Source organism: Podarcis muralis, chromosome 6 (genome assembly GCF_964188315.1).
Source record: "Podarcis muralis chromosome 6, rPodMur119.hap1.1, whole genome shotgun sequence".
Lineage (NCBI taxonomy): Eukaryota > Metazoa > Chordata > Lepidosauria > Squamata > Lacertidae > Podarcis > Podarcis muralis.
Window position 1 is genome coordinate 29874758 of NC_135660.1, and position 551631 is coordinate 30426388.

Here is a 551631-nt window from a genome sequence, read left to right on the forward strand (position 1 = left end):
TACATGGCGATCTTCTAGGAGTTGCAATTCCTGCATTGCTGAGGAAAATATAACAAGAAAATGCCTCTGTATGTTGTTAAAAGTGCTTCTTTCTGAAGGTTGATAACAGTGATCAGGAAGAGCCGGTAGTGTTTTTCCATTCTCTGGATAGAGGCAAGGGGGACCTAATTGGAACAATTTATTGGCCCTATATTCTGTTACCTGAGCACATCACTTTTCCTGCTATCATCAGGACCCTTGAGCCCAATGTTACTAGTTACGTTTTCAATTGAGGGTTGGCACTGGCTCTAGCACTGCTGCATCCCTCCTGGTCCCAGATATGGTACAGCCATTTAGAATTCCACTTGTGACTTAAGCACAATGTAGATATCCTCTGGGAGACTTTTCAGCTCATTTGAATCAAAAACACCAGCACAGCCGTGACAAAGTTTCCAAGCAACAGCAGGACTGCTAGAACAGGACACCGCATCTTAGACTAACATAACGGTTCTGTAAGATCTGAATGTACAATGTATAAGCACTGGTCTTTCAGAATATAACCAGCGGTTATATGCTTAATTTTGCCAATGGTTTTAGTCTTCCTGCAGTGATCTTGGTTGCTTGTGTGCCTCAGATGCTGAAGTGAGATAGCCTGGTCACTCTGGTCTGAATATTTCATAGAATCATAGGCTCATAGAATTGAAGAGTTGGAAGGGAACCTGAGGCTCATCTATTCCAACCCCCTGCAATGCTGGAATCTCAACATTAAGCATATCCTGCGCTGTGGTGCAAAGCTCCCTCCGGTGCTACCGCCCCCCCCCCCCCCCCGTTTCCCAGAGTTTTTAGGGAGGACAGCGCTGCCGGTGGGGCTGGAGGAGGCGGGCAGCAGCTAGAGGGCAGCTGCTCCAACGGGAAAGAGGCGGAGGAGGCTGGACACAGCGCCTCCCGGCTCAGCTGGCCGCTTCGTGCCATGGTGGCCATGGCAGATGGAGGCTCCAGGCGCACCGCTGCTTTGGCGTGGCATGGCGGAGGCAGGTGAGGGCGGCGAGCTGATGCCCGGAGGTGCCACATCCAGCCTCCGCCTCTTCCCTGGCACTCTCCAGAACTTGGCGCCCTGGTGCCCCTCGCCACTAGCCTCTATGGGTAAGACGGCCCTGCTCAACGTGCACACCCCCATCCAATTTGATACCATACAAATGTGCTAGTTTTATTGCTGCATCATTGTATATTTATTGTCCAATATAACTGCAGAGTGTGCAGTTGTAAATAAGACACACAATGCTGCAATCATAGACACACTTGCTTGGGACTAACACTTACTGAACTCAGTTGGGCTTATTTCTAAGGAGGAGTATATAGGATTGCACTGCGAAGTTGCAATCACATGCAGACTTACTTGGTTGTAAACTCTACTAAACTCAGAAGGACTTGCTTCTGAATAAACATGCAATTTAGATGCATATTTTTCAATAAGGATGCCTGGCTAATGGAAATCAATTTTAAAATGATTGCTGTGCAAACACTTAAAGTCACCAGCTGTGGCCCAGAAAAAATATAACTTCATGTACTGTATTGAATTTCCCTACCTCTGCCAGATAAGCAGACAGTCACACCTTCAGACGATAATGTGCAGCTCATATGTTTTAAGGTATATTTGTAGTTCAAGCTGGCAATTCCTGGAGAAGTGCCTATTTGACACTTTGAGGCTGCCCTTACCATCCTAGAAATATGAGAGATGGTTTCAGTTCTAAAACCGCATTTAGAAAATAGACACCTCTTCCAATTTGCTGTGCTGCTTTTCATCATTATCAGGAAGAAGATACAAATGTAATTACAGTTGTGGTCAAGCCACAAGCTACTCTATCCATAAAAGCAATTACCCTTGAAATTTCTTTCATTATGTTCAGTTTTTATGCCTGGCGGTATGTGTTAGTAACTGCAATATTCTTAAACTGTTGAGATGTTCTGTCACTCTGAGCCTTGATTAATGCTACTGTACAGCCCCCTGAAATCTGAATTAAGATGTCATTGCATCCAAGCGCATTTCTGTTTATAAAGGTAGATTCTGGTATCACCAGCGCTTTTTTTCTTTAAAAAAAATGTTTAGGGGTACTCTCATTTTCCTACTCATATTGAAATACTGCCCCTCACTGAGACCAAACTTGGATTCACAAAATGTTCAGGGATATGCGTACCTGCAGAAAAAAATGCACTGGGTACCACAGAGTATTTCTCTTTTCTGCAGCCGTGCTGAATACACTCCCCAGCATTAATATACACACACCGGTAGAATTAAATAGAAGGCCTCTGAAAGGTCTAAAATTTACTGGTTGACTTGGGGCAATCTCTTGTGTGCTTAATTCCTCTCCTAAAGAGGAATGATAATGGTTTATTGTATTTATTATCTCCAAAGAACTCAAGGCAGCACACATCCTTCTTCCTGGATCCAAGTATGCAGCTGACCCAAGGACACCTAGTAAGCTTTGTTGATTATTTACACCTAGGTCTCCTTAGATGCAAAGCCTAATGTTCTAGCACAGGGTTTTGGAGCTGATGGGAGTTGAAGTCTGACAACATCTGGAAGGCCACAGGGTCCCAACACCTGCCATAGTGCATTGACACACAGCTGTGACCTTCTTGCCCCTCGGCAACAGTTGCCTTAGATGCCTAATGATTGGGTGGGCTGTGGAAAAAAATGGGTGCCAATCTTGGAGGCCACCACTCTACTTGGATGGACCTAGTCCTGCACTCAGGCTGCAATCCTATGCACACGTACCCATTGTACTCAAATTGCTTGCTTTGAAGTAGAGGAGCATCAAATTCCACTGTAGATGGAAAGGTAACTAATCTTCACCTTAGCCTGATGGATTGCTCCCTTTGTCCCAGTTGCTTAAGCCTGGGCTATACCTCCATCCATCAACATATCAACCTGTAGACTCTGTGGTGTAGTGGCCAATTACTGAGCTATGAATCAGGGGCTTATCATTTTTAACCTCACCCCCTACTATTAAAAAAACCTCTCTAAGAGATTTCAGACAAACCACTCTCTCTAATCATCAGAGAGATGGATGATGCTGTTGGCCCACCTTCAGGCACGGGGGCCAAAGGCAGCCCTCCAGTCCTCTCTCTGTCTGGCCCTCGAGACTTTTCCTAGAACACACACACCCTCTCCAACCCTGCTTTGCACCTTTTGAGTATTTTCACCTTGCCAGAATGCATCTTTGAACTCTGATAACGCTTCTTGCTCACCCAAGATGGAGGCTTGATAGGGAGAGGGACATTGGCATTTGTTGCTCCACCCACCTTTGCTACTGGCTCCACCCACCACTGGCATGTGGCCCCAGAAGCTAGCGGAGAAGATAACATGGCCCTCGGTTGATAACGTTTCCTCACCCCTGCCTTTCAGGCTGAGGGCCACATTTCCTTCTGGACAAATTACCAGAGGCCACATGCCAGTGGTGGGCAGGGCCAGAGCCCAGGGTGGGTGGAGCAGCAAAAGTACAATACAGTAGGCTAGTTTCTACACACACACACACACACACACACACACACACACACAAACACACCTCCCTCTTGTGCTCCATCAAGGAGCTTAAATTCCATCCAGGAGAAACATTCTAGACAGGCAAAATTACTCAAGAATGACATGAGGTAGGGTTGGTGAAACATGGACCTGAGGAGAGTCCTGAGGACCAGACAGATGGTTTTGGAGGGCCACACTTCCCCCTGGTTCTGAGGTTCTCCACCTCATATTAGGGCTAGTTTCTACATTGCTTTTCTCACCAGGCAATTAATCTCTGTGTCAGGGGGGTGGGACGGAATGTGTGAGGAACTTAAAATAGAGATCCCCTCCAAATTCCTCACCAGGTTTCAAATAATTGGATAGTTTCAACCATCGCAGCAAGGCATTAATTACTGCAAGATATTAATGAGCTGCCTCTGACCTTCCATCATCTCTAAAATATGACAAAATTAACATTTAGACAAGGTTTTCACTTTGGGATTGTTTTGAAATACTTTCCCACTTCCCTCACTTGGGCTGCCTGCCTAATAGGTTGCCATTACTTGTGAAATGGAAACAGGGGCAGAAAACTGGCTGAATTTCTCAGTTCCTTCTTCAGATCTGTGACATGAGAACAGCAGAGCATAAAATAGATACTCTCGAGAGTTCTTGGTCATGGAGCGAAAAAGAACAACTAAGAACAAAGTGACGTTTAGCTTTTTGGCCCTCCTTTCGCAGTTTCCCAACACGCCACTCAGAAATGTGAGTCAGTTTTCTTTGATCCCTGTCTAGCAGGACCATTAGAGACACTAAGCACGTGTCAAGGTTTCGTGCTTAGAATCCCAGACTAGAGAGTTTTCAGATTTCCTGTCACGTATCACAAAGCTGAGCAGTGCCCAGGAATTTAGGGAGGTTATTTTTCCTCTGGCCATCTAGTCTGGTATGGTCTTTTCAGCCCTGCTGCATCTCTCCACATTCCCAGCAGGGGACTATTTGCACCCCCTGCACTCTGATCCTTTCAACAGGAGCTGCCAGGGTTGTAACCTGGGGCCTTCTGCATTCCAAGCATATACCCTGCCACTGAACTGTGGAGTGCTTTGTGTCTTTCTAATCTAATCTAAGACCTAGAGTGGACCTTGGACGTTATAACCAAGGTGGGCGGGAGAGGGGAAGCATCACAAAGTACTGATGATAACTTTTTATCAGGACTTGCAACCCTCCAGTCCTACCGTTGGGCAAACTGGACAGGATTCAGACTTGGAGGAACAGCCGGAAACACGTCTTCCAATCAAGAATCTTTCATTTTCCAGAAGTTGTAGTGCAGACCTTGACTGCAGATGCTAAGCTATTGATCACTGGTGATTATAGGTAGGTATTAGTTGGCCTTACAGGCTTATCTAACAAAATGGAGATGGAGGGGGGAATGATTAGCAGTTGGAGGCAGTTGGAGGATGGATGGCTGCTAACAGATTGAGGTTGAATCCTAACAAGTCAGAAGTACTGTTTTGGGGGGCCAGGGGTCAGGCAGGGGGGGGGGGACTCCTGAATGGGGTAACTGTGCCCCAGAAGGATCAGGTGCGCAGCCAGGGAGTCATTTTGGGCTCACAGCTGCCCATGGAGGCGCAGGTCAATTCTGTGTCCAGGGCAGCTGTCTACCAGCTCCATCTGCTATGCCGGCGGAGACCCTACCTGCCCGCAGACTGTCTCACCAGAGTGGTGCATGCTTTAGTTATCTCCCGCTTGGACTTCTGCAATGTGCTCTATGTGGGGCTACCTTTGAAGGTGACCCGGAAACTACAACTAATCCATAATGCAGCAGCTAGATTGGTGACTGGGAGTGGCCGACGAGACCATATAACACCGGTTCTGAAAGACCTACATTGGCTCCCAGTACGTTTCTGAGCACAATTCAAAGTGTTGGTGCTGATCTTTAAAGCCCTAAATGTCCTCGGCCCAGTATACCTTAAGGAACATCTCCACCCCCATCGTTCAGCCTAGACACTGAGGTCCAGTGCCAAGGGCCTTTTGGCGGTTCCCTCACTACAAGGTGAGGTTACAGGGAACCAGGCAGAGGGCCTTCTCGGTGGTGGTGCCTGCCCTGTGGAACACCCTCCCATCAGCTGTCAAGGAAATAAACAACTATTTGACTTTTAGAAGACATCTGAAGGCAGCCCTGTTTAGGGAAGTTTTTAATATTTGATGTTTTATTCTGTTTTTAATCTGTTGGGAGCTGCCCAGAGTGGCTGGGGAAACCCAACCGGATGGGTGGGGTAGTAATCATAACAACAACAACAACAACAACAACAACAACAACAACAACAACAACAACAACAACTTTCATCATCAACTAAGGGGAATAGCCCTAGTTTGGGGGTAGCACATCTGCTTTGCACAAAGAAGGTTCCGGGTTCAATCCCTGGTGTCTGCAGGAAAGGCTGGGGTTGCTGCCAGTCAGTGTCAACACTAGATAAACCAATGTTCTGACTTAGCATAAGGCAAATTCCTTGTGTTGCCACCTGGTCACAGCCTGGTACCACTAGCATTCAAAACTTTTGTGAACTCTAATAGCACACGCTTTTCACAAATGAAGGTTTTCTGCCGTTGGGTAAAATTGGACGAATCTATTGAGGGATTATTTATGCATTAGTTGGTGTCATCCCAACACCCCTAAAGGAGTTAAGAGTTATGCATATTTTATGTTTAATCACATCTTCAGCGACACCAAACCACAGGCAAAGGTTTCCATTTCAAATTGAAGACTCATTTAATGCTTAATAGGAATCATTCCTTGCAGAGTAATTATGTCTCGATATTCACAGGGGAAGTTTTATTAGATGACCCTTGGTTGATTGCAACAGGCATATTTGGTTAATATTGAGAAGGAAGGGAGAGCATTAAATCACCCTCGCATTGAATATGACATACTTTTCCCATACCCAGTTATGTGAAACTCCACATAAAGGACACATGAGCAATAAAAAGGAGCCCTTTGTTGCATTAATAGGAAAAGCAAAACAAGGACTGGATCAGACAGCATCTCTTTTGTGCTCTTAGCAAAACCTCCCACTACCCACCCAGTGGTGGTGCAGATATTCTTGCCAGGGGTGTACAGGTGAATGCTTGGACTGTTTAGAATGTCCATCTTCAAATTTGTGCCCAAAGGCAAGTGCCCAGTCACATGAGAAATAAACAGCTGTAGCTGTATAGTATAAGTAATAACATTCTTTGTCATAACACTCATTATAAGAGGAGTCATCAACCTTTTTGGCTGAATTTCCAAACTGGATAAACTGTTGTGGGCACCACAATCACACACACCACAACTCTCGGCCAGAACTGAATGCTTCTTTTAAATCTAATTTCAGGTGCGGGGTTCAAATTTCTGCAGGTTCCAGGGATGCGGGTGGCACCATGGTCTAAACCACTGAGCCTCTTGGGGTTGCTGATCAGAAGGTCAGCAGTTCAAATCCATGTGATGGGGTGAGCTCCCGTTGCTCTGTCCCAGCTCCTGCCAACCTAGCAGTTTGAAAGCACGCCAGTGCAAGTAGATAAATAGGTACCGCTCCGGCAGGAAGGTAAACGGCATTTCCGTGCGCTCTGGTTTCCGTCACAGTGTTCCATTGCTTCAGAAGCATTTTAGTCATGCTGGCCACATGACCCAGAAGCTGTCTGTCGACAAATGCTGACTCCCTCAGCCTGAAAGCGAGATGAGCGCGGCAACCCCACAGTTGCCTTTGACTGGACCTTTACCTTTACTTTTTTACAACATTGGCAATCCCTGTAACAATTACTTTCATCGCATGCACCTTACAGCTGTTTGTATGCATGCTGGAGAAAAAAAGCAAAGCATAAAAGCGTAAACACAGCAGAATAGGTTCTATTTCTCAACCTTTTCCTTTTGAATTGGAGTTGTAAAATGCCACACTAATACTTACAGGATTTTGTGGATTAATGGATATGAAGATTGTCTTATCAGTTCTACCATTCCCTGAATACAGGGTGGTAACATGTCCTATTTTAAGATGACATTCCTCAGTGGGAAAGGTTGCCCAATCTAATAGGGCTATGCACCAGATTTGGCCAATGACTGAGTCAAATCAGGCAGGTTTGGAGGACCTCAGATGAGTCAGGTATGTGCAGCCACAGATTGTTGCAAGTTAGGTTGGACTGGCCCTGGTAATCCTGTGTGTGTGCCCAACAGGATAGTACAGAGGCTCAGAAAACACCTTTCTCAGAACACTTTTCAAACTTGATACTGACACCTTATTGTCCTAGCCATAGCATCAAATCCCATCACATCTTGCAGCAGCAACCTTGCATGATATGGGCTGGGACCAGCCTGGGGTGGGGAACACATAAGTAAGCTGGGCAGGTGTACAAGTAGAAGTATTAATCAGTTAATTGGTATGATCCTCCTGTCTTTCACCAGAAGGGGAAAGATCTTGCATAGTGGCCAAATCATACATGCCACGTTCCTACGGCTTTCTTGATGCAGAGAAGACACCCTTCACATGGTGCTGGGTGTACATGTCGTAAACCGAAGCAACATCCCTTATGTAAGAGACATTAATGTTGGTCCAAGTGGGTTAATGTGTCAAAATCAAGCAACTGATCTACCTGAGCCATGTTTTCATACCCAAGCTCCACTGTGGCATGACTTGGATGCATAATCCTTTGATCGCAATGGTGGTTTCTTCTGCATTGCCTTTTCCATCCTTGACTAACAGCAGCCAGATAAAATGTCTTGCGCAGGAAGCCATAAAGGCTCTGGCTTTGGTGAGTCTCTAGGGGAAGAGACTTACAAATCCAGTAGCAGCCACCCAGAACGAGGATGTCTCCCTATGCTTAGAGTACTGTGGGACTCACACAGTGCACACAGCAATATTCAGGCAGTACATGCATATATCTGGTGTTTATTAATAACAGGCAATTAGTCCTCAGCCCAGCCCAATCCTGGAAACCTTATTCACCACTCTACCTGGGAAGTTCTTTGCTGAATTTCTGGCAACACCACCTATTGGATTGGAGGTGTAACTGCATATGCAGCACCTGTTCAGTCAAATGGCTCCTCATCCATCTAGAACATGAATAATAGAATCATAGAGTTGGAAGGGACCCCCGAGGGCATGGATGCAGCCAGGATTTTTGTTGGAGGGGGAAACTGATGTGATTGGTCAACTAGTTAAGTATTTCTATTGTTTTACTTGATCTAGGGGAAACAGTTGCCCCCTGTCTCTCCTTGGCTATGTCTATGCTTGAGGGTGATCAAGTTCAAGCAGGGAGTTAACATTTCAGTGACTAAATCATTAGTTTATTAGATAAATTTGCATTCTTCCTAAAATCTTCTCGGTTGAATTTATCCCAGGCAAATGACTTTGGTGTCTGCATATGTACATCCATCATTTATGGGGGGGGGGGGGGGAATCTTTGCATATCTGTAAGCCCATTCCAGGCTCACAGTGATTATTTGCAAAACCATTTGGCTTTTGTTAAAACAACAAAGAATTGACCTGTCTAAATTTTGGAACAGCAGAAGCAGCTCAGCATAACAAATGGCTGTAAACAGCTGCTTAGCAATTCCAGTAGCAGAGTAGCTGTCACCGTCTACTGAAAGCAAGCTTTTATGAGGAACACTCTAAATTCCTGAGGCATCCTCCTTCACTTATGGATCATAATGTTTGCCAAATAGAGTGGGACACATGCCGCGTTTGGGCATGTTTTCTCCATCTGCCTTGTTTCTGAAAGGTCCCATTAGGATGTCCTGGGAGCTGGACCAGGCTTCCTCTGAAGAGTTGCAGCTATTATGCTATAGCCCCCCTAGGGAGGTTCAGTGGTCCATCTCACTGCTTAGTTTTAGGGCAACTGTGTGTTGTTGTTTTTCAGTTGGGCCAGAAATGTAATTAGGTGCTTTCTGGTTTATATTATTGTGTGTTAACCTTGTCACGATTCAGACCTTTTGCATGGAAAGACAGAGAGCAGAGACAGGGAGCTGGAACGAGCCAATGGGTAGGATTCTGATCTCCTCCTCTCTTCTCACCCTGCAGGCCTTGTTTGACCACTGTGTCTCACCTAACATCGCAATGACCACCTGTCACCTTCCATCACCTGTCATCACAGCCACATCTTTACCTGCTCCATACCTGACATCATATATGAGATTAGGTCAGTGTTTCCCAACCACTGTTCCGCGGCACACTAGTGTGCCGCGAGATGTTGCCTGGTGTGCCGTGGGGAAAATTCGAAAGATTATTTTTTTTTTGTAAAAGTCAAATTAGGTCCTAATCTATCCCTCGAGCGCCTCTTGTCCGTTATTGTGACGCATGAAGCGTGTTCCCGCCCACTCCCCGCCCTCCCTTGCTTCTCTCTCTCTCTCTCTGTGGCGTTCTCCGCCGCTTCCTGCTGGGCATGCGCAGCTCACCTCGCGCTTCCATTCCGGCCCCTCCTTCCCCCAACTACCCCGCCACTCCGTTCCTTTCTCTTTCTCGCGTGTCAGAGAGCGGCGGCGCGAGCGCGGCGGTTCCCTCAGGGCTGACGGAGGGCTCGAGGAGGAGGAGGCAGGACGTGGAGGCGGAGAAAGCGGCGGCGGCCACCCCCCACCTCCGGCTCGAGGCCCGCGTAGAAAGCTGAGGGGGAGAGATAGATAGAGGTGGGCGGCGGCGGCGGCGACGACCACGACCAACCGCCACAGTAGTTGTAGCGGTGGCGACGGCGAGCAGGGACTCCCGCTCTCTCTCCGTCGTGTCTCTCTCTCTCTCTCTCTCTCCCGGGCCCGTCCGTTGAGTCTCCCGCGCGCCTTGGCTACAAGATGAGCATCGAGATCCCGCCGGGTCTGACTGAGCTGCTGCAGGGCTACACGGTGGAGGTGCTGCGGCACCGGCCGCCGGACCTGCTGGCCTTCGCCGCCGAGTACTTCGCCAAGCCGCGCTCTCCTTCCTGCCTCGCTTTGCTGCCTCCTCCCCCCCACCCCCAAAGCTTGGAGGTTCCTCGGCGCCGACCCGCAGGTTTGACCCCCTTCTCACACCTGTTCGCGCTCCTTGCACGGAATGGGGCGGATGGGGAGGAACGGGGCTCGCCGCTGCCTCCGCTCGCCCTCCCCCCCTCCGCCGGCGGTCCTGCGATTCTTGGCTTTTTGGCGGTTGGCACAGAAGGAAGGCAAGGGGGAGGGGAAAAAATTGAATCTTACACTTTCGTGCGTCCCTCCCGGCGTGACGCTGCGCGCTGACGTCACGGGGCTGTAATGGTGGTGTGCCTCGAGATTTTTTTTCATGAAACAAGTGTGCCTTTGCCCAAAAAAGGTTGGGAAACACTGGATTAGGTGCAGGGCAGGTAGGTGTGGCTGTAGCCAAACAGTTTCAAGGGCCATATGGGGAGCTCTGGAGAGCAAGGGATCAGAAGTTCTCCACCACTGATATATTGGAGGGAGCATGGCCATGTGCACTAACTGGACCATCCCCATCTCCACGGGCTGCAGCTTCACACCTTCGTGCATTGGGTGGGAGGGCCAAAGGAGGATTCCTTGTGAGTTCAGGTGAACATGTGAATAATCCTCTCTAGAAAAGAGAGCTCCAATCATGCAAAGTTCCTGATTGTGTAGATGAGTCTACCAACATTCAGCCAAACTGCCCTTCTGGCATGACCCAATGGATGAGGATTCTGGGATTCTGGGGACAGAGCCAACCTTCCCCTTTCATGTATTCTTTGAAGGCACAAGGGAAATAGCAGGTTTAAAGGGTTCCTTCATTTTGCTGGTATCTATCTGGTTTGGTTGTTTTCTATTTTTTTTTATTTATTAAACAATTATAGCCTTGAATGTTCCATATTTTCTTGCCTTGGGTATCTTTGGAAAAAGATGCACGAAATTACTTCCAGAAACAAATGACTACAGCAGATATTGCCTATACAAGATCAAAAGGTCACACGCATTCGGACTCCTCTAGTGGAAGCTGATTGTTGACAGAGTGAACCAAGAGGTCAGAAATGATACTATAATTGGGTGCTTTTGGTATCACTTAGCCTACACATGATCCCTTGCTGGGGAATATAGGAATAAGAAACTTGAAGACAGAATTCTGTTTGAATCTCTCACATGCCATTGCTTTTCACTCTGCAAACTTTGATACCAATGAGATGATTGACCAAAGCCTCTTAGTAAAATTGCAAGCACCACTGGGTCAAAAATGGGCCTTGTACAAGTTCGTGCAAAGGGAGGGTAATAACAAATTGCTTGTGGCCTCTGATTCTATTTTTTAAAATTTCCCTTTGGGGCAAATTAAGTTTCTTTACCTCAGAGGTGCGGGAAAGATATTGCAGATGTGGTTTATTGGGCAACCACATTTGCAACATGTCTGCAGAGAGGGAAATTCTCCCTTTGGAAGAAGCGGCTTCAATCCAGAGGGAAACTGTTAGAACATGACCAAGCGAATTTACTTTTTTCTCTCTTTCCAAAATAAGATGCAGCCTAAAAAATGGTTGGTCATCTTTCAAAATTTGCGCTTCTCCAAATTTCGCAGTGCAGTTCTCCAGCCAAGCAATGTGTACAGAAATGCAGGTGCTAGGGTAAGGAACATGCATAAAAACATATTTAGTGAAAATAAGTATTAAAATGCATCCTATTTGGGGAAATTGGTTTGCAAAAAAAAATGTGTATTTTATGCAAAATGGCATATTGTAGAAAGATTATGTTGAATTTTCATAGGGACTTTTTTCAAAATGCAAACTTGTGCAGAAATTTGGAGAATTGAACTTATTACTGAAAAAATGAGAAACTGGGAGAAACTGAAACTGAAATATCTGCCCATCCCTAGTTGTCACACAGGGCAGAGACAACAGGCTTCACCCCAGTCTTTACATCTGAAGAAAGTCTATGCATGTATATGTTAAAATGTGTACCTGACTACATACAGATGTTTCATTGTCTGAACCTATATGCTCCCTTCTTGCCACATGTTCACTCATTTGATGTTGTTTTATTTTATACAACACACACACAGAGAGAGAGAGAGAGAGAGAGAGAGAGAGAGAGAGAGAGAGAGAGAGAGACTCTGCCAGCTGACATTAGCAACTAAAAATATCCCATCAATTCTGATGGATTAATATAGGCCAGGGATAGCCAGCCTGGTGCTCTCCAGATGTTATTAGACTACAACTCCCATCATCCCTCACCATTGGCCATGCTTGCTGTGGCTGATGGGAGTCCAACATCATTTGGAGAGCATCACATTGACTGCCCCTGATATGGGCAGTGCACATCGACTGCAAAGTGAGTCTCATTGTATTTACCGAACATCTGTAAAGGACTGAGCCAATCATGGCACATGTGCATGGCACATGCACCCAGTTTTTACTATGATTAGCCACTTTGCATAATGAATTGAAATCGCTCTCTTCCGAGGTGATAAAGTGGGGTGGAGGGAGTTCAGTTCAAAGCATACAGGTTTTAAATAATTTCTGTGCTGATCAGAAAATACGCTGAGTTTTAATATTAATGCCAAATCACAGAAGGAAAATTCTCAGTGCTACGGGAGGGCATTTTGCTGCGCAGAAATACTCGCAGGGCGTAGGTAACAGGAGCAGCCCACGATATTGCCTTTCGTTTCTAATGCAACATTCATGCTTGATGTGTCTCTCCTTACCGTCCCAGAATATTGCTGTGCACACTTTGTTCAAGCAAGTGCCACAAACAAAGCTGAGCTGTAGCCGGGTGGAAATATATTCTTAGTTGGCCGCCAGAAATGCATTTTTGTTCAATGGGAACCGCGGGGAACTGTGGAAAGGCGTTATTCCCCCCCCCCCCCTCAAAGTCATTTCTGAAAATGGAACTTCTCAAGAAGCTGAGAAGGGAAGGGAACTATGCATGTTGGCGGAGGTGAGAGAGGTGCATGCTGGGTGAACTTGGCTTCAGCTCAGAATAATTCTGAGTCTGGTGCATTCAGCAGCCCTGGACAGGATAGGATTGCTGAAGGCAGAATGCAGCCTTCCAGCATGAGATGCCTGAACTTGACAGGTGGGACAAATGCAGAAGGACACACACACACACACACACACACACACACACACACACGACAAATGCTGTGTTTGAATTATCGTGCCTACACCCCCACACATTGCCACTTTCACAGGGCCAATGTCTTTGCGCTGAAATAGCTGCCACCAAAGGAAAACTCAGTTTGGAAAAATGAAACCCGGAATGAATAAATCATGGAGGGGCTCTTCAAGCCTTGACAGTTTATCCAAGGCTCTTTGGGTGGTGAAAGACAGCACAATGCTGAGCCCGGAGGAGGGAGTGCCATTGTTCGGGTGTGTTTATGTGCCACATGAGCCCCTCACCTTGGATTCATGGTTTCTTTTTAAAGCAAGCGGCGCCCAGGTTGGCCGTCTGGCAAGGAGGTGGGAAATGGACGGGAACAAGCAGCTTATGAAGGTCATCCACGAAATGCGCTCGGAAATCATCAAGCTAGAGAGAGAGAACAGAGCCCTCCGGGGGCAGCTGACATGCAGCAGGCAGAAGGCAGCAAAGCGAGAGGATGGAGAAGGGGCCGAAGACAAAAAGGACAAGGGCTGGAGCCTCGCAGACTCAGTCGAAGAGGCCGCTGCCTCCCCAGTGACTCTGCGCAGGAACGTCTCGGCAGGCTCTGCTCTGACACTACAGGAGCAAAAAGGTACCCATGATTCCTGATGGGGCAAGTTAAGACTAAACCTTTTGTTTAGTGACCCTTCCTGGACCAGAGGAAGAGGAAGGGTAGCCAACATGGAGCCCTCCAAATGTCATTGGATTCAGTTCCCATCAGCCCCAGCTGGCATGGGTCAGGGATGAGGGGAGTTGTAGTCTGAAGGGCACCGTGTTGGCTAACCCTGAGATGAGCTAAAGTATTCCACTGATAGTCACAAGCTGCTCTTGGTAGGCCTCAGGAACTCATCCTGTTACACTAGGAAATTAGGACAGCAGTAATTATTATTACTTTTGTTGTTTTTATTTTTATTTATTGAATTTATATACCGCCCTGTACCCAGGGGTCTCAGGGCGGTTCACAGAATGAAATCAAGCACAAAATACCTAATAAAAATAAAAACAACATCCCAATAGCACCCCCCCCCCCCGAAAAAAAACCACATTTCAAAAGCAGCTGTTGTAACGAGGCATGAACTAAAGGTTGGATACAGAGTTCTGATATTCCAGTCCCCCAAATCGAGGCAGTCTAATTGACATACAAATGGTTTGCTAATTATGTAAATCAAGTTGTGAGTTTGAAAATGGCTAAGCACCACCATCACTGCTTTTTGTTTACCTCATGCAGCCTCTTACCTTAACAGCAGGGAAGTGGAGTGTTGTTGTTGTTGTTGTTGTTGTTGTTTTTCAAAATAATAATAATAATTTATTCAATTTATATACTGCTCTTTATCCAAAGATCCCAGGGCGGTGTATGACATTAAGAACATAATTTACATAGCATAATTATAAAAGACAATAAAAAACAATCACAGAAAAATATCATAATAGCAGTCCCCCCACATTTAAAAGGCCATAGATTGTTTAAAGTGTTGGGCTTTCCTTTCATGTTACATGGAGAAGGCTTGCATTCGACCTTGCAAAGCCTAAATGAAAACTAAGATGTCTAAAGATGGAATTTGGCCATACTTTCCTGAAAGTAAGCCTCAGGCTGGATGTTTTGCCACTTGAGGTTAAAAAAAATGAACCTACCACTGCCTCCAACAGCCATGGGTGCACCATGCTACAGGTCACCACCATGACAGTGATGCAGGTGTACCATTTAACCGTCCTGTTGCTCCACAGATGACTCTGTGGAGGAGAAGGCAGGGGCACAGCCATGTAGGAGGGGGGGGGGCAAGCAGCAGGCTCCTTGGGCCCAGACCTTCCACCTGAGGCGACCGCCTCACCTCAAGGGCAAGCCTCATTAAAAACACAGAGAGATCTCACTTCTGAGTAAATTCTCATAGGAATGCTAAGAACAGTGCAAGGGGGGGATCAGGCTCATTTCCCACAAAACTACTGGGGAGAATGGCGCCAGCACATTTTGCTTTCTGTCACAGGACAGAGGGCAAGAGACTTCCTTTTAAAAAAGGAGAGAGAACTAGAAATCCAGTCCAGCTAATGGTGTAAATGGGCATTGGGTGGCATGCCTAACATCTGGCCAGCTGGATAACATGGCACCCCTAGTTAAGTAGCATTTTGCAGCATATCAAAAAGGTCTTTGGGAATGGCCAAGAGCTCAGCACAAGTTGCACATAGTAATAATACAGTGGGGGGGGGGTTGTTTGTTTGTTACTATGGTATGTATTTTTGTGTTTTTATATTATTCACCGCCCTGTGATCCTCAGATGAAGGGCGGTATAGAAATTTAATAAATAATGATAAAAAATATCTCAAGGAAGTCTCCAGTTTGCAGTTTAATTGGTCTTTTGCATTTGCAATCAATTTGGCTCCAGTACTGGCTGCTCTGAGGGACGCGGGTGGCGCTATGGGTAAAACCTCAGCGCCTAGGACTTGCCGATCGTCAGGTCGGCGGTTCGAATCCCCGTGGCGGGGTGCGCTCCCGTTGCTCGGTCCCAGCGCCTGCCAACCTAGCAGTTCGAAAGCACCCCCGGGTGCAAGTAGATAAATAGGGACCGCTTACTAGCAGGAAGGTAAACGGCGTTTCCGTGTGCTGCGCTGGCTCGCCAGATGCAGCTTGTCATGCTGGCCACGTGACCTGGAAGTGTCTGCGGACAGCGCTGGCTCCCGGCCTGTAGAGTGAGATGAGCGCACAACCCTAGAGTCTGTCAGGACTGGCCCATACAGGCAGGGGTACCTTTACCTTTACCTTTTTTACTGGCTGCTCTCACATATAAGGATCTCCCCTTGTTCCCTTGGTTCCAGTACAATTCAGGTCTCTCTCTTTTTTGGAGATTCTGTACGACAGGAAGTGAGGGGGCCTGTGTCTCACAGGCTAGGTCTGACCCACTGGTGAATTTTGTCAAGCCTGCGATCCAGTCTTTCAAAGGTCTCCAGCAAGTTAATCTGCACTTTTCAAGGGTGGCACTTCTCGGGTTGGAAGTTATCAGCCAACCTGTGCTTTCAGAGGAATACCTTCTTGGGTGAGAAGCTGGTCAGTGCTATCTAGCAGTGGAGGTTGCTCCATTAGGATGCATGGGCAATTGTCCCACCACCTCAGTCAGATTCCAGCTAATCTGTTAGGTTAAGATTGTCACTCCAGGCTCTTAATGAGAAAGGTTTTTTATTTTTTTTTTATTTTTTTAAAAAGACCAAACTGCATGGATTACAATCTTTGCACAGGTAGCATTATGACGGTGAGGCGCTATTCCATCTCCTCATCTGTGCCTTCGCTCCCTGGCAACAAACACCATAAATCTGACAAGAGGAATCCATTCAAGGGAGCCCTAGATGTGAAGGAGATAATCAAGCAGCCGGCCTTTCCCACAGATACGCAACTAACCAACAAAGAAGAAAAAGGAGTTGCAAAAATTCCATCCGATTGCCTCTCCAGCAGTACATCCAACAAAAGGAGATCTTTCCAAGACCATGTTTACAAATGCAGGTAAGCACGAATGAAATGATGGTTGAAGCTTCAAGAAATCCCTTGTCAGGTTATTGAAGAATGCAAAAGTCTGGTTTACCTGATGGCTCCAATCATTTTATAATGTCAGAAGTTGGCAATTTCATATCATTGGTATTGCTTCCTACAGCTATGGGACTGGACTTGAGCATATTTAATTGAAGAATGAGCTTGATAAATCTCATGACCATATCCATCCATTAGACATCTATTTACAAATTAGTTATTTTATTAAGAGATTTATATTCTGCTGTTCACCCAAAATTGGTTACAGAGGCTTACAAAAAAAAAAGTCAAAGCATACCTGGTGCAATATTGCAAGCTGTAAACAGGGATGGAGAACCTGTGGCCTTCCTGATGTTGCTGGACTACAACTTCTATCAGCTCCAGTCATCAGGGATGATGAATGTTGTGTTCCAACAGTATCTAGAGGGCTACAGAGTCCATATCCCTTGTGCAAAGTATGTCAACTTTGCAATGCCAAGTTTCACTATCATGGCAATCAAGAGGAAGCTCACGTGAAGTGCTCTGTGTGACTCAGGCTGCAGTCCTAAACACAATACCTACAACGTTACCTCATTGGCTGTAGTAGGACTTGCTTCTGACTTAACATACATCAGATTACAATCTCACTTGTAGAATCACAGTCCCCTGTGAGCAGCATTCCAGTTATCCCACTGTTGTCTTTGGGGCGTGCACATCTATTTAGAAGAGTTTTGGATGTCTTGACTATAATTAGCTTCCATATGAGGAACAGGAACATCAAGAAACATTTTTGCCCTATTCATCAGTCGACAGCTTCACCAGGACCCTGAAGCTGCACATGAATTGTTAACTGCCAAGCAATGCCCAGTATTTGCTTCAGAAACATTTGCTAACAATGCTGAGCCATATTTGCAGATGTAAACCCTTTGCAAGCGTATACAAGTGCATGGTGCCCTCCAGATATTGTAGCCAAACTCCCACCACCCAATCATCCCATCCATTCTTAGGGATGATGGAAGTTGTAGTCCAGCAACATCTGCAATGCTCTACATGGCTAGTCTTGTTACAGTGCACTGTGGCTTTGAAGTGGTTATTCCGTGAGTCTTCCACGTTGAGTAGTTATTATAAAAAGAATGCTGGAGGATTCATCTAGATGAGTAGGAAGTGCAGTCTGCACCATGGGGGAATAGAAAGGAATTCAAATACATTTTTTTTTACATTATAGTCTGGAATGGATTAGCATGCTTTAAAAAAAAATCCCCAAAAGGTAGACAACATGGGTCTGCAATCTTAGGGTCGTGGGCTGGATCAGGCCCAATTGCCTTCTAGATCTGGCCCACAGACAGTCCAGGAATCGCTGCGTGGATCACCAGCATGTGTTTATTTCCCTCTCCCTCACTAACACAGCAGTGGTGGCGGTGGTGCCTCCTCCCTCCCTCCTCCTGGCTTCTCCCTGCCCTGCTTAGAGGAGGAAGGGGGCTGGGGTTGTTGGTGCAAAGCAGCAGCGCTTGAGCGGCCGCCATTTTAAGCAGCCCCTCTCCGAAGCCCTTTCGCACACCGCTCATCATCCCTCCGCCGCTGCTGCCGCCGCCGTGCTGCTCACAAGACACAGGTAAGCAGCCACCGGGGCTCATGGTCTCTTGCATCATTATTTTTTTTCTTCCAAAATATAGTCCAGCCCCCCACCCTGGTATACAATCTAGGACAAAGTTGGCAACCTGTGGCCCATAGATATTATTGACTAGGGCTACCATCAATCCTGACCATTGGCCATGCTGGCTTGGGCGGATGGAAGTCAGGGTCCAACATCTGGAGAGCTAATGGTTCATCAGCCAAGATCTAATTCAAGATACATTTGCAATGACGAATTATGTCGTATTGATACATTTGTGATCCAGAAGGTAAAACATAGCGCATAACATTTTGTTCCAAATATCTTGCACATGTTTCTTTTTTCCCTAGGGGTAAAGTAAAGGCTGTCAGTTTCCTGTTACCCATGGACATGTCACGTTATTCAGAAAATCAAGGCTCTTTCACATGCTCGCAAAATCAGAACACAAAACAGTTAAGCACCATTATTGAAAAGGACATGTGAGCCGGTGAATATTTAAAGGGCCACCGTTGACTTCAGAGATAAACTCGCCTGAAGCGAGAGCCCTGCATCAGATTACATTTCTGCAAAGCTGTTTGGCAGAATGCCCTCAGAGAATCACCCGGGCCAGCACTGCAGGTCATTGGCAGATTGTTTTGCAAAGGGGGGGGGGGACCTGTGACAGAGACTGTCAAAAGCCTGTGCGAGGAGGGCTGAAAGAAACCCAGTGATAACAAATGCCTCTCTGCTGTATTTTATTTTATTTTTTACTTCATGGTTTATTTCCGGAACCCCATTAAACAGCATTTTATATAACAGTGTTCACTGTGGTCTTTTTAAGAGCGTGTACTATAACCTCCCTTTACTGCTCAAGCTGCCAGAAATATAGAAACTTGTAAAGAAAGGAGATAGTGTCTATTTTATAAAGCTTTAAAAAGTATGTGAAAGAAATATGGGAGCGTATCTGTCTTTCAAATAATAAAAGTTTGGTTTGTGTCCATTTGCATTTAGCCCCTGAAACATTCTGACAAATTACTAAAAACATACATATTAAAACATGGTGGATTTTAAGTATTCAATTTTTGCTATGCTTGCTCACACAGTACGTGACTTTACTGATATATGCATTTAATTGCTCTTGTAATTAAACTGTTACTAGCAGGAGATATTAAACCAGCTTCCATGAGTAGGCATTTTCATAGTGCAATATTTGATGGCTAGTTTCCTTTAGCTAAATATTTCTGAAGAAGGAAGACCATAAGAGCATTGCTGGATCAGACCTAGGGTCCAGACTATGTTATGCTTAAAGTAGATCCGATGAAATAATTGGGACTTAAGTTAGCCGTAACTAACTTGATTGATTTCAGTGAGTCTACATGGAGCAAGATAGGAGTCTGGATACAACCCAGGCAAGAGTGAGGGCAATGACAATGAGAGTAGAAGAGGCAAAAGGTCCTCAAAGATGCTTGGCAAGCTGAATACTGACACTCAAGAGTACTGAAGGAGTTTGTGGGTGCAATCTCAGAGCCCCTGTCCATAATCCTTGAGAATACTTGGAAAATACAGGTGAGGTCCTTGCAGACTGGAGGTGGGCAAATGTTATCCTCATCTTCAAAAAGGGTGGAGACCCATGTGACTGCTGACCAGTCACCTTAACGTCAATACCAGGAGAGGTCCTAGAACAGATGATTCAACAGTTGGTCTGTGAGCACTTAGAGGGAGATGCTGTGATTGCTAGGACCCAGCATGGCCTTCTCAAAAGCAAGTCATGCCAGATGACTCACATTTCTTTTTTTTTTTTCATGGAATCACAGGCTTGGTGGATCAGGGGAATGCTGTGGACATAGTGTATCTGGATTTCAGTAAGGCCCCCGTGATAGTCTTGCAGAGAGGCTGGCGGGGCGTGGGTTGGATGCAGTAACTGTTAGGTGGATTTGTATCTGGTTGGCTGACTGAGTCCAAAGAGTACTCACTCATCATTCTGGAAGAAAGTGACAAGTGGGGTGCTACAGGGTCCTGGGCCCATTGTTGTTCAGCACCTTTATAAACCAGTTGGTTGAAGGAATTGAGGGGATGCTCATTACGTTTGCAGATGACACTAAGCTGGGAGAGTGGCTGATGCTGTGGAGGACAGAACTGGGATTCAGGATGACCTTGAAAGATTGGAGAGCTGGGCCAGAACAGCCAAAATGAATTTCAGTGGGGACATATGTAAGGTTCTGCACTTGGGCAGGAGTGACCAGCTACACAGGTATGAGATGGGCAACATCTGGCTTGCTGGGGATGCATGTGGAGAGGATCTGGGGGTCATAGTGAACCACAGGCTTAACATGAGTCAACAGTGTGATGCAGCAGCAAAAAAGGCTGGTGGTGTTCTGGGCTGCATCAACAGAGGTGTGGTGTCCAGATCCAGAGAGGTGATGGTGCTTATGAGGAATTGTTGAGGGAGTTGAGTTTTCCCTACTTGAAACATTTCACAAAAAAATGAGGCCTTTGGCAAAGAATGACATTCCTGCTAAAAGATCACTTTGCAAATGATAGACGCTTCCATTCATGCCACAAAAGCAAGTGCTAATTTGATGTCTCATATAAAACATTTATTGTCCAAGTAGAAACTATACCAAACACCAGGAAGGTGCCTTCACAGTGACACTCATACAGATCTGCATATATGGAATTTGCTTGGAAACCAGCCATCGATTCCCAGTGAACTATGGATGGCAACCATGGCTGCTAACCTTTTCTGATTTTTACTAACATGGGTGAAACTAAGATATAAAACAGTTGTGGGTGAAATCAAAATACACTCTGTTCTCTTTTTTCCCCATGTAATGCTAGTGAAGGTGTTTCAGGGCCTAGTACAGGACTGAGGGGACGCGGGTGGCACTGGGGGTTAAACCACAGAGCCTAGGACTTGCTGATCAGAAGGTCGGAGGTTCGAATCCCCGTGTCGGGGTGAGCTCCCGTTGTTCAGTCCCTGCTCCTGCCAACCTAGCAGTTCGAAAGCACGTCAAAGTGCAAGTAGATAAATAGGTACTGCTCCGGCAGGAGGGTAAATGGCTTTTCCGTGCACTGCTCTGGTTCGCCAGAAGCGGCTTAGTCATGCTGGCTGCATGACCCGGAAGCTGTACGCCGGCTCCCTTGGCCAATAAAGCGAGATGAGCGGCCACGATTGGACCTAATGGTCAGGGGTCCCTTTACCTTTACCTTTTACAGGACTGAGGGGAGGGGAAAGGAGCTATGTAACTCTTTCCTTCCAGCTGCAAATCCTTCTCTGGGCTGCTTTCATCCTTAAAAGGAAAACACACAGATCCCTATATCATACTGTTTGTGTATGTGGGTGTAGAGAGCAAGAGAGGCAGGGGATATTGGGCAATTTAAATTCTAAGGGCAACAGCTTCCACTGACCATTGTCTTAGGGGTCATCCACACTCACCTTTTGCCCCATGCTTTCCCAGGCACAGGACCATTCCTGGTCCATGTCTGAGCACTTTGTTTTCCTCCACCACTTTCCCCATGAAGACTTTAGCGCTGAATTTGCCACTTGTTCTGATTCAGTAGTAAAGAGTGAGTTTTTGTGGGGAAAGTGCTGGGGGGGGGGGAATGCTCAAGCACAGAGCTTTAAAGCGCAGAGCTGTGCCTAGAAACACAGCACAAAAGCAAAGTCTGGATGAGCCCTTAGTAGAGCTTAAATGCACTGCCATACCGATTACATCCTCCTATGTTACTACTTTCTTTTTCTTTTTTTGGAAGTCAAACACAGTTTGGGGATAAGGTGACAAAGACTTTTAAATACGCGGACAACTGGAGCACAACTCCCTTCAATCTCACACAACAAGATGTGTCATGTTCACACACGGAAAACAAGTCAAGACTGCAAACAGGGAAATACCCAGAGTTTGCTTCATTATTGCTACCAGTGATTTCAAAATATGTCAATATCAGTGCACTTGATGTACTACTACTGTATGTGAAGTCAGGACTCCAGGAGAGCAACAGCAAAACATTACATTACAGAACACACTTGTACTCTTCGACTTTAAAACTCAGGAGCTTCTTAAAGCAAATTGCAGAAATTGGATCGGACGTTCCTGATCCGCGGCGCTGCTGCTGCTGGCTTGCTTCTGCCTTGTGTAAGATGATAAGGATCTTTGCTTGACTGCTGGTCACCATGGAGACTTACATTGGTCTCTGAATCATGAGGTTTGCCTGTAAAGACATGTTCCTTCCATGAGAGCTCTTAAAGATGGCGGGCCCTGTCTTAATAACAGCATCAAGCCTGAGTCTAATATTATCTTGAAAATCTGGGGTAATTTTAAAGCCTGAGAATGGAGAGAACTGCGATGAGAAGCTCTGCTTCCAGTGCCAAGTGCTATGTGCTACATCAGGGATACCCAATGCAGTGCCCTCCAGATGTTATTGGACTCCAACTCCCATCACCCCCAGCCAGCATGATGGGAGTTGTAGTGCGACAACACCTAGAGGGCGCCGTGTTGGCTATCTCTGTGTTATGTTGAAGGAATCCTCTCCCAACCCCCCTCTACACTCCACTCTGTGAAGAATAAACCCATTTTAGGTGTCTTCTTGCCTCATCAATATATATTTGAATACTATAGGACAAAGATTTTGCTTAGAACACATTGAGAGGTTTTCTTTAAAAGCTGAAGCAGCCTCCCATTTCACAGGGGCCACAAGATCTGCTGGATAGAAATACTGATATAAAGTTTGAATGAGCATTTTTTTCGTCCAATAAAATGCTATGGTTTTCCAGACCATGTATTCTTGACAAAAAAAAAGAAAAGACATTTGCACCATACTTCAATCATTTTATACTGCATGCATTTTCTAACACAGAGCTTCATCTCTCTAGTAACATGAGAATGTACATAAAACCCAAAGCTAAAACAATCAAAAGCCAGGCTGCTTTCCTTGAAATATCTCCAGAAGCTATAGGTTAGTTTGTGGGTTGGACTGTTTTCCTTCTTCCCAAATGAATACCTACCCTTGCTATGCCTCTACTCAGCCACTAACTTGAATGTGTCGTGATTTGAGAGCCAGTAGCGTGAATGCAAACTGATGGTAGTATCATACAATCATAGAGTTTTCTATCAACATCAAGTTATTTCTTAGTGCAGGGCAACAAGGCAAACATGACTGCTGTATCTCCCATCCAAGGTTCAAGTTATTGGAATCCTGGCAGGACTGTCCCTGGGAGGGTGGAGGCAAGGCAAATCATCACACTGTGCCCCCCTCGTTGCTGCCATCTTCCCTCTGCCACTCCGCCTACTCTTGATGGTGAAGGTGGTGGCAGGGTGCCCCTCCATGCCCCAGATTACGTTCTTTCTGTTGTCATTGCTCTGTCTCCACCTCTTCCCTCCCTGCCTTCCTGTGAGGAGACCCATTGGGTGGGTGGGAGGCAACTGGGCTGGGCAGGCAGCTTGCCTGCTGGCCTTGGTCACTGCTACCGAGGATAGAGCCCCTCAGGACCATTGCCCCACCCCAGAGGTGGGGTGTATCATAGCCCCATTCCCACAAACCCTAACTTCTTCCTGACTTCTTAATACAGTGGTACCTCGGGTTAAGAACTTAATTTGTTCCGCAGGTCCGTTCTTAACCTAAAACTGTTCTTAACCTGAAGCACCACTTTAGGTAATGGGGCCTCCCGCTGCTGCTGTGCCGCCAGAGCACAATTTCTGTTCTCATCCTGAAGCAAAGTTCTTAACCTGAGGTACTATTTCTGGCTTAGCAGAGTCTGTAACCTGAAGCGTCTGTAACCTGAAGCGTATGTAACCCGAGGTACTACTGTACCTGCTAAGTCCTTTGCTCTTGATTCATTTCTTCCTTTGACGCTGGTGTGTGCTTCTATGGGGCTATCTGCATATTTCATTGCTATGATAGGAAGCGATGTCTCATCTGAATCTGAAAAGGAATAGAAATAGGTACGTGTCATTTATTTTTTACAGCTGGGTCCTGCAGCAAATATTGTAGTATGGCTTCTCCTGTTAACTTTTCCAGTAAGTCAACCGTGTCCTCCAACACAATACTCTATGTTGTTTTGCCTTCCACCTGGTTTTCTGTTCCTCACCCCTCAACATTCAGTCAGCTTTCCATGGCTACTTAGCTTGCTCACTTCCCATCAGGATGTTTTTGGAGTCCCTTGTTTCCCAATATCCAAAAAATTATTTTATGCTTCTGTTAACTTTGGAGTTCCCTCAAGCCTGCCGATCTCTCTCTCTCTCTCTCTCTCTCTCTCTCTCTTAAATATATTTTTATTAAGATTTCTTAGTTTACAAAAACACCCGCAATGTCTCTTTTTTCAAGCTGCGTTTTCTACAGATCAGTTTCATTTGTTACATTAGGAAGAAAAGGGGGAAAGAGGTGGAGGGGGGAATGGTGAGTGGGGTGGGGTCAGGTAGCCATGCTTCTATTTTTCTACTTAGCATATTTGTGGGGTTTTGTGTCAGCATCACATGTGGGTTCTCTTACTATTTGCTTGTTGTATTTCCTTGGTGGTGAGAGATGTTGGGGTGGCCTAGGGTGTGTGTGCTGGTCCCGGGGGAAAGGTTACTGTTACCGTAGTCAAAGTTCAGTCCTGAGTCACTAGCCTGGAAATAGTCCACAAAGTGCGAGGCGAGGTCCGAAACAGGGAGCCGGGCGGGGACAGGACACTCGAAGATCAGAAGCAGGAAGCCGGGCAGGGAACAGGAAGACTGGAGGAACAGGACTGGATGCTGGCCGAAACAGCTCTTCAATGACGACGTTGCTCCCGCAACCTGGGATCGGGCTGACTGGCCTTTATCTTCTCTAAGGCCAGGGGCGGTCCCGGCCCCCAGGAGCCCCGCCTCTCCTGGCCTTAAGGCGAGCACTCCTCCTGGGAGAAACCAGTTCCCTTCGCCTCTCTGCCCTAAGCCTCTGCAGTTCAGGAGAGGCTGAAGGGTTACTGGGCCCCGGGGAAGGCTCACCTGTAGACACTGAGTCCTCAAGCACCTCTGGGGCCAGAATGGTTTCACCTGGTGCCTGCTCCTGAGGATCTGGCACAGGTGCAGGCTCCTCAGAATCTAGGCCTTGCCCCAGTTCAGCCGGCCCTGGAGGCGGGGACTCCTGTGCCGGCTGGGATTCCTCCGGTTCATTCTCAGAATCGGAATCCCAGGCCATCACAGTGTGATTAGTTGTCTTTGGCTGGCTGTAGTGAGACTTGTTTTTGTGTTTGAGTGGTGTGTGTTTGTGTGTGTGTTTGGATCAGGTTAGTCAGAATGATTCTTAAGCTGTCAGCAGATTCTTGTTGTTATCTTGTTGGGCTGTGTATGTGATAAAGTGCATGATGGGTGATGCCCTGTTGACAACATAAGCCATGGCACTCATGGCCTGAGCATCAGAAACAGCGAAATGATGAAATAAAAAGGAGTCCATTTGCTCTCCTTCCTCTACCTTGTGGATATGCGCTTTGGAATGCTTCAGCGCTGCACTCGAGAGACAGTGGAGCGGATTCATGGCTGGGAACAGGATCCCTCGGTGGTCTTCCCATGACCTCATCCTCAGTTGCCATTGTATTCCGGACCAGGAAGTAAGTGTGCATTTTCCCTTTGCCCTTTACATCAATTTCTCCCCTATCCATCATTTCAAAATTCTTGTCCTTTAGGCACCTGAAACATAAATAAAGCAGCACATCTAAGCAGTGGGTTATGAAAATGGCACAATGACAATAATTATATCAGCCTCTATTGTGGAAAATTCAACACGGCTTAGGTTCTGTTGAAAGACCTGGAATGGTGACACAATGGTAATTTAACTAGCAGAAGCCTATAAAAGGACATGCATTGAAATGCTTGCCTTCCAGAATGACTCATGGCTATAGAATGGCTATAGAATGATGGCTCTGAACTCACAGCCCAACACCTTCAAGCACAGGCTCTGCACCTGCCTGAAATATTAGTGGTGTTATGACAGTGTCCTGAATGGCATGAACAGTGCCTGCCCTTTTGTCACCACTTAGCAATATCACTGTTCTTATACAATGATGCTTATGTCCCAGTGTTCAGTGCAAATTGGTGGGGCCCATTCAGGTAGGGTGCTATAAATAAATACTAGAATCTAAAAAAACCCACTCATTCAGAATTTATTAAAGTCAATGGCTATTTTCTTTAAAATGCAGAAAACGCAGGTGGAAACTTGCATTTTATTACAGTAATTCATCCCTTCACAGAAGCAAGGATTCTTATAAGGCTTCTTGTATACATTAATGCCTTTCTCCACATTGTTCTCTTGTAACATGCATTTAAAGTACATCTCAGCCAGGGCAGACAAACAAGACATTCCATGTCACCACCCAAATTACTGCACTAAAAATGATCCCACTGCTAGGTCACCATCATCTGTGAACAAACCATTTTAGGAACTTCTGTGCTCTAAATCGTGCCATCATCTATCTTGTATTTTCAAAACCACAACCACAAAAATCACCATTCCCCAGTAAAGTAGAGCTCAACAGCCAAAATGTAAATGGCATGTATTTTTGTAGGAAGGGAACATTTGGTAATTAACTCCACTAATTTGGGAACAAATCTAAATACTTTTAAAGTAGCTCCAATAAGAAAGCAGACACTATCCTATCACAAGGGGGGGGGTGCTCCCCAGCAGCTGATATTCAGAGACATATTGTCTTTGATACAGGAGGCAATCTATTCCTTATGAATAGTAGCCATTAACAGCCCTATGCCAAGTCAAGAGTTCAGTGCAAAGCACTATTAATGGATTGTCTCGGAGCTTACTCACTGATGAACGCTGGCACTCAGGTGAATTTTGCTTGGTACCCCATGGCTCTCCATCCGGGATGCTATATTCACTGTGTCTCCAAACAAGCAATAACGTGGCATTTTTTCTCCAACAACTCCAGCAAGGACAGGCCCTGTGTGGATCCCAACTCTGATCTGAGCAAGAGTTTTTTGGGGAAAAGATCACTTCCACAACAGGTTTTGTTTCAAGCACAATCTATCCAGAAGTTCTAAAACACAAACTAAACAGTCACAAGCCATAATCCACAGTTCCCTATGATGAACTCTGAATAATAATAATAATAATAATAATAATAATAATAATAATAATAATAATAAATTTATATACTGCTTACATGCCAAAATGGCTTCTAAGCACTGTTGAACCCAGGCCATTGTAATTCTTCATAAAAATTGATACTATTCATCAGCATTGTGGGGCAGGGTGGGAAGCAAATCTATCAGGCTGTTCTTTCTGAGAGACAGAAACTGAAACTCTAGCCCTGAATTCAGAGGTCTGAAAATAAGTGCAACTCTCTCGATCACACTTGCAAGGACATTACTACAGCTGACACAGGAGGACACAATCTACCAGGAAGGTCTTGCTCACCATCCCCAACCCTTTGAAAGAAAATGGAGTTATCGAGTACATAAAATGGGAATTTCTATAACAGGAATGGGGGAATCGCAGGCCTGGGGGCTGAATGGGGTCCTCCAGGCCTCAGGACCAATCCTGCAGAGACATTTGTGTGTGCTCAAGGTCCCCTGTCCTTCTAGCCCTTGTATCTCACATATGAAAACAGAACCTTTAGCCATATATCCCCCAGTCCAAATCTCTCTGTGCAGAGACTTGCCCTCCTGCATGATCAGGGATTCCTGTTGTGTTAATGCACAAGCCAGCTCCACACACTCATCCCTTTGCATGCACAAAGCTTCCTGTTCCCTTGAACTGAATTATGGTACCCTTGCTGGGTTCAGAGCTCTGTGTGCACATTAAATACCTTGCAATTGAAAAGAACTGATGGCCTTTGGGACGTTGGTCTTTAGTCATCCCAGTGAACTTGTCAAGTCAACCAACGGGATCTTTTACATACTGGCTTTTTATTATGACAGCCTAGAAGCCTACAATTTACTGCACATGACGCACAAATCAAGTCTGAGATTGCTGATCATTATGGTCCTACATTGCGTCATCTCCATTTGCAAATAGTAAGCAGATGATGTGCATGTGTCTATTGGCTACTCACTTGAATAGGATTCCCAGACACTGGATTCTTTATGTCTTTTGCAGCTATGATCATTCCCAGCGCAAAGTTGGCAACCCGTTCAGCATGTGTGGATACAGGCACAGGAACACCCCCTACTACCATGTAGGCATCTCCTATGGTTTCCACCTTTAAAAAAAGAAGCAGACAAACCCTGCCATGCCAATAATCTCTGTCTGAGCTCATTATTATTCCAGGGTAAGTGCCTGGAACCCCTGGAACATCGCACCGCTCAGAGATTGGGGTGGCGTGTTAACACTATAAATACTTTTATAAATCAATGAATGAATTATGATATTAGTTAGGACTTGCCTAATTATTTTAAGATCTGGTTTCGGGGAGAGAGGGTTAGTGTGAAATATCGTAAGCACAGAATTCTCACATTTCTGATATTCAAATTATTTTAACACATAACATTGCTGTTTTGAACAATAATGTAAACCCTTTTTTCGTTCTTCAAGAAACTAAAGCATTACAATGCATTCTGTTTGTGATTTTGTGCAGCGTGTTTTTTTTAAAATCACGGCCACAGATGCCATGGAATGGACCAGGGCCTCAGAGGAAAACCATCAGGATTCTTGCTCTCTATAACAACACACAGGGTGGCCTCAGAGTCCAAGAATGGTTCCTTACTCCAGGTTTTCCCTAGTAGCTTCTCAGCACAGGATCCTGTTTGTTATATGCAGTCCTCATAAATTCTCTCTGGCATCACAGGCTTGCCACAGAGTCTGTAACCTCAGATTTACTGCCCCCCCCCAGCTATCCCTTTCTTTCACTCATGTTTCTCTCACAGCTGTCTCACCCTGACCTTCTGCTTTATCTCTACCACTCCTCCCCACACCCCATTCTCCTATTCTCCCACTCTCAATTCATATTCCTTCTAAACAACTTCATGGGGCCAGAGGTCACCTTTGCTTTTTATCTCTCCCTTGCTGCTGTGTGCTAGTCAGCATACTTCCGCCTCAACTTCCTTTGTGCATTTTGCTGCTGCTACTTGCATCCCACCTGATGTCTTTCAACAGGCTGCAGTAGGCATGTAGAATCATAGAATCATAGAGTTGGAAGAGACCACAAGGGCCATCGAGTCCAACCCCCTGCCAAGCAGGAAACACCATCAGAGCACTCCTGACATATGGTTGTCAAGCCTCTGCTTAAAGACCTCCAAAGAAGGAGACTCCACCACACTCCTTAGCAGCAAATTCCACTGTCGAACAGCTCTTACTGTCAGGAAGTTCTTCCTAATGTTTAGGTGGAATCTTCTTTCTTGTAGTTTGGATCCATTGCTCCGTGTCCGCTTCTCTGGAGCAGCAGAAAACAACCTTTCTCCCTCCTCTATGTGACATCCTTTTATATATTTGAACATGCCTATCATATCACCCCTTAACCTCCTCTTCTCCAGGCTAAACATGCCCAGCTCCCTTAGTCGTTCCTCATAAGGCATCGTTTCCAGGCCTTTGACCATTTTGGTTGCCCTCCTCTGGACACGTTCCAGTTTGTCAGTGTCCTTCTTGAACTGTGGTGCCCAGAACTGGACACAGTACTCCAGGTGAGGTCTGACCAGAGCAGAATACAGTGGCACTATTACTTCCCTTGATCTAGATGCCAGAATTGCATTGGCTTTTTTAGCTGCCGCGTCACACTGTTGACTCATGTCAAGTTTGTGGTCAACCAAGACTCCTAGATCCTTTTCACATATACTGCTCTCAAGCCAGGTGTCCCCCATCTTGTATTTGTGCCTCTCATTTTTTTTGCCCAAGTGCAATACTTTACATTTCTCCCTGTTAAAGTTCATCTTGTTTGTTTTGGCCCAGTTCTCTAATCTGTCAAGGTCGTTTTGAAGTGTGATCCTGTCCTCTGGGGTGTTAGCCACCCCTCCCAGTTTGGTGTCATCTGCAAATTTGATCAGGATGCCCTTGAGTCCATCATCCAAGTCGTTGATAAAGATGTTGAATAAGACCGGGCCCAAGACAGAACCCTGTGGCACCCCACTAGTCACTCTTCTCCAGGATGAAGAGGAACCATTGATGAGCACCCTTTGGGTTCGGTCAGTCAGCCAGTTACATTTGACAGCCTTGCCCACATTGTCATCACAAAGACATTTCCACCCCCACCCCCACATTAAGGGTAAGCAGTCGGAGAAGATGCACACACTTTAGACAGGATTCAGGCAGAGCAAAGCAAAAGGAATGGGGGCATCAGAGCCCATGTATCGGGAATAAGACAGGAGAATTTTACCCATCTCTCTTCTCCTTTCTTTTATAGGGGCTGCTGAGAAGGTGGAGCCAAAGAGAGCAGGGAATTACAAGGTACCAAGTTGGGGGGGGGGAGGAAGAGGAGGAGAGAGAAATGGTCCTTGGCATCTTTCCCCCTAACATCACTTTCATGAAATTGTGGCTGAACATTTGTCACTGACCTTGTAGACATCATGCACTGTGGTCAGCCTGTCAAATCGCAGATACATCACATTTAGCAGGAGGACAATCTGAATAGGTTCGCACTGGGCACAAATGTTGGTGAAAGTTACAACATCGCTGAATAATATGGTGCACTCTTTAAACTCTCCTGCAAGCCCAAAAGGACAAAGGTTAGGAGTGAGGATAGTTTTGTGAATAAATGTGGTCAAGACTTGTACCTATATTCATGTTATTCATTCATTCCTAGATATCTAGATCTTGTAATTAAAAAAAATGTAATAATAATAATATTATAATAATTTATTATTTATACCCTGCCCATCTGGCTGGGCTTCCCCAGCCACTCTGGGCGGCTTCCAACAAAATATTAAAATACAGTAATGCACCAAACATTAAAAGCTTCCCTAAACAGGGCTGCCTTCTTCTAAAAGTCTGGTAGTTGTTGTTCTCTTTGACATCTGGTGGGAGGGTGTTCCACAGGGCAGGTGCCACTACCGAGAAGGCCCTCTACCTGGTTCCCTGTAACTTGGCTTTTCGCAGTGAGGGAACCGCCAGAAGGCCCTTGGCGGTTACATAGCTAAAATTCATGCAACTGCACAGCAAAAGATCCTAACAGCCAACTATAAAATCATATATGCATACATATATACATGCATGATATAGCCTGAGGATGGGGAACCTCTGGCCCTCCAAAAGTTGTTGAACTCCATCTCTCACATTAGCCCCAGCCAGCATGGCCAATGGTTTGGGATGTTGAGAGTTGTAGTCCAACAGAACTTGGAGAGTCACGGATTCTCCACCCTGATCTAAGCCAAGAGTGATTCAGTCCCTTTTGTTATAAGAGTTAAGCACATGCTTAACTCTCCATCCATATAAAAACAAGAAGAGCATTGCTAGATCATATCAAAAGTTCATCTAGTCCAGCATTTAGTTTCACAATGGAGAACCAGATGCTTCTACAAGCTTCCAAAGCAAGACCTGGTGAGAACAGCCCTCCCTTGTTCTTTCTCCCCAGCATCTGATATTTAGAAGTATGTGCCCTCTAAACAATGGAGGTGCTCTGGGGAACACCAATGAACTACCTTCTTCCCTGACTATTAGCCATACTGGCTGGGTGGGAGATTGGAGCTGAAGTTCAACAAATTTGTGAAGGACCAGAAGTTTCTAATCCTTGGCATTAAAATGAATGGCTAATGGCAACAGTAGATTAAGGGGGAAAGGGAGCCTGGACCATTTTTTCTCTGAAGTTCCTCGTTTTGGTCTTCCTTACAAGTTAAGCACCTGCACATTGGCCCCAAATGTTTTATCTGCCTCGCGCTCATTCACCTGCCTCGACTCGTTTCCCTTCTTTGAGCTGGTTGGCCACATGCCTTGGGAGCATGGCGTAGAGAAGGGCTTCCGTCTTTTTCTTCTCCTCCTCAAGGTGCTTTGACAGAATCCGCAGCTCCTCTTTCTTCCTCTCGAGCTGATTGGACAGCTCCATCTCAGCCAGCCGCTGCTGGTTCAGAAGGATCAAATCCCTGGTGACATCGTGGGGGGCAATGTCGGCGATGTGCATGTGCCTCTCTTCCAGCTCATGCAGCGTGCGCAGGAGAGGGGAGCAAAGGTACAGCATGCACTGGACAGGCTCCATCCAAATCATCTGACCTGATTAAAAAAAAATACAGAATCACAGGTACTATTCCTTCATGCCATTCATTCTAGTTATTTAAGTTTTTGGTTGCTGTTCTTTCCCTCTAGATTATATCTGCATTGTTAAACTTCCAACCCTTCACTAGACTTCTACTCCACCCAGTGTCAGGAGGTCCTACACATGAGTAGGAATCTAGCAGAGACACATGCCCGACTGGCATGTTATCTCCCCCCTGGTCTGTCAGGAGATTCAAAATCCTTCTCCAGTTCAAACATCACATTCAATACCTCAGAGGCATCAGCACACTTCAGAATCAGCAAAGTATAGGCAGTCAGCGTTCAGACTCAGTAGCGCAGCTTTTTGGCTAAACTATGTTTATTAACATATATATACTTGTATATATTGTAACTCAGCTCCTTCCTCTTCAGCATCATACAGCAAAGAGAGAACAAAGGACAAAAGTCCTACATCATGGAAACACAGTAATAAAAACATCCTGTCTCCGTCACTTCCCACAATGTGGAATGAAAACATACAGCATCATGTGATAAAACCAATCCCATGACTGCAACACAGGAAAAGAATCCTAACACCCAGAACTTATAAAAAATTGTCTCAATTATTACAATGAAGACACAATTTCAGAATTCAAGGAGGGAGGAGAGGGTTAGGGAATAGATTTGGGGGGAGGGTGCTCCCATATTTGCTACTGTCCAGGCGACAGGCAGTGGGGAGTAACAGTGGGTGGGGAGTGGGTGTCCCATCCCTCAGAACCTGGCCTGAAGCAAGTGCCTTAACACCCTTCAAGGGTTGGCCAGCCCTGCAGCCAGCTCTTCATCCAGTCACCTTAATCATGCCTGACCCCGATATTTATGGAGACAATGAGTTACCTCTCAGTTCTAACATAGGACGCTGCTTCCAAGATTCTGGCATCATCTCCCTCTTGGTCCGGAAAACAAATTGGCTGTTGATAAATTTCTGGACACTGGAGATGGTGAATTTCACTTCAGGACGTACGATACTGAAGTATTGGTTGAGGCGGATGCCCAGTGTCTGAAGGCCTGGCACGATCTTTTGAATGCTGACTCCGGCTTGCTTCACTCTAAGCTTAAAAGATAGAATCACAACTCTTTAGCGTCAACCCCCCTCAAAATTGTCTTGCAATCCTACCTCTGGAGTAAGTACGGGAGCAACCAGCATGGAATGGTAGCGCCACAGAGCCAACCACCTAGTAGCATTATCACTAGGTTGATAGGGCAGTGGCAAGGTTGGGGATGCAACTCCCATCGTCTGTGATCATTGGCCAGGCTTGCTGGAGCTGGTAGGAATTGGAGTCCAACAACATCCAGAGGGCCAAAGGTCCCCCATCCCAAAGGTAAGGAAACATGAGACGGAAGTCCACTATTTCCAACCCCTTGCTGCTGCTCCAACCATCCTCCATGAGTTGGAGAGTTATCTTCTGAAGTGAGGGGGCCTCTTGTACACATGAAAGCTTTGCTGTACATTTTAGAACCCTGAATGCATGCAGGGAAGGCACAGAAGGCTTCCTGTTTTAGAAGATTGGCCTACCATTGATGGAACACCATCAGAAGAGTGACAGGGGGCAGAGGCAGCACACTCACCCTCACAGCCCCCATCCCATGCCTCTCTACTTAAAGGCTGGAGTGGATTTTGCATTGTCTCACATAACAGTGTTACTGGGACCATGCTGGAATAATGGTGAAAAGTAGGCTATAAGGCGATGCTCGATTGCCGTCTGGGCAATTTTCAGCAGCTAACTACTGGAAGGGTAGTTATTAATCCCGGTATTAATATATTATGAAACAGAATGTCTCAGGTTAACTTATCATGCGAACAAGCTTCTAGGTCAACAGTAGGCAGTAGCAGTAAACAATTTATTACATTAGGTGATTGAATCTGTAATCCTATGCCTACTTGTTTTGGAACGAGTCCTGCTGAACTCGCTGTGATTTTATTCTAAGTTGCTATGCAGAAGATTGTGTTGTAAAATGACTATGTTTGGTTCACATATGTAGGGAAACAAGTTATCATTAGTTTGACTCACCTCTTCATCAAATACAATGTGGAAAGGAAGCCCATTACAAAATGTCTTCGGATCTATGCAGAGGGTCTTAGGATAGACAGGATCAAATCCTTTCAGAAGTCGTCCTGCAATATGGGGGGTGGGGGTGGGGGGGTAATTTCAATCCTATCATAATTCACTGATAGAATCAGTACCATTATTCAGATAGCATGATTCTGCAAGATAATTTAATTCTCATTCATAAATAAATAAATAAATATTCATTCATTTCCCTCCGTCTTCCTCCAAGAACTCCAGAATAATATACAGTACATGGGGACTTTCCATGTATATGAATATGATGCGATTGGAAGAATAGGCTGAACAGGTTTCCACTATAAATTAGAACCTGGAAAGGGTTTTCAAAAATAAAAATTTATGACATGTAAACATAACCATTATCTTGTGTTTTTCTTTAATACAACGTGGTTGTTTTTACTAGGATGCCACCATGGTGTAGTGATTAGAGTGTTGGGCTAGGACCTTGGAGAACAGAGTTCAAATTCCAACACAGACATGAAGCTCATTGGGGGATGGTGAGCTATTCATCATCTCTCAGCCTAACCCACCGCACAAGATTGCTGTCAGGGTAAAATGAAGAAGGTCCACCACCTTGACCTCCTTGGAGGTAAGATGGGATAGAAATTAATCATATTTAATGAAAAAGCCTGGGTTTTAAATGCCATACTGAAAGTATTAATGAATGATGCCAAATGCTTTTTGAAAGTTACACTATTTACCTTTTCCTATTGTCACAATTCCTTTAATTGTTTCCCAGTGACTTTTCTTGAGAGGGCATGTCGAAGGCGGGCTGGCTTTATCCCTGTTCTTGTTCGTGGCTCTTTCAGTATCCTGTGGAATGAACCCAAAACAATTGCCAAACTGTTAAAATTTTAAAAGTGAGAAGTGTACCAAGGTCTTTGCATCAGCGAAATAATTAATGTAATAATGGAAGGCACAAGCAACTTAAATTTCTTCCTACTCTTGAATTGGAATGCACTTGGGATATCTTCAAGTATCCTTCACTGTTTCAAACTCTTTGGAGGCAAATATCCAGAGTTTTGAGCATATGCCTGGATTCTGAACATGGTGTCTAATATTGACACCTGTTTTCTTTTTTCAACAATAATAATAGTAGCAATACTAATAGTAATAGTAATTTCAATGATGATGATGATGTAGAAGACAACCTATTACTTTAAAACTGCTTCGACGCTATATATTTTATATATAGGTCTTCCTGTCAATACATACATAACTCCATACAAAAATGAATATCACAGTACCTCTTTATTCAGCTGTTTTTCCACTAGTGTTCTGGAACTTGAATGAAACGGCGAACAGGAAGAGAACTTATTTCGCCTTCTGTATGAAAATACAGGTTTTTGTGTCACAAGAAATACAATGTGTTCCTTTTTCCCTGTTCTTTCTTCTTCTTCTGACTGATTGACTATTTCCATGGAAATTTCAGTGTTGAAAAAATCCAAAGCTGCTGCACCAATGATTCCTGAAGCAAAAAAAATATATCTAGATGTTATTGGGGATATGCAGTGATTTGTTCTAGACGCCAGTTTGATGCTTGGGGGTTTGAGTCTGATTCATTTTCTTGCCTCCATTCACAAACCGGGAATTTGTTGAATGGCTATAACTTTCCCCCTCTGTTAACAGAAGTGCATGAAATTTGCAGGTATTGTAGCCCATAAAGATTGGATAAAATCTGCTAAATTACAAGTAAATGGGTCCAGGGGCTCAGGTGCTACATACTTTTAAAGTGTTTCTGGAGTAGGAAGGGGGGGAAGGGGTTTACTTTCGAGATAAATTTAAAAAAATCCCTCTGATTGCAAACTAGATTTGTCAGTGAGAGCAAAAATCTTCCTCTGCACCTACTCCCTACTCTGCCTTTTCCTTTCCTTTCCTCCATCACCCCACCCTAAACTAATACTAAGCTTAGAGACATTGCTTTTGCTTTTAGCAGACACTTGTTTGCAGCATTCCCCCCCCCCCCCATGTCTGGATCATCCATGTGCCATGAAACACGACACGGGTTCCTCCTTCAACACATGCCATCTTGTAGTGATCCTGCATCACTTCAGACAAGCCCAAAATGCCTCCGACACACCTTGCTTCATTTCAGGATTATGCCAGAACTGATGCTGCACAAACTCTGATAGCACAATCCATACCAACCAGCCTAGCTGCTGTATTGTGGACAAATTATAGTATCTAAAAAGTCTTCGATGGCAGCCCAATAGACGATACAACAATGTAAGTTTATTGTTCTAGCCAAAGGCCATGAAAACCCACAGCAACAGTACCAATAAAAAAATACAGATCATACATCCATTATACCAGCCAACAGCCATGATGTAAAAGAAAGGTTACCAGAGACACCAAGAAACTCAAATCCAGATTGATTTCAAATTAAACATCTGAATCACCATAGCAATTTATTAGGGTTGTCATATGTCAGGAATTTCCGAGATATGTCTGGGATTCAAACAGTGATAGTAGCATCCAGGTGGAATTTTGAAAAATTGACAGAATGTCCAGGTTTTTGCCAGCAGAACCAGAAAGTGTGTATTTGAGTATCACTCTTTTACATCTTGAAATGTGGCAACCATAAATTTATGACATTTTAACTAAGTCCTTTTTCCTGTTAGCTTGTTTTTCAGTCAGTGCATAGAGGGCCAGTCTTTGTTACAAAGCTATTATTCTCTAAATAAATATATAATAAGAATGATGGCAGGAATCAGCACGACATCACACCACTGGGACAATTGCTAGTTTATAGCGAATGGAGGTTTTGGAAGAGGTCTGTAAAGAGAAAAACACAGTGTGCAGGACATTCAGAAGACATTAATCCAATAGCTGACTATCCCACCTTTCAAAATCCATTCCAGAGGAAACTACATACCTGGAACAATATGGCACAAGCCTCGCCTGTCTGAGTAATAATGCAAATGCATCGACCCATCTTCATTCTTTTCCACCCTAAATGAAGGAGCGTTCATTTCCTGAAAAACACCCAGAGTTCTTTATAATCACGCATCTCATATTTCAGCTCATTTTTCAAGATTGCCCTGAAGCAGAATGGGCAACCTTCCTGGGCACCAAATTAAGCACGTGATCTGGGCTGTGGTGGTGGTTCTACCAAATTACAATTACAATTAAGCTCACTATTTAACAAATATAGAAAAACAAGTTGTATTCCAAAGTTCTAAGAGGTAGGGGGCATTCCATGAGTTAATGTTACATCTCTCTGGATTCTTCCCCACCCCACCCCCCCAAAAAAAACAACAACACACAAACCCTGACTGGACTCAAGCACCTCTGCTCCATATGCAATGGAGAAAGGCAATCAAACAGCAGCTAAATATTTCCAGCCCAAGGTCAATACACCAAACTAATCAGTGAGAGTATGTATAATAATAGACATATCTCATATTATGCTGCTGTGAACATGTGCTGTGTATGTAGAACCACAAATGTTATTTCCACTTACCTGGTAAGACAGACTTAGGTAGCTGTGCAATGCATCCAGATTCTCTATAAATTCATAGAGGTTCCCTCCCAGAGTCCGCAGCATATGGTCATAACCTGACCGCTTGCAGAATTCAAAGAAATATTCTCCAAACTGCTTCAGGACCATATCGGGGGGAACATCTGGGAAAATAATTGTCTATTAATTAATGTTTTAGGATCAAGAACCCAGTTTAACTAGGGCTGTGTATGCAGCACACATTTAAAGCACATGACTTTCCCAAAAGAACCCAGAGAACTGTAGTTTATCCCTCACAGAGCTACAATTCCCAGCACCCTTAACCAACTACAGTTCCCAGGATTCCTTGGGGAAAGCCTTGTGCTTTATAAGTGCTTTACATGCAGTGGTGGCTGATGCAGACCCTCCAATATTTCTTTAATGAAAATAGGGACATTCCATTCCATAATGATATTATATATACCCCACACATCTTACTGGGTTGCCCCAGCCACTCTGGGCAGCTTCCAACATATATAAAAGCATAAGAAAACATTAAACACTTTTTTAAAAAATTCCTTATACAGGATTGCCTCTTTCAGACAGCTCGGGAGTCAGATAAGTCCAACATTTCTGCAATGAAAATAGGGACATCCTAAGGAAAAGTGGGATCAAATCAGAAACCAGGATGCCTTCTCTAAATCAGGGACATCCCTGGGAAATAGGAACACGTGGAGGGTCTGCTGGTGGAGTGGTGCAGGCAGCACTGCATTACTTTCCAAGCCTTACGTACCTAGCATTTTGCATGCCTTATCAATCAGCTGCATTGTGATTTCATCTCTGTAAACTTCGAAAGTCAAAAAGGTATCCTGTACTCCAGTTTGGACTCTGTAATAGAAATAAATATTGGCTGGCATTTTAATAACATTTTTAGGGTTCAGTCTCTCATTCAGTCAGCTGGCCTGCCACTACTGACCCTTCTTAGGATCAAGCCATGTGATGAAATTTTGGGCAGTATTCTGGCATATAGTCCTAGAGCTGGCCCAATCATTAGAGAGGCTGAGGCCCCTGCTTCAGGGGGCCGAAGCCCCCCGCAGCACACTCATGGGTGTCCCACCACCTCTACCATCGACAGAGAAGCGCCACCACCACCAATGCCAATTTTGGGCACAATTGCATCCATTTGGTTGAGATCTCACCCAAAATTGGCCCTGATAGCTGTGCAGCTTCTCTGCCCACAGCAGATGCGAAAAGGTGCATGGTGTCAGCAGAGCAGTTGGTAGCATCAGTAGAAGGCATGTGGCAGCAACAGCAGGATAACAGCAGCACTTACTGTTTTGCTTCAAGCAGTGAAATGAGACATTCTGCCCTGGTATAGCTCTTTCCCGCCATTTTCATGAGGTAATCATAGGGGAACAGAAGCACACATGCACATAAAGGGTAGTGACATGTCCTATGACATCTGCTGTTGTGTCGTGCCATGGTCCCTGGTACAAATGCAATTTACTGTGGGATGGCTGTACAATAATAATAACAATAATTTTATTATCTATACATCGCCCATCTGGCTGGGTTTCCCCAGAATATTAAAAACACAATAAAACATCAAACATCAAAAACTTCCCTAAACAGGACTGCCTTCAGATGTCTTCTAAAAATCAGATAGTTGCTTATTTCCTTGACATCTGATGAGAAGATGCTTCACAGGGCATGTGCCACTACAGAGAAGGCCCTCTGCCTGGTTCCCTGTAATCTCACTTCTTGCAGTGAGGGAACAGCCAGAAGGCCCTCGGAGCTGGACCTCAGTATATCTAACAGAAAGCCACAGTTCCATACCACAACAGGTAATGCAATGTAAAAAGAATGTTAGAAACCAGGGAACCAGGAGAGATGTACTAGCATTATAACCAAGGAAACTAATGTAATAATCCCCAGGTCTCAGCACACCCATAGATAATGCTGAACTTGATGGGCTGGCGGAGTGGCTCAGTATAAGGCAGATTCCTATGCTCCTAAAATGTGGGCCTTGAATAAGCCCATAGCAGTCAAGAGAATATGTCCAGAGGGAGGGAGGGAGAGTATAATGCTTTCAGTTAGTTAATAACACTTCCTAAGGATGCCTGCTATAATACTTTCAAAATTTGATGTGGCTTCATTCCAGTATGATGAGTTTTCAGCTGCTGCTCTGTCACAAAAATGTTCACCCAACCACATGCCATTCTGTATCATTTTGCATAACAAATAAAGCAATTAGAGGAGAGTAGCATTATGTGATGAGGCAATCTCTTGCCTTTGTTTCAGTAATTGTTTCGGGTTATCCTCAGAGCAGGGAAATCATTCTCCTGCAATATGGCGTTCCTTCTGCTTTCACTTAAATATTCTTTGGCTAAAGGCATTTTCTTCAGGGGCGAGGACAAATGCTGAGTCATTATAAGAGTCTTGTGCTTCCAGATGTTAGGCATGTATGTGCTTTTACTTTCTGTTGGGGGGGTGCTACAATTCTATAGATTTAATCTAATGGGTAGTCCCTGCATTCAGTCTCTCTGCTCTGAAGGCCGTACATAGTGCTATGAGTTGTGAGGGTTAGGTTGCCTTGGTCCTCTTCTAATTCCTGGAATAGCCAGGCTAGCTTCTTGGTGAGGTGATGAGCTATCAAGGGAACAAAGGAAGTGGCTTGGTGCCAGGGAACAAATAGGTGGGCCCTCTCCCTCAACTGACTGATAATTAGAAAGACAAAGGCAAGAGCTGAGAAATTGAAGCAGGTGAAAGCCTGAGAGAGAGAAAGAGGCGCTTGATTTCTGCTTGAATCCAAGGCTGTGGCTTTTGGGGAAAGCAAAAGCCTCTTGGGGCTGTTAATTGCTGTGAATCTCTCCATTGTGGGCTCAGGTTGTATATATGTGTAAATAAACCATATATCACGAAAACACCACAGTGTCTGCTGTCCCTCATTCCGAAGAAAACACGAACCCTCAGTAAACACCTGGGACCCTTAGAATCTCACACTGCTCAGAGATTGGGGTGGAATGCAACAATATTCCTTTCCTGACTAAGTAATGTTGTGTCTTTGCAAAATGCTGCCACGGTATCAATTCCCTCCACCCACCCCAATCCCAGGGCTCTGAATTCTGGTAGCAGAGTGTACTAGCCTTTGCAAACATGGTGCCGTCTCTAGATGATTAGATCTACAACTCCCATCAGCATGGCCACACTGGCTGAGACTGATGAGAGGTGTAGCCCAAAACATCTGGCATGCAGTAGGGTTGGCAAAGGTTGGGGCTGACAATACTGGGATCGACAGACAGACCAAATGATGACCTCAGTAGGACAAACTCCATGTGCTCCTGTTATTCACTGGCCTGATGTCTAAGACTATGGTGTGTTGTTGTGCATACAGAGAAGCACTTGTCAACTTGTACCTTGCAGGACACTTCCTAAGATTTCAAAAGGTGTTTCTGAATTATTATTATTATTATTATTAGAAATTACAGAGGGAACAAAACAGAAAGTCTATGAATATTTCCTCCAGGTATAAATTACCTTAATTTCTCCCATACTTCTTCACCATATTTTTCAACCACCAATGACTTCAGGCATGTATTGATGAAGCCATACTGCAAAAGCAAATGCATGAAAATGGGAAAATAGAATGTTCTCTTTTAAAAAGCCACATTTGCATCACACTGGATGATATTTGCATTTATATTTATTACATGAAACTTTGGCTAGCTTTTGCAAAACGAATACGCAACGAATACAGAATCGGCCAGATAAGGAAGTTTACTATTAGTGTCTTCAGGCTTATTATGCTGTAATTCAGAATTTTTAAAATGTACCATAATAGTCTACATAACAGACTTGGATAGATCAGTTGGTAGAGCATGAGACTCTTAATCTCAGAGTTGTGAGTTCAAGTCACACAAGGGGCAAAAGATTCCTGAATTTCAGGGGGTTGGACTAGATGAACCTGATGGTCCTTTCCAACTCCACCATTCTATGATCCTATGACTGTAGCTGATGAGTCCAACAACATATTGAGGCGACCATGTCAGCTAGATGGACCAGTTTCCTATGTTCTTGCTATTCAACATCCTTACTGGGCAGAAGCACAGAACCAGGAGCAAAGGAAACCAACACACCGTTCCCTTAAAAGTCAGGGAGGAATTTGCCATTTTCCTGATTCAGGAGCACGCACTCTCTGCATAGCTTTCTCTGCATGTCTGTGTGCCTCTTTGGTACTATTACAAAGCACATGAGAAAAAACTCTGCTTTAGATGTCCAGTAATAGTCGTGCAGATTAGTAATTCAGATGATGCGCAACCCCAGAAGAAGTGCCTGATCAAAATGACCTACTTGGGTCAGTACAATTACGGTGAGCTCTTGCCCACCCACTCCTCTTAGTTTCCTATTCCCCCAGTTCATCAATAAGCACTTTTCTTCTGGACGCCCTCTGAGCTCCTTAAAAAACGAATGTCCTACACAATCCCCACCCTTTACAAGTCTGCTGCACAGGGAGCCTTTCTCTCTTGCCTTCTTCTGCGTGCCTCCCGGATCCATAAATAGGAGAAGGCATCAAACGCTCTGAGGTGTGAAGCAGAATTGAATCAGCCCCGAATCCCACTGTGTTCAACGGAGCATAGAGATAAGCGCGTCTTGAAAGGGTGGCGGCCTTAGTAACCACAGCGCCTCTCTGCCCAGCGGCGCTGATGCGTCTCCAAGCCGCTAACTAGATTGCCAAAACCAAGCACTGTCCTAGCGCACCACAACAAACCCTCTCTCCGTATTTCTAAGCCACTCCAGCTTTGGCAGAAGCGGGGACCAAAAGGGGCAACTGGGCTTGTCAGTTTTTTTATTTAAAAAAATGAGAATGTGCTTAATACTCTTTTCTTGACTTTTACTGGGCGCGAGCAGACGCTTGTGCGCTTTGGGATACGGTATTTTATTTACTAGCTCCTGAATCCAGACCGACGTGCGGCCAGACGCCCCCTATTGACATCAGCCACAGTTCCTCGGACTTCATTGGAGGTTATGTCGGCCACTGACGCGAAGAGGGAGGGGACAGCTACAGGTTGCCATCTCCAGAATCTATTGATGCTGGTCCTCCAGCCACTTGACTGACGGGCGTCGAGTGGACGTGGTCGCCTCTGCTCGTGGCGCTGGCTTCTACCAAGACCTTAGCATGGTCCTCAGCTCCCTTGCTCCAAAGTTACTAGGGCGGCTCCGGAGCAAAGTAGTTGAGGATCCCTTGCTTTTCTTTCTCTCCGGGAAAAGCAAAACAGAGCTAAACTGGCAACAACGCCCCCCCCCCAACTTCCCTCCCCGCCGCCCACTGCTCAGAGGCTTTTTCTAAAATCGATTTGACACAAAGTCATCGGCATCTCCTCCGGATCCCGGATCCCTCTGTTAACTTTCAAAACAAAAGCCACCCGTGGAAGCTCGTTGGGGGTCGGTGGAGGAGACAAACAGTCGCTACTCACCATTCTGGCGCACGACTCAAGCGATAGAACCGTGCAACATTGCTTTATTCCCGTCGCTCAGGGTGATCCTTCTGGCTCTCTGCTCCTTCCCCGGAGACGCCACGTTAGTTCGGGGACCCTGGCCAGCTCCTTTCCGCGGGCGGAGAGCTAGGATGTCGTGACACCGTGGAAGAAACCAGCCTCTCCTCGAGGGCTCGGAAATCTGAGCGGCGAGCCTGCAGCCCCCATGCTCACTCCCCACCCACCCCCTTCTCCGGAGCCTCACAACGGGCTTGTGGCTCTGTCCTTTCTTCCGCTGCAAGGTTACGATCGGCCTGCCACGAAGTCACCTTTGACTGCCTAGGATCTGAGCAGCCCCGTCACGAAAACAGCGCCTCTTTCTGCGCGCTGCATGACTGCAGCGCCTCCATCTCTAAGTGCCGGAGCGCAGCCTTGCCTTGCCTGAGTCGTTGCTTCTGCCCGGAACTGGAGGCGCTGTCCAGGGGTCTCTGGTCCTGAAATGGCGAGCCACAAGAGCCGCGAAGAGGCTGATTGGCGCCTTCAAGCCTGCGGGCTGTTTTAGATTACATTTCACGCATTGATGGAACCGGCTGTGGTCTAGGGAAGATACGCCACAATGACTTCGTTAGTCTTTAAGGTGCCAGAAACTGAAGACGGGCCATAGGTCTGGAACAGAGCACATGTTTAGCATGCAAAAAGGTCTCAGGTTCAATCCCTTGTGTCTCCATGTGGGGCTGGGTCAGTGTGGGCTAGATTGTTTACTTATTAAATCGATATGCAGCCCTTCCTCCCAAAGCAGTTCAGGGCACAGAACACACAAAGGATAAGACATTTCCAGTGCAGATGCAGACCGAGAAAGATCTATACTGTACTTTGAAAGGCTTGTTTGAAGATGAAAGTCTTCAGTTGTTGTTGTTTAGTTGTGTCCGACTCTTTGTGACCCCATGGACCAGAGCACGCCAGGCACTCCTGTCTTCCACTGCCTCCTGCAGTTTGGTCAGACTCATGTTTGTAGCTTCGAGGACACTTCAGTAGTAACCAAAAAGTCTTCAGTAGTAACCAAAAAGACAACAGAAATGGCACCTGTGGTCTGGCTTGGTATAAGGCAGCTTCCTATGTTCCCAAGACACTTTCTGGTTATTGCCGCGACAGAATTCATGCTGAAGGGTGGCTCTGCCATGTTGGAGAAATAGTAGCACATTTTCCCACAGGGGCTGAGTCCCCCATGAACCTCAGAAACGCTCTTCAGTGGTCATCTTGGAGTGCTTTCAATAAGCTGGGAAAATGGGAGGGCTGCTTATCCTCCTCCCTAACCTAGATGCATTTGCAAAGAGACTTCACCATGAAAATGTGCAAAACCTCTGCACGTTTTGTTTTTGTCATGAGGTTTCAGTGGTCTCAAAGGAACGTATGCATGTGGAACTAGAATGTCTCAACCGCAGAAAGTAAACAACAACAACAAAAGCCAAACCTGCTGAGTTATTTGTTGTACTTTTCTGCTGTGATAATAGGACCCAAGTCTTCTCAGATCCAGACACAAAGCAGATCTGTATCTGCTTAGCTTCAGGCAAGGTTGCATCATAGTCCTTCAGACTTTGCCAACAAACCCCAGGAAAAAATAATTCACAGATAAACATCAATGGCTCCTGTTCTACCTCCACTGTCAGAGTTAGGGTGCCTCTGCATCCCAGTTGCTGGGAATTGCAGATGGACAGAGTGCTATTTGGCTCCAGCTAACATGCTTCACCCAGGCATCTGACTGGCCAGTGTGACTGGCCCAGATGGGACATTGGTCTGATCCAGCACCCTTGCCTTATGTTCTTAGGTAAGAATCACAATGATTCTCATGGTTCAAAATTGCTGTAAAGAAGAAGAAGAAGAGTTTGGATTTGATATCCCGCCTTTCACTCCCTTTAAGGAGTCTCAAAGTGGCTAACATTATTCTTCTTTCCCTTCCTCCCCCACAACAAACACTCTGTGAGGTGAGTGGGGCTGAGAGACTTCAAAGAAGTGTGACTGGCCCAAGGTCACCCAGCAGCTGCATGTGGAGGAGCGGGGAAGCGAACCCGGTTCCCCAGATTATGAGATTACCGCTCTTAACCACTACACCACACTGGCTCTCTAAAATGGCTCTCTAAAATGAATGCTAGCTAACCTTGACCATGAACAGATATGACTAGGTCCTTCTTAATCCATATTTTGCCAAGCGGCTTATGTTTCTTCCTCACACTCCTTGTCTTTTGTAGATAATATGAAAATGCATCATCCTAAATGAGCAGATCAATCAGCTGCGAAACTAATACTGAACTTGAAAGATGTTTTCTCTTTAAACCCTTAATGAAAAATCTAGTAGAGGAAATTCAATTGCTACTTTGGAAAATGCACATAATTATTATTCAGATTCTACAAGTCTTACAGTGCAAGCCCTGCCATGTCCAACTCAGAAGTAAGTCCTACTTAATTCAATGGGGCTTACTTCCAGGCAAGTGGGGCTAGTATTGTAGCCTTGAGTCCATTGAACTCAGTGGGATTTACTTCAAAGTAAGCATGGTATTACACTACACATTTTTTTAAAAGATACTAATGATAATTTGTCCCTAGACACTCTCTTTAGATCCAAAATATGTAATTGCACTACAACTCACCATTTTCAGCCACAGTTAACAATGAAGACAGGGATCTTTCACATTCCATTTATTCCTATATTCATATTCTGAAGAATTTATTAGACATCAGTGTGTTTTTGATTTGTTTTTTTAAAGTGCTGTTTGCTTTCTGTTGCAGGTACTCCTCATTATTTCAGTAACAAAATACGTAACTGTTTCTTTTTAAAAGAGAGAATATCCAGCTTTGAGCATGAGCAGCATTTGCAGAAGGGACATTGGCATATCCAAGTAGCGCTGAATTTTGGAGTAATTTCATGCCTGGCATCTGAGGATTTTATTTTTGGAAAAGGCTGCTGTGTTCCCTGAACTGAAGATGGACTGTGTAATTTGTAAGCGTCTGGGCTATGATAAAGTGCAGCTCCACATGCTTTCCCATTATGGTTTGAAGCATAGAAAATAGAGTGATTCATTTGGCTGTTTAAGAAAAAAGATTCTTAGTTCATCAGCAAGGCAGCAATAGATCTGGCAATGGTGTGGACATGATCCAGCAATGAAACCTGCATGCCAAGCAAAGCATTTTCCCTGTGGGCAATGTGAATATGCACACAAAACCTCTGCATGTGAGATCTGGAGGTAAGCCAACCCATGCAGTCCATAGTCTGCTCTCAAAACATCCATTCATTGGATAAGTGTTTCATTCTCGTTATATCACACAATCCCCACCCCACCCCCCAATATTTTTCATGGTTTCAGTTATTCATCTCAGGCTATGTTGATGTTAGTACACTGTACAGTTATGGGTACATGTAGCAGTGCCAACTAACGCACACAATATGTGTTGAAGACAGATGCAGTTGTGGCCATGGTGGCAGCATGGGAGTCTGCAATGCTGGATCTTCCCCACATTTTCCAGATTTCCCCGGACCTTACCGGGATTTCAAAGGCAGAATTGACATCTAGGTGAAATATCTGGAAGGTGGTGCTTTTTCCTGGAGCTTAGGCAAGTCAATCGAAAAACTGACTTTGGGGTTTGTCAGCAACTTTCCAAAAAAGAAAAAATAAGCTTTCAGGGTGCCCTTGTTTTTATTTTTTGAAATATAGCAACCCTAGTTAAGGCCTCTTGAATCCCAGGCTGGCAAGGACACTAAAGAGGCAACTGCAAAATGAGGCCCTTTGTGTTCATTTGTTTTTTATCCAGGTGACCTGCATATCTTTCTGAGACGTTGAAGATAATTGGTAAGAGACAAAACATTTCCAAATGGATGGATACACTGTGTGGTTACTTCCTCCATGAAATCCTTCTGGAAATGTTTTGATTCCTGGTTGAATAGCTCTACTTCAAGAAGGCAAAACCTGCATGAACTGAAGCTAAAATTAAACACTTAGAACAATCATTTTAGCCTATCCGTGTGTGTGTGTGTGTGTGTGTGTGTGTGTGTGTGTTTCTGATACAGCAGGACCATATTGATAGTGTAATATCTTCAGTTTTACCACTAGAGGGCATTCCTTCCAAGTGCACATTTAGATGTGTAGCCTGAGTAGAAAATAGAATGCCTATTTCTAAATATTTAGGTTCCAAATACAGTGGTACCTCGGTTTACAAACTGAATCCGTTCCGGAAGTCCATTCTTAAACCAAAACTGTTCTTAAATTGAGGCGTGCTTTCTCTAATGAGGCCTCCCCCTGCCAGTGCCCTTCCACCCTTCGGTTTCCGTTCTTAGACCGAGGTAAAATTCTAAAACCAAGACACTATTTCCAGTTTTGCAGAGTTTGTAAACCGAATCATTCTTAAACCGGACTGTTCTTAAACCAAGGTACCACTGTACCAAGAACCAAAGCAAGAAGCAGGGAGAGATACAGTTTTAAATGCAATAATCTAAACTGATTATAGAATCATAAGATGCTTTTGCATATACATGCAAACATACACACACATTAGTTAAGACAGTGAAAGTTTCAGCTCTAAAACCAAGGCGAGAGTGCCAACTTCTTTAACTGCCTGCCTATTTTATTTTTTATATCCAGATTAGGTTTGGATCCTTAATTTTGACTCTCAACACAAAGTCCTCTGATGAGTGCAAGTCTCTCATTCCATTCATAGAGTGAAAACATAGGATCCTGGCCAGAATATACCCCATGTCCATTAAATAAATGCCAGCCCTTCCACTAGCCCACTTGAACCGTAAGAGCGCACAGAAAGAGTGGTCAAATAATAATAATAATAATAATAATAATAATAATAATAATAATAATAAATTTATTTATACCCCGCCCTCCCCGGCCAAGACTAGGCTCAGGGCGGCTAACACCAAATATATAATACCTTAAAAACACAAAATCAAACGATTGATTAAAATACAGTTCAAAATCACATTTAAAATCAAAATAAAATTAGGTGGGAACCCACGAATCACAACCGCAGGGGTAAGGAATATTAAATGTTCACCAGGCCCGGCCACCCATGCTGGTCCCATGTGGGTCGACAGAAGGAGCCAAGACGTCACTTACATACAGGGTCCCATAGAAAGAGGGAAGAAGGAAGAAGGGAGGGGATCAGACTGGGCCCGGACCAAAGGCCTGGCGGAACAGCTCCATCTTGCAGGCCCTGCGGAAAGATGTCAGATCCCGCAGGACCCTGGTCTCTTGCAACAAAGCATTCTACCAAGCTGGGGCCAGGGCTGAGAAGGCTCTGGCCCTGGTCGAGGCCAGTCTAACCTCCTTGAGGCCCGGGACTTCCAAAGTATTATTGTTTCTGGACCATAAGGTCCTCCGCGAGGCGTACCAGGAGACGCCTTTCCCCCCATGAATTTGATCACCTTTCAAACCACCAAAGCTGGGGGCCATCACTGCCTCCTGCACATCTTACAAAACACAAGACGAACCGTGCATGTTTGCCTAACAGAATTCAATGAAGCAGCAGGGCACAACAGGAGAAGGCTATTCAGGTCTGTCTCCGAATAAGGCAGTTCCTGTGTTCTTATATCCCTCATTTGAATGCAGGCTTTATCTTTCTCTCTCACCCAACACACCCACCACCCACTCACCCCTTGCATTTATGTTGCAGGGATAGAAAAATTTCTGCTAGACAGAGTCATCTGTAAAGGCATAATAGTTACTCCCGATAGTCCAACTATCTCAGCAGTTCATCTTCTAAACATTTCAGTCTGTAGGTCTGAAGACCAGAGCTGTAAGGGAATATTTTCTCCGAACCATTTCTAGCAAAGCACCTCAATTGGAATTCTGACAGCTACTCTCCCTTTATTTGACACGTTTCACTTCCAGGACAATTCAAAGCAATTCTGTGACAAAACTTATACTCACCTTGGCATCAAACTGCTATTCACTGCTGACACATAGAGAGAGAAAGTATTCATCTCACTATAGTTTAATCATATAGCAGGTGCTGGTGGTGGTTGTTGTTGTTTTTTAAAACGTGCTTCATATGGAGGAATCTTCCTGGTTGGCCATGCTACTCAACTATACATATAAAGTACATCTCAATATGAGAAAATAAGTTCTGAAGGTGTACTGCTCTGCACAGACTGTACAGTGGTATGTAATTTAAAGCAGTATGTAATTTTTAAAAGATTAATATTGGCACACTATTCTAAAGATAATAGGGAAAATTGACAGGGGCTCCATATCAGATTTCTGTAGCAGATCTGGAGACAGAAGAAAATTCTTAACAGATTCTAAAGGTTGTCTTTTGGATACATGAAATTGCTAAAAATGGTGCATGTTAAGAGGCCTTGTATTTAATGTTTTATACCTCATAACTACAGGAATATTATAAAACACACATCAAATGGGTATCTTTTTTTAAAGCAAAGGATTCTGTGCAAATCTAGTACATAGACCCATTTTATTATTTTATATAACCACACAGGTGGCCAACCAGAATTCTGAGGGCTATAAATCCTTGGACTAATTTCATGCAGGTGGCAAGGAGGGGGGTGGAAATACAGTGGATGCTTGGGTTGCGGATGTGATCCAAGCAGGAGGCACGTTTGCAACCCGCAGCATTCGCAACCCGCAGCGCCGCATCTGCGCACCGAAAATGCGCAACCTGAAGAGTCTCTAACCCGAGGTATGACTCTATGGGGTACCAAAAACAAAGGGAGGTGAGAAGAAAGGGATAAAGGCATTGGAAAGAGAAAAGTAAAACAATGAGATGGCTTCACCTACCTTTAGCTCTGGTCCCACCTCTCGTCCCGGAGCACCCCAGACAGCGTATCTGCTTCTTCAGTGGGAGTGCAACCCCTTCCAGGGCTGGCAATTGACCAATTTCTCAAACCCAGGACCCACCCTCCCACAGTGCCTCCATTTTGTCGGGATTCAAGCTCAGCTTATTTTCCCTCATCCAGCCCACCACAGCATCCAGGGCCCACACAGCCTCTCCTGATTCAGATGTTATCAAGAAACAGAGCTGAGTGTCACCAGCGTGCAGATGCCACCTTGCCCCCAAACTCCTAATGACCTAATGTTACCACTGAATAGGGCCAAGAAAGGTGAACCTGAAACAGTTCATTGGCATGATTAAATCGTCTGACATGTTTTGAGTACCTACGTTGGGCAAGCAATGGCAAGTTCTTCTATATAAAAAAGAAAGGTGCTTCCAAAACATTGACACAGCATGCACTCCTTTGTCTCAGTTTCCTGGCTTAAAAAGAAATGGAATCATCATTATTCCCTCTAGTAACTCCCCACTCTCTAGACCCCCCACTCCCACTCGGTTCTTGAGGCTTGGTTCTCTGGCATTGTCTGGCACGAGGAGGGGAAAGATCCTTTATCCTTTTCCACCTTCTGAAACCTTCCATGCAAACCCTCAACAGCATTCCAAAGCTACTGTTCCAGCCCAGCTGGAGTCCTGCACAAGACTATTCCTGTTTGGGGCTGGGGCTATTTGTCTTGCTGGTTTCCTCTTGTATATTCATGTTCTTAAAAGGTTTGTGAACAGTATAGGAGGAAAGCTGTGTCCTCCTTGCTCATCTTCTACAGAAATAACTAATGGGTGTCTGCACGCATTAATGTGAACACAGCTATAAAAGCAATCAACAGCTGGAGTTGGTTTGGCGAGTTTGTATTCCACCCCCCACCCCATGTTAGAAAGATTCATGTGTTAGATTCCTTCAGTACTCCCTGGGGTTCCTTCTCTGCTCTGGGTTAAAGACTACAGAGGAATCACTCTCAGTTAAAGCTGACTCAGCAGCCCTCTGATCATTCCTTGGGCAAGACTCCACAAACATAACTCAGAATCATTTCCTTCAGGGTTTCTTTTAGTGTTACTTCCCTTAAAGGTTGCCCCGCAACAGCTGTTCAGCTTCCCCACAATTCTTTCCGCTAGAATCTTACTCAATGTTGCTCAGGTTTAAGTTTTGCAATAATATTACCTGTGACAACCAGTCATTGGTCAGGCTGGGGCTACTATCCCTAAACCTCTTAACCGTGGCGTTGTTAAGTAAATTGGATTACTCCAGAGACAGAATGACTGAGGACTATGAAATGCAGGCACTATAGCATATCTGTATGTGGTCTTGAAACATCTTGCAGAGAAGGGTGGAATTAAAAAGAAGACTACGGTCACCACTTAAAAGAGAGGTGATTAGGATGCTGTGTTAAGGGATTTGCCTGAAATTGTGTGATCAAGCTGAAGGTCTGAAGAGGGCTTTTAAGTGTGTTCTATTAGGCACACTTAGAAACCCCCCCGCCAGCAGGAATCCTGGCTTATTGGGATTTCCCATTTGGGGGAGAGTTTCTAAGTGTTTTCAGTAGAAAATGGAACACACGTTTTCCTTGAAGAAAAAGTGGGATATAAATGTAACAGACAAGCAAACAAATGAAGAGCAAATACAAGGGTGAGGGGGGGGGGTATGGAGATCAGTACAGTGGTACCTCAGGTTAAGTACTTAATTCGTTCCGGAGGTCTGACTTAACCTGAAACTGTTCTTAACCTGAAGCACCACTTTAGCTAATGGGGTCTCCTGCTGCCACCGCGCCGCCGGAGCACGATTTTTGTTCTCATCCTGAAGCAAAGTTTTTAACCTGAAGCACTATTTCTGGGTTAGCAGAGTCTGTAACCTGAAGCGTATGTAACCTGAGGTACCACTGTAGTTTAAATGATAACACTGATAAAAATGTCAACATAGTAAAAAAAAAGGGGGGGGGGAATTACTATAGGTTCCAGATGAGCCTCTTTAATGACAGCATTCTCCCACTGGGAGACCACTATTGAAAAAAGCCTCATAGACTCTCTCTGTTATGTCAAGAGTGAAGGAACACTCATAGAATGGCCTATGTTGATGATCTTAAGGCCTGAGTAGATACATATGGGAAAAGGTGATCCTTCAGATCCAGGAGATCTGAAGCTGTGTAAAGATTTATAGATCAAAACCAGCACTTTAAATAGGCTCTCCCTGAGAAGGTCAGAAAAGGCTAAACTACAAACCCCTAACAAGGCACTCTAACCTGATGCACTGAGGAACAGCTTGAGTTTACACTACATATAGATAAAACAGAGCCTTAGCTTGTTACATCTAATGGATACCAACACAGAGCTTAGAGGAGCTTAAAGAGGAACGAGTGTAAAAATATTTTAAATGGAACATAAATTGAGCCACAACTTCCTTTCTGTTTCAGCGTTAGTTCCTGGGAATTCTTAAAGGGGTTGGCAAGCACCTTGATTCCACTGCATTATGGGAAATATTAAGTCCTTAAAGTAGGCTAGCAATTCAAAGAGGGAAATGAAAGGACTGGCAGGAGGTGTATAATATTCCTAATTAACATGGAGGGCTAAATTAAATGACATTTGCGAGTGAGAGATTATTTATGAATAGGGAAGGCACCCGTTCATCCAGTTTCAGCATTTAATGGTAAAGAGATCACGTCACCTGACTGGTTTTAACCAGGCTAACCAAACTTTATATACTCAGGTATATTGAGATGTCCAATCTCAATGTTATATACTGGACATTTTTTTCCATTTGTTTATAGGTTTTTATTGAATTTTTAATAGAAACAAGGAACACCATCAAACAAGACATAACAAACCATAATAAAACAAAACAATACTTACTTTATAGGAATATGGGGAGTGGAAGCAGCAGTGGAATGTGTGGCTGGCAGTGCAGACCAACCCAGTGTGTTCATTCATTTATGCAAACAGATCTGTACATGGAGTCCCCATGTCTGAAAGTTTTCCATCTTGCTTGTACTTTTGCTTCTCACAGTCATGTTTGTAATTAATTGTCATGCCTTCTGTCCATTGTACAATCAAACTTAAATATGCATACCTTAATTCAGGTCAAGGTGTGCATGTACAAAAATAATTGTACAATGCACAGAAGACGTAACAATTAATTTTAAACATGTATGCCTTGACCTGAATTACTACATACGAGAGAGTAAATTTTAGGTGGGAGCTGTTAACTTGTACTTCAAGCAACAGTTTCCTCTGTCGTATATTACCGGTAAGTTGCTTTCAATTAATGGTTTCAATAGTGGTTTCCTATGCTACGTGATAAAGGTAAAGGTAAAGGTACCCCTGCCCGTACGGGCCAGTCTTGCCAGACTCTAGGGTTGTGCGCTCATCTCACTCTATAGGCCGGGAGCCAGTGCTGTCCGCAGACACTTCCGGGTCACGTGGCCAGCGTGACAAGCTGCATCTGGCGAGCCAGCGCAGCACACGGAACACCGTTTACCTTCCCGCTAGTAAGCGGTCCCTATTTATCTACTTGCACCCGGGGGTGCTTTCGAACTGCTAGGTTGGCAGGCGCTGGGACCGAGCAATGGGAGCGCACCCCGCCGCAGGGATTCGAACCGCCGACCTTTCGATCGGCAAGCCCTAGGTGCTGAGGCTTTAACCCACAGCGCCACCTGCGTCCCTTAGCATTCTAATCATATGCTTAGGACTAGTTATACCTCAAGAAGCAGCCATGGGGGCTCCCAATCTGGGAGCTCCTTGGAGGAAAAAGGTGGGATATAAATGCAAAAAATAAAATAAAATAAAGTTGAAGAAGTAGACTTCTCTGTAGGAAAACTGAAACTATGTACAGTGGTACCTCGGGTTAAGAAGTTAATTTGTTCCGGAGGTCCGTTCTTAACCTGAAACTGTTCTTAACCTGAAGCACCACTTTAGCTAATGGGGCCTCCAGCTGCCGCCACACCGCCAGAGCACAATTTCTGTTCTCATCCTGAAGCAAAGTTCTTAACCCGAGGTAATATTTCTGGGTTAGCAGAGTCTGTAACCTGAAGCGTATGTAACCTGAAGCGTATGTAACCCAAGGTACCACTGTATTAGATTTCCTCCTTTGTTCCGCCTATGTAATTGTAAATAAACACAACCAGGTAAGTGCTCATAGGTTTGTAGCTTTAGTTATCAGCCAAGCAATCAATGGATTCATAAATCTTTCTATGGCACATTGCCCTCACAGTTGTACTGCATGATAGGTCATGCCTTTGCAAATAGCCTTCCAGTTCATCCAGGTTTCTAATTAACCATGTGCATTGGATCTTTAGAATATATAAACGATGCAGCATTAACTTCATGTAGACTCTAGCAGTGATGTGTTTTCATGTGTAGGTGTGTCATTAAAAGGCTTCCTTGAAGGACAACTTTGTGATGTAAACATAAGATGGGCGAGTCCTTAAATGAGCAGTGGCACCAATGCATTATGATAAGCTAGTTGTTTGTTTACAGTTCTCTGTCCTGGCAAACTGATGTCTTCAACTGCACTAGATAGAAGCTTGAAATAATTCTGCTGAACAGGCAGAAGCAACACTCGGAAGTTGACCACAGGCCAGCAAACGCCACAATAAATCCAGCAACAAAAAGTGGTCCTGGAGACAGCCCCAAGTGGTGTCAAAAATTCCCTCTTGTACCCCAATATTCCTACACTATTTGGGGAGCGAAATCCTGGGTTGGGCCACCCTGCTGAAGTCAAGAAGTATATTTTCTTCCTTCTCTGTGGTTGGGAGATGTTCTTCAACCCTATCCGCTGCTGACAGCTTAGCCACCTGTCCAGCAGAAATATCTGCTGCTTGGCTTTTGCTGCATTATTTGGCATGGGCATAGTAAACCATGTCTAAACGGCTGCTGAGGCTAAGCTAGGAAGTAGGAAGGGAATAGAAACACCTGTGTGAGGAAGTCGTAGAACATGGCATGCGGACACCAAGAGGCAAACTCCACCCATCTGTTTCAGTGCTACAGATTTTCTCCAGCTAGACTTGTTTTAAAAGTGTGTCATGGTGTAATTATAACATCCTTGTGATCTTAAGCCTTTCCTTTCAAGGTATACGAAATGGCAGCGAGCCACCAGGGATTATTTAGGATATGGTAGACACCTAGGAGAACAAGATCTGGTAGAACAAGGAGGATGCTGTTTTTCTTCAGCTTGGCTTGTTGAATTAAGTCAATAAAACCAGGACATGAGGTACCAATAAAGATGATATATACCATCTAGCACAGATTTGTGTATACATATACATCTCCAACTGGATCTATCAGAGTTGGAGCATCAGCCTATACATGCTTTCGTGGATGTAAGTCCCACTGTGTTTGATGCAACATTTTCATTTGCCCAGGGGACTGAAACTTGAAGTGAATTGCACATTTACAGCTGTTTTGTGATTTGACATATATGATGCTGAAAATTAGGTAAAGGGATTTTTATAGTGTCTCTTTTCAAAGTGACATTTGTGCACAAAAATATCTACAATCTGTAAAGGGGGGAGATCATAGCTACTGTCAAAGTGTCCCAAAGTGTACATGCATAATGGTAACAACATTTCTTGAGAAACTAACAGCACAATTCTATGCATTTTTGAGAACAATAACTTTTATTACATGGTCACAGAACTGATGAAAACAAATTGAAACTCAAAAGTCATAAAACTCCAACAGTTATACAGAAACAAACTAATATACAATTAACCTAAGAAAATCCCTTGCAGCAGAAAAGAGGAATCTAGCAACTGTTACTGTTATTATTTTATTTGTGTCAGCCAATACGTAGGCCAATTTATAATTCACAAGTCCTTCCTGGATATTTTAGTAGAATGGGAGTGAAAAATTTGTTTCACCCATCTCTGGAAAAGTACCATTTGAAAACAACATGTCTTAATGTTTCTATTGCTCTATTCCAGGCATAGGCAAACTCAGCCCTCCAGATGTTTTGGAACTAAACTCCCATCATCCCTAGCTAACAGGACCAGTGGTCAGGAATGATGGGAGTTGTAGACCCAAAACATCTGGAGGGCTGAGTTTGCCTATGCCTGCATAGGGTCAGAGCCATTCAATATATGGGGTACCCAAAAAAATTGCCACACAGTACAGCAGAAGGAGGACAATTAAATCATATACATGTTTACTCAAAAGTAAGCTCCACAATGCTCAAGGGATCCTGCTTCCAGGTACGTATGTACAGGACTGCAATCTAAATGCATTTGTTAAACAATATATTCTTATATATCATTTTCTAAGAACAATTGCAAGACAGCACAAAATGGAGAAAATGAAAATAATTAATGTGATAGGGAAGAACTGCTTAGCATATTACAGGTATCACCAATGCAGCATTCACAGGCACCATTACCCCCTATGGTACCTATGAAAGATCTTAGTAAATATCCACTCAAAAATATTTTGCTCTTCCTGCTCAGTTCCTGTTTGCACTGAGTCAGTTTCTTCTCCATTGAACATGTCCCTTAAACATGTACACACTTTACTGGTGGCCAGAATTGGACACCTGCCCTCCCATCTCTTCTGAACTGAGGAGACGTACAAAAAGCTTCTCTTTCTGATTGTGTGTGGTGGCGGCTGCCTTTTCCCTCATTGTTGGGGTTGATGGGGGGGCATGTCCACACAATTCTGTAGTCCTGTCTTTTTGTTTGATTTAGTCATATGCCACTTTTCCACAATGAGCTGTGTCCTACTGCAAACGTTCAAAGCATCAACATACAGAGCACTCAGAAACATGCAAAATACAGAAGATGATGGTTAAATTAAAAGATGACAAAAATCAACCATGCGGCAAAAACAGTATAAATTCCATATTACATAAAAATCCCTTAACAATCTATTCTTGAGTACATAAATACAAAGCAAAACAAGTCAACTGACAATTAGGTTTCTGGTACTAGTCTTGCTGTACTCCAAGCAGCCTGGCTTAAATACGGTTCAGAGGGTAGATGGCATCCACTTGTTAAGATAGGGCAGGTATTATGCCATAACCCCATGACCCCAGCCTGGTGCCCACAGCACATTATCAAAATTCCAGTGTGGAGGCAAGCTGTCTAGCAGCTTGTTATGTTGATGCCTTTTTTGGTGGCACTAATAAGAGCATGATATGCAATCTCTGCAAAATAATACTTATAGTTCTATTGCATGGCATACAGAGCAGTTTCAGTTGAGGTGTGCCAGCTTGGTGTGACCTGTTGGTTGCAATATACTGTTTGTTTACTTTCTGCAACTGTGATTTTCTATTTGTGTGTATTTAGGCTATGAGATTTGGATCATTGTTCTTCCACTGGTGGGTCAGGAGTTTGAAACAGATCATGTAGGATATCCTGGCAATTGGGGGGTTGTGCATCCACAGCTGCCCAATGATGTTGTGGGTGGGTGTATACCAAGATCACCATCACTACTTCATTCTTGATTCACCTGGGGCATGTGTAGGGAGGAAGAGGCATGGGTAACCTAATCAAGGGAGGCTTTTAAAATGTGTACCAAGTAACCAAACCTTCATGGACCACAGAATCTAGAATTTATCTAGGTTGAAAGCAGCATGCTGAGGACAAGCATGAGCAATTCTGGAATGAAAATAAAATAGATTGTTGCGCTACAAACGGGTCAGTATGTACACAGCCGAAAAGAATGTACAAGGTCACAAAAACTGTAGAGTCATGCTCCCTTAACATAGTTTTGCTAGACCTTTGCATCCATAACCCATCAACCAGAGTAATTGAAGGGTGGGAAAGGGCTGGAATTCCTCCTGCTCTTCCAATGTATGCTTATAAGTTATGAGGAGATTCTGATTCACATTTGTGATAACAAACAGGAAACCAGGCAGAGGTAGTTAGTTATTATGAGTTATTTAAAGCAGACATCGGAGGTGTGATCTTGAATATGCACCCTCAGATTCAAATAACAGGAAGCCAGACTTTGTATATGTGTAATGAACAATGCTGAGTTACAAACACTCAAATATACATTTCACTTCAGGCAAAATAATGTTTTCACTGCAGTCAATGCTGCACATGTGAATAATATGATGCATACCTATCCATCTTCACAAGCCTGAAGGCTGCTTATTTACAAAGTTCTTATTGTCTAAAATAATTGGTACTGGAGCTCAAATCTGCTGGATGTCACTCTCTCTGCCTTGTACAAAAAGCTGGCCCTATCATCTCACTCTAGTTTAGCCTTCCACAACATGGTACCCTCCAGATATTTTGAACTACAGGAAAACAAAGTTGATCACTGGTGTATTCTTGACAGCCTACTGACTGTCACAGAAGTGACTTTCAACATAATAGGATATATGGCTACAGTGCATTGTATCCAATGTTACTCCTACTCTGAGTAGACACATTGAAAATAATGGATATGACTCACTTAGTTGGGTACAACTGGTATAAACATGTGACTTCAGAGGTTATATCCAGTAGTGGACTTTGGGCTCTGAAATTTCAGTAGCAATGCTAAAATTTGGTGCTCCCCCCCCCCACCTCTCAGGCTCCATTCTACAGCATTGTTGTGGTGCCCCCTGCAGCCCAACACCCAGTGCTGCTGCACTGATTGAACTAAAACAGCCTCTGTTGTATCAGTTGCAAAAACCCTCTTGAAACCTATTTGCTATAATCATGACAAACTGTAATTTTTGGAAAAGGGCCTTCATAATTCAATTCCATCATTTCAAATTTCATACCATCTCCAAAGTGTCTTAGCACTGATATATATCTGAAACAGGCCTACAATCCTTTCTTATCATTTCACTTCATTTCACAAATTATCCAACTCCAAACTGACAAAAATATGGATTTGCTGTTGTTCTTAGCGACACCATTCAAAACATTTATGAGAGCCTTCTTTCAATACTGCAAAGTATCAATGTGCATATGGAATAATACTGTTGACTTCCAACAATTTTCACATTCTGAATTTCATTTTTTCCCCCAAAATGAATTTTTATTGGTTTATCATTATATATACATATAAACAAATACAAAATATAATACATAAATTACATGTGTCATATCCAGTCCATGAATCATACATATATTATATTCTGAATTTCAATGCAAATTTCAGCCCTCTTAAGTTCCCAGTCACTGGGAGAAAAAAACATATGCAGCCATGTTGGTCTATTAGGGGAAAAAGTCCAAAATAGTACAGCAGTACTATTTCCTGACATTTTGTTTTAATAAATGTATTACCATATTATGGATTTCATTTTGCACCTGGCACTCAGTAAACACCTCATTTATCTTTAGACCTAAACCTTTTAGCTCTACACTAGCATGTTGAAATGAATAACAACCTGTTTTTCAGTCTCAGTATAAAGCCTATTGCAAGCATGACAAATGAAGGCAAGCTGACCTGTATATATGCTATATGTGGTTTCTACTTACACTGGATGAAATTTTGGTACTTTATGATCTTGACATCTGTGAAAGACTAATGTTCTATGGGTGCGATCATTTAAATTTTGTGCAAAAACAGGAGAAGTTTGAAAAATTATTTGGGGAATGTGCATGAACAAACAGCAGTAGGCAGAAGGCTCAAGCAGACATGATGAGAGTGAAGACAAAGTCCTGTTGCATCCATGGAAGCTGCCAATCAGAGTTTACAATTAAGATTTATACCCCTCCCTTCAAGCACGCTATCTGGATGGCTTATCATAAAATATTAAAAACACTGTAGGATAACTCATAAATAGAAATAAGCTAAAACTGGAAAATTGGTAAAAGTAGCATTAAAAATACTATCAAAACAATCAGAATAAAACAAAGCAAGTTCACTTGAAGCTGGAAAAATCAGAATGGGCACCAGGTGAGCTTCTAAAATTAGGGTGCCACAGCTGACAAAGTCCCTCTCCCTGGTGGGCTCCCACAACATCTTTAGATGGTGGAAAAACCTGGAGAAAGGCTTTTGATGATGATCTCAAACTATGGAGAAGTGCATTTGAAGCAGATGAGGTGCTCCTCATTGTCCCTGTGCAGGATGAAGTACATGGTGTGGGGCCACATGGGTCTTTTCAGTGGTAGCCCCCTGCACGTGAAAGTTCCCCTCTACGGAGAACCCCTTCTACAGTGGTACCTCGCAAGACGAATGCCTCGCAAGACAAAAAACTCGCAAGACGAAAGGGTTTTTTGTTTTTTGAGCTGCTTCGCAAGACGATTTTTCCTATAGGCTTGCTTCGCAAGACGGAAACGTCTTGCAAGTTTGTTTCCTTTTTCTTAACACTGTCAGGGACGCGGACTTATAAAAAATATTGGGGGGGGGGCCGGGAAAGCTCATGAATAATAAATAAGCTCATGAATATGCAAATAAAGTGGCGCCGCCTCCTCGTGAGTGAATAGGGGAGAGCGTGCTGCGCCTATTAATCAGCTCCAAAGGAAATTGGGTGGAGCTTTTGCTCGGGAGGGAGGGCAGGAGGCATGCAGCCCGCCCCTCCCTGTGCATTTTGGGCTGGGAGAGGGGCGGCGATGGCGCTCTGCTGGAGGGGCGCCGGAGATTATTGGGGGGGCGGAGCCCCCCCAAACGAATTTTTGAGGGGGCTCGGGCCCCCTCAAGCCCCATGGAGTCGGCGCCTATGAACACTGTTAATACAGTTGCGACTTGACTTCGAGGAGCAACTCATAGAACGCGTTGTGGTAGCCTTTTTTGAGGTTTTTAAAGACTTTGGTGATTTTTGAAGCTTTTCCAAAACTTTCCCGACACCGTGCTTCGCAAGACGAAAAAAATCGCAAGACGACAAAACTCGCGGAACGAATTAATTTCGTCTTGCGAGGCACCACTGTATTAGTTTCCGGCAGCTAGTTAAGGTACACCTTTTTAGGTGGGCATTTAGAGACCTGATCGGATAAATCGATTAGTTGCTGCTGCTTTTGGTAGATTGTTATTTAGTAAATTGTTATGCAGCTGTTGTTTATTTTAAAGGTTGTGTTAGTTTATTGACTTTATGTATTTGTGTGTGTGTGTGTACACACACTGCCCAATGAAACATCTTGCCTTTCCTTTTCTTGGGATTAATTCACCCAGTCACCTGCATGGGCTTTTTCTGCAGCTCCTTCATCTGGTTTGTATTATTCTGTTTTCTGTAATTACCTTATGGTAGAAAAGCTAGTGTATTGTCAAGTATTGTCAACAGCTAAAATAAAATATCGTTTCCGAAGTATGCCTGGTTGGGGAAAGTTTTGTTTTCTATTTGCTTATGCAACACAGCTGTATCATAACTAATAAAAGTAGTGATGCCTTGTGGGAGACATGGGGTAGGCGGGCAACCTATGACCCTCCAAGTGTTGAGCCATCCCTCAGCATCCCTGACTACCATCGATGCTGACGGGGGCTCCTGAGAATAAGGAGTCTGAGGTAACCCAAGAGCCAAAAGCACCCGTCCCTGGTTCTACGGGAGAAATAGCAGCAGCAGCAGCAGCCACGAATGTGTGTGTGTTTTACATGAGGGCCCAGCAGAAGATGCGCCATTTGGTCCACCGCCAGCCAAACGCCCTTGGCCAGGTACTCAGGGCGAATTGGGGCGGGTGGGGCGCTCCAAACCTCCCGAGTGATTTCCTAAGAGAGGCCTCCAGGCAAGCAACGGGTTAAAAGCGGGTTTAACCGAAACAAACGACCAACCGCACTACGTGCAAACCCGAATCGCCGCCTCCTGCCGCCTGCGTAGCACGTGACAGCTAAATCCACCCACTCGCCGCCTCCTCCGCGCCACCACCCGCCAATCACCAGCACCGCTCGCTCGCCCGCCCGCCTCCTCCAGCTTCCCTAGGGTCAGTGGGAAGAAAGACAACACTCCTTACCTCTCCACCCCCCCCCGCCCCGCGCGCCTCCTATTATCGCGGGAGCCGTTTGGAGCTCTCGCGAGACTTGGCGGCCCCACTCTGCTCCCCCTTCCTCCCTCCTCCCCGCCGACTGCGCTCCTCCCCTTTCCTCCTCCCTCCCCTCCTCTCTCTCTTGCGCCGCCGCCGCCCCCGCCGGATCTGTCTGTGTCTCTGCGTGAGGGGAGGGGGGGCCTGTTCGGCCCTGCGCACTGAGCGATGTTTGGCCGCCATCGCGGCGGAGAAGGAGGAGGAGGCGCAGGAGGCTGAGGGAGCCGCCGCCACCGCCGCCGCCGCGTACAGACGGCCACTTGGGCCTGCCTCGCCTCAACCTCGCCTCTCCGCCCGCCCTCGGAGTGAAGGTCGCCGCCGCCTGAGGGGGGCTTCTCCCCGGCCCCGTTTCCCTCTCCCCGCCCCTCAGGAAAGGGGGGCTCCGCTCCCGCCGGGCCCGAAGATGTCGAACCTGAGCAAGGGGACCGGCAGCCGGAAGGACACCAAGATGCGGATCCGAGCCTTCCCGGTGAGTGAGGGAGCGAGAGGGACGTCGCGGCGCCGGGCCGGGACCGGGGCCTGGCGGCGAGACGAGCCGCCGGCCGCGGCCTTGCGTGCAAGGGAGCCCCCTCTCTTCGTCGCCCGACCTGGCTTGTCACAGGGGCGTCTGTGGGGCGGCGGAGGGAGCGGGCCGCGGGCACTGAGGGGAGGCCCTCCGGGGAGACCCTCAGGAGAGGCTGTCAGCGGGCGGGGAGCCCAAGTTCCCGTCCCAGGAAAGGGAGAGGCAGGTTAGAGGGCCCGGCGGCCCCCCCGCCGCCGCCCCAGGAAAAGGGCTCTGGGGAGATCGCGGCTTTCCCCTCGGGCCCTTGACAATGGCCTGCCTAGTACAGCGCCTGTTATTAAATAATAATAATAATAATGACAATAAATTGCGTGAAGGTCTTAAGAACACACATATACACACACACTCGCCCGAAGAGTCCAACGTCATACTAGTTCTGTATCAACTTCAAACTTGTTGTGTTGTGTTTTTTTTGTCTCGCCAGTATCAATAAAAGAAGCTGAATATTGTAAGGATTTTGACAACGGACAGTTTTTATGACATTTCCCCCGCTCTGTGGGGTTGTCATACGGGGAGGGAGCATTTTCGAGGTGATTTGTAGCATAAATTACCTCATATCTTTCCTGACCGATAGTTGTTTCAGCTGAAGATTGAAAGCCAATGGACACCCAAGATGAAGGCCTGGGTTTGTTTGTTTTTTGTAACGTGTAAAGTTTTTGTTTTTGTTTTAAGGACTTGCTGATTGCCAAAGTACTGGAGTGTTTATACACATACATATATGCTTAAAAGGAGATGTTTGGTTGTACGTTTTTTAGGCTTGAGCAAAAGTTTTTGTTGCGTTTGAGTCAGGAAACTAGTGGCAAATAATTGTTGCCTTCACAAAGAAACTGGCTCTACCTGTTTATGTGAATGAACTAACAACTGTCACCGTCAGCATTTGATCAACCTGCAGTTCCATTCTCAAAATTAAACTTGTATTTATATATTTTAAGTTATTACTGCCCAATCCTATTTACTCAGAAGCCCAATTGAAACCATTAGTGTTTTCTTCCAAGTCAGCATAGTTAGATTAGGAAAATTAACTCTGCAAAAGAGCAACAAAACTTGCTTATTATATATTTACCCTGTTTTTCAGCTAAGATTGACTCCCTGAATGACAATGTAATAGATTCTGAAGATAAAGAGATCTGTGTTTTTAAATAAAGTGCTGTGTTCTTAGGAGCTGTTGAAAGTACAACATGTTAGTCAAGTCAATTTTGAAATGTCTTAAAGTTGGTTTTGGCTGCCTGAATAGCAGTGGGAGATGCTATCATGATAATCAACAATGACAGTTGCTTACAGTGTTTTACAATTATTCTCTAAGTAAAACATATATTACAAGTGTTTCTTGAAGCCTTTTAAATTTGGATGATGAGATTTATGCATCAAACACTTGGTTGTATATGGGAGTTGAACAGATTGAGAGAAACAAAGTTTGCAGTCAGGGTAAACATTTTTCATTTTCCTTTCTTGCAGATGAGCCTATAAAATGTTAGTGGGTGAAGAATGTTCACACAGCCTTCTCACACAAAGTAGAACATTGTTTTCCCTGTAAAAGTGTTTTTTGTTAGCAGTTGTCATAATTGTGGCTCATTCTAGAAAAATATTTTAAAATAGCTATATTTAATGCCTACTTAGTGGGGAGGGTACATAGACATCATGAGCTGAAGATAATTAAAATAACCATTGTTAAAGCAAACTAACAGTAGTCTTCAACATTTTTGGACCTTTAACTCAAAGATGTATTTGGGGACCCAGTTTCTTTGTATTTTTCCCCTTACTACATATGTGCGTTTGTGCATGTTTTTATATGTACCGTATTTTTCGCTCTATAAGACGCACCAGACCACAAGACGCACCTAGTTTTTGGAGGAGGAAAACAAGAAAAAAAATATTCTGAATCTCAGAAGCCAGAACAGCAAGAGGGATCGCTGCGCAGTGAAAACAGCAATCCCTCTTGCTGTTCTGGCTTCTGGGATAGCTGCGCAGCCTGCATTCGCTCCATAAGACACACACATTTCCCCTTACTTTTTAGGAGGGAAAAAGTGAGTATGTATTGTGGTAGTACTGCATTTGTACCCTACCTTGGATCAGACTTATCTGGAACTGAGTCCAACCCACCAGTTGGAGCTAATTTCTAGACAGGTTTATATACAGTGGTACCTTGGTTTAAGAACAGCTTAGTTTATGAACAACTTGAATTAAGAATGCTGCAAACCTGGAAGTAGCCGAACATGTTCCGCTTCCTGTGTAGTGTGTTCCATTTGTAAATTGAGTGCCCCACTGCTATGGGAAAGCACGCCTTGGTTTAAGAACGCTTTGGTTTAAGAACAGACTTCCGGAACGGATTAAGTTCGTAAACCGAGGTACCACTGTATATATAAACTGCCATTCTTTACCATCCAACTTCCAGCAGCAGCAAAACAAAGCAAAAACAACAAAACCTTACGTTTTTACCTTGAGGCATACCTTTTCATGTTTTGGCCTGGAATGGGGAGGGGGAAGCATATTTTTAACTCAGCTCTTTAGAATATCGTGGGGAAGGGTTGCATCTAAATAATTTGACTGAAGGCTGTCAGTAGGCAAGAAGTTGTCACTGAGCTACTGATAGAAGCAAAGATCTTCAGTACATGGGTACCAAGCATGGTGCAACTTATTCAGCAAAAAAGCAGCATTAGAAAATCAAGAGGAATGACAAAAAGATAGATGCCCACAATTCATAGTTGAATTATGGGGATAATTAACCACGATCTACACTAGTTTATACATAAAGTATGTACAATGTAGTATTGATCACATGCTGAGACAGCCTTACTTAGTCCATATATTGACTTTGGATTGGGTTGGTGAAAGTTTTGAATTTGTGCTAGTGGGTTGTAAAATTTTGTGGACAGAATTAATTGTTGCATAAGTAGACTTGCATTTGTGCCTTAACCTTCCTTTCCCTTAAATAACACCCCCAACCTGTTCCCAAAATCCACTCCAGAAGGCCTTCTAGCCTTCTGTTCTACTTGTGCACAAACAGCATACAACCCTGTGAAAGAGCCCCTAATAAAATCTGATGGGTTACACTTAATGACCTATAAAGTGCTTTCTATTTGACTTTATCATTCATAGGGGAACACACTGAAAGAAAGCATATTTTTCTTTGGGAGTTAAGGGATCAACTGACCTAAGTTCAATATAGTAATTGAACAGGTCATTATATTCATCACAATATCTGCTTTTTAATTCAGTGCCTGTTATGTGATCTTAATGTCTGTTAAATGTCAAATGAAGTAAAGTAGGATATAGATGTAATAAATAAAACTTCTGTTGCTCCAACAGAAATTTGGACAGATTCTGAAAACCTCTCCCCTATAGCAAAGCAATGCAGTCTCAGAAAGTTTAGGAAATGGTTGGGGCAAGATGCAACTGTCCTTCTACCAAGAGTGATCATGGTGTCCTAGCTCAGTTTCCCAACCTTTTCCTGACCATGGCCCTCTTCTGACCTTGTTTCCCTCCCATGGGTGTAGCCGGGGGGTCGGGGGCAGTTGCCCCCTCCAATAAGTAAAAATCAATATAAATATGATGTTCTGCCCCGCCGAACAAAAGCCTGCCCCCCTAATAAAATCCTGACTATGCCCATGCCCCCCTCATCCTACTGGTAGAAAGGTAGCTTTTTAAATGTTTTGTTTGTAAATAGAACCTGTTTTATTTATAATTTTTATTATTTATGCAAAATACAATTACATAACATGATAGGAACATAATAAAATATTGTTGAAGCAGAAAAACATAGAATCATGGAGCTGGAATGGGCCCCAAGGGTCATCTTTCTAGTATAACACCACGCAGTGTAAGGAAACTCAGCTAAAGCATCCATTACAGATGGCCATCCAATCTCTGCTTAGAAACCTCCAAGGAAGGAGAGTGCAGAACCTCCTGAGGAAGATCCATCTTCCCTGTAGTATAAAAAGTAAACAACACTTATTTGATCTCAATTATTTGACACAGAGGAGAAAACTTACAGATAAAAGTCCAAAAGGCGTGCAGGGAGTTCTGTATATAGGAGAATTTTAAAAAGCAAGTTCTCCTCGCTGACCTGGTGCAAAAAGATCTTGTCATCTGGAGGAGCACTGGCTGCCTAGATAAAACACTATCCCCTCCACACCTTTACCTGGGTATAAGGCCCACTGAATTCAGTGCAACTTTCTTCTGAGTAGACACTAGTTATTTACTGGTCAGCAGCACCAGATGACTCCACTCGGCTAGGCGCTGGGGTGGATTGCACCCTGCATCTTGCAGAGTCAGGCCCAGCACTGGCAGCAGCAACATGCAGCTCCGGCTCACCAATTGCCACGCCACCACCGCACTCACCTGACCTGGGGATTTTGGATTGCGGGCTCTACTGGTCAAAATTGGAGCCTCAGTGATCGCCCCCTCTCGCCGGAAGCAATCCAGGACTTATCCAAGAAAACACACATGGCAAAAAGGAGCTCTAGGCCCTGGTGAGCCGACCCCTTACCCGCTTGTGATTGGCCAGGCTGATAGCCAGCCGATCAGAACTTTTTTCTTTCTTTTTTTAAAAAGGTTCCCCCCCTTCACTTCTCAGATTCCTCTGTGGCCTCCTAGCCTCGTGCTGTCCCCCCCCCCCCCTTTACACAATTTTCACCTGTGGCCCCCTTGGATTATCCTGGCCCCTGGTTGGGAAACACTGCTCTAGGTGATGGTTAAACCTAGCCATACTTGTTTGTTTCCCTCTTGCCTGCCTCTGCATAGGCTCCTTATGTGGTGCTTTTCTACAAGATTTCCTTCTGCACCCACCTCAGGCAGTGACTTTAGTGACAGTGGTAACTTTTCCCTGTAGGGCAGGGATTGTTAACCTGGTGCCTGCTGCCAACAAATGCGTTTACCAGTGCCCTAGGGCAGAGGCCTCAGAAATGGGAGTCAGTGTGAGGTGGCCACCTTGTATTTTTCCCCTGGTGCTGAGGATTGCTTCCTGTTGCTATTGGACAGAGACAGTATCAGTGTGTTTGTAAAAAAATAATATTGTGTGATCTCCACAGTAAGGACTAGCAGGACATAGATGGCTTCCCATATTAAACATAAGGATGTCATGGGTGGTGATCTCCTATTGTGTGTTATGCCATGCTCCCCATGGCAGCCATTTTGTGTTATACCACAACCTCACCCCAGCAGTTCATTTGTTATGGGAACCCTCATCACTCTTTCAAAATTCAAAAGTTGTCCTCTGGTCCAAAAAAGTTGGTGATTCCTGTTATAGGGAGTGGCCAAGTCAGACAGCAATAGATATAGGTATATTGTTTAAGTTGAAGACTTTGTGTCTTAGTTAAATATTTTGTAAACAAGGACACTGCAAAATATTGCAGATTGGTGTAAACATATTTTATGCAGCAGTCCTACTAGAAGGTGACAATTCTGTTTTTGAGCCCATTGTTCACTGCCTAATCCCTTTCAGCCTCTTTCTTTGTGAGTTACCCAATAGCCTACTTCAGGAGATATATTTGTAGTTTGCTTCACATTTTCAGTTTGAATAATGATGCATTCTCTGTTTGATAGAGGTGGTGGCCAATTCATCTAAATGAAATTTCAGCAAGTGTTTGTTGAGTTTCCCAGTTGGTAAGTGATGCAGCCTTGCAATTCTGAACCCCACATCTGGCTGGAGGGAGTTAGAAAGAAATAACAATGGCTCTTCAGTAGGGAAGAGCTTCGCCAGCAGAGACACATAATCTGCCATTGAGGGACCCTGCTATGCCTTCATATACTTAGATCTACCACTGGCGGTCTTTCTACCAGTGGTCCCAAAATGGGAGTTTCTGGGACAGGACATAGGCAGCCTTGGATTCAAGGTTCTTTCATTCACTCGAGAGGCCCTAAATTGGATCCTGTATGTCTGGTATTGGTGTAACTATTTCACACACACTAACAGATCAAAAGAGAGGTAAGTCCACCACCACCCCTTCTGTTCTGGCTGGTGTGTTTGTTGGCAGGATTTTAGAAGTGCTGATAGATTCTGGAACTTTGCACACATCCCCATCACATTTAAGGTTGAACTCCTAGTCACAAACTAACCACAGGCCTAGTCTTTTACTTGCTTGTTATGGTGGTGGGGGCAAGACTTCAGTGTGCAGTAGGAGGGTATGCAGTAGGAGGGTATTTTTGTTGCAATTATTATTGTGCTGTCTCGGGGTGGGTTACAACAATTTAAAAATACAAGATTAAAATATGTTAAAGCAAATTGCTGTTGATAGAATAGGTGGGTCTTAAAAATAGAGTTCTGTTTGAAGCATGTTGTCATTATAACACTCAAACCTGTGCTCAGTCTGGCATTTTGTCCAATTAGATAATGCATCTGTAATAAGGGTTGACAAAAGGTGCTTTCAACTGCTTTCAAAAATCTCCATACTAAAAAAATCACTTATTTTATTTCAGAGTTCTCTGTTTTTCAAGAACTTTCCCCATTTGTTATAATTGAGACTATAAAATTGTGCTAACCTATATGTGGTGAGGCAGCCAAGTATGTTTGTTTGCATACTTGCCCCATTCACAGGAAGCAAGAAGGTCTACTTTTTACCCCCGCAAAATGTAGATGCCAGGAATCGAACTTCCTACACACTGCTGTTTGGAGAACTTTTGTCACGGCCCTGGCTCACATTGGAGCCAAGCTTGGCGAAAAGAGCCTGAAGGGATGCAGGGTTCAGGATGTAAGGTATGGGAGGAGGTAGAGTTCAGCTGCTTTCAGCTATAAACTTTTTGCTGGAAAATGTAGATTCTTATCACCATACATTAAGGCAATGGATGTAAAGAAATTTTTTTGTTCCTGTCATGTCTTGTGTGGCCCTTAACAGGAGCCCACAAATCCTAGTTTACCTTAGTAGGTCACATGCGTGGAGGTGTAATCCTTGACATTGCACTGTACCCTGAGGACCAGGAAAATTATCTGCTGCCCTTTCCAGCTTCAAACTTGCCACAGTGGAGGAAAGAGTTGTTCCCACGTCAGGCCCCTTGGAAGCACAATCTAACAAGCACAAGTTCTAGCCCTCCTCTTGGGCTTGGAGTTGGAGCTGAATAGGGGATTGTCTTTGCAATTGCATTGTTTTTTGGAGGGCCTCTGGTATAGCACAAATGTGGAGATAACTTCTCCCCTCCCCACATCCCCAGCTTTAAACTCAAGAGAGTTTAAACTCAAGGGGTTTGTGTATGTTGCATTGTGCTTACAAGAACTCATCATGGTAATTGGAATTGTGGACACTTGGCAAGCCTCAAATGTAAATATATAAAATTCATTTTCATTACCATTATTTCTCAGTTATCAAGAAACCTAAAACATTGATAATGAAATTATGGCTTTGGGGTTGAAGAAGTCTTAAAAAGTGTAACTGATCATCTGCATGTCCAGAGATCTATACCCAAACACGCTCTTCCTGATTCCTGTTATGGAAGTACATGTACTTTATTTGTATCTTAGTGTTTGGTTTATATCCATTTCTGTGGTAGGAAGCAAGAAAATACTTCACATGTATTACTTTTATTTAGAAAAGCCAATAGCAGTCTCTGTGCAAAGCCAAAAGGCAAACTTTGCTTCCTTGAAATATTTCTTCTTGCTATGGGTTTTTGATAAGTTAGGGGGCTATATTTGGAAATATAAAGCTAGTGTAAGTGCTGAAGTTATCAAAGTCTTCCTAAACTTATTTTAAGGATTATAGAGAAGTCCTGAATCCTAAGTTTAATGAAGAGTAACGGAACAATGAAGAAGACAAAAATTAGAATGACACCTCATAATTTGGGATTCTAATAGTAAAGACAAACATAAGTGTGATGGAACTCGTTGAAATGCATATTTACTGCCATGAAGAGAAATGTGTTTTTACAGCAGTAAATGTTTGTTCAAACAATTTGCAGCAAAATTAAAATATTACATCTGTTTTTATTGTAAGAACAGGGTGAACAGTAAATACAATGTTACAGTTTAGGATCATATTTTTGACAAATTCAGAGTTTAATAACCAGTTGGAAAGCAAAGAGAAATTTTAAAATGGAGTTTAGTTTTGAAAAGGCATAAATATATTTATTTAATATGAGCATATTAACACAGGAGAGAAACAGATGCACAACTTCTGGCTTATGTGTTACCTTTATCACACTTGACAGTTTCTCCATGCTCCATGACAACATGTAGCAGTGGCTATCATATGATTTTTTCACATTTAAAAAAGAGTTTCTACGTGAGCTCCACCTGTTCCTAATAATAGCAGGTGTTGGCAGTGGCATGGAAAGACTTCATACCAGAAAACCATATGATTAGTCATACTGCATGTTACAGCATCAACATGCAAAAGCTGATAATTGGTGATAATTTACAACTTTCCTCTTCATGAAAAATGTAATGTCTGGACTGGCTCCAGAATGTAACTAATAACTAATGAAAAACCACAGTAAGGTTTTATATCTGAAGAAACTCAAAGAAATTGAATTGACAGTTACCCTCAACAGGAAAAATGACAGAATTTATGGAGACTGGGGTACTTCATATTTACAGAGAATGGAGCCTTGCTTAGATATAGAACACCAATGAAGGCAAGGCAAAAATCCTTGTCAGGATAACAGGAAAGTGTGTTTAATAATTCTTGGATAATCTACAGTCATTCAAATGATGACAATCTGATTACATTAGTTAATCAGTATTGGACTCCAGAATTCATGAGACAGTCGTACAGTCATAGGAGACTAAAGAGCAAATGGCACTAATGTCTTAAAAACAAGAACAAAAAAACTTGGTTTAGTGTCTGTGCTTGAAAAGTGATGAAACAAATAAACTTGTAAGTTCTCATGAGAATATGGAATATTACTTGTCAGCATGGTATTATTGTTTAAGAAATTTGCATACCAACCTAAGATGTACTACCCTAGTTTCCTTCTTGAGCAACCAACTGGTTTAATAGACTAGAACAGGATTTTCCACGCTTGTGTTTCCAGCTGTTTTTGGACTACAACTACAACAACTGAGCTAGTGAGATTAGTGGTCAGGGATGATGGAAACAGTAGTCCAAAAATAGCTGGAGACCCAAGTTTGGGAAACCCTGGACTAGAGGAAAACAGCAAAGTTTCAGATGTGGTCTCATGTGATACTTTGATTCAGGAGCAGTTGTTGAACAAGGTGCCTCTAAAGAGCTTGTCTCCAGAGCCAGTCTGGCACTTTTGATTCAGTGGAGAGAGTAGGTGATATTTTTTCCTGATTTCTGTCTGCAGCCACCTGAATCAGCTTTAGAGAGCAGCATGTAAGGGGTGAGGGGTGGGAACTGGTGAAAATAATCTCCCCCTCTTCTTCTGTTAGTGGATGTATCTGCGTGTTCAAAACTCCATCTCACTCAGTATGCTAGCAGCTCTTTGGGATATCAGGTAGAGGACTTGTTAGCCTGCTATATGATCCCTTTTAACTGAAAACATCAGGGATTGAATCTGGATCCTTTTGCATGCAAAGCATGTCCTACATTGCTAAGGACATTGGTTCCTCTTCAACGTGCTGAATCTGCTCTCTTGGAGTTTTGATTTTTTAATTTCCTTACAATGCCATATAAAGTTTTCACATACACTATGAGCTAAAACATTTGAGTGATGGTGACACTTTGATCTTTATAATAGTAGTGTGTCTTCACTTCAAAATTTCTTAGAGATTTCCGCTAATACAAGCACTGAAATGCTCAGACATTTAAGAAAGTTGCCGATATATTCTAAGTTTTGGCTGGAAGCTTGTGTGCTCCCTCCTTCTTTCTTATTTGCCAAGTGTTGAAGTCTCTTATTTATAGACTCCTTTTTAAAGTGTCAGAAATGTCTGGGGTTCTGAGCTTCTTTGAATACATTAAGATTAAATATTGCTTTTAAAATGGTAAAATGATTAGTTTGACTGTAGGCCTATACTCACCTGGGACTAAGCACCACTGAACTTACCGGTACTTACTTCTGAGAGGTATGTGTAAAATTGCAGTGTTAAAGCAACATCTAAAATATTGATAAGGATAACATTAGTTAGATGCCAGGATACATAATTCTCATTGAAATAAACATATAGGGTTGTTTCCAACACTGCTGTTCCACTAGTGCAGCAGATTTATATTTCCACAATGGAACTTAGTTGTTCTTTTCCCTTGAGTGCCCCATGCACCCTCAAAATTTGATCTAGAGGGCTGAAGAAGCCTCCAGAGCTGATTTTTTGGTGTACAGGAAGAGGGTGTGCACAGTCCTGGATACAAGCTTATGTATATGTTCTTTCATTTTACAGTGAGGAAATTTTGAAAAAAAGACAATATAAATGGTAGACACTTGCATTTCTAAGCAGTTACACCATTTGCAGTGTTTTGTGGCTCACTCGGTGTACCTGAATCTTCCATGTAAAGGTAAAGGTAAAGGTACCCCTGCCCGTACGGGCCAGTCTTGACAGACTCTGGGGTTGTGCGCCCATCTCACTCAAGAGGCCGGGGGCCAGCGCTGTCCGGAGACACTTCCGGGTCACGTGGCCAGCGTGACATCGCTGCTCTGGCGAGCCAGAGCCACACACAGAAACGCCGTTTACCTTCCCGCTAGAAAGCGGTCCCTATTTATCTACTTGCACCCGGGAGTGCTTTCGAACTGCTAGGTTGGCAGGCGCTGGGACCGAACAACGGGAGCGCACCCCGCTGCGGGGATTCGAACCGCCGACCTTTCGATCGGCAAGCCCTATGCGCTGAGGCTTTTACCCACAGCGCCACCCGTGTCCCTTCATCTTCCATGTACATCACCAAAAATAATATTGTCTGCACTGAACTTGGGGTGGGGGGGTAGATGAAGAAACCTTGTGGTGGAATCTGGTTGCAAGAAATCTTTGAATTTCTTTAAGAGATAGCTCAACATTCTAATGACATCACAGACTACTCTTGTGCCCCTTGGTAACCACATTAGAACATTGAGTTTGTGTGTGTGTGGTGAATAAATGAAGGCAGTTTTTGTAAAACTATTTAAAATACTTGAAAATAATCCTTTCAAAGGATTCTTAGAAAAGTGTTATAAAGAAAACACTTCAGAGGTAACAGTGTATTAGAAATCCTTCACTTGAGAAAGAAACCTGTAGTCAATGTGAGGTATTGCATATTGCCTACAAAGCAAAACAGAATTTTGCAGAAGTGTTCCATGACCTGTTCACTGGTGTGATGTGGATGTGTTGCCAATTGATTCAGAGGCCTCTGAACTTCATTTTTGTGTAGTACAGTTTCTCCAAGTTACTTGCATGTATTTCGGCAGTGGTGGTGGTAGGATGTCCTGTACGTAGCTGCTGGGCTTCTGAAGGTAATGCATGGCTATGGGAAAAATTAAACTTAAAATCCATCTTTTCCAGGGTTTGATACCCCTATTATGTTCGAATCCCCGCGGCGGGGTGCGCTCCCGCTGCTCGGTCCCAGCGCCTGCCAACCTAGCAGTTCGAAAGCACCCCCGGGTGCAAGTAGATAAATAGGGACCGCTTACCAGCGGGAAGGTAAACGGCGTTCCGTGTGCTGCGCTGGCTTGCCAGATGCAGCTTGTCACGCTGGCCACGTGACCCGGACGTGTCTCCGGACAGCGCTGGCCCCCGGCCTCTTAAGTGAGATGGGCGCACAATCCCAGAGTCTGTCAAGACTGGCCCGTACGGGCAGGGGTACCTTTACCTTTATACTGGCTTTCTATAGTGATGTTGATGAGGCTTAGGCTAAGTGAATGACCATACCTTATAGTGCTTTTGAAAGTGTTGGTTAGTAGACAACCAGGGTGCATATTTCCCAACTCATTGAGAGAAAGTGGAATACTTTCAGTTATAGTTTTAACTAAGCACCAGGCTCGTTTTATTCAGAAATGAGATGCTTTAATGAAGCAGATGATAAAATCAATGTTGAGTACTGATAAAAGGAGAAACTTCAGACTGATTGCCTGTAATGTTCCCATGTCTGTTTACATCGATCAGTGCTAGTGAATTTAGAAGAGGTGAGAATGGTGAAATGTGAACTGACTCCTCATGTAGCAGGCGGTATGTGCTACAACAGTAAAAGTTTAGGAAAAGGAAATTTTCAGAATCTTTTTTAAAAATGCAATTCTCTCTCTCTTAAATCATTCTTCACATTTTGGAAGTTGCTTGTTATTTTAGCAACGTAAACTGTTATGTGTAACTTAATATGCCCTAGAGTTAACAGTTTTTGTATACTGAAAGTTCAGTTTATGGGACAATAGTTACAAATTATATTTGTTTTTAAAAGTATTTGATACAAATGGAGCTACAAGCTGTTGAACTCTTAAGAAACCAAGCATCTCTTTGGTTTTTCTGCTTTATGAGAATTAGGTGAAAAAACAATAAAAACAAACTAAATTATTATTTATTTGGAAAATTATTATGACTCCCATTATTAAGCAGCCATAAGGCATTAATTTTTATAAAAAGGAATGAGAAAAAGAGGAGAAATGGAACAAAACTCAGGAAATACTTTGAAATTTAGTTAGTCTCAAGTTTTTGCTATCACTTTCTGTTCTTCATAGTTGTCTTCCTATTTATCATGGACTTCTAAAGACTGAAGGTTATCCCAGATTGAAACAAGCTTTTATCCTTTCACATTTCAGTTTATTTCTTGTTTTAATGTATATCCAAACATAGACCATTTTCTTCAACATGCTGCGGAAGATGGTGGAATCTGAAGTAGGTGAGAAGCAAGAGAAGTCAGAGGCTGTGTTGTGCAAAAGGCCTTGCCACCATGTTACATGAGGGATATGCTTGGCAGAATCCCAGAGTGCATTCCTTGGCCAAATACTTGAAGATGTTCTGTGCTTTGCAACATTTGAAAGTACCTTTCCCTAAATCTGCAGCCTGTTTTGTAAGCCAGTCAAATGCAGAAGCAGTGCTATCATCATTTACATTTCTACCTTTGAATCTTGGATCTGACAGTTTTGCAACAACATGAACTTGATGGCAACAAAATTATGTTGCTCTGTACTTTCTCCCACTCCTTTGAGACATAGTAAAGAGAACAGAAACAGATCCACCAGCTATGCCAACAAGAGGAAAGCACAATCAAATAATGCATTGCCTCCTTTCTTTCCTTGTGACAATGGCATTGCCCTTCCAGTATTGGAATGCACCTTGCTCTTGCATTTGAAAATTATACTCTCAGTATACTGCACAGGACTTGCTTGTCCTCTAATGTACAGGAATTGTGACGATCTAATTCTGTACATAAAACTCTTTTTGTTACACAGTTTTAGAAATAATTTTGGGTTAGTGAAGTATGAATGCCTCGTCTAAAACATTTTGTTCATTATTCTAAAGCAAAAAAATTTACAAGCCAAAAGAAATTAATTCTTTTGGGAACCTACCCCCAAAGGTTTCAGAGGTTCAGGCTTTCCTCTTTAATTTTTCTGTTTTTTCTTGGGCTTTCACATATGTCGCATGTGCTCATATACATAGCAGAAAATAATGTCTGTTCAACATTTGTTTTATTTATACTCTGTATCGGAAAATGTGCATGTGCACAGCCTGATTCATGCCCATGTCCGGTTAAACAGCCTATTTTCTTAGTCTGTGTGGTAACGTCAATTTTTTGCCATAATACAGCTTTCTAGGGTTAACACTTGACTTCACCCCCGGAGGCACACTGCTGTCTCTCAAGACAGATGGATGCCAACAACAACTAAAGAGGATCTGATCACTTAAATATATGGTAGCTCAACTCGTTGATTTATAATAAAATAATAATTTTGTGTTATATCCATGTGTCTGCTACCCCTCATCTCTCTTCCTCTGGCGTGGTCATGCAGAGGTTATAAGAAGCATTTGTTTCTGCTTCAACTAACCATGGTTTGTTATGTCTGAATAGGGAGCTACAATGCAAGCCAGGATTGTAATCCATGATTTTAAGTCTTTCTGCTCAGATTTAACTATGATTTAAATTAGCCACAGTTCATCCCAGTACTGACCTAGACAAACTGTGGTTGGTTAGGTGAAAACAGAAGCAGTTGCTTCCAGTCTCCTTTTAGTTGCTCCAGGTGAGTTAAGGGGAGAATAATTCATGCACTCATGGCTCACCCAAGCACATGGACTTCTGTTTCAGTGTATTTGAAGAAGTATGCATGCACACGAAAGCTCATACCAATAACGTTGGTCTCTAAGGTGCTACTGGAAGGATTTTTTTTTATTTTGTTTCGACTATGGCAGACCAACACAGCTACCTACCTGTAACCAAGCTCATTATTGTAGTATGAAACTTAGCATTGTGTCAGAACCCAAGCTATTGTGTGCAGGGTTTTGATTTTTACAACAAACAGTACAACTTGTTTAGCACATTAAGATTAAAAGTACAGTGGAACCTCGGGTTGTGAACGTGATCCGTGCGGGAAGCACATTCGCAACGTTCGCAACCCGCAGCGCCATGTCTGCGCACGCTTGGGTCGCAACTTGGCACTTCTGCGCATGCGTGAAGCACCGAAACCCAGAAGTAACCCGTTCCGGTACCTCCGGGTTCAGCGCGGTGCAGAACCCAAAATCGCGTAACCTGAAGCGTCTATAACCCGAGGTACCAATCTATTTACTTTCTTCGCTTAGGTCAGATATCGATCTGTCCTATCTATCTGTCTGTCTGTCTGTCTATCTGTAGCATAGTGTTTGTACCTTGCTTGAGCTAGAAGTGGTATTTTCTTTTTTACATATAAGCAGAAATAATAAAATAATATAATAAAGATACAGAAAGTGTAGACTTAGTTATGATATACAAGTGTTGATGTCAAATTGATCACTAGCTCCACTTGTAAGTGGAATAAGCCTCTGCATCTTTTTTTCATCCTTCCCAATTCATCCAGCACAGCATTAGTAGCCAGGAAATTTGTAACTGGAAGTCATTTCATACCTGCTGAAATAGTACTTCAGGGCAGTCTTGCTACTTTCTTTGGACTTTAAAACATTTGTTTTGTAAAAGGAATGGTGTTTCCTGGAAAAACAATGTCATGAAAGCTTTTCCTATCTGCATGTTTTAACAGTGAGCAGCTTATTGCTATGCAGTTTTGGTCCCACTTAATACAAGCACCCGTCCTCCCTTTCTGCTATATCATATTGTCTGATTCAAAACAGCTGTATACAAATGGGAATTGGTAAGTTAAACATTTGACCGGTCAAAACGGTCTTTGAGTTGACTAGTTAAATATTGACCCAAGCCATTTCCTTGGCATATATTTTCGGATAGACATGTTTGCTGCTGCTGAATTCTGAAGTAGTTTCTGTTTGGCTCTGATACAAAACTAGAATGGAAACGGGTTCAAATTAATTGGTGGAAATGCAACAGGTAATGTGTCCAATATGAGATAGAGCAGGCAATCTTTTGCCAGATGGAATTTCCTTCAAATTGGGGTTGCATCATTCTGCTCTAAAATGCTTTTAAGAGGATGGGGGGAAAGTGTAGTATAGAGTTTCTCCCAAATTTTAAAGTTCAAATTCAGTGTACTGTAGGGAATGCTTTTTGATTATAACTTTCCTGTCTGTTAAGGTCAGGCAGTAAGATTCTGTTGGGCCTCATATCCTCCAGAAGTTGAACTGTGGATGGATAGGATAGGGCCTCTTTTGTAGTGGTATTGCAATTCTGGAGCCAATTCCCTACAGAGACCAGCTTCGATCCTTCATTGTGTACTTTTAGCCAATCAGTGAAAACAGTTTTATTCTGACACATTTGGAAGCTAGCATGATGTGCTTCTTTGGCTATTCATAGAATCCTATAACTGTAGAGTTGGAAGAGACTCTGTGGGTCATCTAGTTGAACCCCCTGCTATGCAGAAATCTCAGCTAAAGCATCAATAGCAGATGGCCATCCAACCTCTGCTTAAACACCTCCAATGAAAGAGGGTCCACCACGTCAATTCCACTGTCAAACTGCTCTTATCATGAGAAAGTTCTTATTGTTGTTTAGTCAGAATCTCATTTCTTGTAACTGGAGCCATTGGTTCACATCCTACCCTCCAGAGCAGGAGAAAACAAGCTTGCTCCATCTTCCATGTGATAGCCCTTTAGAAATTTGATGGCTATTATATCTCTGCTGTTTTGTCAAGATACATTGGTTGTATAAAAGTTTTATTCATTTCACTGTACAGCTTTGATTTTGTTAGCTTTTATCTTGACTTCCTTGAATTGGAGATTCTGAACTAATAATTTAAAAAGTGAAGGGACTCAATCTGTTCAGAAGTGATGCAGTGGCCCAGTTCAGATGATGGTCTTACTGCTTTATAAGGTGAGATACAAACAAGCCTCTTGCAGGTTCAAACAGTCCATTTGCTCCTCCCTTTTCAGCACACCTGAATGCAGTGCAGAAGTTTCTATAGTTTTCTGTTTTGCATAAACTGAGCACCATGGTTATCAGTTTTAGGACAAGCCAGAATCCTAAAACATGATCAAATCCTATCTTAATGCATTGCCTTTTGATTTTTGGCTTTTTGGGAAGCTCAGTTTGCACATAACTGCTCCATTCTTTCACCGGTTTTGCACATGGAAGAGCAGCAAGGATATGAGTATGTGTATGAATATCTTACATGTTATGGCTTATTAAAGCCAGGGTTTGATTGTGTGTACTGGGTTCATTGGGTCAAGTTAGACTTTTGGCTTCTTCTGAAACTGAAAACCATAGCTTCCTACTTGTATGAAATTGCAATTTGTGATTAACTAGGGACTTCTTGGTTCAGTTGCTGCTTGGACAGAAAGCTTGATTATATATTGGCTTAGTAAGATGAGAGATGGTTCTCCAAGATATCTAGCTAGACTTTAAAAGTTTTTTTATTATAACCTTCATTGTGCATGTTTTAAAAAATCTTCCAACTTTGCAGTTGGAACATAATTGAGGACAGCATTAGTATTGCGAAATGATCAGTGATTTAGAATCATATTGGAGATTGAACTAGTAGGCTACTTGATAGTATAGTGATGAGACAGCCATTTCAATATGGTTTTGAAGAGTAATGCTATTAGTATCATTTAAATTAATTGGAAATATGCCTAAAACAGCAGTGAGGGATTTCTTTAAAGCATCAGGCTATATCTGAAAGTCATTGTAGGTGGTTATGCTTATTATTAACATATTTATGTATTACTGGAGTATGAATGATGACTATTAACTGAGGTGGCTGAAGATTTTTGCCTTAATCTATGGTTTATCATTAAACAATTGGGTTTCATACATAAATAAAAAGCCCTCCTGTTAATTTCACTTACTAAAGCATTTGTAAAGCATTACATTAATGATTTGTCCAGGGTTATACCTTTATTTGCAAGGTATAACAAGATTTACTACTAATCTCGTATGTGTAAATTATCTAATATGTCTTGCTTTTCTTACTTTGTTACCCTACGTTTCAGCCAAGGTTGTTTCCCAGATAAATAGAGTAGTTGATAATGTGAAAGTATAAAAACATTTAGCTTCTCTTTAAGTGTATTTGAGACATTTATATTGCCATAGGCATATTTCAGTAAGCAAAAAACAAATGATTCAGCAGTGACTCAGATCAGTAGCTTTTGTTACACATTGGACTAGTAATGCACTAACAGTAAGCTGAACACCTGATCGCACCAGCAGTGCAAGGCTCACTGGTAATATGCATGATAGTGTGGGGGAGGGGAATTTGCAGTGATACTTAAATATATTTCCTGCGAGATCCTATTGTCTAGTCTAGTGAAACTGAGATGGTTACTTTTGCATCATAATTACTCAGTGATTGATAGTTTGTAGCTGAATGTGTGAACTGATTCCTCTGGAAAAGGTTGTATTTGAAGTAAGATAAAAGTTCTGTGTCTGTGATAGCTTACTTATGTTTGCAAGACAACATCAGTCATCAAGTGATAATAAAACACATGTGAATCAGTGGTGTGTGTTGCAAAGAAGAATGTCTGATATCTTACAGAGTTTTGTGCAGTGTGAAGATCTGTTAATACAAACTGCTGGAAAATTAGTCATGTATCTGGTATCGGGCTTGACTCACCTGTCAGCTTGGAACAGAGCTTCTGATAATCACATATATTTGGTGTTATGAATGTGCAACAGTTTTGAAAGGGAAATAATTTTGAAACTTCCTAATCAGAGTAGTTTCTGAATTAGTATTTTTCTTTGCCTTTGCAGATGACTATGGATGAAAAATATGTGAACAGCATTTGGGATCTTCTGAAAAACGCAATTCAAGAGATTCAGCGTAAGAACAACAGTGGTCTCAGCTTTGAGGAACTCTATAGGAATGCTTATACTATGGTATTACATAAACATGGCGAGAAACTATACACTGGACTACGAGAAGTGGTTACTGAGCATCTCATAAACAAGGTATCTACGTGCAATCAACACCATATGCAAATTGGAAGCAAATGGCTAAGGTTCTAGAAGAAACTCATTTCTACTTAAGGCATATGGCTGTCCTTAGAGAATCATACACAATGTTCTGCTTACATTATGATTGTTTTCCGCATGTTAGCAAATGCTAGACAAAAATTATAAAATTTAGCTTCTTGCACTGGGACGTTCTCTTCAGACACAGTGAAACTGTTACTAGTAAAAACTATTTATAAATCACTTTTAATATGTAGAAAGTTTTTACAGTCTTTCTTGTGTTTACATTCACAGCTATGTTATTCTTAAAGTAAGCCATATTAATTTTACAGGTGAGACTGAGACTAAAAATTATTATTTGCCAGAAAACAGAAACTTCTAATTTCTTTTCTTGCGCATGTAGGAAGAAGCATGGGAATCAGAACAGAGGCCACTTGTGTTTATAATGTCAAATCAGTTTGGTGTTTCATCTGAATGAAATCACGTTTCATTCAAACCCCCAAAAATGTAGTTTTCCCACAAACCAGGATCCCAAGTCGGGATTTGATCCTGGTTTGTGGGCAAACTATGGTTTGCCAAATTTGTATAAAATGATGAATGATTGTTTACTGCAAACCAGAAATGAAAGCTTCTAATTTTGTTCCTCACATGGAACAAGGGAGGATGAAATGCTTGAGCCCAAGACTTGCAACACCAAACCTGATTTGGCATATTGTTTGAATGGAACTATTGCCGTGGCTTGTTGTCATGAAGGTGAGCAGTGTGAGCCGGCGGCTAGGCACTCCCCTTTCACTTCTCATGCATATGCAAATAGTGTAAAGGTTGCCACAACTTTCAACACATTTTTTTTTTTTTTGTAATGTCTGAATACAAGAAACAGTGATTCATTCAAAACGCAATTAGTGCAACAGCTCAGGCTCTGAAACCTTGTTTAGAGTTTACATTTGAACTGGATGATTGACTTGCTCAAGACCACATACTTCATCATTCCTGGCTAGCAGGACCAGTGGTCAGAGATGATTGGAGTTGTAGTCCAACAAACAGCTGGGGACCCAAGTTTGAGAAACCCTAATTTAGTGAAACCTTTCATCTTTCACAGATGTTGGTTCACACTTTATGGTTGGTGATGGAATAAAGCATAGAACTCTTACCCTTGGGGACCCGGGGCACATTTGGAATAAAAAAATGACTTCTACTTCTAAAAGAGCAAAATAGAGACAGAACCACAAAATGCTGTAGGCACACTCACCCCCCTCCACCACAAAAACAATCTGTGAGGTTCAAGGCACCTACCACAGCAACTGCCATGCTTGTTCACAGATAGAAAACTTTTTACACTGTTCTGAACAGGTGGCAAAGTCGGTGTCTAATTGTGGCATGTAATTAAATGTGAACATGTTAAAGGGGACATGTTGAATGTTGGAGGGGCCGAGCCAGTGCAACCTGTTTCATGCATTATGGATTTTTTAGGGGATATTTATGAGACCTACTATGGGCGCCATGTGAGGTACCGGCTGTCATACTAGTGTCCATGTTGGTGCCCCTGACATAAAGACTGTGTCACAGAAGTAGCTGTGGTGAAAAAAAAGTGGTTGTCTCCTATTGGGTCTGGAAAGTGTCATCTACTAAAGTTGATTTTGGTGGTCAATAGCCTAGTGAATTAGAGCTGTCTTTGCCTGTGGTGGTGACTGTGCCACCTATTGATATTGACCTAGCTTTGGGACTGCTGCAACTAGTGTGAATGTATCATTTTGGGTAATGGGAGTTTCAAGGCCTATTGCTGCAGAGGTATGGTTGGCTCAGCTCCATGTCTGGATCGCATTCTACTGTGACAGTAGCGATAGGAAGCAATCACAAGGAATGGATTGCTGACACAGCTACTTCCTATGTTATCATTGCAGCCATTTGGAAGTGACAGGCACACTTGTGATAGTCTTTTGTCATCAGTCTCGTCTTGTTTGAATCTGATTCATTTAGTTCAGGGGTCAGCAAACTTTTTCAGCAGGGGGCCGTTCCACTGTCCCTCAGACCTTATGCGAGGCCGGACTATATTTTGGAAAAAATAATGAATGAATTCCTGTGCCCCAGAGATGCATTTTAAATAAAAGCACACATTCTACTCATGTAAAAACACACTGATTCCTGGATGATCCACGGGGCGTATTTAGAAGGCGATTGGGCTGGATCCAGCCCCCGGGCCTTAGTTTGCCTACCCATGATTTAGTCTTTCCCGAAAATGACAAAATATATTTGATAATACAAGGACAGATTTTGCACCTGTATATAAAATGCACTCAACCTCAGATATGAATGTTTTATATGTGTTTAGGTTGCTGCCATTGTCAGAAAAAAAGATAGAAGCAGGAACACCAGACAATTCAGAAGCACACTTGGCCATCTTTTAGAAGCATTTCAAAACCTTTATTGTTTAGGCCTAGTTTCAGAGATCAGGGCTAAACTGACAGAGGATTGAAGAGGTTTTTTTTAAATATAGTGTTTTCTAGTTCTTATTTTTTGTATTTCATTAATTTAGGAGGGGGAAGGTTGTTGGAAAAAAATAAACTTCAGGGTCCTCTATTAGAAAAAAACACTGCTGCAGCTTTGGGATTTGGGGAGGCCTTGTGTGTTTTCGTAATGCTGTCTTGGGCACTACAACACAAACCACCTTGATGAAGCCTTATGCATTTAATATTTGCTGCTTATAGTGGGACAGGTGTGCTGAGCACAGCATATCCCTTTAGCTCCACTCATGTATACTTGTAAGTAATTGATATACACATCACCCATGGAAAATCATAACTACATTGGTATAAAACCTTTAGGAACAATACTTTTAAAATGTTCCAAATGTGCTAACAATATCCCGTAAAGCAAGAGTTCAGTTAAGGGTCAGTTCAGGATAATAGTCTGGGAAGATTAGTAAACTGCTACTTGCTAATCACTATATACAATTTTAAATGCATGCATTCATTTTGGAATACAAAGTTGTTACTGTTTGGAGTGGGATTTCTTTTTATTTTTTACTGTGGCGCATATAGGAAGTATTCCTTTCAATTTGTTCTAATTTGTTTGCTGAATCTTCACTCAGACACTGGTACTTTAAACAAAAATTATATAACCTAGTAAGACAGTGAGCAATTATTGTTAAAAATCTATTCATGATTGTACTTGTTGGTTGTCATTATCTGCAAGCAGTGAACGTAAAACTTAAATGAGCAAATGAAAGCATGCAATTTTTGCATGAAGTATGAAATACTAAAACACATATTGTGATTCTTCAGCAGCCCAATTATATGTAGATAGAAGATCTTCTAACATGACTAGCAACTAGTATATGCTAAAACACATATTGTGATTCTTCAGCAGCCCAATTATATGTAGATAGAAGATCTTCTAACATGACTAGCAACTAGTATATGCTAAAAATAGGAGTCATTTTTCTATTTTGTATAATTTGCTGTATAATCTATAGTAGTCTTAAGCACTTGACTTTCATGAAGCTTCTTTGCCTTGGAAAGAGGAGTTGCACAGGTGATAAATGTGAAGTAACTTTAGTGAGCAGATAACCACTACATACTCCATACCTATTCTTCCTCAAAGAAACAGGTTGCAATCAGTGCTAGAAACTCAGCTATATAAGCTAGAGGCCAAAGGTTACAGTTGGCAAAACAAAATGTTGAGTTGCCATTTTTGGGCAAGACAGCTCTAAAGTCTTTTTTTCCAAATGATTTACTGACTGTGATTGATTATCAGTTAAACATCTGGGTAGTTCAGATGATAATCTTGAGCTAGGTTAAAAACTTTGAGAATTTAAGGAAGAAAAGCCACTTTATCCAGGGATCATCCACATATATATTGGCCTATTCCTACTGCTTTATCTTAATGGTGACACAGACCATGCATAATATAAAAATATTCTTCACAACTGTGAGCAGGGCAGTAGGGTGGGGTAAGTGAAGACAAGCTACAACAGCTAGCTATAACATTGCTCACTGCTCCTGCTTAGGCTTCACAGAAAAAGCATTTTGGTTCCTGAAATCCATTGTGATTGTGCAGATAAAATATAACTGATAGAATACTACAGGATGTGGTATTAGTGTGTGAAAACAATCAAGATCCAATGATCCCCAGACATGCACCTCAAGATAGTGATGTCAGGTGCCATCCTGGCACCCAGGGATCTTCACTTGGTTGCCGACAAGTGGCCGACAATCAGGTGCAAAATGTGCCAGGTAACAGGTTAATTTCAAACACTGGTTGAAATAGATGTACAGGGAGTGATACAGATCAAATGCACTGTCAGTAACAGCTACATCAAATCTCTATGTGCTATGCAGGAGAACCTAGACTTTACAGATGAAAAGCGAATGAAACATAAGGCATCTTCCCTATGACTGGCTGACAGACTTCCTCTTCTTTCTCCCAAAGAGTGCTTTTGTGACTTGGGAGCAGAAAGACCTCTTAGCTGGTCCTTCTGAGTAGTACTACAAGATATCCAGAACTGTTTGTTCAAGTGAATGTTACAAGAAAAACTTTAACACCTCCTTCTCAAGGACCCGGTGTTCATCACAGAGACTATGGCTGTTTGTATAGCAGGAAACAGAGCCAAGACTTCCTCTGGGATATTGCTATGTGACTTCACTAAATAATAAACCTTTTTATGGAAAAGCAATGTCAAATGCTGCTATTCTTAAAACACATGTAAATAGTCCTGAAATCTAGATGTTTATTTTGGTGTGCCTGCTACCACCTGAGAATTTTGAAGTTAAAAGGCTACAGGAGCCAATTTTATCCCCCATTCCCAATATGCCTCTATATTGTATAAACATTGAACTCAACAGCTGGTTGAAATGTAGAGACTAAGAATTTTAGTTGTGAACTAGCAAATTCTACTTTTTTAAGGATAAGAATATACAGCCTCTGACTGTTACTTGCAGCTGCTGCTAAATGACAGTCTCCTTCCCAAATTTATCCTTGAAACTGCAGGACTTTCCATGGACTACTGTAGGAATCAAAACAGTTACATGCTTGTATCACAAAAAGTAAGCTGCAAAGGGGATTTAAAGAACAGCAAACAACTTTCAAATATTTTGAGATGAATACCTGTTAGCCTCAGATGGGATCTTTCTATCCAAAAAGGACCATTCTTTAACCTTGTAAATCAAGGCACAAAAGTTACTAGCCTGCAAAGTGTTTTTGCTAGTGTGTTGGTGGCTGGCTGAGGAGGGATAGAGAGCTTGGTCCCACCTCCAGCAGCCTACTACATTTCTATCATTGTTATCATTTTATTTGTAAGGCTTCCATACTTGTCTTTCATTTCTGGGACATTGTGCAACATTAAGATGAATGAAAGTGTCTTTAATAGTATATTGCTTTGCTGTCTCTCCTTCACCCCTAGCTATAATGCTTTTATAAGGACACCTCATCCTCTTACTCATTCAAAGAAATCCCCCCTCCAATAAAACCCCCAAACATTTTAATTGGTTCACGGAAAGTGTTTAATTTGAGTTAGGGCTCAGTGAATGCTTAGTCATAGAAATATGGCCCAAAAACAACAACTGTATTTTAGTGATTAGGAAAAAGAGTGGTAGTGGTAGATCAGAGCCATCAGAAATTGTGAGGCATTACAGAGGAAGACACTACATTATTTCCTCCCATTACAGTTTTATGGTAAAATTAAGAGTTATATTTTAAACAACATTGAATACTTACAATTCCAGACAGAGGTTGGGTGCCAGTATGTGGGAATGTAGGAAGCTGCCTCATACCTTCTCAGACCATCTAGCTCAGTATTGTTTACTGTGACTGGCCATAGTTCTCTAGTATTCCAGACCTGCATCTTTCCCAGCCCTACCTGGAAATGGCAGTGATTGAACCTGGGATCCTTTGCATGCAAAGCATTTGCTCTACTACTCACCTGCTGAGTTAAAAATGAACAGAGGCAGGCTTCGTCAAATGCATCCAGAACTCAATGTCAGCAATTGCCACAGAAAGAGGAGGGAGAAATCCAGAAGAGGCAGACATCAAAAAATAAACAAGCAGGCTCCAAGAACCAACCAAGAAGGTTGCTACTCAAATCCATTTTCCATATGCCATTGTAGCAAAGAGCCGATGGCATGGTCAGTCAGCTCTTGATAAGTAAGCATGATTACTCTTCCTTTTGCATTTTGCACACATTACAAGATAAGTCCCAGTAGCACAGCAATGCACATGACTGACTAGAGCTGTTTCCTGTCCTTCCAGTAAGAAAGAAGTGTAAATGTTTGTGAGTAATATGACTTGCTGTGAGGATCACAAAATTAATTTGGTTATGCTTCTAGGAGCTTCAGGGCTAAATGTATCATTTATCCTATATGGTAAAGCTGTCTACACTGCTAACAAAACATGATAAATTAAAAAGTTTCATCTATATATTTCATTTATATACTCATGAGTCATACTATCTGCAGACAATACTTGCCTGTTTTTTAAATGCAAAGAGCTTCCTAATAGTGGTGCGATTTGAACTGGTAGTGTGGTTATTTGGCACGTCTTTTTGCTCTTTCTTGTGACAGTAGCATAGCATAGTAGCTTTCAATAACTTGTATTAAATAAGTTGCCTTGGTTATTTTGAAACATTCTGTTTGGTTGCAGGTGCGAGAAGATGTGCTAAATTCATTAAATAACAACTTCCTCCAAACATTAAACCAAGCATGGAATGATCATCAAACAGCAATGGTGATGATTAGAGACATTCTAATGTATATGGTAGGTAATGTCTTATTTTACTCTCTCTCTGGAGCTAGAAGTATTTAGTCGTAAGAACAAACTTGTAGATCTTCATACTCATGGAAGAACTAGACATGATAAGTTGAAATATTTAACTGATATGAATGTGGAGCATACACACACTGGAGTCCACTTTTCCTCCTCAGTAGTTTCATTGTGAAAGGTTCTTTTGGGAAGCTGAGATTGGAATAGAGGTTAACAAGATGTGCTTACATAATGAAAGAGAAAGGCTCATATATCGGCCTCCATGTGGGGCACCCGCATAATGCATTGTTCTAGATATGCGGTGGAGTAGCTACACCCATGCCTCCATGTGAAATCTGTTGCTATCATCTCTCCTGAACTAGGCTAAAGACTGCTAATGAAATGTCAAAAGATCAGGATCGATTTTTGTTGTTGTTGTTGTTGTCATTTATCTAGTGCGCTCTTTCAGATTTCCACTTTATTCAAATACTGTTTTGAACTGAACACAGTTTTAGATGTTTTACCCTTTACATATCATGTCTTACTCTGTATGTGGACCATATTGTCACTGGAAATTTTAATTTTTAAATGGAAAGAGCAGCTACTCTTTACCTTTACAAGGAATCTTGCAAAGCACAATTTAGGATTGGGTTCTTAGATCTGATATTTCCAGTGCCATATGAAAACACTCTTCTACTGAGAGTGTTTGTATTACATTGTATTACATTTTTATGTCTGCTTTCATCTGAAGAGCTCTGAGGGTTCCCAAATAGTCTCTCTTCCAAGTTTTGACTAGGACCATTCCTGTTTAGGATTAGGTACCCTAAGACCATTTTATGATGCTCTCCTCTTCCTTGCAGTCAGTGTTCTCTATTATGCATGTGTACATCTTTCATAACTCACGGGATAGATTTCTTTTTTCTTTGTATGTAGTCTGAGCTCTACTGTATTGGTCAGCTTTATCATCTTTCAAATGGCAAAGTTTTGATTGCATCAATTAAGGGTATGTGTGTGTTACATGGTGATAAACACACACATGATTTGAGAGAACTTAAATGATAGTGTGTTCCAATTTATATATTTTGCCCTGATAATTGTAAGACAGTTGTTTTCTGCAATATAAACAATAACCATTTATAGTTAGTTTGGTATCAGTTTTCAAGACAAAGTGCATTGGAGGTTGTTTTGGGGAGGGGTGACTGAGGTATGCTCATGTAGCTGTAAGCAGTCTCTGGATAAACTGCATAAGAGTGGTATTGTATACAAGCCTTATTATTTATATTTCAATTTTAGGACCGTGTATATGTACAACAAAATAATGTGGAAAATGTCTACAACTTGGGATTAATTATCTTTCGAGATCAAGTTGTACGTTACGGGTGTATTAGGGATCATCTACGACAGACATTGTTGGACATGATTGCAAGGGAACGGAAAGGAGAAGTTGTGGACAGGTACAACTGCAAAAAAATAGCTTTGTTATCATTCTTGCAAGATCTTTGTTTTGTGTGCATGAGTTAATCTTGCTGCTATTGCACTTTTCTTTGCATTTTTTAATTTCATTTTTAATTATTAATAGTGGGATATATTTTACGAGGCCATCAATAAAAATTCCCTGGGTGGCTAATACTGCAGTACACTATATTATCAGAATCAAGATGATAACTGAAACATTTTTTAAAAAAATACATGCCATCAATATATTCAGTATCCATTTCTTACCTTCTCTGCCACTGCAGTAGCTATTTGCCTCCCCCATCCCCCAAATTCCTTACCATTTTAAAAACAATTTGAAACTTGATTCTATTTTGGCTGCAGGTTGCTCATTGGCATTTTATGAATATATGGCTGTATATACCAGTTGTGCAACATTCTCCTCCTTTGGAGTGTTTAGGGAGCTTCATTCTCAACACATCTTCGCTTGTAAACAAATTGTTCTTCTGACACAGTTACAGAGTGTTACAATGTTGGAGCTCTAGTAGCTATTAACACTTCGTTAGTAATTTAAAATGTGTACACAGTACAGTGGTGCCCCGCAAGACGAATGCCTCGCAAGACGAAAAACTCGCTAGACAAAAGGTTTTTCCGTTTTTTGAGTCGTTCCGCAAGACGAATTTCCCTATGGGCTTGCTTCGCAAGACGAAACGTCTTGCGAGTTCTTGCGAGTTTGTTTCCTTTTTCTTAAAGCCGCTAAGCCGTTAATAGCTGTGCTTCGCAAGACGAAAAAACCGCAAGACGAAGAGACTCGTGGAACGGATTAATTTCGTCTTGCGAGGCACCACTGTATTTCAACTTGGCCAACTCCACATTACTACACAACCCTAAAGGCTGTATTCAAAGTAGTGCTGTGTGACCCATTATGTTGGCACAAGGATATCTGCTTGCACAGTGGAACTTCCCTTCTGTGTACTCCCAAATCTATTCCAGGGGTTCCTTCAACACTCTGGAGTAGATATGGGATTGGCATATACTGGAGATGGGGGAAGAGTTTTGTTGTGCAGGCATAAATCCTTGTGCCTAGTGGAATGAGTTCATTGGATATTGCCCTTAATGCTTATCAAGATACTGATATCTACAAATTTACACAAGCTAGTGTGAAGTTCCTATGAAATTCCGATTTCATAATTTAGCTATTTTCCTGTACAAAATTGCATATGGACTGGTTGCTGTGACTATTAAATTATTATTATTTTCAGCTGAGGAGTTTCTAGAGATGGAGAAAGTTGTGAAATTAGGGGATTGGTGTATGTGTTTTTGTGCACTTGAGAACACTGAATAAGATCAGTGACTTAAAGATGAAGTACCTAAAAATTTTCAGAAGAGCCAGTAAAGGAACTTTTATAATCTTGTCTAAAATAATTGGTTCTAAACAATCTCCTTACTCAGAATAATACATAACATTTGCATACACTCTCAGTGATCCTCTTAAAGTCTGTAAAACAGGCCATTGCCTGCATATTGCAGATGGCGGTGAGGATAAGGGAAGGTATCTAATGCCACCTAGTAAATTCATGGCAGCTGGAATGATAGAATTTATGACTTCATGGTTCACGGTTCAGTCTCTTCAATAACTAATTATACCAGATCTAAATGGAGACAACCAGAAATCATTATAGCTAGGAAATCAAGTTCAGCAGCCTATCAGTTCTGAGTAAACCCAGTGTCACTATAGTCTCCAAAGAGCCCACCAAAGGAGGGATTCCTTAAACTGCCTCTTGAAGTTCAGCAGCAATACACATTTTTGTTATCTCTGCATGGGGTTAACTACTATAATCTCAGGGGTAAGAGTGGAGAAGTCTCTTCTTTGTTCTCTTCTAATTCTTACATCCTTGATGAGAGGGACTTGCATTGATCGCTGAGGGTGGAAATTATATGAGGATGTTTTGTTGAATGACTTTGAAAATGCTACTTCTGCTAAAATATATCTAATCTCTACATCTGATTTAATATTTTGACAGAGGAGCAATCAGAAATGCTTGTCAGATGTTAATGATTCTAGGCCTTGAAGGAAGATCTGTCTATGAAGAAGATTTTGAAGCCCCATTTTTAGAGATGTCAGCAGAATTCTTTCAGGTACAAAATATGTTTCAAGTGTATGTGATGTTAACTGTTTATTGGTGTTAATCCGTTTAATGAATTTGTTTGGAATTATTTGCAACTAATCTTTCTAATCACCCCCCCCACACACACACATATAAGGTCTTTAATTGTAGATATTGACTGCTATGCTGCTTAAAGATTCACTGTCCCAAACATCCAGCAAAAATAAAATGTTATTTGGAAACTAGGAAAACTCTTGGTTGTATGCAATGCTGGTTATGCATAAGCAGAATGGACTTCCACTTAGGCAGTGCAACTTTGTCTTCCTCTCCTCCTCCCTGAAACGCTTTTTGTGCCCTCAAAATCTGCTCTGGCAGGTAGGGTGGTGGCCCTCCAGAGCATAATTTGGGCTGCAGTGGGAAAGAAGAAGGCGATGTCTCACACTCTCTATATATCATACGGATGGTATTCTTCTCGCGCATGGCATCTTTTCATCTCTGCTGCTTTTCAGTGGGAGCCCCCTTCCATGCATGCACTCAGATTCAAGGGGGGGGGAGTCCTTTGGAGTGGAATCCCATAAAGTGCAGGATGCTCCAATTCCAAAGAAAGATAAATATTGCTTCATCCACAGTCCACATAGAGACTGGTGCACAGATGGTGGTGGGAGTGAATCCCAACCCATATCCACAAGGCTGTATTACTGGCTTCTAAATTAGCAAGTATCACTAATTAGGGGGCATGTTCAGAGCTGATGTAGCATAGCAGAGTTATAAATTGGGAAATTATTACTTCAAATCCTGCCTGTGTCGTGGACATGAGGCCAAGCCCCATCCTTTAATCCTCATTGCATACTGTAATATATGAATAATAATACAGGGCTGATGTATGGATTACATCAAAGTAATAGGTATGAAGTCTTATTTCAATTAAAAATGTTTATGGTGGGGGAGTGCATCTGTAGCAATGGCGTGCCTCTGCTTTGTTCCAATACAGATGGAGAGCCAGAAGTTTTTAGCAGAAAATAGTGCTTCAGTTTATATCAAGAAAGTAGAAGCTAGAATTAATGAAGAAATAGAACGTGTGATGCACTGCCTTGATAAATCAACTGAAGAGCCAATTGTAAAAGTTGTTGAGAGAGAGCTTATTTCCAAGCATATGAAGACTATAGTGGAAATGGAGAATTCTGGTCTAGTTCACATGCTAAAAAATGGAAAAACAGAAGGTAAATCCAGATTATGTTGCTTACAGGCACTGAAGTAGTTTATAAGCATGAAGTGTACTAAATATTTCTTAATATTTATTCCTTTTTGTTAGAATATCTATATTCCTTAGAGATTTCTGTTGAAATATGAAGTGATATATATACTGAAAAAACAACTGTGTTTTCCATTCCCTCGGTAGCGTTATTCTATCTAAAGCTGCCTAAAGAATAATTATTGTGACTAAGCTATACATACTTCCTACATGTCCAAAGATTTTGTAAGAAATGCCATTTTATTTTAGAAAACTATAATGCCTGCCCCTCATCAATGTTTACTAATGTAAACTTTTTGCTTTGCATAGTTCCATTAGCAGATTTGTATTAGTGTGTGCTGGGTATGCTTGTGATTGTAACTAATGAGTGAGATGGTAGCTCACCTGAAATGAGTTTCAGCTCAGTTCATTCCTTGCAACAGCAATAAAATGTTATGTACCTCCAAGAAACTTTTTAATAGTTTATGTGGTATTCATGCTTGCTTATTGTGATCAACCAAATTCTAGTTAAATATAATTATATTTACCAATTCTAGTTTAAAAGCCAATGGTCACTTAGCATAACATAGCATTAGGATTCATTAGGGTTTTTAATTTGTAATCTGGCATTAGTTTTATTATATTTTGTTGTTGAATTGGACACTGTGTGCTGATAATTTTTTAAAATTTAAATTTTAAACATTTATAGCTCTTATATTCAAAGACACTCAATGTGCCATACTGCTGCAGCAAATCACCATGATTTTATTATTTAAAATAATATAGCATCCAAAAGGTGAAGAACAAAAATTAATGTAACATTTAGGACAGGTCTGTTGTGTCTGCTATTCCAGGACAGAAGGAAGAGCCTCACAATGAGACTTAATGTTAAAATATGAGTTGACAAAAATTTGAGAACACTTATTCTGTTCATCTGCTGTCTTGTGATAGAAATACCATGTTGGTGGTAGTTAATATACTTTCCCCCCATTGCAGATCTTGCTTGTATGTACAAGCTGTTCAGCCGTGTGCCGAATGGTCTTAAGACAATGTGTGAGTGTATGAGCTCCTACCTCCGAGAGCAAGGTAAAGCTCTTGTATCTGAAGAAGGAGAAGGAAAGAACCCAGTTGACTATATTCAGGTAGTTAAACCTTACATTTCTCATTTGCCCATCTTAACTGAACTTCAGATCTGGCTGCTCTTCTGCCACTGGTGGACTTGCCACAAGAAAGGGCAAACTTTGCTTGACTCCTTTCTCATCCCTGTAGAACTGACAAGACTCAAACCTTCAACATTTCTCAGGACAGACCAAAAAAAATCACCTGCAGCAGCTAAAGCAGCTAGAATAGAAGCAAAGGAAACCCCACACAGGAGAGTCCCTTTGTAAAGATCACACCTCTTAGCAGACAGGTGGACATCATCCTTCTAAAGCAAGTGGGGCAAGTCCCAAGAGATCACTTGTTGACAAATGGCTACACCAGCCCACTAAAACGCCACCTCGGCAATTTCAGCACTGATCTTCTTTAAGCCATCTGAAGCACCTTGGAATCCTGGGGCCCTGCCTACACACTCCTAGACAGCATCCTCACCCAAGTCACCTTGGTCTAAGGGAAGATATTTAGGATTTCATTGAAATCGCCCAGTGGTCATTGAAATGGACTGCACTCCCAGAACCTTCCCCAAATCATGCTTCCCCAAGTGTAGAACCAAAATACAGAGCAGTGAAGAGCACTTTGCTATACGCTAGAAACCATGGCACCAAGACCCAAACTGTTGAATGTTTGAATTCTAGGAAGAGCCAGAACATGCAGCTGTCATTCACTTCACAGTCCAGTATGTGAGGCTGTTGCCTGTGACTTGGACCTCCAGGAGCAAATACAACCAGAATGAAAAAGAGTTGGTGGTGGTAGTTGCAAGATGGTGCTTGAGGTTATACAGGATGCATGTGAACCCTGGTAACATCCTCTTGCTAGCTGTCCTCTGCACTTGAGAAAGAAATCTATACTTAACAATGGATTTTCTTTCCCATTTAAAATACCAGGTTTTTCTAAGCTTAACCTAATGTCAAGTAAAGTGTTCTAGACACTTTGAAGCAATGAGCAAATAGTTTTCAGTCAAATAACCTCACAATGGATGTGATTTCCATACAACATATAGTAGAAATCTGTAACATATTTGAACATTATTTGAAATAAATTAAAAAATTGTCCAGTAGCACCATAGAGACCAACTAAGTTTGTTCCGGGTATAAGCTTTCATGTGCATGCACACTTCTTCAGAAATCTGAAAGCTTATACCTAGAACAAACTTAGTTGGTCTCTAAGGTACAACTGGACAATTTTTTAATTCATTTTGACTGTGTCACACCAACACAGCTACCTACTGAAAATAAAAATATTCTTTATTTTTCTAAGGGTTTACTGGATTTGAAGAGTAGGTTTGATCGCTTCCTTCAAGAATCTTTCAATAACGACAGGCTCTTCAAACAAACCATTGCGGGTGACTTTGAGTATTTCCTCAACCTTAACTCTAGGTCTCCAGAGTACCTCTCATTATTTATTGATGACAAGTTAAAAAAAGGAGTCAAGGGAGTAAGTATATTTTCAGTTACAACTATCCAAATTTGTGACAAAACAACAACATATATTTATGCAAACTTCTGTTCTGTTACGTTCCTGAAAGTATACTGTTTTAACTTTCAAAATGCAATAAGCAGTGCAGTTGAGTGAACAAATTATATGTGCTTGTCACAATCTTTTGCAACTGCATGAACTATATATGTGTGTAAATAGAGATCTGAATAATTCTTGATTGACTTAACCATTGTTAGTTGTAGTTGTTTTTAGAATGATAATGCTGATAATTAGTGACATTTAAAAATGACCTATGTTAAAGGAAAGTGTTACTGGTGGCAGTGTCAGAAGTACTAACGTATGTGTTCTGGTGAGTCTTGCACAGCAATACATCTTCAGCTTACAGTATGATGCCTTCAAGTTCCTTGTAGTTTAGCATGCTGACCATGTAATCAGATTGCTGCTCCCCCACCCCAGCAAAATATGTTCCCATTTAGTACTTGAACTTTTGTCCCCTAACAAGTTACTGTTGCACCAAAAACTTGAAGTCCATGCCTTCGTACATTTGAAGATATGTCTCCCATTCCCACTTAGTGTTTTATCACAGTGAATCACAGACAGTGTTATTTCGTGAAGTGTGAAGCTGCCCTGAGAAGGCTGTGGCTGCCATGCTACACGCTACCTGAGCAGAGCAGGATTTATTTCTCAGTAAAAATGCATTGATTGTGCTATCAGTGTTTCTTAATCATAGGATTTTGTGGGCACAATCTCTAGCAATGGAGATTGGTAGCATTTGGTTGAAAAATAATGTTTTTGTCTTTACAGCTAACTGAGCAAGAAGTAGAGACTATATTGGACAAGGCAATGGTTTTGTTTAGGTTTATGCAAGAGAAGGATGTTTTTGAACGATACTATAAACAGCACTTGGCAAGGAGGCTTCTAACAAACAAAAGTGTTTCAGATGACTCTGAGAAAAACATGATATCTAAGCTAAAGGTAAAGTTAGTCCCTGCAATCTTTTACTTAATGACTGTTTCCCTTTTGTTTCTGGTTTCAGTCCAACATTCAGTTGTCATAATTTTAGCTAATGTGGGATCATTGCAGTATGCTATATTTCTAAATACTAAAGGTACGGCAATAAAAAAATTTCATTGCCAGCAAAAGTTTATTCATACTGTTTTTAAAACTTAAAACTGCAGTATTTGGAACTGCAGTCGATTTCCTGCCAGAAAGCTTGAAAAGCAGGGTGGAGTTGAAGAGGATAGAATAAAGCAGGTAATGTCAATTTTCCCTGTTCACAGATTTTCTGGAACCCCTGGTGCATGGCAAAAGGTTCCTTCTCATTCTCCATCTAAGCTATAGTCCTCTTCCTTATTTTCACAACAAAGTGAATACTTACCTGCTAGTCCTTCTTGGAGAAGGATTGAAAAACACCCCACCCTAACCTTCCAATCCATCTTTTCCTCTTCCTTACCCTGCTAAAAAAAGCACTTCATATAAAGTGCTTCTTTGGATAGTACAGCTGGAACTAAACTGGGATTTTAAGAATGCACCTGGGAAGGAATTTCTAATTTTTAAATTTGAAATCATTTACATCCTGCTTTTCCTCTTAAGACATACACAAATAGAAAAAACAGGGGTTCAAGCCAGGATACAAAGACATGTGACTTTGTATGCTGACCTGAACCCCTGTTTTTTCTATTTGTGTATGTTTGTTTATATTTGTGGGTTCTTTATTTTTGTGCTTCCTCTTAAGACAGAGTGGTATTTAATAAAAACATAAACCCAACAATATAAAACAATAGGAGATAGCACGTCATTCAGAATACCTTGGAAGGCTTTAAAGCCTGATTCAAAAGTTGTAACTTTCCTCCTAAACATAAAGAATAAGGAAGACATATTTTGTTATATTTTTAAAAAGATTGGGACAGCAGGTTCTTCTGTTCATTTACAGAACAACTTTTGTCCCCCCCCCCCCAAACCTGGTGTTGTAGTAGTAGTAGTAGTAGTAGTAGTAATATATTTATACCCTGCCCATCAACCATTAAAATCATGGCATACTTTTGCATTAATAGCTCAACATTTTGTGGTAAACATTTTGGGATGTTTTGTACTGTTGAAACTGATGTTTGGAATCAAGCAGAATGTGTTTCGCTTTTTCATATCTTTAACAAGTTCAAACATTCTCTATATTTTGTAATGTTCTGGTTCCAAGTATGTGGCATATATATATATATATATATATATATATATATATATATATATATATATATATAATGTTTGCTTTCGTAGATATAATGGCATATATAATTTTAAAAGAATTGTTCTCTTCTTTTTTATAGACTGAATGTGGATGTCAATTCACATCAAAACTGGAAGGAATGTTCAGGGATATGAGCATCTCAAACACAACAATGGATGAATTTAGGCAACATCTACAGGCAACAGGGGTAAGAAGCTAACTGCTGGCTTGATCTGAACACTAATTTCAGTTATTCTAACAAAGTTTTTGAGTGAAACGCCCTTCTGAATAAAATACTGCTTTTTATTTAATTATTTTTAAATTATTTTAGAATAATGGGTTATCTTTTTGCAAGCTAGCAGCCAAAGCAGTTTAACAATTAAAGAAAACCAGTAAAGTATTCAGCACTGTAAAATACAAAGCAGCAGCAAGATAAAACAGCAACATGTGAACTCAAATAAAGAGAGCAGCCAGTAAATAAATTAGTATTTTTTCCACCAGAAAACTAACTCTGCTACCCAAAAAGCCGCTGAATCTTAAATAGGTCAACTACTGAAAGCCCAGAAAAATAGTACAGTCTTTGTTGGATTCCTGAAATATGCAATAAAGGTTGCAGGTGGGTCTTCTTGGGAAATGTGTTCCAAAATTGGAGTACAACCAGACTCCAACCAGACTCCAACCATCATCTTCCTGGGATCACCTTGTGCAGGCAGAGGTGCCAAGAGAATGGCTTCCAGTTAAGGTTATAGTTTTTGGCTATATTCAGAGGGCAGCAAGCAGTCTTTCTGATAACCAGAGTATTAGGACAGGAGGGGGGAACTATTTTTCTATTAAGGGCTGTTGACCTACAGAAAAAAGTCTTTAGTGGAGCACATACCAGAGTGAATTATTGTATTGTTAAGTGGGTTGTTTTACAGGTTCTTAATTATATTCTAAAAGATAGATAGATAGATAGATAGATAGATAGATAGATAGATAGAAAGAACTGCCTAGGAAGATGGTTCTGGGATATTACCCTCTTATGCTCTGGCTACTCAGGTTGGGATCCATTGCTTAACAGGAGCAATATAACCATCCCTGCAGAGAGAAGCAGATAAAAGCTGTTTGACACTGGAACAAACTTCCTCGGGAGGTTGTGGACTCTCCTTCCTTGGAGGTTTTTCAGCAGAAGTAACTCCTCCCAAATATTGCTAGCTGGTGGGAGTGTCTTACCTTTTATGCTATTCTCAGCACAGAGCAGCTGTGCTACCCATTACTTCGGTGGTAAAGAGTCCTTAGAAAAGTTGGGAGGCTGATGAAATTAAATAGGGGGCTGTAGGTTCCCTGCTTTTAGTTTGGGGCTTTGAAGGTTAAAACCAACACATTGAGCTGCATCTAGAAACAAACTAGGAATCACTGGAGTTAAGAAGCAGTGCAATATTCTCACAGTGCCAAGCTCCTGTCAGCAGCGTTACTGCTGTCTTCCAAACCAGCTGAAGTTTCTAATCACTTTTCAAAGGCAACCCCAAATATAACACAGTATTTGATTCAAAAGTCACACACTTCTGTAGGAAAAAATATGTCCAAACTTCCAGTCAGGACTCCACTACCACTTCCTGAGGCAAGGGATTAATCCTTGGTGTCTTTGCACCTTGCTCTGCCTGCAATAAAGTCTCCTTGGGAAATGGGTACATTCTGTAAATAAATCCTTACTCTGTCTAAATCCTCTTTATTCCAATTACAGGCACTTAGAAGAATAATATATTCATCATTAATTCCCCAGTTTAGGAGTGAGTCATTTTGTGTCCCTGCTGTTTTTCTTGGATGTAGTAGCCATTTCTCAGGTTTCCTCTGGGGAATTGTAGATCTCTTTGGGCTCTTTCAACAAGCACAGAAAGTACCATCAAAAATTGGATGCCCATTTAAATAATTTCATCATTCTTTTGCGGGCCTGCAATTGGAACACAATTTAAATTCTTTAACAAATCAGATAGAACAACAATTCAATAAATTTTATATTGTTCCTGGGTAATTACCCAGCATTTGTTAAAATCATTGAATACTTTTGTATTTATAAACTGACATTGATTCAGATTTCAGTGTAGACAGAGTTATGAAAGTATATGAACTGACTTTACCTTGATTTTTCATTTTATCAGCATTTAATTTTGTATTCAGTTTACTGACTTTAAATACATATGTGAATGGAATTGAACTGATTTTGTGTTGGTTCTTTGCTTTGTGTATGCAATTTCAGCTATTCCTCTTCCGCCCTGCTCTGTTTATAGTTTTGGATCATTGTTTTTTCTTTCCCATTTGTTCTCTAGTAATTAGACACGACTGATTTCCCTCCTGCCACTTGCTCCCCAAGGGAAGCAGCAGCAGAGAGAGAGCTGTGCTGGGCATTATTACGACAAGCTGCATATATAACTCTTTCGTTCTCTTTTATATTAAGGACAGAGACCTGTACTCGGGTCTAAAAAGTTATTTGTCCATTTGCTATAAATTCAGCAGCTTTGTATGTATTGTGCATATTGAGGAGGAAAATTTGAATTTTCCTTTATGTAATTTATTTTACAATTTTACCATTGTACATTGGTAAAGGGGTGTGTGAGGGCTCTGTGCAGGAAGGCAACAGAGGAGAGGAAGCTGGTGGTGAGAATTGACAGAAGAGGAATATGAGTTAAGTTCAGTTACAGGGGCTTAGGCTGGGATTCAGTAAGGGATGAAGTATTGGAAAAGGGAAAGACCAACATCACTACTGCAGCTTGCAAAGCAAAGTGTGGCAGAAGGTGAGAGCTGCAAAACTGGCAATGCCAGCCCTAGGAAGCAAGATTTATGTGGTGGTGAGTAGGTGAAGGGTTTGAAGGAGGAAAAGATTGTTGAGGGTGATTGCTTTTTGAGTGCTGGAGCAAGAAAAGGGGAGAGAACAAATCAGGATCAGATGAGAGAGGATAGTGCGTGGGATAATCCTAGGAGTGACCACCAAAAAACTGAGGATTGTATACAAATGGATAAACTGGATGTGAGACTCTTTGGAGGATGAATTATGAGGCCAGTACTTTATTCTGGTTCCCACAGAATCATGAGGTTTCCTTGCTTTTTAAGGACAAAGGAAAACAGAGACACACAGTACACAGGGATTTCCTTCATCACCCATCCCCACCAGCACCTGCTAGCTTTGGGATCTTGTAGCTCTAACACTAAAAGGGAGATGGTGTGATCCCAACAAGAGAAGCCACCTTCAGGACAGCCATGTTTTCATTGCATAGTACTAATGGCAATTCTGCCTTCTGAGTTCCACAAGAGATCAATATTTGTAGCATTGCACTGTAGAAATTGTAACATTTGTGAGGCAGTAAATTGATGGCCAGTTAGAGCCCTTTCTAGAATATGTTCTACTTTTTGATTGAAGAAACATTTTGAATCTTAAAAACAAAATCTGTTAACTGAACTGCTTCACCAGCAGGTGGCACACACCTGCTTTTTGTTATTAAAATAATGAAATATGATTAAACTTCTGGCAGTATTTTTGTGAGCGCTGTGACCTTTTGTAGTTCATGCATTAAAAAAAATAAAAGCATCTGTGTCATCAGAGTTTTAATTTTCAGAACCCCTCTGTAACAGCTTAGCTCATTGGATCAAACTGACTTTTGTTACCTGATATTAGGACCTATTGATAACATCATTTTAAAGACCAAAATAAATGACCTGTAAAATCGGGCTAATAGCTGAGAGGGCATATTTAAATTGGGGAAACGGTGCAAGGAAAGGGTTGAACCTCCCCCTTCCTCCAACCTCAGGATCATATTGCAGTTGTCCCCCCACCTCCACCCCCATATCATTTCTAAATAAATTAGAGATTGCTTACATCTCCCATCTTTCAATGTCTCATCTACATAGGCTCTCAAATTATAATTTTGTAGCATGTCAAAACAAATAGTGTACTGGAATTATAATTAGATCAGAATATTAACTGTAAAACCTAAGCTTGTTTATATTTTAAAAAGTATTAAGAATATAAAGAGCCCTGCTGGATCAAACCAAGGATGCAACTGCTTCCAATAGTGCCCTCCCCTCCCCCCCCCCTCGATGCTCCCAAAGGGGCCCTCAAGCATGAAGGTATTAGGCTTCCTCTATTCTTAGTCCTTAGCTTCTTGAACTCAAAGCTATGCTGCCTCAAAATCGATGCCTCTGAATATGTTTAACTACCCTGGCATATGAAACAATTAACAATTAATTTCTATAACTATTTAAAGAATATTTAATTTCAGTAACATGCCAAATATTAAGCAATTGTCAGAAGATCAAAGCACCTGCAGAATGAGTGTACTGATAGATGTAAACAGTAAATAAAAGACTTAGCAGTCTTCAAAAGTGGCAGCAGTAATATGAAACAGAGAAAGTGCTGATATGCATAAATGTAGTTCTGTTAACCTCAGCCAACATGGGGACAGCGTAAGTGATCCTCAGATCATTTCCCCCTCCATCCCCCAAATAATCCATGCCAAGGGTTTTCATATGCTTTTCCATATGCGCGCACTCTCTCTCTCTGTGCACTATACACACACAACACACGTGTGTGTGTGTGTGTGTGTGTGTGTGTGTGTGTGTGTGTTGAACTGATGGGAATTGTGGTTCAGAGGGCAAAGGGTTCCTCACATTAGTTCTATGATTTCCTCAGTTAGCCTTTGCAGCAGTTCAGAATAGCAACTTTTTATGATTGGATAAGCACTTTCTCTCTGTTTTGGCCTTGGGTAAATCCTTCAGTTCATGCCTGTCTTGGCCTCCATCTGGTTAAGTACCTATAGAATGTACACTACATCCTTCTACTACTACTTTCATACTACTTTCACTACATCCTTCACTGACACTCTCCTCCCACCACAAAACCTCTCGATTATCTCCATGTGTCTGGGTTGCCCTCCTAGACCCTTCTGCATTTCATAGAAAGTGTAAAGTCTCCTGCTTCCACCTAAGGCTCACTTTGCACATACAAGTTTTTCTGCTGTACCCTACACCCTTGAATACCAGCTTCTAATTAGTTTGTTTAATGAAATTAAGGCAGCCACTTCTGTCTTGAATAGCAAGCTATGTTATTTCCTGCCATGTGGAAGACAAAACAACAACAACAAATGTTTGCCTTTGTATTCATGCAGGTCTCATTAGGTGGTGTTGATCTGACAGTGCGGGTTCTCACAACAGGCTACTGGCCTACTCAGTCGGCCACACCAAAGTGCAACATTCCCCCAGCCCCCAGACATGCTTTTGAAATATTTAGGAGGTAAGGAATGGTTAAGATTATTTGTGTGAATGGTTAGTGGAATGATGTGTTTTTTAAAAAAGAAAGAAGATACAGCAAATGGCCAGATAATCTGCATGCATTAAATGCTTCTTTATATGCATGCAGTTGAAGCTTGCTTGCCATGTTATCAGTCACAAAGTAGTAATCTTCTATACAGTGGTGCCCCGCAAGACGGAAAACCGCTAGACGAAAGGGTTTTCCGTTTTGGAGGCGCTTCGCAAAACGAATTTCCCTATGGGGTTGCTTCGCAAGACGAAAAAATCTTGCGCACCCCCGCGGTTTTTTCCCGCTTTCCCCCCCCTTTCCTAAGCCGCCTATCAGCTGTTCCGCTGATAACCCACTTAACAGCTGATCGCGAAAAGCTGCTAGACCGCTGTAGCGCTAATCCGCTAAGCTGTCAATGGGCTTGCTTCGCAAGACGAAAAAACCGCTAGACGAAGAGAATCGCGGAAGGGATTCTTTTCGTCTTGCGAGGCACCACTGTATTGATATAGAAGAAGCTCTTGCTTCCATAGTTAAAAGTATAGATGATCAAATGGCCATTCAACTTCTTGAATTTTGTAGATTTTATTTAGCCAAACATAGTGGAAGGCAGCTGACACTCCAGCATCATATGGGCTCTGCAGATCTCAATGCCACCTTCTATGGTCCTGTTAAAAAGGTAAGAGCTGTGTCTGTAAACATATTATTGCTTTGAATTGTGCCTTCAGCTATTGTGAACTTGGAAATAAAATTCAGTTCCACATACATTTCAGTATTTCATATATAAACTCATGTTAACAATACTTACTACTTTTAATATATATAGTCAGGTGTGTGTGTGTGTAAAATATCTACACACACACACACCATCTAGCACTGCAAATTTCCCAGAATAGCACACTCTGAAAATATATATATTTTCATCTTTTCATCTTTCTGGCAGGCTTCCTTTTCTTCTGGCTCTCAGTGGAATTATAGTTCACTTTGAGAAGCTGTGGGGTATCAGAAGCTGTGGTTATATAAACTGGGATAAAACGGAATGAGTATCTCAAAACGAAAATCTTTGTTTTGTATTTACAAGCAGATGAGTCAGATCATGACTTATACCTTATAGTAAGTACATAGAAAGCTGAAAGAAGGAGCATAACATAATGTTCCGAGAATGATTTTTGACTTTTTTGAAAATTAAAACAGGAAGATGGCTCAGAGGTTGGTGTAGGAGGCGCCCAAGTAACTGGCTCTAACACACGGAAGCACATATTGCAAGTCTCCACTTTCCAGATGACGATACTAATGCTCTTTAACAACAGAGAAAAATACACTTTTGAGGTATGAGCTTTGACTTTCTCTGCTAGCTGTAAAAATTTTATCTCCCAAATATGCATTCATCTTCCTCTACCGTATGGAGAAGAGGGATTATTCATCCCTTTGAGCCATTTGTACAGGAAGTTCTTGAACTATTGATATATGAGGCTGCTAACACTTTCAGAGTATTTTGGAATCTTATTGGTCCTCATCCAGGAATACCCTCACTTGTTAGTGAAAGTCTGAGATTGTATCATTCATTATATACTTAAATACTTCTTGGGTTCAGCTCTAAAAATAATTTATATGTTTCAAAGCCCTGTGATTCAAGGAAGATTTTAAAATTCCTTTGAATTGTGTTGGGTGAAATTCAAGTGTTGGAAGCCCAAATATATTTATTTACAGTATTTACTGATAGTAATCACATCTTTTTCATGGTGTGTATTTTTCCTAATGGAAACTCATTTTTTACTTGCCATGTAATGATGTGGAAAACAAATCCTTATTTACCATCTTGCCACCATGTGTGTGTGACAGTAGTACTTTGAAAGTACTCTTTAAGTGTCACCACACAAGGTGAATTGATACATTGTGAAATTAAACAAAATCAAGCAGCCTGAATGTTAACAGTTTGTAGACAGGAAGTCTAGTTGCTACTTCCCCTTAAAACTATATTTAAATCAAAGGAAATGCAATCCTGTAATCAAGCAATTACCATTCTTTTCTAGTTTGATGTTTTAATATATTTTGTAAAAAATCTTGTTCTTATATAGACACTAATTGCTGAGCACCATGTTCAAGTGACAAGAGTATTTCCTGGACGGGAACGCTTAAGTCTGCAGGTGCAGGAATTGCATTTTTGAATGCTCCCCCCACATTTAAAAAGAAAACTCCTTACATGTAGAAAATGAGGGAATCTGGGAAGGGTTTCTAGCAGCCTTCTTTCAGTGCTTCTTTATAGTAAGGAAGACTTTTACAAGGAACTCTCACTACTTCCTACCTCCTACCTGGAGTCTGAAGTGGTATAGTTCAGAGGGACTCTTCAGCACACCTGTGCCAAGAGGGAAGGGCCATGGCTCAGTGGTAGAACACATTCCTTTAATGCAAAAGGTCCCAGGTTCAATCCCCAGTATCTCCAGGTAGGGCTGGGAGTGACCTTTGTCCGGAACCATAGAGAGCCACTGTCAGTTAGAATAGACAGTACTAAGCTAAATGGACCACTAGTTTCACTTGGTATATGTAAAGCTTCCTATATGCTGAACATATAGATCATCCTACTCCTCTACAGATTTGTGAACAAGGTGTCCTGTGCTACAGTAACTTGCACAGTTGAAGTTTATATAGATTACTGTATTAAGTGATAAAATTAAGTGCTAAAACACAATGCTGTCAACTTTTACAGTCTAGAGTAACTTTCACTTTTTCTTTAAATAGCCTTTTCAGCTATGAATTATATATAGATTTACTGCCAGATGTTTTCTGAATTTGTCAAAATAACCATTGATAGTCTTGAACTAGTTTGATTAGAGGGGGAAGACATCTCCAAAACTGTTCAGAATTTTGTTTTCTTCATAACTACCTTTTGCCATCATAATAACAATAATAACTTTATTATTTATACCCCACCCATCTGGCTGTTAAATTTAATGTAGGAAATACAACAAGAGACTGATATCCCTGAAAGAGAGCTTGTACGAGCGCTACAGTCCCTTGCGTGTGGAAAGCCAACACAACGGGTTCTCACAAAAGAGCCGAAATCAAAAGAAATAGAAAATGGACACATATTTACAGTGAATGACCAGTTCACATCCAAACTGCACAGAGTCAAGATTCAAACAGGTATGCTCACTTTCATTTTCAGCTACCACGTCTAGAATCTGTCCAACTCCTGAATTTACAATATTGGAATCATACATTCTAGTATGGAAACTAAACTGGTCACCCATTCTTAGGGGTGCCTTCAAGGAACTAATATATTCTTGAACCAATGCTTGCCTCAGTGCAAGCTGGATGGGATTCTGTTATGTATCTTCTGTTTGTGATCCTTTCCATGTCATGTACTGTGGATAATATAAATATTCATAAAGCCATGGCCTTATAATTCCAGGTGGGTGTTTAACTTAATAAACCGGGCATATATTTTGTGAGCTTTATGCTTGCACATCCTTAAAGCCTTCATTTACTTCAGACATGAGAGCCCTGCTGTATCAGGCAAAAGACCCATCTGGTCCAGCATCCTGTTTTTACAATAGCCAACCAGATGCCTATAGGAAGGCCGCAAGCAGGACCTGAATGCAACAGCACTCTCTCCGCTTGTAATTCCCAGCAACTGGTATTCCAAGGCATACTGCCTCTGACAGTGGAGGGAGAACATAAACCATCATAGCTAATAAACCCCGGTAGCCTTATCCCTTCTTCTTGACGAGTATATAGTTAAACTGATTACCAGTGATACACAGGATACTCATACAAAATGGAGATGGAGATGGATCCAAATTGTAAGGGAAATGGAAGCCTAAAATGAAGAAGTAGGCTAAAGATCCACTGACAGCAGCTACAGATGTAGGGCTATGCAGATAGAAAAAGCATGTTATGACAGACAATGCTGAACTACTTATGCTAGGAAAGCTTCATGATTATAGCAGATGCAAAGACCCAGTTCTCTTACTATCTCAGTAGAAACTGGCACTTCAACAAAGCAAGCTAAACTAGCTCCAAAGGTTGTATTATATAACTTATTTCCATGTGTGGACTGAATATATGAAACCCAGTGTTATCCAGAATTGCAATTTAACAAATGTGAAGGAACCTTTTAAATGCATTCAGTTGTGGTCTAAAAATATCAAATCCCTCAAGAAGCATTTGACCTGTTTTAAAACTTGTTGCTGTAACGGATAATCATTTATTAATCTTAAATATGTTCCAATTTTGCACTTCGGCTGGTTGTCCTTTTGCATCATATTCTGTTTCAAGTATTTATTGACACTGCTAAAGAAAAATATTTTGGCTTCAGTATCTTTAGAATTAAATAGCTGCAGTGTTTCTAAATTGAGATATTGCTTCTGTTCTTTCAGTTGCTGCCAAACAAGGAGAATCGGACCCAGAAAGAAAAGAAACAAGACAGAAAGTAGATGATGACAGAAAACATGAGATAGAGGCTGCTATAGTCCGGATAATGAAATCTAGGAAGAAGATGCAGCATAATGTTCTAGTAGCAGAGGTAATCTCACTCACTGAATGGGGTTAGTCAAGGGTGGATGTGGCCCGCAGACCAAAAGGGTTAGCCACCTCTGCTTTAGAGCAGTGTCAACTGTGTAATAAAAATAAATTGCTGCTGAACTCTTGAGGCTACTAACTATATCTTTTGATACAGATGATTGGTTGCTTTATAGAATGTTGATTAATATGCAGTGGCCTTTTGTGAAAGACAGCTAACTGAGGTGGCACAAGTTCCCTCTTGTTTTAAAGTCAGTGTTAAGTCTAGTGTGTGCATTCTTGCTGTGCCAGTATAATTAACAATAATAAAATAATTTTTATTATATTCCAGGTAACCCAACAACTGAAGGCACGATTCCTACCAAGTCCAGTTGTTATTAAAAAGCGTATTGAAGGACTTATTGAGCGTGAATATTTGGCACGAACACCTGAGGACCGCAAAGTATACACTTACGTAGCATAAAATGTGTTCCGCAAATATGATTTATTCTTGGACTATACTCTTCGCATGAACTGGGAAGTTCTTTTAAATCATTAAATATTAAGACGACCATCTCTTCTATTAAATTACAATACATGTTCTAGATCATTCAGATCAAGCCTTTTCTCCTTCGGAGAGTTTTTCAACATCAAAATGATTGAGCTTCAAGCTTCTCAGCGTTTATCCCAGTAGAAATCATCCTTACAGTTCCTCGGGAAAATGTGAATGTGCCGCGTTTTGTTTTCAATACTGTATGAAAACAGGAAAAAATAAAATAAAAACAAATTTAGAAAATACAGCTCATTAAAAAATAAAATTGTTGGAATTTCATTTCCCCGGATCTTCAGTGTTGATGTAAATGTGTTTTCTGTAGTGTTGCTTAGCACTTTGCGCATTGTATACGTTGGGTTACAAGAAAAACACAGCTGGTAAGACTGAATTTCCAAAAATACTGCTCTGCTTTGGACATTTCTTTAAAGAGCCATGTTTAATTTAAATATTTGGTGAATTTATAAAGACCTGAGAACACAGTTTTGGCATGCTTTACTTCTCCACCTGCATTCATTCATGTTCCAACTAATATGATCAGGAACCTTTTTTCTGGGCACAGTTATGGGCTGTAATATTTGGCCTTCCCTTTTGTAATTTGAGTTCTTCCAAATTAAGTTACATACTGATTAGGTTTGATCTGGTTCCTTTATAGGAGAAATGGGAAGAAATTTAGTGTGTATAAACTGTATGATACTTTTTGCTGTTGTACTCACTGCTCATAGTGGATTGTACAGAGCGATGTTTTTATTTCACTCAATGTAGACAAAACAAATTTAAAATAAATGGATTTAGTGTACAAGGAGCACTAATTCAAGTGTATTTAGAGCACAGGGATGGCAATTTATTAAACTAAATATTGCCCCTTGGAGAAGCACATTAGCCTGCACTCTATTCACGAAGTAGAGAGGGGGTTATGGCTTTTGATTTCCCACTTTTCAGAAGGTTCAAGTGAAGCCATTGTGCACTATTAATTTACTGTTTTAAAATGCAATCTAAAAATGCAATAAATATTGTTACTTTGATCTTAATGAAATCTCCAGTTCTTACAGCAAGTATTTTCTCCCTCTCCTCAGGGTGGTTCAGCATAACATTTGCTCCAGTGCTTTCAAAACCAGGGTATTTCTTAGAGGATGTTCGTAAATGTTAACACTATGTAGTCCCTGTACCATATAACATACATGCTTTTGCATCAAATAACTATCTTCTTTAGAGATCACCCTCAAGTTGCCACTGGTGAATTAAATCTAGCTTTATTTCATGCATAGTAATAGAGAACCTCTCAGATGTTACAGCTCTGATTGCTTTCTCTGTAACATTGTGAACTTAAAAAACAAAACCGGTGCAGCATGAAAAAAGTTGAAGTTTTCTTGGGGGGGGGGGAGGTGGGGAGATGCAAATTCCCTGCCTGTTATGTGTTGGCCCCTTGTAAATGGGTCTGTATTTGAGCAATATTCACCTAGCAGTCCATGTTGGTCTCTGTCAGGATGAACTGTGCAGCAAGTGCGAGTGAGAAGGGAAAACTTCCAAGAACTCAGCTGAGCATTTTGCTGCAGTATATTTGTATGCTTACTTGAATATATAACAAATACCTTTTTTGTAGAATAGCTGCTACTTAGCAGGTGTACTTAGCACATCTGCAATGTTTCTCATATATTGTCAGTTATCCTTATGATGATGTAGTAAAGTAAGTCAAAAGAATGATGGGAAAGAGAAATTGAAAAGGGGGGGAATTGTAGGGGGGGAATCTGAAAGACAAAGGTAAAGGGTAAAGGGACCCCTGACCATTAGCTGATAAATAAACGTGGTTCTGTGACACAAGCTGTTTGAAGCAAACACAGATAAAATGCATAGGCTTCAGCAGCAACGAACTGAATATATTTATACCTTCCCAAGATTTCCCATCCATTTTTTTAAAAGTACCGGTAACTTAAGATTGCAACCTATACTTACTTGAACATGAAGATGATTGCTCTTAATATTTCTCAATGTTTCTTATTGAGGCTATTACTGTTTGCTGATTATGTTCACTACAAAAATTAGGCAAGTTTGCTCTAACATTCCTTTTTTGTAGTATTGTTAGCATGCCATATCCTTGCATTCAATTCTTTCCATAAGCTTGAAGGGTGTGGATTTGCTAGGGAATTTATAACAAAGTCGGCAACAAGCATGCTAATTTAATTAACTGTAAATTTAAGAACTATATCTGGCAGACTTCTGTGGTTGAAGTTTAGCTGCTGCAAGATAAACTTTACTTTGCTCTATAAAGCCACATCCTGTCTGCCCTATCTTTCAGTAGCCATTTGCTGATAGGAAGGAAGCAGTGTTCTCTTATTGCACTGTTTCAGGCTCTAGGGCTGATAAACAGCCAGTAAGATGCCCCTTAAGGGACTGTTGTGTCCTATTGAATAAGGTATTCACAAGATACATCTGCTCTGCAGGTGAGGAATGCTGGCCTGCAGGACTGGGATAAGGCTGCCTGCTGGTGCAAGCTGATAGGTTTTCCCCATGCAAATATATAATGGGGACCTATAGACTTGATCCTGTGATCTAGTGTCTGAATGCAAATAGGGCCAGAAGCTTATACATTTGAAAAAAATTAACTTTTTATTTTAAGTAGCAACAACTCTGGAAACAAAATTTGTTTTTGCTAAGGGAGGAGGGTTGCTTAGCCCTTTCTGCCGTTTCTCTCACTAAAATTCCACCCACCCCACAAGCTATTTGCTGAGGAAAATGTATTGAGTTCAACCTCCCACCCTAGTATGCTGTTTAAAAAGGTATATGTGGAATGGGGATCTGCTTCTAGATTTCCTGCACACCATCTAGTTTAACCTTTAGATTGTTGGCAATTTATATTAAAGCTGAATAGTACTCTATGATGAACAATGTTTCTAGAGGTTTTGGGAGGTGGGTGAAGGAGTTTAAGTTTTCCTTCCTCAACCCGTTTGCTTTGACTCCTGTTTACAGCCTTGGCAGCATTTGCAAATCCTACTATTTCTTGACTCCATTTCCCCATTATTCTGTGTCAGTTAGGGCAGAAAGCATTGTGTCCACTTCATGATGATGCCACATGGAATCATTGTAGAGTTGGAAGGGATCTTGCGGGTCATCTAGCCTAACCCCCTGCTGTGCAGGGATCTCAACTAAAGCATGATAGATGGCCATCCAACCTCTGCTTAAAAACCTCCAAGAAAGGAAAATCCACCTGAGGGATCCACTGTCAAACAGCTTTTACTGACAAAAAGTTCTTCCTGGTGTTTAGTCGGAATCTCCCTTCTTGTAACTTGAAGCCGTTGGTTCAGGTTCTACCCTCCAAAGCAGGAGAATACAAGCTTGCTCCATCCTCCATGTGACAGCCCTTTAGATATTTGAAGATGCCTATCAAATATCTACCATTTCAGATTTTACCACTGTGTAGCAGAAGTGAGCATTGTTACACCATCATTGCTGCTAACATGAATAAGCAGTTCCAATTATATGGGTGTGGGGAACATTTGGTCCTCCAGATATTGCTGAACTATGGCTCCCATCAACCCCAGCAAGCTTTACCAATAAATACGGCCAATGGGAGCTGTAGTTCAGCCAAAGTTTTCCCACACCTGCTATTACAGGTGTTAGCAAAGAATTGCCAAAACGTTGGGGAGGGGGTCCTTCTTGCATCAAGCAGACAAGTTGGGACATGTTTTGACTCAGCCTCTGTGACCATGTTTATTTTCTATCATTAGACCAGTGTTTCCCAACCTTGTGCCTCCAGCTGTTTTTGGACTACAATTCCCATCATCCCTTGCCACTGGTCTTGCTAGTCAGGGATGATGGGAGTTGTAGTTCAAAAACAGCTGGAGGCACAAGGTTGGGAAACACTGCATTAGACAATGCCATAGTGCTGTTTGCTGGCACAGAGCCAGCAAAGGGTATCCACTATCTCTCAGGAGGCATAGACAGCCATTCTGGATAGAACTACAGAATAGAACAGACCCTCAAATCTATAATGTGTTGAGACAAAGTTTTTCAGTCCTGTTAAGATCAAATTACACTTCCTAAGCACAAACCCTTAACCATATGAAAGAACCTTCCTTGAAAAAGGATCCCTCTTCAGCATGGGAGGAAAATCGTTAAAATCACATTTGTTTGAATCCAGCACAGTAAATATGAAAACTGCAAATACTGTAAAGATGCCTACATAAAGTTCTGATTGTGTTAATGTGCAACTTTAGAGTAAATTAATGCAGCTCCTGTTTTCTGTACTTGGTATTTTTGTCATGCTTACTGTAAACCTTATTCTGCTTTGTTTCTGAGCTCCATACAGCTTTTCCCTTAAAATGGTTGCTGCACTTTTATATTACTAAAGCAGTGATTGACATGTTCTGCTTAAAAGCGGGATGTTTTAGAAGGCAATGATACCATAACTTTCCACAGAATTCCAATTTCTATGAAGCTACTTGACAATAACATTTGAAGCCTCTAAATGACAGAACAGCCCTCTCCCATCATAGTATTGTGACAAGAACCCACTATCATTTGGTGATGGAGGCTGGTTTATTGGAGAAGTAATCTACTGAGACACCTAAAATTATACTGTAGAGCAATCTGCCAAGGCAGCTTTGCAATTATGTCACAAAACCTTTTGTAGAGCATTACGGGAGGAAATGCAGGGTTACCTTCAATGCATATTACCCTTTTTCGTGGAGCTGATACGCAGAGCTACATAGAATATTAACATGCATTAGATGAAAGTTACAGATGAGATGGAAGTTAACATGATCCCGAAGACTTTGTTTGAAACTAGGGTTGAGTGAAATTTAGTTGATTATTTGCTTTAGTGGGTTAGCCAGTTTATTGGTTAAATCTGCAAACATTTGCATAATATAGTTCTGAAGGGGGAAAGGTTTACTTTGAGCCAGAATCAATGAAGCAGGTGTGCTAGCGGGAGCCAGAGCAACAGAACTTATCCCACCCACAATCCACCCCCATGCTGCCAAAGTTAGCATTTGTAGAATTTCTACACATTTTTTCAGGTGGAGCACATTGTATTCTTTGAAATGTGCACATCTTCATTTTAATTATTGCCATGTCTACAGATGGAATGTAGACATGCATAATGCTGAAGAATTCTGCACCTGATGACAGGCCCGCATATCTTTGACCATATCTCAAAGATGATAGCTTCCATCATTTAAACGGATCAATAGATCATTCACAATACTTGCAACTTGAGCTATATCCAATCAATAACAAGCAGCCAGACAAAAATTGCACAACTTGTCCTGCATTTTGCAGATTTATTTACAGCCTGCACTTAGTGCTGTCCTGTAAATGCTTTCTTAACTGCTGTTGGAAGATATTTTACTGTCCCTCAGCCCAGTTTTACTACTTAATGTAAACTAAAACAATTTTATCCAGTGGAGGCTATGTTAGGTCATATTATGAAACTTTTGCTTCTAACAGCATCAACGTGTTTGAGAATGACAGAATCTAGTGAATGCATTGTCTGAGCAAGTTTGTACATGCGTGGGCATCATGAAGTAATTATGGTATCAAGTGAGGGCTGGCCTATTTGGAAAAACCAGCACAGGGTGGATAGGACACTTTTGTAATAACAGCTTTGGTGGAGACAATTCACCTATTGGGCTACAAGTAATTAATTGTCAAGAGCTTGGGTGGCACCTTGTTGGATGATACATAAACAGATGAATAAGTAAGGCATTGGTGAACAATTTGATGTGGGAATGAAAAGCATGAATTCTGCATATAGTCTGAGAAACTTTGGGGCCAGACTAACCTACAATATGGAGTGGGGAACCTCAGGCCCCACAACCAAATACAGCCTCCCAGGCTTCTTTCTCTGGTTCTTAGGGTGCTCCCAAGAATATACCTCCTCCTCAGATCAAAAATCTCAAAAAAGCTATGTCCTACACCTTTCTTGAGTGATTTTGACCAGCCAAGATGTGACAATGTCCCTTTCTTTCTTAGATGTATAACGGTGGAGCGGCAGGGAGCAGGTGATTCTTGTGTTGCTGGAACAGATCCTTCTCTATAAGTCATCCACTTTTTTTTTTGCCTTTGGCCCCCGCCACTACTGACATGTGTAGGGGTGCAGGTGGCGCTATGGTCTAAATCACTGAGCCTCTTGCGCTTGCAAATTGGAACGAGGTGAGCTCCCATTGCTCTGTCCCAGCTTCTGCCAACCTAACAGTTCAAAAGCATCCCAGTGCAAGTAGATAAATAAGTACCACTGCGGTGGGAAGGTAAATGGCGTTTCCATGCACTCCGGCATTCGTCACAGTGTCCCATTGCGCCAGAAGCAGTTTAGTCATGCTGGCCACATGACTCAGAAAGCTGTCAGCAGACAAACGCCGGCTCCTTCAGCCTGAAGTAAGATGAACACCGCACCCCATAGTCACCTTTGACTGGACTTAACCATCCTGGGGTCCTTTGCCTTTACCTTTAACTGGCATGTGACCCTTGGGAGGCCCTTTGGCTGTAAATGCTTACTTGCTCCTGCTATGATATGTGTGCCACTGTATCCGTGTCTGGGTATCCTTGCAGAATAGCAGTGCCTGCAGAACAGGGGAGTTGCAGGGTTAGAGAGGAGGGGGTCAACATTGCCCTCAGGAGCTTTGGCCCAAAAGGACCTGACTCAAGTTCCCCACCCTGTGGCAAGGATTCGGCCTAGCCTAGCGCCGCCTGGTGCGCCACGCAGGTGCCCCACAACCCCCATACTCCCTGTTTTAGTATAAGGGTGTATTTGGGACTGGCTGGGGGTACAACTTCGCTCCCGAGGCGGCCGCGTCCCCCCCCCCCCTGCGAGCAGCTGCTAAAACCCGGCGCGGGCGCGCGCGGGGAGCGCGGCGGTCCCGCCTCTGAGTGGCGCGCGGAGAGGGCGGGCCGTGGCTTGGGCAGAGGCGAAGCCGGCGTCCCGGCTCACTTGTTGCAGGATGGGCTGCAGGCGCGCTGGGCTGAGGAGGCGCAGGAGGCTCCGGGGCGCCTTCCCGGCGCAGGCACCATGGAGCCGGGCGCTGGCTCTGTCAGGTAGGCGCGGGGCTGCCGGGGGAAGCGCTGGAGCCGCTGGCCCGAGCGTTTGTTGTTTGGTATCCAGGCTGCGGCGCGTCTCTTCGGACTCCGCCGTTGCTCCTTCCTGTATCTCGAGTCCCTTTTCTCCAGCGAGGATGGGGGGTGGGTGCTTTTCCCAAGGAAACGGGAACGATAGGCGTCGGTTGGGGGGGGGGACTACTCCTTTAACCCCCCCACCCCAAAGGTCACGTTGCCAACTTTGTTGCCCAGGCTTGCCAAAAACTTAAAATACAGGCTCCTCCAGCCCTTCCTAGTCTCTCAGGGAACTGAAGAGCGCTATGGTGGTTGTTTATCCACCGGATGGAAGTTGGGAGCAGGAGAGAAATGCAGCTTTAAATATTTTACCTTGCAAAAGTGGCGTGAGTGTTTTTTAAAGTTTTTTTTCAGGGTCGTTTTTCATGGGATTCCTTGTTTAATTGGTGTGTCCCCCCCCCTAATATTTTTATTTATTGTGTATTTTTTAGTCAGTCGTGTTTAAATTCAGGCTGCCTTGGGTCCTGCACTGCGAAAAGGTCGGCTGGGCTAAGCGAGATATAAAATCAGTCAATTAATCAATCCATTAATAAAATCCAGCTTTTTCAGACCCAGAACCCACCTTTAACCCATTGGCAGTGCTGCTGCTGTTGTGATCCACCTTGGATCAGGCTGTGTGACCTGGCAGTGGGTTGCTTCCCACCAGCCAAAGACAGCTGGTGTAAGTAATCTCATGGGGCTGAGAAACGGGTAGGGTGCAAGAAGCTGCCTCAAACCAAAGGTCTTATTTAGTCTGGCATCCTTTCCGCCCTCAAAGCAGCCACCTAGATGCCTTTGGGGAGCCCGAAAACAAGAGCATGAGGTCTGTAGTCTTCTCCCTCTGCTGTTTTCCTCCAACGACTGTTATTCAGAGGCAGGCTGCCTGGGCTCTTAACATATATTATTCAGATTGAAAATGGTTTTAACTAATTCTAATGGTTACTCTTCATGTATTTATAGAAGTATTTCTGTGCTTTCATATCATAAAATAGGGTGGTGAGTACAGAACACCATTAAAAGCAATACAGAGAATAATTAAAGTGACCGCAGATGTTTAATTAGACAAAAGCTTGCCTGCATAGAAAGGTCTTCAAGAGACTCCTGAAACTTTGCTGGACTAACACAGTGTGGGACCAACCATCAACTTCTAGTTGAGGCCAGTAAGGTGTCTTTGACACAGGGATGATACTGTATTTTTACATTGTTGTGACCCACTCAGAGTCCTTATGGTGAAGAGTGGGCAAGTAATAATAATAATAATAATGCTGTTACGACTAGTATCTACAGATAGCCTTATTCCCATAGCGTTTGTCTGTAAGAGTCCTTTGCTGATCAAGTTTTAACTGCAAATAACAACTTCCACTTTTCCTTTCACCTCTTTAAGGAGCAGCGCAGTGCAATCCTCTGTATGTTTGTTCCGTACGAGTTCAGGGAGACTTGCTTCCACAAGAGTGTGTAGGATTGTAGCATTAGGCTTACTTTGGAATAGAAGCCTCTGAGTAAGTTCCATTGGGTTAGTTCATTGGGGCTAGTTTAAGTAGACGTGTAGGATTGTGTTGTTAAGCTTGCAACACAATGCACCAGGCATTATTGGTACTGTCCCCAAAAAGGTTTTTCAAATGACTGCTAGATATGCAGTTTATTCTCTCTTCCCATCACACACACACACACATACACCAAAAACCTGTTTGTCTTCCACTTATGTACACATCCTTCACTCTCCCAAAATCTGGATGTGTACTTAGTACAAAGAAACCACTAGTCCAGGGGTAGGCAACCGGCCCAGGGGCCGGATGCGGCCCAATCACCTTCTCAATCCGGCCCGTGGATGGTCCAGGAATCCGCATGTTTTTACATGCATAGAACGTGTGCTTTTATTTAAAATGCATCTCTGGGTTATTTGCAGGGCATAGGAATTCATTCATATTTTTTTTCAAAATATAGTCCGGCCCACCACATGGTCTGAGGGATGGCAGACCAACCCACGGCTGAAAATGGTTGCTGACCCCCTGCAATAGTCCTTCACTGCTTACACTTACTGTTTGGTGCAAAGTGGGTTTGCCATGCTGTTCTGTTGTTGAATGAGGAGCAGATAAAGGGCCATATGATGAAACCTTTGCAGTATCAGTTTTTATACACACATACATTTGTATTTGGCTAAATCTGTTGTGTGTTTTTTAAACAGAATCTTCACAAAATGATGTACATAAAAGCAAAAGTAAAAATGTAAGAACGAAAGCCCATTTTGCAAAGAAGTAATATATCAAGAGGTTACCAGGGTAGCTTGTCCTTATTCATCCTCTTGGCTAGGTTATTTGAGAAATGTGACCTTTTGACTTGTGCTTAACTTTGGTCTCTGGCTTCCCTGCCTGCAGCTCCCTAAGAACTGCTATGGGAACAGTTCTGCAGCCTCCAAGAAAATGAGGTGATGAAGGGCAAGGAGGATGGAAAGAGAAGGGAGATTATATGGCTATTAATCAATTGTTTTGGCATTGTGATGGTAAAAAGTGCCCTATCTGTGGGAACAAATAAAATCATTATTAACGTAGCACAACCTGGGTGTGTGGCACTTTAAAAAGCAACATAAGCAAAATATAAGTACCTCCTGCCAAGCCTCTTATAATCTCTTAATTTAGATCAAGAAGTTGGAGAGAGGCAAGAAAATTTTGTTACTCATGTAAAGCAGAATCTTATACACACTTAACCTTGAAGTGATTATTAATGGCATTTCTGAGTAGAGGTGTTTAGGATTGCTCCATTACTCTTCATCCCCGATGGGGGGGGGGACTAATGGTACAATCACTTATCCCATTTACTTGGGAGTAAGCCCCAGTGAATTCCATTAAATGGACTTCTGAGTAGACATGGGTAGGGTTGCACAGTAAGGGGTTACACGAGCGGCCTCAAAGAAGTGCGTTTTGAGTTGGGATCTGGAGGACGAGAGTAAGGTAGCAACATTGCTGTGATCTTTAGAAGCTGAGTCACAAATCAGAAGTCCTCGGTTTTCTGTGCAAACTATTATCAACATTGAATTTGCTTCTGTTTTTAAGCAAAGGCAAATCTGCCTTTAAGGCTTCTTATTTTGGATATTTGAACGGTTGAGACGCAACTGATCTAACTAAATTGGAGTACCTACTCTTGCTTAATAACATAACTACCATGCTAACTTGTACCATGTTTAACAAAGACCATCATTCTTTACAAGAACCCCACAGGCATTTGGTGTTTGCTGTGGGCTGCCATCTCCCTTGTGTCCATCCCTGATACAAAGAACCAGCTTCTGCTCAGGAATATGAAAAGCGTGAACCCCTCTACCGTAACAGCACAAAACTGGGGTACTACCCAAAGCTCTCACAGCTTTGTGTTGTTGTTTTGTTGTTGTTCACAGAGATTTTGAAGCATAGAATTTTGGCAGGTGGCAAGAGTCAGGGAAGACATTCATCTTTATGAGATAACTACTGACTCTCTTGCACATTCTTCTGTGCGCAAGAAAGTATGTTAAGAGGGTACAGGCCAGGGGGTGTTGCATAGATGGGGCAGGCTACACAGTGACAGTAGGCTCTTGGCATATTGGCTTTGTCTGTTTGGCAGTGGATAAAGTTTCAAGTGTTAGAATCATAGAAGTTTTGGAAGGGACTTTGAAATTTGAAGTAAATTTAATCTGTTTTAGTATGTTAACTTTTGTATGTTTCAAAGTACTTTGCAATTTTTTCTTGATTTCGCTGTTTCATCTTTTGGTAAACTGGGGTTTTTGTTGTTGTTTTACACAATCAAGTGGTGTATAAATTTTATAAAATAAGTAATTTAGTCATTGATACAGATCAATACGCATAGTAGTCCTGGGCTGAGCTTCACCTAAAGCAGTCTCCCAAACTTGGGTCTCCAGCTGTTTTTTGGACTACAACTCCCATCATCCCTAGCTAGCAGGACCGGTGGTAAAGGATGATAGGAATTGTAGTCCACAAACAGCTGTTTGGGAAACTCTGATCTAGAGTAGCTCAAGGCACCTCCAACAGCTAGGCTAACTCTTCCCTCCCCAGCAGCACTCCGCAGGAAGATTTCCCCACCTCCCTGGGAACAGTGACTGAAGTATGCTCCCCGCCCGGCCTAACTTTAATGTGTACCTGGCCCATATGACTTGCTTAAAGCAGTCCTAGCATCAGTTGGGAATCTCACCATAAAGGAACAGTGCCATTTGAAATCACCCGTGTTAAGTAAAATCAATATGTTATGGCTGGACTAGATTATCCAATGTACCCCATATGTACCAATAACTTCTGTTTTTTCAGGTTCCAATGCAGTGGATTGACAGCATTTGCCACAAGTAAGTAATCCTTTCCTTGCAGTATATATGCTTTGATTAAGGAAGGGATGCTAGAGATTAGATGCCGAAGTCCTGAAAACTAGTCCAGAAACTTTAGTTGGTTGGGTTCTTTCCATTCTCCTTGCAGTCTGCAAAGTATAAAAGTCTTATATTGGTCCAAATGTAATTCTAGCAACTGTCTGAATACCGATAAGGTTTTCTGCTTTATGGGATCTGGTACCACACATCATCCCCAAGTGCAATTCTTATTGAAAATGCTAAGAACTCCAAATGACTCAGACTGGTGTGAATTAGCATTGCTTCCTTCTCGATGGACATACGCATCAGCAAATCAACCTGGTGCCAAGAGGAGAGATGCCTCCACTCATTCCAAGCTCCCCACAACCCAATGTAAGGCAGTTTGGAGTGCTCTGCCCATTTCAAATATACTTTTTATTATATCCATACAATAGGAATATATTTTTCTATTGACCTTAGGGAGATACCCCAGGAATTCCAAATGGCCTTGGCTTGAGATAGCATTGGGCTTGGAATTGTGCACATAGGCAGGCACAGTCAAGCTTCATACTTTGAGAAGTTTCATCCTTTGGGAACGCTACTCCAAGCTATTGTGTTTACCATCCCAGTGAAATTTACTTGGTTCTCTCTCTTTCATTCTTATTTTCTTTCTTTTTTGCCGGGGTTAGAATTTGAAAAGGGACCAGCTTTTTGAGGCTCCATGAACAGCTCAAACAGCCGCCGAGAGAGGCGGAAGGAACAATGTCATGCCAGCTGCAGTATAAATTACCAATTAGAAAAGCTGTCATGGGTGTGTTTCATGTGAGGACAAAGCATGAGCTGTTTACGACCAGAAGGCCAGAGGGATGTGCGTATGCACGCCTGCTGCTCCCATAAAGATAGCCTTTATCTTTCTACTCTAAAGTGGAGAAAGCCACAAACTTTTATTAAGAGTTTAAACTTTTTATTTTCGAATAGAAAGGATGAAACTATTAACACAAGCCAAATAGTGTTAGCTCAAAGGGGCTTTGTAAAAATTAAAAGGATATCAGTTTATAGTTATTTGGGGTCTGTTGAATTGCACCTCCTAAAAAGTATTGCATTACCTGTTTGGTGTGCTCAATATTGTAATCCATCTTAATTGTACAAGGGAGCGATCCTGGCTCCCGTCCAGGAGAGGTGACGCCACAGCTGCATTCAAGGCCCTGCTGTGAAAGCCAGTCAGGCTGCAAGGTAGGGGTGGGTGATTTCTTCCCCATTTTGCAGAAAGAGCCATTTCAAGCCCATCACTGGTAGATGAATTTGCTGAACTTGGGTCACAGTGGGTCTTCAGTCAGCTCAGCTCCGTCCCTCCCTGCCACAGAAATATCCCTATTCTTTTGCCAGTGGGAATCTCATTGATGGCAGTTTCCACCCATCTTCAATTACGGTAGGTGTAGTTAGAATACATATTGGTGGATCCCAGAAAATGGACACAATTGCTGCTTCCTAACCCGTTCCAAGGTGGTGGATTGAGCTTTAGGATTGCTCTGTGAGGCTGCAGTCATGTGCATACTCATCTGGGAGTAAGCCCTGTTGAATATGGTAGGAATTACATCTGAGTAAAATATGCATAGTGTCACGTTGTAAAGCAAGCGGGGATGAATGGATCAGTTTATTTCTGGTGCATATCAATTTTGTGTGCTAATTCATAAGTCAATTCTGTCCCATTTTTGCATTCTGCAGCTTTTTGCCATCTGCAAATTTCATATTTAAATATGCGTTTTATATTGGTTATCCTAAAGTGTTTATTTGTCCAAGTGTTTATATACGGCTCTCTTGCAGAACATCAGGGCAGCATATAGCAATACAAAGACCTTTAAAAGCAACACAGAACAATCATTAAAATTTGCCTAGGTCGCTAGTAATTTTAAACCACTGCATAGGACTATTAGCAACCCCCTGCCCCCTCCCCTGCACAGAGAACATTGGACTGTATGGAACTTAATTATTCTAACAGTAGACCTATTGAGATTGATAGACCCAAGTTAGTCATGTCAATTATTTTGAATGGGTGTCCTCTGAGTAGGGCTAACATTAGATGAAATGACATTTGAAGAAATACGAAATCTAAATGAAAACTTCATTCCAGTCACACAGTATTCTGGAAGGTGAGGGTCAGGTATGTTCACATTCCTTAAAGCAACTAACTGGGAAATTAGATGAGCAAAGCAAACGTAGGGATATGGAATTGGTGAAAGTTATAATAGGTACTGCTTCTTCTCTCCAGCTCCTCTCCTCTCCTCTCAATGGAAGTAGTCAGTGATTGGGATATTGATCATGCGGGCTTTGTCCAGAAAAATTACTTTGGATTCGCAGATACTTTTAAGCTTAAAGAGCAATATGGTAATTTTTTAAAAAATGCATCAAGATAGAGAATAGTGAGCTATGTCGTGACTCAAGCTCATTAGCCTTACATTTCTTATCCTGACAGGCACAGGTACTTCCCAGTCCCAATGCTGCCACCTTTTTAACAGGAGATGCCTGGACTTGAATCTCTTGTGTGCAAAACCATGCGATTTAAACCTTGGGCTATGGCCCTTCTTACCTCAAAAACAGCTTTTAAAATATGCACTCCCCCTTTTTCCCCAACTCAGTGTGGGTGTCACAAAATCTTCACACAAAGAAGAAAGCAAAACAAAAAAAAGGAGGGCGAGGGGGTTTCGGTGGAGAGAGAAGACTACAGCTGCGTATGCCAGAGGATGGGGTATTGTTGGTGAAACCCATCTGAGTAATAGCTAGGGAAACAGGGCAAGTTGCTTTCCTGCATTCACATTTAGGAAAATTAGGGTTTTCAGTAAGATAGAATATTAGCATATTCCCCCACAGGAAGGTTGTACAGGAAAACAGGAAGCAGGTGGTAATTACTGATAATGGGATAATTGTTGTATTGTGTGATCTCTACCCCTCTCCTGCCATTTTGCTTTAGGAGCTCCCCAGAAAGATAGTTTTAAGCATGTTGTATCTAAGCAACACTGCAAGCGGGGCCATCTTTTGTTTGCCTTTTGCAACGACTTGGGAATGGGATTTGCTAGCATTGCACGTTTGCTTTACGTCCAGAACGGGAAACAATGATTCTATCACTTTTATTCTTGCCTTCTTTAAACAAAACATAGTTTACAATATAGCTGTTCTAGTTTGCACGTGACACTTCTAATTTGCATAGAATTTGCATGACACTACTGTACCTATTTTACAGATGGGGACCAGAATCATTTCAGAAAGCAGCCACAGATTTCCAGTGGGGACATCACATGAATCTTTCCCCTGGGATTGGAGCTCATTCTGTGGTTCGACGTCACTCAACTGGCCCTGACCGTCCCACTGAATCATTTAAATGTTAACATAGCCACAAGGAAGCTACTGCTGCATGGCTAGGGCTGTAGCTGGCAGAAATCGAAAGTTAAGACTGGGGAGAGCTTGGTTCAAATCTCCGCTCAGCTATGAAGCTCGCTGGGTGACCTTGAGCCAGTTACATTCCTTCTCTCCCTACCTCACAGGGTAGTTGCAAAAATAGTGTGTGTGTGTGTGTGTGTGTGTGTGTGTGTGTGTAAGAATTTGTAAGACACCCTGGGGTCCTTGGAGGAGAGGTGGGATAAAACAATAAAACTTGCTTAAATGCTTTAAAGCAGCCCCGACCAACCTGGTGCCTTCCAGATATTTTGGACTACAACTCCTACCCAGCTGAGGCTGATGGGAGTTGTAGTCCAAAACTGTTGGAAGGCACCAGGTTTTTTTGGGGGGGGGGGAGGCTGCTCTAAAGGATTGAACCAAAGGTGTTTTACACTTTCAGGATTGATCTCAAATCCATGACATCGGTAGCTAGGCAACAAACAAACAGCTTACATTTCTAGGAAACTCCCTCTGACACACGCATATACGCTCACACTTTGCTTTGAGATTGCTGTGAGGAAATGAGGCCTCTGGAATAATTGGTGCAGAGCCAGATGGCAGCATGTGCAATAGCCGTGCATAAAGGCAGCATTTAGAAACAGTTTCCCTGAAGTCTTGTCTCTTGAAATTGCTTCTTGGGAGATAGACATCTGTTATCTGCAGCATCCACATTGGATTCTCTTCAGTTGTCCTATGTCTTTTTTGCCGTTGTTTTTTTTTTTTTAAGGTTTATCAGCACAGGACAGAAGGGTGTTGTCTCAGGAAGAGTGCTAGCTTTGTATATAAAAAAAACACACACAGCATAGAGATTTGAAGAAGAAAACAGCACTGAGCCTTTGAAAACATTAGCATCACCTTGCATTTGCACAGAGATGGTGGCTTACACGGGTTGTGTAATATCTTGCCATGACAGAAAATCTGGTCTGGATTTGCAAACATGAGATAGTCGTCCTAAGTACAGAGCTCTGGCTTGGGAGCTAGGAGATGCGAGATTTCCCCCACCCTTGTCTTATCATCACATTTCTAACATCCAATGTGCAGGTAATAGAAAGAAGATTAATCTCTTGTGTTAGTGCCATTCTGAGGTTTGCAGAGCATATAGAGGAGCATAAGTGGGAATTGGTTGGGAAGCGCAGAGTTTAATTGTTGTTCTTTTGTGTTTGCTGCTGTGTGTGATATCACTTAATACGTAGGCACTGAGGCAGCACTTGTGTTATTCCTTGTATTTTCAAGGTCGCTATACAATGGATGGAAGGACAGACTCATTGGTGATGACTGTGCACTTGCTTGCCAAATGTGGACACGCGTTGCCCTTGCAGCAAGCCCTCAATCAGCTTCAAGAATGGATCTGCCTGGACGTGCGCCTCTTCCTTGTCTCGGAACGCACTTCTCCCATTAAGTATTATGAGACGTACCGCCAGAGGAGCTCCAGGTTCCCTGGGACATCTGTCCTACTTTTCCTGCATGAGGAGTTGGGGGAAGAGCGGATTTTCCAAGTCCACGACTTTTTCCAGCGGCCGCCGTGGCAGAGAGTCCACCTGGAGATTGCCAGCAGGAAGCTGTCCTCCCACGCCCTTGACGACCAGGACTTCTACGGGCTGGACGAGCACATGCCCGTGTGGGGACTGAGGCAGGTTCATTACGGCACGGAAATCCTGCGCGTCACGCTCTACTGTAGCTTTGATAACTACGCCGATGCAGTGAGGCTCTACGAGACGATCCTGCAGAAGGAAGCCACCGTGCAGAAAAGCAGCTTCTGTGCCTTCGTACTGTACGTGACGGAGAGCATTGCGGTCCAGCTCTGCTTGAAGCAGCTGCCTCTGGGAATATGCGTTGACTCGAAGGAGTCTTCAGTGTTGCAGTTCAAGGTGCATGAAATCGGACAGCTGGTGCCGCTTCTGCCTAATCCCTGCATTCCTATTAGCAGCACTAGGTGGCAAACCGAAGACTACGAAGGGAACAAGATCCTGTTTCAGGTATTGCTTGGTTTATAAATGGTGGGCGCAGTCTGCAAGGGGGAATGGCCGTAGCTCAGGGGGCAGAGCATTCGCTTTGCATGCAGAAGGTCCCCGGTTCAATTCCCAGCATCTCCACGTAGGGCTGAGAAATAATTCTGTCTGAAACCCTAGAGACCCACTGCCAGTTGATATAGACCATACTGAGCTAAATGGACCAGAGGTCTTGACTCAGAATAAGGCAGATCCCTATGTACCGCCGATGAACCTCTCTTTACTGCATTGGATATTGCATTAACACAGCAGCAGACACTGTTAGACTGCTTGTTGTTGAGGGTTTCTTGAATTATGATCGTAATGCTGTCTGAATTTATTCATAACCCTTTTTCCCCTTTTGCGTTTATTTCTTTTAAAAACGGGGATGCCCATGTTCCTGTACCCCAGTTAAAGCTGAATATTTATGTTGGGATTTCTCTCCTGCCTTCATCCTGAGTCACAACGTTAAAACGATGGTTTTTACTCCAACGAAACTGGGAAGCGTATCGCGGAAGTCCAATAGGAATTAAAATTCCTCATACTTGCTTTGTCCTTAGCCATTAAAAGAGAAATAACATGGTAAAATTCTTCTGAGAAGTGTCTGGACTTCAGCATGCTTGTCGGCAAGTCAGTTACTATTTTGAAAAAATAAGTCTCCCAGGGAGGGGGTGTACAGTGGTACCTCGGGTTAAGTACTTAATTTGTTCCGGAGGTCCGTTCTTAACCTGAAACTGTTCTTAACCTGAAGCACCACTTTAGCTAATGGGGCCTCCTGCTGCCGCCGCACCACCAGAGCATTATTTCTGTTCTCATCCTGAAGCAAAGTTCTTAACCTGAAGCACTATTTCTGGGTTAGCAGAGTCTGCAACCTGAAGCGTATGTAAACTGAAGCTTATGTAACCTGAGGTACCACTGTATTACAAAACACACTTTAAGAAAATGCCACAAATCACTGTTATAGCTATATGTGAAAAATGTTTGTGAACTTAACTGCATGGACCAACTCCAATGCATTAGGGAGTTTTGTAGTTTGGGGGCAGTAACAGGAACACACACACTCTCTTTTCTTGTTTTTCTTGGTCTTTGTACATGGTTGGTATATCTTACTGGTGCCGTGTGTTTCATCTCTTACCAATCTATATTCATAAAAAGACTTTTAAAGTCAGGTGCAGGGAGCCTGTGGCTGTCTGTATGGTAGACTACAACTCCCATAATCCCTGATCATTGGCCATACTTGATAGGGGGGGACTGATGGAAGTTGGGAGTCCAACATCATCTGGAGGACCACCCTGTTCCAACTGCTTTCATAACACAAAACGCTTTGGTTTACATCTACATCCAGTGTTAAGGTAATGCATCAGAGCCATAAGTATCACTCATGGGCTGCTACCTCGTGGCTATGGTTTGTTGTGTTCTGTAGCTCAACAAAAGCATCTCACTGCGAGTGGGGCATATCTGGCAAATGCTGCTTCCATGAAATGCCTCAACCAGTCTAATATGACAAGGAGACATCTCAACTGGAAGTGAAGGTGCATGAAGGCAGCACTCTTAGGGCGCCACAACCTCTGGACAACTGCTGGGTACAATGCTGCATCTGGGGACTTTAGAGGCAGGTCCCAATGGGGAGGATACTCAGGAGTGGGAAAGCAGACACCGGTGCAAAGGAAAGACTTTACTAAGGAGGAGGAAAGAGTTATAGACTGCAGAAGAAGGAAATAAAGGAAAGAGGTTGTCTTCAACCTCAACAAGGGCTGAGGAACCAGAGGAAGGAAGAGGGAAGAGTCTGGGGCTGTTCATTATATTGGTGAGCCAAGAGAAGACAAAGGAAGGAAGAGAGAACATAGAGAAATTGTATATTCACATAGAAAGCAATCTGATGATGAAATGGGGGTAAGCATATTCTGAGCAAGGGCCTCAGCACAAAGTCTAAGGATCTTTGGGACCCGTTAGGCAGGTCAACCTTGAGAATCAGATTCTGAAGTATGAAATACTTCAGCTTTACAAAAATAGCTGCCATTTGAAATCCAGAGATGACCAAGTTGGTGAATCAACTAGGTGAGAGGCTCAAGAGAATTTTTTGTGATTCTAGTTAAGGTGCTGAGTTTATCGAGCATGAATCTGCCATGTAGGTATGCCAATAATAACACTGAATATGAACCTGGATCCATCACTCAGCTCTGGCGTGGAATTGTTCAAATCTGTGTGTTGCCTTCCATTTTCTCCTCTGTCCATTCAGAGAATAATATTGTTGGGGGGGGGGGGAGTTAAGTCAAAATATATTCCTGATTAATAAAGATTGCCATAAGGGCAAGAAATGCTTTCACCAAAAGGATTTAAAGCATTAGAAAGCATGGCCCTCACTGAATACTGTTTTCAAGTGGTGTCCTAATGATAGTTCGTGTTTGTACGTTCTCACAGGTATATGTTTGGATTAATAGACCTTAAAGTTCATTGCAAAAACCAATTATAATGCTGTTTCATAACATCACATTTTGTAACAGCAGCACTGTATTGAATCTAAAAACTATGCCAGTTTCATAAGAAAAATACAAACATACATAATACATCACTTTATGCCATCTTCTTCCATGAGTTTTTGTCCTTCATGAATTGGATACGATTTTAAAGTTCTTGGTAGAAGCCTCTTTAACTATTGATTTGTGGATGATGGTTCTGTTAGGATATTTCCGTTCCACCTTAAAAGGGAGCAGGCTGTGAGTCACAGAGTCTGCGTATTTCCTGTTGCACAGGATGTTTCTGTTGTGTCTTTGCTTTCGTTTCTCTCTTCGTGCCTGAACGCTGAAGCAGGCGGTCATGTTTTTCTTTGTTCTGATCAACGCTGAATAAACTTGTAAATATGCTCTCCTGCTGTGCATCTTTCGCTGTGTGAATACTGCGGATAGAGTGTGCAGAAGCCTAAGAATGTGGCAATCTATTTCTGAGGCTTCGTGTCGCTAATTGCTGATACTGCGTGTCTACGGGAGGTCGATGAATCGTCCGGCAGCCGGCTTGGGGGCTACGATGGACTTTGCCTCCCTGGCAGTATCCCAACAGGTTCCACAGGGGCAGGTGGAGACTTGATCACCTGACGGATGATGCTTAACCTCATTTTTTTGTTTTATAGGTTCAAGGCAACTCAAAGCACACTGGGAATCAAGACTCCTCTTCCAGCTGGCACAGCCATGAACACGAGGAAGGGCCCCTTCACTACCCCTCCAGTCCATCTCCACTGGCCATAAGAAAAATTGCAGTACAGCCCAAAAACCGGACAGTTCGAGCTATGAAGAATAAAAGCAAATCCTCACGAGAAGTTGCATATGCTCCGGGAAGTGTTTGCAGTCACTCGCCAAGCAACTTTTGCTCTTCATCCCAGTCATATAGACCAGCAGGTTCTTCTCCACAGGGCTTAGGCCCTTCTCAAACAAACTTGGCCACTAAATTGAGGCATTCCAGTCATGAACTCTGGCCTCGTCAAAGGGAGGAGGAGACTAATGTTGACACAGGCAACAAAGTGATCCTTTCCGAATGCAGTGATTCGCCACTAAATAGATTTTCACAAGACATACAGAAAGCGCTTCTTCAGTCTCAGGCATCCTGCTGTTTGTTAACAGGATCAGGCTCCACAATCAGCTTGCACTCTGAGAGCAGAAACAATCTGTTGTCTTCACATATTGCCAAGAGGAATAAAGGATCAGGACAGGTACCATCAAGTTTTCCCTTGGGAGCATCCAAAACAAGCCGTGGAAATGGAAAGGATGAGGAAGAAGAATTCTTTATATGACTTTTTAAGTATAAATCTTGTTCTAGATTTTATTTTAAGTGCCTTATTTCTGAAATAACACTAAAGAACTATCTGTATGCTGCACAACGACTCTGTCCTTGTGTAGATACCCCAGCTGCCTATACTACCTTTTATGTTAGTGTTAAAAAAGAAAGGCTAAATGTAGTTTGCAAGAGAGCAAATAAGGCTATGGACTAGTGACTAATGCTAGGAGTTTAAAAAGAAGAAGAGGACTGTTAGAAGTTTCACACACTGGAGGAATACTGTGCAATAGATTGAAACAAGCCATTCATTTCAGTGCTCCACAAGCTCGCTAGAATTCATTAGCAACCTGGGAGAGATGAACCTGTTCTGCTTCTATGAGCTTTCAGCATCCCTGTGCTGCCACCAGTTGGTGGCACAATATTTCCACATTCTAGAGAGATGCACTTAGCTATGCAGAAGAACTTCGCACTCATGTGACCAGAGATCTGAATTCATACAACAGCATCTCATTTAAGAGTCTCTGGGGAGCTGAATGGCTCTGTTCCCATAGTTTGCATTTGGCTCCTCTTTGTGAGGGAGCAGCACACTTTGTGATTATGACTTTGCGCTAGGAGCCTTCCAGTCATCATGATGCTGCAGTTTGCTAACGTATGAATTTTACATGTTTGGTAGGTTGCGAAGTATATAAACTTCATGTCACACAATGTGAACTGAACGCTTTGGCTTTAGAGCTAGGATTGCTAGGTAACAGATTTAAGTGGCCTAGCTTGTGAAATCCCCTTTCCCTTGTGTGTGCTTAGTCCCTGTTAAAATCTGAATGTATGGGGCTTCTTTCTAGGAGATCTCTTTGTTTTTATTATACTTGGTAGTGTCCTATAGCTGATTCTTGCATTGCATGGTGACTAGAGATAGAATAACTCACTGGTCTGAGTTTGGGCTGTTCCTCTTGATGGGGCTGCCCCTGTTTCCTCTCTCCCCTCCCCATTGCTCTGTACTTACACAAGCTGTTCAAAACTGCTCTGCTGCTTATCTCTTGGAGTATATATCCCGTGTCATCTTTTTGGTTCCCCCGTGAACGCTAGGAAGCACAATGTCACACTATGATATTACTCCGGCTACTGAATGAATCCTGGCTGAGCCAAAGGTTTGCTTCTACTTTTTCTGGCTTCACTAATTATACTTTATAGCCAGATCTGGAGCGCAGGGAAACAGATACCAGTCTCCTTGAATGTGCTTTGACCCTATCACATTTCCAGCATGTGTGTCGGAGGAGGAGTTGAATGATATATGCTCTGTGGAAGTTAAGCCTTGCCTCAGGAACATTAAGATATGCCAGTATATGAGTGTGTAGAAAATCGTGACATGTATGGGTAGGCTATGTTGGATCTGCCTGGCTGGGGTAGGGATTTGCACACCCAACCCTTTGGGTAGGTACCAGCGTTGGCTGTTTATAAACAGCTGGTGGCTTTGGAGACCTCGACAGCATGACTGGGGAAGGAGGTCTGTCCGAAATGTTAACAAGCTGCTGCCAGCTGGGTAGGTGATACTGAGCCTGGACTGAGCCACAATTCGGCCTTAGTGCCAGGCAGCTTGCTTACAGCAGCGACCTGAGCAAATGTGTTTTTCTCTGTCTAATTATGCAATAATTCTTGGCATTGTTTTCATAGCGTTCCCCAGCTGTGCCACATTAAAGAATAATAATGCATTGTTGTCATGTATTGCTGTCTCCTCCTATGAAATGTACGGTTCAGCCTGCAGCATTCTTATGGGTGAGGAAAGGGCCTATTCCAGAAATAAAAGCATCATTTATACTTACAAAATAGGACCTATATTTTCAAACATGTCATCTTCTGCTCTTTTCACTTCTATGCTCTTCCCCACAACCTCCAATTAGAACATTGTTCAAACCAGAGTCTCTTAACAAGATGTAAGTTAAACCAACGAGTGCCCCCACTTGGAAATCTTCAAGGCCTTACTCTGTATGCCTGAGGGAAACTGCAGAGTTCTGAGGTGAAAGTTACCTTAGGAAGGGGGAGAGCTGAAGAGATTATGAAGGCAGTGACGAGAGTTTTAAATGTGAGAAGGGTCGTTTGTTTTACTTGTGAAGGTGCCCATGGAATCTGTCAACCCAAGGGTTGCAAGTTTCAAGGAAGCTTGCAGACAGTCAAATACGTGTATGAAGTGGCCCTGAAGGCCACACTCCTTCCCAGCTATTCCCGAGTTTGTCCACACTTCAGCAAAGGGGAAATCTGCAAAGTAGCTTCAGGTGCAGTACTAGAGGAGAAACAGAGAGAATGATCCATGCATGCAGGCTCATCCCTGGATACTGGCAATGTAATGGTAACACCAAGTAATGCCCTGGATATATGAAAGATGCAATATAGATCATGCACCATCAACACAGATTTCATATCACCTCTCATGAATTGAGCCCATAATTTTTTTTTAATTGAGGCCATTCCGCTCAATTCAGCTCAGAGTCACCAGGTGATGGGATATCGGATGTGCTCAGTTCAATTCTCTCTTCCTTTATAAGGTAGTGTAGGACATTAAGCAATAATGCACTCCCATTTCTCAGTGTGTGCTCTGTGAACAATGCACTTGTGATTTCCTGCTTCAATTCACATTTGGTCATAAGGTCCCCATTTGGACATAAGGTCCCCAAATAGCAGGCAGGAACACCTGTTGCATTCCAAGTCAGGCCACTGGTCCATATAGCTCAGTGTTAGTCACACTATGTGCAAATAACCCATGGACCTCCATGTGTTGCCAGATTACCACTCCCATCACCTCTGGCCAGTGGCTCTGCTGCCTGAGGTTGGTATCCAACAACATCTGGAAAACCACAAATTTCCTATCCTTTGGACCAGCAGTAGCTCTCCAGGGTTTGAGACAGGATTCTTTACCAGCCCTACCTGGAGATGTCAGGTTGAACTAAGGGCCTTTTGCAAAACTGAGCAATGCCCCTTCCCTGAGAGAAGGGTAGTTGATAGGCATGGGATTTCTTAAAACCTTGAACTAAGAAGATGCCTGCTAGATCAGCCAAAGGTCCATCTAGTCCAGTATCCTGTTCTCACAAGGGCTGATGAGAAGCCTACACATTGACCAGCAGTCTTCCTACTTGTGCTCCCAGCAAGACTCTGCAAATTGGCATTAAATGTTGTTCGCAGAATTCTGACATCCAGCTAAATAGTTATGTTAGTAATTAAAGTGTATGTTGCAAAGACCTCTTTGAGTACTCCATTAATGCATGTACTTTTCCATGTAGGGTTTGTCATTTACAGATTCATTACCTCCAGGGGGGAAAGCACAATATGAGTGTTTAAGATAATGTCAGAAATGAGTTGATGCAGTCTGCTTTGCTTTCCGCTGCAGCCAATTAGTATGCAGAACATCATTCTCCTCTGCCTATTAAGAAAACAATTCAGCAAACATCTTCATTTGCTATTGTGATTTTCAACATGAAGGTGTTTTTGTTGCGCGCACACACCCTCCCAGCCAAAGAGCACTGCAAAGAATGAATCATGGCAATTGTCAGCCATCGGGCATGCCCAAGTGCTGCAGTGATTTAAATGATCAGGTGCCTTACATTGCAGATCGGCAACATGGATGCTATTGGATTGGGTCAGGAGGATCAGGGAGGCAGAAGTGACGTTTGGGGGGGGGGGTGCAAGGAAGTGCCAAAGTTTGCAGGCACTGCTGGATGCAACGTTAGGCCTCAGGCTACAATAGCATCTTTTGTCTAGCCTGAAAATAGCAGCAGAGTACTTTTTGCTTTGCTTTTCTGAGCTTCAGCTAACTAGTTACCAAGGAGCTGGAACAGCATTCTGTGGCATCTTGAAGACAAAACAGGAAAAGCTTTAGGATTTCTGCCCAGTGTGCCCTGACCAAAGGCCTGAGAATATGACTATGGACAAACTGAATCTCTGCAGCAACACTCTCTCTCTCTCTCTCTCTCTCTCTCTCTCTCTCTCTCTCTCTCACACACACACACACACACAGAGAGAGAGAGAGAGAGAGAGAGAGAGAGAGAGAGAGAGAGAGGTGGGATAGATTTGATTCTTTGAGCAAAAGAATGCTTTTCTAACCTATGAGATGCTCTGTGCCCAGGGAGATATATATTATGAAAGGTTATATGTAACTGTCCTGAATGTTGTTGTTGTTTAGTCATTGAGTCGTGTCTGACTCTTCGTGACCCCATGGACCAAAGCACGCCAGGCACTTCTGTCTTCCACTGTCTCCCGCAGTTTGGTCAGACTGTCCTGAATGAATAAATGAAATAATTGCATAGGACAGCTTTCACCAACCTGATGCCCTTCAGAAGTTTTGGGCTACAACTTCTATCAGTCCCAAGCAGTACGTTGGCAGATGGTGGCATAGACCCTTGCAAAAAAAAATCGAAGCTATACCACAGGTGTGGCTAGCCCCAGGCCTGGCAGTCTTGAGCTGGTTTTCAAGACAATTCTTTTCTGTTCTCCCATGACCCCAGCAATTTTGGCAGTGGTGGCAAAAGGGGGGGGGGAATAATAAGGTAATAAAATAAGAGAGGTTTAAACCCACCAGCCAGATGGGATGCAGATTGACACCCTTCCCAGTAATAAGACTGATCTATTGATGAGCATTGAGAGGGAAATAACCTGCACATAACAACTGAAGAGCTGTGTCTTGGGCATATGTACGTACCATGCTGGGGGCTCCAGGGACAAATAAATCCAAGCATTAAGACTGTGTAAATGTTCATAAAATGCCATGGTGAAAACACTGCATTAGAATAAGTTGTGCAGAACAGGAGAAGGTGTCGGCTGTTGCTGTTGCAATGCTTGCTTCGACTCAGCTGTGTGTGGTATGATCCCCACGCAGCATCGCCACCTTACGGTCAGAAGCGGCAACTTTTCCTAAAGGCTTTTTTCCCGTTTACTTCTTGCAGGATCTTTTGTTTAGCTCTTAACGCTATTTTGTCCGGTTCAGCTGCTTGCTGCCACTGCCCAGCATTCATGTAGCAGCACCAGCTGTTTACATGATGGATGCTGGAGCCCTCTGCATGCATGGAACCTGCCTGTGAGGCTGCATGTCATGGCGCCTCCTCCCAGGGCTGGCCCAAGACATTTTGGCACCGCTCTTGAAGCAGACGCCAAAATGGCGTCTCCCTTCCTGTCTGGAAAGAAGGGGCGAGGGAAGATGTACATCAGGATCATGGGTCAAAGAAAAGTTGACATTGGGATCTGCTGCCCTAGTGAATCCTGCCACCCGAGGCAGTCGCCTCACCTTGCCTCATGGGTGGGCCACCCCTGCCTTCCATGTTTCCACATGCTGGGTCTCCCAGAACCAGTGCTGAGGATTCCCTTGAAAGGGATCTGTCTGGTGTGTGACCTGCTAAAGAACTCTTGGAGTTGTCATAGGAGGAGGTGGGACCTTTCCTCAGTCGTCGAAAATACCAGCACCAAGAGGACCCAAGAGCAACAACAACTATAGGACCAGAGTCATTGCACGGCTTTGGAGGATGGGCTCTACTTGTGAGTAAGCAATCCCTGAGGCGCCTTTTCTGCCAGCAGCTGTGATTAGGGTGTGGTCTGGGAGGCCAGATGTCTCCCTCTTGAAACTTGCCATTGATCTTCACCTTCGTGTTTCCTATGCTCCCATTAAAGGTAAAGGGACCCTTGACCATTAGGTCCAGTCGTGACCGACTCTGGGGTTGCGGCGCTCATCTCGCTTTATTGACCAAGGGAGCTGGTGTACAGCTTCCGGGTCATGTGGCCAGTATGACTAAGCCACTTCTGGTGAACCAGAGCAGCGCACGGAAATGCCGTTTACCTTCCCGCCGGAGCGGTACCTATTTATCTACTTGCACTTTGTGCTTTCGAACTGCTAGGTTGGCAGGAGCAGGGACCGAACTACAGGAGCTCACCCTGTCACGGAGATTCAAACCACCAACCTTCTGATTGGCAAGTCCTAGGCTCTGTGGTTTAACCCACAGCGCCACCCGCGTCCCTCATGCTCACATTAGGTGTTAGCAATATGGATGACCCTGTAAGACTTATAAGCAGGGGTTGCTGAACGTTATTTGCAAATGTAAGGGATTCCAGAATTTAGACACTATGTGAGGCAGCTTCTTAAAATATTTCAGTACAGCTGGTGTACTAAATATAAGAGGTGTACTGCCTCTTATATCAGATGTGAATAGGACAATTTGGGAGTGAAGCACACCCTGGCATCAGTATAGATTCAGCATAGAGAGGTTTCTGCATGAATGGAGAACACTCCTCAAACATTATAAACTGTCTGTTCAGATATCAGTATAAAAGCAGCTTGTCAGCTTTTTATTAGAAGGGAATATGTATATTGAGAGGAGGGAGGGGACATCCGCCTCCAAGGTCTCCGAGTAAAATCAAAAGAATTTCTCCTGCCATCCAATTTAACCTGCTGCTATGAGGGTATGGTTCTGACCAGCAGAGGGTGGTGTGCCCTTAACTTGCACCTCCCAGTGGACAAAACCATTCGAGACACCAGTTGTATAACAAATCAGCACTCCTGATATTCCATTAAAATGTGTATGTTCCTAGTGTAGAGTCCTGACAACTCTGTCCTCTGATGCCTTTTCTGTGAGCGCTGTTGGCAGGCTGTCACATCAGTTTGCATCACACACACACACACACACACACACACACACAAAATGCAGTAGGCCCCAAGTCATTTTTTGGTTGAGTTCAGGACAGACTCGTGACACCAGCCCTCATCCCATTCCAGAGAGGCACACACTTAACAGAATAAAAATTGACATTATATTTCTGAGAAATAATCCAGAATACTAATTTTTAAAAATCATACTGTGGGACAAAGTATTCAGAAATGCTGAGAGAATGAATGTTTTCACTGAGAAGTTGTTTGGTGTGGATGTATCTCTGGAGCAAGGACAGCCTTAGGAATCCTGTCTAGCTCTTTAATAACTTGATCTCAGGCACTGTAGCTCTTTAATAACTTGATCTCAGGCACTGTCGAGATATAACCGCAACTAGTGAATCTCAGCCCAGTCACTGAGATAATCTGACAAGTTCCTTCTACATCCTTCCCAAAAGAACTGACGGGAAGAAAAAAGGAGAGCTTTGGTGAAGCTATTCCTTGGTTGGCAGCTAGACCTGTCAGTCACAGAACTAAGCCCTGCTTCCCCTCATTTCCTTTCTATGGAGAGCTTGGGGTAAAAAGTATTTGTTTTTACATACTCCCTGTCTAAGTGCCTTTGTCCATCTATATTCGTACCAAATCTCCATGAAACAGGCCAGTTTGGCTTAGGTTGATTCAGAAGGTACCTGCTTCAGTTGAGATTTGTCCAAAATCCTTCTGAAATGTGACACTTTGGCTCTGGATTTGGGATTTGTCTGAAGTCAATGCACATCTCTAATGCCTTGCACCTGAGCAAAATAAAACAACAAGCTCTCCCTTCTGTAAATCTCCTGGAGTGTGGCTGCTCATCTCCAGTCAGAATTACAAACTGCCTCCCTTTCCACTGTTTCGGGGTCTTGTTTCTTCAGCCATCTGCATCTTCCCTTTACTCCTCTGCCTTGTGAAGCCAATCCAGGCAGGAAAGGGCAAAGTTTGCTGGCTGCGCTTACACGCAGCTCTGAATCAGAGTCTTGCATCACGCAGTTTCACAATCTGAAGCTGTGCAGAGACTGTCTTGCCTGAGCTACGGGCCAATCCTGTGCCCAGGCAGCTGACACCATTGTCTACTTGAACTTCATCACAAAGAAGGAGTAGGCAGGGTGGCTTACAGCCCAGTAGGAGCGCTGAGAACATTTTATCATCTTTACAACATGTCACAGAAATGGAAACAACTTGTTTCCTGTTCCAGCCTTCATTCCCTCTCCTCCCACCTCTCATCCCTTTGGCACTCTCACCCTTTTCTCCATTTCCAAGAACTCTGCTCTTTTGGGGGCGGGATTTTTGTTTTGCATCCTCTGCTGTACGTGGAAGAAAGCAGCTTCGGGCTTTCTTCGGATGTTTGGGATCTCCTCCTCAGAGGGTGGGAGAGATCTGTCCCCAGGGGCCATTCAATTCATTGACTGGATTTGGACTGGACAAATCTCTGCGGCCTTTGCCTTACTGTTATGTACTGAGTTGAATAGGATCCAAAATGCAGCAGTCTGATTGGCCCTAGAACAATGGGATTCAGAATGCAGCAGTCTGATTGGCCCTAGAACAATGGGATTCAGAATGCAGCAGTCTGATTGGTCCACAGGGGCCACCTGGTCCACCTCCAGGTAGAGGTGAATCTGCAACCTGATTGGCCCACTGGAGAATCCCGGAATTAGCCGATCACGTGGGGCCCATTGTGTAATAATGTATATGGGGCAGATATTCTGGGGGAACTTCCGTTCCTCCTCACCACTATGAGCTGAATAAAGAGCATGAAATCCACTCTTGACTCCAAGTATATTTCACTTACCAATGTTGGAGCTTCAACATTGGCGAAATGAGGGATGCTGGGACATCAGGTAAAGGCTATGGGTCTGTGGTAGGGCAAAAGGCAAGGAGACCAACAGTAGGTGAAGCCAGAGCCAAAAACAGGCAGAGCAGACCCATTCTAGTTTTGCCCTTGCCGAGTTCTACAAAGGCGGCACTGAGAATATGTTTATGTTAGCGACTTAAAATACATTGACGTCACAAACACACTGTCATGGACTGGCTGAATGCAGAGGAGTGTTGGGAGGCACCAGCTGGGGAACCCCCAAGGGAAGGCGGTTCAGAGCCAGGGGACGGGTGGTGGGACAATGATGATGAGAGGTCAGAGGGGGGAGAGGGAGCAGACAGAGAGGAGGATGTGTCAGAAGCTGAAGAGGTCACAGGATTTAGTGAGCGAGAAGAAGCTGGGGCAGAGAGCAGTCCAGAAGTGGAGGCTGGAGAGGACGGGGGAGGGGGGGCTCAAGAGGCTGAAATGAGGCAGGCTGCTGAAGAAGCCTGGGGGTCTCCCCCTCCTGCTGCAACTAGCTCCCCCCCCCCGGGTCTCCCAGAATCCAAAGAGGCAGAGCAAAGTCAGGCAAGACAATGGAACCTCAGATTGCTTGGGAAGGAACCAGGGCAGGAGACTTAGGGAGCTGTGGGAAGGTTTTACTAGGAAGGGCTGCTGTGCTCACTAGGCCTGGCCTCCTGGGCTGTCTTGTTTCTTTGAATAAAGAGTTAACTTCACTGAAGTTGTGTGAGTTATTGCTGGCCTGCTCCTGGCACCCGCTCCCTCACACATGCCAGCTGTATTTCAAGCCACATTTGCACACAGTTTGCACCAGAGAGAGGCTGGAGGTGTCTTCACCCCAATGCACATGGCCATTTTGGTTCCCCTGCCCCTGCGGCACACACACAGAACTCTTGCTCACGAACCTGTTACCTGCGCATGTGTGCTCATTTGCGCATGTGCAATGACAGTCTCAAAAGTTCACACCATTCTGAAGTATAGAGTGAATGCAGCTGAAGTTTTCTAATTGGATTGAAGCTGGTTTTGGGGGGAAATATGTATCAATTATTATTAAGGATTAATTGGGAGGAAAACTGTGTGGTAGTCTGCCACAGTGAATTAACTATGTGTGCTTGCCCTTGTAGTGCAGAGCTTCATTTTTGTGATCAGTTTGGGAGGGATCCTGATTTTTGGGGTCACACATTAATGAAGCTGTAGTGCAGACCAGATGAAACTTTGCTGCAAAGCTGTGTTGGGAGCCTTGCCCAAGGAGCTTGTAAATTGCCTACAATTAAAGTGCAACACCAAAGCCTCATATCAACGCAAACCAGATCTGGGGCTAGTTTGCTCCTGGCATCTGCGGTGGTGCCAGTAACAGCTCTCTCTTTTTCACTTTTCCTGTCAGTGAACCTGGTGAGCACAGCCTGTCTGAAGAGACTCCAGACATAGGGCTAAATGGTAAACCAAGTTAGTCAAAGTCAACTTTTGCACCACAAAGCAACATATGGTAGCTGTGAACAATTAACAGCTCAATGAGATCATATTTCAGGGTGGGAACAGCTTAGCTCACTGCCAGGATCTCTCTCTGAGTCAGATAAGGAGTGAGAAAATTCCAGTGAAAAAACCCACAACTTTGGTTGTCTAGATGAGACTAATGCTGGGATATTTCTCTTTCCCCTGCCCTCTTTTGGGTCAACTAGGCTCTCTCTTACACATTATTTGAAGATGAGTAGGATGCTGAATACTTCTGATGTAACTTTGGTCATGTAAACACCCAAGCATATTGTTATTATAAAAGCATGACAAACCAGGAAGGCTTTTTGCTGCTATAGTAACCATTTCCCCCCTGTGTATCCCTGTTCCAGAATGTATTCTTTTCCAGCCGGCAAATGCACCAGCCACTTTTAGCTCTAAACATTGTCCGTGTATCTTAAGCAAAGTCATTTTGTAGGTCTCCTGCTATCAAGTGATCCTTCTAAATAATTTCGCTGCAGCAAGAAGAATAAATAAGGAAGAACATAAGAAGAAGAGCCTTGTTGGATCCGACCAAACACTCAGATCATGGACTTCTGCTTCCCAGAAGGTAGAAGTTCATTCTCATGGCAAATGAGAAGCAACTCCTATATCCCTGAGGGAGCAGTATCTGCCAGCTACACGAAAAGCAGCACCTCAAAAAAGCAGCACTTGTCTGTGGGACAGTCATCTTGTTCCCTCAACATTGTGGCCAAGACAGGTTGCTACTGTTGGTCCACATGGCAGACAGCTGCCCAAACTGGAAGTAGAAGATCATACCAAAGGACTTTGCAATGACATCTCTGGGGCAATTCCTCTGTCCTCCCCAGCTAATTTGATCACTGCCCATGCAAGCTGCTTGAGAGGTGGAGAAGGTGCCATTATTTGGTGTGTGGGGCTCCTCTGAGCAGCTCTGGATCTGAAGGTCTCAGAAGTGAATCATTGTTGGCTCACTTAGAGTCATCCGTGCGAATGATACTTCAGAAAAACATTGATTTCAACAGAGCCTTCCTCATCACAGGAAGCCCTTCTTTAGGTGTTTACACAGTTTCACTTGCTATTCCCATTTGTCACCAGCGGCTGCTGGTCAGGAATAAGTCATATTCACACCGATTTGGCAGTGGGAGTTTTAAACAACTCAGTATATGCCAAGTGGCACGTAAGGGCCAAACTCCACATTACTACAAAGCATGTTATTTAAAGTGTACTTAGAGCCACTCTCTTTTCTTAGCAACAAAAAGGAAGGAAGGGAGGGAGGGAGGGAGGGAGGGAGGGAGAGAGAGAGAGAGAGAGAAAGAAAGAGAGAAAGAGAGAAAGAGAGAAAGAGAGAAAGAGAGAAAGAGAGAGAAAGAAAGAAAGAAAGAAAGAAAGAAAGAAAGAAAGAAAGAAAGAAAGAAAGAAAGAAAGAAAGAAAGAAAGAAAGAAAGAAAAACAGCCATGCAGGGAAGGGTATGCAAATACATTTTAACTATAAGGGGTGGGAAGGAGAGAGTTAGCCCTTTCTTCCCACAACATTTTCATACCAAAAATCCCCACCTAACCCCACAGAAATGGGGACAATTTGCAGCAAATTTGGAGAGAGGTTTTTTGTTTGTTTGTTTTTTTGGTGAAGAAAGGCACAGAGGGGGGAAAAGTTAACTCCCAGTGCACCCCAGCTATGTATTCACTATAATTTTAAAGTACATTTAAAATGCATTTCCCCCAAAGAGTCCTGGGAACTGTAGTTTGTTAAAGGCATTAGGAAATGTAGCTCTGAACTACAGTCCCCAGGATTCTTTCAGACCCAGCACCTCAGCTCTGCTGTCCTCTTGTACTTTGCATGCTGATTGCAGCATCTGGGCTTGATGAGCCATGTGACCCTCACCTGCTCCAAGCCTACTCCAGTTGAACTTCTACCAGAGCTAGCGAGTCCCACCTGGCCAGCTAGGGAGCTGGGCTGTGGGCCCTTGCTGTCTCAGGCTCCTGAAGCACCCCTCCCACTGCCATGTCCATGGAGACAGGGGCCCCTCTGGCTCTGGTGATGGGTCCTGCTGCTCTGGTTTCGGGACGTTGACCGCCATCCCCTTGCCATTCTCTGCAACCCGGTGAGTACTTCCTTCCTCACCCCCTGTTTGCCCTTGTGTGTCCCAGTCCCTTGCTGGGATCCTCTTCCTCCTCCCCATCATCCTGCCAGTTCATGACATCAAGATGTTGTTTCAACACTTGACATATTCCCTTTGCCCTGCTTTTGGAGAGTAGGGTGGGTGCAGTCATTTGTGGCTTTCAGGTCCCATGAGGCAGGGCTGGGCAAGCAAGTCTTGTGACTAGGCTGGATCTATTCACACTGGCACATCTGATGGCACATCCTTGGAGATGGGGATGAGGCACCTTGGTTGCTGGGGAGACCATGTTAGTAGGAAGGTAGGGCAGGGGCTGGTTCAGGAGGCTCTCCTTCCTCTTCTGAAACATCTGGCACCAGTGGGGTGGATTTGTCTGTTGGTGGACTTCTCACCAACCAGAGAGCCAGTGTGGTGTAGTGGTTAAGAGCGATAGACTCGTAATCTGGGGAACCGGGTTCGCGTCTCCGCTCCTCCACATGCAGCTGCTGGGTGACCTTGGGCCAGTCACACTTCTCTGAAGTCTCTCAGCCCCACTCACCTCACAGAGTGTTTGTTGTGGGGGAGGAAGGGAAAGGAGATTGTTAGCCGCTTTGAGACTCCTGAAGGGGAGTGAAAGGCGGGATATCAAATCCAAACTCTTCTTCTTCAGCACCTCCCCAACATTGAGCTCAGCACTCTCCTCCCATTCCTCCTCCTCCTCCTCTGATCAGTCCTGCCAAGAGGACTCCCTGGGAGTCATGGCACTGGGGTCTGCTTTCGTTATGGAAAGAGTGACCAGTCATAAGGACATTTTTTTAAGCATATGCTTTACATAACATATAGTTTGACTCTTAGTGTTCATGTGTATCCACTTATAAGAATGTTCATTAAGCTCAAGATACAGCTTTTTAACACACATCTCCTTCCACTCAGAGATCTAGATAGGCTTGAGGAAGGGCTGAAAGCTCAAGGGAAGCCATTGTCATGCCTGTGTCTCACAAAACATGAAAAGAAATATTCGCAAAGTGTTATGTACTGAGTTGAATAGGATCCAAACTGCAGCAGTCTGATTGGTCCTAGTGTACGCAAAGAATTTTGGGGCAGGCCCAGCATGGGTACCCACCACAGTCACCAGGGTCACTGGCCCCGTGTCGTATGAGGTGCTAACGGATGGGGGGCAATGCTGGCGCCGCCACTGCAACCAGATACGGCGACGATTCCCGGGAGTAAACCAGGAGGAGGAAAGGGCAGAGGAGTCCCAAGGGAACAGAGGGGCAGTGAGGCCCATAGAGCACGAGGGGCCAGCAGGAGAGGCAGAATCAGTAAATACAGAGAGGGCCTGCGAGGCCGAAAGGACACTGGAACCAGAACCACGACTGAGCGAGCCAGTTGCGCCAGACCAAACAGCCCCATCACAGCCAGCATCCTTGGAACACGAGCCAGAACCTGAACCCCGGACCAGGGAACACCCCAGGCCGCAACGCACACGTAGGCCGCCGGCATACCTCAAGGACTATGAATGCGACCTCCCGGGCAGGACTGGAACTTAGAGGGGAGGGGTGTTATGTACTGAGTTGAATAGGATCCAAACTGCAGCAGTCTGATTGGTCCTAGAACAATGCAGCAGTATGATTGGTTGGCAGGAACTACCCAATCATGCTCCAGATAGAAGTGAATCCACAACCTGATTGGCTTACAGTAGAATTCCGGAATTAGCCAATCATGTGCAGCCCATTGTGTAAATAATGTATATAAAGCAGATACTTTGAGGGGACAGTCATTCATTCCTCCTCACCACTATGAGCTGAATAAAGAGCATGAAATCACTTTGCGACTCTGAGTATATTTCACAAAGTCTCCCCGGAAGGCAAACAGTGGTGGCAGAGAGTGGGGAGGTTTACTAGCAGCAACCCCTGGAAAATGGGAATAGTTGGTGCATATGAATAAAAGTCTCATAACAAGTTCTGAGAGAAGAAAAGTGCATAGCAATTAAAATGAGAAATGGCTTAAGCTAGGAGCAAGATATGCATATTTGCAATGTGTATAGGAGGGGGGGAAACACAAGACTTGGCAACTAAGCTGAATTTCAGAGACGGAGAAGGAAGAATTCATAGATAAAATGAAGGGTTTTTGGATGAATGGCAATGTGTGTGATAATGATATCTGAAAAGATGGAGAGTGAACACGTACGGAGAGGCGGCTAGCATGAGAATATCATGTTGAACGTGAGACAGATATCAGTGTTCTGTCCATGAAAAAATGTATGAAAAGCATATTGCCTCTTCCTTTCTTTTTAATTAGTGAGGCGGCTCCACATTCTAAATCTGTACATATTGCACAACTGATTCATGCACTTAGCATCTTGCGGTTGGGCAATCTTTGTACCACATTCTTAATAATCATTAAAGCAAGGAAATTCTTTGAATTGAGGTTGGAAATCTATCCTTCGCCCACTCTGTTACGACTTGGCAAGTGAGACTCCCAACCAAGAATTCGACTTGGCCCACAGATCAAGGTTTTCCAGCACAGATTTCTCACATAGGCTCCATTTCTGCCACAGTTGCTGTGGCCTGCAGGTCTGCAGCATCCGAAAGGTAGAGCACAAAGCCCTCGTTTAAATCTTTGTTCATTCAGTATCATTATGGATACTCTCTCCATTGTAAGCATCGTTCTACAGCAGGAGTTGGGAACTCATCAGCCCCAGCCATCATGGCCACTGGTCAGCCTAGTTGTGGGCTGCATTGACACAACAGTTCACCCCATTTCCCCGACATTTCCTAGCTGTCAATCTCCATATTATATTTGAATTTTCACACAGCATAAAAGCCACTCCTGAAAATCTAGTGGAATATAGCACTCATTTCTATATTAATTGATTCCCTGTTATTTCTCCCCCCAAAAAATGTGGAAGTGATGAAATTTAGGGTGGTATATTGGCAAATGGGGAAGAAATGGAGGCAGTGAGAGATTTTACTTTCTTGGGCTCCATGATCACTGCAGATGGTGACAGCAGCCACAAAGTTAAAAGACGCCTGCTTCTTGGGAGAAAAGCAATGACAAACCTAGACAGCATCTTAAAAAGTAGAGACATCACCTTGCCAACAAAGGTCCGTATAGTTAAAGCTATGGTTTTCCCAGTAGTGATGTATGGAAGTGAGAGCTAGACCATAAAGAAGGCTGATTGCCAAAGAACTGATGCTTCTGAATTAAGGTGCTGGAGGAGACTCTTGAGAGTCCCATGGACTGCAAGAAGATCAAACCTATCCATTATTAAGGAAACCTGAGTGAAGGCTCCAATACTTTGGCTGAGGCTCCAATACTTTGGCCACCTCATGAGAAAAGAAGACTCCCTGGAAAAGACCCTGATGTTGGGAAAGATGGAGGGCACAAGGAGAAGGGGACGACAGAGGACGAGATGGTTGGACAGTGTTCTCGAAGCCACCAGCATGAGTTTGCCCAAACTGCGGGAGGCAGAGGAAGACAGAAGTGCCTGGCGTGCTCTGGTCCATGGGGTCACGAAGAGTCGGACATGACTAAATGACTAAACAACAACAGCAACATATTGGCACACAGTACTTTTCTTCTGTTTTCATGGGGGAACAGAAGCACACATGGGTGGAAAGCTTGGGGGAGTAGCAACATTGTCCAATGGTGTTGGTTGTTGTGTCACACGATGCCCACTGGTGTGAATACCAGTTTATTGGTCGAAAAGCTACAGTTCTGTAACACAACAGGTTCTGCAATGTGAAAGGCCCATTAGAAAAATGGGGCAGAAACACTAGCATTATATTCAGGAAAACTAGCTCAATATTTCTCACACCTGAATGCACTTGTAATCTAACAGAATGAAGATGTAAAAAGGTAAAGGTACCCCTGCCCGTACGGGCCAGTCTTGACAGACTCTAGGGTTGTGCGCCCATCTCAAGAGGCCGGGGGCCAGCGCTGTCCGGAGACACTTCTGGGTCACGTGGCCAGCGTGACATCGCTGCTCTGGCGAGCTAGAGCCGCACACGGAAATGCCGTTTACCTTCCCGCTAGTAAGCGGTCCCTATTTATCTACTTGCACCCGGGAGTGCTTTCGAACTGCTAGGTTGGCAGGCGCTGGGACCGAACAACGGGAGCGCACCCCGCCGTGGGAATTCGAACCGCCGACCTTTCAATTGGCAAGCCCTAGGCGCTGAAGCTTTTACCCACAGCGCCACCCGCCACCTGCGTCCTGCATCTTCATACAATGAAGATGTATCCTGCATTGTTTTAGCCTTCTCCACCAACTTCTGTGCATTGATTACAAAAGAGGAGAGCAAAATTCGGGGGGGGGGGGGAGACTCATGGATGGGATTGTAGGGCATTTGTTGTGCTTATTTTACTTTCAAGGTGGGCAAGGGGTGTTTGTGGGGGTTCTTTCACTAAAGTCTGTGAATCATCTCTCTAGTGGCCTGGCCTTTCAATCGAAAGGAAAAACCAGTGACTGTAACAACTTCAGGTGCTCAGTAGCCCATCTCCCTGGCTTCCCTGCTTCAAATAAAGCTCAGGGGGGAGATGAAATGTGGTAACATTTCCCATGGGGCTTTTTCAGAGCAGAAAGTGCAGGTGACCGGGAAGGTGGCAGAGAAATGTGTACTGGAAACAAAAAAAATACACACAACCACCCACAGCCAGCTGCCTCACAACAATAAAATAAGCTCAGTCCTGCACACACACACATCCCAAATTCTAAAGGGATTCTCAGTGGCCCTGAGAAAGGGGCTGGAGAATGAAAAGTCTCTTTTGCAGGAGAAGAAAACTTTCAAGAAACTGACGAAGAGGTTTTAGCACAGCACCAACAACACTGGGAGCTGCCACAGGTTCCCCATCCCTGTCCTAGAGTCAGAGCTACCCAAGAAAGCAGTTGACAAAAGTCTGATTCACGTTTTACTTGGGGGGTATAAAAATGTCTAAGCTTAAAGGACAAAAAGACAAAAACAGCACTGTCACTTGAAAATGGATTACGTGTGCTTAAAAGACCATGTGTCATCTAGATCAATGCATTTTAGCATTGATTGGTTTGTTATCATTCCGTATCTCCTAGAAGCTCAAGATGACATTCATGAATCCCTCTTCCTCATGTTTATCCTCACAACAACCCTGTGTGAGGGAGTGTAAGAGAGACACTGATCCAAAGCCATCCAATAAATGTTAGGGTTGAGTAGGGATCTGAAGTGAAGCCTGAACCTAAACTCAAGCATTTTGTCTAACACAGGCTTCCTCAACCTCGGCCCTCCAGATGTTTTTGGCCTACAACTCCCATGATCCTTAGCTAACAGGACCAGTGGTCAGGGATGATGGGAGTTGTAGTCTCAAAACATCTGGAGGGCCGAGGTTGAGGAAGCCTGCTCTAACACATTTCAAACGCAAAGGTGATCTGGCTCTGAGATAAGTTGGGTGTTCATAATACATTAAGCATACCTCAGAGTAGTGACAAAATTGCTCTTAAGAAAATGTTTGGTTTTTTAAAAGTCTCTTATAAGCATTGCAATTAAAATACAGTGGTACCTCGGGTTAAGAACTTAATTCATTCCAGAGGTCTGTTCTTAACCTGAAACTGTTCTTAACCTGAGACACCACTTTAGCTAATGGGGCCTCCTGCTGCCGCCGCGCCGCCACTGCATGATTTCTGTTCTCATCCTGAAGCAAAGTTCTTAACCCGAGGTACTATTTCTGGGTTAGCAGAGTGTGTAACCTGAAGCATCTGTAACCCAAGGTACCACTGTATTCCCAGTCTAATCAGCAGCTTCTGTATGCCTGTGAAATGACACACATGTTGCCTCTGTGAGCCTTGCGATGGGGCTCCTGTTTTCTTAAAAGGTTGGCTTCAGCACCCAATTTCAAAGGTGCCACGGAAAGAGAGAGGTGCAATATCTCTCAGGGGCCTCCTTTCAGAACGAAAATAGGCGTTTATTTTCAGAACAACATAGGGCATGTCAAGTACGAAGCAAAACTCTGCTCCCGCACCCGCTATCAATGAACCATGAGGAATCTTAAACGCTGCGCTTTCCTGCTATTATTGAGAGACTGCTTCAGAAACCAGCAAAGCACTTTACGCAAAATAGGAATAATCAAAGGCTTTGCCTGAAGGCTCATAACTTTATTTATTCTTCTTCTGGAGTCTATGTATTTCTGACATAAAAAAACAACAACCATGAAAGCAACAAATGCTGTTAAAGTACACCAGGTTTTTTGGTTTGCAGTTGGATCTGAATACATCCAACAGCAGCCAAGTGAACATTGCTGTGACTCTTCCTGCTGCCGTTGTCCACTTGCTGAATTCCTCATTACCTGGGCATAGGGAACCTAAGGCCCAAGGGCTGGATGTGGGCCTCCAAGCATCTCTTTCTGCCCTATAGACACTGTGGTCCCAATGCAGCTCAGCATGGCCAGCCCCATAGTTGCTTTAAATGGGATCATGCAGGTAGCATGACCAATAGATTGGCCCTCGCAATGGACAAATATGCCCATTTCCTTTTCTCTTGGTTTCTCATTTATCAAATCTTCACATTTCCACATCAGTTTGTGATTATTATTTTTAAAGTGCCCATGAAAACTTGTAAGCTGTTTGGGGTGAATATTTTTTGTACACTATTTTCACGAATATATTCATTTTTATGGATGCTTTATTCCGCCATATGCATTTTTATTTACAATACCTGGCTGGAGAGCTACATTGCAAAATTCAGCTAAGTTGCAGATTTTGAAGGAGGACAGCTGTGTTTTGCTCTGCACTTTGGTTTCAGAAAGTGCAATGGCCTAAGTTCCCCTTTAAATGAAAAATGAATCAAATTTCTCCCACATCCCTACCTGGCCCTTCCTAGAGGAGGAGACCCGACTTCTGCATCCACCTTACGTCTCAGAAGCAGAGCAGACTCTGGTGCACAGGTGCCCTGTGGCCCCATTCTGCATTTTGCAGTGGCAGCGGATTTCTAATGTGAGACCATGATTCCAAGAGAAATCACCTCCTGGCAGGGACTGGCACCTTCCTCACCCTTAGAGCAGACAGCTGTGCTAAGTGCCGTGGGGACTGCTCTTGAAAAATCTTTGGCGGCAGCTGGTAGCACAGAGAAGAGCACATGTCAAGCCATCCGAGAGTGTCAGACTTTTATAGCAGCCACCTGTGCCTCTCTATAGGCAACATGATTTCTTGTGGCCTCAGACTGACAACTGGCTAATGAAACAACTAGTCTTGTTGTTTGATATCAGCTCTCTCTTCCCCCCACGACCTTCAAATGCTTGCCTCTCCAACAGACTCCTTCTCTTGGATTCACAGAGGTATGCTTTCACAATAGGGTGTCTCTAGAGGGCAACCTGCCTGTCTAATTTTCCCCTGGTCCTAGGAAAAGAACCATTGATGGATCTCTATCCTAGTGTATATAATACTGTATACACTCCCTCCAAACATGTGATGGCTTTATACAGTGGTACCTCGGGTTACAGACGCGTCAGGTTACAGACTCCGCTAACCCAGAAATAGCACCTTGGGTTAAGAACTTTGCTTCAGGATGAGAACAGAAATCGTGTGATGGTGGCATGGCGGCAGCAGGAGGCCCCATTAGCTAAAGTGGTACCTCAGGTTAAGAACAGTGTCAGGTTAAGAACGGACCTCCAGAATGAATTAAGTTCTTAACCTGAGGTACAGTGGAACCTCAGTTGTCGAACATCTCCATTGATGCATGTTTCAGCTTTTGAATGCCAGAATCCCAGAAGTATCTGTTTTGGTTTTTAATGATTTTCCGAAGCCAAACATGCCTCGTGGCTTCCATTTTGAGTTTCCCTATTGTACTGAGGCTTCCGCTTTCAGTTTTCGGTTTTTGAATGTTTCGGAAGTCGAACGGTCTTCCAGAACGGATTACGTTCGAAAACCAAGGTTCCGCTGTACCTTTAAATGTCAGAGGTCTGTGAGAATGTCAAATAGAAATGGGGGCTGCATTCAACTATCTTTTAATCGGAGCAGACGCATTGAAATTAACATCTGTGACTAACTTTGGTCCGTCAGTTTCGACAGTACTGCTCTGAGTAACAGTTAGTTGAATGCAACACTAGGTTAGCAGCAGGTCAGTTGGAATTACCGGGATATGCAACAAAATATGGTTGCATAGAGTCCTGGTGCTCAGGATGCCTGCCAGCCAGCCATGTATCCAGGATACACTATTCCAGCCCCCACCGCTGAGCTTGGGAGAAAAGTATCTAAAATGACAGAACATGACAAAGGAAGGCAAAGAAAAGGGGTGGGTTTGAGTCTCCCATAAACCGTGTGCACCTTTTGTTGTGAAAATTATCTCTCGCTTTCTATGTGAGCAGAGCAGACACATGTTTAAAAGCAGGGTGGTTATTCTGTTCCCTTAAGCATGGCTCTCCTTCTTCAGCGCACCAAAAATTTAAAACATGTGTATGGCATGTATAAAGGGATGTCCGCATATGGACTTTTCACTGCATGCCAATTTGACTTTGCGGCTACAATCTGAGCCTCGCCTGCAAAACAAGCCAACTCATTCTTTCTCCTGTTGTTGAATTCAAAACTCTTCTCATCTTGCTTTTCAGAGAAACAACACACCCTCTTAACCCAAAGCAACAGTACAGGTTCAGCCTTGATTACCTATGTGGGAAAATTTTGGTTGTGTTAGAGAAATGCAATCCCATACAACCCAGAGCATGCACGGCTTGGGAGTTCAAAGACAGAACATCTGATCTTGCAATATGCAGGGGCTACAGGAGATTTTGGCAGGTCATGTAAGCGATACAAACTTGACTATGGCACCAAAGTAGCAATTGCTGCAGTGTTATGGTTGAGGAAACACTTTCATCCTTGGCCCTCATCCTCGGAGGCTTCCAGCCTCTTGAGAAAACTTCCCAGTGGGCTGAAATTTCTCATGCTCTCTCAGCCAGTTGATGGGAGGCTTCCTCCCCCCGCAGTTGGTTTTCCTGCTCGTGATTTAATTGAAAGCTTCTGTCAGTGCTTAATTGTTGAGATACTTCCTACACAAATGTGTAGTTTGCAGATCTGTTGATGGTTCACATCGGCAGCATGTGAAAGACATTAATTCAAGTGGAAATGTAGTCCAATTTCTTGAAATTCAGTCAGAGCGTGACGTTCTTCCCAAAAGCTGAATAGCCAAATACTCTTAAATCTCCGGTGCCTATGAAAGCTGTATATTTTCCAGGGAGAGAAACAACTTGCCATGAGTCCTGAGACAGCTTCTTGGAAGGGCTGATCTGATCAGGGCAAAAGGGGGCGAGGAGTTTGAGGAGGTGCCCTAGGATGACCCTGGGCAAGGATCCAGTGGGTTGAGGTGGACCACATCAGGACACCAGGACTTGTCCAAGCTGTAAAGGGCTGAGTTGGCAGGTGAGGAATCTGATCCCAAGGAGGGAACCAGTGGGTTGTTGCCAGTCTAGTCCACCATCTTGTTTTCATTAGTGGTCCACTAGACGCTTCTGGGAAGCCCATAAGCAGTAACTCTTTAAAGATGTCAATGGGAGAGTCTTTTAACTGGAGGCATATATGGGAGTTTCTGCACTCAATGCATGTGCTCTGCCACTGAATTATGGCCTCAAAAAAGACTGTGAATTGACAACGGCTGCTTTTCACTTAGATAAATGGCAACCACACCTCAGGTAGTTGCCCAAAATGCGACCGAAACTTGCTCTGGATTCTTATCTTTTGTTGCTTTTTGAAATCCAGCAAGAGTATGGATATGTTCCCAAATATATTTCAAAACTTTTCATTAAAAGCAGCACCATCCTTTCCTTCACTTGAGAGAAAACCACACTATCTCAAGTGACCTGCCCCACAAGGCTTGTTCACAGCTAGTGTAGCTGGGAAAAGACCATTCATCAAATTTTTAATTAAAAACACATGCTGACAATGTTAAATGACACAGGCATCTGTGTGAGGCCTTTAAGGAAGCTGAAATGTTCGTGCAAAGGAAATAAGACTCAGGTTTGCTCAGTATTCAACCATTGTTCAATAACTATTGCTCTCAATGAAACATGAAGATACCGCAGCATATTCTAGGGTCAATCCCAGGCATTCTTAGTAGGGCTGGGGATGTCTGAAACTCTAAGAGAGTGACTGTTAGGCAGTGCAGACAATATGGAATTAGATGGGCCCAATGGTCCAACTTGGTATGAAGAACCTTATGACCCTTTGTTTATGCTTATGACCCTGTCATAAGGCTGGGAAGTTTTCATCAGACAACAGCAGCCACTGATGCACAATGTAGGTACAGGTGTTTGTAGGGAGAAATGCATAACCTCAAGACATTGCAACACAGGGTAAGTGGGTGAACTTGGCACAGGATGCCATTATTGACAGTAGCTCTATGCCTTCAGTGAAACATGGTTTTATGTTTGTTTATTACTAAGGGCTGATACCCCTGCTTGCTTTGCTCACCAAACCACCACCCCTCTGCCAAACGCTCTCTTTCCTTACCTCTTGCTAAAGCACCCAGCCCTCCTCTCCTGTGCTTCCCCCTTATTTCTTAGCAAACCTTTGCTGCTCAACCAGGCCCCCTCACTCAAACCAGCCTGAGATCAGCTCACTTGCCTGCTTCATCCACACCAGTGCGCAGCTATTCTTGCTCCACTTGCCCTGCTCACTTGTCAACACCTCGGACGTCACTCAAACCACCCAGTACCGCAAGCCCAGATCACTTGCCTGCCACCCCTCTTGGTTACCCTGCTGTTGCAAATCTGGTTTTCTTGCTCACGGCCCACCTGCTCACACTGCCCTTGAGCAATGGCAGTGGCAGCACGACAATCGGCAGCATAACAATGGACTAGTACAAATGTAATACACAGAGAAATTTTTATCCCACCTTTTCTCGAAGCAGCTCATGGCAGGATTGGTTCTCTCCCTACCCCCCATTTAGTGACTTGCTCATTGCCACTCAAGGCTCAGGAGGAATTTGAACCAGACAACACTGTAAAACAACTACATCACACTTAATTCCCCCTGTCCTAAGGCTGGGCATCTTTTTCATACTTCACCTGATTTGTAGTCAGCAAGAACCACTAGTGGACATTGGAAGCTGACTTAAACTGAGTCAGGCCATAGGTTCATGTAGCTTTAGAACCATAGGTGCCAACTCAATGGGGCTGAGGACAGCTCAGCCCCCAAAGTATGTGCGGATGGGATTGAGCCCCCCAGTCTTGAGGAGCTAGTGTCCCCCCCCCCATGATGGCAGAGGGCCTTGCCATGCCTACTCATGGTGGCAGCAGGCCTCTCCAGGCCTTGTGGCCTTCTCTCAATGCACGTAACATCACATGTGTGTGATGTTGTGCGCTTACGATGAGCCCCTCAGTGTTACGTGGAACTCAGTGCCTCTGCTTAGAACTGACTAGCTGTGGTTCTTCAGACTTGAGACTTGCTGAGTCCAACTTTGAGGGGCCAGGAATTTAAAAATGGGGCCTTCTGCTTCCAAAGCAGCTGCTCTGCTGCCAGAAGTTTTATTTCAAAATGTTGACTGGGCACATTTCAACAAGAGTGCCCACATCTTTGTCCAACACAAGGATGGAGAACCTGAGACCCTCTTGATGCAGCTGGACTCCAACTCCCATCAGCCCCATCCAGCATGGTGAAAGGTCACGGCTGATGGGATTTGTAGTTCAACAGCTCTTATTTATCTGCATGATAAATAACGTCAGGATAATTTGCCAATCTAAAAACATTAAAGCTGTGAAGACTGTAAAGCACAGTAACACATTAAAACCAGTACTAAAATTCTAAGTTAACAACAGAAATGGGTGACATTGATAACTGTCCCCAAATGACTTGCTGAAGAGAAATATCAGCAATATAGACACTAGCAGTATTTCTGATGGAAGATCCATATATTGGATACTGCCAGAGAAAAGTCCCTGTTTCAAATCATTGCATGTTGTACCACAGTTCCTGGTGATGAGATCTCCAGAAAGGCCTCTTTGCACATCTCAGGGCTGATATAGAGAGAAGACTGTGACAATCCAAACACTTGCCATTACTCTACAGCTGCAGTTCAGTACTGCAGAGAGAGAGGTGGTGGAGGAAATCTTAAAATTGGGCTACCAACTGGATAAGTATTATTGCTTCCATGGGAAGCTGCTGAAAAGATCCGTTGCATGTTAGTTTCAGGGCTATCTAGAGACAGATGGAAGTAATAAATAAGATCTGTAAAGAGATTTGAATGAAATGAGCAGCAAGTCACCCTGTGTTGCATAAGAAACAGCAGTTGCTCTAGATCGCTATCGTAAAAGCTCATCAGAGCAGACTGCTCTTGACATTGACAATGACCAGATGCTTAGCTTAAAAAACATCTAGTTTCCCTTCCAAATTAACTTTTGCTCTGCAACTCAGCTGCTTCCTGTTTCAAATCTGCTTCCAAAGTGCTCTCTATTCTTTTGGCAACATAATTATTAGATCCTCAAGCACAATCGAAAGCCCTGATAGTGGATGAAAAGAGATGCTTGTCAAATCGATTTCTCCACGTTGCGATGACTGTACCTGTGAGGGCTTTTGCTTCATTCACTGACATGCCTAACTGCATGCTTCAAATCCTACACAGGTGTGGCCAGACTTTGAGAGGCAGGAGATAGGGCAGTGAGTACAAGAGTGGACTCCACTCTCCCATCTTGATTAGCCTCAACTTCTTGAGCGAGGTTTTAATAAGCCAAGGGGCAGACAAGTTAATGGAGACCATTCCAGATTATTTTTCACTCAGCTGAACCTTCCTTAGTAATGCACAGCCCTAGGATGTAATGATGCCCTTTTGACACTGTTCAGTTTAGTGATCAAATTTTCTGAAAATCTTGAAGCTGCACGTATTTTCCCACTGCACGTATTTTCCCACTAATTTGCATCTTGTTCCTTGATCTAGTCAAGAAGTGGGTTATATATTTTTTCAGTCCAGGTAGAAATATGAACAATTAGTACTTATTACACACACTGAGAGAGGTATTCAACTAAATAGTTACGTTAGCAGAATAATTAGTGCTAGGGCAATGGGATTTCCCCTCTGAGCAACCCTGGGACGATGGCAATGGGAAGGGGAAGTCTGATTCTATCTCCCTGTGCCACACAAATGCCCCCCAAAAATGCCTTTTGGAAACTGCTATTTGCATTTGACAGGAATCCTCCCTTGACTTCAATTGCATTTGCTTAGATTTAGTTTGGCCCTGAGGCTTTTGTGGTGGCAACAGCAAGGATCAGGCCAGTTTCTCTGCTTGGAAAATAGGTGATTGTAGGGTGGCAGAGAGTGGAGCTGAGGAAGGGGTGGATCCTTCTCCTTCTGCCCATCAAAACTGATGGGATTTGAGCTAGTCATGCATCATCATTAGACAGGTTGAAGTATTCTGTCATTACTGAGTGATTTGCCTTCAAAACCATTTATCTCCATCTCCAGCTTGCTTAAAAGTATGTTGGAACAGTTCACACTGAGGGTTTCTTATGTGCCAAGAGTTTTTAGCAGTGAATCCTTCATAATATAGCTGTGTCAACTATGATGCTTTGGGTTTGATCGAATGGGAATGTTGGCATGTTATATTTCACGATGACTGATGACATTTTGGTAGGATACAGATGGTACTGCTATGAGCTCTAGATCATTTGCATTCTACATCTCTTGGAGTGGCTGGCTGGGTTTTTGTTTTGGACAGTATGAAGGAACTGGTAGAAACTGGTAGATCAGGAGGAGGCACCTGTATATCTCTGGAACATTGCTATAGATTATTTTGTAAGCAGAAGCAAGGCAGATGATTCGAGAAAGGAGTCGAAGAATATTGTGGATCATTCTCCATCATCCCAAATATTAGAGTGCTGACTCCAGTCCAGATGGGCCAAGCCAGGAAATTGAGAATATAGGAACTAGAAGCTGCCTTACTCTGACTGTTTGGAAAACCTGGTTCAATATTGTCTGCAATGGCTGACAGTCTTGCATGCCTGGTGCTACTAAGGATTGAACCTGGCATTTTCCCCATGCAATATATGTGCTCTACTACTGAGTGTGACGTTAACATATGAGAGAGTGCTGGAGGTGAAATAGTTAAACAGGTTGCCCAGTCAGGACCCAGGGAGGGGTGGAGTCAGTGGGACTATAAAACCAGCTCTGGGAGGGGCAAAGGGGAGAGTTCGTTGAGGAGTTCGTTGGGAGTTGGGTGGTTGGTTGGAGTGGGAGTGAATTGGGCTAGAGTTGTGGGTAGGTTGAGTTAGTGTAATGAAATAGGCTGAGTCAGGAACAGTTAGGGGCTAGGAAGACAAGTAACTATCTGAGAGGTGGTTTAGTGAGTGAGATCAGGTAGCGGAAGTTATAGGTCTGGATAGGCACCCCATGAATGTAATTGACCGTTCCGTTTATGAAACCATATGCTTGTTAAACTGCAATAAATAAACTGAAGTTTATGTTTCAATTTGACCCTGACTGGACTCAGTATTGTACCAGGTAGGGCCTGGGTGTTGGCAGCGAGAAATAAAGTGGTGGCACAGGGATCAATAGACGGTGAAACGTCCGAGGACGCTGTGTGATTGCCACACTCAGCTACAGCCCTTTCTGCCAGTTAGGTAGCTTAGTCCTATCTCCTTAGAGATAACCCTTATTTGACTTTCAGCACACATTAGAATCATTGAGTAACCCTGGCTATTATGGGCAGAGGTTTAAAGTCATTCTATATCATGGCCATCAACTCCCTTTCCCCTGGATTTGTTTAAAGGTGTGTATATTTTTAAGAAGATCTCATATTTCTTTGGTTTTTGAATTTATCCTAGAGAACTGCAAGCTGCAATTATTTTCTGCATCATGAAATATTTATGGTCAGCTAATTAACTGGCTAAGTTTTATAGTCATTTTGGAAATGTTTACACACACACACACGCACAAAGTTCAGTGTGAAATTCACACAGTAAAAGTGTCAGAATTAACATATGCTGTTTTCCAAACATAAAAATTAGATTTCCCTTCCCCCTTTGGACATTAAAATGATTTGGGGGAAGTTAGGTTTCCTTTACCCCCACTTCCAAATTTCATCCAAGTAAAATATTAATTTTATACCATTTTTCATGATGGTGCTGCTCCACAACCTACTCCAAACTAAATACCAGAAATGTGTCTTTTCAGTCTTCATAAGTGAGTCATGGAATACGGTGGATTTTTTTTTATATTTTTTTTTTTGGAAATACGTGTTTTCCCTTTCACAGGGCTGATGGCCATGCATGCAAAATTTTGTGTATGACTCAGCCCTTGGTTTCTGCTTATATATGCATCTAAAAAGCTAGCTCTTGACAATCCATCCCACTCTTACAATATACTGTCAATCAAGTGTGTGACCAAGAAACAGAACCCAGGTTGGTACAAAAAACATGGGAGCAGGTTAATGACACCCAGGGATGAGGAGCAAGTTTATCACAGACCCAGAGTTCATCCTTTCACTTTCTTGCATAGCAATGAATGGCTGCCATTTATTTCTGTAGGGAAAAGCAAGGGAAAGGCTCTTGTTTAGTGAAGAACATCTGTTTTACATGCAGAAGATTCCAGGTTCAATCCCTGGCATCTCCAGGTAGAAGTGGGAAGGGCAATGCTCCTATCTTCCTAAGGACACTGATGTGTTGTGGATGAAGCCTACCTTCTACCCTGTAGTCTAGATAGCATGTCCTTTCTTATGGGGATCCCGCAGGAGTTTACAATCTGCCTGTGTGCACTGAGCTTACATATATACTTTAGTTGAGATGCTTGTTTTGCAGGGGGTTGGACTAGATGACCCACGAAGCAGTGGCGTATCATAGCTTGCCAGTATCCAGGGCCACACAGAGAAGTGGGAGGGAGGGAAACAAATGGAGTATGCCTGCACATTCAACTGCCTAGTGGTGTCTATGTCACCCAGTAGATGGCAGCCACAGAGATAAGAAAAGAAGAGTCGTTCTGTTGTCTGGAGAGATCTTTTCCTGGTTTGCATGGAGAAAGCGTTTTTAAAGGAACCCAGTGACAGAAGCGCACAGCTGAATTGAAGCAGCACCAGTTGCGCCCCCTAACAGTTATTGCAACTAGGACAACTGCCCCTGTGGCCTCCCTCCCCCCCCCCATGCTCTGCCACTGCCTCAAGGTCCCTTTCAACTCTACAATTCTATGATATGCATTGCACCCCCATAAGCCTTAGGGCCTAAGGACTACAGCAGTACTACAAGCCTTCTCTCTATGGGCACCCACCCATCACAATGACTAGCATTTTTCAGAGCATTTTAATAAATCACAGCTTTACGAAATGTGGGAGAATGAGAAAGCTCTCCCAATGGAAGTGTTGCTTTTAGAATATTGTGCACGCAGCGTGGGCGTTTGCTTGCTTTTCCGACGCAGTTTTTGTGCTTTTTGGAATTGATGTAAGGCTTTAGTTCATGCCAGTTGGCATAGTTGTCTCTTTTCCAAAGTCCGTGCTGTGTCACTATTTCACAAAATACAGTCCCAATCTGTCAAAATATCATCTTCACTCTTCTCTGGAACTGACTCCCTGACTCCTGCAATTACTTTAAAGCAGGAGCGGGTTGAAATTGTTGCCTGTTATGACAGCATCCAAAATCCCCAGAGGCAAGGATTCCTATTTATTCTTACAGCCTCATCTAACTGCAACACACACACACACACACACACACACACACACACACACACGTCCCTGCAGTGATCAGAATTTTAAGAGTGCAGAAGGATGTTTGTCACCTGTTCGAAAGTCTTTAAGCGTGGCTGAAAATGCTCTGCTAGTTGCCGTTTCCCCAGAAATGTTCAGTTTTAGAATGATTGTTATTCCAAGCACTTTGGCCTAAATTGTGGTAATTTGCTCAGTTGATTGCCTCACTTAGACCAGCGTTTGCCCGCCTGGCACCTCGACGGTTCCATCAGGCCCTAATGTGCTGGCGGGAGTAGCAGTCCACAATATCTAGAGGGCACCAGGTTGGGGAAGGCTGTCTTAGACTATTTCAAAATAAATATAAAAAGGTAGAGGAGGGGGGATAACTGTGGACAAGTACGGTAATTTATCTCAGTTTCTCTTCTGAACATTGGTTTGGTTCCAGGATAATATGGATCATTTATACAGGAAATGAAGTAAAGAATAGTATATACATGAGTTTGTGGGTGCCAGACACCACTAAATTCCTGGGTCTGCTAGGTGGTAGAATTTAATCAAGGCTTGGGGAGTTGAATCGGATGCCACACACCTAATCTCTGGACCCAGCTTCCCGTGTTCCAATCACCTGGGTGATGGCCCATTAAGAGAAGAAAGGAAAGGTAACGAGCCATTAAGAAAGCCAAAGAGAGGGGGCTCTGTGCTAAACAGCAAATGTGTGGGGCCCCTCCTCCAGCCCTAAGATAGTTAGAAGAACAAAATCTAGAGTTTATAGCAGAGAGCTGGCTGTGATGTGATCTAGAGCAAGCTGAAAAGTGAAAGAAGCAGAGCAGGATGTTTGATGTCTGTTTGAATCCAAGGCTGCAGGTATGGCAGATACAAGCCCCTTTTAGGGTGCTGATGCTGTGACACCCCCACCTATCACAAGCCCAGGTTGTATATATGTGTAAATAAATACATCATAAAGACACACAGTCTCGGCTATCCCTGAGTCCCATAAGGAAACACGGATCATAGGTAAGCACCTGGAACCCCTGGAATCTCACACCGCTTAGAGATTGGGGTGGCATGCAATAATATATAATATATCATAGATCATATATTTTGAATTGTCGTCTCTCTCCCTCCCCACCACAGATCTTCCCATAGACCCAGGCCTACCTTCTGCCCATACTTAGTCGGCAATATACCATACAGAAATGAGCTCCCCTTTAGAGGAGTATGGCCTAAGGGACAGAGAATTGCCCTCAATTTCATAAGAGAATCCCATTATGAATTTAGAAAGGCACTCCTGACCTTTTTGCTTTCCGGTCCTTTAGCCATAAAGCTGTGTGTCAGTTTGGCTAGAGTTGCACAATCACTTTTCTCATGTATTTTCTCTCACCCCTGCCCCTGTTTGTTTATCTTCTTTTTTCTTTCCTGTGATTATACCATGAGCCACCCGCCACCCACAATGAGCTACTGTGCAATAGTTCTCAGCGAGATCTCCAAGTTAAGCCTAAAGGTTTTCTTGGCTAGACACCGAGCAAAAGGCAAGCGTTGTGTCACAGTCAGTTTTTAAGTTTTGTCTTGTTTGTAAAATGTAAACCAGGTTAGCCAATGCTAATCCTCTAGTCTTAACGACTGTGCTTGTAATTCTATGATCAGAACCCCTTCCGTTTAAGAGAAGGCTCTTAGAAATCTACTCATGCTTCAGAAAGCATGGAAACTGTTTACTAAACTGTTAACTGAGTTGTTAATTTAACTTACACACCATGTAAGCAGAAAAGGACATACTATAGCAGGGGTCAAGAACTGGATATGGCCTGAGGGACACGTTTCCACATTCCTCACCTCCTTGGCCACCAGGTGGGTGGAACTGCCCACCTGTCAGTCACCTGATGTCATAATGGTATCAAGCGAAGCCTTTTCCTTTTGCACAGCAAAATACAGGAATGAAAGCAATTCTGGGTAACCAGATACAGTGGTACCTCGGGTTAAGTACTTAATTCATTCCGGAGGTCAGTACTTAACCTGAAACTGTTCTTAACCTGAAGCACCACTTTAACTAATGAGGCCTCCTGCTGCCGCCGCGCTGCCAGAACACAATTTCTGTTCTTATCCTGAAGCACTATTTCTGGGTTAGCGGAGTGTGTAACCTGAAGCGTATGTAACCCGAGATACCACTGTAATAAAAAACTGCTTTACAGTGGTACCTTGGGTTAAGAACTTAATTTGTTCTAGAGGTCCATTCTTAACCTGAAACTGTTCTTAACCTGAGGTACCACTTTAGCTAATGGGGCCTTCCGCTGCTGCCACACGATTTCTGTTCTCATCCTGAACAAAGTTCTTAACCCGAGGTACTATTTCTGGGTTAGCGGAGTCTGTAACCTGACGCATCTGTAACCCGAGGTACCACTGTATAAAGCCATCACATGTTTGGAGGGAGTTATTTCTGGGTTAGCGGAGTCTGTAACCTGAAGCATCTGTAACCTGAAGCGTCTGTAACCCAAGGTACCACTGTATTCTGAATCAGGCAGCTAATGAACCATTTACCTTAGTATTAGCTACACTGACATTCAGCTGCATTTCAGACAAGAGGTCTTCTCTGAAGATGCCAGGAACTAAACCTGGGACCTTTGCCATGTAACACATGTCTTCTTCTACTGAGCATCCCTGTGATCCTAAATATACTTATTTAAAAGTCAGTTCTATGGAAATCAATAGGACTTAGTACTCAAGTGAATATGTTCTGCATTCAAGAGGATGTGTGCTCAGAATCATCTCATCCTTATTAAGAGAGAGGCAAAGTTTTTCACTGACTTTTAACCACAGCAAAATCAATTCAGCCAATAATGAGAACAATGTCTTGCACTAGAGAGAATTAATGAACTATGCACCTGAAATCCCACTGACAAGATAACAATAGCCATTAGGGCCCTGAAAACCCACTGTAAGCTCCCAGGGTGGGTTATCTTCAAATATTTGCAGGAACCATTCGGACACTGGCAGATTTCCCCTCCCCACTTCCAACTGGCAGATCTCCCCTTCCCAGAACTCCCTAGTTCCATGCCGCCCAGCTGTGTGTGTCTATGCACTTCAAGTCTTCCAATTTTCCTGGGACTTCCCCAGAATTACAGAAGCTGTTTGGGCTTCTGATTTGATTCCAGAATGCCCCCTTTTTTGCCCTCTAGCACTGCCACTGAGCCACCGCTTGCAGTGCTGCCACCAAAAGGAATGTTGGCGGGTATGTCCCCTCTCTCTCTCTCTCTCTCTCTCTCTCTCTCTCTCTCTCTCACACACACACACAGAGAGAGAGAGAGAGAGAGAGAGAGAGAGAGAGAGAGAGAGAGAGAGAGTCATGTAGCTCTTACATCCCTGCCCACTTACGCAAACTCTTTCCTATCAGCCACAAACCAAGGCTTACTTGACTGCACTCCGACAGCTTCAGCTTATTTATTTATTACATTTATATCCCCGCTTCTGATACAAGAAGCTTAAGGTGCCATATATTTGTGTCCTCCTCCCCCAAAAAACCCCCAATTCATTCCCACAACCCTGTGAAGTTGGTTAGGCTAAGAGGCAGTGAGTGGCTCAAAGTCACCCAGCATGGTTTGTGTCCAACTGGATGCAAAATGCTCTCTCTCCCCATAGGCAATAAAGTTCCTTGACCTGACACAGCGATGGGGGAACCATTGTCAGACTCAGGACTGTATTTCTTTCTTGGCAACCTTCTGAAGTCCATGTTCCTGTGGTGGGCGGGGGCAAAGGCAAAAATGGGAGGAGTAACTGAGGCACCTCTGTACAGTAAGCTAGTTTCTACACACATTCATGCAAGATGAGCAAGAGGCCTTATCAGGGAGGCAGAGAAGATCCTGTGTATCAAATCTCATATTGCTCGGACAAATTTGCCCAATTTTATAAGGGATGGAGATTCGTGGGTGTTAATAGAGAAAGCCTCGTGGTTTCACTATAGAACTGCTACCCAGGCTCTATAATGAGGGACTTTCTGAGTGTTCTGAAAGGGTCACTGTGAGCCGCTGTGAACTGAAAGACAAGGAATTCCTTCATGCTACGCTGAATGCTTTCACTATTCTCAAATCTAGTTGTTGGGCCTTTTTTTCAGGGAATGCCAAGGCTAACTGCAGACTTGATATATTTTTAAAAAACAGCACGTGTTGCTCTCTTTTTGCTGGAGCTGGAGGTTAGGAAGAGGAGGGCGGGGAATGTATGGAGAGCTGAACAGAATCCGGTTAACTGGACGGCTTGGGGTTGTCTCTGCAGAACATTAAGGATCACTGTCGGCTCAAACTCTAGCCAAGGCTGTCGGATGTGCTGATTTACTACTTTGTTCCAACAGGGATAGCTTATTGCCTGTAATTAGAACCTCATGGCTACTTCTGTGACAATAAAATAGCAAAGCGGTAACAGATAAATGAAGCCTGGAGCAGGAAAAGATAGAGATTGGACACGTTGCAATTGACTTCTTCCCATTGTTCCCAGCAAACATGCACTTCTGTAGCCAGCAGAACTTGGAGGAGGAAACAAAGATGATTAATTAGAATGATTTTCCCTAGCCAGGGTAAATCCAAAGTAAATTGGGAGGGGGCTACAGGCTGGCTTTTTGATAGCAACAATGCTGTGTGCATGATGCAAAAACAAAACATGCATATATGAGGAGCACCAATCCCACAATATAAACACCTGCCTGAAGCACCCAGAGTCACAGGATGTGATCATAACAGGAATAACACTGGAGGAATAACACATATTCCCATCAATTTGGTATATGATTCTATTCACCTCCCTTCTGTGTGTGATGAGAACTCCCAGGGCTGCAATGCTCACCCAGGTTTGGTTCCCTTTGTAAGGTGGGTACTGAAGCCATTTTGCAATATCTGAGTTCATTCATGAATACACAGGTTGAACACAGATGGAGGTAGAGCTTAACTCTCCAATAGACATCCAAATCCAGTGCCCCCCATCAACCTTTAACTCCCCAAAGGCATTTCCAGATCTTGCTCTCTCCCTTCCTCTCCCCAAAACAAAAACAACTGCAGTCTGTTTCTCAAACTGCTCCTGTTGTTTTTTCCATCCACACCTAGCTAACCCAAACCTTCTGACTAGAGGGAGAGGTGAGTCATCTTCTCCAACCATCTCCTAGCCTTCTCAGGCCATTTAGCTGTAATTTCCTTCCAAGATGCACCTACCAACTTTGCCACTGACCACAAAGGCCAGTGCTAGCTCCATTAAATCTCACCTGTCCAAACTCCCAATCTTCACTACAGTCAGGGATACAAACACTTTCGCAACACCAAAGTTTTGCACCCACTGGTAATTGGGTGGAATGTTTCTGTTAGGAAACAACCAAGCAGTGGCAGGTGTGGGGCAGCAGAGTGGAAGACAGACCTGGAAGTTCTCCTGCAAAAGTTCTATTGCAAAATTAACAGGAGCATAACAGGAGTTCAACTGCATGGGGCCTTCTTGATGGATTGTGCGCCATGTTGATTAGTGTGGGTGGAAGTGTCATTTGGAAAGGAATTCACTTCTGTAATGGCATATCACCTGCCCATTTCTAGTGGTAAAGAAATGTATACAAGGCCTCAGCTTTTCAGATGGGACACCTGTGCTCTTCTTAACACAGAACATAGGAATCTGCTTACGCTTAGCCAGACCAGTGGTCCTTCTAGCTAAGCATAGTCTACTGACTAGCAGTGGCTCTCCTGGATTTCAGAGGTCTTTCTTATCCCTACCTGGAGATGTCGGGGATGGAACATGGGACTTTCAATACGTAAGGCAAGTGCTCTATCGCTGAGCTATGGTTCTTCCACAAATCTTTCTAGAAACGCGAATGATTTGCCTATTTTCTTCCCTGTAACAAAATGCCTCCTCCCTTTATAAAATAGCAGGGGATATTATGTAACTTGAAAAGAGTTCTTAAAATTCATGGAGTGAATTTTCTCTCTCATTAAGCCTGCTCTAGTCAGAAATCTTACACTGCTTACAACCATTCTATAAAACGCCATAAGACTCTTCCTCATAGTTTTTTGTTGCAATAACATAATGACTACCTTTCTGGAAGTAGTTTTCTTCTTGATCATCTCAGCTTTAACTTGTTTTCAGCTCCTGAAAATGTTGGGTTATCCCCAAACAGCGAGCTATGATCAAACAGTTAGTGGTGTCAATAAAATGATTGAGCACCAATCATTTGGGAGAGGTTCTTGTATTACCAAGTTTCTTGGTTGATCGAGTGATTCTGTAAACTATTTCCTGAGCAACATAGTCTTTTTAGGCCAGTGGGACTGCTTTGTGGTACTGAAGTGTTTTGTCTTCTGGCTGTTATATATCATTTTTCTATTTTGTAGGGGCCCCCATCTATGTTTTGTGCTTTTAGGTGCGCAGGCATCTTGCGTTGGGAACATTTAGTCCTTTTAAAGAAAAATTCTGTAATGTCAAGGCTGCTAGAAAATAGGTCAGCCAGAAAATTAGTACGTTACACTTGTATAAATGTGCTAATACCGGGAGGCATGTCCAAATATCACCCTTGAGTGCAAGGTCACCTCCCAACCTCTCTCCTTAGAAATTCAAAGTCACGTTTGTGAAGATGAAATATGTCCACCTCATTTTCTGCACTGAACTGTCTGGTGATTCAAAGGGACCAGTGTCTGCTTTGTGTGTCCTGCACGAGGCCTGCATGATACAGATCTATTTCCGAGATCCTCAAATGCATCTAATGTCCAACACCCAGGCTGAGCCAAAGATGGCACATCGTGTTCTTTTGAAAATATTAGATTGCTCCAAATGAACTCACTTGCACCAACATTTCTCAGAGCAACCTTTTAAGATGAGGATTTTGACAAATTGCTTTTCAAAGGCATAAAGCACAGAGCACCCTAAGAAAACCACCCCAGAATCTTCAGCTTATGTTAATACGGCATTTTGAAAAAGGCATCACCATGGTTTCAATGTGTAAAGCTTTGAAATCCCTGACACTTTGGCCATTAAAAAGTCATATGTATAACATTCGTCTCCTCTGTGTTCTCTCCTGTCACCCTTTCCCCCCTCAGCTTCCTTAAACAGCTAGAATAAAAGAGTGGTCAAGAAATACAAATTCGGCCATCGTGTAGCAGTTGAAAAAACTATTAATAGTGGCAATTAAAATAAATTCACACAGTACCTTTCAGGTGTCCAAGGCTCCAATTTTATACATAACATAAAAGCTAAAGGTAAAGGTACCCCTGCCCGTACGGGCCAGTCTTGACAGACTCTAGGGTTGTGCGCTCATCTCACTCTATAGGCTGGGAGCCAGCGCTGTCCGCAGACACTTCCGGGTCACGTGGCCAGTGTGACATCGCTGCTCAGGCGAGCCTGCACCAGCGCAGCACACGGAACTCCGTTTACCTTCCCGCTATAAAGCGGTACCTATTTATCTACTTGCACCTGAGGGTGCTTTCGAACTGCTAGGTTGGCAGGCGCTGGGACCGAGCGACGGGAGCGCACCCCGCCGCGGGGATTCGAACTGCCGACCTTTCGATTGGCAAGTCCTAGGCGCTGAGGCTTTAACCCGCAGTGCCACCCGCGTCCCCTATACATAACATAGCTGGGTGTAAATGCCACAAAACACAGTCTGACCTGCTTCTGAGAAAACAAAACCCTTAGGATCTTTTATAGGAGAGTCCTTTTCAATGCATCTCATAAGCTTACCTATTAAAAGCTACAGAAGGTGCAAGAATCATGGGGCAGAAACCACACATTAATATATCAACAAATAAAGTGTTATGGCTGTGCATGAGCCCCTGATTCAATTCAGGGCCCAATCAAACTGGGATTGGGGGATTGGGGGCTGGCCCAACCTGGATCCAGACCCCAATTGGTTGGGACGGGGAGAGAGAGAGGAAGAGGCATGCCTCTTTTTCTCTCCCTGCTCCTGGCTTTTAAATCCTAAATAAAGAAGAGGTGGTGGTGGAGAGATGCGAACAGGCTGTGCATCTCCTTCACCCACCCACCCACCCACCTGCCACTGCTAGGCCACCTGCCTTCTGACAACCCCAGATCACTCCAGGTGGACACCATCTGACCTGGGGCAAGCCATAGCTGCTGCAACCCAATCCAACTGAATCCCTGGTTATAATAATAATAATAATAATAATAATACAATAATAATTTATTATTTATACCCCGCCCATCTGGCTGAGCTTCCCCAGCCACTCTGGGCGGCTTTCAACAAAATATTAAAATACAGTAATAAATCAGCTCAATTTGTTGTGTGATCTGGAATTTGGCCATATCTGGTACACAGCCCTATAAAAAACATGTGATGAATCAAGTTATCGCCCATGCAAATGGATGCCACGTGCTAGTCTTTAAGGTGCCACATTGCTGCAACAGACTGACGTGGTTAATCTTTGAGTGCAGTGGGCCTGCATCTTGATAATCTACTTACGTGATCATAACCTTAGCCACATGGCCAATGAATGAATGAAGAACAGTGAAAATCCACCACGGAAAGAGCTTCTTAAGCCCTCCGTCTTGCTTACCAGGCTCTGGGAAGGAGGTGCAAGGGCTTTGGGAATGCTCCAGGGCTCTCAAGCAACCATCCCAGAGACTGGTAAGTGACGTAGAGGGCAAGGTCTGCCGTTGGACAGATGGGGGTGGCCATGTGGTGGAACCGGTTCCAGGATTTCGTAGCCTTATGCAATTTTATGTTTGTGTGTGGACCCCCAGAACTGAGCCCTCACATAAGTGGTGGGCCCACATATTTTTAAATGGCTGGCACGTGGTGCCTTGAAAAGGAAAAGAAGGGCAAAATACGCAGGTCTCTGTCTCGAGGTGCTTACAGATTTCTGCATCTAAGTTTCCATCGTGAGAGAGATGACAAATGGGAGGCAAGGGAAAGTTGGAACATGGGTGACATGGGATGAAGTGGGCAAATGTATCTACAACCTGAATGCCAGCTGCAGGGGGCTGGTTTGGATGACCCTTGGGTCCCTTCCAGCTCTACAGTTCTATGATTCTACTTTCTGGATCATGATTATTAGCAGTGATTTTAGGTGAGCTAGAGGGGGGAAACCACTGTGCTGTACTTTCAGATACCACAATGAACCCCCCCCCCCTAAACGGAGCCTATACAAATCTCCTTCCTGCCACTTCAAATGTGTTTAGAAAATAAAGACTTTCAGGAGTTTGGGAGATTATTTTTTAAAATCTGTCTGATTAGATTTCATCCTCTCCTGCTGCTGCTTCTCCTGCCACTGCTCCCCCCCCCTCCATTTTTGCTTCATTGCTCCTCACAGCTGGACCTTGGTGACTGTCTCCTTTCTGTAACTGCATAAACCCTTCATCACGAACTGTCTGAATGTTTCGATGACTAAATCCTCCTCTTCCTAAAAGGTCAGCCAGCTATGTGTTGGGGAAAATGTGTTTGGTTCAAGAGAAGGAAAATACAGAGTAGCATCCAAAAGCAACTATCTAGGGTGGCAAGCACAAAATTACTTCCTTTGCAATTGAAGGAGTGTGAATTACATGCCTGAGACCTTAACATCTTCTTGAAACCGCAAGCATGTTTTAATTTTGATGGTTAAAAATAAGTCTGAGAACAACTGTCTGAGGTCACTCGTCATGTTGCAGATTTATAAAATCCCATAAATGCATAGATTGGGAAGGAATCTCGAAGGCACTCCAGTCCAATGCCCAGAAGGCACGTTTCTTTGTAACCTTAACACTGACCCAGCAATCGGGACCAAAAAAATAATGTATTTTGCACAGTGCTCTTGGCTTTTAAATTTTTTGTTTCCCTTCCCTTGTTGTCCAGACTTCATGGTTGTCATTAGACTTCTGTTTTATTTAGAAATAAATAGCTAAATAAAACAGCTTGCCTGCAAAACTGGGTTCTATATATAAAAGAAGTACTTGCCCGCAGGCTTACAATCTAAACCTGGCAATCAGGTGATTGATGAATGCACAAAGAGGGAAGTGAGGCAGAATGCTAAATACATGCAGAAATAGAAGGGAGAAATAGGAGGAAGAACTTTTAATGGGTGGCTGCTTAAAAGTAAGAAGGGAGGGTATAATTGCCATTTGCAAAACACGCACCCATTACTTTTGGGTTTGAATCTTGGCCAAGGAGATCAGGACCCTGGGTAGCTCCCTGTAGGTCCTGTTGGTTGAAGTGTGGAAGATAACATCACAGCAAAGGACTGGAGTCATCTGCAAGCTTCAGAAGGTTGGCAAGCTTATTCCTTCCAGTGACTCCACTCACCTGGAAGAGCTGCTTGTAATCCTTAAAAGTTCCACAGGGCTTCCTCCCCCCCCCATCCAAAGTGGGTGATCTCTAAATTGTCTATAGTTTAACCTTCATCCGGGCAACTCTGGGCCCATGGCTATGACACATTGAGGCTGTGATCTGGTAGTTGAGATATTTCTAATATAGTGAATAGCACAGAAATTAAATAAGCAATCAATTAACCTTGCTTGAGTGTGCATCCTGCCTACAGTTAAGAAGCAGGCAAAAGAAATGGAAACCAGACAAACTGCATTTAATGATGGCCAATGCATCAGTGTAAAGATGCATGATAAATCTACCTGCCCTGGGAAGTCAGTATGCAATAAATGTCTTTTTTAAACTCCTGAAATCTTCTGAGGTTCCCCCCACCTGCCCCTAGTTCTACTGAAATTTGAGCCTTGTGACCTGGCAACACTGAGTGGGCTTAAATGAGACAAGGCAAACCCAAGGGAAGGCGAGTGAAAGGAAGAGGTAGATGTGTGAGAGCAGTTCAAAGAAGGAAGATTTTTTTTAAAAAAAATGAAATCAGGTATTTAAATAAATCAAAGGGAGAAGCCAGAAAGACTTAAGAGGGAATTATGGAGGGCAAAGAGTCCAGAGGAGCAAAGAGACTACAATAAGCCATAGGGAGAGAGAAGAACAGAGAAGTGTTAGGAAGACAATAGCATTATTGCTTCCTGTGTGCAAAGTCTTGACTGCTATGCATTGACATGCAACTGGAATTCCTGCAGTTCCATATTAGAGAGAAGAAGGTGGGGGAGGAAATGTCCTATTTAAAAGAACTACAGCCAAAGGGGGGGGGGAGGGAATCTATAAAAGTAATGCCTGTGCCGAGGTGAAAAATGGAGATCTGCCTGTGTTAATTCTAAGATACGCTCTGAGCATCGTCATAGACTTCCCATCAAAAGTGACCTTTTAATTTTGGTGTGTTCTCCCGCAGAAGTCATCCTTTTCAGAATAAACATGGTGATGTAATCTCCTAAACAAAACCCGGCAAAGGAAAGTGTTCTCACTGCGGTCAAAATGTTTTGTTAACTAGGAGTGCTGCAGACGAAGAAGAAGAAAAAGGATCTCACAGAAATGTTGAAATGGTGGGACTGGAAAGTCTCTCCCACCATCACCACCCCTAGAATTGCTCCACATGTTTCTCAAAAATGCTCTTTTCAGCTTACAGTCACTCCCTTCATAAATTTTCTGCCCGCTGGCTCACTTGGAAGTGAAGTCACTGATCCAAGGTGCTACATCAGTTGACCACACCCGTTATGTTATTAAGCAGAAGTAGGTTCTGGGAAGTGAGCTGTTTTCCATAGACATCTCTGACAGCAGTTGGGGACAGGAGACACTTTCTGTGTATTCCACATTAATGACCAAGCCCCCAAAACCCCAGAAGAGGAGGGTATCTTCAACTCATAAGGAGAGGCTGCTGGATCAAGACAGTGGTCCATCTAGTCCAGGGATAGGCAACCTAAGGCCCGGGGGCCGGATGCGGCCCAATCGCCTTCTCAATCCGGCCCGCAGACGGTCCAGGAATCTGTTCAGTTTCTGTTAATTGATTCTCGTGGGAAACTTGCAGATTCTAGCTTCGCACAATTAACTCAAGGCAGTGTCAATTTACTCTTGGCAGAAAGCCCAGGTCTGCTTGACCTAGAAACTACTTACTCTGATTGGTTAACGACCAGCACTCAACTCTGTTATCTAGGATTGCTAGCACAGTTTGGTGTGAGGTGTTGTTAGGAGTAGAAGTGCTGTGTATGGTTTTGAGAGAGAGAAAGAGAGGATTTATTTTGCTTTGATTCGTATGCAGAAACTCTGCTGGTTTTATTTTCCTTTTAAATAAATCCTGTAAATAGTTATTCTGAGTCTAGCTGACTTGTCATTACTGCCGCAACTAGCTTCTTCGCTGTGCAGGAAAACTCTGCTACGTTTGGGCTAAAGCCAGTAGGGCTATGCCTGACACTCCAAAGTTCCATGAGGTTATGGGCATTGTGCTGCCAGCCTGAGTTGCGGTGGTGTCAGCATCAACGGCGTTGGTTCCAGTAGTTCCAGAAGTTGTTGTTCTTTGGCTGGTTCCTGACCGTGGTGAGCTGGTGACGCAGCGGACACAAGGACAACAGCTGCAGCGTGTGAGTGCTGGGTGCTGTGGTTCCTGTTTTCTCTCTCGGTGGTCGTGAGTAGCTGGTTCCGGGTTCCAGGGACATCACTCTCAAGATGGCCTCACAACCAGTTCAGATGGCTTTTGAGCGTCTGAATGACTCCAATTACTTGCTGTGGTCGGAACGCATGCAGGCAGTGCTGCAGAGGGATCGTCTCTGGCAAGTGGTGAGTAAGTTTCCTGCGAAGCCTGATGATGAAGACCTCGATAAAGACCAAAGAGCAAGGGCCACAATTGTCTTGGGGCTGGAAGATTCCCAGTTGCCGTATGTGAGGGGAATCAAGACAGCTAGAGGTGTGTGGCAAGCACTTAAAGAACTCCATGTGCGTGAGACAGCGGTTTCCAAGCTGTTCATTCGCAAGGCATTGTACAAGGCAATGTTACAGCCTGGGGTTACAATGCAGGAACACCTACACAGTTTACAGTTAAAGTTTGCTGCGCTACAGGAAAGAGACTGTGCGTTAGACCAGCAGGAGAAGGTGGCTATTATTTTGAGTTCTCTCCCGGAAAGCTGGGATAATTTAGTTTTGTCTCTAGAAGGCATGCAGGAGCATGATTTATCAGTCAGTTACGTTACTGGGCGTTTGATTGAAGAATGGCAGAAGAGGCAAGAAAGGTCGTTGGCTGCAGAGGCTTCTACAGACGGGCGGTTTGGAAGGAGTTCTCATGCCGTGCCAGAGGTGAAGCAAAAGCAGCGTACCGGTGAGGAGTCAGCGTTTGCTGTTAGACGTTGTTTCCGATGTGGGTCTTCAGCGCATCTAAAACGACAATGTCCGGAGTTGGTCAAGTCTCAGTTGCCGGTGCAGGAGCAGAGACGAGATCAGCAGCAGCAGCAGCGTAAAAAGAAATTCTTCAAACGAAAACAGTCGGCTCAGCTGGTGACCGGCGAGGTCAAGATTGCTGATGAGAAACAAGCGGTCTGGGTGGTCGATTCGGGAGCATCTCGCCACATCGTGAATTCAGATGAATTGTTTGTTTCCAAGAACTCAGCACAGCGCAGCCAGGTGGCTCTAGCAGACGGAAGTACTTCCGAAGTGATTTCGGGGGGTGCAGTTTTTGTTCCTTGTCTTCGTGAATGCCTGCAAAATGTACTTTGTGTGCCGTCATTAAGGAGCAATCTGATGTCTGTAGATTGTTTGCTAAAAGCTGGGTTTAAAGTGTATTTTGAAGGAGACAGTTGCATTATTAAGAAGGCTGGTGAGATTTTAGGCACTGCTAAGTCAGAGGGAGGCTTGTTTTGGCTTAAAGCAGGATCTCAAGTTGCAGCAGTAGTCAGTAAATCTCAGCCTGCAGTGAATAACAAAGCTATACATGACAACTGTGTGCACTTATTGCATAGGAAAATGGGGCATGCTTGCTGGAAAAGTGTACTAAAAATGTCTGAATTGGCTGATGGGGGTAATTTAAAGAGTTGTAACAAGTACCTTGATTGTAATGTTTGTAAAAAGGTTAAAACCCACAGAGTCTCTTACCCCAGAAGTGACAGAGTTAGTGAGTCACCGCTACAGCTGGTTCACATGGACGTAATTGGTCCATTTGCTGTAAGCAGGGGTGGATCGCGCTTTTCACTAACAATTGTGGATGACGCCACGCGTTACTCCTGGGTTTTCCCCATGAAGAATAAGGGTGACATGTTCACTAAGTTTAAAGGCTGGGTGGCATCTGTGGAAAGATTTCTGTCCATTAAACTCAAAAGGATTCAGACGGACAGAGGTGGCGAATTTATGTCAAATGCCTTTAAAGATTGGTTACAAAAGCGTGGCATTGGGCATAGAAAAACGAACGTTTTTTCCCCAGAGGAGAATGGCGTTGCAGAGCGAAAAAACAGATCTTTACAAGATATGATGTTTGCCATGCTTGAAGATGCTGATTTGCCCATGTCTTATTGGGGGGAGAGCATGCTCACCGCGTGTTATCTCCAAAACAGGCTCTTTCATCAAACTATAGGTACAACCCCGTACTTTAAATTGTTTCAGAAAAAACCCAAAATTGACCATTTGCATGTGTTTGGATCAAAAGCCTGGGTATTAATTCCGAAACAAATGAGGAAGAAGGGAGATCCTAAGACCAAACAGTTAGTGTTTGTGGGTTACCAGGAGCTGGGAAAAGGTTTCCGCTTTGCTGAAGGGACAAATGGCATTGTGATCTCCAAGAATGCCAGTTTTTGTGAACATAGTGGCTGGGAGAGACTACATGCCAATACTGAGGTTTGGTTTGAACCTTCCCAGGAGCTTCATGACTCTGAAGGTAAACACAGGGAGTCAGAGTCTGAGGGGGAGGAAAGTTCAGATAAGAGCTCTCAGGAAAGTGAAGTTAGCCAGAGACCAGTGGCTAAGCAACAAAAGAGAGGTCGCAGTTCTGAAGAGGAAAGTGGGTCAGAAGAAAAATTTTCTCCCAGAAGATCTAAAAGACAAAACAAAGGAGTGCCTCCAGTGCGTTTTTCTCCTGATACTGCAAATGTGTTTAGTGTGATTGCAGAACCCAAGAGTTTTCAGGAGGTGTTAAAGTTACCAAAAGAGGAGGCAGAGCGCTGGAAACAGGCAATGGAGGAAGAGATGTCCTCTCTAAATGAGCACAAGGTTTTTACACCAGTAGCAGCGCCTGAGGGGGCAAAGATTGTAGGCTGCAGGTGGGTGTACAAACTTAAACCTCTGGTGACAGGAGAGTACAAATACAAAGCTCGTCTAGTGGCTCAAGGATACTCTCAGAGGCCTGGAAAAGATTATGACGAGACTTTTTCCCCTACTGCTAAGGGGGACAGTGTAAGGCTGATTTTAACGCTTGGAGCAAAGAGAAAACTCCTGTTAAACCATTTTGACATTCAGACTGCATATTTACATGCATCAATATCAGAAGACCTGTATCTAGCCGAACCGCCTGGTTATGAGACAGGTTCCAATAGAGTGTTAAAATTAAACAAAGCTCTATATGGTCTCAAACAGGCTGCAAGATCTTGGAACAAATGTTTCCATGAGGCCTTAGTGTCATTTGGTTTCAAGCAGAGTACAGCTGACAATTGTGTTTATGTACGTGGTACAGGCAGTGATCAAGAGTTTTGTCTGATTTATGTAGATGATGTTTTGTATGCCTGCAAAACAGATAAACAAACTAAAAGGTTTGCCAAGCAATTGTCCAGTAAGTTCAAAGTGAAAGACTTAGGCCCGGTTAGGACATATCTAGGGTTGGAAGTGTGCTGGGCCCAAGATGGCAGCTGCCTAATTAGTCAGCAGAACAAAGTTAAACAACTACTGACTACATACAGGATGCAGGATTGCAAAGGGGCAGTGGTGCCTATGGATCCAGGTTTCATAAAAACACTTCATATAGATGAGAGTCCTGAATTTGAACATCCTGATGTATATCACTCTGTAATTGGAAGTTTATTGTATCTAGCACAGTGGTCCAGACCTGATATTAGCTACGCAGTAGGCATATTAAGTAGATTGGTCTCAAAACCCACACTAAATGCCTGGAAAGGGGTAAAACAAGTTCTGAGGTATCTCAAACAGACAATTGGCTATATGTTACAATTAAATTCTTCAGAGGATGAAATGTTGAGTTGCTACTGTGATAGTGATTGGGGAAATTTGCCGGATAGAAAATCTGTCACAGGACTAGTCATAATGGTCGGTGGAGCTTTAATCAGCTGGCGGTCACGCAAGCAAGATGTTGTAAGTGTGTCATCAACGGAATCAGAGTACGCCGCATTGAGTGAATTGTGCAACGAGGTGATTTATTTCAAGCATTTGTTAGCAGATTTAAATGTAAATTGTGGAGAACCAGTACAAGTTTACATTGATAATCAAGCTTGTATAACATTAAGTAAAACAGAGGGTTTCAAATCGCGTTCCAAACATATCTCTGTAAAATACCAAAATGTACGTTGCTGTGTACAAGACAATATAATCACCTGTACTTATGTATCAAGTGAAGAAAATGTAGCAGATGTATTAACTAAACCACTGGCAAAGATAAAGAACAAGCGAATGTGCAAGGGTTTAGGTTTGCTGGAAAATAATCTCCTACATAGGTGTATTTGATGTTAATTGTCCAGCAGAATCTGTGAGGGGGTGTTCAGTTTCTGTTAATTGATTCTCGTGGGAAACTTGCAGATTCTAGCTTCGCACAATTAACTCAAGGCAGTGTCAATTTACTCTTGGCAGAAAGCCCAGGTCTGCTTGACCTAGAAACTACTTACTCTGATTGGTTAACGACCAGCACTCAACTCTGTTATCTAGGATTGCTAGCACAGTTTGGTGTGAGGTGTTGTTAGGAGTAGAAGTGCTGTGTATGGTTTTGAGAGAGAGAAAGAGAGGATTTATTTTGCTTTGATTCGTATGCAGAAACTCTGCTGGTTTTATTTTCCTTTTAAATAAATCCTGTAAATAGTTATTCTGAGTCTAGCTGACTTGTCATTACTGCCGCAACTAGCTTCTTCGCTGTGCAGGAAAACTCTGCTACGTTTGGGCTAAAGCCAGTAGGGCTATGCCTGACACTCCAAAGTTCCATGAGAATCAGCATGTTTTTACATGAGTAGAATGTGTCCTTTTATTTAAAATGCTCCTCTGGGTTATTTGTGGGGCCTGCCTGGTGTTTTTACATGAGTAGAATGTGTGCTTTTATTTAAAATGCATCTCTGGGTTATTTGTGGTGCATAGGAATTCGTTCATACTTTTTTTCAAAATATAGTCCGGCCCACCACATGGTCTGAGGGACGGTGGAGCAGCCCACAGCTGAAAAAGGCTGCTGACCTCTGAACTAGTCCAGCATCCTTTTCTCACAGTGGCCAACCAGCTCCCTCTGGGAAGACCACAAGCAAAGCACTCTCCCCGCCTGCTATTTCCAGAAATGGCTATACAGAAGCATACTGTCTCTGAGGTAGAACATAGCCATCACAGCTAGCAGCAGTTAATAGTCTTATCCTCCATTTTGTCTAATCCTCCCATCCTTCCTTTCTTGAATTGTGTGACAGAATCAACCACGTGTGGATTTTGTAGCTCCATTGGAAGCTGTTGGCTGCAAGTTTGAGAAGATGAGATATTACAGTCACTCATCATGGGCAGCTGTTGGTTCCTTTCAGTTTACTCAGATATACTGCTGCATGAACACCATTATTTGTCAAACAATTACTGTTTGCCATAAACTTAATGGATAGGAAATAATCTGTCAGTGATTAAAGGACTAAGGATCTGTGCATATATGCAAAATCATCTGCCCATAGTAAATGTGACTGCTTGTAAAACAAGCCTTTATATTCCCATAAACAAAGATTTATGCCTACAGGTCCTGCTCTACTGATTTCCCATTCTGAATGGCTTGCATCTCATTTAGAGGAACATAAAAGATTCACTACTAGCTGTAGAGCAATTTAAAGGTTTGCTGTGGCGATGGTCATAATCTTTTCCCCACAGTTTTCATCAACCAGCATTCAGGATACACAGATGATGATGGGAGAAAGGTGAGGGCATGTTCCTTAGCAGGATGCTTTCTAGTTCAGGCGATTCATGACATTTTTTGAGTTAAGTCACTGACCGTGATGGAGGCATCCTGACCACACTTTGTCCTCTCCTCCTGCTCCATCTTCCTAGATGCTGACTGTTGCTGTGACAGATACATCACATGATGCAATACACATCATCAGTGCTTCACTCCAGAGGGTACTCAAGGGTACATGGTACTGGCAGCTCTTTTTGTTGTTGTTAAAAAGTGTGGCACTTAATGTAACAACTTCATGGTGAGTGCTGGCACCTCTTTTTCTCTCATATATATATATATAAATTTTTATTAAGTTTTCTGTTTTACAATTTAAAATACTCATTTTACATCCTTAAGATATCAATGACTTCCCTTCTTCTCTTTCCATGGTTCATTTTACATTTCATAAATGCCTGCATATTTTACAAAAACTATACCATTCATTATTCCATTATTGCATCCATCAAAATTTGTTTACACTGTTGAATTTATCTTAAGGCTGCCAGCTTTTTCAGCTGTACACAATTATTTCCCATATATTCAGTAAACATTTTCCAGTCTTCTTTAAACGTATGTTCTTCTTGTTCTCTTATTCTTATATGCTAAGTCTGCAAGTTGTGCATATTCTGTCAACTTCAGTTGCCATTATTCTTTTGTTGGGACCTCGCTCGTTTTCCATTTCGGGGCTAACAAAACACGGGCCGCAGTAGTAGCATACATAAATAACCTTTATTTGACACCTGGGAATTTCAGTCTGAATTATTTTCTAGAAAAAGGAAAAAGAAAAAAACCCTGCACACCATGCATGCATGATGGTTGTATATAATCTCCACTATTAGGGAAGAATGGTATGAAGAATGATATGGAATTCCTGCTTGTGGGGTTCCCAGCATCTTCGTGACTACTGTGGGAAACAGGATGCAGGACTCGATGGACCTTTGATCTGATCCAGCAGGGTTCTTCTTATGTTCCGAAGCTTGAAAGGCTGTCTCTGATACATTATGGTTGCAGTACTACAAGGGAGCAAGACCCCACGGAACTCTGTAAGCATGCTTTGGCTTGTTCAGACTGTGTTATATTGGCATTTTTAAAAAAAGTAGGATATTTTCAGAGATGTGCTATTCTCTCACATTAAAAATGTATCTCAAACTCTTTATAGCAGGTGTAATCAACACCAACAAGCAGATTTTTTTACCACTGGAAAGTTTGTAACAGTCGCTCTGAGAATACAACTAGAAATATATGTAATGCTAAGGAATACTTGCACATATACTAAGGAATACTTGCACATATACTGAAAAACATATGGTATATGTGTGCGTGGAATAGTGGAATAGCCTTCCCTAAGTTGTAGTCCTGCGCTAAAATCTTAGAAGCAACTAGATCAGGGCTGAGAAGCAACTAGATCAGGGCTGAGGAAGTAGATCTGGCAACCAGGCCAAATCCTTATCCCATCTCCAAAGGACCAATTTTAACATGGTACTGTCTAGCTAATCAATCACCTTATACAGTGGTATCTCGGGTTACAGACGCTTCAGGTTACAGACCCAGAAATAGTAACCCAGAAATAGTACCTCGTGTTAAGAACTTTGCTTCAGGATGAGAACAGAAATCGTGTGGCATCAGCACAGCAGCAGCAGGAGGCCCCATTAGCTAAAGTGGTGCTTCAGGTGAAGAACAGTTTCAGGTTAAGAACGGACCTCCAGAATGAATTAAGTTCTTAACCCGAGGTACTACTGTATAACAATGACATCGGGTAACACATTTTTCTTTGTTCACATGGATTAAAATTCACCTTTGGCTAATTAAGCAACATATGGCCTTTTAAACTTTGTGGCTGGGTGGGAGCTGTTGTTTGTTACTATGGTATGTATTTTTGTGTTTTAAAAACAGCAGCAGCAGCAGCAGCAGCAACAACAACAACAACAACAACAACAACAACAACAACAACAACAACAACAACAACAGCAGCAGCAGCAGCAGCAACAACAACAACAACAACAACAACAACAACAACAACAACAACAACAACAACTTTTATTTATATCCCGCCCTCCCTGGCCAAAGTCAGGCTCAGGGCGGCTAACATCAGATATATAACATTAGTACAAAATCAAACAATAATTAAATTACCTCCTAAAAACAAACCTCCCTGTGATCCTTGGATGAAGGGTTCTATATAAAATTTGTTGTTGTTGTTGCAGGCCCTGCATAGCACTTTGCAAGCACCAGTGATCAGCTGATTGTCTGTGCTTGCAAAGCCTGGTATCCTTGCAATTACTACCATGATTGTTGGTGTTTGTGAAGGCCAGCATTGTGCAAGCAGTGACAATCAGCTGATTGGTGGTGCTTACAAATTGCAGGAATTTGCAGGCACTGACGATCAGCTGCTTGTTGCTAACTGCAAAGCCCTGTGCCTCTTCAGTGGCGCTAGGGAGATCCTGGAGAAGGACACTCGAATGCACCTGATCCCAGTGGGGTTTGCTTTCAGCATCAATCAGCTGATCAGCCATGGCAGTGAGGCCCACTTGCAAAGGAACAGTCAGGAGCTCACTTGAATGCTGTATGAGCTTCACCATGTGAACAAGGAGAGCGTGTTGATCCTTGCACATCTGAGGAGAAACACCTAGAACAGCCTACCCCAGCCTGGCGACCTCCTGTTTTGGATTACAACTCCCATCAGACCCAGCCAACATGGTTTGAAAAAGGCTGGTCCCAGTTTAGCATGTGAAATGGTCATGGAGCATGAACTAAAAGCCCAAATTAGATGCAACCTTAAGAGTGGGAGAACTCTATGGCCACTCCACTTTCCATTACACTCGTAGATGTTGTAATGTTTATTTTTTAGCAAATAAAGTATTACAACTGTCATTGTTTTCCATTAACTGTAGGATAATTGTAGTTAGATCCAGCTGTCTGAAACATTCACACCCAACCTGGATGGAAATGGTTGTAAGATTATAAAGCAGAGCATTTGCAGCCCTGGATTTATATCTTTTCTTTAAAATAGAGATGGAGAGTTATGCAGATTTGTGCTCTCTTCGTGTCATCAGAGGTGTCAGCAACTTGCACCCACCTCTGTTTGAACCGTGATTGAATATTTTTCTGCTACATCTACATTTCACTACATTTAGAAAAGACAACTTCGCAGAATTGATCAGGTGTCACAGTTGTTATGCTTTCTCTTAATTCTGTGTATATGTTGCTGTTGCATTAGCTATTTTTGTGAACTACAGCAACATTGTTAGCCAGAAAGGCTGAGAGAGAAAGAAAATGTACGATAAGAAAAGTTAGGAAATTTGTTTATGTCCAGAATATTGTTATATAAAATAATGATATTGGAAACGGCTACATTTAATTACAAGGAAATTCAGATGGAAGAGATTAGAGGAAGTCAAGTAATATGTTTATGAAGATGGATTTTAATTACCTGATTAAGTTTTAGTGTATGTGGTGGTATATGGGATGTTGGAAGTATTTTATGTTTTTTTCTTTTTCTTTTTTTTGTTATTGTTTATTCTCTTTTTTGTTATGTTTTTCTATGAAAATTAATAAACATTATTGTGGGGGGGGGGAGAAATGCTGAGAGAGAGAGAGTGACGGTAAGACTGCAAGCCCCATTAAACAACTTGGTGTGTGCCAAGCTTGTGTCTGTAAATAAAACTTACTCCATTTATTTATTTATGCTCTTACATTTATATCCCACCTGCCAATCCCATGACTGCAATCATGGAACAGGAATTCTGACATGTGGAACCCAAGATGGCATATGCGGTTCCCAGGACATCAGGACTATCTGTACCATAAGGCAGAGAGGGGCAACCACCTCTGACAGCCAATGCTGGAAGCAGGGACGGACCTTGATGCCCTCCTGCAACCCCTTGCAGTGCCAGCTTAAGATGGGTTTTGGGAAGGAGGTGTGATGCTTTGGTCAGAGTAGGTACCCTCCTAAGCTGTGCCCCTGGTGTGACCACCCTGTTTGCACTGCCCTAAATCCAGTTCTGTCAGAAGCACAGCAGAAGCCCCCCCCCCAGCTGTTTGCCCTAATCCCCTTAGCTATTCTTCTGTTGCAACACAACCTGTCCTAATCCCCCTAGTATGACCCGCTGCCTCAGATGCAGGGAAGGACACTGTCCCACAGCAGTGCCCTTATACCCAGTATATACCCAGAACAAACTTAGTTGGTCTCTAAGGTGCTACTGGACAATACCGCATTTTTCGCTCCATAAGACACACTTTTTCCCTCTTAAAAACTAAGGGTGTCTTATGGAGCGAATGTGTGGTCCCTGGGGCTGGGGGGGGGGGGGAGGAGCCGGGCTTTCCCCACCACCAACCCCACAAGCCCTGGGGAGGCTTTGCGCGGCTATCCCTGGCTTTTGCGGGAGGTGGGGGAAGGGACAGAGCACGGCTCTCTCCCTTCCCCCACCTCCCGCAAAAGCCCCCAAGAGCCGCGCTCCCTTTAAAGAGCTGCGCGGAGTGTGTGTGGCTCTTGGGGGCTTTTCCCCGAGGAGGGAGAAGGGCAGCCCGTCAGTGAGCCTGTCAGCCCTCCTCATGGAAAAGCCTGCAAACACGCTCCTCGTGGCTCATGAAAGGGAGCGCTGAGCAGAGCCTGGGATGCATACAGGCTCTGCTCAGCGCTCCCTTTAAATAATATTTTTTTTCTTGAATCTTCCCCCCCCCCCCCCAAAGTAGGTGTGCCTTATGGTCAGGTGCGCCTTATGGAGCGAAAAATATGGTATTTTTTATTATTTACAGTGGTACCTCTGGCTGTGAATGGGATCCATTCCGGAGGCCCCTTCGCAACATGAAAAGCCCACAATCTGAAGCGCCATATCTGCGCAGGTGCGCGGCGCAATTTGGCACTTGTGCGCATGCGCGAACGACGAAACCCAGAAGTAACCCTTTCCAGTACTTCCGGGTCACCGCGGGAGCAACCTGAAAAAAACCTAACATGAAGCAAACGTAACTTGAGGTATGACTGTATTTATTTTGTCCCACAACAGTGGCACATGTAGTGATGGGGAACTGTGAATTCACCTTTGCAACACCAGTGTTACTTACCTGGGATGGACTGGGGCAAGATGGCATCAGGTTTGGGGTGATACAGATTTACCAGTGGGGCCACTTTGGTGCTCCCGTCACATGGTCCAAACAACACTACTGCCTCCACCCAGAGGCGTGGGGCTAACCGCTCGCGGGGGCGGGGGGCAGCGAGCATCCCAGGGGGTAGGGGGCGATGTCACCCCCCCAGGGATGACACCCAGGGCAGACCACACCCACAGCCCCCCTTCCTCTGCCAGTGCCCCCACCCCCTCCAAGGAAACAATGGCACAAATGTCAAGAGTGCTATCTTGGCAGCAGTGTTCCGTCTAATCTGGTTTCTGTACATTAAATGGGGAGGGGCCATCATTTTGTCTTTTGTCTCAGGCAGCATCCATACCCAGTTCTGCTTAGCTTCAGCTAGGCTGTTGTCTCTCCTGCCTTTAGATTTCTCCTTGTTTCCTTATATAGCAAGGTCATTCTGCCCCGGCACCTTAAATTGTGCTACCAACATCAGTGCTGTAAAGTCTTTGCAGTGGCACATGTGCACAACTCACAATGGGTTTACATAACCCACAAGCATGCTAGTATGAACACAGCTGGAGTACCATTACAAAAGGTAAGAGTTAATGCAACTCCTCATCTCTCCTTACAGATTTTTAGCTCCTGCCCCCAAAATAACTTATGGCTAAGCAAGCTAAGAGATGCGGGTGGCGCTGTGGGTTAAACCACAGAGCCTAGGACTTGCCAATCAGAAGGTTGGCGGTTCGAATCTCTGCGACAGGGTGAGCTCCCATTCCTCGGTCCCTGCTCCTGCCAACCTAGAAGTTCGAAAGCACGTCAAAGTGCAAGTAGATAAATAGGTACTACTCTGGCGGGAAGGTAAACAGCATTTCCGTGTGCTGCTCTGGTTCACCAGAAGCAGCTTAGTCATGCTGGCCACATGACCCGGAAGCTGTGCGCTGGCTCCCTTGCCCAATAAAGCAAGATGAGTGCCACAACCCCAGAGTCGGCCATGACTGGACCTAATGGTCAGGGGCCCCTTTACCTTAAGCAAGCTAAGCAATAGAGCAAAGCAGAGTTTGGTCTCTTTAAATCTGAAAGGACTCTGTCCTGAACTATTCGAGATTAGCACCATTTAGAGAGCGGGGGGGGGGGGAGGCCATTTTGAGGGTGAATAAAAGCCGATTAGAAGACAGTTGGAATCTGGGCCAGACTTTTGCATCTCTCAGGGGATCTCATTATGTAAATTATGGATAATAAGTGTTCATCAGTAACTAAAACTAGATACAATTATTTCAGGCTACATCCCCGCCTACGACAAATCATCTGAATTGCTGCACTAGCGGGACAAGTATTTACAAAATATAAGAACCCCAAACGGCATGTGTGAAGCCTCGTTTATCACAGAAATGCACATGAAAAGATGCACAGGACTGTGGCCAAATGGCAAACTCTCCTCCTCGCCTGCAGCGTGTGGTAAAACCCTGCATCCTCCTGTTGCCATCACACTGTATTTTCTCTGTTGCAGCCGTCAATACAGGGGCACGAAAAGCTGCCTTGTGCCAAGCCGGACTATTTGCCCATCTAGCTCCGTAAGGTCTACTCAGACTGGCAGGAGTTCAGACTGGTGCTGCTCCTTGCACTTCCCCGCCTCATTGGTGGGCCAGTTCTGTCCTGAGTTAAAGGAGCTTTGTAAATTGCAAACTTCCAGTGTAGGGGTAGGAGTTTGAACCAGCAGATTGGTTTGTAGGAGAGTAATGAGTGGATAGCTGCAACTTTACAGAATTTTGCAGACAGATAGAGCCTTCCAATACATGCACGCTCTCTCTGCCGGTTTATATTGCAGTGGAGAGTAGAAATAAAAAGCTTGCTAAGACTGCTGGTTGAAAGAAAAGGAAAACCTGAAGTTTATTAGTACGTACAGGGAAACAAAGCTATTCTTCAGTATGTACAAGTTTACGTGTGGCTAACACAGGCAACATATTGCAAGCACTGTTGCTTTAGTCAACTGAACTAGCTGTGTCCTCTTAAACCTCCTCCTGAACCTGGTTGTGCTTTAGATTGGCACCCTTGGATTCTCACAAGAACCAGGAATGTGTCTTTCCCAGGGCCAAACAAGAGAGAGAGAGAGAGATCATGTGAGAGGTCAAGGCAGAGAATCTGCTGTGCATGCCAAAGGGCTCTCTTTCAATCCCTGCAGTTAGGCTGGGAATTGGCCCTCTCTGAAATCCCGAAGTGCCACTGCCAGCCAGTGTAGGCAACATTGAGTTGGATGGGCCAATGGACTGACTCAGCATCTGACAGCTTTCTATGATCCTCAGTATAGGACATGAATGGAAAACCTGGAACCCACTAGTTGTGACTGGAGTTGTGACTCCAGCTACCATCAGCCCTCACTAGCATGGACATAGTCAATGGTCAGGGATGATAGGAGTTGGAATTCAACAGGGCACAGTTCCGTCACCCCTTCTGTAAGGTCTAGCTTTCCAATCCAATCCCCAGCATGCAGAAGGTATCCATTTGGTCAACGAAGCAGGGTTCCCACCCCCCCCCCTCACTTCAGGGTTGATAGCTCTGCATTCTTACTGGATCTTTCAGTCTCTAGCAACTGCAGGATGGTACTGCTCCAAGAGCCTTGATGAATACTACCCCCCCCCCCCGCAAAAAAACAAAGCCATCTGAAATTGTAAAGTTTGGAATACCCATTTTAATATCTGAACAACTATCATTCTTGGCAGCTGCATTGCATGGGGGGAGCAGTCTAAAACTATGATAAATCAAATGCTGGAATTTCTCCAGACACAAATGTGTTTGAGAGAGGAAAACAAGTAGAGTGAGTAGCTTTCAAAAATCATCACTCCACTTTCACAAACACATTTATCTTTTTCCTCCCTGAAAGACTTTGCTTTGTATTCTGATGGGAGACTCCTACTCCAGATGTTTTATTCAAACGTTCATTATCTGTCCCTCACTCCTTTATTTCTCCACGCAGCCTTCCTTCCTTCCTTCCTTCCTTCCTTCCTTCCTTCCTTCCTTCCTTCCTTCCTTCCTTCCTTCCTTCCTTCCCCCTTTCCCTTACTAATTGCTACTATGGATCATGTTGGTTCTAGAAGAGCCAGGCAGTCTTTGGAATGCTTTCCCCTTGGCGGTGTGCTTGGAGCCAACACTTTTCGAAGGACATTGTGCATGCAAAGCCTTAACTGGCCGCCCAAGCATTTACAGTGTTTTAGGCTGCAAGCCAAACCCTCCATCCACTGTGCTAAGTGTGAGTGGGGATTTGAACCTGGGTCTCCCAGGTCCTAGCCAGACACTCTAGCCATGACAGCACACTGGCTCTGGATTGGAGGAAACACTGTGGCCCACCTGCATGGAAGCTTGTGAACCACAGATGGTCTATGGACCCCTTTTGGGGAGCCCTGTTTTAGCTCAAGAAGCACACTAGTCACTCTTTTTCATACTTAAGTGTGAAAGTTAATAGGGTTTGTTTCTGTGAGTGGTTTCCCTATTCTTAGGGATGGGCAGGCGGCTTCTACAAAAATGGCTTAGTGTATTTACAAACCACATTCTGATTTACATATATAAATGAGAATTCAGCATGTGGAATGAAGATAACATGACTCCAATGGAAAATAAGCCTTTGCAGATATGCTTGTGACTGCTGTGGTTCAGACGGATGCCTTCCTTTGAATTACTAATGGTTTTGATGTGCTCCCAAACCATTTAAAATCAAATACTTGATATAGCAAATGTTGTTGAAAGTTGGTTGGAAAACTATTAGCACTGATTTTTTAAAAATAAATAAAAATGGGAAAAGTCAAGTTTCTTCCTCCTGTGCTTTTGATAGCCTGAACAAGAAAAGAGAAAAATAAACCCAGCAGATCAGCGATGGCAAGGCTGCATTACAGAATATTTGCTAGAACCGGGAATGGGAATTCAGCTTTATTTCTGACCAACAATATTAACTATTTTGGACTATATTGCAGCACAAGAAGCTACTCTCTTGGCACAGCCGTTCAACCTGCAACACAGCGTATTACTCTCTCAGCTCAACTTATGATGTTGGGGGGGGGGATGGATAACATTGCAGTGGGGTTGTGCTCTCTCAGCTAAAGCCCAATGTGCAATGGGGTCTAGTGTGTTGGATAATAATAATAATAATAATAATAATAATAATTTATTATTTATACCCCACCCATCTGGCTGGGCTTCCCCAGCCACTCTGGGCGGCTTCTCAAAAATATTAAAATACTGTAATACATCAAACATTAAAAATTTCCCTAAACAGGGCTGCCTTCAGATGTCTTCTAAAAGTCTGGTAGTTGTTGTTCTCTTTGACATCTGGTGGGAGGGCGTTCCACAGGGAGGGCGCCACTCGAGAAGGCCCTCTGCCTGGTTCCCTGTAACTTGGCTTCTCGCAGTGAGGGAACCGCCAGAAGGCCCTCGGTGCTGGACCTCAGTGACCGGGTAGAATGATGGGGGTGGAGACGCTCCTTCAGATATACTGGGCCGAGGCCGTTTAGGGCTTTAAAGGTCAGCACCAACACTTTGAATTGTGCTTGGAAATGTACTGGGAGCCAATGTAGGTCTTTCAAGACTGGTGTTATATGGTCTCAGCGGCCGCTCCCAGTCACCAGTCTAGCAGCCGTGTTCTGGATTAGTTGTAGTTTCCAGGTCACCTTCAAAGGTAGCCCCAGGTAGAGCGCATTGCAGTAGTCCAAGCAGGAGATAACCAGAGCATGCACCATTCTGGTGAGGCAGTCCGCAGGCAGATAGGGTCTCAGCCTACGTACCAGATGGAGCTGGTAAACAGCTGCCCTGGACACAGATTTGACCTGTGCCTCCATGGACAGCTGTGAGTCCAAAATGACTCCCAGGCTGCGCACCTGGTCCTTCAGGGGCACGGTTACTCCATTCAGGACCAGGGAATCCTCCATACCTGCCCGCCTCCTGTCCCTGCAAGGTTATTGTATACCATTTGGAGCCCGGTCTGTGTTTGGTCTGAACTATACAGAAGAGCTGTCGTAAGCTGCCAACTCATAGCCACAGCCTTTTCCAAGCAGCAATACAGACAATCAACTTGGAAGCTGAAACAGCAAGATTAGGAGATCGGTGGGTGGAAGACCTCTTAGATCTTGCAACTCAGGAACAAAGAGTTAGTACAGAAAGAGGAAGGGAAGATAAATTTCAAAATATATGACTGAATTCCTTGGAATCCTACATAAACTGAGCAGAAGATGAGCAAAGCCAGTTCAGATGGAGCACAAGGATTTGACAGTTTGCTTGTTTGCTCCCTCTGTACTCAGGAGATATACCCAGGTTTTTGTTTCCATGGAATGAAAGTCAGTGGAGACCGTGGGGCCTTTCAGATATATGGTTTTACTTACAAATACAGACAACTTGTGCATAGGATGGAAGGGCTTACAGCATTGCCACTCCAAGAGATCTTGTCTCCCCACTAGGTTCGTAGCATCAACCCCAAAGCCTTAGCTTTGGAATTCCATGCAGCCAAGAGTCCAACTTCTCTCTCCAGCTTCCAGTCCAAACCATCTCACACAGCCACCACCACAACCAGGGCCGGATTTAGGTTTGACGAGGCCCTAAGCTACTGAAGGTAATGGGGCCCTTTATATGTCCAGCTGTCCTTTGTCAACAACAAATTGTCACTGTTTTTTGTGTTGAATATATGCTATATGGTAATTTATGGACCTAATGGGTATCTAAAGCCATTTGCTCATAACAAAATATGTATTTTATCAAAGTAATTGTTGAACTGAAATACAATTAAGAAGAAGCATATTAATAGTGAAGTTTTTGGGGGGGGGGCGGCAAGAGAGTGAGGCCCTAAGCTATAGCTTGTTTAGCTTATACATAAATCTGGCACTTACCACAACACACACACACACACACACACACACACACACACACACACACACACACACACGACCTTGGCCCATTCTTCTCCTTCCTAGGATGATGTGGCATCTAGCCAGGTGAAGTGGGAAAAGGCCCATCCATTTGTCGCTATGGCAACAGGGCTCACTCTTTAAGATGCTGATGTGGTCAGCTAAGGGCAGTAAACAAAGAGAGAAAAAGAAAAGAAAAGCTGGTTCGACTGGTTCAGCAGGATCCCTCTTATAGATTCCAATCTCACAGATATGGAATCACAAGCCTGGAAGGAACCCACAGGTATCATCTGGACCAGCCCCTCAATCCTATGACAATATATACCTTCTCAGTTAGATGAGAATGCGAAAAGAATGAGAAAAGTTATGTAGGAGAGAATTCCCAAATAGTACAAGAACCACAGACAAACTGTGCCACTTTCTAAATTTTGGAACTGATTTCAGTGTTGAAGCTTTTGGGGTAACACTGTGGTCTAAACTACTAAACCTCTTGGGCTTGCCGATCAGAAGGTCAGTGGTTCGAATCCCCGTGACAGGGTGAGCTCCCGTTGCTCTCTCCCAGCTCCTGCCAACCTAGCAGTTCAAAAGCATGACAGTCCAAGTAGATAAATAGGTACCGCTCTGGCGGGAAGGTAGACCGCATTTCCGTACGCTGCTCTGGTTTCCAGAAGCGGCTTAGTCATGCTGGCCACATGACCTGGAAAAACTGTCTTCGGACAAACACCGGCTCCCTCGGCCTGTAAAGCGAGATGTGCGCCACAACCCCAGAGTCGTCTGCGACTGGACTTAACTGTGAGGGGTCCTTTACCTTTACCTTTTAAGCCCCGTTTAGGGACTTCCAGCCAATTATGTTACTTTGGATGACTCTCTTCAGATAACACCTTTTCTGGAAGAGACACATAAGTGGCTGGAGGGTTATTTTCATCTGCCAGCCATGAGAAATTTCTTATTTCTAAATTAGTTTACATGAAGCAATGAAACAATACATAATCTGGAGGTCTTATCAACACCTCTACATTCTTCTTAGGTTCACCTTCACAAGGACATTTATATTCTTGCTCTTTTTAGTGGGTTTCTGTGTGTGACTACGACGTGAGTCTCTTTTGCATGTGCTACAATATGAGTCCATTTCATGTATGTTCTAATGTTCTAATGCTGTAATATATTGCATTGTTATACCCATTAATCCCTTATACTAATTATAAATGCTACTGACTTTCCTTGTGGTTTTGCATAAAAATGTGTGATATACAATTAATATGCTAGCCTTGAATGTGCCACGTTTTTTTTAAAAAAATGTTGCTGCTCCAACAAATTCTCCAGAAATTGTGCTGTGTAAAGAAGTCCAGCAGATGCTACTGGACCTGTCAAATGAGGCCCAATTCATATAGCCCATAAAACCGGCCATTTATGTGAACATGAAAGAGGAAGGAATTCAGACAATACTTAACTTGGGCATGAGAAGTGATGCAGTTAAAATTTTAGATGCTGGATGTAATGGCCTTACAGGGGGGCCACGTTGCAGATATAGGGTCTCTCGCTTCAAGAAGCGGTAAGCGACTCCTGAGTTTAGGGACGAGTAGGTCGAGTTGTCAAGCAATGCAAGCAGGGACAGCAGCCCTTAGTATTACTAAATATTGGGGGGGGGGGATTATGTTCATGCCAGATCCAGGAAAGTTATTCACTGTTATGTTCATGATGTACAAAACACACTGAACTAATTACCACAGGAGCAGATGGATACTTGTTTGCTATGTGGGTGATTATGTTCTCGCAAAGTTCAGTTAATTTGAAGTCAAAAACAGCTTCAGCTGTGTCTCCCCAGAAAATGCTTCGTTGAGAATCAATATTGATAATATTGCTGAACTGTAGGAGAAAAACAAATGTGCCTCGAGAATGTCTCACACAGAAATATTAATTGCAGGGGAAATGCTTTATAATGTCAGTGATAGCAGGAAAGACAAAACAAAGCTATGCGGGGGGGGGGGGGGGGATAAGAAATTGAATGTGCAAGTCCTGTTTATGTTGACTCAAAATTAAGTCTCATTGTATTCCGTGGTGCTCACTTCCCTGTAAGTTGGATAGCCAAAATCAAGGCAGGTACCCTTGGAACTCCAAATGTTGTTGGACTCTATCAGACCCAGCCAGCATACATGGGGGGAGGTGGGGATAACAAGTTAGCCACCCTTGGTTTAATTGTTTAAATTTAATTTTGTCACCATGGTAGGTTCAGTTTTGTAATTGGATGCTAATATGTTCATTAGCTTACTGCAAAATAGCTGTCATCAGCTTAAACATGCTGACTGTTTCTAGATGATAAAAATGGAATGCTATTCTGAGGGCCTGCTCTATATAATGTGTGGCGCTGTGGTCTAAACTACTGAGCCTAGGGCTTGCCAATCAGAAGGTTTGTGGTTCAAATCCACACAACGGGGTGAGCTCCTGTTGCTCTGTCCCAGCTCCTGCCAACGTAGCAGTTTGAAAGCATGCCAGTGTAATAGATAAATAGGTACCGCTGTGACAGGAAGGTAAATGGTTTTCTGTGTGCTCTGGCTTCCGTCACGGTGTCCCGTTGCGCCAGAAGTGGTTTAGTCATGCTGGCCATATGACCCAGACCCAGATCTTGACATCAAAGTGATTGTCAACCACTTGTTAAAACTAGTAGGAGAGGATGCCTAAACCTGTGTCTCACCCGCAATAGAGGGCATGTGAGACATAGGGAAAGAAAGAGAAAGAAAGGCTGTTGTTATTTCTGGGTACGATTCAATCACATACCAGCAAATTCAGGTTGGGCAATTAAAGTTGGTTTGAAGGGCTTGGGCAGTGAACCTGCTCCCTCCCCCAAAACTGGACTTTTTGCAGTAAAGAAAGGGAGGAGGAAATACACTGGAAAGTATAACAGGGGTCAGCAAACTTTTTCAGCAGGGGGCCAGCCCATTGTCCCTCAGACCTTGGGGGGGGGGGAGTATTTTTTTTGGGGGGGGGGGAATGAACGAATTCCTATGCCCCACAAATAACCCAGAGATGCATTTTAAATAAAAGCACACATTCTACTCATGTTAAAAACACGCTGATTCCTGGACCATCCGTGGGCCAGATTTAGAAGGCGATTGAGCCGGATCCGGCCCCCGGGCCTTAGTTTGCCTACCCATGGTATAGAGGATCATATGCTTGATGCCATGCTATGCTCAGAATGAATGTGCAGGAAACAAGTGGCCTAGAAGTAACCTAATAGAGAGGCAAGGGAGGCAAATTCCCCTGAGTTACAATCCTATACTCCTCTGAGACAGGACTATCAATCTATCTATCTATCTCGCAGCCAATCTTTTGCTTCCTAGGCAAAGCCAAACTCATTCCCACTGTTGGCCATCCTAAATGCTGCAAGACCTGCTCCCTTCATTGCTGGGTAATATCCACCTGGCCTGGACTGACTGACTTACTCCAGCTGCTGCTGCTACAGGGACCAGAGTCCATCACACCACACATGAAGGACCAGCTACCATTTGTTTCCTCTTCTCTCATCTGTTCCTATTCAACCTGCTGGTTATACGAACCATGTAGTTTTAAACTGGTGCCTGTTTGCTTATTTTCCTCTTTGTTCCCCACCCCTTTCCCTCTTGTGTTGCATCTTTTAAAGTGTGAAGGGACATACAAGGACAGGGTTATTTTTAATCTGTGCAGAGTGCTTAGTAAAGTTGAAGGTGCCTAAAAATAATAAACAAATCGCAGGACCTACACTACATGGCATCAGCAAAAGATATCAGAATATACTAATCTACAGATCATGGAATCATAGAATTGTAAAGCTGGAAGGGTCCATGAGGGTCTAGTCCACCCCCCACCCCGCAATGCAGGAATCTTTTGTTCAATGTGGGGCTTGAACCCCCAACTCTGAGATTAAGAGTCTCATGCTCTGCTGACTGACAGCTATCTGAGCAGAAACGTTTTCAGCTTGAGCAGCATGTTACTTTCGGGACTACGTTCTGAGGACCACATGCCAGTGGCGAATAGTGCCAGAGGCTGAAATGGGTGGAATGATAAACCATGAATTCAAACTTTGTACGATAAGCTAGTTTCCATCTATGCTCTTCTCTATCCTCCATCCGGGCAAGAAGGAGGCATTATCAGAGCAGGGATGCATTCCAGCCAGGCAAAACACTGGGGCTTGAGGTAGAAAACTAGGCCTCCTGTGAGGGGGGTGGCCTGTGGCTGAGGGACGGTTCTCAGAGAGGGCTGGAGGGCTGCATTCAGTTCTCAGGCAAGCAGTTCCTGTTCTAATATTTTATCCAAAAGCTTTCTTTGGTTAACCCTTATGCACAGTGAACTAGGCAGCCAAACAGCAAGCAAATGTTGTAATCTGGAGTTTCATGGGCTTTTCAGGACAAGAAAATGGTTTGGCAAGGAAGAAAAGGGACAGTGCTTCTCTTTCACCCTGGAACTTGCTGACAAGCATCTGCACGCCTGGAGCAATTTCAGTTTTGTTTCACAGCATCTCACCTTCATGCTGTTCACTCGAGTGAATAATGTTGGCACCTGTCAACTTGTCCTTTCACGGCTAACAAGGCAACTGCAAGGGCAGCAAAACTCATGAACTGCCCAGAAATCAGGCTATAGTTGCAATGGCACTGACCAGATATGTATGCATGTATGAATGTATGTATGTATCTAGCTGACTTAGTTAACATTTATCTCACCGACTTTTCTGGTGCAGCTAACTTTAGGACTGAACTGCAGGTTTTGCTACTCTTCTCCCTGAAATCTCTCATGAGTTTGTAGGTGCCAGACACCTATAATCCTAGCAAAGTGTTAAAAGCAAAATAAGACAGGTTAGCTTCCTGTGTGGAGGAAATCGCCTGGGTGATGGGCAATTAAGAGAGCAAAGGAGAGGGGGCTCCGTGCCAGATGGCAAATGGGTGAGGCCCTTTCTCCAGCTCTTAGTTAAAAGGACAAAGACTGAATTGCGGGGCATGTGGGTGTATACACCATGCGGATGTATTAAGTTGCCTACAGGGATCAAATTGCAGTATTGGGTTATTCAGGGAAGTTGTTAAAAGTGCTCTGACTCATATTGGGGTGGCAGAAGGAAGGAAGGAAGTGCAAAGGTTATAGCAATAAGATGATGCAGCCTACTTTGGCATAATAACTATCTTGTTTTGCAAATTGCAAACATGTTAGTTTTTTTCTTTTAATGACTTTTGCCTTAAGGATGGGATTAAGGCTTTAGACATTCTCTTGGAAGAGGCTATGTTTTGCATACTGCAAGCCAAGAGAACCACAGAGATGTAAACAAACCAAGGATCATGTAAAAATAACAATAGGGCTGCCATATGTACCGGGATTTATTGACGTCTGGGCTCAATGTCCTTGATCTTAGGCAAGTCAATTGAAAAAATCACTTGGGGGGCGGTCCTGGTTTTTTACTTTTTGAAATATGGCAACCCTAGGAAGAAGAAGAAGAGGAGGAGGAGGTGGTGGAGGAGGATGCTTTCACTTTTAAATCCCCAAACCAAAAAATACAGTTTGCGAGTTTTGTATATGAGCAAAAGTGATTTCTTCTTTGCCTTATTTAAAAAAAAAAAAAAAATTGCCAGAGGTTTTATTTCTTTCCCTTTACCAATAGTTGGTCAGCATGCTCAGTCCTCCATGGGAAGGTTTTGCAGTTTCTCCCACCCTTTGGGTTGGAACAAGTGGAACCTCAAACAAAAGTTCATAGCACCAAGTGCTACTGCTCAGGATCCCGGCCAGCCAGTCATGTCCTTACCAGGATACTCTCTTCCATCCCACCCACCCTGCTTTAACAGAACTCAGCAGACTGTGACCATTAAGAATGCTCATTCATCTTCATTGGGCTGTTTTTGCACTACCAACCCTTAGGTAGTGGTTTCTTTCTAAAAATCACTTCTGCAAACCTTGAGGTTCCCACAAGCCATCTGTTTTGGCTCTTGTAGTCACATAAGGTCTCACACTCCCAAGTTCAGAGGTATCGTATATTTTCAGTTGTTGTAGGGTAGGAGCATACTGTGCTGCCTTCACATCTTGCTTGGGGGCTTCCTGGGGCAGTCTGGCTGGCCCCTATGGGAAATGGAAGGTGGGACTAGAGGTGACATCTTGGTCTGACCCACCAGAGCTCCTCTTATGGGGCTGCATTCTGGGCATGCTTCCTCAGAAGCAAGTCCCACCAATCTCTTAAATGTATCTCTGAGTAAATATGTGCAGGATCAGGCTCCAATAAGTGTTTTTCATACAAGGTGTTTGAAACAAGGACTGATAGATCTAATTAAGAAGTCCTTCGCGGGAGCATATCACAACAGTTTAACAAACAGCAGTTAACATTTACATACCGAACCTCACTTAGAAAGTCAACACTCTGCATAAACCACTTATTTGGCTTTCCCTCAGGGTTGCCATGGAAACCACTGGATTCCTATTCCAAGTCTGTATTCAATAAGCTAAAAGCAACAGTCTTTTACCCCACAAAGGTGGTCTTCTTCTTCTTTGGCGATCACTCGTAGCCGAGTAAGATTGTCTTCCATAAACACGGTTTTAGCAATGAGTCCGTAAGTGACTGTGAAGGCCAATTCTGGATCCACACATCCTTCCACAGTGGGGACATTGGTTTCCGGGTGGGAGTTGATCATGGTGTGGATTTGCCAAGTGTGCCTTCCTCTTAGCACGTTTCTCCCTTGCGTCCTGAGTTTGAGTGTCTTCAAAGCCCATGACACCCAAGCCTGTTCTCCAGCTTGAGCACTCGCAGGCCAGTGTTTCCCAGTTGTCAGTGTTTGTACTACATTGTTTTAATTTGCCTTGAGACCATCTTTAAACCTCTTTTGTTGACCACCAGCATTACACTTTCCATTTTTAAGTTCGGAATAGAATAGTTGCTTTGGAAGACGATCATCAGGCATCCGCACAACATGACCACAAAGGTAAGCAGGATTTGTATCAGCGAAACAAAGGTTGCAGACAAGTACTTACTCTGTCACCAATGCTTTAAAATGTGTATAAAATAAGGCTATAAGTCTTGGATCTGAAAGCAGGTCTTCTTCACTCAAGGCTTCATTCATTATACAAGGAGTAGGGAACCTGTGGCACTCCAGGTGTTGTTAGACTCCAACTCCTATCAGCCCTAGCCAGCCAAACATCTGAAGGGCCACAGTTTCCATGTATAGTTCAGCTGGTTGAGGATGAGACTCTTAATTTCAGGGTCATGGGTTCAGGCAAAAGATTCATGCATTGCAGGGGTTGGACTAGATGGCCATTGTGGCCTCTTCCAGCTTTCTGATTCTCTGACTCCCCATCCCTGTGCTACACAATACTGGCCTGGCCCTGGGTCTGGAAGCACTCCTTGACAGAATGCTGCTCCTGAACTCTTGGGTCCTTCTGCACCAATGCAAAGTTCACTCTTTCCTGGTTCCCATAATTCAAACCTTACGTAACTAGAACCATCGCTTACTGCAACGCAGCTTATGTGCGGCTGCCTTGATGGAAAGCTACAGCCGACAAGGGATGCTCTGTTGAGCTTCCATAAGGATGTGAGGAGGTATAAATGCACAGTCTCAGGGTGGGATTCAACATTGAGCCAAGGTTTCTGCTTGCTGGATGGAACAATCTCTCCTCTCCTTCCCTGTGTGCTGCTCTGGGGGTTCTCCTGACCTCGCCCCAACCACCTGAGCTGATTTGAGGAGTGCAGGGGATACATAGGAGGAGAAAGCCCCATTGAGCTAGCAGAACTCACTGCATTGGTTCCTGTTAGAGCATAGCTATTTAGTTGAATCCAGCCCTGTTTGGGCCAACTTTGCTAGCTTCCTGTTGGGCTTCAAGCATTATTTAAGATATTTAAGTTGGTGGGGGGGTCACTTCAGCAAACACCTGCTCCAAAGCTCATGAAGGCTGTTAGGCAAAGCCTTGTTTTATATTCTGTCCTTGAGAGATGCGGCTTATCAGAGCTGGCCTTGTGCTCTGAAATAGGCTCTTTTTCCATATTCATCAACCCTGCAGGCACCTGAGGCTTGCAAATGCTTCCTGTTCCAGCACACTCTTCCTGAATGTGCCTTCATGTTATGCATTTGGCCCAAAAAAATTATCCTGAAAGGCTCTGTGTGAAGATCTCACCACCACTTCATGTGCCTCTTTCTCCTCCTCCTTCAGCTGCTGTTCACAGTCTTCCTTATTCCTTCTCTTTCTTGTGCTGACCTCGTTTTTTCCTTTCTTTTTATAGTTCTATTTCTAGTGTAGTTAATTTTTCTTTTTTTAAGCACAGCCCGGTTTTCTTAATTCAAAAGGCACTTTAAAGCTTTGCGGTACATGTGTATGTGGAAGACCCCAAGGCAGATCAGAATCTTGGAGAGGTCAGCTACAAGTACTTCAGCACTGCTGTCTCCAGAAGAATTGAAGCTAATGATCTTTACACGAGCGATAATGGCGTATCATGCGCCAGCAGATGAACATGGAAACGAAGGGCGCATAACAACTTTGTTCCCAATCTTGTCATCAAAGAACACTGCGAGAGGAGGTAATTTCAAAGTCTCTCTCCCCACCACCATCCCAGAATAATTAGGTCTCTTGTATATTCATTTTGCTGCTTAGATTTACCGTTGCTGCTCAAAGTGAGCTGGAAGCAAGCCACAGCCTTGACTGAACCTGGATTTCCTTAGAGGCTAACATCTTAACTGCCATGACGAAGTGCAAAACCAAGGCACGGAGGGCTGGAAGACTTTTAATAGAGCAGGAAGCTAAACCTAAGAAACTAATTCCTGACCTCAGCGAGGCAGATGGAAAAATGCAAATATGCAAACTTGGGGGAAGGGGAAAGGTCATTGGTAGAGTGCATGTTTCATGGGCAAGAGGTCTAATCCTTGGCATCAAGGCCCCCCCCAACGAAGACCTCAACCCTTCCACTGCTCCCCCCCCCCATTGTTGGACTCCAGTAATTAACATACAGTGGTAGCTCAGGTTACGAACAGCCTTGTTAACAAACTTTTTGGATTACGAACACTTCGAACCCGGAAATAAGTGTTCCGGGTTGCGTATTCTTTTGCTATACGAATGTATTCCATTCGTGGGTGCACTTCCGTTTGGTCGGCATGGCCTTCTGTTACTCAGCTCCGGCCATGGCAGCGTCACCCAGAAGCAGAGAAGGGGGGTGTTGATGCTGCAGCGATGGCAGCGGCAGAGGAACTGCCACCGCCTTGACCTTGACCTCAACCGCCATGTTTCCCCGTCCTGGGAATCCATAGCAGCCAACTCCTAGGAGCCAAGGTGGCTTTGCTCACCCAGCAAAATATTTGAGGGGACCAGCCCATCCCCCCACCCCAATTAATGGGCATTGCCATTCAAATGGTGTGTGTGCTTCATGTGATTGATTATGTGGTGCAGGGCTTATCTGCTGCCCCCACCATATTTTATTCAAGTTGGCACCCTTGTGGGAATGCCCTGCAGATGACTGCAGTGCCTGGAGACAGACAGGTTATGCATCCACAGCAGTGACCAGAGGAGAAATGATCGCTAGCAGGAGTGCGGAGAGAAGAAACACCATTGTGCACCTGTAGCAGCACAACCAGACACCTTCATGTGCCCCAGCTGCAATGAAGCATTTCTGTCCTGTATCGGTCTCTACAGCCGCAGCAGGCACCACAACTCTCCAGAGGTTTTATTTCACCCCCAAAGATGCACTCCTTCATTGTCTTCCAAGACAGATGGATGCCAACATTTAACAAGAACAACATTTAAGCTAACTGTAGAGCCTATCAAAGAAATGTTTTGAGACTCTCCTTGGTGTGTTTGAGTGCCTGAGGAGAAATTGGATGAAAAATACAATTGTTACAGTAGTTTTTAAAGGATAGGTAGAAGAGTTATTTTCCTGCTGGATGCTTTCAACAAGTTATTTCACTTTTATCTTTTATTGACAGAATAAATAGATTTAAGTCATCTGTAGTTATTTTGGAAAATATCCAAAGTGGAACACCCAAGTGTGCTTTCATTTGCTTTTTGAAAATCCATTGTTACCTATAATGTTTTTCAGTTCCTGTGCTTCTCAGCCCTGACTGAGAATGGAGAAATTATTCCTGTTTAATGATGAGTAGGGAGGAAGGAAATTTTCATTTGGTATGCATTTTTATGTGAAATGAGCCAGTTCACACCCCCTGGACTAATACACAAATTGGATCATATCTGTCATTATAAATTTTGCACTTCCCTGAATTTTGCAATACATTTTTTAGCTCATTAAAAGTCCAAAATGAATATTTTTAGGATAAAACATGTTTAGAAATGTGTATATTGGGATGTAATGCCTATTTTCTCTGGACTCTGGATTAATGCAAAATTGGAGTAGAATGGATTTACGAATGCAAGATTTAAATTTCTAACTCTAGTGATGGACACCCTGATTTGGGCATTGGCAACAAAGATTACAAATCCAGCATTATAAACTCCGACAAAATGCCTCTTTTGTGATCATTTGAAACATCACTGGATTTTTAAAAAATGCATACACGTCATTGAAATGCATCCTGGGAACTTGGTATGAGTAGTATGACATTCCTTGCCCCATCACGTTTTGCAATGTCATGAGTCACGTTTTCATTTGAGTGCCAGGAAAAGACAAAGTTGCTTGCTCAGGCATTTGCAGAATAGTAGCATTTTTATGTGGAAGTAAGCTGCCCATTCTGCGGTTTTTACGGTTGTAATTTATACTGTATTTTAAAAATATTTTGGGCTTGATCTAGTGTCCTGCATGTTTTGGGAATTGTAATTTATATTGCACCCTGTGCTGAGATCTTATGGTGAGGTGCAGCTTAGAAATGCATGAAATGAATACAGTGGTACCTCGGGTTAAGAACTTAATTCATTCTGGAGGTCCGTTCTTAACCTGAAACTGTTCTTCACCTGAAGCACCACTTTAGCTAATGGGGCCTCCTGCTGCTGCTGCACTGCCGGAGCACGACTTCTGTTCTCATCCTGAAGCAAAGTTCTTAACCTGAGGTACTATTTCTGGGTTAGCGGAGTCTGTAACCTGAAGCATCTGTAACCTGAAGCGTATGTAACCCGAGGTACCACTGTACAGTGGTACCTTGCGTTAAGAACTTAGTTCGTTCTGGAGATCCGTTCTTAACCTGAAACTGTTCTTTACCTGAGGTACCACATTAGCTAATGGGGCCTCCCGCTGCTGCCACCGCACGATTTCTGTTCTCATCCTGAAGCAAAGTTCTTAACCCGAGGTACCATTTCTGGGTTAGCAGAATCTGTAACCTGAAGCATCTGTAACCTGAAGCATCTGTAACCCGAGGTACCACTGTACATATATACATACCATTGTAGTCCCTTGCAACGTAGCCTTCAGGCACATTTCCCCTTGGTTTTCTTCCTTTGCAGACTGGAAGCAGCACTGAAAAAACTCCACGGCTGTTGTTACCTCCCATAAACCCAGAGGCATTTCCATCAGTTTGTTCCTTCAAAATGGCTCTGACATTGCAGGCGATTGTTGTGCACCTCAACCACTAACTGCTATTGCAGGGAGATCATTGGCCATTATGGAACATTAGCCAGTATTTCTTCCTCAAAACAGAATTGCTTCCAACTTATTACAAACCCACAATAATAATAGGGTGTTGCTAGGCACCCCAATGCTCAAGCTGTGCATAGAGATTTGGCTTCACACCAGAAGGGAGATTTTACCTGTTGGCAATTGTCTGACACATCCTTCCCCAACATGGTTGCTTCCAGCTGTTTTGGATGGCAACTGCCAACAGTGCTAGCCACGCCAGGTTGGGGGAAGACTGGGTGAACTTCCTCTCCACTGTTTCCTCTAATTTCAGCTATATTTACCAACATTGTTGTTCTGATATCCAGAATCTTTCTCACCTACAAAGTTAAACAAGCACCACTTTGTTCATGTGCAACAGAAGAACATAAATGGACTACATGGTGCATTTACCACAAAATGGTATCAATTGTCTTTGATCAAGATGGCCTTTTAGGGAAATTTTGAAATCACAAAGGTTGTATCAAAGGCAAGGCAAGGAGGCAGTTTGGGGAACTGAATGGGGATCAGGAAGAAACAAACAAATGCCTGATTCATTGGTTATCCAGTTGAATGCTGGCAGCTGACAAGGAATTATTCAGATTGAAACAATGCAAAATAAATAAGTCATTGAACGCTAAGGTGTTTTTAAATGAAGGTCTGTAGCTCAGGAGCAGAACAGCTGCATTGTATGCAAAAGGTTCCTGGTTTAATCCCCAGCATCTCCAGGTAGAATTAGGAAACATTTCCTTTCTGAAGCCTTGGGGAGCCACTGCCAGTCAGATATTACTGAGCTAGATGGGAATGGGGAGGGGCTGTTAAATGTTGTCCCACTGCCTTCTCGCACGTTAACTATTAGTAAAATCCCCAAATGGGGCTGCAGTGGCTGTTCTTTCAAAAGTCTTGAGAATGCTAGTACAGTGGTACCTCGGTTTACGTACGCTTCAGGTTACAGACTCCGCTAACCCAGAAATAGTACCTCAGGTTAAGAACTTTGCTTCAGGATGAGAACAGAAATCGTGCTCTGGCGGCGCAGCAGCAGGAGGAGGCCCCATTAGCTAAAGTGGTGCTTCAGGTTAAGAACAGTTTCAGGTTAAGAACGGACCTCCGGAACGAATTAAGTACTTAACCCGAGGTACCACTGTATATAGGAAGATGATCAAACTTAGACAGGGACTATGGGCTACTAAAACCTTTTCAATGTACCGTAATCAGAGAAAAATCACAGGTAGATGGCAGGAAGTGGGGCTAGTATTATTTTTATTAATATTATTAATATTATTACAGGCGACTTTCAATTTACCCAAGGTTTACGTTCCAGGGATAGTGCATTAAGCCAAAATGGCGCATTGTCTCAACACACTAGGTGCAATAGTGGGTGAGATTGTCAAAGTTCTCCTCCCCCATATGCCCACCAGTGTGGTGTAGTGGTTAAGAGCGGTAGTCTCGTAATCTGGGGAACCGGGTTCGCGTCTCCGCTCCTCCACATGCAGCTGCTGGGTGACTTTGGGCCAGTCACACTTCTTTGAAGTCTCTCAGCCCCACTCACCTCACAGAGTGTTTGTTGTGGGGGAGGAAGGGAAAGGAGATTGTTAGCCGCTTTGAGACTCCTGAAGGGGAGTGAAAGGCGGGATATCAAATCCAAACTCTTCTTCTTCCTCTTAATGTATATATATTTAATGGCCAAGTGCGTAAAGCTGAATGTGCACAAGTTAAATGTGTGTAAGTTGTGAGTATTATGTATTATGCCAGAGTCACTTGTTACAGAGAGATCTCCAAGCAATGTACAACATATTTAAAAATGGAAACATAAGTGCATTATTATATCAACACATTCATACAAAACACATGGAATTCATAAAAAGATACAACACACACACACACCCCAGCTGCAGGAAGTTTTGTCAGCACACTAACAGCAAAAACATCTAGTCCATCAAATGCCTGGGGTGAAAGGTAAGTGTTTACCTGGCCCCAAGAAGATCTCAGTGAAGGCGCCAGGTGGACCTCACTGGGGAGGAGTGTTCTAGGCCACAGCTATCTTTGAGACATTTTAAGTGAAAGAAGCATTATGCAATATAAACTGGACACGTAACTCTGTTCATTAGCTGTGTATTTTGAACAAAAGCTGACCCTTGGGTCATGTAAAATTCAGCAAGTTCATGCAAGTCATTTTTTCTTCCCCAAATGAGAACAGACCTTATAGGAGGAAAATGGAAGCCTGCTGCGTCTATGCTGGATAATTGTGATAAGTTTCAGAAAATATCGTAGTTTCCACAGAGTTTAAAATATATCTTTGGTTTGCTGGAAGCAAAGAAAAAAAACGATTTCCTGTTCTCTGAGACTGTAATAAGGAGAAAGATATTAAGCCCTATTCTTGAAATGTTTCCTTTCAGAACATTTCACTGTAATATAATAAGGTCCAAGATAGAGGAACAATGTTTCTCTCTCTATACTATATGTCTACTGCATGCTGTGTTTTTAATTTGAAAGAGACTGATTCTTTTTAAGGGAATTATTCATAAAAGAATGCAGAAAAATATATTATACAGACACATTTTGACAACCGCAGTGAAATTACAGCAAATCTTATTTTACTAGAACATTGTTTCCAATAAAAATCTCTCAAGTTTTAAGAACAGTGTGTTCATATATACATAAAAATGTAAGGCTGTCTTCATGCAGCTCCGATTGGAGGATTTGTAGTGTCATGCTATTATTATTATTATTATTATTATTAATTTCTATACTGCTTTATATTTTAAAGGAAAAAAATCTCAAAGCGGTTACAGCAAACATTAAAACACCAAATGAAACCATCCAAAATAAAACAATACAGAAAAAAATCAAATAAGTATACATTCAAGCGTAATTAACTGGAAACAAAAATATTATCTTAAAAAGTTTTCAAAATAAGACATTTCATGGGAGGGCAACTACAAAATACACATTTAATGAGCAAAGTTAACAAAAAAAATCAGCTTAAGGATTTCAGAAGAAAACATTGCTAAAGGAAGTCAAACATAAAATGCACATTTAAAACAGCACAAGGAGCAAGAGAATGAAATATTATATTCAGCACAGAACGTATCTGCTGATGTTGTTGCAGCCAATTCTGCCAATGGTGGTTCATGGCAGGAGATAGCTGTGGAAGCTCAGGCTCAGTGACCTGAATCTGCATTAAGAGATTGCCAAGATGGTCTCTGGCCTCTTCAACAGCCTCAGCTTCTGTAGCTGGAGTCAGTCAGGGCCCCGTCCTCCCAGGCAAGGTGGAAAAAAGGCCTGCATGGCAGGGAACAGGCCATGAAGTCAGGGTGGGGAAGCAAACGAGAAGGCAGGTTGCACAACACCAGCGGTCATTGTTATGTACTGAAGTTCTCACCCAGGGCCAGCAAGGGGATACTGTAGATAGTTTTCACTCAGGTCCACATATGCAAATAAGGAATTGAAAGTGGCTCCATTGATTGGATAGTTACAGAAAGTTGTTACTGTTGCTTTGTAGTTGAGCTTTATATAAGCAGGTTGGCCGAACCCTTCAGCCCAGTTCTGTTCTGGATCTATGAATAAACAAGAGCTGTTTGAAGAATAGCTGAGTTGTCTGATATGTTCACCCACAACTTAACAGTCATGACATGGGAGTGAGGAAGGAGGTACACTGACAGACAAAAAAAGCAGAGACATCACCTTGCCTACAAAGGTCCGTATAGTTAAAGCTATGGTTTTCTCAGTAGTGATGTATGGAAGTGAGAGCTGGACCGTAAAGAAGGCTGATCGATGAAGAATTGATGCTTTTGAATTAAGGTGCTGGAGGAGACTCTTGAGAGTCCCATGGACTGCAAGAAGATCAAACCTATCCATTCTTAAGGAAATCAGCCCTGAGTGCTCCCTGGAAGGACAGATCCTGAAGCTGAGACTCCAATACTTTGGCCACCTCATGAGAAGAGTATACTCCCTGGAAAAGACCCTGATGTTGGGAAAGATGGAGGGCACAAGGAGAAGGGGACAGAGGACGAGATGGTTGGATATTGTTCTCGAAGGTACCAGCATGAGTTTGACCAAACTGCGGGAGGCAGTGGAAGACAGAAGTGCCTGGCGTGCTCTGGTCCATGGGGTCACGAAGAGTCGGACACGACTAAATGACTAAACAACAGCAACAAAGCTTTAATGAGAATTTACCAGCTACTTGTCAGAGAGGATGTAAGGGATGGGGGTGAAATTACAATACATGGTGGCAATGCCCAGTTGTACAAGCAAGCTTGTTTTCTCCTGCTCTGGAGGGTCAGACTTGAACCAATGGCTTCAAGTTACAAGAAAGGAGATTCCGACTAAAGATCAGGAATAACTTTCTAACAGTAAGAGCTGTTTGACGGTGGAAATGGAATCTCTCAAGCGGTTGTGGGCTTTCCTTCATTTGAGGTTTTTAAGCAGAGGCTGGATGGCCATTTGTCATGAATGCTTTAGTTGAGATTCCTACATTGCAAGGGGCTGGACTAGTTGAACCTTGGGATTCCTTCCAACTCCACAATTCTATGATTGTGTGATTCTATGATTTTTTGAGGAAGGGCTTTTTCAAACTATGTCTTCCAATAGTGCAAGAAATTATTCTTCCAGACCCAGGTCTGACATTGCTATCACTCTTTCCAGAATCCATGCACGGTGTGTTATATAAGGATCTAATCATCCACCTAGTAACAGCAGCTAGGCTACAAATGGCCCAGCAATGGAGATATCATTCCCATTGTGCTCTAAAGGGAATAAGTTATGGCAGTTACCGATTGCAGAAGGAGTTACAGAGTGTAACTGACAACTTAGAGGGGGTTTAATCTAAAATACCATTCTCGGTTATATAGTTTTCATTTGTCGAATATGTTTTCCAGTAACAGGGAGCAGTTCTTTCTCCAGATCTCCATCATCCATTACAGACTGGTATCATACCAAAACATTTTTGGCCTTCAGCTTAAAATCTATACATTAACTTTGTTGGCATTCCATATCACTATTTCTACACCTTCTCAATGATTGTTTTGGTTTTGCCTTCGTTCTGTGCATTTACAAGCAGCGCCAGAACTAAGCTTACAGACAAGTTTTGTTATGTGTGCCTTGTTTGTTATGATGCATGTTTTGGTTATCTGAAGAAAATCAGTAATTAAAAAGAAAAAGACGGCAGGACTGAGATTTGGAGATATGCTTCAAGGTCCAGACCATGGGAAGCCCCAAAATATTAATAATTATATTTATTTATTTATTTTATTTTATTATTTTTATTGGATTATGATTTGATATGTTAATTGGGTGTTTTTTATTGGAAAATTAATAAAAACTATTTAACAAGAAAGAAAAAAAGAAAGAAAGAAAGAAAGAAAGAAAGAAAGAAAGAAAGAAAGAAAGAAAGAAAGAAAGAAAAAGACAAGCAGGAGAGGGCTGTTGTGCTCATATCCTGCTTCAGGGCTTACCTTGGGCAGCTGAACAGCCACTGTAGGATCAGATGCTGCAGTAGAATACATATTTGGTATGATCCAGCACAGCTCCTTTGATGTCATTAAAGGCATCAAATGCTTGCTGGCAGATGAACACTGGGATGTCAGCAAAATTTTAACGTAGACTGAGTGCTGTCTTCATCGCCCTGCTCTAGCTCTCTGCCACTTGCTGTTTGACGGCCTTTGCATGTATGCAGCAGTTCTTGAAAAGCACACAGGGATGCTTTTGAGGGACAAAATGAAGAAAGGCAATAAGGATAGCTGACCTAAGTCTATCCACATTCATGGTGATGTTGATGTGAGGAGAGAGGGTGGACCTTCTGGCCATCAGTGCCGCAGTTAGAAAGCTGTTCCCTGCAGAAGACACCACCCTGAAGAAGCTTCCTTCTGCTCATTGTGAGATTCAGAGGCACCAGCTTCTCTGGACAATTGAGGGGGCCCAACGTGATGTTGCACAACATCCTGACATTGCACGCCAATGCCCTTGATGAGATTGGATCTACTATCTAAGAATGGGGGCTTTGAGAAGAAGCTGTAGGTATCGCAAGGAGCCCTGCAATGAATTCAGAGTGAGGAAAACATATGCTGTGCCTCTTCACATGGCTCCTTCACCTTCTCTTATACTCCCAGCTTTTGATCCTCTGACACCTATTGTTCCATGTTGTGTACTGAGTTGAATAGGATTCAGAATGCAGCAGTCTGATTGGTCCTAGAACAATAGGATTCAGAATGCAGCAGTCTGATTGGTTCACAGGAGCCACCCAATCCAGCTCCAGGTGGAAGTGAATCCACAACCTGATTGGCCTACAGGAGAATCCCGGAATTAGCCAATCAAGTGGGGCCCATTGTGTAAATAATGTATATAAAGCAGACATTCTGGGGGAACTTCCATTCCTCCTCACCACTATGAGCTGAATAAAGAGCAAGAAATTCCACTCTTGACTTCCAGTTACCCTTTCCTGTTTCAGTCTCAACCACCCGGCTTATCTTCCCTTCTATACTCCAAATAATTAAAATCCTACCATTTATTAATTTATAGGGTTTAAGGCCCGCCTTCCCGTAAAACTGTAACTTTTTTGTTAAAAAAATGCAGGGTTGGTTTATACATTATCTTGGGGCACAGACACTCCCATACTGCTTGAAGGTGGTTCCTTCGCATGCACTCATTTGTCGTCATTTCTCTGCAGAAGTTATTAAAACACATTGAGGCAAGAGCCAGATTGGAATGGGCCTTAAAACTATTTCCAACCTGCCATTCCACACCTGAGAAATCGTGTGTCTATGGAACAACTGGGAGCTTACGTGCTGCGGAGAATATGAAAGCCTTGTCTTCAGAACAGATTAAATAAAGGTGACTGAGGAATCGGTTGCCCAAAAGAGACATCACAAAACTGTTTAGATTCCTGTTGTTTCTGGGTAATGTGGTTGCTCTGCTGACATATGAATGACAAATGCTGAAAATCTATGGGTTTTCTGCTTAAAACTGTTACAGACCAATCCCCAGTTTGCCTTCTGCATGCCTTGCAGAATGATGCTTGACCTCGAAATATTGGAATTTCTAGTAACATGGGCTGAATTCACTTTTAACGTGATAATCGTATCCTGTGGACATATATTGACTTTGAGAAATGCTAAGAGCTCGCGTTTTGCTGCTGGCTGGTGGAGCGCTTCACGAAAAGGAGAGTGATGCTCCATGTGACTTAATTGCCATTCAGGATGCATTTCTGCAGCTGCTCAAATAACAGGCAGATAGCCAACGACAGCATCCTCTTGATGCTCCAGGACAGTGTTCCTTGTGTAAGAATAAAAATATAATGACTCTAATGTGTCGTTTGGGTTGCTTCACACATCACCTGCAGATTGCCATTTGGAATGTATAATTAGAGCAATGCTCAGAGAGGGGGACAGGAAGTGGGGGCTTAATTGCAATCACTTGGAGGCTGGCCAAACATTTGGAGCACCCTTCTGTGATGTTTGAACTGTGTTGCCTACAGAATGAATAATATACCTGGCTTCTTCCAGATGCTGCACTTCGGGATGTCATTTATATGCCTTGCATGCTCCTCTAGGGAAAAAAATATATCCCTGTAGTTTACTTTGGGGAAAATCTATCTATCTATCTATTCATCAACCATCTATCTATCATCGCAACAGACTGGAACTTTGTCATAATTGTCAAGCTGCCTCAAATTACACAAAAACTCAGCAAGGTAAACTACTATTAGTTATTCTTTCTTTCTTTCTCTCTCTTTCAATGTTTATAAACTACACTTTCATAAAAGATATAAGGTGGTGTACAATATTGGGGGGGGGGGAACCCAACTAATAATAATAATAGTAATAGTAATTTATTATTTATTTTTATATATATATATATATATATATATATAAATATAAAGCCACTCTGGGCGGCTTCCAACAAAACACTAAAATACAATAACCTATTAAACATTAAAAGCTTCCCTAAACAGGGCTGCCTTCAGATGTCTTCTAAAAGTTTGGTAGTTATTTTTCTCTTTGACATCTGGTGGGAGGGCGTTCCACAGGGCGGGTGTCACTACCGAGAAGGCCCTCTGCCTGGTTCCCTGTAACTTGGCTTCTTGCAGCGAGGGAACCGCCAAAAGGCCCTTGGCGCTGGACCTCAGTGTATGGGCAGAACGATGGAGGTGGAGACGCTCCTTCAGGTATACTGGACCGAGGCTGTCAATAATTTTAATTGACTTAAAAAGGTAAAGGTACCCCTGCCCATATGGGCCAGTCTTGATAGACTCTAGGGTTGTGCGCCCAACTCACTCAAGAGGCCGGGGGCCAGCGCTGTCCGGAGACACTTCCAGGTCACATGGCCAGCGTGACATCGCTGCTCTGGCGAGCCAGAGCTGCACATGGCAATGCCGTTTACCTTCCCGCTAGTAAGCGGTCCCTATTTATCTACTTGCACCCGGGAGTGCTTTCGAACTGCTAGGTTGGCAGGCGCTGGGACCGAACAACGGGAGCGCACCCCGCCGCGGGGATTCGAACCGCCGACCTTTCGATCGGCAAGCCCTAGGCGCTGAGGCTTTTATCCACAGCGCCACCCGCGTCCCATTTTAATTGACTTACATGTCAGTAAAAATGGTTGATAAAAAATCCCAAGTGTCATACGTAGAAACATAGAATTGCAGAGTTGGGTGGGTCATCTAGTTCAACCCCTTGCAATGCAGGAATCTCAGTAAAGCATCCATGACAGATGGCCACCCAACCTCTGCTTAAAAACCTCCAGTGAAGGAGAGTCCACAACCTCCTGAAGGAGTCCGTTCCACTGTCAAACAGCTCTTACTGTTATAAAGTTATTTCTGATGATTAGTCAGAATCTCCTTTCTTGTAACTTGTATCAGGTCCCAGATAACCTAGAAAAGCTCTGCTGGATGATCACTTGAGAATGTAATAGAAGCAGTAAGGTAGGATTCCTTTGCTGCCTTTATTGTCACATGGTAGGTACAGTTGTGCTCTCTAAACAGTGCTCAGCTGGCCACGGAGTGAGTTCTTATAAAATAAGTTTAGAAATATGATAAATGATGTAATAAAATAGTATTCTGATATATTTTTGTAGTACAGATTAATGCAGAAATGAATTGGGACTTATGATCACATGCAAAATCGACATGAACCAGAAACAGACTGATCTGTTCATCCCTAACTATGGGAAATTATTATTATGTCTTTCATACCATTTGGGGGGGGGGACCTTCTTTGGCCTTGATTTTATATAGAAGAGAGCAAGAAAATTTGGGAAAGAAATAAAAACCACCCACTGTCCACAAAAGTTTTCTGCAGAGTTTTTATGGTTTCTTGAGGAGACTCTTGAGAGTCCCATGGACTGCAAGAAGATCAAACCTATCCATTCTTAAGGAAATCAGCCCTGAGTGTTCCCTGGAAGGACAGATCCTGAAGCTGAGGCTCCAATACTTTGGCCACCTCATGAGAAGAGAAGACGCCCTGGAAAAGACCCTGGTGTTGGGAAAGATGGAGGGCACAAGGAGAAGGGGATGACAGAGGACGAGATGGTTGGACAGTGTTCTTGGAGCTATGAACATGAGTTTGACCAAACTGCAGGAGGCAGTGAAAGACAGGAGTGCCTGGCGTGCTCTGGTCCATGGGGTCATGAAGAGTCGGACATGACTAAATGACTAAACAACAACAAATTCCACTTATTCAGTCTGCAGTGATGGTCCTCTACAACCTTCACCAGCACCACATCCTTCCTCCTCTGCTTGGTCAGTCTGCCCTTTTCTCCTAGCTTTGCGTATCATCATAGCTCCCAGGAGATACAAGGCCAGAGTATTGTTGATGTCATCCACATAAAAAACCAGCACTGAATTTTAACAGACCCATTAAGAAAAAAAAGAGGTTAGACAAGGCACTTAATGGTGTGGTGTTCTGAGTTAATGGAGAAAGTTAAATGCAGCTTTAAGGATAAATGGGCACTATCTTTTACCATGGGACTATATTTCCTTAGACCTAGTTGAAACAGTTCTCCCTCTGTGCTTCAGTTGTCAGAGCCTCATCTGCATGAACAGGGTATACCAAATCCATTCTGGACAGTAGATGAGGTTGGTGTTTGGGCAACAGAGGCTATATATTCTGCTTCATTGCCTCATTAATACCCCCTTTGACAATTATTTATTTTGTTAGTTATTGCATTCTGAGGGTTGAATCCAGTGCAGCAGTAATAATAATAATAATAATAATAATAATAATAATAATAATAATAATAATAATTTATTTATACCCCGCACATCTGGCTGGGCTTTCACAGCCACTCTGGGCGGCTTCCAACAAAATATTAAAATACCGTAATCCATCAAACATTAAAAGCTTCCCTAAGCAGGGCTGCCTTCAGATGTCTGGTAGTGAATTAAGTAAGTGAATTAGTTAATGAAGGGATTTATACGTGTGCAATGGAACTTCTCCCTTCTCCTCCCTATAACCCGTGGACCCACTAAATCTGTTCTGAGGTTTTTCCCAGCCCTCCATAGCAGATTTGGGGAAAGGTGAGAATTTCCATTGCACAAGCATAAATCTAATACAAGTGCATTGGATGCTGCCCTGAATTTCCAAATCATAACTCTTTTCTTTTTCCTTTTCAAGCTCAGAAACATTCATCATTTGTGGGGAAGTCAGATATAGCTGAGGTTCATCATCACTTAATTTTTATATTCTTAATCCAATGCCTAATTTTTTTGATGTTGATTACGTTCTTATTTCTGCTTGCTTAAGCTAAATGATTGTCACCATCACAGTTCTTTAAAGGCCTTGCTTTTCTCCAAAACTATTAATATTCCAATGCAACTCAGATAAAAAATCTCATTGCTTTTTGCTCAGCATGTGCCATAACTCCTGAGTTTCTGTACATCATTGTAAAAAGATCAGGGATTCCATCATTTCCCAGGATAGTATTGTTTCTCTTTGTGCACCTAAGCTTCCAACATTTAGTAACATTGATCCTTTATCTTGTTTTTCCTCAGTGCAGTGAATCATTCTAATGCTGGCTCAATATTTAAGAAAATATTTTTGAAGAAAAGAAAAAAGGGAAAGCAAGAAAAAGATGTTACACATTTGCAGTTCTTGCTGGAAAGAATAAAAACACAGTTGTTTTCTTGATGGCTCCTGTTTTCCAAGGCTGCTGTTAATTTTAACGCATGTACTTCCAAACCCTTGTTTTCTTTTCTTTTGATTCCTTTTTTGTCTTTTCCTTTTGTTACTTTTGTATTCCTGTTTTGAGAAGAATGGTTCATTGTTCCAGTCTCTGCAGTGGAAATTGTGAGATTTGGAATAGCGGTGTTCTAATTTTCTTTGAGCAAGGTATCTTATTTGTTTGTGGTACCAGGGCTGTTCCCAAGATCAACTGATGCAGGTTAAATGGAGAGCCAAATGGGATGTGTGTTTATGTGTGTGAGATTTTAATTGAGAAACTAGTGCTGGGGAAAGGCTTAAATACCCCATATCCGCAGCATAATATACCAATATACCTGGTTGGAATCAGGGAGCCCTTGTGGCTTCTAGTTACACTTTAAAAGCAACAACATGGGATAATCTATTAAGGGATGTTCCATATTGGAAGGTTGGCGGTTCAAATCCACATGACGGGGTGAGCTTCCACTGCTCTGTCCCAGCTTCTGCCAACCTAGCATTCGAAAGCATACCAGTGCAAGTAGATAAATAGGTACCACTGTGGCAGGAAGGTAAACAGTGTTTCCGTGTGCTCTGGCACTCGTCACAGTCCTCCGTGTGCCAGTAGCAGTTTAGTCATGCTGGCCACATGACTCAGAAAGCTGTCTGTGAACAAATGCCAGCTCCCTCGGCAAGTTCGAGCACCGCACCCCATAGTCACCTTTGACTGGACTTAACCGTCCAGGAGTCCTTCTACCTTAATTTGGTTCTCACCATTCCTACCTTTAACTAGTTTTGATCATGCTATCAGCATACAGAATGGTTCAGTACAGATATATCTAAAAAATGGAGTGGTTATTATAATACAATTAAGTATGTTATCATAGGGACGCGGGTGGCGCTGTGGGTTAAACCACAGAGCCTAGGGCTTGCCGATCAGAAGGTCGGCAGTTCAAATCCCTGCGACGGGGTGAGCTCCCGTTGCTGGGTCCCAGCTCCTGACAACTTAGTGGTTCGAAAGCACAAAAGTGCAAGTAGATAAATAGGTACTGCTCTGGCGGAAAGGTAAACAGTGTTTCCATGTGCTGCTCTTGTTCGCCAGAAGCGGCTTAGTCATGCTGGCCACATGACCCGGAAGCTGTACGCCAGCTCCCTCGGCCAATAAAGTGAGATGAGCGCCGCAACCCCAGAGTCATCCGTGACTGGACCTAATGGTCAGGGGTCCCTTTACCTTTATGTTATCAATAGTTCATGGTCAGATGGTGTGATAGGTAAGAATACTCACCTGAACTACCAACAGCTTAGTCTCTGCTACAGTACTTCCCGGGAAAGAAAGGGGGAGGGCGAACCAGTGGAAAGGTTGGCATAGTGCAAATGTACCATTAAAGACAATTTGGTGCTCCTGCAGTAGAGCCTCTGGCAGGACATGAGCATTGGTGGTTGGCTATCCATGCCAACTCCTGACTCCTTGATAGTTAAGTGGTATGCTGTGCATGCAAAGGTGTCAGGCTCAACTATCTTCCTAACCCTTATAGGTGAACACACAATTAAGAACATACAACCAATTTGCTGGCTTAAATGTTGCAATATTGCTTCACTCAAAGTAAGCTGATAAATAATAATGTCATCTCAAAAGAATCAGCAGAGTTTCACACTGCCAATTAGTCATTGTCTAACAGCAGGTAACTAAACATTCTGAAACAATTCTTTCAACATGTTCCCAACTCCCACATCAGGACAAATCTCCCTGTGGTTTTTCGTTTTTCAGTTGTTCCTGTACAATTGGGTTTGATTGACTCTACTTCCAGTACAAAAGAATCAGCTCTACATTTCTCTGGTACGTCACAGTAAATTACTATCCAATCCATATTTATACTCAATAAAATGCAATTTCATGCAGGAAGTTATTTACAACTTGCTGGGTATTAAATTATCTCTTGAAAATGTCTACTAAAATTCTGTCGGTGACTGGAAATGCAGGCCTTGAAAGCTTATATGCTCTTTGACCAATTTTTTTTTTTTTTGTCCAGTACAAAATTCTCCATCTCGTTCTTGGGGATTCTGCACCGAACTGGTAAGCTGAACTCATGAATCTAGCTTTTACTCAGAGAAGACCCGCTGAAATTATTTTTTGTAAATAACTATGTTTCAGTTTTTTAATCACATTTGTTAGCATATTACTATATGTAAACAAGGCCCATTACTTTCAGTACAATATGAAGAAAATAAATCCTAAATAAAGTGAACAGAATTAAATTGAGTACAATCTTGTGACAGATGGGGAACTCTACACAAGTGAACTTAACTGTGCTGGCCTTTGCATTTATAATCCCAGCCTATAAGATATCACCTTTACACAGGCAAAACTCTCCTGAAATCATTTTACTCAGCACAATGAACAAAAGCAGTGATCCAATGTATTTTCCTTTAATTTGTAATCATTAACTTATAATGGATACACACGCAATCCTGTTCAAATGCTCATTCACCTGGGAAACTGTGATTGCTTAACAGGGCTATAGATGGCTGCCTCTTGCTAAGTGAAATTGAACTCATAAGACTACATGGCAACAGGCAATCTGATCCTCCTAGGCTCTACCTGTTGTATTCCATTATTTTTAAGTCTGTGTTTTAAGAAGTGTGCCCCAGTAGTTAATATGAAAGGAGTTAGAGCAGGAGCTGCCAACCTGGCACTTGTTTGTGCCATGGTACGCATGAAAGCTGCTATTGGTGCATCTGGCTAGGTGCCCCAGAGTCTGAACTTTCGCTTCTTTTTAAAGCAAGTCTCTGGCCCTCCTAGAATGTAAATTATGGGGCAACATGTACAGGCACCTTCTATGAGATTTCTGTGGAATGAGTGTGGTGTGGCCACTTCACACATTTTATTTGGTACTTAGGAATGGTGCACCTTGTTGCCATTAGAAAGCAACAGCGAGTGTGAGTGTGAGTGTGTGTGTGTGTGTGTGTGATCAGTAAGGTGTGATTTCCCCAAGCAGGACCAGCAGGACATAACTGACTTCCTATGCTAACTATAAAGTTGTCAGGGGCAGCACTCTCTCTTATTTTGTGTTACCGCATGCTTCCCATGGCAGCCATTTTTTGTGTTAAGCCCCACCCTGCCCCATAGCAGCTATTTTGTGCCTCCAGTATACTCTTTCAAAACCTGAAATGTGCCCACTGGTCTAAAAAGGTAGAGAGCCCTTTAGTTAGAGAAAAGTGGCAGGTGGGGAAAATGCTGAGAATGTGGCTGGAGGTCATGAATAAAGATCTACATTGAAGCGGGTTGGACTACTTCTACAATGGGATCCTCAATTAGATTTTAACCCTTGCTGGATCCAGGAATGAGAAAGGTCCACAGACTAACCCCTCTCCAAAGTCACACTATATAAATTACTTCAGCAACAGGTTACGGGTCCAGCAGGGGGAGAAATATGTGAGAAATTGCCTTGTGCTGACAAATGAGTGGGGTACCTATACACACTTCTGGTGGACATGCCCAAAGGTGGCAAATTTTGGGAAACTAGTGTTTAATGAGATAAATAAATTACTCATCATCATATCATGAAGTCTCTAGAGCTTGCTTTACTGAATCTGTATTTGAAGAAGAATCAGGACTTGGTGAATAAGCCACTAATTAGATTTCTCTTTATAGGTAGGTAGCCGTGTTGGTCTGCCGTAGTCGAAACAACAACAAAAAATTCCTTCCAGTAGCACCTTAGAAACGAACTTAGTTTGTTATTGGTATGAGCTTTCGTGTGCATGCACACTTCTTCAGATTTCTCTTATGGCAGTACCCATGGTTATAGCCACATTCTAGAAAGACTGAAAAGGTGTGAACTTGAATGCTTGGTACAAGAGAGTAGGCATATGAGTATCTTAAGTGTGATTTGGGGGGGGGGAGTAAAAGCAAAAACACTCCTCTTGATTGTTTCCTACAGAAAGCCTAGCACTATAGTAAGAAAAGGAAAGAGCATATATTTCTGCAAAATCCCATTTGTCACTTTAAGATCATTCAAACTGTAAAATGTTGCTTTCCATCAAGTGTGAAAGGTGTTCATTTGTTTGTGTTGCCAAGGATACATGTGGTAATAACAGGAAAAATATTTCTGGCACGCAACGCACAAAGCTGACAAAAATAAGCCAGTGTTAAACCCCATATCAGCTCTACAGCTTAATCCAAACTTTGGCTATCTGATTATACTTTACTGACTAGCTGGCATCAGCCCCTAGGGAGCTTGAGGAAATCCCACTGCTTACTTTGTTCCACTTTGAAATAATGACTTTTAACTACTCACTGACCAAACTTGTCTACTTATCCCATGATCTGGGTTCAAATATTGCTGTTATGATGCTTGTTGAATTACTTCACACCAGTCACTGTCTTTCAGTATAACGTATCTCACATAATTTTGCATCCTGAGAAGAAAGCAAGAGAGGAGCCTAAGCTCATCATATTGGCTCCTGAAGAGGCCACAACTGACTGAATTCTGCTGTTTTATGTTTTATGCTTGTTTTACATTTTGGATTATAAATCATGGGGAATTGGCAGAAAGGAGTGCATAAAAGTACAGTGCATAGATAAATATGCAGTTTGCTTGTTTTGGTGGAACTCAGATAGACAAAATCATCTGCCACCTCAAGCATGGGGTCACCAAAGGTGATGCGTGGACGGCTGGCGACATCCTGATCCAGGATGTTGGTTTTTGTCAGGCTGATGTGGGCCAAATTCCCTGCATGCTTGGGCAAAATGGTTGATGAGTCTTGGTAGGGCTTCCTCGGAGTGCACTGTCTAGATGGAGGATAGAGGGGTTTGTGAACATGGGAGTAGCCAGGATTTATGTTTGGGGGCAGGCTTCATGTTAGGGAGGGCAGAACCTCAGTTAGTAAAGTATTTTTTATTGATTTACTTGATTTGGGGGAGGCAGCTGCCCCCCTGGCCCCACTTGGCTAAGCCCATGTTTGTGAGTGTGTAGTAATTAGCATGGGGACGCGGGTGGCGCTGTGGGTTAAAGCCTCAGCGCCTAGGACTTGCCGATCGAAAGGTCGGCGGTTCGAATCCCCGCGGCGGGGTGCGCTCCCGTCGTTCGGTCCCAGCGCCTGCCAACCTAGCAGTTCGAAAGCACCTTCGGGTGCAAGTAGATAAATAGGGACCGCTTACCAGCGGGAAGGTAAACGGCGTTCCGTGGCCACGTGACCCGGAAGTGTCTGCGGACAGCGCTGGCTCCCGGCCTATAGAGTGAGATGAGCGCACAACCCTAGAGTCTGGCAAGACTGGCCCGTATGGGCAGGGGTACTTTTTTAGTAATTAGCATGCCATGCAAAGGCAAACGTTACACATGTGTTGCTTTTGCTTCTGCGACACCCCCCCAACCCACCCCCCAGCATGTGGCCCTTAAAAAGCTGTTCAGAAAGGAATGCAGCTGTCTTGCTGACAGATATTCCTCACCCCTGCCCTCCACAGTGGTACCTCTGGTTGCGAACCGGATCCGTTCCGTTGTCCCATTCACAATGTAAAAAGCCCGCAACCTGAAGCACCGTATCTGCACAGGTGCGTGGCGCAATTTGGTGCTTGTGCGCATGCGCAAAGTGCGATTTAGCACTACTGCGCATGCGCGAGCGGCAAAACCTGGAAGTAACCCTTTCCGGTACTTCTGGGTCGCTGCGGGACGCAACCTGAAAAAACGTAACATGAAGCAAACGTAACATGAGGTCTGACTGTATACTAATAGTGAACATATTTGGCCAGTGGGAATTCCTATTTAACCAAAATGGCACCATCTACGCTTCAAAAAGGAAGGATCCAACTTAGGCAAAAATAAGGCTCAAAGGTTCTCCAAAGTTCGATAGATCTTTAGGAAGGATTCCCCCTCAGCACCAATTGGACACAGAGTGTTGTCTGAGCTGCTGGAAAGCAGAAAACTGGGGAAGGGACAATGGCATATCCCAGAATTTGGCAGCTTGGCTTCCTCAGCAAGCACTCCATGCTGCAACATTTTCTTGCAGGCGCCACTTGAGAGACAGGCGGGCTAGAAAACTTAAACTTGTGATGAAATTCCATTGTAATAATAGAAATGAGTTGCTTTGTTGATTTTGCCCCCTCGCTTTTATCCGCTTTACTAATGAGCGACTGTGAAAGGAACTCAAGTTTCTAAAACAAACCTAGTTATAAAACTCTAATGATGAGGCTGGTGATGCAAAAAACAACAAAACGCTATAATAAACAAACAACACTTCTAAGCGGGTTCTGGCGGGACCCAGGTTCTGCTTGACTCGCTCCAAACCCGTGTTTACACATCGAGTCACATCGTTGTTCTCCTCAGTGCTCCCTTTTTTTTTCTTCTTTCGAGCGCCTTGGACGCTCTTGGCGAGGGCGGAGAGGCGCTTCTGGACTTGAGGGAGGGAGGTGGCGCCTCAGGCCGGGAGGCGAGGCCTCCTGGCGGCGTGGTCTTTCGAGGAAGGGCGGGAGCTGGGCGAGGCGGAGGAGGAGGTGGCCGCTGCTGAGGAGACAAGCGGCGGCGGCGGCGGCGGCGGCCCCAGTGGGAGGGGAAAAGCCGAGTGGGCGCCGCCCGGCCGCTTCTGCGCTCTCTCGCCGGCGGGCGGGATAAATGCGGGATTCGGGGCGGCCGCTCGGCTTAGTCGCTGAGCTGAGCGGGAGGAGCAGCAGAGAGGAAGCTCAGCCGCCGCCGCCGCCGCCGCCGCCGCTCTTATTCCCCCGGAGAGGCGCTTCTCCAGCGAGGGCGAGAGAGGTGAGAGCTCCTGGGGGGTGACTTCGCCCTGGGGGTCGCGCTTTCCTCCCTGAGGTCTCCGCCTGGCCCGCCCTTTCCCTTCCCTTTCAATGGGATTTCTTTGCCCCCCTCCCCAGCCCCAGCTTCCAAAAAGGAGGGTTTATTTTGGCGACCCCTCTCATCCTGCTTCCCCGGCCTGTGTACTTTCCTTTTCTTTCTCGGCTGCTTATCAACTTCATGACTAACTCTTCATTACCCTACGGCAGTTCAGGGAGACATACATATATATGAACATTTCCATTAAGGTTGTTCTTTCCTCTTTTTCGGGTTGAGTTTGTGGGACGGGGGGCGGCGACTGGGCAGCCAGAAATAAATAACTGCTGGGTTTGCAAAAGCCCCCCCTGTGCGGTTTATTGAGATGAATTCACAAGGGCTCTTTTTGCCCCTCTCCTTCCTCCAAATCTGTCATGTGCGTAGTAAATGAATACTTGTAAATTCCCAAAGCCCACAACTATGCGGTATATCGGGAGTGTGTGTGTGGTTTTTTTTTGGGGGGGGGGGGGTTGGGGAGAAGAGCTTCCCAATTTAGTTCTCCGATTTCCATCTCCAGAAGAAGGAATGAGTGTATCTGAGATTCCCCCTTCGGTGCTTTTCTGCTTCCCCTTTACCCCGCATTTTGTGCGGTCAGGGCACCCTTGGAAACATGTCCGGTCAAGTTACTAGCCCCTACGAAAACTTCATTAGCTCACATTCCCGCCAATACTTGTAGCAGGAGCTTCTTCTTTCCCCCCTAGGCTATTCGAAAGAGCCCATTCTTATCCTGGGGCGGGATGAGATTTTTACATGCTATGGTTGAATGGTAATTTACAAATGTGGCATAGGGCATCAAAGGAGTGCCATAAAGAGAACAGGTGACTATAATAAAAAGTGGGCGTCTCAGTCCTTACATCTTATGTTGCTCATAGGGTAGAAACGATCTGCAACACAGACAGATGTCCTTGTCTGCCTCTGTAAGGTAATGGTCACCACAGGGAGGCTTTTGAAGGATCTCTAGCTTTTCTTCTCTTGCTGGTGGGTGTAAAAGTGGTAACAGCACAACTGAATTTAATGAAGTTACGCTGCTATAGGGAATATCTAAGAAATATTTAGTGTAGAGCATATCCCTGAATTGAAAGGGAAAATGAGAACATTAAAGAGATGTTCAGACCGGAGTTGATAATTTTCTTATCTTTTGTTTTCTCCCCCTCTCTCTGTGTGTCTGGGTTTGAAAGAGAGACTTTTTCTTGAACTATGGGGACACTTGTGAAATAACTGTGAAACTTAATTTGCTTAAAATTAGACAAGAATTTGTTTAAAAATAGACAGTACAGTGCATCTCATGGCCTCAGTTGGTAAGAGCCCAATTCAAAATATATTCTGTGAAATACTGGTCCGTGTGTGTGTGTGGATTCTGCCTAAATCTCTGTAGTGTCCTTTTGTACGAAAGCAAATTATAAATGGCTTACAAGCTATTCACATAGCAGACAGACAGCTTTTGATGCTCTTGCATACTTTATTTTTGGAAGTGGAATCTTGAGCTTGAAGCCAAAGAATATTTATTTGTATAAGAATTTCCATTTGGTGTTGAATGTCGCCACAGAATCAAAAGGGCAATTTTGCCTCATTTCTAGCCCTCCTATGTGCGAAGATGCCCAGTAATAACTTGTGTGGACACTTTAAAAAAAAAGAAGATGGGAGGAACACATTATTTGTTAGAAAGATATGTTTTTTTTTAAATTGGCAGTTTCTATCCAAGACCTATCTGTTCCGGACTTGCTTTCCCCCCAAATAGATTTATAATAGGACAGAGGACATGGCTGCTGTACTGGTATCTGAAGTCTAAAGTACAGTGTAGTCCGCTTGACTGTATTGGTTTTTAAAGAGCTTGCTGGAAGATATTAGTCAAGCAGTAGATTATGAGAGTAGGGTATAGTATCAGAATAGTTAACTGCACTGCAATTAAGAACTGTAGGTCATCTAGCATGTAATGCTCTAAAACTACATTTTGAGGGCACAGCAGCATTACACATGCCCTAAGAACATCATAACCATCTAGTCCAGCGTCCTGTTCTCACAGTGGTCAGCCAAATGCTTCTGGGAAACTCGCACGCAGGATCTGAGCCCAAAAGCACTCTCCCCTCCTATGGTTTCCAACAAGTGATATGCAGAATCATTACTAACCTCCAGCCATGGAGGCAGAGTGTAACTAACATGTCATTGTTGGTTGGGTGTAACATTCTTGAATAAAGACTGGAACTGTGTTTTTGTCATCATCTTCTTGAGCCATCCTACCTGAATTGAAAGGAAGGGCTTTTCTGGTGGTGGGAACCTAAACAGTTAGTTGGAAATGGGATGAACCTTTTGTCCACTCATTCATGGAAGTGGAATGTCTTTTCTAGTTAAAGCTTGGCAAGGCGTTTGGCTCTCTAACGAGCAATTGCCGACAACATCCTTTGAGTAACTGCTTGAAGTGAAGAATTAGGTCAGCCACAAAGTACATGCTCTAGAAAGGCAACATTTCTTTCTCCAAAACAGTTTTAGAGTCCACCTGAACAATTAAGAGCGCATCCAAGACTTGCAATGGAATAAATAATAGGCACAAAATAAACAGTAGTATTGGTTTATAGATAGTTTTCTGGGGGTGTGCATATTTTGGCCCTGAAAGAGGTTTGAGCTTCCTTATTCACTGAATTTCAGTAGAAGCTATTTTAACACAGTTCTTGCATTTTGTTCCAAGTATAACTATAGCTGACAATTTGTCTTGCATTCACTTGCTAACCTCACAGGTCTGAACATTTTGGAAACTGAAATAATTTGAGATGGGACCTGTGCAAATTGGAACGGTGGTGTACTTTAAGGATTAAAAATGTATCCTACTTAAAATTTTAATAATAACTTTACTGGATCTTCTCTTGAAGATATGGGCTGGATTAGCTCTTTATTTAGAAGAGTCACAAAGAGTCGGACACGACTAAACGACTAAACAACAACAACAAGCTCTTTATTTACATGACAATTTATTGTTGTAAGCAGTTATGTTCTGATTCTTAAGTTTTGGCATGCTTTTAATAGCTTGCTGCTTTTTTCTGAACAGGGATGTTTATGTTCGTTGCATCTTTGACAACATTCAATGCCTTTTCACAGGTAGTGAGCAGATAAACAATATGGCACCACATAAATTAATATGGGTGTTTTAGGAACAGTTAATTCTGCATCATCAATCCTTTTAGTGTATTGTTGCCTTGTAAAACACTGTATTTCACAAGATAAGGGACAATAAAAGAAAACATCATGCTGAAGGAACACATTTGAAGAAATTAAAGGTTGTTTTCGACCTAGTAGCAGTTAGTAACCAACACATATTTCGCAATGCATCAAAATATTGTCATCACTGCATGTTTCTCAAGAACACAACTGTAAGGCTTTAGTTCTCTTTACATAACATTTGATAGGATCATCAGTATGTCAAATGAGTGTGCTGAAGGAAACATTCTAGATTGGTGTTTCAAATAATTTTCTTATTACCAGTGGAATTTTGGTTTTTCTATTGGGAGCCAACATTTTGGACATGGACAAGGGTGGTCTCCCACCTCATACATCAGTCTTCCTCAGCCAATGGTTGTAGTGGCTGGACTAGATGGGAGTTGACTCCAAAACATCTGGAGGGTACCGTATTGGCTACCTCTGATTAAAACATCTGGAGGGGCACCAGGTTGAAGAAGGGTGTCATAACACCATTTGGCCTATCTAGAGAGATACTTAAACAAGCTTTCACATGTGTTCTAGACATCCTGACTGCGTCCTTCAATGATGAGTAATTATTGAGCATTTTATGGATCATAGCTATATTTTTTAATATATAAATTAGTAGGTAAGACTCCCACTAATGGCAGCAGCATTAATGCAGATTTTTATATTTCCAAATGGTGGAATAATGGAATGTGCAACTTCAAAGGAGAAGTGTTTCTTCAAAGCTTATTTTTCTATAGTAGTAGTAGACATGGTGATGACTGGTGCTAAATCACAAGCCTCTTCAATACAGATTCCTTAGCTTTCTTCTGATGACTGCTAATGTACTTTACTGAGTAATTACACCTTCCTACTGTCAAGGTTTGCATACACTGGCGGAAGAGATAAAAAAAAATTGTTTTGTTTTCACATAGCCTTCCCAACCTTGTATCTTTAAGTTGACAGTAGAACTGTCGGTTTTGACAGCTTAGTTATACATAATAAACGAGGGCTCCAAACATATTTTGAATAAACTCACTTTAGTTGGAGACAAATATTACTTATTTCGTGTCCTCCATCAAGGAGGAAAAATACATTTATGTATTTAGAAAGGTTCATGCTCTGAATGGTTAGTGAATTCATCTGCATGTAAGAGTGCCCTCTGCTGTCTAAGCTAGCTAAAGGAGTGCATCTACTTTGTTCTCTGTTTTGAGTATCTATTGTTGTTTAGATAAAATAACAATACTGTATCCTGATGTATAATTTGTCAATACATGTGGAGCAAAGGCAGAAATCTATGTTAATGTCTTAAATGTCAAAATGTCACTTACTCTCTTATTGCAAATAGAATAAGAATAATCTCAATAGAATGAAAGCTCTTGAAATAGTTATTTGCATGCAAAATATATTTTGTTTAGAATTTGAATGGTTTTGCATCCATACTACTACTACTCCCAGAAAGTTAAGGGTAAATGGTATGAGTCTCATTCTGCCCCGAGGCTAAAATTTTTTGGTCTGAAGTAGCATCAAATATAAACAATATTGTGAAGGGCAACTTTAAGACAAAAACATCTAGATGCTTTGCATTCAACAAGGGGAAAACAAAATAAATATATTTGAGCAAGAATGTTTAAAGAACTTTGGGATAGCAAACAATAGGGGCATAGGATTAGTTAAAATCCTTTTGCAATTTTGTGAGAATATGTGAATATGATTCTCTTTTATGAAGGACCATGCGGGGTTTGACATCTTTCTGTAGGGTCTGCAAGACAGAGCTGTTCTGCCTGGTCTTCGTCTTAGACTCACTCTGACCCCTTATATGGGATTTGGTATATAAATTTTCCCTTGGCTTTTTTGCTGGCCCATGTAGGGCCAGCATGGATAGCTGGCTCGGGTGAATACCCGATGTTTCCTCTCTTTATGGTCTTGATTTATGGGCTACTACTAAAATGAGGCTTCATTTTAAGCTGTATTTTAAGTCATATTTTAATTAACTGTTTTTCCCCCCATTACATTTTATTGTAATTTATATTTGGTGTTAGCCGCTCTGAGCCTGGCCCTGTCTGGGGTATTAATAATAATAATAATAATAATAGATATATAAATAAAGTGGGTTCTTTAATAGCTCCCTTCTTTCAATTATATGATATTCACTAATTTATATTGGCTCATTTTCTTCTTTTTCTCTTTATTTTTTATTTGCTGATGTATTATTATGGATTATCATAGTAATTATTGCTATTTAAAATTAATTTATAATTTCATGTATTTTTGTAAATTGTGCAGTTATTGCTTGGATTTATGTTTCAGTTAAAATAAAATATCAATAATAAAATTTTCCTTCTAACTTTTTGCAGGCTTGAGGTTTTTCACCTTTTTCTAAAATAATCCTGAATTTCACCTATCCAGTAACTTAAATACAGTGTGTGTGTGCGGGGTGGGTGGGGGGAAGAGGATAGGAATCTGAAAACTTGACTACCAAGTAGCTGCATTTAATTTATATTCCTAGTCAGATTTTCTGAGCAAAACCCTCAAAGTTTAAAACATTTTTTAAAAAAAGAACCTTAAAAACAATATATGATACATGAATAATTAGAACAACAATAAAGAAACATTTTGTCTAATGGATTTCTGGGAAAAATAATGTGTCATGAATAAGTTTTGTGGTGCAAAACAGGCATATAAAACTAAAAGGCTCTAGTAAAAAAGATGTTTTGGGGAAGTAGTAATGAAAGGGACAGTTCAGAAACCACAGGAAGAGCTATGTATATTTTTAGTATAACTTTTTTTCAGTTACAATAATGAGAGAGTACTAAAAATGTGGTGTGCATTGTGTCTCTACTTTGTTGTGAATTTTTCAGTAACCACTCATCTAGCTGAAGCTTTAGATTTGCATTTCTAGTCAAGCAAAGTCTATATATCTGAAATTAAATCCACTATAATAATGTTTATTGAACAGAGTTGCAGAGCAGTTTTCACCACTAGTGCTTGATCTCGTAGCGACAATGGCTCCTGCCACTGTGTAGCTGCTGTGACCACTTTTCCATTTTGTTCTTGAGCTATTTTGGCATAGGCTCTTATTAGTTATCAGTTCATCTTCCTCACTTCTCAATGTGTCTCAGAGTAGATTCTCCTGAGCCCAAATAACTTTCTGAGTCAAGGAGCCGCAGGGCAGCTTGTACAAAAATTATGGTGCGTTGCAGGTTAACGGATGCAGCAGGAGGACAAATGGTCAGATGAAGACTTTCTATGATGCTTGTAATAACCTGATGGGTTAGCCAGTACGGAGCCCTCCCCTCATCCCTGATCCCTGGGCATTCTGGCTGGAGCTGATGGAGTCCACAACATCTAGAGGGCAACATGTCTGCTACCCCTCAACTGGGCATTATACAAGAATTGCAATATTCTATAAGTAGACTATTGGAAGTTTTGATCTGACACTGAGGAGGAGGATGAATCTAGCATGTGTGTGATATTGCTGAATTGGAGAGACTTTGGAGGAACAGAAGGAGTGAAAAAAATGAGGTGTTTTTGCATTTGGTTTAACTGTTGACCAGTTCAGCATTCTGTATGCGACTAAATTAATCATTGTAGGTAAGGAAGTGATGGTTCTGGGAATACGGTGCAAGCCTGAGCATTATAACACAGGGAAGGGTTATATATCCCCTCCTCACCTATATTGCCAGCTCCAACCATAAATCATGTAGCACTATAGAGGCAGAGAAGCTATATGTGCAGCTCCAACCTGTGGAGTAAAGTGTTCTTCTCTGTTTTCTCTTGTTACTGGTTAGGGGAATTCTGTGTGTGTGTTCATTCTCCTTGTTGAAAGGGGTGAGGGTGCAATTGGCCTTTCTGGGATTAGCTCTTCCTCTGTTTTTATGAAAGGTGTTTGGACTGGCCTTCAAAAACTTCCCTTCTTCCTTAATTTATAGCTGATGGAACCTTTACATTTGCCATCAAGCATGACCTTGACTCCCTCTTATGGAAAGCTGCTTAATGTGAGATTTCCAAATGCTTCCTAGCATTCTCACTGAAATTCTTTCCTGGGTTCTTGGTCTACAGTTTAACTACGCCTCGTGGCAGGATTGTGCCCCACAGATGATGCCACAAATTATGTTTATGAAGCCTAGTGCTTAAGTCTGAAACTTTTATCTTTCAAGAGAAGATTGTATTTCTGCTTTTTTAATTTTCTGTAGGCAGTGAGAGCAGACTGACTTTTTTTCTTGCTGCAAAATTGTCTTAGCAGCACTGACATAGTCATGTGACACTTGTATTCATGCTTAATTCTCAGGGGTAAAGTCTGAAATCTTTGTGGCGTGCATTATTTTTTAGCCCCAACAAAGCTCTAAAATGGATATTATCACTATCATTTTTTAGTCTTGCAATTATTTATTATGGGAATGGTTGGCCACCCGCGGTTTTTCCTTTCCGTTTCTCAGGCATATTGCTTCAATTACACAGACACTATCTCTCCTGTCTGGGATTATTCTGGTGTTATATCTTCCAGTGTTGGTAGGAGAGAGAGAGAGAGAGAGCGCAAACATGGTGCTAACCCTGTTTCATGGGGTTAGAGGAAAGGCCACATTTCCTCTTTTCAGTTTGTAACTATTTTGAGGAAACTTGAGGGTAAACAGGTAGCTTTAACTCAGGCATCCCCAAACTTGGCCCTCCAGATGTTTTGGGACTACAATTCCCATCATCCCTGACCACGGGTCCTGTTAGCTAGGGATGATGGGAGTTGTAGTTCCAAAACATCTAGAGGGCCGAGTTTGGGGATGCCTGCTTTAACTCTTTAATAAAAAAAGAGAGGAAGGTTATCATGGGCATTCCCTAAATGGTCTGTATTGGGAATGTTGCAATTTAATTTGTTTGCCATCTTGACTGTGGATCAGTGAAGTACTCAGGCTTTTAGATCAGTGTTTCCCAACCTTTTTTGGGCAAAGGCACACTTGTTTCATGAAAAAAATCTCGAGGCACACCACCATTACAGCCCCGTGACGTCAGCGCGCAGCGTCACGCCGGGAGGGACGCACGAAAGTGTAAGTTTCAATTTTTTCCCCTCCCCCTTGCCTTCCTTCTGTGCCAACCGCCAAAAAGCCAAGAAAAAAGCCAAGACTTTAGGGCAGCAGGTCGACATGGAAGAAGCTCCTACCTAAGGACAGGTGCGACGGCCGTGTCCTCTTCTGCCACACTTGGCAGCCCTGCCTCACGGTCGTGACTCCCACCCTGATTTCTCCCCGCAGGTCGAGCGGCACAGGCAGCCCAATGTGTCCAGCCCAGACACAAGCCCCGCTTCCCCACTCTAGATCCTGAATGCGACCAAGTGCTCTGGACTCCCGAGCAGGGTGGGAAAGAGGACTCGCATCTGGTAGCCTCCGGGCTCCTTGCCTGCTCGAGGGATGGCATTGCAGGCAAGCTGCCGGCCATCGCCATCGCCGCCCCCTCATGCGAGTGGACCTGCCCGGAGTGGTGGGCCGGGGGAGGCTCGCTCTCTGTGGGGATGTGGCCCGCACGCGCGGCCCCGCTTCCTCCTGCCCAGGGCTGAGCTCCTTACCCGCGATCTCGGTCCCGCGCACGCGGATCCCACTTATTCTGAAGCTCGCACCACTAGCCAGGGCTCTCACACCGTGCCAGGGCGAGGCGGCGCGGCCCACTGACGTCATCGCGGCTCGCCGCCGCCCTCGACTTCCCTGTTCCCTCCCCTCCCTCGGGTCGCCGTGGTTACCGAGGACTGCAAGCTGCTCGGGCGAGCGTGGGGCATTAAGTGGGAGAAGGAAAATTAAAATTAAAACTCGCCTGAAGGCCGCCTCTCCGGATATCTTTCGAATTTTTTAATTTTTCCCGCGGCACACCAGGCAACGTCTCGCGGCACACTAGTGTGCCGCGGAACACCGGTTGGGAAACACTGTTTTAGATGACACCAGATTATTTCAATAGGCGAGCTGTTGTTTGGTGATAAAGCATATGGTAGTGCATGTGGAATGTGCTGTAGGTAATATGCAATTCCATTTAAAAGTACCTCTGGTAGCAGGGCTGTGAAATACTTTGGAATGACAGCAGCTCTTTAGAGTAGGGATAGCCTGTTTTTTTATTTTTTATTACAACTTCCATCAGCTTCAGCTAGCATGGCCAATTTTCAGGTTGTAGTCCACAACATTTAGAGCAGGTGTGTGGAATAGTTGGCTCTCCAGATGTTGCTAAACTCCAGCCTCCATGGACAATGGCCAAACCTGATCCTGGGGCTTGGGGGACCTTTAGAAACAGTATGGGATATAGATAGCTGAAGAGGGAAGAGAAATTGGAAGAAATCACCCCTCTCCAAGAATGGAGGAGCAACATGGGATCCACGCCAATGTAGTGGCCTCTTACTTAAGCCCTCTGCTGAAAGCTTATGAATGGTTCATTTCTCTTTATTTCTGGAAATATGTGCCCTCGATAATTTCACATGAATCTAATCTAGCCAATAAAGTCTGTTCCAGGAAGGCTAATATAAGACTAGCTTTCTTTATAATGGGCACACTACAGTCATATTGAATGTGTTTGGTACTCCTTTCATGATAAGATAAATGTTGCCTTTTTTGCTCTTTGTTCTGCTTCTAGTGACCAGATGTGTAGGTGAATATTTTCATTGATTGCTACAATTTATTTGGCTCTTGAGAAGAGAACACTACCCCACCTTTCCCAATGGCTTTTCCATCTGGATGGCAGTTTCAAATCTCATCTTAATAGAACATTTAAAAAGTGAGAAGGGTACTTGTAAAACTTTCCTAAGCTATAATTAGGAAGCTGAAGGTTTTCTCTGTGCAGTAAACAGTAGTTTAGCAGTAAATTGAGGCATTATTCAAACAGAACAGAGTACAGTTGACAGCTATGTCTGCATGTCAGCCCACTTCACAGTTACTTGCTTAACTCACATCTCATAAAGTGGAATAAATGTTTATTTGCTAGTTATAAGTAAAACTGTCTCTCACCCACCCAACCCTAATCTTTCTACAAAGTACTGCTGGTGGTCAGCAAAAGAGATTTAAAGACTGTCTTAAGGCAAAATTTAAAAATGTAGTATAAACACCAACAATTGGGAAACACTTGCCTGTGAGTGCTTCAATTGGAGAACAGCCTTTACCAAAGGTGTAATGGGCTTTGAAGACACTCGAACTCAGGACGCAAGGGAGAAACGTTCTAAGAGGAAGGCACGCTTGGCAAATCCACACCGTGATCAACTCCTGCCCGGAAACCAATGTCCCCACTGCGGAAGTACGTGTGGATCCAGAATTGGCCTCCACAGTCACTTACGGACTCATTGTTAAAACTGTGTTTATGGAAGACAGTCTTACTCGGCTACAAGTGATCGCCAAAGAAGAAGACATTTATAGTATAACAAGTTACATATTCTAGAGGCAAACTTGTACGCCTGATTTTGGAGGGTGGAAATCCTTTTGGCTCTGTACCATTCCTTTAACCCATATCATATGAATAGAGTTGGGACGCGGGTGGCGCTGTGGGTAAAAGCCTCAGCGCCTAGGGCTTGCCGACCAAAAGGTTGGCGGTTCGAATCCCCGCGGCGGGGTGCGCTCCCGTTGCTCGGTCCCAGTGCCTGCCAACCTAGCAGTTCGAAAGCACCCCCGGGTGCAAGTAGATAAATAGGGACCGCTTACTGGCGGGAAGGTAAACGGTGTTTCTGTGTGCTGTGCTGGCTCGCCAGATGCAGCTTTGTCACACTGGCCACGTGACCCAGAAATGTCTCCGGACAGCGCTGGCCCTCGGGCTCTTGAGTGAGATGGGCGCACAACCCTAGAGTCTGTCAAGATTGGCCCGTACGGGCAGGGGTACCTTTACCTTTTTACCTTTATATGAATAGAGAACAAGCTGAAACTCATGATTTTGGGGGTGGGGACAGGGGGATAGGCACGTGAATGAACAATGTTAAAGTGTCCTGAAGTAGATGGAAGCTGTGCAGTTTTAAGTGTTCAGTGAAAGGTTGCAAAAATTGACTCCAGTAAAAACAAAAAACACCAAAATTTGAAATATTAAAGTTGTAGTTCACCAGAGATCTCCCTATGGCCTTCCAGATGCTGTTTGACTCAAACTCCCATCAGGTCATGCTAGCAGGGACTGGTGGTACCTAAGAGACAAACAGCATCTCGAGAGCCACAGGTTCCCCACTCCTGCTGCAGAAGAATGCAGTGTGCCTAAAATTAAAATAGGAAAGAAGAATCTGGTCCCAGGCATGATTTCTTGCATTTTGTGGCAGCAGCAACTTCAGAGGCGTAGAAGCATTTTCAGATGGTTCAGAGAGAGAATTCTTACTTGAATTTTGAGGTTCTCTTACAACACACACACACACACACATGCATACACTCATTTGTTTTTCTGTGATGTAATCTCACATAGCGGAATGTTTTGTGTGAATGACGCAACCATGTGGTAGGGACAGATTGCGTGGTATTTTCCCATGTAGTCAGCATGATATTGCAATACAGAAAAGCAGCTCCCACGCAACTGAAGGGCACCTGGGACTTGCTAGCTTGTCAGCAAATAGTCTGTTTTGATGATACTGTGCCAGTTAAGCCACAAGTTCAGCCACTACTTTCGGAAAATCTGAGCAGTGTTAAACCTGTTACCAATAATTGGGGTTTGTTTTGGGTTTTCCATTCATTCATTCTTACTCACTCCCAGTTCTTTCTTCTTCTGTTGCTGCATATTATCCTAGAAGAGCCCCTCAACTTCATGTCTAGGATATTCTGGCATATTCAACGAAGAAGGCAGCTTTTTATAGTTTACAGAGTAGGGATGGAAGGTTATATCACTTCTGGTTCTCTCAGTGTCTAGTTTTCCAATCTTTAGTCCACTTCTCTACAATGTGCAACAATTTGCTTTTTTACATATAAAAAAACATCATGGAAATTATTTATCAGTTTTGTGCAAATTTCTCCGAATAAACACATTTTGAAATGCAGGCTTGATTGGTATACATATTTTTGCAAGCAGTTTTCCTTAGTACAATTGATTTTTCTATGTTTTTTCATTAATATTTTCTTTTTGATGCACACTTTGCCATAGATTATGCATTTTTGTAAACGCTGGTTGGGGAATTGCATTGCAAAATTTGGATGAGTGCAAATTTTGAAGGCTATCTGTGCTTCATTTCATATATGGAGAGGTAGGAGTCTGGATGCGTAGACTGCACTGATCATGGGGTCATTTTCTCTTGCATCCAAGGCAGTTAACTCATTGGAACTCACATTTTTTTCAAGCATTTCAAGATGGAAGGGGGTGGGATTAGGGAGATTTTAAGAAGAGAACAGAAACCTTCTCTATGCTCAAGTAGTAGCAAGAAGAAAACATTGAGTGGAAGATAATGGACTTTTATAGCTGATCAGGGCACATCTCTATCGCTTGCTTATAGGACATAGAACCAATTCCTAAGAAAAGCTTAGGAGAGGAGCATAGTGGATTCAAGAATACAATCATGTCTGCCACGAGCCCAGAACATAGAAGGAATATTTTTTAATTTTTGGTAATGGTAATACTTAAGTTTCTAATGCAATCAAATCAGCAGGGTATAAAGCCCAGTAGCTTACCAACTCTTTATAGAGCCAAATAAGTAAGATTCTGGTATTTGGGCCACTGAGCCTAGGACTTGCTGATCAGAAGGTCGGGGGTTCGAATCCCCAAGATGGGTTGAGCTCCTGTTGCTCAGTCCCAGCTCCTGCCAACCTAACAGTTCGAAAGCATGTCAAAGTGCAAGTAGATAAATAGGTACCGCTCCGGCGGGAAGGTAAATGGCGTTTCTGTGCACTGCTCCGGTTTCACCAGAAGCGGCTTAGTCATGCTGGCCACATGACCCAGAAAAACTGTCTGCGGACAAACGTTGGGCCTCGGCCAGTATAGCGAGATGAGTGCCACAACCCCAGAGTCGTCTGCAACTGGACTTAACTGCCAGGGGTCCTTTACCTTTACAACAAGTTTGTAAACCATAGTTAGGATTTGATTTAATATACATGTCTAGGTTAGCAGTCTGAGCATGATTTTCAATCTCTATAGAGTGACTGGAGTATTTCCTGTACATAGTGCAAAATCACACATATAACCAATAAGACAGTTGTAGCCAGCGTGGGTAGTCTCAGTCAGCATGACCAATGATCAGGGCCACTGGGAGTTGAAGTCTAACATTGGAAGGCACTGTAGTGGTTACTCCTGATATAAAAACACTTCATGTGCTTTAAAATGCAACCCTATATAGCTTTTCTGACTTCAGATCCTGAACTGATGACTTAAGCTTGTCATCAATCCTGTTTTTTATTCCTTCTAGACTCTTTATCATATAACGGTAGTCAAGGTTTTTTTTTCTTGTGAAAGGCTAGCTCTAAGAGTGCTGGATTTAAGGTCTGAATTTGTGGAGATACATAAAGGCATATGACTTTCAACCAATGGGGACAGTACCTGCAAATAAGTGCTATAGAGAACGGACATGCTTCTTCTTCTTAATTTTGTCTGCTTCCCCCTCTCCTTTTAGATTGTTTTGGGTTAGGAATCATGAACGGGCGTCTTCCTCTCCTCTTTGCTGCCTTGATTTCTGCGTGCCTTTGCTTCCCACCAAGTCCTCTGTCTCTTGAGGAACTGGGCTCAGACATTGGGATCCAAGTTTTCAATCAGCTGGTCAAAAGCAGGCCGAAGGAGAATGTTGTGGTTTCCCCGCATGGAATTGCATCCGTACTTGGAATGCTTCAACTTGGAGCCGATGGCAAGACAAAGAAACAGCTAACAACCGTGATGAGATACAGCGTAAATGGTCAGTTGTTTTGATCTGTTGTTGTGGGCTTTGGGGGTCTTTGTGTTCTTATGGGAAATTCCGGTATAGGTGAGAATTATTTTAGTCACTGATACAAAGTGGGTTTGATAGCAAAAACAGTAGATACTGTGTTTGAGAACACTAGCCAGTTATCTTGGTCTAGTGTGTATTAAATAAGTGACAGTGAAGCAGTATCTCTAATACCCGAAGGCATCTTTGGGCACAGTGTGAAGCATTGATGCTAAACACAGTAAGTTCAACAAGGACTGTCCTCATGGTTCCAAAGAAAACAGAGTTGAGTATCATTGACAGGCTTGTAGGGGAAGAATAAAATGCCCCTTTATGTGGGACTGACAGCTTTTCATGCCTGCCTCCAGATGTTGACTAAAATATCCCTGTATTTAGTGATAAATTAAATCCACAGTACTATTGTGGTATCAAACTGTACAGCCTTTCCAAAGTTCTGCTTTTCTGCTCAGGATCTTGCTTTTGTCAGGCTGCATTCCTGACACTGGCAGGCATCAGGGTTGCATTCCTAGCCAGTAACCCTCCCTTGACAGGAGCTCACTAGACCTTGTTACCTCCCTGCGTGTTTTGCAAGTGCCAGTATGATTTACAAGCACATTTCAGAATGGTAGTACCATCGTAAACATAACTCACTCTATCAATACCTTCCTCCCCAAAAATACTAATTATAATGGAACATTTCCCTATGCCTACTGAAACAAGAATGCTATAATGTACTAGCAAGTACACTATTGCACCATGACTTATTTTTTCTTTCGGGAAATGGAAATCACATATTGCTGAGTCCTTTTCCAAACCCTGGAGATAAGAACTCTTTTGTGGAGTAATCTTGAATACCAAGAATTTTATACCTAATAGATCTATTTAAATAATCTGCAAGCATCTTGGTCCGCTGATATTTTTTTCCTGATTATATTCAGACCATTCTGGTCACAGAACTCCCTACACAAAAGTTTAAGTACTTTTCCCCAGCCACTTTGCATTGGAACACCAAACAGCATGACACCTTCATGGTAGGCAAAGCAATTCCTTTCATGGAACTATAGGCCCTAGAGTCTGTCTTTAGTAAACATGGTTTAGCAAACAGGAGAGCTAGCAGCAAGCCACAGCCTACTTCTATCATTTGCCCACAGTGAACGGCTTAAATAAATTGGTAGCAGTGCCCAGAATTTGTTCTGAGGGTGCACAATGGGTAAAACGGCAATATTGCAACCCAAGTGTAGCACTGTGATTATATTCATGCCCACAAACAGTGGGTACCTTTCTCAAGGCTGCTTTATCTCTCTTGCAGTTCATCTGTTAAGTGCATTTGATCGATCTGTTGTCTTGGTACATTGCTTGAATTTCGAAAATGGGGCTGTGTGTTGGGCATGTTCCATAATGCCTAAGATTTGCTTGGCTCTGGAATCCAAACACATTTGGAAGTAGATTCCACTGGAATAATTGGAACTTGCCTCTGAGTGAACATGCCCCTGATCACAGGTTTTGGTGGCTTCTAAACATCTGTTTGTGTGCTTACCACTGCTTATTTTGAAGAGGGTATTTTAAGCATTTATTATTTTTTTACTAAAGATTCTTGCTTGTTTTTCAATCAGGAGTTGGCAAAGTACTGAAGAAGATAAACAAAGCCATAGTCTCAAAGAAGAATAAAGATCTTGTCTCAATTGCAAATGCTGTCTTTGCAAAAAGTGGCTTGAAACTGGAAGTGCCTTTTGTTTCAAGAAACAATGAAGTCTTTCAGTGCAATGTTAAGAGTGTGAACTTTGAGGACCAGAACACTGCATCTGATACTATCAACCAGTGGGTCAGAAATGAGACCAAGGGTATGTGATACCAAACAGCTAACTTGTCTCCCCCCCCCCCCCACCCCACCTTGTTATCCCATCTGTCTTGTTTCTGCTCTGGTTATTAGATTTATCTCTCTTCCCACTCTTATTCACTACTACTAACATGTAGACCATAAGCTACTTGGAGAAGGAACTGCTCTGTTTTGATTTGGTTATAATGTAAAGCACATTGATGGAGTAGAATAGTAATAAAAAGTGTCTTAGATAGGGCAATATACCTTTGCGTCCCTGGTCCCCAGCAGCCCTGACTTAGAGAACAAAGCAGCTAGAACACAGTGTTTGGGGTCAAATAAGGCCACAACTTTCTTGATTACACATGTTAAGAGGTTTGGCATAGACACTGGGTGTAACCATAGAATATCCATCCTGCCAGCTGGAAGTATTATGGTCGGGGTCTATCCAGAGGCAGGGAGGACCTATAACTTAAATCAAATAGGTTTGCCCCAGTAGGGTTGCCACCTTGAGGAGTGCTGTGGCCCTAGATCCCACTTGGTGCTTGGAAAAAGCATTTCCGGTTCCTGTATTCTTTTAATGGGATGCCCCTTTCCCTAGGAGAGGCAGGCAGAGCCATACAACCTCCCCGCCAACAAGCCAACCCAATGCCAAAACCATCACCTGTGTCTTGGATTTGGCAGTATCCCTTTCTGGAGCCTCTAGTCCCTGCTGCAACTGGTCTCTTCCTCTTCAGCTTAACATTTCTTTCCAAATTCTTTGAAAAACTGAGCTTTAAACATCTGAAGCATTTGGATTGATTTTGTACACCCTGCCTGCGAGTACAGGCTGTTCTTTTAAACATATAAAGTGTAAATCAAACTACAAAATGGCGATTAATATCAAATCTTTTTCACTAAACTTGTAACATCCTCTTGACTACATTATCTTCTGTAGTGGCGATTTCCTTGATACTCGGTTATCTCACTGTTTTGCCAAGAACACAATCTCTGAATTGATGGAAAGTTCCTTTCCTTCCTTGTGCTTTTCTTTGTATCCACTCCTTTGATTGTTCTTTGTTCTTTTTACGATGAGATCTCAAAGAAAAAGCATCAATGGCAAATAAAGTGGGTAATATTTGGGCCAGGGAGAAAGCTGAACGTTATTGAAGCCCATTGATTTCTTGTTTGTAAACTCATAGTGTTTAGTAAATTGCTTACTGATTTATATTGCTTTTTTTAAAAACCCAAAACACTAATAAAAAAGCCCATGGACTGATTTCTGCATAAATGCCAGAAATCTTGAATTTTGGGGGGTTTGGAGCCTGGGAGCTTCAAGATGCCTCAAGATGCATGCTGATCATGAGACTGGCACACATGTGTACAGAAGGACAGCAAGGTCTTTGAAACACCCTTTAGAACACCCTTCCCCAACTTGGTGCCCTCCAGATGTTTTGGATCGTAACTCCCACCAGCCACATGAGAGGGCACCAGGTTAGGGAAGGCTACATTAGTACAAGATGGATTTCAATGGGTTTGATCCAGGCAAACCTCCAAGTGTATTGAGAAGATTTGAAGAAAGTCTGGCAGCAACCCAGGGCTAGTTCCAGGGGTTGGGAGCTCTAGACCCTCTATCAATCTTTCTTGTGCTTTACTAAATCACAGCTGAACTCCAGCATGGGTCTTCTGTGCATTCTCTTGGTCTGAATCTTCTTGTAGCTTTTATTTAATGTAACTTGGTATTGAATTGGTCCCCCCCCTTCTCCCTTTCAGCTTTTATGATTAATAAGCTTCTTTTTCTGCTCGTAAAGTATAGGGTTTTCTTTTGTGCTTTCCAGGTATGATAGACGGCATCGTATCTCCGGATTCTCTTGATAGTGAGCTGACCAGATTGGTGCTGGTAAATGCAGTGTACTTTAAGGGACTATGGAAATCACGTTTCCAGCCAGAAAACACAAAAAAGCGAACATTTAACGGAGCTGATGGAAAGACTTACCAAGTGCCTATGCTGGCTCAGTTGTCAGTGTTCCGATGTGGTATGTTCAATATTTTCTTTTTTTTTGCTAGACTGTTCCCCCCCCCCCCCATCCTTAAATCAGCAGGTGCTCATCTTGCCTGCTTTCCCCCAGTTTCTGAGGAAGGCAAGGTAAACTCAACATGTATAAAACCATCCCCAGAGTACATGCTAAATTTTGTGGTGATGTTGTTTCTGGAAGGCACCAAGCATGAGAACAGCAATGCTTTTGCTGGTATGGCTCTGCACGACAGATAGGGAACCTGTGGCCCTCCAGATGTTGTAGAACTACAAGTTCCATCATCCCTGGCTTTGGGCTGTTCTTCCTGGGGTTGATGGGAACTGGAGTGTGTGGAAATGTCATTGTTTCTTTGGTGTGTGCACCCACTAGTATTGATGCTATCTACGGCCCCCTTTTTATCCTAAGCTTGGCTATGTAGTTGCCATTTCTTGGCCGGTAACACTTTGATTAGCTCACATTCTCTCTGATTCCTTTGAAAAATACTTCATGATGATTTCAGTTGCCTTGGGGGAGGCAGCTAATGTAAGTCTCTGCCTGCTGAGAAAGAAGTGATTCAGCACGAGCACTTTAAATCTTGTAACATTTCTAAACTCAGTTCCAATGTAACATAGGGAGTGTTTGAACAAAAGGAAGTGTTTTTGAAGAATGCGGAACCAGTGGCCTTGCAGATGATGGTGGATTCCCGCTCCCGTTAGCCCCAACTAGCATGGTCAATAGTCTGGGAAGATGGGAGTTGTAAGTCAACAACAACTGGGAGGCCACAGAGTTCCCAATCCTGTGCTACTTTATCCCTTTCAGAATTCCCTCTTCCAATGAGATGTGGTCAGGTGTCCTTTCATTCTTGGCAGCAATCCAGCACCAACAGCTCCGATCTTCTGTTGAAACATTTTGTGTTGATAGATAGCATATGGTCTTCCTAATAAGCATTAGTACTCTCATCCCCTTAAAGAAACCCAAGCTGGATTAACAGGTTTTAGCTTCATAATTCATAATTAAACATTCATACCTCAACACATGCATCAAATTGAGACTCTGAATAAAAATGGAGAGTGGGAAGTGAGAACAGCTTTTAAAAATTGCACCAGTTAATTGGGGGCCAAGCACTTATAGTGCAATATTGTGCATGTTTGCTTGGAAGAAACTCCTACTGGGTTCAATGGGCTGACTCCCTAGTAAGTGAATTAGGATTCCAGCCCACTTTGGAAAGTCTTCATTAGCTTGTTCATTTGATTAATTAAACTTGGCAACTCTAATACAAATGCTAGCTTACAAAAATTCTGTATTTCACAACAGACTATTGCTATTTGCAATGCTGCAAATCTATAATGGGATGTTTGATATTTCAAGATTTCTGAAAGAGGCACCTTATTGCTAATAAAACTATTATTGTAATCTTTTGAAGTTGCCAGTTGAACCTTACTTTATTACTAGCAGGATGCTTATTTAAATGTTGAATGTAAAGAACAATGAGAGTAACTTAAAAAGGGATAACAGGAGTCCTTAAACATTAAAAAGCTTTTCATATTTTTGTTGAAGATACCCCATTCTCCTTATAGCATATGCAGCATTTGAGAATAGAAGCTTTTTACTGAAACTCTGTAATACCAACTGGAAAACATTGTGCACGCAATAATAACTTGCTGTAGTTTTTCCAACATTGTATTTTTGTTGTTTAGCTAAGCCACCTGATTTCTCATATGGATGTCCTGCAAGAGAGTCAAGAGTAGATATTCTGTTTGAATCCTAATAATATGTAAGTATTAAGTTTTAAAGACTTGATACTTACATATTATTGTTTGACCAGTTGCAACCGTCTTACAGTATTAACATTAATTCTTATCCAAAGAGAGTAGTTCTATTTTTAGGCCTGTTTTCTTGCCCAGTGTAATTTTTTGGGGTGCGAGGTGGCAAAAGGAAGGCCATCTGTTCTGTGGTTGGTCTGCCCTAGCCTCACTTGGCAGGGAAATTCAGCTTGTATATAAAGAATCTGCTGAAGACACTGCTAGATTTTGGTACCTTTAGGTAGCAAATTTCCTTCTTCCAAAGAATGCCATGTTCATTATTGTTATGCTGTCACTGAGATAGCTCGTGTCATATATACTAATAGTGAATTCAGGTGCTGTTACTTTTATTAAGTAGAAATGATAACAACATTTATAGATCACTTGATGGTTGTAAAACCTCTAAGCTGCTCGCAGCAATATTAAAATTATCAATAAAACAGATCACAGTATTTAAAGATAATTAAAATTAACTGTAAAATGGTTAAAACACACCCATATCTGTGGGTCTGGGCGGGCTTGCCTAAACAAAAATGCTTTAAGTTGTTGTGGCAGCTTTACAGTGAAAACAGGGCTGCTGAAACAGAACCTATCAGCATCTTCAGGAAGTTCCAAGGTTTGCAGAAGTACAAAGCAAACAAAAAGGGGGAACACTCTCCTCTCAAAAAGGCTCAAAGACAGACATACTTAGAGCTGCAAAATGCTTGAGTAGTTGGGGCAAGCAATGCGTTTGCTGTATTTCCTGACTGTTTTCTTGATGTCCTCATAATACCAGATTCATGGCTCATGTTTAGAAGTTTTGTAGAGACAGTTGGTATGATACTTAGCCGGTTTGGGGATGTCTTTCCCCCAGTTTCGAACATGGCATGAGAAGATAGGGAAAGCCCCTTTTTTGGTTTCTGTGTGTCTATTTCCTTTCAGCTTTAATCTATTGCAGAAGCATTGAGGAGCAATTCATATGCAGCAATTCATTGAGTAGCGTGACTTCATATGCAATGATATTCAGATACACCACCCTGGGATATGCAGTAGTGAAAAGGGTGGGTTATGCATTTTAAAAAGTTTAGTTGTGACGCCACGACTTCTGTAACGTTCTTTAAAGGAGGCTTCACCAACCCGAGGAAGGAGGTGGGATTAGGGCAATGCTGGTGGAGCCGGGAAAGAGAAATACAGTGGTACCTCGGGTTAAGAACTTAATTTGTTCTGGAGGTCTGTTCTTAACCTGAAACTGTTCTTAACCTGAGGTACCACTTTAGCTAATGGGGCCTCCCGCTGCTGCTGCTGCGCCGCCGGAGCACGAATTCTGTTCTCATCCTGAAGCAAATTTCTTAACCCGAGGTACTATTTCTGGGTTAGCAGAGTCTGTAAACGGAAGCATCTGTAACCTGAAGCGTCTGTAACCCGAGGTACCACTGTAGTGATTCTGCATTTCATTGGCCTTTTACTGTGTGTGAGGGTGTTTATATAAACATTAAGATATAAACATTACGGAGCATAATAATAGAATAATAATAAAATTATCATAAGAACAGCCCCCTCCCCACACACATTTAACAGGTCATAGATTATTTAATGGCTGAAGGCCTGAGTAAAGAGGAATATTTTCATCCAGTGCCTAAAGACATGTGCCAGGCGAGCCTCTCTGGGGAGAGCATTCCACAAATGGGGAGCCACCACAGAAATGGCCTGTTCTTGTGTTGTCACCCTCCAAACCTCTCCGGCAGGGGAGACATAGGGAAGGGCCTCAGAAGACAAGTGGAGGGGCTGGGTCAGTTCATATGGGGAGAGGCGATCCTTCAGGTACTGAGGTACCAAGCCACGTAAGGCTTTATAGGTCAACACCAGCACTTTGAATTAGAACCAGAAACTAATTGGCAGCCGGTGCAGTCAGGCCAGGATTGGAATTATATGCCTTGTCTAGACATGGAATAGTTGGTATTCACCAGTGTGCATTAGAATCAAACTTAATCATAAGTTTTGTTTATTCAGGCCTGTATCAGGATCATATGCTGAAAACATTGGGGGATGTCATAATGACTCCCTGTCACCCCACAGAACCCCTGAAATTTCCATGAACCAGCCTGTGCAGGTGTGCTGTCTGAAAATCTGTAGCAGCAGAAAACATTGCACAGGCAGAGTCTGGAAGTCTGGGCAGCTGCCTATTGCTACTTGCTTTCCTTTAGCCTAGCCTGAAAGGTATGGACAAACTCCTTGGCATCAGGATGAAAATAATAATAATAATAATAATAATAATAATAATAATAATAATAATAATAATAATATAATATTATATCCCACCGTCCCCAGCCAAAGCTGGGCTCAGAGCGGCTAACAACAGTAAAAATAGCACAGTTTACATAAAATCACAGTCAGTTGATTGAAATACATTCTAAAATCAGTTCAGAATCAAATTAATGGCAACCATTGGGCTAGAGTTCTGTGAGGATTACAGAAGGAGAGAGGGGGTCAAACTGTGCCTTGGCCAAAGGCCTGGTGGAACAGCTCTGTCTTGCAGGCCCTGCGGAAAGATGTCAAGTCCTGCAGAGCCATAGTCTCTTGGGACAGAGCGTTCCACCAGTTTGGGGCCACGGCTGAAAAAGCCCTGGCTCTGGTTGAGGCCAGCCTAACCTCACTGTGGCCCGGGATCTCCAAGATGTTTTTACTTGAAGACCGTAAGGTCCTCTGTGGGACATACAAGGAGATGGCTTTTGTGTTTCTCCCATGAGCATGGGAAGAGATGTTCTGATGGCCAATGGGGCCAAAAGGGAGAAGGAACAAGTGACGCTCCCCCTCTGGCCTGAAATGTTTGTGGGTGTGCTGGCTTCATCACCTGCAGGGTGATTTGGAAGGGGAAGAAGTGACCTGCAGGGCAGGGCAGCAGCAGCAGGTGAAATGAAAGGGGCAAGTTGGGATATTCACAAGGAAGTTCTGGGGCAAAAAAAAAAGTCATTTTTTCTGCCTTTCTTTCTCTGCCAGCAACTTCCTTGTAGATCCCTAACTCTCCTGCTTCAGGGAACAGGCTGAGGACAAGCTGATCCAATTTGTTTCAACAGCTACTTATTCCTGAGACAGTGTTGCAATACAGACTGAAGGTTTTCTTGTCTTGGATTCCCCCCCCCCCAATCCCATTTCTTTTACTTGCTCTGTTTCTTTCAGGCACAACAAGTACTCCTAATGACTTGTGGTACAATATCATTGAATTGCCATACCATGGTGAAAGTATCAGTATGCTGATTGCTCTGCCCACGGAAAGCACAACTCCTTTGTCTGCTATTATTCCTCACATTAGCACGAAAACGATACAGAGCTGGATGACGACTATGGTGCAGAAGAGAGTGCAGGTTATTTTACCCAAGTAGGTTCTGTTCCCCCCCACTTTATCTCACACATATTTATGTCACCCCTATTGAAAAATCTTTTCGCAATTGGACTTAATTTCAGTCTCAGGCTGATGCTTTTCTGTTGCTCCCACCAGGTTTACTGCAGAGGCAGAAACAGACTTAAAGGAACCTTTACAGGAGCTTGGCATTCGAGATATGTTTGATCAGTCAAAGGCAAATTTTGCAAAAATAACAAGTGAGTTACCCTCTCATTCTTTTGTCCATGAGTTTTAGGACTAGGGATTTGTGGAAATAATTTGGTTGGCTTGAATTTTATCTCACTTCTCACTGAAATTAAATTATCAAAACACTGCATTGTGATCTGTCAGTGTCATTTTTTTCATGCCAAGTGATTACCTGGTACAATTTTTTAGCAGGTGGGGGGGGGGAATGGCATATCTTAATAACAGCATACGGAAGCAGATTGACTTCTCCTTCTGTTTATGTATAATGAAAAGGGTTGGCTGCTCCCTGGAATGTAGCATGAGGATGTGTATACATAATATTTACGGCACATATGTTCTGTGTTTGACCCTTAACAGGAACAGGAAACATTCATGTATCTCAGATCTTGCAAAAAGCAAAGATTGAAGTGAGTGAAGATGGAACCAAAGCATCTGCAGCAACAAGTAAGCATTTCACTGGTTCTCCCTAATCATCATTAATGCATATAGAGATTTTAGGTTTTTTAAAAATAGAAAAAATCATAATTTCATTAAAGTATAGCTGAAATGGCATTGCCAAGCCAGAATAATCATTTAACAGACTTCCAGAAAGCACTTGTGCATTCCCTAATAGGAACTTAGGAAGGCAGACCAATGGTCCATCTAGGTCAGTTTTGTCTACACTGACTGGCAGCTGCTCTCCAGGGTTCAGAATGCCTTTCCCAGCCCTGGAGAAGTGGGAGATTGAACCTGAGACCTTCTGCATGCAGAGCAGATGCTCTGCCCCTGAGCGAACCGCTTCCCCAGTTATGTCACTCTGCAAGGCAAAATTCTTCACTTGGAGATTTTTCTTTTCTTTTTTCCAGAAAGTAGTGTAGAATTTTTCTAAATAAATATAGCTTAAAGCAGGGGCGTTCATACACTCACCAGAGCGATGTGACTCTCAGTAGCTACTGGACTTCAGCATTTCCAAATTATAGAGTAATTTGCCCAAATCTAATTATAGTTTAGGAATATGGCATTTTAAGTCTCAGACTGATGTCTTTCTGTTGCCCCCACCCTGGACTGCTTAAAAGGTAAATAGATTAAATTCTTCAATTTAGGAAGTACTGGTATATTGCTATCTATTTAGAAAAATGTTCACTGGTTCCTACAAAAAGGTCTAAAGGTGATGCAAAAATGAAAAATACAAAGTGGCTTACAAAAGTATTCAAAATACAATAATACTAGGCAGGAACTTTTCAGAACTTGTTTTTAAACCTTGCTTCTGTTTAGGCACAGCTGCCCAGATACGTAATTTTAAAATGTTATTTGATTGGGTAGGTTGTTTTGCAGTTGCTGTTTTTATTTATATATTTTTTGGAGGGGATGATGTTAACTTGCTTTTAGTGTTTACTTTAATGGATATTATTTATATAAGCCACTTAGAGGGTTTTTTTGTTTGTTGATTAAACAGTTTATAAATCTTGCTAAATAAAATGTAAAAATAAGTTTAGAACTATCGAGTGACTATTTTCCCCCTGTTTCTGTTTGTCCAAGCTGCAATTTTAATAGCCAGGTCATCCCCACCTTGGTTTGTGGTAGACAGGCCATTTGTATTCTTCATACGACACAATCCTACAGGTAAGTAATATTGACTTTCACTGAATTAAATGCAAACAGCCTTCCTCAGGAGACAGAAGCCCGCAGCTAAAAACAGACACCTCTTACATGCTTTCTTGCCTTACAAAATTTGGTCCTCAACCTCCTCCCTCCTTATACTGTGCATAAGAGATTTCTTCTCTTGGAGGCAATGCAGCAGCCTGCAGCTGCGCAGGATTTCAACACTCGAGGGGTTGTTGCCAGGGACTAACAGGCCCCTCTGTTCCACTGGCATATTTATTAGCTCATCTCCATAAATGGTGCATGCTGGAGGTAAAAAGTGCCAACGCTGTGGAGGAAGAGGACTTCTGGCATGAGTTCCCAGACACAGGCAGCTCAGGACATCAAAGGCACATTATGCGATTCCGAAGAGGAGCACTGGCCGGTTGTCAAAACACACATCTCCTCTCTTTGCTCCACTTCGAAACCCTGTTTTTCTTCTAATTGATATTCTAGGCTCAGTATGAGCTAGCTGCTTAGGAAAAACACCTTCTCACCTCCTTCACCCCCATCTCCGCGCAAAAATGACTCACAAGGGGACTTGAGGGACCAGGGCATCTTAACACACACACACACACACACTCTCTCTCTCTATATATGCAACATTTCAGTCATCTCATTGTCTCCTCCACAATCACCCAGCATCAAAGCAGGCTAAGAACAAAATCTGCTGGCATGCACTGAATATTTTAAAGATGCCATACAGAAGCGGCAGGCTGATATCAGTGGAATCTTCTAGGAAGTGTTGCTCCTGGTAGCAGACATCAGATGCATAAGTGATTTATATTTTTTTTTACTAAAGCTGTACCTGGTGGGTTAGATCTTTTGAATAACGGATCAGAACTGAAAGCCAGCACACTTCGTACATCCACCTTCGTACATCCAGGGCTTGTCCTGAATTACCGTATTTTTTGCTCTATAAGACTCACTTTTTCCCTCCTAAAAAGTAAGGGAAAATGTGTGTGCGTCTTATGGAGCGAATGCAGACTGCGCAGCTATCCCAGAAGCCAGAACAGCAAGAGGGATCGTTGCTTTCTCTGCGCAGCGATCCCTCTTGTTCTGGCTTCTGAGATTCAGAATATTTTTTTTCTTGTTTTCCTCCTCCAAAAACTAGATGCGTCTTATGGTCTGGTGCGTCTTATAGAGCGAAAAATACAGTAATAACTGAATGTTTGCTAGGTATTGCTAAGTGTAGCTGCTTCCAGAGAATACAAAGGGCCTGCAATACACCTCCCTGCGTGAGAGGTGTATTGCAGGCCCTTTGTATTCTCTGGAAGCAGCTACGCTTAGCAATAGCTAGCGAACATTCACTTATTAATTCAGGACAAGCCCTCTGTATATAACTTCATAAGAAGGGGCTTTTTAAAGCAGGGAGTTAGGAATGAAATACTCTGGGATTGAGGTTCGGAATATTTGTTTGTTTCCCTTGTTAAAATTCAGTGGCCCTATTCAGGCAATAAGAGACCTCAGGGAATACTGTCCTGCTTCTGATTTTTGTAGGTTGCTCTGGAAGTCTTGATGGTGCTTTAAATAAATGAAATCTTGCATTTTCCAGCACTAGCCTTGGGGGCAGGGGAGTACCACACAAGTGGGTGTAGGGATAAGCCCGGTCCCTGTCACCCTCTATGGGTTCGAGGGCAGCTGTTTAAAGCAGGGAGCCTGTTTCATCTTCTGGAAGCTCCCCTCGTGATGCAAAACCCCAGTTTCCCACAAGCAGAGAAGTCTTCCTGCTGCAGACACTACATTTCAAAAAGTCAGATTTATTTGTTTTAAGTACTTTTTTATCCTACTCTTTAGCCGAAAAGAGTCCCAGGGCATCTTAACAAAAATCAGCCACAATTCAGTCTCTGCACTGCAGATAAACATGACACACAAGGAAAAAGGAATTACAAGGAAGAAAGAGAAAAGCAATCTCAGAGACCAGGTCTTAAAAGTTATAGTTCTTATAAGAAGCAGCTAGGGTATAAATAATTTAGGTAGCCTGTTGTAATGGCTGCCACTAGGTGATAGTTGAAGGAAGGGCCAAATGCAGCTGTTATTAAGTAGGCCTGCTTGCCTTAGTTTGTTTTATTTTTTTACATTTATATGCCATGAGAATCTTACCTTGGTGGTGTGTATAATAAACTGAGTTAAAACAATAAAAAGACAGATAAAGAAACTGACATGCTTTATCACATATGTATCAGCAGAATTGTATAAAGTCACCTATTAACAAGCATCTTACAATATGCATTTAAATTAATTCAATAATTTTTTGTTAGTTCTCAATATGAAAATATTAAGTTTGGTGGCCGAAGTTTGGAAAACAAATAGTACACATACTAATTGACTGACTGACTGACTGACTGACTGATTGATTGATTGATTGATTGATTTGTGTAGCGCCCTTCATCTGAAGATCACAGGGCAGTTCACAACATAAAACTACAAAATGAGAACACAAAATACATAATAAAGCAAACAAACCAATAACCTCCCTCCCACATTTAAAAGGCCATAGAATTTTTAGAGAATTGTTTTCCCCTGTGGCCTAAAGATATGTAATGAAGGCACCAGGCAAATCTCCCTGGGTAGAGCATTCCACAAGCAGGGAGCCACTGCAGAAAAAGCCTGTTCTAATGTTGCCAACCCTCTGAACCTCTTTGTAGAGGAGGCACATGAAGAAGGGCCTAATCCCCAGTCTGTCCCGACAGTGGCAGACCTCAGGCTCTCAAATTTCAGCGGTGCCCTGTGCATTGCTAAAATTCAGTGGGTCCCCTGGTCCCTAGCACTTTGTTCTACAGCAGTGTTGAAAGGTGCCCCCTGCAGCATGGTGGTCAGTGCCTTTGCAAAACCACCTCTTGCCCAAGGCCAAAAACACACCCACTCCACCCACCCAGGTCTCTGTGATACAGACCAGATCGGCCTCCTTGTCCAAATCATGGGTTTGGGAGGTCTTACTCAGTGCCAACCTGGCATTGAGCAACACCAGCCGCAGACCCCAGGGCTGCACACATTCACACTAGAAGGATCTTTATGTGCATTTGAGCTTTTCTCGCTGTCCCCCCCCCCACCCGGGCAGCAGATGCAAACTGATGAACAGAGCCACTCTCTGATAACCCACATACACAAGTATATAAAGTGGCTTTTGTGAACTGGCTAGCTGGGAGCTCAAGTCCAGAGTGCATGCCTTGCTTTCTTCCTCTCTGTTCTTGGGAATCATTGACAGTGTCTGCTGAAGTAAAATTGCACTGTACTCCAAAATGTTGAACATTTTTTTAACTCCCATTGATTTTCTGGTACTTGAGTGAAATTAGGGGATTTAAAGTTCTTCAGTTTTACCAGATCCTGTTCCTTAGTGTAAATTACTAAATTGAAAGGGAGTCCTTGTCAGGTTTTAGAAACAGGCAGCAAAGTATCTTTACACAATAAAAGCAGAATAGTGGTTTCTACTAGGATAACCTGGCTCTTTAAAACACAAGTTTTATCTTTTTCGAAACTCTGTATCACAGGTATGAATGTCTACTGATTTTTAAAGAATTCTTACATATTGTCTGGCGTTTAACGGTACCAATTAATTAAAGTATTAAATTTACATTTTCATATACCAACTCTCGCCTCTGAGAAGTTGAATTCATGGACTTGTGAGAATCACCATTTAAAAGCAGAAGTACTGTTTCCTTTTAGAAGGAAGTTCAATATTTGATGATATTCCCTATTAAAACTATGCATCAGAATCAAAATGACCTTAAAACTGAGCCTTTATCTTTTAGAATCACAGACTAAAATTGGGTTCCCCCTAATAGTCATTAATACATTCAAGCTTGCTGCTTAATTGAAAGCATTCTTGCCTAGATTGTATTGAATGCTGAACCATCTGGAGGATTTTGTTTTGTTACAAAACAGGTGAATTGTGAATCAATCCAATATCTGCAATAACCTTTTCTTGTTCCACAGGTGCAGTTTTGTTCATGGGACAAGTCAACAAACCTTGAATGTGGGAGATTTTCCTTCTGAAGCAAATTTTAAAATGAATGCCCTTCTTCCGTTGAATATTTTTGTACATTATTATTTGGCTATGAACTAGCATTTAAGTGTGGTTGGTCCAGCTAGGTTTTGAAAAGGAGTTTTAAGTAGCTGGGGAGTGTTGTGGAAAAACAGAATGCCTTTTCAAAACAAGATTCTTAAAACTACTGATTAGTTCCCTGTGCTAATAACTTTTGAAATTTGGGGTGGGGGTGGGGTATTGAGTATTTTGTATTGTGATTTTAAGTCTTAACCAGAGTTGGAACTAAAGAAGCAACTTTGATTTCTGTTTGGTTTGTACATAAATGCCCTCCTGCTACTATTGCCATCCACTGAGTGGTTTGATGAGGCATTGCCGTAAGAATTTCAAAGCTTTAGCCATTTTTATTTTATATTGTGCATGCACTGCTGAGACTTAAAACAACTAATGTCCCAGTTAACGCCTTTGCATTGGTGTAATGTTAAACTTGTCATTGCTAGTATACACTTTCTATGGATTTAAATTTTATATTTTTTTGTACAAAGGGAAAAAAAATAAAGTCATTATGAACAGATGAAAGCAGTGTAGTATCAAAGTGATGTTGGCAGAGATGATTCGTGAGTTGGATGTAAAAGGTCGGCTGCCAAGTGGAAGGAAACGCAAGCTTGAATTCTCTGGACTGATGGGATTTTGCTGTGCTCTGGTATGCGGTAAACAGCTCCAGCAAAGACTGACCTCCGTTTACTCAATATTCTGAAATGTTCCAGACTGTACTATGTATGCAGGTATCCTAAAATATCATTCCTGCAGGTAATGCAGGGACAAGATAATTGTACGTTAAGAGAAATTCATTAAAAAGTGTCTACGACTGGTGTAGCACCATAATTAAATACAGAAGAAATTGTTAACTGGACACAGCCACCTCCTTTGGGTAAACCTTTTTCCATGTGTGTTTTGGTTGTGTGTACAAATAAGAACGAGATGAGCTATGCCATCCCTTGAGTCTGTTGGGTTTTGAATACTCTGCAGAGAAGTCCGCATATTTTCCCACCAGCTTGATGAATTTTAGCTGCCCCAACTGAGACCAGGCATTTTCTCTTTACCTCTCAGTGATGTTTATTCTCATGAAGGTTAATCTCTGTTCAGTTAAATGGAAGTTGTTTCTGATATCAGTTACTGTGGCGAGAATGTATCTGAGAAGGCCAGTGGTTTTTATCTTGTATGTAAAGGAGAAAGAGAAATTACATACATTCTCCATACGATCAGCAATAAATGTTCCTTCTTGTTTTGGAAAACCTGTGCTATATTTGACGCATGTTGACTTTCAACACAGGTTGAAAACTTGCTACTACATGTATCTTCGTGCTTGTTTTGGAATTAGCCCAGTTACCACTTTTGCTCTTATTATTCATTTATACTTCTTAGGACTGCTTCCCACTTTCACCAAAACATTGGGCCAGTAGGTATACAGCTTTAATTAGCAAATTTGCCTTGTGGTAAAGAGAACTTGTAAGTTATACTCCTCTCTCAGCTGCACATTTGGGATATTAACCTAGTGGTGGATGGTTGCGGAAGGACCCCGAGTGAGAAGCAGGGAAGGGAAGACCTCCCGGGGTGAGAGACCAGGAAAAGAAAAAGCTCTCAAAAGAGAGCTTGGGAGGGTTCAACAGTTTAAGGATTAAGAGCTACCTTTGAGAGAGGACTCTGCATTTTCTGTTTTCTTTCTCTCGTGTTTTTATTTTTATTTCGTTTATTTTATCTTACTGCGTTATGAAAAAGCTTTAATAAAAATTCTTATTTCTTAAAAAAGGAATATTAACCTGGGAAACTGAAGAATAGATTATCCATTCCAGTGGAGGGGGGGGGCAATAAAGTACCGTATTTTTCGCTCTATAAGACGCACCAGACCACAAGATGCACCTAGTTTTTGGAGGAGGAAAACAAGAGGGGGAAAAAAATCTGAATCTCAGAAGCCAGAACAGCAAGAGGGATCGCTGCGCAGTGAAAGCAGCAATCCCTCTTGCTGTTCTGGCTTCTGGGATAGCTGCGCAACCTGCATTCACTCCATAAGACGCACACACATTTCCCCTTACTTTTTAGGAAGGAAAAAGTGAGTCTTATAGAGCAAAAAATACGGTACTTGCAGAACAGAATCGTGTAATTTTACAAAAGATACCACTTGATTACTATAGTTTGCTATACTATATAGGACTTTTTTCCTCCAATCCAGAAAAGGTAGGGATAAACTGGATTGTGTTTTAACATGTTCTAATGTGCCTAAAAAGCTGGTGTTGGATTTACCACTGTCCCATTTGTGTTAGATAGGAGCCATCCCAGATTATTCTGCCTGCCAGAGGAGAAATGACAAGCAGATGGTTAAAGAAACAGTCCCTGTGGCTAGCAAGAACAAGCCAGAAACTGAAACCGCGGTTTAATCCTGGCTTGTTCTTACTAACCATACTTTTAAACAAGGCACAGTTCCCAGAGGTCAGACACCACGGAGCTATGATTTTTATCTAAAATAAAATAAAAACAAAAGTTTCCAATCTCATTGGGGGCTAAAGAGGAGGAAGGCAGGAGTACAGAAGTCTGATGCTCATTCACGTAGCAAGAAACCATTATTTCAGCTGAACTAGGCCTGTATGTAAACTCCTGTTTTATACTAAGCCTTAGCTAAAGTTTTTTTTAACATACAACCCCACCCTGAGGAGAAGGTCATAAAATAGCACCTGCTTTAAGCCTCTGCTCCCAAATACTAACCAAAATGGAAGAGCCTTTGAGAAAAGGTTGTTTCCTGGAGGACCACAGATGGAAACTCTAGCAGTTGAAGTGAAGAGATGTCTCCACACAGCCAACATGTGCTTGGTTACTCTAAGAGCAAATACATTGTTCCCCTGCTTTTTTTTTCAGAAGGAATTGCAGAGGGGAACATAAATATGCCATCTAAATTTTCAAGAATTGCTTAACAATCTTCAGTTTGAACCTCCGTGACACCATAGGAGGCGAAGGTTCCACTTTGTAGATATGAAACTGAGACTGAAAATGACTCGTCAAAAATCATCTGATGCGTTCAGACAATATTTGCATGGCCTATAGTCAAGTGAATATTAGAACCCATATTTCTCAGCTGAACGCTGGTGTTTTAATCACATCATTTTGTAATGTCTGGTTTTGCTTAAGACATTCATGCCTTTGTCTCTGAAACTACTAGGCCATGCGTGTTTGAGAGCTTGTTCAGCTTTTGGACAACTAAGTGGTCTAGTTTTAAAAATAAAAATGTTCTAGCTTTGGTCAGGAAGATTAATATAGCTGCTCCTTATTCCTATAAACTCAATTATTAAGCATTCCGCTCAAGTAAGAAATGTGCAAGTGGGAAACCAATTAGTGCAAGGGGTTTTGTACACCGGTCACCCCAAATGAGGCACCTGCCTGATCCTGCTATTCCCCACCTTAGTATTTGGTTCAGCAAGAGTCTGCATGAGGGGTAATGTAGTTTATGAGCATCAGGACCCATTCAATTGCAGTCTCGTTTGGTGTATGTATTGTTAGTATGCAAGCTTATCTCTACTACGTAATATTTAAACCTACAAAATTGTGCTCTATTTTGATAGTGTGTTGTTTTTTTTAGCAAGGCACAGTCTGTTGTCAGAATATTTTGAATAACTTGTTTTTGGAGATTGAATTGCAGAGGTTTGGGGGTTTTTTATTAAAAAGGTTATAGCACCATCTTGTGGTCAGATCACTGATATAACATTGAATAAAACCTTCTATCTATTTATATTAGTGTGTCTTGTTTATCTAGTTACATTACAGTGCTTCACTACAAGTAATTCTAAGAAAATCCAGAGTCTGGCAGGACCTTTTTTTGGGCCAACTAAAATGTCACAGGTGTAGTAGCATTTTTTAAAAATAACAATAAGAGTAGGAGGCGCAGATGATCAGTGTTACTTTTTAAAAGCTGAGTTTGCTATCTAGAATTGGAAATCAAAAGTGCCAGGCCAAGAAGAAAATTATAAAAAGAGGCAAAAGCTACAGTTTATTTCGAACCAAAACTCAAAATGCTACAATGATCCGCAAATGGAACAATGCATGCTACAAAACTCATGAAAATGCTATTTAGTGGTACAGAACAACAACATCTAACTCCACACTGCAACCTATTGTTATATATGCCTCATGGGTTCAGGACTTAACTTGATCTCCTTTGGAACCCAATAGGCTTACTGACATTTGTAGTATTTCTTTATAAACGTACAGCTTGAGAAGAGGTGGAGGTACAGCTTTAAACATTCCTAGGAGGGTTGTACGTGCACCTCAAGATGGCTCCAGAACCAATTTGACTCTCCGACACTCCTCAGTCTGGCTTTCTGAAACCAGCATTTCTTCACTCATAAGCTTGACGACATCACCCCCAGTCAAAGGAAAGGTGAAGGGGGCAGGGGAGAAAATAAAGACATGCCCCATTTTATGAAATAGGCATTCTTTTCCCAGAGCAGTCTGGCCATTTCCTTGTTATTCGGGAGAAAATTGTCCCTAACGGTCCCTATAATAACCTATCACCTTAGTTTTTCTAATAATAGAATGAGCATGGGTAGGTCTCCTTGACTGGTTTGCAGTGGCAGTTCTCTTACCATGAGTACTGGCAGAGGCCCATCCCAAACCCATAACACTATTTGGCAGGATGGGGAGCTGTGTTGTGTTGGTGCTTGAAAAGTTTATTTCTCATTTTCAGAGTCATCAGGTATTGTCCTCACCTCCACAATCATGAGGGAGAGGGACATGTTCATTTTTTATTATTTTTTTTAAATTGAAAAAGAGGGACATCTGGTAATGTAATACATGCCCCAAGTTCAAGGCTGTGGACACATCAGCAGTTTAAAACACAACCAGGTGGTTTCCATCTGTGGCACATGATGTACACACCAGAGAGGGGAGGAATGCATTTGCCGGAAGCGCATTACCTGATCTGCTTCCCTGCGCTTTCAGCCCCCTGACCTCCAATGAACTGTCATCTGTGCGTGTCCAATGGCTGTCTGAACTCTACTAACCGCAGCTTGTGTTTTCAAATGGTGTGGCGGAAAATGCATCAGACAAGAGTGTTTCCCATGAAACTACTGGATACCTATGGATTGTGGTTAATGTCCTGTGTACTCTGCTTCAATCAGCAGCGGTGGAAGTGCACTGGGGTCAGAGTAAAGGGAAATGAGTACACCGCCCTCCTACCAGGACAGCTCACTTTTTAGTGGTTTGCAATCGCCGGCAGCCAGTAACACGTTCCTGCTAAAGTTGGTGCTGACCAGCCAAGAACATTGGGGCGACTGCTCTGAAGCAGCTTGAGTCTGTTGTGGCAAGCACCCTCTTTTTAAAAACATGCAAGCTAACATGAGCATGTTGAACCCACATTGTCTTGCTAGAGTGGTGCATGCTCTAGTTATCTCCTGCTTGGACTACTGCAATGCGCTCTACGTGGGGCTACCTTTGAAGATGACCCGGAAACTACAACTAATCCAGAATGCGGCCAGCTAGACTGGTGACTGGGAGTGGTCACCAAGACCATATAAAACTGGTCCTGAAAGACCTACATTGGCTCCCAGTACGTTTCCAAGCAAAATTCAAAGTGTTGGTGCTGACCTTTAAAGCCCTAAACGGCCTCTGCCCAATACACCCGAAGGAACGTCTCCACCCCCATCGTTCAGCCCAGACACTGAGGCCCAGCTCCGAGGGCCTTCTGGCGGTTCCCTCACTGCTAGATTACAGGGAACCAGGCAGAGGGCCTTCTCAGTAGTGGCACCTGCCCTGTGGAACACCTTCCCATCAGATGTCAAGGAAATAAACAACTACCCAACTTTTAGGAGATATCAGAAGGCAGCCCTGTTTAGGGAAGTTTTTAATGTTTGAAGTTTTTTCATGTTTTTAATATTCTGTTGGGAGAAACAGAATATTCTGCTGGGGAAACCCAACCAGATGGGCAGAGTATAATTATTATTATTATTATTATTGAGCTTAAGGGTGTGTAGTGTCTTGACAACTTTTCACCAAGGTAATAGCTCTCACCTGAAGAAAGCATCTCCACCCCTCTGTGGGGTCCCTGAGTTCAGAGGCAGTTGGGGAACAATGTTGGGGGTTAATTATTGCTTGTAGGTTTCACTGAGGTTTCTGGTTGCTTATGGCTGAAAGCAGGACTTGAGGAACCTTCAGTTTGTCCCAGCAAAGCTCTTCCTAGTGCTCAATTGCATGATGGAGTTTGCATAGTAACAATGTGTACTTGAAAGTATGCCCTATAGAATTCAATGGGGGTTAGGTAAAGGTAAAGGGACCCCTGACAGTTAAGTCCAGTCGTGAACGACTCTGGGATTGTGGTGCTCATCTCGCTTTACAGGCCGAGGGAGCTGGGCGTTTGTCCGCTCCGCAGACAGTTCTTCCGGGTCATGTGACCAGCATGACTATGCCACTTCTGGCGCAATGGAACTCCGACATCAGAGCAGCACATGGAAACACCGTTTACCTTCCCACCACAGTGGTACCTATTTATCTACTTGCACTTTGATGTGCTTTCGAACTGCTAGGTTGGCAGGAGCTGGGACCGAAAGACGGGAGCTCACCCCATCGCGGGGATTCAAACCTCCCACCTTTTGATTGGCAAGCCCTAGGCTCTGTGGTTTAGACCACAGTGCCACCCGCGTTACTCCCAGGTAAATGAGTTTAGGATTGCAGTCTTAGGTGATACCCTTACGGGAGACACTTTAGTCTGCAATATGCACATCTAAAAGGCAGCCTTGGTGGTGGTAATGGGGTGAGGGAATGCTTTATCCTGGTGGGAGACCAACACGAATGCTCTACACTTTCTGATTCCTTGTGGGACAGAGAGGTGAGTGGCACTTTCTCAAGTGGATAGGGATGCATCCTTTTCCTTACCCCACCCCTTTAAGTTGGAAAAACAACAACAGCTAAGTGCCAAACCACTGTCACATGCTTTGCATGAAAAAAGGTCCCTATCAGCTACGGTTAAATAACTGCACTGGCAAGCTGCTGCAGTCCTATACAGTGGTACCTCGGGTTACATACGCTTTAGGTTACAGACTCCGCTAACCCAGAAATATTACCTCGGGTTAAGTTGTTTCAGGATAAGAACAGAAATCGTGCGGCAGCAGTGGGAGGCCCCATTAGCTAAAGTGGTGCTTCAGGTTAAGAACAGACCTCCAGAACGAATTAAGTTCTTAACCCGAGGTACCACTGTACATACCATGACTAAGCCCCATTGAATTCAATGGGATTTATCTCTGAGCAGATACTGCACAGCTAGTGATTTTCAGTTCTGCCTGTGAATGGCAGGGTTTTCTGTCCTTTACCAGCTACAGGCTTCCAGAAATCTTAACATTTGCCAGCAAATGTCAGCAGTGGCAGAATTTCAAACACTGCTTTGATCCAGAAAGCGAGTCATACCATATACCATACCATAGAGTTATGCTCTCAGGCTAAAACCCATCGATCTTGGGAGGTCGTGCTGTGAGCTTTGGCTAACTAACTTCTAATATCAGCCGCTGATCATCTACATCTTCATCCGCAGAGGGGGTTGGACTAGATGACCCTCAGGGTCCCTTTCCAACTCTACAATTCTATGAGTCTTATGTATGCTTATTATATACCAGCTGTGGCTGCTTCTGGGCCTGCGAAGTTGCGAGATGGTATCTGCATCACACAGGGGGAATATACGCCCGCCTGGGACAACAAGCCCTTTCGGCGGTGCCTCTACTCTACGTTTTATGGCAGTCTCACGATGCGAGGTTGGGCGCGGCTGCTGCTGCCATTACGGCACCACCCTCTCCCGCGGCTTGGGGAGGAGTGACGTCGTCGTCCGTCGAGCGCGCCTACTCCAGACATTACGGAAGATGTCTGCGCGCTGAAAAGCCTTTTTCCCGGAGTCGCCGCTACACCCGCCACTACGGGCCGCGCTCCCCTGGCCGGTCCGGGCTTTGCGAGATGGCGGCCGAGATCCACTCGCGGCCTCAGAGCAGCCGGCCCGCTCTGCTGAGCAAGATCGAGGGGCACCAGGACGCCGTCAGCGCCGCGCTCATCATCCCCAAGGAGGACGGCATCATCACCGCCAGCGAGGACAGGTGAGAGGGGGACGCCCCGGAGACCCCTTCCCCGCAGCGGGCGGCTGGCAGGCGCTTCTCCCGGGCGAGGGTCGCCCGAGCCCCGGGCGCGGGAGGAAGGGTCCCTCCGCCGCCTCTCTCCCCCGCATCCACCCCCGGGCTCCGCAGCCTATTTCTTCCATTGCAGAGACCCGCCTCTTTCCTCCCCCTTTATAAGGGCGAAGCGCAGCTCCTGAGCATGATTTTTTCTTTTTCTTTTGAGGGGCAGCAAGAATTGGGAGTGGATGGCTCTTATTTTGTCGCCCCCCCTTTTTTGCTCTGAAATCTCGGGGTACAGAATTGTTATTGTGGGGCGGAGAGGAAAGGAGGAGGGACACGCCCCCTGCCCTCTTGCTTGGCTTTTTTTTGGGGGGGGGGGGCTGGTCTGCCTCTGGTGGTGGTGTTCACACGCATCCACTCACCCACCCCAAACTGGAATAAGATCTGCAACAAAATGTAAGAGCATTTCTTTAAAGAAGGAAGAAAAAGTTTTGTACATTGTAGGATCCTATGCAAACGCCTACGCGAAGGAGGGTGGTGCCTTTTTCCTTTTAAAAGGGATACAGACACAAATATAAATATATATCTCAACACTCATATCCACATGCAGGGCCCTGGATGACAACGCTACTCCACTCCCTTCTTCCTCCCCAGACACAGCCAAAAATCCCCAGGGGGTGGTAGCCATGTTAGCCTGCCACAGCAAACATGTGAGTTTGTGGTGGGATGGGAAGCCTTGTGAGACTTAACAGATTTGTTTCCTTGGTGGACTAGACCAGAGCTTGCTTTGTCGGATGCAGGGAGAGCTGCATTCTTGGGCAGCGGCTGCACAGGTGGGTTTGCAAGTGGGCACCTGAGATGGCTAAACAACGGACACCCCCCCCCCCGACTGTGAAATGCAAGGGCAAGTGTTGGGGGGTCGTTTTATATCTTGCTGCGCTGCAGAAAGCCCCTAGGACGCATGCAAACTTGCAGGAAACCTCTCTCTCTCTGTCCTCCCTCTTCCTAAGATTGCCAAGACTGGGGAGTGGTTTTGGCGCTACTTACCCAGTTTAGATTTCTGGTGTAGAGAGTTTGAGACATCAGAATGTAAGAGGAGCCTGCTGGATCAGGTGATCTAGTCCAGCATCCTGTTCTCACAGTGGCCAGCCAGATCCCTCTAGGAAGCTTGCAGGACACCCACACAATAACACTCACCCGTGGGGGAAAGGGAATCAAATAGGGTGATCAGGTATTAACGTTGCTTGTCAGGTATTAATAACCCAAAGCTGTCTCCGGTCCTACATCTGTTCAGCCAGAAAAATCTTCCTTTTTTGTTGCACAGAAGCCACAGCCGAACTGGATAAAAGGAGTAGTGTCAGGCTTTGAAGCTGCCTTGGGTTGTGGCAGGCTTTCATCACACATACATGCACCCCAACTTCTCTGTTTAAGTGAGGGGTGACCTCAGCAGTGACTCTGTACAGTGGGGATAGAAAGAGGCCTGCATACGCATGAAGGCACATTTTTGTTGTTGGCTACATTACACATTTCATGGGTGAGTTCTGATGTTTTCATAGAATCATAGAACTGGATGGGACCCTGAGGATCATCTAGTCCAACCTCCTGCAATGCAGGAATATGCAGCTGTCACTTATGGGCATCAAACCTGCAACCTTGGCGTTGTCAGCACCATTCTCTAACCAACTGAGCTGCCCACGACTCCCATCTTCAAATGTAGGTTGGTTGATTCCTGGTGAATCCAGTCTCTAATGATACCCAAGGAGAGCCCTTAACCAGTCACCCCAGGATTGTTTGGAGAGAAGCAAGTGAGAATTGGGGGGGGGGGGGATGCGCACCAGTTCGGATAGACTGGTGACCTTCCCCCAATGCAGATAGAGAGAGAAACAGACAGGCCAATTTGCTCATTCTATTTGTAGAACTGCCAGAAAACCTTCAGCTTCGGGTAGGAAGGGCAACTTTGAGCTCCCCTGAGACAAAGCTGAGTTCTGTGCAACTTTAATGCTTGCATAACCTTATCTGATGATGGATTATATTTCTGAGTTATTCAGAGAACAAAATATAAAGGCTTTTCTGTCCACCCTCCCCATATTTCACATTATCCCTACATCAAAACACCCCCTGCCCTGTGTGTGCATGCACATGTGTTGGGTGTGTGTGTGTGTGTGTGGAGAGAGAAATGGTTGAATACTGGCACACTGCCTTGAAGCAGAAATAGCCCATCCCATTTACTCAGTCTGGGGAAGCGTCTGACTGTACAGAAATACTTTCTTCCTTCTGCTCTCCCCTCACAAAGACAAAGAGTGCTCATATTCCAGCACAAATACTTTTTCACATTGGTTTGGTTGCTTTAAAAAAACCCATTTTTGTGTCTCCTTAGCCCCTTCACTCCTTCTTTGCCCTACTCTGGCCTGTGAATTTGTTCCTTGAAAGCTTCTCTGACCGCTCTTTATATTGCACCTTTGATTTGCATGGCTGAGTTACAGAGTCAAGTCCTTGATAGCCAAAGTTTAGATTATCTGCTTTGATTTTGCATGCTGCTTTGCACTAACAACATAATTTGCACACGTTCTTCAAGTTGTGTATTGCCAGCTGCCAACCAGCAGGTAACATCGATGTTCAAATTGCCTTTGTCTTCATCATGATGGAGCAGAATTTATAGGGGAATATACATGTTAGTCTTTTAAGCAGATGGCGCACAAGAGAGTGCGTAGAGAAAACTGCCCCACAAAGCTGTGCTTAAGCAATCAAGATAATAATCGGTTTCATCAGACCAAAGGGTTAATTGGTGCTAGTTCCGAAAGCCCTTGGGGATTACAGCATCTGTTGCACAGGATTACATTTAAGCTAAGAGAAGAATGCATGTTTCCTCAAAGTGGATGAACAATGTGGCTCGGCAATACCAGACGAAGCATTTTGATTCTTGGCTTGTTATTCCAAGCAGTGCTTGAAGTGTGCAGAGGGGAAGTTGCTCTTGTTGTTACTCACATGGGTGGAAATTCATCAGCAGACTTCCTAGCACCCAGTAGTGCCATGCACCTTGGGGCCTTGGCCACGCATGCCATCTCATGTCATCCGAGAACTGGGATGGGGGTAGTGGCCAGGTGTGAGCGGTCAGCTGGCAAATCCACCATTCCAGTTGCACCTCAGCCACAAACCTGTTCACTCTCTATTCTCTGATTGTGTATATTCGTTGCCATTTTTGTTGTCAAATGCTCAGACTCTTTTTTATGCTGTTTTGATGCATTGTGTTATTGTGCTCATTCAACAACAATACCTATACACTGCAATGCATTAAAAAATATCACGATTAGGATTTCTCAAAAAATGTTGCCATGGATGAAGCTGGGGTGGAGGGTAGAAGTCTGTTACCTTCACTGTTATCACCGGAATTGTTAAAACATAGTGTGTATTCACAAAGCACCCAAAGGACTGTTCAATTCCACTTCCTTCAATTATTTCATCCTGAAATCAGTCTCTCCATATTTCATCCATCTTCTCTCAATGTACTTCTCACTACACACCTTTTCTCTTGAGCTTTTATTTATTTTGCAGCATTCCCCCCTGCCAGTTATGAGAATGGCAAGTTTAGGGCTTTCTAACTTAACAATCATTCTTCCGAGTCAAGTACAAAAGCTTGGTGAGCTTTGTAGCCAAGTCAGGATTTGAACACGTTCCCCATATCCATTCCCTACTCTGAAGGTCAGGGATGGGGAACTTCAGGCCTGGGGTGGATGGGGCCCTGAATGTGGCTCTCCAGTCCTCTAGTGGTTAAGAGCGGTAGTCTCGTAATCAGGGGAACCGGGTTCGCGTCTCCGCTCCTCCACATGCAGCTGCTGGGTGACCTTGGGCCAGTCACACTTCTGTGAAGTCTCTCAGCCCCACTCACCTCTCAGAGTGTTTGTTGTGGGGGAGGAAGGGAAAGGAGAATGTTAGCCGCTTTGAGACTCCTTAGGGTAGTGATAAAGCGGGATATCAAATCCAAACTCTTCTTCTCTTCTTCTTCTTCTATCTGGCCCGTGGGACTTCTCCCAGTCGTGCCCCCTCCTAAGCCACACTCTTCACCAGCACTGCTTTGCTACCACCTTTGAATGTTCTTGTCTGGCTAGAACGTGCCCTTAAATTCTGATGATGCCTTTTGCTTGCCTGGGTGGAAAATGGAGAGGAATGTGTGAGTGTGATGAAGCTAGTCCACTGTACAAAGGTACAATTCACACTTCATTGCTTTGACCACTTTGTCTCTGGCCTGCCCACCACTGGCATGTGATACCCTCTTCCAGTTGCCCAAGTGGGAATATGAAAAATGTCCCGCACGCCTCCCCCAAGTGCTGGACCATGTTAGTTTTCTGCTATATGATACACTTCAAAAGTAACAGGGTTACGATGGAGGTAACATCCCTGTTTCTGGTCTTCCCTCTAATCTGAGCCTAGGGATACATTTGAGACCACAAGTAGGCCACAATAAAAGGACTGCATGTATTTTTGTGGCCCTAATTCTTTGTACCACTTATACTGTGTATCTTAGAACCAGCATGAAAATGAGCAAGTCATACTGAAAAGCCAAAGATTATATAAGTATTATATAGCTGTGGTGTTATGGCTCATAAAAAGTCAGCTGATAGGCCACTGATATAGTACGGCAGAGGAAGCACAAGGAAATAGCCAGGATTAAAATAAATGACTCCTTTTAATACTGGTGTGTCTGGTAGACATAAATTAAGATACATACTTGCCTGAAAGCACTTGAAATATTACTTTCCACGTTTCACTGCAAAATGATTCTTTTTTCTTTCCCTAAATTCACAGGACAATTAGAGTATGGCTGAAGAGGGACAGTGGTCAGTACTGGCCCAGCATTTACCACACAATGTCATGTAAGTAAGTACAGACACTGCTTTGTTGATACCATTGGCTGAGTGTGTCTCTTGTGCAAATCTAGGAAGAGATCTAGGAAGTTGATGTATGTTATGTCCTGCTGTTTTGGGTACTACTGTTAATGTTTTGTACAGTGGAACCTTGTGTTACGGACGGGATCCGTTCCGGAGACCCGTCCGGTAACATGGAACTGACACAAGCTGAAGCGCCACATCTGTGCACACGCGCAGCGCGATTTGGCGCTTCTGCGCAAGCGGTGAAACCCAGAAGTAACCCGTTCTGGTACTTCCAGGTTGCTGCGGGACGCAGCACGAAAACACGTACCCTGAAGCGGACGCAGCATGAGGTATGACTGTACAGTGGTTTCAGTGTGTGATGTTAAATCTTTTTCTTTCTAATTATTACTGCTACATTGCATTTTGTCATGTTGCAGACCGCTCTGTGAGAAAAAGGGTAGAACAATAATAGTATTTATCACTATAGTAGTAGCATGAAAGTAGCAGTAGATGGCTGTTATTGTCAATCAGGATGAAGGCATTTGTTTTAATTCCTTGATCCTTTTGTGGCTCCTGTCTGTGCTCTTTCTGACTCCTTTAAAGGCTGTTGCTGGTTCTTCCTCAGTAGGCTTGTTTTAGCAGCCTGCCTGTTGATCCACGAGATCGTCTTGTGACCCATGTGGGAACTTTACAGCTGGAGGAAACTGACAAATGCAAGAACATCATTCATGCTCTGTGAAGTTGCATGAGATTAAGTTTTCTGCTTCTGGGAAGTTCAGTTACTTCTCTAGCTCTACCTATCTGGTATATTTTGCAAATCGGTTTTAACTTTGCTAATAGAATGACTTGCTTTGTTTAACCATTCTTGTTGTTGCTTAAATAAGTTTCTACTCAACCCAAAAGAGAAGAGAGGGAAAGAGAAGAATGCTGCTGTTGTTTTCCCCCACCAAGCTGATAATTGAAACCAGAGCCTCATTTTAGCTGGGTCATCTTAACATTAAGTCAAACCTAACAAAGGCTTTTGCTTTTAAATATGATTGCCAACTGTAGAGGAAAAACAGCTTGGCTTTCTCTTTTGTCTCTAACAGCAGTTTCATCCATTAAAAAAATCAGCAGATACTTTTCATAATATGCAGAAAAGCACAATCACTAATGTTTTCAGATTAGACTGCTGTTTAAGCTTAAGAGCATCAAGGCAGTGCTCTCTAAGAATCCTGATGGCGAGATACTAAGGCTGCAATCTTATATACTCTTTCTTTCTGAGTAGACATGCCTAGGGCTGTGCTTTTGAAACAGAGGGTGTTCTGTGGAAATTCTTCTGGTTTTCCTTGGAAGAAACATGGATGAATAAGAATTTCACTGCAAAACAATGCCTAATGTTGATAATGCTTCGACTGGCAAAAGTATTTGATTTAGATTAATTCCTATGTAAAAATTATTTTGTAAATATGTATTTCTTTGGGCAGCTCCCTGTTCCACCATGGCTTATCATCATGACAGCAGGCGGATATTTGTGGGTCAAGATAACGGAGCCATTATGGTCAGTATCTCATTTGTATTCAATACGCTTTTTAAGTATTGAGTGCTAGAGTCCTGTCTAGTCATGTTGCGGGATCAATTCTAATCTGTTACGTCCGAGGATGACCTGGATCATCGTACAGCCCGGACACTGAGGTTCAGCGCTGAGGGCCCCCTGGCGGTTCCCTCACTGTGAGAAGCGAAGTTACAGGGAACTAGGCAGAGGGCCTTCTCGGTAGTGGCACCCGTCCTGTGGAAAATCCTCGCATCAGATATCAAGGAAATAAACAAATATATGACTTTTAGAATACATCTGAAGGCAACCCTGTATCGGGAAATTTTTTGTGCCTAATGTTTTACAATTTTTTACGTATTTTTACGTATTGTAAGCTTCCCAGAGTGGCTGGATATTATTTATAAGCAGTGGGATATAAGTAATAAAGTTGTTGTGGTTGTTAGTTGTTGTTATATTATTATTATTATTATTAATAATAATAATAAATTAAACCCATGCTAAAAATGAGCCTTGCAGTCTTGAATGCATGCAGCAGAATACTGTTCCTGCTGAGCTCTCTCCCCCCCAAATGTATTAAATATATACCGTATTTTTTGCTCTATGACTCACTTTTTCCCTCCTAAAAAGTGAGGGGAAATGTGTGTGCTTCTTATGGAGCGAATGCAGGCTGCGCAGCTATCACAGAAGCCAGAACAGCAAGAGGGATTGCTGCTTTCACTGTGCAGTGATCCCTCTTGCTGTTCTGGCTTCTGAGATTCAGAATATTTTTTTTCTTGTTTTCCTCCTCCAAAAACTAGGTGCGTCTTGTGGTCTGGTGCGTCTTATAGAGCGAAAAATGCGGTATATACTGGGAACAGTTGCTCATGGGCTTTCCTTTCCCAAGACTCCTAAAGGAGCAGATTATGGAGCTCCCAATTGTACGGATAGAAATTCATAGGTTTCAGGCTGATTTTCATGGCCTCCAGTTGTGCTTGTTTTCAGTCCACCTAAAGCTGTGAGGGGAAGCGGTAGTGTTAAGCCATCAGGACCAAACAGTGACTGATTTAGGTGGTGCAGAGGCTGGTTCAATTGGTACAGCTGCCAGACTGCTGTGAACACAGGGGTCTCTGTGTTTCCCTAAGATCCTTCCTGGTCTCCCAGGTAGAGCTGACCTACATCTTTAGAAAAGCACCTGGAAGGCCCAGGACTTGAGATAACCAGGCTAGAGGTGAGAGAATTGTATTCTCAATTGTATTCTCTCAGAAACACCCTTCTAGGGAACACACTGAGCAGGAGAAAAGTTTCCAGCTTGCTGTTCCTAAGGGGTAGGTATCTTCTATATAGATTCTTTTTAAAATATATGCAGTGGAGCCTTCCAATGAGCACTTCCCTCGCTTACATTCTGAAATTGTACAGGCCCAGAAGATTGTACCACACATGTAATTTGTAGATTGGCATTTTGCTGTGTTCCATTCACTTGGGTATAGATGCATGTCCTCTTGGATGTTTTCTGCATTTGTTGGCTATTTGAGTTATTAATATTCTGTTGGGAGCCGCCCAGAGTGGCTGGGGAAACCCAGTCAGATGGGCAGGGTGTGTGTGTGTGTGTGTGTGTGTGTGTGTGTGTGTGTATTATTATTATTATTATTATTATTATTATTATTATTATTACTACTACTACTATTATTAACTCTTATTTAAAATAGGGATAATGTAGCAGTTTGTATAGGACCATATCCCTTATTATTATTTACTGTTTTCTTAGTGCTGTACAGCACTTCTTATGTTATCCCTGAGATCATTCTTCAAAATCCTAATGAAGCTGAATGGATGGCAGTTGAAGACCACCTAAACATTCCTCCATATGAAAGCACAGCTTAAATAGATGGAAATCCCTTGCAGCTTTTCTTATTGTGTCACCTGAGCCTGCCTGATCTTGAGAGAAGATTGTGCCTCTTTCTCTTAATAACAGCTTGGTTGCTTGGTTTCAGGAGTTTCATATCTCGGAAGACTTCAATAAGATGAACTTTGTCAAGACTTACCCAGGTAACGAAACAGCAAAGTGTGCATTATCTTTTCCCCCAGAGGTGGGAAATTTTAGATCAATAGCTTGTAATGTATGACCTGTCTTAACTTGCATCAGATTATTATTGTCCCTGTTTTGAGACACAACTGATTATCTACCTATGTGAGCCGAAATCATACATTCCGTAACTTAAGTATCGAAACAAAATAGAAAATAGTAAAATATATTTTAATGATGGGTATCCATTAGGTTTCAGAAAGGTTGGATCCAGACTATGCAATAATCAGGGCAGGTTAGTTGTGACTAATTTCAGGCCCTTTGATTTTCAGTGGAACAGAAAATCATGAAAGCACGATTAACTTGGTGTGGGGCTAAGTAGTGGTAATTACCAATTTAACTTCTGTCCATCGCTGTCTTTTCCTTCCATTTTATGGGTTCTGAGGCCACTTGTGGGATGGGCTTGACCTAACATTCTTTAAGCAACCTACCATTCTTTAAGCAACTGTTCTCTGCTGCTCTGTGGATGATTCTGAGCTCAGACACCTAATCACAGAACATTTACATGGTGGGGCCATACAGTTTGGTTACAAACAGTGACCAGGCTTCTGACTTCATCTGATCTTCCAGCTCCTCTCTTCAGTTCCAGCTAAATCAGTTGCAGCTTTGCCAGGGGTCATGGGGGATGAACGGATCAGGAAGAAAGTCTGCATGGAACAGTGTAGGGAGGACATCTGGGTGCACATTATGCCCCATTCTGGGGAGCATGTGCACAGGGAAGGGATGGGGGAACATTTGACGGCTCCATTTGAAAGCAGCCTTTTTTGATTGCAAGGCCATCCCCATTGAAACAGACCTATCTTATGATGTGTCACTCTTTCTACAAATGCGAATGTTGGCTTTGAGAGAGACCTTGTGTTAAAATGACAACAAAAGAGTCTTTATGTCACGGCAGATGACGCTTGTCTATTCCAATATAATGCTTTTCTCTATTCCAACTAATTTCACAGTGGTTCTCCCCCAATGCTCTCTCCTTCGATCACCTGATCTGATTCACTGTTTAATCTCATTTGCAATCACATATGTGCTTCACCTAAGCTGTTGTTTTGCCATAATGGAGACTGACCTTCATATATCCATGTGAAGGATGTGACTCACCGCAAGAAGCCTTTAAATAAATGAACTCCTGGCAAATGGGGGGGGGGGCAGAAAATGCACACTGTTGTTCAAACAATCATAGCAAAGTCAATGCCTTCCCAAGATACTTACATTTGTTTTCTAGGAAGGCCATCCATCTTTGGAGTCTTCCATGTGTACTTCAGAACAAAGTTTGCATTCAACAGTTTTGTGCCTTGACTTTTGCTCCTCTCTCCTTCCACCATAAATGCCTCAGGAGGCCCACAAATTAAATGGGAGCCTGGCTGCAAGTTATTTTCCTCCCTATCTTTTGTTGATAATACTGGCTGCATTGCTGTGGGTGCAGTCACTGGTATTATGTCTGTCAGCATTTTTTTTTCTCTCCTGAAAAAGCATGGGGTGCCACAGTAGGTTCTGGGACTGCAGACAAACCTTACGTTCCTCTCGCCCCCTTTCCCTGACAGCCATTGTATAAGATGGAAACAAGGCTTAAATGTATGGATTGAACGAGTCACCTGTAGAGCAACGCATCCTGCCAATTGCTGCCTGCAAAAATATTCTCTTCTTTTGTGTCTCTGCAGCTCATCAGAACAGAGTATCTGCGGTCATCTTCTGCTTGGAAGCCGAGTGGGTTATCAGCACCGGCCACGATAAATGTGTCAGCTGGATGTGTACCAGAAGTGGAAACATGCTGGGACGACATTATTTCACCTCCTGGGCTTCTTGCCTACAGTATCTTTCAAAGTAGCAGTATCATAGCAGATGTGGGAGTTTCTGAAGGTTTATTTAAAGTGTGCTCAAAGCTCAGTCGCTCTAGTGCACAATTTTATATTCATTTTGAATAGCCTCTGCCAAAAGAGTGTTTTAAGTGACTCTTTCTGCTGTTAGATTTCATTAGTGTAAGAGCTTTTAAAGAGTCTACTGTAGCTAACAGGTTTAGGAAGTACTAGCCAGTGTTGCTGTGTGTAATATTTGTTTGGCAATTCAGCAGTCTCAGGCTAGGCACCACATGTGCTTCAGAAATCCTCTTCAAGTATTCTGCAAGTTAAATAAACTCATGATGGTTGGGGGTGCTTGAGGACCAGCATTCAGTAATAATAATAATAATAATAATAATAATAATAATAATAATAATAATAATAATAATAATAATAATATATTTATACCCCGCCCATCTGGCTGGGCTTCCCCAGCCACTCTGGGTGACTCCCAACAAAATGTTAAAAATACAATATGCTACCCCTGCTCTAATTGTCGTCTGTTAGTTGAAAGGCAAATGCATTCCTGAGTTCATGGAGGCTCACCATGCATTTTAGAACCCTGGTTTTCTAGGATTCTAAAAATGTGCAGGAAGCCTCCATGAGTACAGGATTGCAGAACCACTTTGCTTTCATATGTAGTGCCTGAAGGAGGCTACTAGCTGCTGGCAGTGCTAGGTGCTGTCTTCATTCAGTGTTAGGAGTGACAATCTGTGATCCGTAAAGTGTTCTCTTTATATCCAAAGGGTCACTTTGGTGTTGACGCTCACAGACCATAGAATGAAAAAGCAGGGTGTGCACACTTAGGCATTGGCTGGGAGGTTTAAAAAATTATTTCACACCAGTTTATTGTATTAGGTGGGTGGACAAGTAGGGAATATCTGTCAATCATTCTGCCCAGTCACCTTTCTCACCCCTCCAGCCTATTGCTGAAGACACAACCCTTTCTGGTGGAACAGAGTGTTATAGCACACAGTTCTGCTATTTAGTATATTTTAGAACTATGTATTCATCTAGGCATAGCATGTTGGGAAGGACATCAAAGACGTGCCGCGATCATTGCTAATCCAAAATCGGCAGCCCTCTCTTGTGGCACTTTAAAGACTACATTTTAAAAATAATGATTGGATTTTATAAGTTTTTAGTGGCATAAGCTTTCCTGGGCTGCATTCTTCCCCAGGCTGCATCTGTATCACAATTGTTTTAAATATGTTTTTTTATTGTTTTATCGCTTGTTGTTTGCCGCCCTGGGCTCTTTTGGGAAGAAGGATGGGATATAAGTTTAATAATAATACAGTTCACTTCATTGAATGTCAGCTGTCTACTCCACGAAAACTGGATGACATGATATGTTAGCCTTCAAGGTGCTACAAGACTCTTAGTTCTGTTTACTGTGGGAGACTAAGACAGCTACTCCCCTGGGAGTTTCCTTTAGGTGTTGAGTTAGTCTATGAGAGAGCTGTGATTTTAACCCAGGTCATATAGGTTCACTCTGTCCAGTAAATCATTCTGACTCTGAACTTTACTGAGAATCTAGCATGGTTTCCCCAGAAAGCATCATCTTTATCTTTTGGGGGAGAGAGAAAGTAAAGACTTCCTTTTCCTCAGCAGGGTTTTTCTTCTCCTTATTGTCACACACTGTTTGCTGGAGTCATTAATAGCAGGACAGATTATTATTTCACTACCCTTGTCAAGAGCTTCTGAAATATAGCAGCTAATGAGCCAGTTAGAGACAGTTAAGCAAACATGAAACGTCGCAGCATGGGCAGTCAAGAGTATTGTCTACTCCATAAAAGCAAACACTGACAATATTACACAAGTAATGGAATAATGCTGGTAATGAGGCTGGCCAACAGGCTGACTCAGTGCATACACTGCCAGTCTTCATTTGTGGCAACTGCTCCCCCTCACCCAACTACCCCCTTTTCGATATGTGGTTTGCGAGCCAAGTCTTCAAAGTGTGAAGTAGCACACAGTGCAGCGTGCTGGCCTTGGTTTTCTTTCAGATCTGCCCAATTCAGAAGGAGGCAGCAGTCAAGCACAGCTCTTCTGTTCCTGCTCAGGACTGACCCCCGTGCCACAGCTTGGATTTCCGTGCTTGTAGACCTTGCAGTAATTTTATACGTACAGTGGTACCTCGGGTTACATACGCTTCAGGTTACATACTCCACTAAGCCAGAAATAGTGCTTCAGGTTAAGAACTTTGCTTCAGGATAAGAACAGAAATCGTGCTCTGGCGGCGCAGCGGCAGCAGGAGGCCCCATTAGCTAAAGTGGTGCTTCAGGTTAAGAACAGTTTCAGGTTAAGAATGGACCTCCAGAACGAATTAAGTACTTAACCCGAGGTACCACTGTAGAAAGATAAACGGGAACCAGAGGGAAGAGGAGAAATGTCTCCACTCCCATTAAATTTGGACCAGGCACAGCCAGTGCTGTTTTTCTAGGGGGGCGGGTAGTGCCAGAGTTCACTTTGAACTTCTCCCTTGTTCTCTTAGAATGGCAGTGGTGCCTACCTGAGAGGTGCCAGAGCTGAGCTCCAGCTGGCAGGAAAAAAGGCCCGGGCACGACTGTTTTGGAATCGGACTTGCTTTAAGATTGCGATAAAGCTCTTAAGTCCGGGAGGAGGGACCTGAGATTCCTGCATTGCAGGAAGTTGCTTTAGCCTGCTGCATAAAGGTCTAATTGTTTGTCTGCTTGCTTTTCCCTCTGGCCTTGCCTGCCACGGGCAGGTGGCCCCCAGAAGGAATTGTGACCCTACAGGTGACAAGTTTACCCACTCCTGCTCTAAGCAGTCCAGCACATCCTTGCTTGTATCTTGGAATAAACATGATGGGTTCAGGCACCGCTCAGAGCCCCCCAGGTGGCAAGGTCTCCCTTCTCCCTTTCCACAGGAGAGAACTGTAAGTGATTCCTCCTCAGCCTCGTGCTGGTTAGACTCTTATTATGCCTGTTGTGGTCACACCTGCTCTCTCCTCCTCCACCAACTTGCTCGCATCATGAAGTCCCTTAAGTCTTTTTACTGACACCGTCCTGCTGTTCTGTCACCTGGGAGACGGATCTAGCACTCCTCACACCTTCATGGTGTCATGCTTGTTTTTCTTACCCAGCTAGTCCAGCTGCCGATCGCATGGTCGGTGGTTCGAATCCCCGCGGCGGGGTGCGCTCCCGCTGCTCGGTCCCAGCGCCTGCCAACCTAGCAGTTCGAAAGCACCCCCAGGTGCAAGTAGATCAATAGGGACCGCTTACTAGCGGGAAGGTAAACGGCGTTTCCGTGTGCTGCACTGGCTTGCCAGAGCAGCTTTGTCACGTTGGCCACGTGTCTGCGGACAGCGCTGGCTCCCGGCCTCTAGAGTGAGATGAGCGCACAACCCTAGAGTCTGTCAAGACTGGCCCGTACGGGCAGGGGTACCTTTACCTTTTAGTCCAGCTGCATCTTGGCAGTAGAGCGTTTCCCGTGTTTAACTCATACCCCAGAATGAGTTAAGTTTTAGAACCTTGGGTGACAGCGACATGGCTTTTAAAATGGTTGCGGAGGTCAAGAGCCTCGTTTGCTTGAACTAAAAGCAGCATCTAGTAAGATCTCTTCTACTTTAGTGAGAGCCAGTGTGGTGTAGTGGTTAAGAGCGGTAGACTCGTAATCTGGTGAACCGGGTTCGATTCCCCGCACCTCCACATGCAGCTGCTGGGTCACCTTGGGCTAGTCACACTTCTTTGAAGTCTCTCAGCTGCACTCACCTCACAGAGTGTTTGTTATGAGGGAGGAAGGGAGAGGAGATTGTTAGCTGCTTTGAGACTTCTTAGGGCAGTGATAAAGCGGGATATCAGATCCAAACTCCTCTTCTTCTAGTTTAGGCACACCTTCAACTTTGGTTTTTATAGCACTTTGGGACAAATTAGACTCCTTTTTACAACCGTCATTTTACGCTCTGCCTCTGTGCTGCTTGAGCAGTTGACGCATGAAAGCTACTCCTTGACTCGGCTGCGCTAAGATACGACTTTGAAACCCAGCATGCCTTTGTCGGAGACTATTCTGGGCAGATCACGCTCCTGAAACTTGAACAGAGCACGTGCTCGGTTATCACAACTCTCAAGGGTCATGAAGGTAAATATGTATGTATGTATGTATGTATGTATGTATGTATGTATGTATGTATATCTTTTCCTGATTGTTTTTCCTCCTGAAATGAAATTAATTATAAATATATGTAACTAGACCTTCCCTGAATTCTTAGGGTGAGTGGCACTAAGTGCCCTCCCTGCTAACCTATGAAGTGTTCTGAACAGGAATGTGGTTGCCAGCAATTGTGCTGCTTTCTCAAATGACTGGGCATTAGGCGGTATTGAGTCTATGGCCAAGAGGGGTGTTGGAGAGGATGACCTGTCACATTTGTAAGCAGACTCAAACCAACTTCTCTTTACCTTCAAAACTTTCTTCCTAATGACTCAACAAATGAAACTGATTTGTAACAATGTTACATGGGGAGGGGGGAATGAGAGAGAGACATTGCACACACTTTTGTAAATCAAGAAAATATATAATAATAATAATAATAATAATAATAATAATAATAATAATAATAATAATAATAATAAAAACTTAGGGTGTAGTAAAGAGTTTTAGGCACCAGATGGCAGGCTTTCAAGGGTTGACCCTCTGGCAGCTCATAGAAAGCAATAGATATAATGTACTGTCCCTGCTGTGTGACCGACACACATTTGCATTAAGTGAGAATGGGAACTGGGGATTATTGCTTCTTTTGTTAGTTTTCCTGCCTTCTTCTGTTTCGGAATCCACGGTGGTGCACACATGGTTCTCAGGTGGCCTCCCATCCATGCTCTCACCGGACTCAGTCCTGCTCAGCTTCAGCAACCTTGTATGCCTTCAGATCTGACTGACACATGAGGACTCATTGAGGACTTGAACTGTCTATCATAGAGACCATCAAGAACATTGTTTCCCCCACCCAGCCTAGTCCCTCTCATTAACCCCCCCCCCCTCCGGCCAGTCTTGTCATGGCCATGTGCAGTGACACATGGCTCGCTGTGACAAGTATCTCCCCCCACCCTGGTAAGCTGCTATCCATCTCCTCAGCCTGTTGCTGCGGGTGAAGGTAGTGGGTGGGAACCGACAGGTTGGAATGCAAATTCGGACTTTGGTTCCTAGTTTCAAAAGTTGAGACAACCCTCCCCAAAGGTCTATTCCTGCACCCTGCTTTGGCACTACAGGGTTCAGAGTGGCTTCTTTATAGTTCACATCTACATCCAGACACTGCCAAACATCTTAGTGTCAACCCTAAGCCACCACATGTGCCTTCAGACCATTATCTGAAGCAGAGGTCTGTGTGTGTGGTTGGTTATCTCTTATTGTGTGCTAACAGTGATGTATGGCCCTGCCAGAGCAGATAATTAGTTGCACAGCTACACACACTGAGAAAAATGAGGACCAACACTGATTAACTTATTCAGCTGTGCTCCAGTGAAAATTGCCCGTTTCTATGTACCTTTATAGTAGACTGTGAATGCCAAACAATAAGAATTATGTGGAAATGGTCAATACTGGGGCTCTGCTGTACAAACAAGGACAGTGGGGCAAACTCTAATCACAGCTGGCTCAGATAAACAGGCCTGATAAAGATGCTGACCACTGAGAGTCAATTTCAGAGGTTATTTGTATGAATCAAGCTTGAAAAATACTACTTTGTTTGAAGGCATAATTTGGTAACCCAAGCGTGGACTTGCAGAGGACGTGATTTCTGGAAAACATTTTGGGCTCCCGTGAAATATTTCTATAGTCTCTCATCGTCTTCATTGCTTGTCATGAAGACTTTCTCACGTGGCTGGCTTATGCTGAACTTTTAAACCTGAGTTTAGGTGTGCTTGTCTGCTGTGCTGTTCAAGTCTGCTGCTTTGTGATTTATTACATGGTTTATGAAGCCAGGAATGATTGTCTGAACTAGGCAAATGTATCCCTTTGTAAAAGGGAAGATTTATACCTACCCTTTGGAAGTGCAGTATTATATTCCAAGCCTGCCACTCCCATTTACCTGAAGTCTGAAGGATCTGCAAGCTAATGCACTTATTCCTTCTCCCTAACCTAGGAAGCATTGCCTCCCTGTGGTGGGATCCGATTCAGCGGCTACTCTTCTCTGGAGCATCTGATAACAGCATAATCATGTGGGATATTGGAGGAAGGAGAGGTCGGACGCTTCTGCTTCAAGGCCATCAGTATGCTAACATTTTATTTTCCCAGCTCTTCCTGCTGCTGGTTCAGTCCTTGGTTGTGTTAACATAGGGATGAGGAATACTGCATTGTACTTTCTTTGAGCACCATCTGTGCTATGCATTTAAAGCAGCATGAGACCACTTTAAATAATCCTGGCTTTCCCCCAAAGAATCCTGGGAGCCGTAGTTTGTTAAGCATGCTAAGCACTGTTAGCAGACCCCCTACTCCCCTCACAGAGCTATAGTTCCCAGAGTGGTTTAACCAATCAGTCCTCCTTCCCAGGGAACTCTGGGAATTGTAGTTCTGTGACTACATACAAAACTGTTGAAAAGCACTATATACCAAAATTTTGCAGGGTTGGGGGACAGTATCTGGTATTTGAAATTAATAGATGAAATTAACAAAAAATTTACTTCTCTGGTCAAATCAGCTGTCCCTTTGTTTACAAATGAAGCAGTAATATAACCAGGAAGGAGAGCATGAGAACGTCTGTGGTGATAATGGGGGTTTCACTGTAACTTCCATTAGTAGCATTGTGCACACCCCTTCTTCCAAAAACAACAAAACTTAAGGCCATGTGACTCGTGTGGCATCAAGGAAAGCTTCCTGTCAGCATGAATCTTTAAGAAGCCTAAGATGGAAACAAAATTTCAAGAGACGGAAATCGTTTCAACTGCAGCCCGCAGAAACATGGCTAAGGTTCTGTATCAGTTTTAAATACTGAAATGGAGAATGCTTTTTGTTTATTCATTGTACAGTGACAAAGTTCAGGCCCTTTGCTACCTCCAGCTCACACGACAACTGGTTTCTTGTTCAGCTGATGGAGGGATCACAGTCTGGAATATGGATATTAGCCGAGAAGAGGTAGGAATTGTCACCAGGCCCAAAGGCTTTATCTCATTTCCCTTGAGCGCAGATAAGAAGCTAAGGTCCCATAGCCATGATGCTCTAGTTCTGCTCAGATTTCTGCGTTCTCTTCACAGGCCTCCCGCTTATAGGCAGTTAGCTAGGGAAAAGTATTTATTTATTTATTTATTTATACATACATACATACATACATACATATATACATACCCCGCCCATCTGGCTGGGTTTCCCCTGCCACTCTGGGCGGTTCCAGACAGAATATTAAAAACATGATAAAACATCAAATATTAAAAACTTCCCTCAACAGGGCTGCCTTCAGATGTCTTCTAAAAGTCAGATAGTTGCTTATTTCCTTGATATCTGATGGGAGGGTGTTCCACAGGGCGGGCGCCACTACCGAGAAGGCCCTCTGCCAGGTTCCCTGTAACCTCCCTTCTCACAGTGAGGGAACTGCCAGAAGGCCCTCAGAGCTGGACCTCAGTGTCCGGGCTGAACAATGGGGGTGGAGACGCTCCATCAGGTATACTGGGCAGAGGCCGTTTAGGGCTTTAATGGTCAGCACCAACACTTTGAATTGTGCTCGGAAACGTACTGGGAGCCAATGTAGGTCTTTCGGGATTGGTGTTATATGGTCTCAGCTGCCACTCCCAGTCACCAGTCTAGCTGCTGCGTTCAACATCACAGTAATATGATCGTTCAGTAGGTGCAAGCATTTCTGCCTGCCAGATGGAACCAATCTCCCCTCTTCTTCTGCACCCCGGTATGGGGGTTTCCCAACTCTGGAGCAGATTAGGGGGAGGAGAAACCCCATTGCTCTAGCAGGAGTTTGTGCTGGCATCCACTATGACACTGCATTAGTTGAATCCAGCCATAAGCAGATTCTACTTGTGGGCATGTTGCATTTTATTTATAGTCATTCTTGCCGGCCTCAGTCACCTACTGAGGAATCTTGGTTAACGGGATGTTGATACTTAAGGAATGGCCAGACTTGGCTTGTTTTCAGATAGTTCTTCAAAAAAGCAAATAAATAGGGGAAGGGGGGGAGCTTTGTTGTTGTCACATTTTCAAGGTTTTTTCAGCAGCTACAAAGGCTAAAACCTTCTTAAACTCGAGGTCAGGTAGTGACAAGCCCACAGGGTGTGCCAAGGTAGCTTTCAGGCAATAAGTGCAACTTGAATTGCTCAGTGTATGGAAGACTCGCATTTAGCTGGACCTCCGTTTTCTGCCTATAGGGAAGCAGGTGGGGGAAAATCTGGTCCTTCCATGGGTTTCTGAGCCGCCCCAATATGGAGTGAGGACAGGAATAGAAGCTGATTCATATACAGAAGAGAGGTCCAGGCAACAGCTCAGTTAATTGCTTTAAGTGGCATCTATAGTGCTCAGAAATGAGGACAGGACATGTTTAACGTCAGGTTATGAGTGAAAAACGGAAGGCATGATTATTTGACTGTGGAATGCTTCAGTTTTTCCAATTATGCGGTATCTCCTCTTAATCATCCAGACACTGAAAACTGGGGAGCTTCGAAGCCTGCAGCAGGCTAATAATTCAGATGTGGCAAAGGGAGGCTTCCTCATTAGCGTGGTGGAAACGGAAAATGCCACAGCTAAGGGCAAAGTGGGGGAGGCACACAAAGATCTGGGAGACAAGGCCCCATTTCATTAATTCCTCATGGACACAGCTTGACACTAAATTGGACTAATTACATCTGGAGGGTGGTGGTTTTTACGAGGCAGGCTTGCGTTTTGGGGACTTTTCACAGCTTCTCTCAGTTGAAGACCTTAATCACATTTCTAGCTTTGTTGCTAGTGCAAAGCAATAAATAAACACAGGTTAATAAATAAACATCCTTAATTCCAGCGACATTTACGGGATTTGGGGGAAGCGGGTTTCTCCCCTTTTGCAACAACATGTTTAAACGTTTTCCGTTGCCTCTTCTGCTCCCAGGCCCCTCAGTGGTTGGAAAGCGATTCCTGTCAGAAATGCGAGCAGCCTTTCTTCTGGAACATAAAGCAGATGTGGGACACAAAGACTCTGGGGCTGAGGCAGGTGAGTCTGTCCTCCCGCCTGCAAAGTATTTTGGTGCTGGCCTTGTATGGCACTGGCAGGAAGGATTAATGTTTAGTGCCGTACTTGGATCAGGCCTAATTTAAGCACTAGGAGTGCCCCATCTCCCTTCGATCTAATTGAAACGAGAACGGATGCAGTGTTTGACTTACAAAGTCCTAAATAGTCTGGACCAGTGTTTTAAGGACCATTTTCTTCCATATCAACTTGCCTGTCTATCAAGCTCTTAATCTGAGGGTTTTTTTCTTGAGTTGCTTACTGTTTGGAGGCTAGAGAAGGTAGAACTAGAGAGGGAGTCTGTGTTGAATCTCCCCTCCCCAAAACCACAGTTGGCTGCAGCTAATAATTGGAAGCGCTGTGGTAATTTGGCTTTTTTTTTTTTTTTTACTTGGTTTGATAATTTTCCATCTTTCTTGTTCCTCCATTTCAATTCTCTCACCCAGCATCACTGTCGGAAATGTGGCAAGGCCGTATGTGGGAAATGCAGCACAAAACGCTCCAGCTATCCAGTGATGGGCTTTGAATTCCAGGTTCGGGTCTGTGACGCCTGTTTTGATTCAATCAAAGACGAAGAGTGAGTATGCTTGGAAAAGACTCCTTTGTTTTCAGTGATTTTTTTTTTTTAATTAACCGAAGGACATTGTATACAACACAAACCAAACCAAAGAAAATCCCAAAAGGGAAAGGGGGGAAAAAGTATACACTAATTATGAGCCAGATTATGTAAAGCTCTACTCAAATATTCATTGCTTTGCTTTCCTAGCTGTCAGCTGAGGCTTAAAAAAATAGAGAGCGAGAGCTTCAATATAGCGGGTGGCGCTGTGGTCTAAACCACTGAGCCTCTTGGGCTTGCCGATCAGAAGGTTGGCAGTTTGAATTCCCACAACAGGGTGAGCTCCTGTTGCTCTCTTCCAGCTCCTTCCAACCTAGCAGTCTGAAAGCACGCCAGTGAAAGTAGATACGTAAATAGGTACCACTGCGACTGGAAGGTAAATGGCATTTCCATGCGCTCTGGTTTCTGTCATGGTGTTCCGTTGTGCCAGAACCAGTTAGTCATGCTGGCCACATGACCTGGAAAGCTGTCTGTGGACAAACACTGGCTCCCTCAGCCTGAAAGCGTGATGAGTGCTGCAACCCCATAGTTGCCTTTGACTGGACTTCACTGTCCAGGGGTCCTTTACCTTTTTAAGCTATATTCCATAATTTATTCATTATCAAACCTATGTTAGATATTTTAAATGTAGATATGACTTCTAACGGGATGCGGGTGGCGCTGTGGGTAAAAGCCTCAGCGCCTAGGGCTTGCCGATCGAAAGGTCGGCGGTTTGAATCCCCGCGGCGGGGTGCGCTCCCGTTGCTCGGTCCCAGCGCCTGCCAACCTAGCAGTTCGAAAGCACCCCCGGGTGCAAGTAGATAAATAGGGACCGCTTTCTAGCGGGAAGGTAAATGGCGTTTCCGTGTGCGGCTCTGGCTCGCCAGAGCAGCGATGTCACACTGGCCACGTGACCCGGAAGTGTCTTCGGACAGCGCTGGCCCCCGGCCTCTTGAGTGAGATGGGCGCACAACCTCAGAGTCTGGCAAGACTGGCCCGTACGGGCAGGGGTACCTTTACCTTTACCTTATGACTTCTAACACCAGTGATCTTTCATTGTAGTAGTTGTAGTTTGCTTCCAAATATTCCACAAACGTTGCAGGTTAGCAAACATGTCCTCTATGGCTAGCTAAAGTGCAGCTTTCAGCTTTTAATTAGAAATTCAGTGAACCTTACAAGGCTGTTTTATCCTTTATCCTGAAGTAGGAACCTCACCAAATAAAGAGCAGGAGAGTCTAGCACCTACCTGATTTTTCCTCCCCGCTTTCCTTTTTTCTGCATTTAGTTCTTTCCAGCTTCGGCTAGCAGTTTCAAATGCTGGAACTGAAGACACTTTCCTCCCCAACCTCCACCATCCCAACCTTGTTTTGTAAACAGAAATCCCTACTTGCTCCTGTTTGTTAGCATTGGCAAGATGGTCATCTTCCTGTCTCCCCACCCCTCTTGAATAGGAGCTGTTAATCATAGTAAAACTTAAAAACATCCCTGAGTGAGTCATTTATCTTATTATCACCTGCGTCACTTGCTAGAGCAGGAAAGGCCTGTTGCTATAATTATCCTGCTGTGTGGATTTATTGAAGTCTAGTTATACATTGGAACTCATTCCCCCACCCCAAAGGTTCACAAAGCAAATCGGAGCTGATACCCCATCAGTTCATGCGAATTCCTATCGACCACCACTTACTGATGTTCTGGAAGTATCCTTTGTAAGATATCAGGCCAACCAAATAACCTTTTTTGACCTCACTGAGCTCATGGCACCACAGTTGCCCTCCCCAACCTGTTGAGTTGTCCAAAATATTTGGAGGGCTACAGGTTGAGGACTGATGTGCTACAGCATTTGCACCAGTCCATGCCAAACAGCAAAGAGACTTAAACCAGTCGTTTAAAAAAAAAAGAAAAGGAAGAAGCATGTGGGTTACAATTACTGATCTTCTCATTGTACAGAGGCTTTCACAGATCAGCAGTGGAGTCAAAGGTCTGTAGATTTCATTCTTGAATATTTCGAGCTTAATGAACTGGCCAGTTCTCCAAATGTCATTCAGATGCTGAGGCTGATCCAGAACTTGACACATTAACTTTTCAGAAATCTCATTTCCCTGAAGTGTCTTTCTGTCTTGAAGCAATTTCCTGTGCCTGGTTTGAGAGACGTTTAGCAAGTGGCCCTTATTTAAACTCATTTTTCTCCCCTCTTCAAGCCGCACTTCTCTGGCAACTTTTCATGAAGGAAAACATAACATTTCCCATATGTCCATGGACATCTCAAGGGGACTAATGGTGACATGTGGAAGCGATCGTGTAGTGAAGGTATGATTCTCTTTCCCCCTTCCCCATCTGTCTTGGCCAAGACCTGCAAGTAGCTTACACAGTTTCCAAAAGGTAGTAGATATGAAAATATTCAAAGGGAAAACCCCAAATAAACAGCCGAACCTCAAGGTCAACCAAATGTTTTGGATAGACTTAATAGTGTTGTTCTGCAGAGATACAGGAAGCAGGGTGTTTTGGTCTACTAAAACTGTTGAGCCATTCTGCCTTTGATGGGTAGCACAAAGTTATCTAGTTGCTTTTCAGGAAATACAGTTGTATCTTGGATCTCAAACGCCTTGGCTCCTGAACAAATTGGTTCCTGAATGATCGAAACCTGGAAGTGACTGTTCCAGTTTTCAAACTGTTCCAGTTTTCAAAAGTCCGACGGGGCTTCCGATGCTTCCGATTGGCTGTAGGAGCTTCCTGCAGCCAATCAGAAGCTGTGCTTTGGTTTCTGAATGTTTTGGAAGTCGAACGGACTTCTGGAACAGATTCCGTTTGACTTCCAAGGTACAACTGTACCTCCTTTAGCTCCACACCTTTGATCTGAGGTTGTTATTGCCCTGGCTGCCTTTGAACCATTTTTGTAGGCTTCAGGAGTGTCCCACAGCCAATCGGAAGCCGCTTTGGATGTTCAGCTTCCAAAAAATGTTTGCAAATGGGAACAGTCACTTCCAGGTTTGTGACGTTCGGGAGCCGATTTGTTCGACAACTAAGGTGTTTGACTACCAAAGTACGACTGTAGAGTTAAATAACCAACTAGCTTATGCAAAATAGAAGTCTCATTGTTCTTACATTCTATTCATGTGTTGCCTGCCAAATCCCCCCCCCCCCATTTTGGTCACCTTTATCTGACAGAAAGGTGGGATAAATCATTGGTCTGAAACTGCTAGGTCGCCACCTGTCTTAAGAAGGGTCTCAACAGCAGCCCTGCCACCAGTCATGTTGTTGGCATTCATCTGTCTCAGGAGACAATGGAGGAGCCAGCTTTCGGGGGTGAAGTCAAACCATTGGAGAGACTGAAACTACTGAACTGCTTGGGTTTGCCGATCAGAAGGTCAGCGGTTCGAATCCCTGTCATGGGGTGACCTCCCGTTGCTCGGTCCCAGCTCCTGCCAACCTAGCAGTTTGAAAGCACGCCAAAAAAAGTGCAAATAGATAAATAGGTACCACTCCGGCGGGAAGGTAAACATAGCTGTCAACTTTTCCCTTTTCTTGCGAGGAATTCTATTCGGAATAAGGGAATTTCCCTTTTAAAAAGGGAAACTTGACAGCTATGAAGGTAAATGGTGTTTCTGTGCGCTGCTCTGGTTTCGGTGCTCTGTTGCGCCAGAAGCGGCTTAGTCATGCTGGCCACATGACCCCTAAAAACTGTCAATACGTGTTTGAACTGCAGGCGGCTCTTGAGTTTGAACATCTTGGGTCTGCTGCCATATGTCACACAGAGTCTTACTTTGCTTCTGCATCTCCTCCTTCAGATATGGGACATGACACCAGTAGTGGGCTGTGGCCTTGCGACCGGCTTCGCTTCCCGCTGACCTGGGCCTGCCGAGTTAATGTATCCGAAGCACCAAATGGATAACACTCCCTTCTGTGATTCTTGCCACCAAAATGCCGGCTGCTTGACTCTGTGAACTCTGCTTTTCCCAAGATGGACAGCCTTTTTGTGTGTCTGTGTGTGAGAGAGAGTGGAGCAGAATTCCTCTGTAATGCTTACCAGGAGCAGCGGAGCCTGCCCAGCTACAAGTTCACAGCCTATGGAATGAACGCAGAAAAGGCTTTAAGTGCAAAAAAACCAACCACAACTCCTTGCCTAGAGAGACCACTCCTCATTCGATTTACTTGTAGTCTTCAATGTGTGCTTTTTCTCTGCTGAAATAATACTGTACAGTGGCAAAGGGTCAAAGTGAGTGTAGTGACAACAGAGTGTGCAAATACTTGTAACTTATTCTCCGTCCTTGTAAACCATCTCTGTAGGCTAGTTTTATCTTATGAACAGCCGCTGTGAAGGCTGCCTCACAAACATAAGAATATATACCTTTTGACGGAAAGAAGAAAGCACCTCTTCACCTCCAAGCAGCATTGCAATAAGGGTGAGGAAATGGATAAGATTTTTTGGGTGGAGAATTTTCTATGAATTCTGTTTATTCTTTCAAAGTTGTTCAGACTGAGAATTACGTCAAGTTGTCTTGAGAAGTTTTGTATCTGGCCAAAATCATGACTTTTTTTTCCTGTAACACTAAAAGCAAGTTGATGTGTCTTGTCGTATGCCTTACATGTAAATAGAGGCTGTGCAAACTCAACAACCTGCACACTTTGAGTGAACTAGTTGTTGTCTTCTTTCCACTCCCCAGATGATGGCGCTTCCTTCATTCCCCCCCCCCTTAAAAAGTCATAATAATGGAGAAGTGTGTGTCACTTTGATCTTACTTTCTTCAGCCAGTGCTGAGCATGCTTTTAAAAACATTTCAGCAATAATTAATTTTGTGGTGGGGTGGGGGCGCATAGATAAGGGCTCCTGCACTTAAAAATGGATGGGATGAGTAGCAGCGGAAAGTTGTGAGATTAAAGATGCCTGCAAACTTTGAGAATGAAACCGATTTGTCATGTTGCGCTACAGCAGTATAAGGAGAAGGGAATGAACCTTCGTAACCTGAGCATCATTTCAAGTCACCTGTCTGTTCATTTGCTTCATTGGCACTGTTGAGTTTAAATTTTTGGAGTAAATGTAGCTTTGTGACATCGGGCCAGTGCGATCGCTAGCATTAATGGGATAAAATCATTGCCTAAAAGCCTGTGTAAGATCCATGGCAAAGGTTAGTTCATTCAGGCTAATAGATCTGAACTGCTCGTTTTCCCTCCGATCAGGTAGCAATGTCTCTTGTCTCAATGTATAGTATCTCTAGGGGTATTTTCTGGAAATGTACTAAAGTGGGGGGGAGAGCTATTTGGTGTTCGCCATGAAAAACTTTCATAAGGCCAGTGTTAATTGTATACTGTTTTATAAGTGTGTAAATCGCTAAAGAATCAAGTCTTTTAAGTGTTTTGTGTTAGGGAGATGCATATGAGGAAGAGCAGTATAATATTCTGAGGTGAAATGTTGTGTTTGCTGACGATCACACTAGGACTTAGATCAATGCTCTGTGCTGCAGTTATGTGCAAGATTTGAGTTACTTCGATAGAATGAAAACTCAGGAAAAAAAGATGCAGTTGATCATTTTTGGGCGAAGGTGCGCGGAGGAAAAACATGAAGGCAGCAATTTCGCCTGCATCCTAACATAAAGTTTGAAGAGTAGCACAATCTTTATAGAGAACAGTTTTCTCTCTTGAGTTAATGCATTCTTAAAGCCTGAGAAGACGATGGCCCCACTGAACCAGTAAACTTGTACTACTCATTGCCTTATTGGACTGCATGAAAAGTGGAACTGCACTTGTATGGATTAAACCAGAGTCAGTTCACCTCAGTGCCCAGAGGAAAAGTTTTCTTTATCTGGAAATGCACATCTTGTGTTTTGAAAACTACCCGACTTGAAAGCATTTGTTATATCTCCACCCCACCTCCCCTCAAAAGCTTGCCTTAGAGCATATTTTCCCTTTTCCTCTCTTGGAAACCTGGGATAACTGGCAGCAGGGGGGGGGGGGGCACCCATTGTTTCAGTATTGATAGTTGACCCTACAGAGTAAATTCTCCGACTTGATTGGCTACCTTTTCGGTTATTAGCTGTATGGACCACAGAATAAGGATTTCCACCTCTTGGCAACTGCACTTAGACTCTTCTGTGAGTATTTTGCCAAAGGATACTGAATTTGCTCCGTGACTGAATAATTTTTATTTTATTCTATATTTTGGTAATTTGGAGAATTTGACATTAAGGTGTTGTCTAGATCCGTGGAGAGATTTTGTTGGGAAAACACAAGTTTGTTTGCGTAATTCCAAACACGGGAGTTCTCCAAAGTCGTCAAACCCTTCCCTGAAAACTCAGACTGTGTGTTTGTATAGAAAACAGTTTTGGGGTGAGCAGAAGGACAAACACAATGCTGTGCAATGTAACAATAACGGTCCTGGTAATTTTAAATGTGCAATTACTTTGACTTGATTTGACACACTTACCTAGTCCCCCCCCCCCCCCATTAAAGCCTTTCTTTATGTGGGAGCAACAAGTACTAATGTATCTTTTGTCCGATAGCTGTGTTCTGTGAAATACTGTATCCTTTGTTATCTGAGACTCTGTTATGGCTGTTCTTCGTTCTCCCCCCTGTCTTTTGGAAGAAAAAAAACTTTGAATATTGTACAATTAAAAAAAAAGAATATTTCCTGATAGTATTCCCCTTCGCCTCTCTGTTCTGATGACCTATCTTTTGTCTGTGGGGAGAAATAACTTGCTGTGTGTGTGTGCTTTACACAAAAGATTGTCCAAATGGATGAGGAGGAGAAATTGCTTGCTTAAAACACTACAGTGGAAGGAACGGTCCAGGTACGAATGAAATGGTTTGGGGGTGAGGAGAGAATTGAGAATGTTGAACACCCGAAACTTGGTGAACTATGCTCGCACAGTCTAGGAATAGAGAGGGGAAGAAGGGAACCTATTTGAATTGTCGTAATAGGTGATGAAATCTGGGATGAGCCTACTGTAAAAGAGCCTAGGAAATAACTTAACGCTGCAAACGTAAACACAGGCAGAACAATCCAAACCCACTTTGTGTTGGTCCGAGAGGGGTGCTTCTCGGCTGGCCTATGTCTCTGGCTGCTTCGTAGCTCCCTCTCCCACCTGCCCAATGAAGTGCCCCTGGTGAGATCCCCGACGACAGTCAGTGGAAAGGCACACATCATGCAATGGCATCAGTTCATTCACTGTGCCAGCTGCAGCCTAGCACTGCCTCCCACCCAAGCCAATACGTCCAGCAGGGGTGTGTTCGCCCCATCACTCTGTAAAGCCCAACAAGGCTTGAGGGGCATTTGGGATTGCTTCCTTTGGGAGTAGTGCCATAAAACTCAGTAGGACCTCAGCACAACCCTGCAGATATTTAATTTGAATAAAAAGAATAAGAATAGGTATGGCAAGCTCTGGGATTTTTTAAATGTAAGAACTAATATACAAAGCCAACCCACCCAAGAAAAGGGTGAAGTGTAGAAAAGCTCTAGAAGCTTTAGCTGCTCAGGGAGAAATAATGCCCAATTTACCTGTCTGTTTTCTCCTGCAAGAGATTTATTTCTTCTTCCCATTGGCCGGCAGTCCTGAAAAGGTGAGAGAAATGATGAAGCTAGTCTTAAATTTGCCTGTGGTTAATTGCAGAGGCCAGACTTTCCTGTTTCTTAGAATGCTGCATTACTTCATGTTTCCAGTTTCATTGTTCCCTCTGTCTGTTGCACTTGAATCAATGCTTTATGTCCCTGCTACAGAAATTTGTTCATGTACTGTCAGAAATGCACAGTATTATTTCCCAGCAAACTCTTGCCTGAAGGACTTTCTCAAATCAAGGTTTCATATTGAAAGCAGGGACTTCTGAAGTGTGTTTGAAGCATGGCAGTGCTGTGTTAGATTGATGGGAACATGAAGATGTGCGCATATTGTGTTTTTGTGTTTCTCTAATAGTCCCGCTTTTTAAAAAAGGTAAAGGTACCCCTGCCCGTACGGGCCAGTCTTGACAGACTCTAGGGTTGTGCGCCCATCTCACTTAAGAGGCCGGGGGCCAGCGCTGTCCGCAGACACTTCCGGGTCACGTGGCCAGCGTGACATCGCTGCTCTGGCGAGCCAGAGCCGCACACGGAAACGCCATTTACCTTCCCGCTAGAAAGCGGTCCCTATTTATCTACTTGCACTTTGACGTGCTTTCGAACTGCTAGGTTGGCAGGCGCTGGGACCGAGCAACGGGAGCACACCCCGCCGCGGGGATTCGAACCGCCGACCTTTCGATCGGCAAGCCCTAGGCGCTGAGGCTTTTACCCACAGCGCCACCCGCGTCCCCGTCCCCCCGCTTTTTTAGCTATCCGCAAATTAAGTCCTCTCTTGGAATTGTGGTTTTCCAAGGTCTGTGGGCGAAATCAAACAGCCACATTCATTACACAAAAGCAGTGCCATCAAGTAACAATTTGCGTGCTATGTTCCTTTTAGCAACAATCTTCGATCCTTTGTTTCGCTTGATGTCTACATTGGTGATTGTGGCTTGTGTCCCTTCAAACAAACCATGATCTGAAAGGCGAGTTTTCTTCTTACCAGTTGTGGTTTGTTGGAATGGAAGAAACCATGATCCCATGAAGGATGGTGGTTTGTTTCCTTCTGCCTGCAGGAGCCGTTTACATTAACTTGCTTGCACATGTAGCCGCACTGTCAGTAGCAACAATTTAATGTGTTCAAGTGTGAGTGTGAAATAATGGACTGACTGCATGTACGATTCGGCCCTGAACCTGGTGATTGCATTCACTACCATACTATATATGCGGATAGGGGGATGGCATGTGCAAATTCATTGGAGAAGAGCTGTAATTCCATGATAGAGCTCTACTTTGCATGCAGAAGGTCCAAGTTCAACCCCTGGCATCTTTAGGTAGGGCTGGGAGAGAGACCTTTGTCTGTCTGGAGGACCCTTGTCTGTCTGTGTAGACAATACTGAGCTAGATGGACCATTGGTCTCTATATAAGGCAGCTTCCTCTGTTCAATCCTGGAAGAACACTCAGAACCTTTTAATGTAATGGTTCAAAGGCATAGTGTGCCTCCTAGCATCCCTCCCTCCCGATACAGCCTTTCTCAACCTGTGGGTCCCCAGATGTTGTTGAACTAATAATAATAATAATAATTTTTATTTATACCCCGCCCTCCCCAGCCAAGGCCGGGCTCAGGGCAGCTAACAAGCAATAATAAAAACAAGTTGAATGAATGCAACTTAAAAACAAGATTAAAATACAACATTAAAATATTGAAACATTAAAATGCAGCCTCATCACAGGAGGAGAAAGGAAAAAGGAAAAAGAAAGAGGGGAGGGAATCAAATTGGCTCCAAGCCAAAGGCCAGGCGGAACAACTCTGTCTTACAGGCCCTGCGGAAAGAAATCAGATCCTGCAGGGCCCTGGTCTCATGAGACAGAGCGTTCCACCAGGCCGGAGCCAGAGTTGAAAAGGCCCTGGCTCTGGTTGGAGCTAATCTAACTTCCTTAGGGTACCGGGACCTCTAGGGTGTTGCTATTTATGGACCTTGAGGCTCTCTGTGGGGCATACCAGGAGAGGCGGTCCCGTAGGTACGAGGGTCCTAGGCCGTGAAGGGCTTTAAAGGTCAAAACCAGCACCTTAAATCTGACCCTGTTCTCCACCGGTAGCCAGTGCAGCTGGAAAAGCACTGGGTGAATATGCTCCCATGGCAGAGACCCCGTGAGGAGCCTCGCTGCAGCATTCTGCACCCGCTGGAGTTTCTGGGACAGCTTCAAGGGCAGCCCCGCGTAGAGTGAGTTACAGTAGTCAAGCCTGGAGGTGACCGTCGCATGGATCACTGTAGTTCAACAACTCCCATTACCCCTACCTAGTAAGGCCAGAGCTCAGGGATGATGGGATTTGTAGTCCAACAACATCTGGGGACCCACATGTTGAGAACAGCTGCAAGGCAGAAATTTGGGAGGAGCAATTCCTCCCCCCCCCCCTGCTGCAGGGGTGAGAGAAGCTTACAATGTGCAACTTCTTCATCACAGGCAACTGTTGAAAAGCTGAAGGAGTAGCCCGGTCCTCCACCTCCAGATTATTCCAAATCACCAGCCCTGACTGAGCGCTGTCAGCAAGCAGGGAAGAAGTTAAATGCTAGAGGACAGAGCAGAAGGAGAGGCTCCTTCCTAATGAGGAGCGTTGAAAGAGAATTCGGCTTTGTGGTGCTGTTTACAGAAATGAAGCTCGTCAGCAGGTCCCCATGGAATTCCTGGAGATGCCTTGAAGGCGCCAGCTAAAAGTGAACCAGCTTGGCATGAAGATGCAAATGAAAAGTGATATTCTAGTCTGGGGATGGGGATCCCGATGGCCACACACATTCGTGGCAGTTGGGGCCCAAAGACAAAAGCGAGCGGAGTAAACAAATGTGGGTTTTGCCTTTGTACAGTAGGCTGCACTCTCACCCATCCCTCTGCCCTGCATCCAAACAAGCAAGAAGCGTTAATAAAGTTCAAGGACCCTTTTGAGCCAGGCAAAACATTTGGAGCTAGCTAACTTAACCACAGAGCCTAGGGCTTGCCGATCAGAAGGTTGGCGGTTCGAATCCCTGCGATGGGGTGAGCTCCCGTTGCTCGGTCCCAGCTCCTGCCAACCTAGCAGTTCAAAAGCATGACAAAGTGCAGGTAGATAAATAGGTACTGCTCTGGCGGGAAGGCACCGGTAAACAGCATTTCCGTGCACTGTTCTGGTTTCGCCAGAAGCGGCTTAGTCATGCTGGCCACATGACCCGGAAAAACTGCCTGTGGACAAACATCGGCTCCCTCAGCCAGTAAAGCGAGATGAGCGCCGCAACCCCAGAGTCGTTTGCAACTGGACTTAACTGTCAGGGGTCCTTTACCTTTTTAACTTAGCTGGACCACTTAGTGCACCTGACATCAGCTGGCAGGGCCAGTGAGGGGTGTGGCCTAAGGAAGGGTGGGAGAGTTCCAAGGGCCAGATTAAAAAGCTCGGAGGGCCACATTCTCCTGGGCCTCAGAGGTCTCCCATCCCTGCTTTATACTGTTTAGCTGAAATTATGATGGACCAGAGGCAAAGACTTCCATCATACTCATGACATACACAACCTGCTTTAGCCATTTCCGCATATTCCATTAACTTAATTTGCCAATCTTCCTTAGCAGGGACTTTTTCTTCTTTCCAGTGTTGGGCTAGCAATATTCAAGCAGTCATTGCTGGATACAAGTTCTTGTACTCTTTAGGTAAATCAGTTCCTGTAATTCCTAATAGAAAAGCTTTTGGGGTTTTTTTAACAAAGATTACCAGTATTTTTAACATTTTTTTCCCAATTCGTTATATATCATTTCCCTTTTTATATATATAACTTTACATTGCCACCACATATGATAAAACGTACTTCAACTTCTTTACATTTCCAACACTTATTGGAATTGTAGCTCAACAACACCTGGAGGTTTACAAATTCTCAATCTCTGATTTGGGGGGCGGGGTAGGAAAAGCTGTAGCTACTGAAATCTGTGTCTCTAAAACCAGCTTCACTGCTCTCCTTTGAACTTGGCCACCCTGTGAAAGCAGAACAGACATAGGGGGAAACCTAGATTAATTAGAACAGAAGGACTTGTTAAATTATTTTGGTTTTAGCTGGCACCTGAGGTCTTTGCCCATTTGCTATCCTGCTGTTTTTCCATGATTGTTTTATATTGGATTTTTCTTCATTAGAATTGCGTGACTTATTTGTATTTTGTAATTTTAGATGTTACGTTGAAAACTGTCCTGTGGCTCTTTTGTAATGACGGCGGGTAGTCTATATGCTCTGCTGATAAATAAATTGAAAATTAGGCCAAGCAGATGAACAAAAGAATGAAAGGGGGGGTTTGCTAGTCACAAAGGTACCGTATTTTATATTTATTTTTTGGGAGGGGGCGTTAAAACAGATGTATTTTCTCATTTTTGCATGACACACTGACCCCCATCCCCAGACTAGAATATTACCTTCTCAGTTCTGTCTTGTCTGGCATCCAATCATCTTACAAGGACAAAGAGATATGTATATCTGGAATTATAATTGTTCATTCTTATAGTGATATAGTATACATTTTGTGCTCTTTTTCATGTTTTCCCTTTTTAATTTCATTCTATGTCATTTATTTTAAGTGTTTACTAGAGATTTAAATTTGTTTTTATTAATTTTTGTAAAGTGCCTTGGCAGAAACATGATATATTAAATGCAATTAAGCTAAATGAACTCACAGCACCAGCTGTTATCTGAATCAGAAGAGCTTCTTGTCCAACAATGAAGGATCTCGGGGATTTCAACTTGCCATCTCTTTACCCAGAACGCTGGCAGCAATTTGGACTGTTGTGAATGTATTTAAGAAACCAAAGGCAGCACAGACCAGATGGAAGGGCCAAGCATACCAAAGCCTAAAGCGGAACCAACAAGGAAGATGCTTTTTTCTTCCTTCTAGGATGCCCTAGGTCAAAGCTCATAATTTTTTGTTTTTGGAACAACATGTCCTTCTTAAAATTTAAAGAATAAAAAAAAAGCCCAGTGCAGGAATGCAGGGAAGGGAAAAGAGAGTAATGAGGATCTCTTCGTAGACGACTGTTTAACAGGCAGCAGCAACCATTATAAAACAATCACACATGAATCACATTTACTTAGGTGACTAAGCTGTGCAAAACATACTTTGTAGCCGGCTCCTGTGACCTACTACTGTGGATGCAAAATCCAATAGGGCTCTGAATTTTGTAACATGGGTCATAATGTTGGGCAACTGAAGGGTGTGGTTGAGTCGCAAATTACATTAATCTGAGCGCGACAGACAGCCGATGTTACAGTTAGGCTGAAAGGAATGAATAAGAAAAGCACAAAGGAAGAGGAAATCTGCAACCCAGTTCAACTAGAATATCTGGATTTGTGGCCATTTAATAGCTTTGGTTTTGACAGGATAAACATTGGTTTGAAACCAGGTCCTCCACCTCAGCAGGCTTGTCAACTGTGCAGTAAGTCTAAATGAAATACATTGGCTCCCAGTACGTTTCCGAGAACAATTCAAAGCGTTGGTGCTGACCTTTAAAGTCCTAAATGGCCTCGGTCTGGTATATCTGAAGGAGTGTCTCCACCCGCATTGTTCTACCCTGACACTAAGGTCCAGTGCCAAGGGCCTTCTGGTGGTTCCCTCACTGCAAGAAGCCAAGTTACAGGGAACCAGGCAGAAGGCCTTCTCAGTAGTGGCACCCGCCCTGTGGAACACCCTCCCTCCTGATGTCAAAGAGAACAACAAGTACCAGACTTTTACAAGACATCTGAAGGCAGCTCTGTTTAGGGAAGCTTTTAAGGTTTGATGCATTACTGTATTTTAATATTTTGTTGGAAACTGCTCAGAGTGGTAGGGGAAGCCCAGCCAGATGGGTGGGGTATAATAATAATAATAATAATAATAATAATAATAATAATAATAATACAGTGGTGCCTCGCAAGACGAAAATAATCTGTTCCGTGAGTCTCTTCGTCTAGCGGTTTTTTCATCTTGCGAAGCAACCCTATTAGCGGCTTAGCGGATTAGCGCTATTAGCGGCTTAGCAGCTATTAAAGGCTTAGCGGCTTAGCGGCTAAAAGGCTATTAGCGGCTTAGCGGCTTAGAAAAAGGGGGGGGGAGCGAAAAAAATCGCAAGACTCGCAAGACGTTTTCGTCTTGCGAAGCAAGCCCATAGGGAAAATCGTCTTGCGAAGCAACTCAAAAACGGAAAACCCTTTCGTCTAGCGGGTTTTTCGTCTTGCGAGGCATTCGTCTTGCGGGGCACCACTGTAATAATTTGCATAGATCAGAGGTGCTGTGCTGAACTTTGGGATCTTACCGGCAGAACAGTGGGTGACTGTGTAATACAGTTCTCATTACCCATCCCACCATCTCTCTCTCTCTCTCTCTCTCTCTCTCTCTCTCTCTCTCTCTCTCACACACACACACACACACACACACACACACACACACACTGCAACATTTTTGGAGTACCAAGTTAAACCTATTACTGGTTTTTACCTGGTACCTGTGCCAAATTTGAATCAGAGAAGACTCAGTGGATGGTATTCAATGCTAGTCCTACTCAGAGAAGGCCCAGTGAAATTGATTGACATGAGTAACTTAGGTTCATTAATTTCAGTGCATCTACTCTGAGTAGGACTTGCATACCATCCATAGAATTGTAGAATTGCAGAGTTGGAAGGGACCTTGGAGGTGTGTCCCCCCCCCCAGCAGTGCTAGAATCTCAACAATAGCATCTATGACAGATGGCATACCTGACTTAGAAAGAGGATCTGACAACACCATTGCCACGTATGGAATTTTGAAAATGTTAACGTGTTCAGAATGTTGGCTTGCTCTGCCCATTGTAGGGAGTCTGCTGTAATAAATTTCAAAAATGAGAGGTTGTCAAATGTTAAAAATGTGCCAAATGTACATGCATTTCCCCAAAGTGAAGTTATCGTCAGTTAGCAACTTTTACATCTCTCATTTTGAACATTTCCACATCTTTAAAATTCATTACATGACAGAAAAGTTGGCAGGTACTTTATGCCTTTTGGTTAAAGGCCAAAGTGTTACTGAGTCCTAGTAGCCAGCAAATGTCATGTCTGTCTGTCTAGTACAGTATGCAAGCAGAGCGTCGTAAATTACTTTACACAGATTATAATACTGGGCAACCAGAAAGGAACAGAAACAGGAACGATATAAACTCAGCCATATATCTTTTAATGGCTTTGCATTATACCGCCCTGTGAAATGCCCTCCCATTAGATGTCAAAGAAATAAACAACTAATAATAATAATAATAATAATAATATTTGTACCCTGCCCATCTGGCTGGGTTTTCCCAGCCACTCTGGGTGGCTTCCAACAAAGATTAAAAATACATTAAAATGTCACACATTAAAAAATTCCCTTAACAGGGCTGCCTTCAGATGTCTTCTAAATGTCAGGTTTATCTCTTTAACATCTGGTGGCAAGGTGTTCCACAGGGCAGGCGCCACTACCGAGAACGCCCTCTGCCGGGTTCCCTGTAACTTTGTTTCTTGCAGTGAAGGAACTGCCAGAAGGCCCTCGGCGCTGGACCTCGGCGTCCGGGTAGAACGATGGGGGTGGAGACGCTCCTTCAGGTATACTGGGCCGAGGCCGTTTAGGGCTTTAAAGGTCAACACCAACACTTTGAATTGTGCTCGGAAACGTACTGGGAGCCAATGTAGGTCTTTCAAGACCAGTGTTATGTGGTCTCGGCGGCAGCCCCCAGTCACCAGTCTAGCTGCCGCATTCTGGATTAGCTGTAGTTTCCGGGTCACCTTCAAAGGTAGCGCATTGCAGTAGTCCAAGCAGGAGATAACTAGAGCATGCACCACTCTGGCGAGACAGTCTGCGGGCAGGTAGGGTCTCAGCCTGTGTACCAGATGGAGCTGGTAGCTGATGTTTAGCTGATGTTTAGAAGACATCTGAAGGCAGCCCTGTTCAGGGAAGTTTTTAATGACTGATGTTTTCATGTCTTTTTAATCTTTTGTTGGAAGGCGCCCAGAGTGTCTGGGGAAACCCAGCCAGACGGGTGGAGTATAAATAATAAATTATTACTACTCCTACTCCTACTACTCCTACTCCTACTCCTACAGGAGGTTTGCTGCTTTTATAACTATGACTCTTGAGGCATCCAAGCAAAAATTTACTTCAGACCTATGAGCACCTTTTGGCAAACTGTCACAAGATTTTTCACCAGTTGCCAAGTATTTATTTTTGTTGATGATTGGTTGGTTGGTTGGTTGATTGATTGTCTAGACCACTCTTCATCAGAGGAACACAGGTCAGTTTACAACAAGCAAGTTCAAATGTAAGATTTGAGCCTTTGCAACATTTGGTTGCAAAGTGTGAACACAGCATTATCATATGCCAACAAAACAAAACTTGTAAGATTGCAAAGAATAATTAATTCTTATAAGACCCATAATAACACACAGGCTTTGCGACTCACCCACCCACCTCTCACTGGCATAGCAATGAAACTGCTGGCACATATGCAAAGCTAAGCAGGGTCCAGTGTGGTTTCAAATTGGATTGGGGAACCGCATGTTGAGATTCCTGCATGGCAATTCTATGAGTCTAAGACTGTGAGACAAGGGGCTCCACTGGGCACATCTTGTCCCAAAGCCCCACAACAGCCTAAACTAGCACTGACATAAATACTCAGCAGTAAACCCAGTTGTGCCTCTGCAAAGCAGCAAGCTGAAAGTCCCAGGTTCGAAATGGTACATAATGAGCTAACAAAATACTTTTGTTAAAAAACCAGAAGCCTTTTTACTGGGTATAGTGAATGAAGAGATACCAAGGGAAGATAAAAGACTGTTTATGTATGCAACAACTGCGGCAAGAATTCTTTTAGCCCAAAAATGGAAACAAGAAGTACCAACGAAAGAAGAGTGGCAGATGAAGATGATGGACTTTGCAGAACTGGCGAAGCTGACAGGAAAAATCCAAAACCAGCATGATCAAGTATTCCAAAAGGACTGGAGTAAATTTATACGATATCTGGAAGATTATTGTAAGCAATTAACATCGCTAGCAGGGTTGTCTGAAGACTTGTAACAAGAAATTTTCTGTCTTTCTATATTTATTTAAATGTTGAGCCATTTTGTAATGAGTGTAATTAGAATTGGAAAATGTACAAAATGCAATGAATTATAAAGGTTAATTTTGAAAGCCATGAGGCAGGAGGGAAGGAAGTTGATAGGCTCTAAAGTGCCAAAGCGGTAAAGTGGATAATGATGATGTGAATGTATAATATTAAATGGAACACACACACACACACACACACACACACACACACACACACAGCATCTTCAGGCTTGAGGGCATAGGAACTAACTCCTAGGGGCTGTAGGGGCTTCGGCCCCCACAATAAAATATTTGCAGGGGCTGGCCCCCACAAAGTTGATGGACATTTCCATTCCCATTGTGTGTGTGTGTGCACTGCATCATGCAATCGATTATGCACAGATGTTACTGGTCCAGAGATGGAAAGCAGATAAAGTCCCTATCAGAGAAGAATGGCAGATCAAGTAGATGGGTTCTGCCAAAATGGCTAAAATGACCCACAGAATCAGAAATCAGGAAGACCAAAAGTTTAATAATGAATGGGGAAAATTTATAACTTATCTTAAAGACCATTGTAAACAGTTAAAATCGTTAGTAGGATTGGAATATCACTTGTAGTTTAAAGGTGAATTTTGGATACAATGGAGAGATAAAAGATCTGGATTATTATAAAAGATGCAGGAGGAAATAAGTAACAGTAGGATCCACAAAGGGGAGGAGGGAAGTCCAAGAGATTCCTTGGAATCTAGTTTTTATGTTGCATATGTGACTGTAAAATTTCAATCTGAAAAACCAAATAAATAAATTTCTTTAAAAAAAAAAAAAAGATTATGCGGGGCATAATGATACATGCACAATATTTTTATTCAAGTTGGCACCCCTGTTTGGGAGAAGCCCCTGTCTGAAATCCTGGAGAGCCCTGTAGACAACAATGAGCTATGTGGACCAATATCCTGACTCGGAACAAGTGGGAGATGCTGTACTTATGTTTTCCATCTCTTCGTTACGGCTGCTTCTTTTCCTATAACTTTCTCCCCAAAGGAGACAAGTAGAACGCACGACTGCAGTCTCCTCGGGGCCGAGACCCAACCTTTTGCTCCTTCTGTTCTCCTGCAAAGCGCTCGAGAATAGCAGCGTCGCTCAGGTAGGAGGAAAACTCTCCGGAGACTCTTATCTTTCCGCTTAGAGAGCGCCAGTCCCCAAGTAAGGGGAGGAGAGATCCTCTCCCCGCGAAACTCACTCGGTGCAAAGCGACCTCTCCAACCCGCCCCTGGGGCTGTTGCCGGAGTGACCCGGGAGGGGGAGGAGGAGGAGGAGGAGTGGGGTGGGGAGGAGTTAATAACTTTCAGTTTAGGGCATTATGGGAAAGCAGGGCGAGCGGCTGGGAGTTCACCTGTGCCTGCGGGGGGGAGGGGGGAAGACCCGCACAGGGCACGGGGCTTGGAGCCACCCGGGGTGGGGAGCGCCTCTCTGGCAGCCATGGTGAGTACCCCCGAGGGGGAGCGCGGGGTTGGTTGGGCTGACACAGCTCCGGGGCTCCGGGGAGCCGGGAGGAGGAACTACCTGCTGGCGCCAGGTGAAGCAGCCTCCGCGCAGGAGAGAGGCAGGTCGGGCAAGGCTCGCCCTTGAAAAGCGCACAGAACATCTGCTGGGCTTTTCCTGCTCCTTTTTTTTGCAAGGAAACGGGAACAGGACGCAAAGTTTGCAGGAGTTGATGGGTCGGTCGGTTGCCCAGGGGGCTTTTCTCTCTTTCTAGGCTTGAACCGGCTATTATAGAGTTAATCGACCCCCCCCCCCCCCTTTCCGCGTTTTTTCCCTTGCGCGGTATTGTACGCGCGCTCTCTCCCTTTCTGACATTGCAAGAGAGGAGAGGGCAGGAGTTGGGTGGCGCATATCTTCCTCCACCTGTTGCTGGTTCAGGGTCAAGGGGGCGGGGAGATAAGAGCCACGTGCTGCAGGAACCGGGACCACCGCACCCAGTTTCTGTGTTCAAGCCCAGCCCCCATTCCCTTCCACTCAATTCAACGGAGGGATGTTGGGAACAAACTTTGCTGGAGCAGTGGTCAACACAAGGTAAAGGTAAAGTGTCCCCCAACCATTAGGTCCAGTCGTCACCGACTCTGGGGTTGCAGCGCTCATCACGCTTTATTGGCTGAGGGAGCTGGCGTACAGCTTCCAGGTGATGTGGCCAGCATGACTAAGCCGCTTCTGGCGAACCAGAGCAGCGCACGGAAATGCCGTTTACCTTCCCGCCCGAGCGGTACCTATTTATCTACTTGCACTTTGACGTGCTTTTGAACTGCTAGGTTGGCAGGAGCAGGGACCAAGGAACGGTCGAACAGGGAGCTCACCCTGTTGCGGGGATTCAAACTGCCGACTTTCTGATCAGCAAGTCCTAGGCTCTGGGGTTTAACCCACAGCACCACCCGTGTCCCTTAAATAAATCACCTGGAGCACTATCAACAAAGAACTAAAACAATTAAGTGCCACTTGGAAGCTGTGCAAGGGGTATTTCAGGAGAGGGCTGCCAGCTTTTAACAGCGGTGTGATAGGCAGGTTTCCATCAGGGGCAGTCCCCCCTTCAGCTTTGAATGTACAGTGGTACCTCGGGTTAAGAACTTAATTCGTTCCAGAGGTCCGTTCTTAAACTGAAACTGTTCTTAACCTGAAGCACCATTTTAGCTAATGGGGTGTCCCGCTGCCGCTGCGCAACTGGAGCACGAATTCTGTTCTCATCCTGAAGCAAAGTTCTTAACCTGAGGTACTATTTCTGAGTTAGCGGAGTCTGTAACCTGAAGCATCTGTAACCTGAAGCGTATGTAACCTGAGGTACCACTGTACAGGGATGGTGAAAGCTGTACCTGACAGGTTTCTGTCTATCATGCAGGTATGAAGAGCAGGGGAATGCCACACCTATGTTAGAAAAAAAGTTAGCAAAGGGTTTCTCCCCCTCTCCAGCTAAGGTTTGGGTGGGTTATTTTACTCTCTTTGTACTTTGGAACACTAGAAACTGCTATATAAAGATACAGGAATTTATTGCAATAAAACTTCCCTGGTTGGGAATGGGATTAATTGGGAAGGTCTTATTTCACTATCTGGGTTTGAGAAATCATCACAGGTCAGAAAGGAACCTTCTTCTAGCTAGAAATGCCTCACAACCTCAAAGTGTTTTCTGTCAGTGGTGCCGTGTGCCTTGTATCACTCGCTCGAGACATCTACACCTGTCTGATTTGCATGCACCTTAGTGTGGTGGCTCCTCATTCACTCTGAGCTTCTGCTTGTGGTATGCTGTGGCCTGCATTTAACCCGCAGAGGGGATCCTTCAAAGTTTGGACCTCTGTGGCAATCCTCTGATTCCAGATGCAACCCTAACCCCACTTACCTGGGTCTGACTTCTGAGCAGATGTGGTTTAGTTATCCGCTAAAACTAAAATCCATTTTGTCTGCGAAGGTTGGCGGGCAGAACTGGGCCAATGCATTAATAGTGCTCAAGTAAAAGAGCAAGTAAAAGAGCTAATCTGTTGAGCAACGAAAAAGGTGGCCAAGAGTTTAGGGTGCCTGACGACATTCCTGAGCTGAAATCAGGTTCCTCCTGGTTCCATTCTCAATGGGTGACCCTTTGGCCTATCTACTTCACTGGTATGTGTAGTACATTTCCTTTGTAGGCTTATTGTCAGGTGGATTTTGACCCTCGATTTGCATGTGGTTTCACTTGCCTCTCTCCCTCTCCCTCTTCATATTGACTTTGCTTTGTGTAGTTCAAACAGGCCCTTCAATTAATGGTAATGTGAGTAGTTTTATCTAAAATACCAAATCAATGGGAGGCTGGGTGGAGCCAACTTATTTGCTTTTCTAAATCAGCAGCCTGGTGATGGCTTTCCAAGAGATTTAATCCATGCACTTCTCTTCGGAAGGGACCCAGCGCAGTCATAGAACACCTGCTGTGCGTATAGAAGGCCCCGGGTCCCATCTCCTGGTCTGACTGGGAATGCCCCCAGTCTGAAATAATGAAATGCTACCAGCCAGCCAGTATACGACAGCTTCCTACTTTCTCCTCTTTCACGGTTAGGAATGGGAGAGAAGGCAATCACTTTCCTCTGGTTGCGAAGCTGCCTGATAGCAAGCCAGATCATTTGTTCATCTAGCTCAGTGCTTCTCAAACTTGTTGTTGGACTATAACTCCCATCATCCCTGACCACTGGTCCTGCTAGCTGGGGATGGTGGGAGTTGTAGTCCAACAACAGCTGGGAATCCTCTATACCAGGCCTAGGCAAACTCAGCCCTCCAGATATTTTGGGACTACAATTCCCATCATCCCTGACCACTGGTCCTGCTAGCTAGGGATCATGGGAGTTATATTCCCAAAACATCTGAAGGGCCGAGTTTGCCTAGTCCTGCTCTATACATCTGGTCCTTCCAGGTGGTGTTGGACTCCTTATCCCTGACCATCAACTCTGCTGTTGATGGGGCTGAGTGGAGAAGTAGTCCAACAAGTTCTTGAGGGCCACAGCTTCTCCATCCCTGGTGGGTACCGATTGGCAGCAGCTCTCCACGGCCTCAAGCAGCAGTTTCTCTCTACTTGGAGATGTCAGCGATTGAACTCAGGACCTGAACAATGGGCCCTCTCTGCTGTTACATGTAGGCCTGAAGTCCCAATGTGGTGTCTCTCCCAGTTTTTGGCTTTTGTGTGGTTTGGTTGGGGGGACACTTGGCTGTTTGGTCCTTCTGGGGTTTTTTTGGGGGGGGGGCATGTATAGGTATGTTTCTTGTTGCTTTTTCAAGTGTGTGTGGGATGGTCTAAGCATCATCCATTTGTTCTTCTGTGAAATGGGTATTTTCTGGTATCCATGACAGTTTCTTAGGTTTCCAGCTGTGCCCCATGGCCCAAAACTCTGCAGACCCTGGATGTAAATCAGATAACAATGATTGCTGATGCAGTTTGTGTGGGGAGGAAGAGACCATCCTGCCTCACTAAGCTGCTTCTACCTTTCCTACTGCAGGGAAACACCCAGGGATGTATTTAAACTCTTTGCCACTGGGTGTTCCAGAAGTCCAGTGTGACTCCAGAATCTGTGACAGGTTAGCTGAGGCTAGAGGGGAGGATTTACAAAGAACCATATATTTTTTCCCCCTGTATGCATCAACCCCGCGTCAACTGTTTATCCCATTAGTTGTGTTCTAAATGTTCCCCGTCCTTAAGCAGCTGCCAAAGATGTGGGGCAAAGCATTGTGTGATGAAATCGGGACATGGGCTACATTCTATGATGTGTTTTATGGCGTGGAGAGCTAGTGTGGCAGAGTGATTAGACTGCCAGACTAGGACCTGCGAGGTAAAGGGACCCCTGACCATTAGTTCCAGTCGTGACCGACTCTGGGGTTGCGGCGCTCATCACGCTTTATTGGCCGAGGGAGCTGGCGTACAGCTTCCGGGTCATGTGGCCAGCATGACTAAGCCGCTTCTGGCGAACCAGAGCAGTGCACGAAAACGCCGTTTACCTTCCCGCCGGAGCGGTACCTATTTATCTACTTGCACTTTGATGTGCTTTCAAACTGCTAGGTGGGCAGGAGCAGGGACCGAGTAACGGGAGCTCACCTCGTCGCGGGGCTTCGAACCGCCGACCTTCTGATCGGCAAGTCCTAGGCTCTGTGGTTTAGCCCACAGCACCACCCGTGTCCCTGGGACCTGGGAGACCAGGGTTCAAACTCCCACTTGATCATGAAGCTCACTGGGTGACCTTGGGCCGGTCACAGCCTCTCGGCCTTGCTTACCTCACAGGGTTGTTGTGGGAAGTAACTGCAGAAGGGTGAGCCATGTGTGCCTCCTTGAGCTCATTAGGGGTGGGGCAATTTGGGTATAAATGCAATGCAATCAATCAGTGTCATAGAGAGGGAGCATATGGCATGAGGCCAGTCCTTTTTTTTTCCTGGGGGGACGCAGGGGGACACATACCCCTTAACATTTTGTGAATCTTTTGTACTTTTGTCTATTTACTGTCATTATTTCCCCCGATTTGAACTATAAAATGGTGATTTTTCTTGAGTCAAAATGAGAGTACCCCTAAACACTTTTTAAAAGAAAAAAAGCACTGCATGGGGCTTTTGTCAAAAACAGCAGCCTTTGTGTTTTGCTGTTGTAAATGTGTACTCTCCTCCGAGAAGCACATACTTCTTGAGCGACTCCATACCTAAGCTAATATTTGAACCCAGGCCTTCCAGGTCCAGTTCAAACACATGGATTTCTCATTTCATCTGCTTATCTCTGGGCAGCGTAGCACAATGCTTTCAGGAAAGTGAACTTGTAGGAAAGTTTCCTAAGACTTTGCTGATCACTGGTTGTTGCATAAAACATCAAAACAAAACATTTTCAAAAAAACCCCACCCACTTGAAACTATTGATAACTCAGACTGAAAGCTTCCGAACAACTGTGTGAAACTTTACAAACATATAGAAGAAGAAAGGTGCTCATGTTGGTCTGTAGGGAAGATTCACAAAGTCTGTTATACCTTCAGTATACCTGAAGGAGCGTTTCCACCCCCATTGTTCAACCTGGACACAGGTCCAGCGCCAAGGGCCTTCTGGCGGTTCCCTCACTGCGAGAAGTGAAGTTACAGGGAACCAGGGAGGGCCTTCTTGGTAGTGGCGCCTACCCTGTGGAACGCCCTCCCATCAGATGTCAAAGAAATAAACAACTATCTGACGTTTAGAAGACATCTGAAGGCAGCTCTGTTTAGGGAAGTTTTTAATGACCGATGTTTTAATGTATTTTTAATCTTTTGTTGGAAGCCGCCCAGAGTGTCTGGGGAAACCCAGCCAGATGGGTGGGGTGTAAATAGTAAATTATTATTAATATTACTATATTAGGGCAACCAAAATGTCACCAAAATAGTGAGAAAGCTTTCAAGTTTTGGGTTTTTTTAATAGAACTCTTGATCTGGCTAGATGTTGACAGAATGCAAAGGTTAGGAGTGAGAAAAAGGTGGTTGGTTTTAGTCAAGCTATCCGTGTCTGCATCTGGGTAGGTTTTAAGAAGGAGTGACAAGATGGGAGTGACAGGGAGGGGAGAATGAAGCATTTCGCCAGCCCTTTGCTCAGCACTTCCCAAAGTGCCAGGCATGGGGCCTCCTGCGCTGTGGTTCCCATGCGCCTGGCAGCCAGCTGGCTGACAGATGCTTGGGAATCTCTCACAAGGGATTTTGACAGGTGGGTGGGGCAATCCCTCTCAGGTGACCTCATAACAATGCCAAGTGGTTGACAGGTGGGTTGTCCTGTCCTCCTGTCAAAGTTGGCATAGGAGGTAGGTCAAAGAAAACTTCCCTGCCCCTGATCTAGCCTGATGAAAAGTTCTGGCGAATCCCAAAGCTTGCTGGCTATTTTGTGACACTTAGCTCATCCTAATAAAGGTCTTGTTCTAATGTGGATGTTGAAATTTTACAGACACGTAAACTTTTATTAAAGTAAAATAAATCAAAATGCGCATGTTGCCTTATAGAGCATTGACTCTTTTTGGAAAGGCAAGCCTCAGGGGGGACTAAAGCAATACCAGACATTTTCTGGAGAGATGTAGCAAGAGATTTACAGCCAAAACAAACTTCGGGATGCACGCACGGCAAACCCGGAAGTATTTTACCAGGTTTCGCCACGCGCACATGCGCAGAAGCGAGAGACCCTCAGGTTGCGGCAACCTTGGGATCCGACTGGACCTCCGTAATGGATCCCATCTGCAACCAGAGGTACCACTCTATTTCCACTTGAGAGTGAGAACTATTGAACTTATTGGGAACTTGCTGCCAAGGTAACATGCATAGGATCAGGTTGTTGGTTAAGCAATGTTTATATCCTCACGGTTATAAGAACATCAGTAGAACCCCGCAGGATCAGACCAATGACCCATGTAGTCCAGCATCCTGTTCTCACAGTGGCTGACCTATGGGAAGCTCACAAGCACTCCCCCATTGTCCCATGACGAGAAATTCTGATATTCAGAGGCATGCTGCCTATGACAGTGGAAGCAGAACATAGTTATTGTGGCCACAGATAGCCACAGGTATCCTTATTCTTTGGTCTTTAGAGCCATCCCTGCATCATGTGGGAGCAGTCTATAGTTTAATTTTCTCCATACTGTTCATAATGTATACATGTCATTCATAGTTGCTCTTACTCTCATTTCCCCCACCCCTAAACTAATACTCCCCCCCCCCCCAAAAAAAACCCTCCAAACCTTTCCTCACAAGGAGTTCCAGCCTCACGGTCATTTTGGTTGCCCACCTCTGTTTTTCCAGTGTTTCTCAAACTTGGATCCCCAGCTGTTGTTGGACTACAACTCCCATCATCCCTGACCACTGGTCTTGCCAGCTATGGATGATGGAAGTTGTAGTCCAACAACAGCTGGGGACCCAAGTTTGAGGAAACACTGTGTAGCACAAGTGTTGTGTCTTTTTGTGTCAGGCTCCATCCTCAGACCTTCGTCAGCCAAGGAGGGGAGAAAAATCAGGCCTCCTCTTCTTCCTGTTTGCTCACAGCACCAGGTAGTCAGTGGTACAGAACGTGGAGATTTGTCTTAATATAAATTTCATTTAGAGAAAGGCTGGAGAAAACCCTTCTGGTCTGCCTGCTTGATAATTCACAGCTTTATATTAGGCAGTTGTTTGTTCTTTTACATACCAGCTGCCTGCCCTTTGATTATTCAAATAAATTTAGATTAACAAAAAGACATGGCCCTTTAGCTCCAGGGTACATGCAATCTCTGCAGGAGAGATAACAGAACAGGAACATACCGTAATGGGGGGGGGGGGGAAGGTGTATGTGTGGCAGTGGGAGAGATGGAAGGACAGCTTAACCCTGTTGAATAAAACAGTTGCTGTTAGGTAGTGTGATATAGCAATGGCAGTCTGTATATAATGTAGTTGCAATGATCTGATCCTCTGTTATCAGGAACAATTTATTATCTGAATTTACTGTGTCCTTGGATCAATACGACTCTTTTATTTTAAAACCCCTCTAATATATCAAAGCATATGTTCATTTGCCTGTTGTTCTTGATTTTGCTTTGCTAACTTCTGTCTTTCTGTCGCTGCAGACGACATTCCCCCTCATCCCTGGGCCCAGTGTGAGGTTTTGCTGCCAGCCAAATGGCTTCTTTGCTTTTCTCAAGGGTTTTGCAGCATTTAGTACGACCTTCCCTGGAATCAAGCCACATGCCTTGCTATATCCCAGCTGTTGATTCCCCTTGCGTGTACCCAGTTTCCACGGGAATGTTGTGCTCTTTTCCATTGCTTGTCCTTCACTCTGTCACAAACATTATCTAATACAGTGGTGCCTCGCAAGACGAAATTAATTCATTCCGCGAGTTTTGTCGCCTTGCGATTTTTTTCGTCTTGCGAAGCACGGTGTCGGGAAAGTTTTGGAAAAGCTTCAAAAACCACCAAAGTCTTTAAAAACCTCAAAAAAGGCTACTACACCGCGTTCTATGAGTTGCTCCTCGAAGTCAAGTCGCAACTGTATTAACGGTGTTAAGAAAAAGGAAACAAACTTGCAAGACGTTTCCGTCTTGCGAAGCAAGCCCATAGGGAAAATCGTCTTGCGAAGCAGCTCAAAAAACAAAAAACCCTTTCGTCTAGCGAGTTTTTTTGTCTTGCGAGGCATTCGTCTTGCGAGGTACCACTGTAAAAAAATTATTCCGTTACTGAGCCTGGCCCTTTTTGAGGAGGCCCGAGTTATGCACCAGATCAGCCAGGGAAGGTGGTGTCGCGTATTCCACGCGGCGTTTTCAGCAAAGCATTAAGAGTTCCAGGTTTTTCAGTGCAGTCCTTTTTAATGTGAGCTATACACAGGCTATATACAAAAGAAACAGTCCATACAGAGTACTTACAAACGAATACTCTCCACCACAGCACCACCACACTACAGCACAACCACCACCCCACTGTTAAACAGGCTTTTCTTTTAAAACAGGTGATAGCCAATCACACTAATCACACTCCTGCTGAGTCACTCTGACCCAGCAGAGTATTGCATCATCCTGTTGAAGCCTGCAGACTTATCCAGTATCCTGCGAATCCCAACACTCCTCCTTAAGTCAAAGGCTTGAGACCTAATAATTCTTTTAAGTCTCGAAATTTAGGAGCATCCAAACATTTTGTATACAAATCTGCCACATTACATTTCGTGTTACAGTGCTGTACCTTTAACACATTTCTTTCCAAAGCATTTTTCACATTTCCGTATCTTATAGCAATATGTTTACTCTTGCTTTTAAAGTTCTGTTGGTTAGCAAGCTGTTGTGCAGCCATGTTGTCACTTAGCACAGTGATTGGCATTTCAGAAGGTATTCCAAGCTCTTTTGTTAGGCAAGCAAACCATTCTATTTGTGATACACATTCGCTTATGGCTGAGTACTCTGCTTCACAAGTACTTGTGGCAACAAATGTTTGTTTCTGGGATTTCCACTGAACCAGGGCATTTCCAATATATATGGCATAGCCAGTGGTAGACTTTCCATTTTCTCTGTCCCCCCAGCTGGCATCAGCGTATGCATACACTTGCTGATCATATCCTGTATCCAGCACCAGTTTGTAATCTTTTGTGCCTTTCAGATACCTTAGGATTCTTTTAAGTGCTACCCAATCTCTCTGAGCCGGGTCTGCACTTCTTTGGCTTAACATGTGCACTGCCAATGTTATGTCGGGTCTTGTCCAACAACTTAAATATAACAGAGAACCCAACAGAGAATGAAACGCTGTTGCATTCTCACATTTTTGCCCTTCTGGTTCATTTTTGTACTGGGTAGTTATGGGAGTGTCAACCTCATTTGCCCTCTCCATTCCATATGTCTTCAGCAACCTTTCAATTTTTTCCTTCTGACTCAGAGAGTAGACGCCCTCTGCATTTCTCTGAACCTCTACTCCTAAGTAATTCTGAATCTCTCCCAAATACTTTAGTTTGTATTTGTTACCTAGGCTGTTTATAAACCAAGACACTTGCTTTTGTGCAGTTGTTATTAGACAGATATCGTCAACATACAAAAGTAAATAACAAACACTTCCTTGCACCATTGCTGAATATAAACAGGAATCAGCCAGGCTTTGTTTGAATCCCATCTTTTTCAAAGTTGTGTCTATGCATTCATGCCATAGACGTGCACTTTGGTGTAAACCGTATAGTGCCCTTTGCAGCTTTAACACCATGCTGTCTTTTTCCAGCTCATAACCTGGTATTTGCTGTAAATACACCTCGGCGTCAATAGGAGCATTTAAATATGCTGAGGCAACATCAAAATGATTAACTTTTAACCCTCTCAGACTTGCCATTGCTAAAACTGATTTTACTGTTTCAGCCTTTGCTGTTGGGGCAAACACTTCATCATAATGTATCATTTTCCTTTGTGTAAAGCCCCTTGCAACCAACCTGGCTTTCCTCTGACAACTACCATCAGCCAGTTTTTTCACTTTAAAAACCCACTTACAGCTTATGGGCTTTTTACCTTTAGGCAATTCTGTAGGTACAAACACATTGTTGTTTAGCAGAGAGTTATACTCTGCCTGCATTGCCTTTAACCACGCCTCTTTCTCTAGAGTAGGTAACTCTTGCACTTCTTCAAAGTTTTCAGGCTCAGTTACACAAACCTGGTTTATGGTGGCTGGGAACCCATAACGGTCTGGAGGTTGACCTTTATTACTTCTTGCAGACCTCCTTGGTTCATTAATCTCACCCCCTGGGCTACCTTCAGGACTGCTTTTGGGGTGGATTGACTCTGTAGGTCTACCTCCTCCTGTCCCTGTTGCACTTTCTTCTCTCCCCTGCTCCATGCTAGCAGCTGGAGAAAAATGCTCAGTCTTTACCTCCTCCCTTTCAGTTTCTCTGGGAGAGCTGCCAATTCTCAGCTTTGTTTCAACTGCCTTATCAGGTATGCTCGGCAGTAAAACTTTTTCTGGCAGCAGGTTTGCATGTATCTTGGGCCAATTTCTTTGCTCATTAAAGCTGGCTGATCGACTATAACTCAAAAGATTTTTATCATCTTCAAACCTATAGGCTTTCGTACCACTTTCATACCCAAGAAATAGCAACTGCTGTGCCCTTTTCCCACCTTTTCTTCGGTTCTTTACAGGTATGTCAACCCACGCCTTTGTCCCAAAGATTCTTAAATGTTGCAAACTGGGACTTTTGTTATAGAGAATTTTATAGGGTATGTCATCTAGTACCCTTGACCACAAGCGATTCCCAATATAATTTGCGGTCTTAATACTCTCAGCCCAGTACTTAATTGGAAGATTTGCATCTGCTAACAATGCTTTCATTTGTGTCTGCAAGACACCTCCTCTACGCTCTGCTACCCCGTTCTCCTGAGGCGTCGCCACATTGGTAAGCCTATGTTTAATCCCTTGGGAACGCAACCAGTTTCTTAGGGAGCTTGCCATAAACTCTCCTCCCCTGTCTGTCTGAATAGAGCACACCTTTTCGCCAAGTTGCCTTTCTACCCTTCTTACCCAAAACTTCAAAGTTTGGGCAACGTCAGACTTTTGCTTTAATGGATAGACCCAGCCAAATCTAGAATAGTCATCCACTAGGATCAAACAGTACTTGTTGTGGGAGACACTTGGTGGAAAAGGACCAGTTACATCAGCATGAATCAACTCCAGTGGTTTTTTAGTTTCTCTCTGGCTTGCTCTTGCTACTGGGCAAGCCCTGCTTTTAACCTCCTTACAGATATTGCAGTCTAAGTAATTATCACAACTTTTAATGTTTTTCATCCCCCCACACAACTCCAATGTTTTGTTCAGCACCTTATAGCTAGCATGAGCCAGACGCCTGTGCAGGAGATGAATACACATATCATGGGTTGGGACATTTTGCACATTCGCAACCTTAGACTCACACTGCAGTACATACATATTAGTTCTAAGGTTAGCATTTGCCAACACTGCCCCATTTTGCTTTATCTGGCACTGATCTCCCACAAAGTTTACTTCAAAGCCTGCTTTTGCCAAGTCAGGAATGCTCAGGAGATTGTTTTGCAAACTAGGCACACACAACACATTCCTGAATGTGTGTCCCAGCTGTGGGAACACAACCTCCCCCTCACAAACCACATTAGCTTTCTGGCCCGTAGCAAGACTTACATGTTTTTTGTTTGAAGCCCTAGCATCAGTTAGCAGTCCTTTTCTTTTACAAAAGGTTTGAGAAGCTCCACTGTCCAGAACCCACAGCTCTTCATTTTCTTGACCATCTGCAGACACCCAAGCGGTAGACTCTCTCTGCTGCGTCCTGTGCTTCTGCTGTTTTTGTTGTTTTTTCGGGCAGTCCCGCAGCAGATGTCCACTGGACTTGCAGCAAAAACACCTTTTTACTTTGTTGACCACCGGCTGGTCTGCAGCAGCTCCTCCTGGCTGTTTCTCCGGCTCCCGACACCTCTGCTCTTCCTGGCTGTTGTTCCCTCTGGGATGCTCCAACAGCTGGGCTGAGGTCATCTTTCGCTCTGCACGCCTGTCCTCCTCTGCATACAACCGTCCGGTAACGTATTCCAGAGTCAGCTTATCAGTCTCTACAGACTCGAGGGAGTTGACCAGCATATCATAGCTGTCATCAAGGGAACTCAGGACTATAAAGACTTTGTCCTCTTCCCCCACAGGCCTCCCTCTTAAGGCTAGCTCCTGGAAACAGCCTGTTAGGAATTTTAGGTGGTTTACCAGGGAGTCCTCCGGTTTCTTCCGACACCGGTACAGTCTCCTGGTCAGTGTTATCAGTGAGCCAGCTGTCTCTCGCACATGGACAGCCTTGAGCGCATTCCACGCCTCACTTGCCGTCACCTTATCAGATACGTAGACTAGCTGGCTGTCGTCCACTCCAAGGATGATCGTAGCCAAAGCTTTCTCATCCCTTTCATCCTCCTCAGAGGGCTGCGGTCGATCTTCCACCACTTTCCACAGGCCCTCACGCTTGAGGAAGTGTTGCATGCGGACCGACCAGATGCTGTAGTTCGTGGCCGTTAGCTTCTCCAGCAACACGCCAGTTCTGGACTGCTCCATCCCTGCAGCTCACCTCCAGCACCCACGGCTAGATAACTGCCACCTGTACTCTTGCGCAGCGGGAGTGTGCTGGGCCCATAACCCTGTCGCGTATTCCACGCGGCGTTTTCAGCAAAGCATTAAGAGTTCCAGGTTTTTCAGTGCAGTCCTTTTTAATGTGAGCTATACACAGGCTATATACAAAAGAAACAGTCCATACAGAGTACTTACAAACGAATACTCTCCACCACAGCACCACCACACTACAGCACAACCACCACCCCACTGTTAAACAGGCTTTTCTTTTAAAACAGGTGATAGCCAATCACACTAATCACACTCCTGCTGAGTCACTCTGACCCAGCAGAGTATTGCATCATCCTGTTGAAGCCTGCAGACTTATCCAGTATCCCAACAGGTGGGTTGGGTAGGAGAGGAAGGTCAGACTCCGCAGGTAGACAAGAGCTTTTTAAAAAAGCAAATATGATATATGTGAAGCGGTAGCAGGAATCCAGAGGGTCCCAGGTGCTCACCCAAGGTTGTGTCTCTGTTGGGAAATGGAGGCACAGTGGAGGCCTTTAAGAAATATGGCTTATTTTCATGGAACTTTGAAGTGTCAGGCATAGCCCTATTGGCTTTAGCCCAAACGTAGCAGAGTTTTCCTGCACAGCGAGGAAGCTAGTTGTGGCGGTAATGACTAGTCAGCTAGACTCAGAATAACTATTTACAGGATTTATTAAAAAGGAAAAAATAAAACCAGCAGAGTTTCTGCATACAAATCAAAGCAAAATAAATCCTTTCTCTCTCTCTCAAAACCATACACAGCACTTCTACTCCAACTCCTAACACACCTCACATCACACTGTGCTAGCAATCCCTAGATAACAGAGTTGAGTGCTGGTTGTTAACCAATCAGAGTAAGTAGTTTCTAGGTCAAGCAGACCTGGGCTTTCTGCCAAGAGTAAATTGACACTGCCTTGAGTTAATTGTGCGAAGCCAGAATCTGTAAGTTTCCCATGAGAATCAATTAACAGAAACTGAACATATTTTACATACATTTACACCTAGAACCTTTCATGGAGGGGGTGCAGAAGATTACGCCCCAAGCAGCGATCAAAATTTGCCAGGCGCCAGGAGCATTTTGCACCTGGCTATTGGCCACTTGTTAACAAGTGAAGATACCCAGGAGCTAAAATGGTGCCTGATGCCTCTACCATCTGGAGGTGCATGGCTGGGGATCCTTGGATCTTAACTGTTTCCACACACTAACAACACATCCTGTACAACTCTATCTGTTATATTTTAACTGCGCAATCAGAATGAATTTCAGGAACTAGTTGTTTTGAAGGATTTATTTTGTACTCACTGTGTTTCTAGCGCTGGGTTTTAAATCCATGTTCACAATGCTGCATATGTATCTTGCACTTTGATATAAAAGACTATCTGATATGTTGCTTCTCAATCTGGCTTCATGCTGATTGGGGTCCTTATAAGCTGTTCCAAATGCATCTCTAGCTAAGATTGTGTGTAAGGTCAGACAATCCCCGCTGTCAACACTAACGAAATCTAATCTGACACTAGTGAAGTTGCACTGATTTGAGCAGCTGGGAAGGGGAAACTGTGAAACACACTAAAAACACACACATCTCCACTGTGCTCTAAGGCGCTGATGTGAGCACACTCCTGTAGATCAGGGTTCTTCAAGGCTGTGAGCCTAGCAAACCTATATCTCTCTGATATAGGTATGCCAGTTTCCTTTGCCTCTTCACTCCCTTCTTGCTATTTCCTTAAGCCCCTGCTTTGGTGTGTGTTGTCCTGATTTAAGCTTCATTCAGACATAAAGACCAACTCTGATGTTCTTGTTATAAGAACATGCTGTGGTGCGCTTCAGACTTTCCTGCTCCCCTTATTTTTTTACATACAAGGGGGAGCTGAGACTTCCACTTGCAGTTTGGACAAAAGCACAAAAACTACAAAGAAATGCAGGAAACCGTGGTTTGCGCAAACTATGGACTCGGCTAGATTGGTAAAGAAAAGGCTTTTTATATGCGTTGTGTATACATTATAACACTGTGACACCAGATGGCGCCGTGGAGTTCTGTTTTGGCCAACACAAGTTCTCGTACAAAGTTTAAAATGTGTTTAACTGAAATGCTTCTTTGCTGTGTCTAAGTAGGAAAGCCTGTGTTTAAGCAGGTAACCAGGAAACCACAGTTTGCTCCTGGAGTGATATCCTGGCTTGTTAACAACTGTTGCCTGTGAAAATCGAAGTTTCCTTTGTTTGGACGTAATGGAAAACTGATGCTTGTTACAAATCCCAGATGGAAGCTTTCGTTCTCTTCCCCTCCCAGGAGAGGCTCACTGTAGTGCATTCTCATTATAACACATGGTTTCCAAGCCCTCTTCAGGCACTAATACAGTTTCTTAAATTAATATGCAAGGGGGATTTTGAGGATAAGTGCACTGGTTCTTGCTGCCCTTGTCGCCGTTCCACTGACCTATTCAGGCCTCCTTCTCCTTCTCTTGCCATGACAGCTGATCTTGACCCTATGCTCTAGGAGGGTTTCCATAGCTATTGACTCTTTCACTTCAACGTACAAAGTCAGAATGTTGGCGATCATTCTAAGGCTGGCCACTTCCCCCAGCAGATGGAATGCTTATGAAAATCTTATGCTGCTGAATGTGGGGCTGGAAAAATATAAAAATAACTTGTCGCGTAGCAGGGATAACGAAATTCTAGTCCTGCCTTTAGAGCTTGCTGATGTGCCGCTTGTACTAATAATGTGAAATGATCTGGAGAGAAAAAATAGTGTTAACAGCAACAACAAAAACCTTGAATTTTTTGCTGCCCTGGTGGCTTTACTATAAGTAGCTGCTGTGTGTCTCCCATGGCAACAAGTGTCTCTTATGCTCTCTTCCTCCTCTCACCACCCACCTTCCATATACACAGCATATTGCAAGCAGATAGCGTTACTTCTGTTTCAGAGACGCAAGGTGAAGTATCCCGTGTAGATGGATGAGCAATCTGACTGAGAGCCAGGAGCCCAAATTAATTTTGATGACTGTTACTTAATTAAGCCACTTGTATCTCCCTTTTAATTATGTCACTGTGGTGCACGCTAGGAGAGGGAACAGGAAAGCACACTGTGTTCTCTTGTTCGCTGCTTTGAACCTTTCCTCTTGGACCACGCATTGATCGCCTCAGGCTGAGAAATATTGTCGAACAGATGAGATGTCACTGAACCCAAAGTGACTCAGTTCTTTAAATCAACAGAAACTTTTGCTCGGCGGCCCAGGAAGACTGTGGCCTAGAGCACAATACAAGCTGAAGACTGCCAAGAACTCTTGAGGGCTATGCTACTGGTGTCTTTGAACTCAGGACTGAGCGGAAGATAGACAGGGATTTATGGGTATCTGCAGTAGATCAGGAAGCAGGAAGTGGGTGCACCCTCTTCAGATGGACTTCCTGTTATATGTAAATACAGTAATTCTGTCTACCTGAAAAGCTGAGACAATTTCAAGTCATGTGCTTTGTTCATCTTGGAGCAGATTGTGACCTTTGTCATCATTAGACTAGAGCAGCAGTGCCCAGCCTCTGGCCCATGGCAGGGGTTCAAATTTGGCCCACTTGGGTTATTTCCATAAACCACACCTATTTGTCTTGTCCCTGGTGTTGTATGTGATACAGAGTGAGAGATAGGTAAAGTTACAGCCTTCACTTCAATATAAACTGCATGGAAACACATTTCAAAAGGTTTGTTGTCACCTGCCATCATAAGGACATTTGGTGATTGATAGGTGGCCCACGGAGCTTGTGGAGATAAGGATCCAGCCTGCCAGGTTGGAAAAGTTTCCCATCTTTGGAATAAAATCTACATTAGGGATGGGGAACCTATGATCCTCCAGTTGTTGTTGTTGGACAACAACTCCCATCGTTGCCATTGACCGTGTTGGTGAGGGCAAATGGAAGTTGCAGTCTGACTGAGGGCCGCAGGTTCCCATTCCTGGTTTATGTCATTTAACAGCCAGTGTCTCCGCTTAGCCATGAAACCTATTGCATGACCTTGAGCCAGTCACAATCAACTTAACTCCAAAGTGTTTTGGTAAGTGGACAATCCCAATGTATAACACACAGACCTTTTTGTAAGCAGAAAAGTGATTAACAGATATAAAATATTTGCTATTTTTTGTGCATAATTATGATGGGTCATGACTTGGATATCTCATATCATGCAAGATATGTTGCTCTTGGAGAAAAAAGTGGCATCCTCCATAGTGCTAAATGTATATTAAATAAAATGCATTCAATGAAATCTCAAATCCTGCCACTTTAGGTGGCCCACCCCACTCTGACTGAGGTGTGTTCTGAACAATCCTGTCCAAAATCTGACGTCATCTTTTGATAATTGCAGTGTTTGCATTGGGGGTATTTGGGTTTACCCAGATAGGTGTGTTCAGCAGTCACAGGTATGCACTGTTTTTCTGTTCTTTTATAGTGGTGTTTGGTTACTGCAGGCATGAACCTGATAAATAAGGCCACTGCAGGATCTTCACCTACAGCCTATGTAAAAAAACAGCACAGTTGGTTACATGGGAAAACGACAAGCTGAAGATCTTTTGAAGGACTACTGATATGGCCCTGACTGGAAGCAACCAAATGTAGCTGAACTTGCACAGCACATGACAATTGCTTGTTTAAAAGTTCAGGAAGACAGCTAGTTGCGTTTGGTTAAAGTACGCAATCTCTGCTATGATTTAACATTACACCTGAACCAGCCCAGGGCAACCCTAGGTTCTCTTGAAACCATTATTATCCATCATTTCCTGAACTTTAAGTGTTTTCCTTGATAACAGGGCAGATATTTTCACTCAAATGCAGTTTCGTTAATGCAAGTTGTGTTGGTCTTTGTCTCAATATTACCCCAAATGGTTTTGTTTACTCTAGATGCAGTTTATACTGCTCTTCAGCCGGCAAGGGAAATTAAGACTCCAGAAATGGTTTATTACACTGCCTGAAAAAGAGAAGAAAAAGATCACCCGAGAAATTGTGCAGATTATTTTGTCTCGCAACCAGAAAATGAGCAGTTTTGTTGACTGGAAAGACCTCAAGCTTGTTTACAAAAGGTGTGAGTAGTTTTACAAGTCGGCTTTTTACACAAAGCATGTTGCTTCACATAGAAGCAGCACAAAGTAACAACAAAACAAAATCAATCTAGTTTGCGTTGGTGGAGTGAACTGACAAACAAGAGGAACATCATTCAAAATGTCTGTAGTACTTACCACTAGTAGGAAAGAAAAAGAAAAAAGGCAGCAGGCATGATCTCTTGAAGGAAGCCTGTGCCCAGTGAATTCCACTAATTCCTGTCAATAAGAAACATGACATGCTTGTTTATATCAAAGGATTAAGGTTTTACACTGGGGTGGGGATATTTTTCAGCCCAGAAGCCACTGTCCATTCTGGGCAACCTTCTGGGGGCTGCATGCCAATGGATGGGACCAGAGGCAGAAGTTGATAGTGGAGCAATAAATGTAAATATGTTAGGCTAGTTTCTATGCAAACTCTCACACACCTCTGTCCTGCACCCAGGCAAGCAAAAGGCACAATCGGGATTTCAAGGACACATTCCAGCCATGCAGAAACATTTGAGGGTGCAAAGTAGGGCTGGCAAGGCGTGTGGTTTGGGAGAGAAGAGTCCCAAGGGCCAGAGAAAGAGGTCTGGTGGGCTGCATCCCTGCTATAGTTCTAATTTTAAGGAGCATTATTCAAGACAGTGGGGGTGGCAGATGCATCAAGGGAATGAAGTATTAAACAGGAAGTTGAAGCTGGAGCCAACTAATTTGGCTAGAGGAGGTGCATTGACATCCTCTGGCAGGATGACCCAGGGAGGGGGCATGATATAGAGAGAGTCCCAAGGGCCAGATTTAAAAAGCCACATTTTGCACCCGGGCCTGGGGTCCCCCACTCCTGCTTTACATCACTTAATTGGAGCCAGCATTTGAGATGAGGAATGAACATGGAGAGCACCTCCCTGAGATAATAAAATCTACTGAAGTGCCTTTTAAATGAATGGGCATCAAGAGTTGCCATTAAGTGCTGGACTCGCAATGATTTTCATGGGATGCCAGTGCATTGATCTTCCTCTGTATTGTTCCACTGGGTATTTCTGAATGCTGGAGGCTGTCCCAGTTTTAAAGGAAAGTACAGAAATGTTCAAACTTTTTGAAGCTCCCTTTCTGAACATGGTGTGTGAAAGAACGTTTGGAAGATCATAGCTTGGCGAAACCTTGAAAGCGATATGATAAGACCATTGTTGCTTGTGGCTATAAAACAGATCAATCCCCTTCATATGTTAGGGCCAAATTAACAGGTTTTTGGTAAACACAGTTTTTGCCCTGTGTTGCTTGTGTTTCCCTTTCTAATTCGGGGGTTGGATGAAGACTGAAGAAACTGCTGTTTATTCTCTGGTGTTTATTCTCCAGCAGTCTGATGGCGGTGGTGGAATTTGTCAGGGTGATTGTGCAGAAAAAGACAAGTTAAACGCACTTGATCCATGAACACCCCTCATGTATATGCTATTTTGAAAGGGAAAACCAGACCCACAAGGAAAAGGACATATTTAATATAATTTGGAGTTTGGTCCTCAGTATGAAGCACTACAAAAACGTATACAAGTTTTGTGTCCGTATTGTGTAATGCAACAGGCCCCAGGGCCAAATCAGCCCTCTAGCTGGACTTGGCCCAGGCTGCATCCCTCACTGACCCTGCTGGGCACCTTCCTCTAGCTATTCTGCCTGGCTGGAATGTGTCCTTGAACCGTGATCACTCTTGCTTGCAGAATGGAAAATAGAGAGTGGTGTTGTCCGGCCTTTCCTACTTTTGCCACACCCACCACTGACATGTGGCCCTCAGAAGGCCCACCCCCATGAGACAATGTGGCCCTTGGATTGAAAAATGTTCCCCTTCCCTCCTGTAACAGGATAGAAAATATATATGTCAGTGCTTTTAAAAAGGGGAAAATGTTTTTCTGTGACACAGCCTTCAGTTCTTTCAACAGCTGTTGTCTGTATCCAAGCTTAAGGTCACAGAAAAGATGTGTGAGGACCAAAGCTCCCCCCCCCCCAAAAAAAAATGTTTAGGGGTACTCTCATTTCCCTACTCATATTGAAATACTGCCCCTCAATGAGGCCAAACTTTGATTCACAAAATGTTTAGGGGTTTGCGGACCCCTGCATCCCCCCTCCAGGAAAAAAAAGCACTGGTGAGAACAGTCATGAGGCTGTGTGGGCAAGTTGCACCCCAGCATCTATATGCACAGCGACCATTACTCCCTTCCACCTGTGCCTTTGAGAAAAGGAGAAGATATAATACCTGGCCTGTATGAAAGCATAATGAAAAGGAACACAATTATAATAGCATCGGATGCAGAGCTGTGAGAGATTTATGTGATAAAAAGCAAGCTTTTATTTCCGATTCCATTATCATTACTTCTGATTATTGCACCAAAAACTGCCCACGTTTGCATATCTGAAATGATGTTCATCCTGTCATTTTCATTAGTGCTGGCAAGGAAGTCAGATGGATTTATATGAAAGGCCTAATTAATTAAGGGCTATTCTCCTTGCTTTTGAGATAAATTGACTCATTATGTGAAAAAGCAACCGGGGGAAAAAATATTTCAGGGTAACTGACCGTGTAAAGAGCGTGAATATTAATGCTGATAGGTCTCAATATATTTTCATATTTTTAAATTTCAGGTACGCTAGTTTATATTTCTGCTGTGCAGTTGAAGAGCAGGATAACGAACTCTTGACCTTAGAAGTTGTCCATCGTTATGTAGAGCTATTGGACAGATATTTTGGCAATGTAAGTTTACTAGGTTTCCCCCAGAAACACCTGCCTCCGCTTGTTTTCCTTGTCAGATATCTGTCGAATGTTGTCTGTTGTTTCTTCTGTCCACAGAGCTGACTCGAGATTCCCTGCAAGGTTTGTTTGTGTTTTGTTTTTAGGATAACAGGTCTGGGCCATTTTCTGTAAGGATATTCTGTTTCAACTGAAAAGAATTATTTGGGGGGGAAACTTTGCTATGAAAACAACCACCACAACCTCTGGAGGGCCACAGGTCCTCTTTGCCTTCTCTAAAAGATCAAGTTTGAAGCATAGGAAGCCCAGTGAGTCTCAACCTGCTGTTTTTCTTGGACAGAGACAACCTCGCCACAGTTATCTGTGCTCTGGCAATCTCTAGAGCATTGACTACTGCAGGGCTTTTAATGTAGGGCTGCCTTGTAGCTTTCACAGAGTTCTACAATTTCATTGTGCCTTTATATTGGAACTCACTTTTTCGTTTCATTGAGAAAGGTGGGAGAGAAATCCACACAATAATTTGATGCATAAATAGCGAGAGGCTCCTGTTAATTAGGAAGGTCTTTCATTCCACAGACCGCTTCTTTTGCAGCAATAAAATCCACCAACAGCTGAGAAACATCCCACTCCAGCTTTCTGGTACTGCAAAGCCACCTCCAGGGCTGTTGCCCCCCCCCCCCCCATTGCCTGTCTGTAGGCTGATTATTTTCCTCTCTGGTCCTCCACGTACAAATAAGGCTAAGCCTTTATAAAAGTCAGAGCAGGAGGAGAGAGCAAAAACAGCGGGGAGCACAAATGGAGATAAATGGACAACTGAGCAAAGTTCACGTTGAGACATCTGGGGCTGGGTGAAGCTGTTTTTAATTGGAAGGAAGACATGATTAGCGGAAATGCTAAAACAACTTGGAAATCGCCAAGAAAGACAAATGTGTCACAGAAAAAATGGTGAGCGCTAATAAATATGACACTTAAAAAAACAACCAGGTACACATGCACAACAGTGAGTTTTGGAGTAAAAATTAATTCTGGCTTTCATGCACAGAGCGCACTATGTTTAGTACATGATGACTATGACACCCCACAACTGCTTTTGCATGGTATCGTCCATGCCCCTCTACAATAATTTGGCTGTCTTCCCCTGCAATAGCTTCTCCTCACCCAGTACTTAAAGAGGCTGTGTGGAGTAGTGGTTAAAATGCAAGACCAGGACCTGGGAGACTAGGGTTCAAACCCCAACTCAGCTCATGAGGTGATTTTGAGCCAGTCACTGTCTCTCAGCCCACAGGTATATGAGTTGGAAAGCCAGGGCAAACCATGTACAGTGGTACCTTGGTTGTTGAACAGCTTGGCTCCCGAACAAATCGGCTCCCAAGTGCCGCAACACCGGAAGTGAGTCTTCCAGTTTGCGAATGTTTTTCAGAAGCTGAACACCTGACGTGGCTTCTGCAGCTTTTGATTGAGTGCAGGAAGCCTCCTGCAGCCAATTGGAAGCCGCGCCTTGGTTTTTGAATGGTTCCGGGAGACGAAGGGACTCCTGGAACGGATTAAGTTTGACAACCAAGGTACCACTGTATGCCACTTTGAGTACCATGGAGGGGATGTGGGATAGAAGTCACTTAGTGAGTGGCAGAGGAGTTTAAAAATCAGTTTGGGCCATCAGTGGGGTCAACCGTTCTGGGAAATCTAACTGAATAAATGCACCAGGCATTTCTGGAACATTGCAATGTCTGAGGTGCCTGATTAGGGTTACCTAACCCTAACCCTAACCCTAACCCTAACCCTAACCCTAACCCTAACCCTGCCTCATAGTATGGCAGAGACGGAAGGGATCCTAAGGGTGATCTAGTCAAACCCCCAGCAATGCAAGAATCCTGCCCACAGCCAGCCCTGGCTGGGCTCCAAATGCCAGCCTTCTGGTTATCATTGCTGTTCTGCATGCTGTGAATGGTGTGGAGAAAGGGGAATGCCTGAGGTATGATGAAGTCAGTTTGATATATAGGTATGGCGTTGTTTTGGTCTAACCCAGGGTTTCTCAAACTTGGGTCTTCAGCTGTTTTGGATTACAGTTCCCATCGTCCCTGACCACTGGTCCTGCCAGCTAGGGATGATGGGAGTTGTAGTCCAACAACAGCTGGAGGACCCAAGTTTGGGAAACCCTGATTTAACCCTATACCTATAGGACAAAACTGATTGAAGGAAAATGCAAGTCCTGAGTGAAAGGTCAGAGGTAACTTGGTGCAGGTGTGTGCAACTGAAAAGATAACTTGGTGGTTAAGGAAGTAAAATGATCATGGCATGCTTCCTCACCTTTGAAATATTATCATGTTGAAACCTCCTTAATGCTTTCAGTCCTGTGTTTCCATTGTTCTCTGCCTGCCACCAGGGTGCACACACAGAACAGGTTTTTGATGAGGCTGTGCATATAACCACACTCAATGCCATAATAAGTGTGCCTGAATATTTCTCTCTGTAATCCTTACCAGGTGTGTGAACTGGATATTATTTTCAATTTTGAAAAAGCGTACTTTATTCTTGATGAGTTTCTGATGGGAGGGGAAATTCAAGAGACTTCCAAAAAATCTGCAGTGAAAGCTATAGAAGATGCTGATATGTTACAAGAGGTAAGAAGAGGTAAGAGAGGTATGAGAGAAGCTAAATCCAGGTCTCTCTACTCTCTTGTCATTTTATTTTTACTCTTGATGCCCAGTTTGGCTCAAGTTTTATTGCTTGGGCTGTAGGTCACAACCAAATGAAGTCTACAAATGCCAGGTGAATGGAATAAGGCAGACCACAAAAATGTACAAAGATACAAACAAACAAAACCCCCCTTAAAATAAAATATCCTTAAAACAGCCTTTCCTAACCTGGTTCCTCCAGTTGTTGTTGGACTCCCCCACTCCCATCTGCCCCAGACAGTGTGACCAATGGTTAAGGATGAGGCACAATGTAGTCTTAACACCTGGAAGAAACTAGGTTGGTGAAAACCGATTTAAACAATCTTCACTGTAAATATTCATTCATACAACGTAAACTTAATTTCCCTCCCCCCCCCCCCGGTGCAGGTACAAATGACACAAATCTTCCAATAATGTGCTTGCCTTTATTTGCTAATAAATGTTCTGCTGTCTAAGTCAAAAGTCAAAGAGCATTAGGAGGTGCGTGTTTTACAGCCTTTTTTATCCATGTTCACTGAGAAATCTCATGGAGTTCAGTGGACTTATTCCTAAGTAAATGTCCTTTGGTTTTCTGGTGTAAGTAGCAGCTTAACTCTTGCAAATTATAAATAGCAGACTGGTGGGCAAATAGATGACTGTTGCTGTGTGATTTCCCACCCGCATTTGGCATTCTATAAACCCTGGCTCGAACTATTCAGAAGCTCTTTGTGTTGGTTGTTTTTCTTATAGAAAAAGTGACCATCAGTTACTCACACCGTTTGCTGAATCCTTGATGGAATGTTCATTTCAGCCCTTTTAGTGTCTAAAAAGTGCTTGGCTATTTTTATTGATTTATTTTGCGCAGCAAAGCGGAAGCATAAATGGTCTGCCTGCTAGCTTCAAAACCAGCAGAGCTGTCTGCGGCAACCCCAGTTTTGGGCCAAAAACAGACCTTGCGGTAAATCCCTGTTCAGGGAAGTTTTTAATAGGTGACATTTCAGTGTATTTTTTATCTTTGTTGGAAGCTGCCCAGAGTGGCTAGGGAAACCCAGCCAGATGGGTGGGGTACAAATAATAAATAATAATAATAATAATAATAATTATTATTATTATTATTATTATTATTATTATTATCCCCCTTTGAAATAGAATAGGGGAGGCATCGGCAAACTCAGCCCTCCAGATGTTTTGGGACTGCAATTCCCACCATCCCTGACCACTGGTCCTGTTAGCTAGGGATGATGGGAGTTGTAGTCCCAAAACATCTGGAGGGCCGGGTTTGCCTATGCCTGGAATAGGGCCTGTTATTCAAAAGCCTTGTGGGAATGTTGCTCCCTCTTTAAACAGTCAGATATGGCGGACATGAACTGAAAGTGCCATGAATAAATAAATGCTAAGGGAGATGTTTTTGGCACCTTTGCTCTGGTCAAGCTGGTTATGGACAATAAGCCAGCAGTATTCAATGCTTCACTTACGTGCCCTAGAGTGAATATCACTGGAATAAGCTAGCTGTGGTAATTGCAACTGCTGGCTGTGCAAACAGAGAGAGAGCACAATCCAAAACATATTACAAATTCCTAAGGACCTGTTCATACACTAAAGTTCCTGCCCATCAGAGTGGCTAGCCTTCCCAGGCAATGCATTTTGTGTGGATGGAAGTAAAAAGGGATCTAAATGTGTGATCCTGGGACATAAAAACGTAAGAACCACCTGTGGGATCAGGCCAGTGGGCCATCTAGTCCAGTATCCTGTTCGCACAGTGGCCTACCAGATGCCTGTGTAAGGCCTGCCAGCGAAACCTGAGTGCCACAACACTCACCCCTTCTGTGGTTTTCAGTAACTGGTATTCAGACGCATACTTCCTCTGGCAGCAGTAGAGCATATCCAGCTACCTTTGTAGCCACTGATAGCCCTTATCCACCATGAGTTTGTCTAATCCTTCTAAAAAAAGCCATCCAAGTTGGTGGTCATCACTTCCTCTAAAGGTCATCACTTCCTCCTGACCATTAGGTCCAGTCGTGACCAACTCTGGGGTTGCAGCGCTCATCTCGCTTTATTGGCTGAGGGAGCCAGCGTACAGCTTCCGGGTCATGTGGCCAGCATGACTAAGCCACTTCTGGCGAACCAGAGCAGCGCATGGAAACGCCGTTTACCTTCCGGAGCGGTACCTATTTATCTACTTGCATAGATAAATAGTATCTACTGCATCTACTTGATGTGCTTTCGAACTGCTAGGTTGGCAGGAGCAGGGACCGAGCAACAGGAGCTCACCCCGTGGCAGGGATTTGAACTGCCGACCTTCTGATCGGCAAGTCCTAGGCTCTGTGGTTTAACCCACAGCAACACCCGTGTCCCTCATCACTTCTTCTAGTTGGGAGCAAATTCCATAGCATAGGTATGATCTGGGTGAAGAAGTACAGTCAAACCTCGGTTCCTGAAGGCCTCTATTACTGTACGTTTCAGCTCCTGAACGCTGAAAACCCAGAAATAACTGTTCCGGTTTTCGAATGATTTTTGGAAGCTGAATGGCTTCCGGGGAGTTTTTTTCTTTTTTCTCTATTGACTTTGCCGACTGCCCTTTGATCCTCGGTTGTCAAATGTTTTGGAAGTTTCGGAAGTTTCAGGAACGGATTACGTTCGACAACCAAGGTTTGACTGTACTTTCTGCCGGCTGTCATATTCATTGGACCTCCATGAGTTCTGGTGTTATGAGACAGGGAGGGGAAAAACAATGGATACTTTTATACAAAAGTCCCAAATTGTGTAAGCTTTCCTTAGGCTGGTTGCTGCATCTGTTTGATCATTTTGGCTGGGCAAAATGCCCGTCTCTTGGACTGGGATATCTTTGAACCCTCAGCCAACATGATACCAGGAGCTGGTGGGAACCGTATCTATGACTCTGTGAATAGTGTGTCACATTTATCCCTGAGGGCATGTATCCAAAGAAAGTCAGGATGCCTCATGGGGGAAATGTCTTCTGTGTGATTCAGCCCTCTGTGGTGGGAATCAATGTAAATGTAGCACATAAGACAGTAAAATGGGTCTCAGACACACTTTAGGGCAGGGGTCAGCAAACTTACTGCACCTTGGGCTGGTGTCTCCAGTGCCGATCATGTGGAGGGCGGGGGAGTGCATGCCCATACCCGTGTGCACATGCCATTTCCGGCACACTTCCGGGTCAGAGAAGACCGGAAATAGCTTGTGCACACGGGCCTCCTCTGACCCAGATGTGCACTGGAAATAATGTTTGCGCATGCACAAATAACGCTTGTGCATGCGCACAAGCTATTTCCAGTGCTCCTCTGACCTGGAAGTGGGAAGCCGCATAGCACCGCGCCACTAAGAGCGGGCGTCGGCAGCGGGCGGCGTGGGTTGCCGCGGGCCGGATAAATGGGTCCCCTGCTTTAGGGTTTTAGGATTTATTTATATATATCTCCTCCCATATAGATAGATAGATATCTCACACATGCATGGAGTTTTGGATGTTTTTTATTATATAGGAAAAAATGACTTAGGAATTTAGTACAAGCAGCTGGAAAAAAATGGAACTAGGTTAGACTATTGTAAACGGAGCGAGCAACACTTAACTGGGCCAAATATACCTCCCTGTGATTTTTGAACCCTTGGCTTGATGGACAGCCCAGTCTACTTATGCAAGTATTCATACAAATTCTGTTAATGATCTCCAATTAGCTTCGCAAATTAGCTGCAGTGCTCTAGATGTTCATCATTTACAAAGCACCTCTTGGTACTGAACCAATTTCCTTGCTGTCACATTATCGTCTATGCGTAATTTTAATAACTGAGTTAATAGCTTAATTGTTCTTTGTTGCAGACAATGGAAGAATATATGAGCAAGCCTGCTTTCTAACTAGAATCTACATAAACAGAAAACGAGGCTGCATACCAACGGTATATGCAAAAATCTGCCTGCTCCTGGATTTTATTTAACAATGAACCCCTCCCACCTCAAACCCTCCTGAAGGGGGCTGTCTATGCAATAGTCAAGATGAAGGTCAGCCATAATAGCGCAAACATGTATTCTATTTTATATGAGCATGATAGTAAACTTTCTTGGCTGTCCTGATTGAATGTTTGTTTTTACGGCAATTTTTATCTACCTGCCTTTCACTTCCAAGGAACGGATACTAGAACACTTGAAGGATATATTTATATGACTTTGGGTCAGTTTTTGACCAATTCAGTGTAATTTTGTAAAATAATAATAATAATGAACCAACCAAAAACATTTATTTGAATGTGGTCATTTTTCTTGGATTAATAACAACCATTTTGCAAAAATGTTGAAGTGTTGATGGATTCTCATTTTCGGATTGCTCTGAAAGCAGGCTTCAGTGCCGTATTTACGTATAAGTTAAACAAGCTATAGCTTAGGGCCCCACTCTCTTGGGAGCACCCCCCCCCCCCAGTTTTATTATTAATATACTTCTTTTTAACTGTATTTCAGTTCAACAATTACTTGGATAAAATACATATCTTGTTATGTGCAAATGGCTTTAGATACCTATTAGGTCCATAAATTACCATATATTCAACACAAAAAACAGTGACAATTTGTTGTTGACAAAGGACAGCTGGACATATAAAGGGCCCCATTACACTCAGTAGCTTAGGGCCTCATCAAACCTAAATCCGGCCCTGGCAGGCTTAATTGATTTGTCAGTGTGGTGAGTTATAATGAGAATGTTAATACGCCACATCCTCCTCCCCTCCGCCCCCCGCTACAAAAAATACATTTTTCACAACTAAGATAGCACTAACGTGGGACTATATAATGGGTTGTATCCCAAAAAGTCATGCTGCTATCATGAGGCCTTGCACTTGAATAATGGAACTTTTCCTTTCCCCTGCCCCCCACCCCCAATCTCTGGAAGCAGAGAGGAAGGAAAGGTTGTAGAATAGTAATTGCCAGAGCCCTCTGTGGAATAATGATCAATTAATTGCCTGGAACAGAGGTGGCAAAATGTTCTCAGTGAGGCCCCTTCTCTTAGTTCACCCACCTCTTCCTCACTGCTGTTGCTATTACCCATTTGCTTTTCCAGTCCACAGAACCTTTTACAACCTGGTGGGGACGGGGAAGCAAAATTGATTTGAAAGCTGGCATGTTCCAGTGCAAAGAGTGTTGGATGTAAATCATGGAATGCAAAGTTCAAGTCTCTCTGCTCAGTTATTATTTCAATTGATGCCTTGGGCAAATCACTTTCAGTCTTGTGTTCATAAATGAGAAAGAGAGGAATAATTATGATCCTCGTTCCTAGAGAAGCAGTGTGGGTAGTGGATCGTGGATCAGGGAGATCTGGGTCCAAATCTGCTTTCAGTATGATGCTTGTGGAGTAACTTTGATCCAGTCACTATTTCTCTGCTTAACCTGTCTCTGTGGGTTTGCTGTGAGAGGGAAAATGGGCCAACCCCTTAATGGGTCACCTTGAGCTCCTCGGAGGAAGGATGGAATGCAAATGTTAATAATGATGGGCCCTGCTTGTAGCTTCCCGAAGCATCATATAACTTCATGCATCACTTCTTTTCTTGCCGCTATTATCTAAATTCTCGGGAGAGCCTGTTCTGCAGTTTTAGCATAATGCTGCCCTTGGAAAAAAACAACCCAAAACCCCTTCCATCTGTTTCTTCCGTATTATGTCAAAGGAAAGCTTCCAACTTCTTGTGTTGTTGTTTTTTTTTTAAAGGGCTGTGCATAGTTCCCTATAAATAACTACAGATTAACATTTGGTGTGTTAAAATGTGCAGATGCTTATTCATGACTTGGAAACAAAGTCCATGTGTTTAAAGTAAAAATGGATGATGGAAGCCTGAACTCGCTGACAGCAGAGGAATGATTAAGCAAAAGTAGGACTGCAGCAGATATTTTTAGTGGAACTATGTCAATACGCCTTTTTAGCTTTTCCTCTTTTGCAGAACTGTAAAACTGTGGGCTGGAACACCCTTGTTTTGTGGGTTGTTGGGAGCAGAAGTCCTGAATCTGTCATCCTGATATTCTGGGTGCATTTCTGCAGTTGCCCCTGTCATAGCTTCAAAAGTGACAGCATTGTATGTTCTTAACTATATTAGTTAGATAAGCACCATAAGTGTAACTTACCCTTTGGGTGAATTTTACAGGTGCACATTTCCCCTGACTTCATATGACAATGTCATATGACATTGCTTAAGTCAGGCTTAAGATATGAGATCACAGGTCTGCCATAATTTGACTTATTATGCCAAAAGAAAGGAGTTTAGGGCTTCCTAGACTTCTCACTGGTTTGTGAATTTGGCCTCCTTCAGCTACCCAAATCTCAAATAGCTATGAAAAACTAGCCAGAAATCTAGGAAGTCCCCAACATCTCCCTTTGGCATGGTGGTATGCTTTTGCCAGTCTCTCGTTCAAAATATAACAAATTGAAATGGATCCATCAAAGTAAGAGTGAGATTGCAGTTCCTTGGATAAGAAAATTGCATATTCTAGAAAGAGAAGAAAAAGAAAAAACATAAAATTGCCTATGCCAGTTCTGGGAGTCAGGGGAGGGGAAAAACCATAGAAACCAAAAATACAGTAAAATTTCCTCATCACCTGATTCGGACATCACATTAAGCCACAATTAAAGTAAATTGGCTTAATGCGAGCAAGCAGTGGGTGCACACTGCTGAAACTGCAAGCACTTGAGCACTTGGCTTCTCCTCTACTGCTGCTGTGCTGCCATGGTTTAGCGTGTCATATTGTCCAAACCCAGGCACATGACCCATCTTCTCTCCAAAGAAGGTTTGTTCTTGGATTGGCGTTCACAATTGGGGGTGGAGGGGAGAGAAGTCACAAGCCTGGGTTCAGTCAACATGACCAGCTGGATTATGTCTAGTTTTCCAGCAGCAGTGCAAGAGAAGGAACAAAGCACCTGCAGTTTCTTCACATTAAACCATAGTTTAATAAACCATAGTTAAAATAATGTGGTGGGTGAACCAGGCCATCATGTGTATCTGCTAGCTACAGCAGCATTGGGGGGGGGGGCTGTTCACATGAGTGATTTGATATCCCTCTCATCATTTTGTCAGCAACACCAAAAGAGCTCTTCTTATTTAATGGAAACCTCCGTTTTGCGTCAATGGCTCCGAGAGAGAGAGAGAACGAATAAATACCATTGTCTGTGTTCCACAAGATCTCCAACACAAGCTATTCTTCCCTCGCTTTCTATGGGAAGGCTGTGCTTTGTATTATTTTGAAACATAACTTCCTACTAGACAGTTCACAAGGTGTAAAGCTGCTTCCTGAGACTCCAGCCATGGAGATCGTCAGTAATTTCACCCTTCCATCAGAGTACAACGTTGCTCAGCAAAGGCAAAATAAAAACACGGTCTGATGTGTCCATTTGTTCAATCGTCCATTCGCTTCTCCTGTAACTTATGAAGAAACAATATACAGGTCTCTATTTTTGTCAAGCCAGAAGATCACCCTGAAATATCAATGAAAGACGGAAGTTCAGAGTCAACATAAAGGTTGGTATTTTTCTAACGGCAGAACATATTCGATTCTGCTTTGTTCCTTTGCCTGCTGTCATGGAAACCTGTGGGCATGGAGAATGACTAATGAGGTGCAGGCTAAGAGGAGAAAGTGCCTCCACCAAACAGGGCTTAGAGGAGACTGGTAATGTACGGATAATGACAGAAGTATAGTCATTCCCTGGTTCATTTCTGAAGGATGCAAAACAGCCCACAAGAAGACGACGACTTATGCCAGAATCTTCCAAGCACTTAGAGCAGCATATTTGCATTAGAAAGTGCCTCAAAATTCTGTGATAGGAATAAAATATGAACATGCTTTATTCTCTTGGCAGAATCTGTTTGGTTCTTTGGTCCCTTCATCTATTATAAATATACAGACCTGGTAAATGAGGAGGAGCAGGGAGAGAGGAGCATGGCCTACATTTTAGTTCATGAGTTAATAAAATTGCCATAGTCTACTTGGCGAAAACAAATGGGGATAGATAATATGGAAAGAAATGGGCGTTGTTCCATATTGGATAATGCACATTGGGATGGCTCCATCTGATGTGCTTTCATCTGCACTGTGGGTGTAGCTGGAGAAGTGCAATTTGCATCTGCCTTAGAATCCAGCTGTGAATTTGCATCTCTTCCACTGGTGGAAGAAGGACCATAGATCAGTGGCGGACCAAATGCTTTGCATGACAAATGTTTCAAGGTTAATCCTGGAGCTTCCAGTTAGAAGGATCAGGGAGCTGGTAATGGCAGAGACCTCTGCTTAAGTACCACTGCCGCTAAGAGTAGACAGCTTGCAGCACCAGGCCAATCACCCATCTAGTTCAGTATCCTCTTCTCAATAGTGGCCAACCAGGGGCCTGTGGGAAGTTTGCAAGCTCTTCTTGATGACTGAAAAGGTGAGATGTATCCTGCCTTGGATCTTGTTGCCCAATCATACCAAGCTGCTACTTAACAAGGGGGGACAACCTGGGAGAGAAAACAATTCTCCAGGGGGGTAACTGACTGAAATCCCATATAAGCTTCTCTGGGAGCAAGTCAAATTGAACTCAGTGAAAACAAAAAAAATTCCTTCCAGTAGCACCTTAAAGACCAACTAAGTTAGTTCTTGGTATGAGCTTTCGTGTGCATGCACACTTCTTCAGATACACAGCAGTTGCTTGTTATTTGCATCTGAAGAAGTGAAGTTTAGACTAGGAAAGCTTATGACACAACCAATTTGCATGAGCACAATCCAATGAATTAATTTTCTCTCTCCTTTGTACAGCTAACAGATGTATTATGCTACTGTAAATCTGCTAGTCTTATAGATGCTATAAGTTGCCACAAGCCTTCTTTCGCTTGTGTTTGAATTAAGTGAGATAGTGATTGGGTTTCACACATTCAAACAATCAAATGGCAGCTGCAGAGATATGGAACACAGCTGTGTGCCGTTGCTTTAAAACTGTGGAGCCGCATTTTCTGCTCCCCACCCAAATAGTGTCAGTCATAAAAACTTCCATTTCGGTTTTGCATTGAACTACACACGCAGCAGCAGGATTCTCATCCCCAGGCAGGCAGAGGGGATGCATTTGAGGGTAAGAGGGAGAAGTCAGACAAAGCCCTGAAGGTTAGCTATGTGACCACAGGCTCCAAAAGACAACGGGAATTGGGAATCAGCAGGAAATTTAAGTCAGAAAGCCAATCACCTCTTAAGGAAGTGGTAGCTGGTAGGAATTTCTCTCCCTGCACCACAACCGCCCTGGGATCTTTAGATGAAAGGTGATATACAAATTCAATAAACAGCAACAACAACTTGCAGTGGTCTAGGGGCAGGTTGTGTTTTTATGCCTAGTCTTGCACTGACTGGATATAAATATCATAAATAATATAGACTTAAAATTATATAACTGGAGATGGTCAAGTGTAAGTGTTCTCAGCGGAGTACAAACAACTACCTTTTACCTGTTTAGGGAAGCTTTTAATGTTTAATAGATTATTGTATTTTAATATTCTGTTGGAAGCTGCCCAGAGTGGCTGGGGAAACCTAGCCAAATGTGCGGGGTATAAATAAATTATTATTATTATTATTATTAAACCTTGTCAGGCCAACAATCCATCCAGCTCAGCATTGTTTACCTTGACTGTCAGTACCTCTCCAGGATTTCAGACATGGCAACTTTTCTAGCCCCACCAGACTGGTTAGTGCAATTGGTAAAGCACGAGATTCCTAATCTCAGGGTTGTGGGTTCGAGCCCCATGTTGGGCAAAAGATTCCTGCTTTGCAGCGGGTTGGACTAGATAACCCTTCAAACTCTATAAATATATGACAGGAATTGAACCTGGGACTTTCAGTGCGCAAAGCAAATACAGTGGTACCTCTGGTTGCAAACAGGATCCATTCTGGAGGCCCGTTCGCAACATGAAAAGAACGCAACCCACAGCGGCATGTCTGCACACGTGCGGGTTGCAATTTGCTGCTTCTGCGCATGCGCATGATGTCATTTTGCGCGTCTGCACATGTGTGAGTGGCAAAATCTGGAAGTAACCCTTTCCAGTACTTCCAGGTCGCTGTGGGACGTAACCTGAAAGAACGTAACATGAAGCGGACGTAACATGAGGTATGACTGTACTCTTGCACTGAGCTGCAACCTTTTGACTTTAAAAAATATAAATTGGCAGGTTCTCCAGGGCATTAAAGAGACATGACTTTGTTCTGAGAGAAATTCGGGTAAATTGTGGTTCAACCTTGTCTTTTGATCAGAAGGAAGGCTTGTGAACTTTGGAAGCTTGTGCCTGACATTTAGAAAGTCTGCTCCATCAAAAGCACCCTCTCACAAGTCTCCTCTCAGCTGCAGCAACATACCTTGAATGGCCTGGAGTGCTAAGCAGGTCGGTTTATGTATTTAGGAAAATTCACAAAACGCTTAATAAAAATAAATATAGGGTATACCTGAAACAATATAAAATAATAATCAGTCATGCCCAGATAAAATCAGCAAAATGTAGAGGGGGATACTAAATTATGCTAAACAACTAACTTATGAGACAACATCACCACCTGACCCCCCCCATCTCCCCCCCTTCCCCCTCTTCTTCCTAACGTCTCAACAAATGAAACTGATCTGTAAAAAATGTTACTTGGAGAAAAGAAAAGAGAGAGAAACATTGCACATACTTTTGTAAACCAAGAAAATCTTTAATAAAAATACATTTAAAAAAACCCTAACTTATGAGACCTGATGGTGAAGGGTGGGTAAGAAATTGAATTAAATAAGGAGAGCCTGCTGGATCAGGCCAATAGCCCATCTCGTCCTTCCTGCTGTTCTCACAATGACCAACCACACCACATAAATAATATAACTGGATAGACTTACTTGTATTATAATAAAAACTTGCCACTCCTTGGCTCTATTCAAACTAAGCCTGATCACAGCAAGGCTAAATCACTTTGAGATGTTTTTGGGGAAGCGATTCATAAATGGACTCAAATAAATGAATAATTGTGTGGGGAGACATTGGAGTGTTCACGCCCATCTTGCTCCCTACATGGCAAGGTTGGGTGGAAAGGTCTGCAGGAGGCTGCCATCTGCAGAATGTACTCTGTGACAGGGAGTCCTGCACTATCTGAGTTTCCAATGAAGAGGAAGTGCTCAGTCAAAGGCACGCAGAAGCCCCTTTCACATACTCTCCAAGTGTCCTGTTTTAAGCGGGACATCCCGGATTGATGGAAGCTGCCCCAGCTTCCTACCCCCGGCTTCTGCCCCAGCTCCTGTGCTCTAGATGGGCATTTTTTGGGCTCTGCACTGTGGTGCAAATCAGCTGGCTCACACCAGAGCATGAGACCAAAAAATGGGGGAAACCCCTTACCTTGACTCTGCCACTCTTCTTCCTCTATCTGTCATGGTCTGCAGGGTTGGCGAAGGAAGACCAGGTGGACACCAGTGGGCAAAGGTAGGAGGGGGTAAGCAAGAGGGATGGTGGGGGTGCCCCGATTTCCCCTCTTTAAATGATGGGGGTTAGGCTTTCAACACAAAGTAGGGGAGTGGTGATGGAGAAGATGTACTTGGCTACAGTGAGGGTGGAGCCAACATACTGGGCCCTTGGACCTTACACCCATTTAGGTTTCACCTGATGAGGATGAATGATTGGTTAAAGGGCAGGTTTGGGGGCTGGGCCTTGATTCATCAGCTGCAAGTGGGAGAGCCCAAATCTCTTCTGAAGAAGCTTAACTTGGTCCAGTTGATAGCAGGCAGGAAGAATCATTTCCTGCTTTCTCTTGAAACTAAGGCTTTGGTTTCTTGCTAGATTTCAGCTGGTCATCTGATGCACCCCTCACAAGCTGAGAAGACAGCCAATTAGTCCCCATGTGGGCGGGTGAACAGTTCCCCTTAAAGGAACCGCCTCTCACTGCAAACAGCCGAAATGTCTAGTGGGGTCATGTTTTCTGCTCCTTTTCATCTAGACAGTATTTTCTTCTAATGAGGGAATGTATAATTTATTGGGATCAGGGAGATGTTCTTCAATTTGAGTCTGCCGGTCTTCCTTGATGCTTGCTGGAACAGCTTCTGCCTAAAGCGCTCGCTCCACAGTTTCCCTCCGCCTCTCCACCTGGACCAGTTCCTTGAAACTGTTGAAATTGATGAAATGAATGTCAGTAGCCTACACGCCCCCCCCCAATCCTCCGAGTTTGTCTCATCTTAAATGCGAGGGACCAAAAGTTTTTTTTATTTCTTTGAGCCTGCACGGATCTCCTGATCGAAGTGGAATTTGTTCTGGGAATAAAAACGCTTTGAAGACACTTTATTAATATATTAATGCACATTTTTAAATGCAAGCGGATTGGCATTTCATCTTTCCGTCTTTCATTACATACCGTAATGTTGAGGCGTTGACTGGAATTTTAAATTGCCACTTAAAAATTAAGAGAGACGTTGACTAAGGAAATGCTTAAGCATGTTTAAAAGGTAAAGGATGGAGAAGAGCCCAGTAATAGTAGATCTCCCAGCCAGCCAGGCTATGCTCTGTGGGCCAAGGGTGTCTTGTAAGACTGTCAGCTCTGGACCCAAAGTCTGAAGCCAGTCAGGTGACCTGATAAGTCAGGGTGGCACATCAATCATATAAAAATCTTTGCTGCCATTTCTTCAGAATGAGAAACTTGGAATACAGGATGGCAAGCAACACAGGGGAGGGCCAAGGATCAAAGGTGGAACATCTGCTTTGCATGAGGAACATCTCAGGTTCAATCTCCAGGTAGGGAAACCTTGGAGAACCATTGTCATTCTGGGCTAGATGAACCAACCGTCTGATTCAGTATAAAAGAGTTTCTGACATTCCTAACACCATCTTTCTGTCCTTGCCCCACCTAGCCTTGCCTGCCTGCCTGTTCTAATATCTGACCACCAGCTCATCTTCCATCAGTTCATCTTGCTGCCTCTGGCTTTTCTGGACTTGTGCTGTATTCAGCTAACATTTATATTTTATTTTATTTTATTTATTGAATTTGTATACCACTTGATTGCAACAAAAGCTCTACTTGGTTTACAAGAAATATTAAAAGTTACCATTAAAACTTGCACTCAGAGTAGACCCTCTGGAATTAATGGACCTAAGTAAGTCATGAACATAAATTTCAGTGGATCTAACTCTGAGCAAAAAGTTGGCTGACTAGAATCCCTTGTTTGCCTGGCCTCCAGGCAGACACCTGTGACCACATTGCCTGCCTCTGGTCCATTCAACCCTCACCCACCCAGGTCAGAATTGAATCCCAGCCACAGCCTATCATAAAGCTAATCTCCAGACCCCAAGCGGGGCAAGACACCAGAAGGCTGCCATTTTAATCAGCAGCCCAGTGTTTCTGATATCTTAGTTCTACCCTGACTCTTTGCCTCTGGTTCCTTTTCAAAACCATAAACAGTATTCAAAACAACTGTTTTGAGGTTCCATCTGCACTATTCTTTTAAAACAGTTTCATACCACTTTAAAAAGCCATGGCTTCCCCCCAAAAATACTGGGAGTTCTAGTTTGTGAAGGGTGCTGAGAGTTGTTAAGAGACCACTATTCCTCTCACAGAACTACAATTCCCAGAGTTCCCTGGGGAAAGGGATAGATTGTTAAACCACTCTGATGATTGCAGCTCTATGAGGAGAATAGAAGTCTCCTAAGGGACGCAGATGGTGCTGTGGGTTAAACCACAGAGCCTAGGGCTTGCCGATCAGAAGGTCAGCAATTCGAATCCCCGCAATGGGGTGAGCTTCTGTTGCTCAGTCCCTGCTCCTGCCAACCTAGCAGTTTGAAAGCATGCAGGGCAAGTAGATAAATAGGTACCACTCTGGCGGGAAGGTAAATGGTGTTTCCGTGCGCTGCTCTGGTTCGCCAGAAGCGGCTTAGTCATGCTGGCCACATGACCAGAAAGCTGTATGCCGGCTCCCTTGGCCAGTAAAACGAGATGAGGGCCGCAACTCCAGAGTCCTGTGCGACTGGACCTAATGGTCAAGGGTCCCTTTACCTTTACGGATCTTCCACACCCTTCACAAACTACAGCTCCCACGATTCTATGGGGATACCATGACTGTTATATGACTATGCACCACTTTAAGTGTATAAGACACATGGTGCCTGTGACTGTATTGTTGTGCCTCAGTTTTTGCCTTCCTAAGGTAGCACAGCAAAGTGCTTTCAGTTGCCTGAAGCAGAAGCCAACAAGCTTATTAGGAAGATACCTGTGGTTTTCTGCCACCTCTCTAACTTTGCTCCAGTCTGTCTCAGACATGATCCATTTGCCCAAAATTTAAACAGTTTTGTCTTGAATTTGGATGTTTACAGTTTGACAAGCATGTACGGTGAGCAGTAATGGGCAGACAGACACTTGTGTGTGCCTTTTCCAGTCAATCATTGCCAATCATTGGTTGTTTGGTATATTCCTGTGAAGATCTAGCAAATCTCCTTTCTACAAAGCAGTTTGGGTGACCTCTGGCAACAAGCAATGCTCACTCTATCCCATCCCACTATTATGCTGTATATCTAAGAGTAGGAAAGGAGAAAGCTTTCTATTTGTGAAGCATTGCCTGAGGGAACTGCCGTCTAGGTTTTATTGCTTCGCCAAGAACAGGAATGAGGCATGAATACAGCATATACACGTTTGATTTCATATCACTGCAGATGTGGTATGAATGTCATAGATATAAAGCAAAAGAATTTCTCGCAAGTACTGATTTTTTAAATATATGCTTTCCTCTCTGGCCTCCCTCTCGTTGTCTCTCCACACTCACACACAATAGTATTTTGTTTTGTCAGCTTTTTCATTGACTTGCAGAGGAGTGGAATCAAAATGAAATGTATTCACGCCTTGGTCCTGGTTTACTGGTTATAAATTCTATTGTGATCATGCATTTAATTTTAAAGATGTGACTGTAGCTGGTTTGAGCTAAAATAGGCTGTTCTGCAAATCCAAGTACCAGCACAGTCCATATCTATTTTATGTCCACATAGGAATTATTCTTGGACAAAGTATATTCAACTGGGCATCTGATCTCTGCAATCTTTCCCTTTCTCGTAGAAAGCTTTTATCCTTTTGCTGACCTACTGCTCTGACCACACAGCTCAGGTAGGAATGGAAATGAAATCTGCTGAACTCAGGTTCTGAATAGAACTCAGCAGGTCCAATTCACTTGTGGTTGTTTTGGGAATTGACTGCTCTGCCAGATTCCCTATATGGCTACCACAGAGGGCTTCTCCTGCCATTTGCACCTTGAAGAATGGATAAAATTTTACCCTCTGATGCCATCACTTCCGTGTGTGCGTGTTCCATTTGTTTCAAGGTATAAACGGTGGCAGGAGTCCTGTGTGCTAGCTACTCATCCTCATCAATTGGAAAGCTCTCAGATCACCTTATCAGTTGTAAGGAAAAGAAAAGAAAGCTCCCAGACCATCTTACAGTTCTCTCTCTCTCTCTCTCTCTCTCCCTCTCTCTCTCTATCTGTGTGTGTGCTTTTTAATTTTCCCAATAATTATCCTAGAAAATCTGAAAGCTAAAATGAAACAAACTTGGGCCACTGCATCTGTCCCAATATAGCCAATGAACACATTTGCATGGACTGTGCAGTCTATGACCAGGACTCATAGCATCATAAAATTGAAGAGCTGGAAAGCACTACAGGGGCATCTAGTCTTGTCATTACTTTACAGCACCGCCATTAGCATGGAATTATTATTGTTGGAGAATTAGCAGCATAGCATTAACTTAATAAAATGCTGCAGCACCAATGTATATATTTTGGAATTTTGACAAGGACTTGCATTAGCTTACAAGTGCCCTAATTATCAGGCTGCATTGCATCATATAGCGTAGCATATTTTTAGCTATTCTCCTACCCAACTGCCCCACCCAATTTTAAGAGGCCACATATATGCATACCAGCCTAAAACTTAGGAAAGAATCCTAACTTTCTATGGACTGTTAGAATTATTACTTTTTTAAAAAAGGAGAAGAAGAAGAAGGATTGGGGAGGTGAAGGTGGATTTTTTGATCAGGTTTTATTTTAAGACTGAAGAGTCCCATGAGATATCAATATGTACTGAGCCAACATCAAAAGTTGCTGGAAGATGTAGCAGACAGATGCATATTTGAGTCTCACTTCCAGTTTTCACTACTTCCTTTGGCTAAAGTTCCAAAGAAAAGGGGCCCCAACAGAAGTCGTATTATTATTATTATTATTATTATTATTATTATTATTATTATTATTATTACACATTCATGCTGATTTGTGCTCATGACACTAATAAGGTGGTCACACATGATGTCTAAGTTGAAAAAATTTGATTAATTTTGCTGCATTAAATGTGCATTCTGTAGTTGCCCTCTTTGTAATGTTTTATTTTGAAATCTTTAAGAAATCTTCAAACTCTACCTAAATGTATTTCAGCAAAGACCTGAAAGAAATAGCAAAAAATTATTCATCAGGGCAAGAGACCTAGAGACCTAGATTGTGACTAATTGTATTGTATCAACATTCCCAGAGAGGGGGTCTGGGTCTACCACATTTGCAAAGATACCATGATGCAGCCCATTTACAAAATGTCATTAGTATGATATACCATGGACAATAGAAGATATGGATACAATTGGAATTTGATAGACCTGTGCAACACAGAATACCAGGCATCCCTTTTCTGATTCATAACAAAACTATATTGGAAATGATAACAAACCCATTTACAAAAAGCAGAATTGAAGATCTGGCAAGCCTAGATATCAAAATTAACACCACCTGAATCACCATTGATTCCTCCTTCTACACACTTGATAGAAAACTGATGGATATGAAATGGAAAGAAACAGGCTTGTAGGGTTGATTCACTTTTATGAAAATGACATTTCTCTCACAGCAGGACAAATCACAGAAAGAATGGAGGGATGTAATGTGAATTGGCTATTAATCTTTCAGGTGATACAGTTAAATCTCAAGCAGCTGACACCACTGAAAAACTGATTCTGAATATGACTGAACAACCCCCAAATACTATCAGTTTTATACAAAATACTCATTGACTTAGGCATTGGACAATGCTCAGGAAAAGGACCTAGGTACAGAAATAAAAGAAGCAGATTGGAGCAATCTATGAAGGCCTTACCCTTAAAATCAACATCAACCTGCATTAGAGAAAATGCCTGTAATTTAATACATAGATGGCATCTAACACCTACAAGACTCAGCTATATAGACCAAGCATCCTCATCAGCATACTGGAGAGGGTTCAAAGTAACTGGCACAACTTACCATATGTGGTGGACATGTCAATTAGTGCAACCATTTAGGGAAAAGGGTATTCACATAAGCAAAATTATGAACCATGATGTAAAATTCAGCCCATGCTTAAGTTTATTAACAATTTTCAAAGATTGCACAAGGAACTTAATCATTTTTCTTCTGGCAGTGGCATAATTACCTACAGGGTCTTCTCTGTGGTGGCACCATGATTACAGAATGTCCTCCCCTCTGTGCAGTGACTAATGAAAATGTTTAACAGATAAAGACAAATCTCTTTGCTCAGGCTGTTGTGGAAGTTCGATGCAAGACAGCCAAGAGGTGACCCACCTGTAGTGAGACTGTTTTATACTTTTTACATGATGCTTTCACTTTTAAATTTTATTAGTCTTGGGCTTTGATTGTGTTGCATGGTTTATGTTTGTAATTACCTTTGGTGGACTAGAAATGGACAAAATAAATGAATAAAGTTGAACTTGACTTGTCTAGTGCCTGAGACTTAGATTATTGTTGTTGTTTAGTCGTGTCCGACTCTTCGTGACCCCATGGACCAGAGCACGCCAGGCACCTCTGTCCTCCACTACTTCCTGCAGTTTGGTCAAACTCATGCTGGTAACCTCAAAAACACTATCCAACCATCTCGTCCTCTGTCGCCCCCTTCTCCTTGTGCCCTCCATCTTTCCCAGCATCAGTGTCTTCTCCAGGGAGTCTTCTCTTCTCATGAGGTGGCCAAAGTACTGGAGCCTCAGCTTCACGATCTGTCCTTCCAGTGAGCACTCAGGGCTGATTTCCTTAAGAATGGATGCGTTTGATCTTCTTGCAGTCCATGGGACTCTCAAGAGTCTCCTCCAGCACCATAATTCAAAAGCATCAATTCTTCGGTGATCAGCCTTCTTTATGGTCCAGCTCTCACTTCCATACATCCCTACTGGGAAAACCATGGCTTTAACTATATTAAGTAGACCCAATGGATTGCCAACCATTTTAATCCATCCAGTTTAGGCTCCCCAGAAAAAAAAAAGAGAGAAATAAGTGATACAAATTAAATCAGTATCTCCCTTGTGTTCTCCCCTCCAGATATTACAGTGAATGAAAAGCAAAAGTGCAAGTCATTCATCTACTCTGCTGCGTAGCCCCTGAGGCCACTCTCGGTTATGAGTCAGAGCTTCGGGTCATGGAATGTTCCATTACCAATCAATTTTCAAACCAAACAAGAAGTCAAGGCTCTGTGCATTGATGTTACAGGAAGCTGGAAGTTCTTAGGTTATGATGTTTTGTTTTAAGCTCTGCTCCTTTCTTTTCAGAAGTTTGACGTCATGTACCAGTGAGTCACCGCTCTTAACAGGGTAGCAAGCAGTGACTGCCAGCGCTGTTTGCAGCTTCTGCTGTGTTAGTCATTCATTGAAGCCTTGGAGAAAGCTCAAGGGGAAAAGCTTGTGTGAAGAAGTAATTAAATTTCTATTTTCATTATAAGAACTCATTCGATTTAGGTGCAAAGCTGAATATGGAGAAGGAATCTTTCAGAGGACTCTTCTCTTCACACCATTATTAATAGCTCTTGGAGGGACACAAATGAGAGCTCTCTGCTAAGCAGGTTACACAATTTGGATTTTTATAAAAGCTCTTGTCCTGTCAAAGATGCTAGGTCCGTGCCTTTGACAGAAGACACCTTTGCCCAATTAGCACAGTTGTAATGATGTAAACAGGAGTGTTGCCATTGGCTTTAGTGGAACAGAGGAAGCTGCTTTGTAATAGTGTTATGAAGATTCACCATTTCTTATTTTCTAGCCAGTCACTCTAGTCGGTTCTGCAATTTTCACCCTTTCCAAATGCATCCATTTGAAATTCTAAAGGCTTTCTCTGCCTTAAAAAATAAATTAAAAAATAAAGTTTTAAAATGAAGTGATATTTTGTTTTTGTTTTTTAAAAAACACACCAGAGAGCTGAAGAAGAAGAAGAGTTTGGATTTGATATCCCGCTTTATCACTACCCTAAGGAGTCTCAAAGCGGCTAACATTCTCCTTTCCCTTCCTGCCCCACAACAAACACTCTGTGAGGTGAGTGGGGCTGAGAGACTTCAGAGAAGTGTGACTAGCCCAAGGTCACCCAGCAGCTGCATGTGGAGGAGCGGAGACGCGAACCCGGTTCCCCAGATTACGAGACTACCGCTCTTAACCACTACACCACACTGGCTCTGAGCTGAGCCAGGTGATGCCCTTTAGGGCTGAAAAGGAATAAAAGAAGCCCAGCTGAGATGACTAGGAAGGGTCTGGTCATGACCAAAATATATGGTAAGCCATCATTCCTCTCTGGGAAAGATTAAGAACATTATTCGGTTCTGCAAAATGTGCCATAGGATCTGTGAGATGTGCGCCACACTCCATGTGATCTATTCATTTCTGAAGAAAATGTATTCAAGCCTGCAAGCGCAAAAAGTTATATCCTTAACCGCCTGTTCTGTGGACCTCATGCTATGCTCTCAGTGGGGTGTCTACCAAAGCCAGACAACTGCGGGATGAAACATAATACTTCAAGGTGAAGATTGATTTTCCTTCTTTGGGGCACTTTACAAACCTGCTGAGGGCATTATCTAGCTGAAATCAGACGTAAAGAACATAAGAAGACAACAACTGAATCATCAGAGCATCTAGTTCAGCTTGGAGAGAGCCCGTACCATTAAGAGTCTGTTCTTTATGATCAACCAAAATCTACCCAGCTGTCAGTTAACCCTGCCGATCTAGTCCTGCCCTCTGAGGTAGCAAAGAACAAGTCATTCCCCACTTCTGGGCATTTGAAGAGTATTGTTATAAGTTTGTGGGTGCCACACCTTTCTAACTCCTGAACCCAGCAAGTGTTCAGATATAAGCCAAGCTAGCTTCCCGATGAGGAGATCACCTTGAATGATGAGCCATGAACAATATATATATCCTAAAGACACTACAGTCTCCACTGTGCCTCATTTCCAAAAGGAAACATGAACCCTGCGTAAGCACCAGGAACCTCGCACCGCTTGGAGATTGGGGTGTCATCCAACACTGTTATTTGAATCTCTGGTACAATAGATTGAAATGACAAAGGACATACAGTTGCACCTTGGTTGTCGAATGCCCGGGAACTCAGACGTTTTGGCTCCCGAACAATCGAAACCCGGAAGTGAGTGTTTCAGTTTCCGAACGTTCTTTTGGAAGCTGAACGTCTGACTGGGCTTCCGTGGCTTCCAATTGGCTGCAGGAGCTTCCTGCAGCCAATCAGAAGCTGTGATTTGGAAGTCGAACGCTTTGGAAGTTGAATGGACTTCTGGAACAGATTCCATTGAACTTCCAAGGTACAACTGTACTGTGGTTATTCTACCACTGTGGTAAAATCTGATTCGGCAATGAATCAGATGGGATTTGGTTCATTGTTTTGCTTTGTTTTTTATTTTGAGACCACAATAGTACTGCTTTTTTTCAGTAAATACAGCACGTAACTGCAGCATCTGTAAAGAGCCACAGTGGTGTAATGGTCAGAGTGTTAGACCTGGACCAGGGAGACCCAGGTTCAAACTTTCCACTCAGCCATGAAGCTCACTGGGAGACATTTTGACCCACCTAATCTATCTCACAAGGTTGGGTAGCAAAAGTGTGTGGCAGTTCTGTACGATTATCAGGTTTGCTATTTAGAAAATAGATGTTGTCTCCAAGCCTTGGCTCTTGTTAACTATTATGGGTTCATCCACACAGTTGTTTAATGTTGATGGCAAGCTTAATGTAGCTCTGTTGTCCATATAATGTTCTCCACTAAATCATTGCCTCCCCACACTTTCCTCTCAAGCCAGATTTTCCTCATACCCTCTCCTTTTTGGAGTATCTCTGGTATGAGAGAGGGGAAAGTGTGGGAAGGCAGTGATTTAGAGAAGAACATTGTATGGATAAGGCAATATTTTGTTTTGACTAACTCTAAGCCAAAGCAGTGTTAAAAACATAAGCTCAGACCCTAACTTGGTGCCCTCCAGATGTTTTGGACTACAACTCCAGTCATCTCTGACTTTTGGCCGTGCTGGCTGGGACTGATGCGGTTGGAGGATAGCTGGCTGTAAAAAGCCTTTGTAGCTGTATTGGGTGTTTGGGTTAAAGTTAGGAAGCTTCCCAGAGCTTGGCCAGGAAGGTTCTGTGGTTGTGCAGATGCTTTCTCCCAAGGTTTGGCAATCCTGCTGGATCCCACCTCCCATCAACTCTGACCATTGATCACGTTGGCTGTGGCTGATGGAGTCCAACGAGATATGGAGGGCCACAGGTCCCCCACTCCTGCTGCAAGCCTTAAAAACAAGCAATCCTTCGGTTATTTGCTTAGCTCTGTTTTAACTAAGATTCATTTCCAAGCTGAGGGGAGAAAACATGGTGTTGATTGTGTGCGCGGTATTCATTTAGTTTAAAATGCCATTTTTTTAAAAAAAACAATTTACTAGAGCGCAGCCAAGATTGTGAGTCAATTTAGAACTCTCGGTTGTCTGTGTGCAAATAATTGATTAGCCACCTTTCCAGCACTCAGTGAGAAATAAATGGAAGCAAAGCAATGCCAATGGCCAACAATGCCATACAGCAACAACAAAAACAAAGCAAAGCAAAACACCAGTACAACAAACAGGTGGCCAGCTTCAAACAGAGAGAGAGATGCATTAGCAGCCCAAACACCAGGTAGACCAATGTAGAGGGGGAACGCATCTTAGAGCCATGGAGCAGTTCTGTAGAAAGCTCTGCTGTAACAGACTAGCTCCATCAGGCTTCATTTACTTCAACTGTCATCTGGAGGGGCATCAGACCACCTCAGCAGGAAAGATAGGAAGCAGGGCTCATTCTATCAGCTCTGCTGAAAGCCCAACTCCATCAGGTATCTCGTGTCCAGAACTGAGCTGGCTGGTCATTATAGGAACATAAAAAGGACCCCTGACCATTAGGTCCAGTTGTGACTGACTCTGGGGTTGCGGTGCTCATCTCGCTTTATTGGCCGAGGGAGCCGGCATACAGTTTCCGGGTCATGTGGCCAGCATGACTAAGCCGCTTCTGGCGAACCAGAGCAGCGCACGGAAACGCCGTTTACCTTCCCACTGGAGCGGTACCTATGTATCTACTTGCACTTTGACGTGCTTTCAAACTGCTAGGTTGGCAGAAGCAGGGACTGAGCAACTGGAGCTCACCCGGTCACAGGGATTTGAACCGCCGACCTTCTGATCGGCAAGTCTTAGGCTCTGTGGTTTAACCCACAGCGCCACCTGCGTATAGGAACATAATGTTTAGAAATTGGTGCCTGAGTTTGGAGTTTGATTTTCCTCTTCCTGCCCTGTCCCTTTCCCCTTGTGTGGTGGAGATTGTAAGCCTGTGGGTAGGAACTGTCTTGTTTTGGCTGCCCATCCTTCATCAAGATAAGTTTTGGGAACAAAGAGGGAGATCTGGTGGTGGGGGGTGTGCCAAAATCAGTCATTATGAGGTGGGCCTAACCTCTGGGATTGTTTAGAAACTTCTTTGGCTGTTTCCCCTCCCCACCAAGCTGGGGGACTTTGTTACTCAACCGCCAGCCACATTTCAAAATTTGGTGATGGCTGTATCTGAGATAGACTAAATTGGAGTGCTGTTATCTTTTAAGGCACACACAAAATGAAATAAAAGCAATAATGGCTTTTTGGTAAGTTCCAGTCACCCCCCTCTTAAAGGTGAACTTTGCAGCTATCATCGTCAGGAGTTATTTCATTAACTCTCTTTAGAAAATTTAATCAAAATGGAATCTAGTTACTTGGGCTTTTAAATAAAGTGGCTAAGTGCATTTTGGGGCACTCAAACTTAAATGACTCATTTCCTTCAGCTAGTCATTGAGTCAGAGCTCATCTGAGGGCTTCACAAGTGCATGGAAATGAGCCTGGTGTTCTTTCACCGCATGAACTTCAATATACTCCCCCCCCACACACACACACTTCAACTGCATTCAGATAAACAGGCTGTCCTTCACCTTCCCAACTTGAAGGAAGTATGGCTGAAACAATTGCACATGCCTTTTCATGTTTGGACACTAGCACTTAATAAACCTGCCAGACTAGGAGGAAGAAACTTGGATGGAAGGCAGGCTAAATCAGTGCTCACCTCCATCTCAGCTAATAGCCTTGTTCTCACATAAAACTAAACCATGGTTTCTTCAACTATGGTTTATTAAAACATGGCTTAGTATTGTGTGAACCTTGACTAGTAGCTTAACTATGGTTTGTTTACTGCCAACAAACTACGATCTGCAGCCCTGGTTTGTTGCTGGCTTATAAACCTTTGTTTGTTTTAACTATGGCTTTACATTATGTGTAAATCCAGGACCCCACCTGGGTTTCTTAACTACCGGTTTTTTAAAAACCATCTCACCCCAAACCAAACTATAAAGGCATGAAGGAAGGGCAGCTAAAGAAGAAACCAGACTTTGAAAAAAATGAGCTATGGTTTGTTTGATCATCTGTGGAACAGCTTCCAGTTAACTCTCAGTTTTTAAACAAACCATGGCTTAAACAAACCATGGTTTACCATTACATGTGAACCAGGTCAGTGCCAGAATAATGACAGCATTCTCAAAACATGCAAGTCTTGTTCAGAAATTCGCCTCCTCAAACAATTAGGATTGCAATTAGAATCACATGATGAGGGAAGGGCTACACTAGCTTGCTCTGCCTCATTAGTCATTTCCCAACTGCTTTGCTCCACTGCCTGCTACACACTGGAAGCAAAACATCTGCAGTGGGAAGTGTAGCCAGTGTGGAGCCTTCCAGATATTGCGGGACTACAGCTCCCATCAGCCGCATCTGGCATGGCCAATGGTCAGGGATGATGAGAGTTGTAGGGGAATGCCACATAGAGGGCACCTCATTGGCTAGGTTGGTGGGCATCCATCTGTCTCAGAAGACAATGGAGGAGCGTGCCTTTGGGAGTGAGGTCAAGCTGTTGGATGGTTGTTGTGGTTGTAGAGACTGATGCAGGAGAAACATGTTTTGTTGCAGGTGGGGCAGATGAAGGTGCCCAGTTGTGCTGCTGAAGATGCACCATGGTGTTTCTTCTCTGTGCTCCTCCCAGCGGTCATTTCTCCTCTGGGCACTGCTATGGATGCACAACTTGACAGCCTGTCTCCAGGCACTGCGGTCATCTGCAAAGGATTCCCACATGAAGGGGTTGCTGTTGCCAGCCTTCACAACTCATTTGCAGCTTACAGAAACCAAAATATCATAAGCCTTAAAGAACTATAAGCCATGAAAAGTATATGACAACATAAAAACTTCAGCAGCAGAGAATTAAAGTAGTATAACAAAACTCACAAGCAAAACCAGAGAATATTAAAAAGGAAACAAAAAAATAGTTTTAAAAGACCTGGGAAAATCAACAGGTCTCCCATCTGATGCTGAAAAGGCCAAAGAATGGTCCCTAGGCAAGCAGTGCCTTCCTGTGCATTTCAGACACTGGGTGCTTACAAAGTTGCTGTTTTCAGGTGGGATTCTACCACACTGGTAAATTTGTGTTGTGAAATTAAAATTGATTTGGAGCCCTTGCACACCAAACCCACTTTCTCGTAAGATTGGACTTTTCACGATTTATTTATTTATTTGCAGTATTTCCAGCCCGCTCTTCATTTAATGTTTTCAATCCTAGTGCAGGAAACAAACCAATAAAAATAAACAGAGAAAAACAATATACAGAAAATTATACAATCCTAGAAACAGGTCCAATAAACAACAATTCTATCATAAAGTAAGCACGAGAAACTACAGCAATAAAAATTCCAATTTAACCAAATAACGGCATCAAAATAAACAAAAACACAATCTGGAAGCAACTTCTGTTCTCACTGAGGTGGAAAACCTGTGTCTGAGTGGGACCTCTACATGTTTCATGACACTACCCACCATCCCAGTTATCTTCGTACAGGAAATTAGGTGGCATTGAGAAGGTTAACCTACAACCCTTCTCCCTGACATGCCTGCGACAATTACCCGTGAAGGTAATTTCTTTTTCTCTTTTCAAAATGGAGCATCAGGTCGCTTCCATTTGTGACCTTTCTATCAGTGCTCCCCTGTGTGAAATGGCATAGCTCAGACACTGGTTTATTCTTGCCTCAGTGGGAACATGGTCTTGGGGTCACCTTGAAATCAAGTTTGTGTACCTCTTTCTTTGGTGACAGTTATGTGGAACTGAAGGCGAGAGGTGAGGGGGTGCTGAATTTTGGCATCGCACTGGGTGCTGCTGAAATGTGAAAGCCCAAAGTCCACCACTGTCCCTTCCTGGCTGTCAGACTCCAGGGAATTCTCTCCCTCCCCCGGTGGCTGCAAGGAGCGGAGAAAAACAAAGAGTTTTTACTAATGAATTTATTCAGTCATCACTGTAAGAGGCAAGGAATGCAGTCTGCCTCCCATTAATAGCGTTGCTCCAACTGAGCTCCTCCCGCCTCCTTTCCTAGCAACAGCATTTCCCCTTTACGGTGGATGCCAGGGGCTAATTGTCTGAATCCTTTGCTCTTGTACCCTTAATGAATGCCAAGTTCTGGGAGAAGGGTGTGTGTGTCAGACATACTCTCCAGGGATAACATATCAGCTGGCTGCTCTGTCTCCCCCGTCCCTTCTCCCAACACCTCCCAACTCTTCTGTTCACCTGTCTCTGAGCTGTGACCGTCCTCCAACCACTGCTTTAACTCAATACTGCCTTCCTCTCCTCTGGAAGCTCCAGGAGAAGAGCGGGGGCGACTTCCACCATTCCTCCTCAATCTCCCCCCCTTCAGTCCAGTTCCTGACACTGGCAGGCAGTAAGAGGGCGGCTAGTGGGCAGGAGGGACACGGTTAGTGGGCAGGAGGGACACGGGTGGCGCTGTGGATTAAAGCCTCAGCGCCTAGGACTTGCCGATCGAAAGGTCGGCGGTTCAAATCCCCGCGGCGGGGTGCGCTCCGGTCGCTCGGTCCCAGCGTCTGCCAACCTAGCAGTTCGAAAGCACCTTCGGGTGCAAGTAGATAAATAGGGACCGCTTACCAGCGGGAAGGTAAACGGCGTTCTGTGTGCTGCGCTGGCTCGCCAGAGCAGCAATGTCACGCTGGCCACGTGACCCGGAAGTGTCTCCGGACAGCACTGGCTCCCGGCCTATAGAGTGAGATGAGCGCACAACCCTAGAGTCTGGCAAGACTGGCCCGTACAGGCAGGGGGGTACCTTAGTGGGCAGGAAGGCCTTTTAGCCTGGGCATCAGGCTCAAGGGGGAGTTCAAATTCAGACATTTGGACACTATTTGCAGGGTGTCCATGGCTTGGCTTTTGAGAAACAGTACTTATTGGGAACCACTGAGCACCAAGCCCACCAAGGTGCTTCTTAGGCTATTGCACAATAGGGGGAAATTTCCCAATTTGTTCATTCGTCTCCTACCCACCACTCTCGATTCCTATTTGGAATCCACCACTTTTTGCTGTCTCATATTTAAATTTTAGCCATTTCTCATTATACGCAGGATCTTGATTTCTCACCCCATCCTTCTGAAATGAAAAGCGGAGGAATCAAAGTCAGGTGCCTCATTAGCAACCGGCTGTGTTTCCGGCACATCATCTTTTATGTAAGGGAATGTGGCATCCCTCAAGGCGCCCAGATTGGTGGAGAGTATTGAGGAGGAGGAGCTCCTTCAGTAAACAACTTGCTCGCAGCCCGGATTGTGCTATACTTGACTGCATTCTTGATGAATAAGAGCTCAAGTGGCACATCTCAAGAGAGGCCATAAGCAGGAAACAGCCACAATATGAGAAGAATAATTTTGTGATGATGATTCGCTCTTATTCCGTAGATGTGCGCCTTTCTATGATGTTAAGACCAGCATCGGTACCTGCTAGCCACAATGACCATGTTCTGCCCGGGCTGTTGGAGTCAGCATGTCTCTGAATAGAAGTGGTTGGAAATCACAAGTGGAGAGAGGTCTGTTCTTTTCAGGTCCTTCTTTGCAGAATTCCCATAGACATCTGGATGGCCTATAAGAACTGGCTGCTGGACCTGATGTGCCTTTTATAGCCACCAGCAGTGCTTTTCTTAACCCACAACTCATTGAAAAAATAATGAATGCCCCAAGTTCTCTCTCTCTCCTTCCTTCCTTCCTTCCTTCCTTCCTTCCTTCCTTCCTTCCTTCCTTCCTTCCTTCCCTCACCCCAACACCGCCATCTGCTCTCACTACCTGTGCTGTGGCTCCCTTCTTGTGGATTTTCCTCTTGCCTGTGGATGAAGTCCTCTGTGGGGCCATTGCGCCAGAGGAGGAATCAGTTCTGCACACAGCCCCAGGCAACAAAACTCCCCTCACCTGCCCATGTCCTTTTCGGGGACCAGCTTAAGATAAAGTATGAGCAAGGGTTGTGGCTCAGTGGTAGAGAATCTGCTTGGCAGGCAGAAGGTCCCATGTTCAATCATTGGCATCTCCAGGTGGGACTGGGAATGTCCTCTGCATGAAACTCCTTTGAGCTGCTGCCAGGAAGTGGCAGCAATATTGAGCTGGATGAACTAATATGCTGACTCAGTATAAAGCAGTTCCCCATGTTCCTAATCTGTCAGGAATGAGAATTTGACCTGGACAACTCCTGCAAGGTTTAACTTCAGACAAACATCAATTTTGCTCCACAGCAGATGGGTAGGAGAGGGCAGGGCTGGATTTATGTTCGATGAGGCCCTAAGCTACTGAAGGTAATGGGGCCCTTTATATAGCAGGCGGGGCCCATTACTTACATCATAGGAGCCTGTTGTTGTTTAGTCATTTAGTCGTGTCCGACTCTTTGTGACCCCCTGGACCAGAGCACGCCAGGCACTTCTGTCTTCCACTGCCTCCCGCAGTTTGGTCAGACTCATGTTCGTATCTTCAAGAACACTGTCCAACCATCTCGTCCTCTGTTGTCCCCTTCTCCTTGTGCCCTCCATCTTTCCCAACATCAGGGTCTTTTCCAGGGAGTCTTCTCTTCTCATGAGGTGGCCAGAGTATTGGCGTTTCAGCTTCAGGATCTGTCCTTCCAGTGAGCACTCAGGGCTGATTTCCTTCAGAATGGAGAGGTTTGATCTTCTTGCAGTCCATGGGACTCTCAAGAGAACCATAATTCAAAAGCATCAATTCTTCAACGATCAGCCTTCTGGTCCAGCTCTCACTTCCATACATCACTACTGGGAAAACCATAGCTTTAACTATACGGACCTTTGTTGGCAAGGTGATGTCTCTGCTTTTTAAGACGCTGTCTAGGTTTGTCATTGCTTTTCTCCCAAGAAGCAGGCGTCTTTTAATTTCGTGGCTGCTGTCACCATCTGCAGTGATCATGGAGCCCAAGAAAGTAAAATCTCTCACTGCCTCCATTTCTTCCCCTTCTATTTGCCAGGAGGTGATGGGCCAAGTGGCCATGATCTTAGTTTTTTTGATGTTGAGCTTCAGACCATATTTTGCGCTCTCCTCTTTCACCCTCATTAAAAGGTTCTTTAATTCCTCCTCACTTTCTGCCATCAAGGTTGTGTCATCTGCATATCTGAGGTTGTTGATATTTCTTCCGGCAATCTTAATTCTGGCTTGGGAGAGGGAGTGCAATACCTAGGAAAGGAGAAGGTGGGTGGGACGTCTCCTAAGGACACTCCCAATATATGCAGGAATCCCTACCTGGGCCCATAATGTGCACCCAGTGCATCAACATGCTCAGCCCAAATTTTATTAATGGAGGGAAAGCAAAAGGATTGCTTTTCACTTCCTCCTGACTATTAGCCATGAATATTGCAACGGAGAGTGACAGTTGCTGACTTGCAATATGAAATTAACCATAATGAACGACTGACTTCGTTTAATTAGTGAGGATTGCAGCATGTCATCCAACATGGAATCTGAACAGCTCCAGCCTAAATTGCTCTCCAAGATGAGTTAAGGTGCATTTCCAGGTTGAGCTGTTTTGTAATGCTGTCAGCGGTCTCTGCAGAAGGAGGAAGAAGGGAGGCACGAGACGGAGAGCAGTTTTCCCATATTCATGAAAGCTCCTGACAGACTCTGTGAAGAATAAGGTGAGGAAAGCAGCATTTACAGCAAGGGAGAGATGCTCTTAGTCTGGAGGATGCACAACTAAGGGTACATATCTCCTTAGGCCACCCGGCCACCCCATTTAGGCCAGGAGCTGCAGGTTCAGCTGCTAACATGCACTGGCAACAAGAGCAGTGTAAGGGCAGCTTTAAGAATTATATGACAAGCATCAGCCTGTGTTTCTCAAACTTGGGTCTCCAGCTATGGCTGGACTACAACTCCCATCACCCCTAGCTAGCAGGACCAGTGGTCAGGGATGATGGGAGTTGTAGTTCAACAACAACTGGAGACCCAGGTTTGGTAAATACTGAGGCGGCAGCTATATTCTGAGTGATATGCAAGTTGCAACCTGCAATTCCTACATTTTTGGTAATGCATCATTCTCCACATATTAATGATTTCATTTCAGTTTTCAGATAATTTCCAAGGTAGCCCCACCCTATGGTCTATTTAGCATAATACATATTTTAGCATAATAACAAGGGAAGGATTTCTCTTCTGCACTAGAACAGTCTTGTAGCCCACTTTGAGCTTATTCTTATGATACACATTGATATGGGATCATTGCAGAGGGCACAGTTTTCAAATACAGTGGACGCTCGGGTTGCAAACATGATCCATGCGGGAAGCACGTTCACAACCCACAGCATTTGCAACCCACAGCACTGCGTCTGCGCACGCACGGGTCACGATTTGGCGTTTCTGCACATGCACAAGCGCCGAAACCCAGAAGTAACCCGTTCCGGTACTTCCGGGTTCGGCATGGTACGCAGTCCGAAATCACGCAACCCAAAGCATCTGTAACCCAAGGTATTACTGTATTGTCTTTCTGGAGGCTGAGGTCACTGCAGATCCCATGCTCCAACATCAGGAAATGGGGCTATGGAGTACACTCAGGAGGTGTGGTGTTGTTGGCAACACTTCCAGGGGTGAAGTCAAATGGCTGCTTTAGCATCACTGATGTGACCTCCCTTGGGTGGAAGCCTGGGCACTGTGTAGGGAGGTCCTGGGCTGCCCCGATGACAAGACCCCCTCTTGGCTTCGCTGATGTGGTCCAAAGGAAAGCAGAGCAATACATTTGACCCCAGCTTGGCTGCAGGAATTGCTGGAAGGAGGCGTGCAAGGCCCCATCTAACTGTCTTAGGGACTCCACTCTAGATTTGTGTAGGGCTGACTCCTTAGCACTTTCTTATCCTGAAGATATTCCACAAGGCAGCAGGATACCACCCAGACACTCAGGAGTATTATTTCCTATTAAGGAGGCAGTGACAAGCCTATCCACTCCCTAGCAAACTGCCTCCTATGCCAATCATCCCATCCTCCTTCTAACATGTAAGATTGTTGTTGTTGTTGGAAAATGGGGAGCAGCAGCAGCAGCAGCAGCAGCAGAGGTCTGATAATGTCAGTAAACCTCATTATAAGCCACAGCAAAATTCAGAGGGCTTTGGTGCAGTTCATAATAGGGTGGCTTCTGAACCGGATGAGTTCATAATTTGTCTTGGCATAATCAGTGAAACTAGACTAACTCTGTCCGCTTCTAAATTTCACTAAAAGTCAGTGTCACATAGGCTTTGTTCTTGGAAACATTGTGCTGGTGTAAACACTGCTGAAGTATGGATATTGATCGTTCAAGGAAGTTACATGAGAATCAGGCTGGTCATTTCAAAAACCCCATGATGCCTTTTCTGGCATCCTGGATATGGTCCCATGGTCTCCGCTCAAGAGCACAATGGCGAACCTAATTTTCAAGGATCTCATTGCCAAAGCATGTTTGCTGAGCCGGCGAGGCTTCCAAATTCTGTTTGCGGTGAGAAACAGGGTGAATGAGCTGTGTTGTGTTTCTGCTTTACGAGAAAGCTGCTTTCTGCCAGAAAGCTTTCCTACTATGCAAGCTGCCAAGCTTTGGCAATAGCTGCACTGAAGGTGCTGTCAGTTTGCAAAGTTGTTTGTGTTGCTTGGGCAAAAGCTGAGGAAGAACACTGTTGTGGCCTGCTGTTTAGTCATGAAAAGGAGAAAGATTGCCTTCTGTCTACCACCTGGGTGAGCCTGGTTGCTAGTGGGAATAATAAAAACCAGTGAATGGACCATCGGCTACAGCGGGCGTACCATGTTTATTCCAGTGGCCATTATATGGAATGAGCCTAGGTACATAGTGCTTCCCAGATAGCCCCATACCATCCATTTCTCAATGCTCAAGGTGGCTCATGTAAAATCATAACATAAAATGCTTAAACAATGATTAACACAAGAACCAGAATAACTAATGGAAAAACTGCCACCAAGGATAGGCTTGAGGAAAAGAAATTTTTATCTGAATGAAAGCAGAGATGGAGGTTTGTGGAACCTCAACCTGTGGGGCACCTAGGAGGTCATGTGCGTGGTGCCTAGGTTCCCATCTTCCTCCCTCATGAGTAATTCCAGCTTTCTGCCCCGCCTCTTTTGCCATGCGCTTAAAACTGAATGCACACAGTTGCATAAGTTGCAGGCTTATTGTACTAAGTCAACCATTCTAGGGCTTCTTTCCCTGTTCAATTAAGGGAGGGGCCTGATGCAACTGACTCTCAGGTAGATAGACAGAGGATTGCAGGCAGCAAACTTCATTCACCAAAATAAAACCGTAGAAATTACCCCAGTGTCATATAGTGAGTATCAAGGCTGAGTGAGGTTTCAAACACAGGTCTCCCAGGCAACTTGGTCATCACAGATAAAGTTGGACCTCAAAGCAATCCCCAGCCTTCCGCTTCAGCCAGGAATAGGGAATGGGCTTGGTCTCCAACTCCCTTTGACTCCAGCCAGCATGGCCAATGGCCAGGGACGATAGGAGTTGTAACACAACAACATCTGTAAGTCCTCAGGTCCCCTATCCTTTAAGGGGTGCAGCCCATCTGGAAGAATCTGATCAAGTGAACTAGTGGTTGTGTAACAATACTTGTGTCTTGTCTGAATTTCTGCCAATCATAAAATTACTAGTCTAGTTTCCACTCCCTAGAAACTCTGAACTTGCATTACAAAAGGCCTCACCATTTCAGACGTGTTGTATAGAAAGGCTTCATTAGATGGTATGTATTCAGAAACAATACCATGAATAGTTGTCAGCTCAAGATTAACTACAGAAGTGTAAGAGATCCCAGATGCTTCAGTATCTCAGGATTTGCAACAGAGGGAATTCGGAGAGAAGAGAGCAAGCTGCATATGGTTTTTCTCCTGCATTTTGAAAAAGCATTCCTTAGCGTTTTCATTCTGCAGAGATTTGTAAGAGGATTTTTTTTAGTACTTCACTTTTATTTTTATTTTGCATGGTAAAACGTGGCAAATCATTGCAGCATTTGGAGAGAAAAAATGGGCTTATTCTATTTTTCCATCAGAAAAAAATATAGTCAAACAAATTATTTGTGTCAGGAGATTCTCAAATACAACAGAAGGTTTGTCATTTTTTAAAAAAAAGAACTTTGCTTGAGTGTTTGTCTAATGATTCACTTGGAATAGAATTTGATTTTTGAAAAGCAAACCAACATGAGAATATCCAAAATTATAGCTGCCTTTTCCTCAGATGCCAGTGAATAGACTAGCGAAAACATGGCCTGAACTGACCTGTGAACCACTTCCACTGACGCAACAGCCCTCTGCCAAAACTAGGCACCTCTTCTCCATATGGAGCAGTGCATTTGCTAGAAGTCCTTAGAGGCTCAGTAAATAGGAAGGAACATTCCTTCCTCCTTGCCCAGAGCTGTGATGGGTAAGGAGGACGATTTCGGAGGTAGAAGCTAAGGAGAATAACATGCAGTACCATTATTGATGCTAAGTAGGTACTGACCTGAATAGCAATGCCTGGATGAAAATGAAAGCAGAACTGTGATGGCTATTTGCCTTTGGGGGAAAATATTTGACTTTTATGATATTGGTTCATGGAACTGAGGTTACATAGTGTATGCTTTTATTTATGCTCAGAGCTGTCTGTGATACAGTTAATACACCTGTAAGCGCATCGATATCACAACCACACAAAACCTATCAAGCCTGGAAACAGGATAGACAAGCAGAAAGCCACCAAATTCTTCAGCTGAAGTGTAGAAACCCAATTTTTCTGACAAGTTAGTAAATGTGAATTACTACCATCTTTACTTGGGATACATTTTATGCATTTTCCTGTTGGGAGGTAGCTGCAGAATTCTTTGGGTATAGCTTAACAGTTAAATCAGAAAGTAGCACATAAAATCTATTACTCGGAGACTTCATCTGGAGATCTAAGTGAATTACTTATCTATGTGTGACAGTTTACAGCATCTGGTGCAGATGCAATATTGATGCTCTTCTTAAATAAATCTAGCTTTCATGGGTTAGCCTTGCCTGGGGGCAAAAAATGGCATAGGGACTATTTATTCTTATATATAGTATGTTCATATCCACAGATAAATGCCAATTAAAGGATTGATGCCACTGGACATAACCACTATGTCAGCAACCTTCTTCAGCTGTGGGCCGGTCCACCATCCCTCAGACCATGTGGTGGGCCAGACTATATATTTTGGGGGGGAAATGAACGGATTCCTATGCCCCACAACTAACCCAGAGATTCATTTTAAACAAAAGCACACATTCCACACATGTAAAAACACCAGGCAAGCCCCACAAATGACCCTGAGATGCATTTTAAATAAAAGGACACATTCTACTCATGTAAAAACATGCTGATTCCCGGACCATCCACGGGCCAGATTGAGAAGGCGATTGGGCTGCATCTGGCCCCCGGGCCTTAGGTTGCTTACCCCTGCACTATGTGACCTGCAAATGATCAAATCCTCTAAGTGCTCTCCTTGGTTCCCCCCTTCTAAAATCAGTCCATTTTAGAACCAACTACCTTTCAAGTCTCCAGCCAGCCTCACTTAGATTCGCTTTTACTGAGCTGTGTTTTCAAGCTATGCCCTCCTCTATCCTATGCACACCACTCTACCCCAAACAGATTAGTAAGGGAGAGCTTTCACATGACTAAGCGCAAAGGAGAACATGTCCTTAATGGAAGTGGGAATTAAAGAAGGAGCAGCACTTGATGAAAATTCCCTATTCTGCATCTATACATATATATAAAGAGTCCTTATGCTTCCTTTGCATCCAGTCACCGTAGAGATATTTGTTCCTGTAGTATTTTTAACACAGAAGCTTTGCGCACATGGAAAATAATAATGTACTGATCACTAGCACCATGAGGTATGTGCTGCAACGGCAAGTGGAAGAGGCAAGCAGAGAACTTTCCGTTACCATATAGAATGAAATCACAGTATTTTCTCTAATTGTATCGGCTGCACCTACCATTTCAGACCTTCCACCAGAAAGAGATATAATTTAGAGCTGTGGATCCGAACTGTTATCAGTATTTCTTATCCTCAGAGAGCGATTTTGGGCACAACGTGAAGATCTTGCTATCTTCACTGGTCAACGTATTACCTGTCAGCTGAGGAATAACTGAACGAGAGAGCAGTCATCGGATTTTGTCTTATTGCCTGAATGATGTGCTACCATTGAGAATTTCCTCCTTAATAATGGTGATTTTTATTAAAGAAATCTCCAAGGGAATCATTTGCACAGACACACAAGCAACATTTTGAATCACAAAGAGGCAGGTGGCCAAAAGAGAGGCCTTCTGAGGGAAACTGAACAACTTCACTTAGAGCTTCAAAGAGCCCTGCTGGATCTCACCAAAGGTCCATCTAGTCTAGCGTCCTTGTTTCACAGTGTCCAACCAGATGCCTCTAGGAAACCTGCAAGCAGGACATGAGTGCCACAGTATTCTCCCCACTTCTGTCAGAGATCAGGCTAAGGAGTGCAACTCTGATGAGGAATGGTGGGAACTTACCCCTCATGGCCAGGATCCTGAAACTCCACAGGAGCAGTGGAGTAGTGTTGATTTGGAACAATGGTTTGCTGAGGGGCACAGTTCAGAAGACAATAGTTGGGCAGAACTGGGAGGTGAACAGCAAGAAGAAGAACGGGAAGAGAGTGAGCTAGCCAACTCTCTCTCACTGGAAGTTGTGCAGCTTCTCAGTCCCAAGGCTAGGAGATTAGATAAGGTGGCTTCAGAAAAGGTTCAAAGGTTGAGAGATCAGGTGGCTAGGAGACGAGATGACAGAAGGGACTAGAGGGAAGTGGGAGGAATCTTAATTGGGAGCACCTGCACTCTGAGAAGGGTCGTTTGTCCTTTTGCTGCATTCATTAAACATTTCTGTTGCTGGTAAGAGACTGCTTTTTCTTTGTACTGCTTATCTACGGCCAAGGGGGGAGGAAGCAGAGCCCCTGAAGCCTGACAGCTCCCCATCAACTGATCATAAGCGGCACTATGCCCTGAAGATAGTCCACAACCATCATGGCTAGGAGTCACTGGTATTCTTATCAGCCTAAACCCCAAAAACCAAAACCCCATGTAAATGACCAAGTCTTGGTACACTGGATCACTGACTGAGTGGTTACTAACTCTAGCAGTGCTGGCTAGCACCCACTGGGAGTGGTAGGGTGGAAGGTGGGGAGCGCAATGGCAGGTGGAGTCAGAGTCAATGGCAGGCAGAGCCAATGGATTCTAGTTTCACCTATCCTCCTTCCTGCTGAGTTCTGCATGGACCACATTGAGGCTAAGGAGGATGAAACTGACAGGCAGTGCTGCCCCCTGGCCTGGTTGCAAGAAAGAAATCAGGCTGGTGGGGGTTGGCTGAGTTGATGGAGCAGTGCCCTAATGGATCAGCCTCCAAGGAACCCTAACCTGTATCCAGAGAAGCAGAAGCAGAGTTCTGCTTGTGGATTGGAGCTTTCCCACCCCTTGTACCCCCTGAAGAGCTGCTCTGGATAGTCAGAGAACCAGACAGAATGGCTTGGGGTTGCAGTTACAAGGAGAATCAGCAGTATTGAAGGATAACCCCCTATGCATACAAGCATATGTGCCTTCTGCTCATTTAAGAAACTCTTTGGATCTCACCCCTAAATCTTTCCAATCCAACCTTCCATCCATCCTCTGGCATGAGATTGTAACTTATGGTTGCATGTTTCATATCTTTCCCATGAACAATAGCTTCAATTCATTAGTTTTCAGGCCACTTTCACTTGATAAATATTATGGGCCAGGATCAATATGACAGAGAGGAGAATAATGAAGTAAGAATGGCATGACTCCAGAATTAAAGGTGTTTATCTAGAGAAGAATGTGGACCAGCCCTGGTAGCCTGAAATGATGCAGAGTTAATAGATACAAGTAACTCTGTGCCTTTGTGATTCTTTAACCAGTCAATTAAAATAAATGACTGTCACCTGGAACGGAGGCCAAAAAGAGCCATATCTAAAAATAATGGAATATTTCAAGTTCTGTAAATCAAATGTGCCAATTTATAAGGCTTCCATGAAAAGACAATATAAAAATCACATTTCCCCCAGGGTTTTGCAAAGCATAGTTGCTGCAAAACATTTGCAAGATCCATATGCATGGCCAGAGCTGCAAAGCTATTCATTAGTTTCGTGTTTCACCAGATAATGATGGTCAGGACGAACAGTCGAGAATTTTAACTAATGTATTTGATGAGCTCCTTTCATTCCTGATTTGACTGCAATTTGCAGGAGCTCATACCCTACCAAAGCTGGGCTCTGATATACAAGATGCTGCATGCATGTAGAGTGAACTTGTGTTGCATTGTGTGAATGTGTACATGCATGTTGGATGGGAAGTGGAGGGTGTTGGCAGTGGAGAGGCAGTCCCAGAAGCATAAGCAATGTGCCCTGTGAGTGAAGTATACAGTGGCCATGAGGTTAGCTAGTTTCCCATGTGTCCATGGAACCTCATTTCCAAGTTTCTACATTTGCATGATAAAACACTGATCCTATGGCAGCAGAATATAATATAATGCAAGAGTTCCTTTGTGCATTCCCTCCCGCATTGCAACCTGGTGGGGCACCTTTCTGTTTGGGGGAAACTCCAGTGCAGTGTAAACATACCTTGCAAGGAACTTATGGGGCCATAAGGATGGTGGGCACAGGGGGAAAGTACCCAGTGGCTCCTTGCACCACAAGCTAATAGATAGTGTCGGCACAACATTTGCATCAGCAGAGTGTTCATGTGTTGTATTTGTAGACCTGACTGAAGCATTTGATTTGCACAAGAGCAAGATGCTTTGAATTATCATATCTGATATTGATACCAAAACTCCTGTTTCTAGTCAAATTTTGCATTCCAGGAAACATTTGAAAGCTTTGGTGGGCTTGAGAGATCAATTGACTAATAAAATTTCAGCACCCAGAGATGTCAGGCAGCAATGCCTTCTGGCAAACTTTAGTTGGATCTGTTATGTGAACAATAAAGTTAATGGGTTTTTAATGTTTATTTCTTCCACTGTTAAATCTCCCTGTTATTATAATTATTTTATGCTGATGGTATTGTCCTTATCTCAAAAAAGGAGGTTTGGTATGTCTGTTGAACAAGGTTTCAATGTAAATGCCTCACTATGAAGAGTAATAGGTCCAAGCTGGTTGGGTTTGTCAAGAGATATAAAGATATATTGGGCAATAGATGTCTGTACTGTTGGATATGTGGTTGGTTTTAGATGTACAGTATCAGTATCTTGAACAATCTTCATGGAAAAGCAATATGCACTTATAAAGATTTCTAGATTGTCACATGCAATCTTAACATTTCATTAATAGAATCATAGAACTAAAGCATCAATGACACATGGCTATCCTAAAGTAAAGGTAAAGGGACCCCTGACCATTAGGTCCAGTCGTGACCGACTCTGGGGTTGTGGCGCTCATCTCGCTTTATTGGCCAAGGGAGCCGGCGTACAGCTTCCGGAAACACTGTTTACCTTCCCGCCAGAGTGGTACCTATTTATCTACTTGCACTTTGACATGCTTTCAAACTGCTAGGTTGGCAGGAGCAGGGACCGAGCAATGGGAGCTCACCCCGTCGTGGGGATTCGAACCACCGACCTTCTGATCAGCAAGTCCTAGGCTCTGTGGTTTAACCCACAGCGCCACCCACGTCCTACTTCTGCTTAAAAACCTACAATGAATGAAAGCTAGAAACATAGCATTTCTGCTGTCCCACATCAGATCTCCATTCAACAGAACCTCCAAGTTGCTTGGAGATTTCCACCAACAGCTCCCCACCCCCCACTCTTTCAAGCAGAGAGGTGACAATGCAGGTGGCATTCAGTAAATAAACCTGCAACACTGAAGTCTTTCCAAATGACAAGGGACCGCCAGATAGGTCAACATCACTGAAATGTGCTATTTCTGCTTTTCAAGGTAAAGGTCAACAGCCTTTTTCAGATCTCATGTGTTGCTGCACATCTATCTCACTGGAATTAGCAGTCGAGACTGTCAAATATGACCTAATGCATATTACATTTCTTCAAGGCCCAATACCAGATTCAGTCATTAATTTCTCTCACTATTGACTCCTACACAGCATTCCCTTAGTCATCGTGTGTACTGAGATTTATGTTGTTTTCTTGAATTACTTTTCCTTTCCTTTTTTTTTTTTGCTTTGCTGTTCACTATCTGCAGCTTGGTTGTCCATCCATCTGGAGGGTCAGGCTTTTCCAATCCATCTTCATATCACTTCAAGCAACAGAAAAGCACATGAAGGGACTAAGGAGCGAGGGGAGAACAGCACCCTCACCCCTCCCTGTATACCTTGCAATGCAGATCTGTTTGCTTTTTATTTATTGCGTTTATTTAGCAAAATTTGTATACCTCTTAATTATCGAAACCTTTCAGCAGGTGATGAAAAAAAGGATAAAATATACATTAACATCATCAATAAAATCAGATGTTAAAAACAGGTGGGCCTATTTTTAAAAATCAGCAGATATGATAAAGGATCAAGCTGTGTCTGCTAGGAGTCTTCTGGTTCTGGGAGACAAGAGGGGAGGGGACCTAGTTGCAACAGAAGGGGGAGACACCTGCAAATCTTCACCAGCCTAAATATCTGCCTCTTGGTCTTCCTCCTCCCACTCTCCTGCTTCAGCTTCTGTATCTGATTCTGGACTTCTATCTGCCACAGACTCTCCCTGCTCACTAAACCCTGCTACCTCTTCAGCTTCTGACACTTCCTATTCCCAGTCTTTTCCCTCTTCTCCCATCATTGTCCCACCACCACTTCCCAGACTCTTCCCTTGATGGTTCCCCAGCTGGCTCCTCCCACCATTCTCCTGCATTCAACTAGTCCATGACAGCACCCTTCTAGAGTTCAGCCCTAAACATTTAAGAAGCAATTAAACAAGCCATTCAGGATACTGGAATATTCTCTCTGTGTGCTGGAGAGCTAAATATAAATGCTATTTTGATCTGAAGAAATGATTGCACCCAGCCATTTCCATTCATTCATGTTTGCTGCTTTACTTAAGTCCCTGCATCTTCCGTACAGCATGACTCAGGATTTCTCATTGTCTTATCCCTTTCCCTGCTGTTTTGACTTTAAATTCAGATGTCTGACGCAAAGCTGCACTGAAACCATGACAGCTTGATTCAGTCAAGTTCCCAGGGGACTCTTGATCTTTGCTAAAGCTTGCTCATAGCAGCTATGCCGAGTAGATACTGATATGTATATTTTTTCCTGCCTCGAGGTAGGAAGGGCATGCCACGGTTCCTGCAAAGGAGCTCTCTGAAATTAGATAAAGGGAGGAAGGTGGGAGAGAAGGAAGGTTTAAAAATACATCCTAATTATAAAAGATGACACACACTGAAAACAAACACCATGTTGTCACATGCCAACTTTGGTTTGTACATGCAGAAGTGAAACTTGAGGCTTGAGGCAGGGAAAGTCCTATGGAAACTTTTTCTCAGGTACCTGGTTGTAGGTAATGTTAGCATGCCGGTAGCTCATGCTAGGGATTGGTCTGCTAACACTAATATATGTCTGTGCAAGCATATGTGGTAACAACAACAACAACAATGGGGGGGGGGGTTGCCCCAGCCACTCTGAGAGGCTTCCAACCCTTGGAACTAGACCTCAATGTCCGGACTGAACGACGGGGGTGGAGACACTCCTTCTGGTATACAGGGCCAAAGCTGTTTAGGGCTTTAAAGGTCAGCAGCAACACTTGGAATTGGGCCCTAAAATGTACTGGGAGTCAGTGTAGATCCTTTAGGATTGTTGTTGTTGTTTAGTCGTTTAGTCGTGTCCGACTCTTCGTGACCCCATGGACCGGAGTACGCCAGGCACTCCTGTCTTCCACTGCCTCCCGCAGTTTGGTCAAAGTCATGCTGGTAGCTTTGAGAACACGATCCAACCATCTCGTCCTCTGTCGTCCCCTTCTCCTTGTGCCCTTCATCTTTCCCAACATAAGGGTCTTTTCCAGGGAGTCTTCTCTTCTCATGAGGTGGCCAAAGTATTGGAGCCTCAGCTTCACGATCTGTCCTTTAGGGTAAGTGGATTTAAATATGATTTAGGACACATCAAACACCTACACAAATAACGCTGCTACCCCTGACCCCTGTCCTCTAGTTTTGTCTTAGAATGGGGTTCTAAACCTTTGGCCCACTCCCATTAGTCCCAGCCAGCATGGTCAATAGTCGGAGAACAATGGAAGTCCAACAACATCTGGAGGGCCACCGGTTTACTACCCCTGTTTTTGGAAGGGTGAGAAGGTTGGTGCGCTTGCTGTGCATGCAAAAGGACTCAAGTTCAGTCCCTGCCATCTCTACACTGAGGTCTGGGACCTGCTCTAGACTCCCTGTGGTGGGTGTTTCACAATCACAAGCTGCCAATGAAAATTTCCCACAATGCCTTGGAGCAGCCAGCACAGCATCACTCCTGGCTATTCTAAGAAGTTTTAATCTGTGGCTACACAGGCCTTTGCTGCTACCGCCAGGTGAGGGCATGAAGGTTTCGGACTGACACAGGAGAGGGTCCCTGAGATGGCACTCTTTTGACACAACCACAGCCAGCTCTGCAAGGAGGCATAAACATCCAAGCAAGCAAGCAAGCAAACTACTACCTTACTCTGTATTGTCTACTGGCTCAAGAAGTGTACCATGGCAAATCAGAGAGATGTTCCTGACCACACACCTTTCCTTTCCCCCAATTTAAATGAAATGATGTCATTCACTAAAGAACATAAGGCTCATCTACTCCAGCAACCTGCTCTCTCAGTGGCCAACCAGATGCATGTGGGAAACCCACAAGCAGGATTTGAGCACAAGAGCACAAGAGCAATCTCCCCTCCTGTGGTTTCCATCAACCACCAACCCCATGGTGCTGCTGCAGCAGCAGAATGTCTTCCTAGCAAGTGCGGAGATCAGCCTTTAAAAGCATAATTTCACGCCAACAGCAGTGATAGGGTATTTGCTAGCAAAGCAATACTGGAAAACCCATGACCCTCCAGATGTTGTTGGGCAAAGGTGAATGACCCTCCAAAGGCTGTCCAAAGGAGAACGAATAGTCTGGAAGCTAAATTCTTTGAGGGACGGTTGATAGAGCTGAATATATTTAGGGTGGAAAAGAGAATCATAGAATTGTAGAGTTGGAAGGGACTCTGAGAAACATCTAGTCCATGGGTAGGCAACCTAAGGCCCAGGGGCCGGATCTGGCCCAATCGCCTTCTAAATCTGGCCCGCGGACGGTCCAGGAATCAGCATGTTTTTATATGAGTAGAATGTGTCCTTTTATTTAAAATGCATCTCTGGGTTATTTGTGGAGCATATGAATTTGTTCATTCCCCCCCCCCCCAAAAAAAAATATAGTCCGGCCCCCCACAAGGTCTGAGGGACATTGGACCGGCCCCCTGCTGAAAAAGTTTGTTGACCCCTGATCTAGTCCAACCCCCTGCAATGCAGGAATATGCAGCAGTCCCATTTGGGGATCGAATCTGCAATCTTGGCGTTATCAGAACCAAGCTCTAACCAAGGTTAAGGGGAGACTTAACAGTGGTCCTCAAACATCTGAAAGGTTGTCACACATAAAATGGAGCAGACTTGTTCTCTGTTGTTGTTTTGGAGAGCAAGACAGATGGGTGGAAATTGCAAGGAAGCAGGTTTCAGCTAAAGAGTAGGAACGAATTTCCTAATGGTAAGATTTGTTTTGACAGTGGAGCAGACTGTATTGGGAAGTGATGGGCTCTCTTTCACTAGTGATACTTAAGCATAGACTGTCTAGCTTCCTACCAGGGATTCTGCATTGCAAGGGAGTTTTGGACTAGATGACATCTAAGATCACTTACTACTCTATAGCCCTACAAAATACTGTGAATTCTCCACTGTACCATATGAATTTGAAATGTTGTTATTGATGTTGCCAATGTGCTCCACACTTACATTGGAATGCACTTATATATTTATTTTAAAAGCATATAATAATATTATAAATGTACCAGTCAGGGTAGTTGACAGCCTATAAAATTACAGTTTCATGGAACATCATCTGATCACTGAGCCACACTGAACTCTGGTTGGATTTTTTTTCTTCCAATCTTGTGGGGTAATACAGAATTTCTGCCCTTAAACTTACACACTGGTTGTCTCTCCCACTTGGCTACTCAAGTCTAACGTGCAAGGACGGACGTTTGGTTCGCTGCTGTGAATCAGATAAATGAATATCAAAGCCTTTTTATTGTGTGTGTGTGAAGGTCAGAGGTATAACATTTGCATCCAAATATGCTTGATCTTTCATGCAGGAAAAATGTGTTGAAATTAAGTGGCAAAATATGGAATGAAATAGCAGTGATTTATTGCACAAAACCTTCCCACCTGCCTTCAGATCATCCTTGCCTGCAGTGACATGTTATAATGGAGGGGTGTGTGTGTTTTAAATCAATCAAAAAGCTGGGACTATTTATTCGTTTCTTTTCTTTTTTTGGTAAAGAACATTCTCAAGGATGGTGGTGGTATATACACTGCAAGAAACTGTGTATCTGAAGTAAACTGCAGATTATTTTTTCACTGTCGTTCAAGGGACATAGATGCATTTTCTTTCATAAGAGCCACCGCTTTTGGTTTATTTTTAAGCAGCACTAACCTTGGGCAACATCCGTTACCGTACATAAATCAGGAAATTAACTATTTACAAACTGCCAAATCCTCTGAATTTGACCATTACATTTACATAATTTCAGTGAGCTGACACTAGCTTATTCTATCAACAGAAAGACTCTGCTGAAATGAAAATTCCTTTTTAATAGAACCTGTTACAATGGCCCTATCTATCCAGCTGTCTGACTCTTCGCTGTGTGTATCTTGATTGATTTTTGTATGTTTAGCATGAGCACTTTCCTTCTCATGCACTCATTTATAATGGCTGTAATATTTCATAAGGGACACGGGTGGCGCTGCGGGTTAAACCACAGAGCCGAGGACTTGCTGATCAGAAGGTCGGCGGTTCGAATTCCCACGACGGGGTGAGCTCCCGTTGCTCGGTCCCTGCTCCTGCCAACCTAGCAGTTCGAAAGCACGTCAAAGTGCAAGTAGATAAATAGGAACCGCTCCGGCAGGAAGGTAAATGGCGTTTCCGTGCGCTGCTCTGGTTCGCCAGAAGCGGCTTAGTCATGCTGGCCACATGACCCGGAAGCTGTATGCCGGCTCCCTTGACCAATAAAGCGAGATAAGCATCACAACCCCAGAGTCGGGCACGACTGGACCTAATGGTCAGGGGTACCTTTACTTTTATCTTTAATATTTCATAAACATTAAAAAAAACTTCCTTACACCCTCTTCACTGCAAATTCAGCTGCAGAAAGAATTACAATTAAAATTGCAAGCCAGAAGCAGTGTGGTGTAGTGGTTAGAGTGTGGGAACTGGGAGACCAGCCGTTCAGCTGGGAAGCTCACTGTGTGGCCTTGGGTCCATCACCATCCCTCAGCCCACCTACCTCACAGGATTGTTGTGAAGATCATCATCATCATTTTACTTGTATGTAAAAACCATGCGCAAGGCAGCTTACAGCAGGACAAGATTTACACAATTACAAACATAACAAAAGTAGTAATAAAAAATAAATAAAACACATCAAAAAGTACACAACCAAACTGAAACATTTCCATGTTAATTATAATAGGACCAAAAAACAATACAATATATATATATATAATAATATCAATAACAGCAATGAAAAACCCTAAACAGCGCAAGAGTCTGTTCAGTAGACTCAGGTTTTGTAGTTGGAGTCAGTCCGGGCCCTGCCCTCCCAGCCAGGTGGAGAAAGGCTTGCAAGGCAAGGAGCAGGTCGTCCAGGACTCACAGCCAAAATGGACTTTGGCCTCTTCAGCATAAAATGAGGCAGGTAGAGAAGGCTGCACATCACCATGAGCTTTATGGAGGAAAAGTGGGACGCAAATGTAGTAAATAAATAAATACATCCATGACAGATGGCCATCCAACCTAGAACCTCCAAGGAAGGAGAGTCCTGAAATGTATGTTGTTGTTCTTTAGTCGTTGAGTCAAGTCCGACTCTTCGTGACCCCATGGACCAGAGCACACCAGGCACTCCTGTCTTCCACTGCCTCCCACAGTTTGGCCAAACTCATGCTGGTAGCTTCGAGAACACCATCCAAACATCTTGTCCTCTGTTGTCCCCTTCTCCTTGTGCCTTCCATCTTTCCCAACATCAGGGTCTTTTCCAGGGAGCCTTCTCTTCTCACGAGGTGGCCAAAGTATTGGAGCCTCAGCTTCAGGACCTGTCCTTCCAGTGAGCACTCAGGGCTGATTTCCTTTAGAATGGATAGGTCTGATCTTCTTGCAGTCCAAGGGGCTCTCAAGAGTCTCCTCCAGCACCATATTTCGAAACCTGAAATGTATTGGGCTTTATAAACCTATATGTCAACTTGAAGAGGGCTCAGTAGCATACTGGCAGCAAGTGCAGTTCCTTCTATTTAATATAGGATTTAGGGGATCCCCTGGCTTTAGAGTTTGGAGCTGGAATCCTATGCACACTTTCTTGGGGCCAAACCTCAGTGAACACACAAAGAGACAGGTTTCCAAGTAAATAAGCATGCCCACAAATGGTTTATGCAGCCTCATTCATGGATAGGAATACCAGATGGCTCAAAGGCAGGACCAGAAAAGAGAAAGGAAGCAGCACGATAGCAGAGAAGCTTGGGTCAAGTGGAGAGGGAAGGGACTCAGATGAAATGAAAGAGGAAACAAGAGTTGGGAGAGGGAAGCCTCTGCTGTGGGGACCAGAATGTACTCAAAGCTGATTTATGTGAAGGAGCCAGCAAGGCGGGGACTTAAGAAGAAAATAGGCATAATGACCATAAATGATGGGAAAGAAAGATGATTTCAACAGAGGCAACCCGAGTCTCACATCCATCAATCCCTCTTGTGTGGGAGTCTGCTAGAGCAGAACTATTCAAGCTGCTGTTTTCAGCCATCAAAACTGGGAGCAGCGAGGTGCTTTCCAAGCATTTTGAACCAAGAGAAACTCCCCTCGTGTGATCTCTTTCCAAGAACATTCTACCGGATCACATTCTTCTTTCTCCTACAAGTTTCTTTGCGCTTCACTGCAGTTTCAGGTTCTTGGAGATCATTTGGCAGCGTCTGGAACAATTGCAGAGCAGGGCAGACACCAAAGGCATTGAATTTGTAGCCCACTTGGAGAACTTGGTTCTGTCTATATTCCGTGCCACTGTTTGTGGAAAGGCAAAAGAATATCGCAATTTCCTTCTGTCCTTCTTGAGATGGAAGAGACCTTACACATAATGCAAAGAACAGACTGGCATATAAAAGCTTAAAAGTTTAATGTGTTCCCAGTACACATTTACTGTGTCTAGCATCAATTTAATTTCCTAACACTGATTGAATTGGAAGGAAGATTCAGCCACATTTTTGATTTTTTTTTTATTCTGCAAAAGGTCAAAATTGTCAAGAAAAATGTATTTTGCAAGTGAAGGGGAATAAAGAAGTCGTCATGGAACAGGCAGGATGCAGGCACATTTTAATAATTTTCATGTCAGGCATTCCAAGACAGAGTGCACATGGAATGCTGTAATCTGGGCACATCTGTTAATGACAAAAGGCATTTTCCCTCGCTTGGTGCAAGAGATTTTCTTGGAACCACAAAGTTGGAAGGGACTTTGGAGGTCATCTACAGTACTTCAACGCTCTGCTCAATTCAGGATCTGCCATGCAGGATGGAAGTCCAGAATTCCTGGCAGATGGCTGTCCATCCTCTCCTTAAATCTGCCAGAGAAGAGGCCCCCAGCACTTCTTAGGGCAACCCATTCCAGTGTTGAAAAGCTCTTGCCATAAGAAAGTATTACCTAATGCTTAGCCAAAATCTGCTTCCTTGCCATTTTCACCCACTAATTCTACTCCTCCCCTCTGGAGCACTATGTGGATTTTCAGGACTGGATAAAACCCACCTAGGATGGAAGAGATATTAAGAATAAAGAGCATTCTAATCTCTTGGGAAAGGAAAAAACAGGATGATACATATTGCACTGTGCTCCTGTCTCAACCCATGAGGAAGACAGCAAGACCAGAGGTCATGCTAGTACTGTACAACTATTTTAGAGTGTGCTTGTTTTTTCATTGCAGTCCGAATTTGGATTGCTTTCCTCACCCCTGCTATGCACTTTTCTAGTGCCATTTGCTAACTGTGTGACTGGCACCTCATCTGGTATGAGCTTCAGCCTAAAGTGTTAAATAGTACCTGTTGAAGAACAGCTGGCATATTTGAACATTTACCCCTTTATAGTTGAGGCATCTCTCTCTCTGAAAAATAAATGACTCAGAATTCTCCCTGAGGAAGGTGGGGGACAATGCATAATCGTCTCTGCACACCACTGAGGGATCTTTCACTTTCCTCCCTGAAATGTCTCCCTTCCTTTTTTCTTGGGCAGGAGTAGAATAGGAGCAGGAATGCCCTCGCCGCCCCCAAGCAGAAGGAAGAAAGCTTGTTTTTATTCGTGCACAGATCCTGGCCCCCACTGATTTGTATTTATTTTTAAAATTTCTATTCCACCCTTCCTCCCACAGGCACTTTTAAATCAACCACCACCAGATTTTTATTCTTTGTGTTTTCACCTGCAGTTTTAAGAAACTAAGAAGAGACAAAAATACAGCACTTGCTTTAGGGATATAGAATTTATAGATGACATTGCATCCCTCATTTAAGGTGCCATTATGATTTTTATCTAGGAATCCCTCCATCATAAGTTCACCCTCCATTTGAAAACCTTCACACACACACACACACACCCACACCCACACCCTAATAAGAGTCTGCTGGCACCTTAAAGATTAGTAAATTTGTCGTGCCATAAGCTTTCGTGGCCTTCGGTTCACTTCCTCAAAAGTAGATTTCAAAATAGCAGTAATAGTAAAATCCGATTCAGTCCCAAAGAAAGAGTCTACAGGGGAGTCTATGAACTGGCACCTATCCGACAGGTGTAATATTCGTTTGTCTAAGGAAGATTTCACTGGCTGCTTAAACTGCAAAGAGGACTGTAGTTCTTCTTAGAGGAAGGCAGGTGGCGTAAACGTACAATGGAAACCTGTGCAAAACACCCCAAACGAAGCTAATTCTGTAGCATTCTTTCTGAACAGCTCAGCTGCGCTCCCCCCCCCCCGTGACCGACTGGGGTGACGTCAGTATGGCAGTGGAGAGTCAGGTGATGCACACTATAAGCGAAGGGAGCTGTCCGGGTGCTGAAAACAGTCCATAAACTTGCCGCGGACAGATAACGAAGACCATGCTTTAAATTGTCTCTGCACACAGGTAAGCAGACCTACTTTCTCTTTAATTGACAAACAGAATGGGAGACCAAATGCACACACTCTCTATGCATATACAGTTTCCACTGCAAGGATCAGGCGGGGTGGGAGGGGGATAGCACAGCCAGGAAAGGTCTGAAATTGCCACCTGATGCACTTCACTTAAGTGTACAAAAACACGGTTTTACTGGGCAATTTAAGAACATTTACTTTGCACCTGATAATGGATACTAAAAATAATAACAGCCAAAAGCCCTGGAAAAGGTTGATTCTACACAATTACTATGCAAACCAATTATACTATGGCAATATCCTAGAAAGGTGATTTTGGTAATTTCACGTGCTCTTAGTACATTATCAACATGTGCATGAAGCTATATGCTTCTAAAGAGCAGTAGTGAATTTAAGGAGAACTACAAAAACCAGCAAATCTCCTCTAGAAGATCACGGCTCTTTCTGATTAAAGTGAAAGTGTAAAATGTTCATGGTTAAGATGGGCTCACTGGATCTCTTCAAATGCTTTAAGGGAAGCTACTGTTGAACCATCTCCATAATGAGCAATGAGGTGGGGGTTTGATTCAGTGACAGTAGATTTGTACTCCATAAATGCAATGTGAATTACAAGCAAACTTCAGGGTTTCAAAATAAACAGTAATTGGGAATAATCCCATTGTGCCTGAATGCAATGTCAATTCACAGGAAGCAGTAAACTGGAAAATAATACAGCTGCCATGCAAAAACAGCCGAAACACCCTTTTCCTATCATTTCCTATTTATATTTAAAAATGTGTTCTATTTGGAACAAAATCATATCCTGAGGCAGCATAGAAAATATGCAATTCTTAAAAATATTAATTTTCAGTATACTCTGGTTTTCTTTTATTTGGAGCTTAAAAGTTTAAGTTTTATCAGGGAACTAGAAAAAAAAGAAGGCAATTTACAGTTAAAGTACAAAGTTTTATGGTCCAGAGTGCAAGGTAAGACAGAGTCAATGATAAGAATTCAATATTTGGAAAGAAAGCAAAAAAAGAGAGAAATGGTTCTAAGATGCTTCTCATGACTTGATAAAATTCTGGTTAAATTGCTATCTAATAGCCACCTGTGTATGTCTACTGTTGCACTGAAAAACAGCTGTAACAGAATAAAAGTATTTCCCATTCTCTTAAGGGCACTGTGAATTGCTTTCCAATCACTGTTTTCCTCTACGTCCAGTCTTGAAAATTAACAAATTATTAGGTAGCATTTGGGGGTTATTCAAAGTTCTCATTTGTGGTGCAGCTGGGAGGAAACAAGGCAATTCTGTGGAACACGGTGGTACTTCAATTACCCCAGTATGTGAAATTATTTCATACTGTGTTGCAAAAGAAGAAGAAGAAGAAGGAAAAAGAAGCTTTGACTGGCATAACAAATCCACTGTAATTTTCTACTCAGAGCAGTGGGTGTGTACAGGCATTAGGGATTTTTCCATCTCATGAATCACAGGCATATCAACAGGATATTTTACAGAGTACAAAGGCAAGGGGGAAATGAATGAACTGAAAAATATGAATTAAGCAACGACATAGGAAGTTGCCTCGTGCAGAGCCAGGCTATTGGTCCATCTATCTCAGTACTGTCTGCACTGACTGGCAGCAGCCCTCCAGGGTTTCATGGAAAAGTATATCCCATCCCTGCCTGGACACACCAGCAGATGCTGTAGCACTGAGCTATGGTTTTATGTCTAGTATAGTTTTGATTTACCTTGGATGGTTTCTTACCTGAAAGAGAGAGAAAATAATATATTAGAGATCCTATATTTCCTTCAGCCAGATTTTAACTGCATAGGGAACTTGAATAGTGCCCTTGTAGCCTGGAGAAATGATCTAAACACAGCACAGTATGCATGCATGAAAAATCTATTTCAAGTCTTTGAGAACAGTATAGGCAAAGCCTATACTCAGGGCTTAATTTGCTTATGTGTTTTCATAGAATGTATTAAGTAGCAACAGATAAACATGCCCTTTGCCAGTTCATCTCTTCACCACCGAATTCCCCCAAATCAGGGATTGGGCTGAAGGGCTTCTAGATCAGACAGCATTATTTTCATGTGGTCAGAGTGCTCTAAATCTGTTGTTTTAGAAATCAGCCCCTACTCCAGCCACAGCCTTACTATACAACATCCAATGGACGCTACTGCTTGCTTCCCACTTTCATAGACAGAAGGATAAAATGCCAAATAAGCAAAAACACCTGATCAATAATGTTATAGGTTTAGAGTTATATTTATATGCGTTGTATTATAGCCCTTATGATGTAAATGGGTGTGTGTGTGTGTGTGTGTGTGTCACCTTACTATGCACAGACTGACAGAGATGAATTCTTGTTTACCACCAACAAAATTATATACATAACCCAGCAAAAATGTTCATTCAAGGCACTGGAAATCAGTGAGCTATAGACTGCTATCCAATACCCAATTATCTAGAAGGGAGCCTCATTGAACTCATTGGGACTGATTTCTGAGCAGACATGTATAGGATTATTCTGCAAACATAAAGACACAGTAAAGGATTTTGGTCTGTTCTGATAGTCCATCAAAGATTTTTTTTTTTTAAAAAATTAAGCATCAATAAAAGCATGTACCTGGTGAAATATTATGGAGAACATTTTCCAAAGTCCAATTTAGCTTGGAAGCACATTTTCAAAAAGCAATAATCCTCCAGGTTCACACAAAACCTTTTGGAGGGGGGTTCCCTAGGTTGGGGGCCACACAGGCTCTTGGAAAGGAAAGAAAGAGGTGGTGCTGAAATAAGAAGTGAATGGGACATACCTTATCTCTCTTCCTTTCTTACCTTCTCCCTCTTTCTCCCTCTCTCCCACACCCCCCTTCATTCATCCACCATCCATTCATTGCTTCACACACATCTCACCCTTCCATTCATTTATCATCCATTCACTCACTCACTCCCCCTCCCTTGGCTTTCAGCGGGAAGGGCATACCCAAGGAGCTGGAGAGGCACATATGGCATTTAGTTTATAGGCTGCCAATCTGTGCTTTAGCCTCTCAAGCCCCCTGATGATATTGCTGCAGAAGAACCATTTTAACTGCCTCGTCGCTTCCTCTCTGTAATTCTTCCATTTGAATTCATTAAGAAATAAGAAAAAAAAAGAGAGCGACAGTCATTAATAGGAATAAACTGCAATATTTCAAACAAAAATCACCCTGCAGTTTTGGAATCCTGGTTCTATTGCTTCCACTATAGTAGTCCATTTTGAGTCGGTTCTCTTCTGCAAAGTTGTGTCATTTGAACGGAATGAATCAGCAGAACATAATGCTCTATTAAACTGTACGTGGTGAAAAGACCAACAGTTGTCAGGATCTCAGCTGAACAGAGACCTTCTCATTTCTAAAGATGGATGCAATTCTGATTTTCATATGCAGATACTTTATGAACTAATTTCTATTTTGATTAAACGACTAATCAAAGAGCTGTCTCAAACCATTAGGCAGTTTTCAAACTGGTCTGAGATAGCCAGGTACTTGCGAACCTATAAAGTTATTGTATGTACCTTTATTGGAAATGCTGCACAATAAATAGAATAGCTGAGCCCCTGCCAAAGGCTTAGAATCTATTATTAGAATATAGTTATAACTACTTTATAGGGAAATGCTTATGAAGTGCCCATGGTGCCCTTCTACCATCCCTTCCACCTCTGGAATTGGGCATGAATGAAGTATTCTGTTGTAGACAGAAAATAAGTTATGGTGTGTTCTTGGTTGTGGTGTATATTACAGTGGCCTATAATAGTTTCCCCAGTTTGCAAATGTGTCCATGAGCTCAAAAAGGTTGGTGTCCTCTAGTTTACTGAATCTTTCCCCAACCTTTTCCCCTGCAGACACTTTGAACTACACCTCCCTTCACCCCTGACCATTGTCCATGCTGGACGGGACTAAAGGGAGTTGTGGTCCAAAGTATCCGGAGGGGATATCAGATTGGAGAATATTGACTTATGGGGTGAGATCCAGTGTAGCACAAAGGCAATAGTTCATTCCCCAGGAATTCTCTTCCACACTGCAGCCTCCTGCACTCCTCAGAGTCTGCTCCAGGGACTTGTGGCACCCTCCATAGCAGGTTATGGGGGGCATATGAAGGGCTGTAGGCTGGAAATGGGAAACTAGAAGTCCCCTTGCATAAGACGATTTCTGTTGCACAAGAAGTGGTCAGCATTGGATTTTGTCCACAGCATCTGCACACACAACAGACTCCATATGGGACTTCCCCTTCTTCCTCCCCACAGCCCCTTGCACACCCTTAAGATCTTCTCCAGTGGCTTAGGGAACAACCCAGAACATACTTTAATGTGGTCACAGGGCATAGGAGAGGAATAAAAAGTCCCATTGTGCAAATGGAACTCCATGCGCAGAGTGTTGGATACAACTGCATAGCTACAGAAGTTCTATTCTAAGTTATACTCAGAGGATACCCAACTGAAATTAATAGAGCTAACTTAGCCATGTCCATTAATTTCAATGGGTCCACTTTGAATTGGCTAGCATTGAATATGGCCTATTGTGTTTAATACATCCCTAAAATCCTGATGTTTTCTAGAGATTATAGGTCAAATTTTCATTGCTATGAGCTTAGATAATGTCCAAACTTTTGTGTGTTAATTTTCATTTTTTTTATTTTATTTTAAGGGAACATTTCAAACATGGCCGATGCTAAAACCTCAAGGCTTGCTACAGTCTTGCCTCTTGCTCTGCTTTCTGCCCTGATCTGTTCTGCCAGTGCTGCTTCATTTCAACGTTACCAAAACATCCAGAAAGATCCAGACTACCTGATGAAAAACTTGCAAAGGCTTCCAAGCCCAGATATGATCAAAGCGCTGGAATACCTAGAAAACCTCAGAAAACAAGCCAGCAATGGAGAAACAAGCCCAGATGATAGCTCCTATCAAAGTGTCCCATTTGCTCTGCAGCCAAAGGAAAGCAAAGATCAGAACTACCTGTCGGACAATCTAAGAGAATCTTTATCAGAAGATGAGTCACAGTGGGCTAAGGCCATGTTGGAAGCACTAAGGCAAGGAGAAAAAGAATCAAAGGGAACCCTGAAAGAAGGTAAATTCTACCCCATGAGTTCAGATAACATCTTCCGAGATGGAATGACTGATGATTATGATGACCGCATTTGGCCTGAGACACGGCACAAACATTCTAAGATACCACATGTCTACTTAGAAGAAAATTCAAGAGACAGCCCTTATAAGCGGACAAATGAAATCGTGGAAGAGCAGTACACACCTCAAAGTCTAGCTACCTTAGAATCAGTGTTTCAGGAGCTGGGGAAGATGATGGGGCCAAGTAACCTGAAAAAGGGGAGGTTTGATGAGGAACAGAAACTCTATGCTGATGATGAAGACGATGCCTATAAAGGAAACAACCTTGCCTACGAAGATGTGGTGGGAGGAGAAGACTGGAACCCAATAGAGGAAAAAGTGGAAAGTCAAACCCAGGAAGAGATCAGAGACAGTAAGGAGCAAATTGAGAAAAATGAAGAGGAGATGGATGACGAAGCAAAAAGGTCCAGCATCCTGGAGGATGAGATGAAAAGAGAGGACAAAGATCAAGTGTCAGAGGATGTTTCACAGCTGATGGATTATTATTTGAAAAAGATGATAAGCAGCGCCGGAAATGACAACTCAAGATTCAAGCAAAATGAAGACAAAAGGGCTGCCAGATATTCCGGAAAGCAACTTGATCCTCAGGCTATTTATCAGTTAATAGAAATTTCAAGGAATTTACAAATCCCACCTGAGGACTTAATTGAGATGCTGAGAGCTGGTGATAAACAGAGTGAAAAAGAGCAAGAGCCTGAACTCCCAGAAGATGTTGATGACATCCCTGAAATTAATGTAGACAATTCAGATGTATTCAAAAATAAAATGAACTCTTTGAATGGTTACAGAAAGCAGCGACTTAATTTGATACCGGATAATCTACCAGAAGATCTCACTGTGGAAGATATCATCAATCTTTTGGGGACTGAAAATGTAGGGAGTCAGAAACCATCATATCTGGCAAATCAACTCAAGCAAGAGTTGCCAAGAGTTTCCTACATGCCTGGAAGATCTAAAGGGCACCAGTTTCCCAAAGCTGCTTGGTTAAACCATTTGGAAAGACGACAAATGGAACAGGAATCACTAAATGAAAAGGAAGAAGACTTGGCAGACTACTTAGCCAAGGTGCTAGCAAAATATCCTGAGGTTGTTAATACAGGTCAGATGAAACAAATTCCACTCGCACTTTCCTCCGAGGATGACTTGCAAGAAGATGACCAGTTTGAGCAGGCTATCAAAGAACATCTAAACCAGCTTGGAACTCAAGAGTCAGACAAGTTGACATCTCTCAGCAAAAGGCTGTCCATGGCCCAAGAGAATGACGACACACAAAACAGACCATATATGGATGAGGATATGCTAGCAAAGGTTCTAGACTATCTAAACCAGGAAAACTCTGAAAGGGGGAGGGAGCACATTACTAAAAGGGCAATGGAAAATATGTAGTTATTTCCTTATTATTTCTCTTCATTGTATTGACTTCTACCCCAGTTCTGTTGTGATTTACCTTTCTTTAACAATTTGAGGCATGTTCAGACATTACACACAGCTGCTTTATGCACATAGGAATTCTGGCACCTGCATTTTCATGAGTAATGTTACATCTGAAATGGGAGCTCATGGACCTCAGCTGTAGCTACCTCTGTGATCTCTGATAAAAGTTTTGGAACATGGTCACAGAGATTCCTAGAGATGATATCTGTGAGTTCCCAGCAAACACATTGTTTTGCTCATGCAAATGAACATGCCCAGAGGATCCCTGCAGGTGCAAAAAGTGGCCCAGTTCTGTGTCTCAACTGGTCCCAGTGGTACATGATTTGACATTGAACAGTCTGCGTAAACTCCTCTGAGCTGTTCTGTTGTTTATGGGTATCTTTCAATGTTCTAAATCTTGGTCATGTAACAAATTGCTTCAATTTTTTTAAGAAACAGATTTATGAAATTAAGTGAAACTATGTAAAACAATGACCATGGCAGATCATGACAATGGCAGAATGACAACTGCATTCTATGAGGTTTTTTAAATGAATTGAAATATTTTGTTATTGTGTGTAGTGTTTTTGTGGAGTACTGAATAAAAATAAAGCATATTATATATAATATATATATAGTTTTATTTATAAAGCTTTTTCTATTCTGTGTTTTATGGTTGATGAATAAATATTATTTCTGGACAATAGACTGTGTTTTACTTTGAGTTACTATAGAGTGCTCTGCTGGTCCCAAAAAGAAATGTGTAGCCCAGTCATGTGCATTTTTGCTTGCAAGTATGTCCCAAGTGTGTACACACAATTGCAAACAAAATTGGTAAAGGAATACTGTTTGTTAGATACGTGTCTCTGGATAAGATGGTAAAAATTTTGGAACTTTGCTCTTCTATAGCTTGAAATTCTCCCAGTAGAGGTTGGGTCATTGAAAAAGATCCAGTTCTATGAGATGTGATTGATTAACAACCTTTACTGGTCAGTGTACTTAAAGTCAGTTTTCCCATTGCTTTCCTTGGGAGTAATGCTCAGACTCTAAATACGCTGTTCAGTATCCCAAAATCAATGCAAGAGAGAACTATGGGCCCATCTAAGAACATCTGCAGAGTCTTTCCTGGCTGGCTCACTCACGTGTTAAAGAAGTTTTGAGCCTTTGGGCAACATGGCCTTTGGGATTGTAGTCGCTGACCTTGATTCAGAAGGCTCCATGACTGCAATGGGCCCTCTTTCCATTTTAATAGATGTGAGGATACATTTATCCATTTGGGCACACACATATATCTGAATCAGAATCACATAATGTATGACTGGGGAGGGAGGAGGAATAAATCAGTGGAACATATAAATAGGGTCTTTAGGACCATTTGATTCCTTGACTTAAATTCAGGCACTATAGTGAAAGGGGGGGCGGGGCGGGGAAGGTCCTGGTTCTTTAAAGAGAAATAACTAGTTTTTCAAGGATGCTGAGAAAGTGGAGGTTTCAATGAAGTCAACGGGGACTTCTTCAAAATCAGGGCACAAGTGTATTCATTTGTTGTTTAAGCATTTCTTAATGCATGCCTTTTGGGGTACAGTCTCCCCAGAAGATGAAGATCAACCAAGGGAGATCCTGTCGAATACACCTGAGTGGGAAAAGTGTGAGAATTCACACTTGTAAGGAACTGCCAAGTCTCAGGAATCAACGGCACAAGAGCACTGCTAAAGAAAAGCAAAGTGAACAAATGAGTCTTCAAGGCATGAGTCCTCAAGGAAGGGCGTTCCACAACCATTTCCAAAGGCACCATGCCTCTTCATGTTATGCAACAGAAAGGAGTGTGTACAGCAGCCTTTCCCAACCTATTGCCCCCCCCCCCGATGTTCACAAGATATGGTTCCAGGAAATGGTCTGAAAGTACACAAATCACCACCTTGCTGAAACTAAGAAGCTCTTGTGCACTGCTTTGGGCTCCATGGCTATGCACACACAATACATTTGAAGCACATTTAAAGCAACCCCAAAGGATCATGGTGACTGCAATTTATCCCTCAAAGAACGACAGTTCCCAGTACCCTTAACAAACTTTAGTTCCCGGTATTCATTGCCGTGTGTGTGTGCTTTCAATGTGGTTGACTTATTTAAGTATCTATAGACTGCACTTTCATATAAAATATCTCAAGGTGGTATGCAGACTAAAAGCATAGTATTACAATAAATAAAAAGCCCAAACAAACAAAAGCTGGTTGGCAGAGAGCCTCAAATTTGAAATGCCTGCCTGCCTGAATAATGCAGTTTTCTAAAAATGACATCTAAAAATGAGCAGGGATGCCTCCTGCCAAACCCATTGGCAAGGAGTTCCACAGGACAGGGCCTGCCACATTAAAGGCTTAGCCCCTAATAAAGGTCAGAAGAATGTCAGGGAAGCATGTGGAACCACCAGAAGTGCCCCATCAGGAGACCTCAGCTATCAAGTGAAGTATGGTATACAGCTTGTGGTGGAAGAAAGGTGGGCCAAAGATGTAATTTTAAGAACCAAGCAAATAAATGTTTTGAAACACAACTCCTGTTAGCATGCCTAACTATGCTGGGAGTAAGTCTCATTGAATTCTATGGGGCAGGACTTCCCAAATGTGAGTCTCCAGCTGTTTTTGGACTACAATTCCCATCATCCCTTTGGTCTGGCTAGCTAGGGATGATGGGAGTTGTAGTTCAAAAACAGCTGGAGACCCAAGTTTGGGAAAGACTGCTAAAGGGCATACTTCTGAGTAGAACTGCACTGTAAGACTAAGTTTCAATTCTCCCTTTATAGCTCGTAACCACATAGGGTTGTAGCTCACAAAGTTACACTCAGACATTGATTTCAGTGGGTCTGCTCTGACTCAGAAGAACATCAGCACACCTATCAAACTATTAATCATTTAATGCTCATTGGCTAACAAAGTTTCACAATGTTTTCTACAGAGTTTGTGCTGCTGCCTAAATCAATATCAGTTGGTCATCATTTTTGAAATTTTTCAGCTCAGACTCCTAAAAAACTTTTAGCAGAAGAGTTGGGTTGATTATTAGCTTGCCCTCAACATGTCATTAAAATGTCATCAAAACTGGTTAAACATACACGATGAAGTTAATGTCCTGGCTATCTCTTGGCTGATTTAGAAGCAAAGATAATTTTTTATCTCTGAGGATTCAGAGGTAGCAGGTTGGGGGGGGGGGGATACGACAAATTCCCCTCAGATTCTGTTTTTATCCATTGCGTACTTACTTGTCAAACATAAAGTACTGCACATTTAACAGGAAATAACAAAAAGGACAATGAATCCTGCATTTGCCCTAATGAAATCTAACCAGATGTCCCGATTTCTTAATGCAGCCTTGTTTAAAGAGATTTCTTATCATTTGCCCTCATCAATGGATCTCTCTAAATAAAGGCCAAGGATGTGGTGACCATTCTAGTCTCTCTTACAAGCTGGTCACCACAAGCTGGACCACTTACAAGCTTGATAGTATTCAAAAAGTGACTTGGCATAAGCCCATTAAATCTTCTATGTTAGTCAAGCCACACACCAGAGTTTTGCACCTTGCATCCTATACATTGAACCCTTTCTCCAAGAGTCACTCCTTATGCAACCAAAAATGGAGCCGCCCACATCCAAGAGGGGGGCATCAGCAAACCCTAAGGTTGGAAAAGCGACCCTATATGTCACTCTCAAAACACCTAAGTGAGGACCAAGACTGCTGAGTGTCTGTTGGGGGGTGGGACTGGAAAACCAAAGGAGAGGGGTAAGGGGAGAAAGTAAGTATTCTGAAAGAAGGCATGACTGGCTAGCTGAAACCCTGAACAGGAGCACCCACACTGCAACACTTGCTGCATGCCTGACTTGTATTTTCTGGTCTCCCAAATGTACAGTCCTGGGATATGATGCCTTACACTGGGGATAGAGCATTGGTACTACATAAAGGGAATGAAACACATTGCTCCTTTTGTGTGCAATTGTTTGGCTCTCTTCTCCTGTTGCTGTTTCTATCATTTTAAACAGGATTAGTGTGGTTTTTTTAGAATGCAGAACTCATTAGCATGGCATTCTCTCAGTTTGCTGTGATCCTTTGATTCTGCCTTGAAGCAACAGGTTGCCATGGCAGCAGGAGAAAAGCACCAAAGCCAGGGCTACATTGTTCATTGGCCACCGTGCTATGATGTAATTGCTCATGATGTCTCCAAGAAGGGCCGGAATAACCTGTGAGACTGGCTTTGATGTGTTAACCTGTTTCCACTCCCGATAAAACTGTACAGGCGGTCTCTCAGATGGGGTCTTCCTTTCAACCTCATTTCTGCCTTTAACATTGGACAGTGGACAGAACAGCGTGGTATCTCTCTCAATTCTGTGCTTCTTTGAAATGCGCCTATCAGGCATGGCTTTCCTATTAATTTTGTGGAAAACAGCCAGAACCCAGCCATACTGAGAAGGTATAAGTACGCAAACACTATTTCAGTTTCTGAAATCGATTTATATGAGAAAATGGGTGGTATCTAAGTAAGGTTCTTGATGCTGTTGTATCAGCAAAGGCATCAACTCATGGAAGAGTTTTCCTTTCCACCCAGTAGCCCCCAACACGGGGCTGGTCCAAGGACCTTTTGTTGCCTGAGGCATAGGAGCCAACTCCTAGGGACTGTGGGGTTTTTGGCCCCCACAATAAACATATTTGAGGGGGCTGGGCCCCCAGGAAGTTGATGGGTATTCCCATTCAAATGGTGTGTGTGCACTGTGTTGATTATGCAGGGCTGGACTTACCTGGGCCCCCACAATATTTTATTCAAGTTGGCACCCCTGGCCTGAGGCAAATATGCTACCAATGCTTCCACCATCAGCAGCACAGATCCTGATAGATGCCTTGGTGGGGTGATAGGAGCATACTGCTCAAGACAGGTTGCCTCAAGTTGCCTCATTGGTGCACCAGCCATGCTAGGGTAGCAAGCAAGCAAGCTTTGGGGCCGCAGGGCAAACCACAAGACACACCTTTCCGCCACTTTCCACCCCTCAAAATTTTCCATCCAGCCCCCCTTGAAAATCTGTTCAAGAATGTTGGCTGAGGAATCGCCAAAAATTGCCCCCCTCTTCCATGAGCAGACACCTCCTACTGCAGGGAGAGCCATTACGCTTGTGCAAGGACACCAGCTGGGTAATACTCCAACCTTAGTTCCCTGCTATAAACAAAACACCTTTAATTTTGCAGATGTACTTTTAATCCAACTCTATGTGCAAAATCTTTTAGTTCAACGAATTACTAAAAAAAAAATTGTCCAGCACATTTTCCTGGGTCATGGAGTTCTGCAACTGAACAGGACTTCTTTCAGTCCTACTGTCTGTCTTACATTCCTTCTCTATTTGATGGGCTGTGGGTTCGAAGTCTAGTTTAGAGATAAAGAACCATAAGGAGAGCCGGGGCCTTAAACCTGCCATCAGGTTTGCCCTGCAAAGGGAGCAGGAACACAGATACCTGTTCACACAGTATTTCCCACTATGATGAAATGTACTGTTTTTCTATTTAAGCGATAGCAATTATTTCTAAATTTTCAGTTATGCATATAAATTAGTATGTGCAAATTTTATGCAAACCCAAGTCCTTTTTTTTTTTGAGGGGGTGATGCACTTCCTCCTTTTTGGCAATGTGTAAATGGCCACCATATTCCAGGGTTCTGCTCTGAATCAAGTTTCAGAAATCCAGAAACAATTCTAGCATTGCTAGCACCAAGCTGGAGCACCCATCTGAAACTTAGAATTATTTTGCTTCTTTCAAAATACTCAGGGGCCTGGAACTTCTGCGCCCAAATCCTGTCTTGATGGTACCTTGGACTCCATGTTATGTGGCAAATTTCTGATTAGTTGTCTCAACTGTTTGCTGCTGCTGCTGTTTTTTTGGTTGGTTGGTTGGTTTTACAGAAATATAGCTGTGGGGAGATGTCAATTTTGGGAGAATGGTATTTTTCCGAGCAAATTTGCTTTCCATGTTGCTAATTGAAAATGGTAAGTGGGGAGTGAGGGGAGTAATTTAACATTGCCTTTTGCTGCTATTGAATCAGTAACTCCCTGTAGTTGCATCCAGAAGAAAAAGCACAAGGGAAACTTTGAACAGAATGGGTTACAAAGTTAGATTATAAATTTCACAAAAAAATAGAATGCTACTGTTACAATGAATCAATTCTGATTTTTTTGTTTTTGTTTAAGGACGTACACTGTAGTCTAGTGTGGGTAATGGTTTGGCATATTGGCACTGGGAATACCTTGTAAATTAAGGGGAAACCCCTATAGCACATATGGATTTATTGTCACTGCACTTCTTGATTGCATTCAGAAGCTATTTTAAAAATAAGATCAGAATGGAACCTGATTTACCGTGGGGCATTAAATGGGCCAGACTTTATCTGAAGAAGCACACTTGGCCCCCAGTTTCACTGAATCCCTCCTTTGCTTTGACTGGCTCTTTTACTGCAAGATAAGTGAACCAAGAGGGAAAGTCTCAGCAAAAGCCTTTAAATATGACAAAGAAGAATTATACCTCCTGTCCCTGTCATTGCTGGGTCAGGCAAGGCAACTGAGCTGTTCTGGTATTCATTGGAACCATATACCTGTTGTTGTAGTCCCCAGGCGAAGGAAAGCTGTCATCGTTGTTAGGAACTTGATGGATGCCATCTCCCATAATTACAATGTCTCTTCCAGACAAATGAAGCTAGAACTGCAAGGAACCATAGAGGAATATCCTTATAAGCAAAGCTGTGTGTGTTTGTGTGTGCATGCGTGCACATGTACATGAGTTGTGTGTGCATATGTGAGTGTGTGCGTGCACAATAGCTGCATTCATTGATTGCTGTCTTTGAAAGTGATTGATTGATTGATTGATTGGTTGGTTGGTTGCAAGTCACTTTGGTTTGCCTTGGGCAAGATAAAGTGACTAACAAATTTAAAAAAACAGTAATAATAATAATAATAAGGATTAGCTACCACCTTTCTGTATTTTTTTCACAGTTTACAAAGAAGCATCTAAGCCTTAAATGACAATTGGAGTACTTCTCCATGCATAGATTTTCCATTGTTCCAGTCTGCGTGCCATGCCTCTATTCCCTGAAAGATACTGCTATAGGTTTGTAGATGCTAGAATTTAATTGAGGCTTGGAGTATTAAAATCAGGAATAGCCAAACTCATGTGTATTTAGGATAGATCCATGTGTGTATTTGAGTTGTGTACTAGATGTTCCTAATCCTTTAATTAGTATGTGTGAAGTCCACTTTGTGTAATTAAGTCCACTTCCTAACCTGTTTGTTAGGCACCTCGCTAATCCCTTGAAATTAACATGTGTTAGAAAGTAATGTAGTCAGACTAATTGCCCTTTGAGATTTTAGCCTGGTGTAATGGATCATGAGAGCTGGGGTATGGAAGTGAGAGCTGGACCATAAAGAAGAATTGATGCTTTTGAATTATGGTGCTGGAGGAGACTCTTGAGAGTCCCATGGACTGCAAGAAGATCAAACCTATCCATTCTTAAGGAAATCAGCCCTGAATGCTCACTGGAAGGACAGATCATGAAGCTGAGGCTCCAATACTTTGGCCACCTCATGAGAAGAGAAGACTCCCTGGAAAAGACCCTGATGTTGGGAAAGATAGAGGGGAAGGGGACGACAGAGGATGAGATGGTTGGATAGTGTTCTTGAAGCTACAAACATGAGCCTGACCAAACTGCGGGAGGCAGTGGAAGACAGGAGTGCCTGGCGTGCTCTGGTCCATGGTGTCACAAAGAGTCGGACATGACTAAACGACCAAACAACAACAAGTGGATTGTTCATAAAGCAAGAGGATCAATGGGAGTGTGGCCTCTGCCTGTGTTAAATTTCAGAAAGCAGGACTCTCTCAGAACGCTGATGCACTGAACCCATCCATGGCAGGCTCAGGTTGCATATATGTGTAAATAAACCATATTTCATAATGGCATCCCAGTCTTTGTGTTTCTCATGGTCCAAAAGGAACCACAAACCCAGTACCTGGAGGTCCCTGGAATCTCACTCGGCTGTGGAGATTGAAGGTGGCATGTAGCAGCAAATTATTCATTTTCTATTTCCTCACCTTCTTTCTCTATGCTTCGCCCTTGAAACCTCCATATCTTGAGGTCAGCTAAGACTCTGCAAAGGTCATTTTGACCTGAAAAGTATCTGTGGACAGAAACATGCCTTTTATGCAGAACAAATAAGCAGAACACACAAGAATTGTATACTCTTTTTTTAATGAGTTACCAAGTCCTGTAGCATCATGACCTCTGCTTCTCATTAATCCCAGTAAATGTGCTGTTCATCACCAAAGAAGCCACAGGCATCTTCTACTAATACCCACCAGTGCATCTAGTTGGACGTGAATCGTGCAGCCCGTGATCACTCCTAAAAACTAATATAATTTTCTAATTGGGCATAATCAAATTAATCATCATGTAAGCATTCAGTATAAGGATAACCTACACTATACTATGTTGCATCATCCTTTGGATGGTACTCTGAGAGTGCAATGAAAAGTCACTCCTGAATTTCAGTTTTCTACAATGGCACCTCAGCCATACATCCCTAAGCAGGCAGACACGTAGTTATTTCAGGAGCTTTCCCTCTTCCAAATTTATAAAGACAGGTGCCCTCCTGTCCAGCAGGAATCACAGAGAAGGAGGTGCCAATTCACAACTTGTGAAAGTTCTGCAAGTAGTTTTAATTAAACTTATGAGTCTTGACAATGCTTTATTTCCAAAGGGAGCCAGTTTATATGCACCCAGTCACTTCAAACTGTGCAAAATTAATATCTGCAATATGTTAGTCTGTCCGTTAAAAATAGTTAAAACTCCCAACCCAGCTCTCTGTGAAAGGGGAACTTTAAGAGAGAGGAGAGGATTAGAGAGGAAGGGGTGTGGTTGTGAGTCTGACAGCTCTAGCTTCCAACCAAGGAGTATCAGGGAAGGAGAAGCAGAACTATCCTTTTGACTTCTAATCATTCTGCTTTGGGGAGGGATGTCAGAAGGACTTCTCAGCAGGTGTCATCTGAGCATCAAGCAAACAAGCAACCTCAAAAGGTGTCTGACTGCTATGTACCTTTGCTCTCATCCTTTTGGAATTTTGCAGGTTACTTACTTAGGGGTACTTCCCAAAGTATGCTAATTTCATAGTAAAGGTAAAGGGACCCCTGACCATTAGGTCCAGTTGTGACCGACTCTGGGGTTGTGGCATTCATCTCGCTTTATTGGCCAAGGGAGCCGGTGTACAGCTTCCGGGTCATGTGGCCAGCATGACTAAGCCGCTTCTGGCGAACCAGAGCAGCGCACGGAAACGCCGTTTACCTTCCCTCCAGAGTGGTACCTATTTATCTACTTGCACTTTGACTTGCTTTCAAACTGCTAGGTTGGCAGGAGTGGGACTGAGCAATGGGAGCTCACCCCGTCGCAGGGATTCGAACCACCAACCTTCTGATCGGCAAGTCCTAGGCTCTGTGGTTTAACCCACAGCACCACCCGCGTCCCTTAATTTCACAGTACCCTCATGCAAATATATGGTAAAATATTAAGAACGGCTCCCCCCTGTTGCATGTTTGGATTAAAAGAGGATCCAGGGTCTGAAAAGGTAGAAGACTACTGAGCAGCACAACAGAGTTAGAAGTAAAAATCTGATATAAGCTTTGATTACTTTGCATCCAAAAAACCTGTTTGCTTACCACAGACAACTAAATCCCTTCAGGGAATTTGTTGTTTGTGTTTCATGACTTTCAGCGTCTTCACAAACAAGAGAGCAAATGTAGAGACTGGAATAATGGGCCTACATGGTGTAATTGAGCTGCTCTGATGGTTACATAGAGGTAAGATTCACTAATGTTCTTTTATTCTTTCTTTTTTTTAAGAACCAAACCCACTGAAGTGATTAACTGTGAACAAGTGCTGTAAATATTTTGTCTTTAATAGCTACATCAAATAAGTGCATGTCTAGTGGTTATTCAAAGATGAGGAACACATATTTCTTATCCTTTAAAAAATAAAAAAGGCACTGTAATCGCTTGCTAGCAGTAATGCTGTAAAACCAGCCATTTGTAAATGAGTTTGAGTTAGGTCAGAGTAGCTTGTAATTGAGTTTATAGAATGTGGTGATTGCCCAGGAGAATATACTTCATCCTATCTGCTTGACTGAGGTACTCCAACCTATAAAACTTCATGGCAGTAAATGGTATCTACTTTTTAAAAATACTCAAGACAGTAGTAGAAGGTCTAAATGATGCTATTTTTTAAACCCAGAAACCACTAATTATTCAACACTTCCCATTTAGCTGAAGCCAAGAAACCATAGCACCAATTTCAGGTTTTTTCAACCATGGTTTGAATTGGGCTTAATATTCTAGCTCAGAGGAAATGGGAAACGGGTTTGTTTGCTGGTATATGTGAAAGAAGGAATGAAAGGGATGCGTAAGTGGACAAAAGGCTCTTTTATATCTCACCATTTGATCATCTTGTTCTTTGTAATGCTGTAAAGGTGATGCTTTATAGCCTGGCTTTGCTCATGCCTTTTAGATGTCGACTCGAGAACTTTAGTGACGTTCAATAATTCATATGCAGATGGTCCGTGAGCTGTGAATGTGTCTGATTAAATGCACTTAATGTTTCTCATGAGAGATCCTGTTATACAATATAAATACTGTGTATCTCTACACTGTAGAAGTGCTGTAGGATGGGATTTTGGCTTTCCAAACCAATGTTTTCTATGTGTAAAAAGAGGTCAAGCAACAACAGGCTCCTTTTGGTGGTGACATCCCATGAACATAGGAAGATTAGGGACAGAGCAATAAAATTATCCCTTCTCACAGGGACAGCTCAAAACATTTTGGCACCTGAGGCAAACCACCAATAGCACCTCCCTCCCTGCCAGGGCAGAAGTAGGGAGTGAAGATCTCTGTTGGGATCCGCTGCCCTCACTCTGGATTTATATCAATCCCTTCCCAACTTGGCCTCCACATTTCTGAACAAGCCAAGTGTCTGGCATTTAGGAGAACAACAGCTGAAAAGGGAATATTGATTCTGTTGTGTTTCCAGCTTTGCAACATCTGCTGCTCGACTGTTTACTGTCAGTAATGCTGCTTCTGAGATGCACAGGCAAAGGGTTTTCTTTTCTTTTCCCTTTTTTAATTTTAATATGAGTATTAATAACCTTGCTCTGGTCACATCTGCTCCTTTTTAAAAATGTGAGGCCGATGCTGCACTCTAATGCATCCGCACCTGTTCATAGATTCTAATTTCATCTGCTGCCTAAATATCGCTATCAAGCGCCACATCGTCAGTGAATGTCAAAACAAGAGAGACAAATGAAAGTCAGGAAATGAAAACCAGGCACATATGTTGGCATAACTGCCCATTCCACAAGCTACTGGAGCTTCTCAAATTCTTCCTAACATGTACATAATAATAATAATAATAATAATAATAATAATAATAATAATAATAAATTTTATTTATATCCCGCCCTCCCCAGCCGAAGCCGGGCTCAGGGCGGCTAACAACAATAAAACAGTACAAAAGTACAGCATAAAAAACACTCTAAAATCATTCATTATAAAATTAATTAATTCAAGCCACTGGCAACCATTGGGCCAGAGCTCCGCGAAGATTGCTGAGGGAGGGAGTCAGGCTGTGCCCTGGCCAAAGGCCTGGTGGAACAGCTCTGTCTTGCAGGCCCTGCGGAAAGATGTCAAGTCCCGCAGGGCCCTGGTCTCTTGTGACAGAGTGTTCCACCAGATCGGAGCCACAGCCGAAAAAGCCCTGGCTCTAGTTGAGGCCAGCCTAACTTCTCTGTGGCCTGGGACCTTCAAGATGTTTTTATTTGAAGACCGTAAGTTTCTCTGTGGGGCATACCAGGACTCATGCGATTTGATGTCTCCATGGGCATGCAGCAGACCATCATCTAGGCAGTTCCTGGATGCTTTCATAGCCCTGCATAGTATGATAAAAAGTTAACAATGTTTCCTCTCTCCAGGCGTGTGCTTACGTGCATGTGTAATATCTAAGCTATATTCAAAGCGAACCCTAAATTCAAATGGGTGGAAACCTAATTCTGCTGGGTAAAGCTATGAAGTACAGTCATACCTCGGGTTGAAGTAGCTTTGGGATGAATATTTTTGGGTTGCGCTCCGCGGTGACCCGGAAGTAACAGGGCGCATTACTTCTGGGTTTCGCCACTCGCACATGCGCAGATGCTCAAAATGACGTCACGCGCATGCGTGGAAGCGGCAAAACGCGACTCCAGCATGCGTACAGTAGTGTGTTACGTTTACTTCAGGATGCGAACGGGACTCCGTAATGGATCCCGTTCGTATCCAGAGGTACCACTGTAAGACCATTGGTCTATGACAGGCATAGGCAAACTCGGCCCTCCAGATGTTTTGAGACTACAATTCCCATCATCCCTGACCACTGGTCCTTTTAGCTAGGGATGATGGGAGTTGTAGTCCCAAAAACACCTAGAGGGCCAAGTTTGCCTATGCCTGGTCTATGACAATGCAAAATAGTCGTATTGTCTATTCAGCTTGCCAGTGGCTTTCCAGGGTCTCAAGGAGAAGGGCTTGTTTCCCAGTCCTACTATGACAGAGTTGCCAGGGCTCGATCGCTTGACCTTCTAAACACAAAGCAGGTGTTATTCCTCTTCTTTCGGCACAGGACAGAGTCCACATTGATACTAAGCTGCACCTCTGTTGGTGACTGATGTCCAGTTTCGCTGGAAGGGCGGAAGGTGGGGAGGCCAGTGGTAGGTGGAGCAAGAGCCCATGATAGGTGGAGCAAGAGTCAGTGGTAGGCGGAGCCAGAGCAGATAATAAGCAGATACAGAGCTACTGATAGGTAGAGCTAGCTAATGCCCCACCCCATCATCCTCCCTGCTGAATTCTGTAAGGGCAAAACTGAAGGAAGAGGAAGCAAACAGAGTTACACCCCTGAATTACTTAAGCAGGAAGACAGGGAGGTGGGTGAGGGAAGACTGAGCTGAGCCATTTGTCCTAATGGACCAGCTTACACTATACACCTACCAATTTCCAGTCCAAGTTTACAATTTTATACACACTTATCTTTGGGCCAGCTCACTTTGGACTGACTTCTAAGCAGGTTTGCAAAGGCTCATGTTTTAAATGGCTTGAAGCCACATGCAGCTGAAAACCCGAATGTTGTCTTTCTCCAGAACCGCTTTGGTGATCCCAATTTGCAAGGTGGGGCGGATTTTCTGACGATCAAGGAAATCAAGTTTCGCATTTTGCCTAAGCTGTCAATCAGTCTAAATGCTCCTAAATGGTGTATTCAAGGTGGGAGATGAACACAGGTTTCAATGATTGCTCATGCTTATCTCTTTTGATTGAACCATCTTCCCATGGTGTCTGAATGCACTTGCATGTTTCACATTTAAATTGCAGATTTCACATCTTGATATGCATGACGAGTGTGTCCATAATTAGGAATAAAAGTCAGTAGTTCTATGAAGATCTAAACTCCGCTGACACATTGTCACCATTTGCCCTCCCACACAGACTGCAAATGCACAGCGAGGTTGAGTTTGTATGACAGGACTTGCTTTTCATCATAAAAGCATATTATTTTCCCTAATAAATGGCTTCCAGATAACTGAAGAAACAACCTCCCCTGCTGACACTAATAACACCAATCATTAATTCATATAATTGCAATTGTTATTTTGTTATTTAGCATATAATCTGCAAAAAGGAAACTTTTTTAAAAGGGGGGAGGGACACAAAAACAGCGCAAACCCAGGAGAAACATACAGTTATGCCAGTATCAATTCTGTCGTGAGTTAGGGTGGGTGGGTAAGCTGGATGCCCGAGTCCCTTCTAACTCCTGGATCCAGCAAGGATTCAATTGCTGGAATAGCCAGGCAAGTTACTTGGTAATGGCCCCCCAAGTATGGGTTGTTAAGGTAACAAAGGAAGTGGCTCTCTGCCAGAGAGCAAATAGGTGGGCCACCTTCCCTCACCTGTCTGTTAATTAGAAAGACATTTGTGCTAATGGTATTAGGGGAGGGGAGAATTGAATTACATGAGCTAGGAGCTAGAAGCTGATAAGCTGCAGACTAGGAAGCTGAGAGTCAGAGCCATGCCTGATTTCTGTTGGAATCAAAGGCTATGGCTATGAGAGAAGCAACACCCTCTTGCTGTGAGGGGCCTCCATCGTAGGTTAGTGGGTCTACTGTTCCCCTCCCCCTCCCCAACACTCACAATGTGCATTTGCCCTGGGTTAGACTATAGGGACTCTTGACCCAACTAGATCTGTGGTTTCCAAAGAACAGGCTTGATTATAATTTACACAGAGCCCATAAATTATTGTAAAACAATATAAGGCCTTGCTTCCTGGTACACTGAGAGGACTCTCAAGTCTTTGACATGTAGTTCACCTTCCAGATTTTGAAAATTTCTTGACATTTAGAGATGTCTGCAGTGTGTTGTCTTGGAGACTCACTGGTCCTAGCAAGACTGCAGTTCCTGTCAGGAACAGCAGCTGCTGCTGCTGCTACTGATGCATTAGTCATTCACAAAAGAAAACAAAGACGGAACCAACAACTGGGAAATAGCAACATGAGTTGCCCCCCTCTTAGCATCCATCCATTTTGCTTCTTCCACCCCCAGTCCAGTCTCCAGTCCAAACAGGTTGTGTTCATGATTTTGAAAAGGACTCTCCTTGCTCCATGCCTCCTCTTCATCCCAGGCCTTGTTCACACATGCATGCTTATTTAATATTTCCCTTTCCCTTTTATTTAAGTGTACTCCTCCTTTCCACAATATGCCCAAAGTGGATAACAACCTTTGGAACCAGTAAAACAATGGTGTTAACTGTAGTCGTAAAGGTCAAAATGCAGCAGATACAATCCTGTTCTTAACAGCAGCTTAAGAACTACGAAATATCAGATACACCCATAAAAAATTGCCTGTAGGACAACTCTGATGTGCCAGAAAGGATGAAGAACAACATCTTACCATCATTTATTGGAGCTATTTAACAACATTTTAGCCTTCGCCCCATTTGGGTGTTCTTTGGATTCCAAATTCAAAATGAACTTCTGCCGTTAGATACCTCTTTTTATGAGCTGCACAGAGGGAAATCCACTTTGTATTCACTACTTTATCCCAGTATAGAATGTCACACTTATGATTTTATAAAAAAAAAATCACAGCAGAACACTAGCAGTTGTAGGCAGTATTGCTGCCTTATTATAGTGATACTATTAATCCTTTCATCGGCATGGTTGGTATCCGGTTGGTATCCATCTGTCTTGGGAGCCAATGGAAGACTGCACTTTCAGGGGTGAAGTCAAACTGTTGGGCGAGTTAAAGCACTTCCTGTGGCTGTAGAGACTGATACGGGAGAGACATGTTTTGTTGCAGCAGGGCAGATGAAGGCGTCTTGTCGTGCTGATGCAAGTGTACCATGGTGTTTCTTCTTTCTTCGCTCCTCCCAGCAGCCTTCCTTCTTTGGCCACTGCTATGGATACATGACCTGACGGATTGTCTCCAAGCACTGCAGTTGTCTGCAAGGGATTCCCACAGAGTGGAGTTAATGTTCCCAGCCCTTATGTCACTTTTGTAGAGTTGGGTCTGCCAACAGGCCTGGTGCCTGAATCCTGCTCTCCCCATCCTTGGGGATCCTGCCACCTTCCATTCTGTGGACATGACATTGGCAAGAGAATCTATTTGCTCACTGTGGCCTTTGATTGGTGCATGCATTATCACCAAATTGATCTTAAACCCAAAATTTAAATAAACAGGGTTGGTGTGTACACAGGCTTTAAATTACTGTACTATAGAACAACACATTTGGATAACTGATGTTCAGATCAGTGTTTGCTTTGTATGAGGTTGATCCTTAATGCTTTGTACAGCAACTAGATCAGGGGTAGGCAACTTAAGGCCCATGAGCCACAAGCAGCCCACAGGAGTCGTTTAATCGGCCTGTGAGCCGCCCCCGAACTGAGCCACCCGTTCAACCAGTCCCCATGCGCTGCACTAAACCAATGCAGCGCAGTGCAGGGACTCACTTCCGCGACGCCTGAAATCATGTCTGCGCAAACACAGAAGCCGGAAATCATGGGCGTGCTCTCTCACGCACACACGTGCGCAATCCGGCCCACAGAGGGATCTCTTCTGGAGTGAACTGGCCCAGGTGAGGTAAACCTTGCCGACCCCTGAACTAGATTCCCGAAGAGTGTTGAGTGTTTCTATCTCTCATCTTTTTGTCTCACAGCTTGAATCTACCAGTTAATCCAGAATTCTTATCCTGTCGTCGATGAGAGAAACATCTGCCCTTCTACCTTCAAGTCTCTCCGATTACAGCAAAGGGTTAGCTTCATGTGTATATGGATGAAAGCAAAATTGCTGCGCCAGAACACCCCACGTTTCCTGAACTGCTCTTATATTGGTGGGATGGATACACACAATCTGAATGTGCTTAAAACCTAATGCCCTCCAGCATGACAAAGACAAGAACCCGCCAACAGCATACAAATCAATCTGGCTAACCTGATCCAAAACACACACACACATGCCACTCACGCACAAAAACAAATTTCACTACAGCCAATCCAAGACAACCAACCACTCTCTAGGCCACCCCCAACCTCTCTCACCACCAAGGAAATACAAGCAAATAATAAAGAGAACCCACATAAGTGACTCTGACACAAAACCCCACACAAACACTAAGTAGAATAGAAGCATCCCCACCCCACCCCACTCATCATTCCCTCCTCCACCTCTTTCCCCCTTTTCTTCCTAATGTAGCACTAATGTCCCACAACAAATGAAACTGATCTGTAGAAAACGCAACTTGAAAAAAGAGACATTGCACATACTTTTGTAAACCAAGAAATCTTTAATAGAAAAAAAAAGAGAGGCCAAATTACTGGACTTGAGAATTGCCAAGGTGTAGATGAATTCGCTCATAGGGGAGATGTTCACCAGATGCATTTACAGAATGGTGTATTAATTATATCTCACATATATAACACAGAGAGAAAGAGAGGTGCCCCTCTAAATGTAGATCAACTGGGGAAGAATTTTCATCTTAAGAATATATCTCATATTTTCATGGACAAGGCCTCCCACTGATCCGAGTCAAGGGACACTGTTGAAATTACTTTATCAAATTTGATTTAAGCATTTTGCCAATTTCCTTCGGGATCAGAGTCCCCAGATTAGTTAGCGTTTCAGAGCATATACAAAACTGCCAGGCCTTAAATTGGTTCAACAGCATGATATTGCCTAAGGGCATTAATTCAGACTCTGCCCAATTTGCTGAGTATTGCAATAGACTCTCAAATGTATTAATCGAATCAATCAGTGCAGCTATATAAAATTGTTTTATGCTGTTCCCCCACCCCAAATTCAATGCCCTGAATATCAGGATGGTATTTAATTCTGCTTGCCAATATTTTTAAAAGCAGATAAAAAATTAATGGGGAGAGGGAGCATCCTGGCTAGATATCCCTTTCCAAATTAGATATCTATTACTGTAGTTCCTGAAGTCTTGTTAAGAATTATGTTTTGTTTGTGGGCTGTGATCTTTTACGCATTTGTTAATAAAGTTGTTTCTAAAGGCATTTTCCTTCCATCCTGCCTCTTCTATAACGAAATACATGTGCTCATTTAATTCTGTTTAAAAAAAGTTTATCTCCCATAGTTCATTATCTTGATTCCTCCCTTGCTTTATGTGCAATTGAATAAAGTGATAATTGGAACACTCAATTGACAGAATGGTCTTGAGCATTGACCAGGTGTAGGAACATGCTGAGTTTTAAGGAAATATGGCACCTGTGATAGGGTTGCTATACATGTTAGATTTCCCAGACATATCTAAGATTCATATGTCGGAAATAGTGTCTGGGCAGAATTTCCGAAAATCACTAAAATTGTCCGGGGAAACCTGGGCATATGGCAAACCATGTCAGAAGTGTTGATTTTGGGACAACCCCCCCCCCCAAAATAGCTCAAAAACTTCATTATTTTGGGAGATTTTGCAAAAAAAAAAAACCACTCAAAAACTTGCCAAAAAAGTTGTGCCTGCATTTTCACTTTTTGAAATACAGTGGTACCTCAGGTTACATACACTTCAGGTTACATACGCTTCAGGTTACAGACTCTGCCAACCCAGAAATAGTGCTTCAGGTTAAGAACTTTGCTTCAGGATGAGAACAGAAATCGTGCTCTGGCGGCGCGGCAGCAGCTGGAGGCCCCATTAGGTAAAGTGGTGCTTCAGGTTAAGAACAGTTTCAGGTTAAGAACGGACCTCCGGAACGAATTAAGTACTTAACCCGAGGTGCCACTGTATGACAACCCTAACCTGTGATGCTAAGCAGAAGCAGTCACCATAAGCGGAATACGTATTTGAGAAGTTCCTTACTCTGGGAGTGGCAAATCAAGGAACAGGCTGGCTTGTCCTACACTTTAGCTAATGTGGGCCTACTGGATAGTTTCTATGCCTTCATCTGGCATTGCTGGGCTCTCTGTAAACCCTATATGATTTTATTGGACTGTGTCATTTGTCATAGACTGGATGATACAGATTTGATTCTATGTATATCCATTCTAATCATGTCAGTGTTTCCCAGCCACTTGGCACAATTCCAAAGAGCGGGTACCAATCAGCTAGAGCAGTCACATGTGATTGGCACCACTGACATAATTGGAATGTTCATGCCACAGTGAAGTAGCTTTTACACAAGTGTGTGTGTCTGTTCCTTCCCAGCCTTAGGGCAGAGGACGGGGGACTACACACTGCATACTATAAGGTCACAAATATAAGCCACACTTTAACTTTTCACGGTCGGAATTGGGGGGAAGTGAGGATTATATTCAGGCCAATACAGTTTATGCATATTGTTGTTCTTCTCATTGTTTGGCAGAACACGGTATCACAGAGAGCAGCATAAGTCCTTGTGGGCAAAATGTGCAACCAATGTAAATATTTTGTGACAGAAGGCTGCAGTAGGCCGCCTAAAATACAAGATAAATCAGACAGCAAAGGAAAGTCTTAAACAGATGCTTCTGCCAAAATTGTCTATGACAGAGTAAGATAGGGTAAACTGAACTACAGCTGGATGAGGAGATGATCAAGTGTACAGAATAACTTTTTGTGTGCAAACGGGGTCTATTTCAGCTGCAAGCAAGAAGATCCGTCACTCATGTAAATCGTAATGCTCATCACAAAAAATAGAAGAGTAAAGCAAACAGACGTTGGCTTTGGTGACCTGGGAAAATGAGTTTGAGAGTAATATTTAGGAGACAGTATAAATCACATGATCATGATTCTTTACAGTGCAATTCATCCTATATATGTCTTCTCAGAGGTATGCCCCATTGAGGCCAAAGCAAGGGGGACTCATCAGGAGTGCCACTTGCAAGGACAGAAGGTTTAGGTAAGGTATCGAGAGGGGATTGAATTGGGGCCTTCACTCTTTGGTGGCTCTATCTCCTCTGCCACCAATGCTCCATAGAGAAAGGGCAACCTGAGTGCTAATGCTGGCCATGCAACCCAAAGGTGGTCAGTTGACCTTGCAACACAATGGAGAGGTGCCAGGTTTCACTCCATCTATCTAATCCAATATATAACTAGGTCCATGACTACAGCCTAGTTATGGACATAGTCATAGCTTGTCCATGACTATGTCCCCCCTGATCTTTCTGATCTGATATCTGGCCTCCAGCCCATTCATGACCATTCCTTCTGACTCTGGTCCATGTGCCCAGCTGCCTGTGTCGAGCTCCAGACTCCGTGGCAAGGTAGTTTATCGCAAGGTAGTACTATACTGTACCTTCCCCACCATGATCTCAGTGAAAACTGATCTGCTCAAGCTGTTGACCTGGAAAAAAAGCTGCCAGTGGCATCTCCAATTGCAGAAGTTGGGAACTTTAGGCTCAGGGTCCTTATGCATCCCACTAGACCCCTCTATCTAACCCTCAGGACTCTCCATTGCCCATGACCTCACACCAGTTGTGCTCCACACCCTCCTTGGTTGCATTGGCTAGAACATGCCCTTGAACTTTACTGGATGGAGAGAGATGTGTGTGATTTTTCTGTGGCTGGATCATATCCTACCATTCACTAGTCTCCCCACATTTGGATCTCGCCCCAGCAAACACCAGCATGTGGCCCCAAAATGTTTCATACCAGGCCCATGGCATGAAAATGTTTCCCCAGCCCTGCCCTACTGCTCAGATCAAGATTATCCTGCCTGAAAAACCAAAGCATCAAAATGCAGTTCAAGAGTTCTCCTGCCAATGGTTTTTGTAAGAAGTATGAGCTCCTGGTCTGAAAATTCAAATTATATTTTATGTCCTTTAGAAGAGGCTTATAAAATTTCAGAACAAGCTTACTTTTTCAGATCCTTGCAAAACTCAGTGGTTACCAACGTCCACTTATCCTGGAACATACTTCTTGATACTGTAAGCTGACCAGAAAAATCAAACACAATTGACAGACCAATCACCTCCCAAGGTCATATCTTAAAGTGCTTTCTGTACCACACAATCCTTCTACTTGAAGGAGTAAGCCATTGATATGTCAAGGTTGTTTGTTTTGGACATTTACTCTTTACAATCGACTTACTTTGATGGTTTTGCCCTAGAAACCTGCCTTAGCAACAGAAAAAATCACAGCAGGAAGAGGAACGAGCGAGTATTAAAAGTCAATGCTGTCATCTCTGCATGGGGCACTGGGTCTTTCAAATGTGTTACCAGCACTTATTAGCATGTCACTGCTATGTTAGACCAGGTTTTTGCAGCAGGAGAAAAACAGTGTAATGTCTATATTGGTGAATGACTTCACAGTGAATGCATCCCTGACCCAACTTCTTGGAACAGGGAGTTGCACCTGAGGTATTATTATTAACATGATTTTACTCAGCTTGACAAGAACCCAAAGTCCTCTGTCTATCCGAAAGCATTTCAAAACTGCTTAAAAACTTAAAATCCCTAAGTTATATATAAAAATACAATATAAAAATGACAGAACTGTATCATAAAACAGAGACACAACATGAAAACTAGAAAAATAATATTATGAAAACAAGACTTTTGTGATAACAGGGTCCATTCTTATGAGTCAGGGGAAATCTGAGCAAAAATATGTGTCTTTAGAAGGCATCTGAAGCAACTGGTGTACAATATTTCACATATGCCAAAGGGAAGAGCATTCTGGGGGTTTTGTCCTTCGATATACTGTGGGGTACAGTGCTATGAGTAACATTTTCCCAGATGATCTAAGTGATCCTGCAGTTCTATACAGGGGCAGGCAGTCTTTGAGGTAGCTTGGTCCCAAACTTCTTTCATTGCACTGAGGACTGTTAGTATTACAACACCTTGATTACACTGTGCAATTATCAAATATACTGCTATGCCAATTGGGAACAGGATGTCTGAGAATAGACCAGACATTAAATGTTAGCAGTCAGATTGTGAATGTGGTAACAAGACAACAGCTTAAGGAGCGCTTGCCTAGGGATGCTTCAGAAACAAGCTGGCTGGTGGTTATTGCTAAGGTTATTTGTTATCCCAGGATAATCTCCATCTAAAGTTCAGCAGCACTGACTCATCGCTGTTGTCTTCTGCTAGCTCAAGCAGATGTTAATTTCTCCCAGTCCATGGGCAGCTGTTTGGCTCCTTATCTCAAGCTGTATAAATACTGCTTGCATTCTCTTGGCTCTCACACAGGTGTTCTGCGCAACAAGGATGAATGGAACTCTCTCACACACTCAATTTATTTCCAATATTTACCAGGTTCCCTGTGAATAGAATCACAAGTGAGTGTCAAGTGTAGCCAAGCAGGTGAGGCTCAGGCAGAATGTTCCACAAACCCAAGGATGGGGAATCTGTGGCCCTACAGATACTTTTGGTCTTTCACTCCCATCATTCACAATTAGGTCTGGGTGAATCTATCAGTTTTGTTCTTTCTCATTTCCCCAATCTTTAGTTCAGTTGGCCACATTTACAAATCAGTTTGCGATGTTAAGTCGTCGTGAAAATTCACGGACATTTCAGTGCAAGTTGCTCCATCTTTTGTGTGCCATTTTGCCCAAGGGACACATTCTTCCAAAGCAATTTCCCCAATTTTCATCAATATATGCATTGTTAAGCACACTTTAGCCTTGTTGGCATCCATCTGTCTCGAAAGACAATGGAGTGCACCTCTGGGAGGAGGTGAAATCAAACAGCTGGAGAAACACTGGTATCCGGTAACCGTTGTCTGCTGCGTTGTTTCTCCTGCAAGTCTGGGTAGTGTGTGGAGGTCCTGGGCTGCCCAGATGATGACCCTCTTCTCAGCCTTGCTGACGTGGTCCAAAGGAAAGCAGAGGAAGAGATTTGGCACCAGCTTGGCTGCAGTAGTTGATGGAAAGAGGCATACAAGACGCCAACCAACCATTTTAGGGACTCCACTTGGGATTTGTGTAGGGTTTACTCCTTAGCCTTTTCTTCTCCTGCATTGCAAAATGGATTTTTCTCTCCTTTTTTCTGTTAAAACAAAGCTTATTTTATTTTGATAGGCACATAGCATTGGGTAAGGGAAAAAGAAGAAACAAAAAGCAAGAACAGCAAAGCAACCAAAGAAAAGAACTGCATGAGCATGTTAAAAAGGTAAAGAACCCCTGACAGTTAAGTACAGTAGTGAACGATCAGGGGTTGCGGCGCTCATCTTGCTTTACTGGCCAAGGGAGCTGACGTTTGTCTGCAAACTGTTTTTCCGGGTCATGTGGCCAGTATGATTAGGCTGCTTCAGGCGAAGCCAGAGCCGTGCACGGAAATGCCGTTTACCTTCCTGCCAGAGCGGTACCTATTTATCTACTTGCACTTGGACGTGCTTTCAAACTGCTAGGTTGGCAGGAGCTGGGACCAAGCAATGGGAGCTCACCCCGTTGCAGAGATTCGAACCACCGATCTTCGGATCAGCAAGACTTACACTCAGTGGTTTAGACCACAGAGCCACCCACGTCCCTTATGAGTATGTTAAGCATACATAAAAGTGATAATGCAATACGTACAGGGTTTGCAATAATGGATAGGAGCACAAAGTGAGTGGAGAATGAAAGCATTTGCCAAAATGCATAGAGAAAAGGTAAGTAGCCTGGGTAAAAGTCAGAGGTGTTTCCAGAGCAACTTATACTTAGCAGGGACCAGTTGTTCATGTATGTCATGAAAGCCCACCAGACAGCTGCATAATCCTCTGGTTTCATTGCACTCTGCAATACTGTGAGATGGTGGGTCATCAGCTGTGGGGCAAAGCCTGGAGTCAGGGAAGATCAAGAAGGAAACCTTAAGTCAGGACCACAGGAAGGGATTGTCTTAAGGATGCGGAGAATTGTCATTGTGGTTGCATATACACCCTACAGTTTTGGCACATTGCTTCCCACAAATAATCTATCCCACACATAGCTACAGTTCCCAGGATTCGGGGGGGGGGGTCATGCGCTTTAAGTGTCCTTTACATGTGTTTTAAATTCACAAGGTGTATGCAGCCTGTGTTGCTTTTTTTAATGGGATTCTTTCTTGCCAAAAAAATTCTGCAAAGTTGTCCTTTTTTGGGGAGGGGTTTGTTTGTTTTTTTGAGAGAAAAGGAAAGGAAAGTCCCAGAAATTTTCTCAAGGGAAAAAATATTCTGAGAAATTTTCTGGCTCAGTTCTATTTATAACATCTTTGAAATGATCCTTTTTGTCATAGCAGAGGTTGCTCCTGTGGAGAAGAATAATTTTTTGAGTCCTGTGTTCCTCACCACCATGACATTCTAAACATCTCAAAAACATTAGCCAAGCTAGGCAGACACAGTCGCTGCATGGATTCAGTTCAATATCAGGCCATCCCTTTTACTCCCAGACTCTTCTTCCTGTGACCATGGCAACAATAGCCACATAATAACCTTAGATGTCAGATGGGTGTTTGTGAGAGTTTTCCTCCTTTGATCAGACAAGATTTCAGTTTTAGCCGCATGGTCACGTGCAAGCTGGTTCGAAAGCAGTGCTGTCTGAGTTATAAGCATCTCAACCCAAATAGCAAGGGTGAGATGGATATTTTAAGTGAGGGGGGTACAAGTCACCATTCAGGCAATTTCTGCTTAAAACTGGTCTGTAGCATGAATGCTGGGATATATCCCAATCACCAGGGCTGGCCCGAGATGTTTTGCTGCCTGGCAATGCCCTCACCCCACGATGATGCCCCCAGATCTGGGTCTCCATCCCTTCCTGCCTCTGCTGTCATTCACGCAATGCTGCCAGCCTCAGCGCCCCAATTGTACCTTCATCTGACCTGTACTGCCACCGCAAGGCTACAGAGGCAGCAAGGGCAATGGGACTGGGTTGGCAATGTGGGTCGTGCCCTGGTGAGACTGGTTTCAGTGCAGTGGTGGGGAGGGGAGGGAGGGCTTGAGGAGGGATCAGGGAGAAGGGCAGATCCACTGCCTGAAGCAAATGGCTTCACATCGCCTGATGGACAGGCCACTCCGGCCAGTCACTGATCTTAGGATGTTGCTTTAGTAGCAGCACTTCAGGACCGCAATATTATTTTCCTACTTCTTCATATGGCAACGACAAAACACACACACTAGCATTTATCTCCATTTCATGCCAGAAGCATCGCTCCTTTCTGTAATGGTTTAGCATCACTTACTGTTCAGCGAAGGACTGCTACAAAGAAGGAGGAGAACTTTTAATTTCAGGGTTCATCTCTGAGCAGGAAGGTTCAACAGGTGCGGGTGCAGAGGGGTGGAGAAGGAGTTTCATCTCACTATATTAAGATCTGCCTGCGCTCAGTTGCATATTTTACCACATTTTTGTTGTTGTTGTTGCCATTTAACATTTACTGCTATTTTCACCATCAAAGCACAAACAGCTCGACATATTAACACAATTTTTATGAGTCCCCCGCTCAGGAGTGCTCTGCCTGCAGCCATCAAAAGATGAATACAATTTGTCTCTCTTAAAGGAAGTTTTGCTTTCAGCATTTGTTGTGTCTTAAAGAGCTTGCCTGCTCCTTGATACCTCCCACCTTCCCCTTTCCTCTGCAAGCGCTGTGAGCGATAATTCATTTAGGAAACCGTATCGGCGGGTTGCATTCAGTTTACCATGCAGGTGATTTACTGCAGATTGCTCAGCTGTGCTCAGGAAAAGAACTGAATGAAAAACTGAGCAGGGTTTCCAGAGAAGGCTACCAGTTCATGTCGGTTTCACTTACAACAAATCTGGGTAGCTGGTATGTAGTGGAGTTTAGACTGAAGAAGAAAATAAGGGTGGGGCTGATGCCAGGTTTGGGGGGGCTCCTTAACACCACCCTAGTGGATCCCCCACATTGCTCAACACTACTCCTCTACCCTACCCACTGTACTGCTCCCAGAACCATCCGGAGCCACTCCAAAAAGAGGGGTTGGAGCCCAGAGGCTTGGGCAGGGGGAGTAAAGATGGCAGTGACTGTTGTCGCTGGCCAGTCCAATAGCCAAACCAGTAGACAATGCTGCCTACTGACTTTGCAGCGTAGCGCCACAGTACTCCCAATGTAAACTTAAGAGGCACCAAGATACAGTGGTACCTTGGGTTACGTACGCTTCAGGTTACAGACTCCGTTAACCCAGAAATATTACCTCGGGTTAAGAACTTTGCTTCAGGATGAGAACAGAAATTGTGCCCCGGCAGCGCGGCAGCAGCAGGAGGCCCCATTAGCTAAAGTGGTGCCTCAGGTTAAGAACAGTTTCAGGTTAAGAACAGACCTCCAGAACGAATTAAGTACTTAACCCGAGGTGCCACTGTATAGTGTTTAGGCTATAGCATTTTTGCAGTTGAATACTTTTTCTGAGTTGCTGGGCAACCTTACAATGTGGAGGGTGGTGTGGTATAGTGGTTAGAAGGTTTCTCCCAGGACATCTTGGGAATAGTATTCATTTCATTGAGATTAGCTCAGGAATTTTTATTTTTACTTTTAAATTAGGTGTAAAGTTGAGCCAGTCCTTTCAAGCCAGTGGAACCTCCTTATCACATATGGGAAGCAATTGTAAAGTTGACGTAGGAGCGAACTGGCAATTTAAGTAAGAGTGAGGTAGTTCTGAGGGCTGAGGCAGACAAAGAGGTCACTCATGAAAGGTGAGAGAATGGTATATTGCCATCCTATGCAGGTTTACTCCAATGCAAATCTCTCAGAATCGATTTATTCCTTTGCACAGGTTTATGCAAGTAATGATCACTTGTTTGCATGCATGCGTGTTTCAGAATCATCTCATAAACTGGAAATTAGGGGCAAGAAGATGAATCCTGCTAGTAGGCCAGCTCTTTACTTCCCTTACCCATCACCATGGACCAATTTTGAGGTCTGGGCAGCCCTGTACACCTGCCAAAGTTCAAAACCATTGATCAACTGTTACAGTGAGTTCCTTTGAAGTCCATTTGTAGGCACAGTTTGGATTCAAACTACAAAGGAAACATTCTTCGTCTGTGGTTTGCCTACTGTGGTTCTAAGTGCACATGCATGGAATTGGATTCCAGAGCTTCTTCTTTGGTTTATTTTAAAGTGTTTGGAATAAATGAACTAGACATTCATAGAAATTGGAGTAGCTAAGCTGTGACACTCCACATGTCATTGACTCCAACTCCCATCATCCCCAGCCAGCAGGGCCAATGGACAGGAGTGATAGGAGTGCTACTCTCAAGTGCTACCTCCTTTACTGCTGTATTGAATTTCACCTGCTGTGCCTGGACATGTTCATGACCCTGATAAACATGCTTTTTGTATTGTAACATTTTGAGCAAGAGAACTGGGTCTTCCTGTGTATTTATGAGTAAATCTATTCTTCTGGTCTTTCACCGTTGAAGTGATTTGTGAATTCAGTACCATTTCTGTGGGGTTAATATGAACATGGTTTCGTGTCGAATTTCACTTGCAAATTTAAACGATTTTCAGATGCTTTTAAAAGAAGAAGACGACTGGATTTAAAGCATGGTTACAGAGGGAAATAGCCTCCAGCTAAACTGTTAGCTAATTAAACCCTTTTACCTTATCTAGCAATTTAAACACAAAGCAACAGCACTAGAGTTATAAATAGAGCTCACTGAGATAGAAAATGAATTCATTTGCATAAAGGACCCAAGCAACTGATGAGATGTAATTGGCATCAGAATATGCAAAGGTTCATTAACACCATTGGTAAGTTCTGCAAATGTCAACAATTAAAACCTTTTGTAACAGAGCTGCTGATTCTATTCATTTTCTGCCCCGTAGGGTTGTCTTTATATAACCTTTTACGGAAATATGATTAACACACCACAAACATGCTTCCTGCATTTCTTTACCCTTTTGCTTGTGGAAGAATAATTAGTTAATCAAGTTGTCTTAAGTCAGGTCAAGATAACTTCTGACTTGCCAGGCTCAATTCAGCCCACCAGCGATGTTTTGAGGCTTGCCAGGTTCTTCGTCAAACTCCTCCAGTTTTTTCCCCAATCCCAGTCAACAAAAACAGAAGGCCTCAGTGGACTGAAATGGAGCTTGCTGAATCACAAGTGGTGGATCTTAGGTCAAGGTAGCAACCAGGTAGCAACAGCAGTAGCATTTTTACAAAAGGTTTCCATGAAAGAGAGTCTACCTAATTGCTGCTTTTTCCTTGCAATTCAGAACTTTAAACTCCTGAGCATTAAACTACAAAAATATTTCTGCTAGGCTGAGAGAGTGAGCAAGAGGAAGGCTCAGGAAAAGCTACAAACATTGCTAGTCCTATGCATCTGCTGAGATAAATAAATATGCTCTTCATTATGCTTCTCATGTCCTAAAAATAACAAGGGGAAATAAAATGTGTTTATCCTTTCTAAGCTACAATATGAAGTTTCCATTTCAATTCCTTATAGATGTACATATGTCATTCATATCGAATAGAGACTTCAATATGTGTTGTATGGAAACAGGTGCTATTATCACTGTATTTTTTTAAAAAAAAAATATTGCATGTCCTTCTAGGTGTATCTAAATGACATGTTGTTCAGATGCCTGATTATCGTCTTCCAAAGCAACTACTCTATTCTGAACTTAAAAATGGAAAGTGTAATGCTGGTGGTCAACAAAAGAGGTTTAAAGACTCTCAAGGCAAATCTTTAAAAATGTAGTATAAACACTGACAATTGGGAAACACTGGCCTGTGAGCACTCCAGTTGGAGAACAGCCTTTTCCAAAGGTGTCATGGACTTTGAAGATGCTCAAACTCAGGATGAAAGGGAGAAATCAGCTAAGAGGAAGGCACGTTTGGCAAACCCTCACCATGATCAACTTCCACCCGGAAACTTATGTCCCCACCGTGGAAGAATGTGCAGACACAGAATTGGCCTCCACAGTCGCTTAAGGACTCACTGTTAAGATCGTGTTCATGGAAGACAATCTGACTCTGCTATGAATGATTGCCAAAGAAGAAGATCTAAATGACAACCTAGAAGCAAACTATGTGTTACTCTGTCTGTCCTTTAAAAACACACACAACAGGCTTAAGCTAACCACTTTTATGTGAAGAAAAAACAGCCATGGGGTCTAGATCTGACCTGTGTTTCAGGGATGGAGAACCTGTAGTCCCCCAGATGTCACTGGACTCCAACTCCCATTGGCCCCACCAGCATGGCCAATCCGAAGGGATGGTGTATCATCAAGCAGTTGTAGTACCATAACATCTGGAGGACAGCAACTTCCCCATCCCTGCCCTAGACAAGCGCCTTCTCTCACTGCTTCCTAGGGAAACCAGGCCAAAAAAGCAGCAAACAAAACCCCAGTGTTGACTATGTGGCAAGGGTCCTTAGTTCATCTTCTCCTGGTACCAGAGGTGTCTGTCATACATAGTGTCTGTTCTTTGGTCATCCTTCAAGGCACTGTGAATCTTGCCACAGTGAACTGGAGAGGAAGCTCTGACACATGAAAAGTCCCCTGCGCACACACACATACACACACACCGGATACAATTCCCCCCCCCCCAATTTTTTTTATTGATTTTCCACAACATTTTTAAACAAATGAACAAACAAACAAACAAACAAACAAACATAAATCATAACCTTATTTAAACCAATCTTAGTAACATTGTTAAGTGACTTCCTCATATCCCCCAGTTGAATTTCAGTGTATATCATTTTAATGGTTTTCCAAAACCAATATTCTCATAAAATTATCTTAATCATGTAACATCTTTGTTTCTTTCCCATTCGGCATTTAAATGTATTAATTCATCACATTACATATTTAAATCCTAAGCCTATCTGGTATTTGCAAGCTTTTCCAATTAAGAAAGACACCGGATACAATTTGGGGGGGGGGCTCTAACACGCCCAAAGATCTCTAAATATACCAGCAGTGAGTCTAGCGGCATTCACAGGTCCACACACAGACAATCCCCAATATTTCAGTGGTATCTGCTCATACCGATGCAGGAGATGGAGCTTTGCTGAATGGATGTAGAGAGCGGTGACTCACTTCAGCCGATTAGCACAAAAGCAGTATCTTTCTCTCACTCTTCTTTCTGCAGGAAGAAGATAATTCTTGGGAAGAAAGGGAATAAAAGAACTGCGCACCGTCCTTTGTGAAAGCCATCCGTGGCTGTCATTTCATTTGACAACCTCTCTGGGGCGTTCAGAGGTCACGGCTAAATTTTCTCTGCAGTGCTGTGGTCCTGCGTAGTGCACTATCACCCCATGTATATAGCTATACACAGCCCCATTGGACTATTGCTTTGCTCTAAGATGTGAAGCTTAATGCCTTTCACTCCTTCTGCTTCTTGGGCGCTTGGAATGACCCTTCCATTATCCTTGGCACAACAGAAAGCCGCCATGAGAGCTATTTCTATATCCATTTCTCTATTTCCTTGACTCAATGGAATGGAATGGTTTCAGCACCATTTACTAGGGTGAGTGATACCAAGCTACCCCTGGCAGGTTCTTCCAAGATGGCAATTACACTCACTAGAAACACTCAATACCTCTTATTTTTAAGCTAATAACTCCAATTCTCCAGTCAAGACTTCAGAAATGAAAACCGAATTGCCTGCAGCCTTCCACTGGCTGCAATTACCCCCATCCCTCTTAAAAGGGCTTAAAAGGTTTGCATTTTCCCTGGCACCCTGTGTTGTGAGGTAAAATGGCTATAAACAAGATACAGAGGAGCCAGTGCTTAGTTATTATGGCTGGCTGGATCTATTTGGAGGTGTGGAGCAGGCAAAACTATTGAAGAACATCCTAAATGTGCCCAACAAACACTGCCTGTTGCTTATTTCTTATGAGAACAATGGCCATTATGATGGAGGGCATAAGTACAGGAGAGTCCAGCCCTCTGAGGGATTCTTCTAGCAATGGGGGAGAAGTTTGATTCAGTTTACATTTAAAGGCAGCTTTCCTTTGCAAAGCAAAACACAGCCACTTTTGAAATCCTCCTTGGAATTTCATAGTTCAATTCTCCAGCCAAGTATTGTGGAGAAAAATGCATATACAGTACTAGGGTAAAGTGTGCATAGAAATGCACTTATTAGTGAAAAATCACATGTAAAAAAGCATTATATTAAGGGGGAAATGCACGCAAAAATAAGTATATTGGGTGAAATTTGCACAAAAATGCTGATGAATTTTCATGAACGCTTAAAAAAGGAAAAGGAAAAAACCCTAATGTAGGCTGTGTGCACACTACTGCTGACTCTGTCTCCAGCATGCTCTTGACATTGGTGTTTGAAGCTGAGAACACATGATGTTTAACCACAATCCATTGGTATATTGTAGCTTCTTTAGAAATACTCCTTATTTGTGCAAGCATGGGTACAGAGATGACAAGCCTATAAAGAACTCTTGAAAACTCACATTTTTATTTTTTTTAGCTTCCTCCAATCATACTCAAGGGACGCGGGTGGCGTTGTGGGTAAAACCTCAGCGCCTAGGACTTGCCAATCGCATGGTCAGCAGTTCGAATCCCCGCGGCAGGGTGCGCTCCCGTCGTTCGGTCCCAGCACCTGCCAACCTAGCAGTTCGAAAGCACCTTCGGATGCAAGTAGATAAATAGGGACCGCTTACCAGCGGGAAGGTAAACGGCATTCCGTGTGCTGTGCTGGCTCGCCAGATGCAGCTTGTCACGCTGGCCACGTGACCCGGAAGTGTCTGCGGACAGCGCTGGCTCCCGGCCTATAGAGTGAGATGAGCGCACAACCCTAGAGTCTGGCAAGACTGGCCCGAACGGGCAGGGGTACCTTTACCTTTACCTTTAATCATACTCAAAATGCTGGTTCTGTTCCAAACCCAGCTGAGGAGAGTTATCCCATCAGTAGACAAGTTGTGCAAAACTGCTTTGAAGATGTCAGAGTCCAACAGACGTTATGTAATATTGGGAACAATGAATGCTTATGATGTAAAACAGGGGTGGCTAACTTTCTTCAGGGCAATACCTGTGTGGGTACCATGGCTATCCGTCTGAGGACCAAAATGTAAAAGTGGGAAATTTTAAAAACCCTGTGTAATGTTTTAAAAGTTAATCAAATGGTTCCGTCTCAGGCAAAAAAGTATGAGTAAGTAAGAACAAACATGCTATTCTGACAGAAGACAGGCTTAAATTGCCTGAGGAGGTCCAAGAATAATCAACTGGAGGTTGCACCAAACAATGCATTAATGAGGACAAGGACTATTCGTGACAGTGAGTGAACAAGTGATGCTATAATAGTAGATAGGGGCACTGAATAATCTGTAAGGCACAAATGAAGAAGGGCATGCCTGGACAACCTTAGTATAGGATTTAGAAGAAGAAAATCAGCCTACACAAAATAAGCATATTGCGTGTTGAGTTCCACAGTTCCACCCCCCAAATAATTACACACTTCACACTTAATTTTTGTTTAAGGTTTTTGGCATAAATTTTTGGCCACAACTTTATTAAAAATACAAAAAATTGTGAGTGGTTGCTTAGGCATTGGTTATGACTATCTGTCCTGGCCCTCAAGGACAGAGCTGGCCCTTCCGGACTCCACCGGAAGCCAGCGTGGAAAACACGTATTGGATGAGAAGGGAGACCGGGAAACAAGTCCTCACTTCTCACCCACATGTTCCGGTGGGGCTTGCACGGCCCAAGTCCGGCTCCACGGACAAGGACAAAAGAATGGCAAGCCCCTGGATTCCTTTAACGGAATTCCCTTTCCGCATCATTTGGAGGGGTAGGCACTTACCCCTCCAAGCACCAATTAACCAATGCCTAACCGCCAACCTTACAAGTTGTGACGATTTGCTACGCAGTAGGCAAAAACCAAATGGCACCAGCCAATCAGCCAGATGGCAAAATTCCTACTGTGCCCCCGCACCAAGGCGAACGACCCCATAACAGGCATAGCAAGGTCAAGCTATCCACTTAAATAAAAAAAACCCCTATTAAAGGGAGGGAGGGCGGGTGATCCAATGCAAAATGGCCAAGAGGACGTCCCTACGTCTGGCCCTTCTATTTAATAGCTTCTGACTCCTCCTCCAAATTGGTAACAATCAATATACCCCAGCAACCCAATTAACCCTAAAGGCCATGGTTGCAGATTAATTTGCCTAGTCATGGCAGGGTGGCCTGTTCCCCAACCGCAACACGTGCTCTCTGTTAAGGAGAACACGCTTTGCGTGTTGAGTTCCACAGTTCCACCCCCCAAATAATTACACACTTCACACTTAATTTTTGTTTAAGGTTTTTGGCATAAATTTTTGGCCACAACTTTATTAAAAATACAAAAAATTGTGAGTGGTTGCTTAGGCATTCGTTATGACTATCTGTCCTGGCCCTCAAGGACAGAGCTGGCCCTTCCGGACTCCACCGGAAGCCAGCGTGGGAAACACGTATTGGATGAGAAGGGAGACCGGGAAACAAGTCCTCACTTCTCACCCACATGTTCCGGTGGGGCTTGCACGGCCCAAGTCCGGCTCCACAGACAAGGACAAAAGAATGGCAAGCCCCTGGATTCCTTTAACGGAATTCCCTTTCCGCATCATTTGGAGGGGTAGGCACTTACCCCTCCAAGCACCAATTAACCAATGCCTAACCGCCATGGAGCCTCCAGCTCACCGCCAAACCACTCACAGCCCCAGCCAAGACCTCAGCTTGGCAGCCACCGCACCTAACCAAGCCTCATTCCCTGAAGCCGAAAGGTGCACACCATCATCTCGGAAAAAGGATGGCATCTTAAAAAGAATCGCGGGGTGAGAAATAACCTCTCCACCCAGCTCCTCAATCCTGCGCTTTGCAGCAAAATTGATGCGCTTCCTGGCCCTTTCAATGGCGACCGGGCAACGACTGCCCCTCCAAATGCATCTTTGCAAAAGCTGGGACCAAAATAACTTAGCTGAAGGCACCATTGCCCGCAATGTCCCCAGGTCCGTCCAAATTGCAGCACGCAGGGAAAAACAGTCCATTTCCACCAGGTCGTTTTCTCCCAGCTGTATTATAATAGCCGATGGCGGCCCCTCGCGAAGCAACTGGCTCCGGATCCGTGGCAGGAGCTCCGACCATCGCATACCTCGTCTGGAAAGCCAAGACAGCTGAACATGCGGAGGAAGGCCAAGACCTGGACCCACACCAACCTGACGTGCTGCGACACCGGCCCAATGGATGATGCTGTGCCCCACCATCCACACTCGGACAGGCGCCGGACCTGGCAACATAACCAAACAGAATAACGACATTAGCGAACATAGCCTCTGAAAGCATTCGATTTCCAACGGCCCAAATCCTTTATCCTGGCAGCTGACAATCCCCAGTGAGCTGCCATCGTGGCAGCCCCAATTCTAAATGAATGAGGGGCAAAATCCCTTGCTGCGCCACCACAAGCCAGTATTGCCTTACGCATTACTTTGGTGAATTGCTGTCTTGACAGTGGCAACCCATCCTCATGCCTGAGCAGAGGCCCATCCCCTCGGATGCGCACATCCAGGTACTTGCTCACATCTTTTACAGGGCAAGGGCCTGCAACCCCCGTAGCTGGGAGACGAATCAGAGCGCCCTTACCCCTCTGATCAGTCTTAGAATGCCGAACTGTGATCCTCAATTCGGTAGGGGATAACTGCACGTCTTGGAGGAAAAGACCCCAAGAACGACCATCCCTATGATCTTCCACGACCATTTCACCCACTCTTAAAGCACCAAAAAAGGCGATGGAGAAGGCAGCTGAGAATAGGCGAGCCTCATACTTCGACCAGCACACCACCCGCAGCTTTTTGCGCATATTGCTCAGCATGTCAAAAGATATGGGGTGCCTTTTTGCTGGGCGGGGAGGACAAAGCCTACCCCAACCTTCAAGGGCCTTGCGAACAATGTACTTAGCACAAGGATCTGTATCAAAAAATATTTTACAGAAGAATGCAATAGCAGCTGCTTGCATCTTAATTGTCTTAGCTGCCCGCCCCAAATGAAATAAGTGTGCCAGATATCTTAACACTTGCGAAGAAGTGGGTGGGGCCCCCCGCATCACGCTGGCAGACTGGCGCATAAATGTTAAAAAATCGTCCCAGACTTTTGTATAGGAACGCAAGGTGGAGGGGGAAACCGATGCCGCTACTCCCTGCAAAACTAATTGTTGCCAAGGTTCCAGAGATGATCCGGGAAATATTCCGGAAGTATCCGCGCCTCTGGAACCAGAAGTCTGAACCGCTCCATCTGAAAACGGGACAGAGCATCAGCGATTTCGTTAGAGACCCCCGGAATAAAACGTGCAGAAAAAACTATATTACAACGCAAACAATGCAATACAAAATCATGCAAAAGGGCCGACACCCGCGGGGAACGGGACGACAGCTTGGCCAGCACCGTCACCACCGCCTGATTGTCAGTCCAGAAGCAGACACGGCGGTTCCTGAACTCCTCGACCCACAAATGCACTGCCACTGCAATGGGAAAAAACTCGAGAAAAGTTAGGTCCCGCGTAATCTCACCTCCCCTCCACTCAGACGGCCAACGTTTAGCACACCATCGGCCCTTCCAATAAAGACCAAAGCCCAGGGAACCTGCAGCATCAGAATGAACCTGGAAGTCATTATGCAAATTCAACGTATCTTGCCATAATGACACTCCGTTGAATTCCTCTAGGAATTCCAACCACATGGACAGATCGGCCCTCACTTCACTAGAAAGGCGCACCCTATGATGTGGAGCCTTCAAGCCAGAAGTGAGTCGAGCTAAGCGAGAACAGAAAGGGCGCCCAGGGGCCACTACTCTGCAAGCGAAATTCAGGTGTCCCAACAGCGACTGGAGTCGCTTAAGAGACACTTTCTTCGAAGGGAGCAATTCCTCTATAATCTTTTTCAAAGCCACCAGCTTGTCAACCGGCAAGCTAGAGGTTTGAGCAACCGTATCCAGCAGGATACCCAGGTAAGTAAGCCGAGTGGAAGGACCCTCGGTCTTATCAGCAGCAAGCGGAACCCCGAGTTCCTGCGTGATATCAGCAAACGCCTGCAGTAGCAACAAGCAGTCGCCTGTACCATCAGCCCCGGCCAATAAAAAATCATCCAAATAATGAGTGATTCCGCCCCTTCCTGTCTTATACTTAAGAGCCCATTCCAAAAAAGTGCTAAAAGATTCAAAAGCGGCACATGCAATTGAACATCCCATAGGCATAGCTTTGTCGAAATAATAGCTGCCCTCATACTTAAAACCCAGCAACCAAAAATCCTTTGGGTGAATTGGCAAAAGGCGAAAAGCCGATTCGATGTCGCACTTTGCCAATAAGGCAGCATGTCCGAATTTCCGAATCATCTTGATCGCCTGATCAAGAGAAGCGTACTTTACAGAACACAGCTCTGGAGGAATAACATCATTGACTGACGTACCCTTGGGATGTGACAAATTATGGATTAACCGAAATTCACCAGGGGCCTTTTTTGGCACAATACCCAATGGGGATATATGCAAATTATGAAAGGGGGGGTCGCTAAAAGGACCGGCCATGCGCTGCATGGTCACCTCTTTTTCTATCTTCTTGCGAGCAACCTGAGGTAGCTCGCGAACTGATTTCTGGTTAATAGGATTCCGTGCCACGGGAGACATGGCTACTGGAATCCGAAAACCAAACGAAAACCCATCACTCAAATAACGCGCAGCCTCCCTATTGGGATAGAATTGCAGCCAGCTTTGCAGGACTGGCAGCCGAACGGGCGTACAAGCCAGGGAAGTTAACACCTTATTTTCCTGTCCCCGGGGTTGAAGCAGAGGGGGTTGCTTTGGGGGTTTGCTGAGAACCCCCTTTCCCTCCGCGAAAGGGCCGCCTGCCAGAATAACAAGAAGAAGCAGGGTGCAAACCGTTGCACCTATCACACATGTGAGCAAATTTGCACCCCTGGTGCTGGCAAGAACCCTTATTAAAATCCCAACATGTTAGGCGACGTGCTGTTTTAAAGGTCCCTGGCCTCATTTTCTGCTGTTCTGGCACCTTTTTATCAATGAGCGGAGCCACATAAGTGGTCCACACATCAAGATCTTTACGATCCCATCGGGCCGAGGGAATCTTAGCCGCCCTACGCCTGAAATTCTCATCATATTTGATCGCAGCTTTTTCACCCGCTTTAGTGAAAGCAGAGCGAACAATGGATAAGTAAACTAGCAAATGAAGAGATCTCCGCGGATACGCCGCCATGACCACTCCAGCAAAGACCTGGAAACAATCGAGCCAACGTTCGAAAGTCTTGTCTGCACTGGGCACACCAGTGCGCCTCCTTGAAGAGCTCACCCTCTCCTGGTCCTCCGAAGGAGGGGCCAGCTTAAAAATCTCAACGTAACGGCCATTCAAAATCCTAGCTCGCAACTTAGTTGACAGATGTGAACCTGGGATGACGTCCCTGGCGGAATTGGTAGAAACCTTAACGTCGGGGACCAAAACGCCGTCCTTACATTCCTGTACTGCCCCATACCTAGCCCGATGCGTGTTGGCCCGACGTTGCCAAGCCCACCTCGGAAGCCCCGAGGCCGCTTCGCCAAAGCCCCAGTAAAGCTCGATAGAACTATCTGCCTCACCGTCAGAACTAGAGGAAGACGTACCGGTATAAGAGGACGACGAGTCGTCCCTCCTCCGTTTTGCGTGCCTCCGCGAAGATCTCCTGCGGCGACGATTTCCACCTGATGACCTCCTGGATGGCACTGGCAAGCTATCTTCAATAGAGGACCCGGAGTCAGGGTCCTGGCGTGAAGAACTTGGGGCTGCATAGGAAGAAGACGAATCGCCTCTCCTCTGCTTGGCACGCTTCATTGAAGACCGACTGGAACGACGTTTACCGCCCGAGTACTCCCTGGCAGGAACTGGTCGACTGCCACCGATGGAAGACTCAGAATCAGGGCTCAGCTGTGATGTACCTGGAGCTGAATGAGGAGAAACAACAAGTGAGGTACCCGAAACCGAAGCCACCTCATCCGCAGGCTGAGTGAGCACAGCACGGCGGGTGGAAGCTGCTACAGGGGTTTTCCCCCTTGCGGCCCTCCCAGAGGAACGGCGTGGCCCCCGAGAACGGCCGCGAGTAGCAGGTAAGCAATGAGGCTGGGTTAATTGGGAATCCACTCCCACGCCCCCAGCCGATAACCCTTCTCTTTCATTCTCGCTAGAAGCAGATGAAGCCGGTGATGATGACCCCACTGGATGCGGCGGCCTTGCAGACGTGGAAGGCCAACTGGAGCATTGCTGAAGAAAGCCATCCATATCCGCTGCAAAGCGAGATAGGGCTTCTGGATCACCGGCCATGGATGCCACCAAAGATTGTACCCGACCCACTGGCTGCCTTGGAGCAGATGTGCGAAGCGCCTGTGATGGGCCTCTGATCGGCCGTTTTGCAGATGTGGCAAGGCGGGCTGAAGCATCCTTTGGTGTTGAAACTTTCTTTGGAGCCATACCTGCTAACTTAAGAGAAGGAAATTCCAAAAAAGGAAAACAAAACTTTCAGTTGATAATCAATAATGGCTATCCCTTAATGGGAATTAACTGCTGCAAGCAAATGCTATTAAAGAAAGTGTAATTAGGAATGTGGTAAATTCAAAATAAGTACCTACTTATTTAAAGATCGGAGCGCACCCCCTGACCACCAGCAATGGGCCTTGCCAGTTCCAGATTAAAACTTAGGGGGTGCAGTACCGAACCAAGCCACCAGGTGGACCTATACCGACCAAAGTACAATAGGCTGCAATGCACAGGCCCACCAGAAGATGGCACTAGGTGGCCTCAGTAATCAAACCTGCAAGCATGCAGTACCGGGATGTGCCACTGGGGGAGCACAACGCAAGCTAGAGGCAAACAAGCAACAGAAAATGGCGGCAACAGTGAGTCCGGAGAGAACTCCCAACCTGGATTATAGGCCGCACCTAGGCCGCGGACCGATGCGGGCCTCCACGCACCAGCGCCCCTTTACCGGGCAGCCCCACCACGCCGCCGAGGCTCCACAGGGCCGGCCAAGGCCCGCGCACTCCGCGCCGCCACCAGCCGCGTCCCCCCGGCCCCTGAGGCCCAGGAAAGACGGGAGCGCGGCAGCGCCTCCGAGGCTGGGCCGCGACGCTCCCTATCCACCCGACCCCCGGTAAGCCAGCGAGGGCGCGCACGGGGACGGAAAATAGGCGGTCGTACAGGCCGCGCTCCTAGGCTATGGAGCCGCGACCTCTTAAGTGGGGGGGGGTGGAGCGCCCGCGGCCCAAGAAGAGCCGCGGCGTTAGTGCTGCGCCCGAAAAACAGGCCTCCGATCCTGGATGACTGGGCCCTATGCCCACCAGGCAGGCCCGATCCGGGCTGGCAGGGGTAGAAGGGGGGGTGGGGGGGTTAAACGAACGCGCTCCGCCGCCGCGAAGCCGCGCTCACAACCGGGCGCTCCGGCGGCCTTGAAGGCAGCCGCAACCCCTCCAACAGGCCGCCCAGGCCGGGGGGGGGGTCCCCCACCCACCGCCCTCCAAATCCCAAAGGGCTTGTAGTATAAAATTAAAGGGGAGAGATAACCAAGTGATTAAAATAAAAGGAAAACCAGGCGAATAAAGAGGGAGGGAGCGAAGGAGAGAAGGGAGAAAAGAAGAGAGATAAGGAAGCAGAAAGTGGGTAATAAAATTAAAGCAATACAGGGGCTAAGGGCAATTAGTCTCAATACAACCGTCTCAAGCTGCTCCTTGATCCAATGCAAAATGGCCAAGAGGACGTCCCTACGTCTGGCCCTTCTATTTAATAGCTTCTGACTCCTCCTCCAAATTGGTAACAATCAATATACCCCAGCAACCCAATTAACCCTAAAGGCCATGGTTGCAGATTAATTTGCCTAGTCATGGCAGGGTGGCCTGTTCCCCAACCGCAACACGTGCTCTCTGTTAAGGAGAACACGCTTTGTCACAGTTTTCTTATTTTCTTACAAATAATGGGATTGTATGCAACAGCAGTCATCCTCAGAGCAGATCCATTGAAATTAATGAACGCGACTAACTTGGGACCATGATTTCAATAGGTCTACACTGATGATGACTAATGTTGGATACAGACCATGGTTTTGAAAGTTTCTGGCATCTAGGCCCTGGTGAACAAGCAAACAGCAAAACAGTCTGTGCCCCTCGTTCTAACTCTCAGGCCTGCTCTGGGCTCTGAGCTCATCAATACTGGACTTTCTGATTTCAAAACATTGCATCCCTCTTGAGGAATAAGAGAAATGAATATTCAAGAAGTCAAGGTCAGTTCCAAGAAAGCAGTCCAAGCAGGCAGCGGGGAAGCATTGGGAACAGGCTGGCAGGGAGAGGCCTGGCAAAGCCGTGGAGCTAGAAAGCAACATTTAAGGACCAGGGGAGAGACTGAATTTGCAATTTGTAAGAGGCAATGGAGCCCTGTGCAGACATTCTAATGCACATGTCCTCTATCTGTGTTCAGTGAAGTCATAAATACACACTGCTAGATAACTCTTTTGTTCAATTGCATAAATGTGTTTCTCACCAGAGTTATTTGTAGTGGGTTCACGTTGACTCCTGCCTGCTTATGTACAGTGGTGCCTCGCAAGACGAAAAGAATCCGTTCCACGATTCTTTTCGTCTAGCGGTTTTTTCGTCTTGCGAAGCAACCCTATTAGAGGCTTAGCGGCTTAGCGCTATTAGCGATTTAGCGCTATTAGCGGCTTAGCGGGCTTAGCGGCTAAGCTGTTAAAAGCCTATTAACGGCTTAGCGGCTTTGAAAAAGGGGGGGGAGCAAAAAAAAATATGGCGAGACTCGCAAGACGTTTTCGTCTTGCGAAGCAAGCCCATAGGGAAATTCGTCTTGCGAAGCACCTCCGCGACGGAAAACCCTTTCGTCTTGCGGGTTTTTCGTCTTGCGAGGCGTTCGTCTTGCGGGGCACCACTGTATGTTGATTTCACCACATTGTGACTTCACATCCTGCTGCCTGTTGGATTTGCCCTTCACAAGGCAATGCTTCATCATATGTCCTCTTCCCTATGGATGAGCAGCACAATGCTATCATCTGTTTCCTTACTGATGAATACAGTCTTACAGTTCCATTCCTTACAGGCTGTGCCCCCCCCCCCCTTCTCCCATACCCAAATGCACATCTATCTATTAGATTGGGAGAAAAGCTGGTCTGTTATTCCTGTCCCTCCATCATCACCACCACCACTGAAACCATTATTTGGAGTTATATCCTCTTTATCCGCTGTGGGTCACGGTTTGTGGGAGGGTCATATTAAGCATGCTTTTTGATCATGCAAAATAGGCCTAGACGCTCTGAGTGATCTGAAGGAGGGGAGAGATGTGTTTTAAAAGCAACGAGGCAGAAAGGGTTTCTTGGGAGAGAGAGAGAGAGAGAGAGAGAGAGAGAGAGAGAGAGAGAGAGAGAGAGAGAGAGATGGAAATGAAATCCGAAGGGATTTTTAAGAGAGAGAGAGAGAGAGAGCGCAGTTCAGCATTACAATACAAACATCTCACATGGCTTTCATCTTCACTTGAACTTGGTGCTCAAATAAGCATCACATCATGAAGAGTTTGCCTTGTTCCACTTGGAGCTTTTCTGCTTATCTCCTTTAGGCAATTTGACGTTCATCCTTGCAATATACAAACAGCTTTTTGCATTTGTTTGTGAAACAAAGACAAGGGATTCTTCCTTCAGGTGAGTGCTTTATCAAACAGATAAAGACACACAACCTATATCTATGGGGGGGGGGGAGAGACTCTAAGTTAATTTGGCAATCACTTCTGCAAAGAGAGCACATGCATGCCTGCCTTCTAATGGATGGACACAGATGAATCCAGACTAGTGAGCTAGAAGACATTTCATCTGGGGCTCGCCTAGGGACTTTGCAGAGCCCTTGGGCCAATGTCACAAGCTTCCCAGCCAAGTGAAAAGCTCCTGACATTAATGGAAGGATGGAAGCAGTGGTATTTTTCTAGAAACAGAGGTGCTTGAACTCACCACAAATACCTCCCTTGTTCTCTTATAATTGCAATAGCACCCATCTGAGAGGTGCTGGAACTGAGTTCCAGCTGAAAAAAAAAGCCCTGGATGGAAGGACCTCTGAGTTTTGATTCTCCTAGTTTCTCATTTTTCCAATCTTAAATTCGTTTCTCCATATTCTGCAGCAATTTGTGATGTATTGTTTGTTTGTTTGTTTGTTTGTTTTATATTTTAAAAAAACCATGGCAGGGGTAGAACACTAAGATCTAACAGTCAGAGGCAGGGTTTGGAAGACGAACAGTTAGAACAGAAATGCAAAGCTCCTGTGAGCACATTCTGGGCCTAGGAATTTATTTTATGCAGCAGAATTGAACTGAGATCACAGTGCTTTCACACGGAAGTCCATTCCTGCCTAGCTTTCTTCATTGTAACAGCCTGATTTTAGTGAGAAAAGTTGTATTGCTGTTGCTTTTCTTAAACAACTGGGAGTCAGAAAACCTTGCCAACCCCCTGCAAATATTCTAGAGATTTACCATTCCTGTGGCTCTCTTGGGGCAGAGCTGCATCAATAGCTGCTTACCAGGGGGCGGGGGGAGGGAGATGGAGGGAATCTGGGCCAGTATCTAACCCCCTAACTTAATAAGAGAAGCTCTGATTCTCTGAGGCCAGAGATCTTACATGGCTTTCTAGCGAAGACAGTGGAAATCTTTGGATTCACAAACTTCCACCTTAAGTCAAAGTGATAAACACTGGGTACTTAGCAACCAGAATCACAGAAGCACTGGATGTTCTGTCTTGGTGGCATTGCTTGCCATTTAAATGTGAAAAATCACATCATTTGTTACATTTTAGGTCCAGAAACGGTTGAAAAATGCTTCTGAGATGAGGCAGACAGGTATGATCATATTTAAACATTTAAATATATCTGACCTGGTGTTGCTTGACATTTGTCTTCCATCACGATCCATGACTTGTTTCTTTCCCCCTATTAATATTGCCAGTTCTTAAAGGTTGGTTTGATTTGACTTTAGTTTTTAAGGAAGCTGAGTCCTGGAAGATTAAGAGATGGGGTTAGAGATACATAACAGTCGTCTGACATCAGAATAAGCCTAGAACTGCCACCAGCTTTAGCACATTAATATAAAATTTAAAAATATTTTGCTCTGATATGTGTTGCAAAATAAATCTAATATCTCACCACAAATTCAAAGTGGAGCTTCTCATACGAATGTTTATGAATACAGTGCTATGTTGCTTATTTATTTAATATGTTCATTTTGGGGTGGAATCCTTACAAGACAGTTTGCAATAATTAATAACATAATGCACAAAACAATGTAAACTGTAAAAATAGCCAGTAAGCTAGACTACAGGTGTTAGCCCCTAATGGTTCTATTTTCAGAATTTGGAGGGGAGGGAGGGAACTAGGGTATGTCATCAAAGTTAATTGGATTAATTCCAAAGAACAACAGCTAATAGCATTCTGATAGGTTACGAGGGCCTGCCCTCCCATTAGGCAGAGTGAAGCAACCGTCTCAGGTGTCAACTGCTCAGGAGCAGGAACAGCAGCTCTAGATCTTTCTCCTAAGTTCCCAGTCATTCCCTTCTGTTGCCAGATGGCCTTTTCAGGAGGCCCTAACCTGGCCTGGTGCCTCAGGAGTGGTAGGGGATGATATTGCATCACCAGTGTTGAAGTGAGATTCAACTGCCAGTTGAGTTGGCTTCTGGGAGTGGACACCCTCTTTGTCCTTTGCCTCAGGTGGTAAAATGTATTGGATTGACCCTGTAGGTTACACTTGGACAGCATTCCCAAGGTTTAAATAGCAATGATATATTCATTAAAAAAATGGGATTCTTATCATATGGGGTTCTATCTCCAAGCTCCTTGTGGGTTATTACCATGGTCTAGTAACAGTCTTTTTCAGCCAAACCTTCCTCAGTTGGTTGCTGTGAGATACATTTGGGGGGCTGTCGCGAGTTCCTTGGATGAGATATCAAATGAACGGAAGAGATGAACAGAGATGGGGCTGCATTCAGAATGAGTGCAGCAGATTAACATTGGCTCAATTGCCCTACATGGAAATATCTTTACTGCATCGCATCCTTTCTGCATTGTTCCTTGAACATGTGTGTGCACCAATTAGACCATATGTGTTTGGCATCTTGATTCTTTGATCCTTCAGGTATTAAGGAGGAATCATCTCAAGCAACCTGATCAGTCACCAACAGAGTAAAGCCTTTTGATTTCCTGACGTTGATGTCTGAGCTTTTAGCATGAAGAAGCTCTTGTCAGCCGCTTCCAGTATCATCTTCCATCCTGAGTTCTCCTGGGAAGGCCTGGAAGAGTCTTGTAACAAACAAACAGCTATGCATCATCACCACCAATTAACTATTATTTTGGCACTAAGTATATTTTGAAAACCAATTGTCTGAGACTGAGTTCTTATTTATTAGAGAAATTATTCACTCGTCCCACAGGATATGTTCTGCTTGCACTTTAGAGAGATTTATGGCTCTATAGTTTTCTTTCCCCCCATTTTAAGGAAGCATTTAAATATTTAAGAGATTCTGCTAATGTGTAAAATGACAATTAGACTTAATGACCAAGCAGCACATGTGATTGACGCCCCAGATATGATCTGCTGCATACAAGGAACTCATGTGCTTGCAGACCTCCCCTATTCATTTCAACAGAGGGGCAGATTTACATACACACTAATATTAAACAGGCACAAATGCAGTGCTTTTTTTCTAGGGGGATGCAGGGGGACGCATACCCCTAAACTGACAGTGAATTGTCAATTGCGTTGCTACCCCCGATGGCGGCCTCATTTCCTGTCACTGTGTTTCCTGAGTCTCAGACAGAAGCGAGCATTTAATGTGTAAAGTAGGAGTTGGAATCTAGCATGGTGATTGGTCAGTTTCATTGTTACCACCTCCGATGGCGGCTTCCTTTCCTTTCCTGGTATTTCCTGAGTCTCAGATGGAAGAGAGCATTTAATGTGTGAAGCAGTGTGGAACGTGGATGTGTGGTGTTTTACTGACGAAAGTTTGGCCTCATTGAGGGGCAGTATTTCAAGCAGAGGAACTGGGAAGATGTTAGTGCACACTAGTGCCAATGTGGAAGTTCCTTTGAGCTGTCAGCTGTGTAATATGAGGTAATGTGTGTTCTTTTGTCTGTTTACTGTATTTATTTCCCCTGATTTGAACTATAAAACGGTGATTTTCTTGAGTCAAAATGAGAGTACCCCTAGGCATTTTTTTAAAGAAAAAAGCACTGCACAAATGCAAATGGAATGGTTATAGGTTCATACAACTATGTGCCATGTTCAGAAAAGAAGAAGAAGCAGTTCTCTAACTTTTTTCAATAAGCCAAAGGAATCGGGACACAAAGCACTATGTAGTGGCGGAGGAAGAGGAGTGCGGGGGGAGCGCGATCCTGGTGGGGTGCCATTGCGGCTGTCTCACCAACCCATGCTGGACACCACACCCCCGCAGGACACACGCCACGTCCCCAGGACGTGCGGCAGCCCCGCCCCTGCCTGCTGTCCACCCCTGGGTGCTGGAGCATGAAGCTCCGCCACTGGCACTATGGAGCATATGGCTATCAGAATTAAGGTGTATTAAAGAAGACAGAGGGAACAGATATGTGTCATTTCATAGTTCCATCCGTGGATTGTGTAGACTGTTCACCAACTATCTGCAGTAATCAGCACTCGCTACTGCTACAATAGTGCGTGAGAGTCTTCAATCTTTTCCAGTGCAGTGGTACCTCAGGTTACATATGCTTCAGGTGACAGACGCTTCAGGTTACAGACTCCGCTAACCCAGCAATAGTACCTCAGGTTAAGAACTTTGCTTCAGGATGAGAACAGAAATCACGTGGCGGTGGCGAAGCGGCAGCTGGAGGCCCCATTAGCTAAAGTGGTACCTCAGGTTAAGAACAGTTTCAGGTTAAGAATGGACTTCCAGAATGAATTAAGTTCTTAACCCAAGGTACCACTGTAGTGCTCATGTGCCTGTAGATGTCCTCTTTTCTTCTCACAAACATTGGAAGTTGCCTTATACCACAACTACCACTGATTTGCCTAGCTTAGTATTGTCTACATTCATTGAATGCCACTAGCCAGGTTTACTTTCAGAAAGGGGTCTTAGCCACATGTGGAGATGCCAGGGATTGAACCAGGCAAGGGCTGAACCTAGGAACAAATATATTGGGGCCAAAATAAGTTACAATAAAAGGCAAAAAGCTTCTCCTTGCTTTTCTAAAGCTTCAGTTTCAATATCCCGGTTAAACCCTTTCAGCAATATACATTGAGCCATTCCCCATTTCAGTGTGAATTAAACCAATTATATTTAACACAGAATGTGCATTGTATGAAACAAATACATAAAATAATTGTAGGTTGCTTAGATAATTCTTTTAAAAAGGCAACCCATGAATAGAAAATGAAATGTTGGCAGTGGCTATCCTAGGAAAACTAGATATACTTAGGACAATATGAATGTCCACTTATTTTTTCTTCAGTAACTTGGAGATAAAAAATAGGTATCAATCCTTCTCAAGATGTGTCTGCACATGTGGAGCACACCTTCCTCTCAAAGAATCCTGGATGCTGTAGTTGGTTAAGGGATGCTAGGAAATGTAACTCTGCAAGGGGTCAACGACAGTGCCCAGAATTCTTTGCAGTGAGAATGTGCTTCAAAGGTGTAGAGCATATGCTGCCTCAGACATAGGAAGATTTGTGAACCGATTTAGATTATTGATATCAGGAAAAGTGCGGCAACAGAACTGATACAGCTTCAACAACAAAGAAAACACACTGTTGATTGAAAACTGCATTTGATTTTCATTTCAGTATGCTTGTGGCTTTGCAAAAGGCTGCATTTAGAGATAGCCTGAAACTCCAGGTTCCGCTTGCATGGTTGCCAAGTTTTTATTTAGCCAACAGAGTACATTTGTGAATCATTATTTTCAATCAGTTATGGTTTTGAAAGGAATATACAAAGGAAAGAGAAGTCCAAAGGCTGAAGTTGGCAAAAATAATAATCTAGATTTAATTATGGACATAAAATTCCAGCAGCATCAACATCACTAAACCTTTTAGCGAATGACTGAATTTGATTTGCCATACAAATTACAGCAACAAAATGGGAAAATCTATGATACTTCTGCTTCTTCAGGTGATAAGAATAATGAAAAATAAGGGCATTTTTTCATTAAAGTTTTGAATGAAAGCACCAGAAGTGTTTTGAAATATTCGCAGGCAAGTTAATTTACTGGTTTCTCTCCATTTCAGAATTTAATGAAATTATGATTGCCCCCTGCTGGATACATTGCAGAAGAAGATCCGTGTTAATTTGAGATTTAATAGTCTCAAAGTTTTGTTGCTCTTTTCAGATAAAATTATAAATTCTTACAGTGCAAACACTTGTGAGCAGAAGCCTATTTCATGTTGATGATTGTGATGGGTTAGCAAGAAATGGTTCGGGTCTGAGCTCGCACAGGCAAATGAACACTTTTTCTCTCTGTGTGCACAGAGATTTTGTTGAGAGTAATAATGTATGGCCCACAAATAAACTCCTGCTGCAGTTTGCTTGGGAGATATTGAATATTGCAGAGAGAAAAGAAGCAGCTGGCCCTATCATGCATGAGTTGGCCCTTTATGTCTAGACTGAGAAATTTTGAGGAAGCAGTTGAAAAAGCACCTAAAAACATACAGGTGCATTTTGGCAATACAGTGGTACCTCGGGTTACAGACGCTTCAGGTTACAGACTCCGCTAACCCAGAAATAGTAATAATAATAATAATAATAAATTTTATTTTATATCCCGCCCTCCCCAGCCGAAGCTGGGCTCAGGGCGGCTAACAACAATCAAATAACCAAATAGTTGAAAATCACACTTTGCTTCAGGATAAGAACAGAAATCGCGTGGTGGGAGCGGGAGGCCCCATTAGCTAAAGTAGTGCTTCAGGTTAAGAACAGTTTCAGGTTAAGAACAGACCTCCGGAACGAATTAAGTACTTAACCTTAGGTACCACTGTACAGCTCTCAGCTGAGCTTGTAACTGGAAGTTCTAGACACACCTTCCTCAACCTGGTGGCGTCCAAATTCCAGAGGTCAGAGAAGATGGGAGTTGTGGTTCAGCAATTTCCAGAAGGCCTCAAATTGAGGAAGGCTGTTCTGTACCATGGTCATCTGCTCTATGAGTAGAGAAACTGGTAGCTATTTCCTGAGAAAGGAATTAATGAGCCTAGTAATGCTTTTGGGGAGCAATAATATTACTCCGGCCCAGCAGGGCTTTATAAATGAGAGGGACACTGCTGCGTTCTTAGCTCTGCTGTGCATAGTGGACAGGGTAGAAGCTGGAGGGGTAGACAGATGTTTGCATCAAGCTGGAGCTGGCACAGGAATTCAGGCCTGGCAGGATCTGATACAGTCATACAATAGCATCAGGGATGGTTCCAATGGCTCCAACAGATCCATTCCAGGGCTTTCTGCTGGTTGCTGCCAGGAGGCCAGCAGCACCTCTGCTCACCTGTTCAACAGGTGGAAATAGGGATCTCTGTACCAGCAGGCAGATGATGGTGGAAGCCCACAGGGCTGGCAGAAAGACACCTCTGCCCATTCCAACCACCACCTGCCCAGAACAAAGAGCGTTTGGATTGCTCTGCCAGTATCTTGTGCTGGACAGTTCAGAACTTACCGGTAGTTATGGAACTATCCATAACTTACTATATGATGTTTTGTATGGAAATAATAATTTATGAATAATTTTCCAGTATTTAAGAAGAAAACAAAACACTTTGCTCTTCAGCAAAATGTCAAATTCCCCTAAAAGCCCAGCCCTCTGTCTCATAAAAATAGGGAATGACATCTAGTTCGCAGTTGTGACTGTTTCTAATACAGTTTATGCTTTCTGTCTGCAGACTTTGCACAAAGCTTTGACTGTATTTGCCATATGGCACTATGCCTTTTTTTAAAATAATTGTTTCTCAATACATCATTTTTTTCTATGTTACTATAGGGGACTCAGCAGTTCAGTGCTTTCTGAACTATAACATTCTCAAGTCATCTGAAACATCATTTGTGAATTGTTAATGTTACTTTTAACACTACCTTCACAGCACAATCTTTTCAGATGTTGCCACCTGGAGAAAGTTGCCTCTAACCATGTTTCCATGATTGCTTTGCATTTTTAAAACTTGTTTGTTTCTAAATTCAGACATGGACATTGATCTCAAGCCTTCTTATCCTGCAAGACACAATGAAAGTCTGCACTTGGTTACTAAAAGATCTAACTTGATTTTATTTTTCAATTTTATTTTTCAAATTCAGATGAGATTGATTTAGAATCTCTTTGAGCAAGGACGCCTGATAGCTTATTGACAGGGTCATAATTATCTTCTGACACAGAAAAGATGAAAAAGGGATGTATGTCAACAATGAATGACAATCTTGAAAACCTAGATTTATATAGGCATGTTTAATAGATTGCATGTTCCTTTTGCTAAGGAAAAATAAAGGATTTCCCACTTTTTGTTTGTTTGTGTACATAAATAATGCATCCCTCTCTTATTCAGTTGCGGAAGCAAATGATGTTGTGTCCATTATTTCACAGTTTGACGCACAGAGATATTGCATGGGCTTTTAAAGTCTGTCTGTGGTACCAAATAATTGCTAATTATTTATAGCTCTTACAGTATAGCTGCAGAATTAAATCTGTATAACAGTTCAGCCTGTTGCTATAACAACTTTATTTTCAAGGACACAGGTGTATAAAGGTAGAGGCTGCAGCATCTGTATTAACAACATCAAACAGACTTCTGCCTGGCGATGGAAACAATTATATATACAACCTTTTGCTTTGTTCATGGTTATTTTTTCCTTCTGGCTGTCATCAGAACTCAATTTCTAAAGGTTTGGTGCAAACAGCATTCCCTCCCTGCTTCATTTTTATAAGATGTCGGAATGTGAGTCTCATGATCTTTGGTCTGCTTTGCACATTCATGCCCATGATTTGATTTCCCTATACTGGAATATTGCAGATTTGATAACTGACAGCTGAATGTGGAAACTTTCTCCGTTGACAAGCACAGTGCTACATTGGAGGCAAAAGTCTGTCAGCAGAATGTGATTTCTAATGGCTGTTTCATCTGTTAATGTTATATCTGCAGATATAACTCACAAAGAGGGTCAATTATTTGGGGTGATAGCCAAAGCTAGTCCTACTCAGAGTATATCCAGTGAAATTAATGAACATAACTAACTTAGGTCTGTTAATAACTCAGGTCAGTTAATTTTAGTAGGTCTACTCTGAGTAAAATTTGTTCGCTACAACCCTTGATGTTACAGACATCAGGTGATGAGAAAGTCTATGTGGACCAGCTCTTTTTGAAGTCCATCTTGCCACTCATTCTGAAAAAAGTCAGTGTGGATCTATTCTACGAACAAGTCAACAGTAGCTCCTTTCACACAGAGCTGCCCGAATACATTTTGCTGCCAAAGCTGAAGGACAAGATGGCACCCCATTCCACACTGGAAATTTATTCTTATTATACTATTCTAATATGGGCAGCATGTTAACTGGTTGGGTCCAAAACATGGTTAGCTCTATGCTGGGTGAAGCAATGGTGGCTATTGCCTTGAAAGAGGTAGTGGGTGTTGTCTCTCCTAAGGAAACCAGCCTTGGACTCCTTGGACTGCAATAACTATGGAATCTCACCCCCTTCTTTGGGAAGTTGTTGGAGAGAGTTGTGGTAGGGCAGCTGCAAGTATTGTTGGATGACACAGATTATTCCCTTCTTCGTGTGCCTCCTCCTCGAGAGGGCCGGAAGGTGGCAACACGAGAACGGGCCTTCTCTGCAGTGGCTCCCCATCTGTGGAATGCTCTCCCCAGGGAAGTTCACCTGGTGCCTTCATTATACACCTTTAGGCACCAGGCAAAAACGTTCCTTTTTAACCAGGCCTTTGGTTGATCTGATTGACATGCTATACCCTTTTAAAATGTGGCTCTTTTTTGTGAGGGGAGATGTTATTGGGTTGTTTTTATTTTGATTATATATATTGTTGTCTATGTTTGCTGTCTTTTCTGTGAACCCGCTGTGCGCGTGCCTCCGGTGCACGATTTCCGTTCACATCCTTTTTTTTTTTTTAATAATCATATTTATTAAAATTTTCAAAATACAGAAAAAATAAAAATAAAAAATAAAAATAAAACAAAATTGAAATACTTTTAGAATCTAATTTTCATTACCCACTTTCCAGGACTTCCCCCTCCCCCTCCCTACTGTATTCCCCTTTCATAATGTTGGTTCTACAAGCTCTCACTCCCAATTTAAACCTTAAATTATTTAGCCCCAAATTCCAATTTAAATTATACAATCATCATCTTTCCCTTAACAAAGAAAAAATATAAATCAAAAGTTCTCTCCCCAAGGCCCCTTTGGTTTCATTCCACTAATTCCCTTTTTCATTTACTAATAACACCCCAGCATAATATAAAAAAAGATTCAAAAAAAAAATAGTTACAGAGCCTTTGGATTCTGATTCTTCCCCCCCCCCCAATCCCCGGTTCGCATTCCCCATGTCCATCAATCTGTCTGTCTGTTGTCTGCCTGGAAATCTTTAATCCATACACCAATCAGTTCCACCTTGCCAGTTTCTTTTCCTTTTTTCCCTTTTTAATTTAAATATTATTTTTGTAATGTCTGATTTCAAACGTCCAATCCAAAAAAGACCCCAAAGGGGTTCCCCCCATTGTTCTGTTCCATGTTGTTGTCAAGTTTCTTGTCCTGTTCTGCTGCTAAAACGTTCTAATTCAAAAATTTGATGCCTCTACAGGGGTTTGTTATTCAGGAACAAAAACTTACGTCCAGTCCCTTCCTTTCTTCAATAGAGAATTCTATTGTCTCCCTTAATGTAAACACCCCTGTAGACAAAATACTTTTTCAGTTTTGCAGCTTTCTCAGGAGATAGCAAGTCCCATACAGTTCCCAGAGTATTTTTCCGCTTGTAGTTCTTGTAATGTCCCGAAACTCCTCTAGGGGGGTTGCAGTAACTTTGTTTCCTCTTGTCCAAAAGTCCAATTGTTATTCCATATTTTCAACATTGTATCCAAATCGTAACCAATTGTAACGAAATTAACTAGCAAAGTCCTCATAGCAAAGTCCTCTTTACACTTTCCGACTTTGACAGCCACTTTGACAGCTGTCAAAGTCTGCTTCTCTTTTCCCCAGGCTCTCTCGCGGGTCGCCCCGGTTCCCGGGGGGGGGGTTACGTTTCCCTTCTCACCCCACTCTTCTCCTCCAGCACAATTCTTGTAATATCCCATCGTGAAATTCTTGGTTTTTATCCGAAATACGCTTCTCTTTGGACCTTGGTTACTCAGTCCTTGTTTTGAAATGCTTACAATAGGGAGGGGGGACTGACTTCCTTTTTAGATCCCCCCCGCTCGTGCCGAATCCGAAAAAAATTTCCTTTTTTTCTCCTTTAAAACCCGGCTGCCAGATTACTCACGGGTTGTTGTTAAAAGTCCGAATTTTCAATGGAAGAAGTCGGCGCTCTCCACCGGATGGCATGCGGCTTCGCTCGGCAGGGGAAGCAGAGGACTCAAAGCACCACGCCACTCCCCGGCACCCGATCCGTAGCCTTTAAAAAGGCTCCTTCACGAGTCGGGAGGGCGCTAACGGTGCCAGCCGAGTCACCCATGTCCACGGTCTCCGTGCCCGTGGTTTTTAAGGGTCCCCGCGTCGCCGGCGCGGTAGAACCCGAGCCCTGCCGAGCAGACTCCCTCCGGAGCTTGGAGGGAGTCCGCCATTCGGCGATGGCGCCAACCCGGAAGTCCTCACGATTTCCGTTCACATCCTGGCGCAAAGTTTGCAACCAGGAGCAGCTACTTCCGGGTTAGCAGAGCTTGTAACCCGAAGCGTTCATAACCAGAAGCATTGTAACCAGAGGTACCACTGTATCTGCATTTAACACCTTAGCTCAGAAATATGCACTGGTCTCTCATTTGCTGTTGGGCCAAGTTCAAGGTGTTACTATTAGAATATAAAGCCTTTAACAGCTTAAGAGTAGTTGATTTGTGTGATCGCTTTATTCCATATTACAGATGCCACATAATACCTTTTCTGCACTTGTAAAATATCAATATTTTAGTGTGGTAGCACCTACACATTGGAATCCTTTCCTACTGACACCAGGCAGGTGCCTTCACTGTATTTTTTGTCCAGCTTAAAACATTTTTGTTTAAGAAATCCTATCCAGTTCTGCAGAACGTTGACATGTGTCTGTTGATTTCAATAGCTATTTGAAAGGCTTTTAACATACTGTTAACTGGTTTTTTAAATCTATAATTTTAATGCTTAATTTTATATTTTGGTAAACTGCTCAGTGGGTTTCTTACTCTCAAGTGGTATATAAATTTTGTTAAAGAGAGAAAATAAAACAGGACCATGTCCTCCACCACACCTGAAGGCAGCAGCCTAGGTTAGGGAATACAGGGCAGACCACAGGGCACACTCTGTTCTGTCCTTCAACATTTGGCCATCTCTACCTGCCCCCAGCTCCTGCCACCTGAGGCAGGTGTCTCAGTCTGTCTAATAGCACACCTGGCCTTGCCTTCACACATGAAAGAGATGTCATACCATTACTGGAATGGAAGCAGGGTGACAGTGCAGAGCATGCATATTGCTTGGCTCACCCCCAGATGGCAATGTGTAAGTAGGTGCTCGTGTGTAGACCTCCAAGTATTCACATCAGCTGATCTTGAGTAGGATTCCCCTATGCACAAAGTCCAAGTCAACCCATGGTGATCTGGGGAAAGAACCAACTAAACAGTAAAGCTCTATCATGTAGTTTCTTCTTTGCATCATTCATGGCTGAAGGGTATTTCTGGAATGAATGCCGTCTTGGACTTGCCATGATAATGTGGTGGCATCTGTCTGTCTGTTGTTATCCTGGGGACATATATAAAGGAAGGAAGGGTTAATGCATCAGCCACTAAATTAGCAAAGTAGCATATGATAACGTTATTGGCATATCATCATGGTCATCAATTAAAACCTTCTCAACTTGCAAAACTGACCCAAAGGGTTGCTTGGGATTATTTTAAAATGAAGCGCATGTAATGTAGCATTTTTAACACCCAAATAAGAGCTCATTAAGTGCTCCATAATGAAACATGGCAATAGAACAACAGGAGCAGGGTATTTATTATATGAGTCAGGAGAAGCCAGCAGCACTAAGCACTAAGCAGTGTTTCACAGCAGCAGATGGTGTTGTGATGTTCTCAGCAAGAAAGGATGGTTTTGCACAGGATAAGGAATTCCTTTCCTACTCTGCTGCTGAGTGCAATAATGCACAAAGGATTGCAGGATACATCACATGGGAAATTTCCCACCCAGGACTTGCTATTTCAACCATAAATTTTTTTAAAGGGAAACTATTTCCCTTAGCAAGACCCCCATGAAAATGTTATTAGGAGAAATGAAAGGACCAGATATTAGAAGCCTGCTCCCATTCTCTAAGTAGCATTTAAAAGAGAATCCTACTATCTAAAATCTATTATCTTTGCAATGCTAACGTGTTGCATCCGTTGTGATTTCCCCAGGGAAGCCTATGGAAAACTACTTGAAGGCACATCCTATTATCTCAGTTGAGCTTACATTAGATTGAATGGTGCCAATCCTCTGGTTCAGTAACTTCTGCTCCAGCAGCTTAAGCTGAACTCAAGTATTTTGCAAGTATGGCGGTGTTATTCCGCTTTGCCACACTTACCCCAACACTCCCTTATGTGATTTATTCTATTTATTAAAAAAATAGAGAGAGCCCACTCAGCATCTATATAAATACCAGGGCAGGGTATATAACATATATGATAAAATGCATAATAAAACAATAAAGCATCGTACACCTGTCTTTATTTCTTTTTTTAAAATGGAAGCTAAGAACGACAGAACAGGCTAAACAACCATCACTAGGACTTTTAACTATTGACAGTGGACCCGGCTTATGACGAAAGTGTATTGCACAATATGACATAATGAGTTTCCCACAGTAGTGGAGCACAGAGATGAGCCTCCTTAGATTTCAAAGATTTGGGAATTATCCTTATCCTCGCACACCTATTTTTTATTGTTTACCCAAAATCCACAAGGACATACGTTCTCCCCCAGGTAGATCTATAGTATCGGGCTCCGGGTCTATTCTGGAACCCATTGCGGAATATTTAGATTCATTTTTGCAACCTTTTGCGAAGGACTCACCTGCCTATCTGCAAGACACATCTCACTTCACCAGGGTTATAGAGCACACCAGAGTTACTGATACTTTGGTATTAGCTTCTTTAGATGTAGCCTCTCTTCACACGAACATTCCTTTAGATGAGGCACGGTTCATTATTACACAGCCTAAGCACTCTTCCTTCTTAGCTCCCTTTTCCAAACCGCACTTTCTTGATGAATATTGTATTATTTCGATCGATACAATGCTAAGGCTGAAGCAGACCATTTTTGTAGTTTCTGAAGTGCTTAGGTCCATCTACAAAGTTAAATTTAGAAGTGGTCCCTAGTTGTTTTCCAAACCACAATTCCATTACAAGTAAATAATCTGTGTGGGGATCTTTGACGTGATCTTTTAGCTCTTTGCGGAAATATTGACTGTGGTGGTTTTTTAAAACAAAAACCCCAGCGTTCACTACTTTTATTTCAGTGAAACACCTTTAAAAATAAGAGTACTAGGAACCTCAAAAAAATCAATAACTGTGCATTTTTCCTACCTTGCCTGAATGTTCTGCGTATCAGTTTGAAACAAGTATTTTACTGTGTTGCCACCATCACAAAGCTGAGAGGTAGTTAGCAATAAAGCTCAGTCATTTTAGATATATATAAAATTGTGAGCTGAGCTGCTATTTATTAGAACAGAGAGTTCAGTATGTGATTAAAATGACACTGTATTGTAAAAATATGGAACAGGTATGGTTATATATTTCATACAGATAGATGTACTGTTTAAAAAATGAAGATGGTGTTGACTTTTGTGCCGCAGGGGGTTTAAATCAATACCTTCCCTAGGAAGATGATAATTTGGCTGTATGGCTGTACTGAAATTGAATTTAACTCTTTCTTTCTACCTTTAAAATAATTCTAGATAGCAAATGAAGCCAAGGGATCAGAAGGAGGTTTCAAGCAAGCACAAGATTTAGAAGCAAAGCCTATCTTCTGTGAATGTGAAAAAGGCTGTGGTGTAACTGGTTTGTCACTAATATTCTACTTAATATATTTATTCATTGCTTTTTAAAAATATTTTTTATACTTTTATTTTGCTTTAAACAAATACAGATAAATATAAACAACCAAAATTACAAAAGAAAAATCCTTAATAATAATAATGGGAAAAGCTAAAAAAAACTACCAAAAATATCAAAGTACATGGCATAAAACATAGGTTAGGTAGCCCAAATGGGAAGTCAAGCACGATCAGAGAAAACGAGGCTGCAGATTTCCTTGCCTACAGATCTCTAGGTCACTTGATTGAAATACGCAGCAGGCTACTGGGATGATAAGGTCTTTTATACAAGTCCTCAGTAATGGTGAAAAGCAGATACCATTTTGCAGGGACACATACACTGGAAAAGGGCATGATGGATGGAGTTGGTAAAGTGATGGATGGTCATTGTCTAGACTCTAAGACGTGCCTCTGCACACACACCACCTTGAAAAAATTTGATTTTCAAATCACTTCGCATCATAGACAAACATATACACTACACACACACACACATTTTATCTATATCTATATCATCTATAAAACATCTTCTGTAGTAACGTTTTCTCATTTCTCTTCCTAGCCAGGAAGCAAGTGGCAATATAGTTGGAACCCTGTCAGATGCCGTTTACATGTACAATTATGATTTTTTCTCGAGCCATAATTAATTTCTGTCGTCTGCTTTAATAGCTTGGAGCAAACCAGACATTAGAAGATGCTGAGTCAGCCTCGTTTGCACTTCCTTCATTTCCCACTTTTGCAACCTCTGCATATGTTGTGGAACAGAAAAATCAACTCAATTTGGATAGAGGCAAAAAGATGAGAAAGGATGTGGGCTTTTACTACCTTTCAAATGGATGCTCACAGCTGCTTTTAAGCACATCTTCCCTGCCAAATGAGTTCCATGCACACATTCAATTTGCTGCAGGGGTATAAATAAAAGAACAAAGGCCTCAATTAAGCAAGACATTGCACAATTGTATAATAATATCTCACAGAGACAGGCATGGTGGAGAGTCTGCATTTTAGGGCGAAACAACCTAATCTGCAATTCCTGGATTTGTATGTGGAATGCAGCATAGTTATCAACAGGACTGTGTACTTCCCCAAATTTTGTTCAGTTTTTCTCCAAGGAAATCCATACAAAACTCTCTTTTTTATTTTTAAGGGAGCATTATGTGCACAAATACGTATTTTTAGGGGAGAATATGAGGAAATCGTGTATTTTAATGAGAAATGCCTTTAGTGAGAAATTGTGAACAATTTACCGGGTAAATGCAATTTTTGGTATGGTACCCCCCCCCCCCAGTCCATAGAAAATGGAACATAATGGGTGGTATGCCACACTAGTCCTACTCAGAGTAGATTCACTAAGGGTACTAGGCATGCCTAACTTAGGTTCATTCATTTCAATAGGTGAACTCGGAGTAGGTCTTAGCTGAATTCAACCTACTGTCCTGGTTCCTGGACCCAAAACATGACAATGTTCTTATTGCCATGCGGGTAAGAACAAGACCTTTATTAAGGAAGAAACAGCACAGATTCAGCATCAGGGAAACAGCTACAGTATTACAGTCCCAGATCTGTAGGGATGAGGCTACGGTCCACAAGTTCTGGGTCCAAGCACAAGAAGTTCAATTAGTCACAAGAGTGGAAAAGTTGTTCCATGAGGGGGGTTTGTTTCTTTTGTGTATACAATGGTACCTCGGGTTAAGTACTTAATTCATTCCGGAGGTCTGTACTTAACCTGAAACTGTTCTTAACCTGAAGCACCACTTTAGCTAATGGGGCCTCCTGCTGCCGCCGCGCTGCCGGAGCACGATTTCTGTTCTCATCCTGAAGCAAAGTTCTTAACCCGAGGTAATATTTCTGGGTTAGCGGAGTCTGTAACCTGAAGCGTATGTAACCCGAAGTACCACTGTATAATTTTTATTAACTTTTCTGTTTTACCATTTAAAATACTCATTTCACATTCTTATGATATCAATGACTTCCATTCTTCTCCTTCCATGGTTCATTTTACATATCATAAATCCCTGCATATGTTACAGAAACTATACCATTAAGTATTCCATTATTGCTTCCATCAAAACTTGTTTACACTGTTGAATTCAACTTAATGCTGCCAGTGTTTTCAGCTGTACACAATTATTTCCCATATATTCAACAAATGTTTTCCAATCTTCTTTAAAGGTATGTTCTTCTTGTTCTCTTATTCTGCATCTTAAGTCTGCGAGTTGTGCATATTCTGTCAACTTAAGCTGCCATTCATCTTTAGTTGTTCCACAAGGCTGACGCTCACCCATCAAGTTTTCGCAAGTGTTTCTGTCCCCAAGTATGTGGCAGGTCTGCAAATGGGCACTGTGTCTGAGTCACTGAGTGGGTGTGTCTCTTCCCTTCTCTAAGGTGGTGCCTGATTCTGAGAGATTGCTTTGGACCTGCTCAACCCCCAATTCCAAATCCTGCTTGGCCATTCCAGGCTGCTGTTCAGTGCCCTCTTTAGATTCCAGCAATTCTCTCTTCCCCTTAGGAAGGGAGGGAACTGGAGGGAACTTTTAGTATCGCCATACTAAAACTGGATGGGATCAGATGGAGGGAACGAATGACTTCCATCTCTTCAAACCTCTTCCTCTCTATCTTATTCCTCCTCCAGAGCCTTCCATCCTAAGGCCGAGCCCACAGACTCTAAGAGAGTCATGACACCCAACAGACGTATGAGTGAACATGTGAAAAATGACACATAATGGAAATACGCAGACCCACCTATTGTTTTATTCAGAAAGCATGGTTTCTTTTCCAGAACAACTTTTCTATCACACCAGGGAGAGGTGTTTATTTGAAACCTAAGATGAAGAGGAAAGTAACAGAGTGGATTAGCAACCTTATGGCATACAATATGAGAGGGAGATGTCCTAATATCCCTTCCCTACAGGAACAGGGTATTCAGGGAGCACCTTTGCCTTTGTGACATCATAAGCTTTACCTCAGACCTCATTTTTGCAAACCGACCTCATTCTTGCAGACTGATATGCACACCTAGTAAGCAACAGACTACAAACAGCATGTTTAATAGGCCTCTCAGCAAAAGCTTTTAAAAATGCATGCAGGCACTTCATACATATTCCCAATTGTTGGACATTTTGCTAGTATTTTCACATTGATTTCCTCACAGTAGGGCAATGACTGAAAGTGTAGTAAGATGCATACTGAGAAAGAATGGCTAGCTATCAATGATAATTTGATCTTTTTCTTCCCAGATGTACTTTCATATTGTTGTGGGTTTGTGTGTGGGGGAGGTGTCAGTCTAGAATGTCCTGATTCTCTTCCAGTTATTGGAATTCTGTACCCAGTGAGAGCATCCAACAGAGGAGTTTGACGAACTGGTCAGACAAGTTTTTTATAAGACCTTAGCTGGCCACTTAAAGAATGAGCTAGGTTGCAACTAAGTGATGGTGCCCTCCAGGCTAATGGGTGGGTCTTGCCTCACCTAGCTGCTAGGTAGGAGAACAATAGCTGGAGTGTGTGAGAGAGCTGACCTGAAGCAGGCTGAAAGCTGGAGACATGCTTGATCTGTGCTGGATCCAAATCTGTGATTAAGGGAGAAACAAGATATGTTGGGGAGTTAATACTGCGAACATCTCCATCTTATGCAGGGATCAGAAAACTTTTTCAGCAGGGGGGCTGGTCCACTGTCCCTCAGACCTTATGGGGGGCCAGACTATATTTTTTTGGGGGGTGATGCAAGAGCACCACGAGCCCCTGTGGCTTACCTGTGTCTTGTGAGCGACAGGGGCTGGCGGCGGAGGGACGATGAGCAGTGCGTGAAAGGGCTCCAGAGAGGGGCTGCTTAAAATGGCGGCCGCTTGAGCGCTGCTGCTGCTGCTGGCACCAACAAAGCCCAGCCCCCTTCCGCCTCTAGGCAGGGCAAGGAGAAGCCAGGAGGAGGGAGGGAGGAGGGAAAGAATGTGTGTGCTGGTGATCCACGTGGCGATCCCCGAACCGTCCGCGGACTGGATCCAGAAGGCAATTGGGCCTGATCTGGCCCACAGACCTTAGTTTGCCTACCCATGATCTTATGCTTAGCCTGTACATATGTGTCAATAAAACCATATCACCTGCAGGCATCACAGTCTCTGCTGACCCTCATTCCAAGACAACCAAACCCCAGGGAAGCATTGGAACCCCTAAAAATCTCTCACCACTTGGAGATTGGGGCTGGCATGGAACAATGTTTTTCATTCTAACTGTCTATTCTAAGATGGATTTTATAGCTAAGCCTGCCAGTGGTGTCTTGGAATGTCTAATGTGCTGGAATTGCAATACAAAGACAATCTGGCAAACTGAATTGTAGATTCTAGCAGGCCAGGGAGACCTTTGTCTTCTCTGGTCCACTGGACTGGGGCTTGCACACACTCCTGGTACCACCATACCAAATAGTTCTGTCACCAGAGTTTCAGTTTCACCACCCTTTTTACTAGCTTGATTTATACCAGGTTATCAGGTCATATGGCCTAGCTCACGGGTGTCAAACACAAGGCCCGCGGGCCGAATGCGGCCCACCAGACCTCGTCATGTGGCCCGTGTAGCCGCCACCGGCCACCAGCCTTCACCTTTTATTCTCGCTTTTTTTTTGACACAAGAAAGCCGCCTCTTCAGCGCATGCGCAGCAGCCTACAAGCCAGAGAACGTCTGCCCTCTAGCAGCGCCGGCCGTTCTACACAGGAACCTAAGGAACACCTGCTTTCCAGGGCTTATGCCATAGCTGTCAATTTACAGATTTGAAAATAAGGGACCAGCAGCCTCGAAAATAAGGGATCAGCAGCCAAAATAAGGGATTTTCCAAGAACAGGTATGTTCAACTTCTGAGCCCCTCCAAGCCAAAGGCAGAAAGCCCAGCCAGCAGCCAAACAAAGCCTCAAGCTTCGTGGTTCCCACAGCGAAGCAACCCGGCAAAGGAGATGCAGCAAGGAAAACCACAGTCACCTCTCTGCTGGGAAGCGCTGAGCAAAGGCGAGTCCCCAGGCAACGCGGCTGATTTGATCGGCACAAGGCATGCAAGCTCCACCCCCCCGGTCGTTCTTAGACTCCTTATTGGGTGAGCAACGCAGCCAAGCAACACAGTTGGAGCCTCCCTCCTCCCTGGCCGGCAGCGAGGGAGGGAGAGGAGCTGCTTCCTTTGAAATCCGGGAAATTTAAGGTACATCATCAATAAGGGACAGCAGCGGGACACAGCGCTGGGATAAGGGACTTTCCTGCTAAATAAGGGACGGTTGACAGCTATGGCTTATGATAGTTTAAAATCTGCCCAGATCAGTTTTGCTGGCTGAGCCCTGGCTGAGCTGAATGAGGAACTCAGGTTTAACATAACTTCGGCTAAACCAGGGTTTGGGATTTACACCAGCATAACCTAACTGAGCCATAACCCTCCCTTGCTCAGCTGGAGATTCACTGGATCCTAGTTTGCTCATCCCAGCAGATCAAGCCTTAAGGTTGCACCCAATGTGGTTTAACGGGGCAACAAAAAGAATAAATGTACATTGCAATCCATTCCCCACTTTCCTGAGAGTAAGACCCATTGGACTCAATAGTACTCATTTCTGAGTAGACAGTGATTAGGAATTCATCGTTAGTGAAACATGCCTGGGATAAATACAACCACCAATTCTCGGTTTGTTAAATTTCTTAATGGATGGATTTAATTGCTGTGCTAGTTGACAAGACTGTAGCAAACTGCATGCAAAAAAATCAGCTAACCTCTCTTGCTTTCTAATATACTGTAATAGGATAACTGCCTGCCTCCCAGCAGTGTCTGGGAAGAAGAAACTGCTGGAAATATCCTAAAATGGCTACCCAGATTGTAATAGTTGCAGCCCTCTGGGCCCAAACTGCATTTTATATTCTATAATCCCAGTTCCTGTTCTTTCATACATGGCTAATTTTTTTTTCCTGGGGAGCTGAAGAACATCCCTAAAAGCATATTACAACAAGAAGATAAGCCGTGCTGCGTTTAATAACTTTATGTGGTCTTCTGATGATGGTTAATCACATTTGGCTCCAGTTGTGCAGAATGTATTTTAGTGCATTTGCCTAGGCTAAAGCCTTCCTTTGGATATTGTTTAGTTAGCTAGTCGCATTTCCCTGTTATCCATTCAATATTGTCACATGATTTGAGGGTGTTTCTTCCCCTCCCACCACGAACCATGTAAGAGTTAAAGCTTTCCCTTTCCATTGCAGGCCTGGCTCAAAGTGTTTTGCCATCAGAAGTAAGGCATTTCTGAGGGATATTTGTTCCTGCCATGCCAGCATGGGCATAGCCAGAATTTATTTTAGGGGGGCAGTCTTTATTTTAGGGGGGGGGGCAGAACCAAGATATCTGTGATGCAATTGGTCACTTAGTTAAGTACTGTATTTTTATTTATTTACTTGATTTAGAAGGGGCAGCTGCCCCTCCTGCACTCCCCTGGCTATGCCCATGCATACCAACTATGTTGTACGCTAAACAACATAATAATTGAACTAAACTCAGAGTAAAGATTCTGTACTGCATGAAAAGTATTGCATTGCTACATGCAGCAAAGTAAACAGTGTATAGAAAAGCATGCTGCTGTCCTACACATAGGCTGCAATCCTAGGCAGACTTAATTGGGACTAAGTCCACTCGACTCAGTGGGACTCAGGACCAGTGTGCAGGAGGGCTATTTTATCCAGGACCTCCAACTCTGAGGGGGCCTCAAATTTAGACTCTTGTTAATTTGGGAGCATTTTGTAGGAGTAGCTGGATGCATATTTAATTTAAATTTATTGGATTTTATTGCGCTAGCCAAAGGCCATGGCAACATCCAAAGAAGGAAAAGAAAAGAAAAGGCGGAGGGGCAACAGCAGTCGCTACATATTATTTATTTTATTTTATTATTTATTTTATTAATTTATATACCCTGTACCCAGAGGTCTCAGGGTGGTTCACAAAAAAAGATCGCACAATATTTCAAATCAAAATAAAAGCAATAACCCAATAATACCACCTCAAAAAGAGCCCCATTTTAAAAGGGCATAGGATGTCAGTTAGGTCAATCAAGGACCTGGTTAAAAAGGAACATTTTTGCCTGGCGCCTAAAGGTGTATATTGAGGCGCCAGACGAACTTCCCTAGGGAGAGCATTCCACAGACAGGGAGCCACTGCAGAGAAGGCCCGTTCTCATGTTGCCACCCTCTGAGCCTCTCAAGGAGGGGGCACATGAAGGAGGGCCTCAGAAAAATGATCTCAGAGTCCGAGTAGGTTCATATGGAAATAGCCAGTCCTTGAGGTATTGTGGTTCTGAGCTGTTTAAGGCTTTATAAGTCAAAACCATGGATTTAGTATGAGTATGACTTAAACCAGACACAATGCCCCAGAGTGCAGCTCATACTTTGAGAGATTATGAAGAATTCTTTAGAACTAAGTCTAAGAATACACAATGTTTGTAAGAACAAACTCTTCACTTTTGCATTGTCTTAAACAAGTTTATTTTAATGAGTCAGTTCTCTGACCATGCAAAATAAATTCACCCCCTCTTTTTCGACCCTGCATTGTACTGTGTTGCTTTACTGAAATGCAGATAGGCTAGGCACATATTTTAACTGACAGTTTCGACGTCAGCAGTGCCCAGGTTCTATCGCTAGTAATCTGATTGGGGTGATTTGAACACTTTGCATATTCATTTCTCTGTTTAAATAAGCAGCTCAGTTTTAAAGGAAGTTGTTCTGAATGTGCTCTGAGGGGCATCGCCAACCGGAAGGCAGGTACCTTAACAACTGTCATTGTCCAGTGTACTAATATATTGCAGGCAATATTTTCGCTAGCCTGCATTTACTGGAGTTAGAAAATCTGCTTGGATCAAATGAATCATTGTGAACTAACAAGGGCAAGAAGTGAGTCACCTATCAAATTAATTTTATCTGTCTGCACTCAGCTCCAGGGTACGTGACTACACTGCACAAAATGCTCTGGTTGGCCTTTCTACTTAGATGGAAGAAAACCCAATTTCATACTTGGTTCTCGTCTCCAGTGAAGTATCCAGCTTGTTGCAAATAAGAGCTCTCATGGACATGGGAGGGGGGTATAATCAACTTTAAAATCAGAGAGACCCGTTTTCACAGAATTGGGGACAGAGTTCTTCTTATATATGAAGCTACTGTACACTTGAAGGCAATCAGTAGTATACTGTAGTATACTCAGGGGTAGGGGGAATGATTAAGGTGGTTCACCCCAGGAAGCTGATGGGTCTGGATGGTTTCCTGATGGCTCTTCAGGGGTTTCCTGTTACCTTGGCAGGCAATTCTGTCAAAGCCCTGGTGGACCTCTGGAATGGAGAAATGACCAGAATGGTGGACATGGTCGTTCCTGAGTATACCCTCTCAGAGAGTGGAGCCAGGCGAGCCCCCTGTTTCTCTAAGGACTTGGTGATGATGAAACTCATGTTGGCAGAAAACTTGGAATGAATCCAACCGAGTACAAGCTACAGCTTATTTGAAGGCCAGTGTGGTATAGTGGTTAAGAGTGGTAGACTCGTAATCTGGTGAACCGGGTTCGCGTCTCCGCTCCTCCGCATGCAGCTGCTGGGTGACCTTGGGCTAGTCATACTTCTCTGAAGTCTCTCAGCCTCACTCACCTCACAGAGTGTTTGTTGTGGGGGAGAAAGGGAAAGGAGAATGTTAGCCACTTTGAGGCTCCTTTGGGTAGTGATAAAGCAGGATATCAAATCCAAACTACTACTACTACTACTACTACTACTACTACTACTACTACTACTACTACTCTTCTTCTTCTTCTTCTTCTTCTTCTTCTTCTTCTTCTTCTTCTTCTTCTTCTTCTTTTGCAGCAATGCAGGCAGTGAAATGTCTTTCTCCCCCTGCCTGCATTGTGTTATCAAGGAGCCATCTAGCATGGCTGTTTTGAGTGGTCCGGGGTCTTTTACACTTTGGTTCATGTGAGGAGCAGTTAGACCACTTGCTGTGAACAATTTGCTCAGCACTTTGCTGACAAAATCAGCTCCATTCTGACTTGGATGTTATAGTTTACAGGTCTAGTGCAGGTAATTTTGCCCCCTTAGTTGTCCAGTGTTAATTGATACTTTTCAACTTGTACAACCCAAGGATGTGAATGGGATCCTTGGAAACAGGGCTGGTCCAAGACATTTTGGCACCTGAGGCGAACCACAAAATGAAGCCCTGCTCCCCACCAGGGAAGAAGGGGTGGGTGGAGAACTACATCAGGAACAAGGGGGAAATGAAGATCTACATCAGGCTCTGCTGCCCCTGTGGATCCTGCCGCTGAAGGCAGTCACCTTACCTTGCCTCATGGGTGGGCCGGCACTGCTTGGAAATGTGACAACTACCACATGTGTGCTAGATCCTTGGCTTTCCTGGATCATCAAAAAAATCCAGCAGTTGATTGGTTGAGTGGGTGAAGGGAGTGGTCATTGCCTCCTTGCAATAAGCAGAGTTTCAGCAGGCCTAAAGGACACAGTTATAAGATCCTTCCGGAATCCCACCATATTGGATAATTATTAACCAGTTTCTAATATCCCAGTTTGAGGCAAGCTACCAAGTTATCTGAGACGCGGGTGGCGCTGTGGTCTAAACCACTGAGCCTAGGGCTTGCCGATCAGAAGGTCAGCGGTTCGAATCCCCACGATGGGGTGAGCTCCCGTTGTTCGGTCCCAGCTCCTGCCCACCTAGCAGTTTGAAAGCATGTCAAGTGCAAGTAGATAAATAGGTACCACTCTGGCGGGAAGGTAAATGGCGTTTCCATGCGCTGCTCTGGTTTTGCCAGAAGCGGCTTAGTAATGCTGACCACATGACCCGGAAGTTGTCTGCGGACAAACGCTGGATCCCTTGGCCTATAGAGATGAGCATTGCAACCCCAGAGTCATCTGTGACTGGACCTAACAGTCAGGGGTACCTTTACCTTTACCAAGTTATCTACCAAGTTAGCTCTTGAATTGTCAGGAAGGAGCCACAGCAATATGCAGGACACATCCTCTGCATGCAGTAGACCCTGCTTCAATCCCAGGCATTTCTATTTCAAACGATCAAGTAGCAGCTGATGGGAAATACATCTGTTAGCTTGTGAAGTGTCATAGCTCAGAGGAGGAAGAAGAGGAGGCGGCGGCGGCAGCAGGGTGCGCAGGCCCCAGCCTTCATCCCTCCTGCCACCCTCAGCCACTGACTCTGTCCCACTGGGCCCAGCATCACCCTCACTCTGCTGGTACCTGGCACCAGGTCCGCAGCCAAGGCTGAGCTCAAGAACAAGTACCTTCCTGGACTCATGGCTGAGGAGGACAGCCTGGACCCTTCACTCCCCTATGTCATGCAACTGCTGCAAGCTGATAAGTGTCCCTTCCACATAAGGGAAGGTAGGGGAGAGCAGCTGTCATCATACCTTCAAGTGAGCTGAGACTAGTTTCATGGATGTTGTTAAGGCTACTTTCTGGGCACTGTAGTAGCTGCTCAGCTCATTTGAGCAGGGAAGATGAAACCTAGGTGGATATCCCTGGTTTAGTCCCCCTTCCTGTATTCTTAAAATAATGAAAAAAGAATCAATAACAAGCTATGATTTCCAGGATTCTTGGGGGATGTCATTTTCTGATTCACCTCAGGCACCAGAACATCTTGAACCAGTCCTGATATAAATGCATTTATTAGTGAAATAACATACAACACCACATTAAATGACAGAAAATTGCTTTGCAAAAGTGTATATTAGACAAACCGGCATACAAAATGTGTATATTAGGAGAAATTTGCACTGACGTGCTGCAGAAGAAATCACAAACCAAATGTGGAGAATCAAACTGAAGCCTGGAAAAATGGGAAACTGAAAGCCCGAAATTGACATCCTCACCCATCCCAACATGAAGCTTAAGCTTCAGTAACAGGAAGCTAAAACAGCAACTGCTTCCCTGTGGTTCCTCACTTCTCAATCTCCTGCCGGCAAGACTTCAGGAGCTCTCTACACATGGCCGGTTGCTGCACTGAACTGTCCCTGACAAATTGATGAAAGAAAAATTGCGGGTTGAAGTTGGCTTCATTTCACACGAGGACCACAATTCAATTACTTGGACCATACTGCTGTGAGGTAGAGGGTTATACACAGAGGAAGAGAAAGCTACTAAAATCGAAACAAAAAGTGGGAAGGAATTGAATATTAGCAGTTAGTGACTGGGGGGTGTAGGGAGTTTAACACATAGTAAGGAGGTTTCCACCCCACCCATAACCACCATTCCCTTCTGCCAGGGTCACCTGACACTATTGGGCAGAATGAGGTGATATTGACTGTTGTGAAGGGCAGTAAATTGCTATTTAATTTGTCATTATTATTTTTCTGCCAGAGAGGGGGAAAGGTAAGGTTCCTTTGAGAGTTTTCTGCCTCAGGCCACAAAATATCTTGGTTGGCTTTGGATACAACATACTTTGATGTGGGGCAACATTTGCAGTAACTCTGCCTCAGGCACCAAAATATTTTGGACAGACCCTACCTCCTGTGGTTACTTATATTCTGAGGAGTGGGTGCTTAAGGGGAATTGTTGAATTATTTGGATGAGGGTGCCAGGTTTATTCCCAGCATGTCTTTTTTTAAAAAAATAAATGGGTGGAGGGAGTCCCAAACTTGGAGCAATAACACAGCTCAGAAAACAAATGCACGGAAGCTGATTTAGTTTGTTATTAGGGACATTTATAATATATGTCACTTAGGAAGCACCTGAAGATGGCATTTGTAGCTGGTGAAAGGGTCAAATTCATGTATTTGAATATTGTCAGTTGATAATATTTCTCTATGTACCTTGACAAGAAGTTAAGTGAAGGCAAATCAGCTTTCTCCCCTCTGCAGCAAGAATTCTGCATACTACATTTCTAGATCAGAGCTGCAGCTATGGTAGCAGTTAGGGGACCGTTGCTCCCATTCCTGCATATACCCTCTTTGTAGTAATCTGTTTCTTCACAAATATACAGCTTAAGTAGAGGCACAGAAGCAACCGCATAGGGAGGAAGACTGTGCTAAAAGCTATCTCAGTTCTTTACTTGGAAATTAGCAGCCAGCTGCTTCCAACCTTCATGTTGAAAGACACCTGAGGGGTGTGTGTGTGTGTGTGTGTGTGTGTGTGTGTGTGTGTGTGTGCATGTGTGTATAACTGTAAGTGTGAAGGGGTGTGTGAGACAGATACAGACAGAAAAGCAATGAGAGAAGGGAGCAGAGCAAAATAGGAAGAGTAAATAGATTTTTCCTGATACAGACTGTGTGCTCCCGATGCTGGTTTGGGAGGTGGTGAGCACACGACGTTAACCACAGTCCATACCTGTCCCGTCTCTATCCTGATTTCTTATGAAACAACACTTTTTGAGGCATCTGCCTTTCCCTGCAAAAGCATATGCAATCTGAATCAAGAAAAAGAATGACCTGGCTGTGTTTTAAGATGGTAATGTGTACACAGCCACTGATTCCCCCAATCCTGTAATTTCCAACCATTTTTTTTTATTCCACTTTCCTACAAGACTGTGCCCAAAGCAGCTCACAAGCTATCACCGGTGTTGGTGTAATTTAAACAGTGGGTTAACTTTCACCATGCTTGGTCTCATGTCTTGAGGAGCACACACACACACCTCATTCTCCAGATGTTCAGAGATAAGAGAGAAGGTGCACTGGGGTACCTACGACATCAAGTATATTATTTGCTGAGTCATTCACCCTCCCATTGGTTAATGAAATATGCCTAGGTTTAAAGGTAAATGTAAAGGGACCCCTGACCATTAGGTCCAGTCATGACCGACTCTGGGGTTGCAGTGCTCATCTCGCTTTATTGGCCAAGGGAGCCGGCGTACAGCTTCTGGGTCATGTGGCCAGCATGACTAAGCCGCTTCTGGTGAACCAGAGCAGCACACGGAAACGCCGTTTACCTTCCCGCCAGAGCGGTACCTATTTATCTACTTGCACTTTGTGCTTTCAAACTGCTAGGTTGGCAGGAGCAGGGACCGAGCAACGGGAGCTCACCCCATCGTGGGGATTCGAACCACCGACCTTCTGATCGGCAAGTCCTAGGCTCTGTGGTTTAACCCACAGCACCACCCGCGTCCCATGCCTAGGTTTAGAAATGGGCATAACTGTCTCTAGGGCATTGCTTTCATTAAGTTGTCCTGATGGTCTTATCTTGAAGCCCTGCCCTGCTGCATGTCCTGCTTGCTGTCAGTGTCTGGCTCATAATCTGTGAAAGGGAAGAGGTTGTGGGTTTTACACAGCAGGGCTAGTTAGCATGGTGATAGTGTTAGTGGATCTGTAGCAGGAGTGCCAGCTTGGCCCCACAACCATGGGTGCCAAATTTTGGAGCCAGGGCCCCAGAACCCATGGTTGTGGGGCCCTGGCTCTGAAATTTGTGGGTACCCAGTCCCTTCATGGGGAATTTTGTGGGTGCTCGGGCACCCAGGACCCCAGGGAGTTGGCCCATATGGTGCCAAACATGCAGAAACACAATACAGTTAAAGACCGGGATAAAAAATCTAGATGCAAAAGGCTTGTTGGAAGAGGAAGGTCTTCAACAGACATCAAAAAGACAACAATAAAAATGCTGATCAATCTATACAACTTTCCTTAAAACAATAAAAATAAACTGACCTAATCCACTAATTTAAAACTGCTTAATTCTACCACTAAAATTGTCGAAAGGCCTCGCAGTTCATTCCTCTCACCACGCCTAAGGCAAACAGTGATGAACTACTATTATCATTATTATTGTTATCACTCTTGTTGTGTTTATTACCCACTTTCCAGGGCAGGTTGCAAAAAAATTAAATACAACATTAGCAACAGTTTAAAACAGCAGACAATCACACAAAAATTGTAATGAGACTCCCTGTCATAATTCCCCAGCCTTCACTTAATCCTTCAAGGGACTGGATTTTATTTGGAACCCAAGATGGGATGCATGGATTTTTATACACAGCATGTATCCTTTGGATCTAGAGTTCCCTAAATGCAGCCACATGTTTTCCCCCCATTTGATTGACAGAGGCCTGATCGTATTGACTTCACAATACGATGTAACAACGCTGCTTTGCGGCTCCTCGCATCTCTCTGTGGCTTCATTGCAATTTCAGCCTCTCCTGAGAGCTGCCAGGGGAACATACATTCATCAGTAAAGCATCTGGTGCAGAACATTAAGCAGCCTGCAGTCCACTTGTTTACAATAACAGTATCAGCTGTTCACAATACTGCACGTCAATCTATGTAGTGATACAGTGAAATATAGATAATATGACCTGGAGAGGCAGAGCTGCCTGTTACCTGTCAAATCTTCAGCATTTGCGTAAAACGGCGTAGATGGTTCACTTAATGCTTTGCCTGGATTCTGTCATATATTGACTTAACAGTCACAAACACAAGCCCCAAGCAGAATTCCAAAGGCAAATCTTAACAATAGGCCATGACGTCCATAGCCCAGGTCATCACTAACAAAACAAATTAAGCAGAATTGCTTATTTAAAATCAATCAGAGCGTCTTCCTTCCAGCATAATACTTTCACTGTAATCTAGCATGAACAATTCAGGTAGGCTGTACTGTGGTAGAGTAATAGTACAAAGCTGGGCAGATTTACTTAAGATGTAAACCCCACTGAGATCAATGAGACTTAGGCTGCATACACTGAAAGCACACGACTCCCTCCCCTCCAAAGAATTCTGCCAACTGTAGTTTGTTAACGGTATTAAGAACTGTAGCTCTGTGAGAGATAAACTACACTTCCCAGGATTCTTTGGGGAAAGTCATGGGGGGAATGGGCTAAAAATGTAGTAGCAATAATAATTTGCACTATCACAATAAAAATGATTTTTTTTAAAAGATTGGGCTGCCTAAGTTTTGTTTCATAAACATAAAATGAAACAGTACGGTCATACCTTGAATCCCGAACGCCTTGGTACTCAGACATTTTGGCTCCCAAACGCTGCAAACCCAGAAGTGAGTGTTCTGGTTTGTGAACATCCTTTGGAACTTGAATGTCCGACGGGGCTTTCATGGCTTCCAATTGGCTGCAGGAACTTCCAGCAGCCAATCGGAAGCCGTGCTTTGGTTTCCAAACATTTTGGAAGTCGAATGGACTTCCGGAACAGATTCCATTCGACTTCCAAGGCACAACTGTGCTTCATTGTTCTTACTGTGGTTCAAATGTGAGCCCAATGGATTCACTGTGGTCGCATACATGCTAACCTATCTGTAGCACAAAAATGTGCTTTTTCTCAATATGGAATCATTTATGCTTGTCCTCAATATGCTGCTTTCAATCCAGATTGATTCTGAATCCTGCCATCCACAAAGGTATATAGTTACTTTATACCTCTTTGAAAACCCTTCCCCTGATTAGGTTGTCCACACCTTTCCCTTCCTGCACATGTCCCAGGTTAATGGAGGAGCACATGGTGGTTTCAGTCTTGGTATACATCCACCCACAACATCATTTGGCAGGTGTGGGGACACGGACACAAACACAATTGCTGGTACTGCCTACACCTGTTTTGAAATGGACACACTGTGGGAGAAATGCAGAATCAAACTGCAATGAGTTTTTCTTTTTGGAATGGAATCAGTTTCTCAAGGAGTAGTATTCAGAGGCCAAAAATCTGCAAGAAATCTAGATTGTACGTGGACTACACGGGGGGTGGGGACCCAAGTACTCAGTCTCTGTTGTTTCTAGAATAAAAATAAGAATTTCTGTACCACGAGAGTGTAAGAAACATTTGAATCCCAGTGGGTGGGAAGCTTTTATCAGTTAAAACAAGGTGCTTTAAATTGCAACTGTGATTTCAAACTGGGATGACACAGACCTTCAAAGCTCGTCATGAAGAGGTCTATTTAGTGTTGCTCAAAGTAATAAATATCACAGCGGAGGCCCTCGCTGAAATGTAATTTTGGAGTGAGAAAGAGGATTTTAGGTCAGCATGGATGCTGACAGCAATTCTCACGCACGTTCCTTTCTCTGAGCTCTTTCTATGGACCCACCCTTGGTTTTGCTATTTTCTTCTAAGCCAAGGTGAAGGTGAACGATTGTCTGCTGAATAGCAAAAATACCACATTTGCACATTGTTGGGAACAAAAGCACAAAGATCTCTCACAAACCAAACAGAAAGAAAACCACTTCATTTTTGTATATGTTTGCCTGTTGTGGTAGCAACCACTGAAAGCACTCACTGAATTAGAAAGAACAATATTAAATACCAGCCAGTAAAGCAAAAGGGGTGTAGCATGAGGGATGCCGTGGGGCCATGCTCCTAGGCATGGTTTTTTGAGGGGGTGCAAAGCAGGCACCCCCCACAGATGCCCCCAGTGCAGCCTGGTCTAGCGCTCCTCTCCCAGAGTTGGAGGAATCAAAGCTTGCGGAGAGAAGCATTGGGCTGCGCTGGGCTGGGGGCACCAGCATACAGTGGCGTAGCAAGGTCAGGTGGTACCCGGTGTAGAATTTTTTTGTCTCGCACCCCACATTGAAATCCCCCCTTCCTCCCTCTACCTCCATCAAAGAAAGTCGCACAGGCAGCTATCCGATGTAGATCCTGCCTTTTCCCCCTCCCTCCCTCCACCCCCTGTCAAAGAAAGCCATGCCCTGCCCTCCTCCAGCACCCCGGGAGCGTGGGGGGCAATGGCGCGCCACCCGCCCATGACTCCCAAGCCTCCCCTGAGCTGTCAAAAGGAAGGGGAAAGGGTGGAAGGCCGCCGGCAAAGCGGCACAGCTAGCCACCTTCCTCCGACGGCTCAGGGTAGACTTGGGAGTTGCAGGCGGGCAGCGCACCGAATGTCACCCCCCTCAGTGTGTGTGTGTGTGCAGCTGTGCTTGAAGCAACTCAACCACGAGGCAACTCAACCCTGCTTGGTTCCACAGGCAGCGTCGAGTTGCATTTTGTAAAAAAAACAAACCTCATTGATGGCACCCGGGGAAGTCCACCCTCACCGCACCCCCTTCCTCCGCCAGTGCCAGCATGGTGACACCAGGTTTGCGCCCACCAAGTGTTGGCTGGCTAGGCTGAACCCTGGGCAGGCAGGCAGGCAGGCGGCACAGCACAGCCCTACTTGGCTTCAGTGTGGGGCAGGGCCGCTCCACCAGGGTCAGTGGCAAGGGGGCTGGGATGTCATGACGGGATCCCTCACCCTTTGCACTCCGTGCCCCGCCCCCAGTGTGTGCATACCCCCTGGCACACATGCATGCCTGCCCCAGGCGCCAGGAGCTCACACTATGGCTGAACTAGCATGTGGGTTTTCCCCCCACAGAAAAATGTGCCCAGACTTTGCAATTCCCTTCCAAGGACCCCCTCTTTGCCATATTGCAGTTGCCTGCAGCCTAACTATTGCAGATGCAAACAGTGTTGCAACTGGGGTCGAATGTAACTTCCCCAATACTACCATGAACCGAAATCATCATAGATGTACAATAAAATGATGTTTGATGGGCACACCTACCTACGAGTCAGCTCTGTTGAACATGGTGGGGACATGTCTCCGAGTGTATGTGCATAGAATGGTGATGCTAATATGTGGTTTGATAATGTTTTACTTAGTGGGTTTAATCAGCCTTGATTAAAGTCCAACCACACCTGGAGGGCTACAGTTCCCCAAGCCTGCTTTTCTGATGTTGAAGCTATGGTAAACAGAATAGCTAATACAGTGCTATCCAGATCTTTTTGGGCTCTAAATCCAGCCAGGATGGCCAAGGGTCAGAGATGGTGGGTGTGGTCATCCAAGGACATCTGGAGGGGTCCACCTTCGCATAATTCTCCCTTGCCTTTTTTTAACTTACCAGAGAAACAAGCAAGGCTCAGTTCTTCATTTCAAGCAGTTCTGTTCCTTTAGCTGTCCTTTGTTTATGCGGTGCTAACACTGCAGAGCTCAGTATGACTCAGCGGCAATGTAACCAGTGAGTCATAACTGTGGTCTGCTTTCTTGATTGAGTCTGAACAACCCACCTATTCCCCTTGCCTGGCCTATTTTCTGCAAGGCCTTAAGGGAGGAGGGTTGAGTCCTCAAGATTTCCATACTGATGAACTTCCTAGTCAGAGAACTCTTGGATCCTGGCAGCTTCTTTATTGGCATTTATATTGCTGACCAGAGAAGCTTTAACCCTTAAAGTCACCTTGATATAAAAATCCAACCAAAAGTAGGCCCATTACATACTTAAGATCTGTTGAAATCAATAGGACAGTCCACTGACTCCCTGAGCAGCTCTCTGACCCAAATGAGTCACTACAGCAGACAAGGAACATGTCCTCCTTTGCACCTACATTATAACATCATCACATTTTGTGTTTCCAGTGTGGTGTAGTGGTTAAGAGCGGTAGTCTCCTAATCTGGGGAACCGGGTTCGTGTCTCCGCTCCTCCACATGCAGCTGCTGGGTGACCTTGGGCCAGTCACACTTCTCTGAAGTCTCTCAGCCTCACTCACCTTACAGAGTGTTTGTTGTGGGGGAGGAAGGGAAAGGAGAATGTTAGCCGCTTTGAGACTCCTTAAAGGGAGTGAAAGGCAGGATATCAAATCCAAACTATTTTTCTTCTTCTTCTTCTTCTTCTTCTTCTTCTTCTTCTTCTTCTTCTTCTTCCAATCCATACTTTTGCCAGTGGCATCAAACAATGCATGGCAGGTGTTGGCAAATGAATGGTCTGAGCGAGTTATGATCAGCCAGGTATCATGTCTACTCTGAAGTGAGCTGTACTGAGCAACACTGAGTTTCTTCTAAATAAGTGTGTATAGGATTGTCCCCTCTGTATTATGGGGGGAGGGCAGGGGAAACTCCATATAGGCTGCCATTTTTAGCCGTAACCCAACTCCAGGCCAACCAGCCACTCAGTAGCTTAAACTTATTTGCTAAAAACCATTGGCCATTATGAAACTACAAAAGGAAAGGACACATCACACAATGGAAAGGGTGTGTATGGACAATGGCAAAGAGAATATATGCCCTGAACGACACAACTGATACAAATGATTTTGCTGAAAATCCCGCTGGGGAGGGATCCCTCTCTTGTTGGTGGGTTTGCAATGGCATGTTAAGATTCCTTTATCCCACAGGATAGCTGGGTCTCTCTGGGCTGTTGTAGTGGTGATGGGGTGTTCATTTCACTCCCCATCCTGGCCACCGAGCCATTGTATCATAGGTGCCAACTGCCTGGGGCCCCGGATGCCCATGCACCCACAAAATTCCTCATGAAGGGGCCAGGCACCCACAAATTTCAGTGCCAGGGCCCTGCATGGTGCATGACACCCATAGCCCCTGGCACCCACAGCCGTGGAGCCAAGCTGGCACTCCTGCATTGTTTCACTTTTGGTTTATTGATTGTGTTGCTATTGTCTTTTAAGCACGCATCTAGTTTTTTAATGCTCTAAGCCATCTTGAAGTGCTTTGGAGAGAACTATTTTAGCGAAGGAATAAGTGAATGACATAACCTAATGTTGCTATTCTCACTCAGAGATTGGGGAGGAATTTGATTCCGTTCAATTTTAAAGGTAAACCGTATAATGAGCACTTTCCAGAACAATATCCCAAGGGAAACACAGCTATCTTTTGAAATCCACACTTTCCTGAATTTTGCATTGCAGTTTACCAGCCTGTATGCAAAAATGCATATACTGAGGGAGTGTGTGCATAAAACTGCATAGCTTAGTAAAATAGCATGCAAAGATGCTGTATAATAGAAAACACTGGTTTGCAAAAATGTGTGTATTGGTCAAAACTGCATAGAAAAATGTGTGAATTAGGAGAAATTTTCACTAAAATGATAATAAATTTTTATGAGGACTTAAAAAAGAAAAGAATCACAAACTCATATGGAAATGTAGAGAACTGAATTTAAGACTGGGAAAATGAGAAACTGGGATAAATCCCCATGGACAAATTTGCTTATCTCTGTTCTCAGCTCATGGATACAAAACAGCAAGTACCGAAGGAAGATTCCCCACTTACACACCCAGGGACATAGCTTTTTAAGGTTAAGATCAGCTCACATCCCTCTAATAACTGTGTACAGCAAGAGACAATAGCTAAACAAACGAATGAATGAATAACCCCCTCCATTAATAATGGTGATTTGCACGCCTCTCTTTTCCCCAATGTTCAGTCCTCTTAGGGTTGAACCATTTCAGGATGGGGTGTGTGTGTCACATGATCAAATGCTCCTAAATGTAAAAGAAACATTTCCTGCAAACTAGGGTGCCATGAAGAAATCTAGTCGAGAACTCTTGTTGCTTCACATTCCAGCTTCTCATAAAGCTGGAAAGGAAAGCATTTCATTATGAATTCTGAAATGGTACAGTCCCAGGTGGTCTCTACCACATTTTGGTTGAAATTGAGTGTACAGCAGCCCACTGAGAATGTATCTCAGGGCACATTTCCTTCAGCAGGTGCAATGGCATAACTGCCAATTTCCCCCTACAAATCTCAGCACACTAAAGTAATTTAAAGCATCATGGCTGAATATATGAACATTCTGCTAAACACACACACACAGAGAGAGAGAATGTCTTGTACATTTTGTCTCATATACTTAAAAGCCTGCATTTTTTTTTTAAAAAAAATAGAATTTAACAGCAAAGCACAGCATTGTAGTGTTGTGAAATTTCCCTGCTCAACAGCACTCCATTATTCAGGGAAGAATGAGAATCAGTATAATGTACCCCAAAGAACAAATCGCTGGTGAGTAACAGATGAGCAACCAAGATTGCAGCTGAATGTGAAGTTGGGAAAATAATCAGCATTTACGCATAAATTATTTGTTAATAAGTGGAAGCGGTTGGGGGTAAATGGCAAGAAAATTGCTTCAGCCCAAAGGTGCAGCCGCTGCTATAATCCTGGCAGGTGTCAGCACGCATGATGATTCTACATCTACCTCCTCTGTCCCCTGGTAAGCTCTCTTTGTGGAATCCACTGGGACAGTATCAGATGAGCACCAGGGATGTGCTGGAGGAACCCCAAATGGCACCTAGCCCAGGGCTTCCTCAAAACTAGCACTGGTCTAGCATCTCAGGCTAAGCAGATGTTGCTTCTTCAAGGAATGGAGTAAGAGAGAGAGATGGCTGCCTCCTCCATGCTATTTTGCCACCTGTACAGATGAAGCCACACCCACCTCTGGTCACATGTAGAGGTAGTCTGTCAGAGCCCAGGAGGAAACAGGAAGTTCCAACTGGCTGGTCCAGATAGCCCCTTTTTACGTCCACTCTAGGAATGTTGTATTTGACTTCTCTGTGTTTCACATCCCACAAAAAATAGATTAAGATCCTAGTTGCTTCATACCAACAACATCTGGAGGGCTACAGGTTACTCACCTGTGATTTATAAGTTGCTGCTATTGTTAACTAATTGGGAATCAGAAATCCTTGGTGATCTATCACAAATCACCTGGGGATCTACCTTCTGCCTACCTCTGCTCTATATTATCTAACTAAACTTTAATAAAATGTGCCACTGTAAAACTGTTCCTTTAAAATCAAGAGATAAATTTCGATTCTCCCTCTTAAAGGGCTGCATTTGCTAAATCTGTACACAACAGCCATCATATGCACACCACAGAACACACAAATTACTTTTCGAACTAAAAGAGATTTTTTCTTAGTTTCAAGGTGTTTTCATTATCATAACAAAGAACTGATTCTCAAAAGAACCTGCAGGTGCCTTTGAATATATTACAAATGCTTAACAAAAACATAATTGTCCAAAGTGGGGTGGGGGGGGACTCCTTATTTGTTCTCAGTCTTGGTTAGATTATGTCTCAAAAGTACTTTCTGAATATAGAGTTGTCTTCCTCTATTTTATCATAACAGTAAAACCAGGCATAAAACTTTGCAATAGGTAACCAATCAGTGGCTCTCCAATTGTTCCTGGACATGCTACCATGCGACCTCTTCGTGAGTGTTACCCTGATTGGTTTGCAAGGTTGCAAGACAACGTTGGCTGTTTCTGAGCGTTCATTCAGATATGTATGAACGGAGGTAATGTGGTGTTGCAAGTGTCGTTCCACACTTCCCAGTGCATTTTGCTGCTACTTTCCTTTTCGCAAAAAAGGCTGGTCACTTGGGGAAGTGGGTTTGTTGCAGAAATCTTTTGTTGCACAAGATTTCCCAATCAAATATACTTACGCAACCTGTATTTGGCAGTGTGTGATTGAATCCCACCTGAAGACAGCAAGAGTCTGGAAATGCCCAGCAACTTCCATCACCCCGATGGATTGTAGGACTACGGGTCCTTCCACCTTCATTAAAACAGTAAACTAGCTGCTATTTTAAACAGTTTCTTTGAACAGGATCTAAGTAGCAGTATTCTAAATAGTTGTCAGTTCTTATTTTCTCTGCTAAATAATTATTAGTGATGCTCTGTTTCAAGAAGTTCTGTCCAGACTAAACAGTATTAATTTTGCTGTTTGTGTTCCCCCGTTTTCCCACCCCCATCTCCAAATGCACACCACCCCTATAGTCAGTCTGCCCCCTGTGGCCTTTACTTGGGGTCTGGCAACCAATCCCCGCTACCCGCAAGTCCACAAGAAAAAACCCAAACACCCAGAAGTTGACAATGGTCTGCATATGATATCCTTTTACTGCCTCCTCTAAATGTTTCCATTATAGCATTGTGAAATCCTATTTGTACTGAAGAGACATACCCTGCAAAAAAATATGACTTGACGTTTTAGTCAGAGTTTACTGTTATAAAGTGAAGGCAATTCAACATGAGAACCCTGGGGAAAGCTCTTAGGAATGCTTGCATGTGCTGTTTGTGGTGAGGCTTTGCTGCCGCAGGTACATTGCCATATACAGTGGTACCTCAGGTTAAGAACTTAATTCATTCTGGAGGTCCATTCTTAACCCGAAACAGTTCTTAACCTGAGGTACCTCTTTAGCTAATGGGGCCTCCTGCTGCCACTGTGCCGCCGCCGCGCGATTTCTGTTCTCATCCTGAAGCAAAGTTCTTAACCTGAGGTACTATTTCTGGGTTAGCGGAGTCTGTAACCTGAAGCATCTGTAACCTGAAGCACCACTGTAACAGTAAATGATTGAGGACATGGAGCCCAACCCCAAAGTGATTTTTAGATATGTGTTTAGTTTCGTATTGAAACAGGCTACGCTGTAGTTTTTCCTGTTCCCGCTAGGGGGAGGTTTCAATTTCAGCCATTGGGACAAGCATCTCTGCCTAGGAACAGGGAACTGTTGCTTTTTCCAAGATCAAGAATCTTCTTTGTGTATCAGCAGGTTTTCAGAACTCAATAATAACTTGACAGAGTAGGCTAACAGTACAGGGGGCAGATGTATTCCAATTAAGCAATATGAATCTGGGAGCGATGAGTCTCAGAGAAGTTGTTGCAAGAAGTTGATGCAAAAAAAGGGGTAATCTCCTACCCCTCTGTCTACCACGCTCAATGAGGGCTCCTATCATTCATTAATAACAGGAACTTAACTAACCTAGTATGCAATGATGATCACCTCCAGTGATTTTCGAATGCCTCCAATAACCTTCTAATTGTGTGCAGGCTAACCTGGTGTCTAGCATGATTGCAATGGGGCCACTGGGAACGGAAATGGGAGAGCGGCTGCAGTGACTTGGCGGTGATTGATTGCCTTCATTCCCATTTTATTCCCAGCTCTAGGTGCGCACGGCTTCTTCCACGGTGCAATTTAATGAGATTTGCGACATGGATACCCTGGCTAAACCGTTCAGGCTGGAAGTTTTCATTTGCTAGTCTACATTTCTTTAGATGAGACTCGAGAGAGAGTTCGACTCCAGCAAGATTAGTGAGGAAAGGGGGCAGGAAACGTGAAGGGCGTTTGTCTGGTTTGGGGCCAGAGGATCATCACTGTGTTTATTTGTGTATTTCATGTAGAGATTAAGGCGCAGACTGATAGGTGAAGGGTCTCAGGGAATGAGAAGTACAAAGTCTGCTTGGAACTGTCCTGTTCCCTTTGAAAATCCCCCGCTGTGCTTTCCTGCAGAGCTGACATGTTGGCTGAGTTCTTCCTGTCTGCAAAACAAAACAAAAAGGCTGTTTTTCTTTTTTTAAAAAAAAAAAAGCCCTGCCCCCCAAACCCAGCACGTATTAATCTAATACAGATTAGATTGTCCTAAAGGCGGAAAAAGACACCTAGATGCTCATGCCTTCAAATCGATCAGCTATAATAACTCAAGGGTCGTCATCGGTGGAAGTAAACCTACATTTAAATCTGACATTCAAAAATCACAACCCTTTGAATGTGAGAACACCAGAGTCAACCTGAATAAGGGATGGATATTCTCTTATTTTCCTGTCTGCCTTGATAGAAAAAGAAAGCCCATTTGTTGTTACTCTTCAATGTGTGTTAATGGACTTTATGAAACAATCACTGGATAAAGATGAACATAAATCATACCCTCCAACGTGTACAGGTCAAAACCTGGGGCGCATGTCTTCCAGGCTGCACTCCCAGGCAAGTCATGTAACTGCACACCCATGGCACAAGGTTGCAGCACCCAAACTGGCTGCCATACCCTAGCGTGAAAAATGGGATGTCCAATTTTCCAGGGACAGTTGAGGGGTACCCAAAATTGTAATGATAGAGATCTCAAGACCTTCTGACACTACCTTTAATGTTGTCTAGGGATGGGTAGTTCTATCAGTTTCAGTTTCTTGTGATGTCTAATTTTTTCCAATCTTAAATTCAGTTAGCTACATTTCTGCATTAGTTTGGTTTTTTCAAAAGAATCATAAAAATTCAATCAGCCTTTTCATCTGCATTTCTTCTAATATACACATTTCTGCAAGTAATTTCCCCTAATATAATGCATTTTGTATGCTATTTTTCACTAATGTGAACATTTTCAATGCATGCTTTCCCTAATATATACTTTTTTGTTGGAGAAATGTGCAGCAAAATTAGGAGAAGCACAAATGTTGAAGGACAATTATATTTCAGGCTGCTTATTATATTCGAAGTGTAAACAAAGTAGGCACGCATCATGCAAACCAAACCAAATTTCTTTTATTGCTTTAGACTTCAATCCTAACCTCACTTACCTAGGAGGAAGGCCCACTGAATTCAATAGGACTTACTTCTAAGTAGATTTGGATAGGTCCTGTCAAGATCATTATCAGCTTGAAGCAGAGATCCAGGTGAAAAAAAATGGTAGAGGTAAAGGACCCCTGGACGGTTATGTCTAGTCAAAGGCAACTATGGGGTTGTGGTGCTCATCTCGCTTCAGGCCGACGGAGCCGGCGTTTGTCCACAGAAAGCTTTCTGGGTCATGTAGTATCTTGGCTCACAGGCAGAGGTACCTGGCCTCCCCTGAGGCAATTGAGCGAGATACTGTGTTTACCATCCGTCTGCGACTCCCGGCAGACTAGGTAAACAAACCCGGCGATTCTTCTCATTAGTTGTGAGAAAAACACACCCTCTGCTTTCCTCTTCTTCTCTTCTCCCCTGCATTCTCCCAGGGAGGGAAATGAGACAGACAGGAGTCCTTTTACATGTCTTTTTATTCCTGTCTCCAGCAGTACATAGAAATGTGACTGCACCCTTCAGTCTCCATTAGGAGTCACAACCCTCCGCCCCTGTACTTCCAGTACAGGTCAGATGACACACTGAGCTAACATCCGGTGCTCAGTACAGAGAATAGGCTCCACCTTTTCTCCAACAGTACATCTGCAAAACATAACATCCTGTTTTGCATTCCAGCCATCTGGAGCTGGCTTTTGCCTTGGTGCTTTTTCCTGACATCCTCCCCCAAAAGCATCAATAGGCAAAACATGATCCAGAGAAGAAAACAAACAGTTGTTATACATATAACAGTCCCCTGTTGTTTCAGTTCCACCCTTGGAACTCCCCACCACTGGTTTCACCAGTGTACCTCTCTGGTTGTCTGGCTTCCAAGGAATGAGTGCTTCTGCATTACCTTGGCTTGCTACTCTCTGTTGTGTCTTTGTCTCTGACTTAGACACTGCTTTAACCTGCTTTGAGTTGTTAACAATAGCAACACATGCAACAGCTATGTTAGCAAACTCTTTTGAGTATCTCTTTGGTGGTACACCCTTTGTAACTCTCTAAGACCTACGTATGAGGTGCTGATCCTCTGTGCTCACTGGTTCAACCTCTGGAACCTGTTGAGAACCAGTAGCATTGGCAAACAGTGGTTCTTCCTTCACCTGTGAAGGTCTATCCATTGTGTGAGGTTTTCTCTCAATGACTGTTACAACTGAACTCTCTGAGCTATCACTGTCATCATCAGTACCACTGTAATCTGTGACATCAGAAAAATCATCATCATCTGAATGGTCACCTGTGGGAAATGTTTGTTCTATAACCCGCTCCTTTTCTGGAGCACTCTCTAGGAACTTTGTGAGAATCACCTGACCAGATTCAGACAAAATTACTCTATAGAAACCCTTTTCATAACCCACAAAAATGCCTCTGGCATTCTTTACTCCACCTGGAGCTTCTGTTCTCACATGAGACCCAAAAACCTTAAAATAAGCAACAGAAGGTTTTCTATTGAACAGCTTCTCAAAAGGAGAACATCCCAACTCCGTTGAGACTTTTCTCAACCACACATGAAGATAGGACGCTAGCGACTTGACCCAATATTCATGTGGTAAATGTGAACTCAGCAATTGCGCATTCATCCCCTTTTGCAATTCTTTGTTCACTTTTACACAGACCCCTCTGTCCCACGCTTCTGGCGAAACAGAAACTTTGTGGTCTATCCCTTTTCCATCCAGGAACTTCTGAAACTTCTGTAACAGAAAAACTTTCTTGTCATCTGTGAAAAGACAATCAATGTTAGCATCATGCATATTTTTTACCTTGTCACAAAACTCCTGAAACTTTTCTAAAGTTTCTTGCGGTTTCTCCATCAAATAAACCCAAGAATAATTAGTGAAACAATCCACACACAAAAGGTAATATTTTGCACTGCCCCTAGATGGTTCTAGAGGACCAATCACATCAGCATACACCCGCTGAAATGCTCTGTCGACCTTGTTAGTCACCTTCTTGGTGCTCTTGTTGGTCACACCTGCAAGAGAAATTTCGTTAGAATCAGAAGTATTACATTTCATGTAATCACTTTGATCAAAAGTCAACAAATACAGTCCATCTTTCTCTCTGGCAGTAAGAAACAGTTCTCCATCTTTGTAGATCTTGCATCTTTTAGCATCATAGGACAGTTTTAGTCCTTTCTTCGCAATCTGCGACACACTCAGCAGATTAAATCTCAGTTCTGGAACCAGGTAAACATCGCTTATCGTCAAGTTCAGACTCTCAAGATACACAGTCCCAATTCCGGTCGCTTCCAACTCTTGACCGTTGGCCTGTTTCACAGTGAAGCTTTGCTTCTTCAACGTCGAAAACAGTTGTCTGTGTGGGCACAAATGTTTTGTACATCCAGTGTCGATTATAAAGGCGTTCCCAACATCTGGCTTGGTTCCTTTCGCCATCATAGCATTTGCAGGTTTCACCTGGCACTTGGAACGGCTTTTGCCTGATGCCTCAGGCTTCGTAGAGCTGCTCTTTGCTCCTCTCGACTGACGCGGCTTCTTACAGTTTTGCTGTAGATGCCCAGTCTGTCCACAATTGTAGCATCGGACAGCACTCAATGCTACAGCATGCTCTCCAGTAGCATCAGCAGTGGGAGGATTTGAACTCCGTTCTTCCCTCCCCCTGTCCTTCACTTCCAGGGCAGCAAGTCTGTCGTGTTCATTCAGAACCACAGCACACACTCTCTCCGAAGTCAGGTCTTGAGCAGGTAGGGAACCAAGCTGACTGGCAACAACCTTGTAGGTGCGATTAAGGCTGTTAATCATCATGAAGCAAAACACTTCCTCCTGAAGACGGAAATTGCGTTCCACCATCTGTTGACGCAGAAACTTCATTTCTGTCAGGTGCGCTTGAACATCTCCATCAGGCGCTAGTCTCAGATTGGTTAACTTCTCAAAATACAGCAACGCTGAAGAACCAGCATCTCTCTGATGCGTTGTGCGTAGCGTATCCCAAACCTCTTTCGCATTTTGTAAATGCTGAATATGCACCAACTGCTCATCTGAGACACACAGAATTATAGCAGTCCTGGCCCTCACATTCTGTGACTCCCAACCTCTGGTTGGAGCTGCAGGGATGGGGTTTTCAATTACATCAAAAAGCCTCTGATTCTGCAGCAGGGCCTTCATCTTTACAGACCAAGATGAATAATTGTCATTATCTAAGGGAGGTGGGTAAGGCAGAGCTCCCCCTTTCTTGGCATCCATCTTGAAGCCAAAGCCTCCAGCTCACACTCTCAAACAAACTGTAAAATCCAACAGTTGTTTTTTTCTTTCTCAGGCAGGCAAACTGCAAGTTGTTTACGCTCTTTGGCACCTGGCAGCTAAACTCTGGCTGCTACGGAAAGTCCCTCCAAGAGCACGTAAACTTGTAGTCAAAACATTCTCTGGTTTTGTTTCGCTTTCCCAGGCTCACACTCACAGTCCAGCCCTTTTGCCAGTAACTTTCCAACTTTCCGTTACTTAGCAACAGTGCTTTCAGGACTTCTTATCTTAACCACAAGAATTTGTGGAGTGCAGGCTGAGCTTTCAAGCTGCAGGCCTCTTCTCCCGGAGCTTTTGTTTTTCAAACGCAGAGCTCCCGTGAACCAGTGATTTAATCAAACTGCGTTCACACTTTTAGCCCGAAATGCAGCAGCATACCTTGAACTTTGTTGCTTGGAAAACACCTCGTCTTTCCACCAGCCGTCTATTGAGCCTCTGGCTTCTCTCAGACGCTTTTCTCCCTTGGAGCAGAGGAGGACAATCCACCAGCCTCTCTTGCAGATGTCCGATGAATCGCAACCATCCGAAGGCTGCCATATGTTAGTATCTTGGCTCACAGGCAGAGGTACCTGGCCTCCCCCGAGGCAATTGAGCGAGATGCTGTGTTTACCATCCGTCTGCGACTCCCGGCAGACTAGGTAAACAAACCCGGCGATTCTTCTCATTAGTCGTGAGAAAAACACACCCTCTGCTTTCCTCTTCTTCTCTCCTCCCCTGCATTCTCCCAGGGAGGGAAATGAGACAGACAGGAGTCCTTTTACATGTCTTTTTATTCCTGTCTCCAGCAGTACATAGAAATGTGACTGCACCCTTCAGTCTCCATTAGGAGTCACAACCCTCCGCCCCTGTACTTCCAGTACAGGTCAGATGACACACTGAGCTAACATCCGGTGCTCAGTACAGAGAATAGGCTCCACCTTTTCTCCAACAGTACATCTGCAAAACATAACATCCTGTTTTGCATTCCAGCCATCTGGAGCTGGCTTTTGCCTTGGTGCTTTTTCCTGACAAAAGGCAACTATGGGGTTGTGGTGCTCATCTCGCTTCAGGCCGACGGAGCCGGCGTTTGTCCACAGAAAGCTTTCTGGGTCATGTAGCCAGCATAACTAAACCACTTCTGGCACAACAGAACACCGTGATGGAAACCAGAGCACACGGAAACGCCATTTACCTTCCCACTGCAGCGGTACCTATCTACTTGCACTGGCATGCTTTCAAACTGCTAGGTTGGCAGGAGCTGGGACTGAGCAACGGGAGCTAACTCCATTGTGGAGATTCGAACTGCTGACCTTCTAATTGGCAAACCCAAGAGGCTCAGTGGTTTAGACCACAGCGTCACTCGCATCCCTACTCTGATGTACACTCTTATCTCTTTAAGAGATCAGAGAGTAGAGTCAATCATAGGCATGTCACCTTCACTGGAATGAAGCCATTGTTGTTGGGTGAGAGCTCCGTGCCTATTTTAGAGCGTCCATGCCTTTAAAAAAAATGCTAGGGTGGGCCAGTAATTTTCCTTAAAAAGCTATATCACATCTGTTGCTGCTTAAAAATGTGAACTAGAATTGGTATTTTCCATTTATTCTTGAAAGTTGTAGGACACTTTTAAAAGGGGGAGAAAAAAGAATAACACATTTTTAGCAAAACTTGCTGAACTTTTTATGCATGGAAGTTTTTTTATCTTTCTTACATATAAATGTGCTGGTCATTGTCTTTTAATTGTTCTAATGGCTTTTACATATCAAAATGCACCATTGTTTTTCTTTTAAGATCGCTTCCAGATATTTGATGGGAAGTGATGCACAAATGGAATTAAATAAATGAATAGATACACTTTGAAATTGATCAACGTTATGCAACTGGGTTGTTATTTCCATCCAGTTGTGGCAGCCAAAAAAGCTGTCAGGATCGCTCTAGAAAAGGCTGCAGTTGCCATTATTTCCACTCCAGCTACAAGCAGGATGGACAGGAAATGTCACAAGAAGATCTGTTCCCATGTGATACCTCCCAGCAGTCTTCTACTGACTTCATATCATTTGGATAAGTTTCAAGGCAACTCTGTATAGGGTATGCAGCTACGCAAATGCAGAGGAAATGACTTGTGTCTGCTTTCTGTCTGCATCTTCCAAGTCAGGACTGTCTGCGATAATCCACAGGAGGCAGCACTGTGTTCAAGGCGGCCTGCTATATGAGAGACCCTCTTTGCTTCTAGTAATCGGAACTAATTCAATATGGGTCATTTATTCTCCAAACACTAGCATGTCGTGCAGAGGAACTTAATAATGCTGCATTGCAAGTGTCTGTATAATTAAAGCCAGGAAATAACATTGGATGTTTTTTTCTAAGTGGCATTAATGAAAGTACTTTTTCACCCAATTCACAATTAATATATGCAATTTGTGGCTACAAGAGGTGGTGGTGACCAGAAGTCTAGTGTCAAATTACACTTGACATTAAACAAGTGGCATAAGAGTGTGTTTTTCTTCTACAGCTGATAGCAGCTGGGGACCCTAATCATAGCAGCACAATGATGATTTCATTGTTACTGATTACTGATAATTTCATTGTTTTATTCTTTTTGTGAACCTCTTTTAGGTTCTTCTTTTTTCCTCAATCAATCAGTATATACATAAATAAATGGGATGGGGGGTGGTCTTTCCTTCCACTCTGCAATAGTGATTAATATTGCCCCTCTGAAGCTGCTACTTGGAAGGTGCATAAAGCCTCCATAGGTGCCAGTGGTAGCTGTTCTCCCATGCCATATAGGAGCTTTAAAAGACATATTTATTTGTAGAGATGATGGTATGGGAGGACAAGGCAAATCCTCCACATGTTTCAAAGTCACGTGTAGCTGGGCCTCATGTTGACTTTATAGGTGGTGCTGTGGTCTAAACCACTGAGCCTCTTGGGCTTGCTGATCAGAAGGTTGGCAGTTCAAATCCCCGCGACTAGGTGAGCTCCCGTTGCTTGGTCCCAGCTCTTGCCAACCTAAAAGTTCGAAAGCATGCCAAAAAGTGCAAGTAGATAAATAGGTACCGCTCCAGCGGGAAGGGAAACGCGTTTCCGTGCGCTGCTCTGGTTTCAGTGTTCCATTGTGCCAGAAGCAGCTTAGTCATGCTGGCCACATGACATGGAAAAACTGTTTGCAGACAAATGCCGGCTCCCTCGGCCTGTAAAGTTATATGAGTGGCGCAACCCCAGAGTCATTTGAGACTGGACTTAACTGTCAGGGGTCTTTTACCTTTTTAGACAAATACATGGGGAAGTCTCTTTACATCTCATAGCCATTATGCAGCTAATAACCATATTACAGCTACTAGCCATAGTGTGGATTACTAGAAGTTGTTGGGACTCCTCCAAAACAAACCTTCTTCCCCTAAGAATTGGACTTTTTGCAAAAAGTGACAGGAAAATGTGCCTGAATATTTGGGGGAAGTTTGCTTGGCGCATCACCATTACCTTCTCTGTAAACAAATCAGAATGCATACTCAGTGTCTACTCTCCCTGCAGGCAGATCAGGATGAATGCTAGCAAACAGGTTGTCTGGAAGTGACATTATAGGGGTATAGATGTGCTTGGATTCAGCAGCTCAACAACACCATGTGCCTTTAAATTATTCTTGTTCCCACTTCTTTGAGAACAGTGTCTACTGAAACTGATCCATCGACTGTGCAGACAAAAGGAGTGCACTTTTCTCAGTTACTCAGCTGCCCTTTCCCATTCCAGATGTGAAAATCCATTCCAACTTCTCTGCCAAAGAAAAGTGAAGCATTCGAAAGAATAGCGTGCCCAGTTCATTAGTGACATGGAAGAAGGTGTGGGTCTCCTAGTTCTACTGCAACACCTCTTCACAAGGTCAGGCGGTAGACCAGAATTTCTGGTCGTCATTAGACAACCTGGCTTTTTGGAAAGGCTGATGAATCTTACCCAGTTTAGCTGCATGAGCTAGTTCCCTGTTGGAAACAGTTATGTGCATCCAACACAGGAGAAACAGGTTTGTGCAGCCAAACTGAAAAGAATTGAAAGCCTAAACAATTCCTGCGGGGAACTGGTATGTGCAGCCAACACAGAACTGAATCCCACACTCTGCCCATCAGCTGACATCACTTGCCCGTTGGAGTGATGTAGCCTGGTTGACAGGTGGGTGTGGCTTTGATAAAATAGTCTCATGGTTAGTTAGCTGTAATGCTAGGAGATAAGGATTTGCTGGACAAATAATTTGAACTAGAAAACAAGAAGGGGAGGTATGAGGAAGTCAGGGAAATATGTTATTGAAAATAAGTTGTGAAATGTATGTGTTTTTAATATTTTTTTCTTTTTACGCTTTTTTTTGTTTGTATAAAATGGAAAACCTCAATAAATATCTTACAAAAAAAAAAAAAAAGATAAAATAGTCTCATGGGCCAAATTGGAGCACCCAGAGGGTCAAGATTGTCCTGTGGGACAGAGGTTCCTGCTCTTTAATACAATCTCAAACATATCTGGGAGTAAGCCCTGTTGAATTCAATAGGGCTTACTTCTGAGTAGACCTGGTTACTATTGTGCTGGAGTCTACAACCTGATGTGCCCTCTATATCCATACCAGGGGCAATCATTACATTACATTGTTGTTGTTGTTGTTGTATATTTATACCCCACCTTTTCCCCTGATAGGGACCCAAGACTGCTTACAAATAAAAATAAGAACAGCTAGTCATTCAGGTCAGTACAATTGTATCAGAGCTTCCTTTAAATTTGCTATCTGGGCAACTCTTCTTTGATCTACGCTAATCATCGCCCACTTTTTCTGGCTTTGCCATTGGATTCCTGAGCAATACTTTCACTGTCAAGCTCCATTACCTGAAACTTCAAAGGACCCCTGAGTGATGATAAGCCATTTTCTGAAAAACATGAGTAGGTTAGTAATCAAGATGAAGAGCCCAAAACAGAGGCTTTTGAATGATCACTGCCACTTGAATATTCAGGGAAGAGAGGCAAAATTCTCCTTGTTGTGCTTCCAAGGAGGAATCAGTCAAAACTCAAATTAAGTATATGTCTAGTGCTTTTTAAATATCAGCCAAATAAATACAAGTGGTTTCACTAGAGGAAACAGTTCGTGGTGGTATAAGGAGTAAGATTCTTGTTATTCTAAAACTGAATGTTTTCGCCTAACAAAACACATGAAAGACAGGTTAATTCCATTCACTCTGATTTGTAAAAATGGGACCCAACAATAAAGTTGTTTGATTCAGACAAATCTGGACTGAAACAGACAATTTCAGGCAGCTTGCCTGAGTGAAATCAGGATTTCTTTGAAGTTCCCCAGAAGTGGAAACCTCCCAAAAGTTTTTCCCCAGGCTTGCCATAAAAAGCCAGACAAATTCTGGAGCTATTCATGATGGTTCTGTGGACCAGAGTGGTGATGTTTGACCTGCTTAAATGGGTTGCACACTTCAGCACAGGTGCATGATGAGTAATGCTTTTAGATTTGCCTTATCTTTGGATTCCCAAGTGGCATATGTGATAATAAGCACCTTTCATTAGCTGTGGTCCCTTCTTGAGAGAGATAGCCTTGCCCCTGTTATCCACATTCTCATAACTTCCAGATCAGACTGTTGTAAACTTTTGTACGTGAAGGTCCTTCGTTTTAAGAGTCTCCTTAGAAAGTTTTATTAGTCTAAAATACTGCTGCAAGACTAGTGATTAGGCCCAGCCAGTTAGAGCGCATCTTGCCAGAGCTTTAATTTCCATCTGTTCAAAAACCAATTGTTCTAATTTACCACTGCTGAGCAGGATACTTACAAATATGCAGACCTTCTATAAACCAAGTTTATAGAGTGAGCCTTAAAAAGTTTAATGATAGGTTTTGTTGGCTATGCTTATAATTCCTCGTGAATCTACATCATTTACAAGTTCTGAAAACCAGGCTGAAGAAATCTTGACCCTGGGAAAATATTTTTTTCCCCCTGATGGAAATTGTTCAGTTATGTTTCCATTTAAATAAACACGTATAAAATACTACGAATCTGTATTCAACAGGGAAATTCTCCGTCTAGAATTGTGATCTCAAAAATTTAGAGTGGAAGGGATGGACAAGAAAAGGGGACTAATTTCCTGTAAATACCAAATGCATCACTATGGAGAAAAGTATGAGAAATTATTTGGAATCAGTAGCTTTGGAATAATTTGTTCAATGTTGCCAAAAGTTTGCCCTGAGTGGTATGGGTAATGACATTCCTATTTCTGAATGTCATCATGTAGTCTTATTTTCCTGATAAAAAAATGAGCCATCCTACACCAAGAGGGAAGAAAACAGAGTAAAATAAGGAAATGAGTGGAGCAATGTCAGTTTTGAAGGTTTGTTCTTATGCACATTCAGTTCTCACCACCAGTAGATTAAATTTTCTCCCATAATGATCATTCAGAGCATATAAGAAGAATATTGATCTTCTTGTTATTATTTCTTTAACTCAAGCGCATTTTCACTGTGCTGTACTTTTAGCAGCTTTACTTAACGTCCAAGCAAAAGATGAAATCGCCGGGATATATACTGTGGGAAGAAAAAGAGACAATAAATGAAACAGAGAGTATGTTTGTAAAAGAGAGGTCTCATTAATGTGGATGCGAAAGGCTCTTCTGACATCCTGCCTTTCAGTGCAGAGGGGTTTTCTAATCAGTGACGGACATAAATATCAGTCACATGAAATGACAGATGGTATGAAGGCAATCAAATCAGAGAGCGGTGATTATGATAGCCCCAAAGCATGCTTGTGAAAAGGGAGGTTAAACTGTGGAGTCCTCAGAGTGCTATAAAACACAGGGAGAGAAATGGCCAGCAGATTTAAGTACGCCCTAGTGGTTTGTGGGTGGGGGGCGGGGGAATCAACAATCCATACTCCAGCTAGAAGAACAGAAGGCTAATGATTAATCTATGACTGAGCATTCAGATTCCTGTAGGGGAAAAGGCAGAAGGAAGGAAGAGTCTTTACTTTATTACTCATTTAAAAGGAAGCTTGAAAAGCTATGCCAAATTAATACCCACATAAGTTCCAGGAAGGTAATGGGAAATGCAAGATCTCTCCTTTTTTTAACTGCACAGTAATGAATACTGTAGGATCCAGCACAGACTGAGTCACCTGCCTGCCATCTTATGGCAACCAGTCAAGGGTGGCGCTGCCTGTCCTTGGTTGTGGCTTTCCCTTCTGCCTTCCTCCTTCCCTCATTTCCACCCCGCCAGTCCCAATGGGCATCAGCCACCACTGGTAGGTTCAGCTAGTGCAGTTCTAATGAACAAGAACTGGTTAAAATATGGCTACAATCAATTTAAAACACACGCAATATGGAACCCTCTAATTGTGAAGGTGAGTGGGTGGTAACAGCCTCACTAAGACACAAATATATGAATCAGGGCATTTTTTTAAAAAAAAAACAACAGTTTTGATTTATGAGTGTGTTGTGCACTACTGCAGTGTCTCAATGAGACCATTGCCAATGTAAAAGGTATCTGTTGACATGTGTCCATCTTCATGTTCCACCCACTTATGGCTCAGGCTCCAGCTATGGTTAACATTGGCTCCAGCCCCCAATCCTTTTCTTCAGGGATTTTATAGAGCAAAGCTTCCCTGCCTGTTTCAAAATGAAACTTCAATATTACAAAGGCAGCAACTCAGGTTAGGTGTACTTGAATTCTGAAGCTGTCCCATGCCAGGCGGCTTTGCATTTCCCTCTTTAAAATGAAGGATAAAATTCTTGCAACCTTACTTCCTTTCTCCCAACACACATATATTCTGCAATCTTCCTAACGGAAACATTTGCCTTATGTGCACATGACAGGCAGCTGGAAGATTCTCAGGAAATTGAACTTGTTTCCAGATCAGCTAAAGATATAAAATGGTCTCCATGCCCTGACCGTGACAGTCCAATTAGAGACAATGCTTAATTAGATCTCCACCAGAGCCATGTCAGAAATGTTATCTTCTTTCAGACATGTTTGGATCTCCAGTTCAGTCATTAGCAAAATACTGAGGTGAACTTTTCTTCAGCATAGTAATAATTGAATCTGATTTCATCAGTGATTTGAGTTGCTTCTGTCACTATGCCGAACAAATTATAGGAATGGGGCTGGCTGGTGGAGGTCAGTCTGACACGAGACCATGATGACCTCGTTGCCATCTGCTAATGAGGAGGGAGAATAATGTACAAAAAATATAAAGGAACGTGTGCTAATTGTCTATGGGAAACAGCTTGGCTTAATTTAAATTTGTGTTTGATAATTAAATAAATATTGGCTTCTTGAATCCTGTGGTGGCAGAAGTTCCCTTCTCATACTAGGTTTCCAGAATTCCAGTACAGGAGAGCAGCTCCTTCCCATACTTCTTCAGAAGACCTGACACCACCAAGTGGTGTAGCTCCTCATCTGAAGAGGATCTTCATTCCTGGAAACTTGAGTGACACTGCTGAGGGGACGTCCTGTAATGTAAGTTTTTCTCATGTGACCTGAGGCCCTTCCTGCTACCTTTGCAGCATGGGCAGGAAGCATGCTTAAGTGGCTTCACATTGCAAAGATAAGGTGGGAAGGACTTGTAGCTTGCTAAATACCCTCCAACATTTCTGCAATGAAAATAGGGACGTCCTACCATAACCTCCATCATTTCACTGATGAAAATAGGGATGTCCTAAGGAAAAGCAGGACATTCCAGGGTCAAATCAGAAATCAAGATGGCATCTTTAAATATGGGACATTCCTTGGAAAATAGGAATACCTGGAGGGTCTATTACCACACATGCTTTACTTGGGACTTGCATCTCTACACACAGCTAAAACCTTCTTTTCCCACCACGACCAGAGAACAAGCTCCTCAGGAACACAAATGACTTTGGGGAAACCAGAGTCTGTGATTCTATCTCTATTGTTGCTGGTGTCAGTTTGGCAGAACTGGCCCAGAAGCCAGCACAGTTTGTAAAGGAACTTTGGTAGAGGTAGAGGAGTGGTATTGGGAGGAAGAAACATCTGAGATTAATTTTTGTACAGTCCGGGATGCACTTCACATTCAGAAAAGTTCCAGGTTCAATCTCCGACATCTTCAGGTAGGGCTTTGAATGCCCCATCCCCATCTGACACCCTGGAGCACCATTGCCAATGGGCAATACTGAGCATGATAAACCAATAAGGCAGATTCTGATGCTCCTTTGAATAAAGCAGGCATAGGCAAACTCGGCCCTCCAAATGTTTTGGGACTACAACTCCCATCATCCCTAGCTAACAGGACCAGTGGTCAGGGATGATGGGAGTTGTAGTCCCAAAACATCTGGAGTGCCGAGTTTGCCTATGCCTGGAATAAAGTCACTGATCCAAAGAGTACTAGGATTTGTTGTTTTGGAAGAAGGACTGTGGCTGAGTAGTAGATCACGTGTTTTGCATGCAAACGGTTCTTTGTTCAGTCCCTGGCAAATCCAAGTAAGGTTGGAAAAGTCAGTGTAGGTTGGATGGACCAATGTTCTGAGTCCAGGTAAGGCATTTGCCTGTGTTCCAAAGGAATCCTCATGCAGCCCTGCTGCCATCATTGAAAGGAAACGGCAGCCCCGGTGAATGGATAATCCCTGTGTGCATTGCCCACAATAAGAATTTGTTGCATTTTGCTGAAAACATTGGCTTTTCCTCCTAAGTATTAAATTGCTCAAACTGCTCAGTTAAGGGCTTTATTTTCAAGTCAATACTATTGAATTTCTGCAGTCAGGCAGAACATGTTCTCTGAGGCAAATTTGGCTAATGTGTGTTCTGTCTGCCTGCTATCTCACAAAACCTTTTGGCAGGTACATTTTCACCCACTAAAATTGTATGGATTTTTAAGTCTTTCATTAAGGTATTTGGCTACAGAGTTGGGTCCATGCAGCGAGAAGAAATCAGATTGTTATTTCTTTAACATTTGTTGAAAACTCAAATCAGCTAACTTTATAAGCAATGACTGATAGGAAAGCTGCACCTGTTGAATCTGTCTCCAACAGGCCACTGATAAAGGCACAGGATTTCTGTCCAGAAGGACTTCTGGTCAGTCTTCACTACATTTTAGCATCTTTCTTCTGACAAATACAAGATTGCCACCAAGCAGCTCTGCCTCACTGGTCTCCTCCATCAGTTTCTAATATAATCAAGTATAGTCAAATTTTGGAAGTCAAACGGAATCTGTTCCGGAAGTCTGTTCGACTTCCAAAATGTTCAGAAACCAAAGCATGGCTTCTGATTGGCTGCAGGAAGCTCCTGCAACCAATCAGAAGCTGCGGAAGCCCCATCAGATGTTTGGCTTCTAAAAATAGTTTGCAAACCGGAACAGTCACTTCTGGGTTTGCGACGTTTGGGAGCCAAAACATTCGGGAACTAAGCTTTTCGACTTCCATGGTACGACTATATCAATGGAACAAAGCCTGTTTAAAGAATACAGTTTTATTATGCACAATGAAACATATTATATATGCCTATATGCCACATATAAATCTAAGCAAATCTCTACACATGCACAAGAGGTGGCAACAAGTGAATCTTCCAAGCTAAAGATTATTTTTTTTCCCTGCCCAAGAAGCTAACTGCTCATTCTTGACTGCTGAGGTTCATGGAGGTGGGGGATTATTGACCAGGGATGGGAGCAGAGAGCTGCAATGGAAGTGTTTACTCCACTGTGGCTCCTGCTAGGATCAAGATGCAGCTCGAGCTTTTCCAGTGTTCTGTTACTAATTTCCCCAGTCAATACAGAAACTGTATGCATTTAAATAATTTCAGTAGCTTTTAACTTTAATGGAAGGGGAGCAACACACGAATTTAGATAATGTGCGGCACATTGACATATCAAGATGGAGGGTTAATTCTCTTTAAGCGATATAGCTTATGTTGCTTTTCTAGGGTAACTGTGCGGCCCACTTTAGAGAAGATGGTATTCTTGTTTGAAGGGCTGCCCAATCCATGTCTGGTTTTAAGCAGGCATGGCCAAACTTGGCCCTCCAGATGTTTTGGGACTACAACTCCCATCATTCCTAGCTAACAGGATCAGTGGTCAGGGATGATGGGAACTGTAGTCCCAAAACAGCTGGAGGGCCAAGTTTGGCCGTGCCTGGTTTAAAGGTGATGAACCAGAGAGGGAGCCCTGAAGTTGCCCATCAACAGTTAGCACCTTGGACAGTAGCCTGAGCTACTCAGTCCGTCTTCCTCACTATGGGAAGATGTATTGCATTTCTATTTAAATTATTTCTAAAGTTGCATTCATACCTACAAATTAGCATATGCTATTTTTATGCAAATCTGAGTCCTCTTTTGTGGTGCATAACTGGCCTTCCTATGCTTTCCTGCTGAGTTGAAAATAATATGGAAATAATGTTTCTCATTTACTTAAGAAAGGAGAGACCTTAGAAAACAGCCTGAGCTCAGTCACTGAATAAGAAGTATTAAACCAACAATAGACACGAAGGGAGTTAAGCACACTTTTTTTCAAAGGATTGGAAAAAAAGGAAGAAAAATTACAGGAATTTGTTTCCTGACGATACACAGGAGGAGAGACCTAATCACTCTCAAAAATTCTTGCAAATGGTGACAGAGTGATTAGAACCCTCCAAAGGATTGTGAGATGACGATAACCAAAAAGTTGAGAACATTACAAATACTTTGGATGGTGGGCAATGTCAGAAAAACAGGAATGTTGCAGGGTCAGAATAAGGTAGAAACAGAAAAATGAAACCCAGGACTGTCAGCTAAAGGAAATTAAGCCTAGCGGATGTTGGGACAAAGTGACAACATTACTCAAACCCAAGATTCGTTGTCAAATACTATGGCTTTCAGATAACCTGGTTCCAAGACATTCAGGGCTTTATATGTTAGCATCACTTAGATCACCTATAAAAAAATTACTCATGCCGTTGCAACCGATAGAATATGGTGACCTGAAAACAGGAATTGTCCACCATTGCCTCTGGAATTCTGGAATTGCTTCAGATGCTTTGCAAAGTCGTATCATTTTGCCCAGGCTTTACTTAATCTGTAATTGATCCCTGTTATTGCTGAATTTGTCTTTTTCCAAATGTTGCTTTTAACATTTGTATCTTCACTTTTATGACAACTCTTTTACTGTCTTTGTATTGTATTTTTGTATACAGCATAGGGGTGTTTAAATATTAAGCAGTTTAGAAATGCTTTTAAATAAATAAACTGAAATAAATCTAAATGAACAAAAAATGCCCACTGTCCTAATATTAACATTAAGACTGCAGCCCTATATGCAGTTTCCTGGGAGTAAGTCCAACTGAACTCATCTGAGTACAACATGCATTGGAGTAAAGGACCCCTGAACATTAGGTCCAGTCGTGACCGACTCTGGGGTTGCGGCGCTCATCTCGCTTTATTGGCCGAGGGCGTACAGCTTCCGGGTGTGGCCAGCATGACTAAGCCGCTCCTAGCAAACCAGAGCAGCACATGGAAACGCTGTTTACCTTCCCGCCGGAGCGGTACCTATTTATCTACTTGCACTTTGACGTGCTTTCGAACTGCTAGGTTGGCAGGAACAGGGACCAAGCAATGGGAGCTCACCCCATCGCGGGCATTCGAACCGCTGACCTTCTGATCGGTAAGCCCTAGGCTCTGCGGTTTAACCCACAGCACCACCCGCGTCCCAACATGCATTGGAGTGTTGTTGTTGTTGTTTAGTCATTTAGTCGTGTCCGACTCTTCGTGACCCCATGGACCAGAGCACGCCAGGCACCTCTGTCCTCCACTACTTCCCGCAGTTTGGTCAAACTCATGCTGGTAACCTCAAAAACACTATCCAACCATCTCGTCCTCTGTCGCCCCCTTCTCCTTGTGCCCTCCATCTTTCCCAGCATCAGTGTCTTCTCTAGGGAGTCTTCTCTTCTCATGAGGTGGCCAAAGTACTGGAGCCTCAGCTTCACGATCTGTCCTTCCAGTGAGCACTCAGGGCTGATTTCCTTAAGAATGGATGTGTTTGATCTTCTTGCAGTCCATGGGACTCTCAAGAGTCTCCTCCAGCACCACAATTCAAAAGCATCAATTCTTCGGCGATCAGCCTTCTTTATGGTCCAGCTCTCACTTCCATACATCACTACTGGGAAAACCATGGCTTTAACTATACGGACCTTTGTTGGCAAGGTGACGTCTCTACTTCTCAAGATGCTGTGTAGGCCTGTCATTGCCCTTCTCCCAAGAAGCAGGCGTCTTTTAATTTCGTGGCTGCTGTCACCATCTGCAGTGATCATGCATTGGAGTACAGCAGTGCAAATAGAAGAGAAAATTTCATACCTGCGGGAGGAATGGAAATCTGTGATACTGTGTGCCAAAATATAACACATAAACAAAAACCAGAAAAATCCCCCACATGTGCCGATATTCAGCTTTAGAAATAATACAGCCTAATGTTCAGCATGATTTATGGCCTGATAAGTCTTCCAAACTATGAAAAGTCATTCAGCATTGCCATGGATTCAAAATAAAGATAATCCACATTATTTACATAATTGCTAGAAAGCTTTTATGATCTGCTTCCATACTTCAAATCCTAATTATTCCCCATCCATTTACTCATTTGTTTATGTTATTTGAGGGTGGGAAACTGAGCATAGTGACTGAAATGAAGAGCTCTGCCTTTTTGCCCACTGACTCAATGCCTGTCTCAGCTGTGACAACTGTGCTGCCAGAAATGAAGAGCTGTAGCCAAGGTGTCCAATCCTCGCAAGGACTTCTGCTTGCACAGGTGACCTTTCTGTCTCCTCTCCCTGTGTGCCCCCAAAATCTGCTGCAGAGAGCTGAGGAGCCTCCAGAACAGATTTGGGTGTGTGCAGATGGAAGAGAAGCCCCATTGCATAAGCAGAGGAAGTCTGTGAATGAATGGGACAACTTGGTTGGACACAAGCCCATCAGGGCTGCCAACTTGAAAAAAATAGTGGGGGGAAGGCAGGTAAGTCCCACCCCACATAATCAAACACAAGATGGCACATACACACCATTTGAATGGCAATGTCCATCAACTTGGGGGCAGCTCCTTAAATATTTTATTGGGGGGCTGAAGGGACCTCGGCCCCTAGAAGTTGGCTCCTATGCAACCCATATTCATGCAGACGTTTTCACATATGTAGAATACTTCATAATTTCACATGAGCAGCTCTCTTCCTCCGCTCCTGAGCGTCTGCAGTTGTCAAAGTTGCTCCTCATCTGAATCTGATTATTAAGCCATCTGTGGATAAGACTATGATTCCTACCATCGCCAAGGGTTATGTATGCACACACACCCCTACTGGATTCAGAATCATGTGTGCAAAGGGTACGGCCTGAATAATTCCCAGCTGTAATTCTTAGCATCCAGCACAATGGAAGTGGGAATTGTTCACATAGTGCTAGACAGCTGGCCATCGGTGAGAAGGGAGTGGATGCATCTGTTGAGTCAATCCACTCATACAGATACAATCGCTCAGCACTGCATGGGCAGCATGATATCTGGGTTGAAGGCCCCTGTGCTTTCCTCCTTCTGATTTTTACTCTGCCAGCTGTGCAATAACAGCCACCATCGACTGCTCGGATGCGATGTCTGCCAAAACAACAGGGAAGGTTTTGATCACTTGGTGCTAAGAGGGCTTTCCCGACACCGTTCCAACATGGCAAATTGTCGTGAGTAGCTTGTTAGAAGGCAGCATGTCCATTAATATGCAAAACTGGCAGCAGCCACTGAAAATACTGCGATTGAAACAGGCAAGTGGAGATTCATTACAAAGCCTTGTAGCTTTCTTACTTCTTTTTTATTTATTAAATTTGTATACCGCCCTTCATCCAAAGATCATAGGGCAGTTCACAACATAAAAAATACAAAATGAGAACACAAAATGCACAGGAAAACAAAAGCAAAGCAATAACCCCATCCCCTCCACAAACATATTTAAAAGGACATAGAACGTTAATCGACCAAAGACCTGGTTACAGAGAAACGTTTTCACCTGGAGCCTAAAGATATATAATGCAGGGAGCTAGATGAGCCTTTATGGGACAATCAGCCCTTTTCTAGTACTGAAGTTCTTACAATTCAAAAAGATTCCTTTATACCCTCTAACCTCCTTACCCCACAAACCATGCATCAAGGAAACACACCACTCTTGGGAAATGTTGCTTATTTGGGGTCATTCCTGGGGTTCCTCCAAACAAGCTGCTTATTCAGCATTCATCCTGATATGCCCACACAAAGCTGGCTAGACTTACTGAGCATTCACGTTATTTGTTTACTGGTTGTTGTTGTTGTTGTATATTTATTTATATCCCACCTTTTGTCCCTGACTGGGACTCAAGACAGCTTACAGATAAAATAGGAACAGCTGAAGGTGTTTGGACAATGAGAATTCATCCTGATTTGCTCATGGGTTGGTTACACATATTCTCTTTAATTGCCAATGCATTTCCCCATCACTGTCCTAACTGCAAAAAAAAAAATCTTTTGTTGCTTGTTTGTTTCTTTGATAAAAGAGGATTTGTTGCCCTAGGGCAACTTTAGTCCAATTTAATTGCAAAATTTTAAAATCCCTGATATGTGCTTGAATCCTTCCTGCAAAATGGTGACAGTCTAGAAGCATCCTCTAGTCCAGGGTTTCCTAAACTTGGGTCTCCAGCTGTCTTTGGACTACAATTCCCTTCGTCCCTAACCACTGGTCCTGCTGGCAAGGGATGATGGGATTTATAGTTCAACAACCACTGGAGACCCAAGTTTGGGAAACACTGTGAAAGAAGAGCCTACAATGGAAGACACTGTCAGGAGCTGCTGGGCTCAAACTTGGAGTCTTTGAGTTTGTGCAGATGTGAGTGTCCATGGCAATGCCAACAATAATGTATCTTTGTGGGTGATGTTAGTGCAGAAGCAACAGCATCCATGTAGCTAGGAAAGTGTTCTCCTGGAAATTGTCTTTTCCTCAAGAAGTCAATTGTGTCAGGAAGTTAGTTATGTAACTTGAAGTATTGTTGGCATATGGTCTGGAAATGGAGTTTATACAGCCAAACACCCCCACTGTGATGGTACTGATAAGTCCTTTTTTTTCTGGGGGGACCCAGGGGGACACATACCCCTAAACATTTTGTGAATCTAACTGGAGAAGAAACTAAAAATTTCACTATGCTAGAGAAGAAACTATAAATTATTTTTTAAAAAATTGTTTCTTCTCTAGCACGGTGACTCGTCAGTTCCGTTGCTACCCCTGATGGCACCCTCATTTCCTGTTTCCTGAGTCTCAGATGGAAGCGACTGTTTAATATAATAATAATAATAATAATAATTTATTATTTGTACCCCGCCCATCTGGCTGGGTTTCCCCAGCCACTCTGGGCGGCTTCCATAGAAACCAAAAACCCCACTAAAATATCATACATTAAAAACTTCCCTGAACAGGGCTGCCTTAAGATGTCTTCTGAATGTCAGGTAGTTGTTTATCGTTTTGACATCTGATGGGAGGGCATTCCACAGGGCAGGCGCCACTACCGAAAAGGCCCTCTGCCTGGTTCCCTGTAGCTTTGCTTCTCGCAATGAGGGAACCGCCAGAAGGCCCTCGGCGCTGGACCTCAGCGTCCGGGCAGAACGATGGGGGTGGAGACGCTCCTTCAGGTATACTGGGCCGAGGCCATTTAGGGCTTTAAAGGTCAACACCAGCACTTTGAATTGTGCTCGGAAACGTACTGGGAGCCAATGTAGGTCTTTCAAGACCGGTGTTATGTGGTCTCGGCGGCCGGCCCCAGTCACCAGTCTAGCTGCCGCATTCTGGATTAGCTGTAGTTTCCGAGTCACCTTCAAAGGTAGCCCCACGTAGAGCGCATTGCAGTAGTCCAAGCGGGAGATAACTAGAGCATGCACCACTCTGGCGAGACAGTCCGCGGGCAGGTAGGGTCTCAGCCTGCGTACCAGGTGGAGTTGGTAGACAGCTGCCCTGGATACAGAATTGACCTGCGCCTCCATGGACAGCTGTGAGTCCAAAATGACTCCCAGGCTACGCACCTGGTCCTTCAGGGGCACAGTTACCCCATTCAGGACCAGGGAGTCCTCCACACCAGCCCGCCCCCTGTCCCCCAAAAACAGTACTTCTGTCTTGTCAGGATTCAGCTTCAACCCATTAGCCGCCATCCATCCTCCAACCGCCTCCAGGCACTCACACAGGACCTTCACCGCCTTCACTGGCTCTGATTTGAAAGAGAGGTAGAGCTGGGTATCATCTGCATATTGATGGACACCCAGTCCAAACCCCCTGATGATCTCTCCCAGCGGCTTCATATAGATGTTAAAAAGCATGGGGGAGAGGACGGAACCCTGAGGTACCCCACAAGTGAGGGCCCAAGGGTCTGAACACTCATCCCCCACCACCACTTTCTGAACACGGCCCAGAAGGAAGGAGCGGAACCACTGTATAACAGTGCCCCCAGCTCCCAACCCCTCTAGACGGTCCAGAAGGATGTTATGGTCGATTGTATCAAAGGCCGCTGAGAGATCCAGCAGAACTAGGAAACAGCTCTCACCTTTGTCCCTAGCTCGCCGGAGATCATCAACCAGTGCGACCAAGGCAGTTTCAGTCCCATGATGAGGCCTGAACCCCGATTGGAAGGGATCCAAATGGTCCGCATCCTCCAGGCGTGCCTGGAGTTGTTCAGCAACCACACGCTCAATCACCTTGCCCAAGAATGGAAGATTTGAGACTGGGCGATAGTTGGCCATACTGGCCGGGTCTAAAGATGGTTTTTTAAGAAGCGGTTTAATGACCGCCTCTTTCAGCGGATCTGGGAATGTTCCCTCACAGAGGGAAGCATTCACCACCCCGCAGAGCCCATCGCCCAGCCCTTCCCGGCTTGCTTTTATTAGCCAGGATGGGCAAGGATCAAAGAGACAGGTGGTTGGTTTCACGCGTCCAAGCAGCCTGTCCACATCCTCGGGGGTAACAGATTGAAATTGGTTCCATGCAACTTGACCAGACAGAGCTCTAGCACTCTCCCGCCCCAGCCCTGCTCCCACGGTGGTGTCTAGCTCCTTCCGAATATGAGTGATTTTATCTGCAAAAAACTTTGCAAAATCGTTGCAGGAGATCTTGGGGTCTTTACAAGGCCCCGATGTTAAAGGTGGTTCCGTTAAATTGCGGACCACCTGAAAGAGTCTCCTGCTACTATTTTCTGCAGATGCAATAGAGGCGGTGAAGAAAGTCTTCTTCGCCGTCGCTATCGCCACTTGGTAGGCTCGACGTTGAGCTCTAACCTGTGTCCGGTCAGATTCGGAGTGAGTTTTCTGCCACCGACGCTCTAGCCGTCTCAGCGATTGTTTCATCGCCCTCAGCTCTGAAGAAAACCACGGGGCTGTCCGGGCTCCATGCAATCGGAGAGGGCGCTTCGGAGCCAGACAGTCGATAGCCCTGGTTAACTCCACATTCCAGCGGGCCACCAGGGAATCAGCTGAAAGGCCATCACCATGGGATAAAGCATCCCCTACCACTCTCTGGAAACCATTTGGATCCATTAAGTGGCGGGGGCGGACCATCCGAATTGGTCCCACCTCCCTGCAGAGGGGAAGGGTCGCGGAGAAGTCCAGTTGCACCAGGAAGTGATCTGACCATGGCACTTCTTTAGTTTCACTTTTACTTAGTGTCAGATCACCCACGTCACTAGAGGTGAATACCAGATCTAAGGCATGTCCATGACTATGAGTTGGGCCCAACTTATTCAGGGACAGCCCCATGGAGGCCATGCTTTCCACGAAGTCCCGAGCGGCCCCTTGTAAGGTCGTGTCGGCATGGATGTTAAAATCCCCTAGGACAACCAAACTAGGTGTCTCCAGGAGAACATCCGCCACGACCTGAAGCAGCTCGGACAGGGAATCCTTGGTGCAGCGGGGAGGTCGGTACACCAAAAGGAATCCTGTACTGCCCCTATTGCCCAACTTCCAGAACATGCACTCAGAAAACTGGGTCTTCCCAGTAGGACGCCTGATGCAAACTAATGACTTCCTAAAAATCACTGCAACCCCCCCTCCCCGCCCACATGACCTGGGTTGCTGTGCGTAAGAGAAACCTGGTGGGCAAGCGGCAGCAAGGACAGGCCCATCCGCTTCATCCAACCAGGTCTCTGTCACACATGCCAGGTCAAATCCTCCATCCACAATCAGGTCGTGGATGGCAGTGGTTTTATTCATCATTGACCTGGCATTACACAGCAACACCTTCAGGTTATGTGGGTTTCCCCTGTTGATTCCAGTATCCATCCGGTCAAGGCCAGACCCGGAGGCAGGGATAGTCTTCAAACAACGACTAAACCTGCCTCCTCGGTAATGACATGGTCTGGTCTTGGCGTAGCTCCGCCTCCTGCCCATGATCACCGAGATCGGATGTCCCAGTGCTTCCCCCCCTGTGGAACTTGTCCCAGCCATCGTGTTGGCTGGGGCCCCACTCCCAGGCAGCCCTGATCCCGCCCCTTAAAAACAAAACACAAACTATACAGAACCAATAAAACAACAGAAAACAAAAACAGAACAATTATACTAAAATTAATCCCCAACCAAATATCCATCCCACCCACCCACCCCCAACAAGGGAAAAAAGGAAAAAAAGAAATACAAATTTAAATTGCCACTGACTGCTTGAGGACATTTTAAAACACATTGGAACAGGGAAGCAATTGCAGAACACTTCCCAGCTTCCCCAAAAGTTTGTTCCAAATAAGGGCCTGGGCCACGCCCCCTGGGCCAGTTGGAAAAGGCCCTGGAAGGGAGCAGGCCCTGCAGTCCTCACCCAGCCGATGGTCCGAGGCCTCACTGCAGCAGGAGTCCCTTTATAGCCGGGAGAGAGGGCCTGGGCCACGCCCCCTGGGCCAGATGGAAAAGGCCCTGGAAGGGAGCAGGCCCTGCAGTCCTCACCCAGCCGATGGTCCGAGGCCTCCCCGCAGCAGGAGTCCCTTTATAGCTGGGAGAGAGGGCCTGGGCCACGCCCCCTGGGCCAGATGGAAAAGGCCCTGGAAGGGAGCAGGCCCTGCAGTCCTCACCCAGCCGATGGTCCGAGGCCTCACTGCAGCAGGAGTCCCTTTATAGCCGGGAGAGAGGGCCTGGGCCACGCCCCCTGGGCCAGATGGAAAAGGCCCTGGAAGGGAGCAGGCCCTGCAGTCCTCACCCAGCCGATGGTCTGTGTGAAGCAGTGTGGAATGTGAAGCAGTGTGGAATGTGGATGTTTATAAAATTGGTAGGCCATCCTTTGAGTTTGTTTAAGCCTTCAGTGAATGTAAATTCATGGTTTTGAAAGGACGACATCTGGCGATGGACACCAACAGCAAGCAGAGGAATCAGGAAGATGTTAGTGCACATAAACTCATGCCAGTATATTTATTACTGTATTTATTTTTCCTGATTTGAACTATAAAATGGTGATTTTCAAAATGAGTCAAAATGATTTTCTTGAGTCAAAATGAGAGTACCCCTAAACATGTTTTTTTAAAGAAAAAAGGCACTGGTACTGATGCCTGAAACTGTGGAGCACTTAGTTTGTGTGTTTTGGGTAGCAGATAGGAAGGAAGGCTGGGATGTGAATGCAAGAGATCAACAAATATTCAGTTACTGAAAAAATCCATAAAATTTAAAAACAGCTGAAGGGTGAGGAAGAAAGAACTGGATAGGAGTTGCAGTGTAGGGGGAGGAGGCATTTGGCATTTTATGTATGTTATTTTACATCTATGTACCCTTCAGTATATCAATTCTGAAATAATATGGAATTTATAAGATTAAAATAAATTATAGAAGTGAAATTGACAGACATTGTGCTTTTAAATGGACGTTTCTCCACCCATAGGCATTTTGTCCTTTCCCCCTTTAACCAAAAATGCAGTTAGTAAGCTTTACTGTGGTTGCCTCTTTTGAAACACACTGTGCTCTGCCAGGGAAGGTTAAAGCATGTGTACTTAATTATGTCTATATGGTCTGTTTCATGATCTTCTAATTAAATATCACACTACCAGTGGAAAAACCTTGCTCGGTCATTAAAACCGTCTCTCTACTATATGAGCATACTAAATAATCTGACCCAGAAGCTGGATAAAGGAGTTACAGAGGATTGGCTCTGAAACAACATTTTTCATTACCCTTCAACACAGTCTTGAACATCTGAACTCTTTGGTTTTTTTAAGTTACAAATATGACACAAGCTGAACTTTGCTATATGTGGAGAACAGCAGCTCGTCGGCTACACACAGGGCTGGCGGAAGCAGCATGGGCAGAGGTTGGTGGCATGGCGGTGGCTCCCTTAGCAGAGACGGTCAGGAGTTCAGCCTACACTCGAGTAGGACCCTGGCAGAGACACATGCCCGACTGGCATGTTCTCTCCCTCCTGGTCCATTGTTTGGGAGCTTCAAAAGCTTTCTTCTGCCTGAACATCACAGTGACCGATGCCAACAGACACCGGCACACTTAGGGATCCGCAGAGTTTGCACAGTTGAGTAACAGACCTCAGCAACTCAGCATTTTGGCTAATCTACTTTATTTACATATAAACACACACGGAGCACTGCAACATGGCTCCCTCTCTCTCTAGCATCAGACAGCAAAGAGAAAAAGAACAAAGGAGAATAGCCCCACTTCACGGAACACAGTAACACAAACATCCTGTCTCCGTCACTTCCCACTCTGTGGAGTCAAAACATACACCGTCATGTGATAGGCAACAATCCCATGACTGCAATCATAGATCAAGGATTCTAACAGAGACAACTGAGGTGGGTGGCACTTCCTGTTTCACCTCAAGCAGCAAAAGGGGATACGCTGCCCCTGGCTATACCCAGCCATAAAGAGTAAGAATTTTGCCACAGCTGTAGCTGGTTTCCAGGGAGGAAGACCATTTATTTGGTAGGCCAGCCCTGGTGGGCCACCAACAAGGCTTCCCTTTCTGGTTGTTCCTTCAGGATGTGACAAGGTGATTGGTCTTAGCTGACCTTGTTCCTAGGGGAGAGGGGGCAGCAGCTGGGTTGGGCAGGGGCTGGCATGTGTGTGAACCTGGCTTCCAAGTGAGAGGTAGAATGCCCAAGATCTGTGCCTGTAGTGAGAGCATGAATTCATCTTACAAATGCATATCCAGTGTGACTGATGGGTACTTGGCGCTTTTTCTATTTTATATTGTTTTAGTGCATTCATTGTATTTTAATTGTATCTTGCTGTTTACTGCTTTGGGCCCTGAATGCAGTATATAAATAAACTAGAGCACCTTTATGGAAGGATTGTGATACATATTCAATTCCTCATCTTATTCTTCCTATTTTGTGCTACTGTGAACCTAATCCTAGCATACTTACATAAGAACCTTTCTTTTAAATATAACATACAATAGCTACTATCTACGGTGGTGGCCTCCAGGGCTTTCATGCACGCAATTCCAAATGTTGGTATATTATTGTTACTTCTCTTTCATTAGATTTATATGGCTTCCCATCCATAAACATTCACTGGGAGGTTTGGAACAAATTCTTAAACACACAGTACGCAATAGTGGCTTAAAACCAGCAACAAACAATGAAAATCTGGGGGCGAAAACCCACTTTGCAAAGGAGAAGCATAAAATAATTTACAGCTTAGATCTCCCCCATGCTTTTTAATATCTGTAAGAAGCCGCTGGGAGAGATCATCAGGGGGTTTGGGTTGGGTGTTCATCAGTATGCAGATGACACCCAGCTCTATCTCTCTTTTAAACCAGAACCAGTGAGGACGGTAAATGTCCTGTGTGAGTGCCTGGAGGTGGCTGGAGGATGGATGGCGGGTAACAGTTTGAGGTTGAATCCTGACAAGACAGAAGTACTGTTTTGGGGGGACAGGGGGTGGGCGGGGGTGGGGGACCAGGTGCGCAGCCTGGGAGTCATTTTGGACTCAGCTGTCCATGGAGGCACAGGTTAATTCTGTGTCCAGGGCAGCTGTCTACCAGCTCCATCTGGTATGCAGGCTGAGACCCTACCTGCCCACAGACTATCTTGCCAGAGTGGTGCATGCTCTAGTTATCTCTCGCTTGGACTACTGCAATGCGCTCTACGTGGGGCTACCTTTGAAGGTGACCCAGAAACTGCAATTAATCCAGAATGCGGCAGCTAGACTGGTGACTGGGAGTGGCCGCCAGGAACACATAACACCTGAGAGATCTGCATTGGCTCCCAGTACGTTTCCGAGCACAGTTCAAAGTGTTGGTGCTGACCTTTAAAGCCCTAAACGGCCTCAGTCCTGTATACCTGAAGGAGCGTCTCCACCCTCATCGTTTAGCCCGGACACTGAGATCCAGTGCCAGGGCCTTCTGGTGGTTCCCTCATTGCAAGAAGTGAGGTTACAGGGAACCAGGCAGAGGGCCTTCTCAGTAGTGGCGCCCGCCCTGTGTTCTGCCCTCCCATCAGATGTCAAGGAAATAAGCAGCTATCCTGTTTTTAAAAGACATCTGAAGGCAGTCATGTTTAGGGAAGTTTTTAATATTTAATGCTGTGTTATTTTCAACACTAAGTTGGGAGCCGCCCAGAGTGGCTGGGAAACTCAGCCAGATGGGCAGGGTATAAATAATAAATTATTATTATTATTGTGGCGCTGTGGGTAAAACCTCAGTGCCTAGGACTTGCCGATCGCATGGTCGGCGGTTCAAATCCCCGCGGCGGGGTGAGCTCAAGTCTTTCGGTCCCAGCTCCTGCCCACCTAGCAGTTCGAAAGCACCCCTAAGTGCAAGTAGATAAATAGGTACCGCTTTATAGCGGGAAGGTAAACGGCGTTTCCGTGTGCTGCGCTGGTGCTGGCTCGCCAGAGCAGCTTCGTCACGCTGGCCACGTGACCCGGAAGTGTCTCCGGGCAGTGCTGGCCCCAGCCTCTTAAGTGAGATGGGCGCACAACCCTAGAGTCGGACACGACTGGCCCATATGGGCAGGGGTACCTTTTAGCTATTATTATTATTATTATTATGCAAACACCTCAGAAAAAAATGTTCAGTATGACGTTAAATAAAGGAACAGGCAGTTTCACACACACACACAGCATTAATGCATCCTCTTAGAGTTTAGGGAGGATGTATTTAATAGGTGCAAAAGCTCCCCATGGAGTAGACTGTGACCCTGACAATTTCTTTTGGACACAATGTTCATAAGGAGGGTGGGGACCCCAGCCAGCTATTTTGTCTGCGTAATAACACAGACAGCGTACATCATCACCCACCTGAAACATTGCCATTCATATGTTAGTGGTTGCAGTTTCTCTATTATTAGCCACTGCTGGAGGTCAGTCCCATAATTTTTCTTCTGATTAGTAATAATGTTTGGAGAGGTGGGTTGATTTACTAATTTGAAGATTTCCTACAAAACCTACCCTCCATAATGTATGCGTCAGCAGGGCCAGGAGAAAAACAGCAAACCGTCTTTTAAGTTCAAGTGATTAGCATAAAGAATTAACCCCCATCCACTTTCAAATATAAATATTTTGTTCTCAAGTAATAATGTTTAAATGGTTGAAATGCTAATGATGGAAAGCATCTGTGCGTGTGTTCAGCATTCCACTCACGGAACATCCCTTTGCTCCCAAAATAGATTTTGCTTCAGCAAGTAACAGGTGTTTTTTTTTAAAATAGCAATGTGCTGAGTTTTCAGAGGACAGTAAAAAAACAGGAACCCCCCAAAAAGGACTGGAAGCAGAAAGATACCCTGCAACTGTCCCATTTTAAGTGGCACATCCCAGATCACAGAAGCCAATTGTGGCTTCTGTTCTGATGCCAGAATGTCCATTTAAGACTGGCGCCCTGGCGTGAGTCAGCAGGGTCACTCCTGAAGAGCGCCAGCATGCCTTCTAGGGTTGCTTTGGTAATCGTGAAAGGGACACAACAAAGCGCCTCCGCTCTGGTGTGACCTTTTCATGATCACCTTCTCAGAAGACGCTTTGGCCACTGTGGCGGCAGAAGTGGCAGAGGAGAAAGAAGCGGAGGAGAAGGATAAAATTAGAAGGTGGGATGGGAGCAGGCAGGCAAGGCAGAAGATGGGTACATGATGGTGGTGGCAGAGAACTGGCGAGTGACAGGGGCAGTGTGCTGGTGCGCAGGGGTTCCCAATTTGCCCTCCCAAATTGTTGGGGAGCGGCATGCAGAAACACAATCAATAGGGTAGACGAAAGAGATTTATTAATCCAACTTTTTGGACTGTACTCATTTTTCTCAAGGGAAGAAAATAATCCTCTATCTTCTGCTCCTGTACTAGATTTGAGTAGGTTTATTTTGAAAATCTTCTATAAGCATCTCAGGGCTAGGAAGCAGGTTATAAGTATTTAGTCACTGGTGGCACAAATCCACATCACAGGCTATCTAGCGGCATCACTCGTGCTTTTTTCTGGGGGTACGCAGGGGTATGCATAACCCTAAACATTTTGTGAATCTGTGTACTTTTGTCCATTTACTGTACACTCATACCTCGAGTTGAATGTGCTTCGGGTTGAGCGCGTTCGAGTTGCGCTCCGCGGCAACCTGGAAGTAATGGAGCGTGTTACTTCTGGGTTTCGCCACTCGCGCATGCGCAGACGCTCAAAATGATGTCACATGCATGCGCTGAAATGGCGAAACATGACCCATGCACACTCAGACGTGCTGTCATGTCTGACGTTCCATTCGGGATGCGAATGGGGCTCCGGAACGGATCCCGTTCGCATCCCGAGGTACCACTGTATTTATTTTTCCCGATTTGAACTATAAAATGGTGATTTTCTTGAGTCAAAATGAGAGTACCCTTAAACATATTTTTTTAAGAAAAAATCACTGGGCATCACTAAGGGCAAATGATGCCCTCACATTCCTTTCATACTGAATGGCACATTGCCTTCTATTTGTTTTTTTGCACCACACGGGCCGCAATTAAGCTTCCAGTGTAGTGTGGTAAGAATGAGCAGGTCCACACTGTACATTTTATGCACATCCAACACACACTTAAAGCACATGGCTTCCCCCAAAGAATCCTGGGAACTGCAGTTTCCCCCTCACAAAGTGACAATTCCCAGCACCTTTAACAAACTGCAATTTCAAAGGTGATTTAAATGTACGGTGTGGAGCTGCACTGTGACAAGCAAACAGGGGTTGTTGTTTTTCAGATGACCTGTTTATTGAGCATCCATCGTGATTTGTTTGCAGGGAGGCTAGATGCCATCGCGTCAAGCATTATCACACACACCCCAGTGCATTTCCCCATCATTTCCTGTATGGCAAAAAGTCTCATCTCTATGAATCATGAACTCAAATGCTACATGCAGAGATGTTTGGCTGCTCAGGTTATCCTGAGCAGTACAATATATATAGGAGGGACACTCCCACCCCTGCTTCCTGTGCCGTCAAGAGGGTGTCCCTTTTTTCCATTAAGAGGACATTGACTCCACCATGACTGTTATGTACTGAAGTTCTCACCCTGGGACAGCAGGGGGATACTGTAAATACCGTATTTTTCACTCCATAAGACGCACCTGACCAAAGGATGCACCTAGTTTTTAGAGGAGGAATGCAAGAAAAAAAAATTCTTTAAAGGGAGCACTGAGCAGAGCCTGTATGCATCCCAGGCTCTGCTCAGTGCTCCCTTTCACGAGCTGCGAGGAGTGTGTGTGCGGCACTTGCAGGCTTTTCACCAAGGAGGGAGAGGGGCAGCCCCCCCACGCAGCTCTTTAAGGGGAGTGCAGCTCTTGTGGGCTTTTCCGAGAGGTGGGGGAAGGCACTGAGGGGCTGCCCTCTGTCCCTTCCCCCACCTCCCGCAAAAGCCAGCAAGAGCCGCACACTCTTTAAAGGGAGCAAGGCTCTTGTGGGCTTTTCTGGGACGTGGGGGAAGGGACAGAGGACAGCCCCTCTGTCCCTTCCACCACCTCCCGCAAAAGCCAGGGATAGCCGTGTGAAGCCTCCTCAGGGCAGCGGGATGAAGGCTCCCCGTGCCCTGAAGAGGCTTCGCACGGCTAAGCCAGAAGCTAGAACAGCAATCCCTCTCACTGTTCTGGCTTCTGGGATAGCCGCGCAGCCTGCATTCGCTCCATAGGACGCACATTTCCCCTTACTTTTTAGGAGGGAAAAAGTGTGTCTTATAGAGCGAAAAATATGGTAGTTCAGGTCCACATATGCAAATAAGGGATCGAAAGTGACGTTCAGTGATTGGGTAGTTACAGAAAATGGTTACTGTTGTGTTGTAGTGGATCTCTATATAAGCAGGCTGGCTGAACCCTTCAGTTCAGTTCTCTTCTGGCCTGTGAATAAACAAGAGCTGTTTGAAGAATCGCTATGTCGTCTGATATGTTCACCCATACTTAACAATGACCAATTCCAGTTGCCGCCTTCAGGGCGTTTAACTGTTTTAATGTTCTGTCTCTATGTGAGCTTTGTAGACACTAAGCCTTCATTAGGAGGAGTGAGGGGTTGTCTCCATTTTCTGAACAGGTATTTTCCTGCATACCTTGGAAGCCTCAGACCCCTCCCTACCTTTCATTGCTCTGCTGATTGCACAAGCCACCCCCAACTCCATGCTATTAGAAGGAATATCTCTTCTGCTTTTTAAGAGCTGGAGCTCATTTCTTCGAAAACAGGTAAAAGCATTGAAAGAGCCTGTCACCACTTCTTATAATGGAAACCAGGCAAGACAAACACACATTAAAGTTGTTTAATTATCCTGTGTGTGACACATTCATACAAAAGAATAAGTTTTATGGGAAAGCAGCAGCATATGAAACATGATTCAGATTTTCCCAGCATCAGTACAATTCAAGTGTATACAATCTTAGGGCAGAAAAAGATTGATAATATTGTTGCACAGAACCAGTTGCCTCTCTTCCTTCACAAGGTACTAGATTTACACAATGTTGGTTGGGTATTTCTTTCAGCCTCATAAACCATAGTTTATTGTAACAGGAGCGAGTCTAGGCAAGCCTTGGGGTTTTTCATTCCCCCACCAAGCGCAGCAGCAAGGAAGACTTCAGAAGATTTAACTTCCCTTTTTTATTATTTGCAGCTTATTTTGTCATCTAAATTCAGTGACTGGAGCATACTCTTAACTGTGGGTTGTTTAAAAGAAGCTGACTTTAAGCCATGGGTTATTAAGCTGCCAACGTGCAAGAAACTGTACTTAACATTACCATAATTTAGCATCAGACATAACACTAAACTGTAGCTCATGGGTAGGCAAACTAAGACCCGGGGGCCGGATCCGGCCCAATCGCCTTCTCATTCCGGCCTGCGGACGGTCTGGGAATCAGCGTGTTTTTACATGAGTAGAATGTGTGCTTTTATTTAAAATGCATCTCTGCATTATTTGTGGGGCATAGGAATTCATTCATTATTCTTTTTTCCAAAATATACTCCGGCCCACCACAAGGTCTGAGGACCGGCCCCCTGCTGAATAAGTTTGCTGACACCTGTAGCCTGATGAAATCAGATGTGAATGCTCCTGATCACCACCTTGTGGACACACTGGAGGAGGGAGGGGAGGAGAGGTGCACAAGCTCAAGACTTGCCATTGCTCATTCCCACAACACAATACAGTGGTACCTCGGGTTACATACACTTCAGGTTACAGACTCCGCTAACCCAGAAATAGTACCTCGGGTTAAGAACTTTGCTTCAGGATGAGAACAGAAATCGTGCTCTGGCGGCGCGGCAGCAGTGGGAGGCCCCATTAGCTAAAGTGGTACCTCAGGTTAAGAACGGTTTCAGGTTAAGAACGGACCTCCAGAACGAATTAAGTGCTTAACCTGAGGTACCACTGTAAACCATAATTTATCACAACATCCGAAAGCAGCCAATATTTTTGAGTAACCAAATTTGATTGCACCTCATGTCATCTTGCTTAGCTGATACTGAAGATTACATTTTAGTGTTTTTAATCTGAACATAATTAAGTTGGTAACTGGCTTATCCCTTTGCGTCAAGCATATCCTCACAAGACACTTCATTCAACCAATAAGCTGCATTGCAAATTTGTTCATGATGCCGTCATTATTTGAAGAACTGCAGCAAGGATTAATGAAGACTTCCCACTCACATCTTTCTTTTTGCAGTTGTTGCTGCTGCTGCTGACTGCAGAGAAAGAAATCCCTAAGGGACTTTTTAAACTCAGCATAGACTAACCAAAATGTTCTCAGAGAAGAGAAGCCATTTGCTGTACCAGACTGTCCACCTAACAACAACAAAAAGGTATTGCTTTCTAAAAGGGCTTTTACTCAAATTAAACAAGAACACAGGTTACCTTCTTGAATTTGAGTTTGTGCTGCTGCTTAATTAAATACAGAGAATTTTCGGGACATTTGCACTGATCAAGGGGCTCCTCCAGATAAACTATTTATTGTGCATTCACCATGATTTGCTTGTGGAGTATTTACACCTTTTCCCATGAATCATTCACCCATCCTGTACTTTGGATTGCACCACCCTGCTACTTTCCTAACTGCAAAAGAGTAAAATTGGTGCGCTAGGATGACAGAGCACTTTAATCCACTTTAATTGCACAAACCTAAATTTCCAGTATGTGCATGAATCCCTCCCATAAAGTAGTGGCAGCCTGGGGGCAGCCTGGCTAATGCACAACGACCAGTCTTCATGCTTCTTTCCTAAAGGTAAAGGTAAAGGGATCGCTGACAGTTAAGTCCAGTCACAGACGACTTTGGGGTTGTGGCACTTATCTCGCTTTACAGGCCGAGGGAGCTGGTGTTTGTCCACAGACAGTTTTTTCGGGTCATGTGGCCAGCATGACTAAGCCCCTTCTGGCGCAATGGAACACTGACATCAGAGCAGCGCACTGTATACCCTCCCGCCGGAGTGGTACCTATTAATCTACTTGCACTTTTTGGCGTGCTTTTGAACTGCTAGGTTGGCAGGAGCTGGGACCGAGCAACAGGAGGTCACCCCCCTCGCGGGGATTCGAACCGCCTACCTTGTGATCGGCAAGCCCAAGGCTCAGTGGTTTAGACCACAGCGCCACCCGCATTCTTTCCTGTTGCCACCCAAAACTTAAGAGTTTTGCTCACATGATAAAGCATAAAAACCAAAAAGTCTCTTATTTGGCCCAGCTTAAGGCTGATTGAAACAACAGGGAACCTCTGCCTTATTGCACTGTTTCCATTTTCATAAGAAGTTAGAAGCTCCAATGAAAATGTGACTCATGTTTGGTTTCCTTTGAGTGAGGGGGCACTCAAAGACTTGTGCTGTTTCTAATACTTGCTTTATTTACAAATAGACAAGCAGGGAATGAGAGAGAAAAAGAGCAAGCATTCCAATGAGGCAGGAATAGAATGGAATGGAATAGAATAGAATAGAATAGAATAGAATAGAATAGAATAGAATAGAATAGAATGTGTTAGTCCATAGACCATAACCGAATAAAACAACACCATACCAGAAAATACAAACTTTCATAAATGTGATGTAATCACAATATGATATCAATACATAAAAATTGTTGGCATCCATCTGTCTTGGGAGGCAATGGAGTGCGCCTTTGGCAGCGGTGGGGGAAGGGCGTTTGAGTCAAACTGTTGGAAGTTTGCAGCACCTGCTGTGACTGTAGAGAACGATACAGGAGAGACATGTTTTGTTGCAGCTGGGGCAGAGGAAGGTTGTGCTGCTGCAGTCATCAGCAAGGGATTCCCACCTGGTAGGGTTGATGTTGTCAGCCTTTGTGTCTCAGTTGCAGATGCCTTTGTAATGCAGAGTTGGTCTGCCAACAGGCCTGGTGCCTGAAGCCAGCTCTCCATAGAGCAGGTCCTTCGGGATCCTGTCCTCTTGCATTCTGTGGACAGCACCCTTAACAAACCGTTCTTAGGATTCTTTGGGGGAAGCCGTGTGACCTTATTCCTACTTCTTAACCATTAGCTCCCATTAGTCTGAATGTCATTACCTGTCTAACAAAATGATGGTCAGCAAGAAACCATAACAACATGCTGCCTAAAGAAAGCCATCTCCATGTAAACCTAATAGCAAAATCTCTTTCAGGCCTTTAAGTTGTTTCCAAAACATGGTGGAAACAAAATGTTTGTATCTGTAAGGGGCATGAATCAGAAGGTAATTACCTCTGAAAGTGCTAAGATTTTAACTTTGACTACAAGTCCCATCTCTAATTAAGAGAAACATAATTAAACGCCATAACTCTGTTTACTCATTCTGTGTGTTTGGGTGTGTGTGTGTGTGTGCGTGCGCGCAATCCAGTTAGAAACTGCTCTAAACATTTTTGTAAAAACTGAAAAAATATCATAACATCTGTTAAATCTGCTATGACTATAATGATGCATCACATCATGCCTATAAAAAGCAGACCATACAAATATTTAATTTTGCTAGTTTACACAAAAGGAATCGGAGTGTTTTTAACCATATTCTTGACTTTTAAAATATGCAATGCTTTTCCATCCACTGGTAAGGAAGCAAAATGAAGCAAAATGAAGTCTGTTCAGCGGGGGTGGGCAACCTGAAGCCTAATTTCATGGGGGGGGGGGGAGAGCTTGGAGGCAGACCAGAAGAGGCTGAGAGGGAGGGATGTGGGGGAAAGCAGAAACAGGTGGAACAATGAAAGGAGCAGTACGGGGGCAGACAGCTCTGCAAGTGATCAGTTCAGACCTTTAGCAAGAGTGATCTGTTTATTCCCTGGCAGCCTAACTGAGTGGAAGAAAAGGAAGGAGTAGTAAGAGAGGAAGATGAGGGGTCTCAGAAAAAGAGAATAGGAGGCACAGAATAGAGAAAAGGGGTGCCTTGGTTCCGGGGTACCTAGCCAGGTTTTTTGCCCTGGGTCAAGCCTCCAGAGGGGTACTGTTGAGGCTCCCAGTCTGTGTGTGTGTGTGTGTGTACGCAAATGCACATAGGAGGGTACCAAACTGGGTCTTTGACCCAGGTGAAATAAAGCCTAGTTTGGCCCCGGGCCTCACCCACTTTTGGCTTTTTGCAACCCTCTACCTGCAGCCTCTAACAGATAAACGAACTCACAGTGGACAAGAAGATCCCTATAGGAAGCCTGTAAGCAGAACCTGCACTCTCCTCACCTACAGGTCCCAGTAATGGGTATTCAGAAGCAGACTGCCTCCAACAGAAGTAAAACATAGCAATCATGGCTACAAGTCATTGACAGCCTTATTCTCCACGAATTTGTCTAGCCCTCAAAGAAATCCCGTTTGGTGGCCAGCACTACTTTTTGTGGGAACTAAGAGGCCGTGGCTACTCATTTACAGCAAGTGAACCTTCTCTACCACCAGATTATACACAGAGAGAAGTTCTATAGCTCCCAGTTTCAGTGCTCATGGAGTAGCATTTTGACAAGGAGGATATCTTATATTTTACAGAGTGAGAATTTCTTCACCTAGCTACTCTCAAACAAAAATATATAGAGGAGTTCCATAGCTCCCACATTTAAAATCGGTGCCAAAATAAAGCTATTGTGATGTTGGAATTCCAAGTCTGCTTTCAAAAGACAAAAACGGCTCATGAAAAGGAGAAGCTATTTAAGATGTGAGCATACCTCTGAAAATAGACCAAAGTGGTGCTGGATGTACCTTCTTCAAACACCAGGTAAAAGATGATTCATGTACTACAGGCCTCAGTGTCCAGTTTAAGAATGACCATCAAGTGACTGGAAAAGAACAGGCTTCAAACCTCTGTTTTGGGGTTTAGGTTGTCATAGTTACAAAAGCAGCTGCAGGAACTGATCGAACCAACAAAACTGGTTTGAGCTGGTTAAGGGAAATGCAAGAGTGAGGTGAACTCAAAATATTGAATCATTAAATTTGTTTTCCTTCTTTGAAAATAATGGAACATGGAATGAGTCAGTCAGTCAGTCAGTCAGTCACTAAACTAATGAATCTAGTGCTCATCCTGAGATAACTTCAACAGCTGTGTATTGATAACTGTGAAGCAGCCTCCACCCTGGAGCCCTGTTGGAAGACAATGGTTAGCAACGCTACCCATCTCCAAATGTCACTAACACTGGGTGCTTCTGACTGCCACTGTTTTTGGGATGAGATTCAGTCACATACCAGGAAATTCAGGGTGTACAATTAAAGCTGATTGGGAGGTCTTGAACAACAAACCCGCTTCCTCGAAAGATTTTGCAATACGTAAAGGGAATGGGAAATGCACTGGAAAGTGTAGGATGATGATGATGATGATGATACTATTATAATAATTTATTACTTATACTCCACCCATCTGGCCAGGCCTCCCCAGCCACTCTGAGCGGCTTCCAACAGGATATTAAAAGCACAATAAAACACCAAATATTAAAAACTTCCCTAAACAGGGCTGCCTTCAGATGTCTTCTAAAAGTAAAATAGTTGTTTATTTCCTTGACATCTGGTGGGAGGGCGTTCCACAGGCACCACTACTGAAAAGGCTCTCTGCCTGGTTCCCTATACAGTAACTTTGTTTCTTGCAGTGAGGGAACCGCCAGAAGGCCCTTGGCGCTGGACCTCAGTGTCCGGGCAAAACGATGGAGGTGGAGACGTTCCTTCAGGTATACTGGGCTGAGGCCGTTTAAGATAACATTTGCTCTACAGAGTGTTGTCTAATCTACCCGCAAACAAATCAGGGTGTACATTTTATAGCCAATGTCATCCAATCTGTTCACATAGAAATCTCTGTGTGTTTACTGTTCAAAAGGATGGATGTCCACAGTCTCTGTGTGTTTGAAGTATAAAGGAGATTCAGGTCCCCATCTGCAGGATGTCATCTGCATACTGAAGTGTACCAGTTTAAGGGCCCATGTCTGTTGCACCACATTAGTGTGAGCTCATAAGTTCACTGTGATGGTTTTGTGTCTGACAGGTCATACAGGTGTTCTCCTATTACCATGCATGGACTGATTGCTTCCATTGGTTGTTACAGCGGGGGGGGGGGGGGATATATTTGAAACACAAGGCTGAGGCTGCTGGAAGATGGCAATGTTACCATGGTCAATGGCAGTGTTACTATCAGTGTTCATGTGTTAAAGCAATTTCACAGCTGGGAGTCCATAGGATTTCAACTACACTCCATAAATATTGCACCAATGTTAGGGCTATGAGCCTACTGAGCTCATAGGATTGCTCTGGAAGGGTGTGATCCTGTAACAATTTGTGCAAACAGAACAATTTGCACAGACTAATATCAACGTACACCATTCTAAGCCAGATCAAGATCAAACACATTCAGTTTAAGTTTATCTCTTAAAAGTCTACAAGGTTGCATCATTTTGAGGAGAATGACTTGGATCAGGAGCTGGATAGCATTGTTGTCTCAGAAGACATTGGAAGAGCATGCCTTTCAGGGGTAAAGTCAAACGATCTGAGAGCTACAGTGCCTACTGATGCTGTACAGACCCATACATGTTTGTTGCAGCTGGGGCAGGTGACGGTGTCCAGTTTTATTGTTACGGGTGCACCATGGTGTTTTTCCTCTCTGTGCTCCACACTATACATTTAAAGTGCACCCAACCCATGGAAAATGCAAAGTAGAGAAATTTGTGAACAAATTGGATTTCTCTCCAACAGAGTTCCACGGTGCTTGCTCACAGGCAAGCATGTTTAGGATTTCTTCCGATATCATTCTAAAGCTTACTTGCCACGAATACCATGAAAGCCTGATATAGGAAGCAGCGACAAGAGAAACTGATAACCTATTCCTATTGCAATGTGAAATAGATTTTACATATCACTTTGAAATCTTCTCTTCCCTTCCTCTCGCATGATTGAATCTTGCAACGCCACATCTAATCCCTTTTAGGGCTATCACACACTCTGTTAATACCACCACATCTATACTAACCTCATTTACAGTTAGATTTTCATCTTCCAGGTTCAACCGTTTCCATCGGGAGAGCAATCAGAGGATCTGGCTAACCAGCTATATCATTTGTAATTTATGTACACAGAAATTCCCATGGTGAATGTGGGAGTACATTATTTCCCTTGCACTGCCTTCCGCTTCTCTCACAGCGGAAGCCCTAAGGACTTCCATAAACTTCTTACTGTAATTTGGGACACTTTAAAAACAACAGGGGGAAAAGCAATACTGAAAACATCAGAAACTGAAAATAACCTGGATTCAGCTACCCTGTTCTGCTAGCAGAAGCCAGCGTAAGGACTCCCACTAGTGCAATGGGAATTTCCCCCTTCTCCTTCCCCCTCACTTTCCCCAAATCTACTGTGGAGGGTCAGGCAGACCCACAAAACAACCTGCAGGGGTAGAGGAGAGGGGAGTTTGCTATGTCAGGCAAGCAAAACCACTTGCACTGATGGAACAATTTCCTTAGAGCTACACTGAGCTCTACACTTTATGTGTTCCTGAAAGAGAGAAATATTCTGAAAGGAACTGTTACTGTCACTCAAACTACAAGTATTTCATAGGAAGGTGTGATGTTCGGATGTGAGTGTACCTGTTGAAAGGAACAGCCATTGCACAGTTAGCAAAGTCACATAAATAGCCGAGATGGAGTCCAGAGAGAAAAGAAATCCTTTACTGAGGTCACCGATTGGAAACAGTATATAATTTTAGGAGAAAGGAACAGAGAAATTTTGTATTTCTTATTTTCTTACCTCAGGCCTGATACATAGCAGAGAGACACTAAAGTAAATGGGGGGGGGGGGAGGAATCCCTTAGAACTACACAGCCAATCAGGGGCCATGCTACCTTAGCAAACATCATGCCAGTCTTCCTGGTTCCTAAGCAACCCTCCCACCCATTTAGGCTAGTTGACTTTAATGTTAGCAGAATTAACCCTTAAGCTGCAAATGGAATGATTTGTGCTGTTCCAGCATGCACAAGCCCTATACATGTGCAGCCAAGGGCCAGATAGGCAGAAATATGAAGGAGAGTTTCATTGAACCCCGTATAATTTTTTTTCATACACACAGCTGTGCCTCAGTGGGCTGAGGGAGATGCAGATTTTGCCCACATTGGCCACATTGTATTTATTATCTGAAGCTAGTGCAGCAATTTAATACAGAAGCCACACTGATGGCAACAAACAGAATAGTTGCCAGAGATGGGCTGACAGAAACATGTGTCCTTCATGCATTTACCATCTGGTATTTAATTCAGTTACTGAATATACAGTACATATTTTGGAAGCAGCCATCAACATAAATGGTTTATCTCATTGTTGAACTATGTATATTTATCACTTAATCTGTCTCCAAGGAAGACAGTTGTGAATCATATGCATTTATCCTCACAACAAATCTATAAGATTTAAAAAATTATTTTTATCATAAATATATATAAACATAACAAAAGCTAATCAAATTCTGCATTGTTTAATCCTCTAGTTCAGCATTGAGAGACCCTGCAGGGACTAGCGCAGCCTAGGGGAAGGCTGCACCGGCCTGCGTGGTGTCGGGAGACACATGTGATGTCACATAACGTGTGACATTTACATGACATCACACGTGACACGCGCCGTGCTCCCTCAGTCTCGTTGGCAACCTGGTGCCTCTGCCTAAGGTTGCAGCAGACAGGGTCCTTCTCCATGTGGAGATCAACCAAAGTCACATCCATGCCATAAAATTAAAGCAGTGTTGGAAGTTATAGCTCTGTGAGGGGTAAACTCATGATGCCATGTCTTAAATTTGTGGTGTGCATGTGACACTAGCTTCCACAGAAAATGGAAGTTCAAGCAGTGCCTGGTTAGTAGGTCACAACTTTGTGGGTTTGTGAGAGGAGATGCTCCCTGAGATCATCAGGACTCAGCATCCTAGAGATTAGTAAAATAATGCTTTCAGATTAAGTAATTATTCAAATCAAAGTAGCTCCATACCAATATTGTAATTGCTGCCTGCACACACCGGAAGCACCAATACCTAAGTTTCCACTATCTCTTCCCGCTTTTAGCGGAAGTGCTCAATTGAACACGTTAACCCCCATTTGCCTGCCAAGTCATGCAGAATCCATTTGCCTTCCAAGTGGGTTTTCATCAATTGCTTGAGGGTGGTCAGAGCTCTGCAGAGAAATTAACAATCCCAGTTTACTGTCTTCCACTTTGGAACCTTTGAAATTTATTTGAAAAAGTGAGATAGGAGGGAGAGCATGAATCAGCACTGAAATTCCTCTGGATGCAAACTCCTCTGAAGGAATGAAAACGTCCAGATTTCATTACTGAGGATGGAGGCTGCCAAACGTGTTGCAAGAGAGATTAAATTCAGAAATCACCCTGGCGTGATGGAAAATAAACATCCTACAACAATAAAACTGGTGGCAGTGGAGAAGCAACATCTCTGGTGGGGCTGATGAAATGGAAATCAAGAACGGAGAAATCACACACTATTCAGATAATTAGTAAGAGGAGAATTGGAAGCTATCCACCAACATCTGGCAGAAAATCCCAATCAGAAAATGAAATCCTATTGCTGGATAATGATCATGGCCAGTCCTGCTATCACAGGACTCTTGTGATCCTCAGTCCCCCTGTGTTTAGCAGTTTTACACAGTTTGGTGGATGTGGAAGGAGTCGGTCTGCATCATATTCCACTCATCCTGAGAGAGAGAGAGACCAGTCTTTTGCTACTGCCACTCAATGAATTTCCTTCCATTATAATGTGGGAATGTTCAGGGAGGCAGCAGAGGATATACTGTTTAATAATATCCTTCCCAACTTGCGTTAGCAAGTCCCTTTACCTAGCAGAGTGCATTCCCCTTTTTAATACACAGCGGTTTGCTTGTTGCAAGCTCGTTTGAGCTTCTAAATATAGGATTCCTGGTAAGACCCCTTCTACTCCCTCATAAAAAGAATAGATACGGCAGTCTTATTAAAGTCAAGATAAAAGTAGTTTACTCACAATCATTCAGTTCACAGTTGGATCCCTGAAGGCAGACTTAGGTTACAAAACTATATACTGTACACATGTGGAACTATCCCATAAGGGAGTTAGTTCCTAAGTGACTGCAGACTGAGCAGTCACTTCTCCTAACACATAGAAAGACAAAATGGAGGAGAGCCGAAAGAGAGAGGGAGGTGTGCTCCCTGCCTTGCTCTTGTTACCCAGGCAAAGGAGGCCAGATTAGGCCACGCCCACATCTAGTCACATGCTGAGGAAGTTTGTCACAGCTCAGGAGGAAACAGAAAGTTTTCTCCTGACTGCATACAAAGAATTTCCTAGTAGGTTCATTCTAGGAATGTTGTACTTGACTGCTATGTGTTTCACATCCCACATATAACAGGGGCTGCATTCCCTCATGGGCTACTTTTCAGGGGCCATGTACCCATGACAGGTGTGGCAAAGATGGGAGTGGTCAACACACGCCACTCTCCCTACTCTAGCCAGGCTAGTAAGATATGTTCCTATTACCATTCAAGGACACAATCCAACCAGATAACATCACTAGAGAAAGGGCAGTGGTCTGGTGTAACCTAGGTGCAGTTCCAAAGCTTAGTTAAAAGAGTTCTGAAGGACCACATTCCAGCAGTCCCCATCTGAGGCTGTGCACTCCTGAAGTACACAAACATAATTGGGTTGCTGCTAAGAATTCAGAGACCATGTTTTCCTGCAAGTAGAGAGTGCTCCAGGCTCTGCCTGTCTTGGAACAGCTAGATGTCTCTCCCTTGCGAGCTAAAGGATACTATCAACTCTAGGAATGTGGTAAAGCTCCAGGACAGGAATCCCAACAGAAGTGATGAAAGCTGTTTCTAACCCCTCTCTCATGACACACCACCATGCCTCCTCTTGCAGTGTTGGGAACAAAGATTGGTGCTACAAGACATGCACAACTCCAGCACTGTGATCTTCTAGAACAGGCATGTCCAAAGTCTGTTTCGGGGGGGTCTAAACCGGCCCTACCTCCCAAAAAAAGCTCAACAACTTTGGCCGGCCCTCACGTATGTTCACTTCATCAAATCTGCCCCCCTTTGAAAAAAGTTTGGTCACCCCTGTTCTAGAAGAACAAATGACACCGCCATGACCTGGGCCGGATCTAGGTTTGATGAGGCCCTAAGCTACTGAAGGTAATGGGGCCCTTTATATGTCCAGCTGTCCTTTGTCAACAACAAACAGCCGCTGTTTTTGTGTTGAATATATGCTATAAGGTAATTTATGTACCTAAAAGTATCTAAAGCCATTTTATTTTTATTTTTTATCTTATATTTTGGAAATGTACAGCCAGGGTTTTTTTTTCCTTTAAATTTTTTTGGGGCCCCCAAGAGAGTGGGGCCCTAAGCTATAGCTTATTTAGCTTATACGTAAATCTGGCACTGTCATGACTGTAACAACTACTGTGGAGAGAAGAAAAACCATGCTGCATCTGCAGCAACACAACCAGACACCTTCACCCGCCCCAGCTGCAACAAAACATGTCTCTCCCATATCAGTCTCTACAGCCACAGCAGGCGCTGTAACTCTCCAATGGTTTGACTTCACCCCTGAAGGTGCAGTCCTCCATTGTCTCCCGAGACAGACGGGTGCCAGCAACAAAGCTATGAACTCTGCTAACCTTGAGAACGACCGTGCAGGAACTGCATTTGTCCAAGCGGTAATGGATAATCAGCAATGCATTTAAATAACTTTGTTTTTTAAAAAAGTCACAGCAATAACTTTATATCATTTTGCACAAAGTCCACCAAGCCACGCAGGCTCCATAGTTTCATGATGTAGACCAAGTCTGTATATAAAAAAGAAACAATAGACTGATCTGCACACAGGGGGAGTAACAGAGAAAATTGAAATTTGGGGCTTGCTAAAATCATAGTATTTGGGAGTTCTGCTGGCTACCTCTCTAGATCCGATGTGAGTTAGTACATTGGCCTTTTTGTCTGAAAATGTAAGCTGTGCCTCCAGCTATGCTCAATCTGTATATTTGTAAATAAACTCATGTATTACAAAGCTTTGAGTGCCTTAAGCGTCCAGTGACCGCCTTCCAAAGGAAGCTAAACCTGCACAAACACTGTGTTCCCCTGGAACTTCTCACTGCTCAGAGAAGTGGGGTGAGCATAACAGCCTAATGAGATTGTGATGGAATGGAAAATGTTACATCCTGACACTGACAGGCATGGTTTCCATCCTCTACTGCAGCTGCAATTTCTTTTCTTTCACTCTTTATGCTTTGCTTCCTGGTATCTTGCCATCATCTTCCACTACAGGGTCACTTTTCGTTAGGGATGGGGGAGAAATTCAGTTCCAGTTCACATTGAAAGGCAAGCCTACCTGAGCCACACATTCCAAATAATAGGAGAACCAAATGCAACCATCCTTTGACAGCCTCACTTCTCTGAATGTTGTAGTGCAATTCTCCAGCCAAGCAATGGCTACAAAAATGTGTATATTGGGGTAAGTAAAAAGGTAAAGGTACCCCTGCCCATACGGGCCAGTCTTGACAGACTCTAGGGTTGTGTGCCCATCTCACTCAAGAGGCCGGGGGCCAGCACTGTCCGCAGACACTTCCGGGTCACGTATATTGGGGTAAAGCATGCAATTAAAAAAATATGCATATATTAACAAAAACATCATACAAAAGGGAATTATACTGGGAAAAATTGAGTTGTTATTCTTGCTATTGGATGCTACAAGTTATTTAAGTAATCTTGGTATATTTATAGTATTGAAATGGAGCTTTTTGTATGTTATTATATTTTTGCTATGTTATTATGAAATTGTTTTTGTAGCGTTTGTCTGAAATGCATACCTGTTTCTTTGTTCTAAGCCTTTTGAGCATGAATTTTTGTGGGGGAAGTGGCATACAGATAAAATGAATGAATGAAAATGCATGAATTATGAAAATTTTGTTGAAAAACATACAATAATGCATTATATTAGGTGGAACTGCATGCAAACGTGTGTGCATTAGGAGACATTTTTACTAAAATGTTGGTGATTTTTTGTGATTTCTTTATATAAAAAAATGCAGATGGATGTGGAACTGTAGAGAACAGAATTTAAGATTGGAAAAATGAGATTCTGAAATTGACAGATTCACCCATTCCCTGGTAGGTGCAAACAAATTTCACTTTCCCCTCCTACTATCCACTATAGCTAGACTTAATAACTGAGCTCATGCTCACTTTTCCTTGAACCCTGAGGCATTCCCTCGCCTTCTACTTCCTCAAGCTGAACTGGGTCACTTGGTGGTCCAAAGAAATATATTTCTTGAAGTGAGAGAATACCTGTACAGCAAGAAATAGCACTGAGAAAAGTACTTTTGCTTCATATCAGACTTGCTTTCCGCCTCGTTAGGGCTTCAGTTTGGAAAGCCTCTCAGTCAACATCATTCTCACAGAAGAACCTAACACGAGAGTCCCTGCTGCTGCAACCAAAGTTCAGTGATCTCCACCATGAGAGAGTTCCTACACCTGTTTTTCCTTTTTGAAAGGCAGCATGCTTTTTCCAGTTAGAATATAAGAAGGCAAGAGTCCTGAGGGTTCAGACCAAATGCTTACCCAGTCCAGCATTCTGCTCCCATGTTGGCCCAGGGAGGCCCCCAAGTAGGACATGAGAACCACGTAGCATCTCATGATCCCCAGGAACTGGTAGTCATAAGCATGCTGCCTCCAAAACTTGATGTAGTAAACAGTAGGATAATAGGATTGTTTGTGCCCCACAAGCATCTCTGGCACCTGATCCAGCAGTTTGGATTTGCCCCAATCTGGGTTTCCTCAGCCACTCTTGGCGGCTCCCCACAGAATATTAAAAACACGATAAAACATCAAACATTAAAAAATTCCCTAATCATGGGTGCCTTCAGATGTCTTCTAAAAGTCAGATACCGTATTTTTTGCACCATAACACTCACTTTTTTCCTCCTAAAAAGTAAGGGGAAATGTCTGTGCGTGTTATGGAGGGAATGCCTACGGGTGGCATGCCTATGGATTTTCCTCCTCTAAAAACTATGTGCGTGATATGGTCGGGTGCGTGTTATAGAGCGAAAAATACGGTAGTTGTTTATTTCCTTGACATCTGATGGGAAGGCATTCCACAGGGCAGGCGCCACTACTGAAAAGGCCCTCTGCCTGGTTTCCTGTAACCTTACTTCTCACAGGGAGGGAACTGCCAGAAGGCCCTTGAAGCTCGACCTCCATGTCTGGGCTGGATGATGGGGGTGGAGACACTTCTTCAGGTATACTGGGCTAAGGCCGTTGAGGCCCCAAACCAATTTGAGGGGTCTTGCACAGTGTTTATTGAGAGTTTAAATCTCTAGTTAAGCATGTGGCCAAGAGATGGGGGAAGAAAGTGGTCCACACAGGCTTCCCACTCCTTTTGACCACCCCAAATTCCTCTGGGTAGTTTCAATCCAATCTGAGGCAATCTAGGGCTCTCTCAACCCACTCCAGCCAATTGGCCATCTGCCATGAATGCTGAAGTTGTGCCCTATATTGCAGAGTGTTCACTGTGCATGGAGCAGGAGTTGGACAAAGGTATTCAGTGTGAAGACTCTCTCACCCATGAGTAATCACAACCAGTTGCAACACATCTGGACTTAGCTAGCTGCAAGATCAATTAAAGCAAGCAACAAGCATGCCCAGGTAAGCAACCGTGTGGCAATAAATCTCCATCTTTTCCTACACTTGCCACACTCTCCTGCACTTTCCTACACAAATGCCAAAAGTATTACATGGCCCATTGTCATCTCTCACACACAAAGCATACTTTCCCCAACCCAAAAGGGCACCTCAGGCTAATGTTATCCAGCTTGTGTGCACACTGCCAATTTCAACACCATGCACAACTGTAATAATTTTTCTCTTAAAAAAACCAAAAACAATCCTGCCTTATCTAAGAAAAATCAGGGCAGCTAATAGCTGCAGTATTTCCCCCCCAGGGCTGAAAAGACTTCACACAGTTATCGCAGCTAGTTCTCTTTCAGCCATAATCTGCCAGCATTATGGAGGGGAAAGGTAGTTATCTTTACAAAGTTACATTAAGCTTTAAACAATGCCCTGCACATATCTAGCTCATCTAACGGTGTGCGCAGTGTTCTTTTTTTGGGGGGGGGGTGATTAAAAGAGCAAAGAGTCAGAAAGAAGACCACATGAAAGATGCAAAAGTGGGAGGAGGGAGAGGGATCAAACCAGCAATATAGTCTTTTAAAGTGAAAAATCACAAAGCACAGCGTATAGCCATTTCTATTAACAACAGATAGTGCTACAAAAGTGCTTACATCCTGTAAAAAAAACATTTTTTACTGCAGATATTTCTCCATGGCTTCTCTATGTTTCTCTTTAATGGCACCAGATCGGAGCCACAGCCGAAAAAGCCCTGGCTCTAGTTGAGCCCAGCCTAACTTCTCTGTGGCCTGGGACCTCCAAGATGTTTTTGTCTGAAGACCGTAAGTTCCTCTGTGGGACATACCAGGAGAGGCGGTCCCGTAGGTATGAGGGTCCTAGCCCGTATATGTACTGGAAGCTGCCCAGAGTGGCTGGGGCAACCCAGCCAGATGGGAAGGGAATAAATAATAACATCACCACCACCACCACCACCATCATCATTTCCTGGCCTTTGATGCCTGGGGTGTTTGTTTACAGGACCAACTCTATTTTCTATTCCCATGACTATAATTTGTGTTAATTGCTTTTAACATTGAATGTTAAATTGCTGTAACCCACCCAGAGACCTGCTGCTGAAGGGCGGGTAATAAATTCCATTTTTGTTGTTGTTTAGTCGTTTAGTCGTGTCCGACTCAATGTTTAAAATAATACAACCATGGCTTCCTAGGAACTGTAGTTTATTAAGGATGCTGAGAGTTGTTAGGAGATCCCTGTTTCCCTCATAGAGTGACAATTCCCAGAGCCATTGATCAATCAATCCCTCTTCCCAGGGAACTCTGGGAATAAGTATTTGCCCTGAAATGCTTGCAGGTGTTTTATACACCTTCCCAATAATCCTTCAATGATCCCACTCTTTTCAGCAAGAGCTGAAGGTGGACAAACTACCCCAGAAGGAGTGTGATGTGTCCCCTCCCCCACACCCCATATACCCCTAGCCCTTTGGGGCAGCAGGCTTTTCTGACCTATGGGAAGCATTTTTTAAAAAAAACACCAACCAAGAGCATCTTTGCTGCGTTGCCTTTCTCGCACTCTTCACTGAGGACTGGTTCACCCCAGCTTGCCTCTCCACCAAAGCAGTTCCAAACATCCTTGGTCACAGGTTGGCATGGGAAATACAGTGTGAACTAGGCGATAATGGAAACAAGCACTTCTGTCACAGCCTTGTTCTCTGTGCCTCCGACCATGGGAATTTCCCCTTCCAATTCATAGGAATTACGGTTAGCTTCTAAACCACAAGTGCTCTTTAAATCGGAACCAGGGACGGTTCTGGGGAAGGAAGACATCGTGAAAAGCACTTTATGGTTGCCTAGCAACTACAGAGAGACTCCCAGCCCTTCCTGGGAACAACTCTAGCACATGGGTGATGAGGAGGGTGGTGGTGGTGGTTGTTGTTATCCTAAAAGGCAGGTTCCTGAGCTTTTGTCATGCTGGCTGGAGCTCACAGAAACACAGGAAGCTACTGAATCACGATCAATGGTCCATTTAGCTTGGTACTGTCTACACTGACTCGCAGGGGCTTTCTGGGGTTTCAGACAGGGGGTATTCCCAACCCCACCTGGAAACATTGGGGATTGAACCTGTGGGCTTCTCCACATAAAGCAGATGCTCTGTTACTGAGCTATGGCATTTCAGAAACAAAGAAAAGTAAGTGGGAGTTAGAGTAGCAGTCAGCAGTGGCTGACACTGGTCTATCCCAGATTCCGAACTGCCCTCTTGCTCTCTCACTCTCTGCCCATTTAATCGAAGCTGGAGCTATATGGGTTGTTTCTTAATCCACAGTCCCTATTCTCCAGCTGCATATAACAGTTTCAAGAACCCTCTCCCACTCCGCTTGTAGATGTGACTGAAGGTACATTCCAGGCTGCTTTCAGGAAGGGACGCCAACTGGCCCATCACTGCTCATTGTCCCATCAACAGCCATTCCAAGCAGAGGAGGAGAGCCATTTCTCCGCTCTCTGCAGCTCACGGCAACATGATCCACACCCTACTGAGGATAACCAGGGAGCTGTATTTAAAAGTTGGCAGCAGCTTTGCCAGTAAGAACACAGGGGCTCGTTTTTAGTCCAAATATGGTTAAGAATGCAGTGTTTTAGCAAAAGCAATATTTTAGGCAAAATTGGCAGAGGCACTGTCTCTGGGGAGTGGTAGTGCCACTTTGCACATCTATAGACCTCTACCAGGGAATATTAATGTTCCATTTTGAGGAAGTACCCCCCCCCCGCCCCCCGCAAAGAAATACATTAGACAAGTCGGAAAGGAATCAGGGCAGCACTACAAAGAGAATTCCTTACACATCAAGGGGTGGGCACAGGTTCAAGTCTTTCCTCTCCTCTGCATCAAACCCACGGGGATATACTATATGTAGAAAGCTGGATCGAAACGCCAGAACAGATTTTTCAGCCCCGAGTTTTGACAGGTGGGAACAAAAACAACAAAGCACACGGATTAAAAGTACTTGGATTACGGTGGGGGCCTGGCTCCATTACCTTCCAAGCTACGTGGCATCATTTGGCTAAGACTGGAGGGTCAGAAGGTGGGACTTGTGGATTTCATTAAGGGTCCCTCTACCCTTCCTTCCATAATTCCAACTTGGGCGCTTGGGGGGGAATTGTCATCGCGCCACTCCTTGGTGTGTGGAGTACCTCAGGGTGCGATACTCTCCCCGATGCTTTTCAACATCTTTATGTGCCCCCTTGCCCAGCTTGTTCGGAGTTTTGGGCTGGGTTGCCATCAGTATGCCGATGACACCCAACTCTATCTGTTGATGGATGGCCATCCTGACTCGGCCCCAGACACACTGACCAGATGTTTGGAAGCTGTGGCTGGATGGTTACGTGGGAGCCGGTTGAAGCTAAATCCTTCGAAGACAGAGGTCCTGTGGCTGGGACGGGACGATATGGGATTGGGGGGCAACTCCCATCTCTTGCGGGGGCGCAATTAGTGCCAGCACCGTCCGTTAAGAGTTTGGGTGTAATCTTCGACACCTCCCTTTCCATGGAGGCGCAGATTGCAGCTATAACAAAGGCGGCATTTTTCCATCTCCGCCAAGCTAAGCAGTTGGCTCCTTACCTCTCTCGCCCTGACCTAGCCACTGTGATCCACGCGACAGTCACCTCCAGACTGGATTATTGTAACTCGCTCTACGTGGGGCTGCCCTTGAGACTGACCCAGAAACTCCAGCGGGTGCAGAATGCTGCAGCGAGACTCCTTACGAGGTCTTCGCTGCGAGATCACATTCACCCGGTGCTATGCCAGCTGCACTGGCTCCCGGTGGAGTACAGGATCAGGTTTAAGGTGCTGGTTTTAACCTTTAAAGCCCTATACGGCCTAGGACCCTCGTACCTACGGGACCGCCTCTCCTGGTATGTCCCACAGAGAAACTTACAGTCTTCAAATAAAAACATCTTGAAGGTCCCAGGCCACAGAGAAGTTAGGCTGGGCTCAACTAGAGCCAGGGCTTTTTCGGCTGTGGCTCCGATCTGGTGGAACACTCTGTACTAAGAGACCAGGGCCCTGCGGGACTTGACATATTTCCGCAGGGCCTGCAAGACAGAGTTGTTCCACCAGGCCTTCGGCCAGGGCACAGCCTGACTCCCTCCCTCGGCAATCTTCACGGAGCTGTGGCCCAATGGTTGCCAGTGGCTTGAATTAATTAATTTTATAATGAATGATTTTAGAGAGTTGTTTATGCTGTACTTTTGTACTGTTTTATTGTTGTTAGCCGCCCTGAGCCCGGCTTCGGCTGGGGAGGGTAGGATATAAATAAAATTTATTATTATTATTATTATTTCTAGAATTTACCACCTGAGACTAAGGAGGAGAGGCAGTTCCACCCCCTGGGCTGGTTGTAAGTCAGGAGGTAGGGAAGTGGGGTCCAGACTGAAGGTAGACTGAGCTTGGTGGGCCAGTGCACATTTGCCTTAATAGAGCAGCCTCCATGGATGCTACATGGTGTCTGTGTGGAGCCCTGAATAGGAGTTGAAATATACTCAGAGTCGAGAGTGGATTTCATGTTCTTTATTCAGCTCATAGTGGTGAGGAGGAATGGAAGTTCCCCCACAATATCTGCTTTATATACACTATTTACACAATGGGCCTCACGTGATTGGCTAATTCCGGAATTCTCCTGTAGGCCAATCAGGTTGTGGATTCACTTCCACCTGGAGCTGGATTGGGTGGCTCCTGTGGACCAGTCATACTGCTGCATTGTTCTAGGACCAATCAGACTGCTGCATTCTGAATCCTATTGTTCTAGGACCAATCAGACTGCTGCATTTTGGATCCTATTCAACTCAGTACATAACAGGAGTGCTCATCCCAGGGCTGTTGGAGAAGCTCAGGCCCAGGAGTTGACTCAGGCCCTCCTGTGACAATGCCTCTTGCTTGTCTGGCTGGAGAGAGCTGTGCCTCTGTGTCTGTAGAAACCTCTGGCCTTTGCATGGGTGGAATGTGCCCTGCTGTATAAAAGGAAGGGTTGCCTCTATTGCTCCACCCACTTTTGTCTCTGGCCCCGCCCACCAAAGGGATGCAACCCATCCACCTTGAAAGTTGCCTGTAAGAGAATGGAACCCTCCAGCTGAGAAAGGGTTCTCCCCTTCTTTTTAGGGCTAGGGATTCGCGGCAACATTTTGTTGCAGATTCTCACTTGTAGATTTTAACGCAGAAGGGGGTTTTCCAGGACTCTGCTCTTGTTCTGCTTTTCAATGATATCTGATTTTCCCCTCTCTCGTTATTTGTTCTTTTATTGTCACTTTCACAAAGGGTTTGCCACTTTTAATTAGCAGAAAGCTTTCCCTGAACTGAGTGAGACAGAAATTTACGATGATAGCAGTCAACGCTTTTCCTCCTGACAAGGAATTATAACTCCCACACAATAGAAAATACATTTCCCACATCTTAAGATAAAGATTTCAATGTTTCGACACTAAAAATGGCATCATTTCTTTTTATTTCTCTCTCCACAGAAACATTAGCATGTCACAATGCAAGTTCCAATCTAACAGGCTACAGCCAGAGATTATTCAGAAGGGGCTCAAGAAAGATAAATGGTAAATCACGGTAGAGGCCAAGCTGATTTTTTTTGCTTGTTATAGAAATTGGGGAAAGGGGAGGTGCAACCTCTGCTTGCAAATGTATTCCTACTTTAAATTTACTGGAGTTTTCATTCTGAAGAATAAATTGGGCTCCAGATTGTTTTCATTCACTTGTTTTACTGTTCTCATTTCTGTTAATCAACACTCTCAGGTTTCCATCAAAGGAATGGGGGCTTTCCCACCCACCCCCTTCTCCCAGCAGCCCCCTGTGTCACCCCAAATTTGTATGTGAGGGGCTGGAGACTCTACAGGCAAAAACTGGCAGCTGGCAAAAAAATGATAGCTGGCAAAAAATACTACCCTCCTTGCATGAGTGGAAGGTAGGATGGCCATGTGTCCTCTAGATGCAGGAATCCTCAGTTTCATTTGTTGCTTAGTCGTTTAGTTGTGTCCGACTCTTCGTGACCCCATGGACCAGAGCACGCCCGGCACTCCTGTCTTCCGCTGCCTCCCGCAGTTTGGTGAGGCTCATGTTTGTAGCTTCGAGAACACTGTCCACTGTCAGTTTCATTAGCTTTAAAGTTTAACTATAAAGAGCCAGTAGAGGGGGGAAGTGGCGACCTGAAAGTTGGCCATCAACAGTTTGCAACCTGGGCAACAGATTGAGCAAGCACATGGCTCACCTGGGCACAGTCTTCCTTACTATGACAATATGTATTGTGTTAAGTTGTGGGTGAACGTATCAGACGACACAGTGATTCTTCAAACAGCTCTTGTTTATTCACAGGCCAGAAGAGAACTGAACTGAAGGGTTCAGCCAGCCTGCTTATATAGAGCTCCACCACAACACAACAGTAACAACTTTTTGTAACTATCCAATCACTGAACGTCACTTTCAATTCCTTATTTGCATATGTGGACCTGAGTGAAAACTATCTACAGTATCCCCCTGCTGGCCCAGGGTGAGAACTTCAGTACATAACATATTGCATTTCTATTTACATTGTAGTAACTATTTCTGAAATATTTGCAGATTTTCATGTAAATTGGCATGTGCAGATTTTAGGCAGTTCTGTGTCCTCTTTTGTCCTATTTGTCTATGATGAATTTCTTCTCTCTCTTTTTTGCTCAGAGATACTTGGCAATCCTAGTGGAAGATGGACTCGGGACCTAAGCCATGGAGAATATCACTATATTCTTGAGAATGTCACGGCTTAGGATCTGGGTAATCTGAAGGAATCTCTGCTTCTTCATCAAAGCTCCCATTTAGGTAGTCTGTGGAGGCTTTCATTAGGTCTCTCTTCCCTCTGATTTAAGGCAGGTGGTAAGTGTATAAAAGGACCTTCTTGGTGGTGGCATCCTGCTTCTGGCCCAGGAAGGTTTGCTGGTTGAAAGCCATAAACCGGATCCCCCCCCCCCACTGACTTCCCTAGATTTTGTAAAAAGCTTCAAGCAAAAGGAGTGTCAAAGTGATTTGCAGGGACGCTGGCATACAATAAACTCAATTAAAATGAAGCAAATATACTAAAAATGTTAATCAGTAAAAACACCCAGCATTTCATGCTGTTTAGAGGTCAGTTTTAAGTTTTGGGTTCCATTGTATAAGGTTTCATCTTTTATTGTGTCGGCTACACTGAAAATACATGTATATGGGGGGAGAGGTCTAACTCAAGGATGACTAACACCCATCACAAAGAAATATTTCTGCCCCTTTCCAGACCCCAATGGTTTGGGGTAGCAGCAGCAGTAGCAAAAAAGGCAGAGATTAAAGTAGACACAACACAGATGTGGGAAGAGTTGTGTGTGCATGTCTCTGTTGGCTACACCCACCACTGACATGTGACCTTCCTTGGAGGTTTGGCCAAGGGTGAATGCAGAACATAAGCCCAAAAAGTCCACACCCACTCCCCAATTTAAATATGCAATTAATTATTTTGTACCACTTGGTCCTTCCTTCAGAGGACGTCAGCTCTCTTGATGAATTCTGTACAGGCCAGGCACTTCACAGGACCTTGCAGTCTGTATGTCTCCTCCTGTGAGGGTTGGGTTGGGAGTAGGAATGGGCAAGTGTCAACTTCGGTTTCTCTACCTTTGCAGACCCTTGGTGCAGGTGAAATGCAGCCCTGCGACTAGAGATGTACTGAGCACCTGGACAAGAGAGAGTGGTCTGGTGGTGTGGAGTAAAGAGCAGCGGATGCTCCCAGCCCCAAGTTATCCGGGCTGAAGAAGTGGAACTACATAGCAATCTGTGGTTGCAAATCAAGTCCTCCCTTAAAGAGGGCACGTGTTGCGGTGGGACCTGGCAACCTAACCCTGCGTTGTGAGTGGGTACATTTGGAAAGCCACAACACCCAATTGGTAGGTCCCTTGATGCAGGGTTCAATCAGACCAATGGGACGCAGGCTAAACGGATCAAGGGACCTATATATACCTATGCACGTGACCCAGAACTTCCTCTTTCGGTGTGTGCATCGGAACACCCACCCACCTCTCCCTATATTTAGGGCTTGTACGCTTCACCTTACTATGCCGTCATGTGTCGTCTGTCATTGGGACAGGGGCATGGCAGGAATTTTCCCCACTTGGCTGATTGGCTGGTGCCATTTGGGTTTCGCCTGCCACGTAGCAAACCGTCACAACTTGTAAGGTTGCGGATAGGCTCTGATTCAGGTGATAGGGATGGGAGAATGCTCTCGCCATCCCTATGTGAAGGGTATTTCGTTAAAGGAATCCAGGGACTCGATGGTTTGGTCAACCCCTGAGAGGGGGTTGTGCCCGTGCCTGGGTCCAGGGAGGCATTTGGGTGGTGGAGATAGCCTGCTCCTGGCTTTCTGCTTATCCAGGTGTTCACCCTAGGCTGACCTATGCTGGTGCCCTGGGTCAGCGCTACCTGCAAGGGTGCAGGGAGCTAGTCGAACCAGAGCCTACACAACCATTCACTTGCTGTAATCAATAAAGTTGTGGCCTAAATTCTGCCAAAAACCAAACCAAAATCTGAGTCTTTTCTGAATTTATTTAACGGAGAGGTTTAAAGGTCTCAACACGCAAGTACTACCGATTGGATTGTCATCATCCATCTAAGCTGCATTGTGAGGAGGGAGGGAAACCACACAATGATTCCTTCACAATGATATGTTCCAGTGCTAGATATTTAGTCTATGTCTCTGGCAGATTGAGGTTGTTTAATTCATTTTGCAACACACTTCTGTTTATGTACCTTCTGTTTCTTGCTGGATCCGTTACGTTAAGGGCTGTTGAGCAATGTAAGCTTGTAGCATTCTTCTGGAAAATGAGCCTCAGCAAACAGTACTTTGTGTGCACGCTTCCTTCCCCCACTGTCTGCACAAGTACATTTTCTGACAATGATCTATGGCACATCCCCGAAATCAGACACCACTGACTTCTTTTGGGCAGCAGCAAAACGCAGACTTACCTAGGAGTAGGGACGCCAACTCCCCCCCCCCATCACATTGAGGGGGCCCACCCTCATGTGACCCCTCCTGCCCCCTGCCTAGTGCCAGCACTCTTCTGGTGGGGGTGGGGCAGAGGGTGGCAGGCCCCTCAATATGGGGAGGGCTCAGCCCCCTGCCCAGAAATATTGAGGGGGTTGAAGCCCCTTCCTCTCCCTACAGTTGGCGCCCCTGCCTAGGAGTAGGTCCCATTGAACTGAATGGGTATTATTTCTCTCAGCAGGCATATATAGGATTGTAGTGCAACACTGGTATGAAAGGACAACAGATAGTTGCATTTCAGACTTTTGTGGGCAGTGAAATAGGTTCAGGCTGTGGCATTTCTGCACAGACACCAACCAGTGTGGTGTAGTGGTTAGAGTGCGGGGCGAAGACCTTGGTGGCCAGGGTAGACATCCTCACTAGGTCATACAGCTCACCTGGTGACCTTGGGCCAATCAAAGTCTCTCAGCCTAATGTACATCAAAGGGTTGTTGTGAGGATAAAAATGGAGAGAAGGAGAATCATGTAAACCACCCTGAGCAGCTGGAAATGAAATGAAATGAAATCATAAACAAAATAAATAAATGTTCTATGGGTCAGTTGTACATTAGAATATCAATATATCTGATTTCCAAAACAGTAAGACAATATTAGCTTCTTGTTTAGAACCAGCATTAAAGCTTAATTTTCATCCTCATTGACTCCTGTGTAGCCCCAGAGCACCAATATACATCTAATCACTAGCACAGGGGAAGAAATCTGGCAAGAACTGAAATGTAGCTCTCCTTCAAAATTCAGAGTCCTCCAGATTTCCTGGGGCAGTCTCGTGTACAAAATACAAGCGCTAGGATAAAATGTGCATAAAAATGCATATATTAGCACGCGTAACACACAAAATGTGTTGCATTAGGGAAAATTGTTTTGCAAAAAAAATGTTTGTATTAGAGAAAATTGAATACAAATATGTGTATTAGGTAAAATTCCCACTAAAATGCTGGTGAAGTTTCATGAAATTAAAAATAAATAAATCACAGACTGATGTGGAAATGTGGTAAACCAGACTTAAGATTTGAAAAGAAGTGGAACTGAGAGAAACCAAAATTGATAGATTCATCCACCCCAAGTAATCACAGCAAAGGAAGCTGTCATACATTTTTCACATCTCCCCCAAGATTATTGCTGTAAAGTTATCTTCAGTCTTTCTACTGAAGGGGCATCCTCATATATTCACTGCGCATAGTTTTGCTTGCGGCTCATTATTTGTTTTGTAAATCTCACAACCACCAGCCCCTTTCCACCGTGCAACCATGGTCCTAAACCAGCATAGCTGAGGACTCCACCAGGGCAAGTAGATTTAGTAGCAATATTACCAGCATTTGGTGGAAGAAAGTGAGGAAAAGATTACACTATCAGTCAGTTTAAAGACTAAGTCTTTAGGGTGCATTATTGTGTCAGTAGCACATGGAACTAAGAACAGTTATAGGGAGACAAAAATCCAGTTGCAGTTAATGTCCTCTAAACCATGTTCATGGAAAGTACTGAAAGTGTTGGCACTCTACAAAGTGCCCTATAAAAGCTCCACAGCCAACTCTCACTGCAGTTCAGGCCTTTTGAGGCAGTTTTATGGGCATCCCAAGCAGAGATGTAAAGAATCTAGGTCACTGGATCAGGGCAGGAACAGAGGGAGCAGATAAATAAGGTATAAAAATTATGTTTTATTGGAACTAAACTTCAAGCCAAATTCCTACATTTTTGTGACAGTTTTTTCGGCACGTCACCTTTGATTAAGAAACAAAAACCCAACCAAGTTTGGTTAAAAGGATTCATATTTCCAAACAGAGTTATGGGAGAATAAAAATATCCAGTGAGCTCTTCCAACATCAAAGCTAAGTTCCTCAATACTCAAGCAGTCTTAAGAGGAATGTCAGACAATGGTTATCTTTATTTTCCCCATGAAAAAAGTTTCTATTCCTTTCTTCTTCTTTTTGTTAGATCAGTTTCCAAAATGTACACACCAATCCAAACCACATTTAATTGCAGGTAATGGCCTTGATAACCAGTTTGTAGAATTAGTGATGTTTGCACAGAGCAACTGCTCGTGCAGACTGCTCAATTTATTTTCTTAGTAGCTCCAAGCCAGCTAATGCTATGCACCTGAGATATCCCCCCATAAGTGACTCACAATATGCAACAGCTACAGGCCAGTTCTACCATCAAGCTGCATCAAAGTAACACTGATTCAGGGTGCCGATGGCAAGGAAACCAGTACATTCACATTGGGAGGAGGCTATTCATACAGTTGCTGTTATTTGTGCAATTGAAGCAATCCTTTCTTAGGTTTCTGAAATAATACAAATCATAGCAACTAAGGGCAATGTCACAGACCTTCCAAGTGTCCCTATTTTCCAGGGGCAGTCCTAGATTTACAGAAGCCATCCTGGTTTCTGATTTCATACCCAGAATGTCCCGCATTTCCTTAGGACATCCCTATTTTCATTGGAGAAATATTGCAGGGTGTGGAGTTATTGTGTTTTAGTTGAGTTATGTACCCCATCCTGATATCCAGGGCAGGTTATACACGTTTTAATGAATAAAATAAAAGAAGTGCAGCCTCAGAGCACCTATGACTCCTCTAAAATGTAGCTGGTGGGAACCTTGATTGGGTTTGTTGTGACTTGGTTTACAGGCTTCCTGTTTAAAAGCACCACTCACATCTACATTTATAACTGGTCCCAAGGCCAATTAGAGGCTCCCTCAGAAATCCTTGCTCAGCTGCCAAACAGGCAACTAGCAAAGCCCATGTTGCAAAGGAAGAGCTCTGCACAAAGAAGAGTTTGGGGCAGAGGCAGCTTTTGAAGTCTGGTCCCCAACCTTCATGATTGGCTGGTCGTCCCCCATGTGCCAACCCCCCAGGGTGAAACTACCCGTCTTCTTCATGGGGAAGTTGGGGTGCTGCAGATTCTCGCCATTTTGTGTTGGCAGCAGCAATGTTGCAGCAACTAGCTGAAGCCCACTTGTCAGAGTAAAAGTGTACACAGAAAGGGTAGGGAAATATATATTTTTTTTAAAAAAACAAAACCTAACTGATATCTTCTGGATGACTCACTGGGAAGAATCCATCAAGATTTTAGACAGGAAGGTGACAGGTTCCTACAGTCATGATGGGAGGAAAGGGCACCAGTTGATTAATACACTAGATTGGAAGTAAGAAATAAAAGGTATTCAGGAATGGATGATAAGATTGCTGTTCTTCTCACTGAAAAATATTCTGGAGGGGGGGTTGTTGTTAAGGTGTCACTAGTCAAATAGATTCTTGTCCACATGCAGAATTTGTGCTGCAGTGAACATAAGCCCTGCTCCACCACCTTGTGGAAAGAACTCAAAACAACAGCCTAGACTGATGAATTGTCACTATCATTTGCACAGCAAAATAGTGGCATGATTCTAAAAGAAACTGGATATCTATTAGCACAAGCCCCAGCAACCTATAAAAGAAAAATGATTCAAGCAAACAGAAAAAGACATACAGTAAAACCCTAGATCAACACCGCACCAACTTTAAATCTTACCTTAGCAATTATAGTTAACAGCCTAGTGATGTAACTAGCAGGGCTACTACATGAGAATCACAGAAGCACAGAACTGTAGAGTTGGAAGGGAGCCTGTGGGTTATCTAATCCAACCACATTCAATGCAGGAAGCTAAAGTCTTCCTTCCCAGCCTGGCTATCAGATGTGGCCACGGATTGAACCCAGGGCATACAAGGCAGGTGCTGTACCACTGAACTACATCTTCTGAACCAGTATCCAAACCAGACCTGAAGCTAGAGTGAAATGGGTCCTATTAATCCTCCTTATCCAGGCATGTCTGAATATGTACCTGAAGGAGCGTCTCCACCCCCATCGTTCAGCCCGGACACTGAGGTCCAGTGCTGAGGGCCTTCTGGCGGTTCCCTCACTGTGAGAAGCAAAGCTACAGGGAACCAGGCAGAGGGCCTTCTCGGTAATGGTGCCTGCTCTGTGGAACGCCCTCCCATCAGATGTCAAAGAGATAAACAACTACCTGACATTTAGAAGACATCTGAAGGCAGCCCTGTTCAGGGAAGTTTTTAATGTGTGACATTTTGATGTATTTTTAATCTTTGTTGGAAGCAGCCCAGAGTGGCTGGAGAAACCCAGCCAGATGGGCAGGGTATAAATAATAAATTATTATTATGATTATTATTATTATGTCTGCAGCTGGCTGGCCACCATTATCTTGATCACCATGCCTTGTGCAAGCCACAGGGAAGGGAAGATCTCTCAGGGTGGGAGGGCGGGGGGGGGAGGGAGGCTCCCAGGTGAGAGCTGGCAGGGTTCACCTTTCTCTGTGTGGGACAAGATAAGATTTAACTTTGAAAGAAGACTTTGAATTCTTTTTCTTTTTTTCTTTCTTTTTGTTTAGATTAGTTTTTTTATTGTAATGCATTACAATACAATCTTTCTAGTAAAAAAAAAACAAAAGAGAAAAACACCATGTCCAGAAAAAAGGATGTTATTCATACCTGGGCTGTAGTTATCTAATACCTCAGGGTCCAGGAAGGACCTTGTCAAGAATGGCCACATCACTGCCTCTTTCAAGGCAATGGGCATCATTCAACACTTCCTGGACCCTCCCAGTCAGTCCTTGCCTGCTAGATATTAGCCAAGATGGGCCAACAGAACATGTGATTGGCCTCACCACTGCAACTGTCCCTGCCCACAACCTCAGGCCGCCATAAGGGAAACTGATCCCATAAGTGTTGGCCAGATGCTGCTCTAATGACCTCCATAGGCCCTGCAACCATTGTGGCAGCAGGTCTGCAGCAGATGTGAGGGACTTTGCTCTCAGAGTGTGCGCTTCTTTTGATGCCAAAATCTTTGGAGTATCGAGTTTTAGTAAGTGGATTACTGCCCAACATCTAAAATATTGCAATGACATCCAGAGACATATCTGTCGCACTGTTTATACATAGTTTTGTGGAGTAGATTGTGATCTCTGCTTTTCCTATGTAGGAGTGCCTTCTAAAGGGATGTTGGCTTATGCAGGCCCCCTCCCTTTTTCTCATAGTTAGTACAATCTCTCTCCCCCTCCCCGCTCCCCCCTATCCTAGAGAGCGCAGTGCAAATCTCCAGGGCCCCAGCATTGACTTTCTAATGGCTGACTTCCCACCCAATCCTTTTCTTTATGAGTAAACGATGCGCAGGATTCCTTTTTCCCTGGAGGGAAGCCCAGAGGCCAGTCCAGAGAGACAAGCAAGCATGCTCAGACAGAGCAGATATGTGTAACTATGACCCATATTATGTAGCACCCATGCAAATTAATCATTTTCCAGGCTGTGCTTCACATTTGATCCAAGGAAAGAGATCTAGCAATGGTTTTTTCCAAGGGGGAAAAAATGTTCCCAGTCGCTGACCAAATCTTTCTAGTGTCGTATAAAGGCCTTGCAGTCTCACGTGGAAATTTACAGCAAACAGAATCCAATTTGTTTCCAAGCAGTCTTTTAAGTATTCCTGACACTGGGTTGTCAGTTCCACTAACCCTATTTTAATGGGAGGAAGATGGGGTTCTTTGTGCCAGCACTCAATGCAACTTGGCATTCATACTTTACAACTAAGGGAACCAAGCTATATTTCCACTTTTTGCATGTTTGCTTTATGAGTCTCTTGATGACAATCTAAATCCCAAATGTTCTTTCACAAACCATTAATCTCCCCGATAGAGCTCAAGGAAATAATGTGTAACTTTCCACAGTGGAAAAAGAAAGGGAGGATATGAGGTTTTTGCCTGCAGCTCCAGTGATATCAATTAGATATGTTCACTGCATGTGAGTATAATTGCCTCAGCACTGTGGTAGATAGAGCCTGATCCTGACTCCACAGAACACAAGGCATTTGAATATTGTGGTAACAAAGTCAGGGCATTAAAGAAAAGACTTGCGAGAACCAAAAATAAAGTTCTCAGTTCCAGAAGTTCCCTGATAACTGCAGAGTAAGGGTTGGCACACACAAAATGGCTGCCACTTTAATAGCTTCTAGCTATGATGACAGTGATCTGCCTCCATGGTTGAAGACAGTACTATTTCTGAGTACCAGTTGCTTGAAGCCACAGGAGTCAAGAGTGCTGTTGTGCTTGAGTCCTGCTTGTGGGTTTCCTACAGGTGTTTAGTTGGCCACTGGGAGAACAGGATGCTGGATTAACTGGACCACAGGCCTGATCCAGCAGGCTTTTCTCGTGTTCTTATATTCCATTTTGTGTGCACTTGCTTCTCAATCTCTCATTGATTCTGCTTTGAACTGCATCCATTGGTTGTCAGTTATCTAATAGTGCGCACAGCTGAAAGCAGAAGCAGCTGGTGCTGATAAATATGTGAGTAACAAACTTTTTTAATTATTGGTAACAGACAAACAATGGTGAATAAATTGAGCAAGGGAGAAGGAATGGCTCAGAACTATACTGTTCTAAATACTTAGGCACAAGTAAAGCCTGAACTTTAAAAATAAAAATAAAAAATACGATTTCCAACAATACCATTTTTATGGCTTTATGGCAGTCTCTCAGATTTGGGGTTTCTCAAGCAAATAACACAAATATGAATGTCTAGTACAGAAATCTGGGTCATGTCCATTCCATAGCTTACAGTTATCTAGTTGTTTTTGGTGCTTTTAATTCACCAAATTATCTATGTACTAGCCAAACATTTTACAGCAATAACAACAACATTTTTTCCCTTCTTTCCCAGCCTCCAAAATGCATTATTTAATTAGTTTATAGTTCTCTGTGCCTGAGTGGGCGGGGGATTCAGGCATGAGGGAAATCCTGTGGGGAACGTACTGTGAGAAAGCAGCGTTTGGAGTATGAGCTTCGTGTTCTTCTCATCACCATGAAGCCCGTAGCCATGAGCATATCTGGTAGGACTGAGAACCGATGAGTAAGCGAGCCTGTTTTCTGCCTACTTTCTCATCATGATAAACCTGCTTCAGAAATCTCACTGCAATTGTACAACTCATTACCATAAGGCAGAGCAGTGGTGTCTATGGCAGATTTCACAATGTCACAGAAAAATCAAAATAAAGTGGGTTTACCCAGCCACCCTGGGCGGCTCCCAACATGACAAACATCAAACATTTAAAACTTCCCTAAACAGGACTGCCTTCAGATGTCTTCTAAACATCAGATAGTTGTTTATTTCCTTGACATCTGATGGGAGAGTGTTCCACAGGGTGGGGGCCACTACCGAGAAGGCCCTCTGCTTGGTTCCCTGTAACCTCACTTCTCGCAGTGAAGGAACCACCAGAAGGCCCTTGACGCTGGACCTCAGTGTCTGGGGGTGGAGATGCTCCTTCAGGTATACTGGGCCGAGGCTGTTTAGGGCTTTAAAGGTCAGCACCAACATTTTGAATTGTGCTTGAAAATGTACTGGAAGCCAATGTAGGTCTTTCAGGACCAGTGTTCTATGGTCTTCAAAAAGAAGTCAGCTAATTCAAAACAGATGCCCTCATATACTATATAAAGAAAGTAGGTTCCCAAAATTATGATTGACTCAGTCTAGACTAAAAATTCCACAGGTAAACAAATGGTCTCTCCATAAAGCTTAAAATGATTACAGACAACCAAAGAAACGCGATCATATAAACTATATATAGTGGTTGAAGGAAGTTATTTTTTTCTACTTTTCTTTTGACTTTTTTCTAATCTTTCTATTTCTTTCTTTCTTTTTTCTTTTTCTCTGTGATATGTATCATTTTCTTTGTATTTTTTCTTCTTGCTAATTATTATTTTCGATATTTGGTAACCTGTATCATTTGTATAACCGTATTTTTTGGCATGTATGTCATATGTATATGGGGGGGGGGGACAGATGCCCTCACCATGCCAGCCTTGGCTTACCTTTGCTCCCTTGATGCTAGGTTTATTTCTACAAACACACACTGAGCTTCTCTCATCATCAATAGAACATAAGAACTTAGGAAGGTGTCTTATACCAAGTCAGACCACTGGACCATCTAGCTCAGTATTGTGAACAATGCCTGGTGGTGGTTCTCCAGGATTTCAAGCAGGAATTATTCTCAGCTCTACTGAGAAATACCAAGAATTCAACCTGGAACCTCTGGTATGCAGGGCATGTGCAGTAGTACTGAGCTATAGCCCTTCCCCAAGAACATGTCCTTGAATGTAGCAGATTCTGGGCTTCCTACCTGTGTCCAAAGGCCTTCACTCCAATGACAACATAGCTTGGGGGTATTAAATGTGCAGGTAACGGTAAAGGACCCCTGGATGGTTAAGTCCAGTCAAAGGCGACTCTGGGGTGTGGTGCTCATCTTGCTTTCAGGCCAAGAGAGCTGGTGTTTGTCCGCAGACAGCTTTCCAGGTCATGTGGCCAGCATGAGTGAACCACTTCTGGTGACGGAAGCCAGAGTGCATGGGAATGTTGTTTACCTTCCCCGCCTATTTATCTACTTGCACTGGTGCACTTTCAAACTGCTAGGTTGGCAGAAGCTGGGACAGAGCAACGGATGCGGGTGTCACTGTGGTCTAAACCACTGAGCCTTTTGGGCTTGCTGATCAAAAGGTCAGTGGTTCAAATCTGCTCAGCGATCGTGTTAGACAAATATGCACATGTTATATCTAATACTTCATGAGCAGTGTTCCATTCACACAATGGGACTTTCCCCTTCTTCTCTCTGTCTGTGCCCCCCAAAATCCAGAGGTCCCTCAACCCTCTGAAGCAGATTTTGAGGGTGCACGGAGGAGTGCGGGGAAGAATAGGGGAAAGAGGACTTCTGTTGTGCAACAAGAAGTTTGTAGTGCAAGTGGAATGGCAACATTGGATGTAACACATAGTCTTACTCCTACATTACTCCGGTTTTTTAAAAAAAAATCTGCCGTTCCTCTTACTATGCACAAGTTGAGTGAGTCTGAATAATCATTTACCAAGTGGGAACTTAACATAGTGTGCTCAGAATGACTGGTAGCTCATCGTCTGTATTTTCCTTACACATAGTGAGGTCATCTTACCACTTGTCTGCTTTTCTACATTCCTATCCTGCTGCAGAAGTGATGTGGTAAGAGTCTGCTGTTCTACCAAACAATGAGCACATATTATTACCGACTCGTTACAGGCACTGAGTGGTGATAAATGGTCATCTGTAAGCTTCCTAGTCTGTTTGGAGTAGGAAGAACTCTGCTCCAAAATTGCACCTATTTTTTATCCAGGCTATGTTACTTAGCACATCCTCTGCTGTTGTAAATGTGAAACAAATATAGGCCATGCAGAAGCATTGCTTGGTCAAACTGTACTTTCCACTGTAATTGTAGGAGGCAGAATTATATGAACGTGATGAACACACGAACCAATAGTGGTAGCCAACTAAGTTTTACTTAGAGTGGATGCATTGAAATTCATTGACCTAACTTAGTCATGTTCTTTAATTTCAGTGGGTGTACTCTGAATAAAACTTAGCTGAACCCAAAAACATAGGAAATATACATGTAGTGTTGGAAGGGACCCCAAGGTTTACCTAGTCCAACCTCCTGCAATATTCTGAAACAATCTGGAAGGATTATTCCTGCACTGCAGGGCATTAGACTAGATGACCCTTGAAGTCCCTTCCCGGTCTACAATTCTAGGATTCCTCACCCCCCGGAAACAAAGGGTTTTTACTGTAGACAGCCCCACAAACCCACAAGGAAAATTTCCCTCTGCTGCATGTTGACTTTCTGAAATATTTTCTGCAACTACGAGTTACTAAAAACTATAAAATTGCCTGCTTTCAACTATGAAGACCCCACCCCATGCTTTAAAACCCAAACACTATGCTCGTGATTTAAAGGGGGGGGGTTCTATCTGTCTCAGAGTAAATTTTTTGAAATCCATGAAATTAAGGTGGTAATGACTCCGTGAAGTTCATTGATTTCAATGGGTCTCCTCTATTACCTAGTTGGCTCCAACCTCAAATATTTAAATTTCCCATGCTTCAGAGCAGAAATGTAATTCAATGGTTGTTGTTTTTTCCTCAGCAATGACAGATATCAGTTCCCTATGAGGTCTCATATGGTTTGATAATTCGTTCTACGACTAACAATTGTTCAAGGACACTATTCCATGCAAGCCCAGAGCACTTGATCTAGCATTTGCAGTAGAATTTTTTAAAAAAAATAACTGCATACAGAAACATATAGCTAGTCTCCTCCACAAAGGATGTTAAGATTTCAAAGGAGCACAGGGGACAAAGCTAAGGGGGGGGGGTGTTTGCTCTCACTTAAACCCTCCCAATGCACATAGAGGCTAGCTATCGGAAGAGGATCAACTCACCACACCATCCCAAGCCAGGCAAAATAAGTGGATGTCCCTTCTGCATTCATTAGTGTGAAGAGACCAGTATGTTTTCCCCATGGGACCAGTAACAGCATTAGATGTGGAATTGTGAACAGGGGAAAGAGTTTATGTTGCACCCTCAAGCACCACAGCCCTGACCTGATTTGGCAGGCCGGTAAAGCTGCTGCTGCTGTTGATGATGTAGGAGATCCAGTCATGTATCATTTCATGTGAACCACCTTTATTTATTTATTTGCTAAGTAACGAACACTGCATAAAAATGAACACAAATGAAAGAAAAAACAGAACAAAGAAGTACAAGTCATTGCTTATAGGTTCGCACAGCAAAGTCCATCAAGGAACTTAAGTTCTATATTCGTCTTTGCTTTTTTTCTCCCATCCCAGGTTTGCCCAGTTAATTTTAAAGACTGGTGTTCAATGCTATCACTCATTTAATCTCTCTTCCATAGTTAAAAAAACAAGATTTTAGAAAGGTGTTTATAGACCCTTTTCCATTTGAGTAGGTTATGGTGTCATGCCAAACACAAGGTAAAAGTCTAAATTACCCACACCCTTGGCTAAGCAAATCTTGTGTGTCAATTTTTCAGCAATGGTTCTTTGCCATAATTCCTGGTGTCAGTGAGCCAGGGTTAAGGAGCCGACTGTCTCTGCATTTCTCACTATAGCTGCTAGTGTCATAATGCCTATTATGTCTTTGGATTTACCTGTCTCATTCTTTTTGGTCCATATTTGTTAATAAAGCCAAGATTGCTGAAAACTATAGTGGGTGTTTTGTTATTACTTCTTTTCCCCAAACTTGCCACTGGCTCGCACAATTCCACCACATGTGTATGCATGTCCTTCTTTGATTACACCATCTCCAGTACATTACATTATTTGTGCAAGTCTTACCAAGGTTACATACAATCCATGCAATACTATCAGTGAAATTTCCCTCAATTTAATCAATATTGCTTTCCCCGCATTTTGTTCCGCATATCCTGTGCTAGCTGACCTCATCTAACTTCTTCCTTTGTTCATCATAGACCCTTCAGTGCTAAAGCTGCCCTTGAATTCTACCACTTCAGACTGTAGATGTGGGGAGAGGGTCCCATTACCATATGCTCCTCCATATCCTACCCAAAAAAATCCCTTCTGTGTGGAAAACTGCAAGGTGTGACTGGAAAGTTCAGTGAATGGTCACAGAAATCAGACAGTGAGAAATATTCCAACATACATACTTTACAGGCCTTCAAAGTAGGCCCCCTCTGATGCAATGCACCATTGACAATGTTCATAGAACTGTTGGAAACTTCTGGAGAAGTTCGCTTTTCGTACTGCTTTCAATTCCCTTGTCACAGCAGCTTGGACGTGTGAAATGTTGGGAAATCTGTGCCCTTTCAGGGCAGAGTTCAGTTTTGGAAAAAGAAAGAAGTCCGGTGGGGCTAGATGGGGAGAATATGGAGGGTGGGACAACTCAGTAACCTCAGTAACGATTTCACGCAGAACATGCAATTCTTCTGCCATCATTTGGACAGACAAACGTCACTCCCACATCAACAACTCATGAACCCTGTCAACATTTGCCGCCGTTCTGCTCATCGGCGGTCTGCCAGACTGAGGGTCATCTTTGATTGTTTGCCGCCCTTCACCAGAATGCTTAAACCACACATACACTGTTTTTGAGTTTCGGCTTCATCTCTGTACACAATTGTGAGCATTTTGTGGGTTTCCGATGCCGATTGTATGTTCTTGCTGTCCCATTTCTGTGACCATTCACCGAACTTTCCGGTCACACCTTGTGGATGACTGGCAGAAGGCTTTGCAACCTGGCCTTCTTCCTGAAATTGTCATTTTCTATGTACAGGAATATTTTTCTCATGGAGGAGCATTCCACCACAGGAGTCCCTGCCTATAGTCTGAAGTGTCTGTCCCCAGAGACCTAAATTTATCACCTCATTGAAATCTAGGTCTATGCTGGGCTCATGTTGTTTTGCCATCCCTTTCCCTGAGTACCACAACTGCCTTCATTCTGGCAGGGGACAGGGGGGTGGACAGTAAGGGGTGATGTTCAGGACAGCAGGCATCCAGGAAACCACTTTGCTTTCCATGTCATTGCCAATTAACTAGTCAAGTTAAGCAAGAGGGTTTTTTAAATGTTTACTCTGGCCAGATGTGAACATGCATTGCATTTGTGCCAAGGCCTAGTTCTCCCAAGCAAATGAGACATATTTTATGGAAGTCCAGCACATTTTGCATTCCCCCTGCCCTCCCCCCCAGCTCACCCTGGCATGTAGCCAGGGCAAATCAGGCCTATGTTAGATCTTGGAGAGAATTTTATTGTGGACCTGTCAGCTAATTCATATATACTATATAGTTTTTGGCTTACGTCCCTTGTTAAAAATATTTCAAGAATTTCTGGATCAGGTTAAGCTGAACTTCAGTGTTTATTTTCATTTCGTATTATTTCCAATGTTGCTAAAGGTCACCAGCTTAATTGCATAACAACCCAAAATCAAAGTGAATGGAAATGTTTGAAGACTCCATGCACAGTTGGGAGTCAGAAGAGCAGACGTTAGAGAAACATACATTTTCAGATGGTACGTTTTGGTTACCGGAGTCTCAAAAGCCATTGTTTTGCCATGGAGTGGGCCATCACTTTTCCCTTCACAGCCCTGACATCTTCCATTGGATCACAGTACAAGCAAAGCTGTGTGTCCCTTGCAGGATGGTTGAAGAATAAATTCAGGTTGGAATGCATATTAATGGGGAAATTTGCATTTCCTGAAACAACATACAAACTAAAACAGCTATCCTTCAAAATTCACTGACCTCTGAATTTTGCAGTGTGATTTTCTGACCAAAGAGACCTATACAAAAAGGTGTATGTTTTAAAAAGACTGTAAAAAATGCATACATTAATGAGTGTTCTTGTGGATGAATCCTGCCTGTGGGTTTTCCCACAGACAATCTGACTGACCCCTGTGAGAACAGGACACTTGGCTAGATGAGCCGTTGGTCTGGTCTGTAAGGTAGTTGGTGAAGCCGCTGCTCTCTGCCTTGCTTGCCCTACATTTCCAGGCTTTACTGCCATCATTTACAATCCTGCACCCTTGGAGCCCTTTCCAAAAGGTTAAAATCCTACAGTTTAGCCATTTGAAACAGGGAGCGCAAGACAGATAGTAACTAACAGTGCTGTTGCAACCATGTCAACACAGAAGTTCTACTGAACTCAGTGGGTCTTGCTCTCAGGTAATACATGAGCTTGCTTTCCCCCTCTGCCCTCCCAGTCTTTTTTCCTTTTGTGCCATGGCTGTTAAATTGCAATTCTCCTGTTACTGAGCTGGGAGAATATTAAAAATGTCTTATTTCATTTATCATTTATTTATTTATTTAATCGATGGAGCTGGTTGCTGGGATTCTGATCTGCATCAGCTGCTTGTACCTACTTTATTACAACGGGGTCCCCTTCCCCATTACTTTTCTAATTTTCTTATATTCATTACTTATTGTGCTAAAGAGCACATCTCTGTTCTTTTGTCTTGCAGAAATCAAGAAAGTGTGCATGCAGGCTTCTTTCCAATCCCTTGGTATCCAATTAAATCACTTTAAACCCATTATGCTACCAGCATGTATATGTGAGGTGTTTTGCAATTATGTCGTCTCTAACTGGCCACACTCAGAAGCCTACCTCTCTTCCTGCCATCCCCTGCAGCCTGCTACTCAGAGTCCAGTGACTCAAGTGGGCCTTCAAAGGAGTACCAAGACAGCCCAACAGTCCTTTAGCTAGGGCTAGCCCAGTCACATTTCCTCCACTTACATCATCAGCAGTAGGATAGCCCAAAAAGAAAATATGCATCACCCAGATAGAGGACAAAAGAAGGAATGGATTTCCATAAGTTTCTTCATCTTGCATATAGAGGCAAATTTAGAAACTGTCATTTAAATAGAATAACATAGTGAGGAAGATTGTGACCAGTTGACCTGTGTGTCTGCTCAGTCTGCTGCCCAAGTGCTAATTGTTGGTTGGTAGCTTCCAGGCTCAACCACTGCTATGTCCTAAGATGGCAATATTGATGCTCTTAGTATTTGAATGTCATCGCTGGAAAGCTGTAAGGTAATCTTTCACATTAGACAGCGTTAATCCCAGGAGCAGCAATGTCCCAGTTATATTAGGGTGGCAATTTGGGAACTAGTTGCTTGGGATTATCACAGACTTCCAAGGGGATCTTGTTGTGTATTAGATACAAGTCCAAATGCTCAACCAGAACGGCATTCCACATTCAGGTTAAGAAAACTTGTAGCAGTGCAGTGGTAGGGAAGCCCAGGTCCATGGGCTAAATTCAGCTCCCTCTGAGCCTTTTTATCCAGCCCTCAGGACTCTCCCCAGACCTGGGGTGGGAACCTTGTGTCCTGTGGCCAAATGCAGCACCCCTAGTCTATCGGGCCTTTGAGATGCTCCCCTGGCCCTCCTCCACTCCAGACCTCCCCTCTTCTCAGCCCTGCTCTATGCCTCTTTGTGTTTTGCATGGCCAAAATGTGTCCTTGAACTATTATCATGCCTCCTGCCTCGATGGAGGAGAGAGAGAGAGAGATGTGTGCAAAAGAGAGTGAATTTTGCATGACTGGGATGCAGCCTGTTGTAGAAAGGTAAGAGTCTTATTCATTGACCCACACAGGGGGAGACTTTAGTAATCTTTTGTAATATGGCACCCTGTGTGAGGCCAGAATTTGGTGCCCCCAAATGGGTCTTCTCAGTTATTTTCTCGGTTCTGTGTCCACTCAGCTTGGCACCGTGTGTAGGGGAACCACCTTAAATCTTGTACTGCCCCACACATTTTTTCCTCTGCCCACCACTGGAATGCAACCCCCAAAAGGTTCCCTGTGAAGGAATGCAGTCATTCAGCTGAAAAAGGCTCCCCACTCCTACCATCAAAAGCAGACCTGTTTGTTCACTTTTTTCAGTGGCAATTTCAGCCACAATGTCCATAAACTAGAATGCCCACTGCCTTGTTCTGTGCTACCAAGTGCTTCAGAAACATTATCTTGTTGCACAAAATAAAAGTAGGTATGTTGGCTCAAAATACACGCTGTGTGCAAGCTTTTGAGTCCCCCAGAACTCTTTATCAGGCTAGATGGGGGGGGGGGGAGAAGTTGGCTGATGTTGAAGTCATGCCACCGTAATTCTGGTCTGTTGCAATCCTTACAACAACCTTAGCTCCATATTGAAGTGGTGGGAAAGCAAGAGAGGACTGAGTTTGAGACAGAGCAGCTTACTCAAGGCAGAGTTCATGGCAAAGGTGAGATTTGCCCCAGGGAATCCTGAGTCACAGAGACCCCATTGGAGTACTGAGCACACACCGCAGAAAATTCACAAAAGAGTGATCGCTTTATTTAAATAAAAATTAGTGTTTTTCAGAAAGGAACAGTTAAACTTAAATATGTAAGACAAATATATACAGCTTGGTATCAAAGTATATACACAATTGTCTTTTGAAGCAAAGAGAGAGGGACAAGTAGATTTGTACGGAAATCAAAGAAACGAGGACAAAGCAATGGAAAAACATGACAACTCGAAAGTCGGAGTTGGAAAGTTTCGGGATTCAAGTGATTCCAGGCAACATGCCAGAAGTAATTTGGCTCCTTTGAAAACTTAAAACAGTCCCTCTTGGAAGAAAGCAACCCAGAATTCATGCTTGCGGGTTGATCAGCCGAGTCAATGAAATATTCCCATTGCCTTTAATGAGATCTGCAGCCACTCGTCAATGAGCAACAAAGTCTCTGCACAAACAAAAGTATCCCCAGTGACATCAGAAAGAGGAGGTGAAGGTCCCATTTAGTCTGTCCCCACTCATACAGAACTTGGAACTGAGACTTTCAGATGGGAGTGGGAAATGAGAGCTCTTTGCCTCATTTGCGCCTGTCCCCTTTTCATGCTCTGTTTTCCCACACCGTATCCCATGGCAATGAATATGTTCTGGAGCTATTTAACTCAGAAAACTCAGAGAGGCATTTTGGCAGCATTTCTGTTCTCATACTTATGAGACCGATCTGACGTTATTGTCCAGTGCAATGCACGATGGAAGCAAAACCCCTCTGCCCCAGTGCTATTAAACCCTCTATGAAAATTGTGCAGAGGTTTAACTGGCAAGTTTCAAGCATTTGTAATATGAACATACAGTGTGGTTCAGTTCTTCAGAGACACCAGTGCCAAACTATGGTTAAAAAGCTTACCTATGGCTTAGCATGATATTTGAACTGACAAACTGTGGTTTGCAGACAGCCAGCAAATGAGAACCAGGAATTAAGTTTGAAGGGCATTTGCAAACAAAAGGTTGGATCCAGGCTAAGCTAGTAACGCTTTGTTCCCATTACAATCAGTGGGACAAGTTTATCATTACTAACTTAACTCCCACTGATTTCAAGCATGACTAACTTAGTCTGAATCCAGCCCAGTGGCTTGTGATAATGGTGCTACAGTGTGAAATCTAAATTGCCAGTTACAGGCCATGTTCCGTATCTTGCATCATTGGAACAAGAGTCTTGTACAGATGGAAAACAAAAGCAGGCAAACACATTTGAACCATGATTTGCCCCCATCTGCTATGAAACTTGAAATATGATTTGGGCTCTAATTCATGCTTTTCATATGATAGCTGAATGGAGCCATTGGGCTAAACCATTCTTACAGGACATAGAAATGCATGCATCATGATGCAGACCTAGCCTGATCTGTGTCTGTTTTTGTAGAATTTCGCCATGGTGCCCACTCCGTTTCATTGTGTTACCCCACCCCACCCCCTCTAAATGCTACTAAAATGAAAAGAGTTTAGTATCCCCATGGATTGAGATCATGGTCTGCTGATATGAATGGATGTAGCTTCATTTCTTTCATGGACACTCTGAAGGAAATATTTGCTCAGATATACTCGCACATGGACCTACTTCTTCTGACACAGCTGCACATATCTGAGAGTCAAGAATGAATTAAACTGTGCTCCTGCTTAGTCATTGACTGAAGCAAAGCTCTTTGTTTGGTATTGCATTATCCCTGCCCTTGGTGACCACATTTTCCATAGAATCTCTTTCTTTTAGACATGCTTATGGGGGTGAAACACTCATAAGACCAGATCCATGAGGCTGGCAGCTCATTCACAAAACATCCCTGATGTTTCTCGGCTACTTCCCAGATATTTGCAGCATTCTAAAGCAAACAGAGAGGCTACGCAAAGACATTTGCCAGGAGAGAAAAATCCCTCCCTGTCCTTAATAACAAAACTATTCTCCTATGCACAACAAATGCCTACCCAGTTGTTTTTCTGCTTGCTGCCTCTCCTCCCTGCTTCCAGGCACCCCTTCCATCACTGGTGCTCGACAAATCGAGACAGGAGGCAAAATGGGAAATGGTTTTCCTTCAGTTCTACTCATTCGAAAGATGCTGTGTCTCCAGGTCCTGCAAGCGCTAGGAATTTTGGTGGATGCTTTCCGAAGAACCTTCACTGCTGTCATCGAGGAGAGCCACTTCGCCTGTTTCTCCCAGCTCAGCATCAGCCACTTCCTCTTGAATAGTGAGGTGAACATCTGTCAAGGAAGACTCACTCACGCTGCTGCCTTCCATGGAGCAGAGGGTGCAGGAGAGAGCCGGCGCCATGCTCTCTTGCAGCATGCTGAACATCATGGGGATCTGGACAGACCTCAGTCCCGAGATGGTGGGCAGAGGCTTGACAGCCTGTCCCCATGCCCTCTCCTCATCCTTGTAGAGCAGCAGCAAGTTGGATTTCTTCTCCTTCCGCTTGGACTTCATGTAGCCCAGCATGATGCCCATCAGGAAGATGCCGTAGAAGGACATCACGATCAGGACATAGAAGTATTCGTTTCCGTTCCCTCCGCCTTTCTCAAGAGTGGACGCAGCAGGTCCTGTGCTTTCAGCAGCAAGCATGGGCTGGGTCATGTTCAAATGATCCATTGTGAACATCAAAGCACTGTGGGGGAACCGGGAACCTGCAAGAGGAAATAGGTCGGGACATCAAACCCAAAAATCAAAACCCAGAAAACAAAATAAATGCAAACATTTTTAGAAAGCTAAATAGCTGCAAATGGGAAATCCTTGGTCTATCTATTTTCAAAAGAAAAGGAACAATGCCAAACGACCACCATCATCATAATCAGTATTTGATATACTTTGCAACTGCCCAGGAAAGATGCCAAGCATTCTTATTCCTTTATTACAGATGTGGGAGCTAATATTCAGGACCAGGGATGGAGACAGGGTGGCCCTCCAAATATTGCTGGATTACAATTCCCATCATACCGGCCTTTGTCTATAGTGGTTGGGGCTGGTAGGAGTTGCAATTCAACAATATCTAGAGGGCCATCATATTATTATGCTGGAAATAATACAGTAGAACAGTTTTTATCAGTTAGGAATATTTTAAGGAAGGTTAGAGGAGGTCCATCTCAATGACTTTACACCAGGTTTCCATCTAGCTCCATGACATCCACCCCGTCCGGCAGCAGCTTTCTGGCATCTCACAGTGCCTGCTGCCTGCTCCTTGATAATTGGAGATCCCAGGGACTGAACCTGGATCTTCTGCATGAATAGCATGGTGTTGTGCCCCTGAGGTGCAGTCTATCCTTATGCAGTGTGCATCTCTTGCCATCCCCTAATTCTATGAGAGCTGGTGTCATGTTTGGTGGCTGAGGCTGCATACACATGGTACCTTTAAAGCACATTTCTCCCCTCAAGGAATTCTGGACACTGCAGTTGATTGAAGGTTGTTGGGAATGGGAACTCTGTGAGAGGTGAACTACAGTGCCCAGAACACTCTGAGGGAAACATGTGTTTCGAATGTGTTCTAAAGGTATAGTGTTTACGCAGCCTGGGAGTGTGAGCTGAGAAGATTCTGTTTTCAAATGTCACCATAGCCATTGAGTTTCCTCAGCATCAGTCATCCACTCTCAGTTCTGTAAGATGAGGATAATACTTGCCCTAGGCTGTTGCATGTCTTACTAAGAAAAAGTGTACAAAATGCTATTTCTTATAATAATAATCATATGGCAGTTTTCCTTTCCTTTTGAAAAAAATATACAGAGCTTACAGACTTGGGCTTCTATCAGAGCAATACTTTGGTTTGTCTGAAGATAATCCAGCAGACAGGACCACAAAGAGAGTATGTGATCACAAATGAACAAAGGGTGAAAAAGCCATTCTAAAATACAAGAAATATATAAACTTGGAAGGCAAAAAAAGTTTTGGGGGAAGGCTTACTATCCAGACAAGCTTAATGCATCAAAGCTCTGAGAATCTGAATACATAGCTTATCAGTGTTGTTCTAGACAAGGTAATAATAAGAAAACGCTATTATATCTAGTGCAGTGAAACAAAGAAAAAGAGACTTGAACAACTTACGTGAGTCTGCAAATAATTTTGTGCTTCCCAAAGCTCCCAAGAAGACTGTTCACGAAGCAGTTTCCTGAGTTCTGGAAACTTTCTCCATCCGCTGCCAGAATTAATAGCCTCTGAAGAGAAGTTTCATCACGTGATTCCCAAGAGTTTACAATAGCTGCATGCTGGAGTCAGTGCATGAACTCAAAGGCTTGCGGTTTAACTGGTTGGATTCCTGACACCTCTGTGAAAATGAAAAAGGCTGGGGATGCTGAGTAACTTTTCCTAAACAAAGCTCAGTGCCAGAGAGTGTGGACACAAACACAACTCAGGCACTCACACTCCAGTGGTGGAAACTGTGATTTGTACCGACGGTCGCTTTGTGCCAATGGAGGAAGAAGCTTTACAGTGCAATACAGTTAAGAGAAAGAGCAATCAGCAGAAAATCCCTTTCATGGCCATCTGCAAGTAGGGATGGAGGAATATGTCAAATATAGGGACATATATATAGGTTTCTCAATTCCCTATCTTAATTTCAATTCTCCACATTTCTGCATCAGTTTGTAACTGAAAGAAAAAGTATTCATGAAAATCCACCAGCATTTTAGTGCTATTTTTCCTTGTTTTTTTGCAAAGCAATTTTGCCTAATATAATGAATTTTTGTATGCTACTGTATATCCACTATTATATGTATTTATGTGCACACTTTCCTCTAGTATGTTCATTTTTGTATACATTGCCTGAGAGAAGAACAGCACTGAAAAATTCAGAGAAGTGCAAATTTCAAAAGATACCTATTGTTTCGAAAGTGTGAATTAGGTAAGCTCCCTAATGGAATCCAATTTCTCCAACATCCATATGTCCTGTTGCAGACTGACTTAGAAATTGCTCTGGGGAACTAGTTATATGGCATTGTGGTTTAAAGCCTGGCAACAGTGCACTCTGAACTCTAATCAAATTGTGCCACTTCCTTCTGCAAATAGGTCAAAACAGTGACAATAGTAAGAGTTTCAAGTTCTGACCCACTCCCATTTTACTCATTTCAGCAAGATGCACACTCTTGCTTTCTAATGTGATAAATGATAGTTGAAAGCCTGAGTCCTTCTGGAAGGTGACAGGATCCCCAGGGATGTGATCTACAGGGAGCTGGCTTCAGGCACCAAGCCTGTTGGCCAACCAACTGTTCATTGCAGAGGCAAACAAGACATGAAGGCTGGCAATATCAACTCCGCTATGTGGGAATGCCTTGCAGATGACCACAGTGCCTGGAGACAGATAGGTTGTGCATCCAGAGCAGTGACCAGATGATGAATGTGTCAAGGGCTCAGTCTACTCTTGAGTAGGACCCTGGTAGAGACACATGCCCGACTGGCATGTTCTCTCCCTCTTGGTCTTTCGTTCGGGAGCTTCAAAAGCTTACTTCTGCCCGACCATCACAGCGACCGATGCCAACAGACATCGGCACACTTAGGGATCCGCAGAGTCTTCGCAGTTGCGTAGCAGACCTCAGCAACTCAGCACTTTGGCTAATCTACTTTATTTACATATAAACACACACGGAGCACTGCAACATGGCTCCCTCTCTCTCTAGCATCAGACAGCAAAGAGGAAAAGAACAAAGGACAATAGTCCCACTTCACAGAACACAGTAACACAAACATCCTGTCTCCGTCACTTCCCATTCTGTGGAGTCAAAACATACACCGTCATGTGATAGAAAACAATCCCATGACTGCAATCACGGAGCAGGAATTCTAACAGAATGACCACTGGGAGGATCACATCTGCAGCAGCACAGTTGGATACCTTCACTTGCCACAGCTGCAAGAAAAACACGTCTCTCCTGTATTAGTCTCTACAGCTACAGCAGGCACTGTAACCTTCCAATAGTTTGAAATTTGAGTTAACTGACTTAGGGTGGACTGTCTCACTGCTCACAGATATTCAAGGGTGCTCAGTTAGTGAAATCCTTCTGCTTCCAGTGTTTGCCCCATCACTAATGGAAAGTTCCAGGATGTGCTAGAATAGTACTTCCCAGATACAAACATTCACAGTGTCTGGCTGGAGTTCTGAGACACATTGGTTCATGTTGTAATTGCTTCCTAAGCAATCCATCTGACGCTATCCTTCAATTGGGTGCATTAGTACAATATAGTTGCTGCAAGTAGTAAATCGTACAAACTGCAGTCTTTTCTTTGCCAGCTGTGGTGATGGTTAATAGCAATGGCTTTAACTGATAAAACAAGGCATTGTCAGGAGCAAATGCCAGGAGCAAGTCAGCTATAACTCATATGGCTTCAGTGAAGTTGACTCTGTTGAAAGAAACAAGACAACTCAGAAGGCCAGGTCTAGAGAACACAGCAATTCTTCCCAGTAGATCTTGCCCCTATGAGGTAGCTGCGAGGGCTGAAGGTCCCCACTTTCCCACAGCTCCCTAAGTCTCCTTCTCCCCCAGTTCCTTCCAAAGCAATCTGAGGCTCCATCATCTTGCCTGTCTTTGCTCCTCCTTCTTCATACCCCTTTGGGTTCTGGAAGACAAGGGGGCAGGAAAGCTGGTCGCAGCAAGACCGGGAGACAGCCTGGCTTCCTCACCAGCTGGACTCATCTCTGCCTCTTGGCCTCCCTCTCCTCTCCAGCCTCCTCTTCTGCCTATGGTTCTGGACTACTCTCTGTCCCAGTCTCTTCCTGCTCACTAAACCTTGTTACCTCTTCAGCTTCCAGCACTCCTCCTCCTCCCAGTTTTCTCACTCTTCTCCCTCTGACCACTCATCATCCCACTACCAATCTCCTAGCTCTGAGCCTTCTTCTCTTGGGGGGTTCCCCAGTTGGTGCCTCCCACCACTGCTCTGCATCCAGTCAGTCTATGACAGGCATCCATGAGAAGCATATGGGCAGAATGTCAAGTATCCTATATTACTGCTTTTGGGGAGCTGTTTCTGATTGCTTCCAGCAATGTGGTTTTCATCCACTTTGCCCAGGAAGAAACTGCGTGTCTGTGAGCATGTGTGTGTGTGTGCATTTTCATTCATTCATCACTGGTCTTTTTGTGAAGGACAATTAAGGCACCAGCAATGCAACTTTGTACTATGCACTAGAATCTCCCCCGTTAAATGTAGCACCAACCACATTGTATCCTCCTCAGACCCCACCACCATCACAGCAACTGCCATTAAAGGAAATGGAAGTGACCCTTCAAAGGATATTTAAGACGCTTTTCTTCCATTAAACTGCTTCTGCCCTCAACAGGAAGTAATAAAAAGGGCAGAGACATGAGGCAGAAGCTTTCAATGAAAGGCACAGAAGTCCTGAAAAATCTCAGTGCTCTAACACTGTGAATAGGCTGGTGATACAATTGCACTGCATTCCTGCCACAAATCATGTTTGGGGGGGGGGGAGAGAAGAAGACTATGCAGAAAGGTTGCCATGCAACAGGCTAGCAAACATGTGTCAGGGTTCTCTGTAAGAAGTGACTGAACAAAATATGACAATTCCAGACCACACAGCTAGTTTGGAAGCAGCTGCAAAGTCCACCCAGATAGTTGCAAATGAAAACATTTCTTTCTTTCTTTAACGTAAGTATTTGGGTTATGGCATACTTTTCTGTCCTACTTTTCACTTGGCTTGTTTTAGGTGTTGTATCATTTTTATTGTCAGTTGCTGTGGAAGAATTAGTTATTTAGAAAGGCAGTTATTAAAGATTTAAGTAAATGAAATCTGGATGGTAATTTGGCAGCTGTTTATGTTCCATTATGTTTTCACCAAGCAAGTGCAACCACCCATTCTCTGCCATCCTGCTATCTTCCTTTTTATTTACTGAAATTACACATCACGTAATCTATCCCAGAAGCAAATAGAGTGATCTAGGGCCAAGATGAGAAAATAGTCCTGAATCAACCATGTTTTCTGTGTATAACATAAATGTCATCCCCACTGCGTAACTTTCAGGGATGTGTATGTGAAAGGGCATTTCAATTTCTCACTGGATTTTGAAGACTTCTTGATGATAGAGCCTGGATATTTCCCAGTTGAGTCTTGGCTCTTTAAAGGTTAAACAAGCATGTAATTATAGAATCAAAAACTTTCAGTCTTCAAATTTATTTATTTTTTAATGCAGAGACATAAAGACTAGAATAATGGGCTTCCCATCATTTGAAATCAACATGGCTTTGTTGTCTAAGATGACGATCTTTTCCCCTCATCACACGTTCCCATACAATGGCCCAGGAGTTGTTGATGTTGGATTAATATCCATGGGGATTTGATACAACATCATCCGTCTGCAGCATTGCTTTGCCAAGTCTGTATATGTGTGTGTCACCCACCCGTCCCTTATCTCGTAATATTATTTCTAATGTTGACCTAAGTATATCATATCTGGCATTTCACATCCCCCACAGACTTGCATAATCATCTGTAAACTAAGTATGAGTACCCAAAGTTTGCTTTTTCCAACTTTGTGGAGATTGTTGGGTCCAAATTCAGTCCCACTCCCCTGCTAATCTCTGAATAAATAGCAATTGGAAAGCAGCTAAAAACACAGAAGCCTTTCTCCCTGGTGGCAAAGGAATTGCTACAATAGCTTTTCTAGACACCCAGAAGAAAGAAAAACACATGTAATTTTCTATGCTGAGAACTCTTTGGTATTAATCCATGTGGCTATAGACCTGCTGGGAATATTTCATTTCTCCCTCCTGTCGCCTCTCCTCCAATTCATATAATTCCTGATATGATAGGGCATACAGAAAACAAAACAACAATCCCATCTGTGCTTTGTCAGTAATGTCCCATACAAAAACAAAATATTGCTCCAACTTATGCTTCAATAGGTAGCTTGCTGGGTTGGGAGGTTGAAAATTCTTGGATCCGAAACCTTTGTTCGAATCCCTGCTCAGTCAAGAACATGACCGAGTGGCTTCAGACAATTCATTTCTCTAACTGACTAGAGTGCCACTCACACATAACAAAATGCATCTCCTGGGTGGGGGGGGGGGTGCAGTTTTGCACTGAATTTGTATCTGCTGATTTGAATGGATAGAGGCACATTTAGAAGTAATTAAGATAATTCAAATAGAAGTATAAAACTTCTCACTATGTTGGCTCGGCTTGCTGTCCAGGAGCTAACTGTGGAGGAGCAACTCTGGGCCCCTCCCACTGTCCCTTCTTAGGGTTCATTGCCTACAAACAGGACTTGGACTAGGCAGCCCTTCAAAGAGAAGACTCCTTCAGATAGACAGCCCTTCAGAGAGAAAGCTGTCCTATGTAAAGCAAGACCCTAGTACAGTGGAAGCTCGGTAGTCAAATGTAATCTATTCCGGAAGACCGTTTGACTTCCAAAGCGTTCGACAACCGAGGTTCCACTGTAGGAGCCTACTTCGCCAGGTTGCTATGAGGCTAAAACACTGCTCTGAATGCTTAGAGAAAGTACGTGATACAAATGAAATGGAGTGGAATGGAATGGATGAAATGAAATGAAAGAATGAGAAATGATGAGCATGGCTCTTACATTTACACAACTTCCCCTCCTTCTCCTCTAAATTTGCTCCTGGGGTTGGAGAAGATACTTAGGGAGCCTGGGGGTGGGCTCAAAAGGTGAGGAGATGCTAAGTTCCATTGTGTGGCCAAAGGCCAAAGGGACCCGCTTATCTGGAAGCCTCCACCGGAGTCTCAATTCCACCTATGATGCATTTGTATAACAACCCAATACATCATATGGGTGAGTCAAGAGTTCTCCATCTTTCCTCTACTACGGGAATATGAGAAATAGCAGCAACTATTCCAGAGCAACTTAGCAGCCTAGAGTTATAGTGCTGGAAAGAACCAAAAGATTATCAAGACCAACCCCTTGCCACAAGGAAGGTGCACCCGCTGAACCTTCTGCCAGCCCTCCCCTCCCCCTGCCTCATAAATCTATGCATCCCCTTCATTCCAATGTCTGTCTAGGGCAGCGGTTCTCAACCTGTGGGTCCCCAGATGTTGTTGGACTACAACTCCCATCATCCCTAGCTAGCAAGGCCAGAGCTCAGGGATGATGGGAGTTGTAGTCCAACAACATCTGGGGACCTACAGGTTGAGAACTGCTGGTCTAGGGGAACAGGAAATAGGATGATGTACATCTGCCCCCACACAACCTGCTTGAAAGCAACTATTCTCCCCAGGGAGCTGAACAGCTAAATCCTGCAGCCTTCTGTGAAAAAAAAAATGCAGCATTAACCCTTTGGAAAAGAGCATAGTCCTTGTGTGTATCTGCCAGATTCTATCTGAGTCAGAGAGGATTAATGACATCAACCCTTTTCTTGATGCATGAGATGCTGATCCCCATTCAATTCCCACTGGCTCCACAACACTCTGCATGTAGCTGAGTGGCGTGTATACAAACCGTGACTATCCTTCCCTGAAGCAATCTGTTTATTATCAGTGTGAAAGGAAGGGCAGGAGGAGGACAAGGGAGTAGACGTTAGGATTTCCCCCACTTTCTAGCACTGGGTATTTACGGAAAGAGAGGCATGAAGATAAATATGGGAAATTATTTGGATCCTGAGATAACATAAAAAATTTCACAGGAGGAGAGCTTCCTGTTGCATCCTCCCTACTGCAGACATCTGTGTCCCCCCAAAAAGTCTCCATGGAGAATCAGGGGCATCTCTTGAATAATGTGCTTTGAAGACCCATCTATTCCAGTTGGCTTTTGGTAAAGAGGATTGTATTAAGATTGTTGTCCTTTGTTTTTACAGTATTGCTTAGATTGCTGATTTTTTGCCATTTTTATGAATAATATTTTTAAATGTTGATTAACTCAAGTTACAGGGAAGCTTGCTGGCTTATTGACATTTTGTGGTTTGAAAATTATGTATATTGTATTAATTTGTATTATATGAACAGTGGCGTCCATTGCTTGTTTTCATAGCTGTTAAGCGTCCCTTATTTGGCGGGACAGTCCCTTATCCCAGCGCCATGTCCCGCTGCTGTCCCTTATTGATGAGGCTTCATTTGGCTGCTGGCTGGGCTTTCTGCCTTTGGCTCAGAGGGGCTCAGAAGTTGGACATACCTGTGCCCGGAAATCCCTTATTTTGGCTGCTGATCCCTTATTTTCAATGCTGCTGGTCTCTTATTTTCAAATCTGTAAGTTGACAGCTATGCTTGTTTTTAGGCCTCCAAAAGAGGACTGTGTCCTATAAGGAGACATCAAATGGTTTAAATAAACAAATTTAATGTGGGGTGGCAAACAAGGAACTGCTGGGGAAAGATGAAATCACCCAAAAGTTGAGTAGACATTTGCCCAATTTGGGGTGATTTCTACCTTTCCCAGCAGATGCCCCCATTAGGGAAACTTCAAACATTACTTTCCCCCTGGTTTACACCATACACTAAGCAAGGGAGAACAGTTAATTACATTTTAGCATTGTCGTATCTGAATATTCAGACATAAATCTGGCACAAAGGGATTGAGAATTTTCCAAGTCAGAACGCTTTGGGGAATTAACTCCGGAGTAGATGCTTATAACCCCCAGTTTTGGAAGCAAATTAAGTACAATACAGTGGTACCTCAGGTTACATATGCTTCAGGTTACATACGCTTCAGGTTACAGACTCCGCTAACCCAGAAATAGTGCTTCAGGTTAAGAACTTTGCTTCAGGATGAGAACAGAAATCGTGCTCTGGCAGCGCGGCAGCAGCAGGAGGCCCCATTAGCTAAAGTGGTGCTTCAGGTTAAGAACAGTTTCAGGTTAAGTACGGACCTCCGGAACGAATTAAGTGCTTAACCTGAGGTACCACTGTATTTTAATTTCACTGAACACAATGCTACATCTCATCTAGGAAGTGAATTCAAATGGTAATATTTTGGCTATGAGCATCTTCCACGTTCTCCAGTTTTGCCAGTTCTGAAAGATTCTGAAAATAATAGTTTCTAATTTCTAATTGTGGGGTGGGGGGAGCAATCTGAAATGAACAGAAAGTGGAAGAGGTTGGGGCTCTTTAAGAACTCAACAAGAGCCTGCAGGATCAGGCCAATGACCCATCTAGTGCAGCACCATCTTCTCAAGAAGATGCCTGTGGAAAACTCACAAGTAGGACCCAAGCACAAAGGCACTCTCCCCTCCTGCGGGGGGGGGGGGGCGGGACCTTTCTCCATGCCATGCATAATTTCAGACTTCTCTCATGCCACCTCTTACTTTTTTTGCTAAACTACAAAAGCTCTGTCATTTGGGTTGCCCTTTCCTGAACTTTGTAGCATGGCTCTCATTGCTAACAACGAAGCAAGCCGAGCGAGAGCGAGAGCTCCCATGATTTTAACATAGCGCTTCCATTAGCAAAGAATGATTTGGTGGAGTTTTCTCATGACCTGACACTGTGCAAATAAAGCAAAGAAAACTATTTCTTGCTTAAATCAGGAAATTAACCAGCAGGGAAGTCAAATGCTCTGAAGTCAGGAAGTCTGCTCAGTTCTAACTAAACCCAAATGGCTTGCATTGAACAGTGAATTAAATGTGTACTACTGTCCTCCAGGCTCTTTTCTCCCTCTCATCCCAGAGACTAGGAGAAATCTTGCAGAGTCCTGGAGTTGGAGCCCTGCCAGGGACATGTATATGACCTGGCAAATAAATCAGTTTGGAGCCTGTGTTCCATAAACAAGGTTCAGCACACCAGGAAAACCCAGTTTTGTCCTCTATTCGTGTAGTACATCTATTATTTATTTTATTTATTGAATTTATATATTGCCCAATACCTGCAGGTCTCAGGGCAGTTCACAGGATAAAATCAGAATATAAAACCACAATGTACATAATCAAAATAAAAAGAGCAACAGGATACGATTGGTGTTGACGCAATTGGTTTTTCATGTAGTCTACACCTGAGTCAAACTTGCAATCTGTAAGAGGAGTCAAATAGCATTGAGGGTTTTTTTTTTTCTTTTTTCAAGCATATTAGAGCACCTCTCTACTACAGAAAATGGAACAAGGCCACCAATCCGTCTCCTTAATAAACTATACAACAGCTGTATTACCGAAAAGATTTTTGGTCAGACTAATAGTTTGACAGACTGCAACAACGAGCAGAAAACAATGCAGGTCTTAACTTGGCAGAGAATCTGAGGGCAGGTGATAGCTGACAAAAAAGAATGGCAGATGGATTTTGATTCAGACGGATCCTCATATCAGACAGATTCTTCACTATCCTTCAACAGCTTGTTGAATGCCATTCAGAATACTGAAAGTTTTACTCAATCTTAGCACCTCATGGCAGATTATTGTAACCTAGAGATACATTCGAAAGATCTGGGCAAATCAATTTGTTCAGATTTATTCATTCTGCAGAATTTTGTTCTCCCATTTGACACTGCTAATAAATGATAATACAGTGGTACCTTGGTTCTCAAATTTAATCCTTTCTGGGAGTCCTTTCGACTCCCGGAACAGTTCAAAAACCAAGGTGTGGCTTCCAATTGGATGCAGGAGCTTCCTGTACTCAAGCAAATGCCGCGTCGGATGTTTGGCTTCCGAAAAACGTTCACAAACCAGAACACTCACTTCCGGGTTTGCCACGTTCAGGAGCTGATTTGTTCATCTAAGCCAAGCATCCCCAAACTCGGCCCTTCAGATGTTTTGGGACTACAGCTCCTATCATCCCTGACCACTGGTCCTGTTAGCTAGGGATGATGGGAGTTGTAGTCCCAAAACATCTGAAGGGCCGAGTTTGGGGATGCCTGATCTAAGGTACCACTGCAGGCTGCTTCTTTCAATCAACACAAGAAGAAGAAGAAGAAGAAGAAGAAGAAGAAGAAGAAGAAGAAGAAGAAGAGGAGGAGGAGGAGGAGGAGGAGTTTGGATTTGATATCCCGCCTTTCACTCCCTTTAAGGAGTCTCAAAGCGGCTAACATTCTCCTTTCCCTTCCTCCCCCACAACAAACACTCTGTGGGGTGAGTGAGGCTGAGAGACTTCAGAGAAGTGTGACTAGCCCAAGGTCCCACAGCAGCTGCATGTGGAAGAGCAGAGGCGCGAACCCAGTCCCCCAGATTACGAGACTACCGCTCTTAACCACTACACCACAAAAGCAGAACAACCAGCTATTTATAGGTGAACACAGCCCTACTCCAGCCAAATTCATAACATCTGAATTCTGAATTCTCCCCGCCCCCAATAAATGCAGAAAAGCTATTTGCAAAATAGGCAAATTCTGAAAAAAAGGAAAGTCATTGATCAACAGCCAATAGATAGCGTATGTACAGTATGTATGTATGTTTGTTTGTAAAATATATATGTCCAAGCAACATTTTCCCTCATCAGCACACATTATATATTTGTCAGTGTCATTTTGGTGTACCTGCAGGAGTTGCAATACTTAAAACAGTCCACAAATCATTAGTAGGAAAGACTTGTTGGGATAAATTGTTTCAAATACTTAAAAACAGAACTAAGGGAAATACAATGTATCTGAGAGCTGGCTGACACTGCAAAAAAAATTAATGGAAAAGGAAGAAAAAACAATGCTTTATATAGAATTTAATATGAAAATATCTGTAGGCCAGTATACAACCCCAACTTTTGTCACTTTACTTCTGCTACTTTCCAGGTTAAAGAGTCTGCAAATGGATTTTTTTCTGGAATCAAACAACCTGCAAATGAACCCTAAACAAGTAGTATATTCCATTAGTTTTCCAGAAGTGCTTTTATGTCAAGTGAAAGCTCAAATATAATGCAGAAATTAACAGTTAGGGAAATGGAATAAACCACTGTGTAAATGCAGCCTATGAATGAACCGTAAGGAAAAGGGAGGGGGAGTCAAAGAGAACTTTGTGTCCTGAGAAATTTGTTCAGCATCTAAACTCATGCTTCAAGACAGCAGAGGCCTTAGACATTAACGGAGACTGTCATATTGTTTGCAAAAACAAAAACAACATACTGTGAACACGCACCAAAATATTCAGCAGAAATAAGACATATGCGTGTGAAATGTGTATCGCCTTATGCTGGAAGAAGACCCAAGCAGGGTACATTTGAACTGCAGCTCAGCATCTGCTATCCATGTAGAAATGAAACAGCTGCTATGCTATTAAGGTCATAGTGACCTAGGATGACTGGTGAAGAAGCCTCTTTTTTTTTTTTTTAACGCTGCACATTATTTTTCCCTGGCTTAAAATTAATGTGAAAGGGAGCAGCTTGTTCATGTGGCGCTATGCAGGCTCTTGGATTTCTCTGTGGCTGCACAAATGCGCTAGGAATTGCATGGATAATGTCGTTCTACAGGGTAGTCACTAGGTGGCACTGGACTTAGTTACATCTGGGCGGAGCCTAGAGTTTCCTACAGCAATTGAATTCCTGTTTGAGAAATAAATGATAAAGTTATTGTCAAGCTCCCTGACTGAACGATTCGGAACTGTGACTTCTTGCGGGGTGGGTGAGCTCACTGGTGCCAACACATATCCAGTTACTCTCAAGTTTCTCTCTTCTACATATACACGCACACACACGTGGGTGTGGTGTGTGTGTTAGCAGTGGGTGTGGCTATCAGGCTGTCCTCACCCACATGCACACACATACAAGTCATGCATGCACGCCCCCTTCCTCAGCTGATCTGCATGGCTCACCCCCTACCGACTCCTCAAATGACTGCTCTGATTATCGGGGAGGGGGTAATTTGCATCTCCCTCGGAGTGCCAAGCACTTTGTCCACTATCGTTTTTTCCTTTTTTCCACGTCTGACCAAATTTGTGGGGAAGAAAACATTACTTGTGGCGCTGCATCAAGCCCATGTTAGCTGTCCGTGTTCTAGAGTTCAGAGAAGTTGACAATGGGATCAAGACCATAGTCCACAGAGCATGAAAGAAGTGGAAGACGTGTTTTTTCATTTCATTCTGAAATGGGGAAGTGATGCCAGCCCCAGTTATTATACAGTGGAACCTGTATTTGCGACCATAATCCATTCCGGAGGTCCGTCCGGAGGTCAAAATGGGACGCTGGGAGAGGCGCCATTGTGCGCAGGCATGAGCGGTGATTGCCCACTTCTGCGCATGTGCGAACAGCAGCAAACCCGCCAGCTACTTTGGTGTTTGCTACGGTCACAACTTGGAATGACCGTAAGAAGTTATTGTTGTTTGGTCATTTAGTTGTGTCCGACTCTTCGTGACCCCATGGACCAGAGCACGCCAGGCACTTCTGTCTACCACTGCCTCCTGCAGTTTGGTCAAACTCATGCTGGTAGCTTCAAGAACACTGTCCAACCATCTCGTCCTCTGTCGTCCCCTTCTCCTTGTGCCCTCCATCTTTCCCAACATCAGGGTCTTTTCCAGGGAGTCTTCTCTTCTCATGAGGTGGCCAAAGTATTGGAGCCTCAGCTTCAGGATCTGTCCTTCCAGGGAGCACTCAGGGCTGATTTCCTTCAGAATGGATAGGTTTGATCTTCTTGCAGTCCATGGGACTCTCAAGAGTCTCCTCCAGCACCATAATTCAAAAGCATCAATTCTTCAGTGATCAGCCTTCTTTATGGTCCAGCTCTCACTTCCATACATCACTACTGGGAAAACCATGGCTTTAACTATATGGACCTTTGTTGGCAAGGTGATGTCTCTGCTTTTTAAGATGCTGTCTAGGTTTGTCATTGCTTTTCACTCAAGAAGCAGGCATCTTTTAATTTTGTGGCTGCTGTCATCATCTGCAGTGATCATGGAGCCCAAGAAAGTAAAATCTCTCACTGCCTCTATTTCTTCCCCTTCTATTTGCCAGGAGGTGATGGGCCCAGTGGCCATGATCTTCGTTTTTTTTGATGTTGAGCTTGCTGTGTTTCATACTGCATTGTAGTTTTTAAAATCTCTTTGTATACCATCCTGTATATATAAAATCTGCTACATGAAGATACATTAACATCATATTTTGAAAAAACTTGATTCTGTTGTGAGTAAGCAAGTAAAAACTTTGGATTATCAAGGAAACGGGGATGTTTCTAGAATACTTTTGCTGAAATTTTCAACCAACTTGGTATGATTAATACTTGTATATTTAAATAAGAGGAATAGTACTACTAAAGATTATTGTTAATCCAGAGGAATGCCGGGGCTCCTCCTCTAGGTATTTAAGTGATATCCAGTTGTCTTCTAATGACATGCAGTTAGACACTCAGTGTAAACAAATGAACAGCTGGTGTACCAAAAATGTGTGTGGTCCTTTTGCTGTGCATGGGTCAGTGGTTTCTGAAGCATGTAAGAGAATCTAGGAAAAGGGAATAAAGTGAGGGCTTAGATGATGCAATTCTTAAAAGAAGTTTCTTCAAGAAAACAAATCCAAGAAGTGTACAGTATGCCATTGCAAGAATATAGGAAATATATAGGGCTGCGACTTAATGGCAGGGTACAACCTTTCCATACAAAAGTTCACTGGTTCAATGCGATGCCATCCAGATGTTGTTGGGATGCAACTTCCATCAGTCCCAGCCAGCATGGCTGATGCTCAGGGATGGTGGGATGAGGAAGAGATTCTAACCTGCTCCTATTTAAAGGCAAACCTGTCTAATTCACACTTTCTGAAAAAATAATGAGGACTGAAACACAGCCATCCTTTGAAATCCGCCCTGCTCTGAATTTTACAATGCAAGTAATAACTTTGGATAATGGCACTTTACTCCTGCCAAGTAAAGTGTACAAAAATGCATGTATAAGTGTTCCTAAAAATGCATATATTTAGGGAAGTAACATACAAAAAATGCATTGTATGAAGGGAAATGGCTTTGCAAAAATGTGTACATTAGGCAAAATGAGCACACAAATGCTGTTGGATTTTCAAGATGTCCTTTTTGAAAGAAAGAAAGAAAGAAAGAAAGAAAGAAAGAAAGAAGCAGAAAACGGACAGATTTGACAATCTCTGGTTGTAATCCAGCAATATCTGGGCAGCACCAATTTAGCTACACCTTCTCTAGCATTCTTGGGAGGGATGAAAAATAGCCCTTTCTGAAACCCCAGAGAGCCATGGCCAGTCAAGGCAATACTAAGCTAGTTGGAGAAAGTGACTCAGATGGTCGGTGGCATTCTATCTTCCTATATGCATTCACACAACATGCACACACACACATGTTAAGAACACTGATGTCATTGGAAAGGAAATGGTAAAATAGTGTTTCAACTTGGGCCTACTTTGGCTGTCGGCTGCTCAGCCTAAATTAAGGCGCACTCTTGAATCTGATAACAGCAGCAGTTTGAAGAGAGAGAGAAAATACTAATGTGGCAGAAATACAGCCTTTCGGAGTTTGCCTTGTCAGCAATACCTATTTACTATGTATCCTTAATGATTTATGGTGCCTTTAAATGCTTCTCTTGAATTCTCTGCACAGATGACATCCCAGAACTGCTATAGGATAAATGTCACAGTATATAAAATTATCACAGTTTGGGGGAATGGACAAATTCCACCCTTTCCTGCTACTTAAAAGTGCTGGATTTATATTCTGCTGAATTTCAACAATTCTTGCCTGTAATGCTGTTTTTTATCATGATTAACTGTGTCACTTTTGTTGTTTTATTAGCTATTATTGATTGCCTTGGTTTTATGTATGCCGCTCGTCAGCTGAAAGGTAGGATGGGTGTATATCAAATAGGGATGGGGAAAGTTGTTAGACTCTGACTCCCACCAGCTCCAGCCCATGTTGCCAATGAGAATACAGTGGTACCTCTAGTTACGTACTTAATTCATTCCGGAGGTCTGTTCTTAACCTGAAACTGTTCTTAACCTGAAGCACCACTTTAGCTAATGGGGCCTCCCGCTGCTGCCGCACGATTTCTGTTCTCATCCTGAAGCAAAGTTCTTAACCCAAGGTACTATTTCTGGGTTAGCAGAGTCTGTAACCTGAAGCGTATGTAACCCGAGGTACCACTGTACCTGCTGTAATGTAACAACCTCTGGAGGGCCACAGGTTCTCTCTCTCTCTCTCTCTCTCTCTCTCTCTCTCTCTCTCTCTCTCTCCCACACACACACACACACACACACACATCAAGGGATTGTTCAGTTAGTCGTCAGACAAAATAAAATGCACGTCAGAGATGGAAGCATAGGAAAGAGCAAATAACACAATGCACTCGGACAAGAAGCTTTGCCACTGCAACTGACACAACATATTGCTGGTGACTCCCAAAGGGTTGAAATAACCTGGGAGTTTGAGTCTATGAGCCACTGGGTTGGTGTATATATCCACCTAAATTATAACAATACATAACAATAACAATACATTGCAAACCCTCATCCCTGTAGCAGGAAAACAGAATATTTGTAAAGTTTCTAAGATGCACTTCTGTGCCAAAGCAAGGCCTGTTGCAAGACCTCAACTTCTCTGCAAATAAGCTGCAAATAGAATTAAGCTACATTTCCCAAGCTGATTTCCTTACAAGACGTTAGCACTTTGGTCAGCAAAGAGGACGTGTCCAGATTAAAATTTACAAAATTTACACAGTGTTATATCTGTCTTGGTTTCATTTGTTTTGCCCTAATTCTGTCTAAAGTAGTGCGACCAGAGTCAATGTTGACTTTATGCTCCTTGAGAGGAACTGCACTGTGGTTCCTTTGGCTGTTCCAAAACTGGCAGGCAAAGAACATTTCAAGAAAACTACGAACATCTGAGAAGACTGTTTAGCTTGGAAACGGTTATGGAAATCTAACAGTTATATCATTGTTGCTTCTGTTCCAGACATAACAGTCTTATCTTTTTGACATGATATGTGCAAGAAGGCAAATATTCTTTATGAAGGCATCCTTGTATTGAAAACCTTAGGAGTTTACAATCAGTATTCCTAAAAGATACATTTCCCACACACAGTTTCTTTCAAAGCTGAAGAACACCATGAAATGCATTCCTGCCTTTAGATACTGAAATTACCAAAACAAACAAACTCAACCACCGCCAAACCCTTCCATGCATGGAAAATACTTAGTTCTTCTGAATACAAGGGATGAGAGCACCGTAGTGTGGCAATGGAGCCTTACTATTGTATTTTAATATTCTGTTGGAAGCTGCCCAGAGTGGCTGGGGAAACCCAGCCAGATGGGCGGGGTATAAATAATAAATTATTATTATTATTATTATTATTATTATTATTATTATTATTATTATTATTATTTTGCAAAGGACAAGCCTCAACTTGAAGAGCTCTCAGAGGACAATCCTTTCTTTGCAACTGCCACATGTTTGAGGGGCTGCCCAGTAGAAGTCCAGTTTAAGGACAAAGGCCACATCCACACCATACCTTTAAAGCACTATCATCAGTGCTATTTTTCTAGAAAAAGGGGTGTCGGAACTCAGTATGAACACCTCCCTTGTCTAATAATGGCAATGGCGCTCACCTGAGAGGTGCCAGAACTGAGTTCCGGTGAGTTCTGGCTGCAAAAAAGCCCTATCATACAACTTTAAACACTCACGACTTCCCCCAAAGAATTCTGGGAGCTGTAGTTTGTTAAGGGTGCTGAGAGTTTTTAGGAAACCATATTCCCCTCCTCCCAGAGCTACAATTCTCAGGGTGGGTTAACAATCAATCCCCCTTCACTTATTAGGAAAAATATACCCCACTGAGCACAGTGGGACTTTCAAGTCAACACGCACAGGGTTCAGTGCCATGCTTTCCCTGCAAACATGTACGATGGATCCCAGCTCAGTCATTAATCTAGCAACTGTGTCATGCAGAGTGTTTTCCATCCTTTGCCCTGGTCAGTCTGTGAGAAGTAACAGGTTTCTGTACAGGAGTTGCTCTTCTAAATATGGTTCCACACACAGTACAGAGGAGCATGCTGTTTGGAGGAACAAAATACCACATTTATCACCTAGTGATGTGCAGGCAGGTCTGCGGCAACATCTGCACACTGCCAAACAAAGGACAGGTGCTGTTGATTTGGCTGTGCTTGACAGATTGTCTAGCCTACTTACCAAGGATTGAAACGAAGTCGTTCTTTCCCCAAAGATACGGATGCAGAATGCTTTAGATGTTCCCCCACGCGCACACACAAAAAGGAGAAACCAACCAGTAGTCATAATTGTCTTGAATAAGTCATCATGGTTACCAGTGGCCTGCTTAGATGTCAGCGGTGAAATGCTGGTTGCCATAGCTACCTGCAAAGGTGCAGGGGAGGGGGGCAAAGTCAGCTATGGAAATTAAATTGCTCTGGAAGATCAGACATCTGGATGCTGCATGCATATTAGATTCAAGATGTGGCAAGACGTTCTAATTCACACAAACTAGATGGGGACGCCTGTTGCTTAGCTAAGACATGCCTTTGAAATAATTCCTGCAGAACTAGGAGACTGGTGTATTTTGCACCTGCTCTTCTAAAATTAATGAAAACATGAAGAAATGAAAGAATTAACCATTTTGCAATGGCAATATAGGTTTTCAAGTGGGCCCTACAAACAGTATGCTGGCTTCTGGAATGATCTTGTTCAGTGTTCCAGCCAGATATTTTTGCCTTCTTTCATAAAACTGCATTCGACTCTTCTCCATACTCCTGGTTTTCCATTTGCTGACCCCCACAAGACCCTCAGGGTTGGGTTCTGTTAATGTTATAGCTTATTTATATGCCACTTCTTGGACCAAATGTCTCCAAAGCAGTGAAAAGCATACAAAAGAAAGAGACAATAAATCAGCCGAACAATATAAAATAGCAGAATCACCAAACAGGCAGCAATCACACTAGATGAACTCCATTCATGTATTCAACACAGGTATGGCTCCCTAGTATTCCCCTTCTCACTTGGAAGCCAAGATAACACACATCTCCCCCTGCCCCGCCCAACTGCTTCAATCTCTTAGCTAAGAGGAAGCTCTTCAAATGCCACTCACCCACAGCGAACGCCCTCAGTCTCGTCACATCCTGGAGGAGAAACACAAAGGGATTTGTCCCTTTTGTGTCTTCCTTTTTGGGGTTGGTCTTGCGGCGGTGACCCACTTGCTGTCCTGGCTGCCAAATACAGTGGTACCTCAGGTTAAGAACTTAATTCGTTCCAGAGGTCCGTACTTAACTTTAAACTGTTCTTAACCTGAGGTACCACTTTAGCTAATGGGGCCTCCCACTGCCACTACGCCGCCGTCGTGCAGATTTCTGTTCTCATCCTGAAGCAAAGTTCTTAACCTGAGGTACTGTTTCTGGATTAGCGGAGTCTGTAACCTGAAGCATCTGTAACCCAAGGTACCACTGTAAATAGGCTTCCTCTCTGGAAACCAAGCACAGCTGTGGCAAGTTATTGCTCTTCATGAGCTAGACTAACTTGACCAACAAGTTGCTGTGCTCCAGGAAAGAACTGAGGTAGCTAAGGTTGGTATTCTGTGGCTACTGTATATGCTCAGTCTTAGGGGGCTGTTGTGGTATTTTGCCCCTGGGGATTTATTTTCGTAAAGATTATTTTGCCTACTTCTGGAAACGTTGGGATTCCACTGAGCATACCAATACTTCTCTCTCCTGTTTTAATCCCATAGCTGTCAGAACTCAGAACCTGAGTTCATTATTCGCATATATAATGTGTCAGACTATAAAAGATGTTCTCCTCAGTCAAGCTCTAGTCAATCTACCAGCAGCTACAAGTGCATAATGTGAAAGGGTTAAATAAGTGAGTTTCCCCTGTTTTCTTTGTGATGGAAATTCATCAGCAGCTGCAGCAGAGACTGCAATAGCACAGTGATTTCGGAACTGCCATAATTTGCCTCCCTTCTTATACATAAATGAGATGGCGTGTTCCTCTTAGGTGCATTTCATTTCTCTTCCAGGTTTAGAAGAAAAGACCAATGATAAGGGGCCGCAAATTGCTTATTCCAGGAAAGGCTGGCACTAAAAGAATTCTGATGATAGGGAAATGATTATCAGAGCATGGCTTCTTGAACATCACGGCCTGAAGTGCAATGTAGCTCACAGGCCTGTGAAATGAAACAGTAGCTGCATTATGTACAACAGGCTACACACATTTGGAAATTCCATCAGGCTGATGATTTGATTATATAGCTTGCCTTTTCATCTCATCCTCTTTTTGATAGAAGCTGCAATGTGAGACCCTTCTAATACACTGTTGCCTAAAATGTCTTAAAAGCTAGGGCTCCTAGGCTTTTAGTAGTTGCACGGAAGGCAGAAATTAGACAGGCAAAGCTATTCCTGACATAGATTCATAAACTTTTAGAATTGTAGAGTTGGTAGGCACTCTCAGGGCCATCTAGTCCAACCCCCTGCAATGCAGGAATCTCAGCACTCGGTCCCCCGTCCAATTTGAAACCAGACCAGACCATGCTTAGCTTTGCAAATGTGCTAGCTGTTTTATTGCTACCCTACCAGGAAGCCATGAGATGGAGTGATGGGGAAGCTACAACAGGTGAATATCTAGCTGTCATCTGCCATTAAAGAAGCCTTGTAAATTAGTCTCCTCCCCGCCCCCCAGCCCCCAAAAAAGTTATAAGCCTGCAAAAATCTATGAAGAACCATAGTTTAGAGGTCCTGGGCCCTAAGGAAGTAAGACTATCCTCCACCAGGGCCAGGGCCTTTTCAGTGATGGCTCCGACCTGGTGGAATGCTCTGTCCCATGAGACTAGGGCCCTTCAGGATTTAATCTCCTTCCATCGGACCTGTAAAACAGAGCTATTGTGCCTGGCCTTTAATTTGAATTCAGCCTGATCTTTTATTTCCCTTCTCTTTCTTCCCCCTCCCCTTTTATGAAGATTACCTGCTCTGAGACCCCACAGCTAATTCTCCCCTGGCCTCCTCGCTGGCCCAAGTAGGACCAATTCATTGGGGATTATCTAATTGATTTTTGAATTTTATTGTTATTCATGTTTTTATACTATATTTTATGCTGCTTTTATAATTAAGTGTTTTAAAGTGTTTTAAATTTGTTGTTAGCCCCCCTGAGCCTGGTTTTTGAACCAAGAAGGGTGAGGTATAAATAAAAAAATGTTGTTGTTGTTGTTGTTGTTGTTGTTGTTGTTGTTGTTGTTTAATCCTGCTGGGGGTGGGGGGTGGCTATCAGAAGAGGGACCGAGAGTCCATCTCTCCTGAAGCAGCGCACTCCAAATCTCTGTTGGATGTGGAGAAGTCTTTCCTCCTCTGGCAGCCCACCTGGTTTCTATGTTGGGCCTAGAGGAAGGATGGAGCACTTCATTCATCCTTTTGACAGCCCACTCACTTGCCTGCATGCCCTTCACTGGAGCTAGCAGGCTAGTGCTTAAATATAAGTGTTTTAAAGGACTCAGGGTGCTTGCCAGCAAAAAGAAACGTTTGTGGCACTTTATTCAAAGGGTACACATCCCAGAAAGCTCTACTTGCCTGCTGTTTTCAGTGACAAGAGAAATAGGGTATTTCAAGCAGAGTTGGACAAATATGTCAATTTTGCTTTCTCCATTTTCTAGTCTTAAATTCACGGTTCTCCACATTTCCACATGAGGTTTTTTTTTGGGGGGGGGTTATAGGTTATGAGTAGAATTCTCAACAATGGGGTGGTGTTTTTTGGGGAGGGCGAGACCCTCCTGCAAATGCCATCCCACCATGTTACTCCTAAGAGAGCCTCCAGATTGTCAGTATTTTGCAGGAAGGATTCAAGCTCATCCCATAAATTGACCAATTAAAGTAGACTAAGGTGCTGTGTCACCTTAGCACTTCAAATCTGCTTTAAAAAAAAAAAGCAGGCCTTTTTTGCACTTACGAAAGTGATGAGGAAAAGCTCTTTTTTAAAGATTTATTTGATCATTGCACTTTAGCAGACTGGCAAAGATATTGAAGATGTCATTAAGAGCGAAACTTCTGGAGACGTTGAGAAGGCATATTTAACTCTTGGTAAAAACAAACAGACTTTTTGTATTTAAAAAATGATCATCACTTGAAGTGACTCTATTTGCTACACTGGATGAAATAGTAATTTGAGGGAGGGGACACTATATGGGATCATATTCTGGAATCCAAAGTTGTGAAAAGTGTGGCATAAATACCCCACAAGCAAACCATTATGAACGCAGAAAGAATGCTCAGCTCATTGCTTTATAACCAGCCTGTAAACAAATCAGAACAAATGCTCAATAAAGACTAGGCATCGTGTGGCCTCTAAACAAAGATAGTGAAAGCAAATTAGGACGAATGCTCCGTGAATAGTTTGTGTGGAGGAGCCATAACTGTCAAACATGTTTGGGAAGCAAGTTGGCAAAGAATACCACACTTCTAAAGTGTCCTTTAAAATCCCTCCCCATCACACTTTTAATGAATGGCCAATCCCTCTTTAGCACCTTTCCTTTCACCCCTGCACCCCATTCCCTGATATGCAATACTTTATTCCCTGCCCCCCCCCCTTTATGCACGTATGACTTTGAACGAAGTCAATGTTGAATACGCACGAAGTTTCACAGCAGCAGGTCTGCTGGCTCTGTTTCCGATTCTCTTACAGTCCTGTTCTGAGACGCATTGTGCCAGCAAAGAAACACTTGTGATTTGACGTACCAGCTGCTGTGCTGATGTTACATCACTAGCAATGATATTACGCTGATGTTTCAGGAAAATATATTGGCAGGAACATTTAGGAACTCGGCTGCCTACCTGCAGTTCCACTTGAAGGAAAACATGCCTGTATGAGTCAGTTTCTGCATTAAGTATAAAGACACAGTTTTGTGTGTGTGTGTGCATAATTCTTCCTCCCACTTATTTTCCACAGCATCATTCATTTTCCTCCCTGGAAATGCTGCTTTCAGTGTTTTTTTATGGAGATCCTGACATGAGAATGTATTCAAGCAAGGGATGCCCCACACAGTCTGCCATGGGACTCGACTGCCTATCAAATTTTTCACACTGTCTTTTCATTCCAGAAGAGATTGCTCAAGCCAACTCAGATCATAGAATAAAGACAAACATTACAATGCAATTCATTTGAATTATAACAACACAGCAAAGCTATATGTTTCTATAATGTCGATGGTGATGAGATTGCCATTTCTCCAATGCTGGTTGCCCTGGACCAGTTTATGTAGTTCCTTAAATATGCAGACTAGGGTGTTCCTTGAATATTACAGATGAACTTACTTAATTTATAATTTCCAGAACAATACACAGACTGAAACATAACCATTCTTTGAAATTTGCATTTCTCCACACTTTGCAATATAATAAAATAATGTCTTTTTAAAAAATACACATACTAGAGTAAATACAAATACCAATATTCGTGAAAATGACAAACACCTTTTTACTGCAGAAAATTGCTTTGCAAAGATAGGTTTATTAGGTAAAATTGCATACCAAAAAAGTGTATATTAGCTGATTGGGGTGTGGTTCTGGTGAATTTTCATGAGGGCACTGATGTGGAAATGTGGAAAACTAAGGAGTGGACAAATGAAAAATGGAAAGGAACCAAAATAGACAGATTTTTCCCATCCTTATCCTTGAACCACCTTCATCCCTGGAAGCTCAAGTAGCCACAATGACAATCAGATTGTGGCTTGAGACATAGAAGCATCTACTGTTTGAGATGCTCATGAAAAGGTATTACAGGAAACCAGCCCAAATGATGTGCTTAAGCTTCTGAGATACTGTGTTCATTACTCTGGGAAATCTTTATCAACAGTCAGTCCAAGCTCATGATGATTTCTTTATTGATCACTTCCTCTAATAAAACAGCTCTTCTTTCTCCCTGGGATCTCAGATTTTGCTTAAAATACAAGCAAGAGTTTTGTTCTCTGATCTACCCGACATCAAGCTAGTTATTGAGAGGAGTCTTTTCTGCGGCAGCTGGCCTTTGTTTTGGAGAAACAGCTAGTATTGATGCTCACAACTACAGAGTGTTCTAGTTCCAGCAGTGACATCTGATGTCATCATGGAAAACTCTTTTGGCAAACTTCATGCATTTGAGAAGCCAGTCTGGGTCTAGCCAGCTGATGGAACCAGGCAGGGTTCATTTTCTTCATCTGGAAAGCATATGAGCCTGTGAGATGTAACTTTGTATGAAAGACAGTTCCAAAACATATCGGTTTTGTTATTTCATTTGTGCTTAAGTGCAGCGAATTTCAAATAGCAAACCCTTTGAAGCATGTGCATAAACATAGGACTTTTAACAAATTGAGTTTAGATCTGCTTTATTTTTAGTTTCTTTTTTGTAATATTGATTATTCAATATACTACTTGTAATTTTTATTGTTGGAAGCTACTTTGGACAGGCTTTGACTAGAAAAGCAGCATATAAATATTTTTGATTGAACTCATTTTTTATTTAAATCACCCTTTGGTGCAGAATGTGCCATGGCAATATAGTCACAGTGAAACATAAATAGAAGCGTGGGGGGGGGGGGGGTTTAAATGTTATTTTTTATATGGAAAAAGCAAGTGCCAATGCTATGTGCTCGTGTGTGTGTGTTAGCATGTGCATGCATGTGTGTGCTATGGCTACTAGCCACAGTAGCTATGCTCACTCTCAGAGGCAGTGTGCCTCTGAATATAAGTGGGGAGAGTACTGTTGCTTGCAGGTTTCCATAATTGGTTGGCCACTATGAGAACAGAATACTGTACAGTGGTACCTCGGGTTAAGTACTTAATTCGTTCCGGAGGTCCTTACTTAACCTGAAACTGTTCTTAACCTGAAGCACCACTTTAGCTAATGGGGCCTCCTGCTGCTGCCGCGCTGCCAGAGCACGATTTCTGTTCTCATCCTGAAGCAAAGTTCTTAACCTGAAGCACTATTTCTGGGTTAGCGGAGTCTGTAACCTGAAGCGTATGTAACCTGAAGCATATGTAACCCGAGGTACCACTGTACTAGATGCGCCACAGGTCTGATCAAGCAGAACTGTTCTTCTGTTTTTGTTTTTTTAAGGGGAAAACACCACCCTTTTCCAGGGGCTGCCTGTATAAGCCAAACAGGACTTTAGACTTGTGATTCTTCCCCACTCCCCCGCCCCATAAAATTGCTCTCTTATGCATGACTTGCAAAAACAGCCATACACAAGTATTCATTTATTGGTGTTATCTAAACAACAATTTCATGCGTCTATTTACTGTGAGAATATTTATATTACCCTCCCACAGAACAACCTGCTGTTTTCACCATTCACATGATTGGTTAACTGAACACAATGAACTCAGGGGGACTTAAATGTAAAGGGACCCCTGACCATTAGGTCCAGTCGTGGACGACTCTGGGGTTGTGGCACTCATCTTGTTTTATTGACTGAGTACAGCTTCCAGGTCATGTGGCCAGCATGACTAAGCCGCTTCTGGCAAACCAGAGCAGCGCACGGTAACGCCGTTTACCTTTCCATTGGAGCGGTACCTATTTATCTACTTGTACTTTGACGTGCTTTCGAACTGCTAGGTTGGCAGGAGCAGGGACCAAGCAACGGAAGCTCACCCCATCATGGGGATTCGAACCGCCAACCTTCTGATCGGCAAGACCTAGGCTCTGTGGTTTAACCCACAGCGCCACCCGTGTCGGGGGACTTACTTCTGAGTAAATATGTACAGTGGTACCTTGGTTCCCAAACAGTTTAGTTGTCGAATAAATCGGCTCCCGAATGCAGCAAACCCAGAAGTAAGTGTTCCGGTTTGCAAACAAATGTCCGATGCGTCTTCAGCAGCTTCCGATTGAAGTTCGAGAACCAAAGTACCATTGTATTACGATTCCTTTGCATGACTCATATATACAAACCAACGCTCAGAGTTGTGTTAGAAATGTGATTGCTCAATTAATAGCATCTTAGAAACCAGTGACTCATAGTTTGCTTTAAAAAGGAGTTGGCCTGGGAGACATCCAGATACTTCTGCAACAGTGTAAGAACCATGTGGAGAGTCAGAAGTCCCCCGGCCAATATTCTTAGGGTGCAAAAAAGAAAAAAAGAAACACAATCAAATGAGATTAGAAAAAAATATTTTAAACATTATAAGAGCATTAATAAGCAGTCCACTTTATTGCTTGGATGATCACAGAGGAAAGCACAAACTGAAATTTTCTCTGGAGCTTTTGAAAATTTGGGTGAGTGCAAGAATAAATGGTCTGGTGTCAGGCAACTCTGTATCTACTTTCTTTCATTGCAACACTCAAAATTAATTGCAAAAATGTTGATTTCAAATGGATCAAACAACATACTTCAACAGTAAATGCATCCGAGTCTAAAACAGTGCATAAGAATATCAGTCATGTCTTCCTCCGTACGTGTGATCCTCCACGACATATGTGGCTGGGATAAAGAAGAATTCTTGTCCAAGGGCCAATCTTGGAAAAGTTAAAATGTTCAGTCCAAGCTGACCTGTTCATCTGAGCCTTTTGAATCGTGAATGGAAAGTTTAGCCACAGTGCACAGCTTTCCACTGTTCAGAAATCTAATGAGAATTTCAGACAGCTTTTACTCCAATCGCTGGTGAAATTGAAAAATGCACACCCTTCTGAGTAGGAGAATCTTACATTTAAAATTAATATTGCTTTGGGTTGAACCCAGGCAAAGTTAGGAATTCTTTCATTACATTGAAATCAATGGAATAAATTGATGATGGTTAACTTGATTTCTCACTGATTTCAATGGGAGCAAAGCACAGATATGATCCAATCTATTAAATGTTAAACTAAAAGTGAACAAGAAATTTCTTCAGCAGATAGCTGAAGCAATTAGGACTGTACAGAAAGAATGTTGCATTCTTTTAAATGAGCTGCAACTTTTCTACAAATTTATCCAATGGCAAGATTCACAGATAGATGTATCAGACCTAAGCAGGTTTTGCTACATGTGAAGGCAACCTCTACCTCAGGTGTAGGGAACCTTTGGCCCTCCAGATGTTGCCCAACAATAACTCACAGCATCCTTGGTCATTCTTTCTGGAGCTAATGGGAATTGTAGTTCAGCAGCATCTGGAGGGCCAAAGGTTTCCCACACCTGATGTACAAATATCTGCAGTGCTGTCAGCTTAAATGAGTATGTGTTGATCAGGTGGGGCATAAGGGTAGCAGAAGAGGTGGCGAGGGTTGGTGAGCAGAGTGATCAGTGGTGGTAGCCCCTAGTGATTACATATTTACAGTATTTCTTACTTCAGGGGATCTCAATGGATGCCCAAGTAAATTAACAACAGTCAATAACATTCCTAAGAAAAAATAGAACTGTTAAAACATTTCCAAAAATAAATGAAAAAGAAAGTGCCCACTCTCAATGCCATTTAAGACAATCATATTGCCTCAACAACAGCAGAATACCAGTCTGATTTTTATCACAAGGCCATCCTAAACGGCCAAGTAGTCACCATTCACTAAAAAAAGGCAGCACTGATTATGCTAAGCAGACCTTCCTTGGAAGGTCAAGCAAGAGTTGCAGTACCAAGACTGAAAAGACCCTGCCTCATGTGTGCTCACCCACCACCCCCGTGGCAGAGGAACATGGAGCAGGGTCTCAGATGTTGGACCCAAGTGATAGGCACACATAAGAGACAAGGTATTTTGGATATCCTGGTCCCTGTAGTATAGGATTCCAAAGGTGAAACGCAAAACTTTTGAGCTGAGCCCAAAACCAGTAACCAGTCCAGATAGAATAACACTAGTCCTATGCCTCACCCAGCAAGTTCAGCTTCGACTGTCCACAACAAACTTTACACTGTCGCTTGTATGCTATTTCAGAGGAAGTATGAAAGCTATGCTCACAACTGCTGGAATATTTGGGGGGGAGGGGTTCTTTTTTTCTTTAAGGAGAGTGAGAGAGGGAAAAGAACCCAACAGATGAAAGCAATGAAATCCCTGAAGTATTGACAGCGTGGGAGTAACCATGTCAGATTGGGTCAAGGTCGTTTGAGGAACTTTGCCGGTTTATGACGGAATGAATCCTATTAAAACGGCACAACGTACAAGTTCTGCAATCACCAGTCCCAGAAGTTAGATTGGGATAGTCAATGTGGTGCCCCTCCAGAATCTCATCATCCCAGATGATTCTCTAGGCTGAGTCATGTTGCTAGGATTTGCAGACCAACATATGGAAGGCACAACCTTAGCTAACCCAAGTTAGGTTCTCTCATTGAAAAATTGTGGTCAACTGCTGAAGTTCAGGGGGCTTCTGCTTCTTCAAAAACTCCAAAATAGAACCCCACTCATTAATCTCTCCCACTACACTAGGCATAGGCAAACTCAGCCCTCCAAATGTTTTAGGACTACAACTCCCATCATCCCTAACAACTGGTCCTGTTAGCTAGGGATGATGGGAGTTGTAGTCCCAAAACATCTGGAGGGCCAAAGTTTGCCTATACCTGCACTACAGGTTATTATGGGAGAGGCTACAGAGGTAAAACCTACAAACTGCTACGGGGTTTTTCTTTTCTTTTTTTTTGACAATCAAGCAGTATATAAATGTTATGAAATATAATAAAATTAATGTGCACCATTTGGCAACTGCTACAAGAAGCAATGACATGCAAGAACAGACACAGATCAAATGCTGCAGAAAGCTTTGTAATACCTCAAACGCACTATAGTTCAATGGAAAGTGTTTCTAGTTCAGCCAAGCATCAATGAGCAACATGATGTTAGGAGCGATGTAGCCGCTTGTACAAATCACTGTGTGTTCACTAGGGCTTTTAAACAGACAACTCCTGTCCAATTACAGCACCCCAGCTTCTGCCGGCAGTGTATACTAAACCTCAGAAAGTGCTGTGGAATCAGAATCAGGAAATAAGCACCATTTCCAATGGGACCAACCCCTCTATAAAAGAGTAAAGCTGCTGGACCATCTGGTCTACATCAATGTTGGCATTTTCAGTGTTGGCATTTATGTAACATTCTCAAGATTTCTTCTTCTTCACATGAAATATGCACTTTCTGTATTTCTTGCCAAAATGTTCCCAGAAACCCAAAGGGGACTAAACACTGCCCAAGGAGTTGCGAGACTACAGCACGACACAACTCCACCTAATACTGCGCTTCGCCATTTGAGAAAATGCAAAAAATGCACAATTGCTCACAGGAATTTGGAACGGTGGGCTGCTTTTGAAAGCAAACTTTTTCTGGCCTTTGGTTGCCTCAAGGCACACCTCAGTTTCTCCCTTCCACTGCTGATGCTGCTGTTCACATAAGACAGACTAGGTCACAGGAACAAGGGGCATGGAGCACCGGCGCATCATAAAGGCATCAAAGAAGTGAGCGTTTTAGTCCTGGGTTGCAGACACTGCTTCCTCTTCCAACTGAAGAAGGCATTCCCAATTCTGAGTTTGGCTGCAATGATATACAGTATTCCAGGCTTTCTCAACTTTGGGTCCTCAGATGTTGTTGGACTACAACTCCCATCATCCAGAGCCAGCAGGGGCAGCAGTCAGGGATGATGGGAATGGTAGTCCAACAAGGCCGCTCCACTTCCAGGTGGGGTGGTGTTGCGGACAGGCCATGTGGCCTCCTGCTAAGCCCCCGTGTCATTAGGGAGACCCTGGCCGGAGGGCGTGGCTTAGTGCTTTTAAGCAGCCACATGGCCAGGGGATCTCCCTTCTCGTTC

The 551631-nt window shown here is 43.7% G+C and overlaps 10 protein-coding genes across 18 annotated transcripts; 7 read left to right on the plus strand and 3 right to left on the minus strand.

The window, feature by feature from the left end:
- The first annotated feature begins 9523 nt into the window (after positions 1-9523).
- CCDC195 (coiled-coil domain containing 195) lies at positions 9524-19444 on the plus strand. Its single transcript, XM_077929938.1, has 5 exons — positions 9524-9643; positions 10797-10807; positions 13834-14139; positions 16773-17034; positions 19000-19444. Exons 3-5 carry the CDS (start codon positions 13875-13877, stop codon positions 19130-19132), a joined length of 660 nt encoding a protein of 219 aa, XP_077786064.1. The 5' UTR covers positions 9524-9643; positions 10797-10807; positions 13834-13874; the 3' UTR covers positions 19133-19444.
- SERPINE2 (serpin family E member 2) lies at positions 17564-248040 on the plus strand. Its single transcript, XM_028731075.2, has 10 exons — positions 17564-17569; positions 215376-215433; positions 229196-229471; positions 231094-231321; positions 233114-233311; positions 238249-238447; positions 238568-238668; positions 239015-239101; positions 240176-240259; positions 244214-248040. The coding sequence occupies exons 3-10, from the start codon at positions 229216-229218 to the stop codon at positions 244249-244251; spliced, it is 1191 nt and encodes a 396-aa protein (XP_028586908.1). The 5' UTR covers positions 17564-17569; positions 215376-215433; positions 229196-229215; the 3' UTR covers positions 244252-248040.
- Positions 21221-44377, minus strand: LOC114597802 (guanylate cyclase soluble subunit beta-2-like). Its single transcript, XM_028731084.2, has 16 exons — positions 43747-44377; positions 41810-41883; positions 39066-39160; positions 38297-38457; positions 37709-37808; positions 36081-36301; positions 35535-35646; positions 34777-34880; positions 33602-33818; positions 32405-32725; positions 31078-31226; positions 28647-28793; positions 27401-27555; positions 26057-26271; positions 24437-24547; positions 21221-22837 (listed from the first exon to the last, which is right to left on the minus strand). The coding sequence occupies exons 1-16, from the start codon at positions 43747-43749 to the stop codon at positions 22686-22688; spliced, it is 2337 nt and encodes a 778-aa protein (XP_028586917.2). The 5' UTR covers positions 43750-44377; the 3' UTR covers positions 21221-22685.
- CUL3 (cullin 3) lies at positions 62503-108251 on the plus strand. Of its 2 annotated transcripts, XM_028731081.2 has the most exons (17): positions 62503-62922; positions 81132-81329; positions 87966-88079; positions 89358-89518; positions 91523-91637; positions 92598-92826; positions 93834-93979; positions 95253-95429; positions 96237-96407; positions 97754-97861; positions 102792-102916; positions 103502-103598; positions 104114-104248; positions 104998-105066; positions 105877-106063; positions 107299-107444; positions 107772-108251. In XM_028731081.2, exons 1-17 carry the CDS (start codon positions 62857-62859, stop codon positions 107901-107903), a joined length of 2376 nt encoding a protein of 791 aa, XP_028586914.1. In that variant the 5' UTR covers positions 62503-62856; the 3' UTR covers positions 107904-108251. The 2 variants fall into 2 exon arrangements, with proteins under 2 accessions (XP_028586914.1, XP_028586916.1); XM_028731083.2 differs by lacking the exon at positions 104998-105066 and having other exon boundaries at positions 62506-62922.
- On the plus strand, positions 114830-130272 carry FAM124B (family with sequence similarity 124 member B). Of its 4 annotated transcripts, none has more exons than XM_028731079.2 (5): positions 114830-114998; positions 119342-119376; positions 122612-122913; positions 124039-124781; positions 127921-130272. In XM_028731079.2, the coding sequence occupies exons 4-5, from the start codon at positions 124050-124052 to the stop codon at positions 128575-128577; spliced, it is 1389 nt and encodes a 462-aa protein (XP_028586912.2). In that variant the 5' UTR covers positions 114830-114998; positions 119342-119376; positions 122612-122913; positions 124039-124049; the 3' UTR covers positions 128578-130272. The 4 variants fall into 4 exon arrangements, with proteins under 4 accessions (XP_028586912.2, XP_028586910.2, XP_077786063.1 ...); XM_077929937.1 differs by lacking the exon at positions 122612-122913 and adding an exon at positions 118258-118387 and having other exon boundaries at positions 114831-114998; XM_028731077.2 differs by lacking the exon at positions 122612-122913.
- Positions 248041-252145: 4105 nt separating the features above from the next.
- On the plus strand, positions 252146-279068 carry WDFY1 (WD repeat and FYVE domain containing 1). Of its 3 annotated transcripts, none has more exons than XM_028731071.2 (12): positions 252146-252379; positions 257201-257268; positions 258732-258805; positions 260770-260824; positions 262520-262670; positions 266685-266797; positions 268794-268920; positions 269677-269782; positions 271731-271832; positions 272294-272424; positions 274641-274749; positions 276228-279068. In XM_028731071.2, the coding sequence occupies exons 1-12, from the start codon at positions 252243-252245 to the stop codon at positions 276285-276287; spliced, it is 1233 nt and encodes a 410-aa protein (XP_028586904.1). In that variant the 5' UTR covers positions 252146-252242; the 3' UTR covers positions 276288-279068. The 3 variants fall into 3 exon arrangements, with proteins under 3 accessions (XP_028586904.1, XP_028586906.1, XP_028586905.1); XM_028731073.2 differs by lacking the exon at positions 252146-252379 and adding an exon at positions 253986-254110 and having other exon boundaries at positions 257201-257272; XM_028731072.2 differs by lacking the exon at positions 252146-252379 and adding an exon at positions 253986-254110.
- An 11326-nt stretch (positions 279069-290394) lies between these two features.
- On the plus strand, positions 290395-317850 carry AP1S3 (adaptor related protein complex 1 subunit sigma 3). Of its 3 annotated transcripts, none has more exons than XM_028731069.2 (5): positions 290395-290507; positions 307972-308150; positions 310782-310890; positions 313371-313508; positions 317377-317850. In XM_028731069.2, the coding sequence occupies exons 1-5, from the start codon at positions 290505-290507 to the stop codon at positions 317410-317412; spliced, it is 465 nt and encodes a 154-aa protein (XP_028586902.1). In that variant the 5' UTR covers positions 290395-290504; the 3' UTR covers positions 317413-317850. The 3 variants fall into 3 exon arrangements, with proteins under 3 accessions (XP_028586902.1, XP_028586903.1, XP_077786065.1); XM_028731070.2 differs by lacking the exon at positions 290395-290507 and adding an exon at positions 291076-291098; XM_077929939.1 differs by lacking the exon at positions 290395-290507 and adding an exon at positions 293018-293089.
- A 43519-nt stretch (positions 317851-361369) lies between these two features.
- SCG2 (secretogranin II) lies at positions 361370-368718 on the plus strand. Its single transcript, XM_028731067.2, has 2 exons — positions 361370-361525; positions 366200-368718. Exon 2 carries the CDS (start codon positions 366214-366216, stop codon positions 368062-368064), a length of 1851 nt encoding a protein of 616 aa, XP_028586900.2. The 5' UTR covers positions 361370-361525; positions 366200-366213; the 3' UTR covers positions 368065-368718.
- Positions 368719-400906: 32188 nt separating this feature from the next.
- LOC144328089 (uncharacterized) lies at positions 400907-405982 on the minus strand. Its single transcript, XM_077930862.1, has 2 exons — positions 405142-405982; positions 400907-401767 (listed from the first exon to the last, which is right to left on the minus strand). Exons 1-2 carry the CDS (start codon positions 405980-405982, stop codon positions 401193-401195), a joined length of 1416 nt encoding a protein of 471 aa, XP_077786988.1. The 3' UTR covers positions 400907-401192.
- Positions 405983-520521: 114539 nt separating this feature from the next.
- Positions 520522-523339, minus strand: KCNE4 (potassium voltage-gated channel subfamily E regulatory subunit 4). The gene is made up of 2 exons (XM_028731847.2): positions 523237-523339; positions 520522-521828 (listed from the first exon to the last, which is right to left on the minus strand). Exon 2 carries the CDS (start codon positions 521800-521802, stop codon positions 521290-521292), a length of 513 nt encoding a protein of 170 aa, XP_028587680.2. The 5' UTR covers positions 521803-521828; positions 523237-523339; the 3' UTR covers positions 520522-521289.
- Between the last annotated feature and the right edge of the window lie 28292 nt (positions 523340-551631).

Coding starts and splice junctions, on each gene's coding strand:
- CCDC195 (XM_077929938.1), top strand. CDS start 13,875: ATGGACGGGAACAAGCAGCTTATGAAGGTCATCCACGAAATGCGCTCG. Junction 14,140..16,772: donor GACACTACAGGAGCAAAAAG/GTACCCATGATT, acceptor ATCTTTGCACAG/GTAGCATTATGACGGTGAGG. Junction 17,035..18,999: donor GACCATGTTTACAAATGCAG/GTAAGCACGAAT, acceptor TTTTTTCCCTAG/GGGTAAAGTAAAGGCTGTCA.
- LOC114597802 (XM_028731084.2), bottom strand. Junction 35,647..36,080: donor AAAAACAGCTGAATAAAGAG/GTACTGTGATAT, acceptor TTCATTCCACAG/GATACTGAAAGAGCCACGAA. Junction 24,548..26,056: donor CCAAAGCGCATATCCACAAG/GTAGAGGAAGGA, acceptor ATTCCTTTTCAG/ATTCAGATGAGACATCGCTT.
- CUL3 (XM_028731081.2), top strand. CDS start 62,857: ATGTCGAACCTGAGCAAGGGGACCGGCAGCCGGAAGGACACCAAGATG. Junction 92,827..93,833: donor AAAAAATGGAAAAACAGAAG/GTAAATCCAGAT, acceptor CCCCCATTGCAG/ATCTTGCTTGTATGTACAAG. Junction 104,249..104,997: donor GAGAAAAATACACTTTTGAG/GTATGAGCTTTG, acceptor GTTCTTATATAG/ACACTAATTGCTGAGCACCA.
- FAM124B (XM_077929936.1), top strand. CDS start 119,583: ATGGGATCTGGTACCACACATCATCCCCAAGTGCAATTCTTATTGAAA. Junction 119,767..124,038: donor CAAGCTCCCCACAACCCAAT/GTAAGGCAGTTT, acceptor TGTATTTTCAAG/GTCGCTATACAATGGATGGA. Junction 124,782..127,920: donor GGAACAAGATCCTGTTTCAG/GTATTGCTTGGT, acceptor TTTGTTTTATAG/GTTCAAGGCAACTCAAAGCA.
- SERPINE2 (XM_028731075.2), top strand. CDS start 229,216: ATGAACGGGCGTCTTCCTCTCCTCTTTGCTGCCTTGATTTCTGCGTGC. Junction 231,322..233,113: donor GGTCAGAAATGAGACCAAGG/GTATGTGATACC, acceptor TGTGCTTTCCAG/GTATGATAGACGGCATCGTA. Junction 240,260..244,213: donor CATACGACACAATCCTACAG/GTAAGTAATATT, acceptor CTTGTTCCACAG/GTGCAGTTTTGTTCATGGGA.
- WDFY1 (XM_028731071.2), top strand. CDS start 252,243: ATGGCGGCCGAGATCCACTCGCGGCCTCAGAGCAGCCGGCCCGCTCTG. Junction 252,380..257,200: donor ATCACCGCCAGCGAGGACAG/GTGAGAGGGGGA, acceptor CTAAATTCACAG/GACAATTAGAGTATGGCTGA. Junction 274,750..276,227: donor GAAGCGATCGTGTAGTGAAG/GTATGATTCTCT, acceptor CTCCTCCTTCAG/ATATGGGACATGACACCAGT.
- AP1S3 (XM_077929939.1), top strand. CDS start 293,033: ATGAAATGCTACCAGCCAGCCAGTATACGACAGCTTCCTACTTTCTCC. Junction 308,151..310,781: donor CTCAAGCTTGTTTACAAAAG/GTGTGAGTAGTT, acceptor TTTAAATTTCAG/GTACGCTAGTTTATATTTCT. Junction 313,509..317,376: donor ATGCTGATATGTTACAAGAG/GTAAGAAGAGGT, acceptor TCTTTGTTGCAG/ACAATGGAAGAATATATGAG.
- SCG2 (XM_028731067.2), top strand. CDS start 366,214: ATGGCCGATGCTAAAACCTCAAGGCTTGCTACAGTCTTGCCTCTTGCT.
- LOC144328089 (XM_077930862.1), bottom strand. CDS start 405,982: ATGGCTCCAAAGAAAGTTTCAACACCAAAGGATGCTTCAGCCCGCCTT. Junction 401,768..405,141: donor CTCGTCGTCCTCTTATACCG/GTACGTCTTCCT, acceptor TTATGTTGCCAG/GTCCGGCGCCTGTCCGAGTG.
- KCNE4 (XM_028731847.2), bottom strand. CDS start 521,802: ATGTTCACAATGGATCATTTGAACATGACCCAGCCCATGCTTGCTGCT.